Genomic DNA, 496528 nt, shown 5'->3' on the forward strand with positions numbered 1-496528 from the left:
GAGAACTATGGTAAAAAGAAAGACGGGTTCAGCCCATCGAATTAACAATGTGGTTTAAGAAACATGTCCTTAATGTTATGCAATTATTCGTACTGAGACTCGGTGAAAGATCCCATCTCTCCCCCATCACCTGCATTGCTAACTTGCTCTTACATCATTTTTGACACTAATTAATTACAGGTCTCTAATGTAGAAAAATCATTAAGGATAATCTTAACTGAGAGGTTGCGTTCATATGGCTTCTTTCAAGAAAAATCTTACTGTTCCGCCATGACAACCTACTGGAACGGCTAGATCATGTTCTTTTATTCTGAAGGTCATCGTGGCGGATAAATTAATAATGATGTCCCTTTCTCTAAAGCTCAATTCACACTACACTTTCTAATGTATGTTTGATATCTCCGTCTTCAGTATTTTCCTTTCGGGGAAATTTTTGTGTTCCAATTCTTTATCACACAATGGAAGAAACTGTGACAGCTGCTGCTCGTCCTCCTACAGAACCGGATGCCAAATCTAAGAAGCAGCAAAAGAAATTTGCCACCAGTGCTACCAAAAAACTAGACAACTTCCGGCCCCAGATCAAGTTGTATGGCTAAGTATGGCATACAGTAAGGTATACTTCGCTCGTTGAGTCCCATTATTAAAAAAAATCATAAACCATGTGTCATATTTACAGTAAAAGGACACTCAGGATATATCACTCGGCGGAACAAGCGCAACTGCTCCTCTTTACAATTTTTTTGCAATCCTGTCCTCCAGATGATATGGCATGTGCCTGGGAAATTTTCTTATGTGCCACCTTCTCCCCCTTTGTTATAAGTTCTCCGCCTATGGGCTAGCACCCTATTGAATGGGTCCAAAATTGTTGATGATACTGAGGATGAAAACTCTCCTTCTTCCAGAAAGAAAATTAACGTTAGTCTTAAAAGTGTTTGCCAATTGGCAGAGAAAAAAGGCGGGACTCGCCGTTCCCTTAAAAAGTTCCTTTTATTGGTCCAATTTTAAAACATACCAGCAGGAAGAATTTGTGCCATACACACCGGACGACGGCCATTTCGTACCTCCTGCGCTTCAACGGGTCTTATTCTATGGGGGAAGTGACGGAGATCTTGTGCAGGTATCAAGAGACTCTCCCCATCTATTACGTCATAATATTCCAACGAACACACTCCTGTGATGTTACAAACAATGAAAAATTACAATATAGCTACACCATAAAAACAATTAAAAGCAAGAACATGCTTACAATATCATCATAGGAATGCTGACATCAAATTTGTCTTTGAATCCCGTGGCACTTTGAGCTCGGGTGCGCAGGATCCACCTAGCCTCCCTTCTCAAGAGTAAGCTATGGAGATCGCCCCCCCCCCCGTGTTGTTTCTAACCTTGCAAATCACAGTGCATCAGGATTTTCTCCGTGGCTTTCCCTCATGTGTTTTATTAGGCGTGTTGAGACTTTTCCTGTCTCTATAGATTTATAATGTTCTCAGAATCGGATGAAGAGAGGTCGAATTGTCTTACCCATATAAAACTTGGAAAGAAGATAACGTAAACCACATAGCAAGTTCTACAGGAGATGAAATCTTATACCTCATGTGCTATATCACTTATTTATAGATGTTTAGTATTCAAATGGAGAGAACAAAATGTGCAATATCTGCATTTGAAATTATCTATTGGTTTACCCATTTTGAGCCATTTTTTTATTCTGTTCTAAGACAATTATAAAATAACTAGATGGTGGCCCGATTCTAACGTATCGGGTATTCTAGAATATGCATGTCCACGTAGTATATTGCACAGCCCACGTAGTATATTGCCCAGCCACATAGTATATTGCCCAGCCACGTAGTATATTGCCCAGTTACGTAGTATATTGCCCAGCCACGTAGTATATTGCCCAGCCACGTAGTATATTGCCCAGTGATGTAGTATACAGCACAGAGCCACGTAGTATATTGCCCAGTAACGTAGTATATTGCCCAGTGACGTAGTATACAGCACAGAGCCACGTAGTGTATTGCAAGCGATGTAGTATACAGCACAGAGCCACGTAGTATATTGCCCAGCCACGTAGTATATTGGCCAGTCACATAGTATATTGCCCAGTTACGTAGTATATTGCCCAGCCCACGTAGTATATTGCCCAGCCCACGTAGTATATTGCCCAGCCACGTAGTATATTGCCCAGCCACGTAGTTTATTGCCCAGTTACGTAGTCTATTGCCCAGCCACATAGTATATTGCCCAGTAATGTAGTATATTGCCCAGTGACGTAGTATACAGCACAGAGCCACGCAGTGTATTGCAAGCGGTGTAGTATACAGCACAGAGCCACGTAACGTAGTATATTGCCCAGCCACGTAGTATATTGGCCAGTCACATAGTATATTGCCCAGTTACGTAGTATATTGCCCAACCACGTAGTATATTGCCCAGTGACGTAGTATATTGCCCAGTGACGTAGTATACTGCCCAGCCACGTAGTATATTGCCCAGTTACGTAGTATATTGCCCAGTGACGTAGTATACAGCACAGAGCCACGTAGTATATTGCCCAGTGACGTAGTATATTGCCCAGTGACGTAGTATACTGCCCAGCCACGTAGTATATTGCCCAGTTACGTAGTATATTGCCCAGTGACGTAGTATACAGCACAGAGCCACGTAGTATATTGCCCAGCCACGTAGTATTATTATTATTATTATTATTATTATTTATTGTTATAGTGCCATTTATTCCATGGTGCTTTACATGTGAGGAGGGGTATACATAATAAAAACAAGTACAATAATCTTAAACAATACAAGTCATAACTGGTACAGGAGGAGAGAGGACCCTGCCCGCGAAGGCTCACAATCTACAAGGGATGGGTGAGAATACAGTAGGTGAGGATAGAGCTGGTCATGCAGCAGTTTGGTCAATCGGTGATTACTGCAGGTTGTAGGCTTGTTGGAAGAGGTGAGTCTTCAGGCTCTTTTTGAAGGTTTCGGTGGTAGGCGAGAGTCTGATGTGTTGTGGTAGAGGGTTCCAGAGTAGGGGTGATACGTGAGAGAAATCTTGTGGGACGATTGTGGGAAGAGGAGATAAGAGGGGAGTAGAGAAGGAGGTCTTGTGAGGATCAGAGGTTGCATGTAGGTAAGTACCGGGTGACGAGGTCACAGATGTATGGAGGAGACAGGTTGTGGATGGCTTTGTACGTCATGGTTAGGGTTTTGTACTGGAGTGTCTGGGCAATGGGGAGCCAGTGAAGGGATTGACAGAGGGGAGAGGCCGGGGAATAGCGGGAGGACAGGTGGATTAGTCGGGCAGCAGAGTTTAGAATAGATTGGAGGGGTGCGAGAGTGTTAGAGGGGAGGCCACAGAGCAGGAGGTTGCAGTAGTCAAGGCGAGAGATGATGAGGGCATGGACTAGGGTTTTTGCAGATTCTTGGTTGAGGAATGTACGGATTCGTGAAATATTTTTGAGTTGAAGTCGGCAGGAAGTGGAAAGGGCTTGGATATATATATATATATAGTATATTGGCCAGTCACGTAGTATATTGCCCAGCCACGTATGTCACAGGTTAAAAAATAAAAAATAAACATACACTCACCTTCCGAGTGCAGGCAGCAGCTTCCGGTCCCAGGGTGGGATGACGTCGCGGTCACATGACCGTGACGTCATGGCAGGTCCTTCTCGCGCAGGCGCGCAGGACCTGTGATGACGTCGCGGTCACATGACCGTGACGTCATGGCAGGCCCTTGTCGCACACCATCCTTAGCACCGGAACCTGCCGCTTGCATGGATCGGTCAACCGGAGCGTCGCGAGGAGCGGGAAAGGTGGCAGAAGGTGAGTATATAATGATTTTTTATTTTTTTTATTATTTTTAACATTAGATGTTTTTACTATTGACGCTGCATAGGCAGCATCAATAGTAAAAACTTGGTCACACAGGGTTAATAGCGGCGGTAACGGAGTGAGTTACCCGCGACATAACGCGGTCCATTACCACCGCATTAACCCTGTGTGAGCAATGACTGCGGGGAGTATGGAGCGGGTGCCTGGCACTGACTGCAGGGGAGTGGGGAGGGACTAATCGGACTGTGGCCATCGCTGATTGGTCGCAACAGCCATGACAGGCAGCTGGCGAGACTAATCAGCGACTTGGATTCCATGACAGACAGAGGCCGCGACCAATGAATATCCGTGACAGAAAGAAAGACAGACAAACAGAAGGACAGACAAAGACAGAAGTGACCCTTTGACAATTATATAGTAGAAACGTCTTTTAGATTAGTAGTTCTCCCTCAAGACACCAGGGGACCCTGAGAGACTATATTAGCTATATTCTTATCTGTCTCTACGATGTGCCAATTCCTATTTATTGCCGCCCTGATTTGTCTGTCCGTTGGACCATACAGTTATGTGAAAAAGTTTGGGCACCCCTATTAATCTTAAGCTTAATGTTTTATAAAAATTGTTTTTTTTGCAACAGCTATTTCAGTTTCATATATCTAATAACTGTTGGACACAGTAATGTTTCTGCCTTGAAATGAGGTTTATTGTACTAACAGAAAATGTGCAATCTGCATTCAAACAAAATTTGACAGGTGCATAAGTATGGGCATCTCACCAGAAAAGTGACATTAATATTTAGTAGATCCTCCTTTTGCAAAAATAACAGCCTCTAGTCGCTTCCTGTAGCTTTTAATGAGTTCCTGGATCCTGGATGAAGGTATTTTTGACCATTCCTCTTTACAAAACAATTCCAGTTCAGTTAAGTTTGATGGTCGCCGAGCATGGACAGCCCTCTTCAAATAATCCCACAGATGTTCAATGATATTCAGGTCTGGGGACTGGGATGGCCATTCCATACAGTGTAATTGTTTCTCTGCATGAATGCCTGAGTAGATTTGGAGCGGTGTTTTGGATCATTGTCTTGCTGAAAGATCCATCCCCTGCGTAACTTCAACTTTGTCACTGATTCATGAACATTATTGTCAAGAATCTGCTGATACTGAGAGGAATCCATGCGTCCCTCAACTTTAACAAGATTCCCGGTGCCGGCATTGGCCACACAGCCCCAAAGCATGATGGAACCTACACTGTTGTGAATTTGGATTCTGGGCTCCCCCGGTGGCTACTGGTGGAATTGAACTGGTGTTTTCATCTTCTCTGTTCACCTGTTCCCATCAAGATGTGGGAGTCGCTATATAACCTTGCTGCTCTGTTAGTTGCTTGCCGGTCAACAATGTTATCAGAAGCCTCTCTGTGCTTGTTCCTGCTCCTAGACAACTACTAGATAAGTTGGACTCTTGTCCATGTTTGTTTTTGCATTTTTGTTCCAGTTCACAGCTGTAGTTTCGTTACTGTGTCTGGAAAGCTCTTGTGAACAGGAATTGCCACTCTGGTGTTATGAGTTAATGCCAGAGTTTTAAAGTAATTTCTGGATGGTGTTTTGATAGGGTTTTCAGCTGACCATGAAAGTGTCCTTTCTGTCTTCTGCTATGTAGTAAGTGGACCTCAAATTTGCTAAACCTATTTTCATACTACGTTTGTTATTTCATCTTAATTCACCGCCAATACATGTGGGGGGCCTCTGTCTCCTTTCGGGGTATTTCTCTAGAGGTGAGCTAGGACTAATATTTTCCTCTGCTAGCATTATTTAGTCCTCCGGCTGGTGCTGGGCATCTAGAATCAACGTAGGCATGCTACCCGGCCACTGCTAGTTGTGCGTTAGGTTTAGTTCATGGTCAGCTCAGTTCCCATCTTCCAAGAGCTAGTTCCTATATATGCTGATGCTATGTTCTCTTGCCATTGAGAACATGATAGTTTGACCGGCCTACTAAAGGGTTAAAATCCTTGGCTGAGAAAGGAGAGAAATAAGAAGTCTGCTGAGAATTTTTTTTTTTTTTTTTTTCTCCTTCTAATCTTTGAATGGCTCTGTGTCCACCTGTTTGTAATGGATCTTCAGAGTGTAACTGCAGGTTTGAATAATCTCGCCACGAAGGTACAAAATTTGCAAGACTTTGTTTGTCATGCACCTGTATCTGAGCCGAGAATTCCTTTGCCGGAATTTTTCTCGGGGAATAGATCTGGGTTTCAGAATTTTCGACATAATTGCAAATTATTTTTGTCCCTGAAATTTCGCTCTGCCGGAGACCCTGCACAGCAGGTCAGGATTGTGATTTCCTTGCTCCGGGGCGACCCTCAAGACTGGGCTTTTTCATTGACACCAGGGGATCCTGCGTTGCTCAATGTGGATGCGTTTTTTCTGGCCTTGGGGTTGCTTTATGACGAACCTCATTTGGAGCTTCAGGCAGAAAAAACTTTGATGTCCCTATCTCAGGGGCAAGATGAAGCGGAAATTTACTGTCAAAGATTCCGTAAATGGTCTGTGCTTACTCAGTGGAATGAGTGCGCCCTGGCGGCGACTTTCAGAGAGGGTCTCTCTGATGCCATTAAGGATGTTATGGTGGGGTTCCCTGTGCCTGCGGGTCTGAATGAGTCCATGACAATGGCTATTCAGATCGATAGGCGTTTGCGGGAGCGCAAACCAGTGCACCATCTGGCGGTGTCCACTGAGAAGTCGCCAGAGAGTATGCAGTGTGATAGAATTCTGTCCCGAAGCGAGCGGCAGAATTTTAGACGGAAAAATGGGTTGTGTTTCTATTGTGGTGATTCTACTCATGTTATATCAGCATGCTCTAAGCGCACTAAAAAGCTTGATAAATCTGTTTCCATTTGCACCTTACCGTCTAAGTTTATTCTATCTGTGACCCTGATTTGCTCTTTGTCATCTATTACCACGGACGCCTATGTCGACTCTGGCGCCGCTTTGAGTCTTATGGATTGGTCCTTTGCCAAACGCTGTGGGTATGATTTAGAGCCTTTGGAGACTCTTATTCCTCTGAAGGGGATTGACTCCACCCCATTGGCTAATAATAAACCACAATACTGGACACAAGTAACTATGCGTATTAATCCGGATCACCAGGAGATTATTCGCTTTCTGGTGCTGTATAATCTACATGATGATTTGGTGCTAGGATTGCCTTGGCTGCAATCTCACAACCCAGTCCTCGACTGGAGAGCTATGTCTGTGTTGAGCTGGGGATGTAAGGGGGCTCATGGGGATGTACCTGTGGTTTCCATTTCATCATCTATTCCCTCTGAAATTCCTGAGTTCCTGTCTGACTATCGTGACGTCTTTGAAGAATCCAAGCTTGGTTCATTACCTCCGCACCGAGAGTGCGATTGTGCCATAGATTTAATCCCGGGTAGTAAATACCCAAAGGGTCGTTTATTTAATCTGTCTGTGCCTGAACATGCTGCTATGCGAGAATATATAAAGGAGTCCTTGGAAAAGGGACATATTCGTCCATCGTCATCTCCCTTAGGAGCCGGTTTTTTCTTTGTGTCAAAAAAAGACGGCTCTTTGAGACCATGTATCGATTATCGGCTTTTGAATAAAATCACTGTAAAATATCAATACCCATTGCCGTTGCTGACTGATTTGTTTGCTCGCATAAAGGGGGCCAAGTGGTTCTCTAAGATTGACCTTCGTGGGGCGTATAATTTGGTGCGAATCAGGCAGGGGGATGAGTGGAAAACCGCATTTAATACGCCCGAGGGCCACTTTGAGTATTTAGTGATGCCTTTTGGTCTTTCAAATGCTCCGTCAGTTTTCCAGTCCTTTATGCATGATATTTTTCGCGATTATTTGGATAAATTTATGATTGTGTATCTGGATGATATTCTGATTTTTTCGGATGACTGGGACTCTCATGTCCAGCAAGTCAGGAGGGTTTTCCAGGTTTTGCGGTCTAATTCTTTGTGTGTGAAGGGTTCTAAGTGTGTTTTTGGGGTACAGAGGATTTCCTTTTTGGGATATATTTTTTCTCCCTCTTCCATTGAAATGGATCCTGTCAAGGTTCAAGCTATTTGTGATTGGACGCAGCCCTCTTCTCTTAAGAGTCTTCAGAAATTTTTGGGCTTTGCTAACTTTTATCGTCGATTTATTGCTGGTTTTTCGGATATTGCTAAGCCATTGACCGATTTGACTAAGAAGGGTGCTGATGTTGCTGATTGGTCCCCTGACGCTGTGGAGGCCTTTCGGGAGCTTAAGCGCCGTTTTTCCTCTGCCCCTGTGTTGCGTCAGCCTGATGTTGCTCTACCTTTTCAGGTTGAGGTCGACGCTTCTGAGATCGGAGCTGGGGCAGTGTTGTCGCAGAAAAGTTCTGACTGCTCCGTGATGAGGCCTTGTGCCTTCTTTTCCCGTAAATTTTCGCCCGCTGAGCGGAATTATGATGTTGGGAATCGGGAGCTTTTGGCCATGAAGTGGGCTTTTGAGGAGTGGCGCCATTGGCTTGAGGGGGCCAGACATCAGGTGGTGGTATTGACTGACCACAAAAACTTGATTTATCTTGAGACCGCCAGGCGCCTGAATCCTAGACAGGCGCGCTGGTCATTATTTTTCTCTCGGTTTAATTTTGTGGTGTCATACCTACCGGGTTCTAAGAATGTTAAGGCGGATGCCCTTTCTAGGAGTTTTGAGCCTGACTCGCCTGGTAACTCTGAGCCCACAGGTATCCTTAAGGATGGAGTGGTATTGTCAGCCGTTTCTCCAGACCTGCGGCGGGCCTTGCAGGAGTTTCAGGCGGATAGACCGGATCGTTGCCCACCTGATAAACTGTTTGTTCCTGATGATTGGACCAGTAGAGTCATCTCTGAGGTTCATTCTTCTGCGTTGGCAGGTCATCCTGGCATTTTTGGTACCAGGGATTTGGTGGCAAGGTCCTTCTGGTGGCCTTCCCTGTCACGAGATGTGCGAGGCTTTGTGCAGTCTTGTGACGTTTGTGCTCGGGCCAAGCCTTGTTGCTCTCGGGCTAGTGGATTATTGTTGCCCTTGCCTATTCCTAAGAGGCCTTGGACGCACATCTCGATGGATTTTATTTCAGATCTGCCTGTTTCTCAGAAGATGTCTGTCATCTGGGTGGTGTGTGACCGTTTCTCTAAGATGGTCCATTTGGTTCCTCTGCCCAAGTTGCCTTCTTCTTCCGAGTTGGTTCCTCTGTTTTTTCAAAATGTTGTTCGTTTGCATGGTATTCCTGAGAATATCATTTCTGACAGAGGGACCCAATTCGTGTCTAGATTTTGGCGGGCATTCTGTGCTAGGATGGGCATAGATTTATCTTTTTCGTCTGCTTTCCATCCTCAGACGAATGGCCAGACCGAGCGGACTAATCAGACCCTGGAGACATATCTGAGGTGTTTTGTGTCTGCTGACCAGGATGATTGGGTTGCTTTTTTGCCATTGGCAGAGTTCGCTCTCAATAATCGGGCCAGCTCTGCCACTTTGGTGTCCCCGTTTTTCTGTAATTCGGGGTTTCATCCTCGATTTTCCTCTGGTCAGGTGGAATCTTCGGATTGTCCTGGAGTGGATGCTGTGGTGGAGAGATTGCATCAGATCTGGGGGCAGGTGGTGGACAATTTGAGGTTGTCCCAGGAGAAGACTCAGCTTTTTGCCAACCGCCACCGTCGTGTTGGTCCTCGGCTTTGTGTTGGGGATTTGGTGTGGTTGTCTTCTCGTTTTGTCCCTATGAGGGTCTCTTCTCCTAAGTTTAAGCCTCGGTTCATCGGCCCGTATAAGATATTGGAGATTCTTAACCCTGTTTCCTTCCGTTTGGACCTCCCTGCATCCTTTTCTATTCATAACGTTTTTCATCGGTCATTATTGCGCAGGTATGAGGTACCGGTTGTGCCCTCCGTTGAGCCTCCTGCTCCGGTGTTGGTTGAGGGTGAGTTGGAGTACGTTGTGGAGAAAATCTTAGACTCTCGTGTTTCCAGACGGAGACTCCAGTATCTGGTCAAGTGGAAGGGATACGGCCAGGAGGATAATTCTTGGGTGAATGCATCTGATGTTCATGCCTCTGATCTGGTTCGTGCCTTTCATAGGGCCCATCCTGATCGCCCTGGTGGTTCTGGTGAGGGTTCGGTGCCCCCTCCTTGAGGGGGGGGTACTGTTGTGAATTTGGATTCTGGGCTCCCCCGGTGGCTACTGGTGGAATTGAACTGGTGTTTTCATCTTCTCTGTTCACCTGTTCCCATCAAGATGTGGGAGTCGCTATATAACCTTGCTGCTCTGTTAGTTGCTTGCCGGTCAACAATGTTATCAGAAGCCTCTCTGTGCTTGTTCCTGCTCCTAGACAACTACTAGATAAGTTGGACTCTTGTCCATGTTTGTTTTTGCATTTTTGTTCCAGTTCACAGCTGTAGTTTCGTTACTGTGTCTGGAAAGCTCTTGTGAACAGGAATTGCCACTCTGGTGTTATGAGTTAATGCCAGAGTTTTAAAGTAATTTCTGGATGGTGTTTTGATAGGGTTTTCAGCTGACCATGAAAGTGTCCTTTCTGTCTTCTGCTATGTAGTAAGTGGACCTCAAATTTGCTAAACCTATTTTCATACTACGTTTGTTATTTCATCTTAATTCACCGCCAATACATGTGGGGGGCCTCTGTCTCCTTTCGGGGTATTTCTCTAGAGGTGAGCTAGGACTAATATTTTCCTCTGCTAGCATTATTTAGTCCTCCGGCTGGTGCTGGGCATCTAGAATCAACGTAGGCATGCTACCGGGCCACTGCTAGTTGTGCGTTAGGTTTAGTTCATGGTCAGCTCAGTTCCCATCTTCCAAGAGCTAGTTCCTATATATGCTGATGCTATGTTCTCTTGCCATTGAGAACATGATAGTACACCAAATTTTACTGTGGGTAGCAAGTGTTTTTCTTGAAATGCTGTGTTTTTTTGCCGCCATGCATAACGCCTTTTTGTATGACCAAAGAACTAAATCTTGGTTTCATCAGTCCACAGGACCTTCTTCCAAAAAGAAATTGGCTTCTCCAAATGTGCTTTTGCATACCTCAGCCGACTCTGTTTGTGGTTTGCTTGCAGAAACGGCTTCTTTCGCATCACTCTCCCTTACAGCTTCTCCTTGTGCAAAGTGCGTTGTATAGTTGACCGATGCACAGTGACACCATCTGCAGCAAGTTGATGCTGCAGCTCTCTGGAGGTGGTCTGAGGATTGTCCTTGACTGATCTTACCATTCTTCTTCTCTGCCTTTCTGATGTTTTTCTTGGCCTGCCACTTCTGGCCTTAACAAGAACTGTACCTGTGTTCTTCCATTTCCTTACTATATTCCTCAGAGTGGAAATTGACAGGTTAAATCACAGCTTTTTGTATCCTTCCCCTGAACAACTATGTTGAATAACCTTTGTTTTCAGATCATTTGACAGGTGTTTTGAGGAGCCCATGATGCCACTTTTCAGAGGAGATTCAAACAGGAGAACAACTTGCAAGTGGCCACTTTAAGTAGCTTTTCTCATGATTGTATACACCTAGCTATGAAGTTCAAAGCTCAATGAGGTTACAAAACCAAAAAAAGTGCTTTAGTAAGTCAGTAAAAAGTAGGTAGGAGTATTTAAAACAAGAAAATGATAAGGGTGCCCATACTTATGCACCTGTCAAATTTAGTTTAAATGCAGATTGCACATTTTCTGTTAGTACAATAAACCTCATTTCAAGGCAGAAACATTACTGTGCCCAACAGTTATTAGATATATGAAACTGAAATAGCTGTTGCAAAAAAAACAATTTTTATAAAACATTAAGCTTAAGATTAACAGGGGTGCCCAAACTTTTTCATATAACTGTACTTAAAGCTGAAAATAAATCTCTTATTTTTATCTTTACTGGATTCTTACTTGTTTTTTAATAGGTACTGTTGGGAGAAAGAACTAGCTTTACTCAGGGCTGCTTCTAGCAACAGTTCCGGGTAATCTCTCTGAGAAAATCGTTTTTTCCGGTCAGCATCTTGTTCTCTAAAATGATTGTCATTACTATTGATCCTCCTTAAAGGGAACCTGTCACCCCTCAAAATCGACGTTGAGCTAAGCCCACCGGCATCAGGGGCTTATCTACAGCATTCTGTAATGCTGTAGATAAGCCCCCGATGTAACCTAAAAGATGAGAAAAAGAGGTTATATTATACTCACCCAGGGGCGGTCCGCTCCGATGGGCAGCACATCAGAAATAGAAATAGATAGGAGGCACAGCAGAAACCGGCTGGACAGCTGGATTACACATCACCTGTCCGCCCTAATACCCAGGAGACACAGAGCCTGGGTCGTGATAGAGACCCTGTAAAAAGGCTCGAGCCACCTATCATATGGGTTTGTGTCCCACCTTTATGGAGGACAGCGAGAACTGTGAGGACCTTGACAGAAGCCATAGGCAGTAAGGGACTTCAACACCACCGCGCTAATAGGAAGGCTTTTAACTCCACCTGGTAAAGGGGACTCTGATTTCGCTTCCAAGCCGGCCAGACCCTTCCTGCCCTGTGATCTGGTGCCCTGGACTGGGGCTACCTGAAGTCTCCTGTAAACCAGGTAAAGAGACTGCAAACCTGTGTCCTCCGTTCTTTACTGCACCACTTACCATCTTCCATCTACACACCGGGAGCCCTGGGGACATACTTCACCTGTTGGAAGTTATACCATCTCAGCTGCCTTAACATCACCCCAGTGGACCACTTGAAGCAGCGTCGGTCCCCACTGACCGAATACCACAGGTGGCATCACGAACACAAACTTTATTACCACTCCCTTTAAAAGACCTTTCCCGTAACTTGGGTGCCCAGGGTCACGGACCGGGTCGCAGCTACTGTGACATCCCCTTTTAAGTACCGAGTACCCCACAGCCCTGGCGGGCGACTCACACGTGCTTTTTGCTTAGAAAATTGACCACTTCTTACAGGCTGCAGAAGTGGCCAGAAACGTTGACGAGTTATAATTTATAGATCCTACAGAGGACTTTTAATAAGAGGTAAATGTATTTACAAGCACTTTGCAATTTTACCATTTAATGTGATGAGACAGCCCTTTCAAGAATGGAGGGAAAATAGTATAAGGAGATTGAGAAAAATTCTGGATGGTGGTTAAGTCGAAATCTTTGTTGTTCTTTTGTGCACATGTTCTTCCAGAATGAAAAATGCATGGCTTCCTTTGGGGAGACAGAGCAGATGCTGCATCAGCATATTCGCTATAAAATGTGAATGTTATTTATAAAATATGACACCAGAAATGGAAAACACCATTAGAGAATAATTCCCTCCTTTTCTTCTTCTCACCTTTTTCCTTCATGGTTCTGAAGACCCCGGTTTATTGCAACATCTTTAACACTTCTATTTTCGGCATATGTGCAATGTATAAATAGCATGATGTCTTCAATGTATACCGGAGAATGTGAGATATTTACACGCTGAGATAATTCACCCTGTACAGTCTGATCTCTGTTCACATTCATCTCAACAAACAAATGTATTAAAGTGAAGCTCCATACTCCATGGATTATTTAGGGACCTGTTCAACCAGAGGCCATCTAATTATTATACTCACTCCCAGGCTTGGACTGGCCCACAGAACGGGAGAATCCTCCGGTGGGCCACCACCCTCTTATATGAGCAGTACTTGGCACAATACACTTGAATCACTATTTACAGACAAATCTACCCAGTTCATTGTTATATAAATTTGTGATTGAGGATAAGGTCACATTTGCATGTAGCTGAAAAGTGGGGCCCTGGAGTTGTTTACTGGTGGACACTTGTAACACCCCAGGAAGCCGGTTGTTACAGTGGTATTGCTTTCCTCACGGGGAGGGTGATGCCATGCCTGGAAGCGAGGAAGATCCCTTTAATAGGTAACATGTACACACAACACTGTTCTGACTCCAGGCCAGAAGGGGGAGCTCTGATCAAATTTGTGGGTGGCTTCCCTATATATTCTGGCTGGAGAAGGAGTTAGGTAGTCTGTTTGAGAGGAGAGCTGGAGCTGTGCAGACATGTTGTTCTGCAGCTCCTGGAAAGAGAAGAGAGGGACAGAGCAGTCTGTGAGAGACTGTGAGGGGAAAAGAGGCAAAAGGGAGGAAAGATACTGTGAGTGGAGCTGCGAGAGGGCTCACTCCAGAATCGGCGCAAGTAACCGGAAGCCGGAATTCCGAGGTTGTGGGGGTAACTGTATGCCCCACAGAAGAAACCGGTGGGTAGGAGATTTCAAGTTGCCTGTCCACCATTACATCCGAAGGCACAGCAGCATATAGAGCCCGAAGTCGCTGCAAATAGGGACACCTGAAAAAAGGCTCGAGTTGCCTGCCATATGGATTATTGTCCTGCTGATTGGACAGAGAGAGAAAGAGAGGACCTTGTGTGGAGCCTTAGGCAGCAAGGGACTTATCCCACAGCGCAGTAAGGAAGGCTTCCAACCCCACCTGACCAGGGAGATTCCGAATCACTTCCAGGCTGGCCGGACCTCACCATCACCTGTGATCCATACCCTGGACTGTGGCTGCATACTACCAGTAAAAGGTAAAGAGACTGCAACCTTGTGTCCTCTAATTCTTTCCTGCACTTCACCATCTATAATCCTTACCAATTACACTGGGAGCCCTGGGGACTAAGTTCTACCTGTGGAGAACTATACCACCTCTGCTGCAATACCATCATACCCAGAGGACCCCTTTAAGCAGCGTCGGCCATCCCTGGTCGAATACCACAGGTGGCGTCACGAACATTACTACCATAGACTTTACTCCCATATACTTTTCCCCTTTTATTGGACGCCCAGGGCCATGGACCGGGTCACTGTCACCGTGAATTATCCCTTTAAGAACCGGAAAAACAGTACCAGTGCTATCCGTGTCTGTGTGCTATCCGTGTGTCAGTATGTACCACCCATGTGGCATCCGTGTGGCATCCATGTGCACCATCAGTGTGACACGTACAGGATTAGAATGCAGAATAGAAATGACAGATGCACACCCTGCACTCTGGTTTCATCACATGCAGGTTAAATGATAAAGCTATGGGCGCACACGGCAGGTTTCCAATTTATTGTGTTTTCTTTAATGTAAACAAGAAGTTGTGTTTTAGGCTATGTGCGCACGTTACGGATTTGCCAGCGGATCCGCAGTGTTTTGATGCTGCACATCTGCAGCAGTTTTCTATGTGGTGTACAGTACCATGTTAACCTATGGAAAACCAAATCCGCTCTGCACATGCTGCGGAAAAAAACGCGCAGAATCACAGCGTTGTTTTTTCCGCAGTATGTCAATTCTTTGTGCGGATCTGCAGCGTTTCTGCACCCATTGAGTTCCATTGTGTCAGGCCAATCCGCAGCAAAACCGAAGGTGTAAAAAAGATCTGCAGTTTTGCTGCAGAGTTGGGTGCGAGAAACGCTGCAGATCGGGATGGGGAAGAGTGTGTGGGTGGAGTGTGGGCAGAGACGGTGTGTGTGGGTGGAGACTGTGTGTGTGGGAGGAAATTGTGTGTGTGCGGTGGTCTGCAGATGTCTGCGGGGCGGTGTGTGTCTGTGTGCGGGGATCGCGGGGCTGTGCAGGGGTCTGTCAGGATCGTGGGGCTGTGCGGGGATCCTGGAGCTGTGTGTGTCTGTGCATGGGTGTGTGTGCGGGTCTGTATGTAGGCAGGCATCGTCTGATGGGACTACTAGTCCCATCTGGCTATGCCTGCTACAGTGACAGGTAGCTGGATGATGGGACAGTATAGTCCCTTCATCCGGCTACTGTGTTCAAGTGTAAAAAAAAAACAAATACACACATACAACATACAGAACATACAACATACAGTACATACAGTACATACAACATACAGTGCATGCAGTACATACAACATACAGTACATACAGAATATACAACATACAACATACAGAACACACAACATACAGTACATACAACATACAGAACATACAACATACAGTACATACAGTACATACAACATACAGTACATGCAGTACATACAACATACAGTACATACAGAATATACAACATACAACATACAGAACATACAACATACAACATACAGTACATACTCACCATCACCTTGATCCTCAAAATCATTGCTCACCTGTAAAAAATATTTAAAATAATAAACCAACAATATACTCCCTGCTCCGCAGAAATCCAATTAATATGAGTGTCCCACGACAATCTCCCGTGGAAAGCTGCCACGTCAGCTGATGTGACCGCTCTCCAGGGGCTCCGGCGATACAATGACGGAAGGTATTCTTCTGCACTGTATCCCTCCGCCGCTGTGAGAAATAGTTCCTACTCTCACTTGCGGCACTGCTGTGTGGGATAATTCCCATGCAGCTTTGCCATAAAGTGAGAGCCTGATCTACAGTAACCTCTTCAGTGATGCACTACATTAGCTATTGTCTCCTGTCAGTGTGTCACTGGAGGCCTATAGAGCGGTGACATCACCCGATGTCACTGTTCTATAGGGGAGATTGTCGTGGGACACTCGTTATTAATTGGACTGTGTCGGACAGGGAGTATACGGTTGGTTTATTATTTTTTGCAGGCGATCGAGTATGGTGAAATTAAGAATATTAAAATACTTTATTCTGTCTGTATCTTTTTTTTAACTCTTTCACTACTATAAGATTAATAATGGATAGGCGTCTTATTGACACCTCTCCATTATTAACCGGGCTTAATGTCACCTTACAGTACAAAGGTGACATTAACCCCTTATTACCCCATATCCCACCGCTACACAGGAGTGCGAAGAGAAGGGCTAAGTGCCAGAATTACAGATGCGTCATTTCTGGGGCGGCTGGGTGCTGGTATTTGTCGCCGGGGGGGGCAAATATCCATGGCCCCTCTGTAGGTTGTGAATATCAGCCCATAGCCTTTATGGCCATAAAATAAAGGGGGACCCGACATAATTTTTTTGGGGGGTCCCCCTATTTTAAGAGCCAATAAAGGCTATGCAGACAGCTGTGGGCTGATATTCATAGCCTGGGAAGGGGCCATGGGTATTACCCCATTCCCAGGCTGCAAATATAAGGCCCCCGGCCGATGGCTTTCCTCCTCTGGTGCAGAAAATCTATCTATCTATCTATCTATCTATCTATCTGGAGCGCCCCCACACCGCCGCAGGGCCGAGGGGTACCCGGAGCCGGGCCTCTGAGTCTCAGTTCTGGGGTTGTCACGGTGGCTAGACCCAGTCCGTGGCCCTGTCTGTCAGTGGGGGACGTCCGGTGCAATAAGTGGTGTTGTAACGGTGCAGTTGTGAGGTGCAGGTCGCCGTAAATAACAAGGACACCAGGTTGCAGTCTCTTTACCTCTTTACTGAAGGTTTTTGGAGACCTCAGTCCAGAGCGCTGTTAACTGGGTTGTCAGAGACCGGCCGGTCCAAAGGCACATCAGGAGTTCTCTTTACAGGTGGGAATCAGTGTCTACCTGCTAGCGCTGGGTGTTGTAGTTCTTCCCTGCTGAGCTCCCGGGATAGTCCTCACAACTGTTTCTGTCTGTCTCTAATGTTCGTTTTCTCCGTCCTCCAGATGATATGGTAGGACGCACCCGTATGACGGGGTAGGCCTGGAGTTCTTCCGGGACCCTAGAGTTGCCCCTCTCCCACAGCTGCCTCCGTTGTCTGCTTAGGTGTTAAGTGAGACAGCCAACCTATAATTGGCTGTCCGGCCGTGGTTTGCAGTGTACTTAAAGTCTCTTACTTGCTCGGCGTTCCGGCCACCGACTGTTTGCGCCTCAGAAGGATGTTGCCTCGGTCTAACATCACGACTCCTTCTGGTATTAATTCCTCTTTGCTGTATTCCCGTTGTTCACTGGTTTGTTCTGCTCTGAGGAGTCTGCCAGGATCCCATCCCTGACAGGTCCTCTCACTAGCTCTTCCCAGCTACTTCTCTCCCTGTCTTCCTGTCCAACCCCCAGTTTTACCAGAGTTGTGAGGAGTGGCCTACTAAATAGGACCACCCCCCCTGGTGGCCGGAGTGTGAAGTGTGGTGTGAGTGTACCTGGTCAGAGAAACTCCTTAGTGCAATCAGACGTACCATAGCTCCCCATAGTGGCGGAGCCACAGTACTGCAACAACCAGGACTCTGGGGTGCTGCATATCTATCTATCTATCTATCTATCTATCTATCTATCTATCTATCTATCTATCTATCTATCTATCTATCTATCTATCTATCTATCTGTCTATCTGTGTGTAATGGAGTATGGGTTGGACACATGTAAAAGAGGGTGTTGGACAAAAAATGACATCACAAATCTTTTTTTTGTTTGTTCAATTAGAGATCTTTATTAAGCTTACAAAAATGCATACAAATCCACATCAAAACCTGCGCAAAAACGCACCAAAACCGCATCAAGAACGCACCTGCGTTTTCTGCCTAGAGGTGCGGATTCAGTGCGGAAAAATCCGCAGGCAAATCCACCACGTGTGCACATAGCCTTATAGTGCCAGCATACCAGCAAAAGCTTTAAGATTTTGGAAAGCTCATGCACATACTTTCTATTTTTTCTTTTATCCTGGCTGCATTTGAGAACAGCAGCGTTCTTTTTTTTTTTATGTGCACGATGACAATTCTGTCAGCGTTTTTGCTGGGGTTTTTTTCACCCATAATGCAAAAATGCTTTATGTGAGCATAGCCTAATGCTGGTGAAGAATGTTGGGTCAGGTGGTCTGTAATAAAAGCATTAAATGATCTGCTGACGCCGGGGTGGTACAGGCACATGTAGGCCGCCTGTTCTCTAGTGCCTCTTATAAAGATAAGTGCCCCAGTGATGTAAATCACTTAAAGATTAAGTATTACACTGGATTATTTTAAAGGGGGAACTCAAATTCTCACATAATATTACACTGAGTTCTCCCTGTAGAAATTATAATGCCTGACGGCAGCAAAGTACATAGTTTAGATGGGATACATTACTTACAGCTGCCATTGCACAACTACTATTTCCCTCCATTGAGCTTATTTTTTTACTTAACAGTGTAGGAAATGGAAAATTGTTGTATATTCTACTGGTAATAATCAAATAATTAGGTTTCCCGCTTTACACTGATGAGGGGCAAGTATCCTGAAACAGGAGACTGCAATGGAATTTCTGGTTTGGATGTGGGAAGGTTCATAAAAGGGAATCAGTCCGGAATTCTCAACCCTTGTAAACCGTCTATATGGCCATGTAGGTCATAGGAAACTGAATAAAATTATACATTGATATCTGCGATACGATTTCTTATTCCAGAGAAATCCATGTTTTTATTTAGATGTAAATGAGCTGTTAAGGTCTACGGGTCAGACATAGATCTCCCCAAGAATCTGCCTCCATATTTTATTTTAAATGAAAGGAGACATTACGAGTATGTGACTTGTAACGATTGACATGCAAACAAGAGAACACAGCCGCCTCTGTAAGCGCTAAGATGCGCAAGCATTGAATATATGACACTTCAACTGCATTACTGCTATCCAGCATATACTTATAAAACTGAAGGCACTTGGTGTACAAATTCACATATACCCATCAACCACGGAACCCTAAGGGTATGTGTCCACATTCAGGAAACGCTGCGTTTTTGACGCAGCGTTGAGCCGCAGCGTCAAAAACGCAGCGTCCAGATGTTACAGCATAGTGGAGGGGATTTAATGAAATCCCATCTCCACTGTGCATTAAAAAACGCATGCGGAATTCCCGCAAAAACGCACATGCGTTGCGTTTTTTCAAAACGCAGCATGTTGCTACAATGAGCAAAACACGCAGGAACCCCGCAGGTGACCTGCCTGTGACCTCACGTGCAGTTTTGATCAGGATTTTACCTGCATAAAATCCTGACCAAAGCCTGAAGCAATCCTGAACGTGGACACATACCCTAAACCTAATATTTAGCAAACATGACTCTCCCGGGCTATTAGTCTACAAACTTAATGGGTAGGAAGGATCCAGCATTAATTAAAAAGAACCTTAGGCTGATGAGATTTGGCATAGGGGGGTTCCCTTTAAGGGGTCAATATTACCTTTTAGGATTGCTAGATCTAATAAGTGGTTCTAGAGTTCCTATTCTCTTCCTCTCTGAAGAGGCTATTTTCTAATTGAAATTTCCAAAGGAGCATGCATGGCCCAAAAGTCTCCTTACGCCTGCTTGGCAGTATGGGCCAGTAGCAGCTGTACCTAATGGAGAAAAAAAAATCTGAATTTTTCTGATTGCGGATAAGGAATAGACAATCTAATCTGACACCAGGGATCACTGTGCATTTAAAAAATAAGCCAGTAACACCTACCATGAAAAAAACAAATATGCCATAGATGGGGTTTCAAGGCTTTCTGAGAATGCTCGAGTGCTAACCAAGTGTCTTTGGCGTGCTTGAATAATAAGTTCGAGTCCCCGAGGCTGCATGTCTCACGGCTGTTCAACATTCTATCAAACAGGCAATCCCTTCATGTGTTGAGGTTGTAGAACATCCACGAGACTTGCAGGCGCGGGAACTCGAACATATTTTTCGATCACACCCAAGATATTTGGTGAGCATGCACAGATAGCACCTTATCCGATCACGTTCGCTCATCACAATTCAGGATCCAATGGAGATACTATAAGTGAGTCGCTGATGTTGGTGACGTGTGATCGTTGGGAGGCGGCACTGTCCTCCTGGTGTATGTTAGAACTTCTTTCGAATGTATTTCAATACTCACAACCTTTGTTTGACATCACCACCTGTGCACCATCAAGTGCCTAAACTTTTACCATTTGATAATGCTCTCTTCTGTACGGCTTGAGATTTCTGTTTGCATAATTGGAAATCTAAACTGTATCAGGCCTCTAACTGGACAGCAGCAAGATAAATCTCTTCTGTAGCTAAAAGTAGCAAGCAGGTCTCGTATCGTAATGACCTCTTAATTTTTCAGTACTCACAAGAGATTTGTCCTGCACAAAGAATGTCGAAAAGTGCCAGAGAGCTTGTGCAGAGAACATCGACTGCTTGCAAGTTTCAGACCCTTGAGCCTGTTTATGATATACTGTATTATTGTAAATGTGAAGATGATTGAATGTCTTCAGTCATATACAGCAAACGCAAAGGTTTCTTATGTAATCAGAAATTTAAGGGGGGAGGGGCAAATAAAAATATAAAGACTAAAGGACAAATTAAAGGGGTGGACTGGCATTACAAAACATGGCTGCTTTCATTCAGAAATATCCCCATCCTTGACAATGGGTTGTGTCTAGTATTGCAATTTCCCATTGAAGTGAATGTAGCTAAGTAGCAATACCACGTACAACTCATAGTCAGTGGTGGCGCTGTTTCTAACAATTGACTTGAATGTGTGGTGAAAAAAATCTACTAAAAACACAGGTATCAGGTTTTGCTGCTTTTTTTTTTTTTTTTTTGCAAAAACCTGATTCTTTATCAGCATGCACAAGAGACAAATCTAGCATGCCAAAACCATAGCAAAAATCGCAAAAAAACCATCAAAAGCGTAAAAAAAACCAGGATAACATGCTATTTTCTGCAGCTTCTTTCTATCTTCCATCTTTCTTGCCAAGATATCAGGTTTTGCTGCAGAAAAAAAAAAACCTCTGAAAAAACTGCTAGTGTGAACTTCCAATGGATAAAGATAGATATCGCGCTAAGGCTACGTTCACACGATCCGTTTTTCACTGCGGATTTTTCCGGTCCTTTTTCGGGGAAATCCGCAGTGGAAAACGGCGGTGCTTCTCTCGGCGGATTTGTGTCCTTTTTCTTCTGCGGATTCCACTGCGGGTTTCCAACTGCAGTTTCCTATTGGCGCTGTTGGAAACCCGCAGCGGAATCCGCTGAAAGAATTGACATGGTACTTCTTTTTTCCGTTGGCAAATCCGCGCGGATTTTCCAGCGAAAAAAAGGATCGTCGGCACAGCGGGTTTTGTTTTCCATAGGGTAACATTGTACTGTACCCTGCATGGAAAACGGCTGCGGATCCGTAGCTGCAATTCCGCTACGGATCCGCAGCAAAAAACGGATCGTGTGAACGTAGCCTAAAGGTAAAGGCCAATACTGAACTAACTAGTGTGCCATAAACCGCACTTGTGATGTGCCTATGCTTGATTATTTGCTTTGGCACACCAACACGGTGATAAGCATTAACTAGCCAAACTATTATTCAAAATTGCTGCCAACCTCATACATTTAAGCGATACTCCAATTATAGCCCGCTTTTCCATCTCTCAATGTATACCAACAGATAGACACACTTTCCCGCAGTGCCAGCGCTAATGTGCAAAATCATGTGAAAAACTGGGGCTCTTACGTAGCTTGTGCTTCCCAGAAACCCGGTCCTCAAAGGTCCTCCAGACAATAAGGTGGCTCGTTAATGATAGTATTTGACACTCCAGTGTCTGGCCAAGAAATACACGAGACCGTGCAGAGCCAGTGGCGCCCCTGCCGGCGTCGTCGCTGGATGCTCGGAAAAAAAATGGCTGACCGTGTTCGGCAGCGTGTGACGTCACCAGGCTATGGAGCCTCACTGGGGCCAAAAACCAACGCGTTTCGAAGGGACCCTGACGAAGAAGGACATGAGAAACGCATTGGTTTTTGGCCCCAACGAGGCTCCATAGCCTGGTGATGTCACACGCTGCCGAACACGGTTGGCCATTTTTTTTCCGAGCATCCAGCGACCCCGCCGGCTGGGATGCCTCTGGCTCTGCACGGTCTCGTGTATTTCTTGGCCAGACACTAGAGAGTCAAATACTATCATCAACGAGCCACCTTATTGTCTGGAGGACCTTTGAGGACCGGGTTTCTGGGAAGCTCAAGCTAGTAAGAGCCCCACTTTTTCATATAGTTTGCAAACAGCCTTGTAAGGAGGTGAAGCACAAGAAGAGTCCATGTGAGTATATGAAAGCAGACTCTGCTGTGACTGGAGAGGGGTGCTTTGAGACCCATGCAGAGACATTGGCCCATGCAGAGACTGTGACCCCCTGTTACTCACGGTATCAGTACAGAGACTGTGACCCCCTGTTACTCACGGTATCAGTACAGAGACTGTGACCCCTGGTACCCACGATATCAGTGCAGAGCCTTTGATTCCTGGTGAGAGACTTAATAATAGACTGACCATCGTTTTCCCGGGATAGGTTGTGCTGTAAAAGCTAAAGACTCAGAGCCTGTACATATCACATTAACTCCCGAAACCCCAGGCAGCGGGTTCCTAGAGACTACTCAATGCATGGACAACAGAGGGACGACAAGTGCCCCTGTTTCTCGGCGCCTACGTTGGAGAAGACGACCCTTCAAGCAAGTCCTCATCAGACTGATAAGCGTTCTGTTTCTCAAGAAATCCTGCTTACTTCTGTTACATTGTTTGACTCCCATATTTTTGCACTGTTTTATTGCTAGTTATTTTTCATTGCTTCCTCCCTGCAAGGAGAACCTGATTCCTGTTATTAAACCCCTCAACTGTTGGTCTGTCTGTTCCATGGTGACATACTCAGTACCTCCATACTATTACATTCGGCGTAGTTGGCAGGATGTCACACGGTAGCGCGGACAGGGCAGACCAAGCAGCTGGGGAAGTTCCCAGGTCTAGCATTTCCCTGGGAGCCATGTTGAATAATTTGCCAAGGTTCACTGGGAACAATGTAATGCTGTGGAGTTGGACGGAGCATATCCGGGGAATGATGCGGATGCATCCCGTGACACCAGCCCTGGAGGCGGAAATTGCATTGATGGCGCTGGAGGGGGAGGCGCAGGATTCTGTCATGCATAGCTTCCCCTGGGAGAGAAATAACCTGGACAAAGTGCTGCGCATACTTGAGAAGACGCATGGGGACCCCACTGACGTAGGGGAACTTCGCATATGACTGTTTCACTGGGTACAACGGGAGGGGGAGACCGTGACCCAATGCATGAACGCCCTACAAGAACTTCACATTGCTATCAGACGAAAGGACGATGTAGGGGTTGGGTCAGTTGATGTGGTGCTCAGGGATCAGCTGGTGACGGGACTGTGTGATTCAATGATGAAACAGGCACTGCGAGAGCGCATGCGAGTAAAGCCAGACATGACTTTCTCTGAGGTTGGCAGTGAGGTGTGTGTGCGAGAACAAGAACAGGGAGTGACGGGGCTGGTGGGAAGGGTGCGGAGCGGGGAGGTAACCACCCCCGCAGACAATATCCCCCAGTGGGTGGAGGACCTCAGAATGGAGATTAGACAGGTCCGAGAAGAAATGGCGGCCTCCAGAAGAACTCTGGCAGAAGGGCCCGGCCCTCTGGTGTGAGACAGAGAAGCTGCTTCCCAAAGGGAGGGTGAAACTACCAGGAGGAGAAGCCCTCTTACATGCTACACCTGTGGAGAATCCGGCCACATTGCTCGATGGTGTCCCCGGCGGAGCCGACCATCCCCGCGCCCTCCTTTAAACTAGGTGGCTCTGAGCTCGAGGGGTACCGCTTGGGGCGTGAAGAACAGAGGAGGAGTAGTAATAGTCCCCACAGCCTTGTTTCCACGTGCCCTCTGGTCTGGGCAGAAATCAATGGAAGAGCAGTGCGGTGCTTGATAGACACCGGCTCACAAGTGACCACCATGTCTGAGAGATATTTCCGCCATCACTTCACAGAGGTGCTACGGCCCGAATGGGGCCCTGTGGTCAAACTTATGGCGGCCAATCACTTGCCCATCCCGGTCGCGGGGGTGGTATGGATGAACATAGAGGTCTGCTGAAAAGACCTCGGGAGAAGAGGAGTGGTACTGGTGGATGGAGAGGTAGCTAAAGACCATACCGTGACCGTGGGCATGAATGTGTTAAAAGACCTCGGAAGCCTGGTTTTCAACGAGTCCCCGGAACAGTTCCTGCAACAATGGAGTGACCAAACCCCCCAGAGAAGGGTCTTTCAACAACTGATACAAACCGCCCAGGTCCGGGAAGCATACAGCGACAGAAACGAACTCGGCAAAGTCATCGCCCCCGCCTCAGTGAATCGAGTGTTGCCCCCTGGGCAGATACTGCTTCCCCTGCTTATACGAGCTGGCAACCCGCTGGAAAGGGTCAAAGTCCAAATTGAGCCCAGCAGAGCCGACCAGCTGCCGTCAGGAATATTGGTCGCGCGGTCCCTGGCTACCGTGCGGGATGGAACTGTCCTTGTGCGCTGCATAAATTTGGGGAAGACAGATGCAACTTTGCCCCCTAGAAGCGAAGTCGCCCAAGTCCTGGGCCTCCCAGATGAGTTGGTCCCAACTGAGGCGGTACAGCTGACCGCAAGGCCAGAAGATCCGTGGCTGGTGACCGTCAAAGCGGAGGCGGCTCCGGACCCCAGATTACTGCAAGAAGGGCACCAGATATTGGAACGCACGAGGGTGGAGCTCTCAGAACTTACTCTGCAGCAGGTACCTCAGATTGAAGCTGTATTGGGGAAATTTCAGGAGGTGTTCGCCAAAGATGAAGATGACTTTGGACGTACCATGGCCATCACCCACAAGATACCCACCGGGGATGCGGCACCAATCCGGGAACGGTACCGCCAAATACCCCCACAGATGTACCAGGAGGTGAAGGGAATGCTGTCACACATACTGAAGAATGGAGTTATACGCGAGAGTCAGAGCCCGTGGGCTGCCCCTATAGTCTTAGTGAGAAAGAAAGACGGGTCCCTGCGGTTCTGTGTGGACTATCGCAGGCTCAACGCTTGCACAGTGCGGGACTCATACCCACTGCCCAGGATAGATGAGTCCCTGATGGCACTAGGGAATGCCAGATATTTTTCCATGGACTTGGCCAGCGGCTACTGGCAGGTGCCCCTGTCTGAGCAAGACCGAGCCAAGACGGCTTTCATCCTTCCGATGGGACTGTATGAGTTCGACCGGATGCCCTTCGGCCTAGCAAATGCCCCAGGAACATTTCAGCGACTCATGGAGAGATGTCTGGGAGACCTGAACTTTGAAGCCACTTTGATTTACTTGGATGATATCATCGTCTTTGCCCCCACTTTTGAGGAGCATCTGCAGAGACTAGAGCAAGTTCTGAGTCAGCTACAGAAGTACAGCTTGAAAGTGAAACCCCAGAAATGTCACCTCTTCCGTACCGAGATTGAATACTTGGGACACGTTGTCTCCGCTGAGGGAGTGAGGCCTTCCCAGGAGAAGATCGCTGCGGTACAAGAGTGGCCAACTCCAAAAACTGTGAAAGATGTGCGTGTGTTCCTGGGACTCACAGGATACTTCAGACACTTCGTAAAATACTTTACCCGCCTTGCTTATCATTTATTTGGCAAAAACAGGAACATGCAGTGGCTGAAGCGTCAGGAGGAGGCATTCTTAGCTTTGAAGAAGGCTTTGATGGAGGCCCCCGTGTTGGCCTACGCCGACTTCAAGCAACCGTTCATCTTGCACACTGATGGGAGCCTGCAGGGCCTCGGGGCCATACTATCGCAGATGCAGGACGGGAAAGAGCGCGTCATCGCATACGCCAGTCGGTCTTTGAATGACTCGGAAAAGAATCCAGAAAACTACAGTTCGTTTAAGCTTTAAGGAGTTGTTGGTGCTGGTGTGGGCAATGACTGAGAAGTTCGCGGAATATTTGGCTGGCTCAGAAGTTCATGTACGCACCGATAACAATCCGTTGGCCCATCTCGAGAATGCCAAGTTAGGGGCCCTATAACAATGTTGGGTAGCCCGAATGGCCAAGTTCCGATACAGAATTTCGTATAAAAGAGGAGCTGAGAATGTTCATGCGGATGCCCTCTCCTGAGTAAACTATCACAAACCAGCACCCAGCCAGGATGAAGAACTGTAAGATGTGGAGGTTCCAGGTTTTGGAGAGACTGCCAGGACGGTGGCAGCGACGCGGGAAATTGAACAGGAAGAGGCCTGTGTGAATTTGCTAGAGCAGGCCTGCGACGAGTGGGTCCGAGCGCAGCAGGAGGATCCGGAGCTAGCTCAGTTGAGAAGGTGGGTCATGTCTGAACAAATGCCCAATCGGCACGAGAGGAGGTCCATGTCACCTGAAGAACTGAAGATGCTACGCCAGTGGGAGAGGCTCCAGTTGCGGGATGGTATTCTGTACTGGAAGGTATTCCTGCAAACAGAACTTAGTCTTGTATGGCAGACAGTTATTCCCTCATCCTTGATAGATAAGGTGGCTAAGGAAGCACAGGAGAAAGGAGCACACTTTGGGCCAGAAAAAACTTTCCAGTGGTTACAGCGCCTATTTTATCATCCCCACTTAAGGAACATTGTGGAGAAAGTATGTCAGCAATGCAGAAGTTGTGAGCTGGTCAAACCACCAGAACAACGAGCTGCCACAGAGACGGTGAGGTCTCCTGGCCCCATGGACCTACTGGCAATAGATTACTTGACAATTAGACCAGCACACCAAGGCTATGAGCATTGTTTAGTGATGATAGAACACTTTATTAAATTTGCCGTAGTGACGCCCACGCGGGACCAGACCGCTGAGTCTGCTGCTCACGCAATTTGCAAACACTTCATACAGGTGTACGGGTGTCCCAAGCGCATCCATCCTGATCAAGGGGCCTGCTTCCTCGGAAGGGTGATGGAGGAGCTGCACCAGCTGTACAAAATCAATAAGTTCCGGACCATCCCTTATCATCCACAGGGGAATGGGGCTTGTGAAAGATTTAACCGCACTCTGATTCAAATGCTGAGGACCCTGGAAGAGGACCAGAAGACGAAGTGGACTGAGTCCGTCCCTGAATTGGTGTCGGCATTTAACAATCGGAAACACAGCACCACCGGATTCACCCCCTACTCTTTGTTCTTTGCACGACCCGGGAAGGGGCTGGCAGAGCTGGAGCTGGAACCCGAGGAGGACTACCCACGGACGGGGGGTTCAAGAACATCGTCGTCGGCTGCGGGCAATTCAACGTCTAGTGCAGAACCGGCTGCAAGAATTGGAGCATCCCCAGGTAGCTCCTCAAAAGGGGACAGCCCTGCGGCCTGGAGATTGAGTCTTAGTGAGGGAAAAGCGCCCACGCAACAAACTAGAGTACCGGTGGGAGAAAAGGCCGTACCGAGTGAAGCGGGACTCGGCAATGGGGGTCCCGTTTATGAGGTCCAACCCGAAACGGAATAGGGGACCCCAACCCGCACACTGCACTGGAATATGTTGCATCCATGTGTTTCTTAGACCGGGGTCACACTGGTGTCTAATCGCATTGCACTCGGACCCATGTTAAACTATGGGGCAGCTTCCAGCAGCCGATTTTTTTGTCGGCCGTTTTCTTCGGTCCGAGACAATCGCAGCATGCTGCGATTGTCATGGACACTCGGCCGACTCTCGGCTCACTCGCACCCATATAAGCCTATGGGTGCGAGTGAGACAACGCACATCACTCGGATATCACCCAAGTGATGTGCGTTAAACGCTGACCCCAGCAATGGAGGAGATGGAGAAATTAGTTTCTCCGCCTCCTCGGTAGCTGTGCTCCGATCCGCTCTGTGCGAGAGGCTCGGAGCACAGACGCATGACACTCGGCTCCCGCTCGCAGCAGAGCAGGAGCCGAGGATCATTAGCATATCGCATCCGATGCTCTCGCATCAGATGCAATATGCCAGTGTGACCCCGGCCTTATATATATTTTTACTAGTGTGAACTTACCCTGAAAGCGACCTTTTGTTGGTGTCTTCAAAGGAGCCACTAGTGGATCTATGTCCATCCATGATAAAGGGTTGCGGAATATTGCCAAGTAACAATCTCAGCTCTGCGACTTGTAAACCACTAATTCCGTTTTTCCTAGGTTTTGGTGCAGCTCTGTTCTTCTCGCTCCTCTAAATCTACTTGATCCTTACCTTGATGAATTTTTGTGCACATATGACCCCAGTGCGATTATCTGGTGATGAACTCATCTCTTGTGCCTTTCACCTCTTTGACTCCTTCTGTGGCGACATTATCCCACTTCTGATGCTAAAATTTCATTGCCTGAGTATCTGCAGCCAAGAAAGTCGCTGTACGGGAGCGTATGGGAGACAAAATGTCCTTGATTTGTCCTTTTGCAGTGCATTATTATTTTTTTAAATTATGATTTTCCATCTTTTAGCACCTTTCACAATTAGGCCCCATTCACACTTCAGTTTTTCTTGTACCAGTCCTATGTTTTTTTTCTTATGATTATCTGTGGGGCTATTTACATGTCCAATTATTTACCCAGCGATCTGTGCAAAAATAACTTTGCCCAAATTCTTATGAAAATCACTCATGAATTTCAGTCCGTTTTTCTTATACATCAAAAAAGTGACGTATGAATGAGGCCTTATGTATAATCTTAGGGGAAAATGTTTGTGAATATTTATATCACTTTAATCTTTTTCTTTATAATCTATTTTTTAAAAGTCCAGAGCTGCATTCCTAATTCTGCTGAAAACTCCTCTTTAAAAAACAAGCAAATAATTTACTAAACAGCCATTTAAAAAAAAAAAATAATAATAATTTTTTTTTCAGAAAAAAGAAAAAAATAATCAGCAATTCTGTGTTGTGGGTATTGTTCTAACGCATTAACTTTTAGATACAATTGCCATATTAACATCATTCCGTGAGTCATTACTAATACGCTGATACAACATTACTTTTGGTTTGACTACTTTTGCATAATAAAAACACATTTTATTGCTTTTTGTTTAGTTTTTTCGGGAGCGTGGGATAAACAAAAACACAAATCTATCATTGCTATTTAGTTTTACATCGTTCACCCAGCTGGTTAAAAACCACAATAATTTTCAGAGTTCTGATCGTTGCAGACACGGCAACATCAACTGAGTGTAATTTTGTATTTTTACTGAAAAAAAGGTTATTTTTTATTTTAATATTTTTAAACATTTAGTTTAAATTTTCTTCCCATAATTGTAACTTTTAACCCAAATATCATTTATGACAATACTTCTGTTTTGCATTGTATTAGGCCTCTTGGTGTAGGGCTTACAGGCTTTCCGTCAGACCCTGCTTCTGACTTGGATTAATAGGCATATAAAGACGGAAGACCTCAGGCCTTTAAATAAGATTAAGGCCCCCTTCACATGTCCGTGTTTCCGGTACGCGTGGCATCGTTTTTTTAACAGATATCACACGTACCCATTATAATCTATGATGCTGCACACATGTCCGTGTTATATGGACCATGTGTCCGTGCAAACCACATGGAGACATGTCTGTTTTTTATGAGCAGCACGAATGACATGGGCCAATACAACTCATACAAGTCTATGGGTCCGTGTAAAACATGTACAGTACAGGGATGGCATTCGTGTGGTGTACGGGTTTAACATTGCAAAGTGTAGGAGAAGCTTTTAAACAGATTTTTCTTAAGACATACCAGAAAAATGCTGATGGCACACTGATCCAAAACTCTGATCCAAAACACTGATGCAAAACACTGATGGCACACTGATCCAAAACACTGATGGATCACTGATCCAAAACACTCATGGCACACTGAACCTAAACACTGATCCAAAACACTGATGGATCACTTATCCAAAACACTGATCCAAACACTGATCCAAAGCACTGATGGAACACTGATCCAAAACACCGATGGACCACTGATCCAAAACACTGATCCAAAACACCGATGGAACACTGATCCAAAACACTGATCCAAAACAACGATGGATCATTGATCCAAAACACTGATGCAAAACACCGATGGCACACTGAACCTAAACACTGATCTAAAACACCGATGGATAACTGATCCAAAACACTGATGGATCACTTATCCAAAACACTGATCCAAACACTGATCCAAAGCACTGATGGAACACTGATCCAAAACACCGATGGACCACTGATCCAAAACACTGATGGACCACTGATCCAAAACACTCATGGCACACTGAACCTAAACACTGATCCAAAACACTGATGGATCACTTATCCAAAACACTGATCCAAACACTGATCCAAAGCACTGATGGAACACTGATCCAAAACACCGATGGACCACTGATCCAAAACACTGATCCAAAACACCGATGGAACACTGATCCAAAACACTGATCCAAAACAACGATGGATCATTGATCCAAAACACTGATGCAAAACACCGATGGCACACTGAACCTAAACACTGATCTAAAACACCGATGGATAACTGATCCAAAATACTGATGGATCACTGATCCAAAACACTGATCCAAAACACTGATGGATCACTGATTCAAAACACTGATGGAAGACTGATCCAATATACTGATCCAAAACACTTACCGTTTTTTCCATTATCTGTATTATACGGACGTGTGAAAGGGACCTAAAGGGGTTTTCTTGTTTTGGGATAACCCCCTTTTCCCTAGCTGCTGCTTTCTTTAAAAAGAAAACCCTGTTCTTTATTCAACCTCCCCAGGTCCAGCTTTGAATCTCCAACACTGCTCTCTGCATCTGTTATTGTCTGCAGCGCTGCAGCCAGTCACTGAACTCAGCGGCCCTGCCCGAGTCAATGGTAGAAGCCTCTCAGAACTGCTGATCTCACTGACTGCAGACAATAGGACACAAAAAGCAACGGTGGAGGCTCAGTGCTGGACCTGGGGAGGTGGGTAAAAGATCAGTTTGTGTTATATAAAATAGATTGCCGTTGGAAAAAAAGAAAAGAAAAAATCCTTTAAATAAACTTTTAAGATAAAATAAAATCTTCAGGCATGCCCTACTCTATCAAACTGTAAGGTCATATCAGCGTGGGGAGATTCAGCGACCTTCCTGGCTGATAAGAGATGAAATCACAAGAGGGATTAATCAGATTGTCTGATTATCAGGCTCTGTGTATAAAAAATAAAATAAAATCTGAATATTATGTCACAGTTGTCAGCCTTGCTGTCTATACGGAGCTGAAGATTTCATTGTCATCTTATAGACCTTTTAACCTATGGAATACGGGTCACCTAAGGCCCAAGGTTACAGGAGAAAGCCCTGAGACAATGCACGTAGAGCAGCCTTTGTCCTCGCTGTACGGGGAGGGTACGAAAAGCGGCTCGTTGTATCATCATACAAAGCATTTCTCCTCATCCGTCTCTTAAATGGTTAATTACGCATGTATAAAAAGGTGCATTACATGGAACATAAAAAAGTCTCCAACGATGCGATGCTCCGTCATGCGTTTCCAGAGTGCAAATGACATGAGCTTCATGCTAATATTTCAGTAGGATTATTTTGCTCCTAGATAATCCTGTCCTGGAGATCATACAGCTAGTTAATGGGCACAGATCCACATGTGGCTCCGAACTGGGAGATGTCCATGGTCCTGAAAGCAAAGCAGAGGCTGAGAGAATTCCCAGGACCTGCAAAAAATCCAGGGGTAGGTACATGGTTGGTGAAACATGGCTGTGTTCCTTCTGAAATAGCGCCAAACTTGTCCCTTTAACTCAACGATGGCCCGTGGGCATTACATTTGGCCAAACCCCTGGAGGTAATAGCTATTGTACTACTATCATGGCAGCCCTGTCTGTTTGATTTTGCTCCGCCCATTTAAATTATGTCATTAAGGTTAGGAGTCCAGTGGGCGGGCCTACTCACTGCCAGCTATCTGTCTCCGCCTACTGGACTCCTGAAGCCAGGTATTGCAGATTGGCCAAATTCATTTCAATGCAAGTGAGCTGCAAAACTTTGCAAAAATTACAGATAGCCAATGGTAGCATGATTTAAGGAGGAGCGCATGGCAGCAAGTCCCTCCAGTGTCCAAGGCTGGTGTCCAATGCCGGCACTATAGAATTATCTTCCACTCCTCTAGGGCTGTGACCCCAGAGATACCACAAGGAGCCATGAACGAGACACGTGGGGTCCAGAATGAAGTACATATGGGAGCAGGATGTGGGATATTATTACTGCTGTGATGTATTTTATTTTTGAGGATACTATTTTCAGTGGGGGGTCCTATTACTGTGCAGGGCGACACTGTCGCTTTTTTTTTTCTTCATCTGGTGTAGTGTAGAAGTTGGGAGAAAATTGGGGAATGTGCTCTAGATAACTGTGTTATTTTCTTTTGAGACAAGTCCTAGCTGGAAGAAGTGTTGGCGGTCTGTCCTGGATGAAGAAGAAAAGCGAAGATGAAGGACTTCAACTACAGATGTCACTGGTGAGTCAGTGTGTTACCTGTACACTGACACTATACACTGTATACTATGTACAGAGGTACTTTGTATAATGTCACTGGTGATCACTGTATTATTTTTACACTTTACACTATGTACAGAACTCCTGTGTATAATGTCACCGGTGGCCTCTGTATTACTTTTACACTGACACTATATACAGAGTTCATTTGTATAATGTCACTGTTGATCACTGTATGACCTGAACACTGTACGCTATATATAGAGCTCATATGTATAATGTCATTGGTGATCACTGTATTATCTGTACACTGACACTATATACAAAGCTCCTGTGTATAATGTCACTTGTGATTACTGTATTATCTGTACACTATACACTATATACAGAGCTCCTGTGTATAATGTCACTTATGATAATATTAGTATTCTAGTTTTTATTAATGATCCGTATTATAGTATTCGGTCACTATGTGGTGGTAATATGTGATCTGGTCATGGTGTGGTGGGATTTTTCCCTGTATGTGGTATTATTTGGTCACTATGTGAAGGTAATATGTGGTCTGGTCATAGTGTAATGGCATTTGTCCCTTGCATATGGTATTATTCAGTCACCATGTGTTGGTAATATGTGATATAGTCGTGGTGTGACTGCATTTATCCCCTGTATGTGGTCTGGTCATGGTGTGGTCGTATTTGTCCCTTGTATATGGTATTATTCAGTCACTATGTGATGGTTATATGTGGTCCGGCCATGGTGTGGTCGTATTTGTCCCTTGTATGTGGTATTATTGGTCACTATGTGGTTGTAATATGTGGTCTGGCTTTTTTGTGACAGTATTTGTTCCTTTTATGTTGTGTTATTGGTCTAAAAAGTATTGCCTAGGACGTGGTGCAGAAGTGGAGTTTTTCCAAGAGTGGGTGATAGGATTGTGGAAGGTTTGAGGGATGGAATTGGAGCTGGTGTGGAACCTGGGCGGAGTCTCAAGGGGGCCCTACAATTTTGCTAGTACAGGGCCCTGAAACTCCTGGTGGCAGCCCTGATTTCAGAGTTCCATTGAAGTCAATGGCCCACATTTAGAATTACTTGAAAAACAGGAGGCAACCGGAGTCATTTGTGTCAGAAGCACAGGTGCCGTAATAAATTTGTTGTATTTTGGACTAAAGCGAGAAAATCTGATAGCCTTATTAGATTTACAACAAAATTTAAAGTCTTTTTTTTTTCTTACTAAATTTGAGGGCCAGAATGTGGACCAGATTTCTGGTGTAAAACTGTTTAAAAAATGACACAAAATAATTCAGGAACTTTTGATATTTTGACGCCAGTACCGCCCTTCGCCAACAATGTTTTGCAAAGTGGTCAGACTCAGAACTTGGTTGGTAGGGAGAGCGGCTGAGCACGGCCAAAAAAATGATCATCATTTATGCCACAAAAGTGATGTTAACTAGGACAGAAATGTACTCAGTCCCAAACTATAAGACATTTCTCATGGTGGCGCACAGCAGCTCACTAAGAATTTGGCACAAATTACAGCAGTGCGCCCTTAATTAAGACTGGTGTCTCCATTGATGAGCAGATTTGCAAATTATAGTGCACTTTTTCTTGCTCATTACTGGGACTTTTTAGTGCAGTTTGTGCCAAAAACTGGGGTAAACTGTTGTCACAGTCAATTGTCAACGTCTATTCTGGGTATCGCTGTGAGTAATGTTCTAATAGTTTGCATTTATTGGGGTTAGTTGATCATTTTAAAAATCAATATATCTGATTCCATCTTTTTGTTTTTCCCAATCCTTTAGATAACGATACAAACATTACTTCTGTACGCTGCCCACACAATGCAGTAATTCACAGCTGTTTGTCTCTTATATGTAGCAGAGCTGATATTGTTTCTTTTCATGTTTTACATACAGTCCCATGGAAAAGCACCCATAGGTAACAGGACAGGATCTTTTTTAATTATAAACTTGCTTTCTTGATAAATTTAGCTTTCGTTCAAAAGTGGTAGAGCTGAATCTGTCACTGATCTGTTTCCTGTTAAGTTCTGGTGTAAAGGGAAAGGGCAAAGTATTTGACGGAATCTGTTATGGAGCCTCCTGACAGAACAAAACTCCATTTACAGGAAGAAACATTTTTTGCATTTTTGCACTGCTCCTCCGCCTCCTGCTTGCCAGGGGGTGGTGTGCTCCTGTCTTGTGTTTAGAAGCGCACTGCTCCACTGCCTCCTGCTTGCCAGGGGGCGGTGTGCTCCTGTCCTGTGTTTAGAAGCGTACTGCTCCTCTGCCTCCTGCTTGCCAGTTGGTGTACTCCTATCCTGTGTTTAGAAGTGCACTGCTCCTCTGCCTCCTGCTTGCCAGGGGGCGTTGTGCTCCTGTCCTGTGTTTAGAAGTGCACTGCTCCTCTCCCTCCTGCTTGCCAGGGGGCGGTGTGCTCCTGAAGATTGACAGTTCATATCAGCAGCATGGTCATACCACTGATCTGAACTGTGATATCTGCCTTGCTGCTAGCAAATGCTTTTGCAGAATCGGAAAAGCGCAGGGGCACTGCTCTGAAGCCAGATCTAGCAATCTGGTGAGTTTCAGGGCAGCACATGCAAGCACAAGCTCTTTACCTAGCTGGAAACCTGGGCACGGAGCAGGAAATCATAGAATTAATAATTAGTAATGAGTGAGCGTGCTCGGATAAGGTGTTATCTGAGCATGCTCAAGTGCTAATAGAGTGCTTTTGGCATGCTCTAATATTGTGTTCGAGTCCCCGCGGCCGCATGTCTTGTGACTGCTTGACAGCCGCAACACATGCAGGAATTGCCTCACAAACAGGTTTTCCCTACATGTGTTGAACAGCTGTATCACCCCAGGAGTCTGGTTGCCACAATGGCATTGCCTTCCTCCCCTGGGGGGGGTGATGTCATGCCTGGACGCAAGGAGGGATTCCCTAATCAGGTAATACAAACATACAACACCTTCCTAACTCCAGACCAGAAGGGGGAGCTCTAAACTCGGTTTCAGGGTAGCTTCCCTATAAGTTCTGGTCTGGAGGCGAGGTTAGTGAGTTTAGTGTGAGACACTGAAGGGAAAGGATGCAAGAGAGAGGAGCCTGGGGTCTGGAGCTGCGATTGGGCTCACCCCAAGATAAAGCGCAAAGAGACCGGACACCAGAGTCTGTGGTGGTGAGAGGATTGCATACCCAGCCACCGAATCCGGAGGGCAGGAGATTTCAAGTCTCCTGGCCCCAACTGACATCCGGAGGCAAGAGAGCAAGTCAGGAGCCTGGGGCTGCCATTGTGAAGGCAGTGCCCAAGACAGGCTCAGGCTGTCAGCCATACGGATTGGAAGTACAGACACTGAGAGGACTTGTGCAGAGCTTCAGGCAGCAAGGGTCAGAGTACAAAGCACAGAAGGAAGGCCTCCGAACCCACCTGGTTAGTGGATCACAAGTTGTTTCCAGGCTGCCAGGACCCCATCATCACCTGTTACCTGTACCCTGGACAGTATCTGCATTACACCAGTAAAAGGTAAAGGAAACTGCTACCTTTGTGTCCCTTAATCGTTACCTGCGCCCTAGTCCTGCACCCCATCGTTTACCATCCCCTACCAACTGTACCAGGTAGCCCTGGGGCCCCGCTCCACTTGTGGAGAGCAGAACCATCCAAGCTGCATTACCATCAGCCCCAGAGGTCCCTTTAAGCAGCGTCGGCCATCCTGACCGAACACCACAGGAGGGGTCACGAATCATCCGTTAAAGACTTTATTTCAACTTTCATTCACATTCCCTTTAACTAGACACCCAGGGTCACTGCCACTGTGACCACCCCTTTAAGTACCACCGGACCTGGTACCGAGTACCCCACGGTCCTAGCTCCAGCCACAAGACATGCAGCCGCGGAGACTCGACCACAGTATTAGAGCACGTCGAAGACACTCTATTAGCACTCAAGCATGCTCAGATAACACCTTATTTGAGCACGCTCGCTCATCACTATTAATAATCCTTCTGCTCTCAAGAGCAGAGAAGATTTCTAATAAGAAATACATTGCAAAGTTAGTTGTTTTTACAAGGACTTTGCAATTTCAACAATTCATGAACATGAGACAATCTTCAACTCAACGATGGCAGGAGGCACAGTGAACCCTATACACTATTTGGCCAGACCCCTGAAAGTACTACCTGTACTACAATCATCTGTTGACTGATTTTGCCCTGCTCAGTTATATGGTATCATTGGGTTAGGAGTCCAGTGGGTGGTCCAACTGACAAAGCCATCACTGGATGCACCGCCTACTGGACTCCTCAGCATTTCAGCCTCAAACATACTTGACTTCAGTAACACAGTCAGACTCTGATTGATGCTGCCTGTGATTTGTGTTTCCTTAAATATTTATGTTTTGTTTTGTATATTAACAAAATTGCCTCTTTTTCTTATGAAGGTGCTGGATCCTTTTATCATGTGTCATCCAAAAATTCAAAGCTTCTCCTATCAGCCTTGTTAGCCAAGAGGGCGTGGTCCTCACCTCTTCTCTGTGGACGTCTTCTTGATGATTAGCTTTAGATATAGCAGAGTATTACATACGGTAATGTTCTTTGATATCCATAGTTTGTGCAGTGGATGGATTTGCTCCAATGCGGTGCACAGTACACGTGCGATGCTGCGGCGGTTCTAGGGCGCGGTGTTCATCTGTGGATTCATGGCGATTACCTCCATTTTACCGGTGCTCCCCGCAGGATGGGCCCCTGATAGCCGCTCCTTCTGCGCTGCCTGAGCGATGCCGGACGTTTTCATCCGTTCCATTAATTGCGACTTTTTAAAAAGTTGCAAAAATTCTCGCAATTCCCGCTCAGTCTCCCTCCTTCAAGGGGAATTCTTGGTATTTGCATCAATTTTGCGAAATGTGCGACTTCTGATGCCAAATTGTCATAAAAACGGTTCAAGATGGATAAAAGGCAAAGTTTGACAAAAAGTCGTCTATTTTTGACTTTGTGCCAAATTCATTAATCCCTTGCGCCATTTTCAAGAATTTTGCACCAAAAACGACAACTAATGCCGCAAGACAAAAAAGGAAAGAAACTAAAAAAAAACAAAAACCAAATGATGAATCGGGGCCTTCCTTTCTTTGCACTTGTGACCTGTGAAATGGAAAGCACTGCGGTATATGTTGGTGCCATGTCAATAGATAGGATTAACAGTATGGCTACTGCTGCAGAACATCTTTAACTGTGACATTTCTGGTAACTTTTCGCACTGCTCCTATGCCAGCCTGCCATACATGCCAGCTCGGTGACATGACAGCAGTGGCATGCACATAGTTAAGCCATGTTGCCTGTACAAGGCATTTTCCTCATGACAGCTCCCGGGCTGAGAATGAGATGTGCCAGCTGCACACAGGGGGCTCTCGTCAGGGGAGGGGGCTGCTGCAATAAGGCAGCCATGGAGCCTCCTAGAGAGCCTGCGCTGGGCCTGCCTCCTCCTCCTCCTCCTCCTCCTCTCATCACATCGCTCGCTGTGCCTGAGGCGCTGGAGGTGAGGAGGGGAAGCACAGAGACCCTCACAGTCCCTGCTTCAGGGGGAGGGGGCTCCGGCACCTGCATGTGTGCTCGGGTACCGCCACTCCACGACCCCCGTGTGCAGCATCCCTGGGCTCCATTGTTCAGAGCACAATGCTTTGTGAGGAAGAAGAGGAGATGCTTCACATGATCCAGTGACAGCTCCGGGGACGGCAGTGTGCACACTTGGGGAACTGAAGCCCACTCTCTTCCAAAAATGCCTGTGAGGAGAGGACATGTGGCCCCACAAAACACCTTTCTGGGAACCATTATCAGGAAATTCGAAGGACAGAGTGAGTATGTCATCCATGTGCATCATCTGCGGACTACAGGCTGCTGGGTGACTCCATGGGCATTATATGGGCACATTACCAGGCGGACTGTTACCATAGGACCGTGCACCGCAGGGCGGCAGCGCTGTATGGCACATTACCTATATATATATATATATATATATATATATATATATATATATACATACTGCCCATATATCTACCCTCTCCTAGTGTATCCTCACCCATCCCCTGTAGACTGTGAGTCCTTGCGGGCAGGGTCCTCTCTCCTCCTGTACTTGTGTGTGCCTTGTATTGCTCATGTTTATTCTACTTGTCTATGTATGCCCCTTTTTTCACATGTAAAGCGCCATGGAATAAATGGCGCTATAAAAATGAATAATAATAATAATAAATATATATATACACACATATTACCCATGTATATACACACATATATACTGTATTTGTGTGTATGTGTGCATATATATATATATATATATATATATATCTATGGAATGGGATCGCGGTCACTTATAGGAGATGTAGTGTGATGGTAACTTTATAATGACACCTCAGGACACAATGTCTCACTGGCACTGCACGCGTGCTTACTGTGGAACTTGTGATATATATATATATATATATATATATATATATATATACAGTATATATACATACATAATCTCAAGTCCAGTATATATTTACTGTCTATATTTCTTATATACATGTATTGTAGACTTAATTGCTTTCAATATACCAGTGTATGTGTATATATATATATATATATATATATATATATATATATATTTCTTTCAATATACCAGTGTATGTATATATATATATATTGCTTTCAATATACCAGTGTATGTATATATATATATATATATATATATATATTGCTTTCAATATACCAGTGTATGTATATATATATATATATATATATATATATATATATATATATATATATAATACTTATGTAGATATATTCTCAACTTGTTTGTTTTAAAAGTCTGTCATGCTCATGTATGGTATATGCGTGGGCGTGTGTGTGTGTGTATATATATATATATATATATATATATATATATATACACTCACCGGCCACTTTATTAGGTACACCATGCTAGTAACGGGTTGGACCCCTTTTGCCTTCAGAACTGCCTCAATTCTTCGTGGCATAGATTGAACAAGGTGCTAGAAGCATTCCTCAGAGATTTTGGTCCATATTGACATGATGGCATCACACAGTTGCCGCAGATTTGTCGGCTGCACATCCCAAAGATGCTCCATACAAGGCAGGATGGATCCATGCTTTCATGTTGTTTACGCCAAATTCTGACCCTACCATCCGAATGTCGCAGCAGAAATCGAGACTCATCAGACCAAGCAACGTTTTTCCAATCTTCTACTGTCCAATTTCGATGAGCTTGTGCAAATTGTAGCCTCAGTTTCCTGTTCTTAGCTGAAAGGAGTGGTACCCGGTGTGGTCTTCTGCTGCTGTAGCCCATCTGCCTCAAAGTTCGACGCACTGTGCGTTCAGAGATGCTCTTAGGCCTACCTTGGTTGTAACGGGTGGCGATTTGAGTCACTGTTGCCTTTCTATCAGCTCGAACCAGTCTGCCCATTCTCCTCTGACCTCTGGCATCAACAAGGCATTTCCGCCCACAGAACTGCCGCTCACTGGATTTTTTTTCTTTTTCGGACCATTCTCTGTAAACCCTAGAGATGGTTGTGCGTGAAAATCCCAGTAGATCAGCAGTTTCTGAAATACTCAGACCAGCCCTTCTGGCACCAACAACCATGCCACGTTCAAAGGCACTCAAATCACCTTTCTTCCCCATACTGATGCTCGGTTTGAACTGCAGGAGATTGTCTTGACCATGTCTACATGCCTAAATGCACTGAGTTGCCGCCATGTGATTGGCTGATTAGAAATTAAGTGTTAACAAGAAGTTGGACAGGTGTACCTAATAAAGTGGCCAGTGAGTGTATATATATATATATATATATACACACATACTACTATATATATGTATATATATTCTATATAGTATATGTGTGTGCATATATGTACTGTGTATATATACATACTGTGTGTGTATATATATATATATATATATATATATATATATATATATACTGTGTATATATATATATATATATATATATATATATATATATATATATATATATATATATATATATATATATATATATATATATATATGTTGTATGGTACATACAGATGTACAGGGTAGGTCATACATTGTACCCTAGAGAGTGTCATTATATTATATTACATGTGTCTGATGCATTACATTATATGCACAGCTCTGTCTATCTATCTAGCTATTATCTATCTATCTATTATCTATCTTCTTTCTATTGTCTATTATCTATCTATCTATCTATCTATTATCTATCTATCTATTATCTATCTTCTTTCTATTGTCTATTATCTATCTATCTATCATTTATCTCATATCTATTGATCTATTATCTATATATCATCTATTATCTATCTTCTATCTATCTTCTCTCGCTCTCCTGTATACCCCTCACGTGCTGAGCTTTGGTACATTACATCGCTGCTGTCTGTGTTATGCAATCATGCGTGTGACAGATTTACTTCTGGTCATTTCCAAAGTCCCGGAGTTTCCCATCCTGTAATATATAATCTCTATATTGAAAATTGCACACTAAATATGACAGTTATATTTATTTACCTAAAACAGGAGAAAGAAACAACGATAATATTAATAAATAGTAAATATTTCCAGTAATAGCAGAGCTGAGCTTTTCTTCCTTGGAGCTGAATTTGTTGAGTGGCAGGGTTCACCATTAGGACAGTAGAATGTGCTCCGTCCGTGTGTGAGGCTGAGGACACACGGAGACTTTGGTCAGGCAGCACGGACATGAATGACTGTGGATGTGGTCTCGCTGGGGCAGGCAGAATGACACAACAGTTGCGTAAAAATCCCAACTTTCTGAGTTTTTTGGTCACAGGTCACATGCAGCTTTGATCGCATAGAAATCTGATTGGTCTTATGACTTGATATAACATTATCGAAGTGGCCGTGTATTCCTAGCCTAATGCCACGTTCATACGTTCAGTATTTGGTCAGTATTTTACATCAGTATTTGTAGCCAAAACCAGGAGTGGGTGATAAATCCAGAAGTGGTGACGTGTTTCTATTATACTTTTCCTCTAATTATTCCACTCCTGGTTTTGGCTTACAAATACTGATGTAAAATACTGACCAAATACTGATCGTGGGAACATGGCCTAACTCTGTACCTTAGAGATAGTCCATAAATATAAGCAGAAGTTGCCTTTTCTAGTTGGAAACTACGCAAAAAAAAAGTCAGGGAATAATTGGATGCCTTCAAAGACGATGATAAGATTCCGGGCGGCGTACAGCACAAGGTCGATGTGTAGGTCATTAAAGTGCAATGCACATCATACACGATGCAGGAGCCTCGCAGAGGTGTGCGTTACAATGTGTTAACGTACATTTCCCTAAATACCATGTAAATAACACTCGGGTATTGTGACAGCAGCGACTTCCGTGCGAGCTCAGAACTGCAGACTCGGCACAGTCTTAGGACATTTTATATTAATTAGGCTTCCAGTAATTATAAATGGCTCATTAATTTCGTAGATTATTTTTGTTGCTGCGCAGATGCGGATATTTCATGTTGCCATTTACTGGAATTTATAAGAAGTGAAGGAAAAAAAACCACAACTACAATTTTGAAAACTCAAGGGAAAATGTATCATGGTTTTTGTGACTTTGTTATGTTCCAAAAAGTTATAGATTTTGCCTAACGCCATTTTTGCTCAAAGATCTGCAATGTTTTGCTCTTTGACACTTTTCAATGCTAAAGTGGGGATATTAGCTACGTGATTGTGCTGCAAGCCAGATTAGGAATTAGGACTTTTTAAAGAGTCGGGGGAAGGGGGGAGATAGGAGGTCACAGTTCTACTCCTGTGAGTAAAGTGGACCAAAAACACAGAACTTTTATATGTAAAGATTCAACAAACATCATGCAACGAGTTTAATAAAATTGTCTCAAATAAAGGCAACATTACATACAATGGTCACTTACGCTAGGTTCACATTTGCTTTCAGGAGGGCTGCGGATGGCTGCGTATTTTTGCATTTCCGTGCGGTCGCCGCACACGTCAAATCGCCACATGCGGACGCATCCGCATACAACGCATGTCTCTGCGTACCCAATGTTAAAGATAGGTATGCAGGGAAACGCAGGACGTGTACAGAAGTAGGCGGAGGAAGAAGGGAGGAAGTACGCAGCCCTCCGCACCCCTCCTGAACGCAAATGTGAACCCGGCCTTAACTAGTCCCCCAATAATAACTTTCTCAGATAGAGCCAAGTTATCTGCAGGCAGCAGACAATTATCAAATATTCTGGATGATTGGACTATCAGGGAATAGTATAAAATGTATTGATGGGGGAGAGAACCTCAAGTAGGACAATGTACAGTACTAGTATAGTATCTATATACTATCTGTCTGTACATCTAGCTATATACTCTCTGTATCGATCAATTTCTATACTATCTATCTATTATCTATCTGTTATCTATCTGTTATCTATCTATCTATTATCTATCTACAGGTGCTTCACACAAAATTAGAATATCATCAAAAACTTAATTTATTTCAGTTCTACAGTGCAAAAAGTGAATCTCATATATTATATAGACTCATTACAAACAGTGATCTATTTCACGTGTTTATTTCTGTTAATGTTGATGATTATGGCTTACAGCCAATGGAAACCCAAAACTCATTATCTCAGTAAATTAGAATACTTGACAACACCAGCTTGAAAAATGATTTTAAAATCCGAATAGTTGGCCTACTGAAATGTATGTTCAGTAAATGCACTCAGTACCTTGTCGGGCTCCTTTGGCATCAATTACTGCATCAATGCAGTGTGGCATGGAGGCGATCAGCCTGTGGCACTGCTGAGGGGTTATGGAAGCCCAGGTCGCTTTGATAGCAGCCTTCAGCTCGTCTGCATTGTTGGGTCCGGTGTCTCATCTTCCTCTTGACAATACCCCATAGATTCTCCATTGGGTTAAGATCAGGCGAGTTTGCTGCCAATCAAGCCCAGTGATACTGTTGTTTGTAAACCAGGTATTGGTACTTTTGGCAGTGTGGACAGGGGCCAAGTCCTGCTGGAGAATGACATTTCCATCTCCAAAAAGCTTGTCGGCAGAAGGAAGCATGAAGTGCTCTAAAATGTCCTGGTAGACGGCTGCGCTGACTTTGGTCTTGATAAAACACAATGGACCTACACCAGCAGATGACATGGCTCCCCAAAGCATCACTGATTGAGCATCTATCTATCTATCTATCTATCTATCTATCTATCTATCTATCTATCTATCTATCTATCTATCTTATCTATCTATCTATCTATCTATCTATCTATCTATCTATCTATCTATCTATCTATCTATCTATCATTTATCTGTCATCTATCTATCTATCACATATCTATCTGTCATCTATCTAGCTATCTATTATCTATCATCTATCACATATCTATCTATCTATTATCTATCTATTATCTGTCATCTATCTATCTATCTATCTATCTATCTATCTATCTATCTATCTATCTATCTATTATTTATCTGTCATCTATCTATCACATATCTATCTATCTATCTATCTATCTATCTATCTATCTATCTATCTATCTATCTATCTATCTACCTATCTATCTATCTATCATCTATCTATTATCTATCCATTATTTGTCATCTATCTATCTATCTATCTATCTATCTATCTATCTATCTATCTATCCATCTCTTTCTGGATAAATAATAAGAGGCCGCACTTCTTTATAACAAGAGCAAAAATTGTAAAGTGTATTCCATGTCTAAAAGTCTGTCTATGTCTCTATGAAATAAAAAAAAAAGTGATTAGTGTTTTCTCATACAAAAATGGTTGTAAAACCACCATTATCACCCAAAAAAACAATTACATATAAAAAAAAATCCTCCAAAAAATGGGGGAAGCACTCCAAAGTTGAATGCTAAAAAAATTATATTAATTAACCCACGCTAGCCCTGGGCTAATTATAATCCATTTTTTCCTCATCTTACTCTGGAATGCTGCCCCATGTTTGTCTTTTTTTATTATCAACAAAGATATAGATCAAGGTTCTGCACTGTTCCTGAGCAAAGTACTCCATAGTCGACCAAATTACACCAAGTTCCCCGAATCTATGATCATACTGTGCTGCATATTCATCATACAGCATGAATACCCCTGCAGACATGCCATGTAGTACCCCTTGCTACTAGCTTCAGCTTAGCATTGATAGCAGCAGTGATGGAGTATGATACTGTATTCCTTCTCGGTGTCAGTCCTTACTGTGCTTTTTTCATTCTGGTCACTCCCCAGAAATGGAAATATAACATGTAGTGTCATAATCCAAAGCCACAGAGCCTGCACAAACCTGCCCTGATAACACTGTCCTAGTGACACCGGAGGCTTGTAAAGTCATTAATCACAGCTGTTAAATGGAAGATTGCAGAGATTTCACTGGGAGCCGGAGTATAACATATACAGTGTCCTATAGACGCAGGAAATGTATGTGTATGGCGGACAGATCTATGTGCTGTGGAAGCCTCATCCTGTAATAGGGGTTTCTCCTTCATGACACAGGACGCGGAGGTTTATATCAGGAAGTCTGTATGAGCACAACACGGTATACCATCATAGGGTCAGTGTGCTGCAGTCAGTAGTCGGGACCCCCATCCACTGGTTCTCAGTGTACAGGTGGTCCTGCAATCACAGTCTCCCAAAAGGAATGATAGTACAGAAATCGATCTATCTAGAAAAAATGGAACAGCACAACATAGAATGAATGGCGGGTGCAGGGTCTCCCCAGCAAAACATCCGATTTTTTGTTGCAAGGAAAAGAGAGATAGATAAAAAAGAAAAAGCAACAGGCAGCACTCCAATATTTACCAAAGAAAGTGTGGACTTTATTCAGCCCACGTGGCGTGGCAGCGCTTTGGTTCAACTGGACCTTTTTCAAGGTCCACACTTTCTTTGGTAAATATTGGATAACTCTCTATCCCTAGGTGTCTGTCTCTTTCACTCTCTCATTCTGTCTGTATCTCTAGATGTGTCTCGCTCTGTCTCTCAATCTGCATCTGTCTCTCGCGTTCTCTGTCTTCCTCACGTTCTCTGTCTCTCTCGCATTCTCCATCTCTCTCGCGTTCTCCGTCTCTCTCACGTTCCCTGTCTCTCTTGCGTTCCCTGTCTCTCTCACGCTCTCCATCTCTCTCACGTTCCCTGTCTCTCTTGCGTTCCCTGTCTCTCTCGCATTCTCCATCTCTCTCGCGTTCTCCGTCGCTCTCATGTTCCCTGTCTCTCTTGCGTTCCCTGTCTCTCTCGCATTCTCCATCTCTCTCGCGCTCTCCATCTCTCTCGCGTTCTCAATCTCTCTCACGCTCTTAGTCTCTCTCGCGCTCTCCGTCTCTCTTGCGTTCCCTGTCTCTCTCATTCTCCATCTCTCTTGCGTTCAGTCTCTCTCGCGTTCCCTGTTTCTCTCGCGTTCCCTGTTTCTCTCGCGTTCCCTGTTTCTCTCGCGTTCCCTGTTTCTCTCGCGTTCTCAGTCTCTCTCGCGTTCTCCGTCTCTCTCGCATTCTCCATCTCTCTTGCGTTCTCCATCTCTCTCGCGCTCTCCGTCTCTCTCGCGTTCTCCATCTCTCCGTCTCTCTCGCGTTCTCAATCTCTCTCACGCTCTTAGTCTCTCTCACGCTCTCCGTCTCTCTCATGTTCCCTGTCTCTCTTGCGTTCCCTGTCTCACGGTCTCCGCCTCTCTCGCGTTCTCAGTCTCTCTCGCGTTCTCCGTCTCTCTCGCATTCTCCGTCTCTCTTGCGTTCTCAGTCTTTCGCGCATTCTTCGTCTATCTCGCACTCTCCGTCTCTCTCACATTCTCCATCTCTCTCGCGTTCTTCGTCTCTCTCGCGTTCTCCATCTTTCGCGCTCTCCATCTCTCTCACGTTCTTCATCTCTCTCACGCTCTCCGTCTCTCTCGTGCTTTCCTTCTCTCAGTGTGTCAGCATCCTTTCTAAATAGGTTGCCTGTGTCACAAAAAAATGGCAGGTCCTCTAAAGGCTTCTCTGTGTTCTGTCCAGGAGATGAGGGTCCGGTTCTGTCCAGTAGATGAGGGTCCAGTTCTGTCCAGTAGATGAGGGTCCGGTTCTGTCCAGTAGATGAGGGTCCGGTTCTGTCCAGTAGATGAGGGTCCGGTTCTGTCCAGGAGATGAGGGTCCGGTTCTGTCCAGTAGATGAGGGTCCGGTTCTGTCCAGTAGATGAGGGTCCGGTTCTGTCCAGTAGATGAGGGTCCGGTTCTGTCCAGTAGATGAGGGTCCGGCCGTGTGTTAGCGCAGGATGACACATTCCATATGTAGCGAGGAACGGGTCCTGACACAGGACGGTGGAAGCGTTCACCTAAGGGAATATTAGGGAATATTTCTCCTCTCCATTTTGCTGAGATCGGATTCTCCTTTCTGATTTAGAGACTTATGATAAAGCCGACTTCTCCTTCTTGGTTTGTATCTTAAGTGTTTCTCGCTCCGATTTTTTAGTACAATATACAAGATTTTGCGAGTTTACAGTAAATACCTTTGTCCTGGATGCAAGATGTGTTCATTGAAATAGATACTTTTCATCACCCGTGTCCTGTGTAATGGAGAACGTGCGTGCCTCTCCTGTTTCATTTCTTGGATTATGCTGGAGTTTTCCACTAACAGTGCTTTCAATTCTGCAATATCCCCTGACTCCGAGGCATCATGCACATGGAGGAGTCTGGACGTAGGCACCCGGTGTCCCATCACCACCACACCACAGAGCTGAACACAAAGCCACATGCACAGGAATTATCGGCCCGAATACTTTACATGAAAATTGCCCAAACCCGACGACCATCTCATGTGTATGGGGGGCTTCCGACTCCATGGAAATAATGATTGGGAAATTGCTATTTCAACACCCAATGGCCAATCCTTACTATGCATGGAGGAGTCAGGAGTGACAGCTCCATTTGTTGGCCGACAGCCATTTCATGTGTATGACCAGCTTTAGTTATTTTTGGCATTAAAATGTATGTAAGCTCTTACACAATATAGTAAAATATTGTTACATTTTTCTAGTGTCCTTTGTAGTCTCCTCCATGTTCTGAGCATCCTCCTCTATCTTTCTCCATGTTCTGAGCATCCTCCTCTATCTTTCCCCATGTTCTGAGCATCCTCCTCTAGCTTTCCCCATGTTCTGAGCATCCTCCTCTAGCTTTCCCCATGTTCTGAGCATCCTCCTCTATCTTTCCCCATGTTCTGAGCATCCTCCTCTAGCTTTCCCCATGTTCTGAGCATCCTCCTCTATCTTTCCCCACGTTCTGAGCATCCTCCTCTATCTTTCCCCATGTTCTGAGCATCCTCCTCTAGCTTTCCCCATGTTCTGAGCATCCTCCTCTAGCTTTCCCCATGTTCTGAGCATCCTCCTCTATCTTTCCCCATGTTCTGAGCATCCTCCTCTAGCTTTCCCCATGTTCTGAGCATCCTCCTCTATCTTTCCCCACGTTCTGAGCATCCTCCTCTAGCTTTCCCCATGTTCTGAGCATCCTCCTCTATCTTTCCCCATGTTCTGAGCATCCTCCTCTAGCTTTCCCCATGTTCTGAGCATCCTCCTCTAGCTTTCCCCATGTTCTGAGCATCCTCCTCTAGCTTTCCCCATGTTCTGTGCATCCTCCTCTAGCTTTCCCCATGTTCTGAGCATCCTCCTCTAGCTCTCCCCATGTTCTGAGTATCCTCCTCTATCCCCATGTTCTGAGCATCCTCCTCTAGCTCTCCCCATGTTCTGAGTATCCTCCTCTATCCCCATGTTCTGAGCATCCTCCTCTAGCTCTCCCCATGTTCTGAGTACCCTCCTCTATCCCCATGTTCTGAGCATCCTCCTCTAGGTCTCTCCATGTTCAGAACATCCACCTCTATCTTTCCCCATGTTCTGTGCATCCTCCTCTATCTTTCCCCATGTTCTGTGCATCCTCCTCTAGCTTTCCCTATGTTCTGAACATCCTCCTCTAGCTTTCCCCTTGTTCTGAACATCCTCCTCTAGCTTTCCCCTTGTTCTGTGCATCCTCCTCTAGCTTTCCCCTTGTTCTGTGCATCCTCCTCTATCTTTCCCCTTGTTCTGTGCATCCTCCTCTAGCTTTCCCTATGTTCTGAACATCCTCCTCTAGCTTTCCCCATGTTCTGTGCATCCTCCTCTTAGTCTCACGGTATTATGAAGTCCCACATTATAAATACAAATATTTAAAGGGGCTGTCTTGTAAAAAACAAATTATGACCTATCCACAAGAAGTAATAAGTTATTGATCAGTGGGGCGTCCGACTGCATCAATCTGCCAAACGGGGATCTTTTATCCGCACTAGAATGGTGCCGCAGTGCGCATGCAGACCACCACTTTATTTATTCCTTATGTGGCTGCGCTCAGCTTCTTCTCCATAAAAAATGAATGGAGCGGGGGTCGGGCATCTGTCTGCTGCTCTATCATAACGGGGATAAAAGTGCTCCCCATCAGGGTAAAAATTACCTAGGCTGCAAATCCCAGTAGTCGGACACCCACCGATTAGTAACCTTTCGCCTGTACTGTGGATAGATGATACCTTGTTTTCACTGGACATCCCCTTTAATAATTAAATACACTGTAACCATATAAAACTTTTCCTTTTAGCAAACGCGTTTCTCCAGCTCCCAAGTTTTTCCTGTAAAGAGGCATTCTGGTTTTCCTACATAATTTGGCCTATAGTTACATGGAGGTACTACAGGTCCTATTAGACGACTTTGGTACCACATGAAGGCACTGTACAGCCAAATTTACAAAGTAGTGGACATTCCCTTAAAGGGAATCTGTCACCAGGTTTTGCTACCTAATCTGAGATCAGCATGATATTGAGGCAGATACCCTAATTCCAGCTATGTATCGCTTATTGAGCTTCTTGGTGTAGTTCTTTTTAACTCATTACTTTATCTCTAGAGGACTAACAAACCTGCTGTCATGTAGTTCAACCCTGCCCCCACCACTAATTGGCAGCTTTCTGCCTATGCACAGTGTTTACAGAAAGCTGCCAATCAGTGGTGTGGGCAGGGTTGTACAGAGCTCAGCAGTCAGAGAACTTCTAGATTTGCTGCAGAGAAAACTCTTTTTTTTAATTAAAACTGCAGAGTGTAGCCCAGTAAGTGATATATTGCAGGAATTGGGCTCTCTTTCCCTACATCACACTTCTCTCAGATGGGGTACCAAAAACCTGGTGAAAGATTCCCTGTAAACCTGTTCGCCTCTTATGATATTGATGATGAATCCTTAAAGTGTTACTGTCATTTTATGAACATTTTTTCTATATAGTAGGCGCTACATACTGGTCGGCAGGAGTCAGGATCCTGAGACTGCCATCGACTGGACAAAGCAGCGCTCTAAAGTCCGCAGCTCTGGCTTGGGCTACACACACAGAGCGTATACCGGCTCAGTGGGTACACACAACACTCTGAGAGAATGAATATGCACACCCATGGACGTACTATTGCACGGGTGTACACTGCTCTTCTCTGTGCGTGCAGATCATTCAGGAGCAGCAGTCTTTAGTGCGTTGTATTATGACCGATCAGTGGGGGTCAGACCTACACCGATCAGAAACACTCAATAGTGCATATATTATATATATTTTTTTCCAAAATGACACTTACAACTAAAGAGAGATCATTGCTATCAGATTTTGGGGGTCCAACCATGTGCACCACCGGCGATCAGATGGTAACAGGTCCCACAGCAGCTGAATGTAGACAGTATGTAAGAAGATGCAGATACTGCCCACATTCCCCTTTGAAGACATATGTATTGCTGCAGTGTATCGTAATGTGTATTGTGACGTGTGTTATTGGTGATAATATGGTGTTATACCAGACAGTAGGGAGAGTTGAGGTTAATGTTTGGGACTAGCCCATAGTGGGAGGGGCTAAAGTGCAGGGACAGAGACCGTTTCCTGTCAGAAAGTCACATAAGGCCCAGTGTGCGCCAGAAGCAGATGTATGGTCTGGATAGTGAGCAGCGCCGCATGAAGTGGGGGTCCCTGGGGTGGTGAAGTGGGGGTGGAGATCGAGACAGTGGATAGCGAGACATGGAGTAGAAGAAGGAAAAGTGACCGAAGGATGGAGGGATGCATTGGCGATGGGTTCTGGGACGGGACGCCTAGCAGTACGGCCCTGAGTATATAAGTCAAAGAGGTAATGGGCCTGGGCGGAACAGGTAATTTGAGATGAAGAGAGGGCCCCCGGCGGGAGTTCCAAGGTGTCCGCAGGCAAAGGAGCTAAGTACCGGCCATTTTGGCAAACTAGTGATCTATTATACTTAGTTCCCACCAAGTTGCTGTTCAGTAAAAGACTGTTTATTGTCGGCTGGTCCTGCTTAACCAAAATCATCAGTAGCATGCGGCCCACAAGGGCATAGTGCCCCCATAGAGAAAGCCCACACATCCAGCCAGGCCCGCCATCTTCTTATAATGTGCCGGGGCGTAATAGACGAGTCCCTTGCCCTGAGGGTACCGCAACGCTACAAGTACATGGAGCTGGACACCGCAGATCTATACACTGTGTAATGGCCATTCTTAGTTTTTCCAATGCTGTTCCCATTGAAGTGAATAGAAGCTGAGCTGCATTACACGAGAGCGGCCAGTAGACAGTGTAAAGAGCTCCATATACTGTGTACATCCAGCTGCTGTTAGACCCTCTAACAGCTGATCGGTGGCGGTGCCAGGTGTCAGACCACCAATGTTCTGATATTGATAAATTATCCTGAGAATAGGCCATCAATATAAAAATTCTGCACTGCCCCTTTAATTCAAACAAGTTTCTATATTGAGTGAGTGAAAGTCTATCAAAGTTTGTCTTTTTGTTTTGTTTTTTCACTTCTGTTTTGGAATATATTTCATTTAAGAGGAGAAAAAATATTTTACCTACTTTTGTCACAGAACACAATGACTCTGCCAAAAAAAAGATTTATATCTATTAACATAGAGAATAAATGAGAACAAGCCCGCTGATTGTGATAGAACGTTACAATTATTCATATGGAAATTGATACATTCTAGCACTGAGCAAAAAAAACAAAAAAAACTCTTTATCCCATTCTTGATTCTATTCCAACACAACCTGGCGAATGTGACAATCACTAATTCTCTCACTACTTCATATTAACAGAAGTGACATTGTGAAATGAATGCAGAGAGATGATTTAATTAGCTTTATGTAATCAAATGCAATGGGAAAGTCGACGCGTTTTCATAAATGAGCTGTAAGAGAAAACTTTTCACAATATTAGTGGGAAAATCATAGCAAAATGGAATTTTAATATTCCTAAAGTATAAAATTACTAATTCACATACAAAAATCCCCCCAAAAAGTCCTTGATTTGACCTCTGCTATAAAGCTGTTGATGTGAGAAAGCCAAGTGACGGCCAATATAGATGCCACCATGGCGTTCATAGGGCTTGTTGCTACCCCAGCTTTCCTAGACTGCGGAATAGATTATATACATTCATTTATACAGAAAATTACTGAATAATTGCAACTTGTGCTGCTAAAATCCATTTGGCGGACAATAGTAGCCCATTGAACTCTGCATGCGAAACGCGTTATTTTTCATGATGCTTATCTGAACTCTGCAAAATAAAGGCTGCGGTCTCATATACTTTGTCTAGTTGTCTGCCGAACGATGGTTTGGTCACTAGTTATCTCTCCTGACTCTCTGCTGAATGCTCCTGTGCTCTCTATAAAAGAGCAGCTGTCAGACTCCCCTGGCGGTGGCTTATCTCCTTAAGAATAACAGGACCGGCAGTGGAAAAATAAGGATCCTTATCTACCCCGACATCGGTTTTTTTTTTGGAGATTGTCGCAAGGCCTCCCTACACATCATAGTGTGGGCCAAGCTCACCGATATCTTTGGCTTCAGCCGACATTAGTTTAGTGTGTATTGGAACCTTTATTCCTACTCAAATAATGTATGGAGACTTCTTTTTTTTTTGCCATAGAGCATTGCTTTAAAAATAAGTAAAGTGACTCATACCAGTCAAACTAGAGATCCATCTTTAAGGGTGTTTCAATGTTTTTGCCCCTCATCAGCACAGAGTATGATTCTGGTTGATTGAATGAGATGTCTTAGATGCAGTGCAGGGAGTACCAGCTCTGACCAAACAATGAATGGAGACTAATGGGGTAAAAAGCAACAAACAGCGTTATCTACAGATGGGTGTCTCATTTGGTTGCTATTAGTCATTTTGCATATTTCTTAAGAATAAGTCTTCATACATACGGTAGTTGGGTCTCTTCAATCAGATCTAGAACTCCCTGAGCAGTATCTAACACATCTCATTCAGTCAACCAGAATCATATTATGTGCTGATGAGGGGCAAAATCACTGAAACACACAGTGTAATCTACAGCTGAGTCTCTGGTTTGGATGACATCCACAATATTCAACCTCTACTCTATCCAGTAGGTAGGACCCCCAGCAATCAGAAAGTTACCTTTTATCCACAGGAATAGGGATAACGTGATTCAATCTTGGTGGAACCTCTAACCATATTGTTTCCATACAGTACAATTGAATTTTTTCTTCTAAGTTGGATTCTCAGAGGTTATTTTCCCATTTTTTCAATTTGTAATGCATTTTTAACTAAAGCTAAAATTTTATGTAAAAAGGGCAAAGAGACCAATATTGGCCTAAATCTTACAATATCCTTCTTAAAATGATATGATTAAAGATCATAAACACAGGACAAGTTAACCTACATAGGCTACCATATTAGTCATTGTAGAAAAAGGAACGCCGCGGCATGTGTAATCCTTTTTATTTAAGGTAATTTTTTTTTCTTTTACAATACCTTTGTGTATTGCATGCCTGTTTCTAAGGGTTTCTCCAAACCAATCTGGACTAAAAACATGCTGATAGGATAATTGCCTTCTTGTGATATTATCCCTGGTGTCTGTGTATCTAAAGCCAATTAATTAAATGACGAGCTCCTCTGGGGAAGGTCCTAAAATGATTTTCAGCAATTAACAAAATAAAGGATAATGATTTTTATACTTAATACGCATGTAGCTTCTATAAGGCACCCGTCAAATGTTATCTACTTTCCTGCAGTGGGATAGTGTCCTTCCCTAAAAGTAAGAGACGAGTGGTGCCTCATGAACAGCTTTGAACCAAAATCATCTTTCGGCACTCATCTTGGGATGTCTTGAGCCAAAAGAAAGTGTGAAGAAAACATGTGTATGTCACACTCGTGGTTCATAGTTGGAAATGAGTGACACCGAAGCAAAGCTCCTATAGGGACGTATTTTACATCTCCCTACAGTGCTGTAGGTTGAGGAAAGCCTGGGTTGCACAGTAGCCCCGCCCCTGAGGAGTCAGCAATTCTACCTATTCTATAATAACTTGAGAAGGCATGAAAAAAATAAAATAAAATAATGGAAGATGTTACAAAATCAAATTTTAATTGTATTCACCAACATTATTTTTTTTTTTAACTGTAATTTATATTTTTGTTACAGATAAAAAATTCATTATTGCAAACGCCAGGGTTCAGAACTGTGCAATTATTTACTGCAATGATGGATTCTGCGAGATGACAGGATTCTCGAGGCCAGACGTCATGCAGAAACCTTGCACCTGTGATTTCTTACATGGGCCGGAGACCAAAAAACATGACATTGCCCAAATAGCTCAAGCCTTGCTGGGGTCAGAAGAGCGGAAAGTTATAGTCACCTATTATCATAAAGATGGTAAGTCCAGTAAACAAGATCTCGTTAATTAGCATCTATAATTAGAGTGCTATTGATTAATCTGTATAAGTCTGTTGTTGGCTCGTTCCAGGATACTGTTGATATCTTTAATGGATGTTGTGTTTAAAGCCATCCCGAGGGACCATCTATAAGACGGGATTTAAAGGGAGTGCATGGATAGAGGTCAAATGACTTTCAAATCATTATTCATCATCGTTCCTTAAAACATAACTAGGACAATTCCTACAAATATTAATTTTGCACCCCTTGTATGTTATATCTTGATCAATTAAAAACTCCCGTCATCAGTCTAACATTTTCTATTGGAAGTTAAATGTTAAAAACAACTGAAATTTCCCATCTCGACATTTTTATATCCAGTTTTTTTTTTTCAAGCAGTTCTGTTACCAGATTTCACAATGCAAAATGAACATATTATTAAAGAAATATTTGGACCTGATGGGGCTGATGTAGTTACTTTGGCAATCCATGTCAAAATGGCTGCATGATCCTTTTCTGAAATCTCCGCCTACCTAGCCTGATTGACAGTTTCCCTCCTCCTGCAGCTACTGGGATATAACACCATTCAGTAGCGGAGACTGATGATCTCTCTCGATAGCAAGGCTTATCAAATGCTCATTTTAATAATGGGATTAAAGAGCCATTGTTTTTTTTTTCTAAGTAAGTACACCAGCCATATCAGGTCTAACACATCCATTTAATAAGGTATGTAGCCTGTATTCTGAAATCTAGTGACAGATCCACCTTGAAGGTACCGTCTGCTTTTCAGACATCAAAGCAAGATGATTACAGGTATCCACAACAACTAGTTATAATATTTGTGAGAGAATCATTAGATTTTCAAGGACGTGCCACACCTGGTCCAAACTGGACAGTTTTTACTGTTTTTGCTCCCTTATATATGGCATTTTTTTTTTAATCTGAACACTTTTGACCTGGTGATGGCTCCTCTAAGCGTTCATCTTCCCTGTAGTGCCCCCACAGGGTAAAGAAAGTATTGCATGGTGCAGAATCAATGTACTCATATCTCAGATCCTCCCAGTGTTCTTTGAATTATGATGTTTTGGCTCTTGGTCTTATATTTGCAAAATTATCCTCAAAGTTTAATTACTTGTCGCTTGGGTTAAATATGATGGACTATTTGTCATGTTACAAAGTATATACTGTGTATTGTTTTGGCTATTGTGTGGACATACTTACCGTAATTGTTAATTTTGAGTATTCCCTTTAAAAAATGTACATCAATTGAAAATTTCAGATATATGTGGTGACGTGTGCCTTCCTAGCCAATAACCGTGTTGAGGAGCTGATAAGGCTGCTTCCAAAGATAATTTTGTTGTTTTAAGTGACCAAAATATTAAGAAGATCCTATGATGGAATTGAAGTTAAAACTGTTGACATGCCACACTGGTTTCTTAGGGATGAAAGTATCCAATTAGGTCAGTGTGTGTGAGATTGGGGTTTGTTAATTGTCCCCAACATAGAGCGTCACTAAAATAATTTGATTTTTATTCTGGCAGAAAGACGTTTTATGCCAGGAGTCATGAGGGTGGAGCTAAAGAAGCTGTGAAGGATCACAATGTTCTGGATTTTACAGTGCCTATTCCTCCTTCATTAATTGTCCCTTATTTTTTTTAAGCGGTAGTTATTCTTGAATCCTGCCCAGTGATAAGAATTAGAACGCTGTGACTCTTAGCTACTACAGCACCGCCCCCATGACTCATGATGTGCTCTGCATAAGAGCCAGAACACTGTGACTCTTAACTACTACAGCACCGCCCCCATGACTCCTGATGTGCTCTGCATAAGAACCAGAACACAGTGACTCTTAGCTACTACAGCACCGCCCCCATGACTCATGATGTGCTCTGCATAAGAGCCAGAACACTGTGACTCTTAACTACTACAGCACCGCCCCCATGACACCTGGTGTGTTCTGCATAAGAACCAGAACACAGTGACTCTTAGCTACTACAGCACCGCCCCCATGACTCCTGGTGTGCTCTGCATAAGAACCAGAACACTGTGACTCTTAGCTACTACAGCACCGCCCCCATGACACCTGGTGTGTTCTGCATAAGAACCAGAACACAGTGACTCTTAGCTACTACATCACCGCCCCCATGATACCTGGTGTGTTCTGCATAAGAACCAGAACACTGTGACTCTTAGCTACTACAGCCCCGCCCCCATGACTCCTGGTGTGATCTGCATAAGAACCAGAATGCTGTAACTCTTAGCTACTACAGCACCGCCCCCATGACTCCTGGTGTGATCTGCATAAGAACCAGAACACAGTGACTCTTAGCTACTACAGCACCGCCCCCATGACTCCTGGTGTGCTCCACATAAGAACCAGAACACTGTGACTCTTAGCTACTACAGCACCGCCCCCATGACTCCTGGTGTGCTCCACATAAGAACCAAAACACTGTGACTCTTAGCTACTACAGCACCACCCCCATGACTCCTGGTGTGATCTGCATAAGAACCAGAACACTGTGACTCTTAGCTACTACAGCACCGCCCCCATAACTCCTGGTGTGCTCTGCATAAGAACAAGAACACTGTGACTCTTAGCTACTACAGCACCGCCCCCATGACTCCTGGTGTGCTCTGCATAAGAACCAGAACACTGTGACTCTTAGCTACTACAGCACCGCCTCCATGACTCCTGGTGTGCTCTGCATAAGAACCAGAACACTGTGACTCTTAGCTACTACAGCACCGCCTCCATGACTCCTGGTGTGTTCTTCATAAAAACCAGAACGCTGTGACTCTTAGCTACTACAGCACCGCCTCCATGACTTCTGGTGTGATCTGCATAAGAACCAGAACGCTGTGACTCTTAGCTACTACAGCACCGCACCCATGACTCCTGGTGTTTTCTTCACAAGAACCGGAGCCACTACAGCACCGCCCCCATGACTTCTGGTGTTTTCTTCACAAGAACCGGAACGCTGTGACTCTTAGCCACTACAGCACCGCCCCCATGACTCCTGGTGTGTTCTTCATAAGAACCACACCTCTGTGACTCTAAGCTACTAGAATACTGCCCCCATGACTCCGGGTGTGTTCTTCATAAATACCAGAATGCTGTGACTCTTAGCTACTACAGCACTGCCCCCATGACTCGTGGTGTGCTCTGCATAAGAACCAGAACACTGTGACTCTTAGCTACTACAGCACCGCCTCCATGACTCCTTGTGTGTTCTTTATAAAAACCAGAACGCTGTGACTCTTAGCTACTCCATCACCGCCCCAACATGACTCCTGGTGTTTTCTTCACAAGAACCGGAACGCTATGACTCTTGGCTACTAGAATACTGCCCCCATGGCTCCTAGTGTGATCTGCATAAGAACCAGAACACTGTGACTCTTAGCCACTACAGCACCGCCCCCATGACTCCTGGTGTTTTCTTCACAAGAACCAGAACACTGTGACTCTTAGCTACTAGAACTCCGCCCCCATGACTCCTGGTATGTATTTCACATATTGTTACATATCTAAGGGTCAGTGTTCTGGTTCTTATCACTGAATAGATGTTAAAAACAGCTACAGCTCCTGATATGAAAAAAATTAAAAATTATATATTTTTACAAGAGATTGTTAAGTATGTGATTAAAAAGTATAACAGATCATGGTTCCAATGTTGTGAAAAAAAAAATCTCGTGACTGGCTTCTTTTTACTATGTGTGCGATATTAAAACAGGTTCAGTATGTTTATCCAAAGGCTTTTAAATACATAATTTGTAAAGCGATTTATATGTTATGAAAATGATGGTAATTTATTATACTGTAAAAATGAAAAAAAAACAACATATACTTCTTCAATCAAAAGCATTTTTTTTCGTGAGCCCCAGGCTGCATTTTCCTCCAGAGATCTCAATGGTAATCTTAGTTTGCTGACTAATCACTTAACAGAATTTGACACAGTAGACTCTGTTGCTCGTGTTTGCTTTGCTTCCCCTGCGATCAGGTTTTCTTTTTTTTTTCTCTCTGGCTATTTTTCAAGCACGACATTTTTAATAATTCTTACGTACAATAAATTGTGGTGCCAAATATCTAGTTCACGGCACGGGAATATGGAACGCTTTGTGTCACTTTAATATTTCCTTTATTTTGAACCGTTGTACGTAAAACAGAAATACCTGTTTATTCAGGTAGTTGTCATCGCTCGTATCTGTACTAAATGGAATGGAAGTGAGTCGATTGAAAGCAAATATATTCAGGGACAGAAAACAAGTCTGCTGTTTCCAAATTCGATGTCCATTTTCAGTTCATCCCAGTGGCGTAACTACAAAGTTATGGGCCCCGGTGCGAACTTCCAAATGGGGCCCCCCCCCTACCCCCCCCACCTTCCCCCGCCCCCACAACCCCCCCACCTTCCCCCGCCCCGCTTCCCCTAGATACGCCTCGGACTGTTGCAGGAATCTCCTGCACTGCAACATGGTGTTGGGTGCCAGCACAGCCCGCACAGTGGTATATCCAGCACAGCCCGCACAGTGGTATATCCAGCACAGCCCGCACAGTGGTATATCCAGCACAGCCCGCACAGTGGTATATCCAGCACAGCCCGCACAGTGGTATATCCAGCACAGCCCGCACAGTGGTATATCCAGCACAGCCCGCACAGTGGTATATCCAGCACAGCCCGCACAGTGGTATATCCAGCACAGCCCGCACAGTGGTATATCCAGCACAGCCCGCACAGTGGTATATCCAGCACAGCCCGCACAGTGGTATATCCAGCACAGCCCGCACAGTGGTATATCCAGCACAGCCCACACAGTGGTATATCCAGCACAGACCGCACAGTGGTATATCCAGCACAGCCCTCACAGTGGTATATCCAGCACAGCCCGCACAGTGGTATATCCAGCACAGACCGCACAGTGGTATATCCAGCACAGACCGCACAGTGGTATATCCAGCACAGACCGCACAGTGGTATATCCAGCACAGCCCTCACAGTGGTATATCCAGCACAGACCGCACAGTGGTATATCCAGCACAGACCGCACAGTGGTATATCCAGCACAGCCCGCACAGTGGTATATACAGCACAGCCCGCACAGGGGTATATACAGCACAGCCCGCACAGGGGTATATACAGCACAGCCCGCACAGGGGTATATACAGCACAGCCCGCACAGGGGTATATACAGCACAGCCAGCACAGGGGGTATATACAGCACAGCCCTCACAGTGGTATATCCAGCACAGCCCGCACAGTGGTATATACAGCAGAGCCCGCACAGTGGTATATACAGCAGAGCCCGCACAGTGGTATATACAGCACAGCCCGCACAGTGGTATATACAGCACAGCCCGCACAGTGGTATATAGAGCACAGCCCGCAGTGGTATATAGAGCACAGCCCGCACAGTGGTATATAGAGCACAGCCCGCACAGTGGTATATAGAGCACAGCCCGCACAGTGTTATATACAGCAGAGCCCGCACAGTGGTATATACAGCACAGCCCGCACAGTGTTATATACAGCAGAGCCCGCACAGTGGTATATAGAGCACAGCCTGCACAGTGTTATATACAGCAGAGCCCGCACAGTGGTATATACAGCAGAGCCCGCACAGTGGTATATACAGCAGAGCCCGCACAGTGGTATATACAGCAGAGCCCGCACAGGGATATATACAGCAGAGCCCGCACAGGGATATATACAGCAGAGCCCGCACAGGGATATATAGAGCACAGCCCACATCTCATCTCATCCCATCCCCCCCCCCCCCCCGATAATGGCCCCACAGTCCGGTTAAAATGAAAAAAAAAAAAAAACTCTCCTCACCTTTCCTTTTGCCCGCGCTGCTCCTGGCGGCTGCAGTCTGCCCAGGACACTGCAGGTGCGCGATGATATGACGTCATCGCGCACCCGCAGTGTACTGTCAGAGGCAGAGCGGGGAATGATGGGAGAGGAAGCGTCAGGTGACGCTCTCCTCCATCATTGCATTGAACTATACCGGTGTCATAGACGCCGGTATAGTTAAATGCGGCGGCGGCGGCGGCGGCACTGGGGGAGGAACAGTGCAGCGGCCCACTACTGGCATCGGCTCTTCTGGCATTTGCCAGAAGTGCCCGATGGCCAGCCTGGCCCTGCTCAGACCTGCCGGCCCGGGGCCCCTGACCTGCGGGGCCCGGTTGCAATGGCGACCGCTGCGACCGCGGTAGTTACGCCCCTGGTTCATCCCTATATAAAGGGAAGCTATCACCAAAAAATATCCTATTGTTTAAAGTAGGTTTTTGTCTTTTTCTTTTCTCCAAATCATGATCATTATTTAAAAAAATAAAATGAAATTTTACAATTTTTACGTTGGCCACTAGGGTTCTTTTTTTTTTTTAATCATACTTTCTGTCTTTTTAGTAAAAATTTTAAGCAGACTCCTTATCAGCAGAGGCAGGATTATAATGCCTGGTATCTAGTGATGAGCGAGTATACTCGTTGCTCGGATTTTCCCGAGCACGCTCGGGTGATCTCGGAGTATTTGTTAGTGCTCAGTGATTTAGTTTTCATCTCTCAGTTGCATGATTTACGGCTGCTGGACAACCTGAATACAAACAGGCATTCCTCACATGTATTCAGCCTGTCTAGCAGCCGTAAATCATGCAGCTGCGGGCGATGAAAATTAAATCTCCTGAGCACTAAGAAATACTCCGAGATCACCTGACTGTGCTCGGGAAAACCCGAGCAACGAGTATACGCTCTCATCACTACTGGTAACACCTCTATACACAGCTGATAACAAAAGGATCCACCAATCAAATAGGCAGTGTCATAGCTGATCCCTACTCCCGCTTTGTTCGGGATCTTACCATTGTGGTTAATGTACATGTATTGTTTCCTGTGCCTCTATAAAGAGCAGTAGTGATGAGCAAATGTGCTCTGATAACGTTGTATCTGACCATGTTTGAGTCCCTGCGGCTGCATGATTTGCAGCTGTAAGATAGCCTGAACACATGTGGGCGTTCCCTAACAAACAGGCAATTTTTTCATGTATTCAGCCACAAATCATGCAGCAGCGGGGATTGGAACATAATATACAAGCACATCCGAAATACTATGATAACACCCGAGCATGCTCGGATATGACCTTATCCAAGCACTAAGCCCTGGACTATTTCAGCCACGCTGCTCATTAATGGAGCCTGTCGGGTCTTCTACTCTAAAGATTGGCACAGGAATAGGATGTTACTACTGAAAGTTGGGTGCAGTAATGTGTGGGCACAGGGCGTGGAACAGAAGTGATATTTTGGACACCACAACTAGTTTAGTACTGTAACTACTTCTATCCAACAGAAAATATGGGTCTACGGTAAGGCGGAGGCCATGGGTGTTCATACCAGGCGCTGTTTGTACAGATATCAGTATGTTTTGCTCGATATTGTCTGTAGGGAATAAAAAAAATGTTTGGTTTAGAAAGTTTCCGGATGTTGAAGGGTTGTTTTTTTTTTTTTTTAGATGGATCCAGGTAATTAAGGTACGGCTGACATCTCTCCGCGGAAGTGTCTTCTGCTAGTTCATATTTTATAAGTTGCCATAGAAAAGCGAAGTTCTAATTTGACGCGTGTTGTTTAGCACTGATGGTGAGATGAAAGTTTTCTGACTTGTTAGTTGTGAGCTGCTTGTCATTTTACACACAAATAAAAAAAATAAAGGAAAACTCCATTTTCTTAACCCATCCTATCAGCTAAATATAGCTGCGGCAGAACAATCTTTGGAATAGCGCGCTGGATCTATTTTTAATTAAATATGTCAAAGCCAGCTGGGGAAATTTGTTAGGCTAATCTTTAATTAACAAATATTGCCACAAATGCATTAGTACTGGAGGCAAAAAAAAAAAAAAACGCTACCCGGCTATTTCTATTCCTAGACGACTCTTGGCTTTTCTTCTGGCATATGGTGCACACGTCAAATTTTGCAACATGACTTGTCAGCGTAGGCTACTTAAGGTACTCACAAAGCACAGATGCTCCGCATTGTTTTATGGCGTCGACATGTGATGAGCAGTTGATCTTTTCAACCCTTTGATTTATAAAAATAGAAGCAGACGTTAATACGGAGAGGGCAGATTTTAAGGAATTATTACACTTACATTCTGCGAGATGTTACAGAACGTCGTCGAATTTTCTGATGGGCAAAAAGTGGTCCACGTTTCATCAGTGTTTTGGATAAGTTTATCAGTGTAAGGTAAAAAAAAAACTAATAAAGATTGATAAAGCCTCTCCTGTCAAGCAGTCCTGGAAGACCGGATGGCACACGGATGGCGCCCAAGTGCTGTCTGATTTATTTTTTTTAACACTTAGACTTGTGTTGGCAAATTTTGGTTGGTTACTTGGATCAAAACCGGACAAGTCTCCGTGATTAGGTGTGGGCCATTCATTCCGCAAAAATACACAGACAGGTGAACAGCCCCATACACTATCAGAGTTACAATAAAATCCAAACAATCCGAAGCACCAGCAACTTATAGGGATAAAATATAATTTTTATCCTGTCTTTAAAAGCATATGATAGTACTTACAAATAAGGTAGATGGAAAAAGCGACATTTCGGCCATAATAGGCCCTTTTCAAGCCAAATTTACAAGTTTAAAACAAAACAGCCATAACATAGTTTTTTGGTGCCTCGGTTGGTTCAGATTTTGATGCTGCTTTGGACCTTGTGGGGTCATTCCGAGCCTGTACAGAGTGGCCTTTGTTGCGTGAGAAACATCCACTGGACTCTAGAAGAGTTGCAGTTCTTTCCCTGAAAAACTCAGATATAAGTCATACGTGAAAAACGTACTTGTGAATAAGGCCTAATAGGAATGAACAAGATTGTAAAATATTAGAAAAACAATTATAAATGACAGAATTGGATGCAAACACAGAATGTGGGATAGCCAGGGAGAGAGGCTGAGCTAAACGTCAAAAAGTCCTGTGGTTCTAGATCAAACCAAAGTGTGATTAATCCAGTAGAACGATCACGAAAAACGCTGGCTGAGAAGAAAAGTATAGTAACCCAAAGGTTCAAGGATTCCCATGAAGAACGGTGCTTTTACGCCAGAAACGCATCAGGTTTTTATATATTCTTTAGATTCCATGTTTTTAATGAATCTTTAATAAAACATGAAATAATTTTTACATATCGTTGGAGTGATGTGCCACTCATTTGCTCCTGTCCTTGAACCTTTGGCTGAACTTCACCACCAGGTCCACCACCCATTACACAGATTCCAACCCTCAACATCCGACGACATGGCGTCGTGAGATCACAATTCCCCTCCTCTCTCCAAGCTATAGTAACCCAAGTTGTGAACCACAGAAGTAGTACAAATAAATTGCTGATTGAGAGGCAGGAACAGAGTTCTAGTAATAGGCTGCAATTCTTATCCCCAATGGCATAACTTGTATCTCGTGGGCCTCAATACAAACTCTCCAACAGAGCCCTCAACTAACGTGGGTATTAGTAATAGTATTTTCATATGGGCCAAAGGTACCATTTGGGCCTCATAGGTTCCATGGCCTGAATGCGATTAGACCCCCTACACCTATAATAACTACACCCCTGTTTATCCCTGGGGCACAAGACAGAGTTGTTGGCCCATGTGGTTTTCGTTAACTCTGTATTTCGAAGTTGTGCGCACTTTGTGTTTCTCCGTGTGGTGGTCCAAACTGAACTATTCTACCACATATTTTAGTTTTCAGAAGCCAGTGATGTAAGTTCATCCCTAAATGGGAACCATTTTGCATAAAATTGGGGCAAGACAAAAATTCCATTGACCTCATTCTGCAATCTGAGGGCCTTTGGGGCTTCTGTAATAGGCCTTTTAGATACAATAATCCTCACTGTCGTGCACAGTATCAGCCTAAATCTCATTTGTAGTCACTTATTGGATTCTTTTCATACAGCTAGATTAACAGGGATTCACTTTGCCATGTGTGCCGTTACGACTCATGACTGGCAGCTCCACGAGGCCAGAACTCTGTTTCATGTTACATCAGCCTTGTATCTTGACGTTCAGCTACAAGTTCTTACATTACTCGCTTCCTAGAAATAGTCCTCTCCGGTGTCGTGTTTACATTTTCGGTATATCTGAACGCTCTAATCTAATCCCAATTACCCCACTAAATTGGAGTCGACAGGGGCTAAATGTCTTAAATTTGTTGTATGACCCGAGTAATAGGAGATTTAACAGTTCATTAGAAACATCCCATCTCTGTCCAGGTGTAATTCAGACGTTTCAATTTCTTCTTCTGCTGGCATTCTTTAATGTGAACCCACATCTGTCCTCATATATATTCCATTGTGTAAAGGTATCGATTCGCTCGTAGTATAATTGTCTTTCCTTCATTATTTATTCGAACAGCACTTGGATATTTTGACTTTGAGAAGGTGAATCAATACGGTGATATCAAGTCTTCATGCTAAATTTCGTTGACCAGCCCTTAATTTTTTTTAGAATTGGGCTGAGCATCATGTTGAAAAATAAAAACAAGTATACTCCCCTTCTAATCCTTCGCTCTTACACCCAGAACACTGTCCACTTCGCCTGTCTTTTTTTTCCCCAACTTTTCATCAACGGTCACAAGTTGAAGAATACCTGAACAATATGTACAGACATGTCTGGTCTCTCATTGGAAGAGGAAACTCAAGGACCTGTGAGAAACCTAGGGACGGAAATTTGTATGTATGGACCCATGTCTTCATGTACAGATATGATGTAGGACTAGTGGGTATGGAAGTTGCTACAGGAAGTCCTCAAGGTGGCTACCAAATTGTGATATAGATCAGCAGAAAAGAAATGTATTTGGGCAAAGCATGAGTTGGGGCAAGCAAAGTTCAGTCTTATACGATGGATTGGTGAGCGGCATGGTACTTGACGAGTACTAGATGTGGTGAAATTGCAAGCATTTTGCTAATGCACAGAATGAAGGTGGAAGGGACCTAAGGAAGCCAGGAATAACAGGGCAATGCCTGAAGGCCAGGTATTTCTGCTGCACAAGTTGACCAGAAGCCTACACATACACGTGGCTCCAGGAGCAAGCGGCACAAAAAAGGATCAAGCGGGAAGCATAGTTGTGCAAAGGTCGGGGCAAGCAAAGTACTGTCGTAAATGGAGGACAGACAGAGGTCAAGAAAACAAAATCAAACTAGAAGGAGCAAGAACAAATCTAGCAAAGCAGACTAAGAGCCAAAATGGAAACCTATAATGTCTGTAGTTGGGAGTAAAAATGATTCGAAGACGAGTCACCCGAACACGCAGATATCGAATCTGTAGACAGTCCTTCATCAGGAGATCACCATGTCTCCAAAATTTAATCATTTCCCTTCGTACAAAGCTGCCTTATCCTATATTCTTCTGAGGATCATCGTCCTCACGGTGATACCTTGTTACTTGTCTCTCTCAGCCATAGTCGAAGATCTATTACCAGCAGGTCTCATTTTCAATCTCGACTTCCCTCTACGTCATACGTTTTGTCAGGACATTATTATTTTTAAAAATAGATTATAGAAACCCCATAACTTGTATTAACATTGTGTGACAGGCAGGATGTGTTTTTTTTATCATGATGTAGGAGTATTTCAGGACAGATGGCAGCTTATTTACCAAGTATCATGTGTGTCCCGGTCGATTGTGTGTTTTGCAAAAGGTCTAGTCAGAAAGTGTATTTGCATAGCCTATATGAATGTTCCAGGATATCAAATGACCGCTCTGAAGATGTCTGCGAATCCCCTGCGCCCCGCACATACCCATCTCTCAATCACTCGACGCCTCCTATAATAGATCTACGTCTGGATCTGAGGAGAGTAGGAGCTATTCCTCTCTGATGGATGCAGATCATGTGGTTTCAAGTAGGGAAAACAACACATAATTACATTGTGGGAGCGATTCGTCAAATGTTGTCAATGTTCCGAGCTGCTTTATTATTCATTCTATCGGGTACACTATAGTGAATATTGCCCTGATAAGAAACATCACAAATCATTCCCTTAACTCAAATAAATCAGTCATTTTTTTTTCCTGTTCTCGTCTTCACTTTCCAATTAATTTCTGGGAACCTTTATGACAACTAATATGGCCACAATTAGAACATTCGAGTGGTTGTCGGCAAACTTTTCCAATGCCTTGCATAGTGGATCTGCCTAATTAATCAAATCAATGCATAGTTAAAGGGATCTGCAGTTCGACTGTTTGGGACACCTTGATCACAGCATTTGGAGCCTTGGGGTATGTGCACACAGTAGGTATTTGCAGAAATTTCTGCATCCCTTGGTAGGAAATACGCAGTATAAAATAAGCAAATTTTTATTGTGTTTTTGACACGTTTTTGATGCGTTCTTTGTCATGCATTTTTGTTGCAGATTTTTTCCCCACTCATTTAGTATGGGTGAAATCTGCAGCCAAAACACTGAGAGTTGACACAGTACAAATTTAAGGGTTCTGGAGGTTCCCGATGAAAGTCTGGGCACCAATGTACACATTAGAAAATCAGCCTCTTTTTCATTTGTTTTTTCCACCATTGGCTGGGTTGAACTCTTGAGTTGATTTTCTTATACAATGCTCAATATTGATTGTATTACATGCACTTTATTATCTTGCCAACTGCAACCTTGTTCATTTTCAATAACAAGAGAATTGATAAAATAGTCAGTTCTTGCCATAGTTCACCTCTTTTAAAGGGTTGGTCAGATTACACCATACTGATGACCTATCCACAAAATAGGTCATCAATATTAGATCGGTGGGGGTCCAACACCCAGCACACCCATCAACTGTTACTTACTCTGGGATCCAGACGTCGCTGGACAGTGCAGCACAGCTCAGATTCAGAATAAAAGATGTTCTGCAGCACCTGGCAGTGGCTGCTACACATTGAATAGAGCTTGCTCCCTGCTGCTCTCTTTAATATATTTTCCAATAAATGGCCACTGGAGCAAATAACCGCTTATCATTGGTGTCTAATGAGATGTCAGACTCACACCAATCTCGTATTGATGCTCTATTTTATGGATCATCAATATAATGTCTTTTTTTTGCAGTCATTTTAGTTTTTTCTTAGAAATCAGAAAACATAGCAGCCAGATGAGTTAGTCTGTAATAGGGTTCCCCAGCCCTCTGGCCCAGTTACTGGAGAGTCATAGTTTAGAGAGTCATTTTTGGTTTGTGGCTTTTAGTTTGTGGTTTTGCAGCCAGAGCTATTATTTTATAAAGCATCATTCTCTGGGTATGTCATTGCATTTCTCTCCATAGACTTTGAGTCTTTATAATATGCGTTAAAAAGCATTGAATGGTACATTTGCAAAAAGACATCATTGAGAAAAAAAACCCAGCCATGACCAATCATATAAAATTGCAACCATATTTATAGACCCATTTTGACTGAGTTATACATGGCAAAATGTAAAGCTGTCCGTATGCGCTCGTGCTCACTGCCGGTTATCTAGGGCAAGTGCTATATGTGGTTTTCATGCATAGCACTCGTACCTGTGATATACTAAGGGGCTGTGCTCATCTCCGATGTTTTCCACGGATCAGAGAGGTCCAAAGAAAAAATTATTGACATGTTTAATTTTGATCCAAGTGTTAGATCAAAATCTTCAATGCAAGTCTAAGGGTCTGTGAAAAACATTGGATCGTACTCGGATGACACCTGAGGTCAGTCGATTTACACCTACTGAAAGAAGGTGGACAAACTTTGTTTTTCTCTCCACCTTCAAGAAATATTTATGCAAGTCTGGTCAAGGTCTGGTCAAAGTCTGATTAAAGTATGATCAAGGTCTGGTCAAGGTCTGGTCAAAGTCTGATTAAAGTATGATCAAGGTCTGGTCAAAGTCTGATTAAAGTATGATCAAGGTCTGGTCAAGGTCTGATCAAGGTCTGGTAAAGGTCTGGTCAGTCTGGTCAAGGTCAAACCCCTGGTGGAATAGAGTGTGATATGGATATTTTAAAGTTGAGCATACTTTTATTTTCCATTTAAAAGCTTTAGAGATTTTCAATAAAAAAGTGCAAAAACAAAATTTGCAACCATGCCAATGGGAAGACCTGCAATAGAGACATCAGAAAGTTCAGAAACGTTCAGGTTCTGCAGAGTATGCACCTAAATAGGGGAAGATTTCAATTCGTACTGGTGCAGGCTCTATGTAAATGTCTAAAAATACAGCATCCAAATTATAAGTCTCTTGTGAACAGAGGAATACGGGTGAGAAGGGGGATGCAGCTGAAGTTTAGATTGTTTTCACACTGCTGTTTTGAGTCTCCATCAACAGTTTTGGTAAATTTTCATGGAGAGAATAGCCCTTTAAAGTACTGTCTTAAGGAATTCATCAGCAATTTTTTACTATGTAATCTGAAGGCAGTATGATGTAGTGGCTGAGACACTGATTTCAGCGACATGTCACCTATTAGGCTGTGTGCTGTTGTTACACTACAATGAGTGTTTTATCACAAACAGATTATCCCTGGATTGATGCCCACATTAGTCCTAGCTCAGCCACAGCCCAGCACTGATTAGCAGCTCATGGTCACTACGTACATAGTACTGGTGTGGGTTGGGTCAGCTTTTGAGCTCTGCTACATCTAAGAAATCTGATTGTTTCACAACAGCTGCACCCAGTAAAGAAAGTGACACATTGCTGGAATCAGGGTCTCAGCCCCTACCTTGTGCTGCTCTCCGATAAGGTGGCAAAAACCTGGTGACAGATTCCCTTTAATGTAAGATTTCAGGAGGGGTGAGGAGGCGATGCAGCTGCAGTGTTTTAGGCTTTGTTCACACTGCTTTTTGGTGTGTCCTCCAGCAGTTTTAGCAGATGTGATGGAAATAGCCCTTTAAAATTGTTCCAATAGGAATCTCCAGGACGGTTGAGGAGGGGTGCGCAGCAGCAGTGTTTTAGTCTCTCTTTTCACTCCATCACGAGTATTGGCAGATTTTATGGGAAAGAAAACTACTTTAATGGGAAACTCCAGGACAAGTATGGAGGGGGGATGCAGTTGCCATATTTTAGGTTCTATTTGTACTGCTGTTTGGAATCTAAAGTCCTTGTATATTACCCGGAAAGCGTGTCCCTTTAAGAAAATGTTAGGATTGGAAACTCCTGCTTTTTAAAACATCCCTATAAATGTCACTAGCAGGTGTGATTCTGGTATGAAATAGACTGTCCTCTGTTGTATTAAGATCTATAGACACGAAAAGTGTCATCATGACCAATAATGATAATGCTCCAATTCACAATGCAGCGTATTAATAAATATTCCTTGAGCCCACATAATGGCAGCCTCCTTTGTGCGTAAATGCACTTGCACAGAGATTGGTTTGTCTGAACTGTCATAATATTTTACTCCGTCTAATATTATTATATTATATCGTGCCTTTTTATATAGTTGGAAAATGATTGCTGCCAATGTAAGTGACTCATCGCTGCAGCCAGACATTGCAACAATATGGGAGAAGCGCAGAAAATCAAAATAATACCATTCCGTTTCATTTTCCTGCGAGATTCGTCCCCTGCTGCTCGTCGCCCACTAATCTGCACTTGTTTTATGACTTGTAAAATATGGAGCTGAATTGCCTTATGATGATGATTGTCTTGAGAAAACTGTAAAATAAGTACTTAATGGAATGTAAATGATCGGGGCTTATTCCTGTCATTCAATGGTGTGCTACATGAAATCTAAGAATATAAATAAGAACTTATAGTTAAATGGACTGTAATCTGATACACTGTAACGATATCTGGGCCAACAGCATAGTAACATATGGATAGGCATCCCGTGCGATCTCGATAATGCTTCAACTGGACTTTGTAGACTGCCCACAGTCCAGTGATATAAAACAATGCAAAAAAAAGCAGAAAACCGAGTCTGAAAAATACCAATAAAAAATCACCAAAATTTATTGATTCAATATGCAAAAAATATTAATGAGTAAATAAATACAAAAATGTAATACATGGGTTTTGGTCACAATGTGATTAAATCCACAGGTGTAAACAATGGGTCGAAGAAAAGTTCAGGATTTATCATGAACAAAAGAAAAGGAGGACATATAATCCATTTCAAAGGACAATAGCAAAGGGATATCACATGTTTATATATACCAAAGTTTCCCCATTAGTCTTAAATGTCAAATAAACACAGCCTCTAAATCTCTCTGCTGCACCCCGTGCCTATCCAAAGTGATGCTACTAAAATCGGGAATAATTACTCATTGTAGTGATGCGTCCTGCCTTGACCTCGGCCACGTACCCCGACGCGCGTTTTGTGTTCAAATGTCGCTTCCTCATGGGGTGTGACATAAGGTCGGACCGGCCCACCAAAGGACCCTCCGGTAGTGGCTAGGCTCAGAAACAACAATTGGCATCAAAGGTCCAACAGAAGGCAAATACCATCAAGGGATATTATTAGGGTCTATTTCGTATGAGATGATTAATAAATATCAATGAATCGTTAACGACCAATGACGGATATTTCCATGATGAGCAGTGTCTACTTCTCACTCCATGACGGATATATTTGTGCATTCAGGAGTTCACGTTAGAAAGTAAAACTCCTGAAATGCCACGAATTATAGCGACCACGGCATCTAAGGTGTTTGACAGCCCATTGACTAACTCCTCTTATTTATACGTGATCTGAAAGTGGAAGCCATGCCTAACTTTTGAGCAATTCTAGATTTGAAGGACATCGGCCAAATTGGTGATCCATAGCTGCTGGACCAGATCCCTGCAAACCTACTCGCACCTGCCGCAATCCCTGGTGCTTCTTCTGATTAGTAGAGGTGCTGGGAATCCAAAAGGTTGAGGGCTCTGTTATGGCAGCCATGGACTACCAATGTGGCCGTGGACAAGGGTCTTGAAAAACTTTTTGCTCAACTGTAAAAAAGTTTAAGCAGAACATTTGTCACCTTGAGGATTTTTTAAAATGTCTTATTCTTATTGTTCAAAGGTGGGAAAGGGTATGGGAAAAGCGTGTCACTTGATGATTGGTGACGTTTCTTCTACTTTTAAAAAATGTAATAATGTTCCGAATATTTTAGAATAAATGTTTTATTGACTTTCTTTATTCTTGAAATACTTTCTCCTAATTTCAACTATAGAGACCAATTTATCTTCCACGTTCCGCACTGGCCGCAGAAGTCTTTAAGAGAGTCTGACATGTACCTCAATGACGGCCGTTCTTTGAAGAAAATAGTCTGTACTGTCGACATGAATGCGTACGGCGTGTAGGCGACAAGTGGACGTTTTGTAGCTCACAACCCTACTGACTTTGAAATTGTTTCTTTTCACTTTCAGGGATTTTATCTAGCATTTCAAGAGAGTAAAATACTTTTGTAAAGACTTTCAATCTGAAGACTGAACGGCGGTGTGCACAGCTTACACTGTCAAGATTTACCGGCCACCTAATTACTCAAGAACTGACATTTGTTCCTCTGTTAGGTTTCTGTATTTATTATAACTACATTATGACATTTTTTATACTCAGGTTTGCTATCTAACAGTTCTCTAGAGTCAATTTAATAGAACCAGATTAAGGCTGGTTTCACATGGCGCTACTGCTGTGAATTAGGGTCCCTTTATAACTACAATACCCACACTCCCTACATTGAACTTAAAGGGGTTGTCCCCTAATTTATTATTGATTACCAATAGTTAGGCTAGGTCATCAATGTCTGATCGGTGGGTATGCAACACCCGGCACCCCTCCAATCAGCTGTTCTCAGTGTAGGCAGTGGCTAGGACTGGCCAGTTACAGAGCTGCGCAGTGCAGCTCCACCTACTGTATAGTGGCTGCATCGGGGTTCCGCACATCTGCCCTATATTGATTTGAAATGGGGGTGTATATGCAGTACTCGGGAATGGCCACTGTACGGAAGACAGAGTTGCGGCGCCAACACAGAGAACAACTTAACTTAAAGAGGTTGTCTGGCCCAAATCGATAAGTCTGCAGTCACTCTGTGTGACTCCAGACTGATGAATCCCCTGTGTACTGTGCGCTGCAGGGATTTGCCAGTTTCCGACCCGGAACCCGAGGATATGTATAAGTTATACATACTCCCGGCCAGTGAGTGTGACCTCGCTCTCCATACACTTGTATGGAGCGAGGTTGCGCCCTGTAGTCCGACACTCCCATTGGTTTCTGGTAGGGGTGCGGCCTCTGCTCAATACAGGCGAATGGAGCAAGGTCACGCCCTCTAGCCCGGAATATGTATAACTCATACATACCTTCCGGTCCCTGGTCGGAAACCGGCAAATTCCCACAGCGCACAGTGCGCACGCGGGGGGAATTCACAAGTCTGCAGTCACACAGAGTGACTGCAGACTTACTGATTTGGACTGGACAATCCCTTTAACTTTGGAACGGAGGGGCACAAAAGGAATAGAAAAACTGTTTCAGAATCAGTGGAAAAGCAAGAGGAACGCAGTTACAATGAATAAAAAAAGCCAATTAAAGGTCCCCTTTAAGGAAGTTAATATTGCACAAGTCATGAACCGATTTCAAGTCAGTTGCCAAATGACTTTATTTTTTCTTCTATGGTATCGCAGTCCTTCCTGTATTATCAGGTCAAGGTAACATTTTCTTGATGTGAAAAATAGATTTGATTGTATATGTGCTTTTTAGGCTATTACTATGATGAATTCGATACAGTGTAGAATAAAGTCATTAATGCAACAGTCAATATCTACTACTTGTGTTAATTACTTAGTACCCAAAATGTAATAGAATAATGTGACATGAAGCTTCAGTGGGATGGAGTCCTTTAATTTTCATTTGTGTACTCCAGCTAATGCCATATGAGCACTTTTCTGCATAAATGCCTCCATGATGAGATATGTGCAGTCATTTAAGTGTTTTTGGTACACAGAGGAGCCATTAATGCAGAGAGATAATCTGATTTGGCTGTCATAACACATCAAGAGTTTACATAGAGAGAAAGTTGATTGATTTTTGACTGGCTATAAAAGCTAAATAAGTTAAAGCGCTATCTGGAAAATGCTGATCTGTTGTGACAACCAAATTCTAAATAGGAAAAACATGAAGCAAAAAAAAATGTGACCACAAAAGGAAAATGATTCTGAGGGTCTACCCTCCGACTATACAGAACTTGTGCTCATCCGTGGCAAGTGGCCACATAAACTTTCTGGTTATAGTGCTCACATCACATATCTAACAAGTTCTGATTTGTTAATCAACCTCGATGTAATGGACCCCAGTGGTAAATGATTGGCTCCAAAGTCATCTTCAAATGAAGTTGTCTTCTGCTGGACCCTTGCGGTTGTTGTATTTTCGGAACCTATTATTGTAACAGAGCTTTGGTCCACTTGAGGAATCCTCTGGAACCAGGGACACAATGATCATTTTGGCATATTCATTCAGAGAAGAGAAAGAGATAATTTCCGTGACTGGCTGTAACGAGTTTGTGTTGTAAATCAATGCTAGCAGAGATGAGCAGATTTGATCCGGTCTGTATAAAAGTTTCTTCTTAATCATAAGTGCTCTGATTGCTGTGAAGAGATACGTTTTATGCCCTAATAAAGTTTCTCCAGAAGTGAAAGAATAATAAATGAAAGCAGTATACTCACATCTGCCTAGGCCATCACCTTCCTCTTTGCGTCCCTCGGCCACTGTTCGGCTCTTTAACCTCTTCCCAGCCCTTAAAATAATCTAGTAAAATGTAGATTGTCTGTCCACCATTTTGCTGGTTTCATCAGAGCTGAATGCTGTAAATTTTGGATTTTGCTAGAATTAACAATTTAAGGTGAATTTCTGACAATTTTGATCAGTTACTAATTGGTTTGTTCACCTCTACTTAGTATAGTTCATGACCAGAGGGGTCTACAGTAGTTGAGTAAAATGATTGTCAGGACCCTGATTGAAGAGCCAAATCTTTAGTCTGTGGCCACTGAACCTCCTCCTACCTCTCGGCATTCTCCACACCTCTTCTGATTAGCAGATCCAACTTGCTGTTATCTTTGTGGCACTGTGCACACATGATGTCACGTCAGGCATACTAATCAGGAGATTCATCGGGGATGCCGGCAGGTAGAAGGAAGTTTGCAGGCCTCTGGTCCACCATCCATGGGCATCTGAAAGCATAGTTATGTTCAAGAAAGTATCACTGTAAGGTTATCTGTGTGTATCACGAAAGTTGTATGTACTTCACACCCCATGCACATTGCCATATTACAGCTTCTAATAGGTCAGAGTTGTAATACAGCATCCATAGAAATCTCTGGGGCCATGCTATGCCTCGGTATAACTTGTTGTGCAGAAGGGTTTATATATGGAAGTTTTTCTCCTAGACAGACTCTATAATTTTTGAGCTATAAGACTAAATAGCCCTAGAAGTCCTGCTACTTCCCACCCAAACATAAAGAAAGCCTATAAGTCTTGCTCCATTGAAACCATATATAGAGCGAACCTGTGAGTCCCGCTATTCCCCACCCAAACATAGAGGAAAGCCTGTGAGTCCTGCTACTCTTGACCTACATATACAGAATGCCTGGGAGTCCTGCTCCTCCCTGCCCACATATACAGAGCGCCTGTGAGTCCTGCTCCTACCTGTCTACATATACAGAACGCCTGTGAGTCCTGCTCCTCCCTGCCCACATATACAGAGCGCCTGTGAGTCCTGCTCCTACCTGTCTACATATACAGAACGCCTGTGAGTCCTGCTCCTCCCTGCCCACATATACAGAACGCCTGTGAGTCCTGCTCCTCCCTGCCCACATATACAGAAGCCTGTGAGTCCTTCTCCTCCCTGCCCACATATACAGAAGCCTGTGAGTCCTGCTCTTCCCTGCCCACATATACAGAACGCCTGTGAGTCATTCTCCTCCCTGCCCACATATACAGAAGCCTGTGAGTCCTGCTCCTACCTGTCTACATATACAGAACGCCTGTGAGTCCTGCTCCTCTCTGCCCACATATACAGAAGCCTGTGAGTCCTGCTCCTCCCTGCCCACATATACCGAACGCCTGAGAGTCCTGCTCTTCCCTGCCCACATATACAGAACGCCTGTGAGTCATTCTCCTCCCTGCTCACATATACAGAAGCCTGTGAGTCCTGCTCCTACCTGTCTACCTATACAGAACGCCTGTGAGTCCTGCTCCTCCCTGCCCACATATGCAGAACGCCTGTGAGTCCTTCACCTCCCTGCCCACATATACAGAAGCCTGTGAGTCCTGCTCCTCCCTGCCCACATATACAGAAGCCTGTGAGTCTTTCTACTCCCTGCCCACATATACAGAACGCCTGTGAGTCCTTCTCCCTGCCCACATATACAGAAGCCTGTGAGTCTTTCTCCTCCCTGCACACATATACAGAATGCCTGAGAGTCCTGCTCTTCCCTGCCCGCATATACAGAACGCCTGTGAGTCCTGCTCCTCCCTGCCCACATATACAGAAGCCTGTGAGTCTTTCTCCTCCCTGCCCACATATACAGAACGCCTGTGAGTCCTTCTCCTCCCTGCACACATATACAGAAGCCTGTGAGTCTTTCTCCCTGCACACATATACAGAATGCCTGAGAGTCCTGCTCCTCCCTGCCCACATATACAGAACGCCAGTGAGTCCTGCTCCTCCCTGCCCACATATACAGAACGCCAGTGAGTCCTGCTCCTCCCTGCCCACATATACAGAACGCCTATAAGTCCTGTTCCTCCCTGCCCACATATACAGAACACCTGTGAGTCCTGCTCCTCCCTACCTACATATACAGAACGCCTGTGAGTCCTGCTCCTCCCTGCCCACATATACATAACGCCAGTGAGTCCTGCTCCTCCCTGCCCACATATACAGAAGCCTGTGAGTCCTGCTCCTCTCTGCCCACATATACAGAACGCCAGTGAGTCCTGCTCCTCCCTGCCCCCTTATACAGAACGCCTATGAGTCCTGTACTCACAGAGTTTCCTTAGTCCTGGTAGCAAATAAACTGTATCTTACATAAAAATGCTGAATTAGATCACAGAAACCAATATATCCTGAAGCTCAGACATTTAGCTTTTCCATATCAGAGAATAATTTACTCCTGCTACATTATATTGGCCACCTATTACTCGCTGCATTGGTACACGCTGAAGATAAGTCTACATGCAGTATCTATTGCTTACCAGGATCTTTTATATTTAGAAATAAATGAAAAGAAACTTGTCAGGAAGAACAAGTTGAGAGATCTGCGTGAAGAAGATTAGCTCTATCTGAAAAATTCAGCAGGAAACCTCTCATGCGATAACAGTTAAATCTTTAAGCAATTTGGTTTAGCGGAGAATGTGCGGTGACAGATGTAGTTATCCCGGTAAAATGTAATATAAAAGAAGTAGAAGCAGAACTAAAGCACTTGTTAGGTGGTGTGAGAGCGAGCAATAAGAACTTAATATTACATTATATCTCACTGAGAATAGCAAATATAATCCCTGTTTGTAACCGCATCACCTCCTGTCGTTATCAGTCGATAGCCAACCTCACTGATCTACAAAGAAAATGTGGTACTTCGTACATGCAGGAAGTTTTAATGTCATGAATCATGACTGTTTGGCACGCAGAATTTGTATACTTAAGGCTCTCATGCACATTAGATAAAAATCAACTGAACCCTCCAATTTCATTGAGATTGGCTGACTATCTAACGAGTATGGAGACCTCCTCACTTTCCCGCAACAGATTATGACCAGGGAGAAAACAAGTTGGCCATTGGAATTTCAGCCAACATTTTTGCCTATTGGGGAGTCGGAATGCCTAGCTGTTAGCTGAACGATTGTACAGCCGATAGCAGTCTAATGTCTGTGGCCATCTTAAGAGTGTTGTAATAATTCACTCTAGGAGCAGTCATAACTGGCAACCACCATAGATTTGTAGAAAGTCTACTTACTATGATGGAAGCTGTTGCTTTCAAAAGTCTTCTTCTTGGGAGACATAAGAAATTTTGGCACATTCGGATCTGAAAATTGGGAATGTGTTTACATAAAAATGTGCCCAAACTTAAGTGGTCCTACTTGGTTTAGGTTAGGTTCCAGGGCAGACTTGGTGATGTTCTTACCTCTTGGGACTTGGCCTCAATTCAGTCAAGCGCAATATTGTTTAGTATGAAGGTGGCCTTCTATGTGACACTGAATACTGAGGTCTACGCAGTGATTTTACTAGTGGTCAAGAAATTAACATTTAGAAAACTAAAACAAGAAGCATAAAGTACAGCAACAGAGAGGGTACTAAATTATCTGGGTAAAAATTATATTATACAACAAATTGTTAGCCTTTAAAAAACAAATATATAGAGAGAGAGTAATAGAATAAAAATTATTACGTACCCATCAGTGACCGAGTAGCTTGTTTCTGCAGGTAATGATTTTGCCATGATAGCTGTTATATATTTTACAACCAGATCTAAAAACTTATGACAATGTACAGTTCTTACATGTCATGCATACACATGCATCCGTTGTTACAAACAAAAAAGAAAAACATACAGCAGGATGGCTCTAATGTAAACTAATTATAAACCTAAGAGGATATGTAACTACAGATTAATGTCAACCAAGAAATGTGTAAATATTTGTTACGGTGTTTATAGGCGCTGTGATGTCTGCCACTGGGCATTACTCGGCATTTGTTACCTGTATTGGAGACATAGATTAGAACTGAAAAGGTATGTAATGGATTATCGTAGAAGGGCAACTTTGGAACCTTCAAATTCTCTCTAAGGGTTCATTGGTTTAAATAATCTTCAAATACCCTATTAGAGAATTGTAAATTAATTGATTATTTTCATCTACAGAATATGTGATCACTTGAGGGTCTGACCACATGGACGTTAAATGAACCTGAGAACAAAGGTCTGAAAGGCTCATTAGACCATGCATGTATTGTCTACGGGGCTTCCAGAGAAAGTCTAGTACAGCTATTCTTTCTTGTTCACATTCCCGTAGACAAAGTAGTGGTGTGCTGTTTTGTTCCTCTCTGATAGGGCAGTTCAGAGCACCATTTTTCGGATCTGTGGGGATCCAAGCAGTGAAGCCCCCAGGAATTCAATAAGGTATCAACTATTCATAGGACATGACAACTTGTGATGATGGGAAAATCCCTTTAAATAGTTACGTAGGTTGAAAAAAGACCATCAAGTTCAACCTTCCTCCAACATTTGTACATTTCATCACTAATTTAATTTAACTATAGCCCGCAATGTTATATGTACTGAGGAAATCATCCAGCCCTTGTACAAAAGCTGTTATAGTGTCGGCCATTACTGCCTCTTGTGGTCGGCATTCCACAGTCTGCTCTAACTGTAAAGAACCCTTTCCTATTTAGCTGCTGGAATCGCCTTTCTTGCACCCGTAATGAGTGCCCCCTGGTCCTTAGTATGGACTTTAGAAGGAATAAGTCATGTGCCAGTCCTTTGTACTGACCACACATGTACATACGCATTCAAATGAGATCCCCTCTGAGGCGTCTTTTTTCTAAGCTAAAGAAGCCCAACTTTTCCAACCTCTCATCATATGAGGCCTTCCATCCCTTGTAATTATCTAGTTGTCACCTTTGAACTGACTCTAACTTCTGAATATCCTTTTTAAAATGTGGAGCCCCAAACTTTATTCCATATTCTAGATGTGGCCTCACCAGTGATTTATAAACGGGTAACAATACGTTGGGATCGCAGGATTTTATCTCTCTTGTTATATGCCCAAAAATCTTGTATTTGCTTTTGTGGCTGCTGCTTGACATTGAGTACTGCTGCTCAGCTTACTTGTAACCAGAATACCTAAGTCCTTCACCTGTTCTGTAGTCCCGAGCAGGCTCGGACTGGCCCACAGGGTAACAGGGGAATCCCCCGGTGGGCCCCTGTGTAGATCTGTGCCCCCAAACCCACTGTATGGGCAGTACTTGGCATAATTCACTTGAATCACTCTGTACAGAAAAAAGCAGCATATCACTCATTAACCAAACTACCCAGTTTATTATTATATACCGATCTAGGTAAATTTGTGAACGAAGGTAGTATAATATTTGCATGCAGGTGAAAAGTGGGCCCCCCCATAGTCAAAGTTACTGGGTGGCCCTTGTTACCCCAGTCCAACACTGGTCCCGAGTACACTCCCATTTAATGTATATGCATCTATAGGATTACTCCATCCTAGGTGCATTACTTTACATTTATCTACATTAAACTTCATTTGCCAAGTGTTTGCCCATTCAGTCATTTTATAAAGATCATTTTGCAATATTGTAACGTCAAGGTCAGATTTTAGAATCCTACATAGTTTGGTGTGGTCAGCAAAGACTGACACTTTACTCTCAATCCCATCCACAAGGTCATTAATAAAGAGGTTAAAAAGAATCAATCAAAGTACAGATCTCTGCAATCCCCACTGCTCCCAGTACAGACCCCTGTGGTCCCCACTGCTCCCAGTACAGATCCCTGTAGTCCCCACTGCTCCTAGTACAGATCCCTGTGGTCCCCACTGCTGACTATATCCCATTTAGAGAACGTACCATCTATGACGACTCTGTTTCCTGTCTTTTAGCCAATTCCTTACCCATCTGCATATAGTTTCCCCCCGTTCCTTCTTCTGTATAGCTTCAGTATAAGGCTGTTACATGGTACAGTATCAAATGCCTTTGTAAAATCCAGATAAATTATATAGGAAGGGGGTCCCTCATACAGAATCATCACTTAGTTGGGAAAAAACACTACATCTCTCTCTGGAGGACCCTGCACATTCCTACATTTTCGGGGTTGTCCAAGACTTCTACATTGATGGCCTATCTTTAGGATAGGTCATAAATATCTGATCCGTGGGGGTGCGACACCCACCACCAATAAAGTGTTAACAGTGCTGCCGGATGTATTCGGTTGTGGAGTTGCACAGCATTGTTAACTGTCAGCTGTAAAGTAGCCATGGCCAGATACTGCATATCCTCTGCTATTCAAATCAATAGGGGGCAGACATGCAAAATCCGGGTGCGGCTACTATTCATTTGATGGCGCTGTGCAGTTCCACTCCGCAAACTCCATCTGTCCGCCACTGCCACCAGGAACACCTCATGGTTGAAGGAGTCGAGTGTAAAATCCCCACTGATCAGATATTGATAACCTCTCCTAAAGATAGACCATCAATACAAAGGTCTTATGCAACATCTTTAAATGGAATTACGTGATAGTAAATGGAGTTTAATGGATTTATTTTAATTATTTTCCCTTATAATAGTGCATATTGAAATTGCTCGGGGGTTCTCAGCTGACTTTTTTTTGGGGGGGAGGGGGCAGACTATGATTAGCATATTTTTAGAGGACTCTCCTAACAAAACAGTTTTGTAAAACGGGTTAAAAAAGGTAAAATATGGTATTTTATCCTTTTTGCATGGTTCTCCACATTCTAGAATACCTTCTCCTGAATATATTGGAGGGTAAATTTAAGAATAGATATGGTATGTGTAATGAGCTTCGATATCTGGTATGTTCCTATACTCACTGGTGCCTTCATACGTCAGCTTACCCGGCCCCTCCTGTAACATCATCTACTCCCAGGACATGATGGATGCCTCCTGTATGTAGAAGTGGTTGTAGATCATCGCCTGTGTACATCGAGGTCTGACATACACTGCATTTCAGCTGGTGTTTCCCAGTAGATCCGACCACGTGATTTTCCTATGATGTCTGTGGGATTTCCCGGAGGACCAGCAATATTTTTTTTCTGTTCTGCTTCACTGACGACTGTTCAGGGATATGTTTCCCAGGCAGTCGACTTCTTTATTAGTTATTGGTAGCTAGGCTATTGTTTGTCGGTAGAAGATCAGGATTATCGGAAAAAGGATTCTGTTTTGACATAGAAATGTTAACAGCTGGAAAGAATAGAAACAAATTGATCTTCATGTCGGACTCTTAGGGTTGAGAATTTCTTATTGGTTTACAATAAAACTATGGATTTATTTCAATAAAATGTATCTAATTATTTCTACTAGAACCGCATCCGTCATCATTCTCTATACAGGCTTGTGCGCTTGACCCCATCCCATCCCACTTCCTCCCCAACCTCACCACCACACTTATCCCATCCCTAACCCACCTCTTCAACCTATAACTAACTTCTGGCACCTTCCCTTCTTCTTTCAAACATGCCACAATCACGCCTATCCTTAAAAAGCCAACCCTCGACCCAACAGCTTTGTCCAGCTATCGCCCAATATCACTGCTTCCATTCGCTTCCAAAATCCTGGAGCAGCACGACGACGTTGAATTTTCCTCCCACCTCTCATCTAACTTGCTATTTGACAATCTATAATCTGGTTTCCGCCCCCATCACTCAACTGAGACAGCCCTGACCAAAATCACCAATGACTTATAGCCAAAGCGAACGGACATGACTGCGTATCGCCAAGATTGGTCCTTCTCTCTCATGACATCATAATCCCACCATACCAAATTCCCCATAAAACCAAAACTTATTACTGAACAAATTAACACATGACCATTTTTTCTTTGGATAAATTGGCCACAGTGGCCGTTTATTAACAAAACAAACATAATAACACTATTTATACAATTGTGTAAAAAACTTGAAGGGGAGGGTTCTTGGAGCTAACAAAACTGGCACACCATGGGCAAAAGCCCCCCCACAAACTTTTTTAACCTAACCTTCTTTACCCTCAGCCGTAACCACCAGCTCGAGGGCACCATGTAACCCGTTTCTGGGCAAACAAACTCCAAAAGCTCCCGAGGTAAACACCCGTCCAGGGCCCGTAAACCGAAGCCAGTTCAACCCCATAAAACATCAACTCCTAGAACCCAACCCCCCCGCCAACCACGAGCAGCCCTGACAACCTCAGGCTTGCGAGTGTCCCACCACCGCCACTGCTCGCTCAACTCCTTCCTGTATGGCTAGCGCCCACAAGTCCAGACCTATATCGTTTAAGTGAACACCGTCATTCCTCCAAAAGTTCCCCACCCCATCTTCCAATTCCAAATGCCAAACCGCCACGCCCCCATTCCGAGAAACAAAACTTCCCACCGCCCTGTTCAGCTTGATCCGAGCCCTATTAATACCCTTATAAGAACGTGCCGCCCTCCACATCTTTCTCGGCACAATATCTGACCAAACCGTCACCATCCCAGGAAAAGATACCCACAATCTCAGAAAGTCAAACCGGATATCCCGAATCAACTCCCTCACCGGATTAGACCCCAAGTCGTTCCCTCCCAAATGCACCACAACTATATCCGGTGCGCGGTCCAACCGAGCAGTGTGGGCAAATTCACCCAACAACCTGCGCCACAACATTCCCCGAAATCCCAACCAACGAACAACCACAGTATCTGCAAAAACCCAGTTGCCTCCCATTTTGCCTAACGTCAGCCCGAATCGCACCCCAATGAATGAAGGAATGTCCAAATATCCAAGCCAACAGAGGAGTCCGACCTGCAAAATACAACCACAATTAATACCAAAATCACAAATATCCCACCCCGCATCGTGAAACTCCCATCAATGCCGAATGTATGACAAATATCGGTTAGACTTCCATCTTCCTAAATGCCTTATCACATCCGCACCCAAACCCATACCATCCGCCTCCTACGCTGCACCGATTCTAAATGAGTGTGACCCGAAGAAAAAGGGGTCAAAACCTAACAACACTAAGACTTTTTTCAACACCGCCGTAAACTGAAACCGCGACAAAAACTCCCCTTGACAGTGCCTCAACAGTGGACCGGACCTACCATACCACAATCCCCAATAATCCTCCAAACAACGATGTGGACACATCAAACCACCCACCACCTTCCCTAACACCACCCGTTTTCCCCTGCCCAGTTGATCAGTCTTTGAACGTCTAATCCAAAAGGAAATACCCCCTGACCAAAATTCTACATCCTCAGCTAACAAGCCCCCGGCAAAATCCTTTTTAGGGGACACCAGCTCCCCTAATCTCAATGCCCCAAAAAAGGCTAAAGAAAAGGCCAGGCGAAACAGAACGGCCTCAAAATGAGAACTACAAATCTCCCCCAAAGCCCCCCCCCCCCAAACGTTCCAACATCCCAAAAGTTATGGGCCTGCGCTTATCGCAAGTCTAGGATCCTTTACGAAAACCCCTTAATGCCTGTCGTATCAAAAAATCCTTCGTAACATCCAGAGAACCTTGAAGCTTAAAACCAAAAGCCACACCAGCTATAAATTTTGTCAACTTTGAAACTGACCAACCCCATTCCTCCGCTGACCCTATCAATAACAAAAGCGCCATTATCTTATCACTATCAGACACTACCGTACCCAACTGATCCAACCACTGCTCCCACATATGCCACGACGATTCGTAACCTGACCATGTCCTTCCCGACACCGAGGCCTGTATGAACCGACGGCCTCGTCCGCAACAATCTGCCACAAATGTGAAGGGCATCCTGTTCCTGCCTCCTCTGCATCTGGTGCCAACTCCCGGAAACGGTCCCACTGCAAACGAGACAAAGTATCCGCAATAGAATTTTGAACGCCGGGTACATGAACAGCTGAAATCCATGTATTCAACTCCAGGCACCGCAACACCAGCTCCCGAACCAATCTAATCACCGGGGAAGAGGAAGAGGAAAGGCTATTAATTACCGCCACCACGCTGGCATTATCGCAATGTAAATGCACCCACCTATCTTTAAACATGTCACCCCAGATAAAAACAACAGCGACAATTGGAAACAATTCCAGCAACGCTAAATTTTTTGTAAATCCATTTTTACACCACCAATCGGGCCAAACGCCAACGCTCCATTTTCCTCCACAATAGGCGCCGTAACCAACACTGCCCGCCGCATCCGTAAAAATCTCACAATCAAAATCATTAAGTTCTTCCTGTAGAATAAAAGACCTTCCATTATAATTTTCTAAAAAACGCCTCCACACCAATAAATCCTCTCTATGCTCTTTATTCAATCGAATGAAATGATGCGCCGACCGCACTCCAGCAGTTGCTCTGGATAAAATTCTACTCATAGGCATAATTCGACATGCAAAATTCAAATGACCTAACAACGACTGTAACTCCTTCAATGAAACCTTGTGCAATTTTTCAACTCTCAGCACCTCCTGCTGGAGAGACAACAACTTATCTTCGGGCAACCTGCACTCCATCCTCTCCGAATCAATAAGAATTCCCAAAAAGCTCAACACCGTGCAAGGGCCCTCCGTCTTTTCCTGCGCTAATGGAACACCAAAGTGTCCCGACACCCATTCCATGGTAGCCAACAAATTCCTACACACTAATGAATCTGGCGGCCCGACAAACAAAAAATCATCCAGGTAGTGGATGACTGAAGGAACCTGCGAAACATCCCACACAACCCACTCCATAAAAGTACTAAAAGACTCGAACAATGAGCAAGAAATCGAGCAGCCCATGGGTAAACACCTATCCAAATAAAACCCACCATTCCAAAAGCAACCCAAAAGAGGAATGCTATCGGGGTGAACCGGAAGCAAACGGAAAGCCGATTCAACATCTGTCTTAGCCATTAACACACCAGCGCCATACCTACGTACCCATTGCACGGCCACATCAAAAGATGTGTATACCACGGAGCACAGCTCCTCCGAAATGCCATCATTAAACGATAGCCCTTTAGGGTATGACAAATGTTGAATCAAACGAAACTTGTTAGGTTCTTTCTTTGGAACAACCCCCAAAGGCGAAACAATCACTCCCTCCCCCGGCAAACAACGAAACGGCCCTGCCATTCGCCCTAACTCCACCTCTTTCGCCAATTTTGCCGTAACTACGTCTGCATGTAAATCAGCCGACCTCAGATTCTTTTTTGAAAAAGGGACTTCATGCGTAGGATGAGGAATCCAAAAACCCTCAGAAAAACCTTCCAAAAGTAACTTTGCCTTTAACCGATCTGGATACCTATTTAGATAGGGGGCCATCTTTTGAACCTTCACTGGTGTCACCCCCTTGACCCCAACCCACGGCAGGTCTCCCCCTTGCTTTTTTAAAACATTTGGCCGCTCCATGTGAGGCCCCATTACAGTGGGAACAGACATGCTTGAATTTACAAGTGCTACCGTACTTGCATTGGCCGTCATTAAACTGCCAACACGTCCCCGTTTTGTCTTTCGTCCCCTGAGTCCCTTGACCCCCACTTCCCTGTCCCGGATGTTGCCCGAAACTCCCTCCGCCCCCGTGAAAGGACTGACCAAACCACGTTGGTGCCATTACTTTCAACCACAACCCTATGTCCTTCTGTTCCCATTTTATCTCAGGCCTAACCGCCTTCCTTTGCCTAAATTGCTCATCGTACCACAGCCACGCCAGTCCACCATACGCCCTATATGCTTCACCAATAGCATCAAAGTAACAGAAAAGACCAGAACAATTTCCCAGAAACTTTTCACCAATAACGCTTGCCAAAATAGCAAACGCCTGCTGCCAGTTTACGAATGTCTGCGGAATCAAACGCCACCTACGCTTTTCCTCCTCCTCTTTTCTGCTATCATCCTTTTTTCCCTTTTCTAGATTAAATTTCTCCAAAGGAAGGAGGGAGAAAATCTCCACATATTCATCCTTCCAAATTTTTTCCCTTCTTGTTTTAAATGAGCGCCTAAAGGCCCTTCAAAACAAACGTAAACCTCCCCTCTTGCCCTATCATCCAATTTAACCGTATCAGCCTTATCCTTTCTAGTTTGTATAGCCACTGACACCCCACTGTTATGACCCCAGTGGACAGGGTCTCAGAGGAACGTGTAAGTCTGCAAGATTCAAAAATCCAGCTCATAGGGCTGTGGTAACTGGGTTGACCAAATAGCTACTCCTAACGCCAACACTAGAAGTAGCCGGGGATCATGCCTACGGTGATCGCTAGATGACTCGCGCCAGCCGGAGAATCTAACTACCCCTAGGAGAAGAAAACAAAGACCTCTCTTGCCTCCAGAGAAAGGGACCCCAAAGCAAGATACAAGCCCCCCACAAATAATAACGGTGAGGTAAGAGGAAATGACAAACACAGAAATGAACCAGGTTCAGCAAAGAGAGGCCAGCTTACTAATAGCAGAATATAGCAAGATAACTTATCTGGTCAACAAAAACCCTATAAAAATCCACGCTGGAGATTCAAGAACCCCCGAACCGTCTAACGGTCCGGGGGGAGAACACCAGCCCCCTAGAGCTTCCAGCAAAGGTCAGGATACAGATTGGAACAAGCTGGACAAAAATACCAAACAAAACAAAAGCAAAAAGCAAGGAAGCAGACTTAGCTTGAAATACAGGAACCAGGATCATAGGACAAGAGCACAACAGATTAGCTCTGATTTCAACGATGCCAGGCATTGAACTGAAGGTCCAGGGAGCTTATATAGCAACGCCCCTGAACTAACGGCCCAGGTGAGGATATAGGAAAAGACAGAAGCTCCAGAGTAAAATCACTAATGACCACTAGAGGGAGCAAAAAGCAAAATCACAACAGTACCCCCCCCTTAGTGAGGGGTCACCGAACCCTCACCACGACCACCAGGGCGATCAGGACGAGCGGCGTGAAAGGCACGAACTAAATCGGCCGCATGAACATCAGAGGCGACCACCCAGGAATTATCTTCCTGACCATAGCCCTTCCACTTGACCAGGTACTGAAGCCTCCGCCTGGAGAGACGAGAATCCAAGATCTTCTCCACCACGTACTCCAACTCGCCCTCAACCAACACCGGAGCAGGAGGCTCAGCAGAAGGAACCACAGGCACAACGTACCGCCGCAACAAGGACCTATGAAACACGTTGTGGATAGCAAACGACACAGGAAGATCCAGGCGAAAGGATACAGGATTAAGGATTTCCAATATCTTGTAAGGACCAATAAAACGAGGTTTAAATTTGGGAGAGGAAACCTTCATAGGAACAAAGCGGGAAGAAAGCCACACCAAATCCCCAACACGTAGTCGGGGACCCACACCGCGGCGGCGGTTGGGAAAGCGCTGAGCCCTCTCCTGTGACAACTTCAAGTTGTCCACCACAAGATTCCAGATCCGCTGCAACCTATCCACCACAGAATCCACCCCAGGGCAGTCAGAAGGCAGTCAAATAAGCCTCCAAAGTCTGATTAGTTCGCTCCGTCTGTCCATTAGTCTGAGGATGGAAAGCAGACGAAAACGACAAGTCAATGCCCATCCTACTACAAAAGGATCGCCAGAATCTGGAAACGAACTGGGATCCTCTGTCTGACACAATATTCTCAGGGATGCCGTGCAAACGAACCACGTTCTGGAAAAACACAGGAACCAGATCGGAAGAGGAAGGCAGCTTAGGCAAAGGAATCAAATGGACCATCTTGGAGAAGCGATCACATATCACCCAGATAACAGACATGCCTTGAGACACCGGAAGATCAGAAATGAAATCCATGGAGATATGTGTCCAAGGTCTCTTAGGGACAGGCAAGGGCAAGAGCAACCCGCTGGCACGAGAACAGCAAGGCTTAGCTCGAGCACAAGTCCCACAGGACTGTACAAATGACCGCACATCCCTAGACAAGGAAGGCCACCAAAAGGATCTGGCCACCAGATCTCTGGTGCCAAAAATTCCTGGGTGACCTGCCAACACCGAGGAATGAACCTCGGAAATGACTCTGCTGGTCCACTTATCAGGCACAAACAGTCTGTCAGGTGGACAAGAATCAGGCCTATCAGCCTGAAATATCTGCAACACACGTCGCAGATCTGGAGAAATAGCTGACAAGATAATACCATCCTTAAGAATACCAACAGGTTCAGCGACTCCAGGAGCATCAGGCACAAAGCTCCTGGAAAGAGCATCGGCCTTCACATTTTTTGAACCTGGTAAATACGAGACAACAAAGTCGAAACGGGAGAAAAACAATGACCAGCGGGCCTGTCTAGGATTCAGGCGTTTAGCAGACTCGAGATACATCAGATTTTTGTGATCAGTCAAGACCACCACACGATGCTTAGCACCCTCGAGCCAATGACGCCACTCCTCAAATGCCCATTTCATGGCCAACAACTCCCGATTGCCCACATCATAATTTCGCTCCGCAGGTGAAAACTTCCTAGAGAAAAAGGCGCAAGGTCTCATAACAGAGCAACCAGGGCCTCTCTGCGACAAAACGGCCCCTGCTCCAATCTCTGAAGCATCCACCTCAACCTGAAAGGGAAGCGAGACATCAGGCTGGCACAAAACAGGCGCCGAAGTAAACCGACGTTTCAACTCCTGGAAAGCCTCCACGGCAGCAGGAGCCCAATTAACCACATCGGAGCCCTTCTTGGTCATATCCGTCAAAGGTTTCACAATGCTAGAAAAGTTAGCGATAAAACGACGGTAGAAGTTAGCGAAACCCAAGAACTTCTGAAGACTCTTAACTGACGAGGGCTGAGTCCAATCATGAATAGCTCGGACCTTGACTGGGTCCATCTCCACAGCAGAAGGGGAAAAAATGAACCCCAAAAAGGGAACCTTCTGTACACCAAAAAGACACTTTGAGCCCTTGACAAACAAAGAATTTTCACGCAAAATTTTAAAGACCATCCTGACCTGCTCCACATGCGAGTCCCAATTATCAGAAAAAACCAGAATATCATCCAGATAAACGATCAAAAATTTATCCAGATAGTTCCGGAAAATGTCATGCATAAAGGACTGAAAAACTGAAGGGGCATTAGAGAGCCCAAAAGGCATCACCAAGTACTCAAAATGACCTTCGGGCATATTGAATGCGGTTTTCCATTCATCCCCTTGCTTAATGCGCACAAGGTTGTACGCACCACGGAGGTCTATCTTGGTAAACCACTTGGCACCTTTAATCCGGGCAAACAAGTCAGACAACAGCGGCAAAGGACTGAAATTTGACAGTGATCTTATTTAAAAGCCGATAGTCAATACAAGGCCTCAAAGATCCGTCCTTTTTAGCCACAAAAAAGAATCCCGCACCAAGAGGGGAAGAAGACGGACGGATGTGTCCTTTCTCCAGAGACTCCTTGATATATGAACGCATAGCGGTATGTTCAGGTATCGACAGATTAAACAGTCTTCCCTTAGGAAATTTACTGCCTGGAATCAAATCTATTGCACAGTCACATTCCCTATGAGGAGGCAATGCACTGGACCTGGACTCGCTAAAGACATCCTGATAATCAGACAAATACTCCGGAACTTCCGAAGGCGTAGAAGAAGCAATAGACACAGGCAGGGAATCCTCATGAATACCACGACAGCCCCAACTAGACACTGACATAGCCTTCCAGTCAAGGACTGGATTATGGGTCTGTAACCATGGCAGCCCCAAAACAACCAAATCATGCATTTTATGTAGAACGAGAAAACGTATCACCTCGCGGTGTTCAGGAGTCATGCATATGGTAACCTGTGTCCAATACTGCGGTTTATTTTCTGCTAATGGCGTAGCATCAATACCCCTAAGAGGGATAGGATTTTCTAATGGTTCAAGAATAAAACCACAGCGCTTAGCAAATGAGAGATCCATAAGACTCAGGGCAGCACCTGAATCTACAAACGCCATGACAGGATAAGATGACAGTGAGCAAATCAAAGTTACAGACAGAATAAACTTAGGATGCAAATTACCAACGGTGACAGGACTAACAACCTTAGATATACGTTTAGAACATGCTGAGATAACATGTGTAGAATCACCACAGTAGTAGCACAAGCCATTCCGGCGTCTATGAATTTTCCTCTCATTTCTAGTCAGGATTCTATCACATTGCATCAAATCAGGTGTCCGTTCAGACAACACCATGAGGGAATTTGCGGTTTTTCTATCACATTGCATCACATCAGGTGTCTGTTCAGACAACAACATGAGGGAATTTGCGGTTTTGCGCTCCCGCAACCGCCGGTCAATTTGAATAGCCAGGGACATGGTATCATTCAGACCTGTGGGAATGGGAAAACCCACCATAACATTCTTAATGGCCTCAGAAAGGCCATTTCTAAAATTAGCGGCCAGTGCACACTCGTTCCAATGTGTCAGCACAAACCATTTCCGAAATTTTTGGCAATACACCTCAGCCTCGTCCTGGCCCTGAGACATAGCCAGCAAGGCTTTCTCTGCCTGAATCTCAAGATTGGGTTCCTCATAAAGTAAACCGAGCGCCAGAAAAAACGCATCAATATCAGCCAATGCCGGATCTCCTGGCGCCAACGAAAAAGCCCAATCTTGAGGGTCACCCCGTAAGAATGAAATAACAATTTTTACTTGTTGAGCAGAGTCTCCAGACGAACAAGGTTTCAGGGACAAAAACAATTTACAATTATTCCTGAAATTCCTAAACTTAAATCGGTCTCCTGAAAACAGTTCAGGAATCGGAATCTTGGGTTCAGACCTAGGATTTCTGGTAACATAATCTTGTATACCCTGCACACGAGCGGCAAGCTGGTCCACACTTGTAATCAAGGTCTGGACATTCATGTCTGCAGCAAGCTTAAGCCACTCTGAGGTAAAGGGGAAAAGAAAAAAAAAAAAAAAATGAGAGAGGGAAAAAAAAAACTCAAAATTTTCTTTCTTATAATCCCACTTCTGCAATGCATTAAACATTTAATACTGGCCTGGAATACTGTTATGACCTCAGTGGACAGGGTCTCAGAGGAACGTGTAAGTCTGCGAGATTCAAAAATCCAGCTCATAGGGCTGTGGTAACTGGGTTGACCAAATAGCTACTCCTAACGCCAACACTAGAAGTAGCCGGGGATCATGCCTACGGTGATCGCTAGATGACTCGCGCCAGCCGGAGAATCTAACTACCCCTAGGAGAAGAAAACAAAGACCTCTCTTGCCTCCAGAGAAAGGGACCCCAAAGCAAGATACAAGCCCCCCACAAATAATAACGGTGAGGTAAGAGGAAATGACAAACACAGAAATGAACCAGGTTCAGCAAAGAGAGGCCAGCTTACTAATAGCAGAATATAGCAAGATAACTTATCTGGTCAACAAAAACCCTATAAAAATCCACGCTGGAGATTCAAGAACCCCCGAACCGTCTAACGGTCCGGGGGGAGAACACCAGCCCCTTAGAGCTTCCAGCAAAGGTCAGGATACAGATTGGAACAAGCTGGACAAAAATACCAAACAAAACAAAAGCAAAAAGCAAGGAAGCAGACTTAGCTTGAAATACAGGAACCAGGATCATAGGACAAGAGCACAACAGATTAGCTCTGATTTCAACGATGCCAGGCATTGAACTGAAGGTCCAGGGAGCTTATATAGCAACGCCCCTGAACTAACGGCCCAGGTGAGGATATAGGAAAAGACAGAAGCTCCAGAGTAAATTCACTAATGACCACTAGAGGGAGCAAAAAGCAAAATCACAACACCCCACCCGACGCTGACTGCTCCCCCCCACTCAACATGTCCAAACCCAAAGGCCCTACTGAACCCTGACCCAAAGCGGGTAACCACGCTCCCACAGGGGATGCCCGTAAACTATCTGCGCCCCCCCCCCATCCAACCTCCTCAAAATCTGTGAAATACTTGACAAAAGCTCTCTCACCCCGGGAATCCCAAAACTACCAGATGCACCACAGTTATCCCCTAAGTCCCCCGACCGAACCCCACTAATTGGCGTACAAGGACTATACTCACACACATGAGGCTGCTTAGGTGCTGTGTTCCCACCAGCCGTGCTTCCAGAATCCAGCGGTTCCCGATAGTCGCGCAGGTCACTGCAGGATCCGGAATCCTCCGCGCCGCTTTGTTGCTCCCTGTCCGCGCCCCTGGCCTCCTCGTCACTGGAGGGGGGACCGAAGCAGGAGAAGATGATCTATTCCTTGATCTCCTTGCCGACCTCGACCTGCCAGCCGCCTGTCTGTCCCCATGCCTGCCCTCCTTCTGAGCCTCCTGCTGACTTCGTCTGCGCACCGCCGCCGTCACAGGGCCAGGCTGAGGGCCAGGAATCCGCCTGCCCGCTGATCTGCTGCTTAGTGCACCGGACCTGCCAGGTACCCCCGCAGCATCTGGTCCAGGGTCACCCACCGCCGTGCGCACATCTCTGCGCCGCTGCTGAGCTGACGCTCCATTCCTGCTCCTCCTCGTCGGCGCCGGAGCCACCGTCAGTGCCGCACCCCACCTCTGATTGCCGCCTCTCCTCACCGCTGCCAAGCGTCCCACATCCATGGCCACACCAGGTGCAGCCATCGCTTCAGGGTGCGCCTGCACCGCTGCAGCCCTAGTCCGTCTACCCACGCCAGCAGCGCCGGCCGATGGATTCCTGCCAGAGAGCGGGTCAGGCCGGATACCATCAATGCGGCCTGTACCCTCTGCAAGGTCCCCGAAGGGGCTCCGTGGCCGGCATCTACCGCGCGTACCTGCCTCAGGCGATAGACGTTCCAGTGGCTGGGTCCTCCGTGTCCTGGTGCCCTGGGTTCCTTGTGCTCCAAGAAGCGTCGCCAGCTGGTCCTCCAGCCAGCCACCCCTTCTTGACCGGGCAATGTCCCGCAGCTGAGACAGCATGGAATCTACAGTGGCCATGGTAAGCACGTGTTCTTTCTTTCTTTTTTCCCTGCTAATGCCACATGTACTGTCCCTAACCACACACTTTTCTTTATATCCACACCCTCCTCAGCCTAAACACCCGCCCCCTCCTTTGTCCCCTTTCAACCAATCCCACTGCACTGCCGTTAAATGTTCCCACTCCCCTTGGCACCACAGTCACGGGGGGGCTTTCATTTAGCTGTGCATATTGCGGCCCCCGCTATATTCTGTACTCCTTCTAGACCTGTCCTCTGCTTTTGACACAGTTGACCATTGCCTCCTACTACAGATCCTCTCCTCCTTTGGCATCAAAGACCTCGCCCTATTCTGGATATCCTCATGCCTTTCCAACCACACATTCAGCGTCTCCCACTCCCACACTACCTCCTCATCCCACCCTCTCTCTGTTGGAGTCCCCCAAGGCTCTGTTCTAGGACCCCTACTCTTCTCAATCTATACACTTGGCCTGGGACAACTCATAATGTCCCATGGATTCCAGTACTACCTTTATGCTGATGACACTAAGATCTACCTTTCTGGCCCAGACGTCAACTCTCTGCTGTCCAGAATCCCGGAATGTCTATCAGCTATATCCTCCTTCTTCTCCTCTCACTTTGTCAAACTCAATGTGGACAAATCTGAAGTCATCATCTTTCCTCCATCTCATAGATCTTCCATACCTGACCTATCTATCGCAATTAACGACATCACACTTTCCCCCGTACCAGAAGTCCGCTGCCTCAGAGTAACCCTTGACTGTGCCCTGTCCTTCAAACCGCACATTCAAGCTCTTTCCGCCTCCTGTCGCCTCCAGCTCAAAAATATCTCCAGAATCCGTCCTTTCCTCAACCGTCAATCTACTAAAATGCTTGTGCATGCCTGTTATGACCCCAATGGCGAGGGTCTCAGAGATATCAGCAAGTCTGCGAAGTACAAAAATCCAGCTCATAGGGCAGTGGTAACTGGGTTGACCATATATCTACTCCTAACGCCAACCCTAGAAGTAGCCGGGGAACATGCCTACGTTGGTCGCTAGATGTCTCGCGCCAGCCGGAGAGCTAACTACCCCTAGAAGAGGAAAACAAAGACCTCTCTTGCCTCCAGAGAAAGGACCCCAAAAGTAGGATATGAGCCCCCCACAAATAATAACGGTGAGGTAAGAGGAAATGACAAACACAGAGATGAACTAGGTTTAGCACAGAGAGGCCCACTTACTAATAGCAGAATATAGTAAGATAACTTATATGGTCAACAAAAACCCTATCAAAAAATCCACGCTGGAGATTCAAGAACCCCCGAACCGTCTAACGGCCCGGGGGGAGAACACCAGCCGCCCTAGAGCTTCCAGCAAGGTCAGGATACAGATTATATACAAGCTGGACAAAAATAGCAAACAAAAACAAATTGCAAAAAGCAAAAAACAGACTTAGCTTAATGAAGCAGGAACCAGGATCAGTGGACAAGAGCACTACAGATTAGCTCTGATATCAACGTTGCCAGGCATTGAACTGAAGGTCCAGGGAGCTTATATAGCAACACCCCTGACCTAACGACCCAGGTGAGCATAAAAGGAATGACAGACATACCCAGAGTCAAATCCCTAGTAGCCACTAGAGGGAGCCAAAAAGTAAATTCACAACAGTACCCCCCCCCCTTAGTGAGGGGTCACCGAACCCTCACCAAGACCACCAGGGCGATCAGGATGAGCGGCGTGAAAGGCACAAACTAAATCGGCCGCATGCACATCAGAGGCGACCACCCAGGAATTATCCTCCTGACCATAGCCCTTCCACTTGACCAGGTACTGAAGCCTCCGCCTGGAGAGACGAGAGTCCAAGATCTTCTCCACCACGTACTCCAACTCGCCCTCAACCAACACCGGAGCAGGAGGCTCAGCAGAAGGAACCACAGGCACAACGTACCGCCGCAACAAGGACCTATGAAATACGTTGTGAATGGCAAACGACACCGGAAGATCCAGGCGAAAAGATACAGGATTAAGGATCTCCAATATCTTGTAAGGACCAATAAATCGAGGCTTAAATTTGGGAGAGGAGACCTTCATAGGAACAAATCGAGAAGACAGCCATACCAAATCCCCAACGCGAAGTCGGGGACCCACACCGCGGCGGCGGTTGGCAAAACGCTGAGCCTTCTCCTGTGACAACTTCAAGTTGTCAACCACATGATTCCAGATCCGCTGCAACCTATCCACCACAGAATCCACCCCAGGACAGTCAGAAGGCTCCACATGTCCCGAGGAAAAACGAGGGTGGAAACCAGAGTTGCAGAAAAATGGCGAAACCAAGGTGGCAGAACTAGCCCGATTATTAAGGGCAAATTCAGCCAACGGCAAGAAGGTCACCCAATCATCCTGATCAGAAGAGACAAAACACCTCAAATACGCCTCCAGAGTCTGATTAGTTCGTTCCGTTTGACCGTTAGTCTGTGGATGAAAAGCGGACGAAAACGACAAATCTATGCCCATCCTACCACAAAAGGATCGCCAGAACCTGGAAACAAACTGGGATCCTCTGTCAGACACAATATTCTCAGGAATGCCGTGCAAACGAACCACGTTCTGGAAGAACACAGGAACCAGATCAGAAGAGGAAGGCAGTTTGGGCAAAGGAACCAGATGGACCATCTTGGAGAAACGATCACATATCACCCAGATGACAGACATGCCCTGAGACACCGGAAGATCCGAAATGAAATCCATAGAGATGTGTGTCCAAGGTCTCTTCGGGACAGGCAAGGGCAAGAGCAACCCGCTGGCACGAGAACAGCAAGGCTTAGCTCGAGCACAAGTACCACAGGACTGCACAAATGACCGCACATCTCTTGACAAGGAAGGCCACCAAAAGGACCTGGCCACCAGATCTCTAGTGCCAAAAATTCCCGGGTGCCCTGCCAACACAGAGGAATGAACCTCGGAAATGACTCTGCTGGTCCATTTAGCAGGCACAAACAATCTGTCAGGTGGACAAGAGTCAGGCCTACCAGCCTGAAATCTCTGCAACACACGTCGCAGATCTGGAGAAATAGCTGACAGGATAACTCCTTCCTTAAGACTACCCACAGGTTCAGCGACTCCAGGAGCATCAGGCACAAAGCTCCTAGACAGAGCATCGGCCTTCACATTCTTAGAACCTGGTAAATATGAAACCACAAAGTCAAAACGGGAGAAAAACAATGACCAGCAGGCATGTCTAGGATTCAGGCGTTTAGCAGACTCGAGGTACATCAGATTTTTGTGATCAGTCAAGACCACCACACGATGCTTAGCACCCTCGAGCCAATGACGCCACTCCTCAAATGCCCACTTCATGGCCAACAACTCCCGATTGCCCACATCATAATTTCGCTCAGCCGGCGAAAACTTCCTAGAGAAAAAGGCACAAGGTCTCATAGTAGCACAACCAGGGCTTCTCTGCGACAAAACGGCCCCTGCCCCAATCTCCGAAGCATCCACTTCAACCTGAAAGGGAAGTGAGACATCAGGCTGGCACAAAACAGGCGCTGAAGTAAACCGGCGCTTCAACTCCTGGAAAGCCTCCACGGCAGCAGGAGCCCAGTTAGCCACATCAGAGCCTTTCTTGGTCATATCCGTCAACGGTTTAACAACGCTAGAAAAATTAGCGATAAAACGACGGTAGAAGTTAGCAAAACCCAAGAACTTCTGAAGACTCTTAACTGACGAGGGTTGAGTCCAATCATGAATAGCTCGAACCTTGACTGGGTCCATCTCCACAGCAGAAGGGGAAAAAATTAACCCTAAAAAGGGAACCTTCTGTACACCAAAGAGACACTTTGAGCCTTTAACAAACAAAGAATTTTCACGCAAAATCTTGAAAACCATCCTGACCTGCTCCACATGCGAGTCCCAATCATCAGAAAAAAACAGAATATCATCCAGATAAACGATCAAAAATTTATCCAGATACTTCCGGAAAATGTCATGCATAAAGGACTGAAAAACTGAAGGTGCATTAGAGAGCCCAAATGGCATCACCAAGTACTCAAAATGACCTTCGGGCGTATTGAATGCGGTTTTCCATTCATCTCCTTGCTTAATGCGCACAAGGTTGTACGCACCGCGAAGGTCTATCTTGGTGAACCACTTGGCACCTTTAATCCGGGCAAACAAGTCTGACAACAATGGCAAAGAATACTGAAATTTGACAGTGATCTTATTTAAAAGCCGATAGTCAATACAAGGCCTCAAAGATCCGTCTTTTTTAGCCACAAAAAAGAATCCCGCACCAAGAGGGGAAGAAGAAGGACGGATATGCCCCTTCTCCAGAGACTCCTTGATATATGAACGCATCGCGGTATGTTCAGGTACCGACAGATTAAACAGTCTTCCCTTAGGAAACTTACTGCCTGGAATCAAATCTATTGCACAGTCACATTCCCTATGAGGAGGCAATGCACTTGACCTAGACTCGCTGAAGACATCCTGATAATCAGACAAATACGCCGGAACTTCCGAAGGCGTAGAAGTAGCAATAGACACGGGCAGGGAATCTCCATGAATTCCATGACAGCCCCAACTTGACACTGACATTGCCTTCCAGTCCAAGACTGGATTATGGGTCTGTAACCATGGCAACCCCAAAACAACCAAATCATGCATTTTATGCAGAACAAGAAAACGTATCACCTCCCGATGTTCAGGAGTCATGCACATGGTAACCTGTGTCCAAAACTGCGGTTTATTTTCTGCCAATGGCGTAGCGTCAATACCCCTAAGAGGGATAGGATTTTCTAATGGCTCAAGAACAAAACCGCAGCGCTTGGCAAATGACAGATCCATAAGACTCAGGGCAGCACCTGAATCTACAAACGCCATGACAGGATACGATGACAGTGAGCAAATCAAAGTCACAGATAGAATGAACTTAGGTTGCAAATTACCAATAGTGACAGGACTAACAACCTTAGTAAGACGCTTAGAGCATGCTGAGATAACATGTGCAGAATCACCACAGTAGTAACACAAGCCATTCTGGCGTCTATGAATTTTCCGCTCATTTCTAGTCAGGATTCTATCACATTGCATTAAATCAGGTGCCTGTTCAGATAACACCATGAGGGAATTTGCGGTTTTGCGCTCCTGCAACCGCCGGTCAATTTGAATTGCCAGGGCCATGGAATCATTCAGACCTGTGGGAATGGGAAAACCCACCATCACATTCTTAATGGCTTCAGAAAGGCCATTTCTAAAATTTGCAGCCAATGCACACTCGTTCCACTGGGTCAGCACGGACCATTTCCGAAATTTTTGGCAATACACCTCAGCCTCGTCCTGGCCCTGAGACATAGCCAGCAAGGCTTTTTCTGCCTGAATCTCAAGATTGGGCTCCTCATAAAGCAAACCGAGCGCCAGAAAAAACGCATCAATATCAGCCAATGCCGGATCTCCTGGCGCCAGCGAGAAAGCCCAATCCTGAGGGTCGCCCCGTAAAAAAGAAATAACAATTTTCACTTGCTGAGCGGAGTCTCCAGAGGAACAGGGTCTCAGGGACAAAAACAATTTACAATTATTCCTGAAATTTCTAAACTTAAATCGATCTCCGGAAAACAGTTCAGGAATCGGTATCTTAGGTTCTAACATAGGATTTCTGGTAACATAATCTTGTATGCCCTGCACACGAGCAGCAAGCTGGTCCACACTTGTAATCAAGGTCTGGACATTCATGTCTGCAGCAATCACAAGCCACTCAGAGGTAAAGGGGAAAAGAAAAAAAAATGAGAGAGAGAAAAAAAAACTCAGAGCTTTCTTTCTTATAATCCCACTTCTGCAATGCATTTAACATTTAATACTGGCCTGGCAAACTGTTATGACCCCAATGGCGAGGGTCTCAGAGATATCAGCAAGTCTGCGAAGTACAAAAATCCAGCTCATAGGGCAGTGGTAACTGGGTTGACCATATATCTACTCCTAACGCCAACCCTAGAAGTAGCCGGGGAACATGCCTACGTTGGTCGCTAGATGTCTCGCGCCAGCCGGAGAGCTAACTACCCCTAGAAGAGGAAAACAAAGACCTCTCTTGCCTCCAGAGAAAGGACCCCAAAAGTAGGATACGAGCCCCCCACAAATAATAACGGTGAGGTAAGAGGAAATGACAAACACAGAGATGAACTAGGTTTAGCACAGAGAGGCCCACTTACTAATAGCAGAATATAGTAAGATAACTTATATGGTCAACAAAAACCCTATCAAAAAATCCACGCTGGAGATTCAAGAACCCCCGAACCGTCTAACGGCCCGGGGGGAGAACACCAGCCGCCCTAGAGCTTCCAGCAAGGTCAGGATACAGATTATATACAAGCTGGACAAAAATAGCAAACAAAAACAAATTGCAAAAAGCAAAAAACAGACTTCGCTTAATGAAGCAGGAACCAGGATCAGTGGACAAGAGCACTACAGATTAGCTCTGATATCAACGTTGCCAGGCATTGAACTGAAGGTCCAGGGAGCTTATATAGCAACACCCCTGACCTAACGACCCAGGTGAGCATAAAAGGAATGACAGACATACCCAGAGTCAAATCCCTAGTAGCCACTAGAGGGAGCCAAAAAGTAAATTCACAACACATGCCCTCATCAACTCCCGCCTTGACTACTGCAGCATCCTTTTCTGTGGCCTCCCTGCTAACACCCTTGCACCTCTCCAGTCCATTCTTTACTCTGCTGCCCGACTAATTCATCTCTCTCCTCGCTACTCCTCCACTTCCGCCTCTACAAATCTCTTCACTGGCTCCCATTCCCTCAGTGTATCCAGTTCAAATTACTAATACTGACCTACAAAGCCACCCATAACCTGTGTCCTCCATATATCTCTGAACTAATCTCCTGATATCTTCCCTCACATAATCTCTGGTCCTCCCAAGACCTCCTTCCCTCCTCTACACTTATCCGCTCCTCACCCAACCGCCTCCAAGACTTCTCCAGAATATCCCCCATCCTCTGGAATTCTTTGCCCCAACACATCCGACTATCAACCACATTCGGATCCTTCAGATGGAACCTGAAAACCCACCTCTTCAGGAAAGCCTACAGCATGCACTGACCCTGCTGCCTCCTCACCACTACCAAAGCTACCGCCTCACCAACACCGGAGCTCCTGCAACTCTCAACCTATTGTCTCCATCTCCACCATCCTGTAGAATGTAAGCCCGCAAGGGCAGGGTCGTCACCCCTTTGTTTCAGTCTGTAACTGTTAGTTTGCTTACTGTAAGTGATATCTGTACTTTGGATGTAACCCCTTCTCATGTACAGCACTATGGAATCAATGGTGCTATATAAATAAATAATAATAATATAGGTGGATGGAGGCGATTGTAGTGCGTCACATACAGTAGATATAAATTTGATCCAGTGATTTAAATGTAACTTACAGGGGTTTTCTCATTTATAGTACAGTATATCCATAGAATATGCCACATGTAGGCCGGGGACTCCAGATGGCCTGAAAACATGAATGAACACATGGCGGTGGAGCTCACTCCATTCAAGTCAATAACAGTTATGGAAAGTGACAAACATTTTATAGTAAATTTGGGATCTATGGCTCTTTGCAACGGAAATCCCAGAACTATAGAATAACCACTTCAGGAAATATATAACAACAATTTGAACACCAGGTAGAATTAACTCCTAAGTCCAATGAATCCACGGATTACGGCGGTGAGATAATTTGTACTTTGCAATCTCTACATGTTAATGGTATATGCACGCCTATGTAATGTATTAGGGATTCCCCATCAGGGCACAGTTTATTGTTACAAGTGCGAGGACGTGCACCAGGTAGATCTGTCTACACAGTGTGTTTGCATTGTTCATTTCCTGAACGCTGTACCGTGGTACCAATATATATTTATGCAAGGTGTTTTTGGCCCCCTGGGTGTATTTTTGTATTATGTGTCTGGTAGCCTTTTTTAATTAAATTTTGTAATTGATAATAAAAGGAAATTTTATTCATTATCTTATGGATCTCTTCATTGGACTTATGAGTTAATTCTACCTGGTGTTCAAATTATTGTTATATGTTGTGGAAGTGCCATATTCTATTGTGGACTAATTGATGAAGTTCAGGAAATATGTAGTATTGCATGGCAATAATTCATATGAATGGATAACGAAGACAAATTTCCACCATAATGTTTTGTTGCATGACACACCATTGGCATCTGATGGACCTGAATGGTTGCACTGACTCGTCTTGGGGTCCTGAGTGATCCCTGGTGAAGATGTCTAAGTGAGAAGCTGGAATCTAAAGGTGTAACTTGAATCTATAAGGTTGCTGTGCATATCTTCGGTGTCCTAACTAAAAAGTTGTATGGAAATTAATGGTGGAACACCTATCCAGGACATCAGTTGTTGCAGAATAAAACACGTTTTGGGTGTATGGATCACAATCTTTGATTCCGTGTTTGGGTTCCTGCTTTGTACCAGCACCTGTGATCAGTGGCGTAACTACAAAGTTATGGGCCCCGGTGCGAACTTCCAAATGGGGCCCCCCCCCTACCCCCCCACCTTCCCCCGCCCCCGCAACCCCCCCACCTTCCCCCGCCCCGCTTCCCCTAGATACGCCTCGGACTGTTGCAGGAATCTCCTGCACTGCAACATGGTGTTGGGTGCCAGCACAGCCCGCACAGTGGTATATCCAGCACAGCCCGCACAGTGGTATATCCAGCACAGCCCGCACAGTGGTATATCCAGCACAGACCGCACAGTGGTATATCCAGCACAGACCGCACAGTGGTATATCCAGCACAGACCGCACAGTGGTATATCCAGCACAGACCGCACAGTGGTATATCCAGCACAGCCCTCACAGTGGTATATCCAGCACAGCCCGCACAGGGGTATATACAGCACAGCCCGCACAGGGGTATATACAGCACAGCCCGCACAGGGGTATATACAGCACAGCCAGCACAGGGGGTATATAGAGCACAGCCCTCACAGTGGTATATCCAGCACAGACCGCACAGTGGTATATCCAGCACAGACCGCACAGTGGTATATGCAGCACAGCCCGCACAGTGGTATATCCAGCACAGCCCGCACAGTGGTATATCCAGCACAGACCGCACAGTGGTATATCCAGCACAGACCGCACAGTGGTATATCCAGCACAGCCCGCACAGTGGTATATCCAGCACAGACCGCACAGTGGTATATCCAGCACAGACCGCACAGTGGTATATCCAGCACAGCCCTCACAGTGGTATATCCAGCACAGACCGCACAGTGGTATATCCAGCACAGACCGCACAGTGGTATATCCAGCACAGACCGCACAGTGGTATATCCAGCACAGACCGCACAGTGGTATATCCAGCACAGACCGCACAGTGGTATATCCAGCACAGACCGCACAGTGGTATATCCAGCACAGCCCTCACAGTGGTATATCCAGCACAGACCGCACAGTGGTATATCCAGCACAGACCGCACAGTGGTATATCCAGCACAGACCGCACAGTGGTATATACAGCACAGCCCGCACAGTGTTATATACAGCAGAGCCCGCACAGTGGTATATACAGCAGAGCCCGCACAGTGGTATATACAGCAGAGCCCGCACAGTGGTATATACAGCAGAGCCCGCACAGGGATATATACAGCAGAGCCCGCACAGGGATATATACAGCACAGCCCCCACAGGGGTATATACAGCAGAGCCCGCACAGGGATATATACAGCACAGCCCCCACAGGGGTATATACAGCACAGCCCGCACAGGGGTATATAGAGCACAGCCCACATCTCATCCCCCCCCCCCCCCCCCCCCGATAATGGCCCCACAGTCCGGTTAAAAAGAAAAAAAAAAAAAAACTCTCCTCACCTTTCCTTTTGCCCGCGCTGCTCCTGGCGGCTGCAGTCTGCCCAGGACACTGCAGGTGCGCGATGATATGACGTCATCGCGCACCCGCAGTGTACTGTCAGAGGCAGAGCGGGGAATGATGGGAGAGGAAGCGTCAGGTGACGCTCTCTCCTCCCATCATTGCATTGAACTATACCGGTGTCATAGACGCCGGTATAGTTAAATGCGGCGGCGGCGGCGGCACTGGGGGGGTTCCGGGGGAGGAACAGTGCAGCGGCCCACTACTGGCATCGGCTCTTCTGGCATTTGCCAGAAGTGCCCGATGGCCAGCCTGGCCCTGCTCAGACCTGCCGGCCCGGGGCCCCTGACCTGCGGGGCCCGGTCGCAATGGCGACCGCTGCGACCGCGGTAGTTACGCCCCTGCCTGTGATCCTGCCGCAGTGGATGTTCGTGAACCCAACCTAACACGACAATGACCACTCACGTGAAATTTGCAATACCGGTGTTTAGATGATACTGGGGACTTTAGACAAAAGTCAGGCCATGGATACAACTTCTACCCCTGCTCCCTTTCCCACGTTGAGCTTTTGGTGAGTTTTTCACCGCTGCTTATTTTCGAAAAATTGCAAGATACCTGTTTTACTTAATGGGTGCAGAAAATCTGCAATATCAGAAACACATTGTGGGAATGTAACCTTATAGCAACAACCCTTGTTGTACAAAGTTTAAGTTATCCCCTATCCATAGGTAGGGAATATCGTCCCGATCACTGGAGGGTCTGACCTCTGGGGATACAAAGAATGTAGCTCTGAAGAGCCTGATCTGAATGGAGGTAGAGCATGCACACTGCCACTCTGTTCATTCGTAAAGGGACCAGCTGAGTCTATCTTCACAGCCCCGTTGTCTAGATTGGTGGGCGTCCCAGAGGATGGACCCCCATCAATCAGGAAAACATCCCTTATCCCATTCTTATTCTGAACCCCCACCCCCTGGATGTGGATTATACTAATATTCATGTCATGGAAGTCTTTCATCAGAGATACTCATTTTGCTTGAAATAGGAATTCAATTAAAAATTTGATGGAGCTGTTTCGTATCTGCTAATTGCAGCCATGAGATTTACGGGTAACTCCTTACAGAAGCCATTGTGTATAATTCAGTTGACAAACATTTTCCATCACTACATTGTACACCGGGACAGCACGTTCAACACTTGTTTGCATTGCTTAAAGTGTGATTATCTCCCGCAGACATTGAACCACCTCTATCGAGCCGTTCAACTTTGCCTGTGTCATCGCTCATTTGCCTTGTATTACCCAACATCTTATGCAAAGCAGGCAACACTGTTTATTATGGAAATATAGCGAAAGATTGATCTCGTGGTCTGTCTGGAGCAAGCAAATGAGAACATGACGCGTTTTACTGTGTTTACAAAGTGGAGGCCATTTGTCACTTTTATCTGCCGGTTTGCAACTTTTAATGTGACTGATCTGAACCATTCAAGCGACTTCACAATAAGAGGTTGAGGTTATTATAGTGAGTGATTTTTCCTGTGGGATTCCATATTTGCATATATTAACTAACCAGTTTCTTGCTACATTGAAAATACTATTTACCATCTACTGTAAATATGGGAAGAAATTGATTTTATGCCTGGAATTTACAATGCAAATCAGATGCACTCAGTCTCGATGTAAACTGCAAGCGCTGGTATTTTTCCGAAGTTCTAAATGTAGGGAGTGTAAAAATTGGGACAGTTGCTGTATTTAATTTATTTTTTTATTATTTTTTTTGTTGTCTGAAAATATGTAGGAAAGATAAAGTAGGACAATTTTTTGTTAGAAAATTAATCTACAATAAATTATCTCTTTTTATATAATTTTGAACTCAATATTGTAGTCTACAGCTAATTTATTCCAGTGAAATCTTCCCAAAAGACCACCTCTTTGAAAAGACCATATTTCCTATGGCAGATTTTTTTTTTAATCTACAGATTAGCAGATGCTTAGGGAGACTTGTTTTCTAGTATTTTTTCTGAATTTTTCCAAGGGTAAGGATTGTTATACAATTGAAAAATAATCATTTATACAGTGACCAAAATTATATTCTGACATCAGTGAATGGGATTGTAAGGAAGACCTTGTCTCCAAAGAATATGACAAGAATATAAAAGATTTTATTTTTATGTGTCGCCAAAACAAAAACAGGTATTGTCTAACGTTTTGACCACCAAGTGGTCTTTATCAAGAAAATGTGTGTGTAGTAAATTGGGGTAAGAGGAATGCGGAGACATTGGTATTAAGCCGCACAGGCTCAGTGCAAAGTCATACTTATAGCATGGCTCAAGAATGGAATCGCGCCAAGCTTACCAATCAGAAGAGGAGATGGAAGTTCCTCCAAGTAGAAGGTTTGCAGGGTTCTTATCTGGCACCCACAAGCTACTAAACCAGGTATCTTTTTGATCATCTCTACTTGTAGATACTTTCACTTACAGTATGTTAGAACTTAGTCTCTTCTGAAGTCGGTATTACACTATGGGTACTTCAGAGACCATTGACTCCCGCTGATTTCAGCTTTCATGGAGTGCACACGCTCTAGGTCTATACTAATAATGTAGAAGGTTGTAGAGAATCCATCTTTCCCTAATGAAATCCTATTCCCAACAACTAAACTAAAAATTTTGCAAAAGTGTAGAAAATACTTTATTAAGAATTTTCTCTATTTTGACTTGGCCTTTATATTTCCAAACAGCATAAATATATTAGTTGCCCCATATAACCAGATCTAAAGGTCACTAGTCACATCTTCCGGCACAAATACCATGTATTATGGTACATATATACATGTCTGCGCTAGCCTTTATGATTTTTATGTGGTGGCAACAAATAACTAATTAGTTGATCTTTCAAAATGTTATTTCAGTGTTGTATAGTCCAGTTTTTTTTCAAAGAGAGCACAATGATTTTCGTTATCATTACTGATATTCCTAATTATAGGTTTATGAAATTTTGAATAGTAAAATACCATAGTTGGTATACTGTTTCCACCAGAACTAAAGAAATAGTGTGACTTAATATCTAGAATAATATCCAGAACACACACTAGCCTAACATGTCGTGTTTTCTGCAGCAAGTTTTCAGCTTTGCTGTGTAAACTGGGTCAGAGTTAGCAGAGCGTTTTTTTTGTTTTAGTTTTTTAACTCCAGCTCCTGCTTTTTTTTTACTTGTGGTTTTCTTTTATTTATCCATCTTCAAAGATATATCATTGCTTTTTTTTGCGGGATGATTTGTACTTTTTAATAACTTAATTTTACCATATACCGTATTTTCCGGCGTACAAGACGACTTTTTAACCCCTGAAAATCTTCTTAAAAGTCGGGGGTCGTCTTGTACGCCGGGAATCGCCTTGTACGCCGGGTGTATATGGTGGGTGGGGGGGGGAGTGATCCTGATGACGACGAGGGGGCGTCTCACAGAAAAGTGAGTATCCCCCATTACCTTATCATAGCGCTGCAGCGTGGGGTCTCTGTGCTGGGAGCGGCGGCGGCTGCTGTGCTGTGGCGGCTCCTCTTCTGCAGTGTGGGGCCTGTGGGGCGGTGGCGGCGGCGGCGTATCTTCATGCAGTGGGGGCTCCTCCGGCATCTCAGCCTGGAAGCCCCGCCGGCAACTCCATCGGTACAATGCGCTGGCCTCCGGGAAAATGGCCGCTGCTTAGATTCAGATCTCGTTGAGATCTGAATCTGAGCATGCGCAGCCCCCAGCGGCCGGGCCACCGCATCGCACCTATTGAGCTGCCTCCGGGAAAATGGCCACTGCTCAGATTCAGATCTCGTCTCCCGAGATCTCGGGACGAGATCTGAATCTGAGCAGCGGCCATTTTCCCGGAGGCCACCTGACCGCATTGTACCCATGGAGTTGCCGGCGGGGCTTCCAGTCTTTGAGATGCCGGAGGAGCCCCGACTGTATGAAGATACGCCGCCGCCACCGCCCCACAGCACCAGAGGCCCCACACTGCAGAAGAGGAGCCGCCACAGCACAGCACAGCACAGCACAGCACAGCACAGCAGCCGCCGCTCCCAGCACAGAGACCCCACGCTGCAGCGCTATGATAAGGTAATGGGGGATACTCACTTTCCTGTGAGACGCCCCCTCGTCCTCATCAGGATCACTCCCCCCCCCCCAAAAGGCACATATTCACCGGCCCTATAAGACGACATAGGGTGTATAAGAAGACCCCCGACTTTTAAGAAGATTTTATTTTTTAACTGGTAAAGTTGGGGGGTCGTCTTATACGCCCAGTCGTCTTATACGCCGGAAAATACGGTAATTTTCTGGTAAGCATGAATAAAGTGGGGTGAAATGCTCAAAGAGAAACAAAGCAAAGTACGATAATTCTGCCATTGTTTATTTTTTTGGGTTTTGATTTTACGGTATTCACTGTGCAGTAAAAATGATCTGAAAACCTGACTCTTTATGTCATTATGATTACGTCTATACTAATCTTATACTGCATAATTTTTATTTACATTTAGTGGTTTAAAAAAATCAGAACGTTGTAAAACAAGTTTGGGTTGTGTCACCATTTTTTTTCATTAGAGCTATGTGAGCATTTGTGTTTTGCATGTTAAGCTGTAGTTTGAATTGGTAGCATTTTAAGGTACGTGCAACTTTTTGATCGCTTTTGACTAAACTTTTAGGGGGAGGGGTGCGATGACCGATAAAACAGAATTCTGGCTTTATAGTGTATACTCTATGGAGTTAATTAATGTTATAATTAATATATTTAGATTTATTTCTTTTTGGACCTGAAGAAAGGTATCATATCTCCACCAGGACCTGCTCCTGCGACTTCTTCTTCTGTCACCAAGTGCCACCATATTCATTGTGCGGGCGACGCTGGTGATAGAAGAGACATCGGGATCAGAAGTTCTGGACAGCCACTAAGATTAGTGGCTGGGACCTGCAGTGCTGCCCAGTCTAGCAGTATGAGTGTGTGTGCCGTACAGCTAGAGGTATAAGCTCCCTGCTCCAACCAATTGGAAAGCACCACACCCTACTTAAGCTTCCAGCTTACTGCTAGAAGCTGCCAGATATAGGTTTGTGTTCCGCTTGTTTAGACCTATTTGTTCAGCCCCCATATTTGTTTCCTGTTTTGACATTGGCCTGTTCACTGACTACTTTTGCATATTCCCTCGACCTACTGTCTCCTTCCCCACCATCCTGTAGAATGTAAGCCCGCAAGGGCAGGGTCCTCTTCCCTCTGTACCAGTCTGTAATTGTTAGTTTTGTTTACTGTAAGTGATATTTGTAATTTGTATGAAACCCCTTCTCATGTGCAGCACCATGCAATCAATGGTGCTATATAAATAAATAATAATAATGTTCAGATTTTATACTTTTCCTGCCCTCATGGTTCTGACCTGCCTACCTGACCAATCCTGCCAACCTGCACCACAGGCCAGCAGCTTATTCCGTGGCTCCAGCCCAGGGACCCCTGTTTATGTCCAGATCCATGTACAAGCGATAAAGGGTGAAGGCCAGGGCAAACCCTGGGATCTGGTAAGTGGAGTGTCTCACACTAAGCCTGTCTTAGAGCAGCGTGGGGGCCACTGACAAGAGCCCCATTTCAAAAGGAGGGTGTTTCTAATGGTTTATTTTTTTTATCTTGATTTTTGAGAAATGTTTCGACTACCTTCTAAAAATTTTTAGGTCCATTCATATGAACTGTATATAGCTATTGATCAAAATACCTTTTTGTAAATGTCAGGCATTAGACGTATACAAGCCCACACATGATCTAAACTATAAACCACAATTTACTATTAAAATAAATTTTATTTTTTCATTTGTGATTAGGATCCAGGGGGCATTTCAACAAATTCCATAATTACTCATCAAATTTCCATCCCAACTTTAGTTAAATTGTTAATTTTATTTTTACCAGCTCCTAAATCTTGATCTAATTATTTTTCTTATGTGCTGAACGCTCTGTTTAAATTTGTGCCGGATCCGAGTATTGATTTTGTGTTAATGAAGCCTTATTGACCTTTTCAGATATAATAATACTAAATGCTTAAATTCTTTTCAATGCTGTAAATTCAAGTGAGAAGAAATTAGCGACATTTCATTTTCGACGTGACAAAAATTATAAACTGCAAACTGGAAAGGAAGATCTGACAGTGAATAATATAAGATCATGGAGGGCTGCTGCTTGCCGGTTCACATAAGGTAACGGACGACTTCTGAGCAGTCCTCCCTTGCTATTCACTTCTCTTCGGGAAGAAGTAATCTATTTCTTTTGAGAGTATAAATGCATGTTAGATTAATTTTATTTCTGTGAAAATGTTACACTGGCTGGGATATAATCTGCTTATAGCAAGAAACTCTACAATTTTGAGATCTGTGGAATTCATGGGAAGCATGTGTTACTGTAATAGGGTCAACTTGTGAAGCAGTTATGGTATATTCAATCCATGGATTGCCAACACAAATCCTTTCCTTATGACTTTTTAAAACGTATGGAATTCATAGAGGGAATTGTTTACTTGGGATGTAGCGATGAGCGAATGTGCTCGGATAAGGCATTATCTGAGTATCCTCGTGTCCTAACCAAGTGACTTCGGCAAACTCGAAAAATATGTTCGAGTCTTCACGCTTGCATGTCTCGCGGCTTTCGACAATCGCAACACATGCAGTTATTGCCTAACAAATAGGCAATCACTGCATGTGTTGCAGCTGTCAAACAGCTGCGAGACATGTGGTTGCGGGGACTCTAACACATTTTTCGAGCACACCGAAGACACTCTGTTAGCACACGATTATGCTCCGATGACACCTTATTCGAGCACATTCACTCATCCCTGTTGGGAATCTATATAATCTAGAGTGGAAACCCACTAAGCACCAACGCCTCCTATTGTAGCCTGTTAGATCCGTCCATGTCATACATAGAGGCCTCTCATTTGAATGATCTATAATACAATGTATGGCTGTTTCATTTTTTTTTACGGGCGACAAAAGCAAATAATCAGACAAAATCAATAAAACAAAATTGTCTTTGTGATAAAAAATAAATACGGTACCTTTAATTATTTGGGTTTACGCACCAGGATATAATAGAAGCAAGAATTCAGTTCTTGCAAAATCTTAAAATTAGGTAACTGCAACCTCAAAAGAACATCACCTGACAAATTACATCATTATTTAACAAAATCTAGGTCACATGCAGAAGCAGTGTGTGAAACTTATAAGTACATCTTTAGTGCTTTTATAGGAGTTAAAAGGGTAAGTAGTCCCAGGAGCTGCTAATCAAACACCCTTCGATTAATTGTTCTTCGGAAAGTGTGACCATCTGTATAAAAGCAGAAGTTTTGGTTGTTTGCTGGTCTGGAGCATTCAGGCATGTGACAACACAATGCTACTGATGAATAGCATCAGCAATGATCCAAGGGAAGTAGTTGTTGCTGTTCATCAATCTAAGACGGGTTATAAGATCATTTCAAATCAATGAAGTCCATCATTCTACAGTGAGAGATTTACAAGTGGAAAACATTTATTTTAGTTAAGTCTTACCAGAAGTGGATATCCCAGCGCTTTCATCCCAAGGTCAGATCATTTAGTGCTCAGAAAAATTGCAAAAAAACCAAGAGCTACAGCTCAGACTATAAAGGCCTCAGTTAGCGCGTGACTTGGTCATTTTCATGGCAGTACTATAAGACGAAAACTGAACAAGTATGGCTTATCTGGAAAGATGGCCAGGAGAACGCTCCTTCTTTCTAAATAAAAATAAAAACATGGTAGCACTGCTACATTTTGAACAGTTATATCTGAAAACAAACAAAAAAAAAACTGGCACAATATAGTTTGGACAGACAAAACCAAAGTAGAGGTGTTTGGCCAATGATGCCCTCTGTCATAAAAATACTTCCATCAAAGTTTTTATCCTCTTAATATATTGCAATCATCATATTATACAGCACTGTGCACTTACAATTGCTCATGTTGCCTTTCTACCCAGTTAATGTTTATCTTTTCTCTGTGCTATGTAGAAACAGGAAGTCATTTTTCCCTGCATTTATCAGTCCCTCTTCAACTCCTGACCTAGCTGCACAACTTCTCTCCCCTGACATAGACTCTTGATTTGTGCAGAGAAAATTGACCTCCTGTCTTTACATAGAGCTTAGAAGGATTCATCTAGTCAATTTTTAATCACCTGATGTCATAGACCTAATGGAAAAGAGAATAATTAGCTGGGTAGAAAGGCTAAATGAGCAAGTGTAAGTACGAAGTGCTATATAATATGATGACTGCAATATATTAAGAGGATACAAATTTTGATGGGAGGAGTTGAGCTTCCTTAAGAGAGGTGGGATCATTGTGTAAAGGTTGGAATCCCAGTGCTTGATCAGCGGAAAAAAAAGCTGTGGCAGTTTTTGGCGCACTGAAGCCCCTTTAATATTGCTCATGGGGTGCTGCTAGGCATGAGGCCTTGCCTGGCACTGAAACTGTGTGCCATTTAAGATTAGGTAATGGACTTTGTAATCATGGGTAGCAATATCGGGAGAAAATGGCTAAAATGCGTCACATATCTAACCACTTAGCTTCCGCTCTGACATCACTTAGTTTTATCCCTTTAATTTAAGAATTCTAAATTTATGGGATTAAAATAACTTCTATAAATTGTTTTCTTGGCACAGCTTTAAAGTTAAAAGTAACTGTTACATCAAATGCTTCTGATACGATCGTTCTTTACAGAAAACAGCTCTCGACTATCAGACGTACGTTATCTTCCAGGAAATAGAAACCTCGATAATAAGATGTGCACAAATGTAACTGTCAGAAAAGTTACAAAGGCCGTTCCTCTCCCCCTTTCAGCATTAAAATCCCAACTCTGATCCAAATAGGAAACCTTATTAAAAAAATTAGTAAAACAATGGTAAACACACACAAGGGTATATGCAGAGAAGCCTCGGGAAATGATCAATTTGCGAAGACCATGCCCTAACCCATGACAGATTTTCAGTTTCATCATATATTTTGCATACTGGACATTTTATTTGTGAAGACTATCCCCTAAGAAGTCCAATTTTCATTATAGGTCTTGGTGTCCGTCACTGATACTTTGTTTACTCTAGATTCAGTGCAGATCTCCAAGTTCTAACTTCTCAACAGGTGTCTCTCCCAACCTGATCATGGAGTGTAGACGATCTGTAATGGCAGCGAGGGCTTACTGAAAATTCCTATCTTCTCAACGGGTGTCGTACATGTATATTGCACGTCGAGTGCTACTGTATGGATCAGGCTTAGAAGCCAGCCAGCACCTGCTTTTAATGCAGCGATCAGAGGCTACTCCGCTGTCGATCTCCGGTGCAATCATGTGACACATCTATTCTGGCGCACACTGCCTCTCCCAACCTGATCGCGGACTGTTGACGATCTTCCATGGTAGCGGGGATTTACTGAATATTCCCATCTTTGCTTTATATTCCTATGAAGACATATCATGTTCAAGAACCCCCAAAAATAATAAACAATTTGTATAAAAATATTAAAAAATACCGTATATAAATGTTAAAATCACCCCTTTCCCATTTTAAAAATAAAGAGTTAAAAAAAAAAATATAAACATGTTTGATAATGGTCAATACATAAAATTCTAATCTCTGAAAAGATCAAATTAATTAACTCATAGGTTACTTTCCATAAAGAAAAAAATATCAAGTTATTTCTTCGAAAATACATTTTTAGGAGGTTTCTAAATATATTTTTAAGCGTAAAAGTTGGCAGGAATAAAGAAGGCCAACTTACAGCAATGATCTATCGAAACTGATGGATGGCTCATCGTGAGGGCTCCTGCAGATGACAATTTAAATCCTGGATTTTGACGGATAGCACTCGTACCCATGTTATTCTATGGGGCCGTTGCACAAGTCTTGTTTTTTTTGTCAGATCGAGGGGTGCGAGGAAATACATTGCAGCATGCACAAAAAAAATTCCGATGGCCCTTGCCCATTAATTTCTATGGGGCCGTGAAAAAATTCGGACCACACTAGGATGATATCCAATTTCGGTCCAATTTTAACAGACTGCGTGGAGAAGATGGAGAAACTTTTGTTTTTTCTCTCCGTCTCCTAGAAAATCGGATCCCACTCTGATCAGGAAAACATAGTGTCTTCTTCTTTAAAAGTCAAAAACATTATTAAATTGTATTAAAATGCCAAAATTACCACCAAAATGTAAGGTTAAAAAGACAAAAAATATATACTGTAAGTACTATAGTGAGGATTCAGCTGACCCTATTTCACCCTATTTCTGTTCACTATCTAACCCCAGAATTTGGCACCCTAATTATACACGCAAATGATGCCCACACTCCACCGTTGTCATTCCCTAAACTGATATCCTATATATCCCTAAAGATAGCAGAGGAAAGATATGCCAGCACATGCACTCTTCACTAGAAAAAAAACTTTTCAACAGGCAGACACCAAAGTAGTCCTAAGGCTAACCGCACACTTGGTCTTTTTGATGAGTTTTTGGTAAAGAAGCTGAGCGGAAGCTGTGAGTTTTGAGATTTGGAGGAGGGTTTAGAGTGTTTTCACTCGCTTTCTCAAAAAAAAAACTCTGTATGCACACAGCTGAATGGTATGTACATGTGTTTTTTTTCGAGTCAGTCAAAAATAACGAGTTTTTGAGTGGAAACCTCTCCAGGAGACTTTTTCTTTGAGTTTTTGGACGTTTTTAGTTTCCTGAAGCATTTTTGGAAAGTTTTTTTTTCCTGAATAGTTCTTTTGCAGCCTTTTCATTGGACAGTATATAGCTTGTAGCGTTTTCCATCATAAGCAACTTCATAAAAAAGACATGCATTTTCTTTTCTACCACTAGCCGTTTTTTAAAACTTGGAGGGAAGAAAAACTCTCAAAAGACTGAACAGCAAGGCTATAGGCACACAGAGCCTTTTTGCCGAAACTGAGCGGAAACTACCACGTTTTTGAGGTGTTTCAAGATTTGGAGAGCTTCCTTTGTTATTGTCCAGTTTCTGCTCCAAAAATTTTACATTCTCATAGCCGAAGGTTTTTTTAGCGATTTTACAGGGCAATTTTAGATAGAAAGGAATGGGAAGAAAAAGGTCTTTCAAGTGTTTTTTGAGCAATTTTTCAGGGGATTTTATGAACACACTATTTTAAGACTCCTAAAAAAACCCTCATGTTTGAGTAAGGCTACTTTCACACTAGCGTTAACTGCAATACGTCGCAAATGCGTCGTTTTGCCGAAAATACGCATCCAGCAAAAGTTCTTGCTGGATACGTTTTTTCGTCATAGACTAACATTAGCGACGCATTTGCGACGCATTGCCAAACGTCGCGTCCGTTTTGCGACGCTTGGGCGTGTGGTAGCGGACCGTCGGGAGAAAAAAACGTTACATGTAACGTTTTTTGCTCACGACGGTCCGCTTTTTCCGACCGCGCATGCGCGGCCGGAACTCCACCCCCACCTCCCCGCACTTCCTCGCACCTCACAATGGGGCAGCGGATGCGTTGGAAAAATACATCCGCTGCCCCCGTTGTGCGGCGGAGACCACGCTAGCGTCAGGAACGTCGGCCCGACGCACAGCGACGGGTCTTTCCCGACGCTAGTGTGAAAGTAGCCTAAGAGTTTTTTTTTACTGGATTCCCTAATCCCAAAATAATTACCAAACTGGGAACTTTTACCAAAATATGTGTTTTGTAAAAGAAGGTTTTTACTGGTTGTAAACGAATGAAAAATACTTCTAATTGGATATAAATGGGGATCTGAAGTCACACAAATACCCTGTGACAAAGCGGAACTGTAAATGTATGACAAGGAAATTCTCCCATGGGGATACTGTAAGACAGGAGCTGTAAAAGCTATATAGACATTCCCTTTAAATATGATGCCCTTCAATTATCTCCTATCGGTCTTCTCTGTCTCCAATAACTGACCTAGCCATTTCTTAGAGAACTTGAAGAGCTCGTTCATACTGCTCGACGGTATCTCTGCACCATGGACCTGGACATATAGCGCTATTCGCCTGCAACTAAGTTGCCCCTGTCTGAAGCGCTCCTCTCGCCTAGCGGTATCCAGCAGTCTTCCAGCACATACCTACTACAGCAGGCTCCTACTATACGGATGCTCAATTGCTCATACAGAGCGTTCCTTCACATCCAGTTCATGTTAAAGAATGTTCTGATGAAGGTCCTATGAGGGACCGAAAACGTTCACCAATAATTTTTGTCTGGATGCGCAATAAAATTAACTTCTATTTTTGCATATACTGAGTGCCAGGTTCGTTATTATATATTGGCGGGTTGGATACCTGACTTGGGCACCAACAACACCATAACCTAAGAGTGCCGTGTTTTTCTATATTATCTATTTCTCCGAGTATTTTGGGCGTGCTCGAAGATTTAGTTTGTGGCGCCGCATCTGCATGATTTGCGACTGCTAGACAGCCTGAATACATGTGGGGATTCCCTAACAAACAGGCAATCTCTGCCTGTGTTCAGGCTGTCGAGCAGCCGCAAATCATGTAGCTGCGGCGACACAAACTAAATCTCCGAGCATGCCCAAAATACTCAGAGACCACCCGAGCGTGCTCGGAAATCTCAAGTAACGAGTATACTTGCTCATCACTAATTGCAGGGCAGCATGGTGGATCAGTGGATAGCATTGCAGCGCTGGAGTCCTGGGTTCAAATCCCACCAAGGACAATATCTGCAAGGAGTTTGTATGTTCTCCCCATGTTTTTGTGGGTTTCCTCCGGCTACTCCAGTTTCCTCCCACATTCCAAAGAAATACTGATAGGGAATTTAGATTGTGAGCCCCATCGGGGACAGTGATGATAATGTGTGTAAGGGCTCATACTCGCGAGAAACTCTGAGTCTCGCAAGTCAAAACCCGGTGCTGCTGCTGGCACTCAGGAGCAGAGCGTGTGGCAGCATGTATTGCTATGCGGCCGCACGATCCGGTCTGGGTGCAGTGCCGGGTATTGACGTGCGAGACTCATCAGTTTCTCGCAAGTGAGTATGAGCCCTAAAGCTGTAAAGCGCTGAAGAATATGTTAGCGCTATATAAAAAATAAAGATTTATTATTAATTGTGAGTCCCAATGGGGACAGCAATGATGTCTGTAAAGTGCTGTGGAAAATCAGGATGCCATATAAGCAATGCATAAAAAATAAGAAATAAATAATAGACACTGCCACCGTTGTGCAGCGCACTTACAGATTTTGCGTTGGGCTTCTCCCTTAAGTCTGGAAAAATCACATTTTCTTTAATGTTTAACTGCAGTGAAGGGATAAAGAAACTAGAAATGACAAGTTCTGATCTATCACAAGGAAACTACCAATGTTCTGTATCCGAGACCTCCCAGAAGAAAGCGGCGTAATTACATTTTGCTGCATAATTATGCAGATTGGTATGTGTTGTAGTAGTTACAGCGTCCTACTGTGACAAACGGTGTTTTCATAGTGATTTATGAAATGAGAATTTAAAAAATCATTTCCATCCCTGTTTGTGTAACTCACTCGCTAATTATCTTTGCCGCGCTAAATGATTTATTTTTATTTAGTCGGGGTTTTTTTTCTGCGATGTTTGTAAGTGCATATAATGGGACATATCAGAGGAAAAGGTTTAGAGCGGCGTCTGCTGGGATCGCACATATGGGAGGATAGGAAGCTTACCCTTACTGCCTTACCCTGTTTTTGTATTTGTATTTGTTTTTTTAGAATTGTGACTTTTTGTTTCCTCAAATCTGAATTATTTAAAAAGCAGATACGTCCTGCTTTACCTTTCCAATAGTTTTAACATATTCAGCGATGAGCTGATTTTCAGTTTCTTTTTGGGACAGACAGATGCAAAGAGAAGCAGCACTTCCTTGTAGTTAAAAAAAAACAACTTTTTTTATAGCTACGGTATATTAGATCGATGAGAAGAGATGATCGATGGATACTGTAGAAAGATATGCGATGGATGCAATAGATAGTTGCAAAAAGAGGCAGCTCTATGTTGAAGTTCCAAAAAGAAAAAAACAGTTTTTCTTGATAGATACTGCAGGAAGATACTATAGACACGAAATAGATTGGATGAGATGATAGATACAGGCTATGCTCACATGTGTTTTTGCTGCATTTTTGTCTGCAGGCAAAACCTGCTCTAAGCAGCTCCAAAAAAAATGGCAGGTTTTGCTGCGTTTTTTTTTTTTTTTGCTGCATATTTGCTCCTTCTTCACTGAGTTTTTTTGCAGTGTTTTTGTTATCTCTAGTGCATGCTGATAAAGTTTAGTGCCTCCTTAAAAAAAAGAAATCATGATTTAGGCTATGTGCACACGCTGCAGATTTCCTGCGGATCCGCAGCGTTTTTTTCCGCCCAGAAACGCTGCAGATCCGCAAGTGATTTACAGTACAATGTAAATCAATGGGGAAAAAATCCTGTGCTAATGGTGCGGAAAAATCCGCACGGACAGCGCAGCAGATTCAGAAAAGGACCATGTCGATTCTTTTTGCGGATCTGCAAAAAAAAAACCACGCAGATTTTGACCTGCGTTTTCTGCCAAGAAATGCAGAATCTGCACAGAAAATTCCACAGTCTAATCCTCAACGTGTGCACATAGCCCTATACCTGCATTTTTGCTGCATTTTTTTTGCACTTACTCATTGTTTCCTATGGGTGAAAAACCGCTGCAAATAAATACACAGAAAAAAATCAGAAAGAAGTGACACGCTGCAGTTTTTAAAAACGCAGCAGTTTTCCAAATCAGTCAGGAAAATAAAACCAGGCTGTGAGTATGAAATTTCTGAAATCTCATAGACTTTGCTGGTACTGTAAGACACAGCTTAAAAGTTGCACTAAAAAAATCTGCAAAAAAAACGCAACGTGTGACCATAGCCATAGATAGCAAGAGATTCAATAGCTAAATAGATAGATACAATAGATAGAATGCATTTTTGGTAGTGACCTCTGTAACCTTCCTCCCATGTTCAGGCTATGAATACACAGCATGCACAAGGTAATGTAATCTCTTATTTACACAGTGTGAGCGTTTGCCGTGTTCTCACACATTAGCAATGCAAACACTATACATTCTGTGCTGTACACCTGCCAGTATCTGCTGACAAGTCCCGGACAGAGAGAAGCTTTCCCCGGACGTGATGGATTGCTCTTTTCATCTTCCCATTTGACTGTAGGCTCAGGCGTCCATACATGAAGCGTTATGTCATGCGTCACATTCTCCTTTACCTAATAACAGATGAAATGGGAATTGGTAGCACAATGTTCTGTCCTCTGTGATCCCTTACTCGCTGGAGATTGTGTCGCTGTCCATTATATATCAGCAAAATGCAATTCTACTGCTGGAAGATCTCGGCATAGCAGGGCCATCATTAAAATCAGTGGTTGTCCATAGTAATCAATGGAGCCTGCTGTCTTGTACTACTTTCTGTTGTGAATGTGTGAGATCCCCTGGTAGCGCATAGGTAGGGGTTTAGCAATGCTGACAAACTCTGAGTTTATGTAATGTGTGAGATTTATCAGCATGCATCCTTGTCCAATATGTGAAACGACAACTTCATCCCGTATAGGTGTACGGTATACACAGGAGGCAGCTGCAAGAGTTTGTGGTGCCTACAGGACCCAATAGGCTCCTCTGCCACATAAGAAGTCACCAGTATTATAAGTGGCACATGGTAGTATCATGCTGTGATGGTCTTCGGTAAGGAGGGGAGGCTCAAACTGTCCCTGGAACTGGGACCATAATGATCCGTGTCCTGGAGGTACTCTTGAAGGTAGAATTGCCTGGGTCTCCGATCTTAATATGCTCCTGTTAAACCCTGATCTGTCCTCTCCCCCTCCCCATGAGGCATGGCACAGAAATGTAAAGTAAAAAAAAAAACACAAAGACAAGACCAGGATAACAGAAAACCTCTTTCATACAAAATGTACTAACCAACAATAGGGAGGAGGATATGGACAGGGCGGAATAAACTAAATGGGACCAGGGACCAGAAGATAAACACACATGTACTACAGAAAACTGAAGAACACTCTACAATTCTACTCTAACCACTTAGCTTTAGCTCAGAGCAAAGGAAGACAAATCTTTCACCGGTAGGGACAGGAAGGTCTGAACATTTTTTTATAGGAAGAGGTAATGACCAGATCAGAAGCAGCTGAAATGGAGCTTCATGTTTCTGACCAGCATAGAAAGGGTTGTTAACCTCAGCACCAGAGGAAATGAAGTCCATTTAATATGGGACACATATCTGTAAAGAAGACCTGTGATTGATTACCCAACGTGACCGTCTAACTCCAGGTCTTACATGGCACACTCATGACAGGTAGGTGTAAAGTCTGTTACTCATACAGTGATTTAACTTTCCCTGAACGTCCAAAAGACGCCTTGCAAAAATGGGACCAAAGCGGCCAACAGTCTGGAATTTGCAGGGACTGTCACATTTTTTTTTTTAGAGGGGTATGATTCCAGCAACTTCAGCCAGAAAAATGGTTGTTGATTATGTGAAAAATGAGCAATTCAATTCAAAGCAAAGCAAATTTTGTGTCAGAATTTTTAGGAGTTTGCTGAATAAGTAAATTCGCACTAATGTCTGCATTTATTTTACACATTATAGAAGATTGCATCTGAAAAAGATGGACCACATGAAAGCTTCCCAATAATGCCATGCAACTATCACATCATGTAGTACAACACAACCATTCAGGATGGACAACTGCAGCTTGTATAAAAGCAAAAGCAGGGAATGCAGCAGCCATTTTGGAGTGAATCTGGATAGTGAGAGGACATCACAGGTCAATGCTCAGCCATAGAGATAAGGACAGAAACCATAAAACACAGAATAAACAGTGCTTGTAATGTGTAACAGCAAGATTAATGTGTATGAAAAACAGAATAGTGTCCTACATATTTTTTCAGGGCAGTTAAAGGCTTTAGAGCACTTTTAGCTTCGTGGTGAATTGATTTATGGTAAATCAAATTTTTTGGGAAAAATGTGGCGAATCTAAATCAAAAACGTATGTTTATCTCTGGTTACCGTAAAGCTTGGCTAAAAGTGGGCATTTTCTGGTTCATCTGGGTCATACTGCTGCATCATTGCACCTAAATATTCCTATGCAACCAAATGTAATGATGGTAAGTCCCATACTACAGATTTTCTAGACTCCTGGCAAAGTTGGGAAATTTGGGCAAATTTTAGGATGTCAGGATGCTTTGTAAACATGCACATTGACAGCATTAGACCTGATGAGGCTGGCCTACTTACTAGGAAAATCCATGTTAAAATGGCTGTATAATAATTTTTGTAAGCTTTGCCCCCTTGTACTCATTTTAAATAGGAGTCTGAGATGGATTTGGAAAGAAAGTACACCAGCCTCATCAGGTAAAAGATCTATCCACTAATATATACGTAATTTGTATTGTGAAGTCTGGTGACTGATCCCTTTAAGGTATGCAGGGAAAGGTGCCGTACATAGTTTATAAGTCTAGACGTATACAGTATTTGGTTATGTTATTGAACAGAAATGGATTTATTGTTGGTCTCGGCAGAGGAGGTCCAGAGACTCACAGCCTGGAGGTAAAAATGAGTACATAGGACAAGTACTGGAAATATCCTCATTAATAAACTATTACAGGAATAAATCTAGTCCGAGCTATCCATAAAGACGTAGCGCTGTTTTTCCTGCAGGATATTCATGCCATAGCTATTTTCTTATTATAGAGTACAGAGTCGATATTTCTGCCTTATGGGAAGTGACCTTGGGAAATAGGGACATGACTTGGTATATATCAATGGGGTTAAATGGAGTCACGCTTATTTCATGATTATTGTGTCACCATAAAAATAGCATTTCTATGGCCCAACACAATCGTGCGGAAACTTGCAAGTAATTTCTAAGAAGATGAAGTTCCTTTAATCTGATCTGCGAATATTCCAGTAGGTGCTAGAACTTTGGTTACTAGACGGATATTTATGTAAAGGGTCATATTTAAAGGAATCATACACCTTTTATATCTAGATACATTTTTTAAAACTGATCGGTCACCAGCTTTCCTAATACAAACTGCATACAGCACTAAATGGATCCTTGACCTGTTGTAAGGGTTCCATATTTACCATGAAAATCCGTTAGATTGGATGTATAATCATTTATGAAGATTTAACTCAATAATCTCCTGTCTAGCCTGAATGACATCTCCTCAGTGTCCCTCCTCCCTCCTGCTGCTGCTGAGATCTCACACTGCTCAGTACAAGTTTCAGCTGTCAGTCAGACTGGGTGAGTGGAGGTTGAATATACTTGGACTCAGGATTATTCAGTCATTTTAACATGGATTTTCAAAGTAAGTACATCAGCCTAATCAGTGAGGATTAAATACACTTGGTCTCAGGAGCTCCCTCATTCTATACTTGAAGTCATAAAATGCTCATCTTAGTATCAGGATTATTCAGCCATTTTATATGGATTTTCAAAGTAAGTACACCAGCCTAATCAGTGAGGATTGAATACACTTGGTCTCTGGAGCTCCCTCATTCTATACTTGGAGCCATAAAATGCTCATCTTAATGTCAGGATTATACAGCCATTTTTACTTTTACATGGATTTTCAAAGTAAGTACACCAGCCTAATCAGTGAGGATTGAATACACTTGGTCTCAGGAGCTCCCTCATTCTATACTGACTCATAAAATGTTCATCATAATATCAAGATTATACAGCCTTTTTAACGTTGATTTTCAAAGTAAATACAGCAGCCTCATCAAGTCTAAAATAATAATATATATATTTAAATGTATACAGTTTGTAGTATGAAACCTGGTGATATATCCACTTTAAAAGTTTTTTTAGCTCAAGTCAAATTTCTGCCCACTGTGTCACAGCAAAATGTCTATTAAGATAGTGCGCAATGAGCACACTGTCAGGATAGCCTTCTAATTCGTCTAAGCAGGCGGTCATGTGACCACATTTGCATGCTTAGTCACATGGTAACTAGTTTCTCACCTGCTGCTTTGAATATTGGGAGCAGTGGATGAGAATGTAGTCGGCACACAGTCGCTGCAGAAATTCCTCTTGAATCCAGAATACACTTTTTTCTTTATGGTGGACAAAGTTGATTTTTTGGTAAGATTGACCCCATCTGCGGAATAGATATGGCTCCCATATAAAGGAAAGGTGATAAATGTATGATCGGTGGGGGTCCAATCTGTGGGGTCCAGAGAGCTGAGGTCCTGTATCCCCCTCCTGTATGTATCTGTAGTGCTCATACAAGTGCACTCAGCTTTAGTCATACATGCGCACTACCATTTCTATAGCCCCATAGAAGTAAATGATTCCAGCAATGTGTCACTCACTGGACTTCTTGGTGCAATTTGTTTAGAATTCTGAGCTGAGTATAACTCCACCCACATCCCTGATTGGCAGCTTCCCGTGTACAGTGTCAGCAATCTGCCAATCAGTGGTGGGGGCGTGGTTACATGGATTAGCTTGACTGGCTTGCACTTGACACCTAGTCCTGCAGTGATAATCTCCTTTTGATAAAATACTGATTGTATTGCAACTACCTCAAGATGCTGAACAAGCAAGTGACACATCCCTGGAATCAGTGTCTCTCTCACTACATTATGCCACTCTCAGATTAAATAGCAAAAATCTGCTGACAGATTCCCTTTAATAGACAGTATGCAGTGAGCTCCGTCTAGTGGTGCATTTAAGCTGTGTCAGTATGGCGAAACTATGCTGTGTTAGCATAGCGAAACGATGCTCTGTCAGTATGGCGAAACGATGCTGTGTTAGTATGGCGAAACGATGCTGTGTTAGTATAGCGAAATGATGCTCTGTCAGTATGGCGAAACGATTCTGTGTCAGTATGGCGAAACGATGCTGTGTTAGCATGGCGAAACGATGCTGTGTCAGTACGGCGAAACGATGCTGTGTTAGTATGGCGAAACGATGCTGTGTTAGTATGGGGAAACGATGCTGTATCAGTATGGTGAAATGATGTTGTGTCAGTATGGGGAAACGATGCTGTGTCAGTATGGGGAAGCGATGCTGTGTCAGTATGGGGAAGCAATGCTGTGTCAGTATGGCGAAACGATGCTGTGTCAGTATGGGGAAATGATGCTGTGTCAGTATGGTGAAATGATGCTGTGTCAGTATGGCGAAACGATGCTGTGTTAGTATGGTGAAACGATGCTGTGTCAGTATAGGGAAATGATGCTGTGTCAGTATGGTGAAATGATGCTGCATCAGTATGGCGAAACGATGCTGTGTTAGTATGGCGAAACGATGCTGTGTCAGTATGGCAAAACGATGCTGTGTTAGTATGGCAAAACGATGCTGTGTTAGTATGGTTGAAACGATGTTGTGACAGTATAGGGAAATGATGCTGTGTCAGTATGGTGAAACGATGCTGTGTTAGTATAGGGAAACGATGCTGTGTTAGTATAGGGAAACGATGCTGTGTCAGTATGGTGAAATGATGCTGTGTCAGTATAGGGAAATGATGCTGTGTCAGTATGGTGAAATGATGCTGTGTCAGTATGGTGAAATGATGCTGTGTCAGTATGGCGAAACAATGCTGTGTTAGTATGGCAAAACGATGCTGTGTCAGTATGGTGAAACGATGCGGTATTAGTATCTGCTGTATAAAATAGAAGGGTTGCAGTCGCAGCATATCTCCAACATTACCTTATGCTTTACTGATTGTGTTTGTGCCGTTGTATGGGAAAAAAACCATCAGTCCGTACTTGGCAATCTGTTATTCGCAAGTGTGAATATCTCCAAACAAAACCCAAACCTGCTGCTTCCCTCCGACATGTGCCGCGCTGCCAACAGACGCTTGTTGGATACAGATCTAAGATTTAAAGCGAATTCCTATTCTGCAGCCCACGCTTTTAGCTCAGACCTGGGAATAGCGTTCAGACAGACCTTATTCTAGATGCCACGATTATTAATATAAAGTGCTGCCTAGGCGGTTTTTGCTGCTGGCGATCACACGGACACTGTATATCAAGATCATTCTTTCTATTGTACCATTTTTGCAGCTTTTCAAGAATTTGTTGATTCCTGTGACTGTATCCATCCAATATCCTAACACAGGAAAATACATGGACAGGAGTAAATATATGCAACCCAGTTGAGCTGTTATAAACGGAAGACGGACTTTCTACTTTTGTATTTCATCAGTCAATGGATGAAAAAAAAAGTTTAGGCAGTCTACCAGCTTCAATTTTTGCAAATGGATGAGAAAAAAAATCGAAGGCAACACGGATGACACAGGAATGAAAAAGGATCCATTTTACACAAAAAGTAAGAAAAAAACAGTGAATCTAACCAAAGGCTCATTGTTATTGTTGGAAAGTTAATTGTTGTCCAGAAACAGCACCACTCTCCTTTATGGTTGTGTCTAGTATTGCAGCTCGATCACATTCAAGTGAATGGTGCTGAGCTGCACCCAAATGTCGATGTACTATGAATCTGCCGCCATACTCTTTGCAGCCATTCCCTACTTCCAAATGAAAGCAAAATAATAGAGGACAGATGGAAAAAAGTATGGCTGCAGGATCAAACTACAGCTGTAGAAAAAGCAACCTTGACCGGCGTGGCAAACTACAGCATCAGTGTAGTGAGCCTCTGCTATTTGGGCAGTCAGCCGCACATTTACTGTACCGTAGTTGATGCTCTGTGTAAATAGCGTCCAATCATTCCATGCACAACAGAAGAACTAAAGAATTTTGTAACCAAGACCGTATGCAGGCTGGTTATCCATAAACCTCCTGATGCCTCCTGACGAAGAAGCGAAACATACGTTGGGGAGGCGGGGGCGCCATATACAGACCCTTCATCCATGTAAGTGTTGTCCATAAACCTGCATGCTTACCGGCCGAGCTTGCATGTTTATTTCCATGAAGGAGAAGGAAACTAGCTGCACTGACAGCTTATTACCGGTATCTCCTTTGACTAGTAAAGATTGAACATGATCAAATCTGACAAATAGTGAATATACCGTACTTTTGTGTATCATTCTAGGTATCACACAATTGTGTCAGCCCAGGTAAATGGGCCGGTAAACGAGTAATCAGTCGGCGCTTATTTCTAGGCAGAAATCAGCCATCATAAATGGGCCCGAAAGGCATTGCACGGTTTCCCAAAAAAATAGTCACCGTACTACCAGAGACAAATGTTGCACCCTCCACATCGCTGTTTATATGATTCCTTCTCTTGACCCCTCGCAATCGGCATCATTCTGATGAAGGTCCTGACGTAGGACTGAAACGTTAATACTTTGACTTGGTTGCATTCCATGAATAAATATTCCTGTTTTCCATTTCATCTATCTCAGTACCAAGTTTTCAACTACTTACATTTACAGATTAAAACCCTACTCGGGCACCTACCCATCTCTTCAGAGCGCCGCGCATCATTTCCTACAAAATAAAAAGTAACGTCATTTTACTTTTTTGGTGAAGCTAAATGCGGAATTGTCCCTGATGTCTAATTATAATTGAATTTAGCAAACACGAAGTATCTTTATGCATGACTGTAGGGGTGTATCATCGTTACCACCTGTACCAAATGTTACGGTTGTTTTTTTATAGCGTTGTATGCAGCGGTATTTTCAGAGGTTGACTCAGTATGTAGATAACTTACTATTTTTGTTCTTGTGTTACTAGTCATGGTTTCTGTTTGGCAGGAAATTATACACTGAGCTCCATGACTCCCTGAATGTGGAATCTGTACACGTGCTAAAGGTTTGTACCATCAGAAAGTATAGACATTTCTTTACTGAAGAGCCTTTCCGAGCTTGAACAAAACAAATGCGGGAGCCAAAAATGCTGGGAACATATAAGTTATATACTCACATGCTTACCTTAAAAATCACTGGCCGAGATAATTCATACTGAATTATCCTTCTGAAGATTGCCATCTGCCTTCAGTAATCTATTAAAGAAGTTGTCCACTATTTGGACAACTTCTCATACTCCTCGCTTAGCCTCGATAAAATGAAAAAGCCTATACTCACCTCCTGTGCCCCAGTGCCTTTCCCGCGGTGTCGGCACTCGCTGTCCCCGGGGCTCAAGTGCGATTGTTGCAACATGTGACGCCGGCACCCAATCATCGCTGGCGTCATTGTCTCCACCTTCTGTCGAATTGAACATAAAGAGGAAGTCAGAGATCATCTGCAGCCCAGACATCCCCGTCACATTCAATTCGTACTAAGGCAGGGACAGTGACGTCAGCGCCGATTGGGCACCGGGCTCACGTGTCACAACAACAACATGGGAGCCTCTGAAAGAGTGAGTGCTGACACTCCTGAAATGGTGCCGGCACGGGAGGTGAGTATACTTATTTTATCGGGGCCAAACATTTAGATCAAGAAGGGGTTGTCCTAGTAGTGAACAACCCCTTGAAGGTCCTTAGACTTAGATTGACGTCAGCTGGAGTCACCGATCTTGGTCGATCTTGGACAATACACTGTGTTTGGTGGCCTCCCAATAGATGATGTTGGGGGAAATAAGGATCCAGTTTCGGACTGCCTATACTTTTGTTCTTGGTGAGATAAGGAGGTGTCTATCAGTAGCTTTCTCAAAGATGGTTAAAATTATAGCCTTAGTTATTCTAAATATGGAGCCCTTACTTGCCATTCCTTGGCCAAAATGCTGAGTCCTACTCTTGCCTCCATCTCTTTTGACGTCTGCTGACACATAGTGAGGTGAACTACAAGTTAGGGTCCATCCCAATTGGGTACACCTTTTCGCGGTGGGATAACTTTTATACTTTTTTTTATCAAAATAGTGTTAACCAAGTCCCCTTTGTTATTTACATGTTACTACTGCTAGCATTTAGTATTTATTTTCTTATTTGCTATGGGGTATTTGTTCATTTTGTTTTTATTAGGTTCTGTGTGTTAAACGACCACAATGTGAATGTGCACCTACACATTGCACTTATACCAACAAATTCTCCGGCTCGTTTCTTTGGTTTTCCATTGCCAAATCTGTAACAAGTCCCTCACCTAGGATTATTCAATTTCTAATACATCTGTGTTCTTATGTGGCAGAGGTTTTCTGGATGTCCTCAGGCCCCTCGTCTGGTACCTTTGCATCTTTTTATGCCCCTATGAAAATATATAAATCATATTTCCAAATGTAAAGTAACATTAGCCGTCTGTCAGGCTAATTTATATGCAATGGCTTCAATTGCTTTTTTTGATGCATTGTTCTTCTGTATAACATGTGGCATTTACAGAAAATTCTGGCTCATCACAAAAATTGCTGCCGCCTTTGAAATTCCCTAAGTGATTTACACATCTTTTGTACATGCCTAAGATGAAATGGCATCTACAGTGGATGTGAGATGTATAGACCTCGCTGTAAGCAGGAAAAAAGAAATCAAAGAAAATACAAGGCGCTGTCATTGTGCGAAGACTTACAGACTCACTCCTAAGAAAAACACCAGTACAGCAAGATCACCGGGTGATATCTTTATTGAAGGATATCAGCAGCAGGTCAATATGCGCTAATGTGGCCAATATATAAGCGGAGATCTCAAAGATCAGAAATATCAGACATTTCCTCTTCAGATTTTTACTAACTTGTGCTTACTAAGTTCACATGGCAAAAATGTTCAAAAATGTTAAATATATATTATATGCCCACATACATCTAGTTCTTTCCACCAGGGAGATATTTAACCAGAAATTTAATAATCCTGCATTTTAACAAGTTTCAATACACCCTAATCAATAATTTTACATGTCTAAGCAGAGAGTACTGATTAGGGAAAAGCAAATTTCCGCAAATTACTTTTGTCTCCCCAATTTTTAGTCTAGCACCTGGTAAAATGATAATACCGGGAAATCCCAATAGTAATTGACTGCTTTCCCTGTGTGAACGTAGGAAGGACAGTTTGAGTGCCCGTTTGGATGGTGCAGTGACTCTCAAACTCATTGTGTTTCAAAGGGAGGTGCTTACTGAGCGTGAGGCAATTAAAGCACAGAGATTGGCAGTTACACATAGGAGATGAGGCTCAGAGCTTGGCAGTTACACATAGGAGATGAGACTCAGAGCTTGGCAGTTACACATAGGAGATGAGGCTCAGAGCCTGGCAGTTACACATAGGAGATGAGGCTCAGAGCTTGGCAGTTACACATTAGAATTAAAGCACAGAGATTGGCAGTTACACATAGGAGATGAGGCTCAGAGCTTGGCAGTTACACATAGGAGATGAGGCTCAGAGCTTGGCAGTTACACATTAGAATTAAAGCACAGAGCTTGGCTGTTACACATAGGAGATGAGGCTCAGAGCTTGGCAGTTACACATAGGAGATGAGGCTCAGAGCCTGGCAGTTACACATTAGAATTAAAGCACAGAGCTTGGCTGTTACACATAGGAGATGAGGCTCAGAGCTTGGCAGCTAAACATAGGAGATAAGGCTCAAAGCTTGGCAGTTACACATTAGAATTAAAGCACAGAACTTGGCTGTTACACATAGGAAATGAGGCTCAGAGCTTGGCAGTTACACATTAGAATTAAAGCACAGAGCTTGGCTGTTACACATAGATGAGGCTCAGAGCTTGGCAGTTACACATAGGAGATGAGGCTCAGAGCTTGGCAGTTACACATTAGAATTAAAGCACAGAACTTGGCTGTTACACATAGGAAATGAGGCTCAGAGCTTGGCAGTTACACATTAGAATTAAAGCACAGAGCTTGGCTGTTACACATAGAAGAGGCTCAGAGCTTGGCAGTTACACATAGGAGATGAGGCTCAGAGCTTGGCAGTTACACATAGGAGATGAGGCTCAGAGCTTGGCAGCTAAACATAGGAGATAAGGCTCAGAGCTTGGCAGTTACACATAGGAGATGAGGCTCAGAGCTTGGCAGTTACACATTAGAATTAAAGCACAGAACTTGGCTGTTACACATAGGAAATGAGGCTCAGAGCTTGGCAGTTACACATTAGAATTAAAGCACAGAGCTTGGCTGTTACACATAGATGAGGCTCAGAGCTTGGCAGTTACACATAGGAGATGAGGCTCAGAGCTTGGCAGTTACACATAGGAGATGAGGCTCAGAGCTTGGCAGTTACACATAGGAGATGAGGCTCAGAGCTTGGCAGCTAAACATAGGAGATAAGGCTCAGAGCTTGGCAGTTACACATAGGAGATGAGGCTCAGAGCTTGGCAGTTACACATTAGAATTAAAGCACAGAACTTGGCTGTTACACATAGGAAATGAGGCTCAGAGCTTGGCAGTTACACATTAGAATTAAAGCACAGAGCTTGGCTGTTACACATAGAAGAGGCTCAGAGCTTGGCAGTTACACATAGGAGATAAGGCTCAGAGCTTGGCAGTTACACATTAGAATTAAAGCACAGAACTTGGCTGTTACACATAGGAAATGAAGCTCAGAGCTTGGCAGTTACACATTAGAATTCAAGCACAGAGCTTGGCTGTTACACATAGATGAGGCTCAGAGCTTGGCAGTTACACATTAGAATTAAAGCACAGAACTTGGCAGTTACACATAAGAGATGAGGCTCAGAACTTGGTAGTTAACCATCAGAATTGAAACACAAAGCTTGGCTGTTACCCATAAGGGCCAAGGCACAGAGCTTAGCAGTTCCACATCAGAATTGAAGCACAGAGCTTGACAGTTACACCTAAGAGCTGAGGCATAGAACTTGGCAGTTCCACATCAGAATTAAGGCCCAGAGCTAACTGATTCCACATCATATTTGGGGCACACAACTTTGTGATTGCACACCAGAGATGAGGCATAGAACTTGCTGGTTACACAGTAGAGTTGAGGCATTTACATTGGCGGTTGCACTTTACAAATTGAGGCAAATACTGTAGATAGTTATTAAAAACAGCAGTAGTATCAGTATTTTAATACAGCTCACAATTGTACTGATTGTAGATGGTTGCAGACCCTAGCGCAGAGGCACAGACAGTGTCTCAAGTCACATTCTTGAATCAGTAGTAAGGTTATGGTCGGTGCTCCGAGTGGGTGGTGGTATTGAATGGTAGGATGGATATCCTGACAATAAGTCACCACAAACCACGGCACTCCTTAGATGCAATGAAAAAAATGTTATTGATCTGTCACCATGTCATGTTCAATGGTACCACATTTTACAGATGGCCAGTGTTTCAGTCCTCCTGGATTTTGATCATAGCCTGTAAGTAGAAGTGTGGTGGATGCTTAGTGGATAATCTGGCATAATCATTGAGTGTCCACCACAATGCTTCTGACAGACCATGATAAAGGTCTGGAGGACCGAAATATTGGTCATATTATAAAATGTGGTACCGTTGAACATGACATGCTGGCAGATAAGTATAATAATCTTCACTGCAGTTATGGAGTGTCGTTGTCTTTTGTGCAGAACAATCTCGAATCTAGCTTTGCTCAAGATTCAGACTTTAGGCTGCTACCACTTATCCAGAATTACATTTTCCATGAGAACCTACAGCAAATAACACCAGTGCATGGTTTTAGGTTGTGTTCAGAAACCACCACTTTGAATCTCGGGGGTTACCAATCATTTCAGCAGGCCCAACTCCATTTACTGGCTTAACTCAGGACAAGAGCACCTTTTTTGGCTCTACTCAATGAACTAACTAGCTCGCTGTCTGGTCGCCCAACTTTCTGACCCAAAGGCGCTCAAAGCTACTTTCCTATACCTCCTATGTGTCACCACACTACAATTCTGCACATAAGACCTGTAACTTCAGTATCTTAGATGTCATAACTACACATACACTACATTTTTAAAGGGATAATACATGTGACGAACTATGAATGCACATAACACATACATAAATTAAACACAATAATTGCTTGAACAGCAATGGTTGTCAGCCAAGGCCCATGGTTTCCCACAAGGGCCATATAAGCAGTTTACTTGATAGCTTGTATCTAAAAAAAAATGCCAACATATTATTTTACAAGAGCATGATAAATATTTATATATATTTTTTTCATAAAACAGCATTCGGCACACATCCACAAGCATATTGATGCGTGGCCAGTAGCCCGGCGTTTATATTTATGAGGAGTCTTCACCTTAGGAGATATTACATGGTCATTCAAAATGCCGAAATTAAGCGTGTGATTACTTCGGTACATCATGAGCCTCATATTGTGTTTTATTTTAGTAATTTGCCTTAAGGTCTTCACATTACAGATTTACGGGTCTGCAGCCTTTCTCAGTCCCTGTTCTCTTAAAACATTTTGGATTAATCCAAATTTTTTCATTAAGAATATGATATTAAAAAATGAGGTTTCGCCAAGGAGAAAAATAACAAATAGCCTCAAGTGTAAAACTGTCCCTAAATCTGACGGTTCTCCAGTGCAAGAAAAATGTGCAGAACATTACAAAGTACTGGGCCTCTGGCGATGGTTCTATTATTGCAGTATGAAGTGAATGGGACAGTGGGGAAAAGGTTCTGGGAGGAGAAGCAATTAGAAAGGTTTGTGTTTTATTAACTGCTTTAGTGCGAAAGTCTTCTCAGTATTTTATACGTGTATTCTGGACAGGGAACAAAACAGGGACATTGTTTTGGATGTATTTTAACAGATTGTATTACAAATTAGTGCAAAATACATAGATGATATAAGGAATATTTTAATTTTCCATTCTACATTATTCTAATTCCAAAATGATATGCTGCATCGTTTCCTAAGAAGCCTTTATAAAGTACATACTTACATAGTTGCACAATTAGTACAGTTGAAAAAGACACATGTCCAACTTTAATCGAGGGATGGGAAAGGATAAAGAGAATGTAATACAAAGATCCAGTTTGCCAATAATGGCAAGTTTTTTTACTGGACCAAAATGAAAGTTTTTCGACCATATTTTTTGTATGGGCCATTAATGTCCTTATACAAGTTAATCATGTCCCCTTTTTGACGTCTCAAGTCTTAATAAATGTAATTATTATCATGATTTCTCCGCTCAGTGAGTGATTGTTTTCCTGTCCTGTGGAAACTGGGTCATGATGAGTTGTCAGTGTTTCGATTTACAGCTCGGCTGTCCAATCTTGTGATGGATGTGTTGAACTGTCGATGCTTTGATTGACAGCTCAGCTGCCCAATCTGTGACTGGGAGATGCGGGACTTTCTCCAGGTGTTCTGTGTTCTGGAGATTGCCCAAGCTATTTAACTGCTCTGTCTGCCCCTAATCTTTGCCAGATGTAGTTTGTTCTTCCTGGTGAGTTTTTGCCTGATTCTGTTGTTCTGAGTTCTGATCTGCTGCCTTACCCTTTAGACCGTGTTGTGACTACTAGGGTTGAGCGACCTTTACTTTTATAGGATCGGGTCGGGTTTCACAAAACCCGACTTTTTCAAGAGTCGGGTCAAGTGAAATCGGCCGATCCTATAAAAAAGTCGGGGTCGGGGTCGGCCGAAACTCGAAACCCAATGCAGTGCATTGGGTTTCCAATGGTTCCCAGGGTCTGAAGGAGCGGAAACTCTCCTTCAGGCCCTGGGATCCATATTTAAGTGTAAAATAAAGAATTAAAATAAAAAATATCGCTATACTTACCCTCTGACGGGCCCTGGTACTAACCGGGAACCTTCCTTCCTTAGAATCAGCCTTCCAGGACCTTGCGGTGACGTCGCGGTGACGTCGCGGCTTGTGATTGGTCGTGCGGCCGCCCATGTGACCACTCGCGCGACCAATCACAAGCCGCGACGTCACCGTGACGTCACCGAAGGTCCTGGAAGGGCTGATTCTTAGGAAGGAAGGCTGCCGGAACGAAGCCGAGGGTGAGTATATTCCTATTAGGTATATACTCACCCTCGGACACGCCCTGCTTCTTTCCGGCAGCCTTCCTTCCTAAGAATCAGCCCTTCCAGGACCTTCGGTGACGTCACGGTGACGTCGCGGCTTGTGATTGGTCGCGCGAGCGGTCACATGGGCGGCCGCGCGACCAATCACAAGCCGCGACATCACCGCAAGGTCCTGGAAGGATGATTCTAAGGAAGGAAGGTTCCCGGTTAGTACCAGGGCCCGTCAGAGGGTAAGTATAGCGATATTTTTTATTTTAATTCCTTATTTTACACTTAAATCTGAATTCCGATACCAATTCCCGATATCTTAAACATATCGGGAATCGGTATCGGAATTCCGATTCCAGATTCAGAAGATCGCCGACTTCATGGCCGACCCCACACAGGGGTCGGGTCGGGTTTCATGAAACCCGACTTTGCCAAAAGTCGGTGACTTCTGAAAATTGCCGACCCGTTTCGCTCAACCCTAGTGACTACCCCTTTGTCTTGTCCTTTTGCTTCATCCGCTATCTCCTGGTATTTTGACCCTTTTACCATGACCTGACTTACGCATTTGTCTTTTCCTTTGGTTATCTACGTGCTCTCTTGGTACTGACCCTGCAACATCTGACTTCTGTGTCTCACGATCTGTCTGTGAGTGGTGTCTAGCGTCACAATTAACCTTTCCTGATAACTAAGATCGTCCATGCCCCTTATCACTTCTGCGTCTCTTCTTTGTACTTTTCATGACTCCCATGTCTCATTTCAAGGAATTGGTCCCCAGAACTGAACTATAGCTTACAAATGAGGTCACATGATTGCTTTGTATCACATCTCTGTCCTGTGAACCCATGTTTTTTAATACATGACAATATGTTTCTGGCTTTAGAAGGAGCTAGTTGACATACTGTTATTTATTATGTGATCTACAGGTGTAGATCCTTCTCTACAAGTGACTCTCCCAGTTTTACACCCCTGAGAACATATAGTTTGAACAAGTTCCGTTTTTCTTTTACAGACCTCCAAATATTCTTAAACCCAGAGTTAAATTGGGTTGTCCTGCTTCCAAAATCATCTTTACATGTGCTTCAATGGGTTGTCCAGTTAAACCATATTGCCAACCTATCCGTAGGAGCAAATAATATGTGATAGTTTAGGTGCTGGGTGTTGGACCACTACCAATAAGATATTGATGACCTATTCTACCGGATAATCCCTCCAGGCTGTTTTTAGTTTTTACATTTATTTTTTTCTTCCTTCTCTACTTTACAACTATTATTTTTTGCCAACATAGCCGTACAAGGTCTTGTGCCAAATGGAGTGAAATGATGCAAAAAAGGCAATTCCTGCATCTTACCTGGCATCATGATTCTTCAGACAGTATAATCACAGCAATATCAGAGTTGTATAGTATTTTATATATATTTTATTGATTAAAAAATTTGAGAACTTTGTGAAAGATATATTTGATTCGTGTCTGAAAAATTTGTAACCTTTATTTCTTCCATCGATAGAGGTGTATGGGGGCTTTCTTTTTTCTGTGGAGAGCTGTCATTTTTATTTAAAAAAGCAAAAACATTTTAATGTATATTTGATGTTTTAATTTAGTTTTTTTGCATTTTACAGGGACAGTGTGTTTCTATCCTTTTTTTTCCTTTATGGCATTTACTATATTTGTAATTTTAATTTTGATTGGACTTTTACAGATGCGAAAACACCAAATATCTTTTAAGTTTTTTTAAATTTCCTTTTTTTTTTTAAATTAGAATAGGAAGTGATTCAAACTTTTATATATATTTTTTTCCTTTAATATTTTGAAACCGTTTTTATTTCATTTTCACTTTATGTTTTTAGTCTCAATAGAGAACTTGAACCTATGATTGTTTAATCACTTACTGTACACTGCAGTATTTCAGTTTTGCGGTGCATATATAGTAGAAATACCTATTTCCCATGTAGCCCATCCTGCGGCTGGGCTTCTTGGGAGTAGAGATAAGAGAATATGTCAATATTCGGTTCAGATTACGATCGCCATATTTGCAATATGCGACGAACATATTCAAACATCATTGGAGTCAATGGAAGTACAGATGAGTACAGATGAGAGAATATGTTTGGAAACAGTCATCAAACATAAAATCTTTACGACTATGGCAAATTCGGATTTGGCGATCATTTTCCGATCATATTCGCTCATCACTGAGTGGGAGTATAAATATGGTACTTTGTGTACATCAAAAATTATATTGTTTTTGCATTTTAAATTTCTGGCAACTTTTTAGCTCAAAAAGTCAAATATTCTGCTGAAATGAAACAAAATTTTCAAAAAAACATAACATTTCTGGCGTCCGTAAAATCAGTTCGGGGTGGGGTGGGGTGAAATGAAGTGCAGTTGGACCAAAAATGTATGACTTTTTGAAAAGCTGTAATTGATAAATCAACCGAAAACATCAGGAAGACCCAAACTCCGCTCACAATGATGAACATAAAAGAAAGGTGAATATGTATAAAATAGAGTTTAAAAAAGGTGTAAATTAAAAAAAGAATAAGTTGCAAATGAAAAATAGGTTAATAACACCAAAAAATGGACAAAAAAGGGGGAAATTAATGAATGAATCGGTCCCAGAGCCTAGTCTATGGGGTCTATTTAGGCAATAGATGCACTCAATAAGGGATGTCACAGCCGGTGAACATTACAACCAGCAGCACAGGTATTCCTCAGTGTTGTCGGCAATGTCACAGTGAATTAGACAACTTCCTGGAGTTGTACGTAGTAAATAGCACTTTTCTGACACTTTAACAACAATCGTATATCATCGCTAGGAAGAACTGGAAACAGAATACCAAAATACTGGAAGATGAATCACCATCCCAGGAGTTTACTATTTAGGTCAAGGCCGCACTCCAGAATACGTGAGCAATTATATCACAGGATTGTTCCGTTACACATAGTGGGGCTCATGTATCAAAACTGTCTGAGAGAAAAAAGCCTAGTTGTCCATAGCGGAGCTATACATACTTTTTCAGTTTTGGAAATGAAAGCTGAAGTTCTGCCACTGTTGCCTTACTGGTTTACTGGTAGAGGCCCAAAATAAGCCTGTGTTACATGAAGAGGCACTGAGTGGTATAGCAAATAGAACTTTATGATTTTTTTTTTTTGCTTGTGCCCAAAAAGTTGTCACCCATACAAGAAGGCAGACAGTTATTAATGGGGTCAAAAATAAAACTTTGACCAGAAAACGGGATATGTAAGAAGGAAACCTAGTCATACTCGGCTAATGGCACCTACTTGCATCCAATAAAGACCACTACGTGGTCAGCGCGGACGCAGGGAGCGGTGGTGACTGTAGCGGTCAGATGACTTGAGTGGCCCAACCCTGGATGTTTTATAATAACGTGCTACTCAAAGTCACCTGACTGCTGCAGTCAATCACAGGCTGCAGCGGTCCGGCGGCTGTTGAAATGGTGACATCACTGCTTCCTCTCTCTCTGCGCATACCACGGAGCAGCCTGCACTGGATCCAGGAGGGTGCTGGTAGGTGAGTGTGTCTAAGTTTATTTTTTACATTTAAGCAACTTGGTGCAACACATTTTGTAGAAAAAACTCTGATGAGCAATTCGTGTTGCCATATTTTCTTTTGCAGCGGCTCACAACATGATTCCAGTGAAACTCACAAGGCGTTGTGCTTACATCTACTCGAGAGGGAAAAGTGTGGCAGATGGGACTTACAACATTTAGACTTGGTGTTATTTTGCTAAGACAACCTTTGTAAGTCTACTGTATATTCACACATAGTTTTTTCAGGTGGATAAATTCTGCTAGTTTTTCAATCGGAATCTCCTTTTTCAGGGGGACGTTTATAGTTTTTCTTTGTTCTTTGAAGTGCTTGAACGGCAAAGTGTATTTCCCATTGAAATGAATTAATAGCGCTTTTGAGGATTTTTTTTTTTGAGTTGACATGTGCCAAAAAAATCCTAAAAAAATTACTGTTTGAACTTATTCTAAAGATAAACTGGCCCTCCATGTAATATCAAATGGACTATTTTTTTTACTTTTACTATATGGGCTGGATATGTGTTGTACTTCTCCATACATGATATTGTGCTACCCTTCATTCCCCTGTAATAAGTGTAGTAAAGAATATCAGTTTAGCGTAGACTGTTTCTTTAGTAAAGATTTGTCCTTTGTTTTTTCTCTTGACTTGACGTATCCCAAGATAAGTGGCATTAGATTTTCAGCATTAAAAACATTGTGTCCTAATGCTCTTTTTGATAAATGTTTATGCTGTTTGTGTCTGAACTGAATTATTTAATTTATATGCACCAAAAAACACCCTTTCCAAAACTAATCCGGTCACTGGGGAAGCCCGGAAAGGACGCCTCTTCATGGCATTTTGGGCAAATATGTCTTAGAAAAATAAAGGATTTTGGTATCCCAGGACTAAAAATGCTCTAGCGTTTGTAAAGTGTGTATAATTTTCACTTTTTTAATGGATTAAGTAAAATGTGATCTTTTTTTATATACTGGAAGCTAGATACTTTATTTTTTATGATATATTTGTGGGTGACCAGATGTTGTGATGTGAGTTTCATCCTGTTAAGATTTCCACCTTCATATCATAATAACGTTTTGTATTAAATTTGGATAGTGAGAGCTTGATATGATATTAGGTGAGGGTGGACACATGAACATGAAGGTCTGTAACAGCCAAAGCTCTATGACATTCAACCCATTTTCCTGTATACTTTTATTGAAAATCTCAAAATGTGACTTGCCCTATTTTTTATTTGGTCCATATCTTCCAAAGGCACTTTACGCTTTTCGAAAAGCACCGTACTGCCTTTTGCTTAATTGGTAGGTAACATGGATATGAAACTGATGTAATTACCCTGAAAATCATATTTCTGTTCCCAGTATTGATGTCCTATACTTAGGAATGTTTAACAACTGCTGCGTGCATTGATTTTGTAATCCAACAAGCCTATGGATCTGAGTGGAAGCAAGACAGACCGAACATGAAATATCATTATTTCCAATGACTCGATAAAAGACATTTTCCCCCTGAGCAGCAGACATAATCCACTACTGAGGTAGATTCTTCTCAGGATGTCATTGCTTTTAGACTATTGCACACTGGATTAACAATATTATATATGGACAAAAATATTTTACCTTCAACATTACACCTGCAGGAGCTTTTATGACATCCAAATCTAGGTTCATAGGCACTAAAATGGAATTGGTCCCCATACTTCTCTAGCAAGGCTTTCTACAAGATTTTGCAGGTGACTGTGGGAATTTTTGTCTCTTCACCCAGGAGAGCATTTGTGAGGTCAGACACTGATGTTGGTGAGAAGGCTAGGATTACATTCTCCTTTCTAGTTCATCTCAAAGGTGTTAGATGCGTTTCAGGTCAGAGAGCAGTGCGAGCGGTCATGTTCTCCACACTAAACTCCCGAACCATATCTGGGCACAGTTATGGGGACCAGAATAAGGCCTTCTCCAAACTGCTTACATAAAGTTGGTACCATAACATTTTTAAAAATATCTTGGTAGCTGAAGCATTCGAATTGTCCTTCACTGGGACTATCGGGCCTAAGTTGACCCCTGAAAAACAACCAACTCAATAGCATTTATCTATCCTCCACCTAACTAATAGTAGTCAAAATGCAGCCAGGTGGATAATGTTCTTCTGGCATTTGCCAAAACTAGACTCATCCATCAGAAGCCAAATAGAGAAGTATGATCCATCACTCCACCGAACATGTTTCCACTGCTCGTGAGTCCAGTGGTAGCAGCTTTACACATTGGTGTTATGCTTGGTGATATAAGGCTTAGATGCCGCTGCTCAGTCTTAGAACCACATGTCTTGAAGCACAGTTTTTGTGCCGATGTTAAAACCAGAGGAGGTCTGGACTCAGCAGAGCGTTGGTGACTTTTCTACCTTCTGTTTTTCAGCACTCAGTGACCCCACTCTGTAACGTTATATGGTCTTCACTTTGTAGTTGAGTAGCTGTAGTTCCTTCCACTTCTCAGTAATATTACTCACATATGATGGGGAATATTTAGGAAGGAGCATATTTCATGAACTGACAAGCTACATCAGTGGCTCCTATTATTCTACCCTACTGGATTCAATGAGCTCGGTGCACTAAATCAAAGGCATCAGATCATATATATTTAACTTTTTATGTACTGTAATTTTTGGAACTTCCATTATTCATTTTGGAAAAAAAAATCAATTTTGTAACACTCCAGTTGTGGTATTTTTTCACTTGACTATGTCATCCACCATTACTTACTTTCGGTAAGCCCCTTTTATAGTACATAGGAAGTTTCTCAGCAGGAAAGCGTTATGTATTCATGCTGTTTGGACAAAACGACATAACAGATATGTACATAGAGACCTTAGGATCAAAGTGCGCTTTTTTCCAAACCACTCATGTTTGTGGATGGATGAGAATTCTTTAGAAAATGGAAATATATCTCTGTAGCCAAGACAACCAGCATAAGAAATAATCACTGCGCCAATAGCTATTTATATTAATGTAACACGTTCAAGAGTTTAGGAAGTGATTGGAAGCATTATTGATACCAAGAAAATGCGTAAAGATGTTTAATTAAATGTCAAGTAAATTAATGGACAAAGGTAATTAAGTAATTGCTTTATTAGGACATTGTGATCAACCGATGTAAATGGAGGATATTGTTGTTTCCGAGCTGCACATTGTGGTCACCCGATTCATCAAGACCAGTATTTTTCATGCCGGTTTTGATGACAGGCAGGGTAGAGTGCGGGGTGCATAATTCATAAAGAGATGCATGTCATTTAAACAGTCAGGGTGCAAAATTGCATGAGCCTCAGTGTTCACCTTACCGCAGAGAGACTGAAGTATGGTTTTTGGTGCAAGGTACGCCACCACTCGTCATGAACTTGACGAGTAGGGGTCACACAAACTATCTCAGCTAGACCCACTTTGGTTTTTTTCACACAAATTTTGCCCAGCTCCAACAAATTGCAACATATTTTGTGCGGTCTTGCATTAAGTTTTTCAAATTTTTCAATTTTTGTGACCTTTCAAATCTTTTCTCTCCAGTTTTCTAGAGTAAAAGATTTTATGAATTGGGTCCTTCAGTTTCTGCCTCTGTATATGAAATGCCTGCCAGGGCCTTGGGGTACTCGGTACTGGGTCGGGACTTAAAGGGATGTGTCACGGCGGCGGCGACCCAGTCCATGGCCCTGGGCGCCCATGCTAAAGGGATAGTCTTTAAAGGGGTTTTTGAAATAAAGAGGTCAGAGGTGATCAACGCTGCTAAAAGGGGTCCTCTGGGGTGATGTTATGGCAGCCAGATGGTATAACTTCCCTCAGGTGAAGTAGGTCCCCAGGGCTCCCGGTTAATAGATGGATGATGGTGAGTGGTGCAGTAAAGAACGAATGACACAGCTGTGCAGTCTTTTTACCTGGTTTACTGATGGTAGCAGGCAGCCACAGTCCAGGGCACTAGATCACAGGTACAGGCGGGGTCCAGCCGGGTTGGATGCGAGTTCAGAGTCCATCTTTACCAGGTGGAATTAAAAGCCTTCCTTCTAGCGCTGTGTTGTTGTACTCCCTTACTGCCTATGGCTTCTTAGCAAGATCCTCTCAGTTATATCTGTCCTTTATTGAAGTGGGACACAAACCCGTGTGACAGGTGACTCGAGCCTTTTTACAGGATCTCTATCATGACCTATGTCACTGTGTCTCCTGGGTGTTAGGGCGGACAAGTTACATGTAGTCTAGCTGTCCTACCTGTTTCTGCTGTGCCTCCTAGAGTATGATACAACCTCGGTCTTCCGGTTACCGGTATCTGCGCTCTGTCAGGGAGTTGCTGCTATTCTCCCTTGTTGCCACTCTCCTGTGCTTTGCTCTCTGGCACATTCGCTACATGCTGTTCTTCCTTCTATATCTTGCTATCTTGGAGCTACAGCACCTCAGGCTGTACGGCCACTCACCCGTCCTTCTGCCTCAGACTGCTCCAGTCTGCTGTCCGGCACCAACTGTCTAATTCTTCCCAACCGCCTAGCAACTAACTCCTCCTGACCAGAGAGAGCAGCTCCCCTGAAGTCGGGTGTAGAGCTCCCCCTTCTGGCCTGGAGTCAGAACGTTGTATGTGCTAATTACCTGTTAAGAGAAATCTTCCAACTCTTCCAAGCATGACATCACTCTCCCCGTGAGGAAAGCAATGCCATTGTGACAACCAGGACCCAGGGGCATCACATATACTTCTGTACACATTTGTCTGTAGGTGTGGGTTTACACACAGTGTTCCGGCGGTATAGGGAAGCATCGCGCAGGGAGGGAGCTCCCTGCGTGCTTCCCTGAGACCCTCGGAGCAACGCGATGTGATCGCGTTGCTCCGAGCATCTCTTACCTCCTCTCCCTGCAGGTGCCTAGATCCAAAATGGCCGTGGGGCTGCATCCGGGTCCTGCAGGGAGGTGGCTTACCAAACGCCTGCTCAGAGCAGGCGCTGGTAAGCCTGCAGCGCTGTAGGTCAGATCGCTGATCTGACAGAGTGCTGTGCAAACTGTCAGATCAGCGATCTGTGATGTTACCCCCTGGAACAAAGTAAACAAAAAAAAATTCCACATGTGTAAAACAAAAAAAAAACAAAACTTCCCAAATGAAGAAAAAAAAAATATTCTCATAAATACATTTCTTTACCTAAATAATAATAATAAAACAATAAAAATACACATATTTAGCATCGCCGTGTCCGTAATGACCCGACCTATAAAACTGTCCTACTAGTTAAACCCTTCAGTGAACTCCGTAAAAAAAAAAAAAAAGAGGCAAAAAACAACGCTTTATTATCATACTGCCGAACAAAAAGTGGAATAACAAGCGATCAAAAAGACGGATATAAATAACCATGGTACCGTTGAAAACTTCATCTTGTCCCGCAAAAAACGAGCCACAATACAGCATCATCAGTGAAAAAATAAAAAAGTTATAGTCCTCAGAATAAAGCTATGCCAAAATAATTATTTTTTCTATAAAATAGTTTTTATCGTATAAAAGCGCCAAAACATAAAAAAATATAAATGAGGTATCACTTTAATCGTACTGACCCAAAGAATAAAACTGCTTTATCAATTTTACCAAACAAGGAACGGTATAAACGCCCCCCCCCCAAAAGAAATTCATGAATAGCTGGTTTTTGGTCATTCTGCCTCACAAAAATCGGAATAAAAAGCGATCAAAAATGTCACGTGCCCGAAAATCTTACCAATAAAAACGTCAACTCGTCCCGCAAAAAGCAAGACCTCACATGACTCTGTGAACCAAAATATGGAAAAATTATAGGTCTCAAAATGTGGAGACTCAAAAACTTTTTTTCTATAAAAAGCGTCTTTTAGTGTGTGACAGCTGCCAATCATAAAAATCTGCTATAAAAAACGCTATAAAAGTAAATCAACCCCCCCTTCATCACCCCCTTAGTTAGGGAAAAATAATAAAATTAAGAAATGTATTTATTTCCATTTTCCCGTTACGGTTAGGGCAAGGGTTAGGGCTAGGGTTAGGGCTAGGGTTAGGGCTAGGGCTAGGGTTAGACCTAGGGTTAGGGTTAGGGCTAGGGTTAGGGTTGGGGCTAGGGTTGGGGCTAAAGTTAGGGTTAGGGTTGGGGCTAAAGTTAGGGTTGGGGCTAAAGTTAGGGTTAGGGTTTGGATTACATTTACGGTTGGGATTAGGGTTGGGATTAGAGTTTGGGGTGTGTCAGGGTTGGGGTGTGGTTAGGGTTACCGTTGGGATTAGGGTTAGGGGCGTGGTTAGAGTTACCGTTGGGATTAGGGTTAGGGGCGTGTTTAGATTAGGGTTTCAGTTAGAATTGGGGAGTTTCCACTGTTTGGCACATCAGGGGCTCTCCAAACGCGACATGGCGTCCTATCTCAATTCCAGTCAGTTCTGCGTTAAAAAAAGTAAAACAGTGCTCCTTCCCTTCCGAGCTCTCCCGTGCGCCCAAACAGTGGTTTACCCCAACATATGGGGTATCAGTGTACTCGGGACAAATTGGACAACAACTTTTGGGGTCCAAGTGTAATAATTATAGGGGATAACTCAGGAGACTCTTTGCGTGGAACAAAACTACAGGACACAGTTTTATAAGTGGTAAAGTCTATATTATCACACGGTGATTCAAACAGGTGCAGAGAGAAACTCAAGTCCACAACACTTGGTGTAAATATTAAACGTAGCTTAAACAGTCTATAGGGAACTTCAGAGGAAAATGCAATCACGCAGAAAGTCTATGAAGCACAGTTATTCTTGAGGATACTTGACACAAATAAGTCCTTGTTTTAGTCCAAACATAGATAGATATGCTTATAAGGCAGTTCAAGCAATGTCTTATCTCAACCAAGAAGGCCTGGGTGATAATCTCAGGTTTAAGCAGAGCAGCAACAGCTTACATGTCCAGCAAATGCAGATGGAAGTAAACACGAACAGCAGATGAAGGAGGATTACTGGAAACTGGTGTATGCAGCAGGAACTCAGAGCAGAGTAGCAGGATCTCCACACAGTGCACATGAGACCAAAGACGCCATCTTGGAAAAGGGCAGTAATGCACAAAAGGTAATAAAAATGTTCAGAGTCCTGACACCAAGTTCTCTTGTTACCCTTGGGAAAATAAAAATTTGGTGGGCTAAAAATCATTTTCTTGGGAAAATAAAGGATTTTTTATTTTCACGGCTCTGCGTTGTAAACTGTAGTGAAACACTTGGGGGTTCAAAGTTCTCACAACACATCTAGATAAGTTCCTTGGGAGGTCTAGTTTCTAATATGGGGGTTTCTACTGTTTGGGTACATCAGGGGCTCTGCAAATGCAACGTGACGCCTGCGAACCAATCCATCTAAGTCTGCATTCCAAATGGCGCTCCTTCCCTTCCGACCTCTGCCATGCGCCCAAATAGTGGTTCACCCCAACATATGGGGTATCGGCGTACTCAGGACAAATTGCACAACAACTTTTGGGGTCCAATTTCTTCTCTTACCCTTGGAATAATAAAAAATTGCAGGCGAAAAGATCATTTTTGTGAAAAAATATGATTTTCTATTTTTACGGCTCTGCATTATAAACTTCTGTGAAGCACTTGGTGGGTCAAAGTGCTCACCACACATCTAGATAAGTTCCTTAGGGGGTCTACTTTCCAAAATGGTGTCACTTGTGGGGGGTTTTAATGTTTAGGCACATCAGGGGCTCTCCAAACGCAACATGGCGTCCCATCTCAATTCCAGTCAATTTTGCATTGAAAAGTCAAATGGCGCTCCTTCCCTTCCGAGCTCTGCCATGCGCCGAAACAGTGGTTTACCCCCACATATGGGGTATCAGCGTACCCAGGACAAATTGTACAACAACTTTTGGGGTCCATTTTCTCCTGTTACCCTTGGTAAAATAAAACAAATTGGAGCTGAAATAAATTTTGTGTAAAAAAAAAGTGAAATGTTCATTTTTATTTAAACATTCCAAAAATTCCTGTGAAACACCTGAAGGGTTAATAAACTTCTTGAATGTGGTTTTGAGCACCTTGAGGGGGTGCAGTTTTTAGAATGGTGTCACACTTGGTTATTTTCTATCATATAGACCCCTCAAAATGACTTCAAATGAGACTTGGTCCCTAAAAAAAATTGGTGTTGTAAACATTTTGTGTCAAATTTTAACCCTTATAACTCCCTAACAAAAAAAAAAAAATTTTCCAAAATTGTGCTGATGTAAAGTAGACATGTGGGAAATGTTACTTATTAAGTATTTTGTGTGACACATCTCTGTGATTTAAGGGCATAAAAATTCAAAGTTGGAAAATTGTGAAATTTTCAAAATTTTCGCCAATTTTCTGTTTTTTTCACAAATAAATGCAAGTTATATCGAAGAAGTTTTACCACTATCATAAAGTACAATATGTCACGAGAAAACATTGTCAGAATCGCCAAGATCCGTTGAAGCGTTTCAGAGTTATACCCTCATAAAGGGACAGTGGTCAGAATTGTAAAAATTGGCCCGGTCATTAACGTGCAAAGCACCCTCGGGGCTTAAGGGGTTAAAGATGCGTTATAGAATATTCAATGCACATAGGCTGCTATTGTTGTTGAGAACACGAGTCCTGCTTACACAGCACAATGCGCAGCTCAGAATTATGATCTTTTGAGGGACACAAAGGATCATTCGCCTGATTAACAAGCATTTTTTCCATTCTTCGGCAGCGATTGGGAGCTTGTTTACACTGCATGGTTATCATGAATTGAGCGATCCTAAGAACGCATGATCATGAAAATCTTGCAGTGTAAATGAAACTTTACACTTTTCATATTGGAGCTATTGGGCGATTTTGGATTTCAAGACTGATAGACTGTCTTCAGATTCATTTCCAAATAATGAATCTATGCTTACTGGAAGATAATCTGGTATTCCAGTTGGCAGCAGATTTAGAGGTGTGATGACATAAAGGTGTTCTCATGAACCTCTCACATCTAAATCAGGAGGTTCAGATGCACTGAATATATTGGGTCGATATGTGCTTAGTGGGATGTACCTGATCAACAGATATTGTGCCCTTTTAGCTGATCCTAAGAAATACAACTTAAGTATGTCCCCTGCCTCCTACTTGCAGCAGCTGATGGGGACAAAGATATCACAAGCAGTAGGCAGGGGAGACATGTTGCACTGTAACTACAGAGTATGAAAGGATATATATAGATAGATTAATTATATTTATTGTTGCCCATAGATGTAACTCAGAGAAAAGCAAATATTATATGATGACGCTTGATTCTCTGTGAAAAGACAAAGGTATAATGGAAAATGTAGTCTACATTAGGGGAACGAGATCAGAGGGCAAAAAAGAATGAAGAAGTCAGCTTTAGCCTACCACTGCATAGTTGGGATTTCCAAAGCATTGCTTGCATCTTAAGAGTTTCAAACAAAGCTTCTGAGTGCACAAATCAGCTGTAAAACTAATATAATCCCCTGTGTTGCGTGACTGTGTAAATTGCTAATTCTCTGCGGTAGAATTAATTATCCTAATAAATCATTACTCGTCTCAGTACTATAGCACGCGGACATTTGAAAACCCAGGATCTCAAAGCAACATCTGTAACTGGGCCTCCATTTACCATATTTCATTAAAAATATTGGTGTCTTATGTGGTAGGGAGACCTATGGGGCATCTAAGGAATCAGGTGCAACTGCTACCTCTGAATTCCCTATATATCCACATCTTGTAGCCACATTCATAGATATGAGTCCATATAAAAGCTAGAGAATTTCCCATAAAGTCCTGTACAATAAATACTGGGGTTGGAACTATTACCTGACTTTTCTCTTTAAGAAATGATTGGAGAAGCTAAAAGTAGCTATTAGGATAGGGTCACAACACAACAGTATTTTCTGATCATAGTTTGATAACATTGTGCTCCAATTTTCTTGGATGATAAGAAGGTAGAAAAAAATGTCTGTCTTCTCCATTCTGCCAGTGCAAAGAAATTGCACCGCACTCATCAATGCAGTCCGATGTTTTCCACCACTCATTGACTTGCATGGCCGAGTTCGATCTGATAATCGGATGCAACTCGGGCATGCTGCGATTCTGCGGCCCCATAGAATATCATTGGTCAGAGAGCGATCTGATGTTTTGTCGGATCGCACTGGGATTGAAAATACTGTCACGTGCATGAGCCCAAGCTAAAAGAGAACATGTAAACATACGAATAAAAGGTGTAGTCTTTGGAGCTACAAAAGTATGGTGGCCATCACAGATGGCTGGGCAGAATCAGCAATAATCACGAGGAGTCATGATATAGATAAAAAAAAGATTGGTAGGATATCAGAGTGCAAGGCATTGGTAATTACTCACTGTTCAGGCTCACAAAGGGTGGTCCCAGACAGAGGTCCCTCTATCAATATATCCTATTAAGTGTCTCAGACAAGCCCTTTAACTGTCACTATACTAGAAAGTATAGGAAAGTGGAATGTTTTATTTTAGAGCCATCAAGCCTTTTTATTTTTTTATTTTTTTTGCAGTAAGGATTTCTTATTAAAATGTCTAACAAATCTAGTCTGACGGCTGACTCAGCTTCCTTCTGCTGTATAAGTGGTAGAATAGTGGTAGCGTAGTGAAGAGGTCACTTCAGTGGCAGAGAACAAAAACAAGTAAAAGGAAAATAAATAATGGATGAGATGCACATTACCCCTTAACCTGACCCAACAACACCCCATTCAGTAAGAGAAAGGTTAAATGCAGGGTAGTAACTATAGTGGGTGCAGAGGTTGCAGTAGCACCTGGGCCTTCGAGGTTAGGGTGTCCCAAAAAATACCTTTGGCCCATATGAGAAAACACATAGTATTAAAAGCTAGATTTCATATGAATCGATCGATGGTAGGACGTGGTCCATCGGTCTCATCAGTATTCTGTGGTCACTGGATGGGAGCACTGAGATCTACTACTGTCTCTCGCCATTCTCTGCTCTTCTTTTGATTAACCAGGCCATGACATAGTGCCAGGCCAGCTAATCAAAAAAAGATTCATGACCATGGAGTGCTGACATGGCTGCTGGACCAGGTTCTATGAATCAATTTGCACCAATTCTGATCAAAACACATAATAGTTGGGGAGGGGACATTTTTGGAGATTTCGCATTGTGGCCCACAAGTTTCAAATTACAGTACTGGTTTAATAGGTTCGTGCCTGTACCCAATGGCAAGTGTTTTTTTTTTTTCTACCCAGGGCACTGCAAGGCTCCTGGCACGTAACTTCCAAAAGAAAATGAAGGGTGAGCTCACATCTTGTTGTAAACGTACGCTAAACCCATACGTCCAATATTACCCAACATATACCTCCAATGGAGAAGACCAGTGTGTGCCAGTGTATAGCAAATATATTTTCATAGGAATATTGGGAAATGTCACCTATAGTCTCCTATGCTGTTGTGGAATGACTCTACATAGAAAGATGCAGTTGACGAAGCTTTTCTATACAGTATAAAGAAGTATACATGGGCAGCCTGCCCCAAAAAAGGCAAAAAAAAAAATCATCACTCTTTTGACTTTCGTCAGGTGAATGCATTACAATGGATATATTTTGGCATATACTGTAGATGCTTTTCCCAGCCTATATCCCAAATGTACTGTAGGATTCAACTGACATGCAGTCACTTAATCCTCTGCTCGTCCTCTGATTTTTGGTCCACTGGGCGGTCCTATCGGTGATTGACAGTGATCTCGGCATGCACTGATAGGACCGCCCACTGGACCGTAAAACCAAGAAAGAGCAGAGGATTAAATCACAGCTTATAATGAATCTTTTTTTCACATAACCATATATATTAGTCAGCTTCCCCTGAAATACAACGTAATGGCAGTAGATTGGGCTATATAAGTATTATGGCACATATATTAATGTATATCTTTTCTATTTTGCCATAAACATGGTAGCTTCAAGCCTGCAAATGTGAAATATTAATGTAATTTTAGGCAGTAAATTCTGAACCAGTCAGAAGCTGTGCGCCGCACTTATACGTGTCATAACAGTGAACGGTATTATTGCATAACAGTGTCAATGCTCGTGCATTATTGTATCGCTGCGGGTTATAATGTTCTTTTTCTATGTACATATTTAAACACCCCTGAGAACTTATCATTATCTTTTCCTTTTTCCTTAGTGTTAGTCTGTGTGCTGCCATGTATAAGTGAATTACTTGAACACCGGTTTGGCATTGTACAGCATAAGAAATTTGATGAATCTATCTAGCTTACCAGTCAAATGGGACAGAAACTTTGAAAATTTTGTCGACAACTCCTAAGAAAGAAAATGCAAAATTGAGAAAAAATCTTGAAGTTTTTGGCACAGCAGTAATAAAAAATTGACTTACTGCCTTAGATGACATTCAGATACAGGAGTAGCTCTCTTTTAGGGCTCAAACACATACCCATGAAAATTGGACTTGTGCTATCCGTGGTTTTGACAGATAGCACTCGTCCCCTTGTTTTATATGGGGTCACGCACATGTCAAATTTTTTTCCTCAGCCCAAGTTGGCCCAAGAAAAATATTGCAGCATACTCGATTTGCCTGTGAGAATCGGATGGCACTCGCCCATTCAACTTTATGGGTCCATGGAAAAAAATCGGGCCGATCGAGTGCGATCCTATTTTCATGGACTGACATTTTAAGGAAGGTGGAGAACCTTTATTTTCTCCACCTCCAAGAAAATTGCATCACACCGTGATTACATTTTTTATCAGAGTCTGAACAAAGTGTGATTAGCATATTCGTACCATTTTTGTCGAATGAGAGACAAACTGTCTTGTGACCCTAGCTTTAAATTGGTGTAGATGCTAAGGTACAATATTTGCCTAATATCTCCCCTTTTTCCAGGAGTCTCCTGGACATTTTGAATCAATTGGAAAGTAAGCTTCCTGGAAAAACTGGATACCTATCAGACTCTTGGAAGAGTTGGCCAATCTCCCGTAGAAGATTTCTTGAATCTCCTGGAAAAAAACACTCTTTGAAGATATATCATTAATGACTGCCTCTAAAAATATATTTAAGCTGATGAGAAATGGGGAAGATGGTGATGGCCCAGCCTGTAAAATTGTGCCACCCAAGTGCACTTCCTGTTAGTGTGTCAGAAAAGGAACGAGGCCTGTTATACAGGAGAAGCACAATTGGTACTTCCCTACAAACAGTAAAAATATGGCTGCTCTTCTCTAGGAGCAGTGACTTGGCTGAAATGGAAAGGGAGCTGAGCTGCAATATCACGTCCAACCTACAGACAAGTGCTGCAGTTTTTTTCAGAAGAAATCAGCCATGTTTTTAAAACTCTTCACAGTCCCTTTAATTTTACTACTTTCAGTATGTTCTAAAATATTTAACCACTTCTGTAAATCTGCTGAATTTAATGTTGTTACGATCCATACAGTAATTTCATAATTTTTCATATTTTTTGCATTTCAGTACAGTTACAGGAAAAATATGTACATGTATTACCGGAGATGACATCAGATCTAAGTCATGTTAGAATGCACCAGGGTTAATATTAGTCTCTCATTCGTAGGAACGTGGAAGACCTGTATACTTCACACTGTTAGGTCTAACTAATTCCCGTTTGACATTTATAATAGCGAGCACATCATCCGGGAAGGCACGGGGACATGGTGTAGGCTTCGGTGAACATCAGATTGGCTTAGATAAAGCTGAGTCATTCTGATGGTTGCAGTTTTTGGACGGATTGTGAAAAGCTGGGAGGATTTTTAATGGATTTTTGAAGTGTGAAGTTATCTATGGCGCGAGAATTAGCTGTGGGAAACCTGATACTTGTAATATTAGAGCAGAGACAGGAAATTTCTAACTGACTCATGGGTTGATCAACATAAAAGTGATCTATATACAGTATAGTGCAGCCGATTAATTTTGCTTTGCTGTTAGGTCTTGGGAATGTGTAGGAGATAAGCACATACTTGCTGATCTTTTGAAATGTTTTTTCGAGGGTGTTCTTGTGTCCAATTATTTTTTTGTTCTACTTATGCTACTTTTGTTACAGGCCTCTCACCCCTTGAATCACCCCTTGAATGTGTATCTAGACTCCGGATGACGAAGCAACCTGGCACCATCCGTAAGGGTTGCTTTACAGGAGGTTCTGGGAGACTTCTATGATGCCTCAAAGATTTGTCAACTCATCTGGAGTCACGAGACCTCTCAGATGTCTTCTGCAAGACTCATTTCACAATAATGGTGCAGTCTAAATAGGCTGCTGATCACCTGATGAACTGGCGAAAGGCTTGTTCATTGAGTAAAATTATTTTTTTGTTTTCATTGAAGCTCGTCGTTCTGGGCAGCGTATTGTCTTGTGTATGATGCTCACTCAACAATCTATTACAGATAGGTCAGTGCACCTCAAAAGCCAACGCAAAAGAGCAAACAAGTAGCTAATCGTCAGTCATTTAATGCTGCCGGTTGTCAGGTGCAAATGCAGTTTTAGTAAGAATGGATTAGGTGCTGAGTAGTTACAGATGTTCATTGTGGCTTGTGCAATGCATGGCATGTAAATAGCGTTTACCCACTACAGGATTTATATCACCGGTGCCCGCTAGCACAAATTGTCTTGCGAATTTGACTCTGTTCATGAAAAAATCCACACATTTAAAATCCAGCTAAAGTCAAATCTGTTTACACTCGTCGAACCATCGTTTGTTGGACTGAACATTTTGGCAGCACATACCTTCTTGTAAACAGGTAGTCATCATCAGCAGATGAAAGGCAAAATATCTTTTGATATAAAAAAAAATTAACGGAATTATTGTAAAAATATTAAAATTTTTAGGCAAATTGCAGATGTTTTTGGGCACCTGTGAAGCTATAGTCCACATTGTGCCTGCTACTACATGTACTGGTTTCCTCCATAAAATGGATTCTGTGATCTTTTTTTTCACACAGACTTTAGGTCTAACACATCGACTAAAATTGAATAGTGTGCTGTCCTTGTGTGGATGTAAGGTGCCCGGCGGCGGTAGCGGTGTTCGAGCTGCTGATCCACAACACTCTGGCACTTTACAGGAAAATCGTGTCCCAGTGTGTTATCTCATGTAGGCTGCATTACACTCACTTGTAGGCAACACCACTCTCATCATGGGACACCTTGTTCGTTTGAACACATAAACGTTTACTGGACAGTTCAAGCACATCAACTTGTATCACACAATATTGGGCACAGCACCCTCCATTTCTTGTCCCAGTAATGCAGTAGATTTCCCACTTTCCGTTCTTCCTTAACTATTTCTGGAAATAGAAAAAAATCCAGCTCAACGAGGTGGTGAAAAAGCAAAGTCTTGGTACTTTATTCACTTCATATCAAAAAATAGAGGATAAAACAACAGCACAATATAATTAAAAACACTATCTACGCGTTTCTGGTGACATAGCACCCTTAGTCATGACTTCATGACTAAGGGTGCTATGTCACCAGAAACGCGTAGATAGTGTTTTTAATTATATTGTGCTGTTGTTTTATCCTCTATTTTTTGATATGAAGTGAATAAAGTACCAAGACTTTGCTTTTTCACCACCTCGTTGAGCTGGATTTTTTTCTATTTCCTGCATTCCTCACGCCTTGACACAGTGTTTCCGTGCTCCGAGCCTCCAGGGACTACAACTATGGTGAGCTGGATTTTTTCTTTTGTCTTCACACTTAACTATTTCTACATCCACTGATTCGGTCAGCTACTGGGATTTCCTATTCAGTTCCTCAGTATATCTGAGATCTGTTACCTTTCCCTTATGTGGTTCCACATGTATCTTCCTCTGTATGGAAGGGGTTAAGATGCTCTTCATTGTAGGAATGTCCACAGGGAGTCTTGTAAGACCTCATACCGCCCAGAACTCTTGGTACTTGCTTCTGCTATCAGCCCACTCCACCTTGAACTTCACCTTCTCATTTGGCAAGCAAATTCTCTCCTAGAAACAGGAAGCAGTCTCCTTTTCACTGTACCTAATCTCTCCCACTGTGGGCTAGAAACACTTTTAACCATATCTGTCCCTGCAGCCTGTTGCTGGGCAGATCTCCCTTACAAACACACTGCACCTTACAACTGTATACACCAGGCATATTACACTTATAATTCTTATCACAATTTATACTATGTCCTAAATCTTAATCTGTCTTACCCTATGTAGTCCTGTGCTGTACATTACTAACACTATCTTTAACCTAACACTAAACTGTGTGTAATCCTATGCTTACCCTATACTGGTGCTGGAGTGATCCTTACACTAGGCATTAGCTTTACAGTACCTACACAGCAGCACCATTACCTAAAATTATGTATTATTACACATTACATTCCTAAAACAGCATGACACATTTCACACTTCACATATGACAATTCATGTACAAAAATGCATGGCCCTCTTGATTTTACGCAATTGTTGTCTTCTGGGGCAGCAACATGACAATCTCTGTCCACATCCTTACGTGGATATCACGCTTATTGAATACGTGGTTGTCACTCTCAGGCATTCCCTGCAGGCTTTCTTTTGTACAAGCTGGTTGTCTTCCCAATCAATCATTTATATATGAATACATATTCTATGATTTTCAGATCTGTGGCATTCTTAATTTTTTTCTGATTATTCACATATTTCCAATGGAGTTTCACCCATTGTTATGCAATCCAAACCACAGGGTGCATATAGCCGAACATTGCTGCCTTGTGTAGCTATGTATACCTGTTTTATTATATTACTTTTCTATGTAATCAGTTCATCCTTTGCACATTTGTACTATGCTTTGATCTGCTCTATGGAAGTTCTTAATATACAAGCCTTCGAGTTCTAAGTGTTTGACATTCTGAATTCCCCAGCTGCTAAATGGTATCTTAGAGAAACAGTCAGCCTTGTGCGCTTCTATTAAGGCTGACTCCCTTAATAAAGTGCCTTGTGCTGCCTAAATAATACAAGATACACTGTACATGGCTAAATATATATGGATGGATTCAGTTTTGTTGAAGGTTCAGTTACCAAATTTGGAATAGTAGGTGCAATGACCAGATGCCAAAGTCATCAGGACCAGTGGCGCCCCCTTAAGAGGTGAAAAGTACTGCACTCAGTGACTCCCTTCTGACCGCACACCCCATAGAACCTCCACTATATAAATGTATTGCACATTATCTAGATTCCAAAACATGCTTTGTGAGTGATTTATTCTTGCTATATCATCCTTGATAAATTATCATGTTTTTATGTCTTGCCTGGCTACAACATGAGCCGCATTTTGTCACTTGGGCTGATATGTTGTGAATTATTTAGGCCACAGTGGGGAGCTTGCTTTTCCACTGCAGGGGCTGGTGTTGTAAAGCCAACATCTGTTTTGTAAACAATCGTGAATCTGATCTGTCAATCATTTCTTCTCCTTCTTAAATGTTTGTGACTTAAGGACTAGAATAAAACTTGAGAACGCTGGCTCCCTTGACTATGATACACTTTGTGTACAATATGTGTAGAAAATAAGATAAGATTTTATCCTGTAGAGATATTAGACAAGAGATTGAAGGGAGAATACTCCAGTTCAACAGTTCGAGAGTTATTACTATAGAGTGGTTCTTGCTCTTGTGGGTTTATTCCAGCCGTTTAGGACTATGATATCTTCTTCTAAATGGCTGGCATGCAATACTATGGTGATTGCAAGAGAAATGTATAGTCAGTCGGAACTTTCTTGGTGACATCATATTGTTACTGGAGGTATAAAAAGCCGGACAAGTGACAATCATTTAATCGATCTTCATTGCCGTCTAAAGAAGTGACGGAGAAGCTAGCACCCATTGAAGGCTGTCAACTTGCTTTGAATATTGTCTTGCATCAATACCTGCCCTTATGTTTCCGCTCCTAGCTTCGGATGATGCTGCACCTTCGTTGCGGGCGACAACGTTACAATCCTGTGTAATTCTCTAAGACTTGTAGTGCCATCCAGGCAGGGAGCTTGGGGTTAATTCCTATATTGTTTAACATAAACTCCCTGCTATTAGCCCAAAGGGGTGCTCACTATATAACCTTCTAAACCCCTCTCTACCACTGCAAGTTATCAGTTTTGCCTTACCTGGTCTACATCCCTCTTCTCCTATTGTTCTAGTGAGTCATCCTGTTTCAGACCTTGGCTTCTTTCTATTCTTCTGCCTGATGATTTTGTCCATTATCTGTACTTCCTAGTTTTGATTTCAGCTATCAGACCATTCCTGCTAGGCTACTCTGCCGGCCAGCGGCTATTTGTGGGACTCAACCCATAACCCGTGTGTAAATCCACATCAATATACAAGGGTTAAAGAGTGAAAGCCAGGGTTTACTTGCAACCGGATATTTGGAGTAGCCAGCGCAAAATCTTTCATGGAAGCCTTTTACACAGCTGCCAGTGACCATGAACAGAGCTACTTTACACTGTGAGATGCACACTGTATAGGAGAGAGTTATAAGTTAGCTAGAAAGCCCTGGAACAGGTAAGAAGCTTAGTTAGTAGAAGGGGAATGATGGTGAGAATTTTAATGTGAAGAACAGGTCATTGTGGGTGTGAAGGAATAAGGGAAAGTGAGCAACAGAAGACATAGCAAGACGTAGCCTTGGGATAGCTGGTGGCAGATTGGATGAGAAGATAAAGCGAGAAGACCTCTGGTGTGCCAGAATTGTGCTAAATAAAAGAATGGAATTCAATATACTGTAGATGGTTCGAATCAATTTACAATACCCAGCAAGTGGCCATTCCAATAATCGGTGTCCATTGGACGGGAGTCCTGAGAACTTCCTCCTACCTGCCAGCATTTATGGCTCTTGTTTTGATCAGCCGGCCTGGTGACACCTCACTATTGCAGCAGTTTTCAGGGCTCCCTTCCAGTGGCCACGGATTACATACATGGCTGATGGCCTGGGTCCTGAAAATCATTCCTCACCATCTCTAGAGTATGGTTCAGCAGAGTATAGAGCCAAGAATCCAGACAGGTATCACTGAGAGTAAGAAGGAGAGCCCTGAGACAGCTGGCCAAGTTGGACTGGGGCAAGTATAGGCTTGGACATTGAAGCTATGGTGCAGCAATACTGCACAGGCCAGATAGAAGCTTTTAAGTAATGCACTAAAGGATTAAAGAAAAACATAGGAAGTATGATGGGACCAAATATGCGGTGTCTAGAAATTATATAGCTATTCTCAAGTGCTGAGCCTCCACTGGAAACCTGGAACCTTTGTCAGTGTAAGGAGCTGTAACCATTACGAACTGTGTCTGGTATTTTCTGTTTGTAATGTTATCCAAGATTCACAGCAAAGAATAGTTTATTTACATAATCTAAAGTCTCTCTTGTCCTGACGTTGGTGACAATCAGTGTCATCTGAAGGTTTACAGTCACCTGACGAAGAGTCTCATAAATTGAACATAACATACATGTAGGACAACAGTTTTCACTGATAATTAGGGGCACTCGTGTACCTCGACCTGTGCACACCATCCAGTCAGACTATTCCCTTAATGTATAGTTGTACTTTAAATTAAATTTTTGCTAGTTATAGGTAATTCCCTAATACACATGCATCATCAAATATGCTCTGTTTCAGAACCTGAGCTATCTAAATATACCTAACAGCCACCTGCAAGAATGCAAAATTCTTTCTGTGGGCCATGTTCTTCAAGATGCAGACTGCCACGTTGGTATAAAGCAGCTTCTAGTTGTCTGATGGCCCATTGACCACAGTATATTTACGGAGACTGCATAATAGTTTGCCTAAGGGAATTCACTAGCAAATACAATCCCATTTTATGAATTATGAAAACCGCTTTGCTATATTAAGATCCCTCCCTTTTTTCTTTAGTCTGCCACATTAGTATATTAATGCATGATTTTCCTAGAGAAAAGGTACACACCTTTTGTAGCTTGTGTTGTATATTCGATGTAAAGCCAAGGGTCTGTGTTGTAGATGCAACATCTGCACCCTCTGGTTGAGTGGAATCACACTTAGACTACCATAAACTGAGGAGGAAATACAGATTAGATATTAGAAAAAAAACATTTTGACAGTGCGGGTGATCAATAAGGGGAACAGGCTGCCACGAGAGGTGGTGAGTTCTCCTTCAATGGAAGTCTTCAAACAGAGGCTGGACAGACATCTGTCTGAGATGGTTTAGTGAGTCCTGCATTGAGCAGGGGGTTGGATGAGATGACGCTGGAGGTCCCTCCAACTCTAACATTCTGTGATTCTATGATAAACCTCTATGAATATCTATCTTAATGTCACTGGTACCACAAGGAATCATAACACAAACCTAAAAGAGGTGGCTCAGTGGTGAACACTGTTGCATTGCAGCGCTAAGGTCCTTGCTCCAAATCTCACCCAGGACAACATTTGCAAAAATTGGTATGTTCTCCCCGTGTTTCTGTGGGTTTCCTCTGGGTCAAGTTTCATCCCAGATTCCAAAGATATACTGATAGAGAATTTAGATTTAGAGAAAAAAAATGGCTAACTTAGACCTGGTCCAAACATCACTTACAGAATACTGTTGTATTGTTCTAAGATGTATTCAAACATTTATGGTATGAAATTTGGACAACATTACTGCTGTATAGAATATTCTTATAAAAATGAAGGTACTTGGTGCATAAATTGACAAATTCATAACTTTGACATTGTGATTGCCCCTCTTTAAAATTCAGTTATATTAAAGCCATGTGAAACCAGCCCTATGCCATCATTGAAACACCCAGCTTGCTCCTTGGGGGCAGTCCTTAGGAGCTAATACTACCAATGGCAGTGGATGATAGGTTTCAGGTCAGAATCCATTGAAAATAATAAGTACATTTCTAAGTACCGGTAAACATTTGTCCCTAGAAAACTCACAGTGGGTTTAGCAGTAGTCCTTCAAAAAAAAACAATCTGCCAGCAGTATATTTTCAATCTTATAGAGTCAAATAGAAATGACTAAATGGGTAAGTATACCACATAAATAGTTAAAGTACAAAAAATGTCTTGTGTTATGACAGCAATTATCTGGGCACTGGTGTAATGTTATAAATAGCTAGAACTTTTTTTTTTTTTTTCATTTTAATGAGGGTTTCTGGAAATACAGTTTGCGATTGGTTGATGCGATTTAAAAGTACTTTGATGATACCAGCATAATTCGCTAAGCTGCATTACCCGCTGGGATGCACCAAGTTCCAAAACAAACTTCATTTTCCAGCAGCTAGGAGAGGAATGATTTTACTTCGCTGAAAGTCCAAAATGCTCTACATCCAAATGCAAAAAAGTACTATTTTGGTCGGCCCATTTGTGGACTTGATGTGTGTTAGGCTTACTAGAAAGGGGTTTGGGGAAGGCTGCGCAAGGATAATGGAAAGCCAATTAAGTTATTGTTGATTAGAGAACGGCGGGACTGTTTGTCTTGTGAAAGGTTAAGGATGAGTCAGTCTCTTATGGATGCAAAGAATTATTTGTTTGTCAAAAATAAACCACGACTAATGGGACTATTCTTATAATCTACTTTCATGAGACTTTCTTTACAAATGGATGGCACAAAAACAGTGGGTGAAAAAAAAGACACCACTTAAAGCAATGGCCATTTCACATAACTCTGTGTTTCTTCAGGCATACTGTCAAGGGGTTACCCCAACAGAGAGGAGCCAGAAGACTGCAGCGTCTGATTGCTCCTACTCCGGAGCTCAAAAGAAGCACTTCACCTTCTTTTAAAATGGTGTTAATTTCTTTGGGCAGAACAGGGGTTAATCAACCATGTTGGGAGCTCTGGGAATCTGAGCTCTCAGCTGAGCATGATTAGCCACTGCTATCCCCTATATAATCTGGGTCCTGATTGAAACACATTGTCAGAGCTAGCTTATTCTGCATGGCTTGGAGGAGAGGTGTTTTTGGTGCTTATATGAGAAGGAGTTGGGAGGACTGTGACTGTTGCATGATAATGTGTGACAATTCCCTTTCCTCCTCTTATTTTATTTTTTTTTCACTATCTTCCACTGCCCGGTGCATTCTTCTGTTATATGTGAGTAAATATTTGTATGTCTGGTATTTTCAGTTACCCCTTGTTTGTCGAGTTGGTGTACTGTGGTGCACAGCAGCTCCCCTCCTCCATGGGTGGGGGGAAGGGAACAGACGGAGGGCTGATTCAGGAGATAAGGCAAGGGTGGAGGCCTCGGCTTCTTCACCTTCAGAAGTATCCCGGGAAATAGGGAAAGCTAGGGTGCCCCCTAGTGTTAGGGACATGGAAGGAGCCCCTGGTCCTGGGTCACTCAACCTCTAAGTTGTGTCTTTGGATTGAGACTCTAGAGTTATGTGTTTGGTATTCTCTACCTTCTGTGCATATTGTGCTTCAACTTGCTTTGATCCCTGCTGGGCTTCACTTCATCTGTTCTACTGGTCCTGAGATTCCAGATTGTTCACGGTTCACCGCGTCTTCCAGGAGTCTGCATCAACGCCGTGGGTACATGTGCACACCCGGATGTGATGGTTAATGGATCCACCTCACCAAGTGAGCCTTAAAATAGAAAATAACATGTGATATACTATGAGCGCTGATTTGGCAGAGAAATTAGTTTTTAGTGTCCTTAGGAAAAAGAGCTTACCAGGAAAATATACATTTGTTGCAGAAAATACATTTTTAATTAAAAGAAATCCTTAGTAATAAGACATAATGTTTAACTCCTCAAATGCTGTTTTCACATTTGTTTCTCGGACATCAGGATAATGTGATGGATGCCATTATCTGCAGCGCTATATTTTCTGTTAGCGCCTCTAGCATCCAACGCAAAGTATAAATCCTGCCAGTAATGAAAGCAGTGGATGTTTTTACTACTTATTACTCTACTTACACTCCTATTGTGTCTCTTTAACTTTTCATTGTGGCTCAATAATTGGCACAGTTGCAAGACTTGGGTCATTATGGGTTCGAATCTAATCAAGTGCTACACTTAGAGGATGTTTGCACAGATTAGTACAAATTTCCTCCCACACCACAACATAATCTACTTCCTAAGATATTGGACCTAATGAAATTTTCCCTTGTGCTTCCAAATATGAGTGGATGAGCCACATTACAAGAAGAAGCAGAGGCTTTTAATTCTATGAAGCTAGAGTGACTTGGCGGATGAATTCCTAAGAGCTCTGAGGTTGATTTGTATACATAAGTTACATGTTCAACTCCTTCTCGGCTCCTGAGCTGTTATCAGTCCTTTAAAATGACTAGCATCTGCAGCTTCCAGAGCAGTTCTCCTAATCAAACCTCTCACTTTCAAGAGCCTTGTACTTTTTTTTAAATACCTTTTTATCTCTATATGTATATATGATAAATATAAAAAAAGAAGGCAGCACTCCATTGTTTCCAAAAAAGTGTAGGATTTATTCAAACCCACATATCAGTGCGACGTTTCAGCTCTACTGAGCTTTTCTCAAGCAGTGGATACAGCGTCTCTAGTGCATATATATAGTATTTTAACCATCCTTAATTACAGCCATTTGTGATTAATTACATACTTATATTCTAATATATCTAATAAAGTGCATCTGTGCATACTTGTGCCTTATATGTGTATATATTTTACGGACCATGTTGTTCTTACCGCCGCAGGAGCTTGTTAATAATGGAGGACGCCATTCCGCCTGTCGGCGTTCTTAGACACCTAATGCGCAGGTCTGTTACATCATATTACCATGTTGAACTGCAGGCCAATAGCTGAGGTCGGCGCATGCGCAGTAGCGCTGAATTTCGCCATCTTTGTGGTGGCATGATTCTTTTAGTACTATATATGTATATGAGCAGGCGCAGAAGCGTCTAAACACGCCATTTAGATCAATGGAAATATATGAGCAGGCGCAGAAGCACCAGATGTCGCCATCCACTCAGGTTATATGCAGCCAATATCACCACCATTCAGCATACACAGCATTTTTAGCTGCCAATACTGTCTATTCTATATATAGACTGAAGTCCGTACCATTATATGTATAACTCGCCAAAGGGACATTACTAACACCGCCCTGATACTGCAAGTACAGCCTTACGCAGGCCATATCCCGTAGATCACATAGCGTTCAACTGTGTGCAAGTTAAACCCCTACGGTCAAACCGCCCACAGTCCGAACTGCTATATGGCGGTAAAGTGTCCCGGTGTATTACTAATATTATCGTTTCAATGACGTGACAGATACTGAGGCGTTCTTTTATCCTGCTTTATTCAATTGGCCTCAGTTCAACATAGTGCATAATTAGAAAAAATATTAATATTACATAGTACATTAGTTTCAAAAATTTCTATATATTCATATATGTGTCCTCCATGTTCACAAGGTCCTTCAAGGCAATAATCCAGCATAGTCTAGTCCTTATCTAAACAGGGAATAAAATTTGGAAAATACATTAATGACATTTCCTAAATTAAAAACAATATAGCAATAACATGGGACTATATAACCATACAATCTTATAGCTTTTCTCAAATAATAGTGTGCATCTTAAAATCAGCATTAAGTCCCCCAGGTCTTAGGGTATTAAGTTCGTATATCCACGTTAGTTCTCTTTTTTTAAGGATTAATTCTCTGTCTCCCCCTCTTCTCTTTTTTGGAAACAATGGAGTGCTGCCTTCTTTTTTGATACCTATGGAATGTGGACGACCAGTGGACAGGTTGCCTGGAGGCTTTGCACCCGGAGATAAGTAATAGTGGTGTGCTGTTCCTTTTTTACGAATATATGTATATATGGTGATAACAGGTTTGACTTGGAACAAACACTGACAGACCAGAAATGTTTAGTAGCAGGAAGAAGACCATGGATCAGAACTATCATTCAAAGAGGAGCGTACACTTCCTCCTCCAGTCAACAAAGAAGTGAAGAGACTGTAGAGCTCTGCACTGTTCAAGGGACAACTTGAGAATGACCCTTTATATACACATTAATTATACACATTATTAATGCAGATAAAAAATGTAAATTGAAAAAAGAACGCCACCCAAAATCACTTGTGGGAGGGGGGCAAAAACAAAAAACGTGAAGGAAGACCAAGTAACATTTTGGACTTATAATTACTTTCCGTCTTTTTTGTACATTTCCTTGCACTTATTCTGCAGTTGTTGTTTGTGCTGGGATACGTTAGGTCTGTCTATACAGGTCTCTTTCTTCTATCTGGGGTTATTTAAATTAGGTTTAAAGAGGCGAGCACATTTGCTTTTCCAAATTTGGTGCCTAAGGCCTGTTCTTGTGGCCTCAGATACAGAGGTTTGCAGAGGAATTTCTTACCTTCGTTCTCAACAGGGGGTATTGGCAGTGACTGCTCTATATACATGATGCATCCAGTGCTCCTGTTCCTGTATGTATCCTGTCCATACAGAGGACTGGATAATTGATCCTGTGGGGAGCGAGGATGAACTGAACCTGAACCCCTACATCTGTTGTCGCAATGTTTGGGGACCACATGGAAAGCCGTAGCTCTCTGTATACTGTACTCAGATTTTTCTTTTAGCTCTTTTAATTCTTCATAATCCATTTAACTCTTTGTATCTAAGACTTTATTTACATCTGCCTTGTCTTTATGGACCTTTCATAAAAAGAGACACTAGCAACACCCAATGGACCTCTTTGATTTATTATGGGCTCCATTGGGTTCCATCAAGATGTCAATCATTTCAGCCAAAATAGTAAAATGTAAAGAGACCATACGGCAATGTAGGAATATATTGAATCCGTCAGTACAATAGTATTATTCACTGCATGCTCCACACAGACAGTAAGGATGTGCTGTAACTTAGTCAACAGCATCTACAAAGCCACAATGGTCACTTACTAACTCAAAAATAGAAATTGCTTAGTAAGGTTGCTGGAAGCTCTGCACCTATCAATCACCAAAGCCCGTAACCCAAATTCATGGAGCAGTACACAATGCTTTGTTACTATGGATACCATTCAAGTATAGTATACCATTAATCACACCCCCACAGCGTACTGTAGAGGTGAGCGAGGATTAATCAGTGGCAGGAATACACAGTGATACAAAATTGTGCCAATTAAGAAAAAAGAAGCCAAACACTGAATGGACCTTATACAACCACCAGAACGATGTGGTTTTATACGTCAGACCCAAAGCAATGCCACTGGCCTTGTAAATCCAGAGGAAGGATAATATAATGCTGTGTTGTATGTAGCATGTTAGTTTCATGATGTTCTGACCATTGCAGTGGCATGTAAAAGTTTGGACATCCCTGGTCACAATTACTGCTATTGTGAACAGTTAAGCAAGTTGACAATGAAATGATCTCTAAAAGGCCTAAAGTTAAAGATGAGACATTTCCTTTGTATTTTAGTTCACGATAACAGTGTTTTTGACCAAAGGCGCCCAAACTTTTACATGTCTACATGTAGGACGAGGTGCAGTCAAAAAGTTGGCACGCAATATTCCCACAATTCAGGGAATTTCTAGGACTTTGATATTGCATATTATTCTTGAGATGGGTTGTCAGTACCAGATAAGTTGGGGTCTGACACACGACACTGCCACTAGTCAACTGAATAAAGGTGTCATCACCCAAGCCTCAGTTCTGTACACCGTGTAGGGGCTGTGAAGGGTATGGCAAGCTTGTTCCCAGTAAAGCTGCATTCACACTTCCATGTCTTACAGTCCGTGATTCACAGACCAACCGCTTATCTCCCACCTCGAACTCAACAGCCTCTTAGGCATGTATTAGGCTCTCAAGTTTGAGTCAGGAGACTCATGGCTTGTTAAGCCAGATCCCTACACATAGACGTCTGAATCCAGCTTAACTTGTATGAAATGGACCTTCAAGTACTACACTTTTTGCTGACGGCACCTTCAATCAGTGCTGTTGTCAGGAGTCAGATCCTGGCATTCTTATATGAATTACCTAAAGGGGTTGTCAAGGACTTTAACATTTATATCCTATCCTTAGGAATAGGTAATCAATTTCTGATCCGTGGGGGTGCGACACCTGGCACTCCTACCAATTAGCTTTTCTCAGTTTCGGCGGCGGCTGGAACTGCTCAGATTCAGAGCTGCACAGCTCCATTGACTTTATAGTACTGCACATTAAAATCAATAGGAGGAATGTGCAGCATCCGGCTGTGGGCATTATTCCATTGATGGAACTATGCTGTGCAGTCTCGCAATTGAGCAACTCCGGGAACAGCTGATCGGTGGGGGTGCCGGGTGTCGTACTTATCTAACATTGATGATCTATCCTAAGGATAGGCCTCAATGTTCTATGTTAAAGTTCCAGAAAACCCTTTTATGTATAGGTCATCAATAGAAATGAGGGAATCTATTTGTAACAAATCCAGTTCTGTAGAAATTTTCAAAACAATGTGGTTTCACCAGAGTCCACATTTTTTTAGGATTCCATTCATTCCAATCCAACAAAATGACAGGTAATAAGTCACTATTTGCAGCTTTCATTTGACAAAAGTAAAAAAAAATAACCCTGTACTTGCCTTTTCTCACCTTCGCAGTTTTCTGGTCTTCTGTTCTTCCCTTGCTCGACTCGCTCTTTTTCGGCAGGGAGGCTAATGTGAGGCCTGTGATTAGCCCAATCACTTGGGAAATCAATGCTCATCTTTACGTGTTGCCTCCAATGTGACTGCAAGAGGCCAATCACAGGACTCACTTCTCGAACCCAATCATATTCCACAGAACTTCGTCCCCGATGGGGCTCACAATCTAATTTCCCTATCAGTATATCTTTGGAGTGTGGGAGGAACCCGGAGGAAACCCACACAACCAAAGGGAGAACATACAAACTCCTTACAGATGTTGTCCTTGGTGGGATTTAAACCCAGGACCATGCTGAAAAGCAACAGTGCTAACCACTCAGCCACTGTAAAAAAAATGTTTTTTTGCTAGTTTTTTTACCTCTGTCTTCCCCACACGGCAATAAGCTTGGAATCAGACCACATTTATTTAGACCAAATCAGCCGAATACAAGCAAATTTATTTTTTCAATTTTTGGGGGTTCTGTATACCCTGATTAGTCTTATATCCATTTTATCGTATTGTTAAGAAATGTACTATTTTGGAAGATGAACTCATGTCTTCTCTGGATTTTAAGTCTCTTGTATTACATTATCAGCACATAGTGCAAAGGATTGTGAAGCATCAATATATGATAAATGACTGTTTTGGGTGGATGCTGCAATTAGAGACAGTACATTAAATATATCTCTCCATTTTTTACCAAGCTACTCAGTGTGCAATACATTACATTTATCTCTCGGGAACAATAGACGTGAAGTGAGGAATTGCTTGTTCTCAACTTACGTGAGTCATTGTCTTGAGAGCAGTAGAAGTCAATAAATAGTATTTAGGATGACCAATCATCTTACTGCTGACACCTAGCATAGTTGCCTTAATGAGCTGACTTAGAAGTCATATATCCGATTAATAGGACTCTGGAATATCAATATCAGTCTGTTGATAACATGGATACAATAGCAATCACCCATGGCAACAGTGGAGGCTTTAGTTTTATTGAACATGTCTCATAGAAGACCAATTAAAGCTTATGATTGATGAGCTGGATACAGCAATAAAAAAGGCTAAAACTGAAAAAATGTAAGAAATTGTCTTTGTCTCAGTACTTAAGCCATGTATGTCCCTCTTCTCCTCTTCCTCCTCCTCCTTGTCACTGACCGGAATGTTGCCATTGGACAACTGACTACAGCACAAGCCTCCTCTTCGACCTTATCAGAAGTAAGGCAAAAGATCGCTAAGCCCCCACCCCCTGATTAAGGGGATAGGTTTCAGCCAATCATCAACCAGAGATCACCAAGTGATCAGCAGTTGGTTAAACTCTGCAGAATTTCTATGAGAATGATTTGTTTCAGAACTAACAAAAAGTGAGGGCAGCAATATATTCTAGTCGAGTGTTCCTAGTCACCAGGTGTTTGCTGCCTCATCTGAGAGCAGCATAATGTAGGAAAAAATACCCTGATTCCAACAGCGTATCAGAGTTTTTAGATGTTCAGAAAGCTAACCCTGTCCACACCAGGCATTCTATGTACATTGTCTATTGACAGTAAGCTGCTTATCACAGGAGGGGTGTGTGGTCGGACCGGGGCTCACATGAGCTGTAGTCCAGGCAGCGATAATCTTTGTGATAAAACATTCATTGTATTGAAAAAAAACCCAGCACATAGCCTAATAAGTGACACATCACTGAAACCTGTGTCTCAGCCCATACCTCATACTGTCCTCAGACTAGATAGCATATATATATATATATATTTGTATTTAATGAAACATCCTGGAGTGTAAGGCTAAGTGTACATGGTACAAAAGCACAGAAAATTTTCCACTGCGCATTTGCTTGCGGATTTTCATTTTACAGCATTAGCAAAATACATAAGGATTTTAGGAAAACTCATACACATGCCACAAAATACGGTATATCCAAAGCATAAACTGACAGGAACCGCTGGTTTGAGATCCTCCACTTGTAAATTCAGTGTGTATGTATATAATATATGTTTCAGTGTACTCATAAACGTGTTGCAAGAGATGAGTTTGGCACTTGGCTTCATCGAAATCTCCACCTAGCCTGGGGAGGACGTGATTTTGTCTAGAGTAGAAAGTAAAGTCATGGACTCCAACCTTCGTCCTCCAAAGCACTGGAGGGCAGATAATGAGGAAAGTATTTACTTTATGGGCAATTTGGTAGAGGAAATGGTGTCTGGATACTTAGGAAATACCTGCAGAGCTAGCGAAGGTTAACTTGACCCTTATAACAGGACTAGAATATTACAACAGAAAAAAATGTAATTCCACACCTGACAATGGCTCTAGGAGTGGTTATGTTTTCTCCTCTATGATGTTAGCCAATCAAAACATGTTTGCATCATAGAGGGGAGAAAGTAAACGCCCTGATCAGTATATTGTCACCCTGCAGTCACAGTGTTGCTTCCTTTAATTTTGCCTTTTGTTTACCAGTGTGAGACATATAGATCAGGAGAGCAGACTGTCAGGCATTACATGTCTCACACTGGTAAAGTCCCCTTTCATTTAAAATAAGCTCTGGAGGGAGATTCTCAGGGAGATCTATGTACCGCCCATAGATCTAAACAGCTCATTTACATATCAAGAAAAAACATGGATTTCTCAGGAATAAGACATCGAATCGTAGCTATCAAGGTATCATTTAGTTCAACTCTCTATGCCCTACATGTCCTTAGTAGGGTTAATCCTACTTACAGGTTTCATTTAGATATCCAAATAGGAAAACTGCTTTAACCAGTAACTATAATTCTAAATTTTAAGTATTATCTATGTTTCAACTAGGTGACCATAGACAAAGCAGCTGGTGATATGGAAATACATGTAAATCTGCCAAATATATCTCACACTAAATGCCCTTATTGGCCCGGGGCCTATTGGTAGTGACCGGGACACGGACCTTGAGCGAACATCAGAAATCATGCATTGCTCCTAGGCTGAATTTCACCGCAGGCTACTTTTTAGGCTGGAGGTGCTTAGAGACATCTTTCTAACCCTACTTGTCATATGTCCGACATAGATTCCGACTTGACTCAGGTCCCATATAGAATGTCTTCCCATAGTTTATGAGATTATATTATTACGGAGAGTTCAGCTGCATGTCTCTTTAATAATATTATCCTCCTCTAGGAACAAACATTGGTCTGAAATGTAATTAGTCTCTTAGCGTGGATGTATGGCGTATTTCTTAATGTACTGAAGAATGTGCTAGGAGATGCGTCTCCGCCACGATATTCATCTGCTCTGCTGCTTTCCAATGCGAAGCTTCCCTTTCCTACCCGCAAACAGAAACACATTAACAATGTTGTTTTGTTAAATCAAGAGGATCGGAGCCGTAATATCGGAATAACATTTCCATATTTAAAACATTCGAAATATTAAGCTGGGAGGAAAACATTTTTTTTTTGCAGCGTACAGAAAATTAGGAAGAGTCCCTTGCCAAATGTAATTATTAATTAAGGGTATAAATAGCAAAAATGTGCATGTTTAACATCAAATATGGGAAGTGGAACAGATAAATGCAGTTTGTAAAATTAATAAAAATTAATTTACTGCTAATGAGTTCATAAATGAGTGGTAGATTCAACTCTCTTAACTATTAACATCTAATTTTTTTTTTCTCCGGCTAAGATGTTGTTACCATTCTTTTGGGATTTTAAAGTCTTTGATATTAAAAGGAATCTGTCAACAGGTTTTTGCCACCTAATCTAAAAGCAGCATAATGTAGGAAAAGAGCATCCTGGATAGGACCTGTGCACAGTATATACCGTATGGGAATAAACATACTAGAAATAGGAGGAAACCAATATGGCTAAATAGAGCTGTAAGGGGCGCAATAAGGGACACAAAGAAAGCATTTAGAGAATTAAAGGAAGTAGGTAGTGAGGAGGCATTAAATAAATACAGAAAATTAAATAAATTCTGTAAAAAGCAAATCAAGGCAGCAAAGATTGAGACAGAGAGACTCATTGCTAGAGAGAGCAAAAATAACCCCAAAATATTCTTTAACTACATAAATAGTAAGAAACTAAAAAATGATAGTGTTGGCCCCCTTAAAAATAGTCTGGGTGAAATGGTGGATGAGGATGAGGAAAAAGCCAATATGCTAAATGACTTTTTTTCATCAGTATTTACAAAAGAAAATCCCATGGCAGCCAATATGACTAGTGATAATAATTCCCAATTTAATGTTACCTGCTTAACCCAGCAGGAAGTACGGCGGCGTCTAAAAATCACAAAAATTGACAAATCTCCGGGCCCGGATGGGATCCACCCCCGAGTACTGCAGGAATTAAGTACAGTCATTGATAGACCATTATTTTTAATCTTTAAAGAGTCCATAATAACAGGGTCTGTACCACAGGACTGGCATATAGCAAATGTGGTGCCAATATTCAAAAAGGGGACAAAAACTGAACTCGGAAATTATAGGCCAGTAAGCTTAACCTCTACTGTGGGTAAAATCCTGGAGGGCATTCTAAGGGATGCTATACTGGAGTATCTGAAGAGGAATAACCTCATGACCCAGTATCAGCACGGGTTTACTAGGGACCGTTCATGTCAGACTAATTTGATCAGCTTCTATGAAGAGGTAAGTTCCGGACTGGACCAAGGGAACCCAGTAGATGTAGTGTATATGGACTTTTCAAAAGCTTTTGATACGGTGCCACACAAAAGGTTGTTACATAAAATGAGAATAATGGGGATAGGGGAAAATATGTGCAAGTGGGTTGAGAGTTGGCTCAGGGATAGGAAACAAAGGGTGGTTATTAATGGAGCACACTCGGACTGGGTCACGGTTAGTAGTGGGGCACCACCAGGGTCAGTATTGGGCCCTCTTCTTTTTAACATATTTATTAATGACCTTGTAGGGGGCATTCAGAGTAGAATTTCAATATTTGCAGATGACACTAAACTCTGCAGGGTAATCAGTACAGGGGAGGACAATTTTATATTACAGGCTGATTTATGTAAACTAGAAGCTTGGGCTGATAAATGGCAAATGAGCTTTAATGGGGATAAATGTAAGGTCATGCACTTGGGTAGAAGTAATAAGATGTATAACTATGTGCTTAATTCTAAAACTCTGGGCAAAACCGTCAATGAAAAAGACCTGGGTGTATGGGTGGATGACAAACTAATATTCAGTGGCCAGTGTCAGGCAGCTGCTACAAAGGCAAATAAAATAATGGGATGTATTAAAAGAGGCATAGATGCTCATGAGGATAACATAATTTTACCTCTATACAAGTCACTAGTGCGACCACACTTAGAATACTGTGCACAGTTCTGGTCTCCGGTGTATAAGAAAGACATAGCTGAACTGGAGCGGGTGCAGAGAAGAGCAACCAAGGGTATTAGAGGACTGGGGGGTCTGCAATACCAAGATAGGTTATTACACTTGGGGCTATTTAGTTTGGAAAAAAGAAGACTAAGGGGTGATCTTATGTTAATGTATAAATATATGAGGGGACAGTACAAAGACCTTTCTGCTGATCTTTTTAATCATAGACCGGTGACAGGGACAAGGGGGCATCCTCTACGTCTGGAGGAAAAAAGGTTTAAGCATAATAACAGACGCGGATTCTTTACTGTAAGAGCAGTGAGACTATGGAACTCTCTGCCGTATGATGTTGTAATGAGTGATTCATTACTTCAATTTAAGAGGGGACTGGATACCTTTCTGGAAAAGTATAATATTACAGGGTATATATATTAGATTCCTTGATAGGGCGTTGATCCAGGGAACTAGTCTGATTGCCGTATGTGGGGTCGGGAAGGAATTTTTTTCCCCATGATGGAGCTTACTCTTACCACATGGGTTTTTTTTGCCTTCCCCTGAATCAACATGTTAGGGCATGTTAGGTTAGGCTATGGGTTGAACTAGATGGACTTAAAGTCTTCCTTCAACCTTAATAACTATGTAACTATGTAACTCTGATTCCAGTGATGTATCACTTACTGAGCTGTAGTTTTCATAAAATCACAGTTTTATCAGCAGTAGATTCTCACTAGAGGAGTAGTAAATCTACTTCCATGGAGTCCAACCACGCCCCCCACCACTGATTGGCAACTTTCAGCCTATGCGCAGTGTACACAGAAAGCTGCCAGTCAGTGGTGTGTGGGGTGATGCAAAGCTCTGAATTTAGAGAACTGTTAGATCTGCAGTAAATACAACTGTGATTTTATCAAAACTACAGCAAGTAGCCCAGTAAGTGATACATCACTGGAATCGAGGTCTCTGTCTCTACATCATGCTGCTTTCAGATGGGATAGCAACAAACTTTTGACAGATTCCTTTTAAGAAAGGCATAGTCTGCAGATGTGTTTTAGTCATTAAGTGGTTATTCCGAGCAAGTGCTCTACATGGCTATCTCTGACAGCCTCATAGACAATGAATATAAGGGAGGTTTGCAGGTGCAGCCACCGCTCCATTCCGATGGGGTATTTCAGATCCCCTTCTGAAGACTAGTGGAGGTCCCAGCTTTGTTCCCTACCATTCAGTAATCTAATAGCCTTCTATTAGCCTTCTCTCAGGTAGGCATTAGGTAGCGTTCACACAGTCAATATGGTTTGTTGCAAAGGTGCAGTTTTATTGCTTTCATAAAATTTGAAGGGATTCAAGACTGAAAAGAGCCTTTTCTGTGCACAAAAGTATCACAGCAAGTAAACAGTTCATTTTGCAAGTCACATACGTCAGTGTGGGCTCACCCGAACAGATTACAGTCCATTCTCCCAGAACAAACTTTATACACAGAAGATGCTCAGTCCCACCAGTCACAGAATCTCCTTCATCCTGAGGTCCAGGAACTTCCAGTGCCAAACAGAAGTGTTTAACTCCGGGCACCGTTCATACTGAACAACCTGCAGCTTCCGCACATTATTCTGCAGCTCCAACACACAGACTACTCAGCTTCCCTAGCTGACACTTGCAGTCTCCATACAGAGAGAAACTGGAATGTCTTTCACAGCTGTAGCTCACATTTTGGCTGGTCACTCCCCTCAACATCCAGCAGACTGACCCACCTAGTGAACACGAGCCTTGATTCTTAGTCACAGGAAGTCAGATGCATCTAATCAAGACCTGCAGTGCTATGATTTAACCCTAGCCTACTTGGCTATGCTACACCCTTCAACACCAAAATCTTAAGAGACAGCTGTAGGACCCCATAACAAGTCAATATTTTCCATTTGGATTCATTAGTAACTGTTTATGCAGAAGTCGCCAATCATGACTGTTTTTAAAAGCAGAAGCCATGTATTTCTACATAAGCATCATATTGGATGATATTATAGCAGAGTAGTGCCTAATTGAAATTGTGTCCTGCTAATGACCAATGGCGAAACATCCAAACCTTAATTACCATAATGTGATGTCTATTCTGCTTATACCCTGGCTGATAATGTATATAATGAGTCCAGTCTTAGAGAACATAAATGGAAAAGCCAGTGACTGGATGGGTTATGCTTTATCTATTCCATAGTGACTTGGCGCCGTAGCATTTGTAGCTGAGCACTTAATTTACTTCTCTGACTTTGCTGATTCAGCGGCTTAAACTCAAGCCTGTTTTAAGCTACAAACATAGGGACAAATTTACTAATCCTGTCTAACATATTGCAAAGTGTGAATTTAGCGTAGACAGTCTGAAAATGCTCAATATTAATAGATATGACTCAGAAAGAAATCCCAGTGCATTTTTAGACAATTTTGCTTACATTTACAGCATGTATTGGTTGGCTTAGATTATGCCCAATTTTTGTGCCAAAGTATTGCCTCTGTTTTGCAGAAAGTTATGGTATTTTAAGCGTGTCGGAAACATCTGTTAGTTTTAGTGCAAATGCTGATTTAATAGAGATGAACAACTCTATTTCTAATTAATCAAATTTTGCTAAAACTTTGTGAAATTAGTTTTAATGCGTTATGCCTCCCCGGCCTAGTCTAGGTTCATTTGCATATGTTTGAATATGATAACACAATAAGCACATTACTAGAATGTCCGAATAAAGATATAAAACTGGAAGACGAACAGTCATTGGGTCAATAATATTGCAGCAGGAAGAAAATAAGAGCAAAAATTGGCCACTTTTGACTTGGTGACCGATCCTCTTTCATGGGGGCAGTTTGAAAGCATTACGGTATCTGCTGGGTTCCCTTTAAACACACTTACAATACTCATATGTCAAGTTAACTATTTTCTCACTGAGTTTCAGACCAGCGTGAAAATTCTGATCTATGCACTCCAGCAATCACATCGAGTGGTAGCTAGCACGTGTGGTCATCACTCCATTTTGGTGGCGCACTTTAAATAGAAAAAGAAATAGACCAGCTCACCCCAGCAAGGCCTCCTAGGAAGCACGGGACTGCAAGGAATTAATTGTGAAACAAAAAATCGGAAAAGATGATCCAGCTTCCAAAGGCAAAATTTTTTAATCAAGAAAATTTTGCCTTTGGAAGCTGGATCATCTTTTCCGATTTTTGGCCCACTTTGAAGCCATATTTGGATTTGAACACCTATTGACATATGTGAATCCCAACCTATAGATTGAAGATAACTTTTAAAGGGACCTGTCAGGTGATTCCTCCTTCACACACTGCAAACAGCATGATCGTAGCCAGTATATTATTCTCTGAAACGCTTTGGTGTTTTAGAGAAGTTAGACTTTGAAGAACCGGCCAGGGACCAAAGCGAGAGAGGAGACAAGTCCAGCTCTGCCCCTGGCCCACTCTTCCCAGCGCCACTTTAGGTAACTGACAGATCTCTCTCTATGTACACACAATGGAGAGACCTGTCAATCATCAGCTGCTAGAAGAGATGACTGGTGGTGACAATGTACTAGTGTAATCTCTGGCTATGGTCCCTGGCTGAATCTTGTATCTCTATTTTCTCTAAAATGCTGGAGTATTTTAGAGAATAATATAGCTGGCTATCATTCATTCTGCACCCAGGTTGGGTAGCATGAATCTGCAGACAGGTTCCCCTTATTGTTGGGAATAGCCCCTTAAGTTTCCAGAGTTCGATCTATTACTGATGAGTGAACGTGCTCGGATAAGGTGTTATCTGCCATGCTTGGGCGCTAACGAAGTGTCTTCGACCTGCTCAATTAATTTGTTGAGTCCCCGCGCCTGCATGTCTCGCGGCTGTTCGACAGCCTCAATACATGCAGCCTAACAAACAGGCAATCCCCAAATGTGTTGCAGCTGTCAAACAGCTGCGGGACATGCAGGCGCGGGAACTGGAACATATTCAAGCATACTGAAGACACTTGGTTAGCACACGAGCCTACCCCGATAACGCCTTATTCCAGCAAGTTCACTCATCGTTTCCCTGTTTGAAATATTACGTTGGTACAGTGAAGATTTATTCATTTACACTACTGGTATCATACTTTGTGTTTGTATTAAAGAAATAAGAATTTATCACAACGGCTCTCCAGGGAAATTAAAATCTTCACTGTCCTCCATTCAATGAAAACAGTAAAAGATGCTACAATGACAGTTATTGATTCACAACAGAAGAAAAATAAGAACCACCAGATTATAGGGTAACTTCCGAGACAATATAGAAGCCCAGTCACTTGTTCCACAGTGGGATTTTCAAGATACAAATTGCAATAATTACAACATTAGAAGGAAAAATAAATGTTTGATTCAATCCTACATGCAAGGTAGTAAAAACAAATCTTAAAAACCGGAATAAACAAAAAATATTTATTGATAAAAAATATAGACATAAAAGTTGTTAAAGTTTTCAAGTCTCTGAAAAGTCGCCTGGATTATAAGTGATTGAAACCAGTGTGCTCTTTAAATAATACATTTATAATTAGATTTTAAAAATGTATATTTAATTAAAACTGGAAAATGTGATTTACCAAATTGTTTGGATTGTTTAAATAGTTTTGTAATACAGTAGATGAATACAGAATGTTTTTTTTAGAGGTTAGCACCCAAATTAATTGTGGAAAGTGCTTGAAGCACGGAATAAGTAGTCAATAAACAATGGATCTCAATCGGGTGAAGAATCTGTGGGATGTGCTGAAAAAATAAAAATGACCAATAAACACCTTATCTGACAACTTACAGGTCTTAAAAGATCAGCTGCTAGCATCTTGATACCAGATATAGCAGGACATCTTCAGGAGTATTGTGGAATCCATGCTTTCATAAACTAGAGGAGTTTTTGCAGCATAAAGGAGCACAATCTTAGGCTGGTGGTTTTTAATGATGAGACTGCTCATTAGACAAATACAGTTAGGTCCAGAAATATTTGGTCAGTGACACAAGTTTTGTTATTTTAGCTGTTAACCAAAACATATTCAAAATACAGTTGAATTGTCAATATGGGCTTAACGTGGACACTCTCAGCTTTAATTTTAGGATATTCATGTCCTAATTTGAGTACAGGTTTAGAAATTACAGCTCTTGTAGCTGCCTCTTTTTCAGGGAACCAAAAGTAATTGGACAATTATCTTAAAAGCTCTCTAATTAGCTGCATGGGCTAGTCCCTCGTTAATTCCTCATCAATTAAACAGGTAAAAGGTCTGGAGCTGATTTCAGGTGTGGCATTCGCATTTTAAAGATGTTGCTGTGAACCCACAACATGTTGTCAAAGGAACTCTCAAAGTAAGAGAAATAGTCCATCATTAGTCTGAAAAAAAGAAGAAATCCATTAGAGAGATAGCATAAATGTTAGGAGTGGCAAAATCAACCTATGTTCAACCCCTTTAATTAAACGTGAATGTCTATTCTTCAATTGGATCTCACTTGTTTCATAGTAAACTAAAAGTAGTGTCATACAGAACCCAAATCAAGAAGATTCTGTCACCATCCAAATATTTCTGGAACTAACTATATGTATAAAGATCAAGTGGTACTTGAAATTTTGTGAATCCTTCAGAATTTTTCATGTTTCTAGAAATAGAGAAAGAGATCCGAATAAATTAATTGAAGCAAAAAATAGTACACTTTGCTCTTCTTTAAATTAGGAAAATATTCCAATATCACCTGCTTGGGAGTGGCAAATTTACTGCAAACGTTTAGGATGAGTAGATAATTTCAAAGTGAAACTAGAGTCTTCAATAAATGGGAAGATAATCAGGTGTGAGTGGGCGACCTGTTTTATTTAAAATAAAAAAAAGTAGTCAATGGTATTGCGACATTTTCCTCATTTAAAAAAAATGAGACAATCTAATACTTTTGACTCAATTGTTTTATTTGGTTCACGTTATCTACTTTTAGGACTTGTGTGAAAATCTGATGTTGTTCTATGTCCAATTTATGCAGAAGCATGGAAAATTCTAAAAGGTTTTACAAATTTTCAAGCAAGGTATGTGTATATATATATATATATATATGTGTATTTAGATAGTGAGATATATAAATATCCTCTGCAGATGTAGTGATATATGCTTCCTCTGATACTATCCTTCGAACACCAGCTTCGTGGCTCTATCCTAAGTAATAAAAAAGGGCCAAGTCATTACACGCATACCAGCCAAGGGAGCAATTGCCCTCTGTCACCACCGGCTGTCAAAGACGGTAAGGTGCAAATTACAGTAAGGAATGATGATAACTGAACTCGTGAAGCCTTCATAAATTTAAATTGACAGTGAAGACCCTAATACCCGACCGTGTACGTGAATAATGAAGTGTATTATAAGGTCATATTGAATTTCTATCTGGGTGCTTTAAAAATTTAAAGCAGTGATGGAACCCTATGATCATCAGTTATTCTGCCATGTAGAGGACTTTGAAAGTCATCAACGCAACACTGAGCTGTGTTATTAATAGCCAAGCTTTACATTTCAAGAGACATTGCCTTAATATACAGCATAAATGGAGGAGGACTTCTGCCGATCTTCCTGAAAGTGTGTTTGTTCTTTTCGTGTAAGCTGTATCTATACGATACCAATGTGGCATTTGTTTTTGTGTAAATAGATTCAATATTCTATTTGGATTATATAATATATTTATATCAGTCAAAGATTAGATTTGAAAATATAAAGCTACAAATCCCCCACGGAGCTCAGGAGCCTACCTCATGTTTGGTCTTCTCCTTGAAAAGAACCCTATCACGGGATTTTCCCTTTTAACTCACTCCGCCACTGTTTGTGAAAATTTAGAAAATCTTTCTTAATTTCTGTTACTCAGTTATGGTTGTGAATACATTCTAAATTTATTTATTTTTTTAAATCTTATTGTTTTCACGTGAAGGATCCAGCTTCCTCTGGCCGTATCGGAACTGTCTCATTTTTGTGGTCAATATTCACTAAACCAGATAATTATACTTTGGTGCAGATGGCATTTAAAGCCTCATTCACAAGCTGCACAAACTCTGATGCTTGTGGTAGAGCGGTAAGTTGGCACACGCCGAGTGTTTGTCCATATGTTGGTAGAGTAAACAATTATGGTCCGCTCATGTGCCAGTCCTGAAGACCCAAAAGTGAGCTGGGGACTAGCTCACGTACTGGCTATTATTGATTTCATTGCCAACACAAGGACAAACACTGCACATGTGCTGGTTTTCAGCTTTACATCAGTGTACAAGAGATGGGCTAAGTCAGTGTTCCCCAACTTCGGTTGTCAAGAGCCACCAACGGGTCATGTTTTCAAGATTTCCTTAGTATTGCCCAGGTGATAACTGCATCATCTTCACAGGCAATAATTCCATCACCTGTGAAATACTAAGGAAATCCTGAAAACATGACCTGTTGCTGGCTCTTGAGGACCGGAGTTGGGGAATACTGGGTTAAGTGAAGATTGACAATTGTACAGACACTGAAAGGGTTATTTTCAAGTTAGTAAGTATCCTTAGGATTCCTCTTTTGATCACATCTCCACTCAGACCTGCTCCAGTGACATTTGCCTCTCACCAGGTGCCACCTATTTCACTGTACACTAAGCCACAGTCAGTATATCGGAGAGGCTCAGATGTTGTCCTGCCAGAGATACTGGAATGGCTGGGGCCTTTCCACCCATCCAGACTGTATAGTTGTTTGTGCTGTTCGCAGGTCATCAGATGTAATCAGTCCCTTGCAGTGACCATTGGAAGAGCACCACACCTTACTTAATTTCCCAACAGTCTACTGCAAGGTGCCAGATGTTTTACTTTAATAATCTATCTTTAATTCTAACCTGCCTAATCTTGATTTTGCCTTACCTCCTGCTTTCACAGTCCAAAGTCACAGTCCCTTGCACAGAAAAGTTAAGTTATTTTTTACAGTGGTTATAAATGCTTGAGGTTCAGGTCTGTAGTATGTGACTGCACACTTGTGAATCCTCACATTGTGCAGTGTATGCGCTTTCAGAATTCTTCAGTGTCAGAACCAGGTGCGGGCGAGGGCGTAACCATAAATATTCGATTTGCATACAGGAGGTCATGTGCCAACTAGATGTGCACGTTATCACTCAATACAAGTGAACTGAGCGAGGCCAGACACGTCTAGTCGTAATGTGGCCAGAAGTATGCAAATTGCATACTTGCTGTCACATGACCACTTGGCGCTGTTACCGGCGAATCCTGACCGTGCACTGTGTGCGCTGTGAGGATTCGCAAGCCTGCACTCACATAGAGTGACTGTACACTTGACCCCAAGCCTGAACAACCCCTTAAAGAAAATTAAAAAGTATGAAGTATGTTAGCACTTTGTATTTACGTATCATGACTTAAGATTTGGTTTTACCAAGGTTGTTAAGTCCCAACAAATTCTTATGGAAAATAAATTGAGTCCTTCCTGGATCTGACATAGTTTGTTGGCCACCTAGACACTTAAATGTATTGTAGACTGATAGATACAGAGATAAAATCCATTCTTTTCTTGTACAAAAGGGTTTTTTCAATCATTTGGTATTATGTAGTAAACTGACAATACAAACACATACGCAATGTAGAGATAACGGGACAATCGCTGAAAAGGAGCTGGTCCGCTGAGATTGCTGAAAACAATGGGAGCAAAGACACAAATCAATGAGAACATAGGACTTAGAAGTGCACAAACCTCCGCAAAAGCATTAGTATGTTTGGAGGGTATAATAAACAATTCTGAAGGAAGCTCAACGCATTTCAGGCACAAGAATAAATCTGGAAGGAAATGCTGTCTCGGGATGACAGGTTTACAATTAGTTTAACACTTTATTTATTATGGATGGGGATAGACAGTTTTTACCTTTTACAGAGGTTAAAAACTGCTCAGAAGATTTGTTACGCATCTATGGCATATAAAGCGGTCTACACAGGGAATACAAATTGTTGTGCCACAGCATCTCTATTTATTGGGCGAGAGGTCGTGTCACATGTATAAAAATGTGCAAAAAATTCCTAAAGTGTTAACTTAAAAAGAAGGTTGAAAATGCCAAAAGAAGGTTGAAAAACTTTACTGTTGTTGTACAGTTTTTGTTGTCTCGTGTCTTTTCTGCATTATTATTTATATCTGTTGTAAAAGTTCTGTTACTGGTCCTAGCTTTGGCTCTAAATCATGCAGTGATTATTCATTAGGGAGACTAAAATAAAAGTAGTCAGTTGGTTAAAAGGGTCTATTAACAAAAAAAACTAAACTTTCTCAAATTGAATCTGTCACCCCCTGGGATGTATATGACCTATTAATGTGGACATTCAGGTAATAGAAATGTTACACTAGTCCTACCTGTATGCCTCATATTAATGGTCTTGTTGTTGAGAACTCTTATATTCTTTCTTTATGCTAATGATTTCTTACAGGCTCCGTGGAATACGGTGCCTGGAAGAAATCCTTGTCTTCTCTGTTCCTTATAATACTACCCCCCTCCTATGTATGCCAGTTCTGGCACTGGAATCCCGCACCTGCGCCCTTCACTCCCTTTGCAATACGTACCTTTTCCTTTCTTATATGGGTGCTGCATTCAGGGATCTTCTGCGCATGCGCCGGTGACTTCCGGCGTGCACAACGATAAGGTGTTCTCTCCACTTCCTCCCTGCATAGCCATCGCTAAGTACACATGGTTCCTAGCAATGACTATGCAGGGAGGAAGTGGGGAGAGCACCCTATCAGTGCACACGCTGGAGGTCACAGTGACTCGCCGGTGCCTGCGCAGAAGATCCATGAATGCAGTGCCCATAGAAGGGAGGAAAAGGTAAGTGTTGTGGAGGGAGCGCAGGGCACAGGCGCGGTATCCAAGCGCCAGAACTGACGTGTATGGGAAGGGGTTAGCATTATAATGAAGAGAGGAGGCAGGGATTTCTTCCAGCCACCACGCGCCCCCGGAGCCTGAAAGAAAATATTAGCATAAGGCAAGACTGTAAGATTTCTCAACAAGATCACTAAGATGAGGCATACAGGTAGGACTAGATTAACATTTCTATTACATGTATTCCCATATTAATAGGTCATATACGTCTCTAGGAGTGACAGATTCCCTTTAAGCTGAAACTGAAGACAGCAAATACTGGAGAAGAGCATCATGATCGAAAGAATAGAAGGGACAAGGTGAAGGAAGAGGAAGACCAGCAACCCAGTGGCTTGATACTTTTAACATAATGGTGGAGAAAACCCTGGTGGACCATTCTAGGCTTCCAAAAATCGATCTTCCTATAGAGCGTTCATCCATTGAGGCTGAGCCAAAGGCCGTTAAATAAGAATTATAAGGTGAAGCTTGCACAGTGATCAGTTGATCCCCTCCAGGGGCTGTATTTAGAAACTGTGTGACTAATCAAAATGAGTGGCTCACCATCTGATATGTCATGATCTCTGCAGGCAGAGATCATAGCAAGCCTATAGAGGGACAAGCTCTCGGAAGATGGAACTATACTGACCATGAACTAAGCCTGCCGCGCAACTAGAAATAGCCAGGTAGCATTTCCTATTTATCGCTAGATGCCCAGCTCTGGCCTAAGACCTAAATAGCTAGCAGAGGGAAATATAAGACCTGGCTCACCTCTAGAGAAATATTCCAAAGAAGACAGTAGCCCCCCACATATAATGACGGTGAGTTCAGATGAAACAACAAACGCAGCAGGAAAATAGTCTTAGCAAATTTGAGGTCCGCTTACTAGATAGCAGAAGACAGATAGTATACTTTCATGGTCAGCAGAAAAACACTAACAAAACACCATCCAGAGATTACCTTAAACTCTGGCATTAACTCATAACGCCAGAGTAGCAATCCCTGATCAACGAGAGCTTTCCAGACACAGTAACAAAACTTCAGCTGTGAACTGGAACAAATAGGCAAAACAAAACATGGACAAAAGTCCAACTTATCTAGTAGTTGTCTAGAAGCAGGAACAAGCACTGAGAGGCATCAGATAACATTGTTGACCGGCAAGAAACCACCAGAGAAATGAGCTTAAATAGCGACACCCACTACTGATGGAACCAGGTGAAACAGGAAAGAGGATGACAAGTCCAATTCCACAAGCGGCCACCGGGGGAGCCCAGAATCAAAATTCACAACAGTACCCCCCCCTCAAGGAGGGGGCACCGAACCCTCACCAGATCCACCAGGGCGACCAGGATGAGCCCTATGGAAGGCACGAACAAGATCAGAAGCATGAACATCAGATGCATTGACCCAAGAATTATCCTCCTGGCCGTAACCCTTCCAGTTGACCAGATACTGGAGTCTCCGTCTGGAAACACGAGAGTCCAAAATTTTCTCCACAACGTACTCCAACTCACCCTCAACCAACACCGGAGCAGGAGGCTCAACTGAAGGTACAACAGGTACCTCATACCTGCGCAACAACGACCGATGAAAAACGTTATGAATGGAAAAGGACGCAGGGAGGTCCAAACGGAAAGAAACAGGATTAAGAATCTCCAATATTCTATAAGGGCCGATGAACCGAGGTTTAAACTTAGGAGAAGAGACCCTCATAGGGACAAAACGAGAAGACAACCACACCAAATCTCCAACACAAAGCCGAGAACCAACACGACGATGACGGTTGGCAAAACGCTGAGTCTTCTCCTGGGACAACTTCAAATTGTCCATAACCTGCCCCCAGATGTGATGCAATCTCTCCACCACCGCATCCACTCCAGGACAATCCGAGGATTCCACCTGACCGGAGGAAAATCGAGGGTGAAACCCCGAATTACAGAAAAACGGGGACACCAAGGTGGAAGAGCTGGCCCGATTATTGAGGGCGAACTCTGCCAATGGCAAAAAAGCAACCCAATCATCCTGGTCAGCAGAGACAAAACACCTCAGATATGTCTCAAGGGTCTGATTAGTCCGCTCGGTCTGGCCATTAGTCTGAGGGTGAAAAGCAGATGAAAAAGACAAATCTATGCCCATCCTAGCACAGAATGCCCGCCAAAATCTAGACACAAATTGAGTACCTCTGTCAGAAACAATATTCTCAGGAATACCGTGCAATCGGACAACATTCTGAAAAAACAGAGGAACCAACTCAGAAGAAGAAGGCAACTTGGGCAGAGGAACCAAATGGACCATTTTAGAGAAACGGTCACAGACCACCCAGATGACAGACATCTTCTGGGAAACAGGCAGATCTGAAATAAAATCCATCGAGATGTGTGTCCAAGGCCTCTTAGGAATAGGCAAGGGCAACAGCAGTCCGCTAGCCCGAGAACTACAAGACTTGGCCCGAGCACAAACGTCACATGACTGCACAAAGACTCGCACATCTCGTGACAGGGAAGGCCACCAGAAGGATCTTGCCACCAAATCCCTGGTACCAAAAATTCCGGGATGACCTGCCAATGCAGAAGAATGTACCTCAGAAATGACTCTGCTGGTCCAATCATCCGGAACAAACAGTCTATCAGGCGGACAACGATCCGGTCTATCCGCCTGAAACTCTTGCAAGGACCGCCGCAGATCAGGAGAAACGGCCGACAAAATTACTCCCTCCCTAAGGATACCTGTGGGTTCAGAATTACCAGGAGAGTCCGGGTCAAAACTCCTAAAAAGGGCATCTGCCTTAACATTCTTAGAACCCGGTAGGTATGACACCACAAAATTAAAGCGAGAAAAAAATAAAGACCAGCGCGCCTGTCTAGGATTCAGGCGTCTGGCAGTCTCAAGATAAATCAAATTTTTGTGGTCAGTCAATACCACCACCTGATGCCTAGCCCCCTCGAGCCAATGGCGCCACTCCTCAAACGCCCACTTCATGGCCAAAAGCTCCCGATTCCCAACATCATAATTCCGCTCTGCGGGCGAAAATTTGCGAGAAAAGAAGGCACAAGGCCTAATAACGGAGCAGTCGGAACCTTTCTGCGACAACACTGCCCCAGCTCCGATCTCCGAAGCGTCAACCTCAACCTGAAAAGGCAGATTCACATCAGGCTGACGCAACACAGGGGCAGAGGCAAAACGGCGCTTAAGCTCCTGAAAGGCCTCTACAGCATGAGGGGACCAATTAGCAACATCAGCGCCTTGTCTGGTCAAATCAGTCAGTGGTTTAACGACATCCGAAAAACCAGCAATAAATCGGCGGTAAAAGTTGGCAAAGCCCAAAAATCTCTGAAGACCCTTAAGAGAGGAGGGCTGAGTCCAGTCACAAATAGCTTGCACCTTGACGGGATCCATCTCAATGGAAGAGGGAGAAAAAATATACCCCAAAAAGGAAATTTTCTGGACCCCAAAAACGCACTTAGACCCCTTCACACATAAAGAATTAGACCGCAGAACCTGAAAAACTCTCCTGACCTGCTGGACATGAGAGTCCCAGTCATCAGAAAAAATCAGAATATCATCCAGATATATTATCATAAATTTATCCAGAAAATCGCGGAAAATATCATGCATAAAAGACTGAAAAACTGAAGGGGCATTAGAAAGACCAAAAGGCATGACCAAATACTCAAAGTGGCCCTCGGGCGTATTAAATGCGGTCTTCCACTCATCCCCCTGCCTGATCCGCACCAAATTATACGCCCCACGAAGATCAATTTTAGAGAACCACTTAGCACCCTCTATACGAGCAAACAAATCAGTAAGCAATGGCAATGGGTATTGATACTTAACAGTGATCTTATTCAGAAGCCGATAATCAATACATGGTCTCAAAGAGCCGTCTTTTTTTGAGACAAAGAAAAACCCAGCTCCCAAGGGAGAAGAAGATGGACGAATATGTCCCTTTTCCAAAGACTCCTTTATATATTCCCGCATAGCAGCATGTTCCGGCACAGACATTGCTCTCCAGTCCAAGACTGGGTTGTGAGACTGCAACCATGGCAATCCCAGTACCAAATCGTCATGTAAATTATACAGCACCAGGAAACGAATAATCTCCTGGTGATCCGGATTGATACGCATGGTTACTTGTGTCCAGTATTGTGGTTTATTATTAGCCAATGGGGTGGAGTCAATCCCCTTCAGAGGAATAAGAGTCTCCAAAGGCTCTAAATCAAAACCACAACGATTGGCAAAGGACCAATCCATAAGACTCAGAGCGGCGCCAGAGTCAACATAGGCGTCCGTGGCAATGGATGACAAAGAGCAAATCAGGGTTACAGACAAAATAAACTTAGACTGAATGGTGCCAATGGAAACAGACTTATCAAGCTTCTTTGTACGCCTAGAGCATGCTGATATAACATGAGTAGAATCCCCACAATAGAAACACAATCCATTCTTCCGTCTAAAATTCTGTCGCTCGCTCCTGGACAGAATTCTATCACACTGCATACTTTCTGGCGTCTTTTCCATAGACACCGCCAGATGGTGCACCGGTTTGCGCTCCCGCAGACGCCTATCAATCTGAATAGCCATTGTCATGGACTCATTCAGACCTGCAGGCACAGGGAACCCCACCATAACATCCTTAACGGCATCAGAGAGACCTTCTCTGAAAGTTGCCGCCAAGGCGCACTCATTCCACTGAGTAAGCACAGACCATTTACGGAATTTTTGGCAGAAAACTTCAGCTTCGTCTTGCCCCTGAGATAATGCCATCAAAGTTTTTTCTGCCTGAAGTTCCAAATGAGGTTCCTCATAAAGCAAGCCCAAGGCCAGAAAAAACGCATCCACATCGCGTAACGCAGGATCCCCTGCTGGCAATGAGAAGGCCCAATCTTGAGGGTCACCCCTGAGCAAGGAAATCACAATCCTAACCTGCTGAGCAGGGTCTCCAGCTGAACGAGACTTCAGGGACAAATAAAGCTTACAATTATTTCGGAAATTCTGGAAGCTAGCTCTATTCCCTGTGAAGAACTCCGGCAAAGGAATTCTCGGCTCAGATACCGGAGCATGTACCACAAAATCTTGTAAATTTTGTACTTTCGTGATGAGATTATTCAAACCCGCAGTTACACTCTGGAGATCCATGATTGTCAGGTGCACACAGAGCCATACAGAGATTAGGAGGAGAGAGAGAAAAAAGACTGCAGCAAGGCAGACTGGAGGAAAAAAAAAAAAAAAAAAAATTCCAGCAGACTTCTTATAACTCTCCTTTCTCAACCTGGGTCTTTAACACTTTATGGGCCGGTCAAACTGTCATGATCTCTGCAGGCAGAGATCATAGCAAGCCTATAGAGGGACAAGCTCTCGGAAGATGGAACTATACTGACCATGAACTAAGCCTGCCGCGCAACTAGAAATAGCCAGGTAGCATTTCCTATTTATCGCTAGATGCCCAGCTCTGGCCTAAGACCTAAATAGCTAGCAGAGGGAAATATAAGACCTGGCTCACCTCTAGAGAAATATTCCAAAGAAGACAGTAGCCCCCCACATATAATGACGGTGAGTTCAGATGAAACAACAAACGCAGCAGGAAAATAGTCTTAGCAAATTTGAGGTCCGCTTACTAGATAGCAGAAGACAGATAGTATACTTTCATGGTCAGCAGAAAAACACTAACAAAACACCATCCAGAGATTACCTTAAACTCTGGCATTAACTCATAACGCCAGAGTAGCAATCCCTGATCAACGAGAGCTTTCCAGACACAGTAACAAAACTTCAGCTGTGAACTGGAACAAATAGGCAAAACAAAACATGGACAAAAGTCCAACTTATCTAGTAGTTGTCTAGAAGCAGGAACAAGCACTGAGAGGCATCAGATAACATTGTTGACCGGCAAGAAACCACCAGAGAAATGAGCTTAAATAGCGACACCCACTACTGATGGAACCAGGTGAAACAGGAAAGAGGATGACAAGTCCAATTCCACAAGCGGCCACCGGGGGAGCCCAGAATCAAAATTCACAACACTGATACATTGATGGGCTTGGTGTACCGGAAGGAGAGGCATTCTCTATAGCAATATTTTACCTAGTATCAGAAAACAATCAGGGACCACCATATAATCCATAAAGATTTATTTTACGCTACTCCTACTTTTGACTCAAGGTATCCCAACATGAGTGTCGAAAAGTATCCAGCTTTACACAAATATAAATATTGCAGTATTCTATTGGGTGTCGATTACGATAGACAATATGTGTCTGCATGAAAACATGTCAAATTTGTTTTCTGACAAATTGGCATCCTTCATCAAAATAGCAGAAATTTTAGGTCAATAATACTTTGATAGAACATAACGAATGGAATTGGTTTCATGACTCAAGAGACAACCACTCCTAAAGTCATACATTATATTGGCCCAGTGAAAAGACAAAGTCGATAAAGACCAAATTATTTTGAGTAACCATCTACCTTCTTTAAAAATAATGGTCTGAAAATGGCAGTCACTGCTGGCTTGTAAATAGTGTTAATTTTATATGTACTAATAGTTGCATTGCGTAGATTTTACAGATACACAACTTATTGACAAGAAAAATGGTAAAACCAATTTTCAATGTATCAGTATATTTCCAAGAAAAATAACAGCTTAATTTTTAGAAGGACACAGCAAGTAGCCCTAGCAGCCTAATCCGACATTTCTAGTATGTAGAGATTATGACCAAATCGGGATCGACACTGGGAACGTCTCATGGGAATGATGACTTCAGGACTACCCTTATCTCGCATTTTTTTCCGGTTACAGTGAAGCACTATCTCTTTCCCTTACAAAGTGTGACTGGAAGGAGAAAAATGAGAGACATCTAAGGACACACAGATGTATTATTTTTATGATATCCCTGCTAATCGCTCATGTCATAAAATGATGTCACCGTGAGCCTAAACTTAAAATGTTATGTATCTGTCAGAGAACATTAAGTTAACTAAACACAAAAGAAAGCAGATAGAAGCATTTCTTGTTAGACACCCTTCACCAACTCTGAATTCTTTCAGAAAGTCCTGCACTAATATGTTGTAATATGAACATGCCCTACAGAGAAAACAAACCAGGCGCAATCAATTAGCGTAGTGCTGAATGTAGCAGTGTTCTCTCATTCTTACTCCCGTCGTGATAATTTAGGAGTTGAAGTAGCCTAATTGGCATCTAGGTTTTCCACTAGACTTAGGCTTTATAACCACTTGTGTTATGACTTCTGTATATTACAGAAGCTGTTACAATGAGATGGATCCATTATTCCAATAAAGAAATAACCAATACCATAAGATAACATAGTATATATGTTGCCAAATTGGAAGGGATCTTTAAAGGTCCTCCTCAATGTTAACTTGCAACATCGGCATCACCTCTCCCAACTGCACCACATCGGAGAATGCATGTTACCAAATGTTGCTTGATATGTTGCAACCTCAGCCCTATAGAGATGCCTTCACAAGAGCTCACCAAATATCCATGTCACATGTTGGCTCCCGATACCTGTGCCGGGCTCCTCATTCTTTATAAAATGTACTCTTGCAACATCGGAACCAACTATCCATCCTGCGCCACACTGGAGAATGCCTGTCACCAAATGTTGCCTGATATGTTGCGACATCAGCCCAGTAGAGATGCCTTCGTAAGAGCTTACCAAATATCTATATCACCTGTTGGCTCTCGTATACCTATGCTGTGCTCCCATATGTTCTCCTATAGACAAACAATATATTACTATTCTTGGTGATTTATTAAAGGTTTCAAATTTGCCTGTAAAAAATAAACAGAAAAAAAATGGCTGTGATTTGGATATGGTAAAAATAATCAGGTTGCAAAACCTATTTACAATGCGAGTGTGAACAGAGTCTTACTTTTGTGTCTAGCTTAAAGATACAGTTTGTGATATCCTCCAGATTAAGGGTACCGTCACACAGTGAAATTTCCATCGCTACGATGGTACGATTCGTGACGTTCTAGCGATATTGTTACGATATCGCAGTGTCTGACACGCAGCAGCGATCAGGGACCCTGCTGAGAATCGTACGTCGTAGCAGATCGTTTGGAACTTTCTTTCGTCGCTTGATCACCCGCTGACATCGCTGGATCGTTGTGTGTGACAGCGATCCAGCGATGTGTTCGCTTGTAACCAGGGTAAACATCGGGTAACTAAGCGCAGGGCCGCGCTTAGTAACCCGATGTTTACCCTGGTTACAAGCGTAAACGTAAAAAAAACAAACAGTACATACTTACATTCCGGTGTCTGTCCTCCGGCGTCTCAGCTTCTCTCCACTGTGTGAGCGCCTGCCGGCCGGAAAGCGAGCGCAGCGGTGACGTCACCGCTCTGCTTTCCGGCTATGGTGCTTACACAGTGGAGAGAAGCAGAACGCCGGGGACAGACACCGGAATGTAAGTATGTACTGTTTGTTTTTTTTACGTTAACGCTGGTAACCAGGGTAAACATCGGGTTACTAAGCGCGGCCCTGCGCTTAGTAACCCGATGTTTACCCTGGTTACCCGGGGACTTCGGCATCGCTCCAGCGCCGTGATTGCAAAGTGTGACCGCAGTCTACGACGCTGGAGCGATATTCATACGACGCTGCGACGTCACGAATCGTGCCGTCGCAGCGATGGAAATTTCACTGTGTGACGGTACCCTAAGAGTGCTAATAATCATGATACAATGCTATCTTATCACCACTCCTTTTGTACTGAAGTGCAACAAACCTTAAAGTCAAGATGAAATACTTTGATGAATCCATTGTAGTTGAGAAGTTTCTGGCTGACTCCAGTCACCGCTAGCTGGAACTTAAATGGTCCCTATTAGTGATGAACGACCTTGCTGGGATAAGGCGTTATCGGAGCATCCTAACTGAGTGTCTTCAGCGTTCTCAAAAAATATGTTCTAGTCCACGCGGCTGCATGTTTTGCAGCTTTTAGACAGCCACAACACATGCATGGACTAAAAATTACTTGGTAGTGAGGAATAGGAAATTCTAGAACCTATAGTGCTGGCAGAATGCTAGTGAAGAGGAGCCACCCACTGAAAAATTAGAGTGGATGTCAGGTTATACAACATGAAAATCAAGACAGTGCCTGGGCGTATTAGACCGGTATGTGCACTAACTGATTTGTTAACTTGTGGAGGAGGAGGATGGGCGCAAGAACTTGCTTTTCAGAAGGTTTTACATGAAAGGATAGGTACTTAAAGGGAACCTGTTATCTGATTCATACTGCCAAAACTGTGAGCAGCATGAACCAGACACTGGCTAGTGTGAAAATCTGTCCAGAAACTATAAGGAGATATATAACTAGTCCTATGCAGTCCCTGGCCGGCCTCTCCCCGTCCTGCTTCGGTTGATTGACAGGTCTCTCCTAGTAGTCCCCAGTTTTGGGGGGCAGCATGAAACAGATAACATGTTTTATTGAGATGGATGCAAGGAAGCAAAGTTTTTACATTTAACCCAATGTCTATGCAACAGATTTGGCGTTCTGTAGTAGAAAGTGGGACTTCGACCATCAAGACTTAAGGGGTTAGAGATGATTGACAGGTACCTCTTCAGATTTATAAATAAAAACAAATGTTGAAATCTGACATCCGTAGGCAATGATTCCATTATCATTTATATTCAATGTCAGAATCCTGTAAGATGCTCCTTTATATCATAGAAAATGCCGAACATTAGTCAAGAAAATCCACTTTCGATAAATAATTTCTAAGGTCACTTTATTGAACGGTCTCCTGTCCAATATCCATCAGACGTTTGGTCTGTCATCCTATATCATGAGTACATTGCAGCTCAATTGACCCATTTAAATCAATTTACTTGTGAAGAAATAGACTAGAGAAACCAATCAATACAGAATATGTGGAAACAGAACACTGTGCCAAACTCTGCATCTAATGCTTATCGTCAGTGTCACTTAAAAGAAAATCCAATTTTTCATTTCTATTACAGAAATGGACGACAGTGATGGTCGGCCCAGTGATCAGCTTATCAGGGACATGTTAACAAGTAATAGTTTGTTTTAGCTTTTTTTCTGTTGTAACGTGATAGATACAATTCTCTAGTATGTGTCACTCCTTACATACCCAAGTGATTGATGTATAGAATTGTTGGATTGTTCTGCTCCAAACTAGAACTTAATTCTGGCTACCAAGCTTCCTTTTTTTGTCAATTACCCAAGTACGACACTATGGTGCTGATTCTAATCCTTTGTCTTCTTTGCAAAGAAACTTCATCTTCTGTCCAGTTTTTCCAAGTGCTTCACTATTTTTTTGAAAATTTAGGGAGAACATTGCAACTTCCATCCTATAGAGCGCCTCCTGATGTCAGATGAAGTCCAAAGATATGCACTTTTGGCCCAGCGGTGCATGCGTGTGTACCACGAGGTCGTGAGGAAGATGTTGGCCAACTGAGCATTCAGCCAACAGCTTTCTGAAATGTTTGGCCACCTTAGATCTCTGTTCTCATTTCTGTTGTGGCTCCATTGTGATCACAGTTCACAGCTACATTCAGTTCACTCTATAACCAGAACTGTGGATCCAAAGAAAGGCAAAACCCCATGAGGTAGATGTTGATTGTCCAGTATTGGGATATTTCCACCCAACGTCCTTAAAGGTGGATTCCACCCGGAAAATGACATTCCTTTGCACATGTTCAGTCTTATGTCACTTCCTTTAACTGATTGGAAATACAGAAGTTGTTAAAAGAAGTGACCTGCTCATTCTTCGGATGGTTTCTGCTTCACTGTAGAGGGGAAACAATGCCGGCAGCAGAATCGCAAGAATGACTGCAAAGATGCTTCGGAATGCTTCAAATGCTTTGGAAAAGTGAACACCAGAAAATTCCTGAAGCGTCTTAGCCTGAGAGAACTCTCCAGCTACACCACCCTACTAGCGTCACCCTACTAGCAACTGCGGTCACCTCACCATAGCACTACATTTATCCACACTTGCCTCCCGAGTCCCATAGCAATCCACACCATTCTTGTGAAGGTCCAGATTCAGGGCTGAAATGTTAATGTTCCTTTGTTTTTGGATTGCATGAATACTAATGATGAGCGAATGTGCTCAGGTAACATCTTATCTGAGCATGCTCGGGTGTTATCCGAGCCTGTGAGAGTGCACGTATATTATGCTCGAGTCCCTGCGGCTGCATGATTTGCACCTGTTAGACAACCTCAACACTCGGGGATTCCCTAAAAAACAGGCAATCCCCGCATGCGTTGAGGCTTTTTGTAGCTGTTTCCAATTCCGTAACTGAAAATTAGGTCAATTGCTAATTTTAAAAACACCCGCATTTTTGATATTTGTTTTTGTATGCTATTTATATTATATTATGCCTTATGTCAAAACGGACATCAAAATAACAAAACCTCTTCTTGTATAAATGCAAACATTGTCAGATCTGTTGTTCGTTCAGACATTAGATTTTTTTCACGTATGAGGAAATCGGACTGATTATTCTGAACAGAGTGGTATCATTGTCATCCAATTTTTTCGTAAGTGGAGAAATAAAAAAATAAAAAATGTCTCCAACCTAACAGTCTTTGAAAACTGAACCGCACTCGGATGTAATTTTTTCATGGACCCATTGACTTGTATTGCTGATTTTAAGCTGACCTTTAGATCAAAATCGGACATGTCTCCGATATTTTCTGCTCATCACTTGGTCCATTAAAAAAATTGGACATATGAATGGCCCCATAGACTTTCACAGGTACGAGATCTATCCATAAAAATTACAGATAGATCTCGTATTCAAAAATCGGACTTCTGAATGAGCCTTTATACTTTTCACCTCTCTATGACAACCTCTACCAAAGCAATTATGGTGGCAGTGTTGGTTGTCACTACCCAAGCATTAGTGATGAGTGAGCGATAAGGAGTTATCCGAGCTTGCTCATGTGCTAATAGGGTCTTCGGCATGCTCGAATACTATGTTCCAGTCCCTGTGGTTGCATGTTTCGCAGCTGTTCGACAACCACAACACATGCAGGGATTGTCTGTTTGTTAGTACCATCCATCATTAAAGGAACAACAAAAATAATCATTTTTGCATTTGACAGAAAAGAACAGAACCTTTTTTTTTGTTTGTTTTTTTACTTTTTACATTATTGTATAATGGGATAATTAGTTTTATTTCCATTTTTAAAGCATTTTTCCCCATTAGGAGTATTACAAAGTATTATAATCCAGATTGGGTTATCCCATTAAAACATCTCAAGAGCTTAATTTCATTAGATTGCTGGTTGGTCATTTAATTAGATTTTATTTTGTGTCTTTACTTCATCTCGTTAGGGGTTGCATATGGAAAGTATTTTCTGCGATTAGTATAACTGTATCTTACTGCTGTCATTTTATGCAGTGTAATGAAGACCGTTCTCCAGACAATTAAATTGGTCCTAGTTTGGTCATGTCTTCTATCCAGAATTTTTTTTTATATGTAAGTGTCCAGTGTGGCTCCTGCTTCAGCAATTTCATGATTTGAACAGTAATTAAAACTTATCTAAAGAATATCATTTTAATGAAATCTGCAGAAAATGTGTGACTATGGCTATATTGTAGCAATGAGAAAATAACTTTTTCTCGGCTTCAGCATTAAAATGTAATGTAATTGCGCTCCCCGAAGAGATTCTGGAAGACGATACCTCAATAAAGATGTTTTATGTCTCTCCGGAGGTTTGATTATAAACTGTATTTATATATTTTCTTTGTTTTTCCCCGAATGCCACAAAATAGCAAAAACCTATTCTAATTGAAAACAGACAATCATCCTAATTTCCTGATGCATCTTTTGGTCACACTTTGCTCTTTGCCTTGTATATAGACTAGGGTTTCTTTTTATATCAACTTTTATATCTTATATTTGGAGCCAATTAATTTTCCCCGTGGGTGGATGTTGTAGAGCTGAGCAATTGGTGCAACTTATTTTACATATTGTTGCTGATTTGCCTCCTCCTGGTTTTGCAGCGGTGTTTCAGAGAGCGGCACTGATACTGGGGGAGTGTTTCATGATGCGTTCATCGTCCGGCACACGTTACAGTCAACTCTTCTGATGGTCAATGTTCTCCTCTTCTGTAGCCATCATGAGTCCTGCCTAGACATGAATAGTCACATTCAAAGACATGCAAAAAAATAAGTTATTGGCCTCGATGGAAGGGCAGATTTGGTACAAGGCGCTCCATTCATATCACCACGTTACACCGCTCCTTGCCAGTTATTGCATTGTACTACAGCTTCACTGTGATTGATTGCATTGACCCTTCGTATGTCAAACCTGATTTTGTTCCATGTTCATTCTGTTGGTTAACCCCATGGATTTGACCCCTAGATTAATGGATTACCCTTCTACTTGACATCTCAACCTGACCACCCCCCCTGAATTTCAGTCTTGCTTCACCTAAATGAGTCAGAAATTTGCCCAATTCTTTGATTTCAAGTCCGAGATGCTACTAGGCGCTCCATCACTTAGAACATAGATTCAGTTTGATTTTGGAAAATATGGGCACCTTGGGTCCAAAAACTTGGCATAAGCATTTAGCTGATTACCCCCAATCCAAATCCATTTTTTTTCCCCTTTCCCCTTCTTTAATGACATTTTTTAAGTCAACCTCCATACCTATCCTGTAATTAGTATTCAATGGCCTCGTTACTTTGTTCCAGTTCCACTTTTAGTTACTGCTATACTTTCACCTTGCATTCATTGAGTCTTATGTGCTCTTATAAATCTCGTTGATTTTATATTGTTAACCTGTATTCAGCTCACATCTAAATATGTCTAGTTGTATTATTTTATTGTGTCTTTAAATAAAGAATTATTATAAAAAAAGTTTCAGTTTGTGGTCCAAGCCCTGTACATACAGAAAAAGAGGGCAAGACAAAGTGGTTTACTAGGGCATTTCCCTTCTGATGCCCAGCATTCAGATTAACTTTTTAACAAACTTATCTGTTCTGAGTTACAGAAAGTGTCCCTCGAGCTTAAAAAAACACTCCTCCTCCTCCTCCCATCAAAGTATTTATTCTCTTAATTTGTTGCACTTATATTATCTAACACTCTATACTTACATATTATATGGCATTGTTTACTTACAGTTGCTCATTTTGCTTTTCTACCCAGCTAATCCTTCTCTTTTCCATTAGGTCAATGACATCACATGATTATAAACTGACTAGCTGAATCCTTCTAAGCGCTATACTCCCTGACTGAAGTTATGTCGCTTATCCATGTTGTGTAAATAAAAGCTTATAACCTGGTGTTAAATTCTTCCATTGGTTGTATAAATTATTCTTTTGAAAGCTGAAACCCTCTGAAATGTGGTTTAGGTTAAGAAAATAAATTGGCATCAATGCAGAAATATTGATCAGTTAATGGACAAAGAATGGTCAGATTTTGGCAAGACAAAAGTTTTGTCGCCCGGTCATATAATGCACCCAATCCTAGTTTACATCCTCACCTGTGCTCAGTAAATGATTGGTTAATTACTGTGTGTGTGTGTATAAAAAGATACCCAGCACCCCAGACCTTCACTTGAGCTGCAACTTGAGCTCCGACAATATGGCAAAAATCCAACCTGCGACCAAAGCCCGGATTATCAAGAGGCTGAAGACCAGATCCACTGCAGAGGTGGCTGGCACCTTTAATGTGTCTCAGCATCAAGAACAAAGAATTAAAAAAAGATTTGAAGAGACTGGAGATGTGTTTGACAAGCCCAGGTCCGGCAGATCCCGCAAGACAACTGCTCAGGAGGAACGTTTGTTGGTTAGAAAATCCAAAGCAAGCCCCTCTTCCACTGCAACAGAGCTCCAAGAGGCCTGGTCACCTCAAGACCCTTTGTCAACTAGAACAGTTTGTAGGATTCTGTCTCAAAATGGCCTCCATGGTTGAATCAGTGCCCAGAAGCCAGCACTAAACAAAAGGCAAATAAAAAACCGTGTGGCATTTGCAAAGTCCCAAAGCCTGCTAAACAGATGGACGCTGGAATAGTGGCAGAAGGTAGATTTCTCTGATGAATCTTCAGTAGAATTACACCACAGCCGCCGCAGATACTGCAGGAGACCTACTGGAGCCCGTATGGATCCAAAATACACCCAGAAAACAGTTAAATTTGGTGGTGAAAAGATCATGGTCTGGGGTTACATTCAGTATGGGGGTGTGCGAAGCATTTGCAAGGTGGAAAGCAATAGCAAAAGCCTAAAATATCAAGAAGTATTAGCTACCTCTTATATTCCAAATCATAAAAGGGGTCAAATTCTGCAGCAGGAACCCCGCACCTCTGTCTCCAAGACTTCTCTGCGCCAGCTCTCTGGAATGTACTTCCCCAGACGATCAGACTGATACCTAGCCCCGACCTATTCAAGCTCGCTTTAAAAACCCATCTCTTCAAACAAGCCTACCACATCAACTACTCAGTAAACTAACTTTGCCCTGTTCCCTCCTTCCAAATATTACTCTGAATCTGCACCCTACTATTCATCTGTCTCCACACCCTCCATGCACATGATAACTGCACTTGATACTTGACTATTGCACTTAAACACACGGGCTGATGACCGGATCATGCAGCTTTATATGAAAATCCCTATGTATTATAATTACCAGACCTGAAATAACAAGCACTTCTCATCTATTGTGTCCCCCCATTTCCTTGTAGATTGTAAGCTTGCGAGCAGGGACCTCACCCCTAATGTCACTGTTTAAATTGTCTTAACTTGTACTGAATTTATTGTCTGTACATGTCCCCGCTTAATTGTAAAGTGCTGCGGAATAAGTTGTCGCTATATAAATAAATTATTATTATTATTATTAATAATATCACATTACTTTCTGTGGGCGACAAAACTTTTGTCTTGCCAAAATCTTACCATTCTGTGTCCATTAACTGATCAATATTTCTGCATTGATGCCAATTTATTTTCTTAACCTAAACCACATTTCAGAGGGTTTCAGCTTTCAAAAGAATAATTTCTACAACCAATGGATAAATTTAACATCAGGTTATAAGCTTTTATTTACATAACATGGATAAGTGACATAACGTCTGTCAGGGAATGTATGCAAAAGCAGGAGGTTAATTTTCCCTGTACGAGTCATTATTAGAACTACAATTCTTTGTGGTGATGTAGAATAGTAGTTCTAATGATGATTCATCCAGGGAAAACAGACATCCTGTCACTACCTAGCGCTTAGAAGGATTCAGCTAGTCAGTTTTTAATCACGTGATATCATTGACCTAATAGAAAAGAGAGGAAATAACTGGGTAGAAAGGCAAAATGAGCAATTATAAGAACGCAGTGCTATATAATAGGATGATTGCAATATATTAAGAGAATAAATACTTTGATGGGAGGAGGAGAAGGGCTTCTTAAACCTCATTTAACAGATTTTGACATGTATGATATAGCTTTATTGTGACCGGCACTTCAGATCCTTTGCATAGATTTAAAATCTGGCAGCCACCACTAGGGGGAGCTACTTTATACTCTTATTATTCAACTCAATGTATGCGCAGCGTGCTCTTAAGCTCCCCCTAGAGGTGGCTGTGAGCAGTCAGAATTGCATTTACCTCCATGTCTATGCAGGAGATCTGGACCTCTGCATCAGAAAAATAGAACTCTGACCATTGTAAAGGTTAAAAAAAAATCTAAAGATGCTACAATCTACTGAGATCCTGTTCTGTATAGGGATTGGCAGCTCCACTTTTGTTATTGTTCTCTAAAAAGAGATGATTTTTTTCTAAATGCGTCATCAGTGCAGTGAATTAAGGGGGCTGGTTGAATGCTAATATCAGTAGATAAGCCAGCCCCATTCTTTGTCAATGGTGAAGCAACAAATGAGACCTCAAACTGAGCCAATTCCATCAGACCCCTTTAAATACACCAATGTATGGTGGCCATTCATATTGATGGCACACCCCCTTTAATTCAATGTGTAGTGAATAATTGTATAAAAGAATATGCATGTTTCAGTAGTCAGCACAGAGTGTATTTTTCCACTGACTGTCGTTTTGCTTTGCATGTGGACGTCTGAATCATTTTTGTGACGTGTAGCACAAATAATATAAAGACCATTTTGCAGCCGCAGCAAACTGCACATCCCTCCCCTAGCTGCATTTACATGGGCCGAGCGCTGCTTTTCCAACAGGATTTTTACAGCTGATGTGTTGACATGTCCTCCTTAATACTATCTAAATAAATGATGCCGCGGATGGAACATTTTAATGTGCCCAACAGCTTGTAATGTCACGAATGCAAAGGGACCCAGAGAAATGACTCATGGGGGAACACATATCAACATGAATCAACATTTGCCTATGAAAGGAAACAAACATGATACATGAACACTTTGTTGGCATTCACTTCTTGGCATACGCAACATTTTTCAAGATTTAGACATTCAGACTTCTGAGCAGAGAGTATTGTAATATTAATGCCTAGTGACCTTAATATGGCGGAATATGTTGGTGCTGTATAAATAAAGATTATTATTATTATTACTTTAAATCATAAGAATATTAGAGGCCTCCTCTGCTTCTCATGACCATGTAAAAGCGCATATTTTGACAGATTAAGGAAATCCAAAATGATTTCTCACATTCTTATTTATAGTAAGGCTACATTAATCCTTATCAACTTTTATTGAACTCATCATGAAAGTATCTTGGACCTCCAATAGCTTGACAGAGGGAGACGCCTCCTTCTGTCAGACTCCTTAGATGCCATGATGACTTTGCTATCTAAAGGGTTAAAGGGGTTGTCTCATCTCATTGTTGATGTAATGGACTCCTGATTGATAGTTTATTGTGCCAGCAGCATTGTCTAACCTTTGCCTTGAACAGTGCGCTCTCCGATTTTGCAGCTTTGCCTCCGTGGCATCAAAGAAGCACAGGGATACTAAAGTTGGCCACATCCCGGTATCCATCAGTTTTGGAGTAGAAGTTACAAACTCTATTGGAGGACTAGAACTCTAGTGCCACGTGTTGGAAGTAGCAATCCTAACAGTCCTTTGCGACCCTTTAACGAGCCTTGTCACATGACTTAGGACAAGAGCCAAACCAGAATCTCAATTTGCAGATGCTGTGTTTCGGGGTACTGCCCCTCATCAGTGCAAAGTGGAGATCTGGTTTGGCTGATTGAGAGGCGTCTGACCGGGATACAAGAAGTATCGTTTCTCCTTGTGGAGATTGACATGCTAAGCATGTCGAGGTGAGGAGACTTAAAGCAGCTTTAAGTCTCCTCACCTCGACATGCTTAACATGTCACACTCCGCAAGGAGAAACAATACTTCTTGAAACTCTATTAGAAAAACTTTTAGGAGCCCTGTCCTCTTCGCCTCAGAAACCAGCCACCCCTGATAGAGTACAGAGGTCATGTAAAGTTAGATAAAAGTGTCTAAAGATGCAGCAATTTTATTTATTTTACTCGCTTATAATTATAACACAAGAGAAACAATGGAATGAAACTGAAAGGGAGAAGATAAAGATTAGATATTAGAAAAAATGTTTTGACAGTGAGGGTGATAAACGAGTGGAACAGGCGGGCTACGAGAGGTGGTGAGTTCTCTTTTAATGGAAGTCTTCTGAATAGACATCTGTCTGAGATGGTTTAGTGAATCACGGCATTGAGCAGGGGGTTGGACACGATGACCCTGGAGGTCTCTTCCAACTCTAACATTATATGATTCTATAATTCTATTTTTATTATATTACTTGCCATTAATGCCCCAGCGCTTTACCGACATTAACATCGCTGTCCCCATTGGGGCTCACAATCTAAATTCCCTATCCCTATGTCTTTGGCGTGTGGTAGGAAACCAGAGAACCCGGAGGAAAGCCAGGCAAACACGGGGGAACCTACAAACTGCTTACTTGGTGAGATTTGAACCCAGGACTCAACGGTGCTAACCACTGAGCCACCATTCTCAATTTATCATGAGCCATTGTGATAAGTTTGGAGCATTTTAGAACAGTCTGGTTTAAGCCTTCACCATCTAAGTGCTATAAAGAATTAGTAAATCGGCCTCAATGTCGTTATGCTGGGACAAATGGATTCTTTTTGTAGATTTCTACTAGTTATGTGCCCAAAGGTTTTGACATTTATGTCCCGTTCTTAATTTAATTAAAGAAGTCACTCTTGCCTTAAATGTCTCATCTTATGCCAGTCATTTGGTGGAGACACTAAAAAAGCTCTTAGCATTGTAAAAATAACGCCTTAAGCCGGATACTGACCCATATACTGTGTTTACTGATGTCAATGGATGGAAAATCAACGTCTCATTTCTAATTACAGCTGAAGATTGTATAAGGGGGTCTCTGGCGTTGGCAAAAGGCAAAAACACAAAGCGCATAAAGTTGTAAAACAACGCAATACAATGGGAAAATACAGGCAAAATACTACGAAATCAGATAACTGCTCGCCTACTAATCAAGAGGGGTTACTTTAAACAATCCGTATTTGTAGAAGCGTTCTCTTGAAAATACATTGAACACTTGGTGTCTGGCTGCAGTTGTCTACAATGGTCAGCTGTAATTTATGGAAAAATCATCCAGCAGGTGTACGGTTCCTCTACAGCAACACCACCAGTGACATAGCCTGTCCATGTATTGTAGCGACATGTTGGGTCCTCCAAAGAGAGAGACCATCTTTGTAGCTATTCTCTGTTTTGGCTGATACACAAGGATCCTGAGGAGACTTAATAGCTGTCTACAAATATCTAAAGAGATGTCACAGTGTAGAGGGATCATCCTTATTCTCATTTGCACATGGAAACACGAGAAGCAATGGGATGAAACTGAAAGGGAGAAGATACAGATTAGATATTAGAAAAAAACAATGCTAAGCAATGCTAATATGGTGGTGGTATAGGCTCCATTGATTTTGCGTGCATAAACAATAATCTTTGGAATACATTGGCCTTTAACACATATCCCCCCACTATATCTTTCTATGCACTAAGCACTTTATTTGTATCGTAGTATATTGTCTAAGGACACTGGTAGCCATCACTACCTGATCCTAGTCTGTAATGTTTAATATAATTTGTATGGATTAATCAACTTATACCTTTTTATACAACTGGACATATTACTCCTAATTTTCTCTTGTTGATACAAAACTATAACAAGCAGGCCTGTAAGTGACACATCACCTACCTATTGACAGATTCCTTTTAAAAATGATGGGAGATGTCCCAGTACACCCTACACAGAAGAAAGGTTGGAATTGTCCTTTCGAAGTCGACTATTCAGGGTTATTAGTTTTTTTTTTATTTACCAGAAACAGCGCCACCTTTATCTGTGGCCTGTAACTGATACTGCAGCTCAGTCTCATTCATTTTCCTAAACTTAGGCAACCTGATCAAATGTATGTTTTTCCATTTTTCGAGCATGGTGCCCTTCAGGATATCGGCTCTCACTTTGGTCTTTGTACATTAATTCACCAATTAGCCATTTTTATAGAAAAGTTTGAATGTTCTGGTAACGTCTCTGCCCACATGTTAGGCTCATTATGTAAACCTTGGTTAGAAGTATATTTAAATAGCACCTATGCATTCATTATGGTTATAAAAGGCAAGGTTCAGTTTTCCCAAGGTGCCTATAATGAGGCAATCGCCTTTTTACTGCCTCTCCTGATGGAAAATGATGTTGTCTTTGCCATCTGCTACAGAATACCCTTCAACTTAATGTCCCCTTTATAACTATTCAGAGACTCCCTCTTGACACACGGGTGTAAAACAAATGTACAGATAAACAGCTTATGCTTACAGGGTCCGCAGCCCAGCAGGTCTAGTTTATCATTACCGGTTTATTAGCTCAGAAACAACAATGTATAATATTCACCACCCCCAGCAATGGCCATCTGAAATATACAACATTTGCGTGATCGGTAAATAGGCCACGTAGGAATAGAAAAAAAGAGACCTTATTAAAAGGGGCCTTTCGCAATATATGAATTAGGTTACTAGGGGTCATTAAATATGCAAATTGTCTCTTCAGAGAGAAAGAGGACTAGAACCCCAGTGCTACCTGTAGGAAGTAGCAATCGTAAAAGTCAATATCGGCTCTTTAACGAGCCTTGCAATATGATTTGTAGACACGGTGTTTCAGGGTGTTGCCCTTCATCAGTGCAACGTATGAGATCTGATTTGGCTAGGTGACAGGCTCTGGGAGCACAAGCGTTCTGGTCCTCTTCCTCTCTGAAGTGACAATTGGCATATTTAATTTCCCAGAGAAGCATGCATGGCCTATAAGTCTCCTCACTCTGACATGCCAGGCTTGGCTTGTCACAATCCACAAGGAGAAACTTAGATGCCAGTTACTAGGGATCAAAGATGAAATCATAAACAGTTGGACTCATTTCATTTGTTCCTTTTTTATTTAGTTTGCTTTGTATCTCACCTGATTCTTGATTTCATTTATGCTTTTTTTTAAAGTCTGTTTTATGTATCCACCTGTTTTTATTTTATTTTTTTACCTTTGTCATTGTGGACAGAGTTTGGAATTGTTGGATGTTTTCTGCTGATCGCAACTTTTTAAAAAGTTTATAAACATTTGCACAAATGTCCTCCAATCTCCCCCACTGGAGTGATTTTACTTACGGTATTTTACTTATGCCAGAATTTTTTAGTGCAATTTTTGTTGTGCTATTTATCAATGTGTGCATCTTATTGTCCTAAAAATTTGCAAAACAAGTATTACAACAAAAATGTACAGCATTTTTTTTCATTTTGCGCAACAAGTATGAACTGCTTGCTCCATTTTGAATAATTTGGCGCAAAAATAAAAAAAAATATTTAATGAATACTGCAAAACAAAAAAGTGATGCAGAATTTAAGTGGGTGTAAGAGCTCGTTCAGGCAAGCGTATTATACGCATATGTGCTATTCATATGTAAGACATATAGTGTACGGACGGCACGGTGGTCAATGCAAGTTTATGTTGTAGTCCACATGAAGGTTTTTACACACCCACCAGTGATCTGCGTGTAACAAAATGACTGCGTGCACTAGAATAATCTGTTTTTTGACTCATGTATTAAAGGGATTGTCCACTATTCAGACTACTCCTTCCCAATTGCTATCTAAAAAAAATAAAAACAGGCTATGCTCACCTCCGGTGCCATTCCACCAGTGTCGGTGCCGGGTCTCCCGATTCTCCCATGACGATGTTATGCCACGTGAGCTCTGCAGTCAATATAGCAATTGAGAAGGGGCTGCTTGAGTTGGGGACAGCCCTTAAAAACTTAATACTGACACCATCAATATGGCATCCATTTTTTTTTTACCAATACTTTGCAATTTTTAACAAAGAATACCGTATTTGGTCTATTATTATTATATTATAAATAGATTATGTACAAAACGGATTTAAAAAATAAAAAGTGTACATTTGTAAATCATATGAATATCATAAAGTAAAAACAGATGTTTAAATGCATTTGTCTGAACCCGACCTTAGGGCTCATTCTTGTTTTCATGCGCTTGTTCCATCCATGTTTTTCACGAGCAGAGAGAGGAAGAGGGCTTGAACTCTAGTGCCTCCTATCACAAATTGCAATCATAACAGTCACTTTCAACGCTTTAACGAGCCTTGCCACATGACTTGAGATAAAAGCCAGAATCTCAATGTGCAGACACGTGTTTCGGGCTATTGCCCCTCCTCAGTGCTAGATCAAGAGATCTCCATTGACTGTATTAGAGGCTTCTGATTGGGTTCTAAGGGGTAACGGCTCTGTTGTGGAGGGTGACATGCCAGGGTAGGGAGACTTATAGGCCATACAATGCTGTTCTGGGAAATTAAATATGCAAATTGTCTCTTAAGAGAGGAAGAAGGCTTAAACTCTAGTGACCCTATTGGACGTAGCTATCCTAAAAGTTAATATAGACCTTTTAACGAGCCTTGCCACATGATTTAGGATAGATATATTTCACGGGCAGAACATGTACTCATTATGGTCTGTGTCATTTCGGCACTAGTATTGTACAGACTTCTTTTCCTTGTTTAGGAAAAAAAAAAGCCGAAAAACTATTCAGATGAAGTAAAACTTCTGATGTGAGACCAAAAGTCTAGGCTTAATAAACTGAAGCGTACATCTCGCAGCCTCACTTATACAGCGAACAGAACAGCCTGTCCTCAATTGTATTTTAATGAACAGATGCTTTCCATAGTCGGCTGTGGCGCGTATGAAACTTGGATAAGGGAGCACAATAATGAAGACAGTGGGGTTTCCCAATTTTGGCTTGATTTTTCGCATATCAAGTTGAGAAGGTCATGCACACGCCGACTGGAACTGTAGGACATAAGAGATTTTGACAGTAAATCATGAAACTGAGCCAGCCAGCTATAAACAGATGGCACCAAAGTGCTGACAATAAAAAGAAATTGAATATTTAGAAAAATGAGAAGTCAGACGGCAGCAGAGGCGAAGCAAAATTCCTGAAAAGGTAACGCTGTGTAAGTGTGGAAATTTCTAAAGTGGTAAATGCTGTTGGGTTTCGGTTATTAAATTTAGGTCTGTCTTCGTATATATGCTCTGTGAACACGTTTTCAATGGGATTTAAAGATTTGTTATGACTTTGTTCATCGTGAGATATTTGCCCAAACTGTAAAATCACTATCCACTTGAATGGGCTTGTAAGCCAGGTTTAGGAGAACACACTATGAATCCTTAAAAAGATGCCGTTCTAAAGCACTAGAGAGCACAAATTGTCTTTTCAGAGAGGAAAAGGGTTTGTCACCTATTGGGGGTAGTAATCCTAAAAGTCAATATCAACACTTTGACATGACTTAGAATAAAAAGCCAAACCAGAAACTCCATTTGCAGACACATGTTCTGGGGTGTTTACCCCTCATCAGTGAAAAACAAGTCTGATTTGGCTGGATGAGAAGCCTCTGACAGGAATCTAAGGGATAAAGTATTTGCTTGTGGTGAGTGACAAGCTTGCGTAAGGTCACATACTCCATGTAATACTTCTCTGGGAAATTAAATATGCAAATTGTCCATTCAAACAGCAAGAGGATTTGAACTCTAACGAAACCTATTGGGGGTAGCAATTTTAAAGGTCAATATCGACCCTTAAGTGAGACTTGCCACAGAATAAAAACCAAACCAGACACTGCATTTGTAAAAATGTGTTTTGTGGTGTTTGCCCCTCATTAGTGCAAAACAAGAAGTAGAATTTAGCTGCATGAGAGGCCTCTTAAGGGGGGTCTAATGGCTAATGTCTCTTTTTGTGGAGACTTGTAGGTGACTTATAAGCCATGCAGTGCTTCGCTAGGAAATTAAATATGCAAACTGTCTCTTCAGAGAGAGAGAGAGGACTTGAAATCCAGTGTCACCTGTTAGAAGTAGCAATCCTAAAAGCACTACGGAGTATATATAGCACTATAGGGGCATGTAATTTCCATGGAAATGGTGCTGATAGGTTATCATTCCTATATTATAGCATGTCACTAGGATATGGCATGACATCATTATTGCCAGCTTTTAGTGCTGGCTTTCTAAGAGGTTTCTGTGTGTGGCCCACCATGTTAGTCACAGAAATTTTTTGCAAGCAGCCATGTCCACTTTTTACATTCTTATGTCCCTTCTAGGCCCTGATTTCATCTATGAATGTGTGATTGGACACCAGAACTTTAACATATGTAGGAGTCTCTCAACATCAACTTCTAGAAGAACTGGTTCTTGGGAGGTAGCAGTGCCTCCTAGGAGATTTGTCAATTTTTGGGGGAGTCTTGAGGCCTCTTTTTGAAGGAGCCCTATTGGACATGCCAAGAGACTTGGCTAGAATTCATAATATTTTGATTTGTGTGGGGGCCAATGATCAGAACCTCCATAATCTCATAAAACTACTAAGCCAGTGTTTGCTACATAGCTGTGCTTATGGCCACCGTCTTTATAGTTCCTTGCAGTCGGTCACCTCATCAGCAACACCACTAAGTATGGAAAATCAATGACTGAGTCTCTGAGTTTAACTAGAGGTGCAGTAAAGCTTAGATAACCTTCAGCCAAATGTTCTTGTTGTTAAGGGATTTCTCACCTGACTTCCCCATATACAGGAACACACAGCTTGGGGAGAACAGAGTAATTCCTGGCATCCACTGTATAGACATCACTTAATGGGGAGAGCAGAGTGATCTACTGCCTGACACCTCTGTATAGAGAAGGCTCAATCTGGAGAGCAGAGTAATCTACTGCCCAACACCTCTGTATAGAGAAGGCTCAATCTGGAGAGCAGACTAATCTACTGCCCAACACCTCTGTATAGAGAAGGCTCAATCTGGAGAGCAGAGTAATCTACTGCCCAACACCTCTGTATAGAGAAGGCTCAATCTGGAGAGCAGACTAATCTACTGCCCAACACCTCTGTATAGAGAAGGCTCAATCTGGAGAGCAGAGAAATCTTCCTGATACCTCTGTATAGAGAACTCTTAATGGGGAGAGCAGAGAAATCTTCTGCCTGACACCCCTGTATAAAGAAAGCTCAATGGAGAGAGGAGAGAAAACTACTGCCCAACACCTCTGTATAGAAAATGCTCAATAGAAAATGCTCAATGGGGAGAGCATAGTAATCAACTTCCCTACAACTCTGTATAGAGAATGCTCACTGGAGAGAGCAGAGTAAACTACTGCCTGACACCTCTGTATAAAGAACACTCAATAGCAGGAGCAGAGTAAATTACTAACACCTCTGCACATAGAATGCTCAATGGAGAAAGCAGAGTAAATTACTGCCTGACACCTCTGTATAAAGAACACTCAATGGCAAGCACAGAGTAAATTACTAACATATCTGTACAGTGAACGCTCAATGGGGAGAGCAGAATAAATTAGTGCCCAAAACGTCTGTATAGCGAACAAAGGGATTGGGCAATTAAATTGTCTGCTGAATTCATATCTTTCCCAATATCAATTGTCAGGAAATAGTCGGGATATACCCATACACATTAGATGGTTGGCCAGTCCCGGACAACTTTAATGCTTATGGAGAAATTAAGGCTCCAGCCCCTTCATTCGTAGGACTGTATGAGGTGTAGCAGTAAAACCTCAACCGGTTAGGAAGTGATGTCATCCCAATTATAAGCCATTATTTTCCATGGGTGAAAAACCTGTGTAATTGATACCAGTTTTAATAAATTCTTTAAATTAATATATACTATGTCAAAAATACTGTTGGAATATTTTAGCTCAACCATCAAGGCCAAGGCTACACTGCAAATCCTGCACCCCTTTGTATGCTGATAAACCCTGCCACATTTCAGCAATGAAATTCCCAAATTTACTGGAACTATTTCTGAAAAAATCAAGACAGTCCCGACAAATTCAGCACTGTGCTGTTAGTTATGTGCAGATTTGGAGATAAGTTATTTTGGAAAAATATGATGTCGTAATTCTGGTCTAAATTTTCCATGTTTAATAACTAATCATATATATTTTAATCCTAACGATGGCACTGTTCTGGCAGGACAGACGTTAAATGTCAACATTTAGAGGTTTTTTTTTAGAGCCTTAGGTGCCCTTTAAACAGACTGGTAAGCAATAATTGTTCCTGCATTTCTGTTTCCATTAAAAGCCAAGACGGTGGCTGAAGGTGAATGTTGTCTGGTACCATTTGAGAAGGCCGTTGAATTATTAACCATAAGACAATCAAATAAAACACAAGCTCCTCCGGCTCGACCACTGAGGCACGTCCCAGATAGCTCCAACGTGTTAACCCAATCCTCTGACTTATATTTTTTTAATGGTTTTGCAAAGTTCATTTGTGTAAAAGGTCAACACAGAACAGCTTCTCCTGGGGTTGTTGAACATTTGCATATGTTGGTGGAAGATAAGATGTGTTGGCTGTTTTGCATGGCTTCCGTTACCGCTGCTGACAGATGCTAATCATGCCGGCACAGAAGGTTTCTATTGCTGTGCTCTGCTACGTCTGCACAGTGATGTCAGCGGGAATGTCATGGCTTATATCACGTATCTAGTGTCGTGAGCAGGGACACTGTGCTTACCGTTACTGTGAGCGAATGATCACTATATCGGTATGTGCACGCAACCAATTTTTTTCGGCCGAGTCCTCTCCATGATTTTCATGGATCGCACCCGAACCCATGATATTCTGTGGAGCTGTGCACATGTCCGATTCTTTCCTCTGATCAAGTGGTCCACGGAAAAATCGGAGACATATCTGATTTTGATCCGAATGTCGAATCAAAATCGGCAATGCCAGTCTATGGGATCCGAGAAAAAAATTGGACCGCACTTGAATGAAATTCGAGTGCTGTTCAATTTTCATGGCCTGACAGAATGGAGGTGTTGGAGAAGATTTTGTTTTCTCTCCACATCTGAGAAAAATTGATATCTGATCAAAGACCAATTTCTTGGACGTGGAGAAAACTGTTGTGTGGCACAGCAGTGTGTCTGCTCTATGAGTTGAGTGTTTAGTATGTGGATTGGGGTATTTATGGTCTTTACCGAGAGAAATTTGCACCCAAGTTTCTGGATCTGTATGGCAGATTTAAAAATAAAAATAAAAAAATATTCGGAGACAGCCGGAATAAAATAAGAGAAGAAAACTGGCAACATTTGACCTGGTGACAGGTCTTGCTTAAAGGGAGTCTGTCAGCCAAAACTGACAGTAAAAACTAAGCACATAGCCTTGTTGGGGGGATATAGCGACTATAAAAATCACACCTTTAGTCTTTTAATTACAGAAAACGAAGTGTAATTAAGTATGCTGATTACAGAGCACCCTTGGTGTGGCCAAGAGGCTAAGTGTACTGTTCTGCCTACTGATTTTGCATGCCCCTCCTCCCTCATTGATGATTGATAGCGCTATCATTCACCGGTGACAGAGGAAGGAAATGTGAAACCAGTGGGTGAAAACCTGCACTGAGCCTCTTGGCTACACCTGAGGTTCAATGAGCTGTTGTGAATTCTGCTTTTGGGCTCCCTCCGGTGGTTGTAGGTGGTAATGCAGTCGCCCCTAAGCTGTAGTCCTGGTCAGGTGTATCTACTGATTGCAGTTCTGACTGGGGTATTTAGGTGTGCAGGATTCATTAGTCCTTGCCAGTTGTCAATTGTTGTTGGGAGGTGTTTGACCTCTTCCTGGTTCCTCCTGCCAGTCTGCCAAATCAGCAAAGATAAGTGTCTGGGTTTTTTTTCCTGTGACACACATGCTGTGTGTTTCACAATTCTGTGGATCAAGCGGAGAAAACCTTGTTGGCCCTGTCTCAGGGTCAAGAGGCGGCAGAATTGTATTGTCAGAAATTTAGAAAATGGTCTGTGTTGACTAAATGGAATGATGATGCTTTGGCGGCAATTTTCAGAAAGGGTCTTTCTGAATCCGTTAAAGATGTTATGGTGGGGTTTCCCACGCCTTCCGGTCTGAGTGATTCTATGTCTCTGGCCATTCAGATTGATCGGCGCTTGCGAGAGCGTCAAACTGTGCGCGCTGTGGCGTCGTCCTTAGAACAAAGTCCTGAGCCAATGCAGTGTGATAGGATTTTGTCTAGAATGGAACGACAAGGATTCAGACGTCAGAATAGGTTGTGTTATTATTGTGGCGACGCTTCTCATGTCATTTCAGTCTGCCCTAAGCGGACAAAAAGGATCGCTAGTTCATTTACTATCAGTACTGTACAACCTAAATTTCTGTTATCGGTGTCCTTGATCTGCTCATTGTCATCATTTTCTGTCATGGCATTTCTGGATTCAGGCGCCGCCTTGAACTTAATGGATTTTGAGTTTGCCAGGCGTTGTGGTTTTCCCTTACAGCGTTTGCAGAACCCTATTCCTTTAACCCCTTCACCCCCAAGGGTGGTTTGCACGTTAATGACCGGGCCAATTTTTACAATTCTGACCACTGTCCCTTTATGAGGCTATAACTCTGGAACGCTTCAACGGATCTTGGCGATTCTGACATTGTTTTCTCGTGACATATTGTACTTCATGTTAGTGGTAAAATTTATTCGATATAACTTGCGTTTATTTGTGAAAAAAACGAATATTTGGCGAAAATTTTGAAAATTTCGCAATTTTCCAACTTTGAATTTTTATGCCCTTAAATCACAGACATATGTCACACAAAATACTTAATAAATAACATTTCCCACATGTCTACTTTACATCAGCACAATTTTGGAACCAAAATTTTTTTTTGTGACGGAGTTATAAGGGTTAAAAGTTGACCAGCAATTTCTCATTTTTACAACACCATTTTTTTTTAGGGACCACATCTCATTTGAAGTCATTTTGACGGGTCTATATGATAGAAAATACCCAAGTGTGACACCATTCTAAAAACTGCACCCCTCAAGGTACTCAAAACCACTTTCAAGAAGTTTATTAACCCTTCAGGTGTTTCACAGGAATTTTTGGAATGTTTAAATAAAAATGAACATTTAACTTTTTTTCACACAAAATTTATTTCAGCTCCAATTTGTTTTATTTTACCAAGGGTAACAGGAGAAAATAGACACCAAAAGTTGTTGTACAATTTGTCCTGAGTACGCTGATACCCCATATGTGGGGGTAAACCACAGTTTGGGCGCATGGCAGAGCTTGGAAGCAAAGGAGCGCCATTTGACTTTTCAATGCAAAATTGACTGGAATTGAGATGGGACGCCATGTTGCATTTGGAGAGCCCCTGATGTGCCTAAACATTGAAACCCCTAACAAGTGACACCATTTTGGAAAGTAGACCCCCTAAGGAACTTATCTAGATGTGTGGTGAGCACTTTGACCCAACAAGTGCTTTACAGAAGTTTATAATGCAGAGCCGTAAAAATAAAAAATCATATTTTTTCACAAAAATGATCTTTTCACCCCCAATTTTTTAATTTTCCCAAGGGTGAGAGAAGAAATTGGACCCCAAAAATTGTTGTGCAATTTGTCCTGAGTACGCTGATACCCCATATGTGGGTGTAAACCATTGTTTGGGCGCAGGGCAGAGCTCGGAAGGGAAGGAGCGCCATTTGACTTTTCAATGCAAAATTGACTGGAATTGAGATGGGACGCCATGTTGCATTTAGAGAGCCCTTGATGTGCCTAAACATTGAAACCCCTAACAAGTGACACCATTTTGGAAAGTAGACCCCCTAAGGAACTTATCTAGATGTGTGGTGAGCACTTTGACCCACCAAGTGCTTCACAGAAGTTTATAATGCAGAGCCGTAAAAATAAAAAATCATATTTTTTCACAAAAATGATCTTTTCACCCCCAATTTTTTATTTTCCCAAGGGTAAGAGAAGAAATTGGACCCCAAAAATTGTTGTGCAATTTGTCCTGAGTACACTGATACCCCATATGTGGGTGTAAACCATTGTTTGGGCGCAGGGCAGAGCTCAGAAGGGAAGGAGCGCCATTTGACTTTTCAATGCAAAATTGACTGGAATTGAGATGGGACGCCATGTTGCGTTTGGAGAGCCCCTAATGTGCCTAAACATTGAAACCCCCCACGAGTGACACCATTTTGGAAAGTAGACCCCTTAAGGAACTTATCTAGATGTGTGTTGAGCACTTTGACCCAACAAGTGCTTCACAGAAGTTTATAATGCAGAGCCGTAAAAATAAAAAATCATATTTTTTCACAAAAATGATCTTTTAACCCCCATTTTTTTATTTCCCCAAGGGTAAGAGAAGAAATTAGACCACAAAAGTTGTTGTGCAATTTGTCCTGAGTACGACGATACCCCATATGTGGGTGTAAACCATTGTTTGGGTGCATGGCAGAGCTCAGAAGGGAAGAAGCGCTATTTTACTTTTCAATGCAAAATTGACTGGAATTAAGATGGGATGCCATGTTGCGTTTGGAGAGCCCCTGATGTGCCTAAACATTAAACCCCCCCACAAGTGACACCATTTTGGAAAGTAGACCCCCTAAGGAACTTATCTAGATGTGTTTTGAGAGCTTTGAACCCCCAAGTGTTTCACTACAGTTTATAACGCAGAGCCGTGAAAATAAAAATTATTTTTTTTTTTCACAAAAATGATTTTTTAGCCCCCAGTTTTGTATTTTCACAAGGGTATCAGGATAAATTGGACCTCAAAAGTTGTTGTCCAATTTGTCTGGAGTACGCAGATACCCCATTTGTGGGGGGGGACCACTGTTTGGGCGCATGACAGAGCTCGGAAGGGAAGGAGCGCCATTTGGAATGCAGACTTAAATGGATTGGTCTGCAGGCATCACGTTGCATTTGCAGAGCCCCTGATGTACCCAAACAGTACAAACCCCCCACAAGTGACCCCATATTGGAAACTAGACCCCCCAAGGAACTTATCTAGATGTGTTGTGAGAACTTTGAACCCCCAAGTGTTTCACTACAGTTTATAACGCAGAGCCGTGAAAATAATTTTTTTTTTTTTTCACAAAAATGAAATTTAGCCCCCAGTTTTGTATTTTCACAAGGGTATCAGGATAAATTGGACCCTAAAAGTTGTTGTCCAATTTGTCCTGAGTACGCTGATACCCCCTATGTGGGGGGGAACCACTGTTTGGGCGCATGACAGAGCTCGGAAGGGAAGGAGCGCCATTTGGAATGCAGACTTAAATGGATTGGTCTGCAGGCGTCACGTTGCATTTGCAGAGCCCCTGATGTACCCAAACAGTACAAACCCCCCACAAGTGACCCCATATTGGAAACTAGACCCCCCCAAGGAACTTATCTAGATGTGTTGTGAGAACTTTGAACCCCCAAGTGTTTCACTACAGTTTATAACGCAGAGCCGTGAAAATAATTTTTTTTTTTTTTCACAAAAATGAAATTTAGCCCCCAGTTTTGTATTTTCACAAGGGTATCAGGATAAATTGGACCCTAAAAGTTGTTGTCCAATTTGTCCTGAGTACGCTGATACCCCCTATGTGGGGGGGAACCACTGTTTGGGCGCATGACAGAGCTCGGAAGGGAAGGAGCGCCATTTGGAATGCAGACTTAAATGGATTGGTCTGCAGGCGTCACGTTGCATTTGCAGAGCCCCTGATGTACCCAAACAGTACAAACCCCCCACAAGTGACCCCATATTGGAAACTAGACCCCCCAAGGAACTTATCTAGATGTGTTGTGAGAACTTTGAACCCCCAAGTGTTTCACTACAGTTTATAACGCAGAGCCGTGAAAATAATTTTTTTTTTTTCACAAAAATGAAATTTAGCCCCCAGTTTTGTATTTTCACAAGGGTATCAGGATAAATTGGACCCTAAAAGTTGTTGTCCAATTTGTCCTGAGTACGCTGATACCCCCTATGTGGGGGGGAACCACTGTTTGGGCGCATGACAGAGCTCGGAAGGGAAGGAGCGCCATTTGGAATGCAGACTTAAATGGATTGGTCTGCAGGCGTCACGTTGCATTTGCAGAGCCCCTGATGTACCCAAACAGTACAAACCCCCCACAAGTGACCCCATATTGGAAACTAGACCCCCCAAGGAACTTATCTAGATGTGTTGTGAGAACTTTGAACCCCCAAGTGTTTCACTACAGTTTATAACGCAGAGCCGTGAAAATAATTTTTTTTTTTTTTCACAGAAATGAAATTTAGCCCCCAGTTTTGTATTTTCACAAGGGTATCAGGATAAATTGGACCCTAAAAGTTGTTGTCCAATTTGTCCTGAGTACGCTGATACCCCCTATGTGGGGGGGAACCACTGTTTGGGCGCATGACAGAGCTCGGAAGGGAAGGAGCGCCATTTGGAATGCAGACTTAAATGGATTGGTCTGCAGGCGTCACGTTGCATTTGCAGAGCCCCTGATGTACCCAAACAGTACAAACCCCCCACAAGTGACCCCATATTGGAAACTAGACCCCCCAAGGAACTTATCTAGATGTGTTGTGAGAACTTTGAACCCCCAAGTGTTTCACTACAGTTTATAACGCAGAGCCGTGAAAATAAAAATTATTTTTTTTTTTCACAAAAATGATTTTTTAGCCCCCAGTTTTGTATTTTCACATGGGTATCAGGATAAATTGGACCCTAAACGTTGTTGTCCAATTTGTCCTGAGTACGCTGATACCCCCTATGTGGGGGGGAACCACTGTTTGGGCACATGACAGAGCTCGGAAGGGAAGGAGCGCCATTTGGAATGCAGACTTAAATGGATTGGTCTGCAGGCGTCACGTTGCATTTGCAGAGCCCCTGATGTACCCAAACAGTACAAACCCCCCACAAGTGACCCCATATTGGAAACTAGACCCCCCAAGGAACTTATCTAGATGTGTTGTGAGAACTTTGAACCCCCAAGTGTTTCACTACAGTTTATAACGCAGAGCCGTGAAAATAAAAATTATTTTTTTTTTTTCACAAAAATGATTTTTTAGCCCCCAGTTTTGTATTTTCACAAGGGTATCAGGATAAATTGGACCCTAAACGTTGTTGTCCAATTTGTCCTGAGTACGCTGATACCCCCTATGTGGGGGGGAACCACTGTTTGGGCGCATGACAGAGCTCGGAAGGGAAGGAGCGCCATTTGGAATGCAGACTTAAATGGATTGGTCTGCAGGCGTCACGTTGCATTTGCAGAGCCCCTGATGTACCCAAATAGTACAAACCCCCCACAAGTGACCCCATATTGGAAACTAGACCTCCCAAGGAACTTATCTAGATGTGTTGTGAGAACTTTGAACCCCCAAGTGTTTCACTACAGTTTACAACGCAGAGCCGTGAAAATAAAACATTTTTTTTCCCACAAAAATGATTTTTAGCCCCCCAAATTTTTATTTTCCCAAGGATAACAAGAGAACTTGGACCCCAAAAGTTGTTGTTCAATTTGTCCCTAGTACGCTGATACCCCATATGTTGGGGTAAACCCCTTTTTGGACGCACGGGAGAGCTCGGAAGGGAAGGAGCACTGTTTTACTTTTTCAACGCAGAATTGGCTGGAATTGAGATTGGACGCCATGTCGCGTTTGGAGAGCCCCTGATGTGCCTGAACAGTGGAAACTCCCCAATTCTACCTGAAACCCTACCCCTAACCTCACCCCTAACCGTTTACTGAACATTTTCTGACAGTCATAAGTGCCACGTATATAAGTGCCACGTATATAAGTGCCACGTATTTAAGAGCCACGTATTTAAGTGCCACGTATTTTAGTGCCACGTATTTCAGTGCCACGATATTTCAGTGCCACGATATTTCAGTGCCACGTATTTCAGTGCCACGTATTTCAGGCACTGAAAAATACGTGGCACGTAAATACTTCAGTGCCACGATATTTCAGTGCCACGATATTTCAGTGCCACGTATTTCAGTGCCACGTATTTCAGGCACTGAAAAATACGTGGCACGTAAATACGTGGCACGTAAATACGTGGCACTTAAATACGTGGCACTTAAATACGTGGCCACTGAAATATCGTGGCACTTATATACGTATATACACGTATATTTCAGTGCCACGTATTTCAGTGCCACGTATTTCAGGTTAGGGGTAGGGTTAGGGGTAGGGTTAGGGTTTTTTGTTTTTTTCTTGTTTTCTTGTGTTTTTCTATAAAAACGCATGCGTTTTACCGCGTTTACATGCATTTTTTCACACATGTGGTTTTTTTAAAAAACGCATGCAGATAAAAACGCAAGTGTGAAACTAGACTAAAAGACGCTTTTTATAGCAAAAAAGTTTTTGCGTCTCCACATTTTGAGACCTATAATTTTTCCACATTTTGGTCCACAGAGTCATGTGAGGTTTTTTTTTTTTTGCGGGACGAGTTGACGTTTTTATTGGTAACATTTTCGGACACGTGACCATTTTTTATCACTTTTTATTCCGATTTTTGTGAGGCAGAATAACCAAAAACCAGCTATTCATGAATTTCTTTTGGGAGAGGCGTTTATACCGTTCTGCGCTTGGTAAAATTGATAAAGCAGTTTTATTCGTCGGGTCAGTACGATTACAGCGATACCTCATTTATATCATTTTTTTATGTTTTGACGCTTTTATACGATAAAAACTATTTTATAGAAAAAATAATTATTTTGGCATCGCTTTATTCTGAGGACTATAACTTTTTTATTTTTTTGCTGATGATGCTGTATGGCGGCTCGTTTTTTGCGGGACAAGATGACGTTTTCAGCGGTAACATGGTTATTTATATCCGTCTTTTTGATCGCGTGTTATTCCACTTTTTGTTCGGCGGTATGGTAATAAAGCGTTGTTTTTTGCCTCGTTTTTTTTTTTTTTTTTCTTACGGTGTTTACTGAAGGGGTTAACTAGTGGGCCAGTTTTATAGGTTGGGTCGTTACGGACGCGGCGATACTAAATATGTGTACTTTTATTGTTTTTGTTTGTTTTTTTTAGATAAAGAAATGTACCGGTATTTAAGGGAATAATATTTTTTTTTTTATTATTATTTATTTAGGATTTTTTTTTTTTTTTTTTTACACATGTGGAAATTTTTTTTTTTACTTTTTTACTTTGTCCCAGGGGGGGACATCACAGATCGCAGATCTGATAGTGTGCACAGCACTCTATCAGATCCGCGATCATACTTTCATCGGAGCAGGCTGCAGCTTTCATCTGCAGCCTGCTCCGACCCGGAAGTGCTCCCTGCAGGACCCGGATACAGCCCCTCGGCCATTTTGGATCCGGGGCCTGCAGGGAGAAGACGTTCGGTACGAGGTGAGTACATCACCTTGTACCGATCGTCTCAGGGAAGCACGCAGGGAGCCCCCTCCCTGCGCGATGCTTCCCTGTACCGCCGGTACACCGCGATCATGTTTGATCGCGGTGTGCCGGGGGTTAATGTGCCGGGGGCGGTCCGTGACCGCTCCTGGCACATAGTGCCGGATGTCAGCTGCGATATGCAGCCGACACCCGGCCGCGATCGGCCGCGCTCCCCCCGTGAGCGCGGCCGATCGCGTATGACGTACTATCCCGTCGGCGGTCATGGGGGCCCACCCCACCTCGACGGGATAGTACGTCAAATGTCGGGAAGGGGTTAAGGGGGATTGATGCTACACCTTTGGCTAAAAAAATAGGCCCCAGTTTTGGGCACAGGTGACCAACCATGCACATGGCGCCAGCCCATCAGGAAGATTGTCGATTTCTGGTGTTGCATAATTTGCATGATGTTATCGTGCTGGGTTTCCCGTGGTTGCAGGTACATAATCCTGTGTTGGATTGGAAATCTATGTCTGTGACTAGTTGGGGTTGTCAGGGGGTTCATAATGATGTTCCTTTGATGTCAATCTCCTCTTCTTCCTCTTCTGAAATTCCAGAGTTTTTGTCTGATTTTCAGGATGTATTCGATGAGCCCAAGTCCAGTTCCCTTCCACCGCACAGGGACTGTGATTGTGCGATTGATTTGATTCCAGGCAGTAAGTTTCCTAAGGGCCGACTTTTCAACCTGTCTGTGCCTGAACATACCGCTATGCGGAGTTATGTTAAGGAGTCTTTGGAGAAAGGGCATATTCGGCCATCTTCTTCACCGTTGGGAGCAGGTTTTTTTTTTGTTGCTAAGAAGGATGGCTCCTTGAGACCTTGTATTGATTATCGCCTCTTGAATAAGATCACGGTCAAGTTTCAATACCCTTTGCCTTTGCTTTCCGATTTGTTTGCTAGGATTAGGGGGGCTAGTTGGTTTACGAAGATGGACCTTCGGGGGCATATAATCTTGTTCGTATTAAGCAGGGTGATGAATGGAAAACTGCGTTTAATACGCCCGAAGGCCATTTTGAATACCTTGTGATGCCATTCGGGCTCACTAACGCTCCATCTGTTTTTCAATCCTTCATGCATGATATCTTCCGGACTTATATTGATAAATTGTTGATTGTATATTTGGACGATATTTTGATTTTTTCCGATGATTGGGAGTCTCATGTGCAACAGGTCAGGATGGTATTTCAGATCCTTCATGACAATGCTTTGTTTGTGAAGGGGTCTAAGTGTCTCTTTGGGGTGCAGAAGGTTTCTTTTTTGGGCTTTATTTTTTCTCCCTCATCTATTTAGATGGATCCGGTTAAGGTTCAGGCCATTCATGATTGAATTCAACCCATATCCATGAAGAACCTTCAGAAATTTGGGGGTTTTGCAAATTTTTATCGCCGTTTCATTGCTAACTTCTCCAGCGTTGTTAAACCCTTGACTGATTTGACAAAAAAAGGCGCTGATGTGGCGAATTGGTCCTCTGCGGCTGTCTCTGCCTTTCAGGAGCTTAAACGCCGATTTACTTCTGCTCCGGTGTTGCGCCAACCTGATGTTTCTCTTCTGTTTCAGGTTGAGGTTGATGCTTCTGAGATTGGGGCAGGGGCCGTTTTGTCTCAGAGGGATTCTGTTGGTTCTTTGATGAAACCGTGTGCCTTCTTCTCCTGCAAGTTTTCGCCTGCTGAACGCAATTATGATGTCGGCAATCGGGAGTTGTTGGCTATGAAGTGGGCGTTTGAGGAGTGGCGACATTGGCTTGAGGGAGCTAAGCACCGTATTGTGGTCCTGACCGATCATAAGAATTTGATTTACCTCGAGTCTGCCAAACGGCTGAGTCCTAGACAGGCTCGATGGTCCTTGTTTTTTTCCCGTTTTGATTTCGTTGTTTCGTATCTTCTGGGTTCTAAGAATATTAAGGCTGATGCCCTTTCTAGGAGTTTTTTGCCTGATTCTCCTGAGGTCCTTGAACCGGTCGACATTCTGAATGAAGGGGTGGTCCTTTCTGCCATTTCCCCTGATTTACGGCGGGTTCTTCAGGAATTTCAGGCTGATAGACCTGACTGCTGTCCTGTGGGGAAATTGTTTGTTCCTGACAGATGGACTAGTAGAGTGATTTCTGAGGTTCACTGTTCTGTGTTGGCTGGTCATCCTGGTATTTGTGGTACCAGAGATTTGGTTGGTAGGTCCTTTTGGTGGCCTTTGTTGTCACGTGATGTGCGTTCTTTTGTGCAGTCCTGTGGGACTTGTGCGCGGGCCAAGCCTTGTTGTTCCTGTGCTAGTGGGTTACTTTTGCCATTGCCGGTCCCTGAGAGGCCCTGGACGCATATTTCTATGGATTTTATTTCGGATCTTCCGGTTTCCCAGAGGATGTCGGTTATCTGGGTTGTTTGTGACCGGTTTTCTAAGATGGTTCATTTGGTGCCTTTGCCTAAATTGCCTTCCTCTTCAGAGTTGGTTCCGTTGTTTTTTCAGCATGTGGTTCGTTTGCATGGTATTCCGGAGAATATTGTGTCCGACAGAGGTTCCCAGTTTGTTTCTAGGTTTTGGCAGGCCTTTTGTGCGAGGCTGGGCATTGATTTGTCTTTTTCTTCTGCATTTCATCCTCAGACAAACGGCCAGACCGAGCGAACTAATCAGACTTTGGAGACTTATTTGAGATGCTTTGTGTCTGCCGATCAGGATGATTGGGTGGCCTTTTTGCCATTGGCCGAGTTTGCCCTTAATAATCGGGCTAGTTCGGCTACTTTGGTTTCGCCTTTCTTTTGCAATTTTGGTTTTCATCCTCGTTTTTCTTCTGGGCAGGTTGAGCCTTCTGACTGTCCTGGTGTGAATTCTGTGGTTGACAGGTTGCAGTAGATTTGGGCTCATGTGGTGGACAATTTGTGTTGTCTCAGGAGGAGGCTCAACGTTTTGCTAACCGTCGTCGATGTGTTGGTTCCCGGCTTCGGGTTGGGGATTTGGTTTGGTTGTCTTCCCATCATGTTCCTATGAAGGTCTCTTCCCCTAAGTTTAAGCCTCGGTTTATTGGTCCTTATAGGATCTCTGAGATTATTAATCCGGTGTCTTTTCGATTGGCGCTTCTGGCCTCTTTTGCTATCCATAATGTCTTCCATAGATCTTTATTGCGGAAATATGTGGTGCCCGTTGTTCCCTCTGTTGATCCTCCGGCCCCTGTGTTGGTTGATGGGGAGTTGGAGTATGTGGTTGAGAAGATTTTGGATTCTCGTTTTTCGAGGCGGAGGCTTCAATACCTTGTCAAATGGAAGGGTTATGGCCAGGAGGATAATTCTTGGGTTTTTGCTTCTGATGTCCATGCTACTGATTTGGTCCGTGCCTTTCATCTGGCTCGTCCTGATCGGCCTGGGGGCGCAGGTGAGGGTTCGGTGACCCCTCCTCAAGGGGGGGGGTACTGTTGTGAATTCTGCTTTTGGGCTCCCTCCGGTGGTTGTAGGTGGTAATGCAGTTGCCCCTGAGCTGCAGTCCTGGTCAGGTGTATCTGCTGATTGCAGTTCTGACTGGGGAATTTAGGTGTGCAGGATTCATTAGTCCTTGCTAGTTGTCAATTGTTGTTGGGAGGTGTTTGACCTCTTCCTGGTTCCTCCTGCCAGTCTGCCAAATCAGCAAAGATAAGTGTCTGTTTTTTTTTCCTGTGACACACATGCTGTGTGTTTCACAATTCAGTGCTATTCTTTGTGTTTTTTTGTCCAGCTTAGATTGTGTCAGTATTTTCTCAGTCTTGCTGGATTCTCTGGAGTTGCAGATTTACATTCCTGTTATGACCCCAATGGCAGAGGGTCTCAGAAATATTTACTAAGTCTGCAAACACAAAAACCAGCTCATAGGGCAGTGGTAACTGGGCTGACCATATATCTAATCCTAGCACCACAAATAACAGCAGCCGGGGAACGTGCCTACGTTGATTCTAGACGTCTCGCGCCAGCCGGAGAACTAACTAACCCTAGAAGGGAAAAGAAAGACCTTTCTTGCCTCCAGAGAAAAGACCCCAAAAGTTGGATACAAGCCCCCAACAAATAGTAACGGTGGGGTAAGAGGAAAAGACAAACGTAAGAATGAGCTAGGTATTTAGCAAAGAGAGGCCCACTAGCTAATAGCAGAATATAGTAAGATAACTTATATGGTCAGCAAAAACCCTATCAAAATATCCACGCTGGAAATTCAAGAACCCCCGAACCGTCTAACGGCCCGGGGGGAGAACACCAGCCCCCTAGAGCTTCCAGCAAGGTCAGGAATCACATTTAGTACAAGCTGGACAAAAATGAGAGCAAGCAAATAACCCAAAAAACAAAGAAGCAGGACTTAGCTTAATTTAGCACGAACCGGAACCAGCAGATAGGAGCAAACAGAAAGGATCTGATTACAACGATGCCAGGCACTGGACTAAGGATCCAGGAAGTTTATATAGCAACACCCCTGGACTAACGGCCCAGGTGGGTGCAAACTGAGGGAAGAAACTCCCAGAGTAATATCACTAGTAACCACAAGAGGGAGCCAAAAAGTCTAATTCACAACAGTACCCCCCCTTAAGGAGGGGTCACCGAACCCTCACCAAGACCACCAGGGCGATCAGAATGAGCAGCGTGAAAGGCATGAACTAAATCGGCCGCATGCACGTCAGAGGCAACCACCCAGGAATTATCCTCCTGACCATAGCCCTTCCACTTGACCAGATACTGAAGTCTCCGTCTGGAGAGACGAGAATCCAAGATCTTCTCCACCACGTACTCCAACTCGCCCTCAACCAACACCGGAGCAGGAGGCTCAGCAGAAGGAACCACAGGCACAACGTAGCGTCGCAACAAGGACCTATGGAACACGTTGTGAATGGCAAACGACACCGGAAGATCCAAGCGAAAGGACACTGGATTAAGGATTTCCAATATCTTGTAAGGACCGATGAAGCGAGGCTTAAATTTAGGAGAGGAGACCTTCATAGGAACAAATCGAGAAGACAGCCACACCAAATCCCCAACACGAAGTCGGGGACCCACACCGCGGCGGCGGTTGGCAAAACGCTGAGCCTTCTCCTGTGACAATTTTAAGTTGTCCACCACATGATTCCAGATCTGCTGCAACCTATCCACCATAGAATCTACCCCAGGACAGTCAGAAGGCTCCACATGTCCCGAGGAAAAATGAGGATGGAAACCAGAGTTGCAGAAAAATGGCGAAACCAAAGTAGCGGAACTAGCCCGATTATTAAGGGCAAACTCAGCCAACGGCAAGAAGGTCACCCAATCATCCTGATCTGCCGAAACAAAACACCTCAAATAAGCCTCCAGAGTCTGATTAGTTCGCTCCGTTTGTCCATTAGTCTGAGGATGAAAGGCAGACGAGAACGACAAATCAATGCCCATCCTAGCACAAAAGGATCGCCAGAACCTGGAAACAAACTGGGATCCTCTGTCAGACACAATATTCTCAGGAATGCCGTGTAAGCGAACCACATTCTGAAAGAACACAGGAACCAGATCGGAAGAGGAAGGCAGCTTAGGCACAGGCACCAAATGGACCATTTTCGAAAAGCGATCACATACCACCCAGATGACAGACATACCCTGAGACACCGGGAGATCAGAAATGAAATCCATGGAAATGTGTGTCCAAGGCCACTTCGGGACAGGCAAGGGCAAGAGCAACCCGCTGGCACGAGAACAGCAAGGCTTAGCTCGAGCACAAGTCCCACAGGACTGCACAAATGACCGCACATCCCGTGACAAGGAAGGCCACCAAAAGGACCTAGCCACCAGATCTCTAGTGCCAAAAATTCCCGGATGACCTGCCAACACCGAGGAATGAACCTCGGAAATGACTCTGCTGGTCCACTTATCAGGAACAAACAGTCTGTCAGGTGGACAAGAGTCAGGTCTACCAGCCTGAAATCTCTGCAACACGCGTCGCAAATCAGGAGAAATGGCTGACAAAATAACTCCCTCTTTAAGAATACCAACTGGTTCTGCGACTCCAGGAGAGTCAGGCACAAAGCTCCTTGAAAGAGCATCAGCCTTCACATTCTTTGAACCTGGTAAATACGAGACCACAAAGTCAAAACGGGAGAAAAACAATGACCAGCGGGCCTGTCTAGGATTCAGGCGTTTAGCAGACTCGAGATACATCAAATTTTTGTGATCAGTCAAGACCACCACACGATGCTTAGCACCCTCGAGCCAATGACGCCACTCCTCAAATGCCCACTTCATGGCCAGCAACTCCCGATTGCCAACATCATAATTCCGCTCAGCAGGCGAAAACTTCCTAGAGAAGAAAGCACATGGTCTCATTACCGAGCAACCAGGGCCTCTCTGTGACAAAATGGCCCCTGCCCCAATCTCAGAAGCATCCACTTCGACCTGAAAGGGAAGTGAGACATCAGGCTGGCACAAAACAGGCGCCGAAGTAAACCGGCGTTTCAACTCCTGGAACGCCTCCACGGCTGCAGGAGCCCAGTTAGCAACATCAGAACCTTTCTTGGTCATATCCGTCAAAGGTTTAACAACGCTAGAAAAATTAGCGATAAAACGACGGTAGAAGTTAGCAAAACCCAAGAACTTCTGAAGACTCTTAACTGACGTGGGTTGAGTCCACTCATGAATAGCTCGGACCTTGACTGGGTCCATCTCCACAGCAGAAGGGGAAAAAATAAACCCCAAAAAAGGAACCTTCTGTACTCCAAAGAGACACTTTGAGCCCTTAACAAACAAAGCATTCTCACGCAAAACCTGAAACACCATCCTGACCTGCTCCACATGTGAGTCCCAATCTTCAGAGAAAACCAGAATATCATCCAGATAAACAATCATAAATTTATCCAGATACTTCTGGAAAATATCATGCATAAAGGACTGAAACACTGAGGGAGCATTAGAGAGCCCAAAAGGCATCACCAAGTACTCAAAATGACCTTCGGGCGTATTAAATGCAGTCTTCCATTCATCTCCTTGCTTAATGCGCACAAGGTTGTACGCACCACGAAGATCTATCTTGGTGAACCACTTGGCACCTTTAATCCGGGCAAACAAGTCTGACAACAGAGGCAAAGGATACTGAAATTTAACAGTGATTTTATTCAGAAGCCGATAGTCAATACAAGGTCTCAAAGATCCGTCCTTCTTGGCCACAAAAAAGAATCCCGCACCAAGAGGGGAAGAGGATGGACGGATATGCCCCTTCTCCAGAGACTCCTTGATATACGAACGCATTGCGGCATGCTCAGGTACAGACAGATTAAATAATCTTCCCTTAGGAAATTTACTACCTGGAATCAAATCTATGGCGCAGTCACAGTCCCTATGAGGAGGCAGAGCACCGGATCTGAACTCGCTGAACACATCCTGATAATCAGACAAATACTCAGGAACTTCCGAAGGAGTAGAGGAAGCAATAGACACCGGCGGGGAATCAGCATGAATTCCCTGACAGCCCCAACTTGACACAGACATTGCCTTCCAATCCAAGACTGGATTGTGGGTCTGTAACCATGGCAGCCCCAAAACGACCAAATCATGCATTTTATGCAGAACAAGAAAACGAATCACCTCCCGATGTTCAGGAGTCATGCACATGGTTACCTGCGTCCAAAACTGCGGTTTATTTTCCGCCAATGGCGTAGCATCAATACCTCTAAGAGGAATAGGATTTACCAACGGTTCAAGAACAAAACCACAGCGCTTGGCAAATGACAGATCCATAAGACTCAGGGCAGCACCTGAATCCACAAACGCCATAACAGGGTAAGAAGACAATGAGCAAATTAAAGTCACAGACAAAATAAATTTAGGTTGCAAATTACCAATGGCGACAGGACTAACAACCCTTGTTAGGCGTTTAGAGCATGCTGATCTAACATGTGTAGAATCACCACAGTAAAAACACAACCCATTCTGACTTCTATGATTTTTCCGCTGATTTCTAGTCTGAATTCTATCACATTGCATTAAATCAGGTGTTTGTTCAGACAACACCACCAGAGGATTAGCGGTTTTGCGCTCCCACAAACGCCGGTCAATTTGAATAGCCAGCGCCATGGAATCATTCAGACTTGTAGGAATGGGGAAACCCACCATCACATTCTTAATGGCTTCAGAAAGGCCATTTCTGAAATTTGCGGCCAGAGCACACTCATTCCACTGAGTAAGCACGGACCATTTCCGAAATTTTTGGCAATACACTTCAGCTTCATCCTGGCCCTGAGAAATAACCAGCAAGGCTTTTTCTGCCTGAACTTCAAGATTGGGTTCCTCGTAAAGCAATCCGAGCGCCAGAAAAAACGCATCAATATTTGCCAATGCCGGATCTCCTGGCGCTAGCGAGAAAGCCCAATCCTGAGGGTCGCCCCGTAAAAAAGAAATAACAATTTTAACTTGCTGAGCTGAATCTCCAGATGAACGGGGTCTCAGAGAAAGAAACAATTTACAATTATTCTTGAAATTCCTAAACCTAAATCGGTCTCCAGAAAACAGTTCAGGAATAGGTATTTTAGGTTCAGACATAGGACTACTGGTAACAAAATCTTGTATGCCCTGCACACGAGCAGCAAGCTGGTCTACACTTGTAATCAAGGTCTGGACATTCATGTCTGCAGCAAGCACAAGCCACTCAAAGGTAAAGGGGAGAAAGAGGGAAAAAACAAAACAAAAAAACAACTCAGAATTTCCTTTCTTATTATCCCACTTCTGCAATGCATAAACATTCAATGTTGGCCTGGCATACTGTTATGACCCCAATGGCAGAGGGTCTCAGAAATATTTACTAAGTCTGCAAACACAAAAACCAGCTCATAGGGCAGTGGTAACTGGGCTGACCATATATCTAATCCTAGCACCACAAATAACAGCAGCCGGGGAACGTGCCTACGTTGATTCTAGACGTCTCGCGCCAGCCAGAGAACTAACTAACCCTAGAAGGGAAAAGAAAGACCTTTCTTGCCTCCAGAGAAAAGACCCCAAAAGTTGGATACAAGCCCCCAACAAATAATAACGGTGAGGTAAGAGGAAAAGACAAACGTAAGAATGAGCTAGGTATTTAGCAAAGAGAGGCCCACTAGCTAATAGCAGAATATAGTAAGATAACTTATATGGTCAGCAAAAACCCTATCAAAATATCCACGCTGGAAATTCAAAAACCCCCGAACCGTCTAACGGCCCGGGGGGAGAACACCAGCCCCCTAGAGCTTCCAGCAAGGTCAGGAATCACATTTAGTACAAGCTGGACAAAAATGAGAGCAAGCAAATAACCCAAAAAACAAAGAAGCAGGACTTAGCTTAATTTAGCACGAACTGGAACCAGCAGATAGGAGCAAACAGAAAGGATCTGATTACAACGATGCCAGGCACTGGACTAAGGATCCAGGAAGTTTATATAGCAACACCGCTGGACTAATGGCCCAGGTGGGTGCAAACTGAGGGAAGAAACTCCCAGAGTAATATCACTAGTAACCACAAGAGGGAGCCAAAAAGTCTAATTCACAACACATTCCATGTCTTCAGTTAGATTGTGGAACTTTTTGTATTATCTGCTGTGGATATTTTTGGAAGGATTTTAATACTGACCGCCTAGTAATCTGTCCTATCCTTTCCTATCTAGCTAGAGTGGCCTCTTTTGCTAAATCCTGTTTTCTACCTGCGTGTGTCTATTCTTCTCCTACTCACAGTCAATATTCGTGGGGGGCTGCCTATCCTTTGGGGGTCTGCTCTGAGGCAAGATAGCATTCCTATTTTCATCTATAGGGGTATTTAGTCCTCCGGCTGTGTCGAGGTGTCTAGGGTTTGTTAGGCACACCCCACGGCTACTTCTAGTTGCGGTGTTAGTTCAGGATTTGCGGTCAGTACAGGTTCCACCGACTCCAGAGAAAGTTTCATGCGGCTCCAAGGTCACCGGATCATAACACTGAGCACACTAATGGGCATATTTGATTAAATGTCAGTTTCTGCAGAAAAGAGGCAGCGATTTGTAAACTAAAGCTGTGATTTTTTTTTTATAAGGGCTATATGCCCTACAAGACTATGTTCTTAGTTTACACTATCAGTTTGGGCTGGCATTCTCCCTTGAAAAGCAATCTAACATGTTTGAATTATCTGTTATATAATACAAATTATTAATATTATTGTGTTTTTTTTAATATTTTTTCATTCTTATATATTACCTCTTCCCTTATAAAATGAGTACATATATAGATGGCATAGTCCCTGCGTGATGTGCACAATGACAGCTCACTCTCTGTTGCCGGTGCAGATCAGCAGTAAGAGCCAGCAACAAAGTGGTGTTAGAATACCTGGAGTGCAGAGACTAGCGCCGCCCCCACAGGAGATGTCACTGGTCTCTGCACACCTGGTATTGCATCACCGCTCTGTTGCCGGCTTGTTACTGCTGATCTGAACCAGCAACAGAGCGCGTGCTGTCATTGTGCACAGCTCGTTGGGGCTAGCCCAGCCCCTGAAACAAGCATCACTGATGATGATTCATTTCAGGGAGGGGGCAAGGGCTATGGCAGTGACCACAGCCTCTGCCTACTGATGACGCGTCACTGGGATTCTCAAGCGAAGCATCATCAGAAAGGAGGTAGGGAAAAAATGGAAAAACAGTTAAAGTAGATAGAGAACGATAAGGAATTTTTAATGCAAGTATATTAGAAAATAGTTTAGATTATGGCGCTAAATAGATATAGATTTAGAATGAAATTAACTTTTAATTGGGAACACCCCTTTAAACAACAGAGATTAGCGATCTGTGGAGAAGGACCTGATCAGCGGAGTGTGGCAGTACGCACTACCCACTTGATCACAGAACTTCAGGTCCTTAGAATCTTGGACAGGTGGACAGGTGACAGTTGTCTTATGATGGAATACCCCTTTTTAGAGTAAAAAAAATAAAAATTCTGATTGGCTGCTCTGGACAAAAATGACCATTTTCCTGAAGACTATTTTGCTACATGAGACGAAACGAGTTTGATCTTTCGCAGTTCCATGCTTTCTTGATAAATCTCCATTATTATTTTTTTAGCTCAAGAATGTAAACAAACAATAAAAAAAAGCCATTTAGAAATGCTGACGCCAGCACAAAAGGGAAAATAACACGGCTGTGTATTCGGATGAAAAATCCCCTCTCTGCTAAGACAGCTATATGGAACATTATTCATTAGCCTAAAGACTGCTATTCTCCAATGGTGAAAGCTATAGCGTTTATTTAATAAGTCTGCGCAGGCCGAGATGATGATCCCGCTGCACGGCTATTTATAGCATTTGTGAAACAATCCAAAATTGCTTATTTTCTGTTTACTAAAGTCATTTTGTTTGTTTCCATGGGAACTGAAGCGAGCGTCATGGTGTAACTGTTTCAGGAGACGGTTTAAAGACACAATGGATAGAACGTGAACAGCGTGATCCTAACAAATTGATGAGCCGTAATGAAGGAGAGGGAGACACGGGCTGATAATGGGCGTAGACACTGGGGAGAGCACATTTTCTTTTTAATATGTTTTAACAAACCTCTTTGTAGCAATAATACAGAGAGAAAAAAATTGGGACGGACAAGTGCGTTTGGTGCAGATGGGCAATAAGGAGACTATACAGGGCACTGACGGACAATAAATGGGCCCTTGTCAACTCCATAGCTCATCATAATGAACAATATCACCTGTTTTGGTCGTAAAAATGGGCCCCGTTACCTCTTGGGGCACCAGTGCTTCTGTACAGGTTGCACCAATGATATGTTCACCCCTGATGTAGGGTGCAGTGGCATCCATAAAAGAGAGGGGATGTCCACTTTTTTGCTGGGCTTTGTCGACCTGGACATAAGGGCATTCTTGTTTTCCTTCTTTGTTATTTTCGTGATGCCTCCACGTTGGTGGCTACTGGACCAGTACATTGTCGGCCGGCACTCACATACTGGCATCCTGGTTTCCAAGAAGATTGAGGTGACATTTGGACTCTTGGACAGTATGCATGTTTATGACAGTTGTCTAGTTTCCACCAGTCTCTGTATAGTTGTGGCCAAAAGTTTTGCAACTGACACCAATTTTAGTATTCACAAAGTGATGGCACAATATTGCTGGAGGCTAGGTGTACAGTCATGGAAAAATATTTTGAGACTGAAGCTAATTTTGTTGTTTGGTTTTCACAAAGTTTGCTGCCTCTGTGTTTTTAGGTCTTTTAGTCAGATTTATCTATAATTACTAAAGTACAATTATCAGCATTTCAAAAGTTTTCACAATTGTATTGACAAATTCATCAAGTTTATGCCAAGACTCAATATTTACAGTATTGACCCTTATTTTTCAAGACTTTTTCAATTTGCCTTGGCTGCTGAATATCAATTTCTGGGCCAAATCCTGACTGATGACTGCCCATTCTTGTCTCATCAGTGTTTGGAGTTTATCACAATTTTTGTTTGTCCACCTGCTTTTGAAGGATTGACTACCAGTTCTCAATAGGATTGAAATCTATAGGGTTTCCTGGCCATGGACCCAAAATGTCAATGTTTTGTTCACCGAGCCTTTTAGCTATCACTTTTGCCTTGTGACATGGCCTCCATCATGCTGGAAATAGCATTCTTCACCATGGACTAGCTTCTGGATTGTTGGAAGAAGTTGCTCTTGGAGGCGGTTTAGACCCCTTCCTTTATTCATGGCAGTGCTCTTAGGCTAAATTGTGAGTGAGCCCCCTTCATAAATGAAGGGTCTCAGGATGTTTTACGGTTGACATAACGCAAGACTCGTGGTAGCACTCACTTTTTCTTCTCTGGAAAATCATTCTTCCCAATGTCACAGTCTGAAGGGGCTTCATCAGAGAAAATAAGCTTGCATGAAGGATGGATTGAACTTCAGAGAACTGAGGCAAATTTAATTTCTCTGATGAAGCCCCCTTCAGACTGTTTGCCATCAGGAAGAATGATTTTCTGGAGAAAAAATAAGGAGCACTACCAAGAATGGGATTACTTTTTATCCAAGGGAGTGGGCCGAAATATGTCGGTGTAGGGTGCTCACAGTATCATTGGTGCAACCTGTGCGGCCTCACAAGGGCCAAAGAAGTAAGGGGGCCCACTTCCACCTCCAATGATGAACTGTTGGACTACAAAGGACCCATTTACTGTTCTTGCACAGGGACCCTTTTCTGTCCATGTCAGCCAGTCCCCGGTATTGTTGGTGCGAATTGTGGATCTTGTGACCATATATATTCGATTTGGACACTTAAGGTCACCTGCCAACTAAACGTGTCCATCTTCTCTAAATTGTTTTCTATTGAGAGAAGGCAGATGAGACTAGAGAGCAGGTGACCGCATGTGTGCAAGTCGCTGCAAATCACACACATGCACTCACGTGACCGTCCAATCGCATCGGCAATACCGGAGAATCCTGATAGTGAGGGCGCCGCACTCTGTCACGTTTTAGCATAAAGTGACTACAGACTTTTATCCCAAGCCTGGACAAGACCTATAAGAAGTCATGGGGGACAAAGTAGAACTTAAAAAGAACCTGTCATTAGACTCATTCTGTCCGAATCAGGGGCAGCATGAATTAGACACTGTCCTTTATGGAAACCGTAATTATGTAGAGTCCTCTCACTTTGCTCGGTGTCTAATTAGATGATGTTTACTCCATAAAAGTGTCTTCATTACACCTTTTTTCCTTTAGATATGCAGGAATTAAATCATAGTCAGCAAAAAAAAAAAGTCTTACCCCTCTAAAGAAGTTTTATAAATTACTACTAAACTAGGACATCTGCGCCGTCTATTAATGCACTCATCAATGTGAGCAGATTAACCGTTACACATTAAAGATAAAGCTAAAAGTTAGAACTGCAGAACTTTTAATTAAGCATTACAGTAATTATAATTTTAACTTTCTATTAAACGGCGTATGTAAATTAGGATCTGACTGCTTGTCGCACAGCGGTAGGGAAATTAAATATAGAAATTACTCAGATTTCTTCTGTTCTCACTTAAACTTTCATGCCAGTTTAAGATGAATCCGTTGATTGTTTTTTCTATTGTGGTAATTGTATTATTATTATTATTATTATTAATATGAAGCTTTTAGGCACCAAGGCAAAATTTGTATCAGGTCCCACACCCAACACTGGTGATTTTTTATATTGTTAGGGTATGTGCACACGTTCCGGATTATTCGTGGATTTTTTGCGCTTTTTTTTCGGCGGCTTTCCGCGGCAAAAATGCTTAAAAAATGCATACATTAAGCATCCAATCATTTTTAATGGTTTCCGCAATTTTTGTGCACATATTGCGTTTTTTTCCACCCAAAAAACGCATGCGGAAAAATACGCAGCATGTTCATTAATTTTGCGGATTATAAGCGGATTTCCCACTATATTATTGCATTGGGAACCTCCGGAAAAAAACGTGAAAAATCAGCGCAAAATACGCGATAAAAACGTGACAAAAACACGTGCAGAATTCCTGCGGAAAACCTCAGGATTTTCTCACGAAATTTCTGCATACTTTCCGGACGTGTGCACATAGCTTAATGATGTCTAAATGTCCCCTTAGGAACCTAGGGATGGGTGCCATTGCTGCTTTTTTCATAGTTACACCCCTGAAATATGGCCGGATGTTTCTCTCTTTGCAGTAGAACAGTCTTCTAGGTAATTGCAACAGTTTATGAAATGTCAAAGGGTCATAAGATAATGACTTATTGCTCAACTTCTTTCTGTAGGACACGTGGACATTAGCAGTAATAGACTGATTATAAACCCTGCAGAATCATAGAGAAGTTTTTAATGAGCATGCTCTCATCAGGGCAAAGGTTATTGTACAGGAGGAGGAGGAGGAGGAGGTGAGCTGTGACATCATCTATTGTGAATGGTGGATCCTGTGTTATCTACTGTATATAGAGATGTTATCAGTCATTGTACAGGAGGAGGTGAGCTGTGACATCACCTATTGTGAATGGTGGATCCTGTGTTATCTACTGTGTATAGAGATGTTATCAGTCATTGTACAGGAGGAGGAGGTGAGCTGTGACATCATCTATTGTGAATGGTGAATCCTGTGTTATCTACTGTATATAGAGGTGTTATCAGTCATTGTTCAGGAGGAGGAGGAGGTGAGCTGTGACATCACCTATTGTGAATGGTGGATCCTGTGTTATCTACTGTATATAGAGGTGTTATCAGTCATTGTTCAGGAGGAGGAGGTGAGCTGTGACATTACCTATAGTGAATGGTGGATCCTGTGTTATCTACTGTATATAGAGATGTTATCAGTCATTGTACAGGAGGAGGAGGTGAGCTGTGACATCACCTATTGTGAATGGTGGATCCTGCGTTATCTACTGTACATAGGTGTTATCTGTCAAGTCAATGTATAGCAGGGGAAGTGAGCTGTGATATTACCTGTTGTGAAGATTGAATTTTGTGTTATCTTCTGGAGATATGCAATATATATATACACACACAGACACACACACACGTACAGTGGGGAAATAAGTATTTGATACTCTGCTGATTTTGCAGCTTTTCCCACCTACAAAGAATGGAGAGGTCTGTAATTGTTATCGTAGGTACACTTCACTGGTGAGAAACAGAGTCTAAAAATAAAAAACAGAAAATCACATTGTATGATTTTTACATAATTAAATTGCATTTTATTGCATGAAGTAAGTATTTGATCACCGACCAACCAGCTGTTTTACGATTGAAAGCTGACAGTTAATATGATTAGAATACTATATTTCAAAAATTGTATTTTTTTTCTTTAGGATCCACATTCATCTGCAGTACACATGTCATACCAGTGAAGAACCAGGAAGGTGTAGCAATGATGTTCATCATTAATTTTGAGCACGTGACGAAAGTTGAAAGCCCAGGTTCCCCTGATAAAATAAGCCAAATCCTTCCAATCAAGGCAGAAAACCGTAAGTGACTTATGAAAGTTTAGTAATGTTCTCTCTAGTTTTCTCAAGACATTCCTGCATGCTTTTAACCTGATGTTTGATATTTTTGTTGTTTTGGTTTTAGGAAATCTGTCACCAGGCTTACCAATCTAAAGGCAGCATAAAATGGGGACAGAGACCCCGATCTCAACGCTTTGTCAGTCACTGGGCTTCTTGCTGTAGTTTTGATAAAAGCAATATGCTGCAGCTCTGCTAGTCCTCTCAATAATGAACTCTGGAAACATCTCCCTACTGTTGATTGACAGTTTCTGCTTTCACTGAGAAGACAGAAAGCTACCAGTAAGTGTTGCGGGGGCAAGGATAGACAAAGTTTATGAATATGGAGGTCTACAAAGCAGGAGCTCCTCATTGAGAAGGAGGATCAGAGCTGCAGCAGATAACAGTCATTTTATCAAAAATACAGCAACAAGCCTAGTAAGTGACCCAGCTTTAGAAACAGAGTTTCTGTCCCCACTTTTGTGCTGTTCTCAGACGAGAAAGCAAAAACCTGGTGACAGCTATTTTTTCCTTCCTTGGTCTACAGTACACGGAGGGCCCCAAAGACCATGGCAGACTCATGTCTTATATATCATTCCCTTAACATAAATGTAATGGGACATGGGACACTGATGTGGGTAAAGTAACACTTTGAGAAAAGCTGAAATTAAACTTCTTCCAAAAGTTTGACTTTAAAGAGTCCTGGTCATCAAGTCAAAAGTGGCAACTTTATGTCTTCTGCTGTCCTGAGTGTTCAGTTTTTTGTTTGTTTTCTTAAATCCGCCATACGGTTGCAGAGCTTTGGGCCTTTTTATGTAGTGCTGACTTTTATGGTCCTTACCGAGGGGGAATGGCTCACATAGCAATTATGAAAAGCAGCCTAAAGTAACACCCCCGAAGAATCCTAACAGCCACACCCCATTGGTAGAGACAATAAAAAATAGCACTAAATAAACAGGCCCATATTTCTGGAACCAGATGGCGATTAAAAAAATTGTCAAAAAATTAAATACTCAAGAAAACAGTAGGAATATAATAAGAAAGAAATGGCTATTTTTGACCTGATGACAGGTTTTCTTTAAAGGGTTGGTATTGGAAATATATGTCAGTATGTATCCATAGTAATGGTGATAAATTGCTTATCATTGGGGGTCCCATATCTGGAGAATCCCATTAATTTCCTAGAATGTATCTCTGGAGTGCACCATTTGAGTAGAACGATGGTGCACACATGTGTACCACCACCTCTCCATTCATTGGAGTCTATGCTTTAGTCTGACCGTCCTCTGGTTCAAGTTAGGAAGATATTGCTTTATTTCTCCTATAGTGGTGCTGCAAATAAATTGACCAGATGCCTTTAGAAAAAAAAAAATGTTGAAAACATTCGAGTTTTCCGAGCATGCTTGGGTGGTCTCCAAGTATTTTTGGCGTGTTCGTAGATCATGTTTGTATTATTTTTATTATTATTATTATTATTATTATTATTATTTATTTATATAGCACCATTAATTCCATGGTGCTGTACATGAGAAAGGGGTTACGTACAGGGTTATAAATATCGTTTACAGTAAACAAGTTTACAGTGACAGACTGGTACAGAGGGGAGAGGACCCTGTCCTTTGTATCCCCGCAGCTGCATGATTTGTGGCTGTTAGACAACCTGATCACATGCAAGGATTGCCTGTTTGTTGGGAATCCCCACATGTATTCAGGCTGTCTGGCAGCCGCAAATCATGCAGCTGCGGGGACACAAACATAATCTATGAGCACGCCCAAATACTCGGAGTACACTCGCTCATCACTACTCTCTTCCACTCCGGTCACCTATTGAAAAAAATTATTGGAAAATCCGAAAGGCAAAAGATTTGCATGTCTGCACTTCTCCATTATTCTGTTCTTCTTTGGTTTATGAATGAAGACCTTGTTTGCATTTCCACTTCGCTCGTGTTTTACGGTGCTGCACTTAGGGCGATATCCTCTTCCTGCTCGGTATGAGCCCAGCCATTGTTAGGCCTGCGAGTTCTTTGTTCTTCATGTTTCCAATTCTCAGTTTTACTGTCAGGTCAGCTTACATTTTACATTTTGCATTCCGCTATTTCATTGTGAATGTGAATTGCTGAGCTGGTATTTTTGTTATGTTATCACACGCGTCTACGCGTCCTGCAGATGATTTTGTTTCTTTGAGTATGGAGGGGAGAAAAGATCGGCACCTCAGTAGTGGTTACGACTAGTGATGAGTGAGTATACTCGTTGCTCGGGTTTTCCAGAGCACGCTCGGGTGATCTCCGAGTATTTGTTAGTGTTCAGAGATTTAGTTTTTGCCTAAGCAGCTACATGATTTACAGCTTCTAGCCAGCCTGAGTACATGTGGGGGTTGCCTGGTTGCTAGGGAATCCCCACATATATTCAAGCTGTCTAGCAGCCATAAATCATGCAGCTGCGGCAATGAAAACTAAATCTCCGAAAACTCACAAATACTTGGAGACCACCTGAGCATGCTCTGGAAAATCTGAGCAATGAGTATACTCGCTCATCACTAGTTACGACCCATTATAGGTGACTGGGTACCAAAAAAAGTAAAATATTAAAAGATGTGAAATGTGATGTGTAAGTGCCATATTATATTGCCGGTAACATGCTGTCTGAATGGAAGCTCTGGTTTATCTAAGTAGCTGAACAGTCACCGATATGACGATGTAAATATTTCAGGAAGAAGTAGTTAAACATTGCTGCGGATGGGACGCCGCTGATTGTCTATGTGCTGGCGGCATTATAAACATCAGGCTACAGCAGGACGCAGGGATGGCAGCTTTGTGACCTTGCGCAGGAGGGTGATTACATTGTTATATTGTGTCTGTAGATTCCATGATGACACTAAACCAGGAAGAGAGAATTTACGCAAACAGTGCGAGGACCTGCGACCTCCAGGAATGTAACACTGGTTTACAACACATGCTAACGAATGGCCGCTATCCTGTTACCAATGTGTATACCTCGGCTATTGTGCGAGACTGAAGCCGGCCATACACTATAGGCCATTTCCAGTTATTTCCGGCAACCCCATAGAGAATTAAAGGAGCGGCGGTCTGGTGTCCAACCTGTTGTGCCATTTTGTAACCGTTCCCCATCGGTAATAAAAAAATGTCCCAATCTGCCAATCTGTTCATCTCCCAGCGGAGGGACACCCACTGATTAGCAAGTTATCACCTGCTCACAGAATATGTGATATCTTGTTTTAACCAGACAATCCTCTCATAAGAGCTTGTGCAGATGATCGTATTTTCGGTCCCGAGTACTATCTGACAAAACATCAGATCGATCTCGGACTATTCTTATTCTATGGGGCCATACACGTCTGATTTTTTTTTTTTATCTTGGACAGATCCAGTTTAGGATAAAAAAATCACAGCAAGTTTGAGCTGATATTCAGGTCGCGCTCGGCCATGCAAGTCAGTGAGTCTGTGGAAACCATCAGACTGCACTCGAATGACATTTGAGTGCGCCTGATTTTCGCGCACTGACACAATGTAGAAGATGGAGAAATATTTTTTTCCCTTTATTCTCTACATCCAAGACAATCGGACTGCACTATGCTCACACTCTGATCAGAGCGTGATATGAATAATCGACCCAATTTCTATTGGAAGAGAGAATATACACTGGCCTGACCCTAGCCAAATACACGTCTATAGGGCTTATTAACCCCTTTCCAGCATCGGGCTTAATAGTATGCCAATGACGGACTCCCTCCCTTTGATGTGGGCTCCGGCGGTGAGCCCACATCTTTGCCGGAACATGTCAGCTATTTTGAACAGCTGACATGTGCCCGGAATAGCCACAGGTGGAATCGCGATCCACCCGCGGCTCTTAGCCCATTAAATGCCACTGTCAAATGCTGACAGCGGCATTAATCAAATGCTTCCGGCAATCATGCCGGAAATACGCCCACCGCTGACCACACGTGATCGTGGGTCTCCAGTGTGTTGGCATGTCAATTGGAGGTCACCTGGAGACCTCTATGGTTGTCACTGTCGGCTTGCTGTGAGTGCTACCCTGTGGTCGACGCTCATAGCAAGTGAGTACATCTGCTATATAGAGGCGATCTGATCATCGCCTCTATGTAGCAGAGCCAATCAAGCTATGCCAGCTTCTAGTCTCCCATGGAGACTATTGAAGTATTCCAAAAGTAAAAAGAAAATGTTTTTAAAAAATAGAAAAAATGCAAATCACCCCTCTTTCACCCCATTCAAACTAAAACAATAAAAAACCCAAACATACACATTTGGTATCACCGTGTTCAGATTCGCCCGCTCTCTCAATAAAAAAAAGCATTAACCTGATTGCTAAACGGCGTAACAAGAAAAAAAGTAAAAACGGCAGAATTACGTTTTTTTGGTCGCCGCGACATTGGAAAATGGTCCAAATTTTTTTTTTTTTAACAAGAGTTTGGAATTTTTTTTCACCACTCAGATAAAAAAGAACCTAGACACGTTTGGTGTCAATGAACTCGTAACTACCTTGAGAATCATAATTGCATATCAGTTTTTGCATTAGTGAGCCAAACAAAAAACAAGAGTGGGATTGCACTTTTTTTGCAATTTCACCGCACTTGGAATTTTTTTTCCCCATTTTCTAGTACACGGCATGGTAAAATCAATGGTGTCGTTCAAAAGTACAACTTGTCCTGCAAGAAATAAGCCCTCACATGGCCATATTGACAGAAAAATAAAAAAGTTATGACACTGGGAAGAAGGGGAGCGAAAAACGAAAATGTAAAACCGAAAAATGCTCCGGGAGTTAATGGGTTAACATGACCATATTTTCGGTCCTAGTGCTATCGCTGAAAAAAATGGAAACATGTTATTTACCAGGGCAGTGCAGATGAGGGATTGGTTTTCACTGACAGATTCTGCTGTTGAAAAAAAATAAGCACAGCATGCACTAGTTTCTTCCATAAATTAGATGAGAGTCACTCATTGAAGTCTATGGGTGCAGATGCCAGAGACGCAGTATAGCATCCATTTTTTATGGATACATTGCAGTTCTGTAGCATAGGAATCTATAAATGGTCTTGTTGTAAGTGATTAACAACTGTTACTGTAAAAAATGGATTTTATATGGACTGCACACAGGTGACAAGTGAGAAAAAAATAGTCAGCTTTCTGGATTAAACAGTCAACGATTTTTATAAGTTTGTGTTCACCTGGCCATGCTTCTTGTTCTCCACCCTCGCAGGGATCGCTAACAACTACTGCATTGTGAATGTATAAAACTGACAGTTCAGATATCAAAGATGATCTGATAAACAAAAAAAGAAAAGCTATCGCAGAGATAAAAGGCGCAGTTATAGCAGGATGATACTTCAGTGATTTGTGCTGATCTCGGGAAGAGAAAGTGTAATCTGGACTGTTTTGAAGATTCGAGAGAAGACACCATCACATCCTGTATCTTATTGAAGGCGAGAGTTCTCATCTTTGATTTCCTGCGAAAGACGTCGACTGGAGCCAGTGTAATTTCTGCAGTATCTCTCTTGTAAAGCTTGAGTGAATACCATCTGGCCATGTACAGTTAGTAAATTATGCCCTTAGGATCTCTAAGGCTACGTTCACACTAGCGTTGTGCGCCGCTGCGTCGGCGACGCAACGCACAACGCACGCAAAAACGCGGCAAAACGCACGCAAAAACGCTGCGTTTTGCGACGCATGCGTCGTTTTTTGCCGAAAATCGGACGCAAGAAAAATGCAACTTGTTGCGTTTTCTTGGTCCGACGCTTGCGGCAAAAAAGACGCATGTGTGGCACAACGCAACAAAAAAAAACGCATGCGTCCCCCATGTTAAGTATAGGGGGCGCATGACGCATGCGTCGCCGCTGCGTCGCCGACGCAAACCCGACGCACATTAGCTTAACGCTAATGTGAACGTAGCCTAAAATGTTTTCTTCTCAGTGGTCTGGTTAATGCCTCCCAGTGCATCAGATTTTGACACTTCTTCCTAAATGCTAAAAATGACATCCTTGAAGGCTACATCTCAAGTCTCTGCCTACTGCTCAGAATATCAGTGTTACGGAACTGCAACACAGAACTAGGATAGAAGGGGGAAAACTGACCCTGCACTGAGACTAGGCTGATACCCTATGATGGAGTGGGCGACCCATTCCTTGCAAATAGACCCACCGATGATCCTAAGTTAATATCAGCAAAGACCTATAGATAGGGGGAAGGAGGTCCCTGAAAGGTCACCTCCTAATAGAAACAGAGACGGCTGCAGAAACCAACTGAAAACAGAAACTAAAGATAGCAGAACCCGGGGGTCCCAGAACTGCACAATATCAAACACAGAAAGCTATTAAAGCACCTAGCCAGAACTCTAGCGGATCAACACTGTTGTCCAGCAAGGAATGGGAGGCAGGTGCTGGGTAATAAAGGGTGATACAATCACCTGACCTAAGACAACCCAGCACCAAGGGAAAAAGACCAGCAGCCAGAAAACCACAACAAGATGACGGATGGTCAAAAAAAGCAAAAAGTGAGTTTTCTCTCAAAATCTGTAGAATTTCGCTGACTCTCTGCCAATGCGACTCCAGATCAAACGAGTAGATCAAAATATCATCGGAATAAACAATAACACTCCTACCGATTAACGACCTCAGAATGCCATTAATTAAATTTTGAAAAAAACCAGGCGCATTAGTATGGGCAAAAAGCATCACCAGACAGTCAAAATGACCTTCTGGGGTATTAAAGGCTGTCTTCCATTCATCGCCCTCCTTCACCCGCAGCAAATTATATGCCCCACGAAGGTCAATGTTAGAGAACCACTTCACTCCGGTAAGTTGGTTAAACAAATCCGGAATCAGCAGCAACGGGTAAGGATTGCACATAGTGATTTTATTAATCTCCCGAAGATCCAGTTATGGCCTAAGGCCCCATCCTTCTTTTTGACAATAAAGAATCCTACAGCCACAGGGAACTTAGAGGGTCGCATATGACCTGCAGCTAAACTAGTCTGTAGGTATTTCTTTAAGGCCTCCCTCTTGGGAATCGTCAGATTAAATAAACGACTCTTAGGAAGTGTGGCACCTGGGACGAACTCAATAGGGCAGTCGTAATCTCTATGGGGTGGTAGAGCTTGCAACTCAACCTCCGAAAATACCCTCCAGAAATCCTGAAGGGCTTCAGGTAGCTGCTTCTTCACAACAGCAGCAATGTGAACATTACAACAATTGCCATAACACCCCTGACCCCAGGACCTTATATTACTAGACGATCAGTCCAGCAAAGGATTGTGCATTTTTAACCAGGGTAAACCCAGGACGACTGCGCAAGGTAATTTAGCAAGGACAAACAAGTCTATACACTCCTGATGCTCCATTTTCACAGTAAGTGGGAACCCGGTAACCTTTCGAGAAATACACCCATGTTCCAGAGGAGTGTTATCAATAGCCGCAACAGGAATAGGAGATCACAATGGTTCAGAATCAAACTTATATTTGTCTAGGAATTGTTGATCAATCAAATTAAGTGCAAAACCACAATCCACCATTACCTGACAATCAATGGAATGACCATGATATGTGGTATTACCAGAAAAAAAACCTCCTGCGGATCGTAAAAACACAATACGAACTGGAGTGTTACTCCTATGGACCTTTTTTTTTCCTTTCCTTATGCAAACCTCACATTGCTTAATAAAATGGTCAGCCTTACCACAATGCAAACATATCCCTTCAGAAAACCTCTTCTCCCTCTCCTGGGAACGAGAGGACAATGCCCCAAGTTGCATCAGTTCCCTGCTGTCGATGGGGCTATCCTGAGAGACGAGGTTCAGCATTATAAGAGCCATCTCTTCATTCTGTCTGTCTCTCAATCTTCTATCCACACGGATAGCTAACTGCATAGCGGTTTCCAAAGTATCAGGTGCAGGATATGCAATGAGCAAATCTTTAACTCTTTCACGCAAACCTGCTAAAAACTGACTCATGAGCGCTGGGTCATTCCACCTGACCTCTGCGGACCATCGTCTGAACTGGGTGCAATACCTCTCAGCATCAACAGAACCCTGTTTAAGCCATCTGAGCTCTGCCTCAGCTGATGTGACCCGATCAGGATCATCATATAGCAAACAACCCCATAGCGAAAAAAAATGCTTCTACTGATGTCAAACAAGAATCATCACGATGTAATGAAAATGCCCAGATTTGGGGTTCATTTTGCAATAAAGACTTAATAATCCCCACACGCTGTAATTCACTCCCTGAGGATCTGGGTCTAAGCTGAAAATATAGTAAACATGCATTTTTAAAAGTAAAAAATTCCTGCCGTTTACCAGAAAAAAACTCAGGCAATCCTACCTTAGGTTCTTCAGAGTGTGCTCCAGAGTAATTACTCATGTGCTGTTGCAGGTTGGCTACTTCCAAAGTTAACCCTTGCAAGCGTTGAGCAAGTTCTTGGATGCTGCACATATTGAAGGAATCCGGGACAGATTTTTTTTTTTTTTTTGTATGGCTGGACAAACTGTTACGGAACGGCAACACAGAGCTAGGATAGAAGGGGGAAAACTGACCCTGCACTGAGACTAGGCTGATACCCTACGATGGAGTGGGTGACCCATTCCTTGCGAATAGACCCACCGATGATCCTAGGTTAATCTCAGCGAAGACCTATAGATAAGGGGAAGGAGGATTAAGGGTATGTGCACACGTCCAGATTTCTTGCAGAAATTTCCTGAAGAAAACCGGAAATTTTCTGCAAGAAATCCGCATTTTTTTTTTTGCGTTTTTTTCGCGGTTTTTTTAGCATTCTGCAAGCGTAATTAGCTTGCAGAATGCTAAAGTTTTCCAAGCGATCTGTAGCATCGCTTGGAAAACTGACTGACAGGTTGGTCACACTTGTCAAACATAGCGTTTGACAAGTGTGACCAACTTTTTACTATAGATGCAGCTTTTGCAGCATCTATAGTAAAAGATAGAATGTTTAAAAATAATTAAAAATAATAAAAAAAATGCTTATACTCACCCGCAGACAGCTGATCTCCTCACCAGCGTCCGTTCCGTATAGATGGTGTGTGCGCGCAGGACCTTCCATGACGTCGCGGTCACGTGAGCGGTCACATGACCGGTCTCGACCAATCACAAGACGGCGACGTCATCGGCAGGTCCTTCACCGCACACCAACTACAGGAACCGAAGCGACAGCGTGCAGTGGAGAGGCGGGAAGACAACGAAGGTGAGTATAGGACTATTTTTTATTTTAATTCTTTTTTTTGACCACTTATATGGTGCCCAGTCCGTGGAGGAGAGTCTCCTCTCCTCCACCCTGGGTACCAACCGCACATAATCTGCTTACTTCCCGCATGGTGTGCACAGCCCCGTGCGGGAAGTAAGCAGATCAATGCACTTCCAGGTGTGCGGAATCCCCTGCAATTCCGCATTTTAATGAACATGTTGCTTTTTTTTCCGTGATGCGATTTTTTCGCGGAAAAAAAGGCTACATTTGCACAAAAAATGCGGAATACACTGAAAATAATGGGAGGCATATGTAAGCGTTTTTTTCGCGTTTTTATAGCGAAAAAACGCGAAAAAAAACGCGAAAAATACTGAACGTGTGCACATGGCCTAACACTGTTATCCAGCAAGGAATGGGAGGCAGGTGCTGGGTAATAAAGAGTGATACAATCACCTGACCTAAGACAACCCATCACCGGGGGAAAAAGACCAGCAGCCAGAAAACCACAACAAGATGGTGCATGGTCAAAAAAAACCCCAAAAAGGAGATTCTAGCAATCAGTGTCATAAAAAACTGTATGAAACTTTTCCTTGTTATGTCACTTTAACAATTAAAGTGGTAGTACCATGTAAACTGTAACTAAATACAAAACATAGCAATTAACTCTTGTAATCAGCATCCATGTATCATTACAAGTTTTGGACTAATTTATAAATATTATCTTTTCTGTTGAGGTCTATGGAAAAGAACTGCAAATAAAATGTACAATCTGTACTACAGTATAATTCTTCTATAAATCTGCTCCATCAACTGTACAAATGAGTGCCTATGGGCTTGATATATGGCATGACTTGAGGCCGCCATACAATGACCGCCATACAATCATGGTTAATATATTGTTCTGTGCACACAGACTGTCATTGTCTTCGGCAGCACATGTATTCTACGCATATTATTCTCAGCAGCACATGTTTTGTGCACACATTGTCCTCGGCAGCACATGTGCTGTGCACACATTGTCCTCGGCAGCACATGTGTTGTGCTCACATTGTCCTCGGTGCACATGTGCTGTGCACACATTGTCCTCGGCAGCACATGTACAAAACTATTTCTTGTCAAATAGTTTTTAAACAAACTTAAAAGTAACACCTCAAGTTATGCCACTATGCAGTGTCAACGGGCAGTGCTATACAGTGCTGATATAATAATACTATCATTCTCTTTATAATAGTGTCATATAGTAAACAGATAACAGAGCCATAGCGTATCTTGTAAGCATAATACTGCCATATTATTATTATTATTATTATTTATTTATATAGCACCATTGATTCCATGGTGCTGTACATGAGAAGGGGTTACATACAAGTTACAGATATCACTTACAGTAAAGAAAACTAACAATGACAGACTGATACAGAGGGGAGAGGACCCTGCCCTTGCGGGCTTACATTCTACAGGATTAAGGGGAAGGAGACAGTAGGTCGGGGGTTGCAGTAGCTCCGATGGTGTTGAGGTGGCCGTGTGGTCATTACAGGTTGTAGGCTTTCTTGAAGAGGTGGGTTTTCTGCTTTCTTTTGAATGATCCAAATGTGGTGGATAACCGGACGTGTTGGGGTACAGAATTCCAGAGGATGGAGGATATTCGGGAGAAGTCTTAGAGGCAATTGGGTGAGGAGCGGGTAAGTGTGGAGGAGAGAAGGAGGTCTTGGGAGGACCGGAGATTTCGTGAGGGAAGATATCGGGAGATTAGTTTGGAAATATACGAAGGACAAAGGTTATGTATATATAGTACCTACATATTAGTGCCATACACAGAACACACCATTTCAGTGTATAGTTTAGGCATGTAAATCATGTCAGTGTAAGTGTAAATCTTTATTATAAATTTGTTAAAAAAGTGTTCTTTATAACTGAAGATAAAGAGACGCATACTGTACACACAGCCTCTGTGTCTATATATCTTTTTACCTTCAGTTTTAAATATATTTTTTTCCACGAATGTAAAATAATAAAGATTTTCATTTTATTTTGGCTGTGGTATTCCCGTTCTTTTGTAGGTCAAATTAGTTATTTTTAGGAGAACCTTGATAGAATCAGGTATATGTAGGTACTCATAACACTGCCATACACTGCAGTACCTATAGAATACTGTCAGATCACATCACTTTACAATGTAAACCCAATATTACCATATACTGTAATATTTACAGAATAGTCAGAATAAAAAGGTAATGGCACCATTCACTACAAAAATAATACTGCCATATAGTACCTACAGAATAGTATCATACAGTGAACATATAACTATCATATAGTGCAAACACAACACTGCCTACTGCATACAGTGCCCACAGTAGTCACACAATAAACAAAAAACAGCATCATGCCGAGTAAACATATCGCCCTGTAGTATATACCGAATAGTGGCATACAGTAAACAGAAAATAGTTCCATACAGCGCAAACATAATAATACACTGCAATACTTACAGAATATTATCATACAAAAAAGATATCAGTACCATACATTGCAAACATAATACTGCTATATACTGCAATACCTACAGAAAGGTCATATAGCACGCAGATATCCGCACCATACAATGGAAATCTAATACTGCCATGTAATTTAAAGAATACTGTCATACAGTATACATATAAAACACCACAGAGTGCAAACATAATACTTCCATATACTGTAATACCTGCAGGATAGTCCTGCAATAACCAGAAAACATCGCAATACTATACAAAGATAATACTGTCACATAATAACCATTTGTCACATCTCCTCTGTGACTTGCTCCTGTGATGTCTGATTTTCTCACCTGACACCACCGTATTCGTTTTGCCGGCAGCGCTGGTGAAGGAGAAGACGTCGGGACCAGAAGCTTTAGGAGGCTGTAGCTCTGTCTGTCAACTAAGATTAGTTAGTACCAGGGCCGGACTGGCCATAGGGCAGTTCTGGCAAATGCCAGAAGGGCCGATGGCAGTAGTGGGCCGCTCGAATGTGCCGCTGTCGGCACACTCCCCACGCTGTCGCGGCACACTCCCGGCCCCGCATTCAACTATACCGGCGTCATAGACACCGGTACAGTTGAATGCAATGATGGAGGAGAGTGCGTCTGCTGACGCCCCCTCTCCCATCATTCCCCGCTCTGCCTGCCGCTGACACTGCGGGTGCGCGATGACGTCATATCATCGCGCACCTGCTGTGTGACCGGGCGGGCAGACTGCGACTGCTGAGGCCGGAGCCAGAGCAGCGCGGGACACGAGGAGAGAGGTGAGTAGTGTGTTTGTTTGTTTTTTATCAATGAGTGATGACTGGATTGTGGAGCTATTGGGGGGGGGGGGGCTGCCTGCCTGCATTACTTTCTATGGGGGCTGCCTGCCTGCATTACTTTCTATGGGGGCTGCCTGCCTGCATTACTTTCTATGGGGGCTGCCTGCCTGCATTACTTTCTATGGGGGCTGCCTGCCTGCATTACATTCTATGGGGGCTGCCTGCCTGCATTACTTTCTATGGGGGCTGCCTGCCTGCATTACTTTCTATGGGGGCTGCCTGCCTGCCTGCATTACATTCTATGGGGGCTGCCTGCCTGCATTACATTCTATGGGGGCTGCCTGCCTGCATTACATTCTATGGGGGCTGCCTGCCTGCATTACATTCTATGGGGGCTGCCTGCCTGCATTACATTCTATGGGGGCTGCCTGCCTGCATTACATTCTATGGGGGCTGCCTGCCTGCATTACATTCTATGGGGGCTGCCTGCCTGCATTACATTCTATGGGGGCTGTGCTGCATTATATTGTATGGTGGCTGCCTGCATTACATTCTATGGGGGCTGGCTGCATTCCATTCCATGGGCCTGTGCTGCATTATATTCTATGGGGCTGGCTGCATTCCATTCCATGGGCCTGTGCTGCATAATATTCTATGGGGCTGGCTGCATTCCATTCTATGGGCCTGTGCTGCATTATATTCTATGGGGCTGGCTGCATTACATTGTATGGTGGCTGTGCTGCATTATATTGTATGGGGCTGTGCTGCATTATATTCTATGGGGCTGTGCTGTATTACATTCTATGGGGCTGTGCTGCATTTAATTCTATGGGGCTGGCTGCATTACATTCTATGGGGGCTGTGCTGCATTACATTCTATGGGGCTGGCTGCATTACATTTTATGGGGGCTGTGCTGCATTACATTCTATGGGGCTGTTCTGTATTACATTCTATGGGGCTGGCTGCATTACATTCTATGGGGGCTGTGCTGTATTACATTCTATGGGGGCTGTGCTGTATTACATTCTATGGGGGCCGTGCTGTATTACATTCTATGGGGGCTGTGCTGTATTATAGTCTATGGGGGCTGTGCTGTATTATAGTCTATGGGGGCTGTGCTGTATTACATTCTATGGGGACTGAGCTGTAATGCTGGATACAGCTGTAATTATATGTTATATAGTTGTGTTACACTCCCCTCACTTCTTGTAGCCTACAAGTGTACAAAGATATTATACAGTCACCATGCGACAAGTGGGCCTGTGTGACTTCAAATGCCAGGGCTGAATTTTAGTCCCAGTCCGGCCCTGGTTAGTACCATCCAGTCTGGCACTATGGGTATGTGTTCAGTCCAGCTGGATAAATCAACTCCCTGCTTCATCCAACTAGAAAGCACCACACCCCACTGAAGCTCCAGCACATTGCTAGAAGCTCCCGGATGTAGCCTTGATCTCCTCTGGTTCAGTCCTGTGTGCTCAGCTCCTGTCTACTTTATTTGTTTCCTATTTTAATCTCGGCCCATATACTGACTATTCTTGCATCTTCTGATTTTGTATCTTCTCTACCCTTCCTGGTTCTTACCTGCCTACCTGACCATTCCGGCCAGCCTGCACCACCGGCCAGCAGCTTACTCCGTGGCCCGAGCCCTGGGGATCTTGTGTAATTCCAGATCACTGTACAGAAGTTAAAAGGTGAAGGCCAAGACAAACTTTGGGACCTGGTAAAGAGAGTTGCTTGCACTAAGCCTGTCCGTCTAGCCACGTATAGAGCTGCCAGGTGACCACTTACAGAGCCACTTAATATTACTGAATTGTTTCATACAGTAAACAGACAATAGCACCATAGAAAGCAAACATAACACTGACACACAGTACCGACCTACAGAATGAAATACCAGCATCACCTTTATAACAGCACCATATAGTGAAAATATATAACCGCCGCATGGTGCTTATGTAATAGTGTGAACATGTACAGTGTCCGCATATTACGCAGTGTGACATAATTCAGCTCTGTCTATGTGTCTGTAATTGTTATCTGGAAATCACAATGAAACATTTATTCTGCAGGACGTGCAGCTGTTTCTGTCTCCTATAATGATGTATCGCAATATCACCGGGTTTTCCATTTGATATTTCTCCCATGATGTTTATATGTTTCTTTACATGATGGATGCAGGGAGTTGGCAGTGTAGAAGTATCTCTGCTCGCCTATTACACATCGCAGCTTTCTATAAAACAATGATCTTATCATTACCGCTGCTATTTTTGGAAAAGCAATGACACCTCTTGTAGAAATGGTGAGAGCAAGAAGTGAGAGATAAATTTGGCAGCGCAGGGTTTATGACGGGGCTTAAAAGATATGAGAAATACAATATACAGTATATAAGGACAGTAGAGCGGCAATTATATAAGGGGTCACGTATTCTTCAAGAAGGTGGTAAAACAGGTCTCGCAAGATTACAATTGAGATGTTTCCGATCATATCCGTCCTTCATCAATGAACATCATGCTTTCAATTTTGCAAGAAAGCTCGGCATGTAAAGAAGCAAAGCAGAGAGGTAGCAGAGCTGAAATTGCCATTTAAAGAGGATTTCTCAGCTAACCTGACATGTCTGCTTTAGTAAAAGCTTGATTTACCTTTGCAGATGTTTTTTGTTAAGTATTCTAACTTACTGAGATAATGACTTTTGGGTTTCCATTGGCTGTAAGCCATAATCATCAACATTAACAGAAATAAACACTTGAACTAGAGCACTCTGTTTGTAATGACTCTGTATAATATGAGTTTCACGTTTTGTATTGAAGAAATGAAATAAATTAACCTTTTGATGATATTCTAATTTTGTGAGATGCACCTGTATGTATATATAATAGGTGAAATACACTCTAAACACTAAAAAGTGTTGCAAATGCAACAACAAATTGGGAATTGATTGCTTTCGATTCTTGATGTCTTAACCTGCTGTAAAGCTGCTTGTTTTATAAAATTGACTGGAGGGATTGTGTAAATCATGTCTGGTATTGCCAAGCCCATTCACTTATACAAAGATAAGCTGCAATACCAAAAACAGCCTATAAGCAAGAGTGGTGCTGTCTTTGTAAAAAAAAAAAAAAATACTATGTATAATATCAGATTTGTGCAACTTTTAAATATTTACCGTATATACTTGAGTATAAGCCGACCCGAGTATAAGCCGACCCCCCTAATTTTGCCACAAAAAACTGGGAAAACTTAATGACTCGAGTATAAGCCTAGGGTGGAAAATGCAGCAGCTACCGGTAAATTTCAAAAGTAATAATAGATACCAATAAAAGTAAAATTAATTGAGACATCAGTAGGTTGTGTTTTTGAATATCCATATTGAATCAGGAGCCCCATATAATGCTCCATAAAGTTTGATGGGCCCCATTAGATGCTCCATATTAAAATATGCCCCATATATTCCTGCATATGCCCCATATAACCTGCATAAAGGGCCCCATAAGATGCTCCATAGAGATATTTGCCCTATATAGTGCTGCACAAACGTTATGGCCCCATAAGATGATCCATACAGTCAATTGCCCCATATAGTGCTGCACAAGCGTTATGGCCCCATACAGATGATCCATACAGTCAATTGCCCCATATAGTGCTGCACAAGCGTTATGGCCCCATACAGATGATCCATACAGTCACTTGCCCCATATAGTGCTGCACAATCGTTATGGCCCCATACAGATGATCCGTACAGTCACTGCCCCATATGCTTTTGCTGCAATAAAAAAAAATAATCACATACTCACCTCTCTTCGCTCAGGACCCCCGGCACTTTCAATATTTACCTGCTCCTCGTGCGACTCCGTCTTCAGCACTGACGTTCAGCAGAGGGCGCGCACTGACTACGTCACCGCGCCCTCTGACCTGAGCGTCACAGCCAGAGGACGCTGATAACGGAGCCGCACCGGAACGTGGAGCGGTAAATATCGCGCTGCGCTGTATACTCACCTACTGCTGGCGCTGTGCAGTCCCTGCTTCTTCCAGTGCTGCATCTTCTTCCTGTATTGAGCGGTCACAGTTACCGCTCATTACCGAAATGAATATGCGGCTCCACCTCTATGGGAGGTGGAGCCGCATATTCATTACTGTAATGAGCGGGACCATGTGACCGCTCAGTACAGGAAGAATATGCAGCGCTGGAAAAAGCAGAGACGCGCAGGGACCGCGCCAGCAGTAGGTGAGTATAATTAGATAGCCCCCGCCCCCCCCTCCCCTGCCGACCCCCGGGTATGACTCAAGTATAAGCCAAGAGGGGGACTTTCAGCCCAAAAAAATGGGCTGAAAATCTCGGCTTATACTCGAGTATATACGGTATTTTAATTTTAATTCAGCCAAGTTGTTATTTGGCTCCATCTATCATTATATATTTCCTTTGAAATGTACAATTTCAGTGTTTGTCCTATAAAATCCTTTTAAAATAAAAATGTATAATAATAATAATAATTAAACACTTCAATAAATAATCCATTTTGTAGCTAAATAATTGCAGACCCGGCTCAAACCTTGTTTGTGAGCAGATCAATTTGTAGAATCCATATATTTCTAATGGTCTTTTAATTGGAAAGTATATGATTTATTGGAGAACTCCAACTAAGCAATGGGAAATGAAACAATCACTGAGCGTGGAAATGAATATTGAATCAAGAAATTCGAAACATAGTTCCGTACATGCAGATAAATAAACCTGGGTGCCGTCATGGTCATGTTTAGAAGGCTCCTGCCTGTTTGTATTTCTACTTAGGCTGCTGTTTTGCATAAAATTAGCCCTATAATAAGAATATTATAAAATAAAAGACATAAGCATTACTAAAAAGGGGTGTTCCAGTGTGAAAAATAAGTCTGCAGTCACTTTACATGACTTCAGACTGCTGTGTTGTGACAGTGTGCAATGCGCACACTGTCATGATTCCCCTTTAGTGTGATAGATCATTTATGTGGCCAGAACTATGCGATTTATATACCTGCAGTCATGAGCCCGCTTAATTATTATCGGCTTCACTTAATTAAACATTGAGAGAAGCAGCTGAGACTCTGGTTGATACTTTTTTTTAATTAGGGCTATGTGAAAAGTGCTGGGCTAAGTTTGGACCCTCATTTAGTGCTGACAAACTTCCTTTAAAATATCCGGTCGGTTTGTGCATACAGCACCAATGCAGGGTTGATTATATACTACCCACAAACTCCTTTCCTTCAGACTTCTTGCTACTCTACAGACAGTATTAAGCTACCCTATGTTCACATTTCCATTCCGACATTCCATTTACATTTTCTGTTTTTTTAGGAAGAGACTAAAGAAAAAATGTCAAAACGGATCCGCATGTAACTGATGGAATTGGAAGCAGAGGGTCCTATTGATTATTATAGGGTCCATTTGGGTTCCGTTTTGTCTCTGTTTTTAGAACAGGAGAAACATTTTTGCCTGATGTTGTTCTTCTTTTATAAAAACTTGCACTTAATGGAATCCACAGGGACCCCACAATAATTGGGATGCCGCTGCTTCTTTTTGCATCAATTGCGCGGTAGATACTTTTTTTGAAGTTTGGTTTGTCTGTTCCTCAAAATGGAACAGACAAATGGAATGCCGAAAAGGAAGTGTGAACTTGGCGCTAGAAAGGCAGATATGGAAGGAAGGATGATGGGAGGATCAGAACACAGGTAGTGTTTGTACTATGGAGACGCATAACTTTACATAGGAGATGTGGACACAAGAGTAAGCAAAGTAGTTCTGTGCCAATATTGAGCCCTGTTGGAAGGGAAATTGCTAGCAAAGTTCCACCAGGAGAACAATTTGTAATAATTCAAGGAACAAGTCTAGCAAATAGAGATTGTCCAAAGCGGACAACCTCTTTCGTTAGATTCAGCGCTGTTCTTAAATGTGTTCTCCTCTTTAAGGAAAGTGGAGGGGTTTTGGCTTCAGTGGTGAAGTCACATCAATAGCATTCATCACCGCTGACGCCAATCGACGCTTTTCGGGTCTGTTTGACTCTTAATCGTAGATATAGGCTATAATCAAACAGACTCGAAAAGCGTCAGTACTTTTTAGGCCCATGCTACTGTTTTAATGAAGTCACAATAAAGCAATTGTTGCTTTTAATTCAATTTGTTGGATTGAAAAACCTCTTTTCATCACTGTGATGCTAATTGCTTATGTGTGTTGTCCTACGTGACCACATTGGGTGCAACCAACGTCATGACAAACACATCGTGATGCATAATTAGCGCTGGAAGATCCTGGACAAAAAGGCCGAAGATGAGAAGAGTGGAAGATGAAAGATCTGAAACGAACAGAGGTCCGGAGAGGAGCTTCCATCTCAGGACCCCCTCTAGGTCATCTTTTCATTATGCTTTTGGGTATGGTGAGAACTGAAAGTATAAATAACCCAAAAATGGGGCAGATATGATTCAGTCTGAATTTTTTTTTCCTGTATGAATCCGACCATTGATTTTAATGAATCTGCCTAAAATAAATTTCAAAAAATTTGCTCCTCTCTACCTATGGGCCATTATTATCAAACTCCTAGACAACCCCCTGTCTTGGTGACATTTTCAATCTTATGGACAGATAGCGCTAAAATACACATCACTTATACTACGAGGTCATTACTTTACTTTATGTCATATAATTTCTGCCGTCACCGTAGCAGGAAGAATGGGATATATTAGATTTGGCACACTAAAAGTTAACAGCCCTCCATCATTTACAATAACAGGATGACCTAGTAAGAACTGTCTGAAACTTTCGGCAGTAATTTCGCATTCTTTTCGGGATGGCGCAGGTATGTCTCTAGTGAGATAACTTTAGCGTTTCCATGGTTACGATTCATGCCAGAAGACCGGCTCGTATTGTTGCTAAGTCCCAGCGTATGGGTTTTTGTTCTTTACAAACAAGCGATTTCAGCTGCACACAAACGCTTGATACATTTTCAATTCCATTGAAAATTGCTGAGATACAGCAACAAATAAGATCCTACAGAGAATATTTCCATTACCCTGTGATGCCTTTGGGTGCATTCTCTGTTGTTCAGGCGACTTAGGCAGCTTTTATAACAGGCGCTGCCTTTGAATCACACTAGCCGGCTGCAAATTTTGCCGAGTTGCCAGTTTTTCTGATTTCCAGAGACTGTGCCATATTTCGTAGATTGGTCCCTCATGGACAAGACAGTCCGTGGTTCACGTTCTCTTTTCATTATTGATTGAATATATGGTCCAATGTCAATTATTGTATAAATTGTCAAGTTGTCTAGGCTCTGTTCACACTGGCCTCATGACTTATATTTAGAGTGAAGCCACGAAAACTTAATCTGAGGTGTTTTACAGTAATTTAACGGGGTTCATCAGGGGTTTTAGTATTGCTAATAGCAAAACTAGTACTGCAGACAACATTTTTTCTTGCCTTCAAAAACACTGGAAAATGGCCAACAGAGAGCCCAACAGTGCTAAAGTGTGTGTGTCACCAGTTGTATGCGCCACACACTTGCAACTGAATGAACCTATATCATCTCTCCGCCATCTAAGCTGATGTTATTGGCATATTTTTACATTATCCTGCTGTATTGAAAAGTGAAATTGATCAAATTTTTCAATGTCACTAAACAATAATATACCGAGGTATCCATTTTTATTAATATTCCTTGGATGCGTTCTGTATAAAATGAACCACTCAGAGTCATAGTATTGGGACGCACCTTTTAATGATTGAACTCAGGGTTTCATTCAGTCTCATCTCCCACGGTGTATAATTTCCAGCCACTCGCCCCTCATGTAAAACATCCTGCTCCTCACCTCTCGATCTATAACATCCTGCCCCTCACCCGCCTATGTAAAACATTCTGCCCCTCACCCCCAGGTGTAAAACATCCTGCCCCTTGTCCCCCATGTAAAACATCCTGCCCTTCACCTCTGGGTCTATAACATCCTGCCCCTCACCCCCAGGTGTAAAACATCCTGCCCCTCGTCCCCCATGTAAAACATCTTGCCCTTCACCTCTCGGTCTATAACATCCTGCCCCTCACCCCCAGGTGTAAAACATCCTGCCCGTTGTCATCCACATGTAAAACATCCTGCCTCTCGCCTCTCGGTCTATAACATCCTGCCCCTCGCCCGCCTATGTAAAACATCCTGCCCCTCACCCCCAGGTGTAAAACATCCTGCCCTTCACCCCCAGGTGTAAAACATCCTGCCTGTCACCCCCCAGTATATAACATCCTGCCTATTACACCCCGGTGTAAAATATCTGGCACTTGCCCCTGGTGTATACCATTCTGACCCTCGCCCCTCGTGTATAACATCCTGCCCCCTGCTCATCAGTGTATAACATCCTGCCCCTCACTCCCCGGTGTATAACATACTGCCCCATGTCCCCTCTGTATATGACATCCAGTTCCTCGCCCCCACCTGTGTATAACATCCAGCCCCCGATATATAACATTCGTCTCTTCGCCCCCCGTGTATAACATCAGGCTCCTTGCCCTCGGGATATAACATCCGGCCCCTTGTCCCTGGGGTGGAACATTCAGCCCCTCGCCCCCATGTATAACATTTAGTTCCTCACCCCTGGTGTATAATATCCACCCCCGATGTATATAATCTGGTGTATATCATGCAGTGCTGTCTGCCTGTACTAACGTGTATCAGAATGGCTTATGTTAAAGAGCTCACTGATACCAGCGTGGTCCTGTCATAGGAGCCACTGGGGTAACAAGGCCATTCATGACATTTCTTCCTCCTAAATCACCTGTGAGTGATATTATTGAGAAGTGGAAGGAACCGCAGCAACTCAGCCACTAATGTTACACAGCGGGGGGCCGAGTGCTGAGGAGCAGAGGGCAGAAAAGTCACCAACGCTCTGCTGACTCCATAATTGCAGAGTCCAGACCTCCTCTGACAGTAAAGGGAACTTGTCAGCAAAAAAAGAAAATAGTATTTCCCTGCAGCCATAGGGATATTTGCAGATAAATCCATTTTATATGTCTTAATAGAAGTGTGGTTCTGACTTTACACTGTTCACTGCCCCAGCACTACCCCAATGACTGGTAGTGAGCAGCTGCAGGAAGACAATAGTTGAATTTTCTCCTTATATCTGCACTTTCAATCAGTATATAGAGTACCTGCGTTTATTTTGTTAACAGGCTACTCTTTAACATCAGTACAAAAATAATATGATTGGAGCTTCAGGACATGGCTTTCCATGACCAAGTAGCACAATTGAAGCCTTACATTACCAAGCACAATGCCAAGTGTTGGATGGAGTGGTGTAAAGCCACCAACCCTGGACTCTGGAGCAGTGGAAACATATTCTGTGCAGTGACAGATCACACTTCTCTACCAGCAGGATGATGGACAAGATTGGGTTCGGAAAATGCCAGTAGAAAATCAGAGGAGGGATAATGACATGGTGTTGGTTTTCACTGGTTGTACTAGATCTCTTAGTTCCTGTGAACGGAAATCTTAATTGTTCAACATGTTAAGATGTTTTGTATAATTGTATGATTTTTATTGACTCATTTTAGGAATTTCATAAGTTCAAAGAGTTATAAACTTTCAAAGTTCTAAAAGTTTAAAGCTCCTTTGCCATACATTGAACTATTCTATGGACACACTGAATTCTAGATTCCACATGTATGCTCTTGTGTGCAGATCTTGGATCCGTGTGAGCAGAACCTTAGTTTATCCTTGCGTTACCTTTATAGGTTTTTACAGTTATGTCTGCATTCACATGATTCTTAATGTTCAGCCAATTATAGAGTAATTTAACATATATTAATGGTGACAATGTCATAATGAGAATAAATTAGGGTCTCCTCCACCCTTTCCTTTATACTTTCACTTAAAGGCAAGTTCCCTTTTGAATATTGTAGTAGTGAATTACATTATGAATATGATACAATTATTATTGGGAATGCAATTAGGAGCAATTTTGTTAATATTCTTGCAGGGATGTGAGGACGGTCTTACTCAGATTCTTCATTTCTTTCCTGTAAATGGCACCAAGAATGTGCAAGTATAACTTCTAGAAGCTTATACTGAGAAATGGTTGCTCTAACGGGCTGCAACAAGGTGCTTGAACAGCGGCATAATCCTTAGTGACTCTCAGTGTTTCTTAAAGGGAAGTTATCACAAAAATGACTTATTCACACCATGGCCGTTTTCCGTTCTTTCCGTTTTCCGTTCTTTCCGTTTTCGTCTTTTTCCTCCCCGTCTTCCAAGAGCTATAGCTTTTTTTTCTCTTTCTCCTTCAGTATAGCCATATGAGGGCTTGTTTTTTGCGGAACGAGTTGTAGTTTTGAATGACACCATTCATTTTATCATATAGTGTACTGGAAAATGGGAACAAAATTCCAAGTTCGTTAAAATTGCAAAAAATAATGCAATTTCACAATTGTTTTGGGATGTCTTTGTATAAAATGTTCACTGTATGGTAAAACTGGCCTGGCAATATGTTTCTCCAGGTCATACGAGTACACAGATACCAAACATGTATAGTTGTTATATATAGCGCTGCAGAATATGTTGGCGCTATATGAATAAAGATCATTATTATATTAGTGGTATGAAAAAAAATTCTGAAATTTGTAAGAAAAAAAAATAGCTTTTGTCGCCATTTTCTGATCACGTAATGTTTTTTCATTTTTCAAGATATAGGGCTGTGTGAGGCCTTATTTTTTGCGTCCTGTGCTGATATTTCTAGTAATATCATTTTGGGGTGGACAGTATGTTTTGATCGCCTCTTATTGCATTTTATTGCAATGTTGTCATATGGAATTCTTACATTTTAATATTTTACTGATCCGATTCAATTATTTTCATAGGTTGAACTTTCATGAATGCAACAATAGCAAATATGTGGGGTTTTTATTGTCATACTTTCAATGGGGCAAAAGTGGGATGATTTGAACTTTTGTGGGGGTTTTTCATATTTTTTAAAACTTTCATTTTCCTCACTTTTTACTGTATTCAATAGTTCCTTTGGGTTACTTGAAGCTGATCGCTTGTGCTATACATAGCAGTGCATCAGCACATATCACCCGCACCACAGCCGACCTCTTCCACACCACAGCATTTTGTTTACATTGTCTATTGACAGTGAGCTGCTTATCAGAGGAGGAGGCGTGGTCGGACCAGTGCTCATGTGCACTGTGGTCAAGGCAACGATAATCTTCTAGTGATAAAACCTTCATTGTAACTAAACAACGTCACAAAATATGTAACTCATCGCTGAATATAGTGTCTCAGATGCTACCTCATGCTGTCCTCAGATTACATAACAGAAACCTGCTGACAGTTTCCCTTTAAAACATTGGCAGTCATATTTTTTTTCCTGCAGCATAATTATAGCATAGCATTGCATAGCGCCCATATAAATGAATGTGGCATATTGCGGACAACCCATAAAAAACACACCATTAAAAGTTAACTTTTAGTAAAAAGTAAAGCACTGCAATCACCTTGACGGTTGATAACACAGGATACCTTAATTTACAGAAGGTAATAGCAACAGCTCAGATCCTCCTCCCCTTCCTTGCACAGGGACCTCTGCACACTTCTCAGATCATGCCCACAGCCCTTTTTTTTATATAGAAGTCAATAGATTGTTTTCTGGGTGTTTTCATTGACGTCTGTGACTGTGAAGCTCATCTCTAGAATTAGAGTTATTGCAGTATCTTAGAAAAAAAATGGCTGCTCACAAACTAATGTCAAGAAAAATTTAAAAAAATATGAAATGTGAAAATAAAATTAGATAAAAGTTTGCTTCAGGATATATTTATAGTTAGTGAAAAAAAAAGAAAATTCACTGATCCGTGAGTGTATATAAACTTCTATTTTTTATATTAGCTTTGGTCTACACACAGCCGCCATGCCACCGACGTTCGCTCGGTAACACTGCTACATCGCAGCACTATGTAGAAGTGAATGGGGTCTAATTAACAAGCAATTCGATTTTTTGCAACTTGCTGGTCACCTTCGTTTAAGTGTCGCATTGTGATCCCATTAATTTATATTTAAAACAAAAGGTATCTTCGTAAGTACAAATAATTTTATTATACAAATGTACAAAAAGTACAAATTTAAAAAACACTTAAAAAGCCAATAGGTAGCAATCAGTACAATGTGCCCTCAATAAGGTAATAACTAGTGTTGAGCGATACCTTCCGATATCGGAAAGTATCGGTATCGGAAAGTATCGGCCGATACCGTCAAAGTATCGGATCTAATCCGATACCGATACCCGATCCCAATGCAAGTCAATGGGACGAAAATATCGGAATTAAAATAAACCCTTTCTTTCCTTGTAGGTTAATTCTACATGAAGGAAAACAACTAAGAATAATGTAGGATGTATTGGGGGAGGTGGCGGAGACATTAAAGGCACAGAGGTTTAGCCCAAACAAATAGAATAGCAGGTTTTTTTGTTTTTTTTTTATGACGGTCGGCGTTAGAAAGATTTTGACTATTTTTTTATTTTTATTTTGTCAGATATTGATGTTTCACTACTTCCATGTCCTTCACCTTCTTTTTTACTTCTCCCACACTTTCTTCTTCATTATCCTCATCATCAGCGTCTTTGACATCAACTATCTTCACCTTATTCATCTTCTTCTACCTCTAATTTTTTTTTTTTTACATTGTTCATATTCTTTTTATTTAACTATTATCTTTTTCATATTCAACTTCTTCATCATATTCTTATTTGTGACAGGCATTCCCGTAGTTGTTATCTATAAAAGTTTGAAGATTACACCTTCCGTTCTGCCTGTCACAAAAGAGTTACATTTGTCCGCGTTCAGTTTGGCCTGCAGCATCAGGCTTTATCCAGGGGCACCACGAGGAGGAACGGACTCACCCCCATACACTGCTTAGTCTTCTTCTGCTTATAATTTAGATAATATCTTTTGCTCTGATATTTAGTGTTATGCTTAATGTTCTTCTGCTCTTTGTTCTGCAGCCTCTTGTTCTTCTGCTTCTCGGTCTCCCATGTCGTCGTCGTCTCTAGGGTCGTCGTCTCCGGGGTCGTCGTCATCGGGGTCGTCGTCATCGGGGTCGTCTTCAGGGTCATCGTCTCCAGGGTCGTCGTCATCTCGGTGGTTGTCGTCTCTGGTGTCGTCATCATCTTAGGGGTGGTCTTCCGGGTCATCGTCTTTAGGGTCTTGAACTTGGAAATCTAGCAGAAGGTACAAGAAGGCTGAGAAAATGCCGAGAAACAGCTGATGGATCTGGAACTCGGATGGCTACCCGAAGGTCCAAGAGCCAATGGAACTACCGTGGACCAGCTGACGTTACTGGAACCCGGTTACTAAGCAGGAGGTACCCGTGCCTGAAAGCACTACCAAGGACCACCTGACGTTGGTGGAACTCGGATACCCAGAGGGAGGCACCTAAGCCAAAGGCTCTGCCCGTAACCAGCTGACGGTACTGGAACCAGGATGGGGAGCAGAAGGTACAAGAGCAAAAGACACTGCCGAGAACCAGCTGACGGTACTGGAACCCGGATGGGTAGCCGAAGGTCCAAGAGCCAATGGAACTACCGAGGACCAGCTGACGTTACTGGAACCCGGTTACTAAGCAGGAGGTACCCGTGCCTGAAAGCACTACCAAGGACCACCTGACGTTGGTGGAACTCGGATACCCAGAGGGAGGCACCTAAGCCAAAGGCTCTGCCCGGAACCAGCTGACGGTACTGGAACCAGGATGGGGACCTATTCAAGCTTGTCTTCCTAGAGCCCCAACTGGCGGTGTTAGAGCCCAGGGTCAGCAGAAGGAGGAGCAGGGGGAGGGGAGTGTAGGCCGAAGCCTGCACTGGCGGCAGCTTTGGGTCTGTTGTGCCTGCGTGGCGGTCGCAGGACACGTTGCCGGCTACACAGCAGGGGAACAGCTGGCGGTGCTGAACCCCACTGACACATTGGCGAGGTGTTTGGCTCTGTGCAGCCAGCACTTCCGGACAGCAACTAGCGTTGTTGGAGCCCGGGCTCTGCCGGTGGAGCAGAGTGTAGGCTGAAGCCTAATTGAACCGATTTCAAAGGTAACCTTTAACCCCCCCTCAGGGGTTACAAACTAGAAGAGCCACAGCTTATGCAGCAGTAGTGCCGCACTAGTCAAAGGTTGCTCTTTTAATTTTTCTCCTTGCACACGCTGAATGAAACACGTATAACATTTAGCCCTTTATACAGTCAAACTGTGTTGGAGGCGCGAGTTCCCTTCGTAATGAGACGCAGCACAGATGTAGAGAATCCCACCTTGGTGCTGGGTGCAGCCTCCTGAGCGTTGTTATTTGCTGTACAGGAGTCTGCGCTGTCGTGTTATCCCCTGGCCTAGCGCTGTTAGCGCTGCCCATCTTCTGACATCATGTAATGTCGGCCGGTGCGTTTCGCGATGACCATTAATCCCAGCCCCGCAGTGTCTTAACATTGTTAAAACACTGCGGGTCTGGGATTCATGGCCTGGCGCAGCACATATGTTCGCCTCTCGCACTCGGGTCCTTACACCCGCTTCAGACTGTGCGGCGTCAGCTGATCCCTTATCGCATGCCACGGCCATGAAGCCGCACAGTCTGAAGAAGGCGGAAGGAGATGAGTGACAACAGGCGAAGATATGCACTGCTCATGCCCATCAATCACACCCTCGCAGTCCCAATAAATAAGACACCGAGGGGCGTTGTGTGGGTCAGGGCGGCCGCAGAGGCGCAGGCAGCCAAACAATGATGCCAGAAGACGGGCAGCGCTACCAAGGGGGTTGCAGCGTGTCATTACAAAGGAAAGTCACACCACCGGGACGGTTAAATGGTCACACAGAGGACACATTTTAGACGTGTTTTCAGTTTCACATGTGCGAGGAGAATACGTTTATGAGCCACCTTGCACACATGCAGCATTACCGCTGTACGAGGTGGCTGTAAAACGTACAAACGCCTGGGGGAGGGGGGACAGGTTCCCTTCAATTTCAGTTCTTGTGTCTGCGTGGCTTTTGCAGGACACGTTGCCGGCTACACAGCAGGGGAACAGCTGGCGGTGCTGGACCCCACTGACACATTGGCTGGTGTTTTTCTCTGTGCAGCTAGCAGTACCGGGCCCCAACTGGCGGTGTTAGAGCCCAGGGTCAGCAGGAGGAGGAGCAGGAGGAGGAGCAGGGGGAGGGGAGTGTAGGCCGAAGCCTGCACTGGCGGCAGCTTTGGGTCTGTTGTGCCTGCGTGGCGGTCGCAGGACACGTTGCCGGCTACACAGCAGGGGAACAGCTGGCGGTGCTGAACCCCACTGACACTTTGGCTGGTGTTTTTCTCTGTGCAGCTAGCAGTACCGGGCCCCAACTGGCGGTGTTGGAGCCCGGGCTCTGCAGGGGGAGCAGAGTGTAGGCCGAAGCCTAATTGAACCAATTTTAAAGTAAACCTTTAACCCCCCCTCAGGGGTTACAAACTAGAAGAGCCACAGCTTATGCAGCAGTAGTGCCGCACAAGTCAAAGGTTGCTCTTTTAATTTTTCTCCTTGCACACGCCGAATGAAACACGTATAACATTTAGCCCTTTATACAGTCAAACTGTGTTGGAGGCGCGAGTTCCCTTCGTAATGAGACGCAGCACAGATGTCAAGAATCCCACCTTGGTGCTGGGTGCAGCCTCCTGAGCGTTGTTATTTGCTGTACAGGAGTCTGCGCTGTCGTGTTATCCCCTGGCCTAGCGCTGTTAGCGCTGCCCATCTTCTGACATCATGTAATGTCGGCCGGTGCGTTTCGCGATGACCATGAATCCCAGCCCCGCAGTGTCTTAACATTGTTAAAACACTGCGGGTCTGGGATTCATGGCCTGGCGCAGCACATATGTTCGCCTCTCGCACTCGGGTCCTTACACCCGCTTCAGACTGTGCGGCGTCAGCTGATCCCTTATCGCATGCCACGGCCATGAAGCCGCACAGTCTGAAGAAGGCGGAAGGAGATGAGTGACAACAGGCGAAGATATGCACTGCTCATGCCCATCAATCACACCCTCGCAGTCCCAATAAATAAGACACCGAGGGGCGTTGTGTGGGTCAGGGCGGCCGCAGAGGCGCAGGCAGCCAAACAATGATGCCAGAAGACGGGCAGCGCTACCAAGGGGGTTGCAGCGTGTCATTACAAAGGAAAGTCACACCACCGGGACGGTTAAATGGTCACACAGAGGACACATTTTAGACGTGTTTTCAGTTCCACATGTGCGAGGAGAATACGTTTATGAGCCACCTTGCACACATGCAGCATTACCGCTGTACGAGGTGGCTGTAAAACATACAAACGCCTGGGGGAGGGGGGACAGGTTCCCTTCAATTTCAGTTCTTGTGTCTGCGTGGCTTTTGCAGGACACGTTGCCGGCTACACAGCAGGGGAACAGCTGGCGGTGCTGGACCCCACTGACACATTGGCTGGTGTTTTTCTCTGTGCAGCTAGCAGTACCGGGCCCCAACTGGCGGTGTTAGAGCCCAGGGTCAGCAGGAGGAGGAGCAGGAGGAGGAGCAGGGGGAGGGGAGTGTAGGCCGAAGCCTGCACTGGCGGCAGCTTTGGGTCTGTTGTGCCTGCGTGGCGGTCGCAGGACACGTTGCCGGCTACACAGCAGGGGAACAGCTGGCGGTGCTGAACCCCACTGACACATTGGCTGATGTTTTTCTCTGTGCAGCTAGCAGTACCGGGCCCCAACTGGCGGTGTTAGAGCCCGGGGTCAGCAGGAGGAGGAGATGGAGCAGAGTGTAGGCCGAAGCCTGCACTGGCGGCAGCTTTGGGTCTGTTGTGCCTGCGTGGCAGTTGCAGGACACGTTGCCGGCTGCACAGCAGGGGAACAGCTGGTGGTGCTGAACCCCACTGACACATTGGCTGGTGTTTGGCTCTGTGCAGCTAGCAGTACCGGGCCCCAACTGGCGGTGTTGGAGCCCGGGCTCTGCAGGGGGAGCAGAGTGTAGGCCGAAGCCTACTTGAACCAATTTCAAAGGTAACCTTTAACCCCCCCTCAGGGGTTACAAAGTAGAAGAGCCACAGCTTATGCAGCAGTAGTGCTGCACAAGTCAAAGGTTGCTCTTTTAATTTTGCTCCTTGCACACGCTGAATGAAACACGTATAACATTTAGCCCTTTATACAGTCAAACTGTGTTGGAGGCGCGAATTCCCTTTGTAATGAGACGCAGCACAGATGTCAAGAATCCCACCTTGGTGCTTGGCGCGGCCTCCTGAGCATCGTTATTTGTTGCACAGGAGTCTGCGCTGTCGTGTTATCCCTTAGCCTTGCGCTGTTAGCGCTGCCCATCCTCTGACATCATGTAATGTCGGCCGTTGCGGTTTGCGATGACCATGAATCCCAGCCCCGCAGTGTCTTAACATTGTTAAAACACTGCGGGGCTGGGATTCATGGCCTGGCGCAGCACATATGTTCGCCTCTCGCTTGGGTTCTTACACCCGCTTCAGACTATGCGGCGTCAGCTGATCCCTTATCGCATGCCACGGCCATGAAGCCGCACAGTCCGAAGAAGGCGGAAGGAGATGAGGGACAGGCGAAGAAATGCACCGTTCATGCCCATCAATCACACCCTCGCAGTCCAAATAAATAAGACACCGAGGGGCGTTGTGTGGGGCAAGGCGGCCGCAGAGGCGCAGGCAGCCAAACAATGATGCCAGAAGACGGGCAGCGCTACCAAGGAGCTTGTTGCGTGTCAATACAAAGGAAAATCACACCTGAGGGACGTTTTAATGGTCGCAGAGGACTCATTTTAGACGTGTTCAGTTCAACATGGGCAAGGAGAATAAGTTTCTGAGCCACCTTGCACACATGCAGCATTACTGTCGTACAAGGTGGCTGTAAAACGTAGAAACACCTGGGGGAGGGGGGACAGGTTTCCTTCAATTCCAGTTCTTGTGTCTGCGTGGCTGTTGCAGGACACGTTGCTGGCTGCACAGCAGGGGAACAGCTGGCGGTGCTGAACCCCACTGACACATTGGCTGGTGTTTTTCTCTGTGCAGCTAGCACATCTGGGCCCCAACTGGCGGTGTTAGAGCCCAGGGTCAGCAGGAGGAGGAGAGGGAGCAGAGTGTAGGCCGAAGCCTGCACTGGAGCAAGTTGAAAGGGAAACTTTAACCCCCCCAGGCGTTTGTAGCTGAAAGAGCCATCGTGTACAGCACTAATGCTGGAAAAGGTAAACTTAGCTCTGTGCGGCCGCGCTGGCCGAGATCCCGCCTCGTACTGTCTTCTGATTTAATCCCACTGGGGGCCTGAGATCCGTGGCCATGCGCAGTGCATATCCTCGCCTCTCACTCCCCTCCCTACGGCTTCTTCAGACTGTGCGGTGTCACGGCCGTGGCATGCTATTAGGGACCAGCTGACACCGCACAGTTTGAAGAAGCCGTAGGGAGATGAGTGAGAGGTGGAGGTTCAGATATGCACTGCTCATGTCCATGGATCTCAGGCCCCCAGTGGGATGAAATCAGAAGACAGTACGAGGCGGGATCTCGGCCAGCGCGGCCGCACAGGCGCAGCCAGCCTGACACCAAATGATGTCAGAAGACGGGCAGCGCAAAATGTGTGCATGGCCAAGGGCTAACCTAACAGCGCAGGCTCCGGGACTGATTCAAACAACGCTGAGGAGGCGGCGCACGGCTCCAAGGGGGTAAGAATGACGGCTGTGCTGCGTCACATCACAAAGGAAAGTTCCACCAACCGTACGGTATCACGGTAGGAGGGGACACTTTTCATAAGTGTTAGGATCAGCATGTGCAAGGAGCACCACGAAAAGAGGCACTTTTTCCCTTTGCATCATTACTGCTGCACAAGGTGGCTCCTTCAGTAACAAACGCCTGGGGGGGGGGCAGGTTCCCTTAAATTTAACTTGTTGTGCCTGCGTGGCGGTCGCAGTACACGATGCCGGCTGCACAGCAGGGGAACAGCTGGCGGTGCTGAACCCCACTAACACATTGGCGAGGTGTTTGGCTCTGTGCGGACAGCACTTCTGGACGGCAACTAGCGGTGTTGGAGCCCAGGGACAGGTGGAGGAGGAGGAGGTGGAGGAGGTAGGAGGGATTGCCACACACACAGCAGGGGAACAGCTGATGTTACTGAACCCCAATAACAGAGGAGGGACTGTTGGGACTGTGCGTACAGCACTACCAGGCAACAACTAGCGGTGTTGGAGCCCAGGGACAGGTGGAGGAGGAGGAGGTGGAGGAGGTAGGAGGGATTGCCACACACACAGCAGGGGAACAGCTGACGTTACTGAACCCCAATAACAGAGGAGGGACTGTTGGGACTGTGCGTGCAGCACTACCAGGCAACAACTAGCGGTGTTGGAGCCCAGGGACAGGTGGAGGAGGTGGAGGAGGTAGGAGGAGGTAGGAGGGATTGCCACACACACAGCAGGGGAACAGCTGATGTTACTGAACCCCAATAACAGAGGAGGGACTGTCGGGACTGCGCGTACAGCACTACCAGGCAACAACTAGCGGTGTTGGAGCCCAGGGACAGGTGGAGGAGGAGGAGGTGGAGGAGGTAGGAGGGATTGCCACACACACAGCAGGGGAACAGCTGACGTTACTGAACCCCAATAACAGAGGAGGGACTGTCGGGACTGCGCGTACAGCACTACCAGGCAACAACTAGCGGTGTTGGAGCCCAGGGACAGGTGGAGGAGGAGGTGGAGGAGATAGAAGGGATTGCCACACACACAGCAGGGGAACAGCTGACGTTACTGAACCCCAATAACAGAGGAGGGACTGTTGGGACTGTGCGTACAGCACTACCAGGCAACAACTAGCGGTGTTGGAGCCCAGGGACAGGTGGAGGAGGAGGAGGTGGAGGAGGTAGGAGGGATTGCCACACACACAGCAGGGGAACAGCTGACGTTACTGAACCCCAATAACAGAGGAGGGACTGTCGGGACTGCGCGTACAGCACTACCAGGCAACAACTAGCGGTGTTGGAGCCCAGGGACAGGTGGAGGAGGAGGTGGAGGAGATAGGAGGGATTGCCACACACACAGCAGGGGAACAGCTGACGTTACTGAACCCCAATAACAGAGGAGGGACTGTTGGGACTGTGCGTACAGCACTACCAGGCAACAACTAGCGGTGTTGGAGCCCAGGTACAGGTGGAGGAGGTGGAGGAGGTAGGAGGAGGTAGGAGGGATTGCCACACACACAGCAGGGGAACAGCTGACGTTACTGAACCCCAATAACAGAGGAGGGACTGTCGGGACTGCGCGTACAGCACTACCAGGCAACAACTAGCGGTGTTGGAGCCCAGGGACAGGTGGAGGAGGAGGAGGTGGAGGAGGTAGGAGGGATTGCCACACACACAGCAGGGGAACAGCTGACATTACTGAACCCCAATAACAGAGGAGGGACTGTCGGGACTGCGCGTACAGCACTACCAGGCAACAACTAGCGGTGTTGGAGCCCAGGGACAGGTGGAGGAGGAGGTGGAGGAGATAGGAGGGATTGCCACACACACAGCAGGGGAACAGCTGACGTTACTGAACCCCAATAACAGAGGAGGGACTGTTGGGACTGTGCGGACAGCACTTCTGGACGGCAACTAGCGGTGTTGGAGCCCAGGGACAGGTGGAAAAGCAGAGGAACACAATGTAGGCCGAAGCCTGAGAAAGTCGAAAGGGAACCCCTAACCCCCCCCCCCCAAGGCGTTTGTAGCTGAAAGAGCCAGCTTGTGCAGCACAAAAGATGCAAAAGGAAAAGGTGGCTCTTTTCATCATGCTCCTTGCAAACACAGAACTAAACACTTATAAAATGTGTCCCCTGAAACCGTGAAACCGTCCCGGAGGTGGGACTTTCCTTCGTAATATGACGCAGCACAGCCGTCATTCCTCCCCCCCGGGCGCCGCGCCCCGGCTCCTCAGCGTAGTTTGATTCCGTCCCGGAGCCTGCGCTGTTATGTTATCCCTTGGCCAGGCACACTTAGCGCTGCCCATCTTCTGACATCATTTGGTGTCAGGCTGGCTGCGCCTGTGCGGCCGTGCTGGCCGAGAGCCCGCCTCGCAGTGTCTTCTGATTTTATCCCACTGGGGGCCTGGGATCCATGGCCATGCGCAGTGCATATCCTCGCCTCTCACTCCCCTCCCTACTCGCACGGTCTGTACCCGGCTCAACGACATTAACCCAATGGGCAGTGAGGGAAAGGTATCGCCCCTGTCCATGGTGACTGGTCCACGCATCGGTGGTGAGGTGGACCTTGCTACTGACGGCGTTCAGTAGCGCGTGTTTTATGTGTCCCTCCACATGCTTGTGCAGGGCAGGGACGGCTTGCCTGCTGAAGTAAAAGCGGCTGGGCACATTGTACTGGGGGACTGCCAATGACATCAAGTCACGGAAGCTGTCAGTCTCCACCAGCCTGAATGACAGCATTTCCAGTGACAGAAGTTTGGCAATGCCTGCAGTCAGAGCCTGTGCTCGTGGGTGGTTTGACGAGAAAGGCCGCCTTTTCTCCCATGCCTGTACTACCGATGGCTGTAGACTGGGCTGGGAGTGTGTGGATGACTGGGAAAGTGGTGCTGCGGGTGGAATTACAGCGGGTCTCTGGACAACAGGGCCAGAGGTTCTTCCACGGCGATCCTGGGAGGAAGCCGAACCAGCTGCGTGTGAGCTGGAGGAAGAGGCAACACGAGCTGAAGAGGTGGTAGCTGCCGCTGTTGGTTGGCCTAGCTCTTCAGTGTGTTTTTCTAACTCCGCCGGGTGCCTGGTGCGCACATGTTTCCACATGTTGGAGGTATTGAGGCTGCTGACATTTCGACCTCTTTTGACTTTCTGATGACACACCTTGCATTTGACATAGCAAATGTCAGCTGCAACTGTGTCAAAAAAGGACCAGGCACTGCAAGTCTTGGGAGCGCCCTTTTTGGCTTTTGGAAGAGACATGCTCCTAACGGCTGCCAAAGCGGAGGCTGCAGGATCCGCAGTCTTCCCCCTCCCTCTCCCTCTTTGGGCCGTACGGGGAATCTCTTCCTCAGAGCTGCTCCCACCAGCTTCCTGTCCCTCACGCCAAGATGGGTCAAGGACCTCATCATCTACACTACCCTCTGCCCCCAACTGCTCCTCCTGGGTAGTCTCAGCAGCAGAGCACGCACCAGTAAGTGGCACCTGAGTGTCATCATCAGCTGATGCGGCCTGCGATGTGGTGACCGGAGCCACTGGCCCACCCGCCTCTTCAGAGGAAGAGAGAAAAAGCTGTTGGGCATCACTGCACCCTGCCTCTTCTTCCATTTCTCCAATGCTGCTTGGCTGGCCCCCTGTTTCCAAGCCAAGAGATTCAGAGAACAGAAGTAGAGACGGCTCCTGTCCTGGGCTCTCTGTCTGCCTGGGCAATTTGGCAGGTGGTGAAGAGACAGATGGCTGCTCTCCAGTGCTCTGTGTCTGAGAGGATGTGGCACTAATTGAAGTTGATGCATTAGCTGCCATCCATCCGACAACGGCTTCAATTTGTTCTTCACGCAGCAGCGGTGTACGGCGCTCTGACACAAAGCTGCACATGAATGACTGTTGCCTGGTGAAAGTGGGTGCTGATGAGTCACCGGTGCCCGCAGCAGGCACAGAATCCCCACGTCCCCTCCCTGCTCCGCGCCCACGCCCACGCCCACGTGCCTTACTCACTGCCTTCTTCATCTTGGTTGACTGATAAAGATAAGCAGAAAAGTACTAACGGCTTTGTGTGCTTATTCCTGAGCAACTCCTCCTAACAGGTATAAGAAACACTAATTTTCTAAAGTGTGGACTAGACTTTAATATGAGCTAATGTGGCCTACACAAATGTAAAGTGGTGTAACTGGTGTGTTTGGTGAACTTTATTATTTATTTATTTTTTGGGGGCTGAACTGACAACGGATAGAGCTGCAGTCACACGGAGACCGTGCAGACAGCCGTAAACGGCGCTGCAAGGCCCAAAAACCCTCCTCTACGTTATCCTATGTAGTGTTTTTCCACAAATTAGCTGGAGACGGGTGGAAAGACACTAATAGGAATTTTTTGAAAAAATGTGCAGCAGCCTGCACTACTTAAAACAAAATGAAAATTGATTTGGCGGTATGACGCAGTGAACAACCCTGAGCTGGAGACAACCAGGCTATGGCTGCTCACAGACTACAGGGCGAGCTGCAGTCACACGGAGACCGTGCAGACAGCCGTAAACGGCGCTGCAAGGCCCAAAAACCCTCCTCTACGTTATCCTATGTAGTGTTTTTCCACAAATTAGCTGGAGACGGGTGGAAAGACACTAATAGGAATTTTTTGAAAAAATGTGCAGCAGACTACACTACTTGAAAAAAAAAAAAAAAAGAACAGTATGAGGCAATGAACCACCCTCCCTGAACTGAATACAACCAGCTATGGATGGCCTATGTGGCTGCACTCAGACTAGAGAGTGGGCTGCAATCACACACACACACACAGACCTTGCAGATCGCTGTGAAAACAGCGCTACAAGGCAAAAGCAAGGTGAATAGTAGGTGAACACAGCGGTTACTAAATTAGCCTTTGGAAAGCACAAAGAAGCAAATCGCTATCTCTAAACTGTCCCTCAGTCAGCAAACAGCATCCTGTCACTAACTGAATTCACAGCAGAGTGATCGCAAAATGGCGCCAGCGACTTTTAAACTGCATCATGACATCATTTCAGCAGCCAATCACAGCCTTGCCAGTAGTTTCATGCCCTCCATGCTAAACAGGATGTGCCCACACTTGGAATCATTCTCATTGGCTGAATTTCTGCATTTTGAATCTTGGAACTTCCGATTCCGGTATCCGATACGCGGCAAGTATCGGAATCCCGGTATCGGAATTCCGATACCGCAAGTATCGGCCGATACCCGATACTTGCGGTATCGGAATGCTCAACACTAGTAATAACCTACCCCCTCTACCAAAAATAGATAACATAACCGAGTACCTTTTAAAATGAACTAAAGTATTGAATATAACAAATATAACAAATTATATACTCCGTATAATTAATGGAATGTCAGAGATAACAATAACTGCCTCGAACACAACTGTAGTAATAAACTTTGTACTGGGGAAATCAGCACAAAAGATCAGTAATGAAAAAAACAGCAGAGTTTACCATGAGATAATGGGTATAGGACGGACCTGTAAGTTGAGGTAGAGGAGGGAGGGTGTCTAGACCACCAAAGCACATTCACACAAGTAAATGTACAAAACAGGAAGACAAATACCTGAACCTGACAGGTCTCTGTTCAGACTAGGAAAAGCCCTTTTCTGACCGTGGTTTGTCCCTGCCTGACTACGCAGGTTGGCACCCTAAGATAACGCAATAGCACCTGCACTCAATGACGTCTTACCCTGAATGTCCTTAGCAGCTCCTGGGATCGCTAGAGTAGCAGTTCACTAAGGAGAAAAGGAATCACCTACAAAGCAACTGAAACCAACACCAAGTACATCAAAGTGAATGAATCCAAAAAAGTCTATCACAGCAAGAAACACCAGTAGTGGAAGGTATTTGAAGCTGCACCCGAAAGGTGATAGGACAGACACAGACTAAATGAAAAACACCTGATACCCAAAAACGACAGAAACAAAGATAACAGAACTAAAACACCCAAAGAAAAGGTGTATCAGTTGTGGCTCAGTGGAAAGAGACACTGACCACAGAATCAAGGGTTCGAATCCAGACGCATGACAGAGGGAGAGATAAAGCCCCATGTATATTGCAACCAGACTTGTGGCTTCATCGGTGGCTTCATTAATTTATATACGTGTTGTAACAGTTTCACTGAGCAAACTTTGATCATGTGACCAAAGTTGCTGTGTAGCCTTAAGGCCCCGTCTCACATAGCGAGATCGCTAGCGAGATCGCTGCTGAGTCACAAGTTTTGTAACGCAACAGCGACCTCAGTAGCGATCTCGCTATGTGTGACACGTACCAGCGACCAGGCCCCTGCTGTGAGATCGCTGGTCGTGTCGGAATGGCCTGGACCGTTTTTTGGTCATTGAGGTCCCGCTGACATCGCTGAATCGGTGTGTGTGACACCGATCCAGCGATGTCTTCACTGGTAACCAGGGTAAACATCGGGTTACTAAGCGCAGGGCCGCGCTTAGTAACCCGATGTTTACCCTGGTTACCAGCGTAAATGTAAAAAAAAAAAAACAGTACATACTCACCATCTGATGTCCGTCAGGTCCCTTGCCGTCTGCTTCCTGCTCTGACTGAGTGCCGCCGTACAGTGAGAGCACAGCACAGCAGTGACGTCACCGCTACGCTCTGCTCTCTCTGTACGGCGGCACTCAGTCAGAGCAGGAAGCAGACGGCAAGGGACCTGACGGACATCAGATGGTGAGTATGTACTGTTTGTTTTTTTTGGTAACCAGGGTAAACATCGGGTTACTAAGCGCGGCCCTGCGCTTAGTAACCCGATGTTTACCCTGGTTACCCGGGTGCTGCAGGGGGACTTCGGCATCGTTGAAGACAGTTTTAACGATGCCGAAGTCGTTCCCCTGATCGTTGGTCGCTGGAGAGAGCGGTCTGTGTGACAGCTCCCCAGCGACCACACAGCGACTTACCAACGATCACGGCCAGGTCGTATTGCTGGTCGTGATCGTTGGTAAATCGCTATGTGAGACGGGGCCTTTAGCCTAGGTCAGACAAATATCACAATTAGTTCTGTCTTCCTCATCTGCTCATGGTAGATTCACAATTTTGGACAATTTGGAATATTACTTTTATAGATTTAGAAATTTCTGTCCACATTATCGCTCCAGATCCATGTTTTTTAGTGTGTGCTTACATACATGTGTTGGCATGAATTAAATGCATGGAAGCTCGTCGTGACTAATCTGCCTCATATTATAGAGTGTTACCGCATCCAGAAGATGATTGATTCGAGCAACACCTCACTGCAATCAAAGTTTACACTGGAACCAACAGTTACGTCAATACATGCGCTAGTACACATCTTCACATTCAGCGCCTACTCCTAAATGTGTAGAAGTGCACAGAATGCAACTTATCATAAGCCTTATTTATAGAGGATCTGTACTGTTCTCTACTTCCATGAATAAAGCTGTATAGTAAGAGGCGTAACTTAAAGAGCATGTCCCCCGGTGCACCAATACCTCCTAATATGTCCATCAAAGATAAACCCTGATCGACCCATTATAATTCATTAGAAACTCCACTTTTCATGCAAATCTATAAAAGTCCTGCACATTTGTAGTTCTTTTTGAAAAATGGCTCTTTTGGGAACTATGTCTGCCCCCTTGATTATGCATCTTTATTCTGTGTAAAGTCATAGATTATGATTTTTTTTAAAGAGAAGTATTTGTGCAGTTTATATCTGCAGGTATAATTACACACTCATCATGAAAAACTATCAGTGCAGCTTCCCACCCAACTTTATAGTGTGCAGGTTTATGGAATTTATGTCCCTACTAGATGGTGGCCCGATTTTAACGCATCGGGTATTCTAGAATATGTATGTAGTTTATTTATGAAGATTTTAGAATAATACATTGAATACACAGGATTCGGCTGGCCGTGACCAATTAGCGAAGCATGGTTGAAATCCCGCGCCAATTCGCAGCCGGACTGTGCCTGTCGCTGATTGTTCGTGGCCGGCCACGTAGTATATAGCACAGCCACGTAGCATATAACAGCCCACATAGTAAATAGCACAGCCACGTAGTATATAGCACAGCTGAGTATATAGCACAGCCCACGGAGTATATAGCACAGCCACGTAGTATATAACACAGCCCACGAAGTATATAGCACAGCCACGGAGTATATAGCACAGCCCACGTAGCATATAACACAGCCACGTAGTTTATAACAGACCACGTAGCATATAACACAGCTCACATAGTATATAACAGCCCACGCACGCAGTGTATAACACAGCCCACGTAGTATATAGCACAGCCCACGTAGTATATAGCACAGCCGCATAGTACATAACAGCCCACGTAGTATATAACACAGCCACGTAGTATATAGTGCAGCCCACGTAGTATATAGCACAGCCCACGTAGTATATTGCACAGCCCACGTAGTATATTGCACAGCCCACGCAGTATATTGCACAGCCCATGCAGTATATTGCACAGCCCACGTAGTATATTGCACAACCCACGTAGTATATAGCAATTTGGGCATCATATCCCTGTGAAAAAAAATAATTAAAATAAAAAAATTGTTATATACTCACCTTCCGTTGGCCCCCGGATCCAGGCGAAGCGTTTACCGATGCTCCTCGCGCGCTCCAGTCCCAAGAATGCATTGCGGTCTCGCGCGATGATGACGTAACGGTCTCGCGAGACCGCTACGTCATCATCTCGCGAGATCGCAATGCATGGAGCGGTCACCGGAGCATCGCGAGGAGCGGGAAAGGCCTGCTCTGGATCCGAGGGGCCGACGGACGGTGAGTATATGACTTTTTTTTATTTTTTTAATTATTTTTAACATTAGATCTTTGTACTATTGATGCTGCATAGGCAACACCAATAGTAAAAAGTTGGTCACAGAGGGTTAATAGCAGCGGTAACGGAGTGCATTACCCGCGTCATAACGCGGTCCATTACCGCTGCCATTAAGCGCTGACTGGAGGGGAGTTTGGAGCGGGCACTGACTGCGGGGAGTAAGGAGCGGCCATTTTGCCGCCAGACTGTACCCATCGCTGATTGGTCGTGGCTGTTTTGCCGCGACCAATCAGCGACTTGGGATTTCCGTTACAGACAGAAAGACAGACAGACAGAAAGACGGAAGTGACCCTTAGACAATTATATAGTAGATAAGGGTTTTCCTAGACGTATATGGGCTGGGGCATAAAAGGACCCAAGTATAGGGAGTCAAATATTTAGAGGTTTGTCATCATACCTTTTATATTGTCCCTTTAAAAATAGAAAATGAAGAATAGGGATAAACATTACAAATATAATAATAATGTACATCATATAAGTGTACCAAATAGCACCTAATATATACAAAATAAAATCAGACAAAAAATAAGAGACTTTATAGGCAAGGATGGTAGGTCGTGCAATACTTGTTATACAGGTCCTTCTCAAAAAATTAGCATATAGTGTAAAATTTCATTATTTACCATAATGTAATGATTACAATTAAACTTTCATATATTATAGATTCATTATCCACCAACTGAAATTTGTCAGGTCTTTTATTGTTTTAATACTGATGATTTTGGCATACAACTCCAGATAACCCAAAAAACCTGTCTCAATAAATTAGCATATCAAGAAAAGGTTCTCTAAACGACCTATTACCCTAATCTTCTGAATCAACTAATTAACTCTAAACACATGCAAAAGATACCTGAGGCTTTTAAAAACTCCCTGCCTGGTTCATTACTCAAAACCCCCATCATGGGTAAGACTAGCGACCTGACAGATGTCAAGAAGGCCATCATTGACACCCTCAAGCAAGAGGGTAAGACCCAGAAAGAAATTTCTCAACAAATAGGCTGTTCCCAGAGTGCTGTATCAAGGCACCTCAATGGTAAGTCTGTTGGAAGGAAACAATGTGGCAGAAAACGCTGTACAACGAGAAGAGGTGACCGGACCCTGAGGAAGATTGTGGAGAAGGACCGATTCCAGACCTTGGGGAACCTGAGGAAGCAGTGGACTGAGTCTGGTGTGTCAGGAAATGGGCTACAGGTGCCGCATTCCCCAGGTAAAGCCACTTTTGAACCATAAACAGCGGCAGAAGCGCCTGACCTGGGCTACAGAGAAGCAGCACTGGACTGTTGCTAAGTGGTCCCAAGTACTTTTTTCTGATTAAAGCAAATTTTGCATGTCATTCGGAAATCAAGGTGCCAGAGTCTGGAGGAAGACTGGGGAGAAGGAAATGCCAAAATGCCTGAAGTCCAGTGTCAAGTACCCACAGTCAGTGATGGTGTGGGGTGCCATGTCAGCTGCTGGTGTTGGTCCACTGTGTTTCATCAAGGGCAGGGTCAATGCAGCTAGCTATCAGGAGATTTTGGAGCACTTCATGCTTCCATCGGCTGAAATGCTTTATGGAGATGAAGATTTCATTTTTCAGCACGACCTGGCACCTGCTCACAGTGCCAAAACCACTGGTAAATGGTTTACTGACCATGGTATTACTGTGCTCAATTGGCCTGCCAACTCTCCTGACCTGAACCCCATAAAGAATCTGTGGGATATTGTGAAGAGAAAGTTGAGAGACGCAAGACCCAACACTCTGGATGAGCTTAAGGCCGCTATTGAAGCATCCTGGGCCTCCATAACATCTCAGCAGTGTCACAGGCTGATTGCCTCCATGCTGCGCCGCATTGAAGCAGTCATTTCTGCCAAAGGATTCCCGACCAAGTATTGAGTGCATAACTGAACATTATTATTTGATGGTTTTTTTGTTTGTTATTAAAAAACACTTTTATTTGATTGGACAGGTGAAATATGCTAATTTATTGAGACAGGTTTTTTGGGTTATCAGGAGTTGTATGCCAAAATCATCAGTATTAAAACAATAAAAGACCTGACAAATTTCAGTTGGTGGATAATGAATCTATAATATATGAAAGTTTAATTGTAATCATTACATTATGGTAAATAATGAAATTTTACACTATATGCTAATTTTTTGAGAAGGACCTGTAGGTAGAGATAAAAGATCAATTTAGTGTGTTAAAAAAAATCATGGCTCACACCATAATGGAAACTATAGAGAAAGACCATAGACCCAAACAGGCGTTGTTTATTAGGCTGTGTGCACACGTTGCAGATTTTTCGCATTTTTTCACGTTTTTTTCGCTATAAAAACGCATACATTATGCATCCCATCATTTAAAATGCATTCCGCAATTTTTCCGCGAAAAAAACGCATTGCGGTAAAAAACGCCACATGTACTTTAATTTTGTGGATTTCCCACTATATTATTGCATTGGGAACCGCCGGAAAAATCCGCAAAAAAAACGCACCAAAAATGTGTAAAATACGCGAGAAAAACGCATGCTGATTTCTTGCAGAAAATGTCCGGTTTTGCTCAGGAACTTTCTGCAAGAAATCCTCAACTTGTGCACATAGCCTTACACTCCTATATTGCCCTTTTAGGCTATGTGCGCACGTTCAGGATTTCTTGCAGAAATTTCCTGAGCAAAACAGGACATTTTCTGCAAGAAATCTGCATGCGTATTCTCGCGTTCTTATCGCGTTTTTACCGCGTTTTAGGTGCGTTTTTTTGCGGATTTTTCCAAAGGTTCCCAATGCAATAATATAGTGGGAAATCCGCAAAAAATCCACAAAATTAATGAACATGCTGCGTTTTTTACCGCGATAAGTTTTTTTTGCGGAAAAAAAACGCATCATGTACACAAAAATTGCGGAATGCATTCTAAATGAGGGGATGCACAATATATGCGTTTTTTTCACATTTTTATAGCGTTTTTATAGCGAAAAAAACGCGAAAAATCTGCAACGTGTGTACACAGCCTCACAATTCTTCTGTTCTCTTATGAAGGGTTTTTACCCATCAAAGAGTTCCCATCATGCAAGATATAGTGGATTCGTAATATGCATCGATAGAGCTGTCCACATTGAACCATCCCTATTTGGTATAAATATCCCCCAAAAATAAGCTGCAATCCATAATGATCAGCTGTTTTCTGCAAGAGAACCCAGTGGCAAGTGTTTCATTTCTCTTCCGTGCCACCATATGTTAGATGTCGGATGACTAGTCCAAGGCAGATCCTCAGCGATATCTCCCTTCTGCACAACCCTACATTGACCGGTTCCTCCCCATATCTATCTAAGGAGAGACCTGTCAGTCAAAGGGATCTGGGTGGAGAAAACCCACCAGGGACCTGCCTTGCATTAGTCATATGAGACATAGATTTCCCAGCCAGGATTTTAAGGTATTTCTTCTCTTAAGTGCCGCAGCATTTATGACTAGAACATTTTTGACAGCAATAACGGAAAAAAAACAGAGTTCGAGCAGAAGGAATCGGATGACAGGTTCCCCTTTATGTTATAGCACGGTATCAATTTAAATAATATTTTTTTGTTTATTATTGATTATTTTATTTCTATTATGATATAAGGTTGTTTTACAAATGGGTGTCACATCTCCTCCCGGGACCAGCTCCTGTGACATCTGCTTCTGTCACCAGGTGCTGCCATACTTATTCTGCAGGCAGCATTGGTGATGGCAGAGACATTAGAGCCAGAAGCTCTGGGCGACCCATGCTCTGTCCAGCCACTAAGATTAGGGTGATTGGTGCCTATAGTACTGTCCTGTCTGGCAGTTTGGGTGTGTGCTGTGTATCTGGAGTATCCCACCTATTGGAAAGCAACACACCACACTTAAGCTCCCAACATATTGCTGCAATCTGCCAAATCCAGCCTCTTTCATCTCCTGGTTCAGTCCTGTTTTTTAGCTCCTGTCTTGAGTATTTTTTTCCTATTTGACCTTGTTCAAGCCCATTTACTGGCTACTTTTGCGTCCTCTGATTTCTTTTTTTTACCTTTGCTACCCTCCTGGTTCAGATTAATTTACCTGACCACTCCTGCCAACTTGCACCACTGGCCAGCAGCTAACGTCGTTACCCCAGCCCAGGGGCCCCTGAGTAAGTGCAGATCCCTGTACATAAGTAAAAGGGCGAAGGCCAGGACAACCCCTGGGAGCTGGTAAATGGAGTGGCTTGCTAAGTTTGTCAATTGTAGCCATTTTTAGAGTTACAAGGGGACCACTGATAGAGCCATATTACAATAGGTTTTATAAACAAGAAAACCACTGGTACTCAATATATTAATCTGCCTATAGACTTATATTTTTCATACAAAAAGATAGCATTTTTTTATATTTAAATTAAATTTGTCTTTTAGGTAAATTGTTTGGATTCCGGTTACCATCACTGAGACTTGTAAACTACAGAAAACAGTCCTTACCGCAGGAAGATCCTGATGCCGTCATCGTGGACTCATCCAAGCACAGCGATGACTCCATGGCCATGAAGCCCTTTAAATCCCCTACGAAGGAAAGTTGCAGCCCATCAGAAGCTGATGACACAAAAGCACTGATCGACTCAAACAAGTGTTCACCTTTGGTTAATATAACTGGACCTCTGGACCATTCCTCACCTAAACGACAATGGGACCAACTATTTCCGGACGTGATGCATGCAGGGTCTCATTTGTCTCACTCAAGGTCGAAAGAAAGCATTTGTAGCATGAGACGAGCATCTTCAGTGCAGGATATTGAAGGATTTAGCATTCACCCCAAAAGTGTTTTCAGAGACCGACATGCAAGTGAAGGTATGATACCCTCTTTTTAAATAAGACGACATTGTCTTATGCCTTAAAATAAGCGATTTTCGGAAGGAAAAATGGACTTTAACCATACCATCCAACATGTGAATGCCAAATTGTGTTGTAGTAACATGTCAGAAGTTTTGATTGATGGATGGCAATGGGCACCCCAAACGATCGCTAAATAAAGTGGTCATGGTCTGATTATGGGCCACAATGTCAATGCTTGCAGGTTTCTCCACCCGAACTCGATAGCCTTTGTGATTGTCGGGAATGTGGATCCGGCCTTAGTTTTGAAATGATCATCACACTATACATGGTCCTCATCTATCAGGATGATAAAAATTATATTTTATATCTATTATATTCATATATATATTTCTCGGAAATCTTGGACCCAGCCAATATGGCTTCCAGTCCAGCTTTCTTAGAGGTTTCACAGGGTTGCCTGTGATAAGTAGTATGAGCAATGAGAGCATGTTACTGCATAACCTGGCAGATTTTCCATTTGCGAGTCTGGAAAACTGGTTGATAAGAGCAGATGTTAGGAACTGATCCATGTGTACTATAATTTTTGTCGAAGACCATGATAAATTTAAAGAAACACAAAGACCCTGATCGATTCATTGAGAGAGGTATTTTGCACAACGGTCTTGAACAGTGCACTGGAGTAAGATGATCCAAATTCATTAAAATGCATGTGTCTAGTAATAAACTTGTCAAATTGTTCAGCTGTCATGTGCCAGTGGAGTAGATTTTTATCACAATTTCCGCCACTTTAAAGTCCCACTCCTTTGGGTTTTTTTATTTCAGTGCTAGGGTGGTGCTACTAACATAAGTTACCTTACCCTAGTCTTGTACTTATCAGCCGCCGTCTTCAGGTCTTCCTGCTGCCGCTCCGGTCCCACGTCATCATCTCGTGACTGCAAATTCTGACTGACCGTAAGTCAAAGGTAACAGTGACAAGCTCTCAATGTAAGTCTATGAGAGTCTTGTCCTGGCCTTGTTCTGGTTCTCAAAGACTTATGATTAGTTGTGACTTCTGGATCGCCCAGCAAACACTGGAGTGATTCGTCAAGTCACAAACTACTGAAGACCAAACAGAGCGGCGCTGATAAAAGATGAAGACGGCGGCAGGTAAGTATGAGGCTAAATGCAGGGAATTTGGGTTAGTTTCACCACTCCATCACTGCAATTAAAAAAAAACACTGGAATTGTGTAAATTATTGTGGTGTTATTGGCTGTGCCCCGTTGCAGCAAAGCTCGGCTCCCTTTTCAAAAAGTTGATGGAGATGATCAGGACTAGTGAAAACACACAAAAATATTTTTGTGCAAATTTGCAACATTTTAAGCAGTTTTACGTGGTAAAAACTTCTTGACGATTTGCTTCCTAAATTTAGAAATTACACTTGACCTCACTGCTTTTGAATCTCAAGAAAAAGCCAATTTTGTAAAACTCTGGCAAAAAAAAAAAAAAAGGTTCCTCCTTATATCTTTGTCATTTTCAACTGTCAGACATCTGATGTGGATGGACTTGGCAAAAGGAGTGGATCCTGTCCATAGGATAGATGATAAATGTATGATCACTATGAGTACAGAGTGCTGAGACTACCACTGATTCTGGGAACAAAGGTGGAAGCTGTTGGGAGCATGTGCGACCACCAGTCATACAAACAGTGAATGGAGCAGTGGTCGCACATGCTTACTAGTGCTCCATTCACATGGAGGACTTTGGAACCCCTACTCTTGCATAATTTGGACTTCTAGTTATCATGTGTATAGCTGTGCTAAATAAATAGAACTCTACAGCCTTCTCACCATTATTAGGAAAAGGGTTCGTGCACACTGCCGATTATTCCGATTACCGGTATTCCAATTATTCTGATGCAACTTTGATCAGGGTTCAATCAGAGTGGCATCAGTTTTTCTCAGAGGTGGAGAGAAAGAAAAAATAAAGTTTCTCCACCTTCTCTATTCTGCCAGCTTGTGAAAACCAGACGGTATTTGGATGTCACCAAGTGCGGTCCGATGTTTTCAACGGACCCATAGATTTGCACTGCCGATTCTGATCCAACACTCCGATCAAACTCTGACATGCCTCCAATTTTTGTCCATCGGACCGGAAAGAATCGGGCGTGTGTACAGCCCCATAGAATATCATGGGTGCGAGTGGTATCCATGAAAACCGCGGCTAGCAGTCATCCGATATAATTGGTTGGTGTGTACATGAGCTAACGCACAAAATCGGGATGCTATTTATCAGTGCATCTTAAACCTATCTAATGGTTTTGATGGCTAAGAATGATGTACAAATGACTAGTTTTTACGATTTTGGTTTAATTGGGTTCTGTTTCTCTATGTCAAGTTGGCAAGTGTGTGCCATGAAACACTGAAGTCGTAGGAATCTAGATACATTCCATATCATAAAATGACCTATATAAAGCGATATCAGAGGTGTACTGAATGGGACGTAAGGGGTTAGTATTAAATTAGATCCAGTCTTGCAAGGAACCATTATTAAAATAGCTGGAGCTGGAGACATTGCTATTTGGAACAGATATTTTTATTGATCGTTTGATCTTAGCTATATGCTAGTCAGGGCATCTTTCCAAAACATTTCTGTCCCAAGTGTCCTGCAGAGTTCTGTATTGTATTCCCTTCGAGGAGAAGTGAGTAGTAGCAATAATAGATAGTGACCTTAAAAATGAAAGTTTTGTACCCCTATACATTTTATTTTACTATTTCCTGCCCGCGTTCCTATAGCAAGCTGGCGATAAGGGTCCAGCGATATGTATAGTGCCATTTTAGACTCATTTAATGGGAACATTTACCTCTTAATTTTACATCATTTTTTGGTTCAGATTTCTGTATTAAATAAGTTCTTAATAGATGTTTATAGTGATCTGAGCTGTTTCACTGATGCTGAGCTCGAAAACTCTAGCTAAAAAGCAAAATGAGTTCTTGTAGCTAGTACTACAGGAAGCTTAGGAGATTCCTGCATATTGTTCTGTTTTTCAGAACTTAAAAAAAAATGCATAAAATTGCATAAAAATAGAAGTAATACTCATCTGATTTAACCCAACCACTCTTGTTCTAGCTCTGCCAAGCACTGAATTTGACGGGTCACTGCTGTGGCCAATTATTGGCTGAATTATAATTTCTTATGTGCCCCGCTGCCAGGAGGAAATTAGCTTTATTCCTCCTGGCAGTGTTCAGGTTTCAGTGATTGAGGCAGCGCTGACATGGTTTCAGTCACCGCCCTATGAATAGAGAGCAGTGGCTGTAACCGCACCTCCAGCTCTGACTGACAGCCGATCCTATTGCTGAACTGCTGGTGCCGGGGCCTCCCCTATGACTGAAACCCCAACACTGCCGGGAGAAATAAAGTTCATTTCCTCCTGGCAGCGGGGCTCTCAGTGCCACCATTGCACAGTGTCAGAATACTACTAACCCCATATCTGCAGGTCAATTGCGTTATTTTATATTCCAGGTTCCCTTTAATCAATGATTATGGCTTCATGCCATTTTTCTCCTATTACAGAGCAGAGGGGGGGGAGGCTCCTGCTGCAGCCAGTTGTCTTGCAAGTGCAACCAGACACCGAACACATAGAAAAGATTTATTTATATAAAGACCAAATAGGATTTAAGAGACCAAAATAAGATTGAAGTAAAAGGAGAACTAAATGCTGTGATTTTTTCTCACATTTATTTTTTATGTTTAGTCCCTTTAACCACATTGCAATGAGCATAGCTGAGCTGCAACATGCCAGACAAAACCTATGGACAAAGTGACGCTGTTTCTAAAAAAGAATGGAGGTAGACCGGTTGCTTGAAAGGAAAATTTGACCTAGAAGGGTGTAACTTTTTGATTGTTTGATTTTCTTTACCTTTAACCAAAAAAAAATCATTTTCTTTGTATTTTTGTCTTTTTTTGAGTTCAACCCATTTAGTATATTCTCTTTTGTATTTCCCTTTGTTCTGCTGAATATCAGACAATGGTCGCGATATCAAAGGTAATGTGTGATTAACAAATGCTTAAGAGTGCCACTTTGCCTGGCATGTTAATTTGCCTGTTGCATGATTTATGAGATTCTGTGCTCTCTTCTGGCCTGATAATGATCGGGGGCATTATTGAATCTGTGACATGTGTCTTTCGATGCCCAGCTTTCTGCGCGCCACCGTACAATATGGATATGGCTGATAATCAATAATACGAATCAATTAAACGGAACTTATGCATCTAACATAAACGTAACTGAACTCCTAACCACCATGTATTTATTTTTTTTTAATTTTACAGGGTTGGAGGTACAGTAATGAGATCTAGTTAACTCCTTTGCTGCCAGACACATCGTTATTTATTGCAATATTCATCCTCTGGTAGCAAAGAGGTAAAGTTGAAAGAAGCAAAACAAAACTGCATATTTTCTTCATTCACTCCTCTTTTGTCTCCTTAAAACTAGTTTCACATTCCTGGATGGCAGGGGGTATGGTTTATTTTATTTTTTTATTTTTAAGTTTATCTATTTATGCATGCGTTATGCACTATGATGCCCACTGAAATGGTTTGCCTTAAGTATTGTTGTAATTATTGAGTATTTCCAAGTAGGAAATCGCCAAATCTCAAGGTGACATGAGACATACTAACATTTTGGAAAATTGCTGGTCAGCCTGGACACACATAGGTGAGAGAGTGAGTATAACAATCTTGAAGGTGTTGAAACATTTTTTGAGTTCTCGGTAGTAGGAGAACCAACAAGCCTTTCTACTTGGGTAAGGGTGTTAAGAAACGAGAAGTTAGTTATCATAATGTGAGTGTTCTCCAATATTATGAAACAGAAGTTCTAAAACATAACCACCACCCAAAGATCTGTGCATGAGTGACCTAGAGGTCGGATTCTTATCCTTTGTCTGCCAAGATTCTAAAACCTATGAAGAGTACAAGCCTTGTATTAGTCTACAAGCATAATAAAGAACTGGGCCACCTAGGGCAGCAAACTGTGCCTTTGATCTAGAAAATGAGAAGCTAACTATCCTAATTTGACTTTTCTCCAACATCACACAACAGAAGGTCTAAAAGATAACCACCACCAACAGATGAGTGGCCTAGAGGACAGATTCTTCTCCATTGTCTGCTAAGAATCTAATGCTTGTGAAGAAGCCTTTATTAGTCTACACACATAATGAAGGACTGTCAGCCAGAGCAAAGTCCACCCAGCTTCAACATTCCTCTTCACGATATTTATGGCCGTGTCTGCTGATCACACCAAGCTTCATTGTTGGAGCCACCGTCTTGGCTTTTTCCTAAATTAGTGTCTTATGACATGTTGAGAGAACATGTCAAACACTGAACTTTGTTGGTCTGATTGCTTGGACCCGTGGATACCAAGAACAGGACAATTTTGCTCTTGGTGGTTACTCATAAATTAGGCATAAACATTTGTCAAGACCATTTGATTATCCATAGAGTATGGTGCTCTCATGAATCTTTTCCTTATGATTCTTTCAAACGTTAGTGTTTCATGTTTTTTTACGAGTCCTATATGTTTTTACCATAGAACTTGTAGTTAGCTTATGAGGCTGTTCACATGCTTGCCTACTTTTTGCTAACTAAGTGTTCTGCATCAAAACATGGCGACATACCTGATTTTGATCTGAGTCACAGATCAAACTCGGCAATACAAGTCTGTGTTCGTGAAAAAATATCAGACAGCATCCAGATGCGACTTGTGGTGATGTCCATTGTTTGATAAGGGAAGCTTGAGAAAACTTCTCATACACAAAAAAAATCTTGATGAAACACTGATGGTAAAAACTGACCAATAACTAACGAAAATCTAATACAAACTACTGACGAAAATCAACCATTTTTACGTACGAGAAAAGCCATTAGATAAACATTGGGGGAGAGAAGGAGCAGGCAGTTGTATTTCATCGAGCCAGAAATTATTATTTTTCAGTGGGTGATGAGCTGCCACAAGAGCTTACTCTCCTTTCTCCCAACCAAACTCATGCACTCTTAGCCAAACTTTGGTAGTCTGATTGCTTGGACCCATGGATTCCAAGAGCAGGACAATTTTTCTTTTGGCGGTTTCTCTTACGTTGGCTATAAACATTTGTGCAGATAATTAAATTATCCAACGAGTATGGAGGCCTCATAAATCTTCACCTTCAGACTCTTTGAAACTTCAGTATTTCATGTTTTTTACAATTTCTATCCGTTTTTGTCCATGGATAGAACTTGTACCCTGTTTATTGGGTTGTTCACATGCCCATCTACTTTTGCGGACTGAGTAGTACGTATCTAAAACCAAGAGAAATGTCTGATTTTTATCTGAGTCACACATCTAATTTGAAAGTGCAAGTCTATGGGCACTTGAAAGAAATCGGACCGCACTTGGATGCCATTTGTGGTGCTGTCCATTCTTTGATAAGAGAAGCTTGAGAAATCTTTTCATATGCAAAACATTCCATGGTGAAACACTGATAGTAAAATTGACCAAACGCTAATAAAAATCTGATCCAAACCACTGAAAATCATCCATTTTTGCTTATGAGAAAAATTTGTGACACCTGAATAACCCATTAGGTAGATGTTGGGGGAGAGAATGATCAGGCAGTTGTTTTTTCAATGAGTTAGAACCTGTTATTTCTCAAGGGACGATAAGCTGCCACGAAAACTACCCCTTTCTTCCTCCGAACTCATGCCTTCTTAGCCAAGGTACTATGAGTGTGCAAGAGGCAAAATGAGCATTTCACCGGCCCGGCAATAATCTAATGTATAGGGCGATGTATATAGCCACCTTTACTACCGAAGGAGATACGTTTTTGGAATCTGTGGACATTCCAGTGGTGGGTCGACGATGATCACTGTTTGATAACATGTCCATTTGACATTCAATTAAAGACTAATTTAAATTTAAAAAATCCATGGAGAGCAATTCCCTGAGATACAGTAAATCTTATAAATGATTGAGTAATTAAAGAGAGCAGCAGTGAGGAGCTCAGATTTTCCACAGGAGTGTTTCCGAATCCATTCGTGTAACATACTCTTTGTACATACATTTCGTGAATCAAGATCCGGAAGAGGCGATGGGGGTGTTGAATGGACAGCAAGCCTCAATCAAATCAATTTACTTTGTTTTTTTCATTGCTTGCATTTTAGGATCTATAGATCCCAGTATGGCCACATCTGAATCGATAGAATCTCATCCTTTTAACCAATCCTAAATAAATATTTTGTTACAAACCGTTGGTAAAATATACACATCAGTTAAAGCGGCATTGGGTCTCTTTTTTTGGAATTGCTGTCAATTAATGCCTGCGGCAAACGATTCAGTGTGGCATTTGAGTGTGAAATTGCTAGCTTGCATGCTGTGTATGATTATTATGCTGTAACACATGGTATGCTTACTAACCATTGTGAGTATTTGTTTATTGTTCTCATGGAGTTACTAATCTTCAACCTGAATGTCTAACGATATGAGACCAGCTTTTTATCCACATGATATTCAGAATCCCCTGTTGTACTATTCAGTGTGTCGTTTTATTATGACTTATGTATGTGTTCTCCCTGGAGTACTTGTCACTCGGATTGTGGATTTTCTTTACGTATTTCACATTTGTGTTTTTTATTTTGTTAAGTATTTATCAGTTTTATTATTTATTTAATATTTTTCTGATCTTGGTACTAAATGCTCACTTATCAATAATTGCACCAAAATGGAAGTTTGATGAATAGTGGTTAATAAAGGACACTGTAAAGTGGTTCCCCACAAACAGGAGTACCCATGCTTGGCCTTGCTCTAAACATTCATTTTTTGGTTGGCTTGTGATTTTAGTCAGCACCATGTAAGACTCTACATTCCCTGCAGAAAAAAATCTGTAGACTAGTGATGAGCAAACGTGCTGCAATAAGGAGTTATCGAAGCATGCTCGGGTGCTAACAGAGTTTATTCGGTGTGCTCGAATACTATGTTCGAGACCCCGTAGCTGCATGTCTCATGGCTGTTCGACGACTGCAACACATCCAGGGATTGGCTAATAAACAGACAATCCCGGCATGTGTTTCTGCTGTCTAACAGCCATGAGACATGCAGCTGTGGTGACTCGCCGAAGACATATCAGTTCGGACACGAACATGCTCAGATAACACCTTATCGCTCATCACTAGAACCCACTGATTTTAGCGGGACCAGACAAACTGCTGATGTACATGGGGACATACCGGCTCTCATCCAACAGGTGTCGAGGAGTGAGAAGGATCAGACCATCGGAATTTCAAGGGGCTATATATATATATATATATATATATACAGTACAGACCAAAAGTTTGGACACACCTTCACATTTAAAGATTATTCTGCATTTTCATGACTATGAAAATTGTACATTCACACTGAAGGCATCAAAACTATGAATTAACACATGTGGAATTATATACTTAACAAAAAAGTGTGAAAGAACTGAAATTATGTCTTATATTCTAGGTTCTTCAAAGTAGCCACCTTTTGCTTTGATTGTTCCACTTGTTTTTCTTTACTGAACTGCTTTTTTCTTGCCATAATACAAATTCTAACAGTCTATTCAGTAGGACTATCAGCTGTGTATCCACCAGACTTCTGCTCAACACAACTGATGGCCCCAACCCCATTTATAACGCAAGGAATCCCACTTATTAAACCTGACAAGGCACACCTGTGAAGTGAAAACCATTCCCGGTGACTACCTCTTGAAGCTCATCAAGAGAATGCCAAGAGTGTGCAAAGCAGTCATCAAAGCAAAAGGTGGCTACTTTGAAGAACCTAGAATATAAGACATAATTTCAGTTGTTTCACACTTTTTTGTTACGTATATAATTCCACATGTGATAATTCATAGTTTTGATGCCTTCAGTGTGAATGTACAATTTTCATAGTCATGAAAATATAGAAAAATCTTTAAATGAGAAGGTGTGTCCAAACTTTTGGTCTGTACTGTATGTTAATCAGGGAAATCTGCTTCTTTCTCTGCCTGAATTGATCAGTCATTTTCAAAATTCTCAATTCTGAAGTAAAATCTGTATTCAGTTAAGACAAACTTTCCTATTACTGAGATAGGAGATGGCAGATGCTACTGGATTCACCTTGCCCGAGCTCCACCTACTTTTACAGAGCTGTCAGAAACTTACGTGAAAACGCCAAATTTTTTAGCCAACTTTGTCTAGTGCAAACGTTTTCCTACATTTGAAGATGTTTGACACCAGAATTCTGGCAAAACACCTTCACGAATCCGGCTCTGTCTTTATCTAGCAAAGCAGCATACCTAAACTGTAAATGTATTATTACGGTATATCAGAATCATAGCAGTAATATCATTTACACAGTGAGAATAAACTGCATCAATCAATTATACAAATCTACATTTTTTCCGGGGTCGATACAACAGCGGTGCTTAAATATGGCTTTTATTGTAAACTCCGATGTCTCTGATATGTAGTTGCTAGTGATGAGCGAACGTGCTCTGATAACGTCGTATTCGACCATGCTCGGGTGCTGAGTGAGTGACTTTGATGTGCTCGAAAAATATGTTTGAGTCCCCGCTGCTGCATGTCTCATGGCTGTTCGACAGCTGCAACACATGCGGGGATTTCCTAACAGACAATCCTTTCATGTTGTGGCTGTCGAACAGCCTCGAAACATGCAGCCACGGGGACTTGAACATATTTTTCAAGCACGCCGAAAACACTCGGTTAGCACCCAAGAATGCTAGGGTAACACCTTATTTGAGCACGTTCACTCATCACTATTAGTTACACAGAGTTTTTAGTTTCCCAAAGAATGAAATGTATCCTTAAATTCAACGCTTCCATCGAGCTTCCAAGGCTGATGAAATTGGTGATGTTAGTGAGTCATAGAATTACTCAGAGGGAAAGTAATGCTCGATAATTGCAGGGTCTGCACTATTCGAGTGGAATATACCAAACGATCTTTCATACTTCAGGAACATTCTATCTTAGATACACTTATTAGATTAAATGGAGCACACTGCATCACGTCAATGACAAGACAGTCTGAATAACCCGTAAAGCAGTTAGAGTTGTAATCCGAGAGGATCTTTTCTGCATTTTTTTTATATGATGAAATCTTAAAGAAAAAAAAACAAGATATGAATTCATGTCATATCACACCTCTTGCTGCCATGCCTAATTTTTCTTTTTGCACTCGTGTTTTCTTCTACTTTTTCCAACAGTTGTACATTTTTTAGCATATGAGTGCTTTTTTTTTTTTTCTTTAGTTTTGAATGACACCATTCGTTTTATGAACTGGTGAAAAATAACACAATTCTGCAACGGTTTTTGGGTTTTGTTTCTTTACACTCAACCTACGGTAAAAATTAACTGGCAAAACTATTCAGGTCAGAGTATTATAGCAATACTAAACATGCATAGTTTTTTTGTATAATTTAGTAGTTAAAAAAAAGTTAAAAAAGAAAAATTGGTCTGTGTCTCCATTTTATGAGACCCTTATCTTTTTTATTTTTCGATTGATGGACCTGTATGAGGGCTTGTTTCTTTTTGCGTGGCGAGTTGTCGTTTTTCGTGGTATCATTTTGGGATATAGTATAGAGAATGCTTTGATCTCTTTTTTTATCGTATTAATTTGGAAAAAGTGACAAAAACATCAATTCTGAAGTTTTGATTCTTTTTTTTTCCTTTTCCATTGCAGAATCTGTATCTGAGATCCCAAATATTATGCATCATTTATAACACTAGTTTTTCATTAGGCACAGAAGAAAATTTTGAACTCCAGATATAAAGTTTCTTAGCACAGAGCAGCTGGAAGTTTAAATGTCTCTCTAAGCTTCCATCCTTTTAGTTCTGCTGTGGACATAAAGTCTAGTATCAGAAATGCACTTTAGAAGAGTTATGGAACCTCAGGGGCGGAGAGTTTTTGGTGTAGCAATATGAGAAATTGCCAATGATTTATTTTTATTCAACACTAAACTGTCACATCCTATTTATAGAGTTACTTATATTACTAATATACAACTAAAAACTCTAATATATGTTCATTTCTATATTTCTTTTTACTCATGGAAGGATATGTTTTTAGGAGCTTATAATCATTTGATGTTTAGTGTTGTTGTTTTTTTACTATATATATATATAACTTGTTTTTTAACTACTTTTAGGCCCTTTCAATCATATCAAATCTAGTCTTCTGGGTTCCACATCTGATTCAAACCTGAACAAATACAGCACAATCAACAAAATTCCACAGCTCACGTTGAACTTTTCAGACATAAAAAATGAAAAAAAGGCGTCATCGCCTCCTTCTTCAGAAAAGGCTATTATAGCACCTAAGGTTAAGGAGCGAACACACAATGTCACAGAAAAGGTCACACAGGTAAGCAAATCTAAACAAATTGATTTTTTTTAATCTTTAATGCAAATGTGGATAAAATTGCTTGATTAATTCTCATGAAATATCTTGAAAGTAGGGCTCATTTTATTATTTTTATTTAAAACAAATCAATGGAGTTAAAAACAGTTTTTTATGAGAAACCCCTGCAAATCACGCCAAAAAAATACCATAATTGAAAAACCTACCGTAAAAATGACTCCAAAGATGTAATGAATTTCGAACAAAAAATAATGCTTAAGATCCTAACTTTATTTTATAGCAATATTATATGCCTATGATATAAAAAATGACTACGCCAACGCTAACAGTTTATTTTTTGCTTCCGATTATTTCTCATTTTCGTGAACAACTGTGTCCAGTTCAATAAATATTCATTGACGCATTATCGTATAATCACACAATATAAGTCACTGCTCTTATTTGCTGGCAAAAAAATAAACATTGCTAATATATTCCAAATTTAATTGGTTTGCATGCTAATATTTAGATATTGCAGCTTTGCATTTGATTGTGGTTTAAAAAAAATATTTTTAAGGCTTCTATGAAACAATTGAGAATCTGGAAATATTTACTATAGAGAAATTCATAAAATAATAGAAGATTAATAATCTTTCACAATTCCATCACATGAAGTAAGTGAATATTGAATTGGTTTATGTTTAGCTGTTGTGGTTCTGCATTTGAATGTGGATTAAAAGTGACACAATAATAGTGTCATATAGAACATAAGTAGTAACAGTACATAGTGCCCAAATAATACTGTAATAAAGTCTTTAAAGGGAACCTGGCAAATCACCAAACATCATTAACCTGCAGGTTATTAACGCTATTCATCCGCTTTACCAAAAATGCGGCTGCTGGGAGAAAATCATCTTTATTTATACCAGGAGCATTCGGCTTTCAGTTATACAGGTGTACTCCGAGTGGCTCATGTGAGCGCCAGCTGTCAATACAGGCTATCACTTTGATTGACAGCTCACTCTGCGCTGGTGTGCTGTGCCTCGAGCTGTCCATCAAAGTGTCAGGGCGTGCTTACAGTCGCCACTTACTGTTTACTGAGCGGTGACTGTAGACGCCCCATGCACGCCTTTGTTAGAGTGCTTTAACATTGCATTTAGACCCCCATTCAGTGGCCCCATTGGGCTTACGTCCGAGACCCCCTCAAAGCGTGATTCGGACATATTCACCGAAGAGGCCATAGACTATAATGGTGCCAACACAGAGAACATGTTCTCTGCTGTGCATCTTTTTCAGGTGTGCACGCCTACCGGACGCAGGCACTAAGACGTATTAGATTGTGTCTGGATGTCCACCTCCAGTAGACGTATACACCTGAAAATTATGTACGGCAGAGAGCACGTTTGCTCTGTCGGCACCATTATAGTCCATTGCCTCGTCGGCGCATACGTCTGAATCCTGTTTTGTGGGAGGTTTGGATGTAAAGGACACTGGTCCAGCATCCACATTGGCAGAGGAAGATCTCACTGCCCTGGTCCGTGTGCCATGGAGTACTGTTGTGTATGCCAGACCAGGGTCCTAAAAATCTTTTTGCTCAACCGTAGTTCTAACAATACTGATGTGAGAGTTTGTAACTCTTTTATCTTTATCTTTTTACTCTATTTAGGGTAAGGGTAAAACAGTGTGTTTAATAATTTATTGAACCACCAACAAATAACATCATATAGTACAGTCCCAGCAAAATACTCAAGATGGTGCAAATTACAGAGTCTCACCCTTCCACTGACTCGGGATTAGAGCTGCTTCCAGGGCCGATTACCCTCACCCTTGTCACCCTGCTTTTGGCGGGCCCCCACAGAGAGGAGGTAATCACAAGCTTAGGAAGCTAACTGAGAGCAGTGAGGTATGTGGCCAGGTGACCTGATTGTCCCAACCTGGATTCTTGAAGACGTCACTGGTTCAGTGATGGTCAATGAAGCGGTTCTGTATTCCTGCTGGTGCCATGGTCACCTAAGCTGACATCCTGTAGAGTCTCTTGGAACAGAGGGAAAGTTTCCTTATATTGTTCACAACTGTATTCAAGCCAGCATCCAGAGGTCAAGACAAAGATGTGAATGAGGTTAACTTGCTTTGTTTATTTATTTATAGTTTATCCTTCAATGTTTGCATGTCAATAAACTGCATGGCCAGGTACAATGTGTAATTAACATATCAGCAAACATTATTGTTCAGTTACCCTGTCTCTCTATTTTGCAAAGACAGCAGTACAATAAACTATATGAGCTGATTCAGGAAGTAAATAACAATTTGTCCATTTGCAAATATCAATTCCAGCTACAAGAAGAGTCAATGCTTCAGATAACCGTATAAGATTCTGGGCCTACTGAATTTATGTCTGGCATAATTAAGAAGAAATGCTTTGTCACAAAAGCCAATTGCCAAAAAATTTCAGCCACAAATTCATTTAGGTAAAAAAAAACCCACAAAACTAATTGTTCTCAATTAGTGTACCACCGCTTTAAAAAATATTACCATAGAGCGTCTATTTAATACTGCCATACAGCGCATGTAAAATAGAAAACACTGTAGAGTAAATAGGAAACACTTAACCATGTACTAGTAATAGTGCTCATCAAAGCTAAAAAAAATTCTACAATGGCCATGAAAAAAGTTTCAAAATGAGCCACCAAAGAGGAGGAAAGTGCTGATCCCTGCATTGGAGGACCAGGTATTGGAAACAATGATGTGGTCAATGGGTTATGCTAGGAGTCGGACCTGTCACCGCAATCCAGGTCTGTAAATAATAAGTGAATAATGTGTATAAAGAGTCAGTTTCTCCAAGACTACAAATTGCTACAGCAATTCTGCCAAGACGTTTAGACTTTCTTGTCTGTGAGACAGTGATTGTGCCTGGGCTAAAGCAAGTGTCCTGGCAGAATAATCCCCCAGAAAAATGAACACAGTGATAGAAGTCATGTAAAAGTCATTCTTTGTCCACATAAAGCATTCAGCATTTCTCTCAAAGATATAAATTATTAATACGTTCTTCTAAAAATAGCAAATCCTTGTATGTATCATCTCCCTAATGAATGGCTTCTCCATTACCACTTTCATAAGTTTTTGTATTTATAGTTCATGTTTTATCCAATAGACTCCATGTAAGCCATTTTATATTATTTTAAGTATTGACCTTCGTCCTTCTAGTATAATGCTAGCCAATGGTCCACATATTCACTGAATAGGTTTATATTTGCACAAGTGGCTCATGCAAAGTACATAATATTATTCTGATGTGTCAAAGGTCTAGTGAAAAATGCATCTAACATAGATTTCTGTAAACCTTGTACTATTAAAAATGCAAGCTTTATTACATATCGGATGGAACTCATGTCAGAAAGCAAATAGTGCTGGTGTAAGGAGGCACATGGGTACAACAACTAGGAATAGTCATTGTTCTCTTCTTTATACTGGCTTTTCAAGATCCCATGGTGAACCACAGTTATCTGATGGGAGAAACAAGATTCGAAGGCCACATACACTTTAGATAGCTGTCAGACGAATGATAACCAGCAGTCGTTTCATAGAATCATAGAATGGTAGAGTTGGAAGGGACCTCCTGGGTCATCTGGTCCAACCCCCTGCTCAATGCAGGATTCACTAAATCATCCCAGACAGATGTCTGTCCAGCCTCTGTTTGAAGACTTCCATTGAAGGAGAACTGACCACCTCACCTGGCAGCCTGTTCCACTCATTGATCACCCTTACTGTCAAAGTCGACGACTTCCCCATATACAGGAGCACTCGCTCTGCTGAGCGCTCCGGCTTTCTTTACGAGAGAGACATTGTCAGGCATCTCTCGTAAATGAGGAATGCTTGTTATCTGATAATAGTTCAGTGTAAACAGGCTGACAATCAATAGATCTTAACTAGAGATGAGTGAACCCAAACTTAAAAGTTCAGGGTTCATATCAGACACTTCGCGTCCAGTGCTAAACTCTAAACATGGACTTCTCCCAAAAGTCCATTTTAATGTTGGGAGTTTGGGTGGAAGTCCATGGGTGCGAGAGAGTGCATTTGGGTACCAGAACCCGAATTTCCACGGGTCTGCTAATCCCTAATTTACATATTAAGGAATACCTGGATTTCGCTGGAAAAAGATGTTGGATCATAGACATCAAGGTATTATTTTATTCAACTTCCTATGCCCTACATTCCCATATAGACGGCTTAGGAGGGTTGATCCTACTGACAGATTCCCTTTAACTAAGTGCGTGCTTCACCATTTCTGTCTACATAGCAGTGAGGAACAAAATTCTTCTGCATTCAGTTGCCTTACAGCCAGGCTTGTGAAAAGGAGGAGAAAAAAATCTCAAATTCCCTGAGTCATATATAAAAGAATAATTTTTTGTATTTCTCACAGGATACAGTATGAAAAATATTTGCATCAACGGAAATGAAACAATTAGTGGAAGAATAATTAAAATTTCTTCCATTCTTCTGTTTTATGTTTTTATATAATTTTGTATCTTTAGTGAATTTTCATTCAGAGTATTTTTTTTATCCCTTTTCTTGTTCATAGCGATGAATATAATACAGCCACTAAACGTTATAAATAATGTTGTCACACATAGATTTTTTTTTTTTTCAATAATGAATGATTGTGCCCGACCATTCATGTCAACTACGGTTCTAGAACGGAAGGAAGTCTACACCTTTCCTCTCCATTCAACGCAAATATGATTGATGGAAGTGTGAGCATTTTATCACTGCATCATGTTACAAATGAATTTCACATTTTAATGCACATTTCTTCTTCAAGGTCCCGACTATGACAGTTCTTTCAACATGACAATTAATTCAACCAATGCAGAAAGTTCTCATTAAAGTTGTCACGTCAATTAATTAAACTAGGCTCCTAATTAGCATATTGTTACTACGTGCTGTCAGATATTCTCTAATATATATATATATATTTTTTTTTTAACTTGAGTTTCCTGATGTTAGAACATTGAAGGAGGTTGTGAAGAACATTGGAATAGTTTACCAGCCTTCCAATCACTGTATTCTCTATGACAAATATGTGAACAACTCTGTGGTCAGACACTGGTGGAAACTGCTGCTCGGAGAAGGAAATAACGGTAAAGATCTAAAAGATCCATCAACAGTTGATTGAGCAAATCAGCTACTTGTAAATACAACACCAGGAGAAGAATTGATTCCCTCTAAATGTGGTGCTGGAGAAAAATGTTATCAATACTTTGGATGGAAAGAAGAATAAACAAGTCTTGGATCAAATCAAACTAGACATACCACTCAAAGGAAGGATCACCAAGCTACAACTTTTTTGACAAAATCTAAACATTTTTTGATCCTGAGATGCTTCCAAAGTAAAAGTAAAACTTTTTGAGTGTTCTAGCAATTGCCCTTTGGATACACCACAAATATATTTGATCTCTTTTGTCAGTGTTCCAGTCCATTGAGCAGACCAGTGCCAAATGTCTACTGAAGAACTTGCTCATACTCCTACTAGGTCCTGGACTGATTTCAACACAAACTGTACAGTGTCCAAGGTTACAGACGAGCTATATGATAGATGTTTCTCACTGTATCTGTGGTTGTCTCTTGAGTACAGAGCAATGAATGATGTGTTACACATGGCTGAACAGTACGGATGACCTTGTAGTAGTTCAGCTACAGGGACAAAACTGTTTTTCCACTAGGAGACCAAAAATCAAGTTAAAAGTAAAAAATTATAATCGGCAAAACAGAGATTAAGTAGAGTAGCCCTCAGTATAAACTGACTGAAAATCAATATAATAAAATGGTGAAAATAATCATTTAAATTTATATTTATGTGTATGGGTCAATCATTTGTTTTATGGGCTATTTATATGTTGGAAACCAAATATATGAAGGAGAGATATTTTTGTTGGTCACCCCAATTACAGGGATATTATTATTTTGGACGTTTCTGGCATATCCAAAGGACCTATATCTTACACTTATCTCAAGAAAAGGGGTCTTCTGACGCCCCCAATCCTGCCTGGTACCTTGGCTGTTTTTAGTGGAGAGATGGCCGAAGATACATGGCTCTCTCAATTAACTTCTATGGAAGTAAAAGTAGAGAGGATATGGTATTGGTGGAAGGAAGGTGTCAGCCACCACAGCTTGGCTGCTCAAGGTTTGTGAATTAGTTTACAAGTTATGTTGAAAAATGAGGAGTTTTGTCATAAAAGACCATAATCAATGTTTATGTGGCCAATTGGGAGAGATGGTAATTTTGGTTAGACAGGTGCCCTATGTGCTAGTGGACATCATCCTTCTCTATTAGGGAAGAGTCAGACAGCCATATAACTCGGACGGGGATTGCAACACAATGCACGGACTGACTGTTGGCTCTCGCAAACGTGAAAGCTGCATAGAAATACATGTTATCATGCTGTGGTCGGGAGAGCCAACGGCCAGTCCTAAGCATTGTTTTGCAATCCTCGTCTGAGTTACCATCTGACTCTTCCCGTATGCTGCATTCACACATATGTGTGATTCATGGACCAGCGACAGGTCTCCTTACCCGAACTCGATAACCTTAGGCCTCGTTCAGACTTCCATTTTTCTCAGGCTCGAAAAAAAACAGACGCATAAGTTTGATCTGAATGTAGTCTAAGTGTCATCAGTTTTTCTTGTATGTGGAAAAAAAAAGTTTTTCCCCCCCTTATCCTTGTATCGGTCCATGAAAATGGGACTGAAGTCAAATGCCACTGGAGTGCTGTCTGATTTTTTCACAAACCTTTAGACAATTGGAACAAAATCAGACATGTCTCTGTGTTTTTACATGGACCACGCGATCCTTGGAAAATCACGGACATGTGAGTGGTCCCATAGACTATCACAGGTACAAGTGCTATCTGTCAAAAACATGGATAGCACTAGTACACAAAAAACGGATGTCCATCTGAATGAATGAAGCCTTAGAAGACCCACAGCCAGTCGATCCATACTCAGACTGTGAGCCACGGATTTGTGAATTCAGCATAATGGACCGCTCACTGGATTTGCATGAGGTACGGCTCAGATAAGATGGACGAAGCGATGCCGTTTGAACCCAAGAATTCTCTGTTTGATGTCCTTTATATCCTTACGCTCCCTTCAGCCTTGCACTGGGAACACACAATGTAAAATATACCTGCGTAGAAAGACGAGACAATTCCATCCCCTATAATAGACATTTTATAAGTCAATCATGTAATAACCCCTTTTCTATTACCATCCTAGCACATTTTATACCTGCGTTGTTATATTTGACAGGTGTAATTGTAGCCTAATATTTGGCCACTTGATGCTGCGCTCAGTAATAAAGGGTTACATTTAGGAGTGTGCTTTACAGCCGGTACCTTCCTGCTGGAAAAAAAGCCCTTTAAATCAGTTATATTGTTTGGTGGTTAGCGTAAGAATGTGAAATTGCTGTAGTAATTTTAGGCCATTGCTGTTTCATGGCGCACTAACCACTAAGTACCTTCTTTGAGATAATGGATGTTTTCGTTGCAAACCCATTTTGCTAGCAGTGTTCCTAACAAACGGCGTTTGCTCTCAGCTATTTTGTTGTTGTGAACACATAATTTTAGAAGCTCCACGTCCTATATTTTCTGTTTTATCATAAAATCGAGAGGCATAAATGCTACAAAATAGAATAGAAGTACTGACAGCCACTTTACAAACAACTTTCAAATGCATTCGGAAATGATGAAAAATTCAACATCGACTTTTTTTTCCGTTTTTTTTTGCTGCAAGTTAAAAGCTGTTTTTACAGTACCAGCAAAATCCAGGAGATTTCAGAAATCTCATGCGCACGTTTCTTTGATTTTTTTTATTCCTAACTCAGTTGGAAAACTACTGCGTTTTTTAAATCTTCAAAATGTCACTTCGTTTAGCGTTTTTGCAGTGTTTGTTAACCAATAAAAAGCAATAAGGAAGTGAAAAAAACATAAAAAATGCTGTTATCAGTTTTCACAGCGTTTTTGGTTAACACAAGTACAGCAAGATGTGAAACACATTTATTTTCGTGATTTTCCCAATAACCATAATGTTTTGGCATTCTTTTGCTTCTCCCCACTCCAAGCATAGTTTAACTAAGTTAGTGATATGTGTTAGAGAAGAGTCAGATGTCAGTATAACTCGGATGAGGATCGCAACACAATGCTCGGACTGGCCGCTGGATCTCCCGACCAGAGCATGACAGCAGCATAGAAATACATGAAGCTTTTACATTCAAGTCGGGAGCGCCACCGGGTAGTCCGAGCATTGCGTTGCGATCCCCGTCCTAGTTATACGGCCACTTGACTCTTCCCTTAAAGTAAGCAATGTCCTAGCAATTCCACTACTGTTTTATGTTTTGCATTTGTGTATTATCCTTAGCCGCAAAAATTATAATTCTCAGAATGGTCTCATCTGGGTTCATCTCCATGAGCTCGTTCCACACCGTGGATGGATGCCGAAGCCCAGTATCATGTTCTGCAGAATGGCAGATGCTATGCTTCCCCATGCGGAATCTCACTCACACATTAATTTTCAGTGGTTGTGAACATGAACTGACTCCTTACACCTCCACAGCTTCACTGGTCCTCTGCATGGGTCTTTACTTCTCCTGGCCATGATGCCCAGGCTTTCACACTGAGGGATACTCTCTTGGAGACCTGGGAAGCTGTAAAGGTGACATGAGGAGATAGGCTAAGATCAGACAGGTAATATTTTTTGCTGTAGTTTTTTTTTACCCTCTTCCAACTCCTGAATGAGTTATGCTTTGGCATTTTGAGAGACCTCAAAGCATAATAAATGTGTCTTCAAATTCATTGGGGTACTGTTGATTCAATCCATATGAAATCTGAGTGAATCTTCCTGAAACAAAATTTGGGAGATTTGCTCATCATGTTTATTAGGGATATTGGCCAAACAAGAGTCTCATCTACACATTCGAAGACAGCTTTGTAGGGTTTTTTGCCCCTCATCAAGTACTGGTTGGTGTGAAAAGCCACCTAGCAATAAAGCTTTACTAACTGTCATCTTTTACGATGTGTCTCCACAGGTCTTGTCATTGGGAGCCGATGTCTTGCCGGAATATAAACTTCAAACACCTCGTATCAATAAGTTTACTATATTGCACTATAGTCCTTTCAAAGCCGTATGGGACTGGTTAATTTTGTTGCTTGTTATATACACTGCCATTTTCACACCCTACTCAGCTGCCTTCCTACTTAATGACCTAGAGGAGCAGAAGAGGCGCGCGTGTGGCTATGCCTGTAACCCCCTGAATGTTGTAGACCTTATTGTAGATATCATGTTTATTATCGATATTCTTATAAACTTTCGGACCACATACGTTAATCGGAATGAAGAAGTTGTCAGCGATCCAGCGAAAATAGCGATTCATTACTTCAAAGGCTGGTTCCTAATAGATATGGTCGCGGCAATTCCATTTGATCTTCTGATTTTTGGATCTGGCTCAGATGAGGTGAGTGAAGCTGAAAAGTTTTACAGGAAATTTTTTTTTTCATGTTTTGGGGAGAAGGGTTTATAAATGGGAAAATCACTAGGTATTTCAGGTAAGCCTGAAATGCATGGTTGAGCAGAGTCCTCCAAAGTGAGAGGTTTTCTCTGATTTTGCTTAACAATGTTGTTGGAGGAAGCAGTGTCCTTTACATTACAAATAGGTAAGGATGACTTCAAAGGAGCTGTAGACTACTATTTTTTTTTTCAAATAGACCCATGGTGGCCCTAAAAAAAAATAAATATATATATATATATATATATATATATATATATATATATATATATATATTGAAATAGATACAAAGTACCCATGAACCACTAATACTCAGGAGTAAAATCAATAAAGTTTATTGAACATATATTTAAAAGACATCATAAACAAGAAAAAAGACGTACAGTACATGAGGGTTTTTGTATAACGAGTATGTGCCAAGCAAAAAAGAAAAGCAGTGGTGATAAGTCAGAAAAGTCATATAGGGTAATGGAGTCGTGTTGGACCCCAGTATGGATCAAATAATTTGATCAGTAAATTGCATAACAAGAAAAGAATCAAAATGCCTCAATTACATTTTTTTGGCCACCACAACATTTGGAATAAAATGCAATAATACTTGTTCAAAACATCATATTTACCCCCAAAATGGTATAATTTAAAATGCCAGATTAGGGAACAAAAAATAATCCCTCGTACAGGCCCAGATTGCAAAAAAATGAAAAAGTGATGGGCCTCGTAAAATGTTTTTTTTCTTCTTACAAATGTTTGCATTTTTTTCACCACTTATATAAAATAAAAACCTATACATGTCTGGTATCGGCATACTCATACTGACCTTGAGAATCATATTTCAAAGTCAATTTTACCATTTACTAAACAGGGTAAATTAAAAAACAAATGTTCAAAAACACAACTTGTCCCACAAAAAACAAGCCCTCACACAGCCATATTGATTGAAATATAAAAAATGTATGGGGCTTGGAAGAAGGGGATGACAAAATGAAAAATGGAAACTGTCCCGGGGATAATGGGGTTAATCACTAATAAGTATACACATACCGGTAGTTAAGTGAATACGAATTTATTTTTTAATCTAACATCAGGAAATTCCTCAAAAGCCCGGAAATGGCGTTTTTCCATTTTATGTGAGCTGGCATACCCCTGTACATTTCCTGGACAGTGTGATAAATATCCAAGTAGTTTGCTTCCATCGGATCTGTATTCCTTCAGGAGCATTTAGTTTTGTTGAATATTCACCAAAAAGGAATAATGTTTGTGACCTTTGGTCCCTGAACGATTGTAATTCTTACTGCAAGGAAATGAATATCAGCTAAATAGTGGAAATTAAATCATGATGTGTACTGAATTATTTCCTGAAAGTGTTTGAACAATCCCAAGGCTGTACCTTCGGTTCTCCGCTCTCTGGGACTATTATGTAAAATCGTGATTTAGCATGAGATGTTCATGTTTAAATATGGATGATGGAATCTCGAGAGATACATTTCCTCTCTCATCATTTTTACTCCGGGTATAATTAACAGACAATATTTCATTTAAGACTTTATTCTTAGCTACCATGAAAACTGTGCATCATAAACCCAAGAGAAATGACCAGTGAAAAGTTCTGCAACTCTGATCCAATCCCTCAACAATTTTTTTTTTATAGTTTCTCTCCATGAGTGGAAACGTTCTTGTTTACACCCAGTCTTAAAAATTTTGCAACTTATCAATGAAGGTTTGCTAAAGTTGCATCCAGTCTAGGCAAACCCCTTTGAGCTAAATACATCGTCATATTTTTTTCGGCTAAAAAGTCTGACCCTGTGATGGAAATTTGGCACAGCCATCAATTTGCAACTGTAGCAAAATGTCACCTTCGTGGAAACATTTTAAAAGGACCCTGACAATTTTACTACTAACGTTGTGTCTGTGTAGGACCAGGTATAACAATGAAAATGATGCCTGTCTTGTAGTAATCCGACGTACCAATGCTGAGAAATTGAGCTGTGAAGCATCATGCAAATTAGCTTGGAAGTGCATTGGAGGAGTGTTGAAGCACTTAGAGTGCAGTGACACGCCCATAAATCACTTCTGGGCTAATTTTCATGTGGCGTCAAAGCTCGATTTCTCAGCTGGAACTTCTGATTACTACAGACTTTATTTTTGTACTATGACCTATATCCTAATACAGCTATGGTTTCCATAAAAAATGTTCTGATCGGATCCCAATTTTCATCATCGCAGTGTAAAGAAGAATTCAGCCATATTCATGTACAGTAAGCTGAAATCTTGGAAATTGTAAAGGATTGAAGAAGAAGTCACTTTCTTTTCTTTATTTTTGAGACATTTGTTGACTCCTGTGCCAAATTCTTCAATACACACTGTTCATGAGTCTTGTGCAAAATCAAAAATGCTCTTTAATTTTGTCTTTTAACCTGTTTTGAAACTTTTTAGTGCAAAAAGTCACATGTTCCCCTAAAGTGTTGCAAAGTTTGTTGAAAAATTTCATAGGATCCCTCCTATCAGGGGACTAGAGTGCATTTGTTGGAAAAAAAATGTGCGACTTTTTAAAAAGTCATAAATGAAGAGTGAGCCAAAAAGATTTGGACTCCCCAAACTCTGAACAGAATGATGAACGATAAAATAAAACCGGTGAATGCAATTAAAATGGACTCAAAAAAACATGGGAATTAAAGAGATTGTCTGCTATTTCATTGGTGGCCTATCCTTAGGTTGGTCATCAATGTCTGACCTGCCGGGGTCCAACACCCAGCACCCCCACCGATCAGCTGTTATCGGTGATGGCAGTGGTGGCCATCTGCCAGAAGTACTCACTTGCCGAGCTGCTCCGTCTACTTGTGGTGGCTTCCGCAGGGTACGGCACATCCGTCTCCTATTGATTTCAATAGGAGGCGGATATACAGTATTAAGCCCCGGCCACTACAAGTAAATGGAGGAGCTTGGCAAGAGAGTACTTCCGGCTGGCGGCCGCCGATACCAGTAACAACTGATTGGCGGGGGTGCCGGTTGTTGGATCCCAGCCGAGCAGACGTTGAAGACCTATCCAAAGGATAGGCCATCAATGTAAAAGTAGTAGACAGCCTCTTTAAAAGAGAAAAAAATGGAAAATTAACAACAGGAGGAAAATGAAAAAAATCACAAAAAAGTGGCGGGTGCAATAGTAAATCAGGCCCATAGTATTTTAGAAAACTGTGTAACTTGTGCATTTAATACAGAGGCAAATGCTCGAGGTTATGAAAAATACATTACAATACGGAAAGGACCAAGCCGGAGAGGATTTCTTGATTCCAGGGGCCCTAGTATAATTCATACGGACTGCCTCTACGGCCCATACGCCATTATCGTTGACAGACCAAACAAGGAAGTCGCTTTTCTCAAAATTACAGCAATCATTAATGTTCAATACTTGTTAGCATTCTGTACCAGGGGCTCCTGAAGACACTGGATATGTATTCTGGTTATACATTACATAATTATATTAGAGGTGAGATCAGGGTGCGGAGCCGTGCCTCTCTGTAACCCTTATCTGCAGTAATCTTCCTCATCCTCGGACTGATCCGAATCAGAATATGTAAAATCAGCTGGCGTTCTATGGTGTCAGCATAATGTCATTACTAAATATGCCGACTACAACATTTAACCTGTCATTAAAAAATAGAAATGCTTTTCTGGCTTCTTGAGGAGTCCTGATTAAAATACTACTCATTCCTTTACATTGCCCCAAGAAGAAGCGTGATAGAGGCAGATTTTCTTCCTAATTAGTGAAGTTATTTCAGTGGAACTGCTCCAATCTACATTTCCATCTCTGCAAACTTTAAAGCTGGTGGAATAGTTACCTTCAATTTTTCCTAAAATTCATCTTCTATGTATCTCTTTAATTTTTGCTTCATTTTAAGCTTGTTTTACTGCAACAAAGTTACCCTCAATTCTCCTATTCACTAAAGTCTGGGCTCCATTGACCGGCCTAGAAGTGGGAAGACTTCAGCTCCGATTGGCCCCTTTATTTTGCTCTCTGCTCCCACAAATGAAAAAAAATTATGGGAGTAAAAAGAGTCTGCCTGGTCCATGATAGTAAAGGGAAGAGTATTGGTACCATCCAGCACCAATTAGTAGGTCCTATTCTAAGCATGTCTCTGAACAAGCAGTGGGAACCACGTTCATGCTGCTACCACTACACTGCTCCCCTGGATCACCAATTGACCGACATAATTTCTCTGAACACTGAGTCCATTATATCCACAAACTACCACAGTGTGTACTCTGATGAAGGTCCATGAAGACCGAAGCGTCACACCTGTACTGTAATATTCACATTAAAGTCTGCTCTTATCACATCAACTACCTGAGTCTTTTTATTCAAGGTTTGAGACCCTACCTTGGAGTGCCGCTGTCTCTTTCACTACCTATTTTCATTTTTTCCATGGGGCTTTTTTTGCTGCTATATGTAATACGGCTCAAATTTCTTCCAACTGTACTGTATTTCCGGCACTGTCACACCATTCGTTATACAAGAGGTGCCTCAGAAAGATTGCATATAAATGGGTTTTTCCAGGGCTTCATTTCTTATTATCTTGAATTTAAATATTAAGAGACATGTATGTATATAACATACTGTATATATACATATATATAGAGCGAGAGAGAAAATCTTGCAGCACTTATCCTAAATTACTGTTAATTTCTATGTTCCATTTTCAAATATTTGCTACTATGCATGGAGCTTAGTTAAAAAAAAGTTATTATATTTCTTTCTGCGCAAAAAACTCCTTAGAACATTTTGTGTGAGCATAGCTAAGGTATGAGGAGATTTTTTTTCAGGCATTTTTTTTCTTAAAAACGTTTTGAATAACACCTGGATGGGGAAAAAAGATGCCTATCTCTTCTTTGCAGCAGATTCTGATGACATTTTCTCCAGACTAGGCACTGTTCTATCAAAAGACTGCAAAAGAAACTTTTCTAAAACTCTTCAATACTTTTTTTTGGAAAAGGAATACTCCTTCAAACAATGGAGGCTAGAAAAACTCGTCATTTTTGAACACCTCAAAAAACTGTGTGAGCATAGACTTAATATATCATGTAGATTGAACAGTGATGGTTTGAGAACCTGGGCCTCACCAATGAAATCACGGGGCAGACGCTCTGAGAATGAGCACAAGCCCAGAGGTGTTCGCACATAGACCTTCTATTGAGCTTATATACTGCTCCGCGGGGGCTGGGTGTCTTCCGCTTAGTTTGAGAGACATTCAAGGCTTTAAGTACCTGTGTTACCTACAAATATATACTAAGTAGTTACACTTCAATAGCTTATAATGGATCATATGACAGATCCATCAAACAGATCAGATCCTAAGAGATCCATTATGATGCAATAAAATCAGACCCCTTGACACCAGAACAGCAGTCATATTTTCAGAACTATTGAACTTTTTGTGGGTGACATTTTTGGAGCACATACCTGTGTATAAATAAACCATATAATTTAATTTGTTATCTTCACAGACCACCACGCTCATCGGACTTTTAAAAACTGCAAGATTACTCCGTTTGGTCAGAGTTGCAAGAAAATTGGACAGATATTCTGAATACGGTGCTGCCGTCCTAATGCTGCTCATGTGCATTTTTGCATTGATTGCTCACTGGCTCGCTTGCATCTGGTATGCAATTGGCAACGTTGAACGACCTTACTTAATTCACAAGATCAGTTGGCTGGACGCATTAGGAGATCAAATAAAGAAGCCGTATAACTACAGTGATCCAAGTTCTGGTCCTTCTATCAAGGACAAGTATGTGACAGCCCTTTATTTTACATTCAGCAGTCTGACAAGCGTGGGCTTCGGAAACGTGTCGCCCAATACCAACTCGGAAAAAATCTTCTCCATTTGTGTTATGTTGATTGGCTGTAAGTACCATGATCTAAAAATCACCTTATCTTTTATGGATTGTTGGAATGGTCATTAACAACAATTTTATATCCCATTCATTGACGATTAGGGAATATGTTCTCCCTTGGGCTTTAGTTTGGCTATGGCAACTAGTATGGGGTCAACAGGAAGTGGCGGACCACTAAGGTTCAAGAGCGATGTTGATGGTTTTTGTAGACTATAGATTAATGGAACATGTACTAGATTTATACTTTGTTTCGGTGTTTTATAACTATCCAAGGTAAAGGACCCCAGACATCAAGACTGGCATTTTGTACGGTCTATGTGACTGCCAAAGAGTGCGGAGAAAAACACTTGGCAGGGTCACCTCTTCTCTCTCTACAACGCACCCATCATCATGCAATCGCAGGGTGCCAGTGGGTTGCCAAGGCCTATTGTAAGCCCGTATGGATGTCATCTTGAAATTATGATTTTCACTATATGCTGTATTACTGAAGTGTCACAGAACATAGTACAAGCGAGCAAACAATTGCAAGTTCATTTGCTCTTGGGTAGGGGAGGAGGGACTAAAAAATTTTTTAAAAAGGTAAAAAATTAAATTTTCTTTTACAGATTTTTTTAAAATGTTAACATAAGCAATAAGCAAATGTTTTGCAGAAAATAAAAGATGCTAAAAGGAAAAAAAATCAGCAATTGATTGTAGTGCATGATACAGAAGAGAGGTCACCCGAATGTCCCCAGTGGGGAACCTTTATTCCTGATACAGAATGACTCGGTAGGACGGACGCCAGGACACTCTTCCATTCTTTCCCTAGGGCTGCTGGAAGAAGCAGCACATTTTCTAGGCAGCCCAATTGGGAATGGATTGAGCTCATGTTGAGAATGCGTACTGCCGCTCCATTCTAACAAGAATAAAAGTTGCCTTCTCTGCCGATTGATGTGAGTCCCAGCGGTAGGACCCCCACGATCAACAAGTTATCACCTATTCTGTGGGTAGGTGACAACATGCTCTAACCGGACAATCCTTTTAAAGACTGAATATGGTTTTTCCATCCTTCTAAGGGCTGGTGCAGACGACCATATGTTCTCCATCTGAGAAAAACTGTCCGGTTATACTAATCACACTTTGATCAGAGTGGGATCCCTTTTCTCAGAAAAGGTTTCTCCATGTTCTCCATTCAGTCTGTCCATGAAGTCCAATGTTTTCCACAGACTTATGGATATTAAGATATTAATGGGTGAGTGATATCAGATTTTATCAGATGCAAATCGTGCATGCTACAACTTTTTTTTCATCTAATCACTTGGTCCGAGCAAAAAAATTGGACATTTCCACCGCCTCATTGAATAACATTGGTCCGAGTGCAATCTGGTGTTTTGACAAATCACACTCAGACCGAAACTACAGTTGTCTGCACGAGCGCGTAGAGCTGGGAAAACACCAGAGAAGTGGAGTCTATGACACCCACTAATCGTGAAAATAAAAGTTCCCTTAGGATCTTTAGAATTTTATTCTGCATTGTGCACAGGACCACTGCGAACCAGGACGAGGAGCCTTGGTGTTTCCTAAAGCCCCATGGCCCCAGAATTCTAGTAATACTGAAGATCCTAGAACATTAGGTCAAGTATATTACACTTTTCTAATTTTACCCTAATTTAACTTAAAAAAGGTTATAACATTGAACGAGTGAATTTGTAGTTAACGAGACCATGGGCGTAGAGTAAAAGACAAGGTTAAACCAATCAGTAATAGGACATTTGATTTTCATCCATGTCGTTTTAGACAGATAATTGCGATGGAAGGTTACGAAACAAGCCCAGAGCTCCCACTTTTCTCATTAGGACTATCCATTCGGAACCAGTTGGCTTCTAGCTATTTTATCTCTGTTATGCTTTATGGACCTGTGATGATATCCAACCTTGATAATTGTTGCTTAAGTGCAAGAGGGTGATCTATAATTCTCCCCAGTGAGACCTCTAAACTAACTGCTAATTAGCTCTGTCAGGTTTCTAAGGTCTTCGTGTCTCTGAAGGTAACTTGCAATGACTAATGATCTAGAAATAGATTTCATTAGTATAAATATCAGGAGAATATTACATGTTATATCACAAAAGTCGGAACGGGCTTCAGGGAAGATCACATTGATTGTCACAAGGAATTTTATTCTTCGGTAAATGCAACTTTTTTTTCTAAGCTTTTCGCAAATATACTCAATGAAATGGGAATTCCCGTCTAGCAAAGTGATGGCGTATCGCTAGGATATACTTAACCTCTAGAATGCCTACTGATTCTGACAATGAAGGGATGCAGTACTAGTTTACTGCTGTGTCCTCTTGATTGTTTTTTTTCATGCAAAGTGGTCCACTGGCCACCCATGGTGCGTGACACTGCAGCTCGGCCCCATTGAAATGAGGCTACATTTCCCTACAATCTGCTGACCAAGTTTGTTTTTTGCAGGGAAAACTCAGCAGGGAAAGCAGTGCTAAACTAGGATTCTATTTCCTTCAATCTTAGAGTCAGTGGGTGGCCCAGAGGTCGGACTCCTCATCAATCATAAAATGATTGCATATTCTAGAGTTATTCCAACACTCTGCAAAAACGAAATACCCTATAATAGATATGTCTAATAAATAAAGGTTTTATTTAAATCAGCTATTTATTATTACCATTTTTAATTGTATTTTTTGTGCCATTTTCTAATCTTTGCAGCTTACTTTTCAGCTTTGCTGTGTCAACTGGGGCAGAGTTAGCACAGTCATCTCGCTATGACCAGGGTTAGGGATTTAAAGGGAATTCATCATTAGAAAATGTCCAAATGAGGTTTGCATGTTAAATGTATTCAAAAAATGATTTTATAAAATATCACCTTTCCAGAAGCGACGTGCGTCGCTGTACCCAGCGCTATTGCAAACATTATTCTTCTGGACACTGAGCCGGTAATCAGTTCTGATGAAGGTCAAATGTAGGACAGAAACGTTAATTTCATACAGATTTCCTATTTTTCACCTAAACTTTCTGAGTGCCAAGTTTTCTATAGTATATTGCTTATGGGTTGGAATCCTACTTTGGCACCTCTTTACCCCTCAGGAGTTTTGTATAGCTACCAGCAATATGTCTAAGGCTATGTTCACACGTTGCAGTTTTTTTATGCTTTTTTTATGCAAAGTGTAGCTGCATTTTACAGTACCGGCAAAGTCTATGAGATTTCAGAAATCCCGTGCACACAGCTTGTTTTTTTTGTCCTCAGAATTTTGCAGAATGGAGCATGTCTCTTCTTTCAGCATTTTTCACCCATTGAAAACAATGGGTGGTGCAAAAAATGCTGAAAAAAAACCACGGGTATCAGTTTTTGCTGCATTTTTTGTGCCTAAACCTGATGAAGTAGAATCAAATTTCTTTTTGCACTAAACTTTATGAGCATGCACAAGAGACAAATGTACCCGGACAAAAACGCTGCAAAAAAACGTAACAGAAACTAAGCAACATTTTTTTTTTTTTTTTTAGACAAGTTTCTTACTTCCAAGAGAGGAGGTTTTGCTTTAGGAAAAAAAATGCATCAAAAACGCAGTGTGTGAACATAGCCTTAGTGTCCTATGAGCCTCCTACATTACAGACCATCGAGTATAACCACAGATTAACCATGCATCCCCTTCACTGATATAATGTAAAGAGAGGAAAATATCAAATAGTTTGTTTTTTAAAATGAGTTATTTATTATTTTCAGGTAAGTTATTTTTTTTTCATCTATATATCTCAATTTTTTTATTTTAGGATTTTACAGCATTTATTTGCTCTCCTAATATCATTTTGTTTTGTTTTGTTTTGTTTTTCAATCCCAGCATTAATGTATGCAAGTATTTTTGGAAATGTGTCTGCAATAATCCAAAGATTATATTCAGGAACAGCGCGGTACCACATGCAAATGCTCCGAGTAAAAGAATTCATAAGATTTCACCAAATTCCTAATCCTTTACGTCAGAGGCTTGAAGAGTATTTTCAGCATGCGTGGACCTACACCAATGGGATTGACATGAACATGGTATGCTACTAATCTTTTCCAACCATTGTTTTACTATGCGATTACACGCTACCGTACAGTTATATTATTACATCATAGGGTAATGTGGGGTTTATACAAAACATTTTTTGTACTTAACTAAATCTGTTTCTGTCCAGAAAATGATGAGAGCTGTAAGTAGCCATTGGGGTTAATGCAATGAAAGGCATCTAGGGGGGAACTCTTAATGGGGTTGCCTCAAAAAGAAACACCTTTGGACTTTATAGGGGGAGTATTATGATCCAGACACCTACTATAAGCCAAAACTGAGGGCCTTTCTGTAAAACGGTCCACTGCTCCAGCAGGTCCACACTTTTTTCGATAGCCACTTAATCCTGAAAGTTTGGCCCTTGGTTTATAGCCACGTCTACTTCTTTCAAGGACTTAATCATTGTTGTACAATATTTAATCCATGGGGCAAGAGCAGATTTGGGCCTTTGGACAATATTTGGAGATCCTTGGCCAATGTGGGCCCCACAGTCTATGAGTCGTTGCTGACAGCACTCGTAAAATAGCCTTTTATCCAGTCTGCTCCTGCAGATATATCTATATGTTCTTGCAAATCATGCATATAGGAAACATTTCCTATTATATTGAGTTTTCTTTCACTTTTTTACTCAAATTTAGAAGTCTGAAAAAATGTAAAAATGTAATTTCTGTTACAGTTAAAGAGAATATCTTATCACGATTTAACCTTTTATTTAAAAGGGTTGTCCAGGCTTGGGGTTCAAGTCTGCAGTCACTCTATGTGACTGCAGACTTGTGAATCCTCACAGTGTGTGCTGTCAGGATTTTCCGGCCCTGGGAGTGGGTGATTAACATTCATACGATCACATGCTGACTAGACGTGCACGGCTTTACTCAATGGAGCGAGGCCGGGTACAACTAGTCGGAATGTGGCCGAACGTATGTAAATAGCATACTTGTGGTCATATGACTGCCCGCTGGAGAATCCTGACATAAAGTGACTGTAGACTTCAATCCAAAGCCTGGACTACCCCTTTAAATCAGGTTTCTATTATTACCTTTACTTTTGTTAATGTGTGCATTTTTAAGGCAGTCAATATTGGTCTATAAAGTTATTAATGCAGTAAAGTTATGCTACATTAAAGTAAAGGGAAGATTGGCTGAAAAAGCAGTCTCTATACACAATGCTTGCCGACAGTAGGCGAAGCCATTTTGCAGTTGGGTCAATACTTGTCGATACAAATTGCAATGATTTTTATTGTACAAAAAAACTAAAAATGAATTGAATAAAAATACAAAAAAAGTGGCAGCAGTAGGAAAGCCCCTCACTATGTTGTCTCTGGGCATTTTTGTTCCACCTCTGCCACTTTGTTCAAGCAATTGGCGGTGGCCACTTCTTGTTATCACTGTCTAATGTCGTGTCATCCAGCACCACATCACATAACCACCACAGCTGATCAGCAATCCAGTGATTAAAGGACACGTCACCGAGAAAGCAGAATAGCTCTGATAGTCAGATTACGTGGTGCTGGATGGCGCGCCATCATGAGGTGGTGACAACAAGGCACAGAGGACCCAGGTGACTGGTGCCTTGTAAGTATAAGGTAAGTATTTATGTATAAAGTTTCTTAGTTCAAATATTACACATCAGTAGTAACCAATTATTATGGAATCATCTCTCATCTGAATGGTCGCAACGTAATACCGGATTTGCCTAATGTAACCAGACAAGGTTTCCCCTGGTAAAATCATCTGTTTGCTTTGGGTTCCAGGAAATGGACCTGAAATAACATCTCTAAGTGTTGGCAAGACCCTTTAACTAAAATATAAAATCACAGTTTTGAATCTCCTAGCTGCACAATGAGCTTTTGAGGTCAATCAAACTTTAAAGGAATATTTTTATGTATAGAAGATCATTGAGGTCCGACCACTGAGGTGTTGGCGTCCAGCACTCGTTTTTTCCAACAGTTCCCTAAAGAATTAATGAAGTTGTGGCCTTTGCTAAATTTAAGAGGGTCTCTGCAGAGCCTTGTGTTCAGAATCAGTAGGTATCCCAACGGTTGGACCAACTCCGGTCAGTGAGTTATCACTTATCCTGAAGACAGCTGATAACTTCTAAACATGGGAATGAATCTTCAAGAGGTTGTGCAGGCATAGGGCTCAAGTTTGCAGTCAGACTATGGCTGCTGACTTGAGAATCCTTACAGCACACTGTGTGCGGTTGGCATAGATGCAGTCACAGGCTGACTAAACATGCATGGCCTCGCGCAGTGCATCTAGTTGGAATGTGTCCGGAAGCATGCAACTCGCCTATTTGTGGTCACATAAACGCCCGCACCTGGTGCGAGCACAGTAGAGTCCTGACAATGCCGATGTGAGGATTCACGAGTCTGCAGTCACATAGAGTGACTGCAGACTTGAGGATCAAGCCTGGAGAACAAATTTAAGGGCAGTTTCACACATTCAAGTTTTGCTGTCCGTATACAGACTGTGATTTCTTGACTGGCTGTGTGTTTCCTGACCGTCTGTCTACCGACCTGCGCTGAACAGCCTTGAAAATGCCTATGAGGGTGTTGAGTTTGAGTTCGGAAGACCTATGGCTGGTGGTATCTGGTACAGAAATATCAGTCCTTACACAGATGAGTGAAACCGACCAAATAATATTATTACTCTTTATGAGTATTATTGCTCATTAGTCCATGCATGAGTTGTTCATAAAGCAGACATCTAGCTTGAAGGCCACATATGCCTGATGGAGATGTCATTAGTTCACAGGGTTTGCTTTATATTAATTATCAAAACAGATGAGGGTCGTATTTTGGACTGACACAACTTATAGCATGTAGAGCTACAATTATAGATGGTTCTGAAGGCCACAGAGTATCTACTGGATTGTTAGAACTTAAATGGATTTGGAAAAAACAATGGGTAGAAAGAAACGCAACAATTAACACAACAAAAGGCAAAAATGGGTCAATTATGAGCAATTAAGTTTTAAGACTATGTTATATGCAAAGTACTGAATCTACTAAAATTAGAAAATATTGTAATGATATCAAGAAGGTAAATTATGGTAAGATCATATTGTGCAATTCAAGGGCTAACTTACATCCTACTGAAATTGCTAGAGCTGAAAATAAGAGACAACATTTTACCCCAACTTAAGGCCACATTCAAGGATTACAGGCTTGAAGATATCTAAAGATTGTATAGAATCTGAGAAGATAGAAGACTTTCCTGGGACAAGCAAATAGATTATTACACTGGATGGAAGGTCTGTCTTATAATGAGAGATTACAAAAATTGGGGTTCTTTTGCATTAAAATAGGAAAGGGTTCTTCACAGTTAGAGCAGTCAGACTGAGGAACTCCATACCAGAAGAGATGACAATGCCAAACACTATCAGCATTTCTCATGACAAATGGCAGTCTGGGTATAATTGGTCAAGGAAGGTTGAACTTGACAGACAATGTCATTTTTCAAACTCTGTAACTCTGTAATTAAGATGAATCCCAATAACCAACAGGAATTTTATCCAACTTGGCCAGAATTTCAGAAATCCAATCACATCAGATTTTTAGTTTAAACTTGGACTCAATAATTCACACTGAAACATAAAGTTCCATTAAGGATTTTCCACCATGACGAATACCCTAGTAAGGAAACATAACCCAAACTCTTACCAACAAAGTAAACATTTTCAAATTCAGTCTATGTAGAGTAAACATTTATGTAGAAACGTGTAAAAAGAAATTTCCAATGAATATATAATGGAATCAGATGTTATATTGTTAAGTACTCTCCTTCTCAATTGTTTTGATCCTCAACATGGTTATCAAGATTGGTCACCAGTATGGTCAACTTTACCGGTGAATCAGGAACACAGATAAAAAAAAAACATTTGTTGTATCTGTGTTTGGCCAATCATCCATTCACTCATTGACCATACACACATATGTTTAGACATCAACCAGCCAAGAAAAGTGAACATGGTCTATCACCTATCCATGGACTTTACTTGACCTTTAGCCATTGTAAAAAAAGAAAACGATCAAAATGATTATCATGGATTGTCCCCACATGTTCAGCCATGTAGATGATCTGAATCAATGGCCAAATCAACGAAGACAACTCTAGGAATTATAGCTCTTGTTTTATTTCTTGGAAACTGCTTAGAGAATCTGTCAGCAGGTTTTTGCTATGTAATCTTATAGCAGTATGATATAAGGACCCTGATTCCAGCGATGGGTTAACTCAGGACTAGGCTTCTTGTACCATGTAGTCATCCTGCTCTGTGCAATCCGACCTCCACCTCTGATGAGCAGCTTTCTTTCAGTGTACAGTGTAAACAGAAAGCTGCTAATCAGAGGTGTGGGCGGGGCTATATGGAGCTCAGCATTCCGAGCTCTGCTAGATCTGGAGCAGATAAAACAATGATTTTATCAAAACTGCACCCGGCAGACCAATAAGTGGTATATTGCTAGAATCAGGGTCCCTGTGCCTACATCATGCAATTCTCAGATGACATAGCAAAAACCTGCTGACAGTTCCCGAACACCATGCCTTCATAGCATGCCATCGCTTTGCATGTATTTTAACACAGTATTAACTTGATATGCTTATTAATAGTTTACATTTTCTTCCATGTTACTGATATAAGTATAGATATTTATCTAGAGATGCTTGTATTGCCTTTATTCTAACATACTTATAATAGATTTATCTCTTTTGTGCCTGCCTCAACCCCTGTCTCCTGGACTAACAACATCACGGGTAAGAACAGGAGGTATTTTATATAACTTTCTTTTATGTGTACTAGAGTTGTGCTTTTCTGTCAGGGGGTCATATGTTCTTCCTGGTATTTTGCTTCATCCCTTTGCATGGACTTGGGTGATAGAACATAGAAGTAGAATATTTTGAGACTAAATTTGAAACATAAGAAGGAGGATACTTTTTAAAGAAGCACTCCTCCTCCCATCAAAGTTATTATCCTCTTAATATATTACAGTCATCATATTATATAGCACATGTACTTACAATTGCTCATTTTGCCTTTCTACCCAGATAATTATTCTCTTTTTCATTAGGTCTATGACATCAAGTGATTATAAACTGACTAGCTGAATCCTTCTAAGATCCATGTAGAAACAGGAGGTCAATTTTCCCTGCATGAGTCATCACTGCAAAAGTCTCTGGCAGGAGGACAACGGAGCAGCTGGGTCCGGAACTGAAGAGTAGAATGATAAATGCGGGGAAAAGAGACTTCCTGTTTCTACATAAACCAGAGAAAAGGGAAGGATTATCTGGGTAGAAAGGCAAATGAGCAATTGTGAGTACACAGTTCTATATAATATGATGATTGCACTATGTTAAGAAAATAAAAACTTTGATGGGAGGAGGAGGAGTGCTTCTTTAAGTAACTAGCAGAGCATGATGGTGGCAATTTAATCTAAAAACTTTCAAAATTTTAACTAGAGCATAGGAAAGCCATTTTTTCTTGAAATTCTAGTTAAAGAATATCTACACTTTCACTGCATTGTTTCATATTTCGCAGACACTTTACTTGCCTGCACATCGGTAGGAGTTGGGGTCCTGAGACCTCCACCAACATCTTAAGACCTTAAGACTCCCGAACAGTGGACAACTCTGGTGACAGATTGAGGTACGAGTTCAATAGAAGGTAGCATCTTTATAGCCTTGGCTTTCTATTGAATCCGTACTCTGCAGACAATTAAGGTGCCTTCCGCATATGAAAAATGCCATGAAAGTTTAGTTACTCTTTAAATCATCATTTGAGTCCTAGAGTGTCTGGCGTAAATGTGCTGTATGTTCATGGTATGACTATATGCTTCTCGTGATTTTTTTTGGGGGGGAACATTGCCTCATTGTTGTGTAACATTGTCAGACTCCATTGAATTCTGCGAAGGGCAGTCATCCAGGGATCCATGTTTCCTAAAAGGGGTTTCCAGACTTGTGGCTGAAGTCTTCAGTCACTCTGTGTTACTGTAGACTTGTGAATCCTCACACTACGCACCGTGCACACTGTGAGGATTCTCCGATGCTGGAGGCGGGAGCAAGCAGGCACATGACTGTGATGCTAGCATCAGGAGCGTGAACACAAGTATGCAATTTTCATACTAGCGTCATATCACGGTGTGCATGCAAATCGCATACTTGTGGTCACGCTTCCGATGCTAACATCACAGAATCCTGAAGGCATGCATACTGCATGCAGGGAGGATTCACAAGTCTGCAGTCTCTTAGAGTGGCTCTAGTCTTGTACCCTAAGCCTGAACAACCCCTGTAAGAGCAGAAGTGTAATTTGAAACTCTTACAACTTAATGCAATATCTGCAATACGGCATCATATTTCCGAGTGTTACTCACATTTGCAAGTAGCTTCATCAAAGAGGCAGAGAGCAAGGTCTCTAGTTCCATCAATTGGAGGTAGCAAGCTTAGAAGTCAACATTGACCTTTTAAAGAGTCTCAATACCTGACTTAGGTAAGGATATAAGGCCAACCTACAATGTTTTCCTTAAGGAAAGTGACTCCATTTGAAGACAGCTTTTTGGGCATAATAGAAGACTGGCTAGTTGGGTTAGAGTCTTTGGAGGAATCGTTCTCATTGAGACTGCTAAGTCAACACACAGTAGGGATACTTCTAGGCCATGTAATGCTTCCTTGGAAAGTATGCAAATAGCTTCTTCAAGGAATAAGGGATCAGGTTTCTTGTGCCACCCATTGGAGTTAGCGATCCTATCAGTCAGTATTGACCCGTACCACAGGGCTTAGAAGAGGATGCAAAGCCAAGTCAGGATCTTCTTCTAAAGGAAAAGAACTCCATTTGCAGACATCACCAACTGCAGCATTGCTTCTATCTGTCCTTGGGATTACCTCCAAGACTCTGTGATTGCCAGAAAAAATATAATCATACATAATTTATATATGAATGCACCCAGTTTAAAATATGTCCGCACCATAAGGCTTCCTGCTCCTGTTGGTAAATCCGTCCCTGTGAATGTTAATAACTGTGCTCTTTCATTTCCATGAAGTCATGAATACCACCAGATGTCAAACCACATTTTTTAATTTTCACATAATACCACATTTTAAAAAAACACAGCAATAATTAGTGATGAGCGAATATACTTGTTACTCGAGATTTCTCGAGCACGCTCGGGGGTTCTCCGAGTATTTTTTAGTGCTCGGAGATTTAGTTTTTCTTGCCGCAGCTGAATGATTTACATCTGTTAGCCAGCATAAGTACATGTGGGGGTTGCCTGGACCCCCGTGCATGCTCGAGAAATTGCATTGTGTGCATCCTTAGTCATAGCTCAATCTCTATGACTAAGGCCACACACAGCTCCAGAAACGCGTCAGAGTGTTTTTTGTATCACCAGCATGTGATGGTTGTAAAATATTCCAACAAAATGGTGACCGGCTGCTGTTTTGCTGGATAAGTGAAAAGAAACTCCCCCAAAATTTGGGAATTTCCAAATTTGGGGGGAAAATTCATAAAAAATTCAATTAGTTACAAATTGACTCACTCTTACTACATTGAGAATGGAGTTTTGATCCACATTTTCTTTTTTAAATATTGGTTAGTTGGTGTATTGCACACGATACTGAACCACCTGGAGAGTGCACCATACGAGGAGGCCTACATGGAATATTTGATCGGCTCTATCAACACGTTGCTGTTTTCCTGTGCGCTAGATTTTGTCTCCCCCGTTTTCCCATGCCTGCGGACACGGCATGTACAATCATCAAGCACCATCAGTCATTTATGCTTGCTGAATTAATATTGTGAGCATTTTTTGGATGTAAAAGTGAAGAATGGGCCTAAATTCTCTCGCGTATCTAAACCGCTTTCATCATCGTGTGTGGGCAGAAATTAACATTGTGTACATTCATTAAATGAGACACAAATGCCGGGAGCCATATTCGTAATGATTTATGGGCCACTTGTTATTATCGTACGGCATTGCACATTCTTTTTTACACACCCAGAAATTAGAAACGATTCAGCCTCTAAATATTTTTTATAAATTATGTATGATGTGTGCGCTGTGGGACCACGGAATAATTAAAATGCAAGCTGTCCAACAAAAGAGTTTATGATAACTTCCTCAGATGAGAGTTTCCAGAGCTTCATGGATATAAAGATATTCAAGATGTCCAAAGCCACGGCTGGATCAGCCACCCATCTTATATGTTTGCAGGTCTCCTGACTCTCCTCCGATAGCAGATGTTCAAGGAGAACAGGATCAGACAGATGGATTTCAACATGTCCAATTCTTTTGTACTCAAGGCAAATGGAAACTAGGCTTCAATAACCTAACAGGTAGTGGCCATACCAGTCAGCCAAACTCTTGGCTCGGCCAACAGTGTGTGTTCTCAATGGGGTAGAGACGCAGTGTGACTACTGGAAATCTTAGACAGCCTATCTCCCACGATTAAAAAAGGATTGGACATGTTGAAATACATCATCATGTATAATCCTTCTTTCTCCAGATCAGGGGGGAGCTAGTTAGTCATTTTATGGTTGGCTGTTGTACATAAATCGGTGATTTTGGCTGAGATTTATCCCTTGTATAGACCTTCATACATACAGTAGTATGGAGTTGTAATTCGGCACTTTGAGGACTATGTTTAGTGAATGTTATCAAGGATTCTTTTTACATAAGATGGCTTGTGTTTTAGATTAATTTAGGTTGATATTGTATATTGCTTAGATGGCTAGATCGCATGCACCTATGACCCAACCAGCATGAAATTTCATACAATCATCGTGTTGAAAAAATTATTGTTACAACGTCATATGAGGTCAACTTGGAAAATAAATAGTTTAGAATGGGAGTTGTTATGATCCTAGTGGCAAGGATCGCAAATCTGACTAGCTAAGAAACTGAACCGACGACTAGCTCTGGGGAAGTGGTAACTGAATTGACCGCAACCTGATCCTATCCGCAAACAACTATAAGTAGCCGTGGAACATTACCTGGAAATCCTAGACGTCTCGTCACGGCCTGAGAAACTGACTATTCCTAGAGAGAAAGTAAGTCCTCACTTGCCTCAGAGAAATGACCCCCAAAGATATAGAAAAGCCCCCCACAAATATTAATGGTGAGTTAAGGGGAAAGCACATACGCAGAGATTAAATAGATTTAGCAAATGAGGCCCACTAACACTAGATAGCAGAAAATCGGAAGAGAACTGTGCGGTCAATGAAAAACCCTATTCAAAATATCCACGCAGAGATTGCTCGAGCCCCCGCACCAACTAAAGGTGCGGGGGAGGCAACTCCGTACCCCAGAGCTTACCAGCAGCAAGAAATCACATATTAGCAAGCTGGATTAAACTCATCATAAACAGAAATCATATTGCAGACAGATGAGCAAAAAATAATCAAACAGAACTTAGCTTCTCATGAAGAGACAGAAAACCAAGATAGTCAGGAGTAATCAGAATAGCACTGAATACATCGACAGCCAGCAACAAGTGGAGGTAAAGCAGAGCTAAATAGGAACCACCCTAGAGAATAACGAGGCAGCTGATCCTACCACAGACCCGCAAGATAACAAACAAAGCCACCAGGGGGAGCCCAAAAACAAAACTCACGCAATACCACCTGTGACCACAAGAGGGAGCCCGAAAACAGAGTTCACAACAGTACCCCCCCCTTGAGGAGGGGTCACCGAACCCTCATCAAAACCCCCAGGGCGATCAGGGTGAGCCACATGGAAGGCACGAACCAAATCGGCCGCATGAACATCAGAGGCGACAACCCAGGAATTATCCTCCTGACCATAGCCCTTCCACTTAACCAAATACTGAAGCCTCCGTCTAGAAACATGAGAATCCAAGATCTTCTCCACCACGTATTCCAATTCACCCTCAACCAGCACAGGGGCAGGAGGCTCAACCGAAGGAACCACAGGCACCACATACCTCCGCAACAACGACCGATGGAACACATTATGAATAGCAAACGATGCTGGGAGGTCCAGACGAAATGACACAGGGTTAACGACTTCCAAAATCTTATAAGGACCGATAAACCGAGGCTTGAACTTAGGAGAGGAGACCTTCATAGGAACAAAGCGAGAAGACAACCACACCAAGTCCCCAACGCGAAGTCGGGGACCCACACAGCGACGGCGGTTGGCAAAGCGCTGAGCCTTCTCTTGTGACAGCTTCAAATTGTCCACCACATGATCCCAAATCTGATGCAACCTATCCACCACAATATCCACTCCAGGACAGTCAGAAGGCTCCACCTGACCCGAAGAAAAACGAGGATGAAACCCCAAATTACAAAAAAAAGGAGAAACCAAAGTAGCAGAACTAGCCCGATTATTAAGGGCAAACTCGGCCAATGGCAAAAAAGTGACCCAGTCGTCCTGATCAGCAGAAACAAAACATCTTAAATAGGTTTCCAAGGTCTGATTAGTTCGCTCGGTTTGGCCATTCGTCTGAGGATGGAAGGCCGACGAAAAAGACAAATCAATGCCCATCTTAGCACAAAAGGTCCGCCAAAATCTAGACACAAACTGGGATCCTCTGTCGGAAACAATATTTTCAGGGATCCCGTGCAAACGAACCACATTTTGAAAAAACAGTGGAACCAACTCGGAGGAGGAAGGCAACTTAGGCAAGGGCACCAAATGGACCATCTTAGAAAAACGATCACACACCACCCAGATGACAGACATTCTCTGAGAGACAGGGAGATCTGAAATAAAATCCATGGAAATGTGCATCCAAGGCCTCTTCAGGACAGGCAAAGGTAACAACAAACCACTGGCACGAGAACAGCAAGGCTTAGCCCGAGCACAAATTCCACAAGACTGCACAAAGGAACACACATCCTGTTACAAGGAAGGCCACCAAAAGGACCTGGCTACCAAATCTCTGGTACCAAATATTCCAGGATGGCCCGCCAACACCGAAGAATGAACCTCGGAAATGACTCTACTGGTCCATCTATCTGGGACAAACAGTCTATCCGGTGGACAACGATCAGGTCTATCCGCCTGAAACTTCTGCAACACTCGTCGCAAATCTGGGGAGATGGCGGACAAAATCACCCCTTCTCTGAGGATACAAGCCGGCTCTGAATCTCCAGGAGAGTCAGGCACAAAACTCCTAGACAGAGCATCAGCCTTCACATTCTTCGAACCAGGCAGGTACGAGACCACGAAATCAAAACGAGAGAAAAACAACGACCAACGAGCCTGTCTAGGATTCAGCCGCTTGGCCGATTCGAGATAAATCAGATTTTTGTGATCAGTCAAGACCACCACACGATGCTTAGCTCCCTCGAGCCAATGTCGCCACTCCTCAAATGCCCACTTCATAGCCAACAACTCCCGATTACCGACATCATAATTCCGCTCGGCAGGCGAAAACTTTCTTGAAAAGAAAGCACATGGCTTCATTACAGAGCCATCAGAGCTTCTCTGCGACAAAACAGCCCCCGCCCCAATCTCAGAAGCATCAACCTCGACCTGGAAAGGAAGAGAGACATCTGGCTGACAAGACCGGAGCAGAAGAAAACCGGTGCTTCAGCTCCCGAAAGGCCTCCACAGCCGCAGGAGACCAATTAGTAACATCAGAACCCTTCTTGGTCAAATCCGTCAAAGGCTTAACAACACCAGAAAAATTAGCGATGAAGCGACGGTAAAAATTAGCAAAACCCAAGAACTTCTGAAGACTCTTAACAGATGTAGGCTGAGTCCAGTCATGAATAGCCTGAACCTTGACTGGGTCCATCTCAATAGTAGAAGGAGAAAAAATGAAACCCAAAAAAGAAACCTTCTGGACTCCAAAAAGACATTTTGAGCCCTTCACAAATAAAGCATTGGCACGCAGGACCTGAAACACCATCCTGACCTGCTTAACATGGGACTCCCAATCATCAGAAAAAAACAGAATATCATCCAGATACACAATCATAAATTTATCCAGATATTCGCGGAAGATGTCGTGCATGAAGGACTGAAAGACAGAAGGAGCGTTAGAAAGTCCAAAAGGCATCACCAAGTACTCAAAGTGGCCTTCGGGCGTATTAAATGCAGTTTTCCATTCATCACCCTGCTTAATACGCACAAGGTTATAAGCACCACGAAGATCTATCTTGGTGAACCAACTAGACCCCCTAATGCGAGCAAACAGATCAGATAACAATGGCAAAGGATACTGAAATTTGACCGTGATCTTATTTAGAAGGTGATAATCAATACAAGGTCTCAGGGAACCATCCTTCTTAGCCACAAAAAAGAACCCCGCACCAAGAGGGGAGGAGGAGGGGCGAATAAGTCCTTTCTCCAAAGACTCCTTTATATAACTCCGCATAGCAGCATGCTCCGGCACTGACAAATTGAAGAGTCGTCCCTTAGGAAACTTACTACCAGGAATCAAATTTATAGCACAATCACAATCCCTATGAGGAGGTAGAGAACTGAGCTTGGGCTCATCAAATACATCCTGGTAGTCCGACAAAAACGCAGGGACTTCAGAAGGAGTGGATGAAGCAATTGACACCACAGGATCGTCGCCATGAATTCCCTGGCAACCCCAACTTGACACAGACATTGCTTTCCAATCCAGGACTGGATTATGAGTCTGCAACCATGGCAGACCCAACACGACGACATCATGCAAATTATGCAGTACAAGAAAGCGAATCACCTCCTGATGAACAGGAGTCATGCACATGGTCACTTGCGTCCAGTACTGAGGTTTATTCATAGCCAATGGTGTAGCATCAATTCCCCTTAGTGGAATAGGGAATTTTAAAGGCTCCAAAACAAAACCACAGCACCTGGCAAATGACAAATCCATCAGACTCAGGGCAGCACCTGAATCCACAAAAGCCATAACCGGGTAAGATGACAGGGAACAAATCAGGGTAACAGACAAAATGAACTTAGGCTGTAAAGTACCGATGGTGACAGACTTATCAATCTTTTTTGTGCGCTTAGAGCATGCTGAGATAACATGAGCTGAGTCACCACAGTAAAAGCACAACCCATTTTGCCGTCTATAATTTTGCCGTTCACTTCTGGTCAGAATTCTATCACATTGCATAGACTCAGGTGTCTGTTCAGAAGACACCGCCAAATGGTGCGCAGGTTTGCGCTCCCGCAAACGCCGATCAATCTGAATGGCCAGAGTCATTGACTCATTCAGACCTGCAGGCGTAGGGAACCCCACCATGACATTCTTAATGGCTTCAGAAAGACCTTTTCTGACATTTGCAGCCAGGGCACACTCATTCCATTGAGTAAGCACCGACCATTTCCGAAATTTCTGGCAATACACCTCTGCTTCATCTTGCCCCTGAGAGAGGGCCAACAAAGCTTTTTCAGCCTGGTTCTCAAGATTAGGTTCCTCATAGAGCAATCCAAGGGCCAGAAAAACGCATCTACACTGAGCAATGCAGGATCCCCTGGCGCCAATGCGAAGGCCCAATCTTGAGGGTCGCCGCGCAAGAAAGAAATAATAATCTTAACTTGCTGAACGGAATCACCAGAGGAACGAGGTTTCAAAGAAAGAAACAACTTGCAATTGTTCTTAAAATTCAGGAACCTAGATCTATCTCCAGAAAACAACTCCGGAATAGGTATTCTAGGCTCTGACATAGGACTGTGAACAACAAAATCCTGAATACTTTGTACCCTTGCAGCAAGATGATCTACACTGGAGGCCAAACTCTGGATATCCATGTCAGCAGCTGAACTCAGAGCCACACCAAGATTAAGAGGAGGAGAGAGGCTAGACACACAGCAGCTAGACACACAGAAACAAAAAACTCAAGGCTTCTCTTCTCCTGCTTCTGCCATGCAATAAACACTTTATAGGCCGGCTGTACTGTTATGATCCTAGTGGCAAGGATCGCAAATCTGACTAGCTAAGAAACTGAACCGACGACTAGCTCTGGGGAAGTGGTAACTGAATTGACCGCAACCTGATCCTATTCGCAAACAACTATAAGTAGCCGTGGAACGTTACCTGGAAATCCTAGACGTCTCGTCACGGCCTGAGAAACTGACTATTCCTAGATAGAAAGTAAGTCCTCACTTGCCTCAGAGAAATGACCCCCAAAGATATAGAAAAGCCCCCCACAAATATTAATGGTGAGTTAAGGGGAAAGCACATACGCAGAGATGAAATAGATTTAGCAAATGAGGCCCACTAACACTAGATAGCAGAAAATCGGAAGAGAACTGTGCGGTCAATGAAAAACCCTATTCAAAATATCCACGCAGAGATTGCTCGAGCCCCCGCACCAACTAAAGGTGCGGGGGAAGCAACTCCGTACCCCAGAGCTTACCAGCAGCAAGAAATCACATATTAGCAAGCTGGACTAAACTCATCATAAACAGAAATCATATTGCAGACAGATGAGCAAAAAATAATGAAACAGAACTTAGCTTCTCATGAAGAGACAGAAAACCAAGATAGTCAGGAGTAATCAGAATAGCACTGAATACATCGACAGCCGGCAACAAGTGGAGGTAAAGCAGAGCTAAATAGGAACCTCCCTAGAGAATAACGAGGCAGCTGATCCTACCACAGACCCGCAAGATAACAAACAAAGCCACCAGGGGGAGCCCAAAAACAAAACTCACGCAATACCACCTGTGACCACAAGAGGGAGCCCGAAAACAGAGTTCACAACAGGGAGTATAACATTTATTTGATAATTAACAAGGATTTCCACATTTTGTTTATCCAAGAGCAAAAAAAAATAAATAAAATGCCGCTGTGACTACTACGTCCATACAAGATGTAAATGGTAGCGGGAAAAAATTAAGCTTTGGAATTTAAACTAAAATCTGAGACTAAATCTGCACGTTCTCTGCACAGATTGTGCATCAGATTTATGCATATTTAATTTATTTGTCCCCATCGGGGACAGCGATGATAATGTGTGCAAACTGTAAAGCGCTGCGGAATATGTTAGCGCTATATAAAAATAATTATTTTTATTATCTAATGTTTTGCAAAAGGTAAAACCTGAAGTTAAAATGCACAAAATAAGTTTACATGTTACCGATTTAAAATCCGGTAGATGTTTTCCACAGGGTGCAAATTAAATTTGGTAAACTGACATCCATTTTGATGCAAAGGGCACTTCTGTGCAGGAAATGACAACTATTGAGAGGCACAAAATAATAGTAATTATATGAGCCCCCATTTTCCCTATCGATTGTACAAATCTTGTTGTGTAGAACTGAAGATACATGATACAAGATAGTTAGATATGAAAAAACAAAAGCAGCACCAGAACAATGAGTGTGTAAAGCCTCCCTGGCATATTAGAAGCAACTGGAAGCAGTGCCCCAAAAATAGTGTAAAAAGTGATATTCAATTGTCATTATAGAGAGATGTTTCGGTTCAGAAATGTGAAACAAAGAGCGAGGTTCACGTATCTGAGCCAAAATATTGCCACAATGGGCCATTAAATATCACTTTTCACACAGTTTTTGGTGCAATTCCCCCCAGTTGTGATAGATAGATAGATAGATAGATAGATAGATAGATAGATAGATAGATAGATAGATAGATAGATAACCTCCAAAAAATGGGGACAACACTGCAAAATCAGATGATGAAAAAAATATTGATAAGTCTTCAGCCGTGCCACCCGACGTGCCCCGTCACTATGGCCTTCTGCAAGTCAGGGTGCAGATCGTGAAATGCTGATGAGGTGCCGGTTTTTATTTAGGACGTTTTCCTTTGTCAAACGCAGCATTTTTCGTTTTCTTTTTCTACCCTGCAGAATATTAATATTACCTGTCAGCAGGTGTTTTATTACATACTGTACGCCAGTATTGTAATTCAGATTTATGCATCACTAATGGAGCTGAACAAATAGAAGTACAACTAACTTGGCTTCAGGCAAAAATAATTATGTATATGCTTCAAATATAATCTCCTATTATGTCTAATTACGGAGCTTTGTTACATAGATCGTGGTAACCTTTGCTGGCATTCAAATGCGTAGATTCGATCAAGCATGAAAATTGAAAATACCATTGTAGCTGTTTATGGTAAGAGGGTCGTACACTTAGTTATTTCCACTCTTTGTAACATGAAAGGTTTTGAAAAATGTCGCTTTTTATAGACTTTTGTTGCTTAAAAAAATAACAAAAAAACGAGCAACCAAGGGGATGACCTAATTACTGGAGTATGTACAAAAATATCAATGGTTAAAGGGGTTTTCTGCTAATAATATATTAACGACCTAGCCGCAGGATCAGATCAGGGAGGGTCCACCTACCGATCAGCTGTTTTAAGTGGCGCCAGGATGATCTGATAATGATGATCTATCCTTAGAATAGGATATCAATGTATTGTAAGCAGACAACCCCTTTAAGGCCACGTTCACACTATCAGTATTTGGTCAGTATTTACATAGGAGTGGAACAATAGGAGGAAAAGTATAATAGAAACACATCACCAATTCTGTATTTATCACCCACTCCTGGTTTTTCCTTACAAATACTGATGTCAAATATTGACCTTGACCTAATACTGAACATGTGAATGTGGCCTAATACAGAGAACTGTCTACTTAGCTTTTAAACCTAGAGTTAAAACTATGACAACCAGGTACCTACTACTTCTAGACCAAAAAAGTTTAACAATTAGCACAGAAGGGTTTTTACTGTAAGAGCAGTGGAACTCTCTGCACATGATGTTGATTGATCAGTTTAATTCTTTAACATGTTGCATATAGGTCCACAGTTCTCTGATTCTCTTCAATACCTGCCGGCCTGCTCAACCTACACCTGTTTCTCCCGACCCAATGAACATAAATGCTCAGTTCCTCAGGGCAAACAGATTTCTCTAACTGCTGTTTATCTCCTGTGAAAATAAAGCATTGGGCATGTTTACACTCTGCATGCCTGATCCTTTCTTCCTTTTTCCACTTCTGTTTTTCCCTTACCTTCCTCCAAGAGCCATATCTTCTACATTTTTCCATTAACATAGATATATGAGGGCTTGTTTTGTTTTTTGCCTGACCAAAGCCCTGTTCCCTGGATTACTTCTAATGGTGAAGATGCCGGGGCTATGTATCTTGCCTTAGCTCCTGAATCCACCCTCAGTCTGTACCCTTCCCCCACCCAGGGAAAAGGGGAGTAGTAGTGTACCGTAATACACCAACCAGACTAACAAGGTAATACGAACAGGGATAAAGGAAAATATCAATCATACAAATATGCTCACACAAACAGAGGTATACACTGGGGAATGGAGGATAGGGTAAAACCAAAGTAGGGGAAGGAGGGGAATTAGCACACACCCAAAACCTAGCAACAGTCTCAGATAAATCCACCAAATAACTTCTCAAACAAAAACCACAAACCACCATCTCCAACCATGCAGCGTAAGCTAGCTTTGGCAGTAAGTGGTTAGCCAGGGCCCAGATTATGTAGGAGATGGGAGTGGCTAACAGTGAACATCTGAGAGCCTTAATACAGGAAAGCTTCCAAGAACTCTCAGCTGAGCAGATTAACCTCTGCACACCTAAAAGAAACCTGCAATGTTTAATATGAAGGTGAAGTGATTTTATAGAGTGCAGGAGTAGGAGAAATGAATAGCTGCAGTCTTCTGGCTCCTCTCTGTCGTGGTAAACCCATGACGGTATGTTACTACATGCTGTGTCTATATCGGCATCAGAAAATCCTCCAGATCAAAACGGCTTAGATTTTCCTTGTGCAAATGTTGCAAGTAGAAAAATCTGCTGCAATATTTCCAGCACAAACAGATTTCATAATGCAGGTCAAAATTATGGTGCAGATTTTCTCTGCAGCTTGCAAAAGTAATTTTGTGAAAAAATATTTGTATATAGTGTTATGATATGATTATTCTCCATGGAGTATCAGACTCAGTCAAAGTGAAAAATAACAAATTGTCAATAGATTGAAAAAGGTGGGAATTGTGTTGGAAGATTCAATCTCTAATGATCTCTCAGATCTAATGACACGTGAGTGACTCCAATAATGTTCTCAGTGACAACTGCAATTCACAAAATAGAAGTCAATCTTTGTTTTGCATGTCCCAAAAGAGGAGCAGATTGTCTTTTTACAAGTGTAGCAATAACCTCGGCAGATGCTCCATTACTGTTCGCTGTTTTCCAGGATGACACAAGGGAGATTTTCATGATTGTTTAGTAGCACGGGTATCTTAATTCATAAACATTGATTAGCCATAACATTAAAACCAGTGACTATAACTCACTATCTTATTAGAATGACACCTGTACAAAGGTGAGGAAAGATCAGTCAGTCAGTGACTGTCAGTTGTTGAAGTTGATACTGGAAAAACAGGCAAAAGTAAGAAGGCTAAATGACTGTTGCATCTCCAAAACAGCAAGTATTGTGGAGTGTTCAATTTGTTCATCAGTTATTACCAAAAATCATCCAAGACATTCGGTGATAAGGTTATTGGCAACCGATGCTCAGTAATGGCTTGGTGAGTGATGGTACAAACCCACAAGACTACTGTAGCACAAACTGGTGAAAAAGTTACTGAAGGCAATGATCGAAAGGTGGAAGAACACACGATGGCCACACGAGCATCAGAACTGAACATGGAGCAGTAGAAGTGGCCTTATCTGATAAATCACATTTTCTTTTACATCATGCGGAAAACTGACTCCATGTGTGTCACATATCTAGGGAAAAGATGACACCAGGGTACACTACGGGGAGAAGACAAGCCGGCAGAGAAACCGATGCATTGAGCAATGTTCAGCTGGAAATCCATGAGTCCTGACATTTATGTGGATGTGACATGTAACACCTACTTAAACATTGTGACAAACCCAGTATTCCTCTTCATGGAAGTGGTACTAACTAATGGCGGTGGCTTCTTTCAGCAGAATAATCTGCCCTGCCAAGTTGCAAAAGTTGTTTAAAGAGGTTGTCCAGATTTGGGGCATAAGTCTTCAGTCACAGAGAATCTTGACAGTGCACATTTGGCCTCCAAATTCTACAGGCTTCAACTGGTTGGAGCATCTATGCTGAAAAAAAAGTCCAATGTATAGAAGCCCCACCGTGTAACTTACAGAACAGAGGATCTGCTGTCATCTTGCCATCAGATGCCAAAGGACCTTTAGAGGTCTTGTTGAGTTCATGTCTTCGTGGGTCAGACCTGTTTTGGAGGAACAAGGGGGACATACATATTATTAGGCAGGTGGTTTCAATTCCATGGCTGATCAGGGTAAATAGTAGAAAGTGAAGTTGAGAAAGATTTTCAGGACCCTGGTTAGTAGTCCACTAGACCAGAGCACTGTATATTTCTGGCAGTCCCAGAGACAATAAATGGAGCTTTGTGGTGCATGCGTGGCCACTGCTCTATTCGAACAGGACATTTCAGAGCCTTGTTATTGGGATCAGTTGGAAATAGCCCTTTAATAGTCATTGTGTAAAGCTACAATATGGATTGAGAAAGATGACACAATGCAAAACTGACTGCTCACATGGTGATTGGATTAGTTTAGAATTTTCAGTAGTTCAGATAGTAACACAAAACAGAATTATTTAGGAATCCTGTTGTATAATTACCATATAATTAGTCACTTTTTATAATTGTTCCCTAACCTGTGGCGTCGTAATACTTGTAGAAATAGAAGTGATAAAACCACATAATACGAGGCATTAATCCACCTATTTATCAAAGCTGCTAAAACACCCGGCGACGCAATTTGTTTTACAGATATTTTAAAAATAGTTGGTAACTAATAAAATAGTTTTCTTTGCATAGGAATTAGAAGAATGAATGTTTCAATCTGTGTTAATTAGCATGTAAAAATGTAGAATTTTTGCTTCAATAGTAATAATGTGTAGGTAAAAGTTTTCAAGGTTTCAAAACAAGATTTTTTGGGTTTGGGAAATAGCTTGGTGGGTGAGGTGGATTGGCAGAAATGAAGGACAAGGAATGAAGGCTTATTCTCTTGAAAAAGGTGAATTGTATTTCCAGATTTAATCTATAAACTATATCTGAGAAAAGAACAATGAGACAACTCCTTCATCGTGTGGTATAGGGGGTGCTGGAAGACCCGCCACACTTGGCTCCTGGTGTTTCAGGGGTCTCCATGAATGCTCTGCCAAATAGAAAGAACCCAGTATAATTGTGACCCAATTCTGCGTTTTTATTTGGTGCCCAGGGACTTCAAGGTCTACCTCCAGCTTAGATGTTTGAGGGACTTACATTATGTTGAGAAATTTAAAGCTAGAACGGAGGCGTTGTACATTTCATCCATTTTCCCTGAACTTGTGCCCCATATGGAACTATAAAACTTCATGAATGTCTGTGAGGAGTTTGTGATTAGGAAAAAGAACCTGAGAAGATATGGACACCACACGATATATATTTTCAAAGGAAGCTGTTTAGGATAAAACTATAATTAGGCTACGCGTTTCAAAGGCAAACTGCCCTCTTTCTCGGGCCAAACATCAAAAATCAAATGTAAGGAGTTCTTGGCTCTTAGGACAACTTGGGATCCTGATATGATCATGACCTTGATTGTAAAGAAAAAACAGGCATTAGCACCCTTCTGGCCTTTTTGCTATGGTAACCTGGATAAATAAACTTTATGAAGCTAAAGCTCTATTTGCATCTATCTGCACTTTGGTCCATTTTGATAGGATTTTACAGCCGGAATTGTAAAAAAATGTTCTGTTTGTTTTTTTTAGGGGGATTTGGTTTGGACTGATTTTGGTCATTCTTGCAGAAAATTATGCCTTTGAAAACTTTTTTTAATTTCCTTTTATCACAAAAAAAAATAACTGAGCTTAACACAATATTTAGATTATTGCCATAAATGATAGCCGTAGATCATAGATTTGCAGCTTTTCTATGTCGGAGGTCTTAGCACTATGGATGTAGGTTATTTAGACCTCAGTGTTTACAACTTTTAACTTGCAATATTCATTAAGAAGACCTTTATGATTACTTCAGCTCAATAATCAGGTTTATTTTTATATTGGTAACAAATCAATCATTATTAGTCCACTTTGAAGAGTAATAAGAACTTCACCAATTAGTTAATTATCGAGTGACAAGAATATTTATTTTTTGTTGCGATGCACCAGGTCATTAGCGTAATTGGAATAACATCCTAAATTACATTTTGATAATACACAGTAAAAAGATAGAAAATGCACCTTAAAAACATCTCCAGAATCTGACCTTTTGTCTTCTATGAAACTGCAAAAACTTTCTGTAGCGCTTATTCATTTTCATCAGCACTATTGCAACTCTCTACCATTTGGTTTCCCTCATCCTACACTTTCTCCTCTCCAATCCATGCTGAATTTGGTAGCCAGAATTGTATTTCTGTCTAGCCACTACAATGATGCCTCCACCCTGTGCCAGTCATTGTACTAGTTACCCTTCCGCTACAGAGTACAATATTATTACAATACTTATCCCTTTAATCCAGGAAGCTCTCCACAGTTCTTCACCACCATACATCGCCTCTCTTATCTCTGTCTACCACCCTACCTGTGTTCTCTATTCTGCAACTGATCTATGGTCACACCATCATTGTTTGGTTATTTAACATCAGTATTTGTAAGCCAAAATCAGGAGTGGAACAATCAGAGGAAAAGTATAATAGAAACGCGTTACTACTTCTGTATTTATCACGCACTCCTGGTTTTGGCATACACAAATACTGATGTACAATAGTGAACAAGTATTGAACGAGTGAACTTAGCCTAAGACGGACATTCTCTATAATCTGAACCTCCCACTTCCGTCTCCAAGACTTCCCTCGTGCTGCACCTGTATTCTGGAATGCGCTACCCCATCGATCCAATTTATACCTAGCCCCCACATTTTTAAGTATGTTCTAAAGCCACCTCTCTTTAGACAGTCTCACTTAATTAATCTAACTTTTCCCTGTTCTCTGTATCTAAATTTTCCTCACAACCTGGCCCTTCTAAGTCACCTGCACCTACATCCTTCATGCCCCCAATAGCACTTGGTAACTGTATTTATGCAGATACTGGCTGATGACTGGATCATGCAGATTTGTATCATGACCACTAATTATACTGTTGGTTGGACCATACATGACAAGCACTTTTTACCTATTGTGCCCCCCATATTTCCTTATAGATTGTAAACTTGTGAGCAGGACCTGTGGGCTGTGTTATATACTGCGTGGGCTGTGTTTTATACTACATGGGCTGTGTTTTATACTACATGGGCTGTGTTATATACTGCGTGGGCTGTGTTATATACTACGTCGCTGTGTTATATACTACTTGGGCTGTGTTATATACTGCGTGGCTGTGCAATATACTACGTGGGCTGTGTTATATACTGCGTGAGCTGTGTTATATACTGCATGGCTGTGCAATATACTAGGTGGGCTGTACTCGGAAGTATTTGTGTTGCGGGACATAGTGCGCGGGCATATGCACAGTAATGCTTTTTGGCTTTGCCCGCATTTGGGCAAAGCATACTGTGCGTGCGCGAACAAAGATTGCATTGCACACTCGTCAACTATGGAGCACAAGTACTCTAATTCATTAACATATTGCAGACAACAGGGATGGACGGGGAGGAGAAATGAAGATGAAACGCTGCCCATTGGACAGGTAAAAAGTCATTTAAATATCCCGCCAATTTGAGGTGACAGATTCCCTTTAAAGGGTTGTCCAGGCTCGTAGTTCAAGTCTGCAGTCATTCTATGTGACTTCAGACTTGTGAATTCTCACAGCGGGCACAGTGCTCACTGTCAGGATTCTCTGGTACCAGGAACAGTCAGTCACGTGACCACAAGTAAGCGATTTGCAGATTTCCGTCCTCTCTTAATTCACTTGTATTGAGCATGACTGCGCAGGTCTAGTCAGTATGTATGCAAATCATATATTTGTGATTACGTGCCCACCCACTCCCAGTACCAGCATTGGAGAATCCTGACAGCGGGTGAACCACTCTCACAATGATTCACAAGTCTGCAGTCACATAGAGTTACTGCACATTTGAACCCAAGTCTGGACAATTCCTTTTAGGCCAGTTTGACGCATTCAAGTTTCACTGCCACGTACCCACCCAGTCCCGGCACTAGAGAATCCTGACAGCGTGCACACAGCGCACTTTGAGTATTCACAAGTTTGCAGTCACAGAGTGACTGCAGACTTGAACTACCTGCCTGAACAACCCCTTGAAGGTTATGAACTGTTGATGTTGGGGAAAACGTGGCATGTAGATGAAGTGAAGGAAAGGTTAACTGGAGAGGTAAGTGAGTTACGCATAAGAGTTTAATATGGATGGAGTACTGCACCGTGTTTGTGGTAAGTCACAGAACGAAAGGTTGCAGTCATCAGTTTGGGATATGATCATTGTATGAAGTGCTATTTTACTAGCATGGTGGAGAAATGATGGACCAAGAAATATTTTATAGAGAGGGTCGTTGATTATGATCAATTTTAGCTTAGGCAGGGGAGCAAATGTATCTTTAATGGCACAAATGCATCTAAACTAAAAAGAAAATTAGCAACGTTGCAAATAAGTTGATTAATTCATTGCCGTTTATTGTCAGCAGCTCCAATGTCGTTCTATGCATCCCCATTGTTACAAAGTGTAAAAAAAAAAAATCTGTATTCTAATTTTTCACTAACTCGCTTCCATCACTTGCTTCCTGTATACATTTGTGTTATCTAGGGGGAAATGAAGAGTAGAAAGAAGGGAGAATCACTGCACAGAGTTTGTTTGCCGTCTGTAATCATGGAGACAAGTAGGCTATGTGCACACGTAGGAAAAGTGGTGCAGAATTTTCCGCATCTCCTGGCAGAATCCGCAGCTGCGGATTTGCCGCGGTTTTTATGCAGATTTTCTGCGGTTTTTATGCGGATTTTCTGCGGTTTTTGCCACTGCGGATTTTTCACATGGAGGGGTGCAGAAACACTGCAGATCCGCACAAAAGAAGTGACATGCACTTCTTTAAAGCAATTCCGCACTGATTTTTCTGCACCATCTGCACAGCTATTTTTTTATCCCATTGATTTACATTGTACTGTACATCACAGTGTGGATCTGCAGCGTTTCTGCGCAGAAAAATCCGCTGCAGATGCGCAGCAAATCCGCATCATGTGCACATAGCCTAAGGTCTGTGGTAGGATATTGCTAATGAAGACTCTTTTGCAAAATTGCTTCTTTTTTTGTATTTAATTTCAAAAGCATTGAAGCAATAAATAATAATTGGTTGCCAAGAAGGAAATATCTTTTCAATATCTGCAAAATTAACCTTCACAGGAAAGGATGTCAGTCACTAATAAGACCGCCCGCTGGACTCCTAAATTAAGCAAAATCTTTTCCTCAAAACTGTAAATCAATTTGCTCAGCTTCCACTGCTCTATACAAGATATATATACACAAGAGTATGCTTAGATCGTTACAGATTCCCTTAAATAGTAATTTCTAAGAATGCCTCAGTTTATAACATAAAATGTGATTTATTTATTTTTTTGCAAATATTTTTTTTTCACAAATTACTTGGCTTATAAACCAATTACATTTTATTTTAAAATATATGTATCTGATTAATTACTGAATCATGGAGCAATGGAAAGCTCCATCGCTTCCGGCATTAGGCTGTTTTTCTTTTTCTTTTTTTCTCATTTTATTGATAATTAGAACTCTGCATTAATCTTTCTTTCTCTTTTTTTGTTTCTGCTAGTCATTAAGAAATTATGCAGCAATTATCGCATTTTATGGTTAAATGTATCTAAAGAACGGCAGGAAAAATGTTCATGTTAACTGCTGACATAAAAAACTTAAAGGGAATTCTGCGAGCGCCCCTGACTGTTCTATACTGCTAGTATAGCATCCTAAAATCCAATTCCTTTAATTTAATGTTCCCCACTAATGTTGCAGTCTTTCAAGTATGAACTTTTATTCTGCATTGTCCCATATGGTAATGAGTCAGGATAAGGCTAGTAGTTTGTCTCTTCTCCCTGACTAGTCCTGACTCTGATCCTCTAACCACACCTCTCTCGGCATGACTGACAGCCTGCATAGTAATCCCATCATTATGAGTAATGTGTGTAGTCTGCAAACCATGCCCTGGAAGGTGTGATTAAAGAATCTGAGGCAGGACTAGTCTGGGAGAAGAGATAACCCCTAGGACTAGCCCTGCATCATTAGTACAGTCATGGCAGAAAGTGTTGGCACCCTTGAAATTGTTCAAGAAAATGATGTTTTTCTCCCAGAAAATTATTGCAATTACACATGTTTTGTAATACACATGTTTATTTCCTTTTTTGTTTACTGGAAAAACACACACAAAAAAAAAAAAAAACAGAAACAAATGGTAAATTGGACATCATTTCACACAAAATCCCCAAAATGGGCCCAACAAAATTGTTGTCACTTTTCCAAAATTGTGGGTAACCACTTTGTTTCAAGCATATAATGCTCATTCAAACTCACCTGTGGCAAGTAACAGGTGTGGGCAATATGAAAATCACACCTGAAACCAGATAAAAGGGGGAAAAGTTGACTCAATCTTTGCATTGTGAGTCTGTGTGTGCCACACTAAGCATGGAGAGCAGAAAGAGGAGAAGAGAACTGTCTGCGGACTCGAAAACCAAAATTATTGAAAAATATCAACAATTTCAAGGTTACAAGTACATCTCCAGAGATCTTGATGTTCCTTTGTCCACAGTGCACAACTTAATCAAGAAGTTTACAACCCATGGCACTGTAACTAATCTCCCTGGATGTGGACGCAGAGAAAAATTGATGAAAGGTTGCAAGGCAGACTATTCTGGAAGGTGGATAAGTTCCAAAGAAATTCAAGCTGTCCTGCAGGCTCAGGGTGCATCAGTTTAAGCGCACACTATCCATCGATAGAGAGATAGAAAGGCTAGACTAAAGTTTGCCAAAATGTACGTGAGTAAGCCAAAATCCTTCTAGGGAAAGCATCTTATGGACAGATGAGACCAAGATAGAGCTTTTTTGTAAAGCACATCGCTCTACTGTTTACAGAAAACAGAAAGAGGCCTACGAAGGCAATAACACAGTACTTACAGCAAAATATGGTGGAGGGTCAAAGATGTTTTGGGGTTGCTTTGCTGCCTCTGGCACTTGGTGCATTGACTGTGTTCAAGGCATCACGAATTCTGGAGATTAGCTAAGGATTTGGGGTCGCAATGTAATTCCCAGTGTCAGGTTTATGTCCTAAGTCATGCGACTTCCAGTAGGACAATGACCCCAAACTTACTTCATGAAGCAACCAGAAATGGAAGGAAACAAAGCTCTAAGAGAGGTGGATTAGTCGGGTCGCGGATTAAAGGACGGACAGGAGAGGTGTAAGAGTGTTAGCTGGGAGGCTACACAAGATGATATTGCAGTAGTCGAGGCAGGACTGTCATAGAAGTTGTTTGTAACAGTCAGGGGACCTGAGAGGTTCAGTTTAACAAACTTGAGAGTGCACCTCCTCTTCTACTACTGTTGGTTTTATGCAGGTAGAATCAAGGCGGGAGGAATCTGAGGCAAGACAGATTCCTCAGCGACAAGATACTGGACATAAAAAAAAATGCCCACTAGGCATGTGCGGTGTGTGACTGCTCCAGGGGGATATAAACTTGGATTCCTCCTTCATGCACCTGCATGACCATGCACACAGCAATGTTTCACCTCTACTCCTCATCACCAATATAGCGCCATCAGCAGCAGGGCTGACAGTTTCTCTGTAAAATTGGAATAGTTTACTAATATTTGCAAAATGTACAATTCTCTTCCCCTTGACCACACTACTGCTTATACATCTTAGCTTTGAAGCATAGGCTGTATGACAGCATTGGGATAGAAACCGGCTCTGTGACAGCTGTCCCATCCTACAGGGACTCAGCAGTGAGAGGCTGATTGGTGTCTGAGCACTGATGTTAACATTATCCGCGGAAACATTTTGCTTCCAGACTCCACACATTCATAACGACTTTCTTTTTTTCATTATTAGAGCGACCTACTATTACCTCAATATGTGGACGCTGTTGGGGGAGTTTTCAATAAGTTTTAAAAATATGTTAAATTTGCCAAAAAAAATTAAGTGTTTCTGCTTGAATGCTTGCCAATAGGTTGCTGTTCCCAAGTGAGCATACTTCTATAAAGCTAGGAATAAACTTATTTTTTTCAAAGTAAAGGCCCGTTTTGGATCCTTCCTATAGTTCATGTCTGAAGTTAGCTGTTCTCTCATGAGACTGTCTAAAATTATGAATCTGTTTGATCAGTTCAGTGGGGTGAACTTTCCTTATGTCTAGTAAGACTCTGACAACGTGGTTTTTCAAATCATTGAGGCGCTTAAGAAATAGGAAAGAAGAATAATTATGGTTAGCATTAAATTACCATGCAGAAAAATGAACCCATATCAGCAGTGTGCTTTTCTCAAAGATTGTGAAAGCTGTGAAATAATTAAACTTAATATATTTTAACCGATGGAAGACAAGTGGAAGGAAGAGAGAGCTGATAATTGTAAAGAACGACTTTCGGGACAGGCAGAAAATCCCTTTGAACAAGTCCTTTTGAATTTTGCAGAAGAATTCTATGCAAAGTAGCCCACCATCACAAACAATGGGGCTATTGCACCTCGAATTGTCCAAAAAGTTACTTTCCAAAATGAAAAAATATGAATAGTATAGAGATTTATTAAAAGATTGTTATAACGTAACATTTAGGAGACTGACCACCAATGATAGACTGCAGAGGTAAATGCAGATGAGAGACTGGGAACAAAAGAAAGCGCAATAGGGTCTTAAGTGTTAAAAAATAGATGTGACAGGGATAGAAATCCACTCACCTGCTTTGGTTGCTAAAAGCAACATGTAACTAGCATAGAATAAAATATATGCTAGCTGCTGCAAGGGCACCAGTCATTGGAAAGGCCGAACAGTAGAAATCTGGAAGAAGATGTCACTCATGCGCTGCTGATGATATATCCACAAAGCATCAAAAGGAAGGAAGATTATAACATTTATTAAAGGTTTGCAAGGTCATCAGGTTTCTGTCCCGATGAAGAGGTCCTGCTTGGCCTCGAAACACGTTGACCTTGTAAACCTTTCATAAATGTTATAATCTTCCTTCCGTTTGATGCTTCGTGGATATATCAGCAGCAGCACGTGAGTGACATCTTCCAGGTGACTCATAACCTAGGCTATGAGCACTATGCAATGTAATTTTTTTTTTAAATCCCTCCATTCTTGAGAATGGAGAGGATCTTTAAAAATAGTTCAATTACAAACTTGCTTTTACAAGCACTTTGGAATTATACCCATTTATCATTATGAGAAAACCTCTTCTTTCTTTTGCTCCACCTGGATCCATGGCAATTTGAATGATGAAGGATCTGTAGGAGGATTGATCTTGTGCAAGCGTAGATAGCTCCAACACGGTCTTCTTTGCCGTTACGTTAAAACTATCAAGCCATTGGGTTCCAGGTCTTCCTCTTCGTCTTGTTCCTTCTGTTCTTCCGACAATGATGTTCTTCTCCTGGGATATCTCTCTTCATATCAGGTGTCCAAAGTAGGCAAATCGTAGCTTGATGATCCTTATTTTATATAGTCCATAAAAAAAATGTACCAAGTGAGACAGCAGTAGCGTGTTAACTTCTCGATGAGCATCTGAGAGCCACATGAAGAAACTTGAGATTCCGAATCTGGACTATTATATACTTTATTCTGTGCCACTTACAGAAAACTTGAGTAATGCCCTAATGAGAGTGGCCCCATACCTTGTCCTTATGTGCCCTAGTTGAATAAAAGTTCCACATAGTTCCGACAAGACTATTAATCTTTAAAAGGCCACTGACTCAGTTTTTGAGGGTTTCTTTTAGTATGTACAGTATTTAAATTAATTATTTTATTGATAGCTTGCAAATATTACATCTTAAATAGCAAGATTAAAAGATAAAGGTGCCCGTACCCATTAGAATAATGCATCCTGAAGCCAAGGTTGCCAATTTTGAATTGACTGGTCTATAATCCTGTCCCAAGTGTGTTTACGGGAGTGCCAACTCTCCTGTTGGGGAAAAGATGGATCAGGCACATTGGACTTCAATATTCCTGATCCCTTATTCTCAAAGGAGAAAAGCCTACGCCAAGGATTTAGGGCAGCAGATAATTCCTGGCTTCCCATTGACAACACATGTTGAGTTGAGCATGCACATTAATGGGGGATGTTGGGAGGAATAGCTGAGCTGTTGGTTGAAAGTGTTTTTCTAACAGCTTTCTAAGGTGTATGGGCATTTTAAGTCGTCTGAATGCAGCAGCCAAATATCAATATCTTCTAGACTTACAGAGTCAGTCTGTAGGTATAGTTTCATCATCTTCAAGAGGGGATAGGATGTTGAACTATCCTGTGATAGAACAAGTAGAGGAAGATCTAGAAGAACATAAGGCCATGAAATGATGAAAGTGTGCAATTACCTTGTCCTTGTAAGTGGACAGGAGGGAATGTGCTTCGGATCTACTTGTTGCAACTGATACATGACTGATTCCAATTAGCTCATAATGCCCAGTGATGAATGTTAGTCTGAATTTGTTGGCATTTCCAAGCAATCAGTAGGCTTCCCTATGTCAGGCTAGCTGATACATGCTTGCAATAAAGTATCTTTAGAAATGATCAAATTGATGGAGTTTGTTTTATATCAGAGGGGAAATATCTAGACATGTTAAAGAAACTCTCCCATCAAAGTTTGTATCCTCTTAGTATATTGCAATCAAATTATACAGCACTGTGTACTTACAATTGCTCATTTTGCCTTTCTACCCAGCTAATTCTTCTCTTTTCTATTAGGTCTGTGACATCACATGATTAAAAACTGACTAACTGAATCCTTCTAAGCTCTATTTAGAGATAGGGGGTAAATTTTCCTTGTATGACGCATGAGTCACTGCAAAAGTCACTGATAGGGGGAGCAGGGAGCAGCTGAGTCAGGAGTTGAAAAGGGGAATGATTTATGCAGGGAAAAAATACTTCCTGTTTCTACATAGAGTAGAGGAAAAAGAAGAATTAACTGGGTAGAAAGGAAAAATGAGCAATTGTAAGTACACAGTGCTGTATAATATGATGACTGCAATATATTAAGAGGATAAAAAAAAATTGATGGGAGGAGGAGGGCTTCTTTAAGTCAGTGTAAGCAAACATTTGCTGGAACCATGATCAAAGGCATATATTTACATCTGCAAAAATAAAGGCGTATTACAATGTTGTTGGTAAACTGCTAGGGAATTTGTGGCGTTAAATAAGTGCGTAAAATAAATATTTAAGTTCTTGGTTTCTTGCAAAGAACAGAATGTTAGAAACTTTGTAAATTTTGCTAATAAACCTAATTTGTAACAGGGGTTGAATAATTTTATTTGTAACTGTATTTCGATAATAAACATTTATTAACATAATTGTGTAAAGTGCACAAACCATATAGTTTCAAGATAAATGGCCCTATGTGTTTGTGTCGGAAATAAGATTAGGAGCACGATAACTGCATAATATAGGCTCTGCGTTGGTTCTATGTGCATCCATCGTCAGCATTGACTTAGCTTGGTGCATTTTGCTCTTAGTTTTTCTAACTTGAACACTTCCTTTAGATGTGAAGGCTGCTTTCCGTTGGGTTATGTAAACAGCTGGCACTGAACCAGTAGAAGTAAAATATGTTTTATTTATCATTTGGATATATATATAGTTTCTTAGTGGCTCATAATGCCTAAAAAGCAACTTCATGAAATATGAAAATGCATTTTGTAAAGTTCACGAAGATGAAGGCTTTGTAAAAGTTTAATTAAGTTTTCTTATCCAGCGTGGGCTGAATTATTGTTTAGCCGCCTTCATTATATGGTCCTTTAAAGGTCTAATGCCAGAGAAACGCTATAGTTGTAGGTTTCTTTTCAATTAACCGCTGCCTGTTCACCATATCTTGCTTAAAACACTCAAGGAAGCTGGAGTATAATCTGCTGTTTGGTAGGGTCATCATTCTGCATAACTTTTTATAAGTCTAGAAATGAGAGGACACGTCAGGTCTGATAATGCTATTAACAAGCAGATATAGGGTTAATATGCAGGTTAATAGCGTTAAGAAGGTGCCCCACTGCTGTACTGAAAGTGTGGCACCTGGTAGAAAATTAACTTTATTTCTCCCATGAGCTGCCGGATTTCAGTCATGCAGGCGTGGCTGGAACAATTGCAGTCACCACGTACAGCACTGAAAACGACGGTTATAAGTACTGCCCCATACTGATGCATTGCTGAGCTGGCTATCAGTCGATGTACTGGAATGCATTTACAGTCCTGCATCACTGAAAGCCGGCTGCTCCTGGGAGAAATAAAGTTCATTTTCTCCCAGGTGCCTCAATTTAAGTACAGTGGTCAGGCACCTTCATAAAGCTATTAACCTGCAGGTGGATCCATGAAGCCGCACGTTAGGGTGGACACACGGACCCCGGGCGACTGTACAGCAGTCTGTCAAACATGGGAATGATGAGGACTCAGAAAACTGTTAAGACAAACAGCAGGCAAACTGGCAATGCAGGACATTCTGGAAGTCATGGGGCAGAAGGACAAAAGTTGTAAAATGGCAGGTCTGACGCAGGCACACAAGTGTAGGTAATGTGAACAGTCTCCAATAAGAGTATGTGCCCATGATCTGTATTAGCTTACCCGTGCAGTCCAAATCACTGCATTCTAGGTTACAAGCACAGTGGATGGGATTTCTAGAAATCCCATGCCCACTGTGTTTCTATTTGATGTTGCGTAAACTCACTTGCAGTGCGGGTTTATGAACCACAGCATGTCAATTATTTGTAGCAGAGACACTAATCTCCACCGCGTTGTGTCACCCATAGCCATTGATTACATGCCGTAAATTGGCATGGTTCAATGAACACATGTGGATTTCCCTGAGTGATTAGAAATCAGCGTTTTGGATTCAGCGAAAATACTCTGCGTCCAAAACGCTACTTTGTCCTGATTGTGGGCACATAGCCTGACAGTTCAGGATGTTCACAGCAGGTAGTGGTGGGATTAAACAGCAGCAGGTGAAGGTATTCAAAATAGACTTCAATAATAATTCAAGAGGCAGACAACAAGAGATGAGTTATACTGCTGGAATGATGAAGAGTTCACAGAAGTCAGAGGACACAACAGAAAGTGAGGACTTGGATAAATGCAAATTGTCTCTTCAGGGAGGAAGAGGACTAGAACTCTAGTGCCACCTATTGGAAGTAGCAATCCTAACAGTCAATGTCGACCCTTTAACGAGCCTTGTCACATGACTTAGGATAAGAGCCAAACCAGAATCTCAATTTGCAGACACTGTGTTTCGGGTTACTGCCGCTTGTCAGTGCAAAGTGGAGATCTGGTTTGGCTGATTGAGAGGCATCTGACCGGGATCCAAGAAGTATCGTTTCTCCTTGCAGAGAGTGACATGATAAGCATGTCGAGGTGAGGAGACTTAAAGCCGCAATGCTCCTCTGGGAAATATGCAAATTGTCTCTTCAGAGAGGAAGAGGACTAGAACTCTAGTGCCACCTATTGGAGGTAGCAATCCTGACAGTCAATGTTGACCCTTTAACGAGCCTTGTCACATGACTTAGGATAATAGCCAAACCAGAATCTCAATTTGCGGACACTGTGTTTCGGGGTGCTGCCCCTCATCAGTGCAAAGTGAAGATCTGGTTTGGCTGATTGAGCGGCGTCTGACAAATTGAGATTCTGGTTTGGCTATTTTCCTAAGTCATGTTACAAGGCTCGTTAAAGGGTCAACATTGACTGTTAGGATTGCTACTTCCAATAGGTGGCACTAGAGTTCTAGTCCTGTTCCTCTCTGAAGAGACAATTTGCATATTTCCCAGATGAGCATTGCGGCTTTAAGTCTCCTCACCTCGGCATGCTTATCATGTCACTCTCCGCAAGGAGAAACGATACTTCTTGGACTTGGATAAATTCAGAATTCAAACACAAGTCTGTAAGATACAGTTCTGGTTTAACGTTCAGACCTGGGTGTGTCCAAATGGGCAGGGAGATGATGTCATGCAGGCCACTTGTAAAACCCGATGTGGAGCACAGCTGAGAGCAGTCACCATAGGAGAAGGAGGCAGAGCCTTGCCAGGTCGAAACAAATATGTAGCAATCTGTAGGTCAATAGCATTGTTAGATCTGAAAAGTTTCCTTTAACCTTCATCTATTAGATTTCTTTGTTTGATTGCTCTGGTTAGTAGCTGTTTGTAAACTAAACTTCATGTAAAGATTTTTTTTATATAATGTTTCCAAAGCAGTAAAGCAAAAACTCTTAACTAAGCAAGAAAAAAGTACCGTAATTCTCAAGACTGAGGTGTCTTTCTTTACCTTTCCTCTTCCCTCAACATATCTAAAGATGTCTGGTGTGAAATGGCCAGCTTTTAAAAAAAATATGATTTTGTGGTACTCTGTGGGGAGATGGTTGTGCTGTATATGACCATCCATTGGTTTTGATGTGAGTTGCAGCCTGCAGTGGTCTAACATTTCACACGAGTATATTGAGTTCATATCTTCCCAAATTGAGTCCTACTTCTTAACAAAATTATTGGAAAGGTAAGGGTTGGACTGATTTGTGCAATTTAGTCACAGATGCCAAGTGTGGAAAAGCAAGGTCAAAATCTAAGTTGCAACTAGTGTTGAGCGATACCGTCCGATACTTGAAAGTATCGGTATCGGAAAGTATCGGCCGATACCGGCAAAATATCGGATCTAATCCGATACCGATACCCGATACCAATACAAGTCAATGGGACTCAAGTATCGGACGGTATCCCTGATGGTTCCCAGGGTCTGAAGGAGAGGAAACTCTCCTTCAGGCCCTGGGAATCATATAAATGTGTAAAAGAAAGAATTAAAATAAAAAATATTGCTATACTCACCTGTCCGACGCAGCCGGGACTTCAGCGAGGGAACCGGCAGCGTTGTTTGTTTAAAAATCGCGCTATTACTTGGTTACGTGAATTCCCGGCTTGTGATTGGTCAGGTCGGCCATGTTGCCGGGACGCGGACCAATCACAGCAAGCCGTGACGAAATTACGTCACGGCTTGCTGTGATTGGTCCGCGTCCCGGCAATATGGCCGCCCTGACCAATCACAAGCCGGGACGTCACGGGAGGCTGGACACGCGCTCATTTTAAAATGGGCGCGTGTCCAGCCTCCCGTGACGTCACGGCTTGTGATTGGTTGCGCCGCGATCAACCAATCACAAGCCGGGAGGCTGGACGCGCTCATTTTGAAATGGGCGCGTGTCCAGCCTCCCGGCTTGTGATTGGTTGACCGCGACGCAACCAATCACAAGCCGTGACGTCACGGGAGGCTGGACACGCGCCCTTTTTAAAATGAGCGCGTTTCCAGCCTCCCGTGACGTCACGGCTTGTGATTGGTTAATGGCGGCCATGTTGCCGGGACGCGGACCAATCACAGCAAGCCGTGACGTATTTTCGTCACGGCTTGCTGTGATTGGTCCGCGGCCCGGCAACATGGCCGCCCTGACCAATCACAAGCCGGGACTTCGCGTAACCATGTAAAAGCGGGAATTTTAAACAAACAACGCTGCCGGTTCCTGCGCTGAGGTCCCGGCTGCGTCGGAGAGGTGAGTATAGCGATATTTTTTATTTTAATTCTCTATTTTACACATTTTAACATTAATGTTGTTCCGATACCCGATACCACAAGAGTATCGGAATCCCGGTATCGGAATTCCGATACAGCAAGTATCGGCCGATACCCGATACTTGCAGCATCGGAATGCTCAACACTAGTTGCAACCCATCATCCTAATTGTACTTGACATTACAAACATCTGACAAGACAAAATGGTAGAGTGTGTACACTCACCGGCCACTTTATTAGGTACACCATGCTAGTAACGGGTTGGACCCCCTTTTGCCTTCAGAACTGCCTCAATTCTTCGTGGCATAGATTCAACAAGGTGCTGGAAGCATTCCTCAGAGATTTTGGTCCATATTGACATGATGGCATCACACAGTTGCCGCAGATTTGTCGGCTGCACATCCCAAAGATGCTCCATACAAGGCAGGATGGATCCATGCTTTCATGTTGTTTACGCCAAATTCTGACCCTACCATCCGAATGTCGCAGCAGAAATCGAGACTCATCAGACCAAGCAACGTTTTTCCAATCTTCTACTGTCCAATTTCGATGAGCTTGTACAAATTGTAGCCTCAGTTTCCTGTTCTTAGCTGAAAGGAGTGGTACCCGGTGTGGTCTTCTGCTGCTGTAGCCCATCTGCCTCAAAGTTTGACGCACTGTGCGTTCAGAGATGCTCTTAGGCCTACCTTGGTTGTAACGGGTGGCAATTTGAGTCACTGTTGCCTTTCTATCAGCTCGAACCAGTCTGCCCATTCTCCTCTGACCTCTGGCATCAACAAGGCATTTCCGCCCACAGAACTGCCGCTCACTGGATTTTTTTTCTTTTTCGGACCATTCTCTGTAAACCCTAGAGATGGTTGTGCGTGAAAATCCCAGTAGATCAGCAGTTTCTGAAATACTCAGACCAGCCCTTCTGGCACCAACAACCATGCCACGTTCAAAGGCACTCAAATCACCTTTCTTCCCCATACTGATGCTCGGTTTGAACTGCAGGAGATTGTCTTGACCATGTCTACATGCCTAAATGCACTGAGTTGCCGCCATGTGATTGGCTGATTAGAAATTAAGTGTTAACAAGAAGTTGGACAGGTGTACCTAATAAAGTGGCCAGTGAGTGTATCTAATGTTATGTGTGCAGTTGACAAGATACTAGCAGAACTTAGGCTCTGGGCAACTATGGTAATTGAGGATATACAGCCTTCAACTTAACTTGTTCCTAGAGAGAAAAACACCTTGTATTGCGTGAAGAAATTTGTCCACTATATATGAGCAACCAATGAACCTAATATAATTCTAAAATATGCAGTAATTTATTTATTATTGAATTTAAATTTATTTTTTGGCTAGTTTTTGCATGGTTTTCACTTCCGTCTAATTGTTTGTGCCTTTTTTAAAGCATTTTATATGTGTTCACCTGTTTTATGTTATGTTTGCCATTGTGGACAGAATTTGGGGTTTTCCCGATGAGTTCAAATAATTCATCAATTGCAACTTTTTAAAAAGGTCATAAGGTCCAATTTATCAAATCTTTTACACCTAAAAAAATGAAGTTAAAGCTTTGAAAAGTCTCAAAACTTTGTCGCAAATTCAAGGTGCACCAAAATGTTGTGACTTTTGACGTTTTCACACCATTTCCTCCCAGCTCTGCCAAAATGGTGAAGCAGAGGGATGGTGCCACAACTCCTGCCAATAATGATGAGGTGTGACGTTCCCTATGCTATAATCTCACTCTGGAGTGAGATTTTTGACATGGCATGCCCCACTCATCAGATTCTTCAGATTTAGGCTTCTGCCTCTTCGTGAATCAAGAGCATCTGACTCCACCACACCCAATCATCAAGATTGGTGAGAAAATCGCCAGTCTTGTTGAACCAGATCCATAGTGTTTTTTTGCACAATTCTGCTTCAGTTCCCCCCTGGATTGATTTTATGTATACCAGGTATTTTGGCGCAAATTTTGCACTTTAGCTCTACGTCCAACTTTTTGAGCTAAAAAGTCAAAAGACAAAATTGTAGAGTATTTTTTTATTTTGCAAAAAATTCATGAACTACGTGGTCTATTTTTTTTAGCAATTTGGCACAAAAAACAACAGCAAATGCCAAGAGGCAAAATAAGAAAAGTGACTTCAAAAGTTTGCAAATGATGAATCTTGCCCATACTGGGTGCGTAAGAAAAGGTGACTGTAGTAATCCCAAGAACTGTAGTAATCCCAAGAAAAATATTTATTTATGTGACATTAGCAATGCCAGCTGTCGCACAAAAATTGTGCATTGCATATTTTGTATAAATAGTGACAATTTGTAGATTTTCATCCAATTCTGTATGAATAATATAGTAGTTTACCAATTAAAAGTCACCTGTCTTATCCCCAGGTGTCCTGTCATTAGTTGCATCCAGAAGAATGTATTTATAAACCATGAAGTTATTGCTGTTTTACATTTTGTGTATTTTCAGGTACTCAAGGGATTTCCAGATTGTCTACAAGCAGACATTTGTCTGCATCTCAACCAAACGTTGCTACAGAACTGTAAGGCATTCACAGGAGCGAGCAAAGGATGTCTACGAGCCTTAGCCATGAAGTTTAAAACCACGCATGCGCCCCCCGGAGATACTCTCGTACACTCAGGCGATGTTCTCACAGCATTGTATTTTTTATCGAGGGGCTCTATTGAGATTCTCAAAGATGATATAGTGGTAGCAATTTTAGGTAAGATCTTCTAGCTTTTCTGAACATGCACTAAAATGATGATCATTAGTAGTAGATATTCAGATGTCATGGTCAGATGTAGGACAATCAGATGAACCATTATATGTTTACGGATGGTCCCTGATTAAAAAAAAAACTTATCTCTTCTTGATATAATTGATAGACTTCCTTTCTCCTTTTTTTTGCAAAATTAAAATAGATGAAGATAGCCATACAGAATTGTCCATTTGCAAAATTCAGAGATGGTTGTCTTCCAAAATATATCCATCAAAGTAGGAAGATGGAACTAGGGGAACAGAGAGCTATAGAGCATCCAAATCTTGAGATCCGATGGTTTATTGTCTATGCTTTGTTCAATGATGAAATTTCAGACATAGGTCGTTATTCATCAAGACCAGCGTTGCATCAATCAGACAGTCTGTGACATTCTGCCCCTACCTTCAGTCATTTTGGTGGGGCTAAGCGAAACTTCAAAAATGACAAGATTTTTTGCACAACCTTGAGTTGCACAAAAATTTAGCAAATTGCCAAATTGTTTTAAGCCAGATCTCTGGCGAAAATCTTTGATGAATTGGGGCCATAGTGGCTACCTATGCGACCAAGTTAGCATTAATATTGCTCCAGTGATTTAGTAGAACTTCCTGGTGGTCTAAAGAGTGTTTCATATTAGGGTTTTCTTTGTATTAATGTTTTTATTGAACATTTTTGTAGTTCTCATTAGGTGACTTGGTGAACTAGTTGACATGCTTGCTGATGTATGTTCACCCTGGTGGTTGATCCAATAGTTTAGTGTTATATTTCTGCAATCTAGTGGTGTTTTATGTTAGACATTATGCATTACGTTAAATGTTTCAACAAGAATTTTGATTTATATTCTTCTGTTTCATGATTGACACAGATTGAGTAGCTTTTATACTTGCGGTCCCACTCTAAATGGTGTTTTATTCGACTGTATTTTAAAAGACTTGTTTCTCTCCCTTCAGGCAAGAATGATATTTTTGGAGAGATGGTTCACCTTTACGCCAAACCTGGGAAATCAAATGCTGATGTGCGCGCTCTGACATACTGCGATATGCACAAAATCCAAAGAGATGACCTGTTGGAAGTTTTGGATATGTATCCTGAATTTTCTGATCAATTTCTCACAAATCTAGAGTTGACTTTTAATTTAAGAGATGAAAGCTCAAAGGTTTGTGTTGTTTGTATATTTTCAATGATGATACCATAGCTTGGATTAACCTAGCATAGATTATCCTTCTAAGCCTTGACCTAAGCTACACAGTAGACCATGTCAGAGCAGCTATGCACCTGGGAGGTTTGATGACATTGTCCAACAGAAGACGCAGATTCCTATGTTAAAGTGGTTGGCCATTTCATCTTTATTTTAACCAATGTGTTGGTGACACTAATATGCAAGCATTACATGTTCTCCCCCTTCCTCACATGCTGCACATATCTCTTGTCCAAAAAAAATGGCTTCTGATGGAGACCAGGCCTGTCTAACAGCCTCCTCCAAATGAAAAGCTGCACATTGGAAAGATATTTTGTTGATTTGGAGGAGGCTGATGGACAGATCTGGTCACATGCGCCTCCATCAGTGGCTATTTTTTTGACAGGAGGTTCGTGCAGTATGTGAGGAAATCATGTCCCCCCACAAAATAAAGATACAATGGCCAACCTCTTTAATCCTGAATAACCCTTTAAACCCAGTAGTTTCTTTTTGGCCACCATGTGCTAACCACATATGCAGCCATCCGTGCAACTAATTTCATCATAGAGGCAAAAATGTGCCAATATATGTGGACTCCATGAGCATGTGCAAAGTCACATCTAGTGGGGATAATTTATTAAACAATTTATTTTTGTTTGGACAACTTCTTCCTATGTAAAAGGAAACCTCCAGGGTTGAGAGTGTAGAACCTACCCCCATTACACCCATATACTCTATTAGGGCATGTGAAAAGGGGTTATCTAGCTCATTAGTTTTAGAAATACCCTGGTTTAGGGAAAGAGAGAAAAAAAGAGACAAGTGCGGCGCTTCCTCTGAGCATAATACGATTTTACCAACAGTTAAAAAATTCTTTTAGTTGTGGTTATGCTCACCTTCTATCGGTAAGAAATGCACGTTGAGATTCTCAAGGAATCAATTCTTTAGGCAACTCTTCTCCGTATGTTGTATAATCCGATAAGGTGTGCAGCTCACTTTGGAGAACTATGTGTTGATTCTGCTTCGGATCCACGTAGGTGGCGAATTCAAAGGGAAAATAAACTCCAAGCAAATGTGGCGCTAAGCACCTACGGATTTTTTGAATGCATCCACTTCCAGTGAAAAATGTTAATAAAAAATGTTTTCTTTTTTTTATTTTGAGAAAATAAATGAATTTTTATTAACATTTTTCACTGGAAGTGGATGTATTAAAAAAATCTGTAGGTGCTTAGCGCCACATTTGCTTGGAGTTTATTTTCCCTTTGAATTTATAAAATTTGCAAGAAATATTCTAATTTGATAGTTTCATTTCCTTAAAGAAATGATTCAATAAAGAATACATATCGTTATTTTTATTATTATGCTTATATGACGCTATCATCACTGTCCCCATTTGGGCTCACAATCTAGATTCCCTATCAGTATGTCTTTGGAGTGTGAGAGGAAACCGGAGTACCCGGAGGGAACCCATGCAAACACAGGGAGAACATACAAACTCCTTGCAGATGTTGTCCTTGGTGGGATTTGAACCCAGGCCCCCAGCTCTGCAAGGCTGCAGTGCTAACCACTGAGCCACTGTACACACATGAATGATGATTGCCAGGGTTCTGACCCTTGGGATTCTCAATTATCATGAAAGTGGGTTCTTAAAATTTCCTGTGTGAATAAAGCAGTAGTGAGCATGTGCGACCAATGTCTGTAGGAGCAGTGGTCGCACATACTCACTACCACTCTTGTCTCGCAGAGATGTTTGGAACCTTCATTCTTTGGAGTGTTTGTGGTCTCAGCCGCCAGACCAGCAGCGTTTTACATTTATGAGGCAAACTAATTACTTGACAATCCTTTTAATAATAGCAAGTACAACCCATACACCATACATCGGCCTGACTTACTGTCATACTGATTGAGTGCTCTCGATGGTCTGAGTAGGATGTGTTTACCAGCGGCATTACGCTACAGTTAGCGGTGTAATAAGCCGTATGTTTATGAGCTACATACATAAAATCGCTTTATTGCTACCATAACACGATTTTCTTAGATAAGCTTTTTGTATCTCTGGGTTATTATCATGTATGTTTCATTACTCAGGCTGCACTCCTAAGATCACAAGCAGATGCTAACTATGACCGAGAGACCTGCAATCTCCGAAGAAGGAAATTATCTTTTAAAGGAAAATCAGATGAAGGTAATTGTATTTACTGTAGTTATTCATTTACACTCAGTCCGGATTTATGTCTGTATTCTAGTCCTATATATACGTTCTTCAATCCAGTTATTATCCAGCTCTGGATTTATATTGAATGGCTGGGATTTCCTGAGGAGAAAAGACACAGGGTTTAGTATCCCCTTATCAGTAAGGTCTGGCCCGGATGAGATTTCAGCTTCATAAGTATCCTGGCAGCCAAATTCACATGACTTACCGTTTTTTTCGGATTATAAGACACACTTTTTTTCCCAAAACTTTTTTGGGGAAAATGGGAGTGTGTCTTATAATGCGGATATACCTTACCGGCCGCGGTGGAGCAGGGTCCCAGGGTCGCTGCTGGAGGAGGCAAGAGTGGAGCGTTGCTGCATGTTGCAGGCTGGGATGAGGGGGTGTTCGGATGTGCGCCGCTGCCGGTGTTTGGTGGTGCGGGGGGCTCTGCGGACATTTTGTGAAAGCCCTGCACTCACATGATTTACTATGCGGTGGACTCCGGGAAATGGCTACTGGGGGCAGCACATGTGCAGATAGAGATCTTGGCACCAAGATCTTGGGAGATGAGATCTCAGCGTTGAAATTTCATCAGAATTTTATTATTTAAAGTGACCCTGACAGCTGATACATGCTGCCCGATCCACATGCAGCATGTATTTGACATGGGCTGCAGGATTCCAGCCATATACTGTATATTTCACTTTGAAATGCCTCAAGATTTCAGAGAAAACCATAGTTTAACCCCTTCATGACCTTGGGATTTTCCGTTTTTCCGTGTTCGTTTTTCGCTCCCCTCCTTCCCAGAGCCATAACTTTTTTTATTTTTCCGTCAATATGGCCATGTGAGGACTTATTTTTTGTGAAACAAGTTGTACTTTTGAACGACATCATTGGTTTTAGCATGTCGTGTACTAGAAAACGGGAAAAAAATTCCAAGTGCGGTGAAATTGCAAAAAAAAGTGCAATCCGATACTTGTTTTTTGATTGGCTTTTTTACTAGGCTCACTAAATGCTAAAACTGACCGGCCGCTATGATTCTCCAGGTCATTACAAGTTCATAGACAGCCAACATGTCTAGGTTCTCTTTTATCTTAGTGGTGAGAAAAAATCCAAACTTTGCTAAAAACAAAAATTGTGCCATTTTCCGATACCTGTAGCATCTCCATTTTTCATGATCTGGGGTCAGATGAGGGCTTATTTTTTGCGTGCTGAGCTGGCGTTTTTAATGATACCATTTTGGTGCAAATATGTTCTTTTGAGCGCCCGTTATTGCATTTTAATGCAATGTCGCGGCGACCAAAAAAACGTAATTCTGGCGTTTCAAATTTTTTTCTCACTACGCCGTTTAGCGATAAGGTTAATGCTTTTCTTTTATTAATAGATCGGATGATTCTGAACGCGGCGATTCCAAATATGTGTAGGTTTGATTTTTTTTTTATTGATTTATTTTGAATGGGGCGAAAGGGGGGTGATTTAAACTTTTTTATATTTTTTTTAGTTTTTTTCCATTTTTTTTAAACTTTTTTTACTTTTGCCATGCTTCAATAGCCTCCATGGGAGGCTAGAAGCCGGCACAACGCGATCGGCACTGCTACATAGCAGCGATCAGATCGCTGCTATGTAGCTTAATTACAGGCTTGCTATGAACGCCGACCACAGGGTGGCGCTCACAGCTAGCTGGGATCATTAACCATAGAGGTCTCAAGTGACGGGGGTCAGCGATGCGCTAATTTCCGGCCAGTTAAATGCCGCTGTCAGTGTTTGACAGCGGCATTTAACTAGTTAATAGAGGCGGGTCAATCGCGATTCCACCCGTCGCTATTGCGGGCACATGTCAGCTGTTCAAAACAGCTGACATGTCCCGGCTTTGATGCGGGCTCACCGCTGAAGCCCTGCATCAAAGCGCAGTATTTGACCTCGGACGTACTATCCCGTCCGAGGTCAGAAAGGGGTTAATAGCTGCTGGGGACTAAGCCGCATTTTTAGAATAGATGGGTCCCCGTTGGCTTCTCTTAGCCTGCTGCCCTGTATTGAGAAGTCTCTGCCTACTTGCGCATATAGGCGGGACCTGTCAATCCAGATCAACAGGCGGGGAGAAGCCGCCAAGGACCCACCTGGCCGACTGGTCTCCTGTCCTGTTTCGGTTCCCAGTAGCTATTAAAGTATGTATTTCTCTGAAACACCGGTGGATTAAACACATATGCTTGGAATCGTGCCACCATGGCCTCATGCATACTCCCTGTGGATCGGGCAGCATGGTCACTTTAACTTTATTACCCAGGTTCATCAAAACTGGAGTTTTGCACGGCAATGCTGATGAGGAGACCGCCGCAGTAAGATGTGCTAAATTCATTAAGAGGCCTAATTAAGAAATGTACTCAACTTTTCATACAAAAAGTTCTCATAAATGACCGGACTTAATAAGTAAATGCCAAATGTTATATACATTTTTTTTGGGCAAATACAAGTTGTTTAAAATGCTCAAACAGTTTTATGCCAGAAATTAGGCACAAACTGTGTATAAATAGAGAACTTGGAGAGTTGAATCCAAAAAAATAGAACGCATTCCCAAAACTAATCAAAAGTTGACAAAATGTAGATGTTCTACCGTGCTGCTCCTTGGTAGAGAATGTTTGGTTTAGAAAAAAATAAAAGCTGAAGACCGAAAAGACTGAGAAAAGTGCTGTAAACGCAAATCTGTTATAGCGCTGACCACATGTTTGCCACATTTCGTTATCTATTACCATCCTGCTTACAGCGCACCACTCCTCTGACAGGTGAGATGTGTCCACAGGTGCCTACAACCAGGATTCCTGCACGTTATGTCACTTCTCATTCTCGTTTTTCATTTTTGACAGAGGTGCTGACTGAGAAAATTGTTTAATTAGCAGCTCGTTGGTCTCTTTTGCTGACCTTTCTCTGCCAAATCTAATGTTGAAACTTAGATTTCAGGTGGCGTAGCCTGGAGGGGTTTAAGTCCGCTGGTAAAAGCCAAGAAGGTATATTAAGAAGGAACAAGAATGAGAAACTTGCCAGTAATCATCAGCAGGACATAATTGTAGTGTACATTCACCCATATTATCAGGATCAGCCAGCAGCTGCTTTAGTTGCTTGTGGTTCTGGTCTAAACTGATCCAGATATTTGCAGCCTTTGTGTTCTTAATATAATTCCCTAGCATATATATTAATATTTAAATCATTTCCTTTGTGAGCAATTTGGGTAATAATGTAGGTCAGGCAATGGGAAATCAAATTTCTGCATCAGTGGAGACCTACAGATTAGAGCTGCTGTAGATCAAGTAATAGATACAGTACATACACGGGGTGATGTTAAAGGGAATCTGTCAGCTGGATTTCACACTCTAAACTAAGTATATGCGCATGTAGCTCTTTCAAAGACAAGTCCAGCAGGGGCGCCCTAGTCTATCCCTGCCCCCCCTGTATTACTCCTGAAGGTGGAAACGCCAGGTTCTCATACCTATCTATGTTCCTAAAGGCCCCGTCTCACATAGCGATTTACCAACGATCACGACCAGCGATACGACCTGGCCGTGATCGTTGGTAAGTCGTTGTGTGGTCGCTGGGGAGCTGTCACACAGACAGCTCTCTCCAGCGACTAACGATCAGGGGAACGACTTCGGCATCGTTAACCCTAACCCTAACCCTAACTTATACCTTATCTTATCACTCACTACACAGGGAGGTGAGGGGTTCAAGTATATAGGAAAACACTAATCAGCCAGACAAGGCAAAACAGACAAGGATAAAAGAAAACTACAATTATACAAAATACACTCACCAATCAGAAAAACTCTCTAACCTCCACCTCCAACTACTGAACTTTCTCCTTCACCACCAAACCAGTAAGTAGAAATATCACTGGCAACTTCCAAGAGCCAGTGGCAAGTTATGTACCAGAGGGGAGCGGCCAACACAGAACAGCTGAGACAATTCAGCATGGAGAGCTCCAGGAGATCAACTGAACTGATTAACCCTTGCCATGACAGCAAGGAAACCTGCACTGTTTAATACGATGGTGAAGCAGTTCTAATAAGTGCAGGAGTTCGTGTAACTAGGTGCTACGATTGTCAGACCCCACTTTGTCACGGTATCCTTGTGGCAGTTTGTAATTGAATCGAAAAACTGCCTGAAAGACTGCACCAGAGAGTTGTGGTGAATGGCTGCTGCTCTGTCTCCAGTTATAAGTGGTGTATCCTAGGGTTCAATGCTGGGTCTGCTATTATTCAGCTTATTTATTAATGATACAGACCAGTGTTTCCCAAACTCCAGTCCTCACGGCCCCCACGGGTCTTGTTTTCAGGATTTCATTATTGTTGCGCAGATGATGGATGTATTATCAAGGCACCAGGAATTCTCTCACCTGTGCAGCACTGTGGAAATTCTGAAAACAGTTGCCGTGGGGTGCGTGAGGACTGGAGTTTGGGAAACACTGATATAGATGATGGGATTAATAGTGTTGTTTCTGTTCTTACAGAGGATAGAAAGCTATGCAGTATAGAAATGTCTATGGAGGATGTTCATAAGTTACAGGCTGACATGGACAAAATGAATGTTTGTGCACCCGCTTGGCAGATGAGAGTTAATGTGAAGAAATGTAAAGTATCAGGGCACAAATAACCTGCGGGCACCTTATGTTGTAGAAGGAGTCAAACTAGGAGAGTCACTTATCGAGAAGGATCTGGGTGCCCTTGTAGCTCACAGCATGCAATGTCAATAAGCTGCTTCTAAAAGCTATTAACATATTGTCATGTATTAAAAGAAGCATAGACTAAATGTATTCATACTAGAATAGAAAAAAAAAGGTTTGCAGGACCCTGGTTCAGCAGTTATCTTGTTGGTCTATGCCTGCCAAACTAGAGCCCTGCAAACCTCCTCCTACTTAGCAGCATTCCAGTAGGCTAATGGGCTTGACATGTCACACGTTCAATGTGTGCTAATCAGTAGGCAAAACATAATTAGCAATAATTTACCAATCTTTCAGCACCTTGTAAATAAAACTTCAGTTTTATTAATATTTAAAAGACCAATGCTATACACGCTAAAATTAAAATACGGTAGTTCCTCACTGCCTACCAATGATAATTGGAGTGTATTCTTATTATTTATCATTTATATCAGCCTAATATAGATGACCCAAAAGTCATTATCTCAGTAAATTAGAATACTTTATAACACCAGCTTAAAAAATTATTTTTAAAATCCGAAATGTCGGCCTCCTGAAATGTATGTTCAGTCAATGCTCTCAATACTTGGCCAGGGCTCCTTTTACATCAATTACTGCATCAATGCGGCGTGGCATGGAGGCGATTAGCTTTATGTAATGACCAACACATTGCACCCCATCCTGTGTCATTTCTTCTGTTTCACTATTTCTATGATTGCAGTTTGTTAAAATGATAACATATGGCGCTCGGCTAAAGACGAATTTCATCGCCGGTTTGTGCAAAATTTTATTTTGTTAGATGATGTTAAAAATATCAGGAAAAAAAATAAGTCGTCTTAGTCATGTTTGGAACAGATCCTGGCCTTAATCATACAGAATAAAAGTAGAAAATGACTCCAAATGTGAATGATAAAAAAGTTCTATAAATGCAAATGAATAACTTGTATATGGAAGGCCGCTGCCGATGCTGTCTCATTGTGCCAAAATTGTAGTAAGAGGGGCGAATGGTACTGCTTCAAATGAACACTCCGCCACCTGCAGACTAGAGCAGGAAAAGATTGTTTTAAATTAAAAAGTCCGACTAGGGTACATGGGCCATCCATAGGACGGTCCCTCAAAAATGGTGACTGGTGTGCACCATATGTGTGTAGGACAAGTCATAAGACACTTGGGCCTGCTGCAGGATCAATGAAAACATAACCTAGATATATTCACGGTTCATGTGTTCTCCTTTGATTCTGTAGAGGGGAGTAAAGACAACAGCCAAGAATATTCCGACAATTCCATGGATAATTTCAAAAATTACTCGTATAACAAGAGAAATGCAGATAAAAGGAGAAGTGGCTCATCTTCGCAAGTTTCTTCCATTAATGAGCAGAAGCCCTTATTTTCAGAACTCGGTGGCTTTAACTCTACTTTCCCAAAGCCTTCTGCGCCTCAGTTTGAAGAAGCTGTTTGTCCTTCTGAAAAGATAACCCTTACAAAAAGAAGTCTGTCTTACCGAGGTAAGAAATGTTTTGCACGTCCCTATTAAAATTCCAGGTTTTTGTTAAGTTAAAAAAAAAATCATACCAAGATGAATCATTTTAGGACTTTAATATCGCCCATAATGTGTAGAAATCCATTGACAGTTTGACAGGGGTGTGTAGACTTCTTTTTATCCACTGTACATGTATAACTGATGATTACCGTATATAGTATGTGGAAGGTATAATGACCAAAATCTGGGACCTGACCCCCACCTGAAATTATCACAAACACATTGCAGGCATGTTATGAAGTCTTCGGGACTAATGGACAAATTGTAACCTATGACTTCCATATATTTCAAACACAAGCATGGCCACTTCTCCACATTTTTGGGGTAGATGGCAGAATGTTTGGTGGAGACCTCAGACCACATGTGCCATATGTCCTCATTATATTCTCTTTTCGCGTCCGGCAGTTGTGTTCCTGGCCAAGGAATGAGGCAATTTTTTTAGCTTTTACTTATAATTTCCAAGTCAACCTTTCATCCAATGGGTCAGAATTCATCAGTATTTTTGAGCCAAGTCAATCTTGGGGCCTTTATTTAACTCTGACATGACCTGCTTTTGCTATAGGGCACTTGTGTAGCTGTATAGTCTGCCCCTATGGGTTTCTTTGCCCCTGTTCCTAGCTTCTTATTTTACCCTGCTCTTTTCGCTGCCTCTATTCATTTGCTCTCTAAAGTATAGGATTTAGGGTGTAGGTCATATGTATGAAATCATCAGTCTACTTTTCCATTTTTCATAAACTTTAATGTAAAAAAATGGATACAGTAGAAATTTTTTTTTAGGTGTACAAAAAAGTTGTCTGCACAGCTTTTTTGCTAACGGAATGCTGCTGAATTAGTTCTAACGTATGATACTGGACATGTGAACTTAGCCTAAGGAACCTCCCTATTCTGTCGGTCATTCAAGTCCCAGAGATCAGACTTCTACAAGTCACAAAATAATAATCTATTCAAAAGAATAAGTCATCGTTTGTTCTTGGAAAGCTTCATAACAGGGTGTGTCTCACAAATGATAGATTTGCTTTTTTCCATACTACCTTTTGAAAATAATACAAGTTAGTCTATGTTCACATGTCCAGTAACGATTCCATTAGAAAGGAATCCAGCAGCAATCCGTTAGCAAAAATGTTCTGGAGGCACAACTTTTTAGTTCCTTTTTTAAAAACTGATCACTGCTGGGTCCATTTTCTTACCATTGAAATCTGTGGACAACAGATCCCTTTTCCATAGACTTCAATGTTCAAAAAAAGTGGATCTGCTCAACTTTTTTTAACGGATTACTCCTGGATCAGTTTCTAATGGATGATTACTGGATATGACAACTTAGCCTGAAATGTTTGTCCCTGGTACAGTTACATGGCCATAAATGGGACTGCACCAGCTTGGTGACCAGTATTTGGACCCCTGTAATCATTCATTGATGACCTATTTATGGGTGTGCCATAATGCGTAATCCCAGAAATCTATGTTAAACAGCAGATTGTAGTCTTCTATTTGGATCGTCCTTTGATTTTATAGCATAGTTGCTAACGTTCACAAATTTCCTGTGACTCTTAGGCTGATTGGGGTGCGATTTTTGTAAACCACCTTCAAAAGTCAAAAGAGGATGGGGCAGGTGAGGGGTGTTTCCAAGAGGGGAGGAGTGTTTCTGGAAAGCTCTGAGGCAGGATTTATACATACCAATAAATGTTGGCAACCGTCTAATATATGTTTTATTTTCTTTAAATTCACTTAAATCTCAAGGGAACTGGATAGAATTCCTCTCTTTAAGTAGCGTCTGGAATTTTTCAACCGAAGTTTCCAATATACTCTCAGGTTGGTTGAAATCGGGGTCAGATTTGTGTTTCTGCACCATTTCTATAAGGCCGTTACGTTTCTTCCTTGACTCCTCAAGGAGTTTCTGTTCCTCTGTGAGCAAAATTTGCATAAACCCGATCGATGATTCAATGAACTCCCTGGTCCAGGCTGCAAGTAATTGGGGGCTTATGGTGCGGGGTGAAGGTTGAAGTGTAATTCTAAGGCCTCTATGTGCGATTCCCTTAAAACCCCCTTATATTCCCTTAAAAGTTAATTTTTATTTTTATAAAGACTATTAAAAATTGCACCTATTACCAGTGTAACATACAATAATAAAAAAAGGGAGTCTTCACCTAAGGAACAAATTGTGTCCTTATACAGAGTGAAGAGGAACTCTCAAAAATATAAACAGATATCATACTCCGTTTACCAATCTAGATCAGAATTAAGTCCTAGTACTTATCTTTAGAACTTATTTTAGGTTACCTAGAAACTTTTAAGGCGTGGTGGGCGATTAAAGGACTTGAGCATTATATCAGAAACAAAATCGTACCTAGAGGCCTAAGAATTACACTTCGACCTTCACCCCGCACCACAAGCCCCCAATTACTTGCTGCCTGGATCCGGGAGTCCATTAAACCCTCAGTCAGGTTTATGCAAATTTTGCTCACAGGAACAGAAACTCCTTGAGGAGTCAATGAAGAAGCTTAATGGCCTTAAGGGTGCAAAAACACAAATTTGACCCCGATTTCTACCGACTTGAGAATATATTGCAAACTTCAGTTGAAAAATTGCAGACGCTGCTCAAAGAGAGGAAACATATCCAGTTCACAGGACTATGATCTAAGAATTGGTTTTTATCACTTATCTGATCCATCACTTAATCCTTGAAGATAAAGTCCACACAATAAATATCCTTGTCTTCACCCGCTTTATAGCGTTGTTAGTCATTAGTGATTGGCGAGATTTCCATGGCATGGGACAAGTTTTGGAGAGCGGGGCTTTCTTTCTCGTTATCTTTCTCACACTCTCGAAAAGCTTCTTTTTCCAAACTTGTCACAAACGACTTTTCCAACTGAAAGATTTCTTTCCATAGACTTATTTAGGATGAAGCTTTGTGTCCCTGCAGCCATAGCAACTCTTACCAAGGCAACCCGCTGCAGATTTTAGTCTGTGCTAAATTTAGAAAGTCTGCAAAAAAGTCTGCATTTTCACCAAGTCTGTACATGATCCAAATCTGTCCTTTTCTGAATAAGCCGAATGTTTTATTTATGTTTTTTTATTTCCTTTGCTTCCTGATTTAAAAAAGCTACAGATGGACCCAAAAGACATAAATCCAAGACCTGAAAATAGGCAAATAACCCAATAAAGCTTAACCTAGGCGACTTCCATTGGAATACGATGAGGATTTATTTTTGGTCGTTGCCTCTTAGCAAATTGTTTGCTTCTAGTCTAATGTTATCGATTGGAAGAAGAATCTAATTACAGAAAGTCTGAAGTTGTTATCAGATTTATAATTGTTTTGTTCCTTGAGAAGCTTCTAAGCTCAAAGAGAAAACCTTCTCTTATTGGTAAAATGTGTCCCCCGTGACTTAATAATAACATGCTCGGGGAATCACATAATAACCGATGAAAACATAATTATTCTTATCAAGTCTAGACATATAGATCCTAGACAAGGAGAGCGTCCTCCTACTTGTTTCATCAAGCAATTCCTGGAAAAGAAGATATGTCATACAATAGATGAAAATGGCATACGATAGATCATATTCCACATCAATATTGCACAACTGCGACGCTTTCTTGATATGATTGTAACATATAGTACAATATTCAACTTTAACCAATTTACTGTCAAGAACCTGAGACAAAAGTAGAGGTTCAGCGTAGGTGGGTCAAGGCGAATCTGAATGGGCCCCCAACCCAAAGTTTATAAGTACGGAGATGCATCATAATGAAGGACGTCTAACAATCCAGTTACTAAATAAAAACTACACTCACTGGCCACTTTATTAGGTACACCTGTCCAACTTCTTGTTAACACTTAATTTCTAATCAGCCAATCACATGGCGGCAACTCAGTGCATTTAGGCATGTAGACATGGTCAAGACAATCTCCTGCAGTTCAAACCGAGCATCAGTATGGGGAAGAAAGGTGATTTGAGTGCCTTTGAACGTGGCATGGTTGTTGGTGCCAGAAGGGCTGGTCTGAGTATTTCAGAAACTGCTGATCTACTGGGATTTTCACGCACAACCATCTCTAGGGTTTACTGAGAATGGTCCGAAAAAGAAAAAAAATCCAGTGAGCGGCAGTTCTGTGGGCGGAAATGCCTTGTTGATGCCAGAGGTCAGAGGAGAATGGGCAGACTGGTTCGAGCTGATAGAAAGGCAACAGTGACTCAAATCGCCACCCGTTACAACCAAGGTAGGCCTAAGAGCATCTCTGAACGCACAGTGCGTCGAACTTTGAGGCAGATGGGCTACAGCAGCAGAAGACCACACCGGGTACCACTCCTTTCAGCTAAGAACAGGAAACTGAGGCTACAATTTGTACAAGCTCATCGAAATTGGACAGTAGAAGATTGGAAAAACGTTGCTTGGTCTGATGAGTCTCGATTTCTGCTGCGACATTCGGATGGTAGGGTCAGAATTTGGCGTAAACAACATGAAAGCATGGATCCATCCTGCCTTGTATGGAGCATCTTTGGGATGTGCAGCCGACAAATCTGCGGCAACTGTGTGATGCCATCATGTCAATATGGACCAAAATCTCTGAGGAATGCTTCCAGCACCTTGTTGAATCTATGCCACAAAGAATTGAGGCAGTTCTGAAGGCAAAAGGGGGTCCAACCCGTTACTAGCATGGTGTACCTAATAAAGTGGCCGGTGAGTGTATGTGTGTACACTGGAAATGTCCATGCACAAGTGTTAACTGGAGCATAACCGTATCGCATCGTAAGCCGGCCATACATTGGTTGAATTACTGCCTGGCCAAGAAACTTTCCAATTTAACCAGTAGAAGACCAGTGCATTTTTCCTATTTCTGACCAGGCACATTTTTCGTTTTTCTCTTCTTCGTACATGCGATTTTGAGAGTTCTAACTTTTATTCTCAACCCAATATTCAAATAATGGTTTAATCTTTTTTTCGTGAGACGTGGTATCTAATTTTTATGTTCTTTTTTTCACATTTCCTTAAAAAAAATGATGACTACAGATGACCACTAAAATACACGATCAGTTTTGTTCCCCTTTCCGCAATCATTATTTTTATCTGTTTATCTGATATATTTTTGTATTTCACAGGGCTAAGGCTATTAATAACGATTCAGTTTTTGGTTTTTTTGCCGTTTTATTTATTTGTATTTTTATTCACATATTATGCCCCCGTAAGGTCATAAAAGACCATTGGGGAGCACTTCAACATTTAAATACATTTTTATATCATATGTTCCCTGTAACTGAGGCTGGTATATTACACCCAGATTCTACATTAATTCAGCCTCTTGGCTGTGCAACAGATCTGATCTGGATCTATTAACTCCTTCAGCTCCTGTCACCTCCAAGCATCTGCCAATCACATAATCACTGGGTCTGGAGGAGAAAGTGCTTTTAGCACTTCCTATACTGGATACATAGTGTGTGTCCATCATTATATATACAGCAATCCGGAAGGCAGATGTGGTAATAAACCACCTCTGCCTTTTCTTTGGGGAGTCCGGCTGTGTCTGATGGATGGCTTTTAGCTCCTGCAGCTGCACAATATTATGCAAGTAGCTTACTCTGCAATGACATTGTAGAACGCTATTTCAGAATAATATTCAGACCTCCGGAATGTTTTAATTCTATGGGCAGTCCACAAATAGTAAATGGTCACTGTCCTTTAGACAAACTTTGCATAAATCAGTAGTGAATAAAATAAACTTTGTAGTATATGTTATCATAGAAATATGCTTCTTCCTCCACTTATGAGCCACTTCTTCATTTCCACCCACCATTTGAACGCATCATTTACTCTAAAAACTAGCTAAAATGAATGCCAGCTCACTGAGGGGTCAGATTACAGCTGTCTCCTCTCTCCTACACTTACCAGAAAGCTGCAGCAGGATCTATCTGTGTCTCTCTGCCTCTTTCTCTGCTCAATAGGCTTTAATGGGAGGAGAAGAAAAAGAGGCAGAGAGACACAGAGAGATCCTACTCCAGCTTTCTGGTAAGTGTAGGAGAGAGGAGAGTAGGAATCATATATGTCTTTGTGTTCTGTATATGGGAGATATCATAGCAGCATGTTTCCACATACTAGCTTAGAGACAATTGAAAAATAGAGACAGAGCCTGCACAGTGGAAAACTGAAAGATATAGGTAATATAATGGACAGATATAGTGTTATTACTCATTTACACCCATATAAAAGTTTATTTGGAATAGTTACAAGGAGCAGGGCTAGACATTAAATGGGTACTGATGTTATATTAGTGTTTTAGTATATGCCTTACAAAATGTTAAAAATATTGAAAAATGCTCTAGAAGACATATTCATCACAGTTGGGAACTATAACCTCCAGCATGATCTATACAAGACAGAGATAACAATGCATATTTTCTTTTGTGATAGATATAGCAAGCCCAAAATGCTGGGAGAGAGAAAGTGCCAGGATACACCAGAGTGTAACCAACGAAGCCGCACCGAACAGCGTAGCCTGGGGAGTGAGCGATGGCGACAATGACCTGACGTACGGAGAAGTGGAGCACAGGTTGGATCTGATGCAGGAACAGATGAACAGGTAAGAGATACAGAACAAAAAGTCTGCACAACTACAAAAAAAAAATCTGATTTTCCTACAAACTTGCATTCTACTTCCTTTTTGTATAAACCTGTATATAAGCATAGAAGTACGTATTCTGTATAGTCGTATACAGTGGTGGAGCGTAATGGGGGTCAGAGTTGGGGTTTGTCCCGGGAGCCAAATTTTATGGTGGCACAAAATTTTGACCGCAGATTTTCCTGAACTATCCGGGTTTGGGCTGATAATGTAGATAGGTGAAACAGCCAGTGATTGCTTTGACATCTCAGTCAGTGCTGCAGGATCTTCATACAAAGTGCTGCAAAGACGAGTTTGTAATGGGCTACGAAAGCTCTTAGCATAATGAAGTGGACTTTGTCACGTTGATCTCTAACAATGCAGGACACACCAGCAGATGACAAGCTCCTTTACTCCTTTGAACTGCTGTGCTCTGCATAGGCAGCAAATGAGATCACAAAGGCTGCACTGTGGACTCCCATATTGCCCCACCTTTCATATCAGTTGTAATTCCGTGATAGGGGAGACAGAGACATGCAAAAGTAAGGGTCTTGTGTTAAAAAAAAATAATTATAATACATTTTACATATTTGCATCATTTTTCTAGCCCTATCTAGGATTAAGTTTTGGACTAGGGTTAGGGATAGTGCTATGGTTAGGTTTAGGTTTAGGGCTAGTGTAATAAATACAAAAATGTAGTTGAAGAAAATAAAGTATACGTTTTTAAGGTTTTTTTTAGTTTTATGTTGGATTTTAACAAAAAAGTTGAAATGAACTAAAAGGTCAAAGGGCAAACTATAATTACAGTGGTATTTTCTAAAAATACAGCACAGGTAGTGAGGGGTTAAGGGTTCAATACTGATCTGATGGAAGGGACTCGGGGAGTGCGAGCAGTCTACAGGTTAGGGGGGTGCAGATATTTGCTTTACCCTGAGGCACTGGCATTCAATGCCACACCACTAATCAGATGTACGTAGCACTGATTAATTCATATTGCCTACCTTTCCTCTTGACTCTACATGTCCTGAGATGAGTGGCGTAAGATGATTGACTTGCATTTACGATACTCTGTCAGGAGATGTTTAAGTCATTTGTCTGTATCTGGCCATCCAATGGCTGTGGTTGCAACACAATAACATACTGAATTTTATTTTTATTGGAATCCCTAGTAAAATTAAAGGGAACTGTGGACACATCCTTAGGTTTGGTAATATTCTATACAACATATCTAATAATGCATTTTCATTTACTTCTCCATGCTTCAATAAAATATTTCATTCCATGTTCTTTGTAATGTAAAAAAAATCTTAAAATTAATATATATACAATTTTTTTCTCCAAATATGTCTACATTTCTGTTTCTAAAAATCATCCTACAGCTTTACATTGACTTGATCTGTTTTTCTCAAAGCCACCACTAGAGGGAGCATGAGAGCACAAAGCATGCCGAGTATACATTGGATTCAATAATAAATCAGTATTCGGTAACCTCTCTAGCTCCCCCTAGTGGTGGCTAAAAGCAAATAAGTTTTACCATTTAGATCTATACCTACCCAGTAAATTTGTGAAATTGATGTAATAAAAACTGGGCTTCAACATCTGTAAAGATTTGTCGTGAAATGATTCAGCACATGATTGATTTTTTTTTTTTATTTAAAAATGATCTGGCGTTAGAATGTGAATATTCACTTGATGTTTGATGCTTCCAAATGTTTTAAATCTTTGAGAAAAGAATCATGGCACTCTCCACTGATTGCTACATAGTATTATGGAAGTATTCTCTCCAAGAGCATTGCGTTGGTGGATACAGTGCCTCGTAGAGGCAGCATATGGCGGTATGTGAAGTGCGGAAGGGTCCCATAGGGACTTTGTGCTCTGCTGTGCGGGGTCTGTGCTTTGTTCCTGGGCTCTTACAGTCTATTATTATCAGTCCATGTGGTTTTTTAGGTTTTTTCCTGCAGCAGTCACATTCTTTGTGCGATGTCCTGCTGAGCGGCTTCCATCTTCGACATTTGGTGTGATGAGCTCTATGGCCGCCTTGAGCCTCTATTTTTGAAATAGATGAAAAAAAAGAGGCGAAAATTGTCATATACATGGAAGATTATCTCAAGTGGCGAGAGGAGGAGAAAATAGGACAATGTCACCTTAGATTTTCTGCCCCAGATGATCACTGCAGAAATAATTGCATTTAGAATAAATTGCCTGAACCATCTTCTAAGAACCGGAATTATTTTTCTCATTCTATAACGGAACTTTTCTAAATATTTCATGTATCTGTTATGGGTTCTTAATAGTCTCCGTACTATTAATACTGGTATTATGTATTCTATGCGGCTCCTGCCATTACTATGCTGACTTGTTTCTGACTCAGTTACTTGGTGACTACACATATGGCAGGGCTGAGTTTATTTTTCTTAAAGGAGTTGTCCGGGATACAATGTAAAACCCTCAATTTCCCCAAAAAAGTAAAGAAAACAAGAATATAATGATTTGTAAATCTCTTACAGACATATTTTATTCACAGCAGAACACAAAACAGATCTGAAGTTGAGCATTGGACATGTTTCATTTTGTGCAAAAAAATAACTTATTTAGAAATCGATGGCGGTAACACATCTCGCAAAAATTGGGACAGAGCCATGTCTACCATTGTGTAGAGTCTCCTCTTCTTTTTACCACAGTTTGTAAACGACCGGGAAGTGAGGACACAGTTGATGGAGTTTTGGAAGAAGAGTTTTGTCCCATTGTTGTCCAATTTCTGATTCTCGCTGCTCCACAATTCGGGGTCTTTACCAAATTTTTTATTTCATTATGCGCCAAATATTGTCTATTAGTGCAAGTTCTGAACTGCAGGTGGCCGGTTCATCGCCTGAACTCTTCTTCTGCAGATCCTTGCTGCTACGATGGATGCTGTATGTGGTTTATCAATGTCTCGCTGAAATATACAAGGTCTTCTCTGAAACAGACATTGTCTGGATGGGAGCATATGTTCTAACACCTCTATAAAATGCTCATCATTGATAGCACCTTTCATGTTTAAGTTGTCCATGTCATAGGCAGGAATGAAACCCAATACCATCAAAGATGCGGGAACTGTGAACAAGCTGCTGATAACAAGCTGGATGGTCCCTGTCTTTGATAACAAGCTGGATAATCCCTCTCCTCGATTACAAGCTGGATGGTCCTGCTCTTCGATAACAAGCTGAATGGTCCCTCTCCTCAATAACAAGCTGGATAGTCCTTCTCAATAACAAGCTGGATAGTCTCACACTTTGATAACAAGCTGGATGGTCCCTCTCCTTGATAAAAAGGATAAAAAGCTGGTTAGTCCCTCTCATCAATAACAAGCTGGATAGTCTCACACTTTGATAACAAGCTGAATAGTCCCTGTCCTCAATAACAAGCTGGATGGTCCCTGTCCTCAATAACAAGCTGGATGGTCCCTGTCCTCGATAACAAGCTGGATGGTTCTGCTCTTCGATAACAAGCTGAATGGTCCCTCTCCTCAATAACAAGCTGGATAGTCCCTCTCCTCAATAACAAGCTGGATAGTCTCACACTTCGATAACAAGATGAATGGTCCCTGTCCTCGATAACAAGCTGGATGGTCCCTCTCCTCGATAACAAGCTGGATGGTCCTGCTCTTCGATAACAAGCTGAATGGTCCCTCTCCTCAATAACAAGCTGGATAGTCCCTGTCCTCAATAACAAGCTGGATAGTCTCACACTTCGATAACAAGATGAATGGTCCCGCTATTCGACAACAAGCTAGATGGTCTCTCTCCTCGATAACAAGCTGGATCGTCACTCTCTTCAATAACAAGCTGGATTGTCCCTCTCCTCAATAACAAGCTGGATTGTCCCTCTCCTCAATAACAAGCTGGATGGTCACTCTCCTCAAAAACAAGCTGGATGGTCACTCTCCTCTTGAGTTTGCAGGACACGTCGTTCATGATTTCCATAAAGAATTTCCCATTTTGAATCATCTGACCACAGAACAGTCTTCCATTTTGCCTCAGTACATTTTTTAATCAACTTTGTCCCAGAGAAGATGGCAGTGTTTCTGAGTTGTGTTGATATTTGGCTTTTTCTTTGCATGATAGAATATTATCTTGCATTTGTGGATTGATCAGTGAACCATGATCACAGACAATGAATTCTGCAAGTATCCCTGAGCCCATGCAGTGATTTGCATGACTGAATATCTGTATTTAATGCAGTGCCACCTGAAAGCCTGCAGATCACAAGTATCCAATATGGACCGTCAACCTTGTCTCTTGTGCACATGGATTTCTTTGAAGATATCATATGCTGTAGATGGTGGGATATTCAAAGTTTTGCACTTTTAGGTTGAGGAATATTTTTTCGGAAATGTTTCCAAAATTTTAGACGCAGTTGTTCACAGATTGGTGACTTCTGACCATCTTTGCTTCTGAGAGACTCTGCCTCTCTAACATGCCCCTTCATACACAGTCATGTGACTTAGTTGAAACTTGACTCTACAGCTGTTTTTTATTAGGACCACTTACTAGTCCAGCATTTTATTAACTCTCTCCCCGCTGTTTTTTAAATGTCTTGTTGCCATCAATTACTAAATTGAAGAATTTTTTCAAATGAAATGGAAACATTTCCAACATTCAGCTTCTGCTCTGTTCTATGAATAAAATATGGCTACAAGGGACATAAAAATAATTGCAATCCTGCTTCCTTTACATTTTACAGCATCCTCATTTTTTAAAAATTATTTTTATATGATCATTAGTGGGGGGTTTCTGATCAGGGCAAGCTGCGGGTGCCCAAATGGACAATGTTATTCTTTCTAATGATTGATGGTGGCCCGCGGGGCCAGACCTGCTCAAATCATACATTGATTATTATTCTAAGCCTAGGCCATCCAGGATAAGCCAATAACAGAGATATGAGATAAATAAATACGATAATAGATAGATAGATAGATAGATAGATAGATAATGGATGGATGGATAGATAGATAAATAATAGATATGTTACTGTAAAAGTCAGAAGGACGGTAAAACCTAGGATTTACCGGTCAATCTGGACGTTCACCGAGGCCGTCGGTAAAAGGTCAAAATGAAAAGTAAAAATGGACTTTTACCGGTGAAGTCTTGGTAAATGTTAACATTTCTCAACAGCGTTGGTAAAAGTCAGATGTATTCCATATAAACGAACGATTTTGGACTTTTACCTGGGCGATTTTTCACCGGTAAAAGTCCAATTTTACTTTTCATTTTGAGCTTTTACCGACGGCCTCAGTGAATGTCCAGATTGACCGGTAAATCCTAGGTTTTACCGTCCTTCTGACTTTTACAGTAACAGATAGATAAGAGATAGACAGATAATGGATGGATGGATAGATAGGTGGGTAGATAGATAATAGATAGATAGATAGATAGATAATAGAGATAGATAGATAGATAGATAGATAGATAGATAGATAGATAGATAGATAGATAGATAGATAGATAGTAGAAAATTAGAACAGCACACAACGTATATTAGAAGTGGTGGGTGCAGGCCTCCCATTCAAAGTAATCCAATTTTGCATAAAGATATAGAAAAAAGAAAACCAGGCAGCTCTCCAATATTTACTAAAAATATAGCTTAAGAAAGGCTCACTTGAACCGAAACGTCACCACGTCATATGGGCTGATTAAAATCCTCTAGCTTTTTGGAAATATTGGAGTGCTGCTTGTTTTTCTTTTTTCTAGATAGATAAATTAGATAGATAAATATGATAGATAATAGATAGATAGATGGATGGATGGATAGATAGATAGATAGATAGATAGATAGATAGATAGATAGATAGAATAAATTATGTCCGCCCCAAAACTATCCTTACTTTTTCTTAATATTTTTGAGCATCCTTAGTGTTTTTTTTACAGTTTTGCATAAAATTTAAAACAATTAATAAAATAAATAAAATGAACCCCTTTCATTTGCACTTTTGTTCTTATACCATCTTAAATTCAGACATTTGCTAAAGAGCCTGAAATCCTAATTTTGGTAATATTTAAAACTAAATCTGTACAGCAGAAACTTGCAGCTTCTTATTCCTGAAGGAAAGCAGTCTGTTCATGGCTTGAGAAAGAAATATAACAAAGTATTGTGCATGTGCGCCCTCTGCTGGTTGTTAGAGGAACACTCAGTGAGTACTGGGAATATTATGCAGCTTCAGTATTCACTATTATTATTATTATTATTACTATTATTAAGTAAGGACAAAAATAGTTCTTAAAGGATTCTGTCACCCCAGCCGCAGCTTATAGGCCAAAAATGGGGTCCCTTTAATATATATATATTGTTGATTTATCCTCACATGTGAAGCTGTGAATATACTGGTATTTTTTATGAGTATTCGTCTACTTTGTTGCGAGAAATAGATGCTTGTAGCGAAGACCACTAATGGCAGCCCTTTCTGTGACTATAGAAGTATAGAGAAGCATGCAGACAACTCTCTATAAGCTAAAATGCAAAAAAAACTTTTTTGGGGGGGTTTCATGTGAAGCCCATTTATTTCAATGACTTCCGTGTAGAGAAGAATTCGAGGTGAATCAAATTCTCAAATTTTACAAGAAATTCATATACACCAAAATCCTATTTTTTATTTTTTTGTGTGATTCTTTACGGACGTTTGCGGCAAACTGTAGAGGGCCAGGAAGGGGTTAAAATAAACATCTTCCTGGCCAATCCAATTCACATCAATTTTTTTTTTATGCAAATTGAATTTCATCCTAAAATAAGCAAATCTATCTAAATAAAATTTTGGGAAATTCACTCAACTCCAGTCCCATGCAATGTTTCATTATCTCAGTAATAGCACTTAATATTGGAGGATCGGCCTAATCAAAAGTTTTCTAAAAAGTAGACTGTGGATGTGTCCTTTCTTACTTTTTCTTTTAGCTCAACATGCGTCCTGAGATGAGCAGAGCAGAGTGATTACATTTGGGAAAAAATAAAACATGGTTTTCTGATACTCTGTCTGGAGTTGTTTATGCTATGGGTGTTGTTTATGTGTGTGTCCACCCAGTGGCTGACATGTGTATTGCAGCCTGTCCAGAATTTTGCTAGCATGTCGCTATAATATATGGAATTTGTATTTTTATTTGAACGAAAATTCAAGGAATTGGAAGGATCTAAGACCCTCTCTACTCTCATTTTCCAATAAGAATAAAGTATGCATATATAGATAGATAGATAGATAGATAATAGAGAGATAGATAGATAATAGAGAGATAGATAGATAATAGATAGATAGATAGATAGATAGATAGATAGATAGATAGATAGATAGATAGATAGATAGATAGACGAAAGATTGATAGATACTGTAGATAGATGATAGATAATAGATAGATGATAGATAGATGTATAGATAGATAGATCAAACTGAGTACACCCCTCCACCCCTCAAGGCTCTCCTCCAGGGGAGATCAGTGCATGTGGATCACTGTACCTGCTATTTTAAGGTGTTAAAGGGAACCTGTCACTCCCCAGGGCGTTTTAAAGTAATAGAGCACTAAGGCTGCATTCTGTGAAGGTGGCTGCTATGTTTCTTATCCCTAGGAGTGCAGAAATAATGACATTTATAATTGCCCGCCATACCTTTATTGTGTCCCGGAGGTATGTTTTCTCCCCCGGTGTCAACCGCCTCATAGCCGTCAATCATCCCCCTCTTGCGTCTGTGTGCCGCCTCCTCTGTGCGTGCTACATGCCCGGCGCCTGCGCTCTGCCAACATTTCTCAGGCATGCGCCTTGCGCACTGCCCAGGAACTTACATCAGGGCATGTAACAGGAACACAGGAGGTGGCGCACAGACGCAAGAGGGGGATGATTGACCGCTATGAGGCGGTTGACACCGGGGGAGAAAACATACCTCCGGGATACAATAGAGGTATGGCGGGCAATTTATAAAAGTCATTATTTCTGCGTTCCTAGGGATAAGAAACATAACATCCACCTTCACAGAATGCAGCCTTAGTGCTGCTGAAGGTGGCTGTTTTACTTTAAAATGCCCTGAGGGGGTGACAGGTTCCCTTTAAAGTCTGTCTGCAGTGATCTCCCTCTAGTGGCGGTTGCAGGAATCACTATTAGGGTATGTGTCCACGTTCAGGAAACGCTGCGTTTTTGACGCAGCGTTGAGCCGCAGCGTCCAGATGTTACAGCATAGTGGAGGGGATTTAATGAAATCCCGTCTCCACTGTGCATTAAAAAACGCATGCGTTTTTCCCACAAAAACGCACATGCGTTGCGTTTTTTCAGAACGTAGCATATTGCTACAATGAGCAAAACACGCAGGAACACCGCAGGTGACCTGCCAGTGACCTCAGGTGCATTTTTGGTCAGGATTTTACCTGCATAAAATCCTGACCAAAGCCTGAATCAAAACTGAACGTGGACACATACCCTTAAGCTGGCGTCACACATAACGTATAAAAATACGTTCCGTTTTTTTACAGCCGAGATACGCAGAAATATTCCTGAACAGTGATCTGTACGTCATCCATGTGCAATGCGAGGATGCAATTTTTTCTCAAAAAAGTATCCGTGTGTCATCCGTATGGCGAGATTTTCTCGTCGGCTTGCAAAATGGACATATAATGGATTCATGGGCTCAAATATTCGTGAAAACATATATAGTATATATATATATATATATATATATATATATATATATATATATACACTCACCGGCCACTTTATTAGGTACACCATGCTAGTAACGGGTTGGACCCCTTTTGCCTTCAGAACTGCCTCAATTCTTCATGGCATAGATTCAACAAGGTGCTGGAAGCATTCCTCAGAGATTTTGGTCCATATTGACATGATGGCATCACACAGTTGCCGCAGATTTGTCGGCTGCACATCCCAAAGATGCTCCATACAAGGCAGGATGGATCCATGCTTTCATGTTGTTTACGCCAAATTCTGACCCTACCATCCGAATGTCGCAGCAGAAATCGAGACTCATCAGACCAAACAACGTTTTTCCAATCTTCTACTGTCCAATTTCGATGAGCTTGTGCAAATTGTAGCCTCAGTTTCCTGTTCTTAGCTGAAAGGAGTGGTACCCGGTGTGGTCTTCTGCTGCTGTAGCCCATCTGCCTCAAAGTTCGACGCACTGTGCGTTCAGAGATGCTCTTAGGCCTACCTTGGTTGTAACGGGTGGCGATTTGAGTCACTGTTGCCTTTCTATCAGCTCGAACCAGTCTGCCCATTCTCCTCTGACCTCTGGCATCAACAAGGCATTTCCGCCCACAGAACTGCCGCTCACTGGATTTTTTTTCTTTTTCGGACCATTCTCTGTAAACCCTAGAGATGGTTGTGCGTGAAAATCCCAGTAGATCAGCAGTTTCTGAAATACTCAGACCAGCCCTTCTGGCACCAACAACCATGCCACGTTCAAAGGCACTCAAATCACCTTTCTTCCCCATACTGATGCTCGGTTTGAACTGCAGGAGATTGTCTTGACCATGTCTACATGCCTAAATGCACTGAGTTGCCGCCATGTGATTGGCTGATTAGAAATTAAGTGTTATAGTCCATGAGCCAAGAACCAAATTTGACGATATCGGTACCAAGCGGAGTGACTAATTCTCTTTGGTATTTTTAGGTAGATGCATGTCTGTAGTTTATTTTTTGATATGATAGCCCTTACATATACGTAGCTTATTAACCCCTTCAGCCCTAGGCCTATTTGTACCCAAGTGCCTAAGCCAATCTGACCTGTGCCACTTCATGGGCTAATAACTTTGGAACGCTTTCACCTATCCAAGCCATTCTGAGATTGTTTTCTCGTGACATATTGTACTTCACGTCAGTGCTAAATGGGAGTCAATATATTTTACCTTTCTATATAAAAAAATGCTAAATATTCGGAAATTTTGGAAAAATCGGCAATTTTTTAACTTTGAAATTCTCTGCTTTTTACAAAAATACTGATACCCCCCATAATAGTTATTAATTTACACTCCCCACATGTTTACTTCATATTGGCATCATTTTGAAAATGAAACCTTATTGTTTTACGACGTAATAGGGCTTATAGTTTTATGCGCAATTTTTCACATTTACAGCAAAACCCACTTTTCAAAGGACCAAGTCACTTCTGAAGTCACTTTAAGGGGCTTACATAACAGAAACCACCCATAAATTACCCCATTTTGCAAACTACACCCCTCAAGCTGTTCAAAACTCATTTTTAAAAACTGTTAACCCTTTAGGTGTTCCACAGGAATTTTAGCATGAGCCAAGAACCAAATATGACGATATCGGTACCACCCGGAGTGACTAGATGTAGTATTTGTAACAAAATTTAATCCAAGTTATGTAAATACACACTGAACATGTCATGTGCATATATATATATATATATATATATATATATATATATATATATATATATATATATATATATATATATATATATATATATATATATATATATATATATATATATATATATATATGTTACTCCATAATATCTTCAACATCGGACTCTGAATCTGACTGTTGTTCTACTGGCTCGTCTTCAGTACCCTTGTTCTGGCATGTCTGTAATCTGCACATGTCTGTGCACTTCAGGCCATTGCTGAGGCAAGTACACTGAGGAAGTTCACATGACCGCACACACTTGCAGGACAGTAGCTGTATAATAGCTTCTGGTGCTGGTGCCCCTTGCATCCACTTGACAACAAGCTTTCCGTCGTTATCTATCATCCAACCGCAGTCTGTTGGGTTTGCAACCCATGGCTGGCTCTGCAGACTTCTCCTCCAGATCGCAGCCTGGTAGTTTGCACGCAGTGCATGCATGAAAAGGCAGTCCTGGCAAGGAGGGAGTTGACTTGACTCTACCACTCCACGTCTGGCACAGAACAGCTGATAACGGAGCCTGTTTACCTCAGTTGTTTGGGTAGTTGGCAGGTACATGTGGCAGGTGATTTCCTGTAACTTCTCAAAAAGTTCGGTAGACACTTCCCATGAACGACCAACTTCCTGAAAGGCATCCTGGTATGTCTTGTTCATCTTCAACTGCTTGAGTGTCGTCATCTTCCCACGGCCAGCGAATGCACTGACGGTGTCACAGCCTGTAAATGCATGCATACCAATCAATGAATCACATACGCTGCCTCCCAATGTTCGGCTCAGAGTGGTGATATCCAGGAATCTTGTCCGGTTCTGTGTACCGCATTTCTGGAACAGGTGGGATGGGATTTTGTGGCACATGCCCAGACACAGGACCATGACATCAGTATCCTCCGAAGTGATGATGACCGACTTGTAACCAGATTCTGCTGCATGAAGAGCATGGAGAAGGAGGCGTGTGTCTGCTTCTTCTTGATTTGACTTAAGGTCAGCAGCCTCTTCCCACTGTTCTTTGGTGATCTTAAAGCAGAGCTGCTCACATGTGACATACAGCTCCTTCTCCTCAAGCTTCTCCCTGTGGTGTTTCGCCTTCCATTCTTCTACCAGAAACTTTATGAGACTTGCCTTGTTGGAGGAACTACTTAGAAGCTTTTTCCACTGCTGGATGTTGTGCCCATGTTGAATGTTCTTGAAATGGATCCCTGTGCCTTCATATCTGTTGACTCTTTCTGTATCTTTGATGGATGTCTCCTTGTAGACGTCAAAGACAATATCAATGCGCTTGCTCTTAGCACCCTCATGGATAGCGCGACTCATTGCTGTGCCTGCTAGCTGGCCAAATGTTGCATTGTTTCCCTTCAGTTTCTGAACCAGGCTCATCCCATCAATGATGGTTGCAGAGGGCTCGGGGATCACTTCTGCAGGACGAGCATTCCTCTCCAACTCCCTTGCGAGGGCAGCCTTGTTGGTCTTGCGGATAGACCCATCACCATTGGCAAGTGCCCATGGCAATGGACCCAGGGGATGAGTCAAGACATCACTCATTTGTAGCTTTCTGTTCTCAGCTACAAGTATCATCTGGCCAAATAGGTTTCTGTCAGCCTTCAAAATTACCTCCTTGCCAAGACCTTGTCTGCGTGTCTTCATTTGGATGTTAGAGAACGTTTTAAGTTTGTTCTTCGTCATCTTGTCATGAAACAATGTAGTTGGCTTATCGGTACCCAAACGCTCATCCTTGAATGTTTGATATGCATCCTCTCCTATACTGTATGCCCCTTGAAGGTCTTTGGCTACATCTGGTGGTGCTACAGTCGCTGTTGACAAACTGATAAGTTCACCATTATGCTCTTTGTTGAAGGGGTTCACCCAACCTGTCTCCAGCAGTTGAACGAAAGATTGGACATCGGCTTCATCTCTTCTAATCCTAGACACCTGTAGGTCTGAATGGCTGAAGTCAGTATATTGTTGGCCTACCAGGGCCCTCAGCTGCCTCAAGTACATACTGCGGTACTCTGATGTCAGGTAGAACCTGGAAACAGCTCCAACTTTGAGGCTGAAGCCTTTTGTGCCCCCTGGTGTCTGGGTGTCTTTGTTGATTGTCTCTTCAATGGTCTGGTCCACAGGAATTCGTCCAAAAGGATTCTTGCTACCGATCTGGACCGAAAAGCCACCTTGCATGAAGTATTCATGGACCTCTGGGTGTTCTATGGGCAGCCGAGACATTGTGGCATAGTAATAGGTTAGGTATCGGGCATAGTTGACCTTGTCATAGGCAAAACACCATGGTATCATCTGTCGGATTGCTCCTAGGTGAAGCATCCAGTTGCCTTCTCTTGAAGCTCGAACCAGGGCCAGCATGGTCTCGACCATGTATGTGTCAGTGTGTACGTGTATGTGTCAGTGTGTGTGCGTGTGTTGGGGCACCTCAGGGTGTCTTCAAATGTGACATAGCCCCCTAGATTTCTTCCAGTAAAATTTGCACTCCAAAAGTCATTTGGCGCTCCTTCCCTTCCGAGGCCTGCCGTTCCCCAATACTGCAGTGTACGACAACATATCGGGTGTTGTTGTGTTCGGGAGAGATTGGTGAACAAATAGTGGGGTGCATTTTTTGCTGGTACACCTCTTAAAAATAAAAAAATGAGCCTAAAATGACACCTTCATGTAAAAAATGCACTTTTTCCATTTTCTCAACCAAGTGTTTCCAACTACTGTGAAACACTGGTTGGGTCAAAGTGGTCACTATACCCCCTAAAAGATTCCTTGGGGGTGTAGTTTCCAAAATAGGGTCACTTTTTGGTGTTTCCACTGTGGGGGTACCTCAGGCAGCCTTCAAATGTGACATGGCCCCCTAGATTTCTTCCAGTGAATCCGCCACCCAAAAACCACATAGCGCTCCTTCCGTGTTGAGCTGTGCTGTGTGCCCATACTTTAGTTTACGAGTACATGTGGGGTGTTTCTATAAACTGCAGAATTAGGGTAACCAAGTTTGGGTTTGCCGTTAACCCTTGCTAGGTTGCAGGTAAAATTGGATTACAATGTAATATCTGGAAAAAAAATGAAATTTTGAAATTTCGCCTTCATTCTGCTAAAATTCCTGTGGAACACCTAAAGGGTTAACAGTTTTTAAAAATGAGTTTTGAACAGCTTGAGGGGTGTAGTTTGCAAAATGGGGTAATTTATGGGTGGTTTCTGTTATGTAAGCCCCTTAAAGTGACTTCAGAAGTGACTTGGTCCTTTGAAAAGTGGGTTTTGCTGTAAATGTGAAAAATTGCGCATAAAACTATAAGCCCTATTACGTCGTAAAACAATAAGGTTTCATTTTCAAAATGATGCCAATATGAAGTAAACATGTGGGGAGTGTAAATTAATAACTATTATGGGGGGTATCAGTATTTTTGTAAAAAGCAGAGAATTTCAAAGTTAAAAAATTGCCGATTTTTCCAAAATTTCCGAATATTTAGCATTTTTTTATATAGAAAGGTAAAATATATTGACTCCCATTTAGCACTGACGTGAAGTACAATATGTCACGAGAAAACAATCTCAGAATGGCTTGGATAGGTGAAAGCGTTCCAAAGTTATTAGCCCATGAAGTGGCACAGGTCAGATTGGCTTAGGCACTTGGGTACAAATAGGCCTAGGGCTGAAGGGGTTAATAAGCTACGTATATGTAAGGGCTATCATATCAAAAAATAAACTACAGACATGCATCTACCTAAAAATACCAAAGAAAATTAGTCACTCCGGGTGGTACCGATATCTGGCCCGGCTCATGGACTATTAACAAGAAGTTGGACAGGTGTACCTAATAAAGTGGCCAGTGAGTGTATATATATATATATATATATACTGCATATATACTGTATATATGTCCGTGAGACACATATATATACATATATATTTGTATTTCATACAGAGCTAGATAGCAGAAAAGCTGGTAATTTATTTGTCGGCTTTTGCTAAATCATTACCGATCCCGACAGGATATGAGACATGGTTTATATACATTAAACCATTGCATATCCATTATATTTTTATATATCCCTCCCTAATAATGTCAGTAGTTTGTGTGTGCTAAATTTGGGAGCTGTAGGTGTTAAATTAAAGGATTAATTCACAGAAAAAAACTGGCGTGGGCCACCGTGCAATTTTCTCCACCAGAGAGGGAAAGCCAGTGACTGAGGGCAGATATTAATAGCCTAGAGAGGGACCATGGTTATTGTTCCCCCCCCAGCTAAAAAAATCTGCCCCCAGCCACCCCAGAAAAGGCGCTATTGCTATTGTAAGGTGACATTTAGCCTGGTTAATAATGGAGAGGTGTCAATAAGACACCTATCCATTATTAATCCAATAGTAGGAAAGGGTTAAAAATACACACACACATTAAGAATAAAGTCTTTTAATGAAATAATGAAACACACAGGTTTAACATCTTTATTGCACTCTCAATCCAAGCGAAGCCCTTGTTCTCCTGTAAAAAATTCCAAAATAAAAAATCAACAAGATCCCATACCTGTCCGCTGTACAGTCAAGTCCCAGGCTGTAAATCCATCTCAAGGGGATAACTAGTTTACAACCCGGAGCAGTGCTAATGCGACTGGCCGGGCTGTAAACCACGGAGGAATTAATGAACAGCTGCCTGCGCAGCCTCCCCGCCTGACCGGACATGAACTGATTAGCGTGTCAGTTCACCGCATCAGGCGGGGAGTCAGCGCATGCTCAGTGACTACCGCTGAGTCACTTAGGCTGCGCTGACTCCCTGCTTGACGCGGTGAACTTGACAGCATGGGAAAATGTTCAGAAACTTTCCCACGCTACCGAGTTCATTTCCGGTCAGGCAGGGAGGCTGCGCAGGTAGCTTTTCATTCATTCCTCCGTGGTTTACAGCCCGGCCGGTCACAGCACCACTCTGGGTTGTAAACTAATTAAACCCTTGAGATGAATTTACAGTGTGGGACTTGACTGTACAGCGGACAGGTATAGGATATTGTTGCTTTTTTATTTGGGATTTTTTTTACAGAAGAACGAGGGCTCCGCTTGGATTGAGCGTGAAATAAAGATGGTAAACCTGTGTATTTCATTTAAATACTTTATTCTTAATGTGTGTGTGTATTTTTAACCCTTTCATACAATTAGATTCATAATGGATAGGCGTCTTATTGACATCTCTTCATTATTAACCAGGCTTAATGTCACCTTACAATAGCAAGGTGACATTAGCCCCTTATTACCCCATATGCCAACGCTACAGGGGAGTGGGAAGAGAGTGGCCAAGTGCCGGAATAGGCGCATCTTACAGATGCGCCTTTTCTGGGGTGGATGGGGGCAGATTTTTTTTAGCTGGGGGGGACAATAACCATGGTCCGTCTCTAGGCTATTAATATCTGCCCTCAGTCACTGGCTTTCCCTCTCTGGCAGAGAAAATTACGCGGGAGCCCACTTCAGTTTTTTCCGTGAATTAACCCTTTAATTTTACACCTACAGCTCCTAAATTTTACACACACACTACTAAGATTATTAGTGAGGAATATGTAAAAATATAAGGGATATGAAATGGGTTACTGTATGTAAACCATGTCTATTATCCTGTCGAGTTCTGCAATGATTTTACAGAACCCGACAATTGAATAATCGGCTATTCTGCTACCTAACTCTCTATGAAATATAACTATAGATATATATATGTGGGTCAATGACACACATATATATATATATATATATATATATATATATATATATATATATACAGTACAGACCAAACGTTTGGACACACCTTCTCATTCAAAGATTTATCTGTATCTTCATGACTATGAAAATTGTACATTCACACTGAAGGCATCAAAACTATGAATTAACACGTGGAATTATATACTTAACAAAAAAGTGTGAAACGACTGAAATTATGTCTTATATTCTAGGTTCTTCAAAGTAGCCACCTTTTGCTTTGATGACTGCTTTGCACTCTCTTGGCATTCTCTTGATGAGCTTCAAGAGGTTGTCACCGGGAATGGTTTTCACTTCACAGGTGTGCCCTGTCAGGTTTAATAAGTGGGATTTCTTGCCTTATAAATGGGGTTGGGACTATCAGTTGTGTTGTGCAGAAGTCTGGTGGATACACAGCTGATAGTCCTACTGAATAGACTGTTAGAATTTGTATTATGGCAAGAAAAAAGCAGCTAAGTAAAGAAAAACGAGTGGCCATCATTACTTTAAGAAATGAAGGTCAGTCAGTCTGAAAAATTGGGAAAACTTTGAAAGTGTCTTTGTGCGACGCAGAAAAGGTGATCTCTACATGCCTGGTTCCCACCGTGAAGCATGGAGGAGGAGGTGTGATGGTGTGGGGGTGCTTTGCTGGTGACACTGTTGGGGATTTATTCAAAATTGAAGGCATACTGAACCAGTATGGCTACCACAGCATCTTGCAGCGGCATGCTATTCCATCTGGTTTGCGTTTAGTTGGACCATCATTTATTTTTCAACAGGACAATGACCCCAAACACACATCCAGGCTGTGTAAGGGCTATTTGACCAAGAAGGAGAGTGATGGGGTGCTACACCAGGTGACCTGGCCTCCACAGTCACCAGACCTGAACCCAATCGAGATGGTTTGGGGTGAGCTGGACCGCAGAGTGAAGGCAACAGGGCCAACAAGTGCTAAGCATCTCTGGGAACTCCTTCAAGATTGTTGGAAGACCATTCCCGGTGACTACCTCTTGAAGCTCATCAAGAGAATGCCAAGAGTGTGCAAAGCAGTCATCAAAGCAAAAGGTGGCTACTTTGAAGAACTTAGAATATAAGACATAATTTCAGTTGTTTCACACTTTTTTGTTAAGTATATAATTCCACATGTGTTAATTCATAGTTTTGATGCCTTCAGTGTGAATGTACAATTTTCATAGTCATGAAAATACAGAAAAATCTTTGAATGAGAAGGTGTGTCCAAACTTTTGGTCTGTACTGTATATATATATATACATATATATATATATATATACCTATACTATGTTTAGACATTAGTTTTGAGCATTCCGATACCGCAAGTATGGGGTATCGGCCGATACTTGCGGTATCGGAATTCCGATACCGAGATCCGATACTTTTGTGGTATCGGGAATCGGTATCGGGATTAATATCAATGTGTAAAAGAAAGAATTAAAATAAAAAATAGGGATATACTCACCTCTCCGGCGGCCCCTGGACTTTACCTCCGTAACCGGGAGCCGTTGTACCTAAGAATGCGCGCTTGAAGGGCCTTAGATGACGTCACGGCGCTCTGATTGGTCCGTAGCGGTCGCGTGACCGCTAGGCGACCAATCACAAAGCCGTGACGTCACCCTAAGGTATTTCAAGCGCTTGAAAGACCTTAGGTGACGTCACGGCTTTGTGATTGGTCGCGTAGCGGTCACGCGACCGCTACGCGACCAATCAGAAGCTGCGGACGTCTTCTAAGGTATTTCAAGCGCTTGAAAGACCTTAGGGTGACGTCACGGCTTTGTGATTGGTCGCGTAGCGATCACGCGACCGCTACGGACCAATCAGAGCGCCGTGACGTCATCTAAGGCCCTTCAAGCGCGCATTCTTAGGTACAACGGCTCCCGGTTACGGAGGTAAAGTCCAGGGCGCGTCAGAGGGTGAGTATATCCCTATTTTTTATTTTAATTCTTTCTTTTACACATTGATATGGATCCCAGGGCCTGAAGGAGAGTTTCCTCTCCTTCAGACCCTGGGAACCATACAGGATACCGTCCGATACTTGGTGTCCCATTGACTTGTATTGGTATCGGGTATCGGTATCGGATTAGATCCGATACTTTGCCGGTATCGGCCGATACTTTCCGATACCGATACTTTCAAGTATCGCACGGTATCGCTCAACACTAGTAGACATATATTTAATCTATTCTATTGTATTCTGTCAGTGTGATTTTACTGTACACCGCACTGAATTGCCGGCTTTTCTATAGAACACCGGTGCGTATTTCTCGCAAGTCACACTGATGGTCCGTGTGCTGTGTGAGTTTTTCTCGCACCCATAGACTTTCATTGGCGCGTCTCGGGCATAATACGGTGACAATCGCTGCATGCTGCGATTTCGTACGTACGTTTAATACTGCCGAGAAAACAACGAATGATGGGAGCTGCCCCATAGATTAACATTGGTCTGAGTGCTATGTGATTTTTTTAACGCAGTGTATGACTCCGGCCTAACTGGCCAGTCTGGAGGGGCAGTGGGATCAGATGTTCGTCACTGGATATCTTAACCAAAACGTTTGATTTACTTATATATAATAGTACGATCAGCCGATGTTCCCACCTTCTTACTTGTTGCCTTTTTGCAGCCTGACATTGGCACAGCAGTCCTCTCTCACATCTCCCTGTTCGTCCTCTTTTAATTACATCTGGGCCAAGATAAAAGAAGAGCTTGAATGTGACAGACTTGTGCCGCGCTCGCTCAGAGGAACGCTGAAGTTGATTTTTAATACGTGGAATAATTTAGAGTTAATTTGTAATTGCAGGCTGGAATCACAGATGACTGCTGACATCCAGGCTATCCTCCAGCTCCTGCAGAGACCGCCGTCCCTCGTTCCTCCAGCCTACAGCATGGTGACGGCCAACTCTGAATATCAAAGGCCGGCGGTCAGGCAGGTGCAGAGTCAACATCCTCGTGCGTCAATCAAAACAGACCGGAGCTTTACACCGTCATCACAGGCGAGTACAGAACGCGCGGGAAATACTTAGCGATGGGCGTCCAAACGTATGCACACTACAAAGCGGCATAGAAAGAGCACTCACTCTTCACTCCGACAGGACATGTCACAGATCTGTTCACTGGAGCAGAAAGTCATCACCTGTTCTATAGACAAGGTGATAACGTTTACTCTTGGGAATAACAGTTTAAAAGAGTTGGAACAAATTAATTTTAAGGGGAATCTGACCTCAGGTTTTTGGTACCCCATCTGAGAGCAGCATGATGTAGGGGCAGAGAAACTGATTCCTGCGATCTATCACTTACTGAGCTGCTTGGTGTAGTTTTGATAAAATCACCATTTTCTCTGCAGCAGATTTAGCAGTCTTGTGAATGCTAAGCTCTGTATAACCCCGCCCACATCACTGATTGGCCGCTTTCTGTGCACACTGTGCATAGGCAAAAAACTGCCAATCAGTGGTGAGAGGCAGGGTTATGTAGAGCTCATGTATATGCTTGACTACCTGGCAGCAGGTTTACTAGTCCTCTAGTGATCATCTCCTGCTGATTTAATCAAACCAGCCCAGTAAGTGACACATTACTGGAATCAGGGTCTGAGCCCCTTTATTATGTTTCTTATAGACTAGGTCACAAAAACCCGATGACAGATTCTCTTTAACATGCATAAAAAGTTGCTATTTGTACAAAATTTGCCATTCATTCCGCTCTTTGAGAACATTGGGACGTGTACCAATTAAAGGGAATCTGTCTGCATTTTTTTTCTGTGTAATCTGAGAACAGCATGATGTAGGGACAGAGAGCCTGATTCCAGTGATGTTTTGCTTTCTGAATCTGGATTGCTCGGTGCAGCAGTTGTGATAGAATTACTTTTTTCTCTGTTGCATGTGCAGCAGTGCTGTGAATTCTGAGCTGTGTATAACCCGCTCACACCACTGATTGGGCAGCTTCCGATGGGCGTGGTTTTACACAGAGTAGCTGGACTGTCTTGCACGTGAGTCCTAGTCCTGTAGTGATAATCTGCTGCTGATAAAACACTGATTGTATTGAAACTACAGCACGCAGCCTAATAAGTGACACATGCCTGGAATCAGTCTCTGTGCCCCTACATCATGCTGCTCTCAGATTACGTAGCAAAAACCTGCTGACAGATTCTATATAACATATATATTTTTATAATTTTTTTTTTTTACAGAGTTCTGAACTTGTAGACTTTGAAAAACCAAAATCCAAAGAATCCCTTCCTAGTGTAATCCATGTAAACGCAACCTCTGAGGACAACCTGACGTCCCTCCTGGATCACGAGCGCCAGTCTCCTCCGCTGGAGTTACAGCCGAGGCGGTGCACATCATATCTGAACCCGATGAGACACACATCTCTGCCAGATTCTTCCATGCACCACAAAGGGAACATGTCCCTGCACAGGCACGAATCCGACCCCGGTCTTCCTGGAAAATAATCCAAAAAAAAAAAAATAAAGTTAATTTTATAGGTACCTTCAAATAAATTGTAAGTGCTTTTAATAGCTGTTTTCCTCTTTGTATGTAAAATCCTCTTTACTTGACTCAGGGGTTAAAAAAAATGGATATCTAATATGCAAAAGTACTGTATATTTTGATACAATTGAAGCTTAGTAAAGGTACGTTTGTTTGTTTGAGAAGTCATGATGTAACGTCATGGAAAGACTGTCTGCTTAAGTTAAAAACTGCCAGCATCACAAGGCACCTTATATTTTTTATTTTTTCCTTTTTTAACACTTGCATGTTATGAAGTTTTTTGTTTGTTTTTTTTTTAATCGCATGAAGAATGATATTAAATTATTTCTCAGAGATGTAATATTATCACGTGAAAACTTTCTGCTGGACACGAGTCAGAGTCACTGTCAAATTCTTCCACATTGTTTAATTGGGTTTTTTTTATGTGGATTTTGGAGAAGATTCCGCTTCGAAATCCACATAAAAAAAGCTTCAAAAACTTTTTTATTGCAATAGAAAAGTGCACATGATGATGTTTTTTTTTTCCATGGGAAAAAAAGAAAGAGGCAACGTGTCATTTTTTTGAGGTGCTTGTACTTGGGAAAAAAAAAGCAACAAACTTTTTGAATCAATTGATGCAAAAAAAAATGCGTTAAAAAACACACAAAAAAATTATCAAAAAATCCATGTCAGAGAAACTTATAAGAAACTTTTACCCAGTTTGAGCTTGTTCACGCATTTTTTTTTTTTTTTTTTTTAGTTTTTTGTTACGTAGCGGATTATGCTCCAAAATCCGCTTGAAAAAAAAAATATTTCAAATAACTTTTCAATAAGCTTCCTATTGCGCATATGGTGTTGTGTTTTTTTCACCTGGAAAAAGAAGCAATTTGTCAGTACTTTTTTCAGATGGAAAAATATGCTCTAAATTTAACCAAGAAATGCCCTCTACACTAAAAGTATGTAAAAGAAAAAAAAACATTCCAAAAGACAGCAAAGAAAACTTTGTTTTCTTTAATGTTTCTTGTTTTTGTGAGAATTTTTTAGGCAGAAAAATCCACGCCGAAGAAGTGTGTCAACATAGCCTTGCAGTGCTACCTGAGCACAGTGTGCCGTATAAGAGACTGCCACCCCTTACTGCACATGCTTGTTTTTCATTCCTTTTAAGGCCGGGAAAAAACAAAATGCATAAAGAAATCATACAGAAATTGTGTATGTTGAAACATGGGGAATATATTCTGTTGCAATTGAGATAGCAAATATCCACCTTTGAACGTATTTTTTTTTTTTCAATCTACTCTGCTTTGATCATATTCTTGATATGTCTTTATAGCCATTAAAGCTCAGATTTTCAGATACAAATGTAATGTATAAAGTACATTTCTCATATTCTGTCATCCTGCAGCCACCACTAAGGGGCGCCGAAGAGTTTACGTCATTCTATTTGTAAATAGAACTTGGAAGTATGCAATAAACTCCTAAGCTCCACCTAGTGGAGGCTGCAGGTAGCGCAAGTTCTATCATTTAATGTCTATACAGGGTTATATGTAACTTCTTATAAAAAAAAAAGTGAAACCAATACAGAATTTTATAATATAAATAATCATCATAGAAAAATGGGGCTGAAATACATGGTTTTAAAATTGAAAGCTTCACTTTAGAATAAGCATGCAGGCCCCATTGTTGCTAGTGTAGAGTAGAATCAATCCTGTACCTTTGTTACTAGTCCATTGAATTGTACGAGCCAGTAAAGCATGATAGGAGAAGGGGGTCCCTTGCATAGTGCCATAGGTTGCCTATTAGTGATGAGCGAACGTGCTCGGATTAGGTGTTATATGAGCATGCTTGGGTCTTCGATGTGCTCGAATAATATGTTCGAGCCCCCCCGTTCCTGCATCTCTCGTGGCTGTTCGACAGCCACAACACATGCAGGGATTGACTAACAAACAGGAGGGGGGTTTGCAGAGCGGTATCTTGTATGGGGCTTTAGAATATGATGAAGAATAAGGAGAATTTCTCATTTGCTCTTTAGAAAACATTTTCTAAAAATCCAAACCAACAATTCTCAAAGATTTCTGCATCAAGCCTTGGCTTTCGTAGCCAATCCCAAAATTCCTGAAGTACCAGAGCAATGACCTCTCCTAAATAGCATCGGTCCATTCTGGCTATATGACTGTATAGGGCACAACCCCAGTGTAATCTATGGGCTTTTCCTTAAAGTGATGCATTTCGGGCATGTTAATCGAACCTTTACTCTTTTTGCATGGAATTTTTTTGAAAGTGAAAAAAACTAGGGACGCAATGCTGTGAAAAAAAATACAAATATATATGATTTTTTTTTATTATTCTGGATTTACAGTTATGTCTATGTGCATATCTATATAGAACTAGTAAAAATATGATCAAAGCGATGGACGAGCAAAAGTCTTTACAAGACACCGGGCATAAAATCCGAATTCTCTTGCAGAGCTTGCGCGGGCGATTGACTAGGCTCGGTTTCACTTTGTCTTCCCTGTATTTTTTAGTCCCCAGGGCAATTAATAGGTTTCCAGAACATTTTTCGGTGTTAATTATAGGCCTGGAGAATAAGTCTTGAGTATTTGCATACAGATGAACAGCACCGGAGGGAACGTACGGAATAGCGCAGCCTAGATACTAGAATATCCCTTTACAAATGTGCTGTGTGTGCCGGAGTAAGCAAACATTGCTGCTGTGATGGGAATAATTACCTGCGCAGACAGGTGGGGGTTTATTTCGGAGTCACCAGTGCGCACTAGAGGGCGGCTGCAGAATTTTGGAAATTGACTACATCGCTGTTTGGCCATTATATCATTACAGACATTTTTTGATGATCCATAAAACATTAATTATATCCCAAACTTTTTTTTAAGAAACTGTGTGTACAATATTCAGTTTGTGATTTTTACTCATCACAGCTCTTGCTACGTCCTTATATATATTCCTCCATTGCTCCTATGTAGTGATGAGAGAACGTGCTGGGATAAGGTGTTATCTGAGCATGCTCATGTGCTAACCGAGGGACTTCGGCGTGCTCGAAAAATATGCTTGAGACCCCGCAGCCGCATGTCTCCCTGATGTTTGAGAGCCACAACACATCCAGGAATGGCCTCTTTGTTAGGCGTCTTGAACATATTATTCGAGCGCACCGAAGAACCTTGGTTAGCACACGAGCATGCTCAGATAATGCCTTATCCAAGCACGCTCACTCATCACTACTCCTAAGTAATGTTGCCATTTTTCTGCTCACAACTATTCTGTTCCGTGAACCCTTTAAAAATAATTCTACATTATGTCCTCTTTCCCTTTTGGGGTGCAAAAATACATACCCTCATGTTTACTAATCCTTAACCTTTGTGTTCTACCTAAAAAGAAATATTTATTTCCTGTATTACTCATGTTTTGCAGAGTTGGAAATAAATTACAATAATGATCATTAAATTGATCTTTCACACGTGTGATTACTGCATTTTTCCAACCGTCCCCACATCTGATTCCAAAAAGCAATAATTATTCCACAAAGCTGCAAAATCCAAAAAACTTAAAAAAAAATAAAAATAAATAAATATATATATATATATATATATATATATATATATATATACACAGTATATATATATATATATATATATATATATATATATATATATATATATATATATATACATATATATATATTTCTTTAAACATTGCCCATTCACATTCTGTCATTTGGAGATATCTAATGTCTTATCTATATGGTTCAAAATTGTTTATAAATTGACAATTTACCCTTGAAAAAAAGAAAGAACCAGTCCCATTCACCTTCAGCCTTGAGGACAGGGGGGGTCATACCATTGGTGCGACCTGTGCACAGGCAACCAGAAGGTAAGGGGGCCACAGTCGTTCGACTGTCCTGTACATAGGAGCGTGCTCTAACGAGCCCTTTTGATCTCCGACGAGGCCTTTTGAGCTCCGACAAACTCTTCTGTGCTCTCTATGAGAGAGCCGCTGCCAGTCATCTCTGGCAGTGGCTTATCTCTTAGAGAACAAAAGGATCAGCTACCTGAAATTAGACATGATCGATCCTTAGCTCCCCCAACATGATTAGTCGGAGGCGCACATACACATTAGTCTGTCGGCTGAGCCTGTTGCTATCGATGGGTTCGGCTGCCATGAGTTTAATGTGCGTGTGATCCCTTTGACGATGATTTGTTAACTGTACTCATCTGATGTACTCAAGTCCAAATCTAAACATTTCACGACTTTCCATTAGAAGCACCTTGCACCCTGTCACCAGTTCTTTTTTAATCTTGGCTTATATATTCTTAAAATAAAAAAAGTAAAATGAAGCTTCACGATGTCTTGTGGCTTGTCAAATGACTCCTTATCCGTATGATCACATAAACAATATGTAAAGCCCCCCCATACTGAATAATAGCTGCTGGATTAAGGATCGATTGTCAGCTATCAGTGCCGAGTTTCCCATACACTTTAGATTATTGGCCAGTCCCACTAATATACACATGGACAGGATATAACATAACACACAATCAGCATGAACAAATACACATAGAGAATGTAAGATAATATATAAATAATAATATAAACAACAAATAATCATTTGTATTACTTCATTACTTAATATTTTATACCCATACATCTAATCAAAAATCCCAATGAGGAAAAATCCCGGGGAATGCACCTTGAAAAATGCCTGTATGTCCATTTGTGATGTAGTAATGTGACAGTAACGATTACAATATGAAAGCAATAATAGTGTATGTATGGATTTATACTGATGAGGTAGGAATATTGATGATCACAGTAGTTTGGCTGCTCTGTAGTATTAGGGGATCACTTTGCAGAGACCTGGACATAGGTAGAGTGACTGAGCCTGTGTGTCCGTTCATAAGATGGACATGCATATTGCTATACACTTTGAACACCAGGTGGCGCCATTCTGTGTACTATAAACAGCATATATAGTCATCACTGGACGACTTTTTTAACAGCATATAACATTCATTTTGATGCTTAATACACTGGATGTGATATAAAATGGCGGGACAGGTTTTATTAATAGGTTTATAAATGTCAAACATAACAATGGCTGCCATTTTCAGAACAAAACCATCAAGGTGACAATCTGGGGGATTATTACGGTATATTATATTGTATCTCTTTAATATCTTCTTTAGTTGGATGGGATTTACGAATTCCAGCTGTCCAGCAGCTGAGTGCCGTGATACCATGTCTCAGCAGCAAGTGTCCTTTGAAATGACTGTTTGCATTGTGCTATCATGTGACCTGTCAGCGTCCCTTTAATTGTGGGTGCTGATCCAGAAATGTGCAGAGTGCAGTCATGCATAACCACTGCTGAATTCAGAGTTTTCTGCTGTCATTGTGGTGTTCGCAATCATTTCTACTGTGCTGCAATGCGACACTATCCTTTACCTGTCAATTTTCAGAATTGTCTTTATTTTTTTCTCCCTCCAAATCTGTAATTAATAATTACATTGGTATATGGCCGCCAATACAATGATCTAAATAATGTAGTAAATTAAGAATAAATAATTAAATATCAAAGACTCTAAGAAAGTAAAATGCACATGGCCGGGTTGAGAAAGATGCCAGCAGCTTCTCCCCCTCCGTTTCTCTAGACTAACAGGTATCTCCCTATACATACACATAAGAGGAGAAAAACAAAACATGGCTGCAACAGCAGTCAGTCTGTAATTCAGCTTTCCCCCCTCCGTTTCTCTAGACTAACAGGTCTCTCCCTATACATACACATAAGGGAAGAAAAACAAACATGGCCTCAACAGCAGTCAGTCTGTAATACAGCTTCTCCCCCCTCCGCTTCTCTAGACTAACTGGTCTCTTCCTATACATACACATAAGTGGAGAAAAACAAACATGGACGCAACAGCATTTAGTCAGTAATTCAGCTTCTCCCCCTCCGTTTCTCTAGACTAACAGGTCCCTCCCTATACATACACATAAGGGGAGAAAAACAAACATGGACGCAACAGCATTCAGTCAGTAATTCAGCTTCTCCCCCTCCGTTTCTCTAGACTAACAGGTCTCTCCCTATACATACACATAAGGGGAGAAAAACAAACATGGCCGCAACAGCAGTCAGTCTGTAATTCAGCTTCTCCCCCCTCCGTTTCTCTAGACTAACAGGTCTCTCCCTATACATACACATAAGGGGAGAAAAACAAACATGGCCGCAACAGCAGTCAGTCTGTAATTCAGCTTCTCCCCCCTCCGTTTCTCTAGACTAACAGGTCTCTCCCTATACATACACATAAGGGGAGAAAAACAAACATGGCCGCAACAGCAGTCAGTCTGTAATTCAGCTTCTCCCCCCTCTGTTTGTCTAGATTAACAGGTCTCTCCCTATACATACACATAAGGGGAGAAAAACAAACATGGCTGCAACAGCAGTCAGTCTGTAATTCAGCTTCTCCCCCCTCCGTTTCTCTAGACTAAGGGTATGTGCACACGCTGCGGATTTTGCTGCATATCCGCTGCGGATTTTGCTGCAGATCCGCAGCGGATTTGACGCTGCGGATCCGCAGCAGTTTTCCCAAAGTTTACAGTACCGTGTAAACCTATGGGAAAAAAAAAACGCTGTGCACATGCTGCGGAAAAATCCACGCGGAAACGCAGCGGATTATTTTCCGCAGCATGTCAATTCTTTCTGCGGATTCCGCAGCGGTTTTCAACCTGCACCAATAGGAAAGTGCAGTTGAAAAACCGCAGAGGAATCCGCAGAAGAAACCGGGAGAAAATCCGCAGTGAAAACCGCAGTGGTTTTGCACTGCGGATTTTCCAAATCCGCTGCGGAAAAATCCGCAGCAGAATCCGCAACGTGTGCACATACCCTAACAGGTCTCTCCCTATACATACACATAAGGGGAGAAAAACAAACATGGCTGCAACAGCAGTAAGTCTGTATTTCATGCTTCTCGTGGTTCGGTCAGCATCTACCGTCAGTTTCCCTTTAAAGGGGCATGTCCACTTTTGAGACCAGTTTTTTTCTTAGTGAAATGCTTGTACTTTGAGCAAAAAGTCTTTTTTTGTCTTTGGGTTTCATTAAATACACAGCCTCAGTGTTGCATTGTCTGTTGCTGGCTGCAGAATGAGTTAACTGTGAATTGGTCTGACAGGAGAGTTTGTAACTTTATCTGTGTCTTTCTGAGCTTCTCTCACGTCATTTATAACCACAAAACATGTTAAGGTTGAATATGCATGGAAAGAAAGAACCTATAAAATCAAAACCGGGCAAAATTTTGAATGAAACCCAACCGCAAAAATGATTTTTAGCTCGAAATGCAAGCATTTAAAGATAAAAACGGGCCCAAAAGGTGGACATTTAAGATGTGCATAAGACCATACAGCAGAGACCACTACATCTCTATGAGCATACAATTACAGCTGTGCACATGCCTTGTCCATTCATTCTAGACAACAGTCATCTAAGGGTATGTGTCCACGTTCAGGTTTGTTTCAGGCTTTGGTCAGGATTTTATGCAGGTAAAATCCTGACCAAAAATGCACCTGAGGTCACTGGCAGGTCACCTGCGGTGTTCCTGCGTGTTTTGCTCATTGTAGCAATATGCTGCGTTCTGAAAAAAAGCAACGCATGTGTGTTTTTGCGGGAAAAACGCATGCGTTTATTAATGCACAGTGGAGATGGGATTTCATTAAATCCCCTCCACTATGCTGTAACATCTGGACGCTGCGTTTTTGACGCTGCGGCTCAGCGCTGCGTTAAAAACGCAGCGTTTCCTGAACGTGGACACATACCCTAAGAGCTATTTCACTCACTACCCCAATACATACATTTTTTTTCAGCCTCCACGCTCTTATGTATGTGATTTTAGTAGGTAGAAGGGAAAAGACGACTGCCAAGAACGTCCCACGGGAATAAAGGTTTGTTTAAGGCTATGTCTCCACGTTCCGTACGGCCGACGGTATCGCCGCAGCGGCGAAGCCGCTCGGCGCTAAGCCCCGCCCCCTTTCTGGGACGCGATCATGCCGGATGTGTTAACTCTTCACATCCGGGATGATCGCTCTGTCCCATAGGGCCCTGTGATATGCCTTGCGGGGACGCTGCGTCCCCGCAAGGTGTACGGACATGCTGCGATCTGAAAAGACGCGCAGCATGTCCGGAGTTGCAGGGCCGCCGCGTGCGGGTTTCCACGCATAGTGGAGACGGGATTTCATAAAATCCCCTCCACTATGCAGGAACATCTGGACGCTGCTTGTTTGACGCTGCAGCTCTGCGCAGCGTCAAACAAGCAGCGTTTCCTGAACGTGGAAACATACCCTAAAACTGTCATTCTGATCCTTCTTTTCCCTAACTGCCTCCATTGGAAGGAATCTGATGACCCTCTTACCCATTAGATGGGTGACTGATTCTAAAGCCAAGAGTGTCTTCATGATGAGGACCTCCTTCATAACATTCTTATACCCTGGTAGAGCATAGGGCAGGAAATATATCAGTATTTGTAAGAGAATAAAGTCTTTCAGCCTGAAATTAACTGACAATCCATCTATGATAAGGGGAGGGGATATATGGGCTCATGTATGGGTCTTAAAAGTAGAACAGCAAATGGGACATACACCAATATCAAGAATGGGTTGGTTCTTGTCCGAACCCACTTATAGTGTCACTCTACATCAGAGCCATAACAAGAGAGTTTTCTTCATCTGGAGTAAAGATTCACCTTCCTGCCATAGCATGTTCCTTCTGTAACCATACCATGCAGTATGCTCCCTCTGCAACTTTACCATGCAGTATGCTCCCTCTGTAACCGTACCTCACATCATGCTCCCTGTGTAACCATACCTCACATCATGTTGCCTCTGTAACTGTACCACAAAGCATGCTCCCTCTGTAACCATACCTCACATCATGTTGCCTCTGTAACTGTACCACACAGCATGCTCCCTCTGTAACCATACCTCACATTATGTTGCCTCTGTAACCATACCACACAGCATGCTCCCTCTGTAACCATACCTCACATCATGTTCCTCTGTAACAATACCTCACATTATGTAGCCTCTGTAACCATACCACAGCATGCTCCCTCTGTAACCATACCTCACATCATGTTCCTCTGTAACAATACCTCACATTATGTTGCCTCTGTAACCATACCACACAGCATGCTCCCTCTGTAACCATACCTCACATCATGTTGCCTCTGTAACTGTACCTCACAGCATGCTCCCTCTGTAACCATACCACACAGCATGCTCCCTCTGTAACCGTACCACACATCATGCTCCCTCTGTAACCATACCTCACATTGCCTCTGTAACTGTACCTCACAGCATGCTCCCTCTGTAACCATACCACACAGCATACTCCCTCTGTAACCATACCACACAGCATGCTCCCTCTGTAACCATACCACACATCATGCTCCCTCTGTAACCATACCTCACATTGCCTCTGTAACTGTACCTCACAGCATGCTCCCTCTGTAACCATACCACACAGCATACTCCCTCTGTAACCATACCTCACAGCATGCTCCCTCTGTAACCGTACCACACATCATGCTCCCTCTGTAACCATACCTCACATCATGTTGCCTCTGTAACTGTACCTCACAGCATGCTCCCTCTGTAACCATACCACACAGCATGCTCCCTCTGTAACCATACCTCACAGCATGCTTCCTCTGTAACCATACCTCACATTATGTTCTCTGTAACCATACCTCACAGCATGCTCCCTCTGTAACCGTACCTCACAGCATGCTCCCTCTGTAACCATACCACACAGCATGCTCCCTCTGTAACCATACCACACAGCATGCTCCCTCTGTAACCATACCTCACAGCATGCTCCCTCTGTAACCATACCTCACAGCATGCTCCCTCTGTAACTGTACCTCACAGCATGCTCCCTCTGTAACCATACCTCACAGCATGCTCCCTCTGTAACCATACCTTGCATCATGTTGCCTCTGTAACCATACCAACAGCATGCTCCCTCTGTAACCATACCTCACATTATGTTGTCTCTGTAACCATACCTCACAGCATGCTCCCTCTGTAACCGTACCACACATCATGCTCCCTCTGTAACCATACCTCACATCATGTTGCCTCTGTAACTGTACCTCACAGCATGCTCCCTCTGTAACCATACCACACAGCATGCTCCCTCTGTAACCATACCACACAGCATGCTCCCTCTGTAACCATACCTCACATCATGTTGCCTCTGTAACCATACCTCACAGCATGCTTCCTCTGTAACCATACCTCACATTATGTTCTCTGTAACCATACCTCACAGCATGCTCCCTCTGTAACCGTACCTCACAGCATGCTCCCTCTGTAACCATACCACACAGCATGCTCCCTCTGTAACCATACCACACAGCATGCTCCCTCTGTAACCATACCTCACAGCATGCTCCCTCTGTAACCATACCTCACAGCATGCTCCCTCTGTAACTGTACCTCACAGCATGCTCCCTCTGTAACCATACCTCACAGCATGCTCCCTCTGTAACCATACCTCACAGCATGCTCCCTCTGTAACCATACCTCACAGCATGCTCCCTCTGTAACCATACCTTGCATCATGTTGCCTCTGTAACCATACCAACAGCATGCTCCCTCTGTAACCATACCTCACATTATGTTGTCTCTGTAACCATACCTCACAGCATGCTCCCTCTTGCTAAAGGGCTGATACTGACTTCCGTAGACTTCAGTCCGAGCAGAGCGCAAGGCATGGGCTGTCTGTGGGTCTCACACCCTGAACACGACCATGTAATAAATGTCTATGAGGCTGTTCAATTTGGGTCAGTATACCCTCCTACGTATCGTGCATTACGATCCGCGCCCAGACCTACATCCATGGACACCTTCATGAGTCCTAAGATTTCACTGGTAAACTATGGAGGAATCCACCAAAATGTGTTCAATTTCCCTACAGCACCTCCGCAGGGGAGATTAGGTATTACAAAAATTCCATTTAAACCAATCTATGCCCTGCAGCGCGCGTTCAACCCACATTCCACTATGACCAATGGACGATCCTGCATATAATTTTCACACACGTCCCAGTCTTCAATCAAAGTGTCACTTTTATGGTTAGCGCCTACAAGTCCTTAACGCCAGACCCATTGAATTTTCAATCTTACGTGTATAAGCTGTGAAAAGTCTACAGATCTGAGCGCAAGTGATGAATCTAAATAATGCTTTAATCTTTCTAATTCATTTAAATATTTTTTTTTTTTACAGACATTAGATCAAAACCCATCGATGTGTGTAGAGATTTGTTGTAAATGATACATAAGGTTTTCAACCTTTTTCTTAATATTAATGGATTTTATAAGCGTCACTTTTCGCAGCTCTGAGAAGAAACTGGTGCTGCCCCTAGCAACCAATCAGAGCTTAGCTTTCATCTGTAAAACTGGTGTTGAAGAATCAAAGCTGCCTTTTAATTGGTTGCTATGGGCAAGCAGTGTTTCTCCTTCGTTTTGACAACGTAGGCCCTGGTCACATCTCATTTTTGGTTTAGGTTTAGAGTGTACAGTGGAAAAAACTCAGGCTGTATAGTGCCCAGCTAGATCATCACTCAACTGACAGTAGATAAGCAGTTTGTGAAACAGATGCTATAACAGCTAATGGATGACAGAACACGGTATATGCGGTATATGGCATTCATGTAATGCATATACAGTTGTATATCAGTCAGATGGAGGCCAACATGGCACTATTTTGGCCTTCAGCTGACTAATGGACTCCACCGTGGACCTGTTTAGTATCTACATTGAGCGCTCCTGGCATATGCTAGATTTGAGCAGAAGAAAGCAACATGTGAACAAGGCTTAAGGCTGCCGAATAGTAAAACACTCAATTGTCCATAGCAACTACAGTGATGCCTTTATTTTTACACAGCATTTTGAATATTTATTAAAAGATATTATACCCACCTCTCCTCTTACTTGTCCCATAGCTCACCTCTCTGCCTTGTACTGTGCTAGCGCGCTCCCTTCCTCCGGTTCTTTTTGGTCCTAACTAGTGATGAGTGAGCATGCTCGAGTGCTCATAGTGTCTTCAGCGTGCTCTAATACTATGTTTGAGTCCCCGCGGCTCAATGTCTCGCAGCTGTTAGACAGCAGCAACACATGTAGGGATTGCCTAACAGCCTATCCCTAAGTGGTGCTGCTGTCGAACAGCCAATCCCTATATGTGATGCTGCTGTCGAACAGCCAATCCCTATATGTGATGCTGCTGTCGAACAGCCGCGAGCCATGCAGCTGCAGGGACTCTTAACATAAGTGTTAGAGCACGCCGTAGACACTCTTAGAACTCGAGCATGCTCGCTCATCACTAGTCATCACTAGTGATGAGCGAGTATACTCGTTGCTCGGGTTTTCCCGAGCACGCTCGAGTGGTCTCCAAGTATTTGTGACTGCTTGCCGCAGCTGCATGATTTACGGCTGTTAGACAGCTTGAATACATGTGGGGATTCCCTAGCAACCAGGCAACCCCCACATGTACTCAGGCTGGCTAGCAGCCGTAATTCATGCATCTGCGTCAACAAAAACAAAATCTCCGAGCAGTCACAAATACTCGGAGATTACCCGAGCATGCTCAGGAAAACCAGAGCAACGAGTATACTCGCTCATCACTAGTCCTCTCTTCGGTGACTCATGCGCTTTCTAGGCCTCATTATGTTGTGTGAGGTCCAGACATCACCAAAGAGTGAACACTGAAGAAAAGATAACCAGAGATGTAGAAAGTGATCCATCAGACTATCGGCAGAGGTGATGGGCCAGGTGAGAATTTTTTTTTAAACCCTTAGGGTATGTTTCCACGGTAAGTAAACGCTGCTTGTTTGACGCTGCAGCGTCAAACACGCAGCGTCCAGATGTTCCAGCATAGTGGAGGGGATTTTATGAAATCCCGTCTCCACTATGCGTGGAAACCCGCACGCGGCGGCCCTGCGACTCCGGACATGCTGCGCGTCTTTTCAGATCGCAGCATGTCCGTACACCTTGCGGGGACGCAGCGTCCCCGCAAGGCATATCACAGGGCCCTATGGCGAGGGGTGCGATGATCCCGGATGTGTACTGTACACATCCGGCACCATCGCGTCCCAGGAAGGGGGCGGGGCTTAGCGCCGAGCGGCTTCGCCGCTGCAGCGATACCGCCGCCCCTCCGGACCGTGGAGCCATACCCTTACTTTATTATTCTGTAACCTCAGAGACTAAAAACAACATTTTATACCAGTAAGGCCACGTTCAGTATTTGGTCAGTATTTTACATCAGTATTTGTAAGCCAAAATCAGCAGCAAAAAGTATAATAGAAATACGTCACCACTTCTGTATTTTTCACCCACTCCTGGTTTGGGCCTACAAATACTGAACATACTCTAATTTTTGGCAGATTTGCTCATCTCTATAGCCCACATCTTCAAGCGCCTCCTTTATGACATGGTACAGAAAACCGCTGTTCAGAAGTTGCCCCCATCGTGGCAGGCTCAAGCCTCTCATGAATATATGCAATAAATAGTCAAAGCCCTTTAAGAGCTGAAACCAGAGCTTGGATTGGTTGCTATAGGCAACAAGGCCTTTTTATTTTCTTTAACATTAGACCATTTTGCTAAATTTTGGAAAAGTGCCGTTTTATTTCATGGTGCCTGACTCAACTTTTGTATTGCGTTAGTTCTAATTTGACCATTTCTGGATCACTTTTTCAATGGCGGCAACTGGAGCTGGTGCCATTCGAGTTGCAGGATCCTGGACTATTGAACTTTTCAGTATTTCACCGCCTCTGGTCAAAAACACTGATCACTAGTGATGAGCGAACGTGCTTGGATAAGGCGTTATCTGAGCATGCTCAGGTGCAGAGTGTCTTCGACGTGCTTGAAAAATATGTTCCAGTCCCCGCCGCTGCATGTCTCGCGGCTGTTCGACAGCCACAACACATGCATGGATTGCCTGTTAGGTAATCCCTGCATGCGTTGCGGGTATCGAACAGCAGTGAGACACGCAGGCGTGGGGACGCGAACATATTATTCGAGCACACAGAAGACAGTATTAGCAGCCGAGCATGCTCAGATAACACCTTATCCCAGCACATTCGCTCATCTCTACTGAAAGCCACCTCTTCTTTTGATTAGCCAACCTGGCGCAACTTAATGTCATGTCACAATGATGAGGGCGGCTAGTCAAAAGAGCTGTGGATGTCACCCGCTAGGGCGGTGGTTCCCACAACCTGTGGCCAATGGACCAGGTCCTACAAATCGCACCAACTCTATCAAAACATACAATGTTCTTTTCAATTTACAGTCCCAAAACCATTGATTCCGCCATGTCGGATTTTCTACATGAAATACACAGATCGCAGAAACATAACCCTATGTAGTAGGAGCATGATTAGAAACCATGTAAGGATTTCACATGTAATGTATCTATATTTTGTAAGGTAATTTACCCGATCTCCGGGCTAGTCCCCAGTTCGGGTATGGATGGCATGCACTTGATTTTACAAGTATATAACTGTATGTACATATTGTAAGTAGCACATTTTAGTGAATGTAAAACGCTATAAATAGCCCAAAAATTAAAAAAAAAAACAATTAAAAATAAAAAAAGTTAGGATTTCTATATTGCTTGCCGTATAAAGTTTTGGAAACATTTTACAATGTGTAAATATGGAAATGTATAATTCACTGTAAATTATTTGCAAAATGCTTTAGTATTTAGAGAAGAAAAATATATGCATTGTTATGATAATAAAATAGTAGTTTCTAAAATATTAAAAGGTGTGATTCATTATTGTGTGTAGATGTAATATGTGCAAACACAATCTACCATTTTTAGCCAGAATCTAATGATACCTTGTAAATCTAATGGTAGCCACTAGAGGGCGCACTATTAGAACGCTAGTTAGAATGTCTTCGATGCGAGATCATATGGGAATCTGTAAGTTTATAGCATCGAGCATGAACATTAAGCTCTTCCACATTTTCGGCTGTCCACCCAATCCAAAAAATCCGAACCCATTAAAAAATCCTCAAAACACCATTAGTGATATCAACCAAGAGACATCCACCTGTGGGGTGCTGATTGGTTGGTTCAGTTGTCTTTAAATATGGTCAGGTGAACAGGGATCCTTAAAAAGGGGGTAATCCACCTCTAGCAGGAGGTCTCTGTCTAGACTTATTCCAGGTTGCATGCTGAAGATATCACACGTCTGTACTACTAAGACAAGTGTTATCAACCTTGTAAAAGTGACATCCCCGACTTCATCTCCCAAAGATGCAGTAATTGGAGCTTGATTATCCCTTTAAAGCGTTATTTCCAAGTGGGCAAATTTTGCCTTTTACAAGATGTGATAATATAGCGAACCCCAACAGATCCCAAGAACAGTGCTCCGATTGGATGGGAAGAAGGGTGCGCCGATTGGATGGGAAGAAGAGTGCACCGAATGGATGGGAAGAACAGTACTCCGATTGGATGGGAAGAAGAGTGCACCGATTGGATGGGAAGAAGAGTGCTCTGATTGGATGGGAAGAAGAGTGCTCCGATTGGATGGGAAGAAGGGTGCTCCGATTGGATGGGAAGAAGGGTGCTCCGATTGGATGGGAAGAAGAGTGCTCCGATTGGATGGGAAGAAGAGTGCTCCGATTGGATGGGAAGAAGAGTGCGCCGATTGGATGGGAAGAAGAGTGCGCCGATTGGATGGGAAGAAGAGTGCGCCGATTGGATGGGAAGAAGAGTGCTCCGATTGGATGGGGCAGTGGCCCATTCTTGCATTTCAGATTTGCTGCATGTGGAGCCCAGATGATGGGTGAGTGACCCATTAAATAGGTAATAGTACAAAGTGACAGGGGTATGTCCTATCTCCACCTCCCTTAGACGGATTGCCACTCTTCTCTTTAGGGTCCCTTTCCACTTGCGAGGAAAACGGATGCGTGCAATCCGATTAAAAATCGGATTGCACTCTGACCAATGTTATTTAATAGGTGTCTTTTCATTTGCGATTTTTTTCTCAGCCGAAATCGGACTGAGAAAAATCTGGATCGGCTGAGAAAAAAATCGCAGCATGCTGCGTATTGCTGCGATTCTCGGACGAGACTCGCCAATGCAAGTCAATGGGTGCGAGAAAAAAATCGCACAGCACTCGCACCATGCGAGTTCTGTCCGATTTTTACGCACCGGTGACCTTTGAAAAGCCGGTAATTCAGCGCGGTGTACAGTAAAATCACACTGACAGGTTAGAATAGACTAGATATATACACATAGAATGTGTATATATACATATATATATGTCAGTGAGACACCTATATATGTATATTTAATGCAGCACTAGATAGCATTAAAGCCGCTAATTCAATTGCCGGCTTCTCATTTCTCCTGCACAAACCCGACAGGATATGAGACATGGTTTACATACAGTAAACCATCTCATATCCCCTTTTTTTTGCATATTCCACATTACTAATGTTAGTAGTGTGTATGTGCAAAATTTCAGCGCTGTAGCTGCTGAAATAAAGGGTTAAATGGCGGAAAAAATTGGCGTGGGCTCCCGCGCAATTTTCTCCACCAGAGTGGTAAAGCCAGTGACTGAGGGCAGATATTAATAGCCAGGAGAGGGTCCATGGTTATTGGCCCCCCCGTGGCTAAAAACATCTGCCCCCAGCCACCCCAGAAAAGGCACATCTGGAAGATGCGCCTATTCTGGCACTTGGCCACTCTCTTCCCACTCCCTGTAGCGGTGGGATATGGGGTAATGAAGGGTTAATGCCACCTTGGTATTGTAAGGTGACATTAAGCCAGATTAATAATGGAGAGGCGTCAATTATGACATCTATCCATTATTAATCCAATTGTAGGAAAGGGTTAAAAAACACACACACGATTTAAAAGTAGTTTAATGAAATAAACACAGCGGTTGTTGTAATAATTTGTTGCTCTCTCAATCCATCAACAACACCCTCGCTTGGCAAAATAATAACCGCACAAGATACATACCTTCTGATGTCCGATCATGTCCCACGAGGTAATCCATCTGAAGGGGTTAACTAATATTACAGGCAGAGCTGCGATAAACCACTCACTGGTGCCTGTAATCCCCCGGGTGCTGAAAGGAAAGCAGGATCTGTACTTACATTGAGTCGCGGTGATGCGCCCTCTGGTGGATGTTCTCATAAACTGCAGCCTGGGAACTTTTTCCCACGCTCCAGGTCATATGAGGACATCCAGCAGGGGCGCATCACCGCGACTGAAGGAAATGTAGGTCAATGACCTACATTTCATTCATTCGCCGGGGAATTACAAGCACGAGCACCGCTGCATTAGCAGGGCTCCTGCCTGTAATATTAGTTAACCCCTTCAGATGGATTACATCGTGGGACGTGATCTGACATCTGAGGGTATGTATCTTGTGCGTTTATTATGTTGCCAAGCGAGGGTGTTGCTGATGGATTGAGAGAGCAATAAATTATTACAACAACCGCTGTCTTTATTTCATTAAACTACTTTGTAATCATGTGTGTGTGTGTTTTTTAACCCTTTCCTACAATTGGATTAATAATGGATAGGTGACATAATTGACGCCTCTCCATTATTAATCTGGCTTAATGTCACCTTACAATAGCAAGGTGGCATTAACCCTTCATTACCCCATATCCCACCGCTACAGGGAGTGGGAAGAGAGTGGCCAAGTGCCAGAATAGGCGCATCTTCCAGATGTGCCTTTTCTGGGGTGGCTGGGGGCAGATGTTTGTAGCCAGGGGGGGCCAATAACCATGGACCCTCTCCTGGCTATTAATATCTGCCCTCAGTCACTGGCTTTACCGCTCTGGCGGAGAAAATTGCGCGGGAGCCCACGCCAATTTTTTCCGCGAGTTAACCCTTAAATTTAATAGCTACAGCACCCAAATTTTGCACGTACACACTACTAACATTAGTAGTGTGGAATATGCAAAAAAAAAGGGGATATGAGATGGTTTACTGTATGTAAACCATGTCTCATATCATGTCGGGTTTGTGAAGGAGTTGAATTAGCGGCTTTTAAGCTATCTAGCGCTGCATTAAATATAAATCTAGATATATAGGTGTCTCACTGACATATATATATGTATATATACCTATTCTATGTGTATATATCTACTCTATTCTAACCTGTCAGTGTGATTTTACTGTACACCGCGCTGAATTGCCGGCTTTTCAAAGGACACCGGTGCGTACAAATCGGACAGTAATACGGATGTCATACGGATGATGCGATTATAAAAAACGGATGATGCGATTAAAAATCGCATTGTACTCGCATGACACTCGCATGAAAATCGCATACGTTCCATCCGTTTTTTCGGTCCAGATTACGGACCGTTTTTTATCTCGCAAGTGGAAAGGGACCCTTAGGCGAAGTTCAGACATTCAGTATTTTACATCAGTATTTGTAAGCAAATCAGGAATGGAACAAATACTAATATGTGAGCGTGACCTTAGCCTGTGTATGCTCCGGCCGCACAACCAAATTTAAAGGTAACAGGTCATTAGATTCATGCTGGCCGGACCACAAGCAACACGAATGCGTGAATCAGTCGGACTTCACGATTGCAAAACAGGTAAGTTTCACTCTCAAATGCTAGTGTTTCAGAAAACGAACCGGTGACCATGGGGAGAGAGCAGACTAATCAAATGCACCACACACACAGCTCCTGCCCACATCACTAAAGTTGATTGGCAGGTCTCTACTAGTGATGAGCGAATGTGCTGGGATAAGGTGTTATCTGAGCATGCTCGGGTGCTAACAGTATCTTCGGCGTGCTCGAATAATATGTTCTAGTCCCCGCAGCTGCATGTTTCATGGCTGTTCGACAACCACAACACATGCAGGGACTGCCTGTCGAACAGCCGCGAGACATGCAGCCACAGGGGCTTGCACATATTTTTCGAGCACGTCGAAGACACTGTTAGCACCCGAGCATGCTCAGGTAACACCTTATCCCAGCACACTCGCTCATCACTAGTCTCTATAGATATGAGAAACCTGTCAGAGCAGAGCAGGGGTTCTTAGTTTTTAGTCAGGTCTCTTATAAGGCCCTTCCCCCCAAACAATGGCCCTCATTGATCAAAACAAGTTTGCCAGAATTCTGTCAAAGTGTTTGAAGTGGTGCAAAAATTGTGACTCTTGGCATTTTCACACCAGTTTTGCCAAAATGAGCACATCCGAGTGCAGTCCAATATCTGCAGCATAATGGAGACTTTTTGTCCATCTCCTCAGCCAAGAGCATCAGATCACGCACTGATCAACTCTGATCAGTGTAAATATATATTTTCAAATTTTTGTTTTTTTTATTACATACAATGAATTTAAAATAAACACGGAAAACACATCAGGCTCCTAAGACGATATACAGGTAGTCCTCGAGTTATGACGTTGATCCGTTCTTACGCGGCGTGGTAAACCGAATTTCGACGCAAGTTGGACCATACGTTCATACAGTACTGTACCATACAGTCGAACGACTAAGTCCTAATGACCTGCCAATTTCTGTTGGTGTTGATCGCCTTCTGATATCCACTTTCACCTCCATGGTGATGGCCTTCCTCTTCGTTGATGCACTGGTATCAGATGAGTCTAGCTTACGTTTGGGAGCCATAATGAAGGCTGTTATGGCGTGCAGGAGACTCGTTTTCCTCGTGTAACCGGGTACAGTACTGGACTCTATTCTTTCGCCGCTGCACGTAGTTCGACTTACGACGCAAAACCGCATGTCGGAATGAGGCGTCATATAAAGCGTCGTAACCACGAAACGACGTAACTCGAGACCGTTGTAACCCTAGGACTAACTGTATAGTCATCATAATATTACGGATAAAATTATGGGGCTTTAATATGAGGAAGTGTGAGACACACTGAAAAGATCACTGAAAAAAAAAACCACAAAAAAGAACCAGTGCGGAAGTCCATAATGTAAACAAATATAACAAATTTATTGAAAAATACAAAAGTCTCTAACAGCTAAAGGGGCAAAATCAGCAATCACAAACATACTGTATGGCAAGGGAGACAGGCTGACACATCTGCTCAAGTAAGATAAAGCACATCGCAATGCTTGTAACAATCAGGATGTTGTACATAAAACATATCATATAGTAACAAATAGCCTCTAGCCCCATGAGGAAGGTAATAGCCGAAACGCGCGTTGGGGAGGGCGGGAGTCGGTGCGGCACACTGTGTACTTATCAGGTATCCTGTCCCACTTACATAGCATGTATTTGTACCACGTTGTTTAATGCACATTTGTGCCTAGGAATTTCCCTGATTATTGCAGTAATGCTATTTGGTACTATATGGTATGTTTTATGTACAACATCCTCATTGTTACAAGCATTGCGATGTGCTTTATCTTACTTGAGGAGATGTGTCAGCCTGTCTCCCTTGCCATATAGTATGTTTGTGATTGCCGATTTTACCCCTTTAGCTGTTAAGAGACACTTGTATTTTTCAATAAATTTGTTCTATTTGTTTACATTATGGACTTCTGCACTGGTTCTTTCTTGTGGTTTTTATACAATGAATTCGACCAGTTTATAAAACACCACTTTTTTTTTTTTTAATTCACTAGCTTTATTTATACAAATGGTGCTAAGAAATAAAATAACTAATAAAATATGTATTTGATTGCACACGTACAAGTTCATGTATGGTTCTTGCAAACAAAGACAAATAAAAAAAAAAAAAAAGTCAGAAGTTTGAAGAGAGCAAAAAAAATAAAAATGAAGATTCAGATTATATAGCACAATATGGCAAGAAATGTACAGAAAAGCAGAAAATTGGTTATATCATAAGCCGGGAGTGTGAAGTGCTCCTACTAGTCTGGAAGTCGTAAAAAGTTTTTTTTTTTTTTTTTAATGTTAGGCAAGCAAGAGATCAGGTTTTCTTAAAGAGCAAGTTCTCAAAACTATAGGTGGCAGGCAGCGCCCCTAACACTCTGGAGATGCAGGCACCAATATGGCCACCAAGGTTTATCCACCATAGTCGATCATTTTCAGAAATAAAGTCCACTAGCTTTTTCTTTTAGGTCGGGTAAAAATGCATTCAGATTCTGCTAGAAACAAACGTAGTAATTCATTACATTGTAATTTGTGCATAAGTCCGTTAATACACGCTCAAGTTGGGGAAAAAAAATATACATTAAAAAAAAAACACCTAGAAGGGAAATTGCTGTCTTTCTTCCATGTGATAACTACATTGGTTGCATATTATTACAAGCAGGCACTTTTTATGCTTCAAATAGAATATTGGCTTATGTACTCATCACTAGAAGAAAACCAGATCTTCAAAGGCTGACATTACATTTTTTTTTTTTGTTTTTTTATTATAGTGACCCCCTGCGTCCTAGTATACAAATACAAAATAAGTTAATGCATTAGGCTTCAGCACTTATATGTAGTTGGCTTGACTGGTAAAACAGAACTACTAAATTATACAACAGATACACTTGGTTCCTTCCTTGTAGAATTCACATGTTGGGTTTTGTGTTGACGTTCTTCATGGAAATTCAGATGGACATGGTGCACTGCACAAACTGCAAGAACAAGGAAAAGCGTCTTAGGAATCGAGAAGACGAACACGAGAAGGTGGTCATCAAGATCGGTCAATGGTAGTTTATGGGCGGCCAAACCAAAAGTAAAGCAAGGCTGGAATTCACAACTTAGACCACGATGTCCAAACCGGCTGCGGGTCTCCTGACTCGAACTCAACAGTCTCAAGTCTGCTAATCAGGCCGATCAGGATATCACGGTCTGGGCTCAGATCCTGAAAGATGGATGTGTGAAATTGGCCTAGGGGCTTGTTTCCATTTGCGAGAAACACGTCCATGTCTCGCATGTGGAAACCAAGCTGTGGTGCCGGCACTCCAGAGCGGAGCATGCAGCTCCATGTGTTCCTATGCGGCCGCACGCTCCGCTCCCAAGAGCCGGCACCACAGCTTGGTTTCCACATGCGAGACACAGACGTGTTTCTCGCAAATGGAAACAAGCCCTTAGGGTGAGGTTAGGCGGCTGGATTAATCGGGAACGCAGTGCACGGACTGGCCGGCGGGTCTTCTGAGCACAGCGTGAGAGCTACATAGAAAGACATGAAGCTGTGAGGCTCGGCTTGGGAGAGCGGCCGGCCAGTCCATGCACTGCGCTCTGATCTTGGCCTGATTCATACGGCCGCCTGACTGTGTGACCCAAGGGTGACTAATTATCCCCTTCGTTGTCAGGATAACATTTTTAACTTTCTCTTTATTGGCAAAAGTTAACAAAAAGAAGCAAAATTAACAAATTAATAAAAAAAAAAAAATTATATACACACGTGTACTCTTATAGTAACTTGTCACATAGGTGCCTTCATGCAATATTGTGTACAAAGTTTTTTGTTTTTTTTTAATGCACAAGACTTTCACTCTACTAGAAATGTAAAACGCTGAATTTTTTTGCACATCGAAAATTTACAACGTCAAAAACGCATTGTGGGAACTTCACCTAAAAAAGGCAAGAAAAAAAAAAAAAACCCCACAGCTTATAAGGTTTGAGCACAGATTGCAATGCACGGACTGGTCGCAGGTCTCCGGAATTTCTGTTCAGTTTCACCGTGTCTGCGAATTGAGATACTGATTTGGCTTTTATCCTAAGTCATTTTGCGCGGCTCGTTAAAGGGTTGATTGTGACTTGTAGGATCGCTACTTCCAACAGGTGGCGCTATAGAGTTAAGTCCTCTGTCTCAGAAGAGGCAATTTGAATGTTCAGTTTCCTCTAATTTGATGGGACTTCTTTACAAGTCCTAATAATTTTTCCATCCAAAACAAAACAAAATTATTCTGATATTTATATATAAGGCAGATTTGGGTCACTAAATTTCCCATACAGCAGAGGAATAGTTTGTCCTACTTTTGCAATCTTTGTCCATGTGTCCAATTACAAAAGGGATCCCCTACCAGCGGAGAGGAACCCCCCCCACCCCCCCCAAAAAAAAACCAAGACTTTGTTGCTCGCCTCACCGAACCATCTCTTAGTAAAGCAACCCCTTTATAGATCTCAAGATGTTCATCTATATGATCTGCTGCATTACCAGGACACTGCTGGGTCTGAGTGATGGCGCTGCACTGTGCAGATACTTACATCGTCGTACATAAAGTTCACAATCCCTTGCTGCATGCTGTCTCTTCGCCGAAAGACCTCTGTATGAACAAGAACAAAAGGTTATTTTTTTGCAGGAGTGGGCGTTATGTCCCGGAAACCAGCCGCTCCTACATTATCACCTATGTATAGGGCGGTCTTTAAAAATCAATCTAGGGCCAAAATTCTGTGTCGATTTGAAAACATCTGCATTCAGATCCTGATCATTGGCTGGCTTTTACACCACTGCTGAGATTAAAGACGTCTTGTGATATGGCTGGGATATTAGCAGGGGTCTGACCTTTGAGACCCCACTGATTGTGAGAAAGAAAGATATGCAGTGCTGGAGTAGGGTTGTGTCCCAAAAATAGGAGTCCCTGTGCTAACCCAGTGTCTTCGGTGAACTCGAAAAATATGTTCTAGTCCCCGCGGCTGCATGTCTCGGCTGTTAACCCCTTCATGACCCAGCCTATTTTGACCTTAATGACCTTGCCGTTTTTTGCAATTCTGACCAGTGTCCCTTCATGGAGGTAATAACTCCGGAACGCTTCAACGGATCCTAGCGATTCTGAGATTGTTTTTTCGTGACATATTGGGCTTCATATTAGTGGTAAATTTAGGTCGATAATTTCTGCGTTTGTGAAAAAAAACGAAAATTTGGTGAAAATTTCGCAATTTTCACATTTTGAATTTTTATTCTGTTAAACCAGAGAGTTATGTGACACAAAATAGTTAATAAATAACATTTTCCACATGTCTACTTCACATCAGCACAATTTTGGAAACAAAATATTTTTTGCTAGGAAGTTATAAGGGTTAAAATTTGACCAGTGATTTCTCATTTTTACAACAAAATTTACAAAACCATTTTTTTTAGGGACCACCTCACATTTGAAGTCAGTTTAAGGGTATGTGCACACGTTGCAGATTCTGCCGCAGCGGATTTGGAAAATCCGCAGTGCAAAACCACTGCGGTTTTCACGGCGGATTTCATCGCGGTTTCTTCTGCGGGTTTTCAACTGCACTTTCCTATTGGTGCTTGTTAAAAACCGCTGCGGAATCCGCAGAAAGAATTGACATGCTGCTGAAATAATCCGCTGCGTTTCCGTGCGGATTTATCCGCAGCATGTGCACAGCGGTTTTTTTTTCCCCATAGGGTTTACATGGTACTGTAAACTTTGGGAAAACTGCTGCGGATCCGCAGCGTCAAATCCGCTGCGGATCCGCAGCAAAATCCGCAGCGTGTGCACATACCCTGAGGGTTCTATATGGCTGAAAATACCCAAAAGTGACACCATTCTAAAAACTGCACCCCTCAAGGTGCTCAAAACCACATTCAAGAAGTTTATTAACCCTTCAGGTGTTTCACAGCAGCAGAAGCAACATGGAAGGAAAAAATGAACATTTAACTTTTTAGTCACAAAAATGATCTTTTAGCAACAATTCTTTTATTTTCCCAAGGGTAAAAGGAGAAACTGAACCACGAAAGTTGTTGTCCAATTTGTCCTGAGTACGCTGATACCTCATATGTGGGGGTAAACCACTGTTTGGGCGCACGGCAGGGCTCGGAATGGAAGGAGCGCCATTTGGCTTTTTGAATGGAAAATTAGCTCCAATCATTAGCGGACACCATGTCGTGTTTGGAGAGCCCCTGTGTACCTAAACATTGGAGCTCCCCCACAAGTGACCCCATTTTGGAAACTAGACCTCCCAAGGAACTAATCTAGATGTGTGGTGAGCACTTTGAACCCCCAAGTGCTTCACAGAAGTTTATAATGCAGAGCCATGAAAATAAAAAATAATTTTTCTTTTCTCAAAAATGATTTTTTAGCCCGCAAATTTTTAATTTTCCCAAGGGTAACAGGAGAAATTTGACCCCAACAGTTGTTGTCCAGTTTCTCCTGAGTACGCTGATACCCCATATGTGGGGGTAAACCACTGTTTGGGCACATGCCGGGGTTCGGAAGGGAAGTAGTGACGTTTTGAAATGCAGACTTTGATGGAATGCTCTGCGGGCGTCACGTTGCGTTTGCAGAGCCCCTGATGTGCCTAAACAGTAGAAACCTCTAGATTCTAACTCAAACACTAACCCCAACACACCCCTAACCCTAATCCCAACCCTAACCACAACCCTAACCCCAACACACCCCTAACCCTAATTCCAACCCTAACTCTAATTCCAACCCTAACCCTAAGGCTATGTGCCCACGTTCCAGATTTGTGCGGATTTTTCGGCACCGTTTTTGAAAAATCAGCAGGTAAAACGCACTGCGCTTTACCTGTGGATTTACTGCAGATTTCCAGTGTTTTTTGTCTGGATTTCACCTGCGGATTCCTATTATGGAGCAGGTGTAAAACGCTGCGGAATCCGCACAAAGAATTGACATGCTGAGAAAAATACAACGCAGCGTTTCCGCGCTGTATTTTCCGCACCATGGGCACAGCGGATTTGGTTTTCCATAGGTTTACGTGGTACTGTAAACGTGATGGAAAACTGCTACGGATCCGCAGCCGAATCCGCACCGTGTGCACATAGCCTAATTATAACCCTAAGTGCAACCCTAGCCCTAAGTGCAACCCTAGCCCTAAGTGCAACCCTAGCCCTAAGTGCAACCCTAGCCCTAAGTGCAACCCTAGCCCTAAGTGCAACCCTAGCCCTAAGTGCAACCCTAGCCCTAAGTGCAACCCTAGCCCTAAGTGCAACCCTAGCCCTAAGTGCAACCCTAGCCCTAAGTGCAACCCTAGCCCTAAGTGCAACCCTAGCCCTAAGTGCAACCCTAGCCCTAAGTGCAACCCTAGCCCTAAGTGCAACCCTAGCCCTAAGTGCAACCCTAGCCCTAAGTGCAACCCTAGCCCTAAGTGCAACCCTAGCCCTAAGTGCAACCCTAGCCCTAAGTGCAACCCTAGCCCTAAGTGCAACCCTAGCCCTAAGTGCAACCCTAGCCCTAAGTGCAACCCTAGCCCTAAGTGCAACCCTAGCCCTAAGTGCAACCCTAGCCCTACCCCTAACGAAAAAACTAAAATAAATATATTTTCTGTATTTTATTATTGTCCCTACCTATGGGGGTGATAAGGGGGGGTGGTGGTGTTTATTTACTATTTTTTTTTTATTTTGATAGCTGTGATTGATCGCTGTGATAAGTTCTAAGTGTACAGGGAACGAATCTGCCGGCCGATTCGGCAGGCGCACTGAGGGGAGGACGGGGGAGAGGAAGGCGCTTAGAACAGGACGGAGGGGTAGGGAACACTGACGGCGGCTGCAGATCGCCGCTGTCAGTCGGTGGGGGGGCCAGATCGGGGTCTCCAGCCATGGCAGATGCTATTGCAGCATCGGATTGTAATATTTCACCAATTTTCATAGGTGAAATATTACAGATTGCTCTGATTGGCTGTTGAAAGTGAAACAGCCAATCAGAGCGATCGTAGCCGCGGGGGGGGGCTGTAGTACCACTCCCCCTGTCCCTGCAGGTCGGGTGAAATTGGAGTTAACCCTTTCACCCGGCCTGCAGGGACGCTATCCGACCATGACACATATGCTGCGTCACAGGTCAGAATGGCACAGGTTTTCATGATGCATACGCTGCGTCAAAGGTCGGGAAGGGGTTAAGCACCAGCAACACATACAGGGACTTCCTGTCTGTTAGGTAATCCCTGCATGGACAACCGCAAGACATGGAGCCGCGGGGATTCAAACTTATTTCGACTCTCGCTAGTAGGGTCCCGAATTGGGTGCCAATACTAACACATTGTACTTCTTGACCAGACGCCCCCGTTAATATTTTACCAGTCATTCTTGGAACAAAGCAATCACCTGTTAAAGCTCGGAGCTTGACGCAGCACGCAACATAGTCATCGAAGAATATCCTGCCATTCCTACTGTAGCGCTTCACTATAGCATTCAGGGTTGATGGGTTTAGTCTGTATCCTGAAAGAAAGTGACAGAAACATAACTCAAGGTCGAGGCTGATAGATTTCATAGGGGAGCTCTGGGTCGGGGGTCTGCGTGCAAAGCATAAAGATATGTGAATCTTACGGTAATGAGTGGTGGTACACCACTAGGAATAAATAGGCCCCACCCACAGTCCTACTGAAAAGGACTACATTTCTGCACTGTATAAGCAGAATATGACGTAGTGATTACATTAGTTTTTTGTGTTTAATGTAATTTTTTTTTTTTTTGTTGACAATGTTTTGTTTTCGTATTACAATCTACATTAAAAAAAAAAAAAGTAGAACTTTGGAATCTTGCTATTTTCACAGTGGCCTCCTGAAGCTTTTCCTTCCGGATTAACTTCCTGTTCTTTACAAAAAGACTTTTCAGAAGTCTCATTACCATCAGAGGCAGCACTAGTATTGCAGGTAAACACGTCTATGAGCAGCTGATAACAGGATTCGACATGCACAATAGTTGTCTCCTTTCCCTCCACAATCACCTTTCGCACTCGCTCATTAGATGCTCTTCATGTTCAGTTTGTCCGAAAGTGGGGACAGGGACGTCACTGCTAATTGGGCGCAGTGCATCACGTGTCATTCCACCGCATCACAGCCCCGGGACTGCGAGTGCCAACACCGTGGGAACAGAGTTGGCACGAGAGGTCAGTATAGGCTTTAGGTTATCGGGGCTGACCATTTAGTTTAAGAAGGGGTTGTCCTAGTAGTGGACAACCCCCATTATGCATCAAAATGGGAGCAGAGTCAGATTATTGCTACTAATGTATATGTGGCGCTCCTGGATCTTTTAAATACATATCATGATATGGGGGGGGGGGGGAAAATAAAAAATAGTGGAATAATTTATGATGGCACGTGCCCTTTAACACAAGGTTAGAAGCCTGAACTAGACATCTAAGAAAAACTTTGGATCACAACACGTTTTAGTCTGATACTCCATAATGCAGCCTCACTTGGGCCTGTAACATTAACCCCTTCATGACCTTGGGATTTTTCGTTTTTCCGTATTCGTTTTTCACTCCCCTCCTTCCCAGAGCCATAACTTTTTTATTTTTCCGTCAATTTGGCCATGTGAGGGCTTATTTTTTGCGGGACGAGTTGTACTTTTGAACGATATCATTGGTTTTATTATGTCGTGTATTAGAAAACGGGAAAAAAATTCCAAGTGCGGTGAAATTGCAAAAAAAGTGCAATCCCACACTTGTTTTTTGCTTGGCTTTTTGCTAGGTTCACTAAATGCTAAAACTGATCTGCCATTATGATTCTCCAGGTCATTACAAGTTCATAGACACCTAACATGACTAGGTTATTTTTTACCTAAGTGGTGAAAAAAAATTCCAAACTTTGCTAAAAAAAAAAAAATAAAAATTGCCCCATTTTCCGATACTCGTAGCGTCTCCATTTTTCGTGATCTGGGGTCGGTTGAGGGCTTATTTTTTGCGTGCCGAGCTGGCGTTTTTAATTATTCCAATTCGGTGCAGATACGTTCTTTTGATCACCCGTTATTGCATTTTAATGCAATGTCGCGGCGACCAAAAAAAACATAATTCTGGCGTCTCGATTTTTTTTTTCTCGTTACGCCGTTTAGCGATCAGGTTAATGCTTTTTTTTTTTATTGATAGATCGGGCGATTCTGAACATGGCGATACCAAATATGTGTAGGTTTGATTTTTTTTTTTTTTAATTGATTTATTTTGATTGGGGCGAAAGGGGGGAGATTTAAACTTTTATATATTTTTTTTCACTTTTTTTAACTTTTTTTTTTTTCACTTTTGCCATGCTTCAATAGCCTCCATGGGAGGCTAGAAGCAGGCACAGCACGATCGCCTCTGCTACATAGCAGCGATCTGCTGTTCGCTGCTATGTAGTAGAAAATCAGGTGTGCTGTGAGCGCCGACCACAGGGTGGCGCTCACAGCTACCGGCGATCAGTAACCATAGAGGTCTCAAGGACCTCTATGGTTACTATTCAGAAGCATCGCCGACCTCCGATCATGTGACGGGGGTCGGCGATGCGCTCATATCCGGCCGCCTGGATGCGGTAGTTAAATGCCGCTGTCTGCGTTTGACAGCGGCATTTAACTAGTTAATAGCGGCGGGTGAATCGCGATTTCACCCGCCGCTATTGCGGGCACATGTCAGCTGTTCAAAACAGCTGACATGTCCCGGCTTTGATGCCGGCTCACCACGGAGCCCTGCATCAAAGCAGGGGATCTAACCTCGGACGTACTATCCCGTCCGAGGTCAGGAAGGGGTTAAAGGGATTATCCAGGACCATTTTATTTATTTCATTAAGAACTAAGAGGGAGGTAGTTACCGCTCCTGCCGGTAATTCTGCTGCTTTATGTCAGCAGAGCAGCTCTTCCTCTTCTGGGCTTCTCTGTTGACGTGACTGCTGAGGTCACACCCTGTGAGCAGAGCGGAAGAGAAGCAGCTGCTCTGTCGACACAACGTGACTGCTGAGGTCACACTGTCAACAGCTTCTCTCTCGACGCAAAGTCACAAGAAGCCGCAGAATCGTGGGCAGGAGCAGCTGACCGCCCTGATCCGGCAGAAAGTGGCACAGGACACAACAGGTAGGTAGTCAGCAACTACATGCCTGTAAGTTCTTAAGCCCATAAGAGGAAAGTTAGGTGTTATACTGGATATTGAGTTTTAGCATTGAAGAGATCACTGTTTTTCAAGCATTTTCTGCACACCGATGAGCCCTTCTGGTTGTTTCTTTTAGAATCTGATTCAACACAAAAAACAAATTGGACGTCTCTGAATAACATGACTCCGTTCACAAGTCAGCACTGAAGTACGGCAAGTATCGCCGTGGTAGAAACCCGAAAACTAACACTTGGATTACTGCTGCAGACAATATGCAGCTCCTCTGTACAGGGCGCAGACAATATGCAGCTCCTCTGTACAGGGCGCAGACAATATGCAGCTCCTCTGTACAGGGCGCAGACAATATGCAGCTCCTCTGTACAGGGCGCAGACAATATGCAGCTCCTCTGTACAGGGCGCAGCACCATCTCACTTATTTGGGGCCAATGCCTCTGCTTTTTGTGTGCAGAATACGGAGGACCATGCTCAGGTCAGTGTCACTTACCCATAGCCAGAACGGCCTGGTTCATCTCATGAGGCTCCACGCTGCCACTTCGGTCCCGATCAACCGCACAGAAGGTTTGTTTCCAGGCGTTCAATGCAACCCAGAGCTCTTTGAATTCATTGAATCCCATTTTGCAAGTATGGTCGACCTGGTTAGCATTTTGTAAAGGAGTTTCATCAACATACCTCAAATTTCCAACATACCTCCAGTAGAAAAGGAACAGGCATAGATCTGAAGCCTCTCCCCTCCAGAGCTCAGCTGCTGCAGATTAGTCCATCCTCCTATTTCCCTAATAGACAGTTGTGATCATCATCTGCCATGTTACAGATACAGGAGACCTCCAGCCTGGTTACCTCCTGTACAAGGGGTTTTCTTCATGGCATACACTTTTTCCTTCAAACTCTGAAAAGCATAGTTATGCCATGCTACTGTATATACCTTAAAGGATGTCATTATATGTATGCTCTACACATGGGGAAATATTGGACGTAGTCGCCAAAATCTTTGCTGATGTATATGCCACCATGTGAAAAGAGCTTCCCGATGGCTCACATTACAAGGATTACTCCTACCCTTGTCTGTATAAACAAAATAAATAAATACTGCTGTAATCACAGGAAAACAGTGATTTAATTTAAGAAAAAAACCACTACACTAAGCAGTCCAGTAAGTGACATCACTGGAATTGGGTACTCTGCCCCTACAGTGTGCTGCTCTCCGGTTTGGTAGCAAAAATCCGGTAAAAATTCCCTTTAAGTCTTTCATCCTTTTCTCATTGAAAAGTCAATAGACTATGCAGCAAATGTAAGAAATGTAAAAAAAAAAAAAAAAAAAGGCATTAAAATAAAGATTTTTTTTTTTTTTTAAACCTCCATTACTTTAGGTTTAGCTAAAGCTATTTAGGGAAGAAAAAGATAAAAATAAAATAAAGCTACCTAAAGCTTTTGTGGATTTGTCTTGTACGTCACCCAACGTACCAGGCATGGATTATGGATTTTTATTTTATTTTTCTTTGCCACGGGGCCTGATGTTCCTCAAAATAGTCACTCACAGGCCTCTTGGCTAAGAAGATGTAAAAATTTTGCATTTTCAAAAGTTTTTTTTCTTCCTTTTGTTACTTAATGTAAAAGCTTAGTAAAGGAATGTGCGATTGGATATTTGTGGCAGCACATGGGACATTCTCATTAGAGGCGTCCTTATCCTGTATTTCCATCATCTGTCAATACCAACGTCTGAAATTAGAATGGCAAGAATGAAACCGCTGAATGCAAAGAACTTTCATGTGTCACTGTTAACTTTGTGTAACATTTTGCTTTTTTCCCCCCCAAAGGATACGTCCAACATGGAAATCATAATCCGACACGTTTCTAGGCTGAAGGCTGAAAGAAAATGAAAAAAAAAAAAAATCATAACTTTCTATTCAATTTAAAATAGGGTCTGTCAGCACAAAACGAGAGTCCTAACAAAAAAACAATATTAGCACATGAGCTAGATTTCAATGGATATATTTCTGGATCTTGTACAATTAAAGGGGGATTATCTTCATTCAGAAAATGTGTCCCACCCCTGCAAACCAAGCAATATGTCCAGGAACTGTCCTGATCATCATGTTCTGTAACTTGCCATCCACCCTTTTCAGATATGGGGCAGTTCTTCCTCAGTTTTCTGACAGCACTATATGTGCTGGAACGTGCCATCCACATTTTTAACAGCTCCATCCATGTTCTGAACCCTCTACGTAGCGTTTAATGGGCATTTTGTGGTTGAAAAAAATTAATAAAAGCAGTTGAACTGATAACGAGAGAAGTGCCGTAATCGCATCGATCTCTACTACAGTTGTAGCTTTCAGGAGGTGCCAGGACGGGTTACAGGTCGGAGTCATTTATTGCCAGCACCTCGGGCACAGATCCAGCACACGGCTTACATGAAGCGCCCTATATATAGGACAGCGCTTCCCCAGACAATCACGCCTCCATCCTAGGGAGATAAGCTCCGGCGTTACATTAATGGTTAACCATGATGCAAGTCGCGGGCAGCAAAACATACGGGGACGGAATATACAGCAACATGTCCAACTAATTACTGAGCCTGCCATGTCCACCGTACAGACGACCGGCAACATTAAACGATCGCTGCGTCTTTGCGGATCGGCGGTACTTTATCGTCTCCTTACACAGGCAGATCGCTCAGTGTGCACCTGCTGCCACTGGTCTCGGCAGCACACATCCAGTATACGCAGAATGATGTGCTGCCGAGAGCGATTTTTTTTTTGGTGCAGCACAAAAGATCATTTCACCGCACAAATGAGCATTTTGCTCGTTCATCGGGTGATAAGCGGCCTTTATTAACTGCACCTATATTGTGTGACCATGGCTCCGATTCATACACTGCACCTGCCCCAGTGTCTACTGTGTGCTAATGTTTGCAGAAAATGAAGCATTAAGCATTCGTCATACTGGCTTACAACAGTTTTATTAATATCACATGTAATATCGAAGTCGGAACACCAAATCCCAAGCTTCCTTTACAGACAGAATGTTATTGCTTTGCTTGTAGACACCACTAGGGGGAGCCAACAAACGACAGATCATCAGATGCAATGAAAAAGCATTTCCCAATGTCCCCTTCTGCCAGGCGTGCCGTCACTGACTGTGAAAGAATATCCCACTGCCCGGACATTGATGACCCGCCACTGACGACAGATCACTGGGGCCCCCTAGTGCTGGATTTACCACCACCGCTCCGTCACACCGCCTAGTGGCCAAGCTCAGGAACTGCAGATCAGCTGTTGATATGATTAGGAGCTGATCTGAGAGCGGTGGTCTTCCGCTTCATACATTATTTACATCAGGCGATGGGTATAGGGGCTCCGTTTTGCCCCCCGTAGATCTCATATCGAAGACTTATCCAAAAAGGATAGCTTATTAATATCTGTGTTGTGGAAAACCACTAATTGTAATTGGACAATAGTGACAGGCAGAGTGCATCCTGGGAAGTTAGGGAAAGGAAGTTCCAGCACATATAGTGCTGACAGAAACTGATTAACTATCCCACATGTGAAAAAAGTGGATAGCAAGTTACAGAACATGATGGGAGACAGTTCCTGGACATATTACTTGGTTTGGTGGGACCACCATGCTTTTTTTGCAGGTTTTGTATGCTTTAGGTTAAGTTTTCTTAAGTGTATTCTGAAGAGAAATAGTGGCATGTCTAAAGCCTCCTCCATACAGAAGGCCTGACAGCAGTGACACGCGTAGAGCTCCATGGCTCATCGGCACAGGACGCAGTGGGCTACCTCCATATTGTCCAGAGCTTGGAGGGGAAACATCTGTCCAATTTTACCCACAGCACATTCTATGGGAGATATAAATTCCGTACAGACGCGGTACCGTGTGCACCTGACTTACGTGTATAGGTCCCGTGGATTCCGGCCTGTGTTAAGCATCTCTGTAGTTCTTCAGCATCTATTTCACCGTCCTGTAAAACATACACACACAGAGGGGTAAGTGCCCGATTATCCCCACTGTCTTGCATACGACCGGTACTCCAACTTTGTGCAAAAGGGTTGTAGGAGATTATTTAACTGCTCCCGGACCTATGCAGCATCAATAGTAAAAAGATATGTTAAAAATAATAAAAATAAAAACATTACTCACCTTCCGGCGTCTGCGCCAGCCTTTCCCCTTCCTCGCGACGCTCCAGTCCCAAGAATGCATTGCGGCAATGACCGGAGATGACGTAGCGGTCTCGCGAGACAGCTACATCATCACGTGTTATTGCTGCAAGGCATTACTGGGAACGGAACGTCGCAAGGAAGGTGAAAGGCTGGCGCAGACGCCGGAAGGTGAGTATATAATGTTTTTATTTTCATTTTTTTATTTATTTATTTATTTTTTTTTTTTTTTAACAGGGATATGGTGCCCACATTGCTATATGCTGCGTGGCCTGTGCTATATACTGCGTGGCCTGTTCCGAAATCTTCATAAATAAACTACATACATATTCTACAATACTAGATGCGTTAGAATCGGGCCGTCATCTAATTATATATATTTTTATTTTCAACTTGCATGCAAATGTGATAGAAAAAAAAATTCAATTGCGAACGATTAAAAATGCTGCACCGTTTGCCTTCTATAATGTCAGTGATGCGCTGTTTCTGGCTGCACAATGAGTTAACTGAGTATTAGTCAGTGAGCCCGCTATGACAAATCAGATAAAAGTTAAACTTATGGTCAATTTCTCTCGGAGCTCTGTTCTGAGTGATTTATGACGTTTTAATAAAAATCACATGCAAAGTTAATTTTTTTTTTGTGCAGCGACTCTGCTGCAGGCTGCACCATTTCCATGCAGTGAAGGCTCCAACAATGGCGTGAACGGACATATTTGTAAAAGACAAAGAACGGCAGCCCGGGCAGTGCAACAATTTCCTCATGAAGGAAGTGACAATCATGTCAGACTGATCCTTTACCAGAAGAGAAATTTCTATTGCAAAAAAAGCAGAAGTGAAGCAGATCGAAAAGCTTTATGTTACAAGGTCAGGTTGGCTGCAGAAGGCACAAAAAAAAAAAAAAAAAAAAAAAAAAAAAAAACTGCCCCAAAGTTTTTACAATGAGCGCACAGGAAAAAAAAAAAAAAAAAGTTACGAGGGGATCAACTCCAAATCTAGAGCAAGAGAAATAGAGAACTGATGGCAGCAGCCGAGTCAGACAGCAAACCCTGAAGACACCGCCGAAACATGGAGGAAAAATGCCGCCACATCCAGGCGCATACTAAAGGTTAAAAAGGATTAAATAGAAAAAAAAAAAAAAAGTTTATATTTCTATAACCCACAATAATTTTATTTTTTTTTGCTACAATAACCCTTTCATGACTTGATTTTTATTTTTTTTTGCTCATTCATTTGATCCTCCCCCTCGTCAAAAGGGCAAATGCTTTCTCCACTGGCCTCATTATAAGACGGCCTTTTCATTTTGTAGAATGAGAATTTTCAATTACACCATTCACTTTGCCATGAAAGGTACTGAAGAGGTTAAAAAAAAAAAATTAAATAGTGGGGGGGGGGGGGGGGGGCACATTTTTTTTTTTTTTTTTTACTTATTTGCCTTGCATGGTTGCGTGACTCTTGTTTTTTTGGATGCTGCTTTGGGGTACATACTTCAGTATTGCAGCATATAGTAAAACTCAAAAAGAGCACTGTGAAGGCAACAACCGAGGCTTTCAATGACGGAAAGTTCACATTAGGCGACTACACCAATTAGAGGACAGTGGCTTTTAAATGGTTAAACTGCAGTGATCGGAGCAAGCCCAGTTTGCCGCTTCTAAGAGGAAGGAGCATAGCACAGGCAAAACCAGTTTCACATGGCGGGAGTTCAGCTTCTGAGCGCGCGCCATACACCTGCACCCGACATAACCCTCATCTGAGGAAGGGGTTAAAGGGAACCTGTCAGTAGGACAATGGTGAACTCTGATGCAGGCACTGCTGCAGGGAACGCAGGTGGTGTATGGACCTTTTACTCCCTGAGGAAGCAAGACGTGTGAAACGCGCGTTGGAGTGTGAGGTGGCAGTGTCAGCACGTTTACTATGAGTACTGGTTAGTATACATCTCTTTATGCACTAGCACTATGCACTTTCTAATTACTCTTACAGTTGATTATTTCTGCATTTGAAATGCCATTAATTTCTCTTTGGTATATTTATTAAATTGCACTTTTTTTCATTTTTTGCCCTACTTGGGTTATATACCAATTTGGTATTATAGCGGAAAAAATAAATTTTCTCTCCTTACTACCAGTACTTAACCCCTTCATGACCCAGCCTATTTTGGCCTTAATGACCTTGCCATTTTTTGCAATTCTGACCAGTGTCCCTTTATGAGGTAATAACTCAGGAACGCTTCAACGGATCCTTGCGGTTCTGAGATTGTTTTTTCGTGACATATTGGGCTTCATGTTAGTGGTAAATTTAGGTCGATAATTTCTGAGTTTATTTGTAAAAAAAAACAGAAATTTGGCGAAAATTTTGAAAATTTCGCAATTTTCACATTTTGAATTTTTATTCTGTTAAACCAGAGAGTTATGTGACACAAAATAGTTAATAAATAACATTTCCCACATGTCTACTTTACATCAGCACAATTTTGGAAAGAAATTTTTTTTTTGCTAGGAAGTTATAAGGGTTAAAATTTGACCAGTGATTTCTCTTTACAACAAAATTTACAAAACCATTTTTTTTTAGGGACCACCTCACATTTGAAGTCAGTTTGAGGGTTCTATATGGCTGAAAATACCCAAAAGTGACACCATTCTAAAAACTGCACCCCTCAAGGTGCTCAAAACCACATTCAAGAAGTTTATTAACCCTTCAGGTGTTTCACAACAGCAGAAGCAACATGGAAGGAAAAAGTGAACATTTAACTTTTTAGTCACAAAAATGATCTTTTAGCAACAATTTTTTTATTTTCCCAAGGGTAAAAGGAGAAACTGGACCACAAAAGTTGTTGTCCAATTTGTCCTGAGTACATTGATACCTCATATGTGGGGGTAAACCACTGTTTGTGGGCACGGCAGGGCTCGGAAGCGAAGGAGCGCCATTTGACTTTTTCAATGAAAAATTGGCTCCAATCTTTAGCGGACACCATGTCGCGTTTGGAGAGCCCCCGTGTGCCTAAACATTGGAGCTCCCCCACAAGTGACCCCATTTTGGAAACTAGACGCCCCAAGGAACTTATCTAGATGCATAGTGAGCACTTTAATCCCCCAGGTGCTTCACAAATTGATCCGTAAAAATGAAAAAGTACTTTTTTTTCACAAAAATTTTTTTTAGCCTCAATTTTTTTCATTTTCACATGGGCAACAGGATAAAATGGATCCTAAAATTTGTTGGGCAATTTCTCCTGAGTACGCCGATACCACATATGTGGGGGTAAACCACTGTTTGGGTGCACGGCAAGGCTTGGAAGGGAAGGCGCGCCATTTGACTTTTTCAATGGAAAATTAGCTCCAATCGTTAGTGGACACCATGTTGCGTTCGGAGAGCCCCTGTGTGCCTAAACATTGGAGCTCCCCTACAAGTGACCCCATTTTGGAAACTAGACCCCCCAAGGAACTGATCTAGATGTATAGTGAGCACTTAAAACCCCCAGGTGCTTCACAGAAGTTTATAACGCAGAGCCATGAAAAAAAAAAATATTTTTCTTTCCTCAAAAATGATTTTTAGCCCGGAGTTTTTTATTTTCCCAAGGATAATAGGAGAAATTGGACCCCAAATGTTGTTGTCCAGTTTGTCCTGAGTACGATGATACCCCATATGTGGGGGTAAACCACTGTTTGGGCGCACGGCAGGGCTCGGAAGGGAAGGCACGCCATTTGGCTTTTTGAATGGAAAATTAGCTCCAATCATTAGCGGACACCATGTCGCGTTTGGAGAGCCCCTGTGTGCCTAAACATTGGAGCTCCCACACAAGTGACCCCATTTTGGAAACTAGACCTCCCAAGGAACTAATCTAGATGTGTGGTGAGCACTTTGAACCCTCAAGTGCTTCACAGAAGTTTATAACGCAGAGCCATGAAAATAAAAAAATATTTTTCTTTCCTCAAAAATGATTTTTTAACCCACAATTTTTTATTTTCCCAAGGGTAACAGGAGAAATTGGACCCCAAAAGTTGTTGTGCAGTTTCTCCTGAGTACGCTGATACCCCATATGTGGGGGTAAACCACTGTTTTGGCACACGTCGGGGAGCGGAAGGGAAGTAGTGACGATTTGGAATGCAGACTTTGATGGAATGGTCTGCGGGAATCATGTTATGTTTGCAGAGCCCCTGATGTGCCTAAACAGTAGAAACCCCCCACAAGTGACCCCATTTTGGAAACTAGACCCCCTAAGGAACTTATCTAGATGTGTGGTGAGCATGTTCAACCCCCAAGTGCTTCACAGAAGTTTACAACGCAGAGCCGTGAAAATAAAAAATCATTTTTCTTTCCTCAAAAAAGATGTTTTAGCAAGCAATTGTTTATTTTCACGAGGGTAACAGGAGAAATTGGACCCCAATATTTGTTGCCCAGTTTGTTGTGAGTACGCTGGTACCCCATATGTGGGGGTAAACCACTGTTTGGGCGCACGTCAGGGCTCGGAAGGGAAGTAGTGACATTTGAAATGCAGACTTTGATGGAATGGTCTGCGAGCGTCACGTTGCATTTGCAGAGCCCCTGATGTGCCTAAACAGTAGAAACACCCCACAAGTGACCCCATTTTGGAAACTAGACCCCAAAAGGATCTTATCTAGATGTGTGGTGAGCACTTTCAACCCCCAAGTGTTTCACATAAGTTTATAACGTAGAGCCGTGAAAATAAAAAATAATTGTTCTTTCCTCAAAATTATGTTTTAGCAAGTAATTTTTTATTTTTGCAAGGTTAACAGGAGAAATTGGACCCCAATAGTTGTTGCCCAGTTTGTCCTGAGTACGCTGGTATCCCATATGTGGGGGTAAACCACTGTTTGGGCGCACGTCGGGGCTTGGAAGGGAGGGCGCACCATTTGACTTTTTGAACGCAAGATTGGCTGGAATCATTGGTGGCGCCATGTTGCGATGGAGACCCCTGATGTGCCTAAACAGTGGAAACCCCTCAATTCTAACTTCAACACTAACCCCAACACACCCCTAACCCTAATCCCAACTGTAGCCATAACCCTAATCACAACCCTAACCCCAACACACCCCTAACCACAACCCTAACCCCAACACACCCGTAACCCTAAATCCAACCCTAATCCCAACCCTACCCACAACTGTAACCCCAACACAACCCTAACCCTATCCTTAACCCTAACCACAAGCCTAATCTTAACCCTATTTCCAACCCTAGCCCTAATTCCAACCCTAAGGGTACCGTCTCACATAACGATTTACCAACGATCACGACCAGCGATACGACCTGGCCGTGATCGTTGGAAAGTCATTGTGTGGTCGCTGGGGAGCTGTCACACAGACCGCTCTCCAGCGACCAACGATGCCAAGGTCCCGGGTAACCAGGGTAAACATCGGGTTACTAAGCGCAGGGCCACGCTTAGTAACCCGATGTTTACCGTGGTTACCAGCGTAAAAGTAAAAAAAAAAAAACGTACATACTCACATTTTGGTGTCCTTCAGGTCCCTTGCCGTCTGCTTCCCGCTCTGACTGAGTGCCGCCGTACAGTGAGAGCAGAGCGCAGCAGTGACGTCACTGCTGTGCTGTGCTCTCACTTTCCGGCCGGCAGACAGTCAGAGCGGGAAGCAGACGGCAAGGGACCTGAAGGACACCGAAATGTGAGTATGTACGTTTTTTTTTTTTTTACTTTTACGCTGGTAACCACGGTAAACATCGGGTTACTAAGCGCGGCCCTGCACTTAGTAACCCGATGTTTACCCTGGTTACAAGTGAACGCATCGCTGGATCGCTGTCACACACAACGATCCAGCGATGACAGCGGGAGATCCAGCGACGAAAGAAAGTTCCAAACGATCTGCTACGACGTACGATTCTCAGCAGGGTCCCTGATCGCTGCTGCGTGTCAGACACAGCGATATCGTATGGATATCGCTGGAACGTCACGGATCGTACCGTCGTAGCGATCAAAGTGCCACTGTGAGACGGTACCATAACTCTAATTCCAACCCTAACCCTAAGGCTATGTGCCCACTTTGCGGACTCGTGTGAGATTTTTCCGCACCATTTTTGAAAAATCCGCAGGTAAAAGGCACTGCGTTTTACCTACGGATTTACAGCGGATTTCCAGTGTTTTTTTGTGCGGATTTCACCTGCGGATTCCTATTGAGGAACAGGTGTAAAACGCTGCGGAATCCGCACAAAATTGACATGCTGCGGAAAATACACAGCTTTTCCGCACGGTATTTTCCGCACCATGGGCACAGCAGATTTGGTTTTCCATAGGTGTACATGGTACTGTAAACCTGATGGAAAACTGCTACGAATTCGCAGCGGCCAATCCGCTGCGGATCCGCGGCCAATCCGCTGCGGATCCGCGGCCGATCCGCTGCGGATCCGCGGCAATCCGCTGCGGATTCGCAGCCAAATCCGCACTGTGTGCACATGCCCTAACCCTACCCCTAACCCTACCCCTAACCCTAACCCTACCCCTAATTCTAACCCTAATTGTAACCCTAGTTCTAACCCTAACCCTAGCAGAAAAAAAAAATAAATATATTTTATTTATTTTTATTATTGTCCCTATGGGGGTGATAAAGGGGGGTCATTTACTTTTTTTTCATTTTGATCACTGCGATAGGCTATATCGCAGTGATCAAAATTCTTCTGAAATGAATCTGACAGCCGGCAGACTCTGCGGGCGCAGTGCGCATGCGCCCGCCATATTGGAAGATGGCGGCCCCCATGGAGAAGCCGGACGGACACCGGGAGGCCGGTAAGTATGTAGGGGGGGGGGGGGGTGATCGGATCACGGGGGGGGGGGACCGGAGCACAGGGAGGGGGCACCGGAGCACGGGGGGAGCGGACAGGAGGACGGAGGAGCAGACAGGACCACTTAGGGGGGCGGACCACGCACCGGAGCACTGGGGGGGCGATCGGTGGGGTGGGGTGGGGGCAGATTAGGTTTTCCAGCCATGGCCGATGTTATTGCAGCATCGGCCATGGCTGGATTGTAATATTTCACCGTTTTTTTGGGTGAAATATTACAAATCGCTCTGATTGGCAGTTTCACTTTCAACAGCCAATCAGAGCGATCGTAGCCACGGGGGGGGTGAAGCCACCCCCCCTGGGCTGAAGCACCACTCCCCCTGTCTCTGCAGATCGGGTGAAATCGGAGTTAACCCCTTCACCCGATCTGCAGGGACGCGATCATTCCATGACGCCGCATAGGCGTCATGGGTCGGGAAGGCACGGGTTTTCATGACGCCTACGTGGCGTCATGGGTCGGGAAGGGGTTAATGTTATAAAAGAAACATTTATTATGGATTTATACATATCGTTTTTGAGTGCCTTCAACTGCCCCTCTTGTTTTTAAATGTTTCGTGTATTGCTCCATTGGTGTTAAATAAAATATTTATAAATTTTATATATGATTCTCCTTTAATTATTTCAAGTAGTTTTTTTGGTTGTATGATAGGTTGTTTATCTGCTTGAAGTTTATTTATTTATTATTGTGGGATATTTTCCTTGTCGGATTAAAGGTGTATGGACCTTACCTGGCCGGCCACCGCTGTGAAGTAGCTCCACATTGGATCGCCTGCAGCATACTGAGGTTGTCCATAGAAGCCGCCATGTACATTGGGTGCCATGGTCTGCCCCATCATTGCCATTTGTGGATTCATGTTTCCGTACGGCTACAGAGAGGGAGAAAAGAAAAAAAAAAAAACAAACCAAAGCCAATAAGTACACCAACTGATAATCATCTACGTATCGGCAGCTCAGCAATACACGTTTATAGCAGGGAATCCCCCCGATAACCTGTGCACCCAAACCTTCATGCCCCTAACCAGTAATTCACTAACAGGAAAACTGCAATCACCGGCATCCATTATATACTTATGACTATGTCTTCACCAGCGTCTTATCTGGTTCTGGGAAAGCTGGGTGACATCTAATAATGCTGCCAGAAGTTCCTGGGGGGTGGACGTCTCTTTGGAATGTGAAATCTGCTTCGTTATGGAGACCTGGAGGAGGCGGAAGTACTGTTATCAAGTTTTACAATTCAGGAGCGTCAGCCATAGCGGCCGCCATGGTGGTCATCACCCAGTGTTCCCGGAAGCAGCTTAATAGCTCAAGGACAAAGAAAAAACTCACTAGTGCCACCTATTGGAGACAGCCATTGTGTATGTCAGCGTCTGACCCTTTAGGGTATGTGTAGATGATGCCTGAAAAAGTGCTGCAAAAAAAGTGATTACAGTGCACAGACCCCCCAAAAAGAGACAGCCTTCAGTGTCCTTGTATAAAAGGATACAAGGCCGGTTTCACATTTTGGATGTTCACAGTGAAGAGTATGAATTGTGAGGACCAAACGTTGGTCTCCTAACCAGAACTTCCCAGCCTCCTATAGATCTTTGTGACCGTGGTGCTCACGTCATGTAACCCGTTGCCGGTCCGGACGTCATGGTGCATACTCGGAACACAATTACACAACAGCCTGTGGCAGTCTTCCCTCGGAGGAGAGATGGTCTCCAGGACATTGCTGTACAATAGGCAGAGTTCAAAATCCCAATAATCTTCTAACTAGTGATGAGTGAAAGTGCTCAGATAAGGTGTTATCTGAGCATGCTCTGGTGCTAACAGTGTCTTCGGTGTGCTCGAAAAATATGTTCCGAGTCCCCATGGCTGCATGTCTTGAGGCTGTTCGACAGGCCATCCCTGCATGTGTTGTGACTATCGAACAACCGCGGGGACTCGAACATATCTTTCAAGCATGCCGAAGACACTGTTAGCAGCCGAGCATGCTCAGATAACACCTCATCCCAGCACTTTCGCTCATAACTAGTGCCAACACTACCTCCAATATAAAGGACGACCCTCAGCAAGACCATAAGTCGCAGTTCCTGAAGACACCCATGAGCAGCCAGAGAAATTACCTCAGGGCCCGTCTGCTGCAGAAATTCTGCAGAGGTCAAAATAAACATTAAATTACACTGATATTGCTGCTTTTTCTGTGTGGAAATGCTGCGGATTTGGAGCTCATGTCACCCTTTGCATAGCATAAAGTTAAATTCTTGGTTAATAATGCCAGCGTGATATTTTGTCAGCAGCGCTGATCAATTCTCCGTTAGTGAGATCCCCTAAAAATATAACCACAACATTACTAGTGTAAAACCAAATTTTCCATCCATATAAGCTGGACGGAAAATTCTGCTGCGGATCCGGCCGGCGAGAACAAACTGTAGTTCTCCTAACGAACCAATAACTGATCGTGGATAACCTATCGTCCCACGGCGGAGCGCTCCCCTGTCCCGATAACATGTGCCTAGTACTGATACCAGCACGGAGTCTGCCGCTTATTACATGTGTTGTGGTTTCCTGGAGGTCAATAATAGTTTTCCCTTGAAAGAATCAAGTGAACAAACTGATGACAGAGTGTGGGGGAGGGGAGAGCAGAACTGGGGAGACCGAGAAAAGCTCCGCCATCAGGAGCAGGTGCGGCTACACATGAGGGGGGAGGCCGCCTATCCTCTAGCTGGAGAGCAGGCACCAGCTTCTCATGAGGCAGGCTTGTACTGTTAGTAGTAGGCCATGTTCACATGTCCAGTATCTGTAAGCCAAAATCAGGAGTGCATCAATCAGAGGAAAAGTAATAGAAACACGTCACCACTTCTGTATTTATCACCCACTCCTGGATTTGGATTACAAATACTGAGGTAAAATACTGACCAAATACTGAGAGAGTGTGAACGTGGCCTCACAGTGCCCCCAAAAAAAGGAATCGCACATCACCACACACCGGAGTAGTAAGACTACGTTCACACATTGCGGAAACATGTCCGCAAAGGATTAGCTCATAAATCCACATGTGTTACTTGAGGATTTCACTCTACTTCATTTACTAAGCGTTGAAACCTGCAAAGAAAATCCGCACAAGAATGTGCTGCAAATCCACACCACCATTTTCATTTTCTTGCAGATTCCCCCCACTACAAGTGAATGGGATTTTGAAAATCCCATGTACCCGCTCTGGACTGTCAATTGCTGCAGATCAGCAATGAAAACACCGCATATTGATCCATAATGTGTCAGCTTGGCCTAAATGTGCCCGTTGTGTTTTGGTTTGTATTTTCAATCGCGTCACCTGAGCATGCTCGGGTGCTAACCGAGTGTCTTTAGTGTGCTCGAATAATATGTTAGAGTCCCCGCGGCTGTATGTCTCGCAGCTGTTAGGTTATCCCTACATGTGGTGCGGCTGTCGAACAGCTACAGGGACTCGAACATATTTTTCAAGCATGCCAAAGACACCCGTTAGCACCCGAGCATGCTGAGATAACACCTTATCAGAATGTTCACTCATCACTAGGTGTCACCACATCTGTCCAGTTCCGCACACAGACGGAGGAGCAGAGTTGGCAAAGATACTACACATCTGGCCAGCACACTTAGGCCATGTTCACAAGTTCAGTATTTTACATCAGTGTTTGTAAGCGGAAGCCAGGAGAGGAACAATCAGAGGGAAAGTATAATAGAAACACGTCACCACTTCTGTATTTATCACCCACTCCTGGGCGCAGATCTGAAGATGTATTAGGTCCTTGTGCCGATGCAGGGAAAGAGGCCTCCTAAGTCCTAAAAGATATTGGGGAACAGAAGCATGGAGTAGTTCGATTTTTTTTATCACCAATCCTTTAGGATTAAGGGAAGAATAAAAAATAAAAAGATCATGTACAGAGCGCTCATGTGTATGGGACATTCAGGAGAGATGGTCTGCAGAATGAACGCTCAACACAATATTCATGTGTACGGCCAGCTATACACCGCTGCCCCTTGTCTTCCACACATCCCTTAGCATAATGCAAAGCCGAATTAAGGTCTGTTCTAGCATTCAGCCTGCAAATTCAAGAAGAAAACTAAGTGCCCAATATACCTGACAGCAGCAAGTAAATTAAAATCCACAAAAAAAAAAAAAAAAACACGAACTTCTCTAAATAACTCTAAAGACTAGATTGAAGAGCATCCATACATGGGACTCCGTTCCACGGTCGGACTGGCCATCTGGAAATTCTAACAAATGCCAAAAGGGCCTATCCAACCGTGATCTGCATTGTGTGCTACACTGTTAACAGTATTGGTGTCCTCAAGAAACGGATATTACCATTACAGGGCCACTGTTTGGTTGTAATATCAGTCTAAGTACAGTGGTTTGGGTGAGAGGGGTTCTCCAGGATTGAAGTTAAAGTCTCCAGTCACTCTACGTGCAGTATTATTATTCAGTCTTATATAGTGATATTATTGGTACTATCAGAAATATTAGTCTTGAATCTAGATTTCCACCAGATTATATTAGTAATAGACATCCCCATCTGGGGTTCCAGGACACCATGGGCCTGTGAGCTTTCAAATGCCAGGGCTGAATTCCAGTCCCAGTCCATTCCTGCTCCATTCCATCAGCCAGGTCAATCATCTCTGGCCACTGGATGGGAGGTTCTTGCCTTACGGGATTCCTGGAACTGCTATTGATTTGTCAGGTTTTCGCAATGTTATCGTTGTGGTGTGCCAGACCGATGTCTCGTCAATCCAGGAAATCAAATGCCACCCCAGAGATGACCAGAAAGCAAGACATTTGAGAGCCTGGTCGATGGACTGCAGTCTTTCCATCTATCTTTAATAGCGGCTGCACAATTACCATCTAAATCCACTGGCAAATCTGCCCACAGGAACCTAATGTTTATACCGTATATACTCGAGTATAAGCCAAAATTTTCAGCCCATTTTTTTGGACTGAAAGTCCCCCACTCGGCTTATACTCGAGTCATACCCAGGGGTCGGCAGGGGAGGGGGAGCTGTCTAATTCTACTCACCTGCTCCTGGCGCGGTCCCTGGTTCCCCGGCGCCAGCAGCTTCTTCCTGTACTGAGCGGTCACATGGTACCGCCCATTTTTTTGGACTGAAAGTCCCCCACTCGGCTTATACTCGAGTCATACCCAGGGGTCGGCAGGGGAGGGGGAGCTGTCTAATTCTACTCACCTGCTCCTGGCGCGGTCCCTGGTTCCCCGGCGCCAGCAGCTTCTTCCTGTACTGAGCGGTCACATGGTACCGCTCATTACAGTAATGAATATGCAGCTCCACCTCCCATAGGGGTGGAGCCGCATATTCATTACTGTAATGAGCGATAACGGTGACTGCTCAGTACAGGAAGCTGCGGCAGCGGGGAACCAGGGACCGCGCCAGGAGCAGGTGAGTAGAATGGGGTGGGGGAGAGCTGCGCGATATTCACCTCTCCTCGTTCCGGACGCAGCTCCGTCTTCAGCGTCTTCTGCAGTGATGCTCAGGTCAGAGGGCGTGGTGACGTGGTTAGTGCACGCCCTCTGCCTGAATGTCAGTGCAGAAGACGCTGAAGACGGAGCAGCACCGGAACGAGGAAAGGTGAATATTGCAAGTTCCGGGGGCCTGAGCGACGAGAGGCGAGTATGTGATTTTTTTTTTTTTATCGCAGCAACAGCAAATGGGGCAAGTGTCTGTATGGAGCATCTTATGGGGCTATAATCAACGTTTGTGCAGCATTATATGGGGCAAATGTGTCTATGGAGCCATTATTAACCTTTATGCAGGATTATATGGGGCATATTTTCATATGGAGCATCTTATGGGGCCCATCATAATTTTTATGGAGCATTATATGGGGCTCTTGATTCAATATCAATGTTCAAAAACACTTAACCTACTGATGTCTCAATTAACTTTACTTTTATTTTTATCTATTTTTACTTTTGACATTTACCAGTAGCTGCTGCATTTGCCACCCTAGGCTTATACTCGAGTCATTAAGTTTTCCCAGTTTTTTTGTGGCAAAATTAGGGGGGGTGTCAGCTTATACTCGAGTATATACGGTAGTTGGCTTTACATAGTTTCCCACTACAGATGATTTCCGATGTCTTCCAGGGCAGGCGCGTTCCCCTGGTCAAATTCAGGTCCCTCCATCACGTAGGAATTAGAAAATGTCAAAAATCTAACTTTTCAGAAGCCTCAGCTGCAGAACATCAAGTTTGTGGTTGCCAGGATGTGGTGGGAGAACCTGATCAGACAGAAAATATCTTGTAGCGTCACTGTTTCATGAATCAAACCAATTATAAGCTTCTGTATTTCTCTGTGAATTAGAGAAACCCCGGAGGAACAGGAGTCGCCTAATGGCTCTGAGATGTGTTCAGATCTGACCAAAGTGATCAGAGCAATTAAAGCTTTTATATAAATCTATCTGTAGTACTCGCCGAGTCTACTGGAAACTGCATCACTTCATGGGATGATGGGAAGTGACGATACATATTAGAAGACACGTCCCACTAGCTTTGTCCATCTTATGGCAAATCTCAGGGGCCTGTAAAATATCTTATGGCAGCTCTAAGAATAATAAATGCAAGATCGCGGACCTAAAATCCAAGAGGGCAGGCATTCGGAATAGTCACCTTATCCTACGGAAGAGGTCCCATGAAAAATCCCACCAAAAACTGATAACCTTCTTTATACCTAGCGTAGGGCTGGGCGAACACAGATAGCTGCTGGCCGAACAATGCTTTGGCCGACGGCCATCTCAGCCGACACTCCTATACTTAAGAGTTCGTTTGGCCGAGAGCTCTGATGTCCTCTGTGACAAATCTGCCATTGACTCATCTTCAGAATGCGATCGGCAGTCCGAAATCAGTCATGGACAATAACAATCCCTGACAACTATCAATCGGCTTGCATCTTGATACAGTCGATCAAACCTACCAATTTCAGCGGCTTCAGCCATGATTAATCCAGGTTAAGGTTATGAAGGCCCATTGACATGACAAAGGGACTTGTCCAATACTAGGATACTGACCACCCGTCCGTAATAATAGGTCATCACTAAGATAACTGAGGGTCCGATACCCAATACAATCGGCTGTGATCAGCTCTGCCAGCGGCCAGACGCAAGCAATGTAAAGAGACCACCACAGCTCCATTACACTGGTTATCGAGCCGCACCGATTGGTAGGAAGAGGAAATTTTTTTTTTTTTTTCTTATTGCCGATGGGAGGGGGGGGTTGACAGCGCTACCCAGATTACAAAGCGGCTTGGCAGATCGGATGTCTGACTACTGATACATGCATTCGCTATGAAGCTGCACAAAAAAGCCGAGACATACCCAAGGGGAATGAATGGAGCGGCGGTCAAGCATGCGTGGTGCCACTCCATTTCAATAGGCACAGAAATTCCCCTGTCGACCGAGGATAAGTGAGATATTTCACTGAACAATCCCTTTAAATATCTGGTTTACAAGTTACCACTGCACTAATCTATGGTTGTGGCAAGGATTGCACTTTGTGGCACTAAAGAAGCGCGTAACGGTGGTCACATCACACCTAAAAAAGAAAATGGGCAAGGGGTTCGAAACGGTCAATAAGGGAAAAAACAAAACAAAACAATACTACACGGATTCTGCTGCTCATGCGTCACTTCTGTAGATGTTGAGTGTATCCACATAGCGGCACTGTGCGGAAGGAGATGCCCTTTCGAATATTTGCAGTTTGGGTTGGGTTCCTCAGTCCAACTGCTGAATCACTACATCCACTGCTGAATCACTACATCCATCACTCAGATTTTTTTTTTTTTTAGAGCGTCCATAAACGACAGATAACGGATATCCCCCCCGATCACATATAGCAGAGTTGTATACCATAGTATGGTGATACAAGCTAAAGACACTTTCTATAGTGACACTTTGTTACACATATAACATAAAATAAAATAATAAAAGTTTTTTTATATCCAACACAAGTCTATGAAAAAAAAATAAAAAAAACCCTCATGCAATGATTGCATTACTACATTTCACAATTTCCCCATTTACTGTAAAGGTACCGTCACACTCAGCGACGCTGCGGCGATATAGACAACGAGCCAACCTAAACTAGATCGCTGGAACGTCGCTGTTTAGGTCGCTGTAGAGACGTCAAACACAGGAACTCCAGAACGATGCAGGAGCGATCCAGTGACGTAACGGCGACTCACTTATCGTTCTCGCTGGTTATTAGCTGCATGTCAAACATTGCTGACGTTGTTGCTTTTGATGTCAAACATGACGATACACGCCGACCTGGCGACGAAATAAAGTTCTGGACTTCTAGCTCTGACCAGCGATGGCACGGCGGGATCCAGATCGCTGCTGCGTGTCAAACACGAGATCGCTATCCAGGACGCTGCAACGTCACGGATTGTTGTCGTTCTCGTTGCAAAGTTGCTGAGTGTGACGGTACCTTAAGTCAACATTTTACTAGCTATGTGTGATGGCCCCGACGGCATATTTCCCTATTAAAGGGGTTGCCCGACTAATGTTTTGGCGATGACGCGCTCTTATAAACACCTAACCGCTGCTGCCAATTACAGTCTGCAGCGGCGGTGCTGCTACTTCGCTACCAGAGCTGAACCTCGGGGGCCAGGACTTCTTCACATTACACTGGGAAATCACGCCAGTAGTGTTGCAGCGATTTTTGCCCCATATGGGCTATTGATCTGACGCACATAAGTTGTACGACCTTTAATGAACACGCACTGCATACTGTACTAAGTAGCTGCTAAATAAAGGAAAGCCTTCACCACGAGCCGTCCCAGTAACGTAAAGCTCCTCTTCCCATCATGGGGACGTGTATGGGCAGCTCCCGACATTCCTCATTTATCCACACAGGTGTCATTCAGGCGGGAGTAGACCAACAAGGAACGATGACCATCTACAACAGAGTAATGGCACAGCGGGCGCCGCATCCATCAAACGCGTGGGGCACCTCGGGCCCATTTCCATGGAGTCACCAGTGGCTGAGCATTAGGTGGCACATATCCCAGGATGGCGGACACTTAAAACAGATTCTTCTTTGTCGTGGGCTCTGAAGCCGTCACCGAGATTTATCAGAAGAACTATGGCTGGAACTTGATGAAGACCTGTCGCTGGGCCAAAGAAATGGACACTATCTACTCTTATTTTATTCCCACTGCTCCTCACAGTATTTTGTTGTTGTGTTTTAATTTTTTGCAGAGCCGCCATACAGTTTTTAGAGATATGGGCTCTTTGGTTTAGCGGCAATGTTTTATGGCCTTTATCAATGTGGGCGTGGCTCCCTGGTTCCTCTGGGGCGGGTCTTTAGGCTGCTCTGCTTTATCAACTGGAGAGTCACATGACACTTGTAAAGACCATAAAAATTTGCAATAAATAAAGGCGCCCATATCTCTGGAACCATATGGCCGAAAAAAAAACAAAAAAAAAAACAGGAGAATGATGGGAATAAGAGTCAAGACTGGCCACTTAACCAGATCCGAGATCCTCTTGGACTGATCACTTGCCATAAATACGTAACTATTGCCACGTGGTGTAAACGCTGCTATTCTCCACAATTAGACGATTTTCTTTTGTTCCTAGGCCTCTCTGTTCTAGATATGACCCTCTCTTACCTGTATAGTTACTATATTTTAGTCAAGTGGGTGTGGTTCTCCGCTCTTCTCTGTGGTAGTCTTCGTGACAGTCACACCCCCTTGGATAATAACTAGATTTCCATGTGAGGACGTGTGGTCCATATCTCAGAAATAGAGAAGTTCAGGAATTCATGTGATCAGTGGCATTTACACAAGGTAAAATATATGACATTATGGCAAATGGGATGTCCTCTTTAAAGGGGCGTTTCAGCGGTTTACAGTAGTAAATAGATGGAAACCACAAGGGTTTTCTACAGCATGATTTTTGGCCACACAGGCAGGACCCCAGCACAACCGCCACATGTGAGGACACCATTATGGGGAGGCAACAGAGCATACACTCTTCTGCTCAATGAAGCTCCATGGGGGAGGGGTGGTGTAGAAAAAGCCGTGTGAGCCCATGGATGAGGGATGAATTCTGAGGGCTGGAGTATCCCTTTAAATAGATCCTTCCATTTTGGACATTTACAGCATCTCCATTAATGTCCATCACTATTTTCAGGATGCCCATGGAAGTGAATGGATGGAGGCTTCTCTTCATATAGATGAGGGTTGTGACAGTGAGACCTTTGCCTTGGCGGGGGCTACACATGTCAGGTGACCAAAAAACCCCAAAACACTGCACGTAATTGTTACATGGAGCAGCAAGTTGGAAACAAGTCGGAATGAGTTGGATTTTCTCTTCTTTGTTTGTTACAAATCGGTGGATGCAAGAAATTCTGGTACAGCTTGTGACAAAGTTTACGGCAGATTTGGACTCTTGGCGGCAGAGGTCGTGTCATGTCGGATGCTGCAGTCCATCCACATTATTAGGTACAAGGACGTAATGTGACCACAGACATCCGCTGGTAACCTAATGGGGGGCATGTGACATGACTAAGGCTACTTTCACGCTAGCGACGTTCCGACGCATACTGTGCAAGCGCCGCACAACGGGGGCAACGGATGCAGTTTTTCAACGCATCCGCTGCCCCATTGTGAGATGCAGGGAGGCGGGGGCGGAGTTCCGGCCGTGCATGCGTGGTCGGAAATGCTGGACACGACGCACCAAAAAACGTTACATGCAACGTTTTTTGGTGGCGACGGTCCGACGCAACAGTCGCACGACTGTCAATGCAAGTCTATGGAGAAAAAACGCATCCTGCAAGCACTTTTGCAGGATGCGTTTTTTCTACAAAACGACGCATAGCGACGTGCAGTGCACGACGCTAGTGTGAAAGTAGCCTTAAGGGGGACCTTACTGCCCATATACAGGGTGCCCGCTGTGCACATAGAGGGGCATGACCAGATGCACATATAAGGGGGGGCACGAGTTGCGCATATAAGAGGGCCCAGTGCTAGATTCACATACGGGGGCGCTAGATAGATGCGTATATAGGGGGTGCTAGATGCACATACAGGGGGGGGTGCTAGATGCACATACAGGGGGGGGTGCTAGATGCACATACAGGGGGGGTGCTAGATGCACATACAGGGGGGGTGCTAGATAAAGGGGGTACTAGATGCACATATAGGAGGGTGCTAGATGTACTATAGGGGGTGCTAGATGCACACATAGGGGGATGGTAGATATAGGGGATACTAGATAGACATATAGAGGGGTGCTAGATACACATATAAGGGGGCGCCATTTATCATGCTGGTGACTGTACAGCCAAATATTTAAATGAAGCCCCCACGAATGCTGCCCCCCGACTACAATGCGCCTCCTGGGGGCGCACAGCGCCGGTCACACCACGCCCGGACCTGGCTGCCATGTGGGCGCGCATGTCTCCCCCCACGTCGTCACTCACTCCTCCGTATCCGGGATACGCCATCGTCAGCTCGCGGCCGCCGTCCGTTATGTGCCGTGTGTGGAGAGTCGCTGCTCCGCCGCCCGCACCTAGCTCCAATCTGCGAACTGCAAGGAATGTAACACAGCGGACGTTCTGTCAAAGCGGCGCTCTGATTGGTCAACCTCCTCCCCTGGGTGTGGCTGCGCCTTCTCCCATTGGCTAACCTCCTCCCCTAAGGTGTAGACTCGCTTCCCCCTCCCACCGCTGACGTCATTTCTCCCCGCTCTCGCTCCCCCTGCTCCCCTCCCTCTTCCTTCTTTGCGCTCAAGCATCTTCTCTACCAGCGTAAACTGGTCCTGGAGAGCTGCTGCACTGCCATTGGCCGGCAGAGGACCACGTGACGTCTGTGCCCGCGCAAACTCCCCTCTGAAGAGTCAGAAGCGCCTCAGTGGCGAGCGGCGCGGCGTCGTGTTACCAGCGCAGCTGTTTACGTCGGGGGGAAGGGACAAAACATAGAAAGTGAACACAGCAGCGCAGGGTTATGTTATCGTGCGTCACTCGTGCTTTACTTCACTTTATAGTTCAAGAATAAAAACTATGTAAAATGCTAGAAAACAAATTCGTGTAGCGCGGCTTCTGTCACTGAGGCGACGTTATGTCACCGAGGGAAACGCCCCCGTCACCCAAAAATACTACAAAGGTCCAGTGGGAGATGGCGGAGGGTGGCTCGCTTTACGTCGGCTGTAAATTCTGTGCTGGGGTACAGCGCTGTCTCCGGGGGCTCGCGTGTCATAGATCCCTGCTGGTAATCCGGCGCCATTTCCCTGTCCCCTTTTGGCCGCGGGGATCACATGACCCCCGTGAGAGCCAGGGACGACACCGCTGGAATGGCACCGATGGGGAGTATAGGTGCACTGGGGCAAACAGGGATCGAGAAGGGTCTGTCTGAATAGTGAACAACCCCTTTAATGAGGGAACGTTTCTCGTGCCAAGCTGGTGTAAGGAGACTTATAGGCCATGCAGTGCTCCTCTGGGAATTTAAGTATCCATATAGCCTCTTCAGAGAGAAAGAGATCAGGATCACTAGCGCCACCTATTGAATGTAGAAATCCTAAGTCAGTGGTCTTTATCCCAACAAAATCAGATCTCCTGCTGTGCACCGAGGGGCAAAAGGCCTAAAACACGGTTCTGCAAATCGGAGTTTCTGATTTGGCTTTTATCCTGGCTCATTAAAGGGCTGATATTGGCTTTTCCCACTAAATAAAGATCCACTTTATTCCCGCCATATGGTGACCCTATAATCCTGCAGAAGACATTAGAGATTACCGTACATTTATATATAGTATAGTGACTTACAGCTGACGGTCTTTCTGATAGAGTCGTTAATTCAATTTCCAAGGACAGACACATCGGATCTTTGCAAAAATTGCATAATTTGTATTGCAGGGCAAGCACACGTGCAGTCCCATCACTACTAACATATGTAGAAACGGGCCAACAATAAGCTCTAGTCTCACTGACCTTAAACCTCTCTATAGGGTGACTTTATTACAGTGTGGTGTATCTATATGGTATATATTATATTCTTACCACCACTATATAAATATATGACATGACCTTTGGCAGTGGGTGCAGTTATGTAGTTACATTTTATTCACATTTTCCGATCAACACCAAAGTAAATGTTGGTTGTCCTTGTGTAGCAGAGCTATGAGTCACTGCTTCACGTTCCGTGTGTAACCGTACAGTTTCCTCATACTTCCACATTCACCGTCATGTTACTATGACTTTGCCTCCAGACTCGTTCTTCCAGTCATAAATGTCTATCTCATAATGGAAAAAAAATGAAAACGTGAACTTTGCAAGAATGACCGTATTCACTGGCAGCTTGGTGCAAATCCACTGACGCTACTTCGTCGGTATATCTGCTTATAACATTTCCAGATAATCTCCCGGTTGGATGAAAGACAAAGGGAACAGATGAAAGCTGAGCTGGCTTATAGCGTAAAACTTCCCTGTCTAGCAGTCTATAGCTGATCTTACACATCACATCGCTGTAGCCCGAATGTTCATTCAGATGAAAGTATTTTTCACCAACTCTCCCATACGCATGAGCATTGAGCTCAGCAGAGCGTTCATATGTTTTCAAAGGAGAGAGAGAGGAGAAAGTTATCACTTCTAGCAGTGGCTCACCTACCATGAAAACAAGATCAGGAACTGAAATTCCCATTGCCCTATCCTCCTTATTCTTGACACAGAAGAGGTTAAATAGTCCTTCCGCACAACCAACCACCAGTGTTCTTCCTTTCCCTATCATGGACAAACACAAGAGAGGGCACTTGGTGAATGAAGAACACTTATTTGAAGCAGGCTTTGGGGTATTGGAGGGGCTCTATCTCTTCCCTTTCTCTGGTGGTGGAGCCAGAGGTGATATCTCTCTGGGCAGAGGTATCTCAGCTTTTCCCAGTCTAGCTGTGGCTCCTGGAGCTTCTCTGTAGGGAGTTTGGCTTCCTGCTGCTGTGTCTAGGAGCACTCTTGGCTCTGGAGGCTTTCCTGAGAAACACCCGGCATGCATTCCACAATGACACGCCCTTCCGGTTCCAAAAGTAACCAAGTTATCTGGCATTTCATTGTGCGTTCCAGCGTGTAACGCATAGGCGGGGCTGGAATTGACATAAAAGCGGCGTGCGTTCCAACGTGAGCCTCAGGACCTTATTGGACCAGCTCTTATTACAGACGGGCAGCAGATGTGGCTGCCTAGGACTCAGACGAATCAGATGATGGAAGCCAGGTGAGCAGTGCTATTTATTGCCATGTGCAAGGGGCCAGCCTTACTAGCAGCTTGCCTAGCAATGCAGGGACAGAATTATGGCCGTTCTGACATCCAGTCTGCAGAACCATCCCTTGGTCATGTGAGTGAGGTCGGATGACAGATTGTCATCTTCTTTCCTTGTAGAATATACTTTATAAACTCATGTAGTTATTATTGTAGGACAAGGAAACACTTAAAAATCTACCTCAAATAATAAGAGAGTTAACAGATGCGCTACTTATAATTCTCAGTTACCAGAAGCATACAGCAAGAAGCTTTGTGCAGATTGCACATCTGTAATAATTATAGGGGATAACTCAGGAGACTCTTTGCGTGGAACAAGACAACTACAGGACACAGTTTTATAAGTGGTAAAGTCTATATTATCACACGGTGATTCAAACAGGTGCAGAGAGAAACTCAAGTCCACAACACTTGGTGTAAATATTAAATGCAGCTTAAACAGTCTATAGGGAACTTCAGAGGAAAATGCAATCAAGCAGAAAGTCTATGAAGCACAGTTATTCTTGAGGATACTTGACACGAATAAGTGCTTGTTTTAATCCAAACATAGATAGATATGCTTATAAGGCAGTTCAAGCAATGTCTTATCTCAACCAGGAAGGCCTGGGTGATAATCTCAGGTTTAAGCAGAGCAGCAACAGCTTACATGTCCAGCAAATGCAGATGGGAGTAAACACGAGCAGCAGATGGGAGTAAACACGAGCAGCAGATAAAGGAGGATTACTGGAAACTGGTGTAAGCAGCAGGAACTCAGAGCAGAGTAGCAGGATAACCACACACGTTCACAGGAGCAGGTATATAGCCAGGGAGTCATCAGAGTCAGGAGCTGGATGCAAGGCAGAATACTCTAGCACAGACTGAAGGCTGGGGTGGAGTTTCATAGCAGGAAGACACAGTGCACATGAGACCAAAGACGCCATCTTGGAAAAGGGCAGTAATGCACAAAAGGTAATAAAAATGTTCAGAGTCCTGACAATATCTAAAAAAATTAAAGATGAGCAATCTTCATTTATGACCAGCATGAGGGCATTAATTAGGGAAGAAGTCCAGAACACTGTTTCAACTCTTACACAGCCTCAGTCTCCCCAGCCTAAACGCCCTAGGTAGGACATGAGTCAAGCTTGGAGGAAGGGTAATTGTGTTACTACTCTGACCCAGTGCTTGGTGAAGGTAGAAATATTGGTCCTTTATTACCTGAGGTGTAATGGGCTGGGTAGTGGAACCACTGTGCCGAAGCCCAAGAAAGACCTGAAGGGGCGTGACTAGGAGCCTTACCTAATCTGACTATGGATACGCAGCAGCGTACGATTCAGAGATCCGAGGAGAGACAAGAGAGGTGGTCCAGGTGCTACTCCAGGACTGACCTTGGGTAGATGGCAGCTGACCCCTTATTAACGGGTAGCTGGGGGTGGCCCAAGGGAATGTCCAATGGATGCAGGCAGGCAGAATAAGACGACAGGTACTACGGATGCAGACGGGTCCGGCTGGTGAGAAGATGGCCACTGGCAGGTGCAGGCTAGGTCGGGGGATAGGCAGGCTGAAGGGCACGGCTGATAGACTGGTATTCAGGAATACGAACGCTTTACAACATTGTACAGTCACCTCCCACCGGATGGAGACGCCTTAAATAATAAGTGCTCCCCAGCCATTAGCTGGGGACACTTTAGAACGACACGCGCTGTTCCTGTAAGAAGCCGGGCCCGCGTTCACGCTCTAAGCACTGTGCCCGGGCAGTGCGCAGCCCCCAGGCAGCTGCAGGAGAATGGGGTGCAAGACCACAGCGGTGAGTATGTCGGTGCCTCTGCCGGGGGAGGGAGGCTGAGAGCAGGGGCGACGGAGACAAGGCTGGAAGAGGAGCGGGAGTTGCTGTGCCCAGGCGGTGAGAGCGTCTGTGTCTCTGCCAGGAAAGGGGATGCAGAGACACCGGCGTTGCAGTGCCCCCCTTTACGCCCCCTTCTTTTTCAGGCCCGCAAGGAACTTCTCGAGGAGGAGAGGGGCATGGATGTTCTCCTTGGGCTCCCATGACTTCTCCTCTAGGCCAAAACCTCCCCAATCAACAAGATAAAATATTTTACCTCTTACCCTCTTGGTAGCCAGAATGTTCTTATCCGCAAAAACATCCTCAGTGCTAACTGGAGGCCAAAACCCCTCCAATCAACAAGATAAAATGTTTTACCTCTTACCCTCTTGGTAGCCAGAATGTTCTTATCTGCAAAAACATCGTCAGTGCTGACCGGAGCAGGAGTGTTTGTAGGATCTCTAAAAAAAGACTGAGGACAACAGGTTTCAGAAGAGATACATGAAAAGCATTACATTCGTAAGGAGCCTGAAAGTTTGAGCGTATAAGCCACTGGATTGAACTGTCTCAGAACTTCAAATGGACCGATGAAGCGAAGATCCAATTTATAGGAGGATACCTTGAGACGCATATACTTAAATGACATCCAGTCCCTGTCCCCCACATGGAACTGAGGCAGATCCAGACTTCTGTTGTCCACATGTCTCGTTATCTGCTCTGAGGACCTCAATAATGTGGTCCTGGTGTCTCCCCAAATCTCAGAAAAAACGTTTACGAGAGATTTAGCAGCAGGTATATCAGAGGTAGTGAAAATAGTAAACAGGATATTGGTGTGTTGACCGTACACCACAAAAAAATGAGTTTTAGCAGAAGATTCATTCATGATTGTTATGCGAAAACTTGGCCGACGTGAGCAGTTCGGACCAGTCACTATGGTATGCATTGAAAAAGTGTTGCAAGAAGTTGGTCAAGATTTGATTGACTCGCTCCACCTGACTATTGGACTGAGGATGATAGGCCGAAGAGAAATCCATGGAGACATTGAGCAATTTGCAGGTAGCCCTCCCGAAGTGGGAAGTAAACTGAACGCCTCTATCCGAGACGATATGGAGCAGAAGACCATGAAGGTGGAAAACATGTAGAATTAACTTCTGCCAGTACAGGAGCAGATGTAAGACCAGAGAGTGGGTAGAAATGGGCCATCTTGGAAAAATGATCCACAACCACTCAGATAATGGTACAACCAGCCAACAGAGGGAGATTGGTGATGAAGTCCATTGCAATATGCTGCCAGGGTGCCCGCGTTCCAGGTAAAGGAAGTAGAAAATCGGAAAGAAGCTGTCTCGTGGTCTTGTTCTGGGCACAATATGGACAGGCCGAGATGAAATCCACAACATCTTTGCGAAGGGTAGGCCACCAATAATGCCGGGAGATATGATGGACTGTTTTTCTCTCACCAGCATGTCCAGCCCCCTTAGACGAATGACCCCACTGAAGATCAAGCTTCCTATCGGGTTTGGCCACCTAAGTCTTTCCGGAAGGGAGCTGGGACAAATCTAACAGAGCAACCGTAATAAACTTGGAAACTCGATGATGTGTTGGGGCTCTCCGTCTTGGTCAGAAGACAGGAATGATCTAGAAAGGGCATCCGCCTTGACATTTTTATGGTGAGAGAAGTTGAAGCGGGCAAAAAACAGACCACCGGGCTTGTCGTGGATTAAGTCGCTGTGCGGATTGCAGGCATGCCAGGTTCTTGTGGTCAGTGTATATAACCACCGGATACATAGGTCCTTCAAGCAAGAAGCACCATTCTTCCAAAGTCAGTTTTATAGCCAACAGTTCATGATATCCAATAGAATAATTGCGTTCCACAACTGAGGAAATCTTGGAGAAGCAGCCGCAAGTCGTCATGCGGCACGAGGAAGACTTCTAAATGAGAACGGCTTCGGCCCCAGAAGAGGAAGCATCCACCTCCAGAAAGAACTGTTTGTTATTGTCCGGATGATGCAGCACAGGAGCTGAGGAGAAAACCTCTTTCAAAGACACAAAGGCGTTCTTTGTTTCAGGAGACCATAACTTAGTATTGGCCCCTTGCGGGTCAGAACTGAAATGGGAGCCATCCAGGAGGAGAAATGAGATATGAAACGACGTTAGTAGTTCGCAAAGCTGAGGAACCACTGAATGGCCATCAGACGGTCAGGCTGTGGCCACTTAAAAATGTCGGATACCTTTTCAGGATCCATCTTCAGGCCGGTCTCAGAGATTATATACCCCAGAAACGGCAGGGAAGTCTGCTCAAAAATGCATTTCTCAAACTTGGCGTATAGACATTTTTTCCTAAGCCTCTGCAGAACCTGGTGGACATCTCTTCGTTGTGAGAGCAAATCAGGAGAGAATACCAAAATATCGTCCAGGTACACAACCACACACGTGTAGAGAAGATCCCAGAAGATGTCATTCACTAGTTCCTTAAAGACTGATGGTGCGTTGCAGAGTCCAAACGGCATTACCCGATATTCGTAGTGGCCATCACGGCCACGCCATCTTCCATTCATCTTGGCAAATTCGGATCAGAGTGTATGCTACCTGCAGGTCGAGTTTAGTGAAGTCTTTGGACCCTTTCAACCGATTGAACACCTCAGAGATGAGAGGCAGAGTGTCATGCTGCTGCAGTGCAGTGTAACGCAACCTCCACCAGAGGGAGCTTGAGAGGGAAATGAGACGGCTTACACAGCATCAGCTCAGGCTCCACCAAGTGGCGAGAGAGTGGTCAGACAAGCCGAGTCAAAAACGTTCAGATGCAAAGTGCAAAAAGGAATAAACAGTATACGTATTCAGGAGCAAGCCAGGGGGATCAACAACAGTCAGAAGCGGATTAGACAAAGACAGAAAGCAGAAGCGAGTCCGAATACAGGCCGAGTCAGAAACCAGATAATCAAACCGAGAAACGGTGGAGAAAGGGCAGACAGAGGAAGACAACAGACACGGGACAAGTCAGGGATCACAGCAGGACAAATCAAGGGTTACCAGAGTCAGGTTCACACGCCGAAGGCAGAACTATAGCTGACACCGCCAGCAGGATGCACAGGAGCTAAATAGCAAACCGGAACCCAGAATGAGGCAGAGCAAAGTTAACCATTGACATGATCCGAAAAAGGGCAGACAGGATAAAACCCTGGAACGGATCATGCAGAGGATATTTATTCTTTACCGTGATCTAATTCAATCCCGTATAATCGATACAGGGTCAAACTGGACTGATGGGATCCAGGCAGGTCTTGTGGTATCCCTGTCCCCAATGGAGGACTTCTCCAGAATTCCAATCCAAGACAGCCTCGTGTCTCTGCAGCCATGGCAAACCTAAGAGCATAGGGTGAAATAGGCCAGACAACACATAGACAAGAGATGTTCTCAGAACATAACATCCCCACCTGAAGTTTCACGGGCTCCGTAACTAACTGGATGGTCTCAGGAAAGGGCTTTCCATGCATCAAAGAGATCAATCGGATCCGGAAGGTGTAGGATTGGGATTTTATACTGCTCGACCACAGCCTGTTGAACAAAATTACCTGCGGAACTGGAGTCCAGGTGGGCTAACTCGGTGAAGGAGCTTTTGCGACAGACGACTGATACAGTCAGAATCAAGGATGGAGATGGGGGAGTCTTTCCCAAGGTAGCCTCTCCAACAGACCCTAGACACTGGCGTTTTCCAGTCACTCCAGACACGATTGGATGAAGTGCTCGAAGCTGCTACAATAGAAACATGTTCCCTCAGCGCGAGGAACCTCATGGCGATGCTTAGTCAGTTTCACCTGGTCAACCTGCATAGGTTCTGGTAGTAATGTTGCTGCAGGAAATTGCTTGGACATTGGCCTTTGGAAGGTGGGGCCAATAGCACAGATCTCCTTTTGCAGGCCACCTCCTTGGTCCGCTCTTGGAACTTGATGTTTATCTGGGTTGCTAAAGACACCAGGTCATTCAGTGAGGTAGGTATCTCCCAATCCTGCAAGTTTATCCTTGATTCGCCCGTCGAGTTCCTCCCAGAATGTTGCCACCACAGCCTCATTATTCTAAGCAATTTCAGATGGCAACGTAATGAAACGAACGGCATACTGGACCACGGAGAGATTACCCTGGCGTAACCTGAGTAGGGAAGCAGCCACAGAAGAAACGCGGCCAGGCTCTTTGAAGACTTTACAAAAGGCTTCTAGGAAGGACTGGAGATTCGACACCACTGGATCTCCTCTCTCCCAAAGAGGATTGAGCCATGCCAAGGCCTCACCAGATAGATAAGACTTGATAAAGGCCACGTTTGCTCAGTCTGAGGCAAACTGATGAGTCAGGATTTCAAAGTGCAACATGCACTGGTTAATGAACTCTTGACACAGGGTGGGATCTCCTCTATAGTGTGGGGGCTCCACCAAACGCAGTCCGGAGCCAGGTACATAACTGGCGACCTGATGGGTCACCTGTTGTGAATTAGACTTTTTTGGCTCCCTCTTGTGGTCACTAGTGATATGACTCTGGGATTGTCTTCCCTCTGTTTGGCACCCACCTGGGTCGTTAGTCCAGGGGTGTTGCTATATAAACTTCCTGAATTCACAGTCTGGTGCCTGGCATCGTTGTAATCAGTCCTTTCTGTTTACTCCTGTCTGCTGGTCCTGGTTCTTGCAAAATTAAGCTAAGTCCTGCTTCCTTGTTTTTTGGTTATTTGCATTACTCTTATTTTTTGTCCAGCTTGTACTAAATGTGATTCCTGATTTTGCTGGAAGCTCTAGGGGGCTGGTGTTCTCCCCCCGGGCCGTTAGACGGTTCGGGGGTTCTTGGATATCCAGCGTGGAAATTTTGACAGGGCTTTTTAGCTGACCGTATAAGTCATCTTACTATATTCTGCTATTAGTCAGTGGGCCTCTCTTTGCTAAATACCTAGTTCATTCTTACGTTTGTCTTTTCTTCTTCCCTCTGCCATTGGGGTCTTTTCTCTGGAGGCAAGAAAGGTCTATCTTTTCCCTTCTAGGGTTAGTTAGTTCTCCGGCTGGCGCGAGACGTCTAGAACCAACGTAGGCACATTCCCCGGCTGCTGCTATTTGTGGTGCTAAGCATCGTGTGGTGGTCTTGACTGATCACAAAAATCTGATGTATCTCGAGTCTGCTAAACGCCTGAATCCTAGACAGGCCCGTTGGTCATTGTTTTTCTCCCGTTTTGACTTTGTGGTCTCGTATTTACCAGGTTCAAAGAATGTGAAGGCTGATGCTCTTTCAAGGAGCTTTGTGCCTGATTCTCCTGGAGTCGCAGAACCAGTTGGTATTCTTAAAGAGGGAGTAATCTTGTCAGCCATTTCTCCAGATTTGCGACGTGTGTTGCAGAGATTTCAGGCTGGTAGACCTGACTCTTGTCCACCTGACAGACTGTTTGTTCCTGATAAGTGGACCAGCAGAGTCATTTCCGAGGTTCATTCCTCTGTGTTGGCAGGGCATCTGGGAATTTTTGGCACCAGAGATCTGGTGGCTAGGTCCTTTTGGTGGCCTTCCTTGTCACGGGATGTGCGGTCATTTGTGCAGTCCTGTGGGACTTGTGCTCGAGCTAAGCCTTGCTGTTCTCGTGCCAGCGGGTTGCTCTTGCCCTTGCCTGTCCCGAAGAGGCCTTGGACACACATTTCCATGGATTTCATTTCAGATCTTCCGGTGTCTCAAGGAATGTCTGTCATCTGGGTGGTATGTGATCGCTTTTCCAAGATGGTCCATTTGGTATCTTTGCCTAAGCTGCCTTCCTCTTCCGATCTGGTTCCTTTGTTCTTTCAGAATGTGGTTCGTTTACACGGCATTCCTGAGAATATCGTGTCTGACAGAGGATCCCAGTTTGTTTCCAGGTTCTGGCGATCCTTTTGTGCTAAGATGGGCATTGATTTGTCGTTTTCATCTGCCTTTCATCCTCAGACTAATGGACAAACGGAGCGAACTAATCAGACTCTGGAGGCTTATTTGAGGTGTTTTGTTTCTGCAGATCAGGATGATTGGGTGACCTTCTTGCCGTTGGCTGAGTTTGCCCTTAATAATCGGGCTAGTTCCGCCACTTTGGTTTCGCCATTTTTCTGCAACTCTGGTTTCCATCCTCGTTTTTCCTCGGGACATGTGGAGCCTTCTGACTGTCCTGGGGTAGATTCTGTGGTGGATAGGTTGCAGCAGATTTGGAATCATGTGGTGGACAACTTGAAGTTGTCACAGGAGAAGGCTCAGCGTTTTGCCAACCGCCGCCGCGGTGTGGGTCCCCGACTTCGTGTTGGGGATTTGGTATGGCTGTCTTCTCGATTTGTTCCTATGAAGGTCTCCTCACCTAAATTCAAGCCTCGCTTCATCGGTCCTTACAAGATATTGGAAATCCTTAATCCTGTGTCCTTTCGCTTGGATCTTCCGGTGTCGTTTGCCATTCACAACGTGTTCCATAGGTCTTTGTTGCGGCGGTACGTGGTACCTGTGGTTCCTTCTGTTGAGCCTCCTGCTCCGGTGTTGGTTGAGGGCGAGTTGGAGTATGTGGTGGAGAAGATCTTGGATTCTCGTCTCTCCAGGCGGAGGCTTCAGTATCTGGTCAAGTGGAAGGGCTATGGTCAGGAGGATAATTCCTGGGTGGTTGCCTCTGATGTGCATGCGGCCGATTTGGTTCGTGCCTTTCACGCTGCTCATCCTGATCGCCCTGGTGGTCTTGGTGAGGGTTCGGTGACCCCTCCTTAAAGGGGGGGTACTGTTGTGAATTAGACTTTTTTGGCTCCCTCTTGTGGTCACTAGTGATATGACTCTGGGATTGTCTTCCCTCTGTTTGGCACCCACCTGGGTCGTTAGTCCAGGGGTGTTGCTATATAAACTTCCTGAATTCACAGTCTGGTGCCTGGCATCGTTGTAATCAGTCCTTTCTGTTTGCTCCTGTCTGCTGGTCCTGGTTCTTGCAAAATTAAGCTAAGTCCTGCTTCCTTGTTTTTTGGTTATTTGCATTACTCTTATTTTTTGTCCAGCTTGTACTAAATGTGATTCCTGATTTTGCTGGAAGCTCTAGGGGGCTGGTATTCTCCCCCCGGGCCGTTAGACGGTTCGGGGGTTCTTGGATATCCAGCGTGGAAATTTTGATAGGGCTTTTTAGCTGACCGTATAAGTCATCTTACTATATTCTGCTATTAGTCAGTGGGCCTCTCTTTGCTCAATACCTAGTTCATTCTTACGTTTGTCTTTTCTTCTTCCCTCTGCCATTGGGGTCTTTTCTCTGGAGGCAAGAAAGGTCTATCTTTTCCCTTCTAGGGTTAGTTAGTTCTCCGGCTGGCGCGAGACGTCTAGAACCAACGTAGGCACGTTCCCCGGCTGCTGCTATTTGTGGTGCTAGGATTAGATATACGGTCAGCCCAGTTACCACTGCCCTATGAGCTGTTTTTTTGTGTTTGCAGACTTGGTATTTATTTCTGAGACCCTCTGCCATTGGGGTCATAACAGTCACCATCATGGAGACTGTCGCCTGAGAGGATGTAGATGCGGCTGGAACTGCCAACATATCAAGGCGGGTATTCACCGTCCGTAGATAGGATGAAATCTTATCCTACTGATCCTTCAGGAGGGAGACCCCCTGGTATAGGTCCGAGATGGAGGATGCCTGAGAGCCAGCAGATTCCATGGTCTGTGCAAAGTGTAATGGGCTGGGTGGTGGAACCACTGTGCCGGAGCCCAAGACTTGGAGGGGCGTGACTAGGAGCATCACCTAATCTAACCACGGATACGCAGCATTGTATGATACCGAGATCCGAGGAGAGACAAGGAAGGTGGTCCAATTTCTACTCCAGGACTGACCCTGGGTAGATGGCAGCTGACCCCCTAGAAATGGCTAGCTGGGATAGACCGAGGGAATGTCCAATAGATGCAGGCAGGCGGATTAAAACGACAGGTACCTATCATACCGCTGCTGCCGCCTCCTCGCTCGCTCCCGGCCCCTGCTTCTCGTGCGCGCGCGCATACCAGGTTCAGTGCTGCGCGTGTGCACTTCTGATCTTCTGTTGGCGCTCCTCTTCGTCTCCTCTATGGTCCTGGAGGACTAGTACCTGGGAGTCGGTCCAACTTATTGTCCTCTCTATGGTTCTGGAGGTCTGTTACCCGGAAGTGCTACCCTGCCTTTAGGTATTTAAACTGCTTCCTGCCGTCCCTCTGTGCCTGGTTATCATTTGTTCCTTCAGGTGTTCCTGGCCGCTCTTAGTCTCTGTGAAGTTCGTTTTCCCTCTGACTTTGGGTTTATCCTGTCTTTCCTGTATCCTGCTAGCCTCTGCGTTTCCTCAGTTCCTCCGCCAGTCCCTGTACTGCTGTAGTTTACCCATCAGTCCTGTTTTCCCCATCAGTCCTGTTTTCCCCATCAGTCCTGTTTCTCTGCAGTACTCACCTATCCTGTGGTCCTACTATCTCCGCCTCTTCTTGGTCTTCTCCCGTCCTGGTCCTCCAGCTTCCGTAGCGATAGTCCCTCACAGGCCTGCCCCTAACTCTCCCTGTATAGGGGGCGGTCTATCTGGTCAGCTCATCCATGAGGGGTTCGTCATCACGGTCTAGAGGGTCCACTCTCCGTTTTCCCTCTTTGAATCGTCACACTTAAATAGGACTGCACTCGGGTGACATCTGAGTGCAGCCTGATTCTTACAGCATAACAGTATAACCAGGCCATGGACCCCGCTGGTGTATCTGCCACTCAAAAGGAGTTACTTTTTTTGCAGGAGAACCAGACTAGAATCATGTCCTTTCTCAAGAACATGGAGTCTCGTCTCGCGACGTTACAGTCTACCAACCCTGGTAACGCTACTCAGTTGGCGTCTCTTCAGCAAGAGTTAAGTCAACAACGGGACACTCATATTTTGAATTTTATGGCCTCTGTCGATAATCGACTTCTCTCTCTTCAGACTGCCGCTTCTGCTCCTGTACAGGCGTCCGCTCCACAGCCCTCGCCCCGTCTTGCCAGGCCACCTCGGTATGGTGGGGATCCTAAATTATGTCCCGGGTTTCTCAACCAGTGTCAACTACACTTTGAATTATCCCCGCTACTGTACCCAACTGACCGAGCTAAGGTGGCTTTTGTGGTGTCCCATTTGGAGGGAGAGGCTTTGGCTTGGGTGAACCCTCTTTGGGAGCGAGATGATCCAGTGGTTTCTCAACTTGCTTTTTTTTTAGACAACTTCCGCAAGGTGTTTGATGAACCTGGTCGTCTGGTATCGACTACTGAGTCCCCTTTCAACCTTAGTCAGGGGACCCTTTCTGTAGCTCAATATGCCATCCGTTTTCCGGACGCTGTCCTCTGATTTAGGTTGGAATAATGAGGCTTTGGTGGGAGCATTTTGGCGAGGTTTGTCTTCCCGCATTAAGGATGAGCTGGCAGGGCTCCTAGGTAGCCATGATTCCTCTCCACCTTTGATTTTGCCTGTCATTTTACACATGTGTTCCAGTCGCTTCTCTCTTGAGGCTTATGTAGATTCTGGTGCGGCTGGGAATTTTGTTCAACTTGAGCTGGTCGAGAGGCTTGGGATTCCTGTCAGATCCTTGGAGGTTCCTAGGCAAATAGCTTCTGTCGACGGTCACCCTTTGCGGGAGGTCGTTTCTTCTGTCACAGAGGAGATTGAGATTCAAATTGGAGCTTTACATCGAGAAAAGTTGGCATTTTATGTTTTACCGTCTTTATCCCATGCATTTTTTTTAGGACTCCCCTGGCTAAGAAACCATGAACCTACTCTGAATTGGCGTACTGGGGACGTCCTATCCTGGGGACAGTTTTGTCAAAACAGATGCCTGCTTCCCGTCAAGCCTGCTAGTCTCCCTCCCTCTGCTCCGGAACTAGCGAATCTACCCGCAGCTTATCACTCTTTTTCGGACGTTTTCAACAAAAAGGAAGCAGAGGTCTTACCTCCGCATCGCCCATACGACTGTCCGATAGATCTTGTATCCGGCTCTACTCCTCCTAGAGGTCGAATTTATCCTCTGTCACCCTCCGAGACTCAAGCCATGTCTGAATACGTTCAAGAGAATCTGGCCAGAGGCTTTATACGAAAGTCCTCTCCTGCAGGCGCTGGTTTTTTCTTCGTCCCTGCATTGATTACCGTGGCCTCAATAACATCACCATTAAAAACAAGTATCCACTTCCTCTCATCCCAGAACTTTTTGATCGTCTGCGTGGAGCACGAATCTTCACTAAACTGGATCTCAGAGGAGCCTACAACTTGATCCGAATTCGTTCGGGAGATGAATGGAAGACTGCGTTTAACACCAGAGACGGTCATTATGAGTATTTGGTGATGCCTTTCGGCTTATGTAATGCTCCTGCAGTTTTTCAAGAGTTGGTGAATGATGTTTTTCGGGACCTACTTTACACCTGTGTAGTGGTATACTTGGACGACATCCTTGTGTTTTCACCGGATCTGCTTTCTCATAGGAGACATGTGCGGCAAGTTCTTCTCCGTCTAAGGGAGACTCGTCTGTATGCTAAACTTGAGAAGTGTGCCTTCGAACAGTCGTCCCTACCGTTCCTGGGCTTCATCATCTCTGATTCTGGTCTGTGTATGGATCCTGCTAAAGTTTCTGCCGTACTCAACTGGCCACGTCCGCTTGGGGTTAAGGCGATTCAGCGTTTTTCTAGGATTCGCAAATTACTATCGGCAATTTATTCCTCATTTCTCCTCCTTGTCGGCTTCCATCTCTTCTTTGATAAAGAAGGGTGCCAATCCTCGTCTTTGGCCAGCAGAGGCTGAAAAGGCTTTTCATTCTCTCAAAGAAGCATTCGCCTCCGCTCCTTTACTCCATCGCCCTGAAGCTAATAAACCCTTCTTCCTAGAGGTTGACGCCTCTACTGTCGGTGCCGGAGCTGTGCTTTCTCAGAAGTCTTCTACTGGTTGTCTTGTGCCCTGTGGTTTCTTCTCCAAGACTTCTCTTCTTCTGAAAGAAATTATTCCATTGGCGACAGAGAACTTTTGGCCATTAAATTCTTTAGAGGAGTGGAGATATCTGTTGGAAGGAGCCTTACATCCCTTTGTCATCTTTACGGATCATAAGAATTTGGCATACATCCGTTCAGCGCACCGACTGAATCCCCGACAGGCCAGGTGGGCCTTGTTCTTTGCCCGATTTGACTTTGAACTTTGCTTCCTGCCTGGAGAAAAGAACTTCAAAGCTGACGCTCTATCCAGGTCCTTCTTGTCGGTGGACACTGAGGAGGAGTCCTCGCACATCATTGACCCCGCTAAAATCATCACACTTGCTCCAGTATCTATGACCTCTTTACCTCTGGGTAAGACTTTCGTTTCTGAGAGGAACAGGAGACGTGTGTTACTCTGGGGACATGCTTCCAAGCTAGCCGGACATGTCGGTTTCAAGAAAACTCTTGATCTAATATCTCGTTACTACTGGTGGCCGACTCTTTTGAAGGATGTCCAAGCTTTTGTGGTCTCTTGTCCTTCCTGTGCCAAGAACAAAGTACCCAGGCGGCTTCCTTCCGGGCTTCTCCTTCCTCTTCCAGTGCCTACCGCTCCGTGGCAACATATCGCAATGGATTTCTTAACTGATCTGCCTCGTTCCTGTGGTTGTACCGTCATCCTCGTGGTTGTGGACCGTTTTTCTAAAATGGCACATTTCATTGCTCTTCCTGGTCTGCCTTCGGCTCCTGAACTGGCGAAGATTTTTGTTCAACATATTTTTCGCATTCATGGTCTTCCACAGCACATTGTTTCTGACCGGGGAGTTCAGTTCACCGCTCGTTTCTGGAGATCTCTCTGTAAGTCATTGAACATTTCGCTTGATTTTTCTTCGGCCTATCATTCACAGTCCAACGGCCAAGTGGAGCGTATCAATCAGATCCTGGTTACTTATCTCCGGCATTTCTCCAACGCTCATTAAAATGATTGGTCTGACTTACTACCATGGGCCGAGTTTTCTTATAATAACCACACCAGCGAAGCTTCTACCAAATCTCCATTTTTTGTCATCTACGGACAACACCCTGGTCTTCCTCTACCAGTTCCTCCTGTCTCTACTGTGCCGGCGGCAGATCTTCTGTCTAGAGAATTCTCCAGGGTTTGGCAGGAGACCAAGTCTGCTCTCGAACTAGCTCAGCATAGGATGAAGAGGCATGCAGATAAAAGGCGTCTTGATTCTCCTGTGTTCCATCCTGGGGATAAGGTCTGGCTTTCTTCTAGATTTATTCGCCTTAAAATCCCTTCACATAAACTGGGTCCCCGTTATATTGGTCCTTTCGAGGTTTTGGCACGTATTAACAACGTTTCTTACAAACTTAAGTTAGGCTAGGTTCACATTGCGTTAGGGCAATCCGTTTAGCGCTAGCGCTAGCGGATTGCGCTAACGCAATGTATTTTTCGGGGCCGCGTTTAGGGGTCGCGTTAACGTCCCCGCTCTCGCAGATCCCCGATCTGCGAGAGCGGGGAACGGACCTCGGGCGCGCCGCGGACGCTGCTTGCAGCGTCCGCGGTTCGTCACAAAAGAACGGCACATCGCTAGCGCGAGCCGAAAAGGGCAAGCGCTAGCGATGCGCTACAGGCGAAATTTACATTGCTGTCAATGGGTGCGCTAACGGACCCGTTGCACGGCGTTAATTGCGACATTTTCGCCCTGCAACGCTGTCCGTTAGCGTGCACACATTAACGCAATGTGAACCTAGCCTTACCTGCCTCTCTTCGTATCCCTAATTCCTTTCATGTATCTCTCCTTAAGCCTGTAGTTTTTAATCGGTTTCATACCTCTACTCTTTCTTCACCTTCGCCTGTTTCCGCAGACAATGTTTTTGAGGTTAAGGACATTTTGGCAATGAAAAAAATTAAAGGTAGAACTTTGTTTTTGGTCGACTGGAAGGATTTCGGTCCTGAGGAGAGATCCTGGGAGCCTCGGGAGAATATTCAGGCTCCCCGAATTTTAGCTAAGTTTCTTTCTGGCCTAAAGAGGAAGGAGGGATGTAAAGACGGGGGTGCTATCATACCGCTGCTGCCGCCTCCTCGCTCGCTCCCGGCCTCTGCTTCTCATGCGTGCGCGCATACCAGGTTCAGTGCTGCGCGTGTGCACTTCTGATCTTCTGTTGGCGCTCCTCTTCGTCTCCTCTATGGTCCTGGAGGACTAGTACCTGGAAGCCGGTCCTCCTTATTGTCCTCTCTATGGTCCTGGAGGTCTGTTACCCGGAAGTGCTACCCTGCCTTTAGGTATTTAAACTGCTTCCTGCCGTCCCTCTGTGCCTGGTTATCATTTGTTCCTTCAGGTGTTCCTGGCCGCTCTTAGTCTCTGTGAAGTTCGTTTTCCCTCTGACTTTGGGTTTATCCTGTCTTTCCTGTATCCTGCTAGCCTCTGCGTTTCCTCAGTTCCTCCGCCAGTCCCTGTACTGCTGCAGTTTACCCATCAGTCCTGTTTTACCCATCAGTCCTGTTTTACCCATCAGTCCTGTTTCTCTGCAGTACTCACCTATCCTGTGGTCCTACTATCTCCGCCTCTTCTTGGTCTTCTCCCGTCCTGGTCCTCCAGCTTCCGTGGCGATAGTCCCTCACGGGCCTGCCCCTAACTCCCCCTGTATAGGGGGCGGTCTATCTGGTCAGCTCGTCCGTGAGGGGTTCGTCGTCGCGGTCTAGAGGGTCCACTCTCCGTTTTCCCTCTTTGAATCGTCACACTTAAATAGGACTGCACTCGGGTGACATCTGAGTGCAGCCTGATTCTTACAGCATAACAGTACCACGAATGCAGATGGAAACAGCTGGTGAGAAGATGGGTATTGGCAGGTGCAGGCTAGGTTGGTGGATAGGCAGGGCGTGGGACTGTGGCAGTGAGTATGGCGCCGGAGACAAGGCAGGAGGAGGAGCGGGAGGTACAGAGCCAAGGCAGTGAGAGCGTCTGTGTCTCTGCTAGGGAAGGGGATGCAGAGACACCGGCGTTACACGAGGAAAGAAAAAAAAAATACTTATTTTCTTCAGATAATACAGATATACTTTTGCAGACTGTAAGAACTACAATGAAAATTGAAGACAGCTGTGAAACTTTATCAGTTCAGGACGAAATGTCTGAGAGTCAGGAGAAATAGAGTCTTACCGGGTAATAAACACATCACAGCTATTATCGTAGAAGAATGAGAGGATGCGAAGAAGAGGCTGGTTATCCCAAGGGAGTTTAAAGCTAACCTTCCTTTTGAGCTGGAAGATATCAAGCTATGGGAAGAGGTTCCGAAAATTTATATCCCAGTGGCCAGATTTGCAAGGAAAATCTTTATTCTATTTGAAGATTCCTCAAGCCTTAAGGATTCAATGGATAAAAAGATCAGATGGCCTTCTTAAAAAAGCTTGGAAAGCTTTGTCTGCCATTATTAAAGCCAATATTGTGGCCACATCGGTAGCTAGGTCAATGAACCTTTGGGTAGAATTAGCCATCTACGGAAGAAGACTTGAACAGAAGAGATACTGGAATCACTACCCTTGCTCAGGATGGCAATCGCTTTTTTATGGCAGATGCTTCTGCAGAACCAGTTCAGTTCGCTGTTTTAAATCGAGCTCTTCCAAATGCTTCAAGAGGCTAAAATGCTCTATGGCTAAAAACATGGTCAGGAGATAATTTATTTTTTGAATGTCTATGTTCCATTTCCTTCTCAGGTTTGCAAGGATATGGACCTGCCCTGGATGATTTGCTAGAAAAGGCTTCGGATACCAAAAGAGGATTCCAAGAGGAAAAGACTAAAGGTACCTTCACACGAAACGACGCTGCAGCGATAGCGACAACTATGCCGATCGCTGCAGCGTCGCTGTTTGATCGCTGGAGAGCTGTCACACAGACCGCTCTCCAGCGACCAACGATGCCGAGGTCCCCGGGTAACCAGGGTAAACATCGGGTTGCTAAGCGCAGGGCCGCGCTTAGTAACCCGATGTTTACCCTGGTTACCAGCGTAAAATGTAAAAAAAACAAACCGTACATACTTACATTCGCGTCCCCCGGCGTCCGCTTCCTGCACTGACTGACTGACTGAGCGCCGGCAGTAGCAGGGCACAGCGGTGACGTCACCACTGTGCTGTGCTTTCACTTTCACTTTGCGGCGCTCAGTCAGTGTGGGAAGCAGACGGCGGGGGACGCGAATGTAAGTATGTACTGTTTGTTTTTTTTACATTTTACACTGGTAACCAGCCCTGCGCTTAGTAACCCGATGTTTACCCTGGTTACCAGTGTAAAATATCGCTGGTCTGACGACCAAATAAAGTTCTGAACTTTATTCAGCGACCAGCGATATCACAGCAGGATCCTGATCGCTGCTGCGTGTCAAACTAAAGGATATCGCTAGCCAGGACGCTGCAACGTCACGGATCGCTAGCGATATCGTTACAAAGTCGTTTCGTGTGAAGGTACCTTAAGAAGATTACTTCCTTTCGGAGGATCTGCTCCCTTCACAGGCAGGATTACAAAGAGAAAGGCAAAAAAGGCAGATGAAGCTATCCCAAAGGTGGCAAAGGAAGGGGTCTCTTCTGAATCCGGGCTCTAGCGCCGGGAGACAATGACGTCAGGTGCATTGGCGGGAAACTCATACTTCCTAGAGAGTTGGCAGAAAATATAAAATAAATCAATGGATACTTCTGATACAGGATATGAAATAAAATTCGACCACATTCTTCTGAAATAATTTAGTCTAACAAAATGGCACCCGCGGCGCCTGCGCAGTAGCAGCTATCCGTGTGTATAGAGATCCGATAGCTGCTATTGCACAGGCGCCTGCGGTGCCATCTTAAAAAATTCCTCCGCCAAAATGCAGCACTACAATAAGAAAGAGCCTGTCTTCCGAAGTCATTTTTATTTTGTAATAGAAGGTTTTAATACCATCTGCAAGAACCATTGCCAAATATAACTCTACTTATGTGCACATTATATCCATGGTAGAACATTGCAGATTTGCCCAGACTCCAGGAAGTTCTCCACTGACAGTGACAGTACAGGAGGCAGGAGATGGAACTGAGAATTGATGAAGCATAAGTCTGCTGACTCATCCTTTTAACACAAGTTACATATTTCCTGGACAAACGTGCCTTAATATTTTTGAAGGCCAACCGAAGTTTTGAAACATCCCAACAAGCAATGTGAGTGAATCTGGCACTATGGTGACCTTAGATGGCCATGGTTCTCCTAATGACATATCTGAGATAATGTCTTGTGGTCAGAGATGTTTTGGTGGCACAAGGGGATGTGTGCTAAATGTTGCACAATAATACACATAAACGTGCCCCATGATTCATCACTAGACATTAAATGAGGTTTTTGGATGTAATCCACATATTCTTATCCTAAATATAATGTTCATGGAATTCTACGAGGCCATAATATGTATCTAACGGTTCTTTAGCTGCTTTTGTGACACAGTATGATATCATTTGACTGGTGTATTGATAAAGATGTGGCATGGGAACCCAAAAAAACAGGAAGCGTTAAGGTAGTTAAAGGGTTTCTTCCAGTTTCAGAAAACTTCTTTCTCTAGTCTCCAGTTTGATGTAAAACAAAAATTACCGTACTTTCCCTCTCCCCAGGACCAGCGCTAAGCCTCCACTGCTGCTTCCTGTGTCTTATTGTCTGCAGCTATGGCGTCATGTAGACAGCACTGCAGACAATCGGTCAGCTCAGCAGTTCTGCTTGTGTTGACGGCACAAGCCACTAAGACTTGCTGAACTCAATGAATGCCTGCGCTGTGACGACAGCACTGCAGATAATAACAGACATTGGAGGCAGCAATGCAGACTGAGCGCTGGACCCAGGAAGGGTGAGTAAAGGACAGTTTGTTCATTTTAACCAAACTGCAGCAGGGAGAAAGCGGGTTTCCTAAACTAGAAAACTACCGTACTTTAATTCAGGATTAGAACAAGGTGTTTGATATTACCCAGAAACGAGGATAATCTTCTCCATACGCTGTGTATGATATTGCCGTACAGCCTCATTCACGTGATATGCTGCAATTCCTAATACAACCCTTTGTTTTTTTCAATTTCTGGACAACCACTTAGATACAGCGGGCATTATCTGACATCCTATAATAAATAGAGATGTGTTAGCAGCTCCTTTATTATTTCAAGACCGTACTCTACATGTGATCTGGAAGGAAGTCAGCTTGTCCTCAGCACATCTTTCTCTTCTCTTGAAGATACAGAATGCCACATAAAGATGTATTGAATAGGCACAGCAGGACAATTTCATATCTCAATAGAATTATCGACCTATACAATTAACTGACTAGATAACTCCACTTTTCTGCATTCTTTGGAAGATCATTTTGAAGTTTGTTTTTTTTTTTAATCATTTTTCATTTTTGTGTCTTGTGGAATTTGTTGAATTTTTTTTTGTAGCCACCAATACTAACGCTTTTCTTGGATTGATAAAAAATAATTTTTATTTTTTTACAACAATAAAAAAACCACACAGGTTTATAAAAATACATAAAAATAGAGGAACCAAACCTTGGATTCCTCAAAGTTTTTTCCTTTTACTGTGATGACAGCTTTACATTCTGTTCCTATAGCATTCTCTCAGGCAGCTTCAACAGGTAGTCAGCTGTGTAAGTTCTAAGCTGAGCTGGTCTTGATGGCTGCAGTTTCTTTTTACCCTGGTAAAGTCACCCACAGGAATCAAATAAATCGTATGTACCGGATGGCTGCTATTGTCACATAAAATAGTATTACCAGACATGGGCTTCATATAGGTAGAAGTACAGATCTATCATTTTATGGGTAGGTTAATTTTAACATTGAGACATAGAATATCAAAAATAGAATCCAGAAAATCACATTGTATAAATTATATAAATTTATTTGCATTTTAAAATTTGCATTTTTAAAAAGAAAATGTCCCCAAAGATGGACAACCTCTTCAACTATTAATTTCCTAGTGTAAAAAAGGGTCTCAGGGTATGCGACTACCCAATGTCATTTGATGTTGTGCCTGTAGCCACCACTAGAGGGAGTTTCTAAGGCTAGTATTGCAATCCACGAGCGCTGCAGAAATCTGAATGGATTGTGCTCCCTCTAGTGGTAGGTTTAGGTAGCCAGTGTGATATGAAGTGACGAAACAATGAACTCTGGCCCTTATTAGACTGTATTATTCTAATCATATACTAATTATAACTATAATTTAAATTACTGTCACTGTGGTGGAGGAAGGGAAGTCAATTTGGAAAAACCCCTATAACACTTCCTCATATGTCCAGAAACTTCTCTATGTTAGCCTTCACAAAATAACAAATTATGCCTTATTCATAGGAAACATCAGGGTTGGACACAGGGTTGTGGTTGCAGTCACACAGGGACCCAAGTGGTAAAGGGGCCCATTTACGCCTCCAAAGTAGGTGCAATTGTACATTATAATGACCTATAACACTTCATAGTGTTCTTTCAGGGCCCTTTTCTGTCTGTCTGCCAGTTGGATAGGTGATAACTTGCTGGCTGCTCGGAGTCTGACCATTGAGACATCCTGCGATTCCAAGACAAATCTCTGGTACCTAGGAACCGGCCCCATCTTGAATAGAGTCGAGATGCACATGCTCAACTTCTGCTTCATTCATTGTGTAACGGACTGGCCGAGAAAGCTGAGATCAGCCTTCAACTATCATCAGCGCAATCATATACAACGAATGGAAGGGAGACCGAGCATGTGCATCTCCGCACTGTTCAAGATGGAGCCGCTTCATTGGTTCCACAGCTCTGTTGTGGGGATCACTGGGTGTTTCCGTGATCAGAACCTAACAATCAGCATGTTATCCCCTATCCTATGGATAAGAGATAGCTGACTATTTTGGGAATAACCCTTTAAGCCTACTTGCATCATGGCACGAATTTAAGATACTGGAAGTATTTCCCACACCATGCACCAAATGTATGGTGCAGTAATATCATGGCCTTTAAACGCCAAAGTCATTAGAGGTCATGGCTGAAAATCTACAATTTTAAGGCAGGCAGGATCCAGCTCTCATTAAAAACGCCTTTGGCTGAGAGGGGATGTGGTGCTCAGAAAGGCTGCCTGGGAGAGGCATATAGGGTTAGGGTCTCAACAAAGGGGTACACTTTGCCCTGGCTGTGGGGCTTTCATGATTGTGCTAAGGACCTTCATTTTTAAAAATTTTTCTATAGCAGTAATTCATACCAAATTCATACATTCATTGTTTGCATATGATATCATTTCAGAATGCAGCTGTAATTCGTTGGTTATATGGCAATACATTAGACAGGGGCCTTCTTTGTCGCCCACATTGGGTCCCCTGCAGAGTTATGTACTGTCATAGCAAAATATAACATTATCCACCTTGCAGGCTGAGCAATGTAAATACATAAATAATGGCCAGAATTTAGGTTTTTAATCGCCTTGTAAAGAAAAAGAACCAAAAAATGATCAGAGTCATATACAGTGTTGGACTGGGGTGTCAAAGGCCCATCAGAAGCCAACTCCAGGACTCCACTTTACAGCTACATGCAAATGTGACATTATCCTCAATTACAAATTTATATACCAATGATCTGAGTACATTGTAAAATGACTAAAATGCCTTTTTCTGTGTATAGTGATTCAGGTATATTGTGTGTATTGCTGCTCATATAAGAGGGTAGTGTTCCACTCTTGTGTAAGTCTTGATCTAAGGTGTCTTCCTCAGGATACAGCAAATTCACAGGTTAGAAAACCGACTCCTACACAGTTCACTCGCCATAATTATTTTACTTAGTTATGTGGATGACTCAACCAAAAAATAGAAAACATTGAAAACATTATACAGTCATTCAGCCGGGAGGCTGAGATCCTTGTGCTGCACAGCGCGGCGCTCCAACAATCTGTATCTACTATTGTTTCTATAAATCTACCTACTGGCGCGGCTGTCTCATATATATGGTACCCCACAATGGAACCAATAAATACTGCTGCTTGTCCTGAAAAACACAAGTCCTTACACAACGGCATCAATAAAAATATAAATGGCTATCAAATAACTCAAACTAGTGTTCTTAAAAGTTGTTTGTTGTTTTACTGTTTAAAAAAAATAAACAGAAACATTATATGAATGTGTTATTGCCGTAATCGTACATGTCCACAGAGTAAAGTTACCAGGAAAGTTTTATTGCTCAATGAAATCCCTAAAAATGAAACCCAATGAACTATAGTGGAATTGTATTTTTTTTGCTTCTTTTCACCCCAAAATTAATATTTTCCCATTTTTCAGCACAGTGTTTGGTGCATTAAGGAATGGCATTCAGAACTAGAGCTCATGGAGCATAAATATGACAAACGTGTGCCTGCCTTTAGCTGCGCTGCACTCCCTTTTGTCACTTGTCTGTATGGGTTTTCCACCACTAGGCCTCATATGGTCATGTGGGGGGGGGGACCATGCAATCACGTGTTTGTGTGCCCCCGCAAAGTCAGGCGTCACAAATGTTGGTGAACTCTGATGGTGTGAGAAGCTAGCTATTCAACCATTTTGACCCTGTTTCGGGGTATTCTGTTCTGGATCACTGCGTTGAGAAACACGAGATGGTGTCTCCGCGGTGTTGGATGTTTTGATCTCCCCGAGGTCATTCATCCTCATATTTATAGTTTTTTCACTCGGCACTGCTCCTAATAGCCAGTTTCCTACTCCACACTGATGAGGGGCAAATACCCCGAAACAGCTGTCTGTGGATGGATACCATGTTTTGGAATAGGTGGTTTTCCTTTATTGGATGCTGCCCTTCCCGTGGTTGTTCCTTCCCGGTGAAAGTCCTTGCTATTCATTGCTTGCGTTGAGAAACACGTGATGGCGTCTCCGCGGCTTTTCTACATGCGTAATCATGTGGGACTGTCATATAAAAGCAGAGGCAGGGAATGCAGCAGCTATTTTGGGGAGAATATGGATAGTTCTTAGCCATGGAGATACTGAGAGAAAACCATAAAGTGCTGAAGACACTGTACAGATTTAGTGTGTGACATCACAGCAGTGCAAAATACCGTAGTTACCATCTGTTACCAACTCATAGCCATACATATGGAGGTCACTTTGACATTATTAAGGCTGTGTTTGTGTTAAAAAGAGCTTCAAAGGGGTTGGATTCAGTCTTAAAAACCCTCAGAGTGTCACACACGTCTTTTTTTAAGGGAATTTGCAATGCTTGCAATTTGCCGTGAATCTAATTTTTTGGGAAAATTTTGGCAAAGCTGGTGAACTTGCATTTCAAAAGATTTGCTCATCTCTAGGGGTGTCACATTTTTTGCTGAGACTGCTTCATATATCGTTATCATCCGAACACAGGACAACATAGATGAACCCCTTCTTCCAGAAGGGTAGAGCAGTTTTTACGGAGGACGGGACTGAACACCGGACCGGGGCAGCACAAATCAAATTGCTCAATTCTAAATATTTGTATTACATGGAGGTTATTTAGATGAACTGAGGTCCTTTGAAGACACGGAAGCCTCACGTCCATCACTGCAGAAGTTGGTTTTGAAGATTGTAAGGATTTGATTCCTAAATTATGTTAGAAAACTGAATATCTTTTCATTATGCAATGCTGTAATGAGGAGAATGTCTATGGATCAGAACAGAAACTTATTTCTTTCCTATAATAGGAGGCAGTTTTAGTTTCCATCTGGTGACGCTGCAGTGAGTGAAAACCCCAGCTGAGATCTACAGGGCAGGACTGAGGACTTGTGAGATAATGGAACAGAGAAACGAAACTGAAAATCATCCTCCTGCTTCCTATATAAGCTGGGGGCTGGGACATCAGGAACAGAGTCTACAAGACTGCGGCAGAGACAATTCATAGGACTTTCCTCTTAGCTTGGGAGAAGGCAGAATTCTTACGCTTTATAGACGCTAGCCACGTTATCGAAAAATCAGCTATGGAGCCAGATAATAGCGAGGAAGTCCATGTCTACATGATAGAAACGTTCAAAGCTAGGATCTGCAGCCATATCCAGGTGATACCGGTGCTGGACAGTATGCTCAGTCTGGATCAGGAGTTTAAGGAAACATTAAGAGCCAAAGCCGCGGCAGAGCACCAGGAGGCGGCCAGAATGCTCCTAGATCGGGTCCTCAGAGAACCCAGGGCGCGTGGTTGGTTCGCCGAGCTCGTCACCGCTCTCAGGGCGGCAGAATGCCAACAAGCGGAGTTGTACCTGAGCCCTGAAAATTTACCATCCACCCGGGAAGAGGTGAAGCAAGACTCCTGTAAGGAGCTGATCTCTTACCTATATCCACAGCTGATAGAAAAGCTGGATGCTAAAGAGATGACTGCGAAGTGCCTCAGCAAAAAAATATGCACCATCGAGGATGTCGGCATTGTAAGTTTTTGTAACTTTTTAAATTAGAGGAATTTAGCGGCGATCGTCCTATAGTGCAGCGCTTACAGGGAGAAGGCGGGAGCTGCCTTGTTTTAAAGCAAAATATCCTGTGTTACATTATTGCTTGACACATTTTTCTTTTAGGATTAATAATAATAATAATAATAATATTTATATAGCGACAACATATTCCGCAGCACTTTACAATTATATAGGATTCTATAAAAGCTGAGTCACAGGAAGCAATATTCATTAATATCCAGATAGACCTAAGAGAAAAATATATTTAAGGAATTATTTCAAAAGCATCCATATTTCAATTGATCAATAAAACATTGAAAAAACATAAAGTGGATCTTCACAATGCAAACTGCATATATTGCTAAAAAGTTTTTTTTTTCCAGGCTTAAGATATTGATTGTTGTCGTTAGGATAGGTCATCAATATCAGATCTGTGGAGGTCTGATCATCGTCACCCACAGGGATCTGCTTTTCTCGGGTGCTGGCCGGATGTAAACATTGTAGGGAGCCGGAAAGCACAGCACTGTTTACCGTGTAGTGGTCGTTCCCAGGTACTGCATCTCAGCTCCTATTCACTTCAATATAAGCAGAGCTGCAGTACCTGAGACCGGCCACTACAGAGTCACCGGCGCTCTGGGGTTCACCTTTGTATACATTTGACCACCCCCAGAGCAGAAAACATCTGATCAGTAGGGTCCTGGGTGTCTGACTCCCACCAAACTGAAGTTGATTGCCTATCCTAAAGATACATTATCAGTATAGTAAGTGTATATGATATTGGTGTGCTTATATTGGAAATCTTTATCAGAATGGCTGTATAATCCTGAAATTAAGGCCGAGGTCACACTTGCATGTGCAATGCGAGAAACTCGCATAAATACCCAGCACTGTCGATGGCACTCGGGACCGGAGCGTTCAGCTGCATGTATTTCTATGCAGCCACACGCTTCGGTCCCGAGTGCCAGTGGCAGTGCCGGGTATTGATGCGAGTTTCTCGCATTGCACGGGCAAGAGTGACCCCGGCCTAAGATGAACTATTCCAACAGAAGACTCATGAGTCCAATTGTATTTAATGTCTGCCTTCCCTGCCTGACAGCTGCAGTACGTATTGTATAATGTGAGATCTCAGCAGCAGGGAGGGAGGCCACAGAGGAGCTGTCAGTCAGGCTAAGTGGGTAGAGATTTACTTTACTTTCAAAAAGGATTACACAGCCGTTCTGACTCGGATTTTCAAAGTAAGTTCTTCAGGTTCATCAGGTCTAACAGATCATTTTACTTTTGTATGCAGTTTGTATTGTTTGACGCACAACAATGGAGAGCGACATGCAACATTGACTTCTAATGGGGACCGTCGCTTTCTGTCATGATGTTGCGGGGTTTTTTTTAGAAAAAGTCACAACATTTTTGCTCAAAAGTTTTGCAGTTTTTGGCACTTTGACCCCAAAATCAGCAGAGCTGTGGCACATCAACAGCATAAGGCTCAGTTTGTCTACTTCATGATGAGCTGTGTTGTTCCTTACACCATTAATCTTAATCCAGTTAGGGACTAGAGTTAAGATTTCTGACAAGGCATCTTTATGAATCGGGGCCATATATACCTGATCGAACACCCCTTCAAGCGACTCAACTGATTGCCCTGGGTCCAGCTCCCAGCAAGTCTGGCTGACAACTAATTCTGCCAGGAGATGTTGTGACCAGACAGGCATTTCTCCTGCTGCAGTGGAATTTTAAGGTTACATGGCGACAAATCAAATGAATAGTTTTAATCTGCCAAGGAATTTTATTTTTCACTAAATAAGTGTGAATTACTGTGCCTTGTGGTCTCTGCAGAACCTGGGGAATACTAAATGTAGGGCTTTAAAAATAGTATATTCTCCTCGCCACTCACCTGTCCCTTCTGGTCTTCACCCGGTTTACCGCCTGCTCCCTCCGACTTTGGTCTTTTCTAGTTTTCATGGCAAGTAACATCCTGACCTTGGGCGTGCATGTTGTGATATCACGATGTGCATTGCCTGAGACATAACTGATGTACTGTATGTCGCCTGAGGACCCGTAGGAAACATCAGCGCTGTGAAAGAAGACGCAGAAGAGGGTACAGTATTACATCACAAGAAGAAAAGAAGAGACCGGAGTAAGAGGTAACCAGTGAGGAACTGAGGAAGTGGAGCAAAGTGACGGCCAATGGCTCATGGCCTTTTTTTTTCCGAATTCTTTGTAGAAATCAAGGCAAATTTGAGTTACTTTGAACCGATTTGCTCCTCTCTGATCATCCATGTAAAAAGCCCACCCCAACAGGAGCCGATTGTACCAAGAAACTGGATTGCAGAAGGGCATCTCAAACAGTGGGATGTCTTTAAAACTTTAATGATTGCAGTACTATTAGTTGGCATTACTGGGGTTTTTTGCTCTTGTTTTACATATGGTATTATCCTCCATGACCAGCAGATGTTGCTGCTTGCAAATAAATGTGCTATTCTAGAATTCTGTACTGAGTTCAATACTCCATAAAGCCTTATACATTTAGGAAACATAAAAGTTGGCTTTTCATGTTAGGCAGAAAAAAATCTTTGATTTGAGTAACATGTCAACATACAAGTCAAGTCAAGGTGCCGGCAGGGTTGCCAACTTGACTTTTTCTCTTTTCTGGACAGTTTATCAAAAAATCACGGATAGACAATATTTTTTACGGACACATTGGAATACCGTAATAAATCAATAAGATTGAGTGATCCATGTCTACAGCCCATAATTCTGATATGTAGACATCAGCTGCATTCACTGTGAACTGTAAAATGATAATAATTACAGTCAAAATAACCTGGAAAAGTTTCATCAGCTTAAAAAAAATCACAGACGCCTCCATTTTTTTTTTTACAGAAACTTCCCTATTTTTATGGACTGTCCTCGAATTTCTGGACGGTTGGCAACCCTGGGTGGCGGTACAGTCGACACACCTCGGCCCTTAGCCTGATTCTTTTCCACCAAGTTGATTATTTTATACAGGAATTTCTTGGTTAAATACGTTCTGGGGTTAAATATCCTTTTGCAAAAATGTTTACCGAGTTTCCTTCTTATTTATGTAGCAATATAAGTGGAGAATTGTCAGAAAACAGTGTGGTAAACCCCTATGGAGACCGTACTAGGAACCGTATTTTATTACCCAGTTTTCAACGGAGCCAAGTAGCAGCGGTTGTCTTTCTTTTTAGCTGGTGCGGTGATCAGAAGATGGTAACGAGAACGACTTCTCTAAGCCCCAGTGAAGAAGCATTAAATGGCGGCTATTCAAACCTTTTTGTTTAAAAAGTCCCTCCAGTTTACAGAATACTTGTAATATGGCACCAAGACACCTCCAGCGCCCTTACACAGTCTCTAAAAACCCACCACTGTTTGCTAAAACAAAACTGTTGCAGTACTTTATTGCCCAGATAGATGATATAAGACCCTTTTATATGTGTATTACTGTTACTTTTTTTTTTAAAGATAAACGGAAAGCACAATCACGATGCCAACAGGGAACTTCTCAGCAGGATTACTAAGAAGAAGGATTGGTTTCGACATTTTGTGGATGTGTTACACGACTTGGGAAAAAATGAGCTGATTAAAGAGTTGACAGGAGGCACATATGAGGAATTTATAGGTAACTGGATATTTCTACTGGTTTTCTTATATTGGCCATATCAGGGACTGAAGCTGATCTTGACCACAATACGTTATGTGCACATTGCCTGTGTGGTCACCACCAAAGCATCGATGAGACTTCTGCTTTTGCAATCCTCCCCTGCAACCTTTGAACCCATTTTCCACTGTCTATAAATGTGTTTGGGCTCTGGAGCTTCTTCTAATGATGGAGCATCTGGCGGTGTGAGCATAGACCTTTTAGATAAGGTTCCCCGGTGCCTGGAGGATTTGCCAGCTCTCCAGGAGTCCTCCCCTTGTTTTTGGAGCGTTCCTGATGGATATTATGCTTGCGGGACTTGAAGGAGTGATGCTCGAAACAGGGGTTCTCAGGTTGCATTTCTTTGTTTCCTGGTGTCGTGCATCCTCAGGGGTTGCACTGCAAATCAAATGTATAATTATAAGATGTCTATAAAATACTGAAGACTGAATTATTACACATTGCTTTGTTACCAGATGGGATTGAGGAAACGAAAGCTGCGTGTACAAAGCAAAAAAGCAATGGCCTGGATGACAGTGTGAATTCAGAAGTGACGGACCAGCAGAATGACAGCCATGATGTGACAGGCGAGAGCAGCATATCAGAAGCATCATATTTCGATTGCTCTGGTCCATCAAGTAAGTAATGAGTGATACATACGGCCACACATTAGACCACTGCAGCTTAGCTGCCTTTTTTTGCATCCATGATTGTCGCTGTTGTGCACCCCCCAAAAAAAAATGAAGCAACTCCGCAAATATTCTTAATTAGAAATATCTTACCGTTTTGTGTACACAGCTCCTATGCAGACAGTGGGCCATCAAAAAGAGTGGGCAGATGGAAAGCAATATCTGATGACCTAAGGATCAGACATCAGACTGCACATAGTGTTTGTTGCCATCTGTAAAGTCACATAGAAATGCTTGGGAGCTGTATACATAAAACGGTAGACGATTGTGAAGTTGTAGATGCACTGAAGCAGTATATATATGTAAATAACATTGTGTACATAGTGTAGAAGAAGCTGAGATCCTAAAGGTTGGGGGAACAACCTTTTTAGTCCTGTCCGACTTAGGCCCGGGTTATTTTTTTAAGGGAACCTGATAGGAGATTCATGCGTTATTGCAGTTGTGTATGTCTTGTTAAAACGTTGCACATTTCGGTAATATTTTGAAAAGCCGTCTGGGGACTATGAGACTCGAAAGACTATATCAAAACAGGCTACTCCCTGCCCCACTGTCCTTGATTGACAGGTCTCCCTCTATGTATGTGCATAGGGCACTGCCACTACCAGATGTTTTTGGCAAACTAAAATATCTTGAAAACTACAGGAGTGGTGGGTTGTCCAGGATCTAGCACAGTTGGGATATGTTTAGGAAAGTTAATTAAAAAAAAAATAATTCAATACTCACCTGTTTAAAGGCAACTTGTGACCCCCAGAAATGCTAATTACGTACAGATATGGAAGTAATCTGCAGGTAAATAGCTTAAATCCTGATTAGTAGTTTTACTGGAGCAGTAGCTACCAGGAGAAAAAATGAGCAATAAGCTTATATTCTTCCTGCAGCCGTTCACTTCCAGTGTTCGGGATGGTGCAGGGAGATGTTACAGTCACCGTGCACTATACTGTGTAATCACTGCCCTGGATATTGATTGACAGCCTGCTCTGCACACACATACTGCACACACACGCTACATACACACACTGCACGCACACGCTACATACACATGCTGCACATACATACTGCAAAGCCATGCTCCATGCACACACTGCACACACACGCTGCATACACACACTGCACACACATGCTACATACAAATACTGCACACACGCTACATACACACACTGCACGCACATGCTACATACACACGCTATATACACATGCTGCACACACATGCTACATACACATGCTGCACATACATACTGCAAAGCCATGCTACATGCACACACTGCACGCCCAGGCTACATACAAATACTGCACACACACGCTACATACACACACTGCACGCACATGCTACATACACACGCTACATACACATGCTGCACACACATGCTACATACACATGCTGCACATACATACTGCAAAGCCATGCTACATGCACACACTGCACGCCCAGGCTACATACATACATTGTATACCCACGCTACATACACAGTGCACACATACACTGCACACCCACGCTACATACTCACACTGCAGATACACATGCTGCACACCCATGTTACACACACACGCTGCGCACACATACAGCACGCCCACGCTACATGCACCTAGTACACACAGACTCTGCAGAGCAGGCTGCCAAACAAAGCGCCATCCAGTGATTACAGCTTCACTTAATAATGAGTGATGACTGTAACAGCTCCCTGCACTGCACCTGTTACTAGAAGCCAGTGGCTACAGGGGGAATACTGCTTCTTTTTCTCCCTGCAGCCACTGTTTCAGTAAGGCAGCAAGGCATGATTTAAACGCTACTAACTTAGCAATACAGAAGGTGACGGGTTCCCGTTAAACCCCTGCAATGGCGGGTGCTGTATATTATCTGAGTGCCTCAGTGGTGATTCTGCTATGTACAATGCGTCACCACTACTGGACCAGAAGACGGGGACCACCGGAGCGACTGTGCTCAGACTGCAAGGGTCTGAACTGGTCATTATTGGTGTTAGTACTTTGCCATATTGCCTTATATAAAGTTATATTTTATGACACAAACTGTGAATGAAGGTGTGAACAGAGTGGGGAGATTAGATGTGTGATACTCTGGAGATAACGTGACAGATACTTTGTAAATAAAGTTAATTAAATTAAAATAATCTAAAATATCTCAAATGTGCCAGCAGGGGGTGCTGCTATCATGCGTCTTTATACTAAGTACAGTCTATAAGAGGAGCCAACAGGAAAAAAAACTTAAGATATATGAGATTGGAGGAAATCAGCGCTTTGAGAGGCTGTAATATGGCCATGTATTACCCGGAGCTTGTACATAGCTGTTGTATGGTGTAATATGGCCATGTATTACCCGGAGCTTGTACGTAGCTGTTGTATGGTGTAATATGGCCATGTATTACCCGGAGCTTGTACGTAGCTGTTGTATGGTGTAATATGGCCATGTATTACCCGGAGCTTGTACGTAGCTGTTGTACGGTGTTTTTCCATATCTACTCGACTTGCTCTGTTACTTTAGCACATTTACTAAATTCTGAAGTAGCCAATTTCACATGTCCGATTTTCTTGTATCTGTTCAATCTGTCTTTTTCATGGAAACTCATTATAGTCTACAGGCCAGAGATAACAATCAGAAAGCACATGGATGCTAATCTGTGTTGCATCCTGGTGCTGCCTGATGAGTAGCTCCAGGTGATTGACAGGTCTTTCCCGGTGTACACAAATGGGAGAGACCTGTCAATCAACTACAGCGGTGCAGGGTGAAGCCTACCAGGGACCGTGCCGGATTAGGCTACTTTCACACTAGCGTTTTTTGCAATACGTCGCAATGCGTCGTTTTGGCGAAAAAAACGCATCCTGCAAAGTTGTCTGCAGGATGTGTTTTTTCCCCATTGACTACATTAGCAACGCATTGCGACGCATTGACACACGTCGCAACCGTCGTGCGACGGATGCGTCATGCTTTGGCGGACCGTCGGCACAAAAAAACGCTACATGTAACTTTTTTTGTGCGACGTGTCCGCTTTTTCCGACCACGCATGCGTGGCCGGAACTCCGCCCCCACCTCCCCGCACCTCACAATGGGGCGGCGGATGCGCTGGAAAAATGCATCCGCTGCCCCCGTTGTGCGGCGTATACAACGCTAGCGTCGGTAACCTTGGCCCGACGCACTGCAACGGGCCGAGCCCGACGCTAGTGTGAAAGTAGCCTTAGTCATGTCTCTCCTTATAGTTCCCCGGCCGGATCTTTAAACAAATGACTGACTGGTTCCCTTTAACATTAAAGAAAAAGTAAAGATCTAAAACTAAAAAACATTGGCATCTTTTCTCCACGCCGTGTTATCCTCCTCTGATCGAATTCTGTTTGTAATAACACTAGAAACTTTAAATAAATTCTTCTATATTTTCCCAATGTTTCCATGTTTTCTCCCTGTTCTCATATTTCTTGACTGTAGGCAACAAAAAGAATTAAGAAACAAAGATTTTAGGAAAAGGGTACAGGAATTGGGAACATAGAAAACCTCTCCCATCTCAACTGACACAAAGCAAACACTAAATTGCACCCCTCCCCGAAGGTCATCTCAGGGTGCTCTTGTGTTTTATGTGTTTTTTTTTTTATTTGAAATCAATCTATTTTTTGTTTCATTTTAGATTTGGATGCAAGCGTAAACAAGTCGATGGAAAGCCCCGAACTCTGCAGGGAACCTGGTAAAACTTCATAATAATGCATTGATGTTTCAATCGTTCATCAGTTCAAACTATGTTAGATGTTATGTATTGATGAGCGAACGTGCTGGGATAAGGTGTTATCTGAGCATGCTCGAGTGCTAACTGAGTGTCTCCGGTGTGCTCAAATACTATGTTCCAGTCCCCGCGGCTGCATGTCTCTCGGCTGTTCAACAGCCACAACCTGCATAAGAAAGATGTCTTGTGCAGGCAAAACAACTAGATCTTAGGGGAGAAAGGCGACAAACATTTCCTTCAATTCACTATCGTTATATATATTTTGTACTTATGTAGCGTCTACTGGAAATAAATAAATGTAATTAATATCAACAGTGAAGAAATAATCTGGTAAAACTGTATCCAGACTGTGGAATAAGTTGCAAAATAACATAAAATGTCTTTAAGAAGTGAGTTACGAAACTAAAGGATGCATTTACTGTGCTGCCTCATAATTAGCTGGAGCAGTTCCTGTTAAGTACCGAGTTCTCTCCATATAACCCCTGTGTCCTTTCAGGACTTGTTTTTACAAGTGCATTTGCCTATTCAGCATTCAACGTTTATTTCCTCAGTTTTGCAAATGCAATGTGTTTTGTTTTTTTGGATAGCTTTATTTTAAAGAAAATCTGGCATCTTGATTTTGCAATATAAAGTAAAAACATGATGCTATAATGCAGATTAAATTCATACCTTTGGTGAAGAAATCCGATTTGTTGTTGTTCAGTAATCTCCATTTGAAGTTTTCTGTTAATTCGATTTCGGTGCACAGGGGCCGGACTGTGCGCTGGGTCTTCTCCTCCCCATCTGCGATTTCCCAGCCCTCCACCTGCCTTCAGCCTATGAATGACCTAACTCCTCTCTTTGAAATCTCAGCAGTGAGCGGACATTCAAAGAGCGGAGGCAGCGGAGGAGCCGGGGAATTACAGACAGGGAGGAGAAGATCCAGTGCACAGTCCGGCCCCTGTGCACCGAAATATAATTAACAATAAACTTTGCAGAGGAAATATTGTAGAATGGTACACAGCCATCAACGCTAATTAATATTAAAGTCCAGGAGAAGAAAAAGGGTGGCACTCACCATTCTTGCTAAAAAAAAAATCCCCTTTATTTTGTGTCTTTTAAAAGCATGAAGACAGGGAGAAGTGTAGAGGAAAGAATGAACGGACAGTAATATTAACAGTGGCCACACATGGACACTACAGCTCCATTAATTGTCCGTTGTGCTCAACTATCTCCTGTGCAGTCCTGTAGATGAACCGGACTATAAGTGCAAAATAGAAGCATGTTCACACCGGCCTAGACAAAACCTAAGACAGAAACTAAATGAACACATACCCTGCTGTAAATAAATAAGTAAAAGCAATTGTGCATATAAATAACATAGGGTGCATAGTAAACATTGTTTTTCATTAAAAAAAAGCATAAAAGCCATCCAACCAGTGTCAAGGTGTACCCAAATCGGGATGGTCCAAACCTCTAGTATTAAAACCTTACCATGTATTAGTGTGAATAAGGGCTGAGAAGGACCGGATCCCGAATGTGGATACCCAGCAATGAATGGAGGGGTGGCAATGGGCTGTTACCACTATGTTCCCATGGGACATGTCCTGCAGCTGGGTGATAACTTTTACTATTGAAAATAACCATTTAACCTACGAGTTCTACACAGGTAGGAAAGAGAGATCATGTTTATAAGCTGTGTGGCCTATACATTAGTGTTAATCCACAATCCCCGTCTAAGCACTGAGCCTGTTAAACAGTGCAGAAGACTACTAGGATTCATGGTTTTGTATGACTCATTTCATGCCTAGGATACAGTATGCAATAATGTGGGGGTGATAATTCCACGTGCGTCCTTTATACATTAATGTCAATGCACAATGCAGCGCAGAACAGCTTCAGCGGAAAGCTCATGCCGACAACAGATTAGTCTACCATCCTTTTGCCCCTGTCAGTGTTTAGCAGCAGCAACACTTCCAACGAACAGACAGGTCACTAAAGTCAGATGTAAGGTTGCAGCTCTCCCCTAAAACTTTTAACACCGATAATAATCTATAAAGTGAAAAGGGATGAATTATTATATTTTGGTCAGAAAAATATTTAGAATTGAGAGTCCTCAGTGGCTGAGTATCAACCACTGAGGACTCTCAATTCTAAATATCTACTGGCTAACACGGTACAAAGATATATATCTTTCCTGTATATTTTGGTTACTAATGAGTAAGGACCCCTAACATAAAAATGAAAGATCCCCACTAGATACCAAGGCTTGAGTTGTATATAGTTTTATTCTCCCACTTCAAGGCGGTATCTGCTTCTGATAACATTTTAGATTGGCTGATACGGTTGTTATGAGTTTGCGTTAACGTACAGGTCCCTATAGATAGGCAGCCATGTTAAGATGAAAAGCTTAAAGGGAATCTATCACTCAAGTCATGCTGCCCAAAGGACGGTCAGCATGAGTCAGACTCCAGTTGATTGATAGGTGACTTTAGTTGCTGCAGACAGTATATAGGTCCTTTATTTCAGTGTTCTGTAAAGTGAAGAAGTCCGTCATGATCTCCAAATGCTCTCTGGTCTCCCCCTCCCTTCTCTCTATGTTAGAGATAGCAGAAGGATGGTGGAGAGGATTGGACAACATATGCAGAGGCGAAAGTATCTCAGGAAAGCAGAGTAAACAGACTGTATACAATGAGGAAAGAACATGAAGAGGAAATAAGCGCAGGATAGAAGCTGTGCTGATCTTTGAGCTAATGAAGACAGCAGCACCCTAAATACACGAAGACCTGACGTCCAGTCTGTATTGCCGGGAGAAACACTCCCACATGAGAAAAATCTGAAACTCGGAGCAGGCTGCAAACAGAATAAAGCAATGAAGATTTCAGACTGACCCTTAGTGTAATTTTATTAAGTAATGGTAAAACACCAATATATGAAATAATCATTTTTCCATTCAAACGGTATCCTCAGTCTAAAGATATCTTTTAATTCCAGAATCGTAAGCCAATTTAGAGCTTTTATGTAAGGGACGTGGGTGAGGGAAACTTCCAACCTTGCACATAATAGCATTGACATTTTTAAGATAAAATCATCTTATTGAAAATGTCTTCTTCATGTCTCATTTACAGAGGAAGAAGATGAGCTCAGGATGAGCGAAGACCGGGCCTCTCCAGTCCCTGAAATGACACTTCGAGATTACCAGATGGAAGTGGCCAAGCCTGCTTTAGATGGAGAGAATATCATTTTATGCTTGCCAACAGGAAGTGGGAAAACCAGGGTAGCGGTATACATCGCACGCAACCATCTGGACGAAAGAAATAAAAAACTTTTGGCAGCAAAAGTTATTGTCTTGGTGAACAAGGTATAACTAGAAAATGTATTTTCTGTCCTGTTATTTATAATCTTACATGAAAAAGCTAAATTAAAAAATACATGATGGAGATTATCACAGAGATCATGCTATAAATGCGAGAGGCTGAAGACGCAAACCACTAAGATCGATAATTTTTGCAGGTTCCTTTGGTTGACCAGCATTTCCGCAATGAGTTCCATCCACACATGAGAGATCGCTATTGTGTCACCAAAATCAGTGGAGATAGCCAGTTGAAGATTTCATTCCCTAAAACTGTGAAGAATAGTGATATAATTATCTGTACAGCCCAGATCCTGGAAAATTCCTTAATACAGGCAGAAGACGATGAAGAAGAAGGTGTCAAACTGTCAGGTATGTTGGTTCTTAAATGAATGATGTCCAAATTATACTTCCTATTGGCTTTGGTTACTATGAACGATGCAGAGATTCTCCAGTGCGTAGGATCAATTTTGGCTAATAGTTCTGTGGTTTCCTTCTGAGAAACTTTTATTAAGACAACCCCTTTAAATATGTAATCTAAGCCAGGGGTGTCAAACTGCATTCCTCAAGGGCTGCAAACAGGTCATGTTTTCAGGATCTCCTTAGCATTGAACAAGGTGCTGTAATCATTATGTGTGTAGGTGATTAAATTATCACCTGTGCAATACAAGGAAATCCAGAAAACATGACCTGTTTGCGGCCCTTGAGAAATGCAGTTTGACACCCCTGATCTAAGCACAGTTGGTTACCCCCTGGTGGCCATTTTCTAGTAGCCAGAACCCAGTGGTGCTAATGAAAAAGCAAATCTCACACTGGCAGACCCGGTTTCTCCGTGTTATGTGTAATTCTCAATTTAGCCTCACGATTTAAGAAGAACTTCTCTAAAATGACAGCATGGAGACAAGCAAGGGGGTCTGTCTGTGCTACAGTACAGCTACTGTTACTGTCCCATAAACAGCATGTATCACTTATCCACAGAAAAGGTGATTAAAGGTATGATTGCTGGGGGTCTGACAACTGGGACTCCCACTAATCTCAAAACCAGGGGGTCTAAAGCTCTCTGTGAAAGGAGCATGCGCCGTCACCAACCTATTTACCGCTCTATTCACACGCGGAAGTTTTGTCCCTCCATACTCAGAATCAGTGGGCGGTTCAGCACTTGGACCTCCTCTATTCATCTGTCCTGTGACTATATCATTAATGTTATTCATGGAACATCCCCCTTAGGTATAGGCATCTGTTGGCTGTTGTATCTTGACTTAACTCATTCCGCCTTTGCGTTTCAGATTTTTCCCTCCTCATCATTGATGAGTGTCACCATACTCAGAAGGGCGGTGTCTATAATAACATCATGATAAGGTATTTGCAACAGAAAAAGAAGAATAAGAGGTTGGCTAAGTTGCAAGAACCAACGGTCCCACTTCCACAAATCCTAGGACTAACGGCATCGCCAGGTGTGGGTGGAGCCAAAAACAGTAAAAAAGCCGAGGAGCACATCTTAAAAGTAAGCATTTCTTAATCTAAGGCCGGGGTCACACTTGCGAGTGCAATGCGAGAAACTCGCATCAATACCCGGCACTCGGGACCGGAGCGTGCAGCTGCATGTATTTGTATGCGGTCCCGAGTGCCGGCGGCTGTGCCGGGTATTGATGTGAGAGACTCGCGCGAGTTTCTCGCATTGCACTCACAAGCGAGACCCCGGCCTAAATCTTGTGTCCACCCTAGAACGCAATCTTATACAGGGGGATTCCATTGCTACTTTACCTGGAAAAATTGTAACTTCTAAAAAATAAAATCTATCATACTGAAATTCAGACTATACACACTTTGGTTCATGAGAAGTGAGAGTGCAATGAACCAACCTAGCAGTAATGTAGCACTTCTTTCTCTTCATTCCCTTGCGTTCTGGGCCTGAGATATGGTAGTTACAGTGAATCCGAAAGAGATCTCTTCCTGGCACCTTATAAACGATAGAGACCTCATTGCAATGTGTTACTTTACGTAGTGTTATTTACTTTAATATTGTGGAAATACCTGACTCCTGATGTTTTATTACTATATTGTACCATAGGATTTTATGAATTTCAATCTACCTCTTAATAATAACTGCATTTAAATATCTGTATTTATGGGGCTACCTTTATCTTATGGAATACCATGGATTAGTGTTACGGTACTTGTTTTTCTTCTGCAGCCCCTTCTATTTTAACTTGTTCTTATAAGAATTATATCAGTAAAAATATGTTGTTTTATTAAAGGGAACCTGTCACCACGTTTTTGGAAGATGGGATAAAAATAGCGTTAAATAGGGGCAGAGGTGGGCGTTACATTAGTGTGTTTGTTATGCGTTTATTACCCACCTAAGTTGCCGAAATACCTTTGCAAAGTCTCCGTTTTCGCCTGTCAATCAGGCTGGTCTGGTCAAAAGGGCGTTGTCTTCCCCCAGATTTTGCGTAGTTTTCCGTTGGTGGCGTAGTGGTGTGCGCATGCCCAAGGTCCCGAATCCACTGCCAGGGGATTTAAAAGAGCGCGCTGTTCGTTATTTCCTTGGTGATCGGTGGGCGCGGCCATCTTCCTTTGGCCGCGCGTGCGCAGAAGCGGCGCTCTGCTGGCCGCGGCTTCAGGAAAATGGCCGCCGCGATATCCATCTGCGCACGCGCGGCATCCCGCAGCCATTTTCCTGAAGCCGCGGCCAGCAGAGCGCCGCTTCTGCGCACGCGCGGCCAAAGGAAGATGGCCGCGCCCACCGATCACCAATGAAATCACGAACAGCGCGCTCTTTTAAATCCCATGGCAGAGGATTCGGGACCTTGGGCATGCGCACACCACTACGCCACCAACGGAAAACTACGCAAAATCTGGGGGAAGACAAGACGCCCTTTTGACCAGACCAGCCTGATTGACAGGCGAAAACGGAGACTTTGCAAAGGTATTTCGGCAACTTAGGTGGGTAATAAACGCATAACAAACACACTAATGTAACGCCCACCTCTGCCCCTATTTAACGCTATTTTTATCCCATCTTCCAAAAACGTGGTGACAGGTTCCCTTTAAGTAATTGGCACTTCATTATTACCATGGTAAAATTCAGAACTAGGTAATTTTTCATTGCAAATATATACAGATGCCCACTCTGTAATGTTGCGTGGTCTCCACTTCGTTGCTGAGTTGCTGTGATTCTTTCCACTTCTCAATAATATCACTCACAAGTGATGGGGGAATATTTAGGAGGGAAAAAATGTCATGAAAGGCCTTGTTACACCGGTGGCTCCTATTACAGGAGCACGCTGCTATCACTAAGCTCCTTACCACCAGCCGTTCAGTCACGTTAGTAAAGGCACTTCGAATTATTCCAAGTTTATAATAATTATAATCTGTGCCTCGCATATTCCAGGGGCAATACTAAGTCACCTAAATACTTTTATGGAATATTTTTTTTTAATTACTACCAATTTAGAAGTAGGTTATAGGATATCAGTCTATATGCATAATGTGCTTAATTATTCCTTCTATTAGATATGCGCTAACCTTGATTCAAGAATCAAGACAGTACAAGAATACAGTCATCAGTTAAAAAACCAAGTGAAACATCCATGCAAGAAAGTTGAGATTGCAGAAGATAACAATAAGGTAATGTGGGCCGTCTTGTTGCACTTCTTGTACTCATTTCGGTGCACAAAATATTTTTTTAATTGCTTTTTATTAGAATTTTTGGAGCGTGATCAACCAAGAACAGCCATTCTGGGATTGATTTTTAAGGTTTCTTTTTTTAAATTTACTATGCGGGATAAATACCATGTTAATTTTATTATATACTGTATATACTCAAGTATAAGCCGACCCAAGTATAAGCCGAGACCCCTAATTTTGCCACAAAAAAATGGGAAAACTTAATGACTCAAGTATAAGCCTAGGGTGGGAAATGCAGCAGCTACTGGTAAATTTCAAAAATAAAAATAGATACCAATAAAAGTAAAATTAATTGAGACATCAGTAGGTTAAGTGTTTTTGAATATCCATATTGAATCAGAAGCCCAATATAATGCTCCATACAGTTCATAATGGGCCCCATAAGATGCTCCATATTAAAATATGCCCCATATAATGCTCCACAAATGCTGATTATGGCCCCTTAAGATGCTCCATAGACACATTTGCCCCGTATAATGCTCCACAAATGCTGATTATGGCCCCATAAGATGCTCCATACAGATATTTGCCCCATATAGTGCTGCACAAATGCTGATTATGGCCCCATAAGATGCTCCATACAGATATTTGCCCCATATAATGCTGCACATGGCCCCATAAGATGCTCCATACAGATATTTGTCCCATATAATGCTGCACACGGCCCATACAGATATTTGCCCCATATAATGCTGCACATGGCCCCATAAGATGCTCCATACAGATATTTGCCCCATATAATGCTGCACATGGCCCCATACAGATATTTGCCTCATATAATGCTGCACATGGCCCCATAAGATGCTCCATACAGATATTTGCCCCATATAATGCTGCACATGGCCCCATACAGATATTTACCCCATATAATGTTGCACATGGCCCCATAAGATGCTCCTTACAGATATTTGCCCCATATAATGCTGCACATGGCCCCATAAGATGCTCCATACAGATATTTGCCCCATATAATGCTGCACATGGCCCCATAAGATGCTCCTTACAGATATTTGCCCCATATAATGCTGCACATGGCCCCATAAGATGCTCCTTACAAATATTTGCCCCATATAATGCTGCACATGGCCCCATAAGATGCTCCATACAGAGATTTGCCCCATATGCTGTTGCTGCGATTAAAAAAAAAATTCACATACTCACCTCTCAGGCCTTCGGCAGTTGCTATGTTCACCTGCTCCGCGTTCCACTGTCGGCGCCGCTGTGTCTTCCCGGTCCTCTGCACTGACTGTTCAGGCAGAGGGCGGCGCGCACACTGATCGCGTCATCGCGCCCTCTGACCTGAGCATCAGTGCAGTGGACACGGAAGACGCGGCGGTGGCGGTGGAACGGGGAGCAGGTGAATATCGCGCACTGCGTTATACTCACCTGCTCCTAGCGCGGTCCCTGGTTCTCCGGGCGCTGGCAGTTTCTTCCTGTATTGAACGGTCACATGGTACCGCTCATTACAGTAATAAATATGTGGCTCCACCCCTATGGGAGTGGAGTCGGGTCCGTATTCATTACTGTAATGAGAGGTACCATGTGACCGCCCAATACAGGAAGAAGCTGCCAGCGCCCGGAGAACCAGGGACACCGCGCCAGGAGCAGGTGAGTATTGTTACACAGCTGCTGCTCCACCTCCCCTGCCGATCCCTGGGTATGACTCGAGTATAAAGGTACCTTCACACTGAGCAACTTTCCAACGAGAACGACAGCGATCCATGACGTTGCAGCGTCCTGGATAGCGATCTCGTTGTGTTTGACACGCAGCAGCGATCAGGATCCCGCTGTGATATCGCTGGTTGGAGCTAGAAGTCCAGAACTTTATTTCGTCGCTGATCACCCGCTGTCATCGCTGGATCGGCGTGTGTGACGCCGATCCAGCGATGTGTCACTTGTAACCAGGGTAAACATCGGGTTACTAAGCGCAGGGCCGCGCTTAGTAACCCGATATTTACCCTGGTTACCATTGTAAAAGTAAAAAAAAAAACACTACATACTCACATTCTGATGTCTGTCACGTCCCCCAGCGTCCACAGGGTTAAAACTGCTTTCGGCAGGAGTGCTTGCTAATGCTGCGCTGCTGCCGAGAGCTTCCTGCACTGACTGTGTCAGCGCTGGCCGTAAAGCAGAGCACAGCGGTGACGTCACCGCTGTTACTGCCGGCGCTGACACATTCAGTGCAGGGAAGCTCTCGGCAGCAGCGCAGCATTAGCAAGCGCTCCTGTCGAAAGCAGTTTTAACCCTGTGGACGCCGGCGGAGGACGTGACAGACATCAGAATGTGAGTATGTAGTTGTTTTTTTTTAACTTTTACAATGGTAACCAGGGTAAATATCGGGTTACTAAGCGCGGCCCTGCACTTAGAAACCCGATGTTTACCCTGGTTACCCGGGTGCTGCAGGGGGACTTCGGCATCGTTGAAGACAGTTTCAACGATGCCGAAGTCGTTCCCCTGATCGTTGGTCGCTGGAGAGAGCGGTCTGTGTGACAGCTCCCCAGCGACCACACAACGACTTACCAACGATCACGGCCAGGTCGTATCGCTGGTCGTGATCGTTGGTAAATCGTTTAGTGTGAAGGTACCTTAAGACGAGAGGGGCAATTTCAGCCTAAGAAAATGGGCTGAAATTCTAGGCTTATACTCGAGTATATACGGTAGGTCATAACGTATGTAATGATAACAGTCATGTACAGTTTTTATTATTTATTTCTTATAAGTAAGGAATATAAGTAAGGTAAAAGGGTTAGTCTAGTTTTTTTCACTTTTAATTTTTTTTAAAAACTTTGAATTTTCTTTTACCCGTAGTGGACATGTGATCCTGTGATTTCTTCTATTAGCTTTATGAACATCCATTGAATTCCAACTTTTTTTCCAAGATTTTGTTAAAAGAGATTTGTGGTCATTTTTTATTTTGTTACTTTTGAGCAGAGAAGAACACTGGGAAGAGGAGTGGAGATTACATTGGTGTAAACTTTTTTTTTCTAAGTATAAGATCTTGTCTCAACATCGTAAGTGTGAATGATTGAAATGAGTTTGTACAAACAATCAACTTTGCAAATTGCTTGTACATACAGTATCCTCTCCGTTATAAAAAATTGAGGGATTTCAAAAACTTATAGTTTACCTGTCGTTGCCTCATGAACTATCCACCAATACAGTCTTATCAGAGGTGGCCGGTTTCCTAGGCAAGGACACCAGTGCTTACAAGATGTTTGCTTTAGAACTTGCAAGCACTGCTCTGACAATGACCAGATCACTGAATCCGGCCACCTTCAGTGCAGCTGCAGTTCTCCAATGCTGCAGAGGTAACGCTGCCTCTGCTAGTGACACCAAAGAACGCACAGTACTGATCACTGACACAGCCATGCTGCTGGATTGAACTGTCAATCATCAGGAGCACATCGCCCTCCAACAAGCAAGGAGGCAGGGAGCCGCATGCTCCTGAAGATAGAAGATGATAAAACCCCTTTAATGCATTAAAGGAGATATTTGTAGACACTTGGAGAAAGAGCACAATTTATAAGGCAACAATGCACATGGTGAATTGAATGTGATTATTTTGATCTATGGTACCTAAAAATAGCTTATTTTAGGTTATTAGTACAATGATTGCATTATTTATAGAAACCAGTCGGATCCCTGCCTTGATTTTGTAACCTGAGCCAGAATTGATTGATTCCAATGGTCAATACAATCCACCATCGTCTGTATTAGTTAATACTTGGACAACACAGCAGACACATATTTTGATTACTCTGCTTCTTACTTTTCCTTACAGAGCCCATTTGGTGATAAGATTAAGGATATGATGAAAAGTATTGAAGATTTTAGTGGTTTATGCCCAACAAATGATCATGGATCCCAATCCTATGAACAGTGGGTCGTACAGAAAGAAAAGACAGGTAAAACAATGGGGGAATATCCTTCAAGTCTAACATTTGTAATAGTCTTGATGCGTGAAAATGAGAGACGTGAGTCTCCTTGATAAATTTGGCACATCTTTCAGCTGACTTTTTGACTTTTGTCAATGCCAGAAATGTACCATGATCATAGACAGGAGTATAGCCACCGATGCTGGCAAATAAGACTCAGTTCCCTACGCTCCTGTCCGATGGCCACAGATTACTGATGTAGCCGCTGGATCGGATCCTGCGAATCAATTTGCATTAACTCTACTAAACACTAATTCTGTGTTCAGCTAATTAGGATATTAGTAGGAGCATTGTTAGGCAAACCTAGTCTGTCAGCCTGGCTTAGTCAACCAACATTTCTCAGAACAGTCCAAGAGCTGCTCATTGGTAGTGAGCAGCTGATAGCCCGGTCTCAAATATCCTGTTCAGCTAGATGCCAAGCATCCAGACAGCGTTACTTATATTACCATCTCAACTTTCTAGCTGCCAAGGAAGGGAATCGTAAACAGCATGTCTGCGCGCTGCATCTAAAGAAGTACAATGACGCTCTGCAGATCTATGACACAATCCGCATGAATGACGCATTAACCCATCTTAAGAAATTCTATGATGAAGAGACGAAGAGGGCAATTTTGCTGAATGAGTCTGAGGAAGCCTCCTCTATTTTGGATAAAATTGATGAGACTGATAAATTTCTGACCAACTTATTCTTTGGTAAGTACTAATCTATCTGTTTGAGATACATAAAAAAAAAGAACAATGCTGGGTCAAGGGATCATTGTAACAATTACAAAAAAATTATCTAATAGCACTTTGACTGCTGTCATGACTGTCGCATTTTATCTTCAAAAGTGCCAACTGGGTATCCATTGTCTAGATCGGTGCTTAATAAGGCTAAGTTCACACGTTGCAGAATTTCCGCGGCAATTCTGCGCCTCCTGCCGCGGGTATATCGCATGCAGAATTAGCATGCATATACCCGCAGAAAACTAGCGTTTTGCAAGCATAATTAGTTTGCAGAATGCTAGAGTTTTCCAAGCGATCTGTAGCATCGCTTGGAAAACTGATTGACAGGTTGGTCACACTTGTCAAACATAGCGTTTGACAAGTGTGACCAACTTTTTACTATAGATGCTGCCTATGCCGCATCTATAGTAAAAGATAGAATGTTTAAAAATAATAAAAAAAAATAAAAAACATGGTTATACTCACCTGCAGAACTCAGCGGCGTCGTTCCTATAGCTGTTGTGTGGTGAAGGGCCTGTGATGACGTCACGGTTTGTGATTGGTCACGTGACCGGTCACATGCGGTCTCGCGACCAATCACAAGACCGTGACGTCATCGCAGGTCCTTCACCGCCCAGCAGCTATAGGAACCGAAGCGGCAGCGTGCAGCGGAGAGGCCGGAAGACTGCGGTGGACATCGAAGGTGAGTATATCGCTATTTTTTATTTTAATTCTTTTATTTTTTACCACTTATATGGTGCCCAGTCCGTGGAGGAGAGTCTCCTCTACTCCACCCTGGGTACCAACCGCACATGATCTGCTTACTTCCCGCATGGTGTGCACAGCCCCGTGCGGGAAGTAAGCAGATCAATGCACTCCTATGGCTGCAGAATCGCCGCGATTCCACAATTTTAATGAACATGCTGCGTTTTTTTCTGGAATGCGATTCCGCTCAGGAAAAAAATGCAGCATGTGCACAAAAAATGCGGAATGCATTCTATTACTTAGGATGCTTAATGGTAGCGTTTTTTTCGCGGTTTCATAGTGTTTTTATAGCGAAAAACCGCGAAAAAAACGCGAAAAATATGCTACGTGTTGTAAGAGTCATGTCGGTCTGGTAGTCGGGGGCAGATATATCTTGCCCAGGTACTTGTCCTATGTGAATTAGGCCGCTCGGTATCTTCAGGATACCGAGGGGTTAATAAGTGCAGGAATAAAGGATGACCAGCTGGGGGTTTCCGGCGTCAGCCTGGGGCACACAGATTGCCTGTCTGTGTGAGACAAACGTGAGTGAGAGCTGTGCTCAAGGACTGTGTGTTGTTAGCTGGGTGGGAGAAGCCCCCCCAGTTGTTAAGATAGCAACGTATTGGTTTAGTTAGTGCCGGACAGGCTAGGATTTATTTTTATGTTTTGTTTTTTCTATGTTGCTTTCACTTTAATAAACCTGACCTGAGGTCAGCCAACTCGGAAACCTGCTGTCGCCTCAGAGTTCAATGCACAAACCACGTGACCTTTGACCCCAGCAAAGGCGATCCCGGAGTGTTTTGGTACAGTGTGCACACAGCTTAGGCCGCTATAAAGTTTAGATAGTTGTTCGTTCAGCAAACGGCTATCTCTCTTTACTCCACGCAACGTTTCTCCTTGTGGACCAGGCCTGGCATGTCAGAGTGCGGATACTTGTACACCATGCATGCTCTTCTGGGAAATTAACTCCTAAAAGTCAATATCAACCCGTTAAGGAGCTTTACCAAATGACTTAGGATAATGAAAAGGCTCGTTAAAGGGCCAATATTGACTTTTAGGATTGCTACTTTCAGTAGGAGGCACTAGAGTTTTAGTCCTCTTCCTCTCTAAAGAGGGAATTAGCATTTTAACTCCCCGACCCTTGTCTGAACGCTCCTGTTCTCTATAAGAGAGCTGCTGGCAGACACCTTCGGCGGCATCATATCATCAGAGAGAACAAACTGATCAGTCATTCATATTCAACTGGCCGGGTCCACGTCATCTGTTGGAGGCGAGTCAGGAGGCCCCTTAACACTTTAGGCTGCCGACCGACCCCACAAAATCGATAGGTTTGGTTGGCTTTTGTCTAATTTCTAGTGGAGTCTTTACAATTAAACCTAAAAAATAATTCTGCAAGGAGACAGGAGTTAGATTTATCCAAACTGTCAGTTTACAGTTCTTGGTATAGTCTTGTAGAAATCCACATAGTTGTTAATAACCTGCTGAGTTGTGCCATTCTCAGCCAATGTGTTCTGTTGACGAAATAGCAAATTGGGGAGGCTTCCGCTGCAGGCAACGGTCCTACAGTAACTTCTAGGATATGTTCACATGTGGAATAATTGCTGCAGATATTTTTGTGTGACTGTTCCATTCATCTAAATAGAGCTTGCAGAAATCTTAGTACGTGCTGCAAGAATAGCCTCATTCATATGATTGAAATACATTTTTCAGTTGCAGACATGTCTGCAGCAAATCTTAGCTTGTATGGAAACCCTAAGTTAAGACAAGAAATGAATGTGTCATTTAAAAATATATATATAGATTTCATCACTGCTAATCTGCATTTTCTGTATGAAATCCTGTAGAGAACCAAGGGTTAATTTCCTGCTGATCAATTCCATTTTTTGCTGGTTGTTAAAGTGTAATCCTAAACTGAGCTGATGGGGCATAGACATCTTACTGTCCTACTGCAGGCAGGGAAGATGGGAGGAATCTCCTGCTGCAGCTGGTAAATCTAGTTCACATTTTGCAATTAGTAAGTACTTACTGTATTTTTCTGCAGCACATAAGAGAGCACTTGAGCAACTGGCTGAGAAAAAAGAGTATGAAAATGAGAAACTTACCAAGCTAAGAAGATCCATCATGGAAGAGTTCACAAGGAATAGCAAAGCCAGAGGCATTATATTTACCAAGACTCGGCAAAGCGCTGTAGCTTTATGTCAGTGGATTGATGACAATGAAAAGTTTAAAGAAGTGGGCATCCGGGCTAATTACATTATTGGAGCAGGGAGCAACAGTGAATTTGTAAAATCCATGACTCAGGTACTGGTCCAATATGGAGATGTCTGGTTTTAGCATCATGTAAAAGAAAGGATGTTCCAACCACTTTTTTGAAAGTCACAATTCAGAACTGTTGTAACACAGTAAAAAAGACAATAATGTTGTGACTTTTGGTGCTTTCATGCCTCTTTGGATCATCCTTGCCAAAATAGGGGGAGTCGGGAAGATTGGTAGGCCACCCATCAAAACATGCTGACGTTTTCTACCCCCAAAATGCTTCTCCCGTCCCAGCCTTAGGTGCAATGCCACTTAGAAGAGGCGCCGAGTTCATTAAGCGGCATGCACCTCCTAATGAATTTGGTGCCGTGTGTCTCTGTCAAAATTGGCATAGCGTGAAATGTCAGTCTTGATGAATTGGCCCCAATTTTCTAATTTAGTAGTCATGAATCTCGAAAATCTGATCCTCAACTCCTAGTAGTAATGGTGGCCAAATTGGATATCGTCTAGCTTTTATTGAAACTTTGATAAACTAGAAAGGTCTGTTCCTGGGATCTGTCACCTGTCTGAACTTGTCCATATGTAGATAATTTTATTGTTCATGAAATACCGTTTCTGGGGAATCTTTCCTCAGTTTTCTTTTGTACCATACCATTGTTGTCCCTCCTAGAAATGTATGGCTAATTTACAATTGGGTGTTGCCAGATAAGGGGGAGTCCCTAAACACCCTGACATTATCCAATGGTAGCTGACTGTTTAGAGACATGCCTCCATGACAATTGGGACAGTAACACCCAGAGAATCAGATGCAAGGATCTAAATTCCGTTAATATTATATGTACAAGAACATGTCATTGTTTCACTTTCAGCATGAACAGAAGATAGTTATTCAAAAATTTAGCAGCGGAGAACTGAACCTACTGATTGCAACAAGTGTGGCGGAGGAGGGTTTGGATATCAAGGAGTGCAACATAGTTATCGTATATGGCTTAATCCATAATGAAATCGCAATGGTGCAGGTAATTGTTGGTGTATGCATATACATATTGTTCATATTGTTTACAAGTGTATGTATATGCTGTTGTGTAGCATACAGTGGTGTGAACCCTTCAAAATGTTCCACATTTTTGCATAAATTTGACCTAAAACTACATTAGATTTGCACAAAAGATGATTAAGAGAGTCAAATCAAACAACCAAACATATTTGTCAAAAATATTAGACTTTATTATTTTTTAAATACGGAAAATAATCCAAAATCACAAGTCTGTGAGTCGTCAAATATGTGAACCTATGCTGTCAGAATTTGGATTGACCACCTTGTGCAATAACTGCATCTAAACTTTTCTGGTAATTGTTGTTTAGTCCTTGTAGACCAGCTAGGAGGAATTTCAGCCCATTGCTCCCTATAAAACAGCTTCCACTCTGTTATGTTGGTGGGTTTTCTCCTGTGAACTCTTTGCTTTAGGCCCTTCCACAAAAAATTTCTGAAGAATTATTTGCTGCATAACTTACATTTTCTGGAGACAGAGGTCCATGATATGTGCATTTCCCTTTAGAATTTTCTGGTATAATTCAGAATTAATTGTTGCATCAATGGTGGCTACCCATCCTGGCCCAGATGCAACTAAGCGCATAACCATAACATTGCCACCACTATCTTTCACATATGGTATGGTGTGTTTTTGTATAATGCAGTGTTTTTCTTCTATAAATATAACATAAATTAAACTGAAAAATTCTATTTTGTCTCATCCGTTCACAAAACATTGTTCCAGTGGGTTGTCCAAATTGCACATGGGCAGCAATGTTCTTTATAAAGAGTAGTGGAGTGGCTTTTTCTTTGAAATCCTGCCATGCACACGTTTGCTGTATCTTCCTGATGATGGACTCATGAACAGTAACATTAGTAAATATAAGATAGGCCTTTAGTTGCTTAGTAGATCTCTTGAGTTCCTATGTGACCACAATGACTATTATACACCATTCTCTGGGAGTGATCTTTGGTGATTGACCACTACCAAGGAGGAGTTTGCTCATGGTGAACTAAATATTGCATAATGTTTCTGGGTAATTGTTCTATGTACAGTGGAGAAAAGCTCAGCCCTATATTAAGGAAACAATGAATTCTCAGACTTTGCAAGAGAATGTATGTGTAGTAAGCCATAACCTCAAGCAGAAGAGGCGTTGGCCTTAGATGGTGACTAAAACACACAAGTGAATTAGCTGCTCTTTGGTCCAAGGAGGACCTCGAAGTGGTCAGAGGAAAAAATCATGGACATGTCCGATTTTGATCTGAGCGCCGGATCAAAATCAGCAATGCAAGTCTGTGGGTCCGGATGACATCTGAGTGCGGTGTGATTTTCACAGACTAACTGAATGAAGAAGGTGGAGAATTTTTTTTTCTCGCTCCACCTCTGAGAAAAATGGAATCTCACTCAGATCAAACTGTGATCAGGATAATATTTTACTATTTTTATATTATATATTTTATTTATTACATTCTGTTATTGATTAACATAAAGTTTGTTTTCCCTGTGTCCACTAGACGCGTGGCCGAGCCAGAGCTGAAGAAAGCGCTCTTGTATTGGTGGCTTCTAGGTCATCCGGGGCTATTGATCATGACACGGTTAATGAATACAGAGAAGGCTTAATGCATAAAGCTATCCAAAAGGTGCAGAAGATGGACGCCGCAAGTTTTGCTGACAAGGTGATTTTTAAAAGTGTTCTCTTTGTAGGGTATTGCAGTTGAGCTGTTGCACATAATTAATACAATATCATGATTTTTTTTCTGAAGATCCAAGAATTTCAGGCACAAAGTATCGTTGAAAACAAAGTTAAGAAGAAGAAAGATTTGCAGAAAGTTTATGAGAAAGACCCTTCTAAAATTACCTTTCTGTGTAAAAAGTGTCAAAAACTCGTTTGCAGTGGACTCGACATTCGTGTGATAGAAAACATGCATCACGTTGTTACCGACCCAAAGTTCAAGTATGTATTCTAAGTTCTGCTTACCTGATTGGTTTCGATTGATTTAGGAAGAAAAATAAAGCTGAAACCATCTTATAGTGTCATTAGAGGATTCACAGTAAAAAGATCAAATTAATCTATTCTTAAAAAAAAGCAAGCTTCGGCTAATATATTGCATTTGGGTTTTTTTTCAGGAAACGCTACAAAAAGGGAGAAAATAAAACTCTTCAAGAAAAGTTAGCAGATTACCAAACAAATGGAGACATAATTTGCAATAACTGTGGCAGAGTAAGTGCAAAGTGCAGAGTCCGTGGGTCAGATTCCTCAAAACTGTCTAAAAGAAAAACTTTCTTGGCCCTCGAAACTAACCAATCACAGCACATCTTTTATTTTATGAGAGTTATTTTTTTTTTTTAACTGAAAGCTAAGTTCTCATTGGCGGCTACCGGCACTCAAGTTTTTCCTTTTGGACTGTTGAAAAATTAAGGATATTTGATGTTTATTTGTTTTAGTCTTTACTGATGAGTGAAAGTTCTCTGATAAGGTGTTATCGGAGCATGCTAACCGAGTGTCTTCGGTGTGCTCGAAAAATATGTTTGAGTTCCCGCGGCTGCATGTCTCACTTCTGTTCGACAGCTGCAACACATGCAGGGATTGCCTGTTTGTTAGACAATCTCTGCATATACTACGGCTGTCTGTCAGAAACGAGACATGCAGCCGCGGGAACTGGAACATTAGCACGCCACAGATGCTCTGTTAGCACACGAGCATGCTCAGAATTTCAGCCTCAGTATGAAACTTCAGAGCTGCATTCACAATTCTCCAGAGCTGAACTCAGTCTACCAAAGAGAGAACTTGAAACTACAGGGCCTCCATGCACCATCTATAACAGACCCCAACATAGAATGTGCCATTTATTATACTGTCTTTATATATATATATATATATATATATATATATATATATATATATATATATATATATATATAGCAGATGGGGCTTCGACGCTTTACATTAGGTGCATCTAGTGGAATTATCTTTACAACAGTGAGATGTTCAAAAAACAAAGGGTGTACATAAAACTTAAAGATTTTTCCCCAAAAAATGGTATTATCAGACAGTGCTATTAAATACAAGCAGTTTTGCAACTTACTGCTTATTAAAAATGTAATCCGTTCTTGAGCTATAAACACATTTCTTTTCTTTTGGCTACAGCTCCTAGCCTTGAAGACCGACCATCGCTGCTAGACAGCAGAACATGCATAGTGCTTACAAGCTCTTTTCTATTGAGGTTTAAGCACTGGTTTGAAGCTGATGGTATTGCTGGAGCTCACTGTTATCTCCTAATCCCAGCCAGCTTCAGTGTCAGGCTTACAAGCTAAGCAGCAGCGATGGTCGGTCTCCTAGGGAACGATCTGTAAACAAAAGAAAAGTTTTAATAACTCAAGAATGGCTGCAAATTTTAAAGAGTGGTAAATTACAAAAGTGCTTGTTTTTAGAACCACTATCCAGCAATATCCATTAATGAAGATGGAAATAACCCTTTAAATAGCAACCCTGCCAAAGGCTCATCTGACCAAAAGCAATCTCACAAATCCCCATAAATGCACAGCCAATTATTCATGTGTTCTTTGTGAGGAGAGCAGGATTTGCCAGTGCCAGATTCCTCCGTCATTGGCTTATCGACCAGAGGAAAAAAAGGATAGGGCATTTTTATTTAGACTCTATGATTTTTATTGTTTGCCGCCATTATTTGATGGGGGGACAAGTTAGAGACCTCCAGACACATCATGTAGTTGGCGAATTGTTTCCAAATCAGTGGTTTCAGTCAAGTTTAATCTTACATATAATGGGGTCTTTACTGCCCCCCTACATTGTAGAAAAACAGCTAAGATGTCAGGGGAGTGTCTGACAACAAAGTTGTTGACTGTTTCCAATGATGACCAACAAATTTGCAAATGGAGCTCTGAAATATAGTATGGTCTTTACTTTTAATGTACAATATATATATATATATATATATATATATGTGTATATATGAAGGACATTGCATTTATGGAGTAGTCAGGCCAATCTGTGTAATCTTATCAATAATGAGACAGAAGCAAGGGAGGAATCAATGCATTTAATCTTGTAATTCCTTGAGTGTTTTGGGTACAAATCTGATTGTGCCAAGTAGATGTTAATTGGTAGACTGTAGCGGAAAACAATTGGCTTCTCTGTATGGGTGTCATACATGGTTTTCTTGTTCATTAATTTGTATAATGTTCCTGTTATGTTTATTTCACAGACATGGGGAACTATAATGGTCCATAAAGGCAACGAACTTCCCTGCCTGAAAATCTGTAACTTTGTCATTAATTATAAGGACGAGAAGATGACCAAGGACACCTTGGATGTTTGGAAAGATCTTCCAATGAAGTTCCCACCATTCAGATTTCAGTCTGATGACAGCGACGATGACTAAATAGATGTATTATTTTAACACTAACTTGAATACAAGTGGGACTGTGTTTATATACGAGTTGATGTTACGTTCCTTTAATTTTATGTAGCTTGAAATTATTGGGATGAGAGAGCTTTTTCTGTAAAGTGTCATATAAATATATGGGTACAGGGTGACATCAGTAAGACCAGCTGTGATTAATTGCTTGATTTATCCAGTAAAGAAATTGATTTATGCCATTTTTTTTAGACATTACTTGAGAGCTTGTAATGGGTGGAGATGTGTGACGCACCCGCTTCCCCCCGCTGACTTTGTTGCATTATGGCCCATATTTATCAAGTAAAACAGTCAACTAGCAGATGAAAAGTGGCTTCCTTACCCATAACATCATATCAGATTGTAGATATTACTTCTTAAATGTTTTGTTTAATAATTAAGAATTGTGATTCTCAGTTAAATCCTAAAAAAGTATAATTTTTCAACTGGAATCATTAAAAAAATGTTTAGGTGTCTACGTTTTGCTGTAACATATTTGTTATGGCACCCTCGAGTGAGCTTATATACTTGTTGTAACGCTCTCTTGTGTTCTTATTTACTTGTTATGGCGAATTCTAGTGATCTTAAAAATGTGTTCTGTGCCCTGTGGTGTTCTTATATACTTTTATGGTGCTTTCTGGTGTTCGTACAAACTTGTTCTTGTGCTCCTTAGTGTTCTTAATTAATTGTTATGACACCCTTTAGTGTTTTATTTACTTGTTATGACGCCCTCTGATGTTGTTATATAGTTGTTATGGCGTTATCTGAGGTTCTCATTTAATTGCTATGATGCCCGTTGGTGTTCTTATTTACTTGTCTTGGCACCCTTTGGCGTTTTTACATACTTGTTATCACACCCTCTGGAGTTCTTATTTACTTGTTATGGCCACTATGGTTTTATTACATACTTGTTATGGCGCCCTCTGGAGTTCTGATCTACTTGTTAGGGTGCCACCTGGAGCTTTTATTTCCATTTCCTTGATATGGTGACCTCCATTGTTTTTTTTTCATTCCTTTTCCTAATGTCTACCCAATGTGTCCAGTGCTGGTGAAAAAAAAACAAAAAACAACATTTTAGTAAATGCACAAGATCCAGTTGATGGGACCGAGCTATTAGGCATCTGTGACCTCAATCTCTAGACACCTTAGGTGGACAATTTGACAGAATCAAATCAACACCAGATGACGCCATATCATATTTTTAATAGCAAGTTCTAGACCCCCAAATTTTCTGGGACAGTTTTTCTGCTATATGGTTTTAGTAAATGATACCCTATGGGCCTGAATCATCAAAGCTCTTACTCTAGAATTCTGACTTAAAGAGCTTTGAAAAGTCTTAACATTTTGGCGCAACTCTTGGGTGTCCTAAAATTTGATGACTTTTGGTGTTCTCGCGCCATTTTTGCTCAGTGGGCTGACCTGGGATGGGACGGGAGTGTGGCGACTGACGCTCATCAGATTTGTGATGACTTAGAGGCATGTGTCACTTAGTGAATCAGGAGCCTCACACTCCACCTTGTTTCCTCAAATCAAGACCCGTGTCTTTGTCTTCTTTGACAAATCCGCCCAACCACACCTACCACTAGACACAGCACCAATGATAGCCATCGTTCTTCTGTCGGCCTTCAGGCGTTTCGATCTTAGAACCTATCCTGTAAAATTAGAAATCAAGTTGGAAATTTGTTATTTGTTATTATGTGGTTAAATAGATTGATTTTTATGTGTTTACAATTTTTCACATGAAACAAATGAATCTTCTCAACAAACTGTCCTTTGTTTGATTTTGGATGAAAATTCAATCGAGCATCCTTTTCTTTTTTTAGCAAGACCTTTCGAAGATAAATCCTCTGCTCCATATCATACTCCCCATGCAAAGGTGGCCTATTACACACTATGGAGCCCACTATCTAAATTCCACTGCTCAGGGACCAGAGTATAATATAAGTGTATTCATGTATCATGTATTTAATTTTAGTTTAATTAATTAATTAATTAATTAATTAAAAGTAAGTCTTTAAAGAAGAGATGTGTGTATTATTTATTTAATGTTGGATCTGTTTTTTTTATTAAGAGGCACACACTTCTATCCTATGTTGTTTGTATAGACAGGGCAGCAGTATGTGTGCACTTTATTGCAGCTACAATGAATGGAAAGTTATAGACAGAAAAGTGTGTAATACACTTTGACAGTCTCCAAGAAAAGATGGAGTATAGGCCTCACCCTAAGATAGCAGAGAGTGACTGGGGAGCTTCTTATACACCTTATCTGTGTGAATAACATATAGAGTTGTTATTCTGCCTCATCTAGACCTCCAGCTGTCTGCCTCTTATGATAATGAGATGCCTTTGCTGACCCAGCCCCATTCTACACAGCAAAGCTGCACAGTGAGATGTAAAATGCCAAAACATATCTTCAAAGTTGTGTTCTTGTACTGTATATTCATGGCATATGCATTGCGAAGTAGATGTAGGTTCCACTCCTGTCTATGGTGTTTGGACTTGCCATACATATAAATATGAATACGGACCACCTCTGTACTGACAGTGGCACAAATCCGGACCCCATTCATGACATAGTTGAAGATTCCATTGGATATATCATGAATATATAAGATGTGAATACCGGTGTAATATCTACCATGGGAAGCCATTTTTTTTTAAGTCGATGCTCCACCATGCTGCATCCCTACTGTTTTTTCCACTCGGCTTAGATGACATTAAATGGAAAGAGGGGAGCGAATCTGAAAAAGAATATAATGCTGTTTGCATTATAATGAAGTGAGGCTTGCAAGGAAGACCAAAAGCAAGAAAAAGGGATTTTTGGGTTATGTCAATGGAATGAAACTGAAAAGGAGAAGATACAGATTAGACATTAGAAAAAAATTTTTGGCAGTGAGGGTGATCATTGAGTGGAAGAGGCGGCAACGAGAGGCGGTGAGTTCTCCCTCAATGGAAGTCTTCAAACAGAGGCTGGACAGACATCTGTCTGAGATGGTTTAGTGAATCCAGCATTGATCAGGGGGTTGGACGTGATGGCCTTGAGGTCCCTTCCAACTCTAACATTCTAGGATTCTATGACATTTGTTTCTTCTAATCAGCCCACTTGAGATGACAATTCTGCACTCGATCAGCTTCTGTTGATTGGCTGCAGCTCTTGTGATGTCCCAGCCAGGTGCTAATGCCATGAAACCAGCAGGTGATGTAAAGCTGCGCACGGAAGATCCCTTTTACACTTAAAGGGATTGTACTTTTTCAGAAAATCTTGTGCCTGTTGGATGAATTCCTTGTGGAAAATTAACAAACCGCACTTTACTTACCATTCCTAGGACCAACATTGTGTGTCCGGAACTCTGGTGATTAAGTATAGACTGCAGCAGTGACTTCATGTAGACAGCGCTGCAGTCAGTCACTGACCGGGATGAGAACTTACTTTTTTTTTTAACCCATGATTGCATTCTGTACAAACCAGCACTGTATAATATGAAAATGCAACCTAAGTAAGCCTCAAAGAAGTTCCGATTTTTATTTATTGCACTATAGAAAACCGGAATCAGTGCATTTCCATTAGCCTGCTTTATATGAGCTTGTAAAGGGAACAATTTGGCTTATAGAATAATTTTAAGGAACAGATGAACTTTAGCTTTAAAAAGAACCTGTCAGATGTTTTATGGTATCCAAACCATGGAAAACATGAATCAGAACGGCTCCTGCATTGCAAACATATCTGTTTTGCTCTGAAACACTGAAGTGTACAAGGTGACTAGTCCAAGAGGCAGTCAGCTACACTCATCAGTCAGTGTGTTCATGGAAAGACACCTGTCAATCACCCTGAGCAGGCGGGGAGAAGCCAACAAGCACATGCCTTCTTAGACTAGTCATCTTGTCCCTGGCAGCACTTTCAATTCTTGTTTTTGTCTGAAATAAAATATAGATGTTTCTAATGCGGGAGCCGGTGTCTGATTGATGCTGCTCGTTGTTAGGGCAGCATGAAACAGATGAAAAGATTTCTTTAAATTTCAGAGACTGACCAATATATTATTCCTTCTCAAACCAAAGAGTGATTACCATCTCGTCAATATTAAGAATTCTCCTTTTTTCATTTATAAATAAAGTTGCGGAGATGGGGAGCAATAGGGTGCTATCTGATCGCAAAAAATTATAAATGGGTAAATTTTCTAACCAGGTGCTGTTGTGCAATACACAACTATTTTGAAGAATTGGAGGTCGTCAGCTGCTGCAGATCTACAGGTCTCCAGACCAGAATTAGAATGCTGAAGGATAATGAGTGGATTTTTCCTGCTGGTGGTAGACTAAGGACGGGGCCACACTTGTGAGTGTGATGCATCAATACCTGGCACTGCCGCCGGCACTCGGACCGGAGCATATGGCTGCATGTATTTCTATGTAGCCGCACACTCCGGTCTCGAGTGCCGGCGGCAGTGCCGGGTATTGATGCGAGTTTCTTGCATTACACTCGCAAGTGTGACCCCAGCCTAATGGAAAGGATCCAGGATACACAGGAACTGTCATATGGCGGTTTTATTAAGTTTTGAAGTTGACACACTCCTTCTTCGGGACATACCCACGTGTACAGACATTAACAGGCAAACAGCTTTGAAGGAGTGATATTCGAATAAAGGCGCCAAAGAGGCACATGACTTGTCAAACTTCACTTATTAACGGTTATAACAAAACAAAGCGAGTACAAATATCCAAGAATACAAATACAACCGTATGTACGAGAATTTATATAAAATGGAACCAATTGTGATTTGTCATGTTTGAAGCAAAAAAAATATTTTATTTATTTATTTTGTTTAATATTTGGATAAAAATAAAAATATACTGTACTTATCTGAGCTAATGCATTCAAAGGGTTGTTTTGGGGATTCCGGTATCTGTGAGTGATGCTGTTGAGTGAACCATGGAAGATGAATGTAACAAGCTTTGGATTCTAAAACAATCAGCACTTGTGAAGCGAAATGCATTGAGGTGAGATAAGGGAAAGTGGTATCTAATTAATATCATTTTGATATCTGATGAGATTCTCTATCAGATGTAGTTTGGCCCAGGAATACTTGCTCCATACCACTCAGCCCCCACCCTTGGGATTCCCCAAGACCAATATTTTTCTTTAATTAAACAGGCCTTTGAAGCTCTCTCCAGGGGGTAAGGGGGATGGGGCGAAAGACCACAGACCCTGTGTCTCCCAGCACTGAGTTCTGCAATTATCACAGAAGGTTTAGAGGAAATATGTAAAATAGCCTGATTATAAGGTTAAAAAATAAAAATAAAATTATAGGTAATGGTGGTGGAGATTCTTTTGTTATAATTTATTTAAAAAAAAAATATATATATATATCTTTGAGTGAAAAACAAATTTGTTTTATTACCAGAGCAGAGATGGGATTCAGACTGGTACTTGTGGGATTATCCAGTGTTAATATTTGTAGTGACTGGAGAGTGTTGTGCCAGGGTGGAATAATAGTGGCGGAAAAAAGTGAAAGTTTAAATTGAATTATTTATTTTATTATTATTTCTGTTGTTTTAGAATCCAGTTCTTGTCGCATTCATCGTTCATGGCTCACTCAGCAGCATCGCTCAGACATCGGAATCCCAAAAGCATCAGTTCAAATCCATTAGTTTATATATTTACAATGTATTTTTATTTTTACCATAACACTATGCAAAATAAATAGTGATCAGCAAGTGTCCTCGGATATTGTGTTAGCACGCTCAGGTGTTATTCGTGTATCTCGGATGTGCTGATATAACATGTTCTAGTCCCCACGGCTGCATGATTTGCAGCTGTTAGACAGCCTCAACACATGCGGGAATTACCTGTTTATTAGGAAATCCCTGCATGTGTTGCGGGTGTCTAACAGCCATAAGAAATGCAGCCGCGGGGACTCGACCATATTATCTGAGCATGCCAAAGATACTCGAATAATACACGAGCGTGCTCAGATAACACGGTATCCAAGGATGCTCGCTCATCACTATAAATACATATAATAATTTTTCCTGCAAACACCACAAATCATAATTGGTTCCGTTCTATATAAATTCTCCTGCATATGGTTGTATTTTTATTCTTGGGTATTTTTATTCGTTTTTTTGTTATAACAGTTGAGAGGCGAGCTTTGACACATCTTGTGCCTCTTTGGCGCCTTTATTCCAATACCCCTCCTTTAAAGCTGTTTGTCTGTTATTGTGTCTACATGTGGTTTTATCCTGAAGAAGAAGTGTGTCAACTTCAAAAGTGCCGATAATAAAACCACAATATTACAGTTTCTGTGTATTCTGGATCCTTTTCATCAGTCCACCAGCAGCGCGGAAAAAAACAGTTATTTTCCTTCATCAATCTATAAATTAAAGAACATCTGATATGTAATTCTTTTGTAAATAAAATTATAAAACAACAGACTTAAAGAAAATAGGTGATGAAAAATGAATGATATTAATAATGAAACTAATAAACATAGGATTCCAGCGCTGCTGATGCACATGTGTTGAGAATAGAAGACCAGGCAGATGCCTTATTTAAAAACAGATGGTTTTCTGCCCTACATGACCAGATCAATTTTCACATTGTCAAAAAAAAAAAAATTGTTTTACCAAAAATAACTGTTTCCTAACTTAATTGTCTTTTATTCCAAATACTATATATTTATTGAATATTCTATACGTTCCCTAGTCTTAATACATTTAAAAGGATAAAAAGTGAAAACTCTCTCCCGTCTCACAGTCAGATTATTTGTGTTTTAATACTCTATATGCTTGCTCCAAGCCAAATAGTCCAGAATACCATTTTTACAGCTCTTGATTGGATTGTGATGACCCCATGCATTAGAATGAGGACTGTGATGGGTTGGAGTAGAAAACACATTTTCCAATACTGTAATGAGATATTCCAATATAAAGAGGTTGTCCAGGACTTTGATATCGATTCCTTAACAACCAGGCAATCCTTGCATGTGTTCAGGCTGTAACAGCTGCGAATCATGGAGCCGCGGGGACTCGAGCATATTATTCCTGCAAATCCGAGATACTCGAATAACACCTGAGCATGCTCTGATAACACGTCATCCGAGCACGTCCAGGTTGGACTATATTGGATGTCCGTCAAACATAAAATATCTTCTGGACAAACTGACGCTCATTTATATTTACCCCCCTAGTAGGCAGTGTTTTTTTTATGACTGATGATTTATGCCTCCATTCCACTGGTGGTCCATAACACAAAGGACACCTCCCTTAGCACCTTCTCAACGGGACCTCTTGACGCACCCTGGTATATATATATATTTCATCCTCAATTACCTTTGCTTTAACAAATACATTAGTAATTAGTAAGCTTTGCATTTCCTACTCTTCCGTTCATGATCCATTTGCATTGTGCAGTAGAACTCGATATTCTCTAGGAGCCCATCACCTTTTTATACACTGCAAGAAATGGAGTTTACTTATATTTGGCCTTCCTGACATTTCTCTTGTACCTTGGGATGTTTTAAGTATCTTGTTTAACTTCATATATCTTAGCACGAAATAAACTGGTATACTGATCATGCTTACAATATATGTTCTGAACCTTTTGTACTTTTTGTAAATTGTCTTTTTTTCTGGAAATTTATACATATGTATGTACTCACTAGTGATGAGCGAATATACTCATTACTCGACATTTCCCGAGCACGCTTGGGGTCCTCCGAGTATTTTTTAGTGCTCGGAGATTTAGTTTTTTTCTCCGCAGCTGGATGATTTACAGCTACTAGCCAGCTTGATTACATGTGGGGATTCCATAGCAACCAGGCAACCCCCACATGTACTTATGCTGGCTAACAGATGTAAATCATTCAGCTGAGGCGATAAAAACTAAACCTCCGAGCACTAAAAAATACTCGGACGACACCCGAGCATGCTCGGGAAATGTCGAGTAACGAGTATATTCGCTCATCACTAGTACTCACTATATTGATTTTTGTATGTATCATCAGCCTTATAAAGGGTCTGTTGATGAGAATATTTCAAAACATTTATGTTTGAGGCAAATCGGTAAAACTCTGGAGTGCTCAGTGGTTATCATTGTTTCCTTGTAGCAATGGGGTCTTGGCTTCAAATCCCACCAAGGACAACATCATCAAGGAGTTTGTATGTTCTCCTCGTGTTTGTATGGGTTTTCTCACCATACTCCGGTTTCCTCCCACACTCCAAAGATGTACTGATATGAAATTTAATTGTGAGCCCCCATGGGGACAGTGATGATAATGTGGAAATTAATGGCGCTAATTAGTAAGTGTAATAAAAAAAATATGCTTGGCATAGGTCACCAATATCAGATCCAAGGGGGATCAGACACCCGGCATCCCCAAAGATCCGCTGTATTTAGCCCCTTTGGCAGTTGTATGTAATCAAAAAACTGAGCACAGCTATATTCACTCTATATATTACCTGTATTATTTGAGAATTTCCTCCGGTTAATAATGCTATTCCTTCCAGAAATTTATGCGTAAATTGACAATAGGGTGTTACCAGTAGGGAGTGTGTACCTACAGACTCCAACACTGATGAATCCGTGCTGAGACTGCCAGACTATATAAAGGCACATTGTTGGACTGGGATGCCAGTAGCCCACCAGTAACATCAATTCCAGGGCCCCACTTTTCAGCCACATGTAAATATAGAATCATAGAATGGGTAGAGTTGGAAGGGACCTCCTGGGTCATCTGGTCCAACCCCCTGACTTTATCCTCATTCATAAAATTGTATAGCGATAATTTGGGTCGATTGTTAAATGAATAAGAAGTTTTCTTTGTCTCTATATGACGAATCAAGTGTATTGTGCCAAGTACTGCTCATATAAGAGGGTGGTGGCCTACTACTGCACAGGGGCCCACCAGAGAATTCTCCTGTTCTCCTGTGGGCCAGTCCAAGCCTATAGAGGCATGTCACATTGTCAATGGGAATGGTAATACCCAGTTGTAAATTTATTTAGAAATATTCAGTATCTGTAATAAAGGAACAGTACAATACTGTAGTGAGAAAAGGTGATCAATG

The 496528-nt window shown here is 42.7% G+C and overlaps 3 protein-coding genes across 7 annotated transcripts; 2 read left to right on the forward strand and 1 right to left on the reverse strand.

Moving 5' to 3' along the window:
* The first annotated feature begins 38367 nt into the window (after nt 1-38367).
* KCNH7 (potassium voltage-gated channel subfamily H member 7) lies at nt 38368-383761 on the forward strand. 5 transcript variants are annotated; one of them, XM_077272822.1, is made up of 17 exons: nt 38368-38716; nt 54359-54589; nt 230288-230443; nt 274821-275249; nt 279236-279256; nt 279707-279730; nt 286416-286630; nt 295686-296111; nt 301662-302061; nt 305885-306084; nt 343187-343430; nt 344414-344619; nt 346726-346822; nt 352763-353023; nt 359461-359629; nt 378550-378742; nt 379933-382512. In XM_077272822.1, the coding sequence occupies exons 1-17, from the start codon at nt 38641-38643 to the stop codon at nt 380194-380196; spliced, it is 3612 nt and encodes a 1203-aa protein (XP_077128937.1). In that variant the 5' UTR covers nt 38368-38640; the 3' UTR covers nt 380197-382512. The 5 variants fall into 5 exon arrangements, with proteins under 5 accessions (XP_077128937.1, XP_077128939.1, XP_077128936.1 ...); XM_077272821.1 differs by having other exon boundaries at nt 38383-38716; nt 343178-343430; nt 379933-383761; XM_077272824.1 differs by lacking the exon at nt 279236-279256 and having other exon boundaries at nt 38380-38716.
* Nucleotides 383762-400825: 17064 nt separating this feature from the next.
* GCA (grancalcin) lies at nt 400826-432555 on the reverse strand. Its single transcript, XM_077272826.1, has 8 exons — nt 432360-432555; nt 421638-421775; nt 413842-413911; nt 411770-411813; nt 410435-410582; nt 407199-407312; nt 403391-403449; nt 400826-401811 (listed from the first exon to the last, which is right to left on the reverse strand). Exons 1-8 carry the CDS (start codon nt 432381-432383, stop codon nt 401785-401787), a joined length of 624 nt encoding a protein of 207 aa, XP_077128941.1. The 5' UTR covers nt 432384-432555; the 3' UTR covers nt 400826-401784.
* Nucleotides 432556-458715: 26160 nt separating this feature from the next.
* IFIH1 (interferon induced with helicase C domain 1) lies at nt 458716-489487 on the forward strand. Its single transcript, XM_077272827.1, has 16 exons — nt 458716-459274; nt 462776-462932; nt 463427-463588; nt 467269-467325; nt 470469-470701; nt 470854-471064; nt 471979-472196; nt 474209-474322; nt 478164-478287; nt 478780-479010; nt 481808-482067; nt 482892-483041; nt 484571-484732; nt 484820-485010; nt 485184-485277; nt 487280-489487. The coding sequence occupies exons 1-16, from the start codon at nt 458834-458836 to the stop codon at nt 487454-487456; spliced, it is 2982 nt and encodes a 993-aa protein (XP_077128942.1). The 5' UTR covers nt 458716-458833; the 3' UTR covers nt 487457-489487.
* The last annotated feature ends 7041 nt before the right edge of the window (nt 489488-496528 follow it).

This window comes from Ranitomeya variabilis, chromosome 7, assembly GCF_051348905.1.
Source record: "Ranitomeya variabilis isolate aRanVar5 chromosome 7, aRanVar5.hap1, whole genome shotgun sequence".
Taxonomy (NCBI): Eukaryota; Metazoa; Chordata; class Amphibia; order Anura; family Dendrobatidae; genus Ranitomeya; species Ranitomeya variabilis.

Excerpts from the sequence above, each read along its gene's own strand:
- KCNH7 (XM_077272821.1), top strand. The coding sequence starts at position 38,641 with ATGCCTGTGAGGAGAGGACATGTGGCCCCACAAAACACCTTTCTGGGA. Across the intron at positions 54,590-230,287 it reads CACCTATTATCATAAAGATG|GATCCACATTCATCTGCAGT; the intron begins GTAAGTCCAGTA and ends TTTTTTCTTTAG. Across the intron at positions 346,823-352,762 it reads TAAAGGAAAATCAGATGAAG|AGGGGAGTAAAGACAACAGC; the intron begins GTAATTGTATTT and ends TTGATTCTGTAG.
- GCA (XM_077272826.1), bottom strand. The coding sequence starts at position 432,383 with ATGGCGTATCCCGGATACGGAGGA. Across the intron at positions 421,776-432,359 it reads CGTATCCCGGATACGGAGGA|CCGTACGGAAACATGAATCC; the intron begins GTGAGTGACGAC and ends CCCTCTCTGTAG. Across the intron at positions 407,313-410,434 it reads CCAGGCCGTTCTGGCTATGG|GATACAGACTAAACCCATCA; the intron begins GTAAGTGACACT and ends ACTTTCTTTCAG.
- IFIH1 (XM_077272827.1), top strand. The coding sequence starts at position 458,834 with ATGGAGCCAGATAATAGCGAGGAAGTCCATGTCTACATGATAGAAACG. Across the intron at positions 459,275-462,775 it reads CCATCGAGGATGTCGGCATT|ATAAACGGAAAGCACAATCA; the intron begins GTAAGTTTTTGT and ends TTTTTTTTAAAG. Across the intron at positions 483,042-484,570 it reads ATGAAATCGCAATGGTGCAG|ACGCGTGGCCGAGCCAGAGC; the intron begins GTAATTGTTGGT and ends TGTGTCCACTAG.